The following is a 576,716-nucleotide window of genomic DNA, read 5'->3' as shown; positions in this document are numbered from 1 at the left end:
AAGCTTCAGCTGTGATTGTACCTTCAATTATTGATGCTCCATTCTTAGTCTTCAGGCCCAACAGCTAAGATGTGATGTGATGGAATAGAGACCATGTGATGAACTAAACTTGGGGAGGCTCACTCTCGATTCTGTCCACAAGACTCCTAACCTTACCAGCTTACAGTAAAAACCACAGAGTCCAAATATTGACTGATCTCACAGTGTTCCTTCACATCAGATGGTAAGAGAAGTAGAGGACGGGCATGAGTTGCCAGATTTGGGAAGCATAGAACTAGGAATGTGAAGGTCTGTGCTTAGGAATTTACAAGAATGGTTTCCAAGTGGATTCCTCTAGTTTACAGCAAAGAAGCCAGAATCACTCAGGAGATTCAGGACTCATCACTGTTGAGTAGGAACACATGGAATTAAGGATCAGCAAAACTGAGATCTAGTTCTAGCTCTGCCTTATACTAACTACATACATTTGAGCTGCTCAGTCTCACAGTGTGCCTACCTCATCAAGTACCTGATGTATCTAAAAATTCCTTACTGACCTTCAACTACCAATTACTGAAGCCAGACACCACACTAGGTGCTTCACATATATTAAATCATAGGATCCTGTACTCATGGAAGGGACTACCATTTTTATCTTTGTCCCCAGATAATGCTAGTGAAATCCATGAACTTTGTACTTGTACTCATAAAGTGAAAAGCTAGAATTGATTTCTGAAAATCACAAATGGAGACATGATATAGGCTTTCCAGGAGGTATCAACATGCAGGTGAATCACGCATTGCTCATGACAATGGGAATAAGTCAGCATTCAGAGGGTTTTTTTTTTTTTTTTTGGTCTCCAGTTCCCTTCTCTAAAATTTACCAATTTCTGACATTGTCACACAGCAAGAACACAAAGTCAAAGGAAACCTATGCACTCACCACCCCCCATAGAATCTGATTCAATGGCTTGCAGCTCTGAGGTTCAACAGGAATACAGACCCTTTGGACAATTCAAGAGCAATTGCCTCTCAACTCCTTTGGGCAATTCAGAAGAGTACCTGCCTCTCAACTCTGCTGGCCTAGCAGGCCAACCCCAGACCCATCGCAGAGTGGGAAGACATCAGAAGGTGCTTCATGGAGCTTCTCTAGCTCCAGAAAGCCAGACTAGAGAGGGTGGTTCTGAATAACAAAACTTAGGGCGGCCCCAGAAACATTTTCATGTAAACACCACTGTCAGTTGCAAATGGAACTGCTTCTTCCAAATCAGGAAAGAGTTTGTCCTAAGCCAGCCACACTCTTGGGTTCAGACACATTCATTCCATTCATCATCCATACAATCAACCTTTCCTGAGTGTCAACTTGTGCCAGCATCCTGGGGGCCTGTATTCTCCATGACAAAACAGGAGGAGAGAAGTATTAATAGTTAATAGTGGTACCATGTTCTTGATCCTATGTGAACAAAGAAAAAGGAAAATAAGGCAGTTTACGGGGAAAGGAGGTCCAGAGGAGCTTGCCACATAGGGTTCCAGATTTAGAAAATAAAAATAGAAAGTGCAAGTTAAGTCTGATCTTGAATATACAACTGATACTCTTTTGAGTGTACTTGGGGCCAATATGAAATATACTTTAAAAAGTATTTGTTGTCTATCTGAAATTCAGATTTAACTGGCATCCTATATTACATGTGGCAATCTTCTTCCCAAAGGAGTCACCTCACTGAGTCTTAGGAAAATGCTGGAAGATGTTTCTCCTGAAGGCTTGATTTATTAAGGATGAGGCTGAGATGCCTCCTGAGTGCACATAGGAATGAACTGCCAGACTCTGTTCTTCCATCCTTATAACTGCTGGTGACATTTAATCTTGACCTTCAGGTTCAAACCCACCCAGGCTCTGACCCTATCTCTCTGTATCAGAGGAGTCAACAGCCCAGGTGGCTCAACAATACAGACCTTGCCATTGGCCCCATTCAGATCATGCACTTGGCATGACCAAAATAAGTTTCACAAGACACTTGAATAAATGAGAGTCTTAGTTACTACTTGGGATTTTTTTTTTTTTCTAATTTTTGTATCCAAACTCTTATCCTACCAACCTGGGTCAGTTTTCTTTCCAATCACAAAGAAAAGCAATGCCAAAGAATGTTCAGACTTCTATACAATGGTGCTCATTTCACATGCTAAAAAGGTAATGCTTAAAATCTTTCAAGCTAGGCCTCAGCAGTATGTGAACTAAGAACTTTCAGATGTACACGCTGGACTTATAAAAGGGAGAACGCAGAGATCAAATTGCCAACAAACATTAGATCATAGAAAAGACAAAGGCACTCCAGGAAAGCATCTACTTCCACTTCATTGACGACACTGAAGCCTGTGCCCGTGTGGGTCACAACACACTGCGGAAAATTCTGAAAGAGATGGGAATACCAGACCACCTTACCTCTCTCATGAAAAACCTGTGTGCAGGACGCGAAGCAAGAGTCAGAACTGAACATGGAACGATGGACTGCTTTCAAATTGGGAAAGGAGTACGTCAAGGCTGTATATTGTCATCCTGCTTATTTAACTTCTATGCAGAGTACATCATGAGAAATGCCAGGCTAGATGACTCACACACTGGAATCAACATGCCAGGGAAGTCTATCAACAACCTCAGATACACAGATGATACCACTCTAGTGGCAGAAAGTGAAGAGGAACTAAAGAGCCTCTTGATGAAGGTGAAAAGGAGGGTGTAAAAGCTAGCTTAAAAACTCAACATTCAACCAACAAAGATCATGGCATCTGGTCCCATCATTTCATGGCAAATAGATGGGGAAAAAGTGGAAACAGTGACAGATTTTATTTTTTTAGGCTCCAAAATCACTGTGAATGGTGACCACAGCCATGAAATTAAAAGACACTTGCTCCTTGGAAGAAAAGCTATGACCAACCCAGACGGCATGTTAAAAAGCAGAGACATCACATTGCCAACAAAAGTCTGCATAGTCAAAACTATGGCTTTTCTAATAGTCATGTACAGATGTGAGAGTTGGATTATAAAGAAGGCTGAGTGCCAAAGAATTGATGCTTTCAATCTGTGGTGTTGGAGAAGACTCTTGAGAGACCCTTGGAGACAAGGAGATCAAACCAGTCTAAAGGAAATCAACACTGAATATTCATTGGAATGACTGATGCTGAAGTTGAAGCCCCAATATTTTATCTACCTGATGTGAAGAGCTGACTCATTGGAAAGGACCCTGATGCTGGGAAAGATTGAGGGCAGGAGGAGAAGGAGGTGACAGGATGAGATGGTTGGACAGCATCACTGACTCAATGGATATGAGTTTGAACAGACTCCAGGCAATAGTGAAGGACAGGGAAGCCTAACGGGCTGCAGTCCATGGGGCTGCAAAGAGTTGGACATGACTTAGTGACTGGAAAACAACAACAAAAAACAACTCCAATCCTGTCTCCCAGTTTCCGTAAGAGTGCCCCTGATAGAATCAGGCACATGTTAGATATTCAATAAGCATTCAGTGTTTAATTCAGCAACATGAAGAAATGGACCAGAAGGTAAAAACTGGGCCCCACCTTTGCATTATTACATGACTCCTCCCACTCTCTGACCCTTGGTTTACTCATCTGTAAAATTAGTGGGCCAAACTATATGGATGATCTGTTTCTCTAGCCCCTTTTACATCAAGTCTGAGCTGTTTGCCTATGGATATATCCAGGGCCAGCCGTATGTATTAAAAAAAATCCATAAAGTTATTCAATTTCCCTTTTAGGCAGGCCAAGATTTAATGTGTAAAGATAATATTGAGCAATAACTCATTGGAAAATTACTTTTGCTAAACTTAGACCATGTTTTAATTTCATAATTCAACACAAATCCCTCTAAATTTCTAATCCTGGGACCAGTTTCAAATCCTGGGAGCATCTCCATCTTTATGCAGTGCTCCAAATAAGCCAAGCTTTTTGACAAAAATTATCTATTTATGCATAGCCTTGGTCATGAATGCTGTCTTTTTTGCCTCAGTATTTTAAAAGGCAAATATTTTTCAAACAAACAATGACTATTTTTTCTCCTTTAATTTTCTTCAATTTTTTGTATGTTAGAATTAATAGGCAAACTGTGACTAAGGTTTTCATCTCAAAAATTTATTCAATTCACTTAGTAGCACTCAACCCTAACTGTACATTAAGAAATACCTGGAGAGCTTTTAAATTGACTGAGGTCAGGGTCTCACCTTAGATAAATTAAATCAAAATCCCAGAAGGAGGAGATCCTGACTTGCCAATGATGCTAAGGTGCAGCCAAGATTGAGACATTCTGAATTAAGACACCAAAATTGTTTCCATGGCATTAGATGTTTACATTATCATTGAAAAATATGTGAAGCCAACAGTAGGGCATCAAGGAGAGAGGGATTTTAGGGGAAAATTAATGCAGAAGCAACTCTAAAGATCCAAGACCACAGAGGACATTTAGTCAGCATGATGACTGGGTAGAGATGAACAATTACTGAGAGGTCTCTTGGGGGTTAGGAAGCATACAATTCTAAAACTACCACACCTGCAATGACACGTCAGCTTGTAAGAGAAGAAGTTGACATCTCCCATGGACCAGGTTGAAGTCTGCTTTCAAAAATCTCTCTCTCAGCAGTTACTCATCATTGAAAAGATAAGTGCAATTTTTCAAATAATCTGATTTTTTTTCCTCGCTCCTTATCTGTTACAAGATTCCCTTGACTTTCTCCTCCTCTTTCTTGGCCTTCTCTTCCTTCTTCCTCTTCCACTACTGCCATTAGCAGCACTGCTAGCAATTCTGAAAGTGGACACACAGTGAAGGGGCAAAAGGCAGGAGCTGGGTCAGCTACAGAGAGTGACCAGTATATAGATGCTCACTTTTCTTCTCCTGGTCTAATTCTGGGGGCGTTCTGAGAGTTAACAGTTATTGGGCAAGGACAGTATTCAAGCTTGAGCTTCTCTTCATTTTCTCATCTTCCTATCCATGCTGCAATCCTCTGTAGAGTTATCAGTATTATCCTCATTTTGAATTGAGGAATCTGAGGCTCAGAGAGGTGAGACAACATGCCCATGGTCACACACCTAATAATCAGCAAAGCCAACATGCAACTCAATGTTACTTCTCCTATGATCGGCATCCCTAACCACTGATAGAAAGTGAGAGCTTACTCTGAGATTCCAGAGCACTCAGTTCCCTTTCTAAGCACATGTTCTATTGTGCTTCATGTTGTGGCAATTTCTGAACCCCCTTCTACAAAGCTACTGTCTATATCCAGTTTATTTGTGTCCCATTATGACAGTACAATATTTGGCGTGGAACATAGCCAATCAATAACAGGTGAAAACTGAATGGATTTGGAAGTGAAGGAGTGTATGTTTCAATAGCTGACTTTTTTTTTTTTTTTTAACAATTTATGCTCTAAAGTATGAAGGAAGGTTTTCAGTAAAGGATTTGAGACCTGGAAACACTTGTTTTAAAACTACAAATTCAATTAATCAAAGATATACACTGGGGACTTTACTAGTGATCCCGTGGTTGGAAGTCTGTCTTCCAGCATAGGGAATGCCAGTTCGATCCCTGGGCCCGGGAAGATCCTGCATGCTGTGGAGCAACCAAGCCCTTGAACCACAGCTACTGAGCCCACATGCCCTAAAGCCTGTGCTCTACAACAAGAAAAACCACCGCAATGAAGACTAGCCCTTGCTTCCCACAACTAGAGAAAGCCTGTACACAGCAACTAAGACCCAGTGCAGCCAAAAAATAAACAACAACAACAAAAAAAGACGGGCAGTTTCTGCTTAAAAGAAAAAATATACACACTGCCCAAGAAGGGACTGGGGTACCAATCAAGAGGTCAGTGCTGGAACTGTTTTAAAGCTCTATATTTAGAAGGATTTTAAATTAGCAGGTGCCCAAAACAAGAAGAGCTAGCAAGATCAGTTCAGAAATGACAAGCTGACTTTATCTCACATACCTTACCCTCTGTGTTGGTAATGCTGGCTCAAGGAGCACTACTGGAAATGATCTGAGACTGCATCTAGGCTTAGCAGGAAAAGAATATGGTGTTTGATTAGCAATGTCTACCAGGGGTAAATTTGGCCTTGGAGTACAGAATGAAGCAGGGCAAAGGCTAATAGAGTTTTTCCAAGAGAGCACACTGTCACAGCAAACACCCTCTTCCAACAACACAAGAGAAGACTCTACACATGGACATCTACACATTTACACATGGTGAATACTGAAATGAGACTGATTATATTCTTTGCAGCCAAAGATGGAGACACTGTATACAATCAGCAAAAACAGATGAGGAGCTGACTGTGGCTCAGATCATGAACTCCTTATTGCAAAATTCAGACTTAAATTGAAGAAAGTAGGGAAAGCCACTAGACCATTCAGGTATGACTTAAATCAAATCCCTTACAATTATACAGTGCAAGTGGGAAATAGATTCAAGGGATTAGATCTGATGGACAGAGTGCCTTAAGAACTATGGACGGAGATTTGTGACATTGTACAGGAAACAGGGATCAAGACCATCCCTAAGAAACAGAAATGCAAAAAAGCAAAATGGTTGTCTGAGGAGGCCTTACAAATAGCTGTGAGAAGAGAAGCTAAAGGCAAAAGAGAAAAGGAAAGATATACCCATTTGTATGCAGAGTTCCAAAGAATAGCAAGGAGAGATAAGAAAGCCTTCCTCAGTGATCAATGCAAAGAAATAAAGGAAAACAATACAATGGGAAAGACTAGAGATCTCTTCAAGAAAATTAGATACTAAGGGAACACTTCATGCAAAGATGGGCACAATAAAGGACAGAAATGGTAGGGACGTAACAGAAGCAGAAGATATTAAGAAGAGGTGGGAAGAATACACAGAAGAACTATACAAAAAAGATCTTCATGACTCAGATAATCACAATGGTGTGATCACTCACCTAGAGTCAGACATCCTGGAATGCGAAGTTAAGTGGGCCTTAGGAAGCATCACTATGAACAAAGCTAGTAGAGGTGATGGAATTCCAGCTGAGCTATTTCAAATCCTAAAAGATGATGCTGTGAAAGTGCTGCACTCAATATGCCAGCACATTTGGAAAACTCAGCAGTGGCCACAGGACTGGAAAAGGTCAGTTTTCATTCCAATCCCAAAGAAAGGCAATGCCAAAAAAATCCTCAAACTACTGCTCAATTGCATTCATCTCACGCGCTAGGAAAGAAATGCTCAAAATCCTCCAAGCCAGGCTTCAACAGTACATGACCCACAAACTTCCAGATGCTCAAACTAGATTTAGAAAAGGCAGAGGAACCAAAGATCAAATTGCCAACATCAACTGGATCATTGAAAAAGTAAGAGAGTTTCATATATTTCTGCTTTACTGACTATGCCAAAGCCTTTGACTGTTTGGATCACAATAAACTGTGGAAAATTCTGAAAGAGATGGGAATACCAGACCACCTGCACTGTCTCTTGAGAAAAATCTGTATGCAGGTCAGGAAGCAACAGTTAGAACTGGACATGGAAAAACAGACTGGTTCCAAATAGGAAAAGGAGTACATAAGGCTGTGTATGGTCACCCTGCTTATTTAACTTATATGCAGAGTACATCATGAGAAATGCTGGGCTGGAAGAAGCACAAGCTGGAATGAAGATTGCTGGGAGAAATATCAATAACCTCAGATATGCAGATGACACCACCCTTCTGACAGAAAGTGAAGAAGAACTAAAGAGCCTCTTGTTGAAAGTGAAGAGGAGGGTGAAAAAGCTGGCTTAAAACTCAACATTCAGAAAACTAAGATCATGGCATCTGGTCCCATCAATTTATGGCAAATAGATGGGGAGACAGTGGAAACAGTGGCTGACTTTATTTTGGGGCTCCAAAATCACTGCAGATGGTGATTGCAGCCATGAAATTAAAAGGGGTTTGCTCCTTGAAAGAAAAGTTATGACCAACTTAGAGAGCTTATTAAAAAGCAGAGACATTACTTTGCCAACAAAGATCTGTCTAGTCAAAGCTATGGTTTTTCCAGAAGTCATATGTGGATGTGAGAGTTGGACCATAAAAAAAGCTGAGCAATGAAGAATTGATGCTTTTGAACTGTGGTGTTGGAGGAGACTCTTGAGAATCCCTTGGACAGCAAGGAGATCCAACCGGTCCATCCTAAAGGAAATCAGTCCTGAATATTCATTGGAAGGACTGATGCTGAAGTTGAAACTCCAATACTTTGGCCACCTGATGTGAAGAACTGACTCATTGGAAAAGACCCTGATGCTGGGAAGGATTGAAGGCAGGAGGAGAAGGGGATGACAGAGGATGAGATGGTTGGATGGCATCACCGACAGGAGTTTGAGTAAACTATAGGAGTTGTTGATGGACAGGGAGGCCTGGTGTGCTGCAGTCCATGGGGTTGCAAAGAGTCAGACACTACCGAATGACTGAACCAAACTGAACCAGGGGTAAGGAAAGGGGAGGAAAGTGCCACTCACATTAACATCTCTTAGTGAAGGTCTTCTTGGCATTTGATTCACTACCAAATACAGACACTGAATCCTAAAATCCAACAGATGAGAGTCAAGATAGAGAAGCAAGAGATGGCACAAAGAAGGAACGAGGAGAGGAGATCCATCCACAGAATCTTCTGTGGTCAGAGTTATTTAGAATTAGTTGAGATATTTGGATATATCTGTATGACTAAAAGGACCAGAAACAGAGTGGATGGAACTCATGTCATAAGAACTACACTACCATTATAATGCAAAATCCAGCTAAGCTGGACAGAGTATAGTCACAGTCCTGCATTGCAGACTTGCACATCCCAGAGACCACCTTAGAAGTGAGAATTCAACTCCCCACATGGCGAAGCATTGTAGTGACAATGATGGCATAATGAAACTAGCCCAGTTAAATTCAGTGGGTATAAATAGCCTAGATCCTGTGGAGAGCTAAGCTGATATTCATTTAAATTAATTCCAGATGAGAAAATAGAAGTGACACAAACAACACAACACTCTTATTGCAAAACTGTGTCTTTTGTTATCTTTCAAAGACATGACAACATTTTAAAATAAGTGTTAAGACTAGAAAAAGTCAGTAACAGAATTTAATTTGATATGGTTTGTTTTATCACAATTACTTAATATTTTGAATAAGCACAAGTTAGCTCATGAAATGTGCTTCATTTTATACTTCTATTCACAAGACTAAAATTTTAAAAGAGTAATTTTGATTTAACTTCAAACCATTTTAACACTTGTTCCAGAAAAGGAAATAAAATTTACTTCAAAAATATTGGTGAAATAAGCATAGTTGCTAGCCCTTGTACAAATAAGTGTATAAGTGTAGGACTTCCAGAGAAGATCAGAATATAATTTGTTAAAATCCTTTTTGCCCTGTCCTTGTAGATACTAGCTAGAGTTCAGATCTTAGTTATGATTCTCCATTGTACCTAAAACTATGACAAATCTAGACAGCATATTAAAAAGCATAGACATCACTTTGCCAACAAAAGTCTGTATAGTCAAAGCTCTTGTTTTTCCAGTAGTCATGTATGAATATGAGAGTCAGACCATAAAGAAGGCTGAGTGCCAAGGAATTGATACTTTTGAATTGTACTGTTGGATAAGACTCTTGAGAGTCCCTTGGATAGCAAGGAGATCAAACCAGTCAACCCTAAGTGAAATCAACCCTGAATATTCAATAGAAGGACTGATGCTGGATCTGAAACTCTTAATACTTTAGCCACTTAATGTGAAGAGCCAACTCATTGGAAAAGACCCTCCTGCTTGGAATGATTGAAGACAGAAGGAGAAGGGGCAGCAAAGGATGAGATGGTTAGAGAGAGCATTCACTGACATAAATCTGAACAAACTCTGGGAGAAAGTGAAGGACAGAGGAGCCTGGCATGTTGCAGTTCATGCGGTTGCAAAGAGTCAGATGTGACTTAGTGACTGAACAACAACAACAGTTAAGTTGTTCCTTTCTTGTGGCCCCAATCATCTCAATAAATGTATGTTCCTTCTTACTTCTGAACTGTAGAAAATTCATCAGAAAGTTTCTAAAATGTCATGCAATACAGCCATGCAGCATCACAGACAGCCAGAGAAAGGAGCTAGAGTGTGAAAGAAGCAATAACAGAAAAGAGAAGTGAGTGGGGGTTGACGGGCATTAGGTAGGGCTAGCTTCTATACCTATATGTCTATGGTCTTGTCTATTTCTAGACAATTGCTTCTTCCTACAACTTTAAAATAAGCTATTTTCTGTTGGTGATATGTGACCCACTTATTGTATTAAAATTTTTAATAAAAATATAAGATGGTAAAGAAAACTGTAACCATATCCCTCTATGATCACTATTGAACAACTTAGGTATATAACTTTAATATATATAATACACACACTAGGCACTTCCTTGGTGGCTCAGACGGTAAAGAATCGGCTTGCAATGTGGGAGACCTGAGTTCAATCCCTGGGTTGGGAAGATCCCCTGGAAAAGGGAATGGCTACCCACTCCAGTATTCTGGCCTGGAGAATTCCGTGGACAGAAGAGCCTGGCAGGCTACAGAATATGGGGTTGTAAACAGTCAGTCACAACAGAGCAACTTTCTTATTCTTATGTACAATAGATTTTAATGTATATACTAGCTTATAACCTGTTTTTTAAATTAAAATATATATCATAAATACCTATCTAGATCAACAAATAATTTAAGTACACCTGACGTATTTTTTATTGCATTAATATACCATGAATTGCTTAATAATGCAGATACAGGCATTAAGTTATATCAAATTTCACAATTAAAAATATGGCCACAAATGTCTCCTAGTAAAATCTTTGTGCAGATGAATGATTATTTTCTTGGGATACATTTTAAAAAGTAGATTCACTTGTTTCAAAGGGTAGGTGTCTTTTGAAGACTTTTGAAACATGATGCCCTCCAAAAGGGCTGTGAAAACAAAAGCAGTGGGCATTTCACAGTAATCTCTCCAAACTGAATATTTAGATGATTCTTTAAAAAAATCTTTGCCAGTTAGATAAAGGGAGATGGCATCATATGTCTCTCATAATTTTCATTTTATGTGTGCCTTCTTAGAGGTCTATTTGCAGATCTATTCTTAGTCTTCCAGGTCTGCCTGTCTACAGCTAGCACTCAAGAATGTGGCCACGGCTTACCTAGCTGGGTGCTTTCTCATCCTCCTTTTCTCATGGAAGAGCTGATTCTTCCTGACAAGGTAAACAAAGCCCCTGTGCATCCTTCCAGGCTGAATGGATAGAGAGAAATAAGTTATTGCCTACAAAGTTCTGGCTTGGCAAAAAAGACACTCTGAAGATACATTATGGAGAAGACATCTGTGATTGTAAAAGTTCTTTCTGTCAGAGAAGCTCCCGGCTTGGATTTATTGCCACAGAAAATGAAGGTTACTTCTGGCCAACGAGATAGCTGGCCTAGAGGGCAGATGGCCACCTCTGCTACCAGAGAGGTGCAGGCTTCATTAATAACCCTGGCAGCGTTGGGAGAAAGAGAAGCAGCAAAAGGCTCATTCTCGTTGGCACAGACAGGAGAAAATCACAGAAGTCCACTTGGTATCTCCAGGGCCTGTCAATTTCTCTACAAAGTGTCAGTACATCTGCTTGAACCAATACTCTAAGACAGACAGAGAAGAGAAAAGAGAGGAAAAAGATATTCCCACCATTCTTCACCTGAGAAGTCAGCCCCAGGTGGGAAAGACTAACACAGGAGTACATCTAGGAGGACTAACTCAGCCTCCAGGACCTCCGAGTGCTCCCAGGAACTTGCCTGCCCCATCCCCTAAAGGGACAAGGATGGAGGAAGACTCAGGAGTTGCAGTTTCTGGGTTTGGACTTTGCTTTACCATATGCAGTATGTGAGGCCATGGACAAGTTATCACTTGCTCTAAGCATTCATTTCTCATCTATAAACTAAAACCTAATAATACTTTTTTATTGGTGTATAATTGCTTTATAATGTTGTATTACTTTCTGCTGTACAATAAAGTGAACGAGCTATATGTATACGTATATCCCCTCCCTCCTGGACCACCCTTCCACCCCAGCACACAATGTCCCACCTGATCTGGGTCATCACAGATACACAAACAGCTCTTGCAGCTCAATATCAAAACAATCAAACAATCCAATCAAAAAATCAGCAGACGATCTCAATAGACATTTCTCCAGAGAAGACATACAGATGGCCAGTAGGCATATTAAAAAGATGCTCAACATCACTAGTTATTAGAGAAACACAAATCAAAACTACATGAAGTATCACCTCACACCAGTCAGAATGGCCATCGTCAAAAAATCTGAAGTGAAAGTTGCTCAGTCGTGTCCGACTCTTTGCGACCCCATGGACTGACTATACAGTCCATGGAATTCTCCAGGCCAGAATACTGGAGTGTGTAGCCTTTCCCTTCTCCAGGGGATCTTTCCAACCCAGGGATCAAACCAGGTCTCCTGCATTGCAGGCGGATTCTTTACCAGCTGAGCCTCAAGGGAAGCTGGAGAGGGTATGGAGAAAAGGGAAGCTTCTTACACTGTTGGTGGCAATATAAATTGATACAACCAATATGGAGGACATTCCTTAAAAAACTAAATATAGAGCTACTATATGACCCAGCAATCCCACTACTGGGCATAAGACACATGTACCCTGATGTTCATTGTAGCACTAATAATAATTTTATCATAGTGTTTGCTGTGAATTGAGCTGTGTCCTTAAATTCATATGTCCAAGCTGTAACATGCAATGTGACTGTATTTGGAGATTTGGCTTTTTGAAGGTAATTAAGGAGAGATGAGTCATAAGAGTAAGATCTAATCCTATTGGTCTGGGGGCCTTATCAGAAGATGAAGAGAGAAAGTGAACTCTCTCTCTCCATGCACATGTGCCAAGGAAAGGCTGTGTGAAGACCACAGTGAGAAGGCAGCCATCAAAAAGCCAGGAGGTGGGCCCTCACCTGAGCCCTCACAAGCTGGCACCCTGAGCTCAGACTAGAAGCCTAGACTAGAAGTGAAATCTGTGGTGTATTCCAGTCTATGGAATTTTGTTATGACCACTCAAACTGACTAAGATGGTGTTGTCAGGGGAACACTAAATTAAAATTTGTATAGCAAACATATATCACATATTAAGTCTTCAGTAAAGTTATCTTTAAATCTTTCCTATTTTCTACTCTCTCTCCTCTCTGTAACCCTCCCATCCAGATATTTGCCCAACATGTACTGGAGTTTCCAACAATATAATTTATTCTGCCCCCACCTCTTCTCATTCCCCCCTGACCTTAATGTTTCCAATCCTCATCCTAACAACTGGTCTGAATTGCTCAATGTTCCCTCTTCTTGGTCACTTGGTTTTTATGTCCTTAATGCTGAATGCCCTTAATCTTGACTAATGAATTTGTCATTGGTAGGAAAAGGCCTCCAGTACCTTAGAACAGTGCCTGGTACATAGTGAACCCTGTAAATGTAGCTATTGTCATTGTTACTACCCAGCATCCTGACATTATAATTAAACTATTTTTCTTTTATTTTCTAGCATTCAATAAGAGTAGGCATAATTAGTCCAAATAAACAGCTGAAACAAAAATACCTATGGCCCTTTGCTGTGGGGGGGGGGGGGACGGGCTGGGGGAGGGCGGGGGTGGGGTGGATAAGGAGAGAGAATTTCTCTTCAGGTTGTTAGATATCATACACCAGGGCAAACTAAATACTAGGGACTCAGAACCAGAACAAAGGAAAATCTGAAAAGAATCTAAGAATAGTCCCTCTCTAGATCCCAGCTTATCCCTCCACTTGCCTGGAAGAGACAGAAAAGGCATCAGAGATACCTAAGACTCATGAACAGGTGGATCACTAACCTGGACACAGGACCAACAGTAGAAGTGGTCAGGAGACCCTGAGGCAGGACCCCAGACTCTTTAGAAACTCCTTGCTAAGGATCTTGGGGAAATCCTGGTTGACGTCTTGGGGTCAGGTCTCACCTTCTGTGTCTCTCATATCTCCACTCAGAACTATTGAGTTCCCAATAAGAAGAGCAGGGGGTTCTGTTAAAAAAAGAAGTGACTATGCAGGTGAGAGCCATCAGAGACACTGTCAGTGTCGTTACGAATGTGCCTGTGATATTGGGACACCGAGGGAAATGGAGCTGGGATGAAGAGCGATGAGTAGATCCCCAAAAGGAATATCCCACCGGATGGTTACGTAGAGACTGAATGACGAAGGGGATGGGGGTGGGAGGCGGGTAGCAGAAGAGCTGGAAACCCCAGTAAGAGCATTCCACAGGGAGCTAGGGTTGAAAGCCAAGCAGGTTGAGCGGCATTTCTTCTCCACAGTGCTCAGTGTATCATGGGGGTAGTGGGCCTTTGAAGTGCACTAGAGAGGCAGTATTACCTCTCTGATAGGAGGGTTGCTTCTGACACCAGACTACCTAAGTCCATATCTCAGTCCTGCTATTTACTAGCTGCATTATCTTGGGCAAATCACTCAAGTTGTGCATTGATTTCTTTGTATATAAAAGGAGGCTAAAATTGCTACAGAACTAACAGGGTTGTCTGTGAGAATTAAATAAAGAACAGATAAAGTACTTAGGGCTTCCCAGGTGGCTCAGTGGTAAAGAACTCACCTGCCAAGGCAGGAGAGGGGAGTTTGATCGCTGAGTCAGGAATAGCCATGGAGAAGGGAATAGCTGCCCACTCCAGTATTCCTGCCTGCAGAATTCCATAGACAGAGGCACCGGGTGATCTACAGTTCATGGGGTCACAAAGAGTTGGACACAGCTGAACGACTAAGCACAAGCCAGAAAGCACTCGGAATTATTCCAGACTTAGAGTAAGTGCTTAGTATGTGTGTATGTATGTATTGTTATTATTTTATCATCATCATAAATAACATATAAATCCCTCTAGATACTAGCAAGGAGGAAAAGCTAATTAAAAATAAGATGTATAATCTTGCCCTTATTCAGACTATCAGTTCTATCATCTAGAACTCTTGTTTAAATATGTATCAATGTGTCACTTTGAGACAGCTTACAAAAATAATAAATACCAGTTGTTATATACCTATTCAATACCAAGTACTAGATTTATATACATCATGACATTTAATCTTTATAAGTCTAAAAAGAAACACTATTACCATCTCCTCTAGAGCAGCCATCAGGAAATTATAAATCACAGCCCAAATTCAGCCCAGACTATTTCATAAACAAAGTCTTTATTAGAACATAGTCATTTACATATCATCTATGGCTATGTTCATGCTATGGTAGCAGCTATGAGATGAGACAGCAATTTTCAGAAAAAGTCTGCTGACCCCTCCTCCAAAGCAATGGAGATACTGAGAGTCAGAAATAAATCCTGAGTCTAGGATTGCATAGCTAGCTTCAGAGGAAAGATTCAAACCCAAGTTGCCCTGGATTCAAGCTCAGACTTCCAACCACTATTATACAGTCTCCAAAATTATTAGTCTTCATGTAAAGACCCAGAGAAAGTCTCTGAGGTTTGATAAAATAAGCAGATTCAATTACGAACATCAATTAGTCACAAACATCTGACATCAGGCCCATGAGTCAGCAGCATTTCCCACCATTGCTATCCATCAGATAAGTTGGCTATCTTCAATCTTCTTGTCAAATGCCAGGCAGTATGCAGTGAGGTCCAAGCACATAGCTCCCATTGTGCCCACTGCATTGAGCCACTTCTCAAGAACCCTGAGATTCCAGAGAGGTACCTTGTCCAAGATCCACCGCTAGGAAGTAAAAGGTCCACAGTTCCAGCAGATACTAGAATGTTGCCAAAGCACATGTTGAAACTCCCCAGACAGGCATAATTCATCTCCTGGCTCAACCTGAAACTGCTCACGTGATCACTCATATACAGAATGCAGGAGAAAGTGAGGGCTCCTGATGACAGGTAGCAGCCACAGCTTCCAGGCATCGGAAGAGCCAAGACAGCCTCCCTGCTTGCCCTCTGCTGATGATGCTATTTGATGGAGTGCTTGAGACCCGTGATTACCCACTCTTGAAAGCAATCATTTTCTCCTTCATCCTTCAATGACCAGCAGCAGGGGTGCCTAGGGCTGAGAGAGCTTGCAGCCAAGGGTGAAAAAAGAAAAAAAAACTTTCAAAATCCAGGGAGCTCAAATGAACACCTCTTGAGAAAATATATTTCAGAATTAAACGTTTAATGCTGGGTTTTCACTTCCTAACAGCAATGGGCTGTGGAAACAAGTGCCAAAGAGCAGGAGGAGACGCGCAGCGACCTTCGCCAATAACAGAAAATTATTTGTTGCTTCCCAAAGTGGTATTTGAGCCCAGCGGGCTGCACTTAAGATGTGACTGGATAATGGCTGTGTGACACACCCCTCTAATGGAGCTGTCACACAGACTCTGCTCAGGAGCCTGCGCTGTGGCTTCGCAGAATCTCCTCCACTCCCAGGCTGTGGCTTGTGCTGCTCTGGGCCAGGATGGAAGGGGATCCTCCTGGCCTCTTTGGTGACTTTGTGGGACGTCATGCTCAGGTGCCAGGAAGACCTACTCCTCTCATTTGAAGTGTGGACCAAGATCTATGCAACTGGGAGTAATGAGTGTGCAAACAGGACCCAGGATTTCCTCCTTTCTGAAACTACCGCGAGGCGAAAAGCTTACGACCAAGAAAGCACATCCACAGTCTCTTCGTAGCTTTCAAATCAGAATTGTTCACAGCTTGAAAATTGGAATTCAAAACTCTTAAATATCAAAACAAGGATGAAGATGTGAAACAATAATGGTTGCAAAGCCAGACCACTGATTGTAATAGTACCTTGCTCATTCTGCTCTGGGGGAATAAGACTGGGGACGTTCTGCTAAAATCAAAGGGCTACACTGAGGGGTATGCTAGAGCCAGCTGGTTAAGTTTGCAGGAATTCGGCAAGCTGATAAAAACAGCCATTATTAAAAATTGTATTATATAAATTTATAACTAAGTAATATTAAAAACAAAGTCAATACATTGTCAAAACCCATCACTCCTAATGAGTGATTTTACTACATTTCAATGTTATGTATGTTCTTGAGGTTATTTATATCTACTTCAGCGGTGAGGTGGAAATACTATGTAATGGTTCTTTGCAACCATCCCTGCCCAGCTCCACATTCCATGTCATCATGTTGGGTAACTTAAAATCAGCTGTGGTGGGAACAGTCATGGCATGGAAATCAGGAAAGGCTACATGTCTGGGCTTGATTTATTGTTTTGTTGACAATCTAGGCTTAATAATGTAATGGAGAAAATGTTAATAATGCAGATTACACTCTAAAACATGTTCTGTCAATAATTGTTTGAGGAAATAATCTTCCTGTAATCAAGACCCTTATCCAACTCAACAAATAAGCTGTACACATCACTAGCAAATTAGTAAAGCTCCAGCATACGTTTTCGTTTCTTCAGTTTTGTCTTACTAGCTAAGGTAAATGAAAATACCAGGCAACATTCATGTTATAACTAACTACACTCATTCTTAAATTGCAATAATAGTTTGGGTAAGGATAAAAGAGTTCAGCAAAAACCATCAAAAACACTCTGTGAGAATCAGTTCACTATACAGACTTTATGATAAAGATTTGTATATTACTTGTAATGTTCATACTGTATGACAGTAAATTCTTTAATAAATTTAGAAACATATATATTCATTTGTAAGATGGTATGGAAAAAAACAAACTTTTTGGACAACCCAGTATGCACACATTTCTGGTAGAGCTGGCAGTTAAGCATTTACCGCCATGTCACTGATTACATTTTTCAGAAAGAGAAACTTACCCACAAAGACTAGTTACAAAGAAGAATGAGAATACTTTAAGGCCATATCATTCATCTCAAATAGAGGCTCGAGAATACGCACCTAAAAATGGGAAAAGAGACTGGGGGGAAACTGGATGGAACCTATATTAGACTTATCACAAAGCCTTCTTGTGTGCAAGGTAGGCAGAATGCAAGACTCTACAAGGATAACTCTATATAAAATCTCAGAGCCCAACTAAGAGGGCTCTTGAGAAAGCCAGCACTCAGAGAAAAGGAAGCTAATAGGAATTTACAAAGGTTCCTCCATTTTTGGCCTCTAAGATGTCATTTCTCTCTTCGGATTCTGTCGCTTCTACATGCTTTGTCATTTTGGGTGATCTGGCTTTCCCTCCTCTGTGTCCTACAGAACATTTATGGACTGTATACCCTGTGAGGGCAGAGGTTATATCTGTCTTATTCATTCTGTTGACCCTAGAGTCTGGCATAGCCATGACACATAGCAAGCATTAACAAATACTTATTTAAATAGTCAATATTTAAAACAAAATGGAAGCATGACTCATTTTTTATTCTTAGTTCAGCTGATCATGGCTGATCACATGTGCACACACAAGAAAAATAAGCAAATGTTTAAAAAGCAGAGCTACAGAGCACAAGTTTCCATCCCTATAGTAGGTAAGAAGAATGCTTTCTGGAAACAGGAGCTCTGTATAGCTTTCTAACCTTGTCCAAGCCTCAACCATATGGCCTCCTTTGGCAGGGTCCATATTGCTTTCTGCTTCTTAGGAGCTAATCGGATCTAATCTTCTTACAAGTCAAAGGCAAATCAAAACCCAAACTCTTTTCCATTTTAAGGCATCCATGGGCTCTTGGGGACTCCCAAGAATTTGAAACTCATTTGTAAATAGCAGTGATAGCATATTGAACTTTCTTCAAGTTATCATTTCACTTAACTCTTCATTGTTCCTGGAGAATGAATGAATGAATGTCAGGTGTTAACCATGAGTATCCAGGAACAGAACAAGCCAAAGAATGCAAGAAATCTTCCCAGGTGTACCAAATATCAAAAGCAGGGAAACCAGAACTCTTGGTAAATTTGAGACAGGGAAAAGTTGGAGACAAATACAAGAGGCTCTGGGGGTAGTCAAACACTGAAAGGTGGTCAACACAGACAATAGAGACTGAAGTTAATCAAGAGAGGCAAGATAATGACCGTGATGGAGGCCATAAACCCATCTAATATTTGTCTCCTATTGGACATATTTGAATGATAGGGTGATAGGTTGTCTAATTTAAAGGCACAAAGTCATGATAGGTACAGACTCCTTTGTTACCATATCTCAGAGCAGTCTTTAGAGTTATAGGTTTATGATGAAAAAAACAGAGCTTGAATTAAAATATAGATAGTTAACATTTTTACCAAGGCAAGAGGAAGACAGTTTCTTCACAAGATAGTATGTCTTTAAGTTCAATGACTACAGGTTCTAGATTTTTCCAGGAGTCCTATTCTTCATCTAACTAAAGTTTTAAGGTCACAGATCTAGGTCTAAATTAATAAAATTATAAGTTTATAGCTCAGATATAGAGAGTGGTCATGGTAATAAACGGTAAAGAATAAAACAACTTTGAAAAGAAAATTTAGGATCAGATGTAGTGTGCATTACTAGAGAGACCAACAGCATATAATAACCAAGTCTTCATGGAGTCAATTACCACTGGATGCATTTTAAAATAGAAAATAAAATTTAAAGCTAACAGCAGCTTGAGGTTAATCATCAACAAATTCCATAAGAAGAGCTGAAAATCTTAAAATAATAATAATGTACTTTAAAGTGGAGTTCAAGAATAATGAGTGAGGTTGAGATGAACATGGAACTCTATGAGGGGCTATTAGTGGGAAATGGTCTCAGGATTGACCCTCCAAAGTGATAAAAATGTGATGGGCCTTCTTGTCATATACAGCAACCTCAACCTTACAGGCCTTTAAGCAAAGAATGAACATATTTTTGCCAGGGATGCTACAGAGGATATCCTTATGTTAGATGAAGTGAGAAATGAAGGCTGTTATACAGAGTTCATTCAGGCCAACTCATAATTGCTTTAAAGACTATTGTGGCAGTAGGTAAAGAAAAATTTGGAATATGGCCATATTTAAAGAAATTAGAATAAAAAGTTTTTCTCTATCTGTTGAAGTTCAAGGGCTCTGAGAAGCACAAGCCCTTTTAGTCTCAGGTAGGCTGTCACTAGTGTGACTAAGTTCTCAGCTACCCTCCCTGTCTGTTTCTCTGTCTCTTGCATCTCTACCTGACTTCCTCTTAATACCATCCTCTGCTTGCCCATAGTTTCTGCTTTGTCATAGCTTTAACTCACTCATAACTTTGCTCACTCATGTCTATCCTAACCCTTCGCTATGCTCCCACTGCTCACAATTTGTTCTATAGCACAGTAGAGTCCAGGAATTGATTATCCAACCTAAAAATTGGATAAATTATTGATTATCCCATAAAAAATCAACTGTTTGGTTGAGCTTCCAGCACTAAGCTATATCACAGACCATCGGTTAGCTGAAGGTTTGCCTACACTTGGTTAAGATCCTTACATCTGCTCCCAGCAGCGGTGTCCAGAGTAGAATGAGGTCATGTGGTGAAGAACACAACAGCCCAGAGTTTGCCACTCAACATGCTCAGTAGATAGTATGTTTTGTTTGTTTGTTTGTTTTTTAGGAAAGAATGGTGGGCATCCTGATTAACCTATTTAGAAGAGTGGGCAGGAAGAAAATGGAATAAAGTCTGCCTCAACTCTTAGTCTATAATTCTGACAGCTGGAAGTTAATATGCAAGGAAGATAAATACAAACACCCCACAGTCTAGCTCTAAAAGCAAATTGGTAGATGACATAAAGTAAGAATTCTGGTAGTCCTATTAGAGGCACCACTGTCGCCTTACCCACCTTCTGGGTCATTTTGACAGCAACTAAGCACTAAGAAAGGGAGGTTTCACCCATGAATGATGGAGAGCATTCCCTTTTCCAGGGACTGTATAAAAAGGCAATAATCCAAGCCCTCAGCCTGATGTATCTGTCTGGGTTATATCCCAGTGTGAAGAGGGGACAATGGGTTGGACCTGGCACATGCTCTCACGCTGAGACTGTAAGCCAGGAATATATTTCCTAGAAAGCAACCCAGTGGGGAGCCTCTGTGAGAAAGTGAAATATAAATTATTGATTTCCTTCTCTTTGTCTACTACCCCCAACAAGCCTGGCTCTGCAGAGGCAAACAGAACACAGAAGAGGGTATGAGGACAAGGCTCCTGCATGAAGCTCAGCTGAAGCTCCCTCCTTCCCAACGAGCGCTCTTGCCCCAGAGGACGGCAGGCAGCCTGGCCGGCAGCAGGAGAGAAGGAGAGGACTGCCACTGGTCTGACTGAGACACAGGCTCACATAGTCCCTAACTCATCTGCTCCCTGCATGGATGTGCATGCGTGCTCAGTCGTGTCCAACTCTTTGCAGCCCCATGGATTGTAGCCCACCAGGCTCCTCTGCCCATGGGATTTTCCAGGCAAGAATATTGGAGTGGGTTGCCATGCCCTTCTCCAGGGGATCTTCCCAACCTAGGGATCGAAGTAACCTCTCCTGTGGCTCCTGCATTGGTAGTCAGAATCTTTACCGCTGAGCCACTGGGGAAGCCCCCCTGCATGGGCACATCTTTTCAATTCCGTGGAGCTCAGTTGTATTAGCCGTAAACGGAGAGTCATCTAAGGGCATCCTGGAAGAACTTGTTCTTGGAAAAGCACACGGTCAAGACGTATTCCCTCCCGACAAGCCAGCCTCCCTGGCTCCATGGAATTCTCTAAGTACCAGAAAATATAGAGTAGAGAGAATTGTGACCTTGGGAGCCCCCAAAAAGAGCCCTCTTCATAGAGTCTAATGGTAAAGGGAGTTGAGAAATTCACTCTGGAAGAGTGACCACTGCCTGCAAGAGGATCGAACCCACAGTGGCGTCACGGCTGCTGGGAGCACGGAGGGATCAGACCACAGAAGAAGAGCAGTTTTCAACAGTAAACCACGTACTGCTGACAGAAGCAATCTAGGTAGTACCGAGGTCCTGTGATCTGACTGATCATTTTGTCCAGATCTCTATTCTGTATTCAAAAGCAGGCCTGGACTCCTTGGACTGAGTAAATCAAATTCTTGGATGATTTATGAAGGAAAATCTCAGATCAATCCAGTGATTAGTCTGAACATTAAAAAAGAATAAGAAGTGACCTTATTCTCACCACCAAGTTGGGTTAAGAGGATCATACAAGTTTCATTAGACAATTCAGAGTTTTAGTTAAGGCAGCCTTAAGATGTCCACCTACTTTGAGAGCCTCCAGACCAGACTGCAGTCCCTGAAAGGAAGTACAACTGCTACGTTACCTGCAGACCGCTTGCTAACCCAGCTCTAGTCCACTCACCTCCAGCTATCAAAACAATCTGGCTAAATAAGACCTAGGGACAGAAGACCTAGTCTTCTGTATCACCAGCTAGTTAGTTTGGTTTACAATCTCCGTTAGATACAAGGCACTCATTCTGAGTCCCAGGAGGGTCAGTGATCAAATACTACACTTCCAACAGTGTATAGGAGTCTAAGACTGTATTGTCACAACAAACCAACAAACCAACAAACCTACTTACCCTCACTGACACGTTCATATAGAGTTCACCCTTCACTGCCTGGCCAGATCCTCCATACAGGGAATTTCTGAGTCAAAAGCATTTTCAAATATGAGCTTTTCTCAGAAAAATGTAGTACTTGCCTGAACTTTCACATCATCTGCTCTTCTCTTGGTGCAAGACCTAGCAGGCTGCATCATCCTTGAATGCCTACAGACTAGACCAGGAATCTCATAGCTTTATCTCTTAGTAACCTGCCATCTACTTTAAGACTGTCAGGCTGTTTGCAAGTATTCTGCCAGAAAAGCTGGATTTTGCTGCTCAGGTCACCTTCAACTATCTTTAGGAGCTAACTTTCTCACATCCACACATATATCCAGCTTCATGAATATCTATTTATTTGTACAATACTTTGAAGGGGCTTGCTTACATTTTTCAACTGTGGGCTTAGTGACTTGTTTTCCAGAGGCATTTGTAGCATCTAATTTTCTGGCTATTTTTCCTAGAAATGCTTCTAATATGTAGTTTTAGAGAAAAAACTTCATAAACTCTTTTAAAAAGTAATATAAATGCATTATTTAAAATAAACCAAATAGTCAAATCATACTTGCTCTGCTACCTAACAGGAGTATTATCAATATGCTTTGCAAACCATAACATAATAAAAATTTTTGGTTATATTTTGGGTGAAAGACAGGAGAATTATGATTGAAAATCATAAATTATTGAGAGTTTATCACAGGGGAGTAGAATAGGATGAGAAAAATGGAAATAAATATTTATAAAATATATCCGTAATAATCTTCCCTGGTGGCTCAGACAGTAAAGAATCTGCCTGCAATGCAAGAGATCTGGGTTCAATTCCTGGGTCAGGAAGATCCCCTGGAGAAGGGAATGTTAACCCACTCCAGTATTCTTACCTGGATAATTCCATGGACAGAGGAGCCTGCCAGGCTACAGTCCATGGGGTTACAAAGAGTCAGACACAACTGAGTGACTAACACAACACAACATCCCTAATAATTTGGAAAGCGCACAAAGCTATGGTAATTTATTCCATAAAAGCAAAAGCATCCATCCATATGTGCATACAGATATGTGTGTGTGTGTGTATACACATGTATGTGTGTGCATTTGTCTACGTATTGGACCATATCTGCCCTGGAACTCACTGCTATTGTGGAGGACAGAAAAGGAGACAAGTGACATAGGCTCCTAGAATCTTCCATATAGAGGGGAGGCATGAAGAGAAGATATTGATTCTGCCCTGGGGTGTGGGAATGGGAAAAAGAAAGGGTGTGGTATTAAAAGTTCAGAAAAAGTGATGCAGAGAAGTTGAGTCCTGAACAAAACATTTGTTCTCACTAGACAGACATAGATGGAAGGCAAACACCCTACTGGAGTCTAGTCTGTAATTAGATGAATTAGTAGGCCAGGTCAAGGAACAAGATAAGCTTGATGAGCAAAAGTGAAATTATGGAGAAGTCTTTATATCACTCTTTGTCTTTTGAAAAACCTTGTATTCAAATGTCTCAGGTGACATTCTGAGTCCTGATTTTGATTGGTCCATAGTTGGAACCCCAAATACCATGTTGAGAGGGATTCTGAGATCTCTTTGGAGCTCCAGGAAGAAAAGAGTTATGATTACTCATACTGTGAACATGTGCAAGTTTACCATGAATGCTAGAGCGGAGCACGGCAGAACATCTGTCCACCATTGAGCATTGCAGTTTAGACCCATAAAAAATATTCCTTGACTGGTGAACAGAAAAGCAACGTCATCCAATTTATTCACCCTGGAAACAGAAAGTCCTAATTATCCAGGATTGGTCTAACAGGCAGAATGTGTTATTGCAATTTCTCCCAAGTGATTAGTTAGTTTCATTACTTGTTGGTGACACTGTCACTATTTTCCAGGTACTCAGGAATAACTGAAATTCAAGACCAATATTCTCTCCAGAAAAATCTATTAAAGTATCAAATGGAAAGAAATTCCTAAGTAACCTTTACACTGAATAGTGGTGTCTATGTAACAAGTAGACATGGGTACTTCACAGCCATTTCAGAACTATCTCATTTCATTGAATGCCATTCACATCACTTGCATCCACTAGCACTACATGCTTTTCCTGGAGGAATTTTAGGCTACATGCTCCTTCCCGATTTAATTCTCAGAACTTTTTTTTTTTTTTACTTGTCTGCTTCTTCCCTACATTTATTTAAAGCCTATGACATGCCAGACTCTGTGATCTACCAGGTAAACAGATCTAGAGCCTACCCTCTTGGAGCTCACAGACTAAAGGGAAAAATAGACTTTTTTTTAAAAAGTATGTTTTCCATTGAATGCTTGATTTCCAGACTTCTCAAAGGCCCATGTCAGCTACAGCTTCACAAGGATTTCTTGCTCATTCTTCCTCTTTCAACTACAAAGAGAACTTACTTCATTTTGCTGGCACTTGCCACGGTTTTTGTTTTCTCTCCTCTTTAATATCTCTGCAATATTTTCTTCCTTTCTAGCCCTTGGAGTCACATCCTGTCTCTCCATGAGACTCTCTTTCCAGCTAGTTCTCTAAGGGCCTTTCTCTGTGTGCGGTTTACTGTTATCACATCATCATCACAGGCTTGATAGAGACAAATGTCAAGAACTTGACCTAAGATAGAGCTGGGAGGTCAAGGAACAGAAGTAAGCAGGAAGAGGAAGAGTATAATGCTTTTAATATTTGGATTGGCCTAAAACATCATAATCCCAGAATTTACTGGCGATGTTAGAGACTAAACTCAACTCTCAAAAGAGAATGAAGCCATGATGTAATAATCACATTTTCTATTTTCTGTATCTGATGCTTTAACAAGTGGAGCTTTGCTGACTGCAGAGGGATCTTCCCTCCCAGAATTAGCCAACTCCTAGCAACAATAAATGACTGGCCTACAAGCACAGCTTTCATATGCAAAGCAACCAACTCAGAGCCCTTCCCTCCCACCACCTCTTTTGTCAGGCTCTCTCACTTAGGGCCACAATCTCCCTGCCCTAATCACCCCAAACTCAAGTAACAGATAACTAGGCACAGCTTCTATGCTCCACAGACCGCCAAAATTATTCAGAGTACCAATCCTAAATCTATTTACCTGTCTTGCCCACTCCTTGCCATAGAAACTGCAACAAAAGCTCTTGCCCACATTTTCCACTCATACTCTCTGCCTCTTGACCAATCTTAGTGCTTCTGCATATGAATCCATGGCATGACCTGCCCTTTCCTCTTCGGATCTGTGAGTAAAGCAAGTTATTTTTTCAGTGGTGTCTGTCTGTTGATTTTTGGCTTTGCCATCTCTGAATTACAATAAAATACTTATTTTGAAACCAATGGTTCTTGAACTAAGCTGCTTTCCTTCAACTTTTTAAATTTGGAATGACCCAGAGGTTCCCAGGTAGCACTAGTGGTAAAGAACCCATCTGCCAATGAGGAAGACAGAAGAGATGCAAGTTCAGTCCCTGGGCTGGGAAGATCTCTTGGAGGAGGACATGGAAACCCACACCAGTATTGTTGCCTGGAGAATCCCATGGACAGAGTCTGGCTGGCTATGGTTCATAGGGTCGCAAAGAGCCTCAGGGTTTGCTATAGCCCTTAGGTTACTTCTTTAAAAAAAAAAAAAAAAAAAAACAACCCGCAAATGTCTCTGGGTTACCCTGTAAGAATGGGTTTTGTTGTGGCCATGAGAATGTGCCTGTCAGATCTCTGACTGTAGGAAGTATGATGGACTGGTGATCTAGGTGTTGTGTTCTGAGTTCCATCAATCCATTTGCATGGAGACCCATGGGATACCCCCAGCCAATGACTGAAGTCTGAACAAAGCAGGCTCATGGGTAGGAGACATGGGACTCTTCTGACAGCTTTGACTTGAGGACCTCCTGATTGCCTTGCCTAACTCTCATTGGGATAACACTGCAGTCTAAGACGCTTCCACCATTTTCCTACCGTCTCTCTTTCCTTTACCCAACATCCAACCTGTATAATATTCTTCAAGTTTAACCAGCTTCCCAACTTTCTCTCAGTTGTTTCTCCCAATAAGAGTCTTACTCATCTAATTCTGCATTTGTATCTGCTTCTTAGATGAGCTGAAACAAACACATGCAGAACCAGTAAGGACTGGAATGATTCCAGAATAGCCTATCTTTTATTGGCTCATCATGAAGAGATGGACTATGCAAAATAAATGATTAGTTCCCATTAGAGAGTCAATCAATTAGCCTAGAGTGAATTAAGTTTTGGTCCACAAGGCATTTGGAATTTTCCACATGTATAAACTTTTCATTCTTGGGGGCACAGAAAAACTCCTGTGTCAAAGTCTATTCTTAATGCTGAAGTCTTTCAGAAAAATGAAAGAGAGAGACAAAGGAAGAAAGAAGAAAGAAACGTTAACTCTAACAAAATAAAAAAGCATGAGGTTATCCAGGTGATCCAAGAATTTAATTTCCAATGTCAACAATGAGTAATGGGTTCAGAATTCAATGAGCCACTGATTAAGCTCTGACCCATGCATTTTTAATAACAACAAGGGTCCCAGACATACCTTTTATTTCCCTGGACCAAATTTCTGCTGCCACCATCAGAACAGAGGCTATTTGATTGAGGTGATATCAACATGGGATTTATTCCCCAGTCAGGAGTAGTGCACAGCAAGTAAACCAAGTCTCAGCATGCTAGTAGAAGCCTCAGTTTCCTTCTAAGCTGCCCATCCAACTATTTCTATTGAGGTCATCACTCTTACTTGCTTGGTTTTTTTGGTTTTGTATCATTAATTTCAAATTAGGAGGCAATGTGCATTACTATATCAGAATTCCACCTTGGTCACAGCTGGTTGGGCCAGAGAGAGTCAGCTTTTTCACGTTTGGCCAACATGTAGACCACCTAGAAGGCTATGAGATGGGCTTACTCAAAAGTTCGGCCATGAGGATGAAAATGACAAACCATGCCAATCAGATCTTCTCACTCACAACTCTGAATGTAGGAGACAGAGGTAAGTTTTTAGTCAAAAAAGAAGAAATGTGTGCAAGAAAGGACAGATCATGAAGTGGTGGAGTCTGGGGAAGAGGCAGAGGGAATCATGCTGCTGGAATAGCACTAATCCTCAGGGACATCTTGGTTCTCAAGCTCCTGTTCCAGGCAGCCTGGTTGTAGGATGATTCCCACATTGCCTTAGGCCTTGGCACGGTCAATAACTTATTGTATTCTTGGTGGTGGTGGTTCAGTCACTAAGTCATGTCTGACTCTTGCAACCCAATGGACTGCAGCCCACCAGGCTTCTCTGTGAATCAGATTTCCCAGGCAAGAATATTGGAGGCGGCTGTCGTTTCATTACACTTATTCTTAGACTTTCAGGTTTGAGTGAGACTCTCCTCCTTGAAAGGAGGAAAAAATAAAACATATTACAACTACCTGAAGAGGGGAAACTGTTAAAAATACACATTGCAGTACTCTTATCTTGAGGAGGAAAGGATGGCAGAAGATGAGATGGTTGGATGACTTCATCAACTCAATGGACATGAATCTGAGTAAACTCCAGGAGATGAAGGACAGGAAAGCCTGGTATGCTGCGGTCCATGGGGTCACAAAGAGTTGGACACAACTTAGTGACTGAACAACTCCTGAGGATTAAGGAGGCCTGGTCTGGAGAACCATGAAAATGTACTTTTTACAGACCTTCCAGATGATTATGGTAATAGACCAAATCTAAAAACTACTGACCCAACACAATGACTAATCAATTTAGGTCCCCAGAAATAACAAATAATTCATCAGAGAAGTGAACATGGAGAAGTGAAGCCTGCAGGCACCCCATCTCTAAGTAAATGACCCCCAACATACTAGTTATAGGTGTCTCCTTAAACAGTTTGGTGGGTTGGGTTGTCATTCATAGAAGAGGATCCCTAGAGAAAGGTGATACCATCACACACGTCAAAAGTAAGAAAGCATTTTCCAGCAAGTATGAGGGTGCTGATGGAGGCAATTGTATAAAATGTTCAAAGGGGGACTCTCACAGGAAAATTAAGATCTACTTTCATTGCTCGAAGTCCATGTGCAAACTGTAAATGTATTGAATCATCTGTGGATCAGTGTCTAAATCATGCAATTAAGAGCCTGTGCTCTGTGTCCACATGGATATAAGTTCAAATTCCAGCTCTGCTCTCCACATACAAGATATATGACTTGGGGAAACATCTTGTCCTCTTGGCTTCAGTTTCCTCATCTGTAAAATAAGAATAGCATTTTCCTCATAGAGTCATTTTGAATATTAAATGGGATAATCCACTTAAAGCATTTAAAACAGTATCTAACACAAAATAGTTGCCAATTAAATGCTATTCTGTTGTTGTTTTGCTGCTGTTGTAGTAATAACAATATTAATAACTATTATTATTATTCTTCATGTACCTGCTAGCATGTAAAGTGAGAAAGAGCATTATTGCATTCAGAGTACTGATCCAAGGCTCCTTTCTCCTTTCTGTCCTGCTTCTCCTTCATTCAATTCACGTGTGCTTTCATCCTGTTCTTAGCCCCCTCAGACTAGACGTTTACCTCTGATATTTCTGGGATTCTGACTTTTGAGTTCCCTCATGGAGTCTGCTTTAGATGTACCCTGACTCACTTCCCTTGCTTCATGAAACCTCAGGTAGAATACATTAGCCAGCATGCCCCTGGAAGTCCAACTTGAGCCCCCCTATAAGTCAGAATGTGGGTAAATTATAGCTCTGTTAGCAAATTGATGACTACCTTATTAAATGCCTTAAAAGCAATTAAGCCCCCAAACTGATATCTCTCAATGGTGAGCTCCCAGGCATGCCAAGTTTCTCTAGTTTCAGAAAAAGGGCAAGTGTTAGCTGCTCAGTCATGACCCCATGAGCTGTACCCCATCAGGATCCTCTGTCCATGGGATTCTCTAGGCAAGAATACTGAAGTGGGTAGCCATTCCCTTCTCCAGGGGATCTTCCCAACCCAAGGATCAAACCCAGGCCTGCTGCTAAGTCCCCAAATTGATAACTCTCAATGGTGAGCTCCCAGGTATGCCAAGATCCTCTAGTTACCGATATCTGATATAAATAAGAGAACAAAGACTCATAACAAATCTATTATCAAATTCTCCATGTGTTAATTTTGGGGATCATTTCTTGTATTCATTGTCTCAATTTAAATTGCTTTACTTTCCCTGGAGAATTGAACTTCGAAAAGGTCATATTTTCTCAAAGTTGCTATTGCAAGCCTGTGACTAGCATGAATCCCAGCTGGACATTCATGCCTTTTCAACATCTTAGTCTCTTTCACCGTATTTGATCTGCCTCTCCTGAGCCCAACCTTACGTCATTCAGAAAAATCATTCAAATAGCTTTTGCCTCAAAGTGTTTCATTGAGAGGTTTTTTCTTCCCCCCACAGAGAATGAAGTCTGTTCTGATTAGCATAGAATCCAGCCAGTTCTTTTCCTATGATCAAGGACAATTTTTTCCACCTGTACCAGGAGGTTTAAAATCTACCATCTGGAGACATTTCCTCTAAAAACAATGATGTTGAAGTCTACAGGGGTGGAAGTTATAAAGAAATATTTAGTACTTGCCCAGAGCAGCTTATATTGTATCCAGACCTTGATTCGCAGTGTTATGTTCTGTTCCAGAGAGGACAAAAGCTTTAGCAGAAAAGCGATGTTGCAGGAGAAGGGGGTTGGAAGGCCATAACACCCACGTGAAGAGAGGGCTACAATCAGAAGTATGCAAATCCCAGAAGCTCTTTCAGCCCCTTGTACTCAAACCTTGCTTCACAACTGAGTAATGGTCAGTTACTCTATTGATTCAGACCACAAAGGGGAACTGGACTTTTCTTGAACATAAAAATGAAAAAAAAAAAATTGGGGGTGGGTAGCAGCTAGTGTTTAAAGATGTCCCACAATGAATCACATCTTTCAGGATCCATGCCCTTGTGAGATCTCCGTCCCCTGAATCCGAGTTGGGACTTTGATTTTCCTGAAAATAAGATATAATGCAGGAAATGTTGCGTGTCTTCTGAGACTGGATTAGAAGAAACCTTATGGTTTCCACCTTGGTCTCTGGTATGCTTACTCTGGGGGAACAAGCCTCATGTAACATGTCTGACATATAGGGGAAGATGCTATCTTGGATGTCCAACCCAGCTGGACATCTCATGGTGGTTTTAAGCCCAGGTGCCATCTGACTGCAACACACAAGAAGAAGCAAGCCAGAACTACCCAGCTGAGTTCATTTACCAGAGAAACACAAGAGATAAAAATAAATTGCTGGAAAAAAAAATTAAAAAAAAAAAGTTGCTGGTAAGTCACTAAGATTGCGGCAGGTGAACCATGATGTGGTTACACCATAGTAGCACCATAGTAGATATCAGGGGAAATATTCCATAAAGTTAGAGGTGCTGACTCCAAGGGCTACATGGCATTAGTCCCGCATTATACAGGAATTTTAGTTGAAAATCTTAAAAACAAATATATACTGACTCAAGCAATAAAAGGGGAAGTTATTAATTCAGGTAAATGAAAGTCTTCATGATCGTGCTCAGTCACTCAGTTGTGTCTGACTCTTTGTGATGCTTTGGACTATAGCCTGCCAGGCTCCTCTGTCCATGGGATTTTTCAGGCAAGAATATTGGAGTGGGTTGCCATTTTCTCCTCCAGGAGATCTTCCCTACCTAAGGATCGAACCCATGTCTCCCACATATCCTGCATTGCAGGAGGATTCTTTAATACTGAGCCATTGGCGAAGCCCAACTGAAAACCTCAGGTGCAGAAAATTCCAATCATAAATAGATTCATGTCCTCAAAGACGTAGTACGGAATTGATCGCACTCCTTTATTTCTGCTCTTCAGTTACCTCCACTCTCAACAGGCTCTTACTTTGGATTAAAAGTAGCCACCAACAGTGCTAAATTTGAAACTTAACCTTTGGAAGACCCAGTGCAAAGAGAGCTTTTGTTTCTCAACAACTCCAACCCTGGTGTATATTGGCCTGGTTTGGGCCATAAGCCCACTCCTCAAGCCAAAGATGAAATAAATAATTTTCATAAACATGTAGACCAAGAGGAAAGGAGGAATAATTCCCTAAACAAAATGAGGCACTTATGGTATCTATTATTTCAGGTTCAGTAGCAGAAACCCAAAATTTATGTAACAGCTTTAAAAAAATAATAATAATAATTTCTTCCTCACATGTAAGTTCAAACAATGCATCACCTGTCTTTCTTGAAGGCATCAGGAACCCAGAATATTTTTAATCTTATTACTTTGCCATCAGTTCAGTTCAGTTCAGTCACTCAGTTGTGTCTGATTCTTCGTGACCCCATGGGCTGCAGGATGCCAGGCTTCCCTATCCATTACCAACTCCTGGAGTTTGCTCAAACTCATGTCCATTGAGTCGGTGATGCCATCCAACCATCTTGTCCTGTTGTCCCCTTCTCCTCCTGCCTTCAGGCTTTCCCAGCACCAGGGTCTTTAAAACGAGTCAGTTCTTCGCATCAGATGGCCAAAGTACTGGAGCTTCAGCTTCAGCATCAGTCTTCCCAATGAATATTCAGGACTGATTTCCTTTAGAACTGACTGGTTTTATCTCCTTGCAGTCCAAGGAACTCTTGAGTCTTCTCCAACATCACAGTTCAAAAGCATCAATTCTTTGGTGCTCAGCTTTCTTTATAGTCCAAGTCTCACATCCATACATGACTACTGGAAGAACTGTAGCTTTTCCTAGACGGACCTTTGTTGGTAAAGTAATGTCTCTGCTTTTTAATAATCGCTTTGACATACGTTAATATTAATTCATAGACTCCATCTCTTGGCTTACAATGGTTGCTCCAGCTCCATCCATCATGGTCATATTCCCTCAGTAGGTAGGGGTAAAAATTGAAGGGGAGGATATGTTCAATTTCTTCAAGGGAAAAATGAAAAAAATGACACATTAAATTTCACTCATACTCAGTTCACTAGAACTGATCATGTGTACCTTTAAGAATCAGGCAATGCAGTTTTTACTGATGGTCTTATGTCTAAATAAAGTTTCTGTTACTATGTTAGAAGAAAATTTCTGGGAGACAACTAGCAATCTCTAACTTATGCAGTTATCAACAGAAAAGGGAATGAAAGCTAAAGTAGAAAAAAATTATTCATGGCACAAATGTAGAAATTTCTATGATTCAAAGATTTTTTTTAACACTATGGAATTGTTTCTTTCTTGAAAATTGTTACTAATGGCATTACTAGTATTAATAACCCTTCATTTATCTAATAAGAGAGTGTGCATGGTGATTCTATCTTATTTTTATGTGTTTTCTTTTGTTGATTTGTTGCTTTTTGAATTTTGTACAAAAATTTTTAATCCAAAAATTAGAATGTGTTCATGAGCCTGACACTAAAAATTTGCAAACAGTGTTATGTTTTAATAGAGGATACAGACTTTTTTCTTTTAGAAAGTAAAAAAATACAGATAAAAGTGAAATCCTTGTCCATTCCTTTCCATTCCTCTCTAGATGCACCCCACTTCATGAATTTTGTGTATCAGTTGTGCATTATAATACTTTCTCTAATAATAATAGCAATGAGAGCAAACATAGTGTTTACTATGTGTAAGCATTCTTACAGGTGCTCTGCAAATGTTCACCCATTTTACCTTCATAATAACCAAAAGGTGGGTAGCATTATTATCTTCATTTTACAGATGAAATCTGAAGCACAGAGAGATTAAAAAACTTCCACGATCATACAATCAATAGTAGTAGAGCCAGTATGCAAATTCATACATGCTTACTTGGAATGGAGTACGTGCTTTTAAAATCACTAATAGGAATGGCTACTATGCCTCAAGAACACTAAGTGGTACTGTTTTGTGCAAGTCCTTTCTTCAATTTCTATAAATGCTACCATTTGTAGCATTCTGCAACGTGACATGACGAAAATCTTTTTATATTTATCTTTATTGATTTATATAGATCTAGTATTTTCATTTTGATTGCTATGTATTAATCAATTGTATAGTTATAACACAGCTATCTATTTCCTAGACTATTTTTTAAATGTTTCTAAAAAGTTGCTATCTGACAAGGTACTAATAGGTTAAATAAACATTGGAGTTTTTAAACGAAAGTTCAGAGTATATCATGTATCTTCAAGGAGTGTATATTACTGAAAAATTTATTTCAAAATAAATAAATAAAAAACAATTTCCCTCCATTGTTCAAAGAACCCATCACAGTGACTGGAAAATATCTTATTTAGACAATAGACACTTTGACTATCTTTCCTAAAATTTGGGACCAACCCAAGGCAGTGGATTGTTCTTAACCAAATCAAAAGTACTGTATGCTTTTTGAACACTACTTGTACACTCAAAATTCTTTTTTTTTATTTGAAATTTTTAAGATCAATTTATTAAGTTCAATGATGAAAGCCATCAGAAGAATATTCTCCTGAAAATTATTTTTTTCTTAGAAAAAAGAAAGGAAAATCAACACCCTCTCAGCATAGCCACAGATGCTGTGGCAGTCAAGCCTCTCTGCAGACGGGAATAGTCCATCAGTTGGTCAAGTCACTCTCCCGGTCAGCAGGATTGTAGTCTGGATCATCTTCATCGTCCTCCAGCTCCAAGTCATCCATTTCCTGGAACAAAGACTCATCTACCTCCACGTTGTTTCCAGCATCTTCCAAGAACTGGATATCAGATGTGTCAAGATTATGATCTGTTTCAAATAGTTGTCTCCCACTTAATTTATTTTTTCCTGCTTGCTCTTCTTCCTTCATCCGTTTCTTTTTAATTTCCAAGAGTTCTGCATCAAACTTGGCCTTCCAATTTAAGAAATTCCCAATTGTAACAGGAGTACCATGGAATAATTGCTTCTCGGCTTCTTCCGCTTCTCTTTCTTTTTGTTTCTTTTCTTCTTCTCTTCTAGTTTTTATTTGATCTACTATTTCATTTAATTTCTCTTGCATAGCTGTCACTAAGGTGAAGATCATCACCATTCCAAGGTTTTCTTCTGCCTGTAATGCTAATAATTTTAAAATGTCTGCTACATCATTATCTTCTAGATTTAACCGGGCGAATATTTCATAAAGGGGAGCTTCATCTGGGTATTTTTCACTGTATGTAAACTTGAGGGTTGTCTGGACAGTTTCATCATTTTCTCCAGCCTCAGATGTCACAGTAATGGTGAAGCTGGGTGGATTTTCTGATAATACTGTGAAGGAGTCAGGGTAGATGGACTCCAGAGCCTCCAGCTCGTTGCGCTGCTCCTCGCCGTAATCTGTCATCGCGGCCCTCGCTGCAGCCCATGGATTGCCCAGACACCCAGGCGGCGTGATGCAGCCTGGACCGCGGCCGCACTGGGAGAGCGGAGAGGCCTGGGGCCCACAGCCAGGCTGGGCCTGCTGAGCAACAACCCCCTCAAAATTCGTTTTATACTTTCCTATATTATGGAAGAATATTTTACACACTAACAAGTAAATGGAAACATCACTAACTGATAACTATACTATTATTTTTATTTTTTCAGATGGTGACTGCAGCCATGAAATTAAAAGATGCTTGCTCCTTGGAAGAAAAGCTATGACAAACCTAGATAGAATATTAAAAAGTAGAGACATTACTTTACCAACAAAGGTCCATTTAGTCAAAGCTATGGTTTTTCCAGTAGTCATATATGGATGTGAGACTTGGACTGTAAAGAAAGCTGAGTGCCACAGAATTGATGCTTTTGAACTGTGGTGTTGGAGAAGACTCTTGAGAGTCCCTTGGACTTCAAGAAGATCTAATCTGTCAATCCTAAAGGAAATCAGTCCTGAATATTCATTGGAAGGACTGATGCTGAACTTGAAACTCCAATACTTTGGCCACCTGATGTGAAGAACTGACTCGTTTTAAAGACTGGGAAAGATTGAGGGCTGAAGGAGAAGGGGATGACAGAGGATGAGATGGTTGGATGGCATCACCAACACAATGGACATGAGTTTGAGTAAACTCCAGGAGTTGGTGATAGGGAAGCCTGGTGTGCTGAAGTCCATGGGGTCGCAAAGAGTCAGACATGACTGAGCAACTGAACTGAATTGAATTTATCAAATATTTACTAAGCATACATAATATGTTAGACACTTTCCTAGCAAAATATACTAACTCTGCCCCCAAATGTAGTGGGGGGATATCAAGAACAGAGAAAAAAAATTAATACATAGAATAAAGGTTTCCCAGGGAATGTTATTAATTCAAATCAACATTTCCCAAGGTACAATTCTATAACACAAAGTTACCCAAAGTATCTTTCATGAAGTATTAAAAGACGTTAAGTGAAGAAAAAAAGAGATGCTTTTTGGTCAAATAACTGGGGAATCCTGGGACAAGCCAACTTAAACACATTTTCTTATTGCACAGATTTAAGTTTTAAATCTAGAAAATAAAAATTTAAAAATCAACAGAACCCCTCGGTTCCCACCTGAAGAGGAGATCAGTTTTTAATTCAGGAATTTGGTGAGTTAAGGTCAATCAGTAGTGAGACAAATTGAGTCTATTCATTATATTAAACACTGGTGACTCAAAGGTAGAAGCCAGGTATCTGAAACTGACCCAAGTAAATAATATCTAAAATATCATTGCCCAAATGGTGTGCTGCATGGCACTAGAAATGTGAGATCTCTCTCTACACACATATACTCAAACACACACACGTGCATGTACTAAATACATGCATGTACACACACATCCATGACTAAATAAATTACTAAATCCATGAGGTGAATAAATTTGGAAAGTAATGTTTACTATGTCATTCTATTAAAAACCTTTAAAAAGGTCCTGGAGCTTTTGAAAATGTTGCATCATGTTTATAAAGTGGCAGAAATGAAAATCAATTCTCAACCTGATTTTCTATTTATTCCCCAAGACTGGCCTTGCCTCTGCCATACAAAATAGAGATCTACCTTTTGAATGCCAGTTGGGATCCAATCTTTCATTCAACCAGGAAATGCTCATTAATCAAAAGACATTAAGATACACCCAGCTGGATATGTGAGACAGAGTCCTGGAACTGAATGTAAATTGTCAGCTAGGACTGTGGCCAATGTGGATGTCCTTATCAGGAATCTCCCTTTGCTGACTTTGGGACTCAAAGGGTTACTTGAAAGGTCCATAACAATCTTCTCTCACCCTGCAGGAGACCTACACTACGGGCACTTAGAGAAATCTGAGTGTTCCGGCAATTTATGCCTGTATATGTCATTAAATAATAACCATTTTGCATAGAAATAGAGTTTCTTCACAGATTTATGAACAACCCCTTGGCCTCTTAAGATGACATGCATGAGGCTGAGACAAAATGATACCAAATTTTATTTGATAAACCAGCTAAATTATGGGGCCTGATAGGCTTTACTGCCCCAGATTTGTCACGCGTGTGGCCACTCTGGGGAAGCAGATTGTTCCCTGGTGGCTGCACTGCACTAGCTTCAGTTCCGCCTCTTCATTCTCCCTCATTGTGTTTTTATCCTGATTCCCTGGTGCTTTTTCTCATGAGTTACCTTCAGCCCATGAAGGAATTATCTCAACTGTAGAATTTGTGACTGCAAAAAAAGTCTAACAAAACATGTAATTTTATTTTACAGACCAAGGAATTAAGATGAAGAAAGGCTAAGGGCTTGTCCAAAATCTCACAAGAACAAAGGAAGCACTGGAAACTAGTCACTTTGGGTGTAACAGTGTTAAGATACATGGGGACATTAGCTGCACCGAAATGAAATGGCTGAAATGTCATTTAAGTTTTATGCAGAGACTTTTTAAGTGCAAGCATTTAAGGGGTGGTTCATGCACAGTCTGCAACCTGTGTCATCCAATAGTAAAGCAGTCACTTCCTAGATCTTGTTTTATTCAGAATGGTGCAGGGCAACAAACAAGCATCTATACTTTGGAAGGAAAATTCACATGGTTGGTTTCCTCTCCTTCAAGTCACAGCTAAACCAGCACCCCTTCAGAGAACCCTTTCTGGCCTGGCCACCAAAACACTCCCTGTGGTTCCGTATCATATTACCCTTTTATTTCCATCTTAGTACATATTGCATCCAGAAAATTAATTTACTTGCTTATTGTCTCTCCCTGCACTGCCACCCCCTGCATTGGAACATACAATCCTAGTCTCTCTTTTTACCATTGTGTTCCTGTTGCCTAATAAAGCATCTGGTTCAGAGAAGACACCCAGTACCTGAGTGGGTGAAGCCAAATCCAGATGGCAAATGGGCGGGGGAGAGACAAGATAGCTACAGACCTCTTGTGATCTATGTAGGTGACTGACGCAAGAAGACCATCGAGGAGAACTTCTGGACAACGGGGCACAGCCCTAATGGAAGGTAAGCAGTCAAGAAAAGGGTAGACAACAGAGGCTGGATCGTGGAGGATTAGATCCAGCCAGGGGAGAGGAGGCGGGGAATGGGGGGGCAGTCAGGAGCCCTGGGAGCGGAGCTCTTCCTGACTCAGCAGAGTAGGAGTTGCCTACGGAGGTGTTATGCAGCTTGATCTTTGTTTAGACTGAGAACAAAAATGTTTCTGAAACACCAAAATCCTTTTCTCAAATCTCTATGTTGCCACTACCTGGGCTCTCTCATCTCTGCCGCCCTATGATGCCCCCGTCCCCAGCATGAGTCTCCCCTTACCAGGGGAGGAACTATGGCACCTCAAGTGCATCCAGCCATAATTCACTTCTCCGCTGTGCCTTCTCCATCTAATGTCCTCTGCAGTAAGTAGAATCACGGCCCGATGACCACTTAGAAGAGTTATCAAGGGGAATCCTTAAAGGCAGCCTGCCAGAGTCTGGGAAAAGGAAATTTCAGGTCAGGCCACCAGGGAAGAAATCCATAGACGCTTTCCCCAAACAGGACTTAAGGTTTTAAAAATGTCCTGAGGGCAGAAAGTACATCTGCTGTGGTAGTTTTCTGCACCTCCTCCTCCCCAGCAGACCTAAAGCTTCACGTTTTTTGCTGAGCCATAAACCTCAGCTTTATCATTACCCAAACCACAGAGCCCAAATGCTTGTGTTTTACCCGTCTCCAACGGCATGCGTTCCCCACACCAGCTCCTAGAAGGATAAACTAAACCTGTGGCCAAATAGAGGGGTAACAATTTGCAAATAGCTGAGGGTGAATGAGGTTCTGGAGTTGCTACAAATATGTAGACAATCAGGCGCCTTTTGAATGTACGGAGAGCCACAGCACCTTAGTCAGATGGAAAGACTGAGGTTGGGACTAGCTCTGGAATACAAAATTACCTAGTTACTGGAGACGGTCAGCCTCTGAGGCTTTCCTGCCTACACTGGAAATGGCACTAATGTACTCCTGCACATCTTAAGAAACAGGGCTGACCTGCAGTGAGGTCAGGATCTCTATGCTTCTCTTATTAACTGATTCCTGATGGTTTCTGCCAATCTTTAAGTGAAAATGACTGTTTTCTCCATTATATGAACTCATCCTATTTCTGAACTCTTTACTAAATTGAGTTTAATATTGGAGGTACGCATGGTAGATTAACGCAGGTCAACAGAAGGGTATCTAACACTGGGGAGATCAAGGAAGCTTCCTGGAGAGGTAGATAACCGAGCTGACTTTTATAGTATGTGTAATGCTCTTGAGACAGAGAAGAAAGGAAAAGGAAAGAAAGGTTTCCCATGTACAGAAACACAAGTAGTTGCCCAAGCACCAACCTCCCTATTCATTTAGCTTCATCCAGTCCATAGACATTTACTGAGAAAGGAAGTATAGCATAGTGGTTAAGAGTACTCACTCTGGATTTGGATCTGCCTGGTTTCCAGTCTCAGCTCTGATATTTCCTAGTTGTGCAACCTTGACAAGTTCTTAACCTCCCTGTGATTCTACTTTCTCATCTACAAAATAGGGATAATAATAGAACCTCCCTTCTGGGATTGTTGCACAGAATAAGAGAATGAATATGTGTAAAGTGTGTTACAGAAGTGTCTGCTATTATTACGCTTGTTATTCAGTGCCAAATATTTGCTAGGTACTGGAAACAAAAAGATGAATAACAGGCATAACCTCTGTCCTCACAGAACACATCGTTGTTTAGGAATATGTAGGTACAGTGAAGGGGGAAGTATGGAGTGCCATCATTCATTATACAGCAAAGAGCACTATATTAATAAACAGAGGCTAGATTAAGTCAAGGCATCAAACAACCCCCAAATCTTAGTGGCTTATAAGATTAACCAAATGAGTACACTTCATATTACTGCTAGATGGCTGGAGCTGTGCTCCAAGTCTTCTCAATCAGGGACCCAGACTAACTAGTTAGGCAGTTGCCTTGAGAGAGAGAGGTAGGTATTGTGAATTACATACTGGCTCTTAAAAGTCTCTACCTGGGTGTGCCACACCCTGTTTCTGCTTACATTTCATTGGCCAGTGCAAGCCACGTGATCACAACAAACTTCAAATTTGAGGGAACATGCAATCCAACCATGTGCCCAAAAGGAGAGAAATGAGAGCATCTGTGGATAGCCTTAATAATAGCCACCTAAGTTAGCATTACAGGGAGAGAAACTTCTTTTGGGAAGTAATATTTTAGCTGAGAGCTCACAGTAAAACAGGAATTAACCTCACACAAGATGGAATGGGGTGATTCCAGGCATGGTTTGAGAAAACTAATTAGGCAGAGTTCAGTAGTGAGGTGGCCAGAGAGAAGGCTGAGAGGTTGTCAGGCCAGATTGTATAGGACCTAGCACACTATATGTGGGATAAATTGAATGAAAATCATCTCAAAGCAATATTCTGTGCATGTTAAGTTGTTTCAGTCATGTCCAACTCTTTGTGACCCCATGGACTGTAGCCTGCCAGGCTCCTCTGTCCATGGAATTTTCCAGGCAAGAATGCTATAGTGGGTTGCCATTCCCTTTTCCAGGGGATCTTCCCGACCCAAGGATCGAACCCACATGTCTTTTGTCTCCTGCATTGGTAGGCTTGTTCTTTACCACTAGTGCCACCTGTAAAGCCCTTTCTTGAAGCTAAGATGGCCACAAATATGTTTGAGAATTAGATTTGCATTTCAGAACATAGTTTTGTTTGTGATATGTACAATGGATTAAGATGACTAGACAGGAGGTCTAGACCAGGGGATACTGATTAGGACAATCTTGCTGGGATGCAAGATGAACCAAGAAAGAAACATGTGATTAAATGTAAATCTAAGGAGCATCTTAATATAAGCAGAGCATCAAGGATGGTTGCCCACTTTCTGATTTGTCAATCAGTAAGATGGTGATACCATTCACTGAAGAGAATATATAGGATGAAAGGCAAGATGAAGAGTTTAGCCTTAGAGAGATTGATTATCCATGATAGGCTTCTAAGTTATCCGAGTAGAGATATCTCAAATGCAGCTAATTTGTAGGTGTGGGAATCAGAAGGGAGGCCTGAGTAAGAAAAATAAATAAAGGAGTCATCAGGATATGAAGGTTAACTGAAGACATAGGTGTAATAATACTGTTCTGGAAAGAATGTGCAAATAAAAAGAGAAAGGCGTAGGCTCCCTTAAAGAACATCAGTGTTTAAAGGGGAAGAAAGTCTCAGCAAGGAGGCTTAGAGAGATGTCTGGAATGGGGCTTGGGGAATAGGAGAGAGCGGTACCAAGGAAGTAAAATGAACAGAATATTTCATAGGGGAGGATCATTAGTATGATGCTGCTGGAAGATCAAGCAAGAAAACAGCAAATAGGAAATTTCTGATAAGTAAATGCCAATTGGAAATTGGCAAGAAAGAGTTATTTGGCCACGTTGTCAAGAGCAGCACTAGTGTAATGGTGAAGGTGGGAGGCAGATGACATAAAAAAGATAAGTAAACAGGAGAGAAGGAAATAGAGTCAGTGTGGCCAGTGTTGCAGAAGGTTGGCTTTGATTGGGAAGAAAGGTAAAAGGGATCTATTTTATGAAGCATGCTGTGCTAAGGCGCTTTTGTCATGTCCAGCTCTCTGCAACACCAGGCTTCTCTGTTTATGGGATTCTCCAGGCAAGAATACTGGAGTGGGTTGCTATTTCCTTCTCCAGAGGATCTTCCCGACTCAGGTATCAAACCCATATCTCTTGCGTCTTTTGCATTAGGAGGGGGGTTCTTTACTACTATCGCCACATGAGATTAAATCTAGGACATTTCTCCTGCCTTCCAGGAACTTAAAATCCAGTAGAAAAGAAAAGATAAATCCACAGTGAAGAACAATAAGGCAATGAGACACTGAGTTAGACAGTTTGGAATTCAGAGGAACTAGTTCTCCTTGGTGATAGGGTCCTCAAGGAGAAGTCTCAAAGAGGAAGCTGTAATCTGGTCCCCAAAGAAAGAGTAGACCTTTAGGAGGAGAGGACATTCCTAGAAAGGGAAAGAACATACATAAGCACACAGACATGTGATAGCATTTGAGGAACAGAAAGTAGTCCAATCTCACTAGAGAGGAATAGTATATTTAGAAAGGAGTCCGCATTTCATAATTTTCAAAAGGTACCCTGGGGAGCTCTAAAGTTCCCACAGAGGTGTCCACAAGTAAATATTCTACATCAGGGGATGGTAAACTATGGACCATGGGTCATATCTGGCCTACTGGCTATTTCTGTAAATCACATTTTATCAGAACATACCTGTTCCTTACATACTGTGGATAACTGCTTTCACAGTGCAATGGCAGAGTGGGGTAGTTGAGACCAACACTGTAAGTTCCATAAAAGAAAAAAATAATTACTATCTGGCCCTTTCCAGAAAAATCTCATCAACTCCTGTTCTAGGTAATGGAGGTCTTTCTGTTCATATGCTTAAATCCTTTTCATTTATTTTCATCATTTTTAGTAGAATCCTTTGTAAAATACTTTAGATGGTCCTCGCATAGACAAAAGATGACAGAGTTACATGAACTAAGGTTTTCTGCACCATTTTACAAATGAAATAAATGCCTTGTTTTCTTTTTTTCTAAAGAAAAATAGGATTGAGCTGTGCTGAGATGACTCCAGCATTGTTGTAAACTTAAACTATGGCACAAGGTTGCCAAACAGGAATGACTGCAGGCAAGCTCTTTGGTGCTCACCCATATCCGGTTTGACTCGCCTCCTGGCACAAGGGAGGATGACACTTGCCTGCCCCCACCATGCATGTTGACAGCGTTAGATGTTTAGTTCTACTCAGTGGTAGATGTGTGTGTCACTTTTGGACAAAAACACTTAATTGCCCAGAGGGAGGCTCACAGGGATAACTATGCCCTATCCCAGCCCTCAGTGATAATGTGTTGAGAGAGCCAAGTGTACAAATATGCAGTAGCCTACATCAGTGAGGCTCCATGTAGAGACTGGTAGCCTAAGAGAGCTGCCCAGATCAGGAGCAGCCCTTACGTAAGGAATCATCCCTTTTAATGTTAAGTTCCTGAGATTTTGATAGTGTTTGTTACTGCAGTGTAACTTATCCTATCCAGACTAACGCAATGGCCTATGGAATGTTTGTCAGCAGAAGAATGCTTTCCTCCATGTTATAGCATTCCAGACCCACATACTTTAAAGCATTTCAATATTTGAAACTTTATATTTTCTCCCTTCAATACCAGGCTGTCATTTTAAGCCATTATCAGTATGTTCCATATTCACATTCACTTATAATTTGTTGCTCCTAATCTTCTGTTGCTCCTAATCTTCCTAACCCCATGGAAAAGAAATGCAAAAAGGCAAAATGGTTGTCTGAGGAGGCCGTACAAATAGCTGTGAAAAGAAGAGAAGTGAAAAGCAAAGGAGAAAAGGAAAGATATTCCCATTTGAATGCAGTGTTCCAAAGAATAGAAAGGAGAGACAAGAAAGCCTTCCTCAGCGATCAATGCAAAGAAATAGAGGAAAACAACAGAATGGGAAAGACTAGAGATCTCTTCAAGAAAATTAGAGATACCAAGGGGAACATTTCATGCAAAGATGGGCTCAATAAAGGACAGAAATGGTATGGACCTAATAGAAGCAGAAGATATTAAGAAGAGGTGGCAAGAATACAAAGAAGAACTGTACAAAAAAGATCTTCATGACCCAGATAATCACAATGGTGTGATCACTCACCTAGAGCCAGACATCCTGGAATGTGAAGTCAGGTGGGCCTTAGAAAGCATCACTACGAACAAAGCTAGTGGAGGTGATGGAATTTCAGTTGAGCTGATTCAAATCCTGAAAGATGATGCTGTGAAAGTGCTGCACTCAATATGCCAGCAAATTTGGAAAACTCAGCAGTGGCCACAGGACTGGCCACAGTTTTCATTCCAAACCCTAAGAAAGGCAATCCCAAAGAATGGTTAAACTACCACACAATTGCACTCATCTCACACACTAGTAAAGTAATGCTCAAAATTCTCCAAGCCAGCTTCAGCAATACATGAACCGTGAACTTCCAGATGTTCAAGCTGGTTTTAGAAAAGGCAGAGGAACCAGAGATCAAATTGCCAACATCCTCTGGATCATCGAAAAAGAAAGAGAGTTCCAGAAAAACATCTACTTCTGCTTTATTGACTATGCCAAAGCCTTTGACTGTGTGGATCACAATAAACTGTGGAAAATTCTGAAAGAGATGGGAATACCAGACCACCTGCCTCTTGAGACACCTATATACAGGTCAGGAAGCAACAGTTAGACCTGGACATGGACCAACAGACTGGTTCCAAATAGGAAAAGGAGTATGTCAAGGCTGTATATTGTCACCCTGCTTATTTAACTTATATGCAGAGTACATCATGAGAAATGCTGGGCTGGATGAAGCAAAAGCTGGAATTAAGATTGCTGGGAGAAATATCAATAACCTCAGATATGCAGATGACACCACCCTTATGGAAGAAAGTGAAGAGGAACTAAAGAGCCCCTTGATGAAAGTGAAAGAGGAGACTGAAAAACTTGGCTTAAAGCTCAACATTCAGAAAACTAAGATCATGGCATCTGGTCCCATCATCTCATGGGAAATAGATGAGGCAACAGTGGAAGCAGTGTCAGACTTTATTTTTTTGGGCTCCAAAATCACTGCAGATGGTGACTGCAGCCATGAAATTAAAAGACGCTTAGTCCTTCAAAGGAAAGTTATGACCAACCTAGACAGCATATTAAAAAGCAGAGACATTACTTTGCCAACAAAGGTCCATCTAGTCAAGGCTATGATTTTTCCAGTGGTCATGTATGGATGTGAGAGTTGGACGGTGAAGAAAGCTGAGTGCTGAAGAATTGATGCTTTTGAACTATGGTGTTGGAGAAGACTCTTGAGAGTCCCTTGGACTGCAAGGAGATCCAACCAGTCCATCCTAAAGGAGATCAGTCCTGAATATTCATTGGAAGGACTGATGCTGAAGCTGAAACTCCAATACTTTGGCCACCTCATGTGAAGAGTTGACTCATTGGAAAAGACCCTGATGCTGGGAGGGATTGGTGGCAGGAGGAGAAGGGGACGACAGAGGATGAGATAGTTGGATGGCATCACCGACTCAATGGATATGAGTTTGAGTAAACTCCAGGAGTTGGTGATGGACAGGGAGGCCTGGCGTGCTGCAATTCATGGGGTTGCAAATAGTCGGACACGACTGAGCGACTGAACTGAACTGAATCTTCTGTAAGCTAATCAAACAGATATTTATAATCTCTATAATAATTTCTGAAGTAAAATGAATTGTCTCTGAGTCCTTGAGGGAATTTGTGATCAGAATGTTTCAGTAGCACAGGCAGTTCCTCTGATATCCATTTTGATGATTCAGAGGTCTTTTTTCACTTCCTTCCTTGTTTTGAGTGATGTTCTAGATCAGAGAGGCTACCAACCAGTAATTTTCGGATAAGTCATGAATAGATTACCATATGTTTAACAAAACTTTATGGGATTGTTCTGGAAATTTCCAGATTTATCTTAGGTAGCTCTGATACATATACATATACATATATATATATATATATATATATATATATATATACATACATAAATTATTTTTCTACGTCCTCACCTTACATATCTGGCAGGCTTCTCAAAATAAACTTATCACACTCCCATAACACCTATTTCAATAACATTTTCTATTACCAATGAATTCATCTATGGCAAAACTCTGTTGTCTTCTTTGATTCTTCCCTTATCATCCCACCAACAGACAATGGACCATGAAGCCCTGTTGATTCTACCTCTAAAATATGCTTCAAAAGTCTCAGCTGACATACAAAGCCCTTCACAAGTTAGCTCCATCTAACTTTTCATGGACATGTGTCATTGTTCTGTTTTCATCTATTTTGGTAATAGCAACCAAAGAGATTAGGGAATTTAACTTCCTCCTATCAGTACCATTAGCTTAATGGCCCTCTCTATCAAGGGGCCCTCCTCTCTTCAAGCCAAGAGGTGTCCAAGTTGTAACAAATTAGATGCCATCTCACTCAACTCTGTTGTTTAAGAGAATTCACTGAAAATGATTCACCTCATGAGGCTGTCTGGAGAGACCACCACGAGTGTCTGATGCCCCAGTTTCTGTTTTGAATCCTTGCTTTTCAGCATTTCCTATGATTCTGTGAGTAGCACTGTCTGCTTCCAGTAAATTGTGTGTGTGAGCACGTGTGTGTGTGTGCGCATGTGTGTGTGTTGGGATGGTGATGTTGTGTGTATGCTGGGTGTGAGTTCTTGCGTCAGTTTCTGTTGCTTTTAACCAGAGAATTCTAACTAACACTCTACCTTTTAACATCCTGCCAGGGGTCTCCTCTCACATCCTAGATTCCAGGACCCTAAGAAGTGGAGCAATTTCTACAGAATGCTATATATTTCCATTCCATTTTCAAGCTTTTGTCCTTAATTTTCCCTCTTCCCATAATACCCTTTGTTCATTTCTGAAAAATTCCAATTCATCCTTCAAGCATTAGCTGCTTCAATATGGATGAAAGTATTTCTACTTCTAACGCTTCCCCAGCCCTAAAGACAAAATTAAGTGTCCTTGTTTTTTAAATACTCAAATCAATTTATACATCTTTCTAACTTACAACTTGGTATCATAGCTAGTGATTCACAAGTCCAGTTCTTCCAGGAGATGCTGAAATCCTCAAGAACACACAAGCAAAGTTCAACAACTATTTGTTGAATTGAATGAACTAAATCACATCCAAAGAGTTTTTTTTTTAAAGATGGTTCTCACTTTTCTGTTTATATGCCTTACAATTTCCAGTCCTCTTCTCTTTTAAAAAGTATATCCCATTAACACTTTACAGAGTTTAGAATTAATAACTGATGAGATGTAGAAAGTAAAAATAGTTGTCCCACTTCTCTTCCCTCTGTGATTCCCTGTCTCTCACTTTTCCACTGACACATCACATTTCAATGCCATTTTTTTTTTCCTTCCAAGTTCCCTTTGCCTCTTTCTTTGCAGAAATATGCAATGACCCATTATGCAATGAGTTACACCGTATAACAAACAGATTTCCCTCCTCTCCTGAGACCATGTGAATGAAGAAAAAAACATGAAATCCTTAATAAGACTGCTCATGTGATTGAAGGCTAAGAATGCGATCCCTTAGGAAATTCTGGAGATGGATACAGTTGGGCCCCTCTTGGAAAATCATTAGTGAATTATTCAATAAAAACAAAACATAAAGAAGAAAATGCCAGAGGTTCCTATCTACCTTCCTGAAAAGATTGATCCAAAGTCCCACTTTGTAATTGTTCAGATGAATTAACTTTAATCAGAGAAACAAAATGCTAATCAAAACAAGGGGGAGATAAATGGAGATAAATGGAATTGGTTTTCTCTTTGTATTATTTAATGGTGCCTCCTATCTCACCTGCTGCCTTTCCTGATGGACCAGAGTTAGTGAATGTTTCTTTGGTATTATATGTTCCCATTACTGAAGAAAAAAAAAAAAGAAATCATCTTTCTCACTTACCCTCTTGAGTCTCTTCACCCTAAACCCTTTGCCTACGCAAGGAATCCCGAATTTCAGACTTTAGCTCACAAGATCCTCCATGACTTCATATGGCCCCTAACTAGCACCTTTCCCACTAACTTTACCATTCTACTCCAAAGCCAGGAACTTATCCAGTTTATCCAAATACTTTGTTGACACTTGTATGTACATTCAAGCAAGCTATACCTTTTAACTGGGAAACCTATTCCCTTTTATCTAGCAGGAATACCCTCTCTATCTTTGTTGACTCAGCTGAAGACCTAGCCCCTCACTCCTCTGTAAACACATCTGCATGTTCTGTGATGTTCTGTGTGTAAACACATCTTCACGTTCTGCAGGTTCGATCCCTGGGTCAGGTAAATCCCCTGGAGTAGGAAATGGCAACCCACTCCAGTATTCTTGCCCGGAAAATTCCATGGACAGAGGAGCCTGGCAGGCTACAGTCCATGAGGTCACAAAGAGTTGGACATGACTGACTGAGAACATGTTCTGTGTAATTTATCTTTTGATTTATTTTGTCTCTACTAGACTCTGAGCTCCTTGAGAGATCAAAGTATATACCAATCACAATTCCCAAAATATAATAAAAACTCTAACATTTGTTAGATGAATTAACCATTACTCACTTCCAAAATAAAGCCATGGAGGGTTGCTGTTGAGGGAGAAGTAAACGCCCAGTTTATTGCACACAGAGAAGTCTTTGCTTCCTTCTCAGTATGCTAAAGGAAATAAAAAGTTGTTTCATAACACGGATCATCTGCCCCCTGCTAGGCACCATGGTACAGAGATACAGTCTCAGCTTTGAAAGTTCACACTCTTATAAGAGAGAAGCCTCAAACTGGTACATGTTACAAAATAATAAAAGGGCTAAAATGTGTTTATTTAACATTTCTTATTATGGGAAAATAAATTAGCCACCTCTGAGGCCCACTGAAAAACACTTCAATGATACATAAATAAATGGGCTCATAGTGCCAGAGAATTTCATTGGTCTTCACTATGCCAGTTAGCAATCATGGTATCTGGAAATTAACATTAGCCAAAAACAAAAGAAATTTCTCTATGCACACATAAGGGCATAAAGCAGCAAGTCTATAAAACCGTATGGACACCGACAATAAATGACAAGGGATAAACATATACTTATCTCCAACTGGTTCTATTTAGGAGAAGAAGAAAAATGAGGTCAATGACTTCACTCAAAAAGCTATTCTAGGTTAAGCCTTTCTAACATGAGCATAGATAGAAATTGGTTATTTCAGCCCAGATTCCAACAGCTTTAAAGAGCTTTTCTCTTTAGAGGGTAACATTCATTTAAGGGATCTTTCAACCTATACAATTTCCCAATTCCTAAAATTGATCACAGGAGCAACTTGATTCCGAAAGAAGTTAGGACTTTAAAAATGATGGTAGGGTGAGAAATAAGAAATTACTACAAACTATTTTACTAGTCCTGAAATTAAATAATTTAATTAATTTTAATTAAACAATTAAAAGTAATACAGCACTGTGAAAAATGTATAAACTCTAAAGATATACCATTTTCAGTTCTGGCTTTATCTCTTCCTGTCTGTCACTTTGGGCTTGTGGGAAAGTGGGTAAAATTTTTACCCCAGCAGACATTAGCTTCCTCATTTGTGGAACTGAGATTTTAGAAAACCAATTTCATAGAAGCTTGTGAATATTGAAAATTATATTATATGGGACTTAGCCTAGTATTTAACACATGCTTATATATCTGGCTCAGATGGTAAAGTGTCTGCCTACAATGCAGGAGAGCTGGGTTCAATCCCTGGGTTGGGAAGATCCCGTGGAGAAGGAAATGGCAACCCACTCCAGTACTCTTGCCTGGAAAACCCTACGGAGGGAGGAGCCTGGTAGGCTATAATCCATGGGGTCACAAAGAGTCGGCCACGACTAAGCAACTTCGCTTTCACTTTACATATCAAGTAATACATACTCACTGTATAAAAGTATACTGATTCAAATGAATTCTTTTTAATGGCTGAGTAATATTCCATGGTGTATATGTACCACAGCTTCCTTATCCATTCATCTGCTGATGGGCATCTAGGTTGCTTCCATGTCCTAATGAGATGGATGAAGCTGGAGCCCCTTATACAGAGTGAAGTAAGCCAGAAAGATAAAGAACATTACAGCATACTAACACATATATATGGAATTTAGAAAGGTGATAACGATAACCCTATATGCAAAACAGAAAAAGAGACACAGAAATACAGAACAGACTTTTGAACTTTGTGGGAGAATGTGAGGGTGGGATATTTCAAAAGAACAGCATGTATACTATCTATGGTGAAACAGATCACCAGCCCAGGTGGGATGCATGAGACAAGTGCTCCGGCCTGGTGCACTGGGAAGACCCAGAGGAATCGGGTGGAGAGGGAGGTGGGAGGGGGGATCGGGATTGGGAATACATGTAAATCCATGGCTGATTCATATCAATGTATGACAAAACCCACTGGAAAAAAAAATAATAATAATATAAATAAATAAATAAATAAAAACACACCCCAAAAAAAAAAAAATATGAGTAATGAACAGCCATGACCCCAAAAGGCCTGCAATCATTTTATGATATAACTTCAAGAATTTGAAATAACTTAGTAATTAGGTTTATTTCTCTTGTTATTCATAATTCATAAATACTCTTGCATCAGATGTATCTGGTAGAATTTGTAATTATTATGCTTAGTAATAATAAAGGACAAAAAAGAAAAAAAAAGTATACTGATTATTTAATTAAAGTTAATTTAAGTATTAATTACTGTTTTGAATAGAGAATACCAAAGTGTATGGGAGACACTACTAATGTTCCTGTTTTTAGTAAAGACACAGTAGAGGAGAATGTTAAGGATGAAGAGCTGAGATAAAGAACAAGACTGTGGATGCATGAGACAAGTGCTCGGGCCTGGTGCACTGGGAAGACTCAGAGGTGTTGGGTAGAGAGGGAGGTGGGAGGGGGGATCGGGATGGGGAATACATGTAAATCCATGGCTGATTCCTGTCAATGTATGACAAAACCCACTACAATATTGTAAAGTAATTAGCCTCCAACTAAAAAAAAAAAAAAAAAAAAAAAGAACAAGACTGAAAGGGAACAGGTTGAGAATAAAAGTAGGAGCATCTCCACAGCACTAGATCATTGGAAGGGGACTTATAAATATATCAGGTTGGCTAAAAAGTCCAGAACCCTAGGACTGCCTAAAAGTGTGAACTTCTGAACATTCTATGTGACTTTCCTTTCCACTAATGGACATCCTTTCTTCCTTCAATAATTAATCCTCCAAAAGTTCTGCATCTACAACGGTGTAAAAAGAAATAAATTTTTCTATCCTCAGATGGTCATACAGATAGATAGGGTATCCCTCTGGATAGACGTAGGCTACATGTTGTTGTGAAGAGCATCAAAGTAGCAACAGTCGTCAACTTGTGGACCCAAGTGAGATCATATTTCAGGGTTTCTGGGTGGTAACACATTTTGGTCTGTCACAAAATTAAGGAACAACAGTTCTAAGATGTGAACACATTGCACCATGTACTCTCCAATCACGTTGACTTGAAAGAGATACAGAATCTTCTCTTTGAGGAGTGATATGAAAAGTTCCAAACAATGGAGGGAATAAAGACTAGATCTATATTTCTCCAAAGACAGTTGGGAACTATAAGATACTGGACAAGTTTTTTTATATATAAATTTCAGTTAAATTACTAGGATAATAACTACTTCATAGAGTTGTGGTACAGGTTAAATAGCATAGTTATATAAATTATGTAACACAGCCCTATGTGTGTGCATGCTAAGTCACTTCAGTTGTGTCTGACTCTTTGCGACCCCATGGATTGTAGCCTGCCAGGTTCCACTGTCCACTGGATTCTCCAGGCAAGAATGCTGGGGTGGGTTGTCACGTCCTCCTCCAGGGGATGTTCCCAACACAGGCCCCTACTATTTAGTAAATACTCAATAAATGGTAGCTGTGCTGGTTAAGTGGGGGAAAAAAAGAAAGGAAACATGGTCATTTGTCAATTTCTACATTTGGTACTAAAATGTACATAAAATGTATATAAAATGTATAAAGGTGTATTAAATGCAACTGGCTAAAGCTACCAGAGAATATCGGACTGAAGAAGCTTCACTGGGTACAGCTTTAAAACTCCCTCATTTTCCCCTGGGAGATGCACTCAGGTATCATAATGTTTTGTCTTTGCAGGATGAGATCTGACCAGAAGTGCTAAGTGGGGGCTTTTCAAGGCTCTTATATTTCCAACAACAATCTGGAACTCCAGTATAACTGATGCATATATTTGTAAAAACTGTCACCTGAAATGGACATCTGGGTCTGGATACAAATTCACATAGTGCTGCCAATCCACCTCACTTTATTATGTTCAGGTTTTGTTCTAGGGCTTCCCTGGGGGCTCAGATGGTAAAGAATCTGCCTACAATGCAGGAGACCCAGGTTTGATCCTAGGAAGGGCACAGTGAGGCAAGCCTGCCTGGTGAGGGCCTAACTACCTCAACTCTGTGGGCAGTGGAGGTGTTTGAGTTCTGTGGGACATCCAGTAGGAAGGAAACCCCAGACATGGGGGATCAGAGCACGGAACAGTCATGTGAACTTTGGGGGCTTCCCTGGTGGCTCAGATGGTAAAGAACTCGCCTGCTATGCAAGAGACCTGAGTTTGACCCCTGGGTTGGAAAAATCCCCTGGAGAAGGGGAGAATTCCATGGACAGAGGAGCCTAGCAGGCTACAGTCCATGGGGAAACAAAGTCAGACACGACTGAGCAACTTTCACACACACTTCAGGTAGCATCGACCAGCTTCAGTTTCCTTGCCTTCAGATAGCATCTCCCAGCTTCAGTTTCCTTGCTTCTCAAATGCAGATAAAAGCATTTGTCTCCATCAATCTTCCAGACTGCTTGTGTGGATCAAAATATAAATTGATAATTTGTGCAAGTTTGGTATAAACTACAAAGTAATAAGGATTATAATAATATAAGCCATATTGTCATTATTTCCTCTTTAGGTATTCAAAATATTGAAGAAAATACATTATCTTTCATTGAAAGAGGATCAGACAAAAGTAAGGATGAATCTGTTCATTTGGGTCGCCTCTAAACACCTATTAAATCCATTGGCATGTTGGGCTTACATTCCAGATATTTGTTTTTGAAGGGGTAATAGTGTGTCCCTAGAAAGTCCCTATCGGAATCATTAGGAATGACTTTGCCTCTTCACACTTCCCAGAAAATTTGTGAGCGCCAACATTTTCTCAATGTATTTCCTTTTTGATTAAGCCAGAGTGATTGGTTACTATAACTTGCAGCAAAGAACTCTAACTGAGACACATGGTATAGCGGGAAGACCTTTGAGACCAGACAGAGATTAACTGAAATGCCGAACCCATCACTTACTAAACTTGGATAAGTATGTAACCTCTTTGTGCCTCAGTCTCTAATCTGTAAAATGGGAATGAGAGTCTCCCTCACAGAGATTGTGATATCTGAGAATACTGAATAGAGTGGTTGGCACCCAGAGGGGATGAATATATTGCAATTGCCTTTATTCTCTCGATCAACGGTTTTTTACCTTTTAGGATTGCTCACGCCTTTGAAAACCTAATAAGCATTGACTCTCTGATCCAAAAATAATGTGCATATACATATCTATACAACCTCTTTCATATAGTTTTAGAAATTCACTGGATCCACTGAAATCTAATAAGGGCCCACCAAAACCAAATAATAATTTCTATTGTAAGTGGTTGCTTATGACATATACATACATATTTTCACTTTGAATGTTATGTATCTGCTTTGTCTCTGAGCTCTTCTGCTACTGCTACTACCATCAAGACTCAACAAATGCTTTTACTTTTATAAAAAATAACTACTTAGAAGGGCTTTTACACTCATCATAGCACATAATCTTCCAAAAAAAATCCTGTGAAGTCTATGTTGTTATCTTATTTTACAGATTGGAAGGAAAAAATTTACTTTGTATTTCTCCATTATAAACAAGACTCCTGAGTCTATAACCTGTGTTATAGTCACCGTTGTTTTGCCAACAATTTATATAGTACCTAGAACATGGTAGCACCCAAGGTACTCATTTGAAATAAATGAAGGGAAAATGTAAAAAGAGGATTCTTGCTTCTAAATAATAAGGTAATAATTTGAGGCTAAATAAGCACAAAGCCAAAACTCTATTAGAACTTCCTTGTGATTATACCCCAGTATCATCAGAGATATAATGGACTCTTAGTAAATGTTTTATTGATGGGTAGGTAGATAAATTGATGAATAAATGAAACCTTTGTAAAAAATGGAACCTGACACTTCAACAAAAATTTTCTGTTTATCTTGTTGTTGTTCAGTTGCTCAGTCATGTCCAACTCTTTGCAACCCCAAGGACTGCAAGACACCAGGCTTCCCTGTCCTTCACCATCACCCAGAACTTGCTCAAACTCATGTCCATTGAGTTGGTGATGCCATCCAACCATCTTGTCCTCTGTCATCCCCTTCCGTTTATCTATTACTGCCTAAAACTTAGTAACTTAAAGCAACCATTTTGTTTTGTTCTCAACTTTCTGGATCAAGAATTTGGGAAGGGTTCAGCTGGCTGGTTTATCTCCAAGCTCCATGGTATCAGAGGTGGGTGAATGGGGCGAGAACATCCATTTCCAAGCTCACTTCTTCACACACTTGCCTGTGCCTTGGTAGAAAGTGGTCGCAATGAGGCTCGTCTCTCTTGCCATGGAGTCTCTTTACTTAGACTCTCTAGCAGGACTGTCAGCCTTCTAACACAGCAGCACAGGGCTCCAAGATGAAGAAGCAAATCCTACAGTCCACTAAAGCTCTATGTCTAGAATTGAAACAGCATCACTTATACTGGATTCTATTGGTCAAAGTAGTCACAGGCTGGCCTATGGTTTAAGGGGTGAGGAAATAGATCTCATGTGATTATGGAAAGAATAACAAAGATTGGGAAGCCACTGTTAATCTACTACAGTTTCCTTAGCCAAGACAGAAAGTTCACAAGCAATCAACTATGACATTGCTCTTGTTGCCACCTTCAATTAGACTTTTGTTGTGGAATAATTTACCCTGATGCTGGGAGGGATTGTGGGCAGGAGGAGAAGGGGATGACAGAGGATGAGATGCCTGGATGGCATCACTGACTCGATGGGCATGAGTTTGAGTAAGCTCCGGGAGTTGGTGATGGACAGGAAGGCCTGGCGTGCTGTGATTCATGGGGTCACAAAGAGTCGGACACGACTGAGCGACTGAAGTGAACTGAACTGGACTGAATTTTCATTTCCCAATTATCAATAAATAATCCTATAAACCCTTAGATTCAAATAAGCTTGGATGCATATCTGAATTAATTTTCATGCTTCAGTGAGCATGTCTCAGGGGTAACATAGGAGTGTCTGTGTTCTAGTTATTTAAGGTAATTCAAACTTCTCCAAATCTGGTGGGATCAAGCAGCCCAAAATAACATTACAGCTGAAAATTTACTCTACAGTGGTGTCATTACAAATCAATCCTGCACTGCCCACCTCCTAGGCATGCAAAAAAGTCAGCATGGCCACTTTCGGGATATTTTAGCATCTCAGCAGGGAGCATGGCTAAGTCAGATCTAAAATAGCACAATGATCCCAGAAATGACATAGAAGAAAGGAAATACAAAGAGCACAAACAAGCACAGGGCATCTCGGACAGTCCCAGAGAGAGCTGAAGCTTATTTTCAACACTAAGTTCTAGAGGCTTCATATTTTGAGGAGTTATACCATTTTAAGGATGGTTTTAATGCTTACTTCTACAAGTTCAAATTCAACAGGCACAAGGATTATTATCTTACTGTGTCATGATCTTAATATCTCTCTATCACAAAAAATTTACAGTACACATTATTTTCAATGACCCAGGACTTTCGCTCCCTATTAACTGATGAAAAAAGAGGAACTGGTTGGTTTTGTCAAATGCAAAGGTACACTTGAGTTATTTTTGGCTCGTTGGAACTTTCAATGAAATTGCTCAGTATCCTGGGGAAGACAACATTTTACAGACGTTAAGACTTGCCGTGCATGCTGTGTGCTTAGGCTCTCAGTCATGTCAGACTCTTTGCGACCCCATAGACTGTAGCCCGCCAGGCTCCTCTGTCCATGGGGATTCTCCAGGTAAGAATACTGAAGTGGGTTGCCATGCCCTCCCTCCTCCAGGGGATCTTCCCAACCCAGGTCTCCCCGCATTGCAGGCACATTCTTTACTGTCTGAGTTACCAGGGAAGCCCAAGACTTGCCATAATTAAGGTCAATTTAGACACAAATGTGGAAAGCGTAGAATATGAGAACGAAGAAGAGAATAAACAAGATGGGTTTAATAGAAACTATAGATGTTAACCCCAGAGAAGGCATCTGGGAGAACTGTTTTGTTTCTGATGGGGCACAATGTTCCCAGCCTCAATATCACAATCTTTCATTTCTAAAACATCTATTAGAATGCAAGATCCTTGGAAAGCAAGATTTTGGCCTTCTGCTCTTTAATATATTCTAGACATTTAGAACAACACCTGGCATCTAATGAGCACTCAATAAATGTTTGTTCAATTTAACAAATGAAGCTCATGAGCATTGGCTGAAAGGGATCCAGGAGGCTAATTGAATGTGGGTATACTTACTGGAGATGTATTTGTGCAATAGGAACTCTGTCTGTGGCATAAGAGAAAGGAACCAAGATACCTGCCAACACGGAGGCAAGTCTTGGGGCTCTTGCCCATTAGATAGTGTGCAATAAGGGTCTCCTCAGTGCTAAGCAGAGCAACAAACCAGAGCTAAAAAGAGAGAATCCCTATTCTGTGCTGAAACTGAGGAAAGGGGACAAGTATAAGGCTGTTGCATCCTACGATCACTTGGGCACTCAGATCTCAAGCCTGATGAACAGAAAGGGGTATGGGGGCAGAGTGAAGGAAGCATCATATGATCTGAAGTGTGATAGCTGACATAATTGCAAGATTTACTCTACTTGGAGGCAAAGATAATGTGAAGAACATCACAATTCACCCACTTTTTCTTTTAATTAACTCAGTAACTGGGGGTCATGCCATGTCAACTTGAAGGGGTGGATGGACATAGGTATGACAAAAAAGCAGAAACTGACATAATCTATCTTAACCCCTAGAGCAAGACATTCCACAGTCTCTCTCCTCCTGAGATTTCTGAATCTGAAGAATTTTTCAACAAGAAAGCATATAATATCCAGTCTCTAAACTTTCTAATGCAAGAACTGATTTGAAAAATTATCCATGGTGACTTTTGCATCAGAATTTATAGCGTAAAACTAGAGGAGAAAAAAAGAAAAACTCAAAATCCAAGCAGACCACAAGTTAATGGGATCTAACCATTGGTTTCTATGGCACAAAAAGAAACCCCCTTAAACTGATGAGATCTAGCCCTTGGTTTCTGTGGAACAACAAAAACCAATCAACCAAGCAAAAAAACATAAAAACCCCAAACAAACAAACAAGGACTCTGCAAAAAAAAAGTCAAGGCCCATGCTTGTCTTATTCAATGCTTTACTACCAGGACTGCCAATAGTGATGAATTTATAGTGAATAAAGGGAGTCTGGCCTTGCATATACAAAACACTATATTGGGCTGTCAGAAGTCCTAGTCACCAAGTGATTTGTGGGTAACAGATGCTGTGTTCCCTCTTAGGAGGGAAATCTTTCTGCATGCCTGATCACCTGCTCTTTACCAGTCTGCTGTCCTTTCCACGAGTTTGCCTTTCTTCCACTGCCTCTTATAACCTAATCTCACGAGAGAACTATTTCCCAGTTGAGCTCCAAATTAAGAAGAAAAGCATCCAACAGCCTAAGATGCTCAAAGTTGATCAAGGAAAAGTACAATATTAACCAGGAAGATATATGATAACACACATAAATAGAAAAGAATCAGAAAATATCCAAACAACATCAGAGGTGAGCAGTACAATTATAGGTGATTTAAAATTTTTTTCCTTTATAATTGTTTTATATGTTCCTCAAAGAACGTATATTATTCTTATACTGAGAAAATATCATCAAATTGCAATATATATGCATAAGATCCCATTTTAATTTTCATAAAATGAGTATGCATGTGTGTGAATGTATGTATGCACATATGGTTGAATATGGATAGAAAAATCTGGAATTTCAGACATCAAAACTAGAAATAGTTGACAAATTTTGGAAATGTGATTGAGGGTAGAGGGGGAAAGGAGGGTAATTTTACTTCTTTTCTTTAATTCTTTTCCAATGTTTGAAATTATATTTTATAATAAACATGTATTGTTTTTAAATTTTAAAAAAACAGGTAACTAGAAATGATAATCTAAAGTGTCCTGTTGGTAGTCGGGTCCATGGAAAAATCCAATTATAAAATGAAATGTATTACTGCTGTGATAATATGTAGTTATTGACATGATAATATGTTATTATATCATTATTGCTATTGTAACAACACATTTGTATAGATTAAGTTCCTGTTTTTATTCTTTAGGTTAAACTAAAGAAAACAAACCTAAGGGACAAGTGAAAAACACAGCTCGCTAAGCACAATGAAGAGCTTGTGATTTACATGAGTGGCCTTCCTAAAAGCAGGATAAGAAAGCTCCGTGAGGAAGTTAGCTGAGGTACAGAGAAGACTTTCACACAGTGGGAGCAAGTGGCACCGGTGTGGGTTAGCAAGAAGCACACACAGAATTGCTTTCCCTGGAGGACTTTAAAAATAGGCTGGCTTGTCTGAGTGAGTGAAAATGTATTTCTGCTAACGGCCAAGCAGATGGACTTAGTGACCCCTCAAGGTCCCTTCCGGTTCTGTGACTCGGGCTTACAACCCTCTCTCAGGCACAAGAGCTCGGCCTCACCCAGAAGGCAGGCCTCACCTGCACTCACTGGCCTCTTTATCTCCATGGGCTACAATTGCTCCCTACATCCTGCTATACCCACAGTCCTCAAGCCCGGCTTCTAATAGCATCCTTAAGTGAAAAAAAAAAAAAAATAAAGTTGTTCAGAACCAAATTCAAAACATGAGGTCTACAAGACCCAAGTTGAATGACATACAATCTTCAAAAATGTCAATATCATGCAAAACAAAGTAAGGCAGAGTCACATTCCAGATTAAAGGAGACTAAAGGAAACTGAAACGAAACGAAATTGATGAAAATGCAGCTGGTGATCCTGAATTGGATCATACAATGGGATGGGTGGAGTCGGGGAGAAGGAAGGCTATAAAAGACATTTCTGGGCCAATAGCCGAAGTTGGAATGTATTATAACATTGTTCAGTTTCTTGGATTTGATAACGATACTGTGAGTATGTAAGAGAAAAAAAAAACCCGTGTTGTTAGGAAATAGACACTAAAGTTTTAAGGCGCAAAGATTAGATAGGTGGGCTTCCAGGTGGCTCGGTGGGAAAAGAATCCTCCTGCAATGCAGGAGATACAGGAAGTACAGGTCTGTTCCCCGGGTTGGGAGATCCCCTGGAGGAGGGCATGGCAACCCAGTCCAGTATTCTTGTTTGGATAATCCCATGGACAGTGGAGCCTGGAGGACTACAGTCCATAGGGTCGCAGAGAGTCAGACACGACTCAGCAACTTAGCACAATGCACCCATTAGATCGGTAGCTGGATAGATAGACTAAATATCTACATACACAGATGACAAAGCAAATATGACGAAATGTTCAAAATTGGTGTGTCTGAAAAAGGATCTAGAGAAGTACTTCATACCAATCTTCAAACTTTTCTATAAATTAGAGGTCATTTTTTTCAAAAAAATGTTTTTAGAAGTGGGCTCTAAAGTTGCTGCCGTGACTTAGGTGTTTCATTACCAGGATTCCTGCCTCCTCTATCCCTCACCATTAGAAACCATACCCATCTTGGCTCATTTGAACATCTGATAAATAGATACTTTATTATCTATAAAATATTATCCATATCTTACAGAGAACATTGAGGCTCAAAGATCATAAGCACTTTGTCCAAACTCATGGCTACTAAGTGATTAAGCCATTAATCAAACCCATATCTTTATGTTAACAAGGCTAACTGTCATCACCTAAATGACTTCACAGAGAATTCCCTGGTGGTCCAGGGGTTAGGACTCTGTGCTTCCACTGCTGGCAGCCTGGGTTCCATCCCTGTTTGGGGAATTAAGAGCCTGAAAGCTGTGTGGTGTGGCTAAAAAAATTAAGATAAATAAATGACTTCACAACAAGGCATCCCATTTCTATGGGCATACAGTAGAGTGATACTATCTGTAGATGAGACGATGTAGTGAGTTCAGTCATGTGTGATCCTTTTAGGCCCCTGTAGCCCTCCAGTCTTCTCTGTCCATGGGATTCTCCAGGCAAGAATACTGGAGTGGGTTGCCATTTCCTTCTCCAGAGGATGTTACCCAACTCAGGGATCGAACCATGTCTCTTGCTTCTTCTGCAGTGGCAGACAGATTCTTTACCACTGAGCCACCAGGGAAGCCCAATATTACCTTGTTCTGACCTACAATTAGTAATAGCAAATAAGCTCTGAACATAAACTATTCTGTTAAATTCTAATAAATATAAGCCACTTTATATACTGATCTTTCATTTTTATCTCCTATAAAATTTTGACTAAAATTCAACATGTTTAGGAGAAAAGACCTTTATTTATTACTAGTACTACACTTGGGACTATATACTGATCCATCTTTTTTGAGAAACAACTTGACAACATGTACTACAGCCTCAGAATGTCTGTAGCCTTTAACCTAGCCCTTCCTGGATATCTATCCAGTATTGCAACTATGGAGGTTGGATTACTTTGTGGGCCAAGATGTTCCTTGCGATTTTATTAGCAATAGTTAAAATAATAGCCTAAATGTCCAATGTTAAAGGATGTATAAGTAGATGATGGTGCACATCCCTATAGAATAACAGTGTAGCCATTGAAAATTCTTTTCATAAAATGTAATGACATTTTAAAACTTCTAGCACTGAAAGCCATGCAACTTCATGAGACCATGAGGAGTATGTGCAGGGAGGGGAGAGGTAGGAGAGAGACAAACACTCTGCCTGTCCAGTTAGACCTAAGGAGGACAACTGAGCAAAGGAGACAGAGAAGCAGCAGCCAGTCAGGCGAGAAGAATAATGAGAGAGTGCCGCCCCTCAAAAGTGAAACCAAGGTGCGGGGTATTACAGCGGGAAATGATCAGTGGTGTCAAAAGCTGCTGTAAGGTTAAGCAGTGATTGTCCGTGAGTGTTAGAACTTGAGATTGCTGTCATTAATTCTGTCTTCCATTAGAAATCAGAATAGTGGTTGCCTAGGGTGGGGAAGGGAGGTCAGGAGAAGAATGTCAAGGAGCTTCCTGGGTGATGCAAATTTTTTACCTCTTAACTAGGGTGTGGGTCACACAGGTAGGAACACTTTTCAAAACTCATTAAACTGTACACCCAAGATTTGTGCATTTCAGTGTGTGCAAATTGTACTTCAATAAAAAATAAATAAATTCTATTTTTACCTTTCTGCATTTTCCAATATTACTTTAATGAACATTCATTACTTTTATAATAAAAAATAAACATTTAGGAACGAAGGTGGGATTACTGCATATGTCAAACTTCTTTGAATTGTAAAGGTAAGAATTAGCAGGATATTATTTTTCCCTCAACCAAAAGCCAATGTAAATAATAATTGAATAGTGTACATAATGAAAACTTTGCCCTGGATTTCCCAGGGGACACTCACCTCTGCAAGTAAAACTCTAATTCTTATAGCTAAAACAGGACACATCTACTTCTTGACATATCAAGACTGGACAGTTCCAGCAATGAATGATTTCTGTATCTTACAAACGCAAAGCATTGAAAGCTAATATCAAAATATAGTTTTGTATCCTTGACTAAGTCATAAATTTTGTGTCCATATTTTCTCCAAAATGGCGTTAATGTCTGTATATGTCAATCTTATGGTCTCAAGTCAATTCCATAAGTTAATGATCATGAAATTATTTGGAAATCATAAACAATTTTATGATTTCAATTTTTATAAATTCAAGGTGTGGTAAATATTAATATGATTTGAGGGCATGGGCAGTTCTATTTATCTCAATAACCTTACAGGGGATGTTCCCTTTGGAAATAGACCTGAAAACTGCCTTCTTTCCTGAAAAAATAGTCCAGGGCAAATGCCCCAATAACTGAATCTGAAACATCACATTTCAGTGGTTAGTGAATTTTTGTAGTACAATAAGAAGGTTCATATCTTGAGAAATTGCCCATGACCACTTCTTTTCTTTTTATATACATCCTCCCTTAGCTCAATTTTCATTAGAATGAGAGTTTCTTGTCTTCTTGTAAGCTAGTGAAGAAAGAAATATTAATTCATTGGAAAGGCATATCAACTTCCATATGTCCAAAAATGAAATCTCTTCCTCTCCTCACAGCTTGCAAAACTTACTCCATTTCCTGTGTACAAAGCACCTTAGTACATGTCTACTATCCCCAGAAGTTGCAATTGAAGGATAGAAAATAATTTGTATTTTCTAGAACAGAAAGATCATCCAAGAAATTAGAGAGATCAGAAAAATAACAAGCTAAATGGTGTGGGTCTTATCTCATGGCCAGTTGGGTGTCACTGAAGGCTTCTGAAAACAAGGATGATATTTTTTTTTTTTTAAGCAATTTTAGCAAGATGAATATGAATTTGGTAAGAAAAGATTAAAAAGGATCAAGTAATAGAAAAGCCCCCAGATGAAACTGTATTGACAGGTAAATGTGAGGTCATGAGTACAGTAAGAATAGAACCAAATAGGGGAGTCAGAAATAGGATAAGATCATGAGGAAAATGGAAATGTGGTTTATGACATGGTGAGTTTAAGACAACAATGAGATCCAAACAGAAATATCAGGCAGGTACAACTGAAGGTGCAAGACTAGGAAGCAGAAGAGCATCTTTGAACACAGTTTGGGAAGAATATTCCACCCAGTGTGATCATAGAGGGTCTGTAGAGTTGCATTTACCAAAAGAATATATGGATTTTATTTACTTAATAACACATTTAAGCTAATATATCAGAAATAGCTTTTCAGCATATAAACAATATTAAAAATCACCAAGATTCTTTATGCTCTTTTTTCCATACTCTTCACAATCTTTTTTCCACAGCCTTCAAAATTTAGTGTGGATTTTATACTTTACATTTGGCTAGCCAGATCGCAAGTGCTCAGTGGCCACTGTATGTGGGTCATGACAACAGTACTGAACAGTACAATTCTCTAGATGATACCTTCCCACTCCTTATAGTTCAGCATTAATAGCAGAAGGTTGTAAGGGAAGGAAAAACTGATTAACAAGACAGAAACTGTGAGAAGGTATATGAAAGTGTGTGGCTTCACAGGTGAGTCAGTGGTAAAGAATCTGCCTACTAATGCAGAAGACGTGGGTTCAATCCGTGGGTCGGGAATATCCCCTGGAGAAGAAAATGGGAACCGACTCCAATATTCTTGCCTGGAGAATTCCATGGACAGAGGAGCCTGGCAGGCCATGGTCCATGTGGCAAAGAGTCAGACAGAGACTAAACACCAGCAGCAGCATACGGAAGTGTGTGTGTTTGTGTGCTTGTGTGTGATTTGTGTGTTTGTGTTATGTGTGTACTTACAATGACATTTATCAAATTTTTATTATACACCAGGCAATGAATACAGTGTTTAAAACATATTATTCTGTTAACTAACTGAAAAAACTCTGTGGAGTAAGTACTATAAATATTATTTTCATTTTACAAGTTAAGAATGTCTTAAGATTAAGTAAATTTTTTCAAAATTATTCAGCACTTATTCTTTATAATAGCCAAGACATGGAAGCAACTAAGTGTCCATCAACAGAAGAATGGATAAAGAATATGTGGTGTGTATATATATATATATACACACACACATATATACAATATAATATTACTCAGCCATAAAAAAGAATGAAATAATGCATTTGCAGCAACATGGATGGACCTAGAGAACATTATACTAAATGAAGTAAATCAGACAGAGAAAGATAAATATCATATGATATCACTTTTATGTGAATCTAAAAATTTATACAAATGAACTTATTTACAAAACAGAACATACTCACAGACTTACTGGGAAGGGAGGAAGGGATAACTAGGAGACTGGGGTTAAAAGATACACACTACTATATATAAAAATAGATAAACAGGGACTTCCCTGGTGGACCAGTGCCTAAGACTCCATGCTCCCAAAGCAGAGGGCCTGGGTTTGATCCCTGGTCAGGGAATTAGATCCCACATGCTGCAACTAAGAATTTGCATGGCACAATTAAAGATCCTTTGTGCCGCAACTAAGACCCAGTGTAACCAAATTAATTCATTAAATAAAATAAACCACAGGACCTATTGTATAGTACAGGGAATAACATTTGGTATCTTGTCATAAACTGTAATGGATAAGAATTTGAGAAAGATTTTCTATACACCTGAAACTAATACAATATTGTAAATCAACTGTATTTCAACAACAAAAAATTTACTTAGCACTTAAGTAACTTTGAAAAAGCTACCTAACTTCTTTCAGCCAGACCAGTCTCATCCCAGAATCCTTTCACTGAACTTACATTAAAGTTTATGGGATTTGTTTTATTAACTTTCTTTTCTAGCAAAAAAAAAAAAAAATTAAATGCTAGAGCTATTATTAAATAATAACCCATTGTGAGTAATTTTTCATATTATAAATTAATGTTCATATTATGACTGTAATGATTGTACTCTAGCCATAATATGAATATCTAGCAATCTATTTAATCATTTCTCCTTCTCTGGCCCTTAATTTCCTCCAAATGAGTGTGGCTTTTGTATTTAGCAACACAAATAACTGGCTCACCAGTTTGATTTGGTATGCTAAAATACAATGAAATTGATGTTGAAAACTAGATTGATTGTCATTAAATTCCCAAACATGGCTTTCCAGGGGCAATATCTATATAGCTGCATCTCTCCCATCTATCCCACTCCACACTAATTGCCACAGTTAGGGTCTTAGCCCAGGGATCAGAAAGACTTGGCAAAAGCCTGCATATCTGCCCAACTTAGGCACAGTTGACAAATACAGAGCCTTAGGAGCAGACTGAAGACAGATATGCCAACTGAACACCAAAAACGATGCCAAGTCAAAAATGTTCTCTTGTATCTGTCAACTCCACAGGTGGCCAATGAACCAACATGCTCTGCTAACTTGTGGCAAGTTTCCAAACTCAAGACTTCTCTTCCAATTGAGAACCAATTAGGCTGAAAGTACTTAACGATTAAATCCCTCCTCTCAGAATGTCCACAGTCCTATAAAATTCCAACAGATAATTACAGCAGGAGTAAAAGAGATGAAACTTAACAGTGCTTATAAAACACATCCCCAACTACCCAAGGCTTTGTGATGTTAGTAGGGTTATTGAGTTCTCACTGAGCATCTTTTCTCCTCTGCCTCCCACTGGTTGCACACACAAGGATAAAGGAGGAAGACAGGCATAGAGCACTAAGTGAAGTACTGCACCAACAAGTTCAAGTTTAAGCACATGATCAGATACGTCACTTAGACTAAATTCAGTTAGTCTAAATTGCATTGACTGCTTGGCTTGGGAATGAGTTTTCCTGATATCTGATGGAGCAGATTTGTCCCACATACTCCTCCATCTCTGCTGTCCATATCCTGGATACAAGCCCAGCATAGTGAACTTTCATTATTATTATTATTCTTTTTTGCTAGTAGAAAGCTTAGTGGAAGGATTCTCAGAAATATGTAGGTACTCTCCTGTGATTTTCTAGGAAAGCAGTACTCTTAACATAACTGGCAATCTTCATGCATGCCCTAGTCCTTATAGGACTTTGTCCTTCAATCATTCCCTCCATGGATCCTAAAAAATTTACAAATTATTGCAAAAAGAAAATGCTTATCCAACCAAGACTCTGAACAAGGACTTCAAATAAAGGGTGACAGCTTCCTCTTTCCTCAGTTCAGTTCAGTCCAGTCACTCAGTCGTGTCCAACTCTTTCTTGCCCGGATTCAATCCTACACAGACATCCACCAATCTCCTATAACATGCTATGACATTTTCCCTTGCTTTCTGCACACACACACAGAAATTGGTGTTTCTAAAAGCGTGTGCCTACAGACCATCAACATCAGACTCATGGGAGTGGGGTAGTTGATAAAAAAGTTTTCTGGTACCTACTCTAGCCAGGCCAGTTAAACTAGAATATTTGGAGAGTGGAAAGTGAGACCGTCAGACAATAAAGTCTGACAACCACTTCCTTGAACCCTTAATTTCTCAAGTGCAGGGAATATGTTTCAGCTAGAAAGGAATTTATATACGGTCAAAGGGATGACTTTTGAGATCTATACGAGGTTACCCAACCCTGGACACAGGTACTAGTCCTTTCTGCCTACAAGGACAAGTCCAGCCCCACTGACCTGAAAAAGCTTGCACATCCTATCCATCTTACTAGAAAATCTGAAATATTTCACCATAATTATGAAGCTCCTGGTGAGCATAGTGCACAGTTCCTCATTCTCAGTCTGGGAAAAGGTCTTTGAGCAAGAATGAAAACTGAGATAATAATAGAATTGAGTTCCTGGGTCATTTCAAGAAATCACTATCAAAACTAATCACAAAAGAACTTCATACTATAATATAGGCTGGAACTTCTTAAAATAGGAATAATGAATCTGGATTTGCTTATTTTCAATTCATTTATTGATTTACTTTTTCATTTATTCATTTTTAATTCAATAAATATTTACTGAGCACCTCCCACATACCAAGCACTGATGTAATTGCTAAGGATAAACATGATAGAAAATGACTCTGCCCTTGTGAGGTGAAAATTTTGTTCATTTATTCACTTGTTCATTTATTCATTATTTGTTTAACAAATTTACTAAACACACCAATAAACATACCACTGGGATGGACACTATAGAGCATCTTTAGACAAATCACACATAGGCCTTGCCCTCAAGCAGCTTTCAACCTAGCTGTGGTGTCAGAGATCGAAATGAATGATTCTCATACTGGGCAAAATAAAATGAATACTAAGTACAAAAATGAAATTACTTCTGCCTAAAGCTGACTGAAAAGGAAGGGTCTGAGCCAAGCAACAAATTTTTTCATGCAGACATAAGAATACACCCTTCTATTGAAATCACAAGGAAAAGGCAAATATGTCTATCTAATATTTGAGAACAGGTATACAAGATGAGTGTTTTATAGGGTGGGTTTAAGAACTGGAGGTAGAAACATCTGAACAGGTTAAAGAATTCCTGGCTAAAGATTTTCTCTAGGTTGCATCTTTCTATGTGAACCTTCTTTTTCCATTTATCTACTCAGTTCAAAATATTCATTGAGCACTTTCATATAATGGTGAAACAACTGCTAAAAATGTCACCTATTATAAGAAAGAAGACAGGAAATGTAGTAATGAATGTTTGAATTTGAGTGATGAGATTTCCAGGCAAAACCTTCAAGATGCTGACCAGCTCTTATTGGTGGTATTTGATAAACTGCTACAAGATGTTCTAAAGAAAAAACTAGTTGGTTTATAAGCAGAACACAGAAGAAATGTAGAGGGTTCATGATTTTCTAGTGGGGAATATAAAACTGTTTTTCATCTCTAGCCTCTCTGGGAAGCAGAAAACTTACCAAAATAAAACACTATTTGAGGACAAAAGATCAAATGACAGGTGTGACCATAAGGACTTTCTTAAAGATCCATGTAAGAATTAAGGTGGGGCTTGTAGAACTTCTCTGCTCTGCTAAAAGGCTTATAACAGTATTAAAGTTATGGCTTTTAGCTCATGGGGTAAAATCACATCATATTCAAAGGAAATGCACGGTGGTTTTTAATACAGCTAAAATGGCAATGTTCTGTCCATATGGGTCAAAGGGAATTGAGACTGTAGGAAAAAATGTCTGAAAGACCTTTATGCACCAATTCTTTATAGGGAAGCCCATAGAGGGTATAGTCCAATACCCTATTAAGAAGGAATCAAAATGAAAGTGAAAGTTTTAGTCACTCAGTCCTGTCCAACTCTGTGACCCCGCTGCTAACTCTGGATGGCAGCCCGCCAGGCTCCTCTGTCCATAGAATTCTCCAGGCAAGAATATTGGACTGAGTTGCCATTCCCTTCTCCAGGGGATCTTCCTGACCCAGGGATCAAACCCAGGTCTCCTGCATTGCAGACCACTTCTTTACCATCTGAGCCATAAGGGAAGCCTCAAGAAGGAACCAAAAAGGGTAAAAAGAAATGATGTGATAGAGGGCTGAGCCCAGAGCCATAGAGAACAATGGATTGGGACTCATTCCCAGGGAGCAGAACTAAAGTCTAATCAAAGAATATTCCTCATATCCAGAGTAAGGGAAATTGGCAGAATTTACCCCTAAAAAGTTCAGAACTGCTATGGATCAATAACTGATATGTACCTTCTATTCTTACCCTTTCCAAATGGGAATATTATATAGGTCATTCTGTTTTCATTTCATTACTATATGGTGAGTGTGTACAGGTTAGATAACTTTTTTTTCTAGTATATAACTTTCTGGATCAAGAAATGTTTATGTGAACCTGATGGAGAGCAAAACACCCTAGACTTCAAGCATAATGTCACAACTTGAGATTTAGGAGGGTCTTGGAATGGGAATGAACGTATTTTTCATGTGATGTCACGTTGGTAATTGTGACCAGAAAGCAAACTATGGTAGATTATTTGAACTAGAGGCCCTAGGTTTCCATGCCTGCCTCTGTCCATAATTTTTGGTCATGTTTTCTCACTCTAATTCTGGGTTTGTTTAGACCAATGGGAAAAAACTGACACCAGCAGAGACTTGAACTAGTTCTTGTGCATCTCTGTGGATTCCTGACCCTGCCATTAGAACATACCTAGGATAGACTCTTGGAGGTAATGAGAGACACGTAGAAAAAAGTTAAGTTGTTCTAGCTAAACCAATAGCAGATCAGACGTTCCCCAGTCAGCATGCCAGCTGACTGAACCTGCCTGAGAAAGCCTAGCCAAAATGAGCTGAGCCTGGCCTGAATCAGCAAAATCATTTTGCCAACTTGTAGACACATGCAAAATATGCGGAATATGGACATTAAGTTTAGGGAGGTATGTTACACTGCAAAAGCAAATTGATACAGACAGTATGTAAGATGGAATCTATTTGCCATCTCAGTACTAAGAGTTCCCTTTGAAGAAGTTTAATTAGGGCAAATTTGAAGGATATTCCCTAGTTAACAGATTCTTCTTATAATGATTGCATAAAATCTCAGCCAGATAGTGACCTCTAAATTTACAAACAGAGTAACCAGAAGAGAGCCAAGAGACTACTCCCAATATATGAATTCAACAAGTCAGCTTCTGAATCACTGAAAACAGCCACGGTCAGAGATGTGATTATTCTATCACAGCATGGCCCAGCCTCTTCAATGCAGGACAATTCCCAACGAGATCATTCAGTCTTCAGAAATAAGTCTAGTTTAATTATATTTGGTAATTAGATATCTCTTTAATAAAAAATCACACTTAGGATGAATGGAGGAGTCTTGGTGGGATTAGAGAAGAAAGGATTCATCTATGAGACATAATCAAAGGAGAAACTGACTAGTCTTACAGTCTGACTGTCGATGGGGAAGTATGAAAATTGGGGCCTGAAAGATGATCATAACTCAATTATTAATCTGCTTAAAAACCTTGATGGCTCTTTGGGAATTTATGTGATATTCCTCAAAAGTCTAAGCTCCATGAAGAACTGGGTCATTAAAAATCATTATCATTATCCTCACAAAGGCTAACATCTATTGACTGCTTATACTTCATTAATTGTCTTGTTTACTCTGTACAACAACCTTAAAATATAGGAATTGATATTACCCCTGTTATACAGATGAGGAACTAAAGTCTTGGGAGCTTGAAGTGACTTGCCCAAGGTCAGACAGCTAGGACACAGTGAATCAGGATTCAAACAGATGTTTCTCTCTTACTTCAAAGCACTTACTCTTAAACACTGCCTTATTTTGCTCCTCTTATTAGGAAACGTATTAGCTCCCCAATGCTAACTCAGGTTTGGCATATAGTAGGTACATAAATATTTGCTGAATGAGTGAATTTTTTAAAAGGTACAAATTAAAAGATCAATGAACAAAAACATAAGAAAAGTGATAGTACCAATGTCAGAGACAAAAAGCTGAGAGAAGGACCTTAAGGAAGGTCCTTTTTATGCTAATAAGATGATAATTCCTCCAAGCATTCAAGAATAAATTAACAGGATGGAATTTGAGAAAAATTAAATGAATGTTGATTTTTGACATTGTCAACATAAAGGCAACTAGGTTGTTTAGATGGGTGACCTTTGCATATGTGGAGGCAAAAGGCAGAAACAGAGAGAAAGGAGGTCAGCAAAATAAGTGAATGGACAAAGTTTACTGCTGGGAAGGAATATTTCCACAGATGTGGTCATCCTGTAAAGCATTCTTCACAGGGTGCGCTTGCTTCCATGCGCACTGATCTAATTAGCAAGAACAACTGAGAATTCATTGATTATGGCCCTAAATGTCCTAGTCACTATGCCTGACCCTCCATATGCATTCCATAATGCAATTCTCACAGCAACACTGTGAGGTCAATATCATTCCATTTTTATGAGTGAAGTTCAGTGAGAGAAAGACCACTCAGAAAATGGTTGCTAGGTTCAAACTTGAATCTTTCTGACACTAAAACCCATTCTTGTTTGCTTATACCCTGCAAACAGAATGCCAGGTAACTGACTGAAAGAGAAAAGTGGCCTTCAACAGATAATGTTGAAGAAGACATAATTTTTGCCTTCCCATACACTTCCAAGGAGAGAAAAGAATAATAAACATGAATGATCAATTCCAGTCAATTAAACAATTATATCAGTAATGATTGGTCTTATACTTAACCCCTTAAAAAGAAAGAAATACATTCAGCTTTGATTAAACCACAACACCATGAAGACTATGTAGTAACAGAGAAACAAAATAGTGTGAGCTGTTTTCTTTTCCAGCTAAGTGTCTTTTTTTTTTTTTTTTTTTTGCATCCTCAATTGCTATCCAAACTGTTTATGCTGCCCATGTAAGACTATATGGTTTGGCAAAGACTTTGGTCATCCCAATTATAATCCCTTGGATGGCACAAAAGGGCATTCTTCATGAGAAGGATGCCAAGTCTCATAAGGTTTTGTGGAGTGGAAAGCTGGAGTCTTTCCTACACCCATAGTTACATACTCTAGTGTTAATGGAAGGATTTTTCTATTCCTAACAAGGGCTGGGAGCGAGTCAAGAATCCTATGATGAGTGCCCTGCAGAGACACAGTTTGCTTGCTGTCCAATATGCTGTTCCTCTGACTCTTTCTTGGAGTGTCAGTATAGATTTCACTGGACATAAATGTCCTCATTCCCCTGTTTAAAGTATTTTTATAAGCAGACAACTTCCACCAATGTGCCAATGCACTTCTATCAACATTCTTTAATTGTCAATTAAGGACATGCATTATGTTCTCTAAGATATTATAGTTTTTTGATGGCTGACACTCTCTAAATAGAAGTTTAAGTGGAAGAAGATAAAACTGAGAAGAGAGCTTAGTTTGAGGGACTTATTATATAAAATAGGGTGAAGAAAACAACAGGAGGCAGACCCAGCTGTATTTCTGACAATCTAGCAGGGATTGTCAATCCAGACAGGCAGCTGTGTTACAGGGGCCAAAAGTCAGGCAGGTAGAATGTGGTGAGCCCTAAGCCAGACTGAGGGCAAGATATCTCCAGAGTCTATGTTCATACTCAACTTACCTCAGAAAGTCATTGATGTGGTTTAGAGGGATTAAGTCAGTCCCTTTAGTGACTCCTAGATTATACCATTTTGTATTCCACCAAGGGTTTAAGTACAGAGACCGGAGCATGTAGAAGACACATAATTATAATCATATATAACTCAGTGTTTTCTATGTGCTAGGCACTAGTCTAGATGCTTGACGTGTTTTATCTCATGTAACTATATCCCAAGAAATATATATTATTATTCCTATTTAAAAGATAAGGAATTCAAGGCCAGGTAGATGAAGTCAATTATCTGAAGTCATGCATTTAATAAATGATGACGCTGAATAAATATACAAATAGCTTAACAAAACCCAATTTTTAAACTAGATTGCAGGCTTGGTCATACATCTTTGTGTGTGTGTATGGGTGCATGCTCAGCTGCTTAGTCGTGTCCAACTCTTTGTGACACCATGGGCTGTAGTCTGCCAGGCTCCTCTGTCTATGGGATTTTACAGGCAAGAAAACTGGAGTAAGTTGCCATTTCCTCCTCCAGAGAATTTTCCTGACACAGGGACCGAACCCATGTCTCCTGCGTCTCCTGCATTAGCAGGCAGATTCTTTACCACTATGCCACCATTTAGCTCCTATGCTAGATATTATAGATATCACCTTTGCCCTTAAGGAGCTTAGATTATAGTAGGAAGACTATAATAAAGATAGTAACACTTACTCCTGGGCTCTGATGTAAAGCAAGAGGGTGCTATGTAAGCATTTAATGCTGGGATTCAATACTCCCTGACAATAAGTAAGTAAGTAAGTTCAGTCACTCATTCATGTCTGACTCTATGCGACCCTATGGACTGCAGCATGCCAGGCCTCCCTGTTCATCACCAACTCCTGGAGCTTGCTCAAACTCAAGTCCATCGAGTTGGTGATGCCATCCAACCATCTCATCCTCTGCCTTCCCCTTCTCCTCTCGCCTTCCATCTTTCCTAGCATCAGGATCCTTTCAAATGAGTCAGTTCTTTGCATCAGGTGGCCAAAGTATTAGAGCTTCAATTTCAGCATCAGTCCTTCCAATGCATAATCAGGACTGATTTTCTTTAGGATGGACTGGTTGGATCTCCTTTCAGTCCAAGGGACTCTCAAGAGTCTTCTCTAACACTACAGTTCAAAAGCATCAGTTCTTCAGTGCTCAGCTTTCTTTATAATCCAATTCTCACATCCATACATGACTACTGGAAAAACCGTAGCTTTGACTAGCCAGACCTTTGTCAACAAAGTAATGTCTCTACTTTTAACATGCTGTCTAGGTTGGTCATAGCTTTTCTTCCAAGGAATAAGCGTGTTTTAATTTCATGACTGCAGTCATCATCTGCAGTGATAATGGAGCCCAAGAAAATAAAATCAGTCATGGTTTCCATTGTTTCCCCATCTATGTGCCATGAAGTGATGGGACTGGATGCCATGATCTTCATTTTTAGATGAATGTTGAGTTTTAAGTCAGCTTTTTCACTCTCCCCTTTCACTTTCAACAAGAGGCTCTTTAGTTCCTCTTTGCTTTCTGTCATAAGGGCGGTGTCACCTGCATATCTGAGGTTATTGATATTTCTCCCGGCAATCCTAAAGAAGTGATGGCAAAAACCACTACAATAGTGTAAAGTAATTAGCCTCCAACCAATAAAAATAAATGAAAAAAAAAAAAGAAAAAAAAAGAAGTGATGGAAGATTAGTGGTCATGAAAGAAAAGAATGGAGAGTAAAGGGAACAAAACAACTTTATGAAAGCCTCAGAAGCAAGAAAGAGGAGGATTCCCTTCAAGTTACCAAACAAAGCCTATGGACAGAAGTGCAGGGTGTGTAAGGAGGTGGGAGGAAGAGATAAGAGATGTCCCCAGAGAAGTAAGCAGAGTCCCACTCTGCAGGGGAAGCCTCCTGTGAGGAGTCTGGACTCAGCCTGATAAAAGGCCAGTAAAGAATTTGAGAATCACATGACTAAATGTGCATTTGGGGAAAATATTGACTTCTGTGTAGAAAGAATTGTTGTTTTCCAGTTGCTCAGTCATGTCCAACTCTTCGTGACCCCATGGACTGCAGCACTCCAGGCTTCACCATCCCTTAGAGTTTTCTCAAACTCATGTCCATTGAACCAGTGACGCCATCCAACATTTCATCCTCTGTCATCCCCTTCTCCTCCTGCCTTCAATCTTTCCCAGCATCAGGGTCTTTTTCAATGAATCAGCTCTTCACAACAGGTGGCCAGAGCATTAGAGCTTCAGTTTCAGTCCTTCTAATGCATATTCAGGACTGATTTCCTTTAGGACTATCTGGTTTGATCGTCTTGCTGTCCAAGGGACTCTCAAGAGTCTTTTCCAACACCACAGTTCAAAAGCATCAATTCTTCAGAATGGATGAATAGAAAACCAACTCTGGGAACTTCCCTGCTGGTCCAGAGGCTAAGATTCCCTGTTGCCAATGCAGGGGGCCTGGATTCGATTCCTGGTGGGGGAACTAGATCCCACATGCCTCAACTAAGAGTTCACATGCCACAACTTAAAGAAAAAGAAAAAACAAAACAAAACAGATCCCACATGCCAAAACTAAAGATCTCACATACTGCAACAAAGAACAAAGGTCCTGTGTGCCACAACTAAGACTCGGTGCAGCCCAAATAAATAAATGTTAAAGCAAACAAGAGAGCCCAACTCTTGCTCCTCATACTCCATGAACCAGGCCCAATGGTTTTAATTGCTCCTGCAGGACATCTGCTCCCTTAGGCTTCCCTTAGGGCCCAGAGCCAAGAAGGCAGCCGCGGAGGCTGAGTCCACCATCAGCAATGCTCTCACAAGGAAAAAGTGAATGGTTGTCATCTAATGGTTGCTTCCTTCAGGCTCTGAGTGGCCCCTGGGACTTCATCCCAGCCACGTGGCCTCCAGTGGTCCTGAGTTTCCAGGCCCAGCGTTTACAGCTCTGACAAGTCATCTGCCACCCTCTCCCACTACTACAGTGAAAACACATGTTTTCTGCTCTCTCCACATCCCTACCATAGACCCACAGACTGTAGCTTAACAGAGAGGAAAAGAAGCAACAGAAGAGGTCTGGAATGTAATCCCAACCATGTTAAAGGTCTTGGCTTTATGTGATAAATCACGCCTTCCGCATCTGTCAGTGGAAGAATTGAAAGTGGCTCATCTCTTCTTCTGTATGTGGCCAAATGGTTTTCTCCCAGCACTAAATGAGCCCATTTGAGACACAGGTTGACAGGGGTCAAATCCTTTACCACACATTTTAACAATCCAGGTGCTCATAGAATATAAAGTTCTGTAACTGCCAACAAAGAAAGCTTTGAAGTGCCTTTTGGAAGGAATTTTGTCTACAAAATTCTAACTGTTGTGTTGACTTTATGCCCCTCTTTGTGTTTCTACCACTTTCCTATCATAATTATGTGCCTTCTCTACGCTTTTACCCCATCTTATCCTCCATGCAGGGCACCAGATAGGAGAGAGGGGCCTGTAGTAGTTACTCCCCTTGGGTACCTGAAGACAAAGCAAGCGATGATGATTTTAGGCCTTTTTCACAAGACCACACAGCCTAGAAAAAGAAAGGGCAAATGTTTAAAAAGAATAAAACAAGCAATAGGTTAGGCAGTTTTACATCTTCTCTGTAAAAGTAAGTTAAGACATTTTTGCTTATTAGCAAGGTTAGTTTAAGACAACTTTCTAGCTATTATGACTACAAAAGTGATTCAGTATTAGCATTATATCAAAATGACAGATGCAAATGCCAGTAGGGAGAACATTCTGAACAGTTTAAAGGACTCTAAAAATGCAAAGCATTATGTCGAATTTTCTCATTAGCCCCAAATAGCTATGACATCCCACCTATAGTCAACATTCTATCATCCATGTTCAAAACAGACATGGTTTTAAAAAAACAAAAACAAATCTTCACTCAATTTTCTAAGGAGGGAAAGAAGGGAAAGGAAGAAGGGAGGAAAGGGGAGACAGAGAAAAAGAAAGAGAAAAGAAAGGGAGAGTCAGGTAACTAATCAGATTAAGGTGATATGATAAAGCTCATACACTTTATTTATAAGGATGTTCCTAGGCTCACATTTACTTATATTATAGGCATGACTTTAATGAGCATGATTATCTAGTCTCCCAGTTCAAGGTATCCCAGAGGCAGCAGGTCACCAAGGAGACACACACTGGCAGGGTCAAAAAGTGACAGCCAGCAGCCCAAGAGTTGATGAAATAGACAGAAAAACTCTGAAAAGTTGAGACCGGAACTCTAACACATAGCCCTGCACTCAACAGGCTCTATTACAGTCCTCTAGAATAATTTATGATTGAGTCATCATGACAAGATCAAATTAGAATGTTCTGTTTAATAAAACAGAGAAATATATATACATTTTCAAAGATGCTCACCAAAAATAGTTTAAATGAACCTATTTTTATACATATGAACTTTGTAACCAGAACAACTCATTTCCTTAATGTTCAAGATGGATAGTTAACATTTTATTGTACATTGGTTATGTCCTAATTTTAATCTCAAGCTAACTGTCCCTCCTGCCCCTCACTGACCAGGGAGTCACACTCAGGAAACACAATGTCATTATGCTAATACTGCCTTAAGCTTAACAAAATTAGGTAGATAAATTTACTACCACCTCCCCAAAATAAAAGCACCCCTTGCCACTTCAGGCCCAAATATATGACTCCTGAGTAATCTATGCCACTGCCTGCTGCCAATCATAGGCAATATATGTTAGTATACGTGCTGACCAAATTTAAATCCAATTTTAGCAGACCACATAAGAAGACATCCTTTTAATCTAACAGTCTGAACTTTTTGTGACTCAATTTATCTTTGAATCCCTTGGGTCAGAATCTCAAGAAATCACCCAGTAGAGCTGAACTCTTGAACCTAGAAGAGAAAGACAATAGATAGACTGGGACCAAGAATATGGAGCAAGAACCTATGCAGGGGACATTTTGCATGACTCTTTTCACCAATGTTAACAACGAAAAAATCAGGGTAACCAAAGCCAGATCAAACTTGAGATAAGAATTCTGCCGTACTAATGGTCAAGGTTTCTAGACAGCCTCAACACTTGAAGTAAAAGTGAAAAAGAATAAAAGAAGGAGACATGTTCAAACACCGGGGACCACCATCCATCTGGGGATAGCATGTTAAATTTTTAACATTTTTAGGAGGAAAGAACCCCTTGGAGAAAAGCTTTGCAAAGCTATTTCATAAAAAGCCACAGTCAGTGTTACAGGTTGGAGAAAGGGAGTGTATCAGTCAGGATAATGCTACTAGTGATGAACAAACCCCTAAATCCAAAGCTTAAAACAACAAAGGGCTCTTTCCTTCTCATGCCACAGGTCTACTGTGGGGTCTGCTGGGGTTCTTCATCACTCCAAGATGTAGGCTCACAGAATGCTATTATCTGGTCATTGGAGTTCTTAGTGACAAAAGTAACTAGCAAAGCATATGTTCGCCTCTAGAACCTCTGCCTGGATGGCTTTTAAGGGAGAAAGAAGTATAACCCCCCAAAGGGAGGGAAGGGAGGGGCTTCAAATATTGGTGCTCTGAAACGCAGTCGCCACAGGCAGTATGGTAAAAATGCCGGAGGTGGGGGCTTTTCGAACGTCAGCAGACATAAGAATTCTGTGGAGACCTTATTAACTGGGCCCACCCAGTTGCCCTAATTCACTAATCCTGGATGGAGCCCAAAAATGTGCATTTCTTTACACACAGCCATATCTCGTTTTGTGCTTCACTTGATTGCACTTGCGGATGTTGCTTTTTTCTTTTCTTTTTTTTTAAACAAACTGAAGGTGTGTGGCAACCCTGCCTCTAGCAAGTGTATCTCAATCATTTTTTCACACAGCATTTGCTCACTCCATGTCTCTTTGATATTTTGGTAATTCTCAGTTCAGTTCAGTTTCCCAGTCGTGTCCTATTCTTGGCAACCCCATGGACTGCAGCACGCCAGGCCTCTCTGTCCATCACCAACTCCTGGAGTCTACTCAAACTCATGTCCATCGAGTCAGTGATGCCATCCAACCATCACATCCTCTGTTGTCCCCTTCTCCTCCTGCCTTCAATCTTTCCCAGCATCAGGGTCTTTTCCAGTGAGTCAGTTCTTCGCATCAGGTGGACAAAGTATTAGAGCTTCAGTTTCAGCATCAGTCCTTTCAATGAATATTCAGGACTGATTTCCTTTAGGATGGACTGGTTGGATCTCCTTGCAGTCCAAGGGACTCTCAAGAGTCTTCTCCAACACCATTGTTCAAAAGCATCAATTCTTCAGCACTCAGCTTTCCTTATAATCCAGCTCTCACATCCATACATGACTACAGGAAAAACCATAGCTTCGACTAGATGGACCTTTGTCGGCAAAGCAATGTCTCTGCTTTTTAATATGCTGTCCAGGTTGGTTACAACTTTTCTCCCAAGGAGTAAGCGTCTTTTTATTTCATGGCTGCAGTCACCATCTGCAATGATTTTGGAGCCCAATAAAATAAAGTCTGACACTGTTTCCACTGTTTCCCCATCTATTTGCCATGAAGTGATGGGACCAGATGCCATGATCTTAGTTTTCTGAATGTTGAGCTTTAAGCCAACTTTTTCACTCTCCTCTTTCACTTTCATCAAGAGGCTCTTTAATTCTTCGCTTTCTGCCAAGGGTGGTGTCATCTGCATATCTGAGGTTATTGATATTTCTCCCAGCAATCTTGATTCCAGCTTGTGCTTCAGTCAGCCCAGTGTTTCTCATGATGTACTCTGCATTTAAGTTAAATAAGCAGGGTGACAATATACAGCCTTACGTACTCCTTTTCCTATTTGGAAACAGTCCGTTGTTCCATGTCCAGTTCTCACAGTATTTCAAATTTTGTCATTATTAGTATATTTGTTCTGGTGATCTGTGACCAATGATCCTTGATGTTACTACAAAAAGACTGTGATTCCTTGAAGATTCAGATGATAGTCAGTATCCTTTAATAAAAAAAGTATTGTGCATTTCTAACAAGTTCTTAGGTGACGCTGATGTTGCTGGTCCATTGACCATACTTTGAGTAGGAATGTTATCTATATTGCTGGGAAGCACCCATCTAAACAGATATTATGTGTCCCAGCCTCACCCTTGTATCTAGATGGGGCTGAATAACTGATTCTCACCAAAGAAATATTAGCAAAAGTGATGTGTGTCATCCCTTGAAATAAAGCAGCTAAAAAGCAAGTGCTCTTTCCTCCCACTTCCTCCTCCCATACGCTTTCTACATCTTGACACCTGAAGCAACATAATAGCTCATGTTTGAAGTCAAAGCGTTCATCAACTTGAGCCACCTTCCCCACTGACAAGAAGCACCCACATCAACATCACCTAAGAATTTGTTAGAAATGCACATTCTTTTTTTTTTTTTTAGTTTAAAAATAGGTTTTTTGTTAAAGATGACTACAGGAAAAAATGATTCTATCATGTTAAGCCATGAAATATAGAGGTTTGTTTTTTACAGCAGGTAGTATTACCTTACCTAACATTGGGAAGACTGGGGGAAAGGTCAAGAGAATCTTGACCCTCCATCCAATATTTATCATTATCATTTTTCTCTCCTTAAGTTATATGAGAAATCCTTCTGCCTCCTTAACTTCGGCAAATGTCACCTGCTTTGATTCTCCTTTGTTATATCTGTTTTCTTCTCTAACTCACTGCGATAATAGGAAAATTAAAATGGATTAGGATCATAGGGTGCAAAAACTCAGAATCACTTTAATTTCTGCTTAAGGTACTAGATATAATTTACTTATTTATACTTTATTCATTCAACAAAACCTTACTCAATGTTTACTTCAGTTCAGTTCAATTGGTAAGTCATGTCCAGCTCTCTGCAACCCCATGAACTGCAGCATGCTAGGCTTCCCTGTCCATCACCAACTCCTGGAGCTTGCTCAAACTCATGTCCATTGAGTCAATGATGCCATCCAACCATCGTATCCTCTGACATCCCCTTCTCCTCCTGCCTTCAATCTTTCCCAGCATCAGGGTCTTTTCCAATAAGCAGTTCTTCCCATCAGGTGGCCTAAGTATTGGGAGTTTCAGCTTCAGCACCTGTCCTTCCAATGAATATTCCGGACTGATTTCCTTTAGGATGGACTGGTTTGATCTCCTTGCAGTCCAAGGGACTCTCAAGAGTCTTCTCCAACACCACAGTTCAAAAGCATCAATTCTTTGGTACTCAGCTTTCTTTATGGTCCAACTCTCACATCCATACATGACTACTGAAAAAACAGAACTTTGATTAGATGGACCTTTGTCAGCAAAGTGATGTCTCTGCTTTTTACTATGCTAATTAGTTTTGTCATAGCTTTTCTTCCAAGGAGCAAGCGTCTTCTAATTTCATGGCTGCAGTCACCATCTGTAGTGATTTTGGAGCCCCCCAAAATAAAGTCTGTCACTGTTTCCATTGTATCCCCATCTGTGGAACCGGATGCCGTGATCTTAGTTTTTGGAATGTTGAGTTTTAAGCCAGCTTTTTCACTCTTTCACTTTCATCAAGAGACTCTTTACATATGGTTAAAACAGCTTACCTACATATGCTTCCTTACATGTGGTTAAAACAGCTCTGCCTCCAAAACTGGCCTGGGCAACACCTTTGGCCCCTCCCATAACCAGAGCAGATAACCAAAATTAGGTGCTTTTTCTCACTGAGTCCAGAGAAAGTATTAGAATTCTTCACAGCAGGGTGTCCAAATAACCATGACCAATAAATCCATAAAGCTGATTTCACCATGAAGGAAAAAAAGCAATATGTATCCAAGTCATTTCTATTTGTGCCATTTGTATCAATAAGTGGATTTTTCCAAAGATGTTGCAAAAGGTTTGGTCTCCCATGGTCACTCATTTCAATCTACTTCTAATATGTTTTCCTGAGTAATGGAAGCTGTAAAGACCAAACTACATTTGCAGCTACATTTCCACTTATCAGATATACCCTCACAAAACTTGAAATCAGCAACGTGAGACAGCAGCCTTCTATGAAGAGACTGGGCCTTCTGGCAAACACAGTTGCAGAAGTGTTTGGTTATCCTGAGTCCGCTGTGAAGAAGGTTCTATAGGCCAGAATCTTGCATCTGAGGCACAGCACCGGCAGCATCTATGGCAGTGCAGTTTCTCGTAACAAGTCCCTGGTGTGGTCGGGCAACTCCTCGGGCCATGCTGTTCCTGAACGAGCAGGACGTAGAGTTGGTTCCACCCGTAGATCCAGGCAAGAGGGGCTCCTGCTCTGGGACCAACACTTTAGAGGCTCTTTCACTGGTTCTCCTCTGGCCACCTTCCTTCACCAAAAAAAATAAAATAAAATAAAAAGGCCAAAAAACACACATACAAAAACCTCTGAGAGAGAAGTGTGTGGACCAATAGGACTTACTTAACTGGAGCTCTAACCCCAGACTGTGTCCATGGACCCAGATTCATTATCCAGATAGTCCTGAGCTTACTTCTGGGGACTCTAGCCTGGGGCTGTTCTCCTAGGAGTGGGACACGCTACCTGTGAGGACACCTTTAGGTCTGAAGGTGGCCACAGGGTGGCTTGTTGCCAGGGATATACATAGATCTTGGACACGTGGGTGATAGCATCCATACACATGCAGATGAGGGACCCTGCAGCCCAGAATGAAGCCAGAAATGGGAAGAGGACTGGGGGCTGGAGCCATGCTTTTCCCAGGTTGCTATGCTTCGGTGAGCAAACCAAAGGAGTCTGAGAATTCTAGTCAATCTTAACTTTCCTATGTCATTTCGAAGGTAAATCTCTCAAGATGGAAACACAGCACATATTTGATTTAACAGTTTGAAGCTTCTGTTTAACTTTTAAGTATTCAGACAGGTTATGTGAGTACTTACTTGTACTCTTGCCCCCAGATCCCACAAATTCTAAGGACCACTTAGTTCTTTAGCCTCTGGTGCATTCTGTAAGCTATTTGATGTTCTCAATCCCTTTCTGCCTAAACCACTCAGAGATTATTTTGTTCTCTAAAACCAGGAATCCTGGTACTTACACTTCCCTAGATGTTTGGAAATGGGTTGTAGTTTCCTGTTCTTGTGGATAAGTCTACATGAAGTGCAAGAATATGGTTTTCTTTCAGTGTCAACCACAGCTTCTGTTTGTTGTGACTCTTCCTGACCCCAAGGCTCTGCAGTATAGTAGACAGAGTATTCAAGGTTGAATGAGAGCCTGGACTGGAGACTCAACCCTAACACTTAACAGGTCTGTGCTTTGAACAAGCCATTTTTAACCCCTTTAAGCCCTAGTTTCTCAACCAACAATCAAATATGATAGTATGTATACATATACTTCATTGAACAGTTCTATGCAGATGTAACATTGTCATTTCTAATGTTGGAACCAAAGAAAAGAGTTAATAACAGCTGACTCCAGAGGTACATTCCCTGTGGCGTATGCTCAGATGTCCTTTTTCTTTTGTTTACTTCAAAAACCTCTGCTCCAACCCCTTCCCTCTGGAGAACCAATTCCACTGTCCTAACTTATGACTCCATTAGGAAATATTTCTAGAAAGTCATTCAAATGTTTCCATTTTCCAATTCCATTTCGGTACTTCAAGTTCTGACTTCTTATGTTGCAGGAAACCATTTTCTCACTTGCTTGCTATTTAAACTCTTCAACACTTGTCAAGCATTATTATGTCATACTCACCCTACTTGGGGATTTAATGACACACTCCATCCACTTCAGGACATATTCATTTTCTGGAGTATCCAGTGACATGATCTGCAATAGCAGAGATAAGGATTCAAGCATTTAAGTTCCTCTTGGGTTTTCTTGATTTTCTGAATCTTAAGGAATCTTTTAGAGTTCGTCCTACAGCGATGCAAGTTTAAAGAGCTTTCACAACCTGATGTATTTCCTTTTCATTATGTTTTTCAGATTAAGAAACTACTATAATGGTAGCTGGAGCTAGCAGGAAAATAAGCTTTCTGTGGCTCATAAACTTGGAAAAGGGAACATATCAAAAGTCATTTTTTGCCAAATTTCAATTAAATACCTAAAAATCCATGATGATATGAGCAGGAACTGCATTAGGTAATTTCTATTTTTGAAAGATTTTTCTAGTTTCTAATGGTCAACCCTGTAAAGCTCTCTGTACCAAAAAGTAATTGATTGGAATTGTGGAATCACTGAGACATGGCGTTGAACAGTTGAAGTTACATACAACCTCTGAGAAAGTGCTTTACATTCTGTAAACAATCATTATACCTATAGGTTTTTGGGAGCTTAGGCATGTTGGCTCAATTCCTTGCCTTTATTCAGCTCAGCTCTCTATTAGAGAGGAAGACTGAGCCATGCAGCTTCCCATTTCCCAGGATCCTATATCAGCTGTCTTCTGGCAGAATTTTGTTTGACAAAGGATGACAGTGGAAGGAGTCTGAACAGTCTCCTCCTGTCTCTGTACCGGAGGCAGTTTCTTAGCAGTTGCCTCTCTGTGGCAAAATCTCCTTAGTCCCATTGCTTGACAGGTTCCCTTAGTTCCACCTGCCATTTGATGACCCTCTAGCCAATAATACTGCTGAATGTCTCATCTTTCCAGCCTACAGATGATAGTGGTTTTCTGCTGTTAATCTCTGGATTACCTTATCATCCCATCTATGGTTCTTAGACATTTCATAATCTGTGCAATAATTTCCCTGAATTAACCTAACTCTGTGGAAAAATCTTAAAATGATTTTTATTTTCCTGGTTAGATTCTGGTTGATAATATAATGCACTTAATTTTGAAACAATGCACATAGCTGTTACTGCACCAATAGAAATGTTGACTAATGTGCAACCCTAAGTCACCTTACAGACTTCAGGACATTACAGGAAGTGAAACATGAATTGTGAAAAAAATGCCCCAGCAAGAAAAGACCAATGAGATTAGAAGAATCAATGGAACCTAGAAACTTGATGGTCATTTTTTTTTCCTCCAGGTGAAATAATATCTAGGTGAGTAATGAATGCAATAGCAGTTACTGACTTGTTTAAAATTCTGATGTTAGGACTTCCGTGGTGGTCCAGGGGTTAAGAATCTGCCGGTAATGCAGACGACACTGGTTCAGTCCCTGGTCAGGGAACTAAGATCCCACACACCGAGCAAGTAAGCCTGAGCTGAAACTACTGTTGCAGTTGAGCCTGTACGCCACAACTAGAGGCCATGTGCCACAACAAAAGATCCGACATGATGCAAGAAAGATCCCATGAGCTGCAACTAATACCTGATGCAGCCAAATAAGCATTTATAAATAAATAAATTAAATTTTGACCTTGGACTCGTAGGTTTATAATCTAGTATAGATTGCATTAAGATATTAAAAAAAAAAAAAGATGTTCATTGCAAACACTTCAGGGTAACACCTGAAAAAATTATGTCTGATTTGTTAACAAAACAAATGTCTAATATGATATAAACCAACATCAAGGAAGTATTTACTTTCATTGTTATCTCATTCTTTCATTTAATCATTGAATATCTATCATCAGCCATCTACCTGGACCCTATAAATATACCCCTGAATAAGGAAGGAACAATATCCCTTAGTTGTGTGAAACTTACGGCCTGAGGAGTAAAGGTAGTGATTGAACCAATATCAAACAAAAGTTGAAAACCTCCATAGAAAAAACAGCCAATCCACATTTAGATTTTGTTTTTTCTAAGTAATCTGTCCATCTTAAATCCTAAATTGAAGAAGAAGATGGTTTTCTTACTTTCTAAAATATAGTAGTATATAAGGTACTGAATGTGATGTTTGGCAAGTTTTGATTGAATTCAGGCTCTTTACTTTCTGATTGCCAAATTATCATGTTCTTCAAGAATTTCTCATAAAGACCTCCTGAAGTAATTTTTAAAAATAGGGAACTATTTCAGAACAGAGATATTTAAGTTTGGAGAAAGGAATTAAGTGAATAACTCTGCTTCAGTTTCATTTTATTTTTGATTTTTAGCAATTGACCATGATATGCTTGTGGATTCATTGTTTTTGTTGTTGTTATTGTTTTTTACCAAATTTGGGAAGGTCACTGATTATTTAGATATATTTTTCTCAGTCTCTCCACTTTTCTGACTCCATTATACTTTCAGTAGACCAGTTTATATGGTCCTATGAGTCACTAAGAAAATATCATTAAAGAAATCTTTTTTGTCTCTGTTCTTCAGATTGGATAATTTCTATTTTTCTATCTTCAAGTTCACTGACTTTTTCCCCCATTATCTAACCTATTAATACAATCCAATCAATTTTTAGATTTTAGATAGTATAATTCTTAGTTCTAGAGTTCTACTTGGTTTTCATTGTTTCCATTTTTCTGATGAGATTTACCATTGTATATTTCCTATATACATCTTTTATTTAAATTCTAAAATATACTTATGACAGCTAATTTAAAAGCAGTATCTGCTGATTCCAACATCTGAGTGCCCTGGGATCTGTTTCTTTTGGTTGCTTCAATTTCATGATTGCTAGTCACATTTTTGTATTTCTTCCTATATCTAATATTTTTATTTCATGCAAGACATTTAAGATAATACATTATAGTGAGTTTGATTATATTATTTTCCTAAAAATGCTAGCAAATTTTGTCCTGGCAGTAAGTAAATCTTCTCCTTTATGAAAATAAATGCTTTTATGATCTCATAAACTTCCTTTTATTCCTTTAAATACATCTGATCATCTCTTGCTACCACAAAAACTATCATGATATAGTTAAGGGAAAAAAAGACTGTACAAGTGCTCAACAATTCAGAAGTCATGGGTTTTAAAGTTTGAAGTCCACTTCATCTTTTTATTTCAAGGGCACTTCAATGTAGAGACCCACTGTAAATAATTGCATGTATCTTATTTTGCATTACTTATAAAGATCATATTCTGTAAGAAACTAATATAGATCTTTTTTAAGTATAGTCTTCTAAAATTAAGTTGTAAAAACATCTTAGCTTTCAAAGCTTGGTTTGTAAAAATATGATATTAAACAATTCTGGGGAAGGGGTCCTATCAGCTTCATGGAAGAATGAATTAGCAAAAATAAGAATAGTAAATTTGGAGGTAAAGGAAACAAAACTACTTGGTAATCACTGTTTGGATAAAATACACATGTCCTTTACCAGTTTGAGCCAAAGATGAAAAACCAATTATTTAATAGTATATTTGTCATTGTTTTAAAAAGAACATGTTTGTTATAAATTTTTTTAAAATACTTAAAAAATTTTAAATTTATAAAATTTTTTTTAGTCTTCTCAGAGATAAATACCTGAATATATTAAGGTATTTCCTTCAAGTTTTTGTATGTAGGTATACATATATATGTGCCTGTAGGTGTGCATGTGCATGTATGTGTTGGGTAAAAATCACATATATACACATATAAAAAAATGGGATTGATGTTCTCAATATAACGTTTTATCTTATATATGTCACTGAAAACATTCCCAGGGATCAAACCCAGGTCTCCCACATTGTGGGTGGATTCTTTACCATCTTAGCCACCAGGGAAGCCCAATAATACTGGAGTGGGTGACCTATTCCTTCTCAGGGGATCTTCTCAACCAAGGAATCAAACTAGGGTCTCCTGCATTGCAGGCAGATTCTTTACATGCTGAACTGCCAGGGAAGCCCATAAATTTTTTTTTAGTCTTCTCAGAGATAAAGACCTGAATATATCAATGTATTTCCTTCAAGTTTTGGTATGTAGGTATACATATATATGTGTGTGGGTATGCATGTATATGTTGGGTAAAAATCACATATATTGGGTGGAGAGGGAGGTGGGAGGGGGGATTGGGATGGGGAATACATGTAAATCCATGGTTGATTCATGTCAATGTATGGCAAAAAACACTACAATATTGTAAAGTAATTAGCCTCCAACTAATAAAAATAAATGGAAAAAAAAATAAAACAATAACATATACAATAGCTCCAAAAATATTTAAAAAAAATAGGATTGGTGCTCTCAATATAATTTTTTATCTTATATATGTCACTAAAAACATTACATGAACTTTTCCATATCATTAAATGATTTTTGAAAAATGAGATCTTTAGATGACCAACAGGCACATGAAAGGATGCTCATTACTGATTATTAAAGGGATGCAAATCAAAACCACAGTGAGCTATAACTTCACACTGGTCAGAATGGCCATCATTAAAAACCTACAGATAATAAATGCTGGAGAAGGTGTGGAAAAAAGGAAACCTCATACACTGTTGGTGGGAATGTAAATTGGTACAACCACTATGGAAAACAGTATGGAATTTTCTTGAAAAACTAAAAGTAGAACAAACAAATGACTCAGCAATCCCATTCCTGGGTATGTATTCAGAAAAACCAAAACCTATAATTCAAAAAGATACATGAACCCCAATATTCATAGCAGCACTATTTACAATAGCCAATACATGGAAACCCAAGTTCCCACCAACAGATGATTGGTTTAAGAAGATGTCAGACGGAATATTACTAAGACATAAAAGAATGAAATATTGCTCATTTGCAACAACATGGACGGACCTAGAGATTATTATGCTCAGTGAAGTAAGTAAGACAAAGACAAATACTCTATGATATCACTTTTATGTGGAATCTAAAAAATAATACAAGTAAGTCTATACATAAAACAGAAACACAGTCATAGAAATAGAAAAACATGGTTACCCAAGGGGAAAAGGACTGGGAGAAGAACAAATTAGGAGTATAGGATTAACAGATACAACAGTTTACATAAAATAAATAAGCAGCAAGCACACAGAGGATTCTATTCTGAATCTTATAATAACCTATAATGAAATATAAACAGGTAAAATAACTGAAACACTATTATGTACACCTGAAACTAACAAAATATTGGTAATCAACTATGCCTCAATAAAAAATTGTACTTTTTGTAGCTAACATATTATTACATGGATAATTTACTCATCCATCCCCCTATTATAAGAGATTATGTTTTTTCCCAATGTTTTTATTATTGAATAAATTAAATAATCATTCCCATATATAATTATTTCCTTACAATATATTTCTGAAACGGAAATGGTGAGGTGATGGTGAATGTGATGTAAGATGGCAGAACATCAGACCAGTGTACTGGAGAGACAAAAACTTGAAACAAAAAATGGTTTTAGTTAGCATTGTTTATAAAACTGAACTGAAAGGAGGATATGCTTAACCAGCAGGCTTTTATAAAATAGTTGCCCTGCATTTGCAACAATCATTGGAAAACGGGAGCTTACACTGAACCCTTGGAAAGCTACAGCAGAATTCTTTGTAGCATGTGCTGCAGAGCATCCATCGTGTGGCATTTTAACAGGTGTTGCATTAAGAAGTGTTCTAATGTGCAGGGATTTGAGGAAATGCAGACTTAAAGCCAAACAAGATTTTTGCTATTATGTTTTACTGCAGGACTTCCTAGAACATTATAATGTTCCTATATGCTTCTTAACACACCAAACACAGACTATAACATGAGACATTCCCCAAACCTATTTGATCACAAAATCTTTGGTTCACTACATATTGAGAGAAAAGTGTTTTGTGGAACACCAGATTGAGCAAAAGTACTCAAACAAAATTGAGGAAAAATGCATTATAGTCAAGGGCCATGGAAAAACCATATCAGATCAAGTTTAATTAGGTTATAATGGTTTTATGGCAAGTGTTGCAGGACTTGAAATCTTTCTTTAAATTTAAATTCTTTATCTCTTTTAAAATGCTGAATAACCTATATATACCCTTCTTTTGTTGCTGCATAGCTCTATACAAAAGTTAATATTTGGTAGGCTGTGAACTTTATCTCACTATGAAATATTTTGTGGAGGCCATATAATATAGTGACAAAATCCCCGCTGAGGAATTGGGAGAGTGTTGGCTCTGCCGCTACCTAGCTTTGTGACCTTAGAAAATTAACTTTGCTTGGCACACGTGCAAAATGAATGGCTGTTCTATGACTAACTTGAACTAGAGGGTCAGAAACCTTCATTTGTTCTCACCTGGCGTCATTCACTGACTTCAGGAAGATGCACATAGCTTTTCTCTCTGCGATTGGCCTCATCCTAGGCTGTGATGGTAATCTTCTTTTCTACTTAAGATCCACAGCATTTTTAATAATGACACTGTATTATAAAGACATAAACCAAGAGAAAAATATAGTTATTCAACTTCCTATCAATAAAAAAAAACTTCTTTTCCACTTTTTGCCTTCACAGACATTTGTACCTCAGAGATCAGGGACTTTGTCCACTTATATTTTCTGTTTTATTTTGTAGTCCCAGGTTGGTCAATGGTTTATTTGTCCTTAGAGTAGAGATGTTTAACCTGGGGTTAGCAGACTTTGAGGGTCCATGAACCGCATGAAATTATGGAGAACGTTTTCTTACCTATGTGGGAACATTCATCTTTCTGGGGATACAGTCCACACCTTTCAACAGATTTTCAAATGGCAGCTTTTAAAAAGTTGAAAATCATTGCTTATAGATTTATTCAGGTTTTAAAGAGGTATATGAAGGAAAAACAAGGCACAAATTAATGCTCAAGTTGAAAACACTGATCTAAGTTATTGCTAATTTAGAATGTGTGGGAGTAGAAACCTCAGGGTATAGAAATCAGCATGATTGCAAAAAGAGAAAAAAAAAAAAAGGCTGTTTACAGACATTTCCCCCTTTTCTTTCCTTCCTCAGGCTCCACTCACTACATGGAAAAAAAAACTGTAGGAAAAATGTCTTAATTATATGTTGTAAAAACAACTATTAATGACATAAAAGTGCCATAATTGGCAAAAATGGAGATAAAAATATTTACCCATTTAATAGGGTTAATGTTCTTAGAAGCCTTAAAAAGAAGCATTTCTGTAGGATTGTCCAGTACCAGCAAAGTGACTAGGACATAGTCCACTGAGATTAGTCCTTTATGAAAAGGACTCTTAAGAAAGCCTGCCCGTAGGATAATTTGGCAATTTTTAACCTAATCCTGACTAATTCAGTCATCCACTCTCTTCTGCCTGTTCTTGGACTCCAGGTCTCAATTTATTAATGTCTGTTCTAGATTAAAATCACACATATATCTCCATGCACCTTTGAATATCATCATTCTGTGACAGTGATAATGATAAAAATGTGGACAATGATGAATACAGCTAATATTGATCCAGTATTTAGTATGTGTCTCATAGAAAACTTTTAAAGTTGTGACTATTATTAACATGTTTACAGACAAGGAAACTAAATTATAGAAAGATTAAGTAATTTATCCTGGGTCACAGAGCTAGATGATGCCCAAAGCAGGATTCAAAGTCAAACAGTCCTATTCTAGAGCTTATTATGCTGTTTGGGCTCTAATATGTAACTCAGGAATTTGGTCACATAATCCTCATTTCTCATCATCCCAGTTTTTTCCATGATGTTCTCTCTCAGTTCTCCCACCCAGAATGCCCCCAAATTAACTCCAGATTCAGCTACCAGAAACTGCCAGCATTTTTCCGAAGGTCAAAAGGCATGGTCATCTCAGTTTATGACACAGGACAACTCTGATGGTCCTTGACTGTCATACTCCTTGCTGGACTGCTGCTGCTGCTGCTAAGTCGCTTCAGTCGTGTCCGACTCTGTGCGACCCCATAGACAGCAGCCCACCAGGCTCCCCCGTCCCTGGGACTCTCCAGGCAAGAACACTGGAGTGGGTTGCCATTTCCTTCTCCAATGTTCACTAGCTATCATTTAAATGACCTCTTGAAGAATGAATCGAAGGTAGCCAGGAAATGAGCAAAACAAGTTTTCAGGTAGACGAAAACGTGCAAAGGCCCTGAGACAAAAGGCATATATGGGAAACTTGTAGAAAATGTCATCAGATCTCAAGGTGAGAAAGTAATTGGAGAGAGAGTAATTAGAGTGTACATTGCAAAGGTCTTGGATGATATTTAAGGATTTCGACTACATCCTGAGATCACAGAAGCACTAGAGACTATACATGTGAGCAGATAGAAGTGCACAGTAATATTTGCATTTGATTCACATGAAAGAGAGAGCACCAAGGCTGAATGATAAAAGGGGACTGTTAGGAGTCTGCTGCAGCCATCGAGGCTGAAAGAAGTAAATCTATTAAGGCAATTTTAGGATGCAGAATCCATAAACTGAAGAGAAGAGGTAGAATTAATGATATTCCAGGTTCTGGCTTAGATAATGGTGACATTTCCTAAAACAGAAACCAAGGAAGGGGAACCAGTGTGTTCACAACTTTCTTGACTTGGAATCTGACATCTTTTGCAGAAGTTCTGTAAACTACCAAAGCAGTCCTGGGTAGGCCTTGGAAAGTATCATGTAAATAACTGGATGCTTCCCTTAGGTGAGAGTTACACAAGTTTGTGTGTGTGTTAGTTGCTTAGTCTTGTCTGACTCTTTGCAACCCCATAGACTGCAGCCCACCAGGCCCCTCCGTCCATGGGATTCTCCAGGCAAGAACACTGGAGTGGGTTACCATTTCCTTCTCCAAAAGGAACTATAGAAAGAAAGAAGGTGAAGTCCCCCAGTCATGTCTGACTTTTTGTGACCCCATGGACTGTAGCCTACCAGGCTCCTCCATTCATGGAATTTTCCAGGCAAGAGTACTGGAGTGGGTTGCCATTTCCTTCTCTTTTATATATGTTTATTTCAAATTAATTGATAAGGAAACAAATGGATCATAAAGCAATATGAAGCTTTACTTTAAAGTTATCATTTTTTTCATAGAAACTTGGAAGCTTACTGAGAACAAGATAAAATAACTTCTCTGAGCTATCCTTAAAGTATCCTCCTCTACTGTAATTTCATCTCTAGAGTTTATGGATTATAAAGGAGAAAGTTGTTTTTTTTTCCTCTCTCTCAGCCAGCCAAGATGAGGATTGGGTTCTTCATCAAAGCTAGAAGAGAGTCAGAAAGGGCCAAGTGCAGGTCTGCAGAGCCCTATGAAGGCATTCAACTATTTATCCCCAAAGTGTGGCGCTGGCTGCTTTGTATGGGTGTCAACCCGTGCTGTTGTTTCAGACCTCATTGCAAAGGCAAATTAGAAAAGATGTTAAATAAATGAGACAGCAATCATCAAAAATGATTATACAGTGAAAGAGCAGAGATTTGAAAAGCATGGCCAACAAAAGGAAAGAACATATAAACTAAACAAAACAAGAGAGAGGATCAGGAAGTTCTCTAAGTTTGAAAAAATGAAAATGATTTTAAAAAATCCTGAGTGATAATTAATTAAAAATTTGTTAAGGTATTACTTCTTAAGGAAGTTCTACAAGTAAAGGCCACCAAAAGGATCACCCCAGGCAGATATTCTTAGAGTCATCGTTAGCCGATTCTTCTTCCAGGCAAGTACTACTACTACTACTATTATTATTATTAGGGAATCAGAGAAAGTAACTGATTCCCTAACTGGAGCATTTCATTAGATCAAAACCACAAACATGGCAGTCTTACATCCACTTGAAATCAGAAGATTGTTGCCAAAATTAAAATGACAAGACAGACCACACAGCATGTCCTTTATTTGAGGGGCAATTTCGCCAAATAAAAATCTACTGTTGCTATAATAAAAATTTCTTGGCTATTTTCGAAACAGAGATTGGAAATGACTTCCTCTTGACAGCTGTTCACACACACTAATTTTTGGTCACCCTGGTCCGATGGAAATCTTGCAGTTAAGAAGACCAAGTAAGTCACTGTTCTCAAGTGTTTTCAATTCTGTTCAATTCAATGGCGAGTGAAGCTGTTTAGGGGGAAATGCTTGTCTTTCCAAATTTAGTGTTCTGAAAACACATTGTCGTGGTTAGTGAGCATTACACGAGCCATCTAAATTTAGCAAACATTTTCATTCCTTTGCCCAAGCCCACCCACAACAGTGGATGAAACTTTGATTTCTTCCACACTCATCTGGGTAATGTAAACCCCCCGGGTTCTACAAAGCTTGCTGAGCAAGAAAGCTGAATGCAGAAATGTCAGGAAAATATGTAACCTCTGGACCTAAGGAAGGGGTGGGAGTGGGGGCAACTCAGACTCCATTGACTAATTCAAGTTGGTTTTTAAACTATTTCTCACCTTATCCATGTCAGGTCTCCTTTATTTGCCCAGAGAGCACCTGGAAAGATGCCTAATTAGAGGAAGCCAGCTCACTGTTTATCTGAGGAGCTGGACCTCAGCACTCACCATGGCTCACCTCCGAGCTGAAGGTCAGTCCACGACATCATAGCTCCACTCCATGTTAATGACACTGAGTGCAGTCAGGCTTTCTTAAAGGTTCAAAAATGTATAGGCTTAAAGCGGAGCTTGGATAAAAGAGGTTGCATGGAAACTGCCTTATATAGTATAAGACTGCAGCAGAGGAGAAATTTTTCCTTATACAATGCCACACATAGTAGGCTATCAACAACTGATGATTCATAAATAAACTCTGGCCATCTCTAGACAAAAGGCTGCGTCTATGAGCCAGAATCAAATTTGCACAACAATTTTTCTCAAACTTTACTGCTTAAGCGCAGCAAAACAATGTGAGGCGGGGAGAAAAAGGATTATCTAAGGTTAGGGAAAAACCAGCTCATTGAAAGAAATTCTTTGAAGTCATATCTCCTCTCTTTAAAGTTCATGTAAATTTTAAAGTCTATATTGTTCTATATAACTATTTAGCTTATGGCTTCAGGCACCACCTTGACAAATAGTTGAAGAACACAGCAATCTATCATCCTCTCTGAACATGTTAACCAAAGAAAAGTTTAGGAAAAGACTTTGGGAATGACTTATACCTACTTTGAATTTACATACCCCCAATATTTGTAAAAATTATTGATTTTTATATTAAATAAAAATTATATATTTTTATATTTATATTTTTTATATTTATATTTTTATATATATATAAAAATTATATGATTTTAAAAATTATTTTATTTTATTTTTGGCATTTCATTAGGTAGATACATTTTGATGTTTTCAAAGATTAGTAAATATTTTATATCATAACATACTGAATTTTGTATTATGAGAGAAAGTATATAGCAAGTAACTTTGTATTAACCACTTGATACGTATCTGACACTAATATAGTATTGAATTATAAATATCATAAAAATGCCAACTAATATTTCACTATATGTGGTATGAAGACAAATGATTTTTTAAAAAACCTTGAAATTTGTATACACTGTTTTATAATAGCATCTTCTGCAAATACAAGAATATTATGTAGAAATTTTCTTCAAAAGGATGAAAATAGTTTCTTTTCCCCTTTCTTATAGCAGATGCAATAGGTAAAAGAGAATTAACTTCCTTTAGTCCTAGTGCCTTGAAACTAATCCACACTTACGTCATAAGTACTGAGTGCTAATACTGAGCATATCTTCAATTTTCAGTTCTAGTTCTGACTTGTAGGCAAGTGTGATAAACACTAAAACAAGTAAATTTCTATTGTTCAACTAGGTTATGCTTTATTAGTGTTACCCGATATTTTTGGCTGAAGCTAGTTTCTTCCTAAAAAAGGTACGTGTGCTGTGTGCTAAGTCACTTCAGTTGTGTCTGACTCTTTGTGACCCCATGGACTGTAGCCCACCAGGCTTCTCTGTCCATGGGATTCTCCAGGCAAGAATACTGGAGTGGGTTGCCATGCCCTCCTCCAGGGGATCTTCCCAACCTGGGGATTGAACACACATCTCTTGCATCTCCTACCTTGGAAGGCAGGTTTGTTATGTAATAGCCCCAGGGGTTATTCTATAACAATACCCTAAGTACTGTGACTTTCATAGAACATGTTCACTGGGAATCAAAAGAGATTTATCAGGTAGTACTCTCAACACGCATGAGGGGGTGAAGGAAGCACAAGGGGGCAGGAGAGAAGTCAAACTACGAAGTGGTCACAGTGAAGGCCCAACTGATCCTACTGGGAGCTTTGCAGCAGGTATGACCCTGCAGAGTCATCCCAAATCAGGGCAGGGGGCAGAGTTTATACCCCATACTGCCCAGGGGACAGAACCTTGGGTGTGGCAGCTCCCTCAAGGTGAGTCTCCCAGGAGGCCTCAGTCACGAGCTATCAGTTACCACCACAGAGCAGGCAGGAGAATTTGTGCTTCAGTCCTGAGACAGGCGGGACGTGGAATCAGACCCCGGCACAGTGACAGCTATGGTAACCTCTGTTCAGTCTCTAGGGATTTTAGAGGAAGTCAGCTATTTTTTCTTTCCTAGAAGGCAGACACAGTAGTAGTTATCTTACTGTCCCAGTGCCTTAACACAATTTTTGACACCCAGAAAATGCTCGATGAAGTTTTGCTGACCAGCATTCCCCTGAAGATGTGAGTCAGGTTTTTTTTTTTTTTTACCTGACACTAAACTCTGAAGACAAGAAATCTTGGGTCCTCAAATTCTGAAGGCAGGATGATGTCTCTTCTGAAGAAGACAGGAATTGTGGGCAAAGGATAATTGCCAGACGATGTTAGAGAATACTCTGTATACAACACACATATTGCAGAAACTCACTTAAATGGATTTCTTTATATTTTACTGTAACTATGATTAATAAGGATCAGCTCACTGTTTCAACAGATTTCAGTAAGTTGTATGTTTGGTGGGGAAGAATCTGGCAAGGTGAAATCTTAAATATGATTGCTTTAAATAAATGATTGAATAAATCATTTTTTGAATAAATGATTTAATTCATTCTACTTATATTTGATGTATATCTATTGTGTATCAGGCCTGATACATAATGATAAATAACATTATGGCTCTTTCACAGTCCAGCACAAACTAATGATTACAGAAAATCAGGTAAAAATTTTGTTTTGAAAAACTTTAGGAGCCATGTCCAGTATGGGACAGCAAGATGTCATTAAAAACATGAATCATCATTAATATCTTTAATGTGTAAAACTCTCTTTCAGTAGAGAATCATGTTAAAAGAAAAAAAAAATCTAATTTCTCCAGTACATGTGGACCTCCCAGCTTAGGAAGATTAGAACTAAAAGAAGTTCAAGAAACATTCTAAGAATTTTTTACTATTGAGAACTTTTGTCCTCGGCCATCTCCAAGACCACACTCCTTTTTATAACTTCCATCCTCCCCTGCTTGTGAGCTAGGGTATGTCAATGAAATACCAAAAACAGAAGAGAAAATTAGTCCCAAATATGACTGAACATGATTGTCAGAGCTGTGCAGACTGAAAGTGCACACACATTCCTCAACATTTGTGTTATCCTGGTTGGAAGCTTTTCTAACTCTGCCTGCTTCTTCCCAACTGTCCGTACAAAGATATTTTTGTTAACCATCTGCTAATTAACAGAATTCTCATGTGTCACGAGGCCGATGACAACCAAATCTGATTGCTCAAAACTGGCCCTTCCTTCCTTTACCCCCTTGTCTTCTTCCTTTCCCTCCATCTTGATTAATCTTTGAGAAAAACATGATACACAAAAATAATAAGGCACGATCCCTACCCAGTATACTCAGCCTGGTGGAAGTCAGACCCACAGGCTTGCGCTTAGTTGCTTAGTTTCTCCATTTCCTTCTCTAGTGGATCTTCCTAACCCAGAGAGCAAACCCACATCTCTTGTGTTTCCTGCATTGCAGGAACCTCTGAGCTTTTGGGAAAATTATAACACGATATATACACTTAAAAATGAACACGTGAATTGTATGTCTATGTATATACATATAGACAGATACATGATATACATATATACATATGTATGTATATATACTATGCCATGTTAAATATTTTTAAAATATGTCATACATATTCTATATATTATACAAATATATGGGTTTCCCTGGTGGCTCAGTGGTAAAGAACCTGTCTGCCTATGTAGGGGATGTGGGTTCGAGATATATATATATACATACATGTATATGTTTTATGTATATATCTGGTTCTTCCTCTGCCTGCCAGTGCAAGGGACTCAGGAGATGCAGGTTTGGTCCCTGGGTGGGGAGGATACCCAGGTGTGGGAGGTGTAGCCACGCTCCAGTGTAATTGCCTGGAGGGTTCCATGGATGGAGGAACATGGCAGGGGTGCAAAAAGTCAGACACAACTGAGCACACACACAAAAACAAACGAAAAATAAGTAAAACAAAAGACAAACTTTCAAAGGAAGAAGCAGGCTCAGATGGTAAATCACGGCCTACAATGCAGGAGAGTGTGCTTCGATTGCTGGGTCAAGATCAAGAGAATGGCTACCCACTCCAGTATTCTTGTCTAGAGAATTCCATGGACAAAGGAGCCTGGCAGGCTACAGTCCATGGGGTTGCAGAGTCAGACATGACTGAGTGACTAACACTTCCACTTCACTTTCACTTTTTTGACAAGACCATTTTTATTTACACACAACATGAATGCAAGAAGTCCTAACGCATCTACCAAAAACATACTAGAGCTATTACATTTAGTAAGTTTACAAAATAAATATATATAAACATTACTGAAAGAAATTAAAGAATATCTGATAATTGGATTGATTGAACTGATTAAATGAATTGTTTAGAACACTTACTATAAACTATCAACTATCTTCGAATTGATATATACATAAAGTGACACCTCAATTCAAATCTGATCAGATTTTCAGTTTGTTTTGGGTAAAACTGGTAACATAATTCTAAAATTTGTATAGAAATGCAGAGGACCTTGAAAAGTCAAGCACTCTATAAAAAGAAAAAAAAAAACTGGGAAAACATTTACTGTCTGATTCAAACTCATTATAAAGCTATATTAATCAAGCCAATGTGGTATTGACATAAGGTTAGACAATTAGGCCAATAAAACAAAACAGATACATTACTATATACACAATAGACAGCTAGTGGAAAGTTGCTATATAACACAGGGAGCTCAAGCTGGGCTCTGTGACAACCTAGAGGAGTGGGATGCGGGGAGGGGTGGAGGGAGGTTCAAGAGGGAGGGGACATATGTATACTTAAGGCTGATTCACGTTGTTGTATGGCAGAAGCCAGCACAACATTGTAAAGCAACTATCCTCCAGTTAAAAATAAATTATATATATATGTATATATATGTATGTATGTGTGTATGTATGTATTTCTGGCTTCTAAGGGAAGCCAGCCTGCATGCTGTGAGGACTCAAGCAACCCTGATGGCAGGCCCACATAGAAAGGCCACCTGCCAGTAGCCAGCCCTAATTTGCCAACCCTGTGATTGTGCCACTTTGGAAACAAATCCCCCAGAAGTTAAGCTTTCAAATGGCTCCAGGTGACATCTGACCACAACTCTTAAAAGACCCCCAAGGCAGAACTGCCCAACTAAACCACTTCTAAATTCCTGGTCCATAGACATCCCCAGTAATCATAAATGATTACCATTGCTTTAAGCTACTGTTGGGGTAATTTGTTACGCAGCAATTGAAAGTCATTCAGTTGTGTCCGACTCTTTGTGATCCCGTGGACTATATAGTCCATGGAATTCTCCAGTCCAGAATACTGGAGTGGATAGCCTTTCCCTTCTCAGGGGATCTTTCCAATTCAGGGATCGAACTCAGGTCTCCCACATTGCAGACAGATTCTTTACCAGCTGAGCCACAAGGCAAGTCAAGAATACTGGAATGGGTAGCCTCTCTCTTCTCCAGAGAATCTTCCCAACCCAGGAATCAAACTGGGGTCTCCAGCATTGCAGGCGGATTCTTCACCAACTGAGCTATAAGGGAAGCAGCAATAGATAACTAATTATATTAAAGTTAATTGTATTAACTAATTAATTATAATAACTAATTATATTAACTGATTAATAGATAACTAAAATGAGCTATGCAGCGATCGATAACTAATATAGTTGGGCAGGTGAAGGTCACAGAAGTCACTGGGTGAAAAAGTGAAAGTGTTCAAGGAAAAAGAGAAACAGCAAAAGCTCAGAATGCGTAGGGCTGAAAGTGAATCTCTAGTACTATAGAATTAATTTTAGGACTGAAAAATAAAAGATGTGGATGGAGCAATAGCCAGAGCCAAGTCATGAAGGGTTTTGTATGCTGAGTTAAAGAACTTGAGGTTGAGCTCAACAAAGATTTTCAAAATGGGCTCTCTGGATCACTAAATTCAGATGAGTTAAAATTCCCCAGGGGAATTTTAATAATGACCTGAGCTGATCCCCAAGTCCATGAAAATTTAAGTATGTGCTGACAAATGGAGAGCAATCGGCAAACAACTGTTTAAGAAAAAAAGGGTAAGCAGATCAGGTAGGGGTTCCCTGGAGAAAGAGAACCAAGCATGGCTTTCTTGATATGAGAGAAGCCATTTTTGGCCTAAGCCATTTTGTGACCTAAGCCTGACCACAATGCTTGTCCTTTAAAACAGGTCTCAGGAATTAATAATCTTAAGGGAACAAAAGAATGCAGAAAAAAAATGAGAGGAAAGAGAACTAACAAAATTAATATATCCGTTGTAAAAACTCCCAGTTCTCTTTCAATCGTAAGCATTAGCCTAAAGTGCTCAACCATGGGATCAACTAGAGCCTAAGGGATGATGATGTTGACCTTTTGTGACCCTCCTGACTTGAGTCAACTAAAGCTTGTGCTGTATAACACCCAAGCCCTTCCTGGGGATGAATGTACCCTGAGCTTAACACTTTCCTAATTTTGGTTTGGGAAGACACAGCTTTGGGAAAGATCCCTGGTGTCTCCTTACTTGCTACAAGTAATGAGAAATCCTTCCTTCTCCAGATCTTTGGCTTGGTTGTGTCTTTTGGCTCAACACCTACCAAGAGATGAACCAATTTTTCAGGTAATAGGACTTGGTCAAAACTGAGTTTCAGATGAACCATGGCAGTTCTGTGGTGAACAGTTTGGGAAAGATAGAGACTCTTCTTTGAACTGGTTCTATGAAGACTTACCTTCTAGAACTAACACCAAAAAAGATGTCCTTTTCATCACAGGGGATTGAAATGCAAAAGTAGGAGGCAAGAGATACCTGGAACAACAGGTAAGTATGGCTTTGGAGTACAAAATAAAGCAGGGCAAAGGCTAACAGAGTTTTGTCAAGAGAACACACTGGTCATGGCAAACACCCTTTTCCAACAATCCGATAGACGATTTTACACATGGACATAACCAGATGGTCAATAACTAAATCTGACTGATAATGTTCTTTGCAGCCAAAGATGGTGAAGCTTTATACAGTCAGTGAAAACAAGACCTGGAGCTGACTATGGCTCCTTATTACGAGCTCCTTATTGCAAAATTCAGGTTTAAACTGAAGAAAGTAGGGAAAACCATGAGGCCATTCAAGTATGACCTGAATCAAATTCCTTAAGATTATAGAGTGGAGGTGATGAATAGATTCAAAGGATTAGATCTGGCAGGCCAAGTGCTAAAAAACTATGAACAGAGGTTTATAATGTACAGGAGGCAGTGACCAAAACCATCTCAAAGAAAAAGAAATGCAAGAAGGCAAAGAGGTTGTCTGAGGAGGCTTTACAAATAGCTGAGGAAAGAAAAGAAATGAAAGGCAAAGGATAAAGGGAGATATACTCAATTGAATGCAGAGTTCCAGAGAATAGCAAGGAGAGGTAAGAAAGCCTTTTAAAGTGAACAATGCAAAGAAATAGAGGAAATTAAAAAAAAATAAAAAAAATAAAGTGAACAATGCAAAGAAATAGAGGAAAACAACAGAATGGGAAAGACTAGAAATTTCTTCAAGAAAATTAGAGATACCAAGGGAATATTTCATGCAAAGATGGGCACAATGAAGGCCAGAAATGGCAAGGACTTAACAGAAGCAGAAGAGATTAGGAACTGGTGGCAAGTATACACAGAAGAACTATACAAAAAAGATCTTAATGACCTGGAAAATCATGATGGTGTGGCCAGTCACCTAGAGCTGGATGTCTTGGAGTGCGAAGTCAAGTGAGTCTTAGGAAGCATTAGCACAAACAAAACTAGTGGAGATGATGAAATTGCAGCTGAGTTATTTAAAATCCTAAAATATGATGCTATTAAAGTACTGCACTCAATATGTCAACAAACGTGGAAAACTCAGCAGTATCCACAGGACTGGAGAAGGTCAGTTTCATTCCAATTCCAAAGAAGGGCAGGGCCAAAGATGCTCAAACTACCACACAATCACACTCATTTCACATGCTAGCAAAGTAATGCTCAAAATCCTTCAAGCTAGACTTTAGCAGTAGTATGAACTGAGAACTTCCAGGTATTCAAGCTGCATTAGGAAAGGCAGAGAAACCAGAGATCAAATTGCTAACATTTGCTGGATCACGGATAAAGAAAGAGAATTCCAGCAAAACACCTACTTCTGCTTCATTGACTGTGCTAAAGCCTTTGACTGTGTCGACCACAACAAACTGGAAAATTCTTAAAGAGTTAGGAATACCAGACCTCCTTACATGTCTCCTGGGAAATCTGTATGCAGGACAAGAAGCAACAGAATTGGACATGAAACAATGGACTGATTTCAAGTTGGGAAAGAAGTAAATCAAGGCTGTATATTGTCACCCTGCTTATTTAACTTATATGCAGAGTATATCATCTGAAATGCTAGGCTGGATGACTCACAAGCTGGAATCAAGATTGCTGGAAGAAATATCAACAACCTCAAGTATGCAGATAATACCACTTTAATGGCAGAGAGAGAAGAAGAACAAAAGAGCCTATTGATGATGGTAAAAGAGTGAAAAAACTTGACATAAACCTCAACATTCAATAAATGAAAATCATGACATTCAGTCCCATCACTTCATGGCAAATAGATGGGGAAAAGTAGAAACAGTGACAGATTTTATTTTCTTGGGCTCCAAAATCACTGTGGATGGTGACTGCAGCCATGACATTAAAAGACACTTCCTCCTTGGAAGAAAAGCTATGACAAAACTAGACAGTGTATTAAAAAGCAGAGATAACACTTTGCTGACAAAGGTCCATATAGTCAAAGCTATGGTTTCTCGAGCATTCATGTACGAATGTGAGAGTCAGGCCATAAACAAGGCTGAGCACCAAAGAATTGATGCTTTTGAACTGTGGTGCTAGAGAAGACTCTTGAGAGTCCCTTGGACAGCAAGGAGGTCAAACCAGTCAATCCTAAATGATGTCAACCTTGAATATTCATTGGAAGGACTGATGCTGAAGCTGAAGCTCCAATTCTTCGGCCACTTGATGTGAAGAGCCGACTCATTGGACTAAACCCTGATGATGGGAAAGACTTAGGGCAAGAGGAGAAGGCACAACAGAGGATGAGATGGTTGGACGGCATCACTGACTCAATGAACATGAGCTTGAACAAGCTCTGGATGACAGCAAACTCTGGGCTTCTCTTGTGGTTCAGCTGGTAAAGAATCCACTTGTAATGTGGGAGACCTGGGTTCAATCCCTTGGTCAGGAAGATCGCCTGGAGAAGAATACTGCCTACCCACTCCAGTATTCTGGCCTGGAGAATTCCATGGATGGAGTCACAAAGAGCTGGACACGACTGAGGGACTTTCACTCACTGCATGATAGTGAAGGACAGGGAAGCCTGGTGTGCTGCAGTTCATGGGGTCACAAAGAGTAGGACAGGACTTAATGACCCAACAGCAACAACGGTTCCACCTGGGATTCCTCCATAGTCTTAGAGAACAGCTCCTGGTTTCTGTTGACATGGCTGATCTCTATTTATTTCATTGAAGTGTCACTTGGCCACACCCTTAGTGTTTCATTTTTTGCAATATGGATGGGCTGAGAATTTTCTAAATCTTTTACATTCTATTTCCTTTTTGCTTAACAAGTTCGTCACTTCTCTCTTTTCATATTTTACTATAAGCAGTCATGAGATGCCAAGCCACAGCTTCAACACTTTCCTTAGAAACAGTTTCAGCTAAAATATCCAATTTCAATGCTTGAAATTTCCACCTTCCACAAAACAGTAGAACATGACACAATTCGGCCACATTCTCTGTCACTTATAATAAGAGTGACCTTTCCTCCAGTTTCCAATAACATGATGCTCATTTCCGTCTAAGACCTCAACTAAATGATTATTGCCATCCATATTTCTACTAATACTCTGTTCAGGATTATTAAGGTATTTTCTAAAACAATTATTTTCTACTGTTCTCCTCTGTTTCTGGGCTCTCATAAGAATTGCCCTTAATGGTCTGTTCACAATGATGTTGGCTTTTTCTAGCAGGCACTTCAACTCTTTCAGCCTTAATCCATTAACTACTTCCAAAGCCACTTCCACATTTTAAGGTATTTGTTAGAATTGCACCCCACTTCTTAGTACTGTTTCTGTCTTAGTTCATTATAGCTACTATAAAAGAATACCACAGATTTGGTGGTTTACAAACAAAAGAAATTTATTTCTCAGTCTGGAGGCTGGGAACTCTAAGATCAAAGTAACAGGCGATTTGGTGTTTGGTGAAAGTTAGTCGGCCACCTGGGTCATGTAACCGCTGTCCTCTATATGTCCACACCTGGTGAAAGGGGCAAGGAAACTCTCTAGGGTCTGTTTTATAAGGGCATTGAGGGTCCCACCTCCAAATATCACCATATGGTGGGTGGGGTTTAACATATGAATTTTGGGGGGGAAGGACACAAATATTCAATCTATAGCAGCGTGTTTAATCCTTAATGAGTTAATTTTTCATATGGTATGAGGTAAGAGTTCAAGTTCACATGTGGATATTCATGTGAAGTTTTCCCTACAGCATTTGTTGAAGAGACTAGCCTTTTCCCATTGTATAATTTTGGTATCTTTGTTGACAAATAATAGACCATATACATTACAGTTTATTTCTGGGCTCTCAATTCTTTTCTACTGCTCTGTATATCTATTTTTATGCCAGTACCACACTGTTTTAATTACTATAACTTTTATATTTTGATATCAGGCAGCATGACACCTTCGGTTCTGTTATTCTTTCTCAAAATCATCTTGGCTATTTGGAGTCTTTTGAGATTCCATATGAATTTTAGAATACTTTTTCTATTTCTGAAAATAAATACCACTAGAAACTTGAAAGGGGTTGCACTGAGACTATAGATCATTTGGGTAGTCTGAACATTTTAACAATATTGTCTTCCAAATAATTAACATGAATTCCTTCCCAATTATTTTTCTCCTTTAATTAAAAAAAAAATCAATTAATTTACTTATTTTGGGCTGCACTGGACCATCATTGCTGTGCATGGGATTTCTCTAGTTGCACCGAATGGAGGCCACCTTCTAGCTGTAGTGGACGGGCTTCTTACTGCAGTGTCTTTTTGTTGCAGAGCATGGGCTCTAGGGCACAGGCTCAGCAGTTGTGGCACATGGGTTAGTTGCCCTGAGTGTGTGGAATCTTCCTGGATCAGGGATTGATCTGTGTCCCTTGCTTTGGCAGGTGGATTTTAACCACTGGATCATCAGGGAGGTTCTCATTTAATTTTTTCATCATTGTTTATAGTTTTCAGTATTTTTCTTTTTTATTAGTTATCTTATTGTGTATATATATTTGTATATATTAACCAGGGACTATATTATCCATAATTCATATATATTTCTCAGTTTTTTCTTATTTCTTTCCCCCACTATCTTATCTTAGGAGTTTGAGATTTAGAAAATAATCATGTTCATAACTATTTATGCTCAAGAAGGTGGCAGGAACAAGGCTTTGCCAGCATCCCCAGGCACCCTGCCAGAGCTCCCCTACATTAGATTGTAGACAGGCGGATCAGTAGGGTGATCCCTATGATGCTCATACTTCCTGATCTCCTGACTTGGCTCCCAGCCTTGATCTTTCTGTATTAAATGTCTTTCTGCCTAACATTGTTCAAACAGTTTTGATTTTCCTGACAATAAACTGAGGCTGACTAGAGGAGAAATGGTTATCTGGCCCCTCCTCAGAGGACAGACCTACGCATTACCATCAAGACAGTGCAGAGACACTCTGAGCTGCATTCAGGAAGATGCAGAAAACAAAAACACTTCATGTCAATGAGGAAGGACAGAAAAGACTTCCCTCATGTCAGAAATATCTCTTCCCAACTGCAAGCTGCAGGAAACTCAAGAACCTCTATCTGGAGGGTTTGATCAGCCCTCCCCAAATGCTAATCAACTACAGCTTACTCTGGAGTTAATTTCCTCTCATTTGGAAAAACTGTCCCAAAGGCTCCCCAGGCAAGTAGGACTGAGACTGCAGGACCTCCTCATATCAGAAATTGGAACTGGGCTCCATTATGGCGTTGGTGCCCTTCACTTTCTGGGAGGCTGAGGCCATGGGCAGTGCAGAAGGCATTGGAATGACCTCCATCTTTCTTGCAGTAGGCGAGGCAGATGCATGGGGTGCACACTGAAGCCTCTATCGTGGCTCAGGTGGTCTCCAAGAGTGCCAGCAAGTCCTTGGCTGGTCATCAGACATGGGTACTCCAAGGTCAGCTACATCCTGGTAGCCAGGGCCAGGCTCTGGCATGAGATACTCATGCACAGTACAATGCCCAGAAGCACCGCCAGCTTAGTGACGGCCACTGTGCTGAAGCTCCTGAGAAACAGCAAAGGGACCATGAGGGCCAACAGCAGTGATACAGGCAGGGTGGTCCCACTGACCTCAGAGCAGCTGGTTTGTCATAGTTGCTTAACCTCCTTGGTTAAGCTTATTCCTAAGTATTTTATTCCTTTTTATGCTATTACAAATTAGGATTTTCCCCTTCAATTTCATATTGGGATTGTTCAGTGTTAGCACATACAGTGCAACTTATTTTCGTGTGTTGATTTTTTGTCTTGCAACTTCGCTGAATTCATTTATTCATTTTAACATTTTGTGTGTGTGGACTCTCCTGGGTTTTCTACATATAAGGTCATGTCATCTGTGAACAGAGATAATTTTACATCTTCCTTTACGACTTGAATGCCTTTTATTTCTTTTTCTTGCCTAGTTGTTATGGCTAGGACTTTCAGTACTATGCTGAATAGAAACAGTAAGAGAGGGCATCCTTGCCTTGTCAGAGGCCATGAAGAAGTTGCTGGTGCACCTGGGCATCATACTGTGCATTAGTATCTCATGCCAGAGCCTGGCCTGGCTTCCAGGATGTAGCTGACCTTGGAGTGCCCATGTCTGATGACCAGCCAAGGACTTGCTGGCACACTTGGAGACCACCTGAGCCACAATGGGGCTTCGTGTGCACCCCACGCACCTGCCTTGTCTACTGCAAGGAAGATAGCAGTCATTCCAATGCCTTTTAAGATCTGCACTTAGATCTTAAAAGAAAAGCTTTCAGTTTTTCACAATTGAATATGATGTTAGGTGTGAATTTTTCATACATGCTCCTTGTTATGTTGAGGCAGTTTCCTTCTATTTCTACTTTGTTGAGTGTTTTCATCAGGAAACCTGTTAAACTTTGTCAAAAACTTTCTGCATCAATTGAGGTAATTATTTGATTTTTGCCCTTTATTCTGTTAAAGTGGTATATTACATTGATTTTCTTTTTCTTTTTTTTCATTTATTTTTACTAGTTGGAGGCTAATTACTTTACAATATTGTAGTGGTTTTTGTCATACATTGACATGAATCAGCCATGGATTTGCATGTATTCCCCATCCCGATCCCCCCTCCCACCTCCCTCTCTACCCGATCCCTCTGGGTCTTCCCAGTGCACCAGCCCTGAGCACTTGTCTCATGCATCCAACCTGGGCTGGTCATCTGTTTCACCCTAGATAATATACATGTTTTGATGCTGTTCTCTTGATTTTCATATGTTGAACCATCTTTGCATTCCAGAAATAAATTCTATTTGGTCACAGTATAAAATTCTTTTAATGTTCTGTTGGACTTTGTTGAGTATTTTTTGCATTAATATGCATCAAAAATAATGGTCTGTTTATATTACTTTGTTGTGGTTTGATATAAGAATAATTCTTAGTTCATATGATAAGCTTGGAAATGTTCTTGTAAATTTTGGGGAAGCATTTGAGAAGGATGGCTGTTAATATTTTTCTTTAAATATGTGATAGGATTCTCCAGCAAAGTCATCTAATATTGAGTGTTTCTTTTTGGGAGATTTTTGACTATAGAGTCTTTCTTCTTACTAGTTATAGGTCTGCTCAGATATTTTTTCATAATTTAATCTTGGGAGGTTGCATGTTCTAAAAATTTATCCATTTCTTCTGGGCTAGTCAATTTTTTGGTATACAATAGTTCCTAGAAGTCTCTTTTGATCACTTTAATTTCTGTGACTTCAGCTAAAATGTCTCTTCTTTCATTTTTGATGTTTGCTCTTTAAGTCTTCTCTGATTTATTCTTAGTCTAACTAAGCATCATCAGTTTTACTGTTCTTTTCAAAACATCAGCTCTTAATTTGGTGATTTTTTTCCTATCATTTTTACATTTCCTATTTTGTTTGCTTCTACTTTAATCTTAATTATTTCCTTGCTTATACTAACTCTGGGTTTAGCTTGCTCTTCATTTGTATTTCCTTGAGGTATATGGTTAGGTTTTTGATTTGAGGTCTTTCTTCTTTATTAATACAGGTTTTTACTAATGCTTTGTCTTTGTCTCATATGTTTTAGTATGTTTTCAGATGCTTTTTAACTTCCCTGTCATTCCTTCTTCTATCTCTTGGTTTTTCAAGAGTGCATTAATTTCCATGCTGTGAATTTTCCAGTTTTCCATTTACTATTTATTTTTAGTTTTATCCCATTGTTGTCAAAAAAAGGTATTTGGTATGGCTTCAGTCTTTTTAGTGTTAAGACTTGTGTGGTCTAATGTGTGATCTGTCTTAGAGGATATTCTATGTGTACCTCAGAAGACTGTGTTTTCCACTGTTATTAGTTGGAGTGTTCTGTATGTACCTGTGATATTCAGTTAGTCTATACTACTGTTCAAATCCTTTATTTCCTTATTTATTTTATGTATAGTTGTTCTATTATTGAAATTAGAGCATTGAAATCACTTCCTAATTTTAGAGATTTAATTCTACTTCTCCCTTTAATTCTGTTAATATTTGCTTCCTATATTTAGTGCTCTGATGTTAGTTGCATATATAACTGTTATATCTTTCTGGTTAATTAACTCTTTTACAATTATATAATATCCTTCTTTGTTTCCAATGATAATTCGTGACTTAAAGCCTATTATGGCTGATTTAAATATGGCCACCCTACTTTCTCTTGGTTACCATTTGCTTGTAATATCTTTTTCCATTCTTTTATTTTCAACCTGTGTGTCCTTATATCTAAAATTAGTCTCTTATAGAGAGCTCACAGTTGGATATTGTTTGTTTGCTTTTTAAAAATCCATTCAGTCACTCTATGCCTTTGATAGTGCTTAACCCATGCAAATTTCAAGTAACTACTAATTGGGAAGGATTTATTATTGATACTTTGTTCATTGTTTTCTGTAAGGCTAGAGTATTTTGCCCTTTTCATCTCTGGCTTTTTTCTTTAGATTTTATTGATTTTGGGTAGTGATGTGCTTTAATTCTACTATCTTTTCCTTTGTGCATCTTCTATAGGTATTTTCTTTATGGTTACTATAGGATTATATAAAACATCTTATAATTATAACTGCTAACAACTTAATTTCAACCTCCTTTACATATCTCCCTTCAGCTTATCCCTGTCATAAGTGATATTTTTTATTTTACATCCATAATATAGTCTTAGAGTTATTTGTTATGCCTCTTTTAAATTCCATACTAAAATCAAATGCAATTTGTGCACTACCATTATAGTATTCTGTATTTGTTTTTATATTTAACTTTACCACAGAGGTTTATATTTTCTTAAGCTTGGACTCCATTTAGCACTTTTAGTAAGGCAGATTTAGTGGTGATGAAATCCCTCAGGTGTTGTTTATATTTAGGTCTTTATATCTCCTTCATTTTTGAAGGACAGTTTTGCTTGATAGAATATTCTTGGTTGCCAGCTTTCCTTTTCCTTTCAGCACTTTGAATATATCATCATATTCCCTTCTGACATGTAGCGTTTCTGCTGATACATCACTTGATACTAATAGGAGTACTCTTGACAAGTCACTTTCTCATTCTGTTTTCAAAATTCTCTGTCTCTGAATTTTTACAGTTTGATTTTTAATATATCTTAGTATAGGCCTCTTTGGATTCTTCCCAGCTGGAGTTTTTGGGCTTCTTGAATTTGGGTGTCCAATTTCTTTCTCAGATAGGGAAGTATTCAGACATTATTTCCTCATATAAGCTCTCTGTCTCTTTCTCTCTTCTCCTTCTGGGACTCCTGTAAGGCACATATTGCTTCATTTAACGGTGTCCCATGAATCTATTAGGCTGTCTTCATTTTTCTAGGTTTCAGAAATTGACTTTTATTTTTTATACTCAACTGTAATCTGCTTCTATATAGCTTCTACTTAGTGTTCCTATTCCAACCCTTATGAGAAATTACAACCAGTAGGCCTGAGATTTTTATTTTTGTTTTTTAAATTATGTAGAACAGTTCTTTATTTAAAGGTGGTTATAATGACTCACTCTTGATTGGCTTGGTTCTGGACGAACATCTCCAGGATCTTTTGCCATATGGATCCAAGATCTTATCTCCATCCTTATACCCGCTGTGGAGTCCAATTTACTTTTGCCACTCCTAAAATGTTCTCCAAAGGAATCCAGAACTGACCACAGGATTCCAGGTGGTATCTGATCTAGATAAAGCAGGAGAACAGTTACTTCCTACTATGAACTCATTTTCTTCCTGACAATGGGACCCTTCTTTAGTTTTTCTTTTTTCTTTCTTTTTTCTTAAAGCTAGCTCAACAAGTTAGACTTGTTTTTTCTTTTCTAATTCCTTATATATTTTTCAGGTATAATGATAACAATTCAAGTCTTCATTATTTTGCACTTATGAAGAAATCCCACAGTTTCAAGCCCTGGAGTCCTAAATGTGGAATGTGATTAACATATAAAATGACAGGTTTTATTACTTCACTGAAACTCAACATACTCTGATTTTTCATCTTTCTCATCCAGGTTTCCCTCTACTTTTTCCTTGTTTTTTACTTAATATCAAAACTATGTTTCTTTGTTCAATTATATTTGGGGGGCCCAGTGTTTTGTGCAATTTATTTGTTTAATACCATTTCTTTTTGATTGTAGTGAAGTTCCATAAGGAAAAGGACTTTGTTATGTTTGCTGATATGCCTTGTGTTTAAGCACATTGCTTGGCCATTGTTCATAGTCAATACATATTTACCGAGTAAAAGAAAATGCTTCCATTTTCCTTTGAAGGCTATCTGTATTGGTTGGGTCTTTCAGGAAGTTGACATGGATATGGAATTAGGAATGCACACAGTTTATTGGAGCAATGCCTGTGAAAGACAACAGCAAGAAGAAACAGAATTAGGCAGAGAGAGCCTCAAACAGTCTTGTCCAAATCAGGAGGAGCTCTAGAGTGAAGACTTCTCATTAGAGAAGTCCTGTGTAGTGAAATAACATCCAGGCTCCAGTACTTCAGCCTCTTAGGAGCCAATGGTCATCTCTTTTCACATGTAATAAGCATTAAGTAAAATTTATTATATAAAATAGCAAAACCATAAGACTTCGTGCTCCCCTCTCCTCTCACTTCCCAGAAAGGAAGAATGTGCTTAAAGAGAGGATCAATTCCTGGTAGTTTACTCATTAGAACTCATTAAAAGGTAACAGAAACCAAAGCTAGATAGTTTAAGAAAACAAAAGCAAGGAGGTGGGGGGGGGAAGTATATTTTGATGATAAATAGATTCTTGACAGACCCTAAAAGCAATATGAATCCAGGTCTCACTGAGCATAGAACGGCTTCTGGAACCCAGGCAGTGTTCCTTCTTCATATCATGCCCGAGTCTCTCTGTTGCTTATTAGTTCCATTTATCCATAGACTGAATTTCTCCATTTCTCCTGTCCTTCAAGGTAAAGTGACTGTATAACAGCTTCTGAATTTACCTTACGTGGTTATAGTACAAACTAACAAGTTGCTTCTTAGATCCAAACATCAATTACCATGAGAAAGATTAGGGTAAAGACTCTGCTTGGTTCATCTTGGATCATGTTTTTAACCCAGTTCCAATTATCCATGGCAGGACAATGAAGTAGAATGGAAGGTGAGATGGTAGAATGATAAGATGCAAATAAATATATCTGGTGAGTCCATCTCACACTTGTGTACTAGGGGAAAATTTCTAAGGGAAGGAAGTTAGCAACTGAAAGAAAGAATTTCCAGATCATTGGAAATGGGCTACAAAAAGATGTTATGGTAACTATATCCCTAGAAGTTATAAATAAAAGGCTTAAGGATGTAAAGAATCTACCTGCAATGCAGGAGACCTGGGTTTGATCCCTGGATTGGGAAGATCCCCTGGAGAAGGGAAAGGCTACCCACTCCAGTATTCTAGCCTGGAGAATTTCATGGACTGTATAGTCCATGGGTTACAGTCGGTCACGACTAAGTGACTTTCACTTTAGGATGTGATTTAGATACTGTCTTAAAGGCAAAAGAGACTCTCTCTTAGTGTCTCTTCATACTTTATAACTCCAGGGATCATGCACTCTCTCTCTTGAGGAGTAAGATTTTTTTCTATGTCCTTTAAGAACATCTTCAGAATTAAATTTGTTTCTAGAACAAGTGGGTAAATGGACACAGGCATCAAAGTAAAACAACTGAACTTCCCAGAAATCATTCTAGAGAGCTGATGTTAGGACTTGGAAGTTAACATATATATATATATATATATATATATATATATATATATATAACATATAATTAAAGTTACTTCAGGTAGGAAGGTAACTGATTTGGTAAATTTAACAGTCATTCTTTTAACTAAATTGGCTCATCAAAGAGCAGGCTGGGTATTTTTTAATGAGTTGCAATGCAGTGCAGAGCAAATAAAAATTTCTACACATGTCAATGTAAAACTAAATTCTACTTTGTGATCACAATAAATACTTTGACCTTTTATTAAGGTCAGTGTCAAAAGTTTATTAATTCAGTGTTAGTTGAGTTTATTAATTCTATTGCATCCATTCACAGTTTCACTTAACAAACGCACATCTAGTGCCTCCAGCTACATCAGGCTCTGTGCTGGGTTTGGGAGATACAAAAGTAAATCACATATTCTTTCTCTTAAGACACCAATATGTGGTATATAGTCACATAGGCAAGAAAATAACAAGACAATGAAAAGTACTACAATACAACCACAAAAAGCTGTTGAGGGAGTCCAGAGTCGGCAGTAGCAAAGATCAACCTGAAGCTTTCAAAATATGGATCTTTGAGAAACTTTGAACATGAAAGTCTCAAAATGGATCTTTGAGAATTTTTGTGGAAGTGTTGTATTGTCTACATCAGATCCAAAGTGCTGTTTTCAACAGGAGGCACTTCTTCCAGGTCCTGATTAATTCATATTTTTATCATGCTTCAGAGAAAGTTGTAAACCTGGTGTATTTTTTAAGATTGATTCTGCAACAAATCACCACAAATATAATGGCCTAAAACAACACCTTTTATTTTCTCACAGCTTTGACAGGTCAGAAGTGCAGCAAGACATGATTAGATTTTGTGCTTAGGATCTCATAAGGGTAAAATCAAGGCATCAGCCAGAGGTGCAGTTCTCAGTCTCTTGAAGCCAAGGATCCTTTTTCAAGCTCAATGGTTATTGGTAAAATCCAGTTCCATGTGGTTGTAGGACTGTAGTTCCCATTTCCCTGTATCTTCCAACTCAACAACAACACAGAATCCTTCTTATGATTTGAATATTTCAGAATTCCCGTCCTGCTTTAAAGGGATAATGTAATCTCCCTATCTTAAGGTCTTTTGGTTATTAACGTTAATTACATTGTGAGGTCCCTTTTGCCATGTAACATAACATGGGTTGGGCTTCCCTGGTGGCTCAGCTGGTAAAGAATCCACCTGCAATGTGGGAGAGACCTGGGTTCGATCCCTGGGTTGGGAAGATCCCCTGGAGAAGGGAACGGCTACCCACTCCAGTAATCTGTCCAGTCCATGGGGTCACAGAGTCGGACACAACTGAGTGACTTTCACTTTCACAACATGGGTGTAACACCAGAGAGAGAAACAGTCATGGGATCAAAATTTTGTCTGCTACACTCGATGTATGTATATTATTCCTCTCTCTGTGCCAATTTCTTTGGAATCACTACAAGAAGTGACCTGAGAAAGAAGATGTATAAGGCAATGCCTAAAAAAAATAAAGATTTCTTTGTGTTATGACAGATATTCAAAGTCACAGAGTCCTAATTTGAGGCTTAATTTCATTCAAACTTCCTATCACATGTTAGGGTGGTCAGTGAAGGTAGAGGTGGACAGTGAATCCTGGGATGTGAACTCAAGGCTACACGCCTTGAGAACTAAAGTTTCTGAACACTAATGCTGATTCTGCCTGTAAACAGAGATATTATATATGAACTACATTGGGAAGAAAAAAGAGAGGGAAAAAGGAAGGAAATATTAATGTGTCAAACACATTCACACTCCCACTCTCTCATGGAATCCTCAGAAATACTCTATTTAGCATTCTCTTCTGCATTTATAGAGGAGGAAAGTTCAGTCAGGTTAAGTGATTTTGCAAAGATTGTAGAATTTGCAAGTGGTAAAGCCAGAGAACCATGTGTAACTGCAAAGTCCATGGTCCTTCAGTTTACTTTACCAGTATTCCAAAGTTATAAGAAAAAGTTCTGCCTATCAGGAGCAGGAACTTAAAACAGAAACAATGTCCTGTGTGGAGTGAGCCATGATGTAACTAGTAAATGTAGGCCTCTGGACATGTCCGTGGAGCCAGGCCCAAATGTGGAGCTGAATGTGCCCAGTCTCCTCAAGAAATGAATCTGGAGGCCAACATACCTGGGCCTATATCAGCCACAACCATGGCAGGCAATGCCTCTTTTTCCTAGGAGTACATCCTGGTTCAGCCAGAATGCCATCTGGGTCTCTGCTTAATTTGAAGATGACAAATGATGGCTTAAAGGTGGGTTAACTCTCAGTACAAAGAGATGCTGGTATTAACCTACGAAATCATTCCAGACCGCTCTACAAAATGGTATCAATAAAATGATGTTTTTGTCTCCGGGCCTTTCATCTGGTCTGAAATGCTCTGTCAAATGAGAATTTGTGCATAGACAGGAACCATTTCTGGGGTCAGAGAATGCCAGGCTGAAGTCCACCTCAGTCAGAGCTTCTGGTTTGGGTCTTTCTAAACAAACTCCGGCTCTTAGAACCTTTCCTGTTATGGAGAGCTTTCTCTTACCTCCTCTCCCTGCCCTCACACAAGCATGTCTGAGCAACTTTTTCTCAGAAACAGTATGACCTACATTTCTTTACTTTTTTTATTACTTCAAAATGTTCAATCTAACCTACCATGGACTCTCATATACAGAGGACTCATGTCATTCATTCCACAAACAGTGAGTGTCTAATGTGTGCTAAGCACTGTATTAGCTACCTTGGGCGCTGAAGTAAACATGACAGGTGAGGTTTTTGATCTCAAAGATCCTGAAATCTAAATCATCAGGGAAATGCAAATCAAAACACAATGAGATGTCATCTCACACATGTAACAGTGGCTATTATCAAAAGATAAGAAATAATAAATGTTGGTGAGGATGTGGAGAAAAGGAAAGCCTTGTGCACTATTGGGAAGAATGTAAACTGACATAGCCACTACACAAACAGCATGGAAGTTCCCCCAAAATTAAAAATTGAACTACCACATGATACAGCAATTTCACTTCTGAGTGTTTATCTAAAAAAAAAAAACAAAACTGAAAAGATATATTAATATACACCCTCAGGTTCACAAAAGCATTGCAGCATTATTTATCATAGTCCAAGTATGGAAACAACCTAAGTGTCTATCAAAGGGCAAATGGATAAAGAAAATGTGACATACAAACACAACAACACGTACGTATACACATACAAACAGTGGAATATTATTTAGCCATAAGAAAGAATGAAATCTTGCCATTTGTTACAACATGCTTGAGCCTTGAGGGCATATGCTATGTAAAATAAGTCAGAGAAAGACAAATACAGTATGATTTCACTTATATGTGGAATCTAAAAGAGAAAAACAAAAACGAGCTTATAGATACAGAGAACAGATCGGTGGTTGGGGTGAGAAATGGGTGGTGGGGAGGAGAAATGGGTGAAGAGGGGGAGAAATGGGTGAAAGACACAGACTTCTGGTTATTAAATAAATAATTCATGGAGATGAACAGTAGGATGACTATAGTTGATAATACTGTGCTGCACATTTGAAAGTTGTTAAGAGAGTAGATCTTAAAAGTTCTCATCATGACAAAAAACAATTTTGAACCATGTATGGTGACAGATATTAACTAGATTTATTGTGATAATTTTGTAATATATTCAGATATCAAATTATCATGTTTTATATCTGAAACTAATGAAGTATTATATGCCAATTATTTCTCAATAAAATATATCATGAAATCCAGTGGGAGGAGACAGGTAATAACAAAGCAAATACACAAATGGATAACAACATTGCAGGCTACAAAAATGATATGAGAGATACAAGCAGGGTTATGAAATACCAAATATCCAGCAGAGGCAACTTCAGACATAGAGCAAGAATAGACCTCACTGAGAAGATGATACTGACAGGAGGTCTGAAAATAAGGAGTAAAGAGTTGGACATATAAAAATTACATGTAGAGAGAACACTTGCAAAGGCCCTGGGGTAAGAAACAGTTTGGTATATTTGAAGACGAGAAAGGCAGCTGGTGTGCCAGGAGAGTAGTAAGTGAAGGAAAACGATGGTGAGAGATCAAGTTGGACAGGTAGACAGAATCCAAAACTTGGGGTGGGAGGGGCAGTCCTGTGGGTCATGGTATATATTCTTTCATTTTGATCCTTCCACAAACCTGTTAAGTAGTAGTGGGTTTTCTAGCAATGAAACTGAATGATGAATTTCATCCAAAGACCAAGAAGGCCTGGCCTTGCAGAGCTATTTTTAACCTAAAGAATAGTTCCAAATTGCCACATAAGTGAAATTCTTCTAATAGAATTTCTGTTTCCAGACCCTTGGATTGACGAGGCCCAGAAAATTCCAGAATTTATTGAAAAGTAAGAATTTTTGCAAAATATTTCAAGAAAGCTATCTTTATTATTTTTTTTTCTAAATAAATGTAAAGTAAATTATATTTATTTTTTTTATTATTATTTTTTTCCAGTGGGTTTTGTCATACATTGATATGAAAGCTATCTTTAAAATAGTGAACTAGGCATGAAATTATATGACTCCATCCATCTAAAGTAATAATGCAGGACTTCCCTGGTGGTACGGTGGCTATGACTCTGCCTTCCCAATGCAGGGGACCCAGGTTCCATACCTAATCAGGGAACGAGATCCCACATGTCACAATGAGTTCGCATGCTGCAGTGAAAGATTCTGCATGCCACAACTAATAGATCCCATGTGCTGCAACTAAGACAGGCACAGCCACATAAATAAATGAATTGAAATAAAATAAAAGTAAATAAATAAAGCCGATAACTGAAAACAGGTCAAGAGACAGGCAAATACGGTCATCTTCAACCACCTCTGTGCAGGTGATTTTTAAAATCTAAGCCCAGTCTCAATATCCCCCTCAATTCCATGCCTCCTATTCACTTCCACAGTGATTCTCAATACCTTTTTCTTGGCAGGATAACTTAGGAAGCTGAAAACACATATGAAGGGATTAAAAGTTCAAAACTGATTTAAAAATAAGTTTTGTAAAATTGAAATGTACCCAGTTACAACACCCATTTCCCTTAATCTCTATGTCACTGCATGGGTAGAAATGTTTACTGCTCTGACCTTTCTAGCTTCTGCTTGTTGAATGAGCTGTAGTAAGAAGGAAACAATAAAGGTGGTTTTATTTTTTATTTCTACTGCTGCCCTCAAACCATTCTACCAGGTCCTTCTTCTCTGTCCTCTCAAGCCATTTCTGTCTCTTTTCTGGTCATTTCTGAATAACAAAAGAATACCATTGTTTTCAAATATCAAAAATAAATCTAATATCATATGACATCCCTTATATGTGGAGTCTAAAAGAAATGATACAAGTGAACTTACTTACAAAACAGAAGGAGACTCCCAGACTCAGAAAATGAGCTTATTGTTGCCAGAGGCAGGGATGGGATAGTCAGGGAGTTTGGGATTGACATGTATACACTGCTATATTTAAAATGCATAACCAACAGGCACCTACTACAGCACATGGAACTCTGTTCAATGTTATGTGGCAGCCTGGATGGGAGGGGACTTTGGGGGAGAATGGATACTTGTATATGTATGGCTGAATCCCTTTGCTATTCACCCAAAACTATTACATTTTAATTGGCTATACTGCAATACAAAATAAAGAAATTTTAAAAGGGGGGGAATATCAATCTACAACAATATCCAACCTGTCATCTAATTTTAGGCACTTCCTTCCCTCATATGGAATGACCCAAGGATTCTATAAATTAGCAATGGGAAAAGGGATATGGCCAACTTTTTTCCTTTTCCAATATTCCATTCTCCATCTGTTTTCTCCTCCAGTCATTATGTTCCTGTAGGAGCATCAGAGTAAGAGAGCCATGGGGACTGACCCATGAGTTAATCATTTTTGCCCAAACAGTCCCTCCTCCCAAAAGAAAGAGAAGGCAATATTTTCTCACCTGTGTTGTGAAGAGGTGGAGGCTAGGTCCTGGGCATCTCTAAAACAGTTCAGCTTCTCAAGCTCAACTTGCAGACAAACAAAGTAGATTTAAGATAAACAGAATAATAAATTCCATCACAAAGAATTACAATATCTACACTTTATCCTCTGCCTTATAATATTCATTTACAGAGTCAGTTTCACCTTTATAAAGTGGCAACCTGGTGAGGGAAATCAAGGCAAAGAGAACAAGTAAATTGCTTCATGGCTCCAGGCCAAGTGAGCCTTCCAGCAGAGCTTCTTAGGCTTAGTTCCCCTCAGGCTTTGGCTTTAGAGTCTTCACTACCATGGGCTTTGTTGTTGTTCAGTTGCTAAGTCACGTACAACTTTTTGTGACCCCATGGACTGTATGTAACATACCAGGCTTCTCTGTCCATGGGATTTCCCAGGCAAGAATGTTGGAGTGGGTTGTTATCTCCTTCTCCAGGGGGTATTCCTGACCCATGGATGGGATTCATGTCTCCTGCATTGGCAGCTAGATTCTTTACTGCTGAGCCACCAGGGAAGACCCTGTCTTCACTTAAGATCTCTCAAAGCTGCCTGTGATAATTCTGCTGTTATACATTTCCTTCCATGCCTCATTCACCATTATTTATGACTGGTGAATACTGTTCTGTTACATTAAACTGCCTTAAGTTTATACTTAAATGATACTCAAATGCAGGGACACATGTTATACCATGGCTTTGTACAACAAACTGTATAGACTTAGGAGGATTGAACTCCCTTACACTTGAATAGTGCACTGTGCTTTATAAAACACTCTCTTTCTCTCTCTCTCTCTCTCACACACACACACACACACACACACATATCTCACTGATCCTTGTGAGGCAGATACTGAGATACTGTTATAGAGAAATACGACAAAAAGTTAGACAAAAGATTCCAGATGTTTACATTGGTTATTTATTTGTGTCGATGAATGATTGTCTCTGAACTTAGAGCCTGTCTCAAATTTCATTAGGTTTTACAAGTAAAGTAGAACCTACTGATATTTACCTATTCTCTGTAAAGAGAAATTAGAATTTATTCCACTTTGCAGAATGGCAAAGCTTGTCAAATTTGGTAGGATACGGGAAGTTAGTGATATTTGTTGGTAAAAGTTACTTGGTAACAAATGACCTAGTGTGAATGTATTTTAATAGTTAAGGTGGGAAATGTTTATGTGGGAGTTTATAATTCCTACCTCTCAAAAGTAAAATTAAAGATTGTAGGTGTAATTTATTCTCCTGAGTAGAGCATTTGCTCTGTGGGGATGTGGCCCATACGTCAGTGAGCATCAGGTGACTAGTTGACACTTCTGTGCCTTTTCACAAGGTGCTAACTGCAGTACAAAATGGGTCAGTTGCTGGACAATAAAAACATATCAAGGCAAAAACAAGTAGAGCAAAAGAAGGAGTGTGTACCATTTAAAGTTTTATCCAAAAAATTTCATTCAACTTAATTTTCTTTCTAGCTGTCTTTTACTATGTGAGGAGTAACCATGTCAGCATATCTGGATTAACATGGTGTTTAATACGCTTAAGTTATACAGGATGGTTGGCCCTGTCATATATTTTGCTAATGTCAGGCATAATTTTATAATAAAACAATTTGTATATTTTAAAAAACATGCAAATTATGAAATAGGAATTCTACCTTCTGCTTTTACTCTTTTTTGAGAAAACATGTCTTTTAAGTGCCTCTGAAACTGTCCTCATGCAAATTAGTGAATTTGTGAATTTTGACCATCATCAATGAAATGGTCATGAGAATTTGTGGCCAGATTTGTAAATAATTTCATATGATTAAATGGTCATCAGATTATGGTGATCATCTCTATTTTGGGTGCAGGCATTTTTTATTTATCTACAGCCCTTGGACAACATAGCTCATAGTAGGTATATAATAGATATTTAAAGGATAAGTACATATGGAAAGAGTAGAGAGGGAAGGCCATAACTTGTATCTAACAGCTTGAATAGCACTGGCAGCTGTCTCCATCTTAGCAACAGCAATATTTCTGAGGTTAAATGTCCATGAAACAAACCACTGTGCCCAAACTCCCATCATATGCACTTATCATTTATAGCCTTCTGTGCTATACTATATTCCTTGCATCATCTTTACCATTTATTTTATTTAATTAATTGGTAAACACTTTTCTTTTTCCTTAAAAATATTCACAAAGGAAGCAAAACCAATTCTGATATAAATCAGAAGAGCAGATACCTATGGGTGTGGAGACTGACTGGCATTTTTTAGAGAAATGAAAATGTTCTACATCTCAATGGTGTGTGTGTGTATGTATATGTGTGTATATATATATATATGTATATATATACACTTACATATATATAAATTTGTGATATATATAGATTTGTTTAAACTCATCTCGTTGAATTGTATACTTAAGAACTGTGCTCATTAAAATATGTAACTTTCCCCCCTCATTAAAAAATATATTTGAAGAAAAGAAATAGATCTGGTAACTTTAAATACAATCACAATTAAAATAACAGTGTTATTAAATTCTAGATAAGATTCCTTACAGAAGGCTCTAAGCCTGAAGCCTGTTCTCCTTTTTTTTTTAATTTCTTTGTTGTTTTAAATATATCTTTATTTTTAATTTTTATTTTTTGCCATGCGGCATGTGGGATCTTAGTTCCATGACCAGCGTCCCCTGCATTGGAAGCTCAGTCTTAATCACTGAACTACCAGGGAAGTCCTGCTCTCTCTTTTTTACAACAGAGATTATTAAATAATAATGATAATGCCCCCTTCCCCAAAACAGAGATATAGTATTAAAGAGTAAAAAGAATGCTAAAAACAGCTATGTCTCTTCATCTCATTTTCACCTTTATCCCTTTCTTTTCTTTAAAAAATGTTATTAGCATCCTTCCTTCTACTGTCAAATAGCCATGAGTCAGGCCTAACAAAGTAAGCTGCATGCTATGCAGAGGACACCAACCTCAGCAAAGGGCAGGTCTATTTACAAAGAGGGTGGCGGCCTAGCAGTATCAGAAAATTGGCTACATGCAGAGAAATTAAGCAAATAAATAAATATATCAAGAACAATGAAAGTCAGGTTTCTCACTATGGGAAAGAAAGTTATAAATATTGAAAAAGATAAAACTAGAATAAACCCAGCTGGCATTGGATTAGAACTGAATGTACCAAGGTGAGCAATAGTTATTATAGGTAGGTAAAGAAATAGATATAACTATAAAGGTACATGTAGCTCCTAGCTATCTGTTAAAAAGGTCAGGAAGCAGGGGCATCCAGTAGTAATGAGCACATAGTGATCACATGTGGGTTTCAAATAGTAAAGTGATCAGATTTCCTTGAAGAAATGACCAAATCCAGGGCTAGAACTGGGAAAGAACACAATGAGCCTAGCACATCTTTGGTAACAGAAAGTAAGGAAGTGCTCAAAGAAGGATGAGGGCCTAAGTGAACTTGGCTTTCCCTGGCCAAATCAAGGAAGGACTACTGGAGTGTTAAAATAAATGATACCATAATAAATTGCACTCACAGAATAAACTAATACTCCACTGATATAAATGAATGACAAAATAGATGGGGAAAAAGTTCTTCCTTCTGGTAGAAAGCCTCCAATTAAATCCAGAAAGATTAATGGTTTTAGAAAATCATCATTTAGCAACAAGCATAGTAATAATCCAGGTAAAAAATCTCAATGGATACTAAAGCTAGTAGGTGAAAATGACATGGGTAATGAGATTTTTACATCATTTCATAGTACCTCTCTATAAAGTACTTGCTGATTACAAAGGGAACAAAATTTGTTGATTACAAAGAGAAACCTGATGGACACTCTCTTGATCAAGTGAACAAAATGAACACTACTAATGGGACAAATAGACTTCATGTGCAGCTGATAGGAGACAATGAAAAGAATACAGTGTGACAATCTGACCAAAAATATATCACCTGGGTGTAATCATAAGGAGTTATTGGACAAATCCAAATGGAAAGATATTCGAAGAAAACAACTGGCCTATCTTTAAAAATGCCAAGATCATGAAAGCTAAGAAAAATATGGGTGCAAGAGGAGGACACTCTAAATTCTGCTCAGAGATGTCAAGGAAGGCTTACCACAGGAGACAATGTGCCTGTGGTCTTATAAAATGAAGTTTGTACATAACTAGGGAGGAAGTTCTTTTAGGCATAGGAGACATTTTCAAAGACATAGTGTTCCGAGTACGGTAGCGAGTTGGGTGTACCTAGATCACAGGGAGATGGTAGAGGTAACTGGGGAGGGGAAGAGGGGCCAGATTATCCTAGGGCCACACCCTCCTCTCCTTTTGTGCACTGTCACGGGCACCTGCAGTTTGAGAAATTGACAGACACTAGAGTTGATGTATTAGTGCAGCACCTCTGAGAAGCAGATCGCAAGACAGGATTAAATATGCAAATGGTTTATTAAGGGAATGCCTGCATGAAAGGAAAGAAGGAGGAAGCTGACGAAGTTTGGGGGAGTCTTTGGACTGTGATGTAAGTCTGATCCTGTGTGAAGAGAGGTAAGGAAGTTTGGATGGAAGGTTCAGCTGAGCCGTTTGTGAGTTCTTCAGCCAAAGCTGGCTGTCAAGTACTCCTTCGTCTCCCTGGAATGGGTAATTGGATTCCTACTTCACTCAGGTATTGGTGGGAAGCAGTCCATGGCAGGCACAGCCTTAAAGCAGATGCAGGGGTGAACTTCTGAGAGCAGCTGCTTAGACCCTTAGTCACTTATGCTCCTTGTAGAAGGTGGCAGCGTTCTCATGACCAGAACATTTGAGTTTTGGATGATGAAAAGGACTTAATTGACAGAAGAGGTGAAGGTTGTTAACAGGAGAGGTGTGAAGGAGCTTACATTCAAGCATTCACCTTGTTCTTTTCGAAGTATCAATTTTCTTTTAGTTAGTAAGGAGTCAGGCATTTCTGAGTTGAGCTGTGAGCACATTTATCAGTTTGCTGTAAATAAACATGGACACCTAATTCTTGAGAACCCACTAAATTGCTTTGGCTTCTTAGTGTAGCTAAGTCTTCTGTGTTTTGTCTGATCCATCTGTAGAAGCTAATTTAAATACCACATAACTGTCTTCCTTTTCTCCAGAATTATTTTGATCCATATCAATAACCTCAGATGTGCAGATGACACCACCCTTATGGCAGAAAGCAAAGAACTAAAGAGCTTCTTGATGAAAGTGAAAGAGGAGAGTGAAAAAGTTGACTTAAAGCTCAACATTCAAAAAACTAAGATCATGGCATTCGGTCCCATCACTTCATGGCACATAGATGGGGAAACAATGGAAACAGTGACAGACTTTATTTTCTTGGGCTCCAAAATCACTGCAGATGGTGACTGTAGCCATGAAATTAAAAGACACTTGCTCCTTAGAAGAAAAGCTATGACCAACCTAAACAGCATATTAAAAAGCAAAAATATTACTTTGCCGACAAAGGTCCAACTAGTCAAAGCTATGGTTTTTCCAGTAGTCCTGTATGGATGTGAGAGTTGGACTATAAAGAAAGTTGAGCGCCAAAGAATTGATGCTTTTGAACTGTGATGTTGGAGAAGACTCTCGAGAGTCCCTTGGACTGCAAGGAAATCCAACCAGTCCATCCTAAAGGAAATAAGTCCTGAACATTCATTGGAAGGACTGTTGCTGAAGCTGAAACTCCAATACTTTAGCCACCTGATGCGAAGAATTGACTTATTGGAAAAGACCCTGATGCTGGGAAAGATTGAAGGCAGGAGGAGAAGGGAACGACAAGGATGAGATGGTTGGATGGTATCACTGACTCAATGGACATGAGTCTGAGAAAGCTCCAGGAGTTGGTGATGGACCCAGGAGTCTGGCATGCTGCAGTCCATGGGGTCACAAAGATTCAGACATGACTGAGTGACTGAACTGAACTGATCATTATAACACCCTTTGTTTTACACTGAACAGAATCTGGTTCGTAATTGTATATGCCTTTCACTAATAAGATAGGAAAATAAATTCTATTTGGCAAAAACACATTTTTTTCCCCCTTAAACAATAGGTTCATATTGTCAGAAAAGCTGGTAATAAGGAATAGCAAAAAGGATCTTTGATTTTGTAAAGGTTGGGAGCAATTCAAATCAACTGATCCTATTGAGTTTGAAAAGACTATAAATTCATAACATAGTTTCAGGTTGCTTTTGTCTTAATTGCAAATTTCCTAAACCTTATTAAAGAAAGGAAATTATTTTTCTAGACTCATTTTATCAGGTTTGGAGTTCCCTCATTCTTTATCAAGGGCCTAAAAAGTTCTTCAAATTGCATAAGTAACAACTACAAAATATGACTCATTGCATTTCTTTCAGTGAGTAATGCAATTAACACTGCAATATTGTAGCCACTATTTTAAAATATTCTTATTAACATTTATTAACTGCTAGCATTGAGGGTTTTTTTTTACCTCTGAGGAAAAGATTCAAGATGCCCATTATAGCTTTTAACAAACTTAACAATGTGCCCTTTCCTCAAAGGATGATGTATCTGTTCCAAATGATGTCATTTAAAAACACCACAGAGCACTTCATTGGGTAAAAACGAATTGGTGCCTGGAAGAATTTGGGGGAATTTTTTTCATTCAGTGGCAAGAAAATTGTTATTCTAAAAATGAAATGCATATAAGTAGTTTAACAGAAATCATGCTAAAGATGTCTCTGTAAAATTGCTGCTGCTTATGAACTATACTTTTGGCTTTTTTTTTTTTTTTGGTACAGTTCTTCTGTGTATTCTTGCCACCTGTTCTTAATATCTTCTGCTTCTGTTAGGTCCATACCGTTTCTGTCCTTTATTGAGCCCATTTTTGCATAAATGTTCCCTTGGTATCTCTCATTTTGTTGAAGACATCTCCAGTCTTTCCCATTCTATTGTTTTCCTCTATTTCTTTGCATTGATCACTGAGGAAGGCTTTCTTATCTCTCCTTGCTATTCTTTGGAACTCTGCATTCAAATAGGTATATCTTTCCTTTTCTCCTTTGCCTTTAGCTTCTCTTCTTTTTCAACTATTTATAAGGCCTCCTCAGACAACCATTTTGCTTTTTTACATTTCTTTTTCTTGGCATTTAGTCTTCAAGACTATTCAGGTCAATACTCTGTAACACTTGAGTAAGACAGCAATATTTGTGTGTGTGTGTGGTGAAGGGTAAGGGGAGGGAAAAAGCCCCACCTTCCTTTAAAAGAATAACCATTAACTTGAAATATCTTTCATTGGAAGCACCATTCCTGGCTTCATATATGCTGTGGTTACTTGTTTCTAGTCAGGAACGCACCAATTTACTCAGATTTACCAATTTACACCAATTTACATTCAACTTTTAATGCTGATCTGAATGGCAACCCTATAGTTACGCGGAAGCAATTTTTAGAGAGGCTGCTAGAATCATTTTGTTTGATTTTGGATGTTGGTACAAAGATCTGTTTTGTTTACTTTAAGGCTCTTTTGTAACTGTATCAAATCCACTAGCCCTTTAGAGAAGAATGAAATGATGTAGCTTCTTCATGGTCAGGGTCACTACACTGCATGACTTCAGGGGATATGGCTTATATCCTCCTCCATGTATGACAGTGCAATAGAAGAAACTGTTTATTCATTTATTACTAGATATTTATTATGGAGGAGAAGGTTTTTTAAAGGGTGAAAAGCTGGTCACCTCTATGACAGAGCCAGATATACAGAAAAACCTGGCATTTATTCTGAGTTTAAAACTATGCTGTCCAATCTGGTAACCACTACACATTTAGAGCTTTCAAGAACCTACAATTCTCGAAATGCAGATTGAGATATGCTTTAAGTATAAAACATAAACCAGATTTCAAGGACTTAATACAAAAAAAGAGGAATGTAAACTATCTCATTTTTATATTGCTTACATGTTAAAATATATTGGGATTAAAATACTAATCCAATTTATTAATCCAAAAATATTAATTGGATTAAAATATATTGGATTAAACTAGATTACTAATTTCACTGATTTCCTCATACTTTTCTCAATGTGACTTCTCTAAATTTAAAATTACAATGTGGCTCAAATGGTGACTTGTATTATATTTCTATTGGATAGCACTAGTCTGGAATATTTGATCTACACAGATCATCAGAAATCATTCCATCCCTTCTATTCTTTGTGTCTAGCACAAAACTCCTATCCAGATTAGCCTTGCTGGTACACTGCCTGGGTTGGTTGGTTGATGGCAAGATTGGGATCTTCTAAAACAAAGTAGGGAGCTTGAAGCATCAGGAACAAAGGAGCCAGATGAGTTTAATAGGTAGAAATTGTCAACACAGCCTTTAACGAACACAGGGTCAGATTTGGGAAATGTGACTTCAATTGAGGTGTTTCTTCAGTATTCCTCCCTGGAAAATCCCATGGACAGAGGAGCCTGATGGGCCACGGTCCATGGTGTTGCAAAGTCAGACACGACTGAGGACGCTGATATTGTTGAGTCAAATATTAGACTAGTGGTTGTCTGATTTCTACACATCTCAGAATAAAAGATAATCAATGAAACAATTACAACTTAAAAGATTAAAATTTAATGGATAGCCATTAAAAAATAAAGAAGGCTGGAGCTTTGTAGTTTTAGTCAAATGATCAGATTTTCCATTTGACCCTGTTCACAAGTTGAACTAACCTGTGAACAACCGCACACAGATTGCAGCTGTGATACCCTTCTCCCAGGCCGAAACATGCTGATTCATTCACCACAGTTCGTTTGCAAGTGAAGGAAACAAGCTTTTAAGTTAGAGAAATATAAGCAGTCTTAGATCTGGGAGTCATCAGGAAATGTTTGGTGCTTTAAAGAACTGACTGAAAGTTAAACAGGTTAACGTGACATTTCAAAGGGATTTTGAAATTCAATAGCTTTCTCTAGCAGCTGATGTTTATTCTCTGGTTGTAAGACAAATGTTGAATTTCTTCAAAGGAACAATGATAGATTCTAGAATAACTAGATAGGTTCAACACTCATGATAGTTATTTTTTCCCCTTCACCCTAACCCCTCCCTACCCCATGAATATCACGAATGTACATAATAGGAAATGGGAGAACCATCTGGCTGGCTTTTAAACATGGTTTCCTTCATCATCAAAGAGGTTTCTGTGTGAAAACTGTAATTTATAGATTCAGAAGTAAGTATGGTGCCATTAAAAAGAGAAAAGCAAAATCATAAACAATATATGTAAATCTAGGAAGAGGACATATTCTTTTTTTCTTACCATAAAAACGCTGTGCAGAAATGTAAGATGTTTACTATCACTTGAAAGTTCCATGAGTTGCATAGTCTGTCAGTTGCACATTTTCTTTCATTTTTATTATTTGAAGTATAGTTGATTTACAAAATTATTAGTTTCATTGTACAACACAGTGATTCAGTATTTTTGTAATGAATATTTAGTTTCTTAGCTGCCACTTGTGGAACTGGCAAGTGGCAGCTACAAATGCTAGACTAACCACTTTGAGTTTCCTTCTTCTGGATATTTTTCACTGCAGTATTAAGTCTCTGGTGCTTTCGAAGTTACTTATTAAAAAAAAAAGCTTTTCTAGATTTTTTCTAGTTGTTCTGAGTGGGATGGTTGATCCAAATTATTGTTTGCCATTTCCAAAGCTCAAGTCCTGGTTATTAGTACATACCTTACTTAATTTGATGTCAATTTGAACAACCAGGAATCCCCCTATTTCTGTTCTTTCCACTGTCTGTTATCTTGGCAAGATACTCATCTCTCATTTACTCTATGGATGATCGTGGGGTATTTTCACAGTACTGCCTTCACTAGACGCACATCTAGAGGACTACCTATACCTTGTGAAAAACTCACAGAAGACATGGTCTGAATCCTGGAACACAGAAAGAGAATTCTGTGAAAAAATCAGAGTTAGAGAGACAAAGCTACACAAGTGACTTTGGAGACTGCAATGGAGCACAGATTTTTATGGAACGATGGATTAACGTTATCAAATGCTGAAGAGGTTAAGTAAGTGAAGAGGATGATTAGGATATTGGGTAGGGTAATTAAGAGGTCACCATTAATTTTTAAGACAATAGTTCCTACAGAAAGTATACTAGAATTGGATAAAGGAAATACAAATGCAAAGTTAGATGTAGTGGAGACTTTAAGAAGTTATGATATCAGGACTTCCTTGGTGGTCTAATGGCTAGGACTCCATGCTTCCCAGGCAGGTGGCCCAGGTTGGATTCCTGGTCAGGGAACTGGATCCTACATGCTGCGACTAAGAGCTTGCATGCCACAACTAAAGATCCCTGCACACCACAACTAAGACCTGGCATAGCCAGATAAAGAAATATTTACAAATAAGAGGTCAAGATATGAAAGAAAACAGGATGATGGTGGTATTTGTGTAAGGAAAATAGTCAAGGAGAGATTTTGGTCATTATGATTTGCTTTCAGCATGGTTCATTTTTGAATACCTTTGTAGATTGAAGGAAAGATTCTAGTGCAGAATGGATGGAAGACTGATGAGGGAAAGCAAAATTGACTGAAATAGGTCCTAGAGAAGACAGAAAAGGAACAAAGATAAGCTTTGTATTGAGATACAGGAGTACAAAATGGAGATAAAGGGAGAGAATTATAAACTCTGAGATGAAGGTAAGGGTGTGGGAATTGTATGGATCCTGTTTCAGTAACATACCTTTCCGTGGCGCTGTAAAAGAGATCATCAGCTCATCCTAAGTGTGAACTGTCCATTTACCTTTCATGTTATTTTCCCTTTTAAAACCTGCAACTTACACACTTTATTGGTCCTGTAGTTTCTCTGCATTGACTTTAGAGTGCAGAAATAGGAAACTTTTAAAACACTCCTATAGAAATCTTCCATCTCTTATCTCATAAAATACTCATTTCCTTTTCCCCCTCAAAATGTATTTTGGACAATCTCACTACAAGGACCACTTAGTTTCAGGCACTTACTGATATGGACATGTAGGAGGACAAATAACATTTTCCAACCTAAATGAATGTCAAATAACTGGTTCTATTTTTCCCAGTTTGTTTTCTTACAAATGGAAACTCCACAAGGGCAAAGACTGTGTGTTTTATTATGCCTTGTCAAACTATAGCAAATACTGGGGGTGTTAAATAAATAATAAATAGGAATAAAATTTCCCCATAATAAAACTGACTATAAACCCAATCAACTGCTGCTTGTGATGCACAGGCTTCATTTAAAACCACTAGGAATAAAGTATTTATTTCCTTAGCCATGGTGCCCAGAAATGTGTTATATTTTGGTAATTATGACTTTTAACTCATAAATACTTATTATTTTCTATTTGATTCATAGCAACCTGATGAGGAAGTCCCAATACTGTCCACTCTTTAAAGTGAAAGAAATGAGGATTAAGGATATTAAAGAGCATGCCCAGTTTGCATATCCAGCTAATATATGCAGACCTGGAATTTAAACTCATTTTTTTCTGACTCCAAAGCCAACGGTTTTATTTACAAGGCTATATAGACTTCTCCTCAATTTAGCATTTCTAAGAGTTGGATGATAATGCTTATCCTTGTGAAAGAATGAAGAACCATACCATTTGACTGTTTAACAATACAAATCCTTACCTTGTGTAAGGCAGACAAGTATTACTGGCCAGGCATAAAGATGGAGCTTAATGAAGAGAACCTATAACTCAAGAATCAGAAATGGAGCATGTCCTCTTGTTTGATTTCTGCTTTGTATTCTAGCATCTGGGCAGTAATATATTTAATAGGGCATATGCTAACAGTAGAAAATTTGTACTTAAATGCTTTGTGTTTAAGATAAAGAATTGCCTAAGGAGTTGTGACATTACCAAAAAGGCAAACTTATAGTCTGCATATCAGAGTTACACTTTTTTCTTTACTTTGTAAATTATCTGAGAAAGAGAGTAAGGTGGTCAAAATTTTTGTGAAGAATTTTAAGGTCCATCTAAATGATAGTATAATGAACTATCACCATTGCATCTGCATTAATTAATTCTATTGAACATTTAATGTTTCTGAAAATTTAGGCTGTAACAAGACTTTAAAAAATTTATATTTAAACTATCTCTTAGTATTCCTGCAAATCATGCTGTGTGTTACCAAACATTAGTTGGGAATAGTAGCAATAAACAGATGAAATTTGAGAAAATAATATAAAAATAGTTATGCTTGTTATACAATCTAGTTTCTTTAGAATATGATGCTGATTTTTACAAACCATGCTTCATTCAACATTGAACATATGGCATTGTGGTTCTGAGAAAAATATATCTCTGATCAGGATTTCTGCCATTAAATTCATATTTATCAAGCACCTCACAAAATTCCCTTTACATTTTAATGCTTATCTCTTTCTATTATAGACTGTTGCTAACACACACACAAAATCTATTAGAATACTGCAGCAATCACAAAAACACAATAGAAAGACAGGTATATTAAAATAAAAATTAGAGAAGTTTAACTAGAAGCAATTTTTAGTTGTCTTACCCATTACTAATAATCTAACATGTAGAGCTTAGTTTGTGAGAGTACATACTAATATTGCATAATACTTCTTTTCCCAGAGTAAATGTGAAATATAAATTAATGTCATCTCTGCTGGTGACCCACTCCAGTACTCTTGCCTGGAGAATCCCATGGACAGAGGAGCCTGGTGGGCTACAGTTCATGGGGTCTCGAAGAGTCCCCACGACTGAGCAGCTTCATTTTCACTTTTCACTTTCATGTATTGGAGAAGGAAATGGCAACCCAATCCAGTGTCCTTGCCTGGAGAATCCCAAGGACAGAGGAGCCTGGTGGGCTGCCCGTCTATGGGGTCGCACAGAGTCAGACACAACTGAAGCGACTTAGCAGCAGTAGCTGCTGGCATAAGAAATTCACATCTGAACAGAGAAAGGGAAAGGGAAGGAGTATAAAAAGAAAGAAGTGAGAGAGATGTTTTTGATTTCTTCCTAAAAGGTCAGGCTTTAATATATATTTATTGAATAAATATATATGCATTCATCTTTTATAACCAAATCAAAGTGCTAATATAAATTTTCTATCTTTTGTACCTTTTGAATTTTCCATTAAGTACTGACTCATACTTTTTGAATAAGATTTCAAATGAAGTTTAAATTTTATTTAAAAAATCTACAGTATAAATTCATTATTATTTATGCTTCTTATTTAAAAACAAAAATTAGAATTTTATAAACCTCTGAAGATATGTAACACTCTGCAAAGACTAAAGAAAATACGATTTTCAAATATTTACAAGCTAATTTTAAGAGGTTTTAGTTAACCTCAAAAACCTAGTGAGGCATAGTGTATTTTCTTATAAACTATTGGTTGTAATATAATAAATAGCTCAATATAAATGAATTTAAGCACAAACCATATATCACATATTACATGAACTAGAAAAAAATAGATATTATTAGTGTCTTCCCCTGAAATTAACGTAGAAATTTCAAAGATTACATAATAACCAACATATAATTGTCAAAACAAAATGAACATACAAAATAGGAGTATCAACTAAAAATTGTATGTAGTTATTAAATTTCATTTCTTAATGAACAATTACTAAAACTGTTAAGAATTGATGTCCTACACAATGGGATCTATGTTATATAAAATGACTGGCAGAAGCAGTCAATAGAAAGATTTAGAAATGCAAAACAATTGCTTGTTTTATATAATTTATATTTTATTGGAAAAGCAATGTACATTCATTTTAATAATCTGTTTTTATTTTCTATATGTACTGTATAAATTCCCCAAAACCATTCTCCAGTGTTAATTATTTGAAACTCATCCATGTATTTGATTATTCATCCTACAACTAAGACTAAGAGGAAGGTAAGAATGATTGTCACAAATAGCCTAATTATAAAAAATAGATAATGTGTTTTTACACTATAATATTTTGAAGCCGATTTTGTGTTTATTGAAGCAGGGTTTTTTTCACGCATATTATTCAAGATTTTTTTTTTTTTTTGGTGGGTCAGAGTACTAGTCTCTTAAGGCTGCCATAATAAACTACCACAGATTGGACAGCAGAGGATAGCAGAAATCTATTCTCTAACTGTTCTGGAGGTTGGAAGTCTGAAACCAAGGTTTCAGCAGTTATTAATACCTACTAAAGTTCCTGAGGGAGAATCTATTCCATGCTTCTCTCCTAGCTTCTTATGGTTGCCAGCAATTCTTGGTGTCCCCTGGCTTGTAGATACATCACTTCAGTCTCTGCTTTTGTCTTCATGTGGCATTCTCCCTTGTGTCTCTGTCTTTCTTCTCTTCTTATAAGGACACAGATATATGGGGTTAAGGGCCTTCTCTGTTCCAGTATTACGTCTTAACTGCTAACATCTGTAATAGCTAAATTTCCAAATAAGGTCACATTATGATGTTTTGGAAAAGACATGGATTTTGGAAGGATGTCATCCAACCCAGTCAATGCAGGCAGTTTCCAGTTAACATTAATGAAAAAATTCCCATGTTATATAACATCCAAACATGATTGATGACATAGGTGAATCATTCCTGAATATTACATGCAATCTTTTGTATTCTAATCACATACTCAGATGGGCACCTACCTTTGGGAATCATTCTCATTCACAAATATAACTTACATACAAAGAGGAACTTACAAAATTCTTTAGGAAGGATTCAGAGGATTAAACTAGGTACGTTCATTTCTAATTTGAGCACATTGCTCCCTAGAATATTTTCTTATTCTGATTTCACTGCAGAATTCTTCAGATTTGAATGTGCGTGTATACTCAGTCTCTTAGTCACGTCCAACTCTTCACAATCTCCTTGACTGTAGCCCACCAGGGTCCTCTGTCTATGGAATTTTCCAGGCAAGAATACTGGAGTGGACTGCCATTTCCTACTCCAGGGGAGTCTTCCTGACCCCAGGGATCAAATTCATGTCTTTTGTGTTTCCTGAGTTGGCAGGTGATTCTTTACCACTGCGCCACCTGGGACATCCTCAGGTTTTAACAGTTTGTAAATTAAAAGTGGTAAACAAACTTGGGAACCAAAGTTAACTATTACGAAGGTAGAGAAAGTAAGTCTGAGATAAATTTAAGTTTTTAATTCTTATCTTTCGCCCGTCTAATTCTGTTGATAATTTATTCACTAGATTCGCCAGCTTAGGCTCTGTAATCATAATTGATAAGATGAACTTTTCCTGTATTTGAATATAGTTTACTGAGCAAATTAACAGTATAAATATGACTTCAAGGGGAACTACTTAAGAAAACAATCATTGACATGTACCTTTAATCAACATGCCCATGTATCCTTTGACTCTTATTCATTCTTTGAGTCATAAATCAAGTACCATGTTGTCAGACCTGGTTTCCTTTAGTAGATGAAATCCCTATTGGATGTATTTATGGTACTGACTAAACACAGCACAGCACAGCATACTACTTCTATACAGCCCTTACCACTTCGTCGATTTTATATTAATTTTTGTGATTAGTTAATTACCATCACTCTTCTTTGCTAGACTATAAACTCCACAGGACTGGTACTTTGGGCTATGTATATTTTACTCACCTTTGTTTCTGTATTTCAGTACTTGCATCATAACTGAATAAATCAGAAATGCATACTTACGCATAAAAAGTTATGTGAATTATGAATTAATTTCAACTATTTATTAAAGAATCCTCTACCATGTGAATGCCTGAGAAAACATTTTACAATTAGTTATTATTTGTAAATAAGAAAATTAACAGCACACAGATTTTAGTATCTGGAATAGATGATAAACTTTTCCATTTCAATAGACTTTGACTATTTTGAATAGCTCAGTTTAAAATGCAGGATTCAAATGATAAGAGATTTCACTATTTATCAAAAGCATTCTGGGCTATTACTATAATAAATACAACTGAATTCAAATGTAAGTTTTATGAAATATCCTTTGTGAAGGCTATTAGAGCAATTCTATATTTTTAGTTTGCAATATATGAAAACATGGCACATATCATATGGAAAAATCTTAAGACAATAAACACTATAATTCAGTATTTAAATTTATCAGTGTAATGCATTTTCAAAATGGTAATACCTGTATTTGAGAAAGCTGTTCCCAAGTGAAAAATTAAAATAAATTCCATGATCATTATTAACTATTTGAATCATAGACAGTCTGTTGCAAATCTGAATATCTAAATTCAGAATCTGGGCATGCAGATATAATTAAAATCTCTCTTTTGACAACTTGATTTTACATACAATATTCTCCTCTTCTTCTTTTAAAATATTTCCTGGTTAAAGAAAGGATTTAACCAGAATTTAACCATTTCAAAAGTCAAATATATTGCTAAGATAAACATACTTTTCTAGTTTTGAGGTACTGCTGCTCCTTGAATTGAGCTTTCTACGTCATGCTAATATTTCTTACATTTTCTTTTTGAGGAAAAAAAAAAAGCTAGATACCCTCTAGATCCACACATATATAGTTATATAGCTTTAGATATCCCACACTTTCTTACATTAGGTTGTCCAGGAATATCACATGAGAAACTGTGAGGAAAATCTTGAAGGATTAGATGATGAAAACTTTCTCATAATTTGATAGCTGCTCTAAGCTTGGCGGAGCGTCCTCTGGGGTTATCCTGTACATCTTGATCTTCTGGAGTAAGTACCTTCTTGTGCATCAATTTCCACGTTAAAGGGGCCTTTCCTACAGAGACGTGCTTCTTGTTTTCCTGATCTGAATCCAACTGTGATTTTTGTATCACTTTCTGTCTAGCACTTAGGTTAAACCTTTCTGTCATGCTTATCCCAAGCAGGAATCGTTTAATGATGCGATCCTCCAGTGAATGGAAGGAGAGGGCAACGAGGTGACCACCAGGTCTCAGAAACTTCTGAGCTGTCTCCAGTCCTGTGTAAAGTTCATTGAGCTCATTGTTCACAAATATGCGAAAAGCTTGAAAAGTCTTTGTAGCAATATGGGTAGATCGCTGTAGCAAATCTTTTCGCGCATAAAGAGCAGAGGGAGGAAATGCACCTACAGACAGATTTTGTAAAAACAGGAAAAGAAGACAAATGGGTCACATTAATATTTTCCACTGTAAATTTACTGGGTTGTGTTTTACATATATTTAAGGAACCATTTCCTTAGAAAATTGTGTCATTTCATCCATATTTCTCCATTTTATTTCCAAGTATTCCATCAAAGTTTAAAACTATTGTGTCAGTAACATCTCTCAGAACTCTTAAGGCTAACTGGAGTCAAATAAGAACAGAGAAAGACAAAAGGTTGAACAAATATTTGAAGAAATAATAATGAAAAACTTGCTAACTTTGATGAAAAATGTTAACTCTCAGCTAAAAAAGTTCAGTGATCTCAAATAGAATAAACACAGAAAATTGCACCTAGACACATCATAAAAAAACTACTACAAGCTGAAGATAGTAAGAAAAACTTTGAATACAACAAAGAAAAAAAAATACTGGAATAAAACTCAAATTGTTGAGGGAAAAAAAAAGAAAGCTGTCTTCCAAGAAAACTATTTTAAAACCATTTTTCAAAATTAAAGGCTCAAAGACATTTCAAATGAATTTTAAAAATGAGAGAGTTCATTGTTAATAGCTTTAAATTCAAGAAATGCAAAAGCCAATACTTCAGTCTGAAATAAAATAACATCAGGTGATAACCTGGATAGAGAGAAGACAATAAAAATATGAGTGATATATGAAAATAAGAAATATGTTTAATTTCTCACAAGACAGGACTATCTTTCCGTCATTCTTAATTTCCTTAAAAGTCAGGACTCTAAGTAAAATGATAACAATATTCTAGGGTTTATAATATAAAGATATACTGTACATGACAGTAACACAAAGGATGAGAGTGCATAAATGAAACTACACTATTACAAGATTCTTGTATTTTACGGGAATTTAAAGTTGCATACTGTGGTCTCTAAAACACTCAATAAAAACAATGCAGAGAAATAAAGCCAATAAATTAATAGAGAATAAAAATAATCCACAACATATTTTAACATAAAAGAAGGGAGAAAAACAGGAAAATAAAAATGAGGCAGAGAGAAAACAAATAGGAAAAATGGAAGACAATATATCCAAATATAAAAATAATCACATTAAATATAAATGTACTAAACATCAATAAAAATGTAGAGACTATGTGACTGAGAACTAGCAGGACCTAATTAGACATCATACCTAATTAATTACATAATTATACATTATAGAAAAGTACACTAAATTTAAAAATACAAGTAAAAATAAGCAAATAACTAGAAACGTATATCACGTAGAGAGTAAGCATAAGAAAGCCCCGAGAGACCACAGAACCATTAGACAAATAAGCTTCTAATGTGGAGAACTGCTGTGCTGTGCTTAGCTGCTCGGTTGTGTCTGGGCATGAAGGACGCTAGGCTGTGTCACTAGTCTGACCCTTGGTGACCCCATGGACTGCAGCCCACCAGGCTCCTCTGTCCAAGGGGATTCTCCACGCAAGAATACTGGAGTGGGTTGCCATGCCCTCCTTGAGGGGATCTTCCCAACCCAGGGATCGAACCCAAGTCTCCCGCATTGCAGGCAGATTCTTTACCATCTGAGCCACCTGGGAGAATTGCTAGACCCCAAAATAAACATTTCCTATAGAAAAAATAATCAAGATAGCAGGAAGATACAATTACAAAAGCATATGCACCAAATAACATAGTTTCAAAATTTTACACCTCTCAGAAAAATGACCCACATTTATATATGCAATTGTATTTTGACCAAACGTCAAGTTAATTCAGTGGAGAAAGAACAGATTTTCAATGAAAGTGATTATATGTACAAAATAAAATGAACTTCAAACCTTACACCTCACCATACACAAAACTTAATTCAAAATGGATCATGAACCTAAGAGCAAATACTAAAACCATAAAATATACATCTGACAAAACTCTTATTCACATATAAGGGAATCTCACAACTTAACAATAGTACTCATTTTAGTAATCTGTAACTCTGGTAATAAAGTGCATTAAGACACATCTGATTAATCATTTTAGGAAACTGGATTAGAGAGGGGACAAATAATATTTTATATGTATCTCATAGCTGAGAACCTGGCCATCTGACGTTAACCAAATCAGTGTTATATGTTCACTTTTCCCTCCACAAAATCTACTTCATTGAAAGACTAGAAAACATTTGACACTAGGGAATTTATCTTCCAACAACCAAGTCTCTCAGAAACAAAAGTCAAAGTTGAGGAGGGAGTTCAACTTCTTTCCCTTTGATATTCAATTTCTCCATTTTCCAGGGAAAGAGTTTTAGTCACTGGGCAACGTGTTTCAAAACATTCTAAGGATCTGAACAAACATGCATGATTTAGAACTTGAACTTAGAGAATGCTTCAGGAAGGCTGCATTCCTGAAGACCTTAAGTGATTCAAACCTTGCCTAATTCAACACTAATTTTTTCAAAGGGGAAATGTAATACAAAATATGTTTTAATGTATATGGATTTTAATGTAAAATAGGAGGCAACCATTCATGGAACACATGGATCAATAAATACTGTAGGATATTTCTGCTTTAAGGCTTAAGTTTTTTTTTTTTTTCTTGGCATCTCTAATATTTTGTAGAAATTAAACTATGGCTCAACATGGTAACTGCTTAGCTTTCCCTGTATTTTATCACATTTTAAAGATATATATTTGAGGATGTGGTTTTTTAACACAGCCCACTGAATTAACCATGCCTAGATATGTGTTAACTAAGTATATGAAATTATAGAAAAGGAGAAAGCTTAATTAATACTTTGTTGATATTATCATTAGATATATTTTTGAAAGCTAATAAAAATAGGAAATGCTAAAATAATGAAATAATGTCTGAAATCTCCATGAACGTGAAAGTGAAAGTCGCTCAGTCATATCTGAATCTTTGAATTCTCCAGGCCAGAATATTGGAATGGGTAGCCTATCCTTTCTCCAGGGAATCTTCCTGACCCAGGAATCAAACCAGGGTCTCCTGCATTGCAGGCGGATTCCTTACCAACTGAGCGATGAGGGAAGCCCCAAAGCTCCATAGAAGTTCTATATAAACAACAGCATTGGTTCATTTGATATGAAAAAATATGGTAGGCATTTTTGTTTACCAGCTAAAATGGCATCTTCCTGTATCATAATTATAGTTTACAATTCATGTAGCCAGCTAGATATAGAACTACGAGATTCCTAATTATTTTAGTTGAAGAAATCTGTTTTTATTTCAAAGTATTCAGATAAAGTGACTTTATTAATATTTTATATTATGCAACCTCAAGTTTATATAATTCATGTTCACATTAAGTGCATTCACCCTACATATGAATCTGGAGCTCATAAATTAACACCCATGTAACCAGATAAGCTTGTCTTTATAAGGTCTAATTAGGCCTTGTCAATATCAGATCAAGGAGAAAGAAAATAAGAGCTTTCATTTATATTTAGGAATGGATGATCCTGAAGATAATAGGATAACTGGATTTCATGAAGATTTCCTTCTGGCATTTACTTCTGCATAGGGAATTCTAACCTGGACTATGTCCACTGGGTTTCCTAAGAAGGATTTCTAGGAGTGGTCCTGTCAGCCTCCCCAAGTTGCATTTTTAGGGAGATGACAAGGGACTGCAATGGACAATGTGTGGTTTTGTGAAGCTTTTTAGTGCTGCTCTGGGGACCAAAGACATATATCCTCTCTTCCTTTATACTGGAGCTTTTGTGTCTGTAATTATGGGAAGAGAGGCTGATGATGCAGATTGTGTAAAATGAAATAAAAATGAAACAAAAGTGTATAAAATACCATATGGTAACAGAAATTAAAACAGTAAAAACAAAACATCAACTGTTAATGTTACAAACAGACAAAAATATAAGAAAAGACAATCCTACTACCAAGAATTAAACAAGGTTCTTTGTCTGAATTAGAAAGTTTAAAGACAATCAGTAAATGTCCTGTGCTTCTGAGGTAGCAAAAAGTGATTTCCTTGTGAGACTCACTAGTCAGAGAGCAACTCTGCTACAGAGTCCTCTTAAGTATGCAAAGACTAGGTAGGAACAGTTGCCTACAAATAATCAGAAAAAGATTTAAAAACTATATTAGAACCAAGGTCTACCTATGAGCTGGACTGTAATTTAGGCCATAGGAAGAAAAATATTAGCGATACCTGCTCCCTAATTCTGAGGAGCTGGCTGTTTTGCAATCCTTCTTCACTGCTTTCTCATCTCCCATATCCTGTTATCAGAAATAGAAACTGGTCTCTTTGTTTTTCCATTTCCTGAGTTTAATCACAGAGTCTTGTATGGCTAATTCATTTGATTAAGGCATAGAGCAGGTAAGACAGAAAATATGGACTCAAGCACAATCTGGGTCATTTGGTTTGGTACTGAGGGAAAATCTCTTTTTCTATTTTATACTCCATCAATGGATTCACTTAACACCAAGCCAATGTATGTTAGTTCTAAATTGGAAGAGGTGTGCTTACCCTTCGTGTAGCACTTATCACACTACTATAATTACTAGTTTACTTGTCTGTCTTACTCGACTCCAATCTCCTTGTGAACAGGAATTATTTCATGTTAACTCCTATATTCCTCCTGCTTAATAGAGACACTTATGATTGTTAATCCTGACTGTACGTCAGAGTCACCTGTGGAGCTTTTGAAAAAATAAAGATGCCTGGCTGAAGTCCACATCAATTGAATCAGTTTCAGGGGTTTATTACACAGGAATCAGTACTTTAAAAAAGACTCAAAGAGGATTTTGATTTGCAGCCAAGATTAAAAACTACTGTAGTAAACACTCGGTAAATGTTTGTTAAAAAGATAATGAATGGATAATGAACAAAAAATATGGGCAAATGAATAAAAATCCAGCACCATAACTACCAACAGTTTTATTCACATCACTGGATGAATATGCAAAGAGTATGATATTCAGTCACATCAATAAGTGACTAAATAAAGAACATAATATTCCTAGGGAAAACATTATGAATAGAATTTTAATAATGTCATGAAACAAATCCTATTCTATATCCTACTTTTTGGCCAAATGTGATTGTGGGTACTAAATTATGATTTTAATGGAACAAGTCAACTCTTACATTTGCTAAAAATTTCATTGTCTTAATACACCTCATGCATGTATTTAATGATATCTGATACAGACTGGGAATGTCCTTAATATTATTTGCACATGTAGTGGATCACTTGCAAATAATTTGAAACTGAGGCCCTGCAAACATGAAAACCTTTATTATCTGAAATAAGCAACTGTGCAAAGTGAACTTTATTTTTGCATATTTTCTTTTACAGATTAATATAAGACATGAGAATATCTTGGTAAGATTTGCAAATCTACTTAAAAATTTTCATTCAACTCTTCCATAGTTTAAGTTCAAGACTTCCCCTAAAGATTAATGCATAATATTATTGAGATTTTAAGTTAACTTTATTTCACTTAACATCTTTGAAATCCTAAACCACAAGTTCTCTCAGTTTTTCAAAAGAGCATAACTGTTTTCCTCCTAATACTTTAAAATAGCAAAATTATGTCAAAAAAACAGACTACAAAAGGAAATTAAAAGCTAATATACATTCAATACCAAGTTCCAAATGTTCAACCTGGATTTAGAAAAGGCACAGGAACTAGAGATCAAATTTGGATCATCAAAAAAGCAAGAAGCTCCAGAAAAACATCTTTATTGACTATGCCAAAGCCTTTGACTGTGTGGATCACAATAAACTCTGGAAAATTCTGAAAGAGATGAGAATACTGGACCACCTGACCTGCCTCTTGAGAAACCTGTATGCAGGTCAGGAAGCAACAGTTAGAACTGGACATGGAACAACAGACTGGTTCCAAATAGGAAAAGGAGTATGTCAAGGCTGCATATTGTCACCCTGCTTATATAACATATACGCAGAGCATATGATGAGAAATGCTGGGCTGGATGAAGCACAAGCTGGAATCAAGATTGCTGGGAGAAATTTCAGTAACCTCAGATATGCAGATGATACCACCCTTAAGGCAGAAAGCAAAGAACTAAAGAGCCTCTTGATTAAAGAGGAGAGTGAAAAAGTTGGCTTAAAGCTCAACACTCAGAAAACTAAGATCATGGCATCTGGTCCCATCACTTCATGGCAAATAGATGTGGAAACAGTGGCTGACTTTATTTTCTTGGGCTCCAAAATCACTGCAGATGGTCACTGCAGCCATGAAATGAAAAGATGCTTACTCCTTGGAAGAAAAGTTATGACCAACCTAGACAGCATATTAAAAAGCAGAGACACTACTTTGCCAACAAAGGGCCATCTAGTCAAAGCTATGGTTTTTCCAGTACTCATATATGAATGTGAGAGTTGGACTATAAAGAAAGCTGAGCACTGAAGAATTGATGCTTTTGAACTGTGGTGTTGGAGAAAAGACTCTTGAGGTTCCCGTAGGCTGCAAGGAGATCCAACCAGTCCATCCAAAAGGAAATCAGTACTGAATATTCATTGGAAGGACTGATACGGAAGCTGAAACTCCAATACTTTGGCCTGATGCGAAGAGCTGACTCATTTGAAAAGACCCTGAAGCTGGGAAGGATTGAAGGCAGGAGGAGAAGAGGACGACAGAGGATGAGATGGTTGGATGGCATCACCGACTCAATGGACATGAGCTGGCGTAAACTCCGGGAGTTTGCCATGGACAGGATGGCCTGGCGTGTTGCCGTCCATGGGGTGGCAAAGAGTTGGACACAACTGTGTGACTGAACTGGATACTTTTTAAAAAATGTATATTTAAGAGTAAGTGAACATTAAATCCACTAAGGGATAACAAGTTCTAATTTGAGTATAACTTCTAGACACTATTTGGCACTTACATCTCTCACAGTAAAGTAGGGAAAATTCATACCATGAGAGATTGACCCTAGCTATTCAAGAAAACGGTTGAAGTGTTCTGCCTCATTAGAGGTACTTCATTCTCACATTCCAGATCAGGTTTGTTTGCAGTGGTATTTTAAATTCCTGACAGTTTCATATCCTTACTCTTTTCTTCTTCTCATATCAGCAACTTCTGGTGGCTTTTTATCTTTACCTGGAATGAATCCATAACCCCACCATTTCACACCAATTCCAGTGCCCTCACCCTAGTGCCAGCCATCACCATGTTTTCCACACAGTTATCAGCAGATCTCTCGCATACAAAAATTCAATGTCATTCCATGGTTCAACACGTTTAGGGTCTTTCTTATCACATGAAATGGGAACTGAAGTTCTTACCATCTCCAAATATCCCTATGTCATATACAACTTCTGCTTCTCACCACCCCCATTTTTCCAAACTCTGTACTCTTAACTAATCCATGGAGTGTTCCAGACTGGGTCCTTTGACCTGTACCAAGAATATCTGTCGGCCAACATACCCCTGGATGGGTACCTCCCTAGTTTACTCAGGTCCCTTAAACACTGCAGCATTAGAAAAGAAGGAATAGAGCACTTTGTCACTGGAGTCCCCTTACATGGTTTTATTATTTTTTTCAAAATATCAGGGATACATATTTGTTTACCATCTGTTTTCCTCCATTAGAATATATACTCAGTAAAAACAGAGGCTTTGCTTATTGCTATAAATCCTATATACCCAAAACAGTTAATAGATTGAAAGAATGGTTGAATTTACACTTGGAAATTATAAACAGTCATTGTTAGAAAACAAAAACAAAAGCAAAAAATATATTATGTTGTATATGAAGTAAAATGTTAATGTCACTACTCAAATTCCATACAAGAAGCAATCAACAGGTATACTTTCTAACATTTTCTTAATAGATATATGACACTTTGTATATAAATGTGTATATTTATAAAAAGAGAATGATCTATACAGTATGTGCAAGTTTCTTTTCACCTGCCTTACTTTTAAAAGTAATTTCAGTTGCCTAGACACATTATGGTCCATTTTGTCTGTTCATTTAACAAATGCTTGTACTGTCAAGAACAGTACCTAACTGGGAATGGTAATTAAGATAGAGGCAGTCTCTACACAGTAGAGCTCAAACTGCCAGCACAGCAGGAATATTTGGGATGTTTTCTATTTTTACTATCACACACACACAAATGCTGCAGCAAACACGTGAGCTGCACATTCAAGCATTCTATATAGCAGGAAAACTACAAAGTGAAAAGGCAGTCATGATCTGGGAAAAGGACTTCTGTTCAGTTCAGTTCAGTTCAGTTGCTCAGTCGTGTCCAACTCTTTGCGACCCCCATGGACAGCAGTATGTCAGGCCTCCCTGTGCATCACCAACTCCCGGAGTTTACTCAAACTCATGTTCATCGAGTTGGTGATACCATCCAGCCATCTCATCCTCTGTCATCCCTTCCTCCTCCTGCCCCCAATCCCTCTCAGCATCAGGGTCTTTTCCAATGAGTCAACTCTTCATATGAGGTGGCCAAAGTACTGGAGTTTCAGCTTCAGCATCAGTCCTTCCAATGAACACACAGAACTGATCTGATGGACTGGCTGGATCCTCCTGCAGTCCAAGGGACTCTCAAGAGTCTCCTCCAACACCACAGTTCAAAAGCATCAATTCTTCAGCGCTCAGCTTTCTTTACAGTCCAACTCTCACATCCATACATGACCACTGGAAAAACCATAGCCTTGACCAGACGGCCCTTTGTTGGCAAAATAATGTCTCTGCTTTTTAATATGCTGTCTAGCTTGGTCATAACTTTTCTTCCAAGGAGTAAGCATCTTTTCATTTCATGGCTGCAGTGACCATCTGCAGTGATTTTGGAGCCCAAGAAAATAAAGTCAGCCACTGTTTCCCCATCTATTTGCCATGAAGTGATGGGACCGGATGCCATGATCTAGTTTTCTGAATGTTGAGCTTTAAGCCAACTTTTTCACTCTCCTCTTTCACTTTCATCAAGAGGCTCTTTAGTTCCTCTTCACTTTTTGCCATAAGGGTGGTGTTATCTGCATATCTGAGGTTATTGATGTTTCTCCCAGCAATCTTGATTCCAGCTTGTGCTTCATCCAGCCTAGCATTTCTCATGTACTCTGCATATAAGTTAAATAAGCAGGGTGACAATATACAGCCTTGACGTCCTCCTTTCCCTATTTGGAACCAGTCTGTTGTTCCATGTCTAACTGTTGCTTCCTGACCTGCATACAGGTTTCTCAAGAGGCAGGTCAGGTGGTCTGGTATTCTCAACTCTTTCAGAATTTTCCACAGTTTATTGTGATCCACACAGTCAAAGGCTTTGGCATAGTCAATAAAGCAGAAACAGATGTTTTTCTGGAGCTTCTTGCTTTTTTGATGATCCAGCAGATGTTGGCAATTTGATATCTGGTTCTTCTGCCTTTTCTAAATTCAGCTTGACCATCTGGAAGTTCACAGTTCACTTATTGCTGAAGCCTAGCTTGGAGAATTTGAGCATTACTTTGCTAGCGTGTGAGATGAGTGAAAAATACTCGTAACTAACTAAATGTGAGCTTGTGATAGTATGCCTGTAGAATCAGTGTTAGTTAGGTCAAAAACTGTTTATGCCTATCTAAATTTGAATAAATACTTCTAAATTTACTGTCTAAATATCAATAGATTGTGTCAATTTACTTCTACCAGTAGTATTTGTGAGAGTCTGGCTCCCCACTTCCTCAATTAGTACTAGAAACTATCACTTTTTGTAACCTTGGCCAGTCTAATAGTAGACAAATGATAGCTTATAGCTGTTTTAATTTGCATTTCTTTGGCCATTAGCAGAAGCAGGCATCTTCTCAAATCTAATGACCATTTGATTTTCACTATGAAGTCTGTGAACAAACTCTTAATGTGATGTTTCTTTTTTCTTTGCTGATTTGGAAGAACTATTTATAAAATAATGACATTAACCCTTTGGTTCTCTATTTAGTTGCAAAGAATGTTCCTGGATTGTGACTGTCTTTATAGTTTGTGGATTTTTTTATATATAGATAAATAGATAAATAATAGAACTGATTGTCTCATTCTGTTCATACATTTCAAGTTTAAATGCAAGCATAAAATGTTTACCAATATATCCAGAGAGCACTTGGGTTGTTGTTGTTTTCTCTGTGATCACAGTAAGAAGCATAAAAAGAGAATCCTCTGTTACACCAGGCCCATTCTCTCTTCCTATCTTCAGACTTAGATTTTGTAGAGAGGTAACAGCTTTATAGTATGACTAAAGCCTAGTGGTCGCATACATACACACAGTACATCTAATATTAAAATATAATTTTGAAAATTAGTAATATGATGTGTTTCAAAGACTTTTCTTCATGTCTTAAATTCTGTCAAGTTTAGGAAGGCTTTCCTTACTCCAAGATTATAGCTATAAACAACTGTGTTTTTCTGGTTTTCTTTCTTCATCTAAATATCTGATACACAAGAAGTTGAAGATTTAGTATAATATGAAGAAGAGATCTAACTTTATTTTTTCAAAACTATATAGCTAATAGCCCTGAAACAGCATGTTATTTCCCTACTAATTTGAATTACTGATTTGATCAACTACTACATTTTTAGATACAAATAGATCTGCCTCTGGATTCTTAATTGTTTTGCACTGATGTATTTCTCTATTTTTCTGCTAATATCAGCTTATTATTACTCTTTAAAATTTTCCAGGACGTCCCTCTTCCCCATGCCATTATCTTTCTTTTTAAAAATTTTTTGGGTATTTTCATTCATTATTCCAAATTAAATTTAGAAATAATAAAGCATATAATGATAAACACTTTGCTTGGAATTACAGTAAATTTCTAAACGGATTTGGATAAAATTTACATTATCATATCAAACAATCCATCTATGGAACATCACATTTCCATTAATATTTTATAGTCCTTCATTAAAGTTAAATAGTTGTCTTTACCTAAGTCATGGCCAGTCTATTTGTTATTAGTGTGTTTACACATACACATTTTAATAATCCCTATGGAAAAGCATTAGAAATGATATTATATGAAGATGGCATGATGTGATAGAAATAGGGCTAAACTTGAGAAAGGAAAAACTAGGTTCAGTGATATTTTACATTTTTATGACTGTTTGATGTGGGGCAATAACACAACTTCTGAGTTTGTTTCTCCATTAGAAGAGGAGATGATAACACTTCTCAAAGCATTATCCTAAAAATCAAGTAAAGAAAATACTCAGGAGCACCTAGTGCATGGCACCCCACTCCAGTACTCTTGCCTGGAAAATCCCATGGATGGAGGAGCCTGTTAGGCTCCAGTCCATGGGGTCGGTCGGGTACGACTGAGCGACTTCACTTTCACTTTTCACTTTCATGCATTGGAGAAGGAAATGGCAACCCACTCCAGTGTTCTTGCCTGGAGAATCCCAGGGACGGGGGAGCCTGGTGGGCTGCCGTCTATGGGGTCGCACAGAGTCAGACACGACTGAAGCGACTTAGCAGCAGCAGCAGTAACTTTATGAATGTTAAAGTGATTTCGCACATTTATTTATTCTTCTCAGTTGTAAAATGGAGTGATGAGAGGATTTGATATGTTAATTTGAGGTTCCAAACTAATTTTATTTTCATCCTGAACTAATAGCAGAGTAGGTGGGATAGAGGGCTGTTGAAAACCCCTGAAGCATCTGAGTAATGCTTATTGGATTTAGGCATTAGACTAAAACACTTGGCATTTGGAATGAAGTTAAAATTTTCCTTATGTAAAAATTAACGGTGCACTTCTAAGTTAACTTATATTATGGCATTCTAAGTGTATCATTTTTTCCCTCTGTCCTTTTTTTTATTATTGCCCTATTAATAGTTCTCATGGAATGTTTTTATGTACAGGTTATCTACTTTCTTAAGCATAGTTCCTCAAAGATAAAGGAGGAGGTAGAGGAAGGGGAGAGGAAAGGAGTGGGAGGAGGACCTTGACTCTGATTTTTCAAACTGCTGTGCTGGGGAATAGTAATCTCATAAACTATAGTATTTGCACCCCCAATCGAACGCCAAGGTGTTTGTTGTCTCACAAGTCTAAGAAACCTAGCATGTTATACTCCTTTCTTGGAGATCCACAATACCCATTAGCACGGTAAAGCTCTGAAGGTAACCATATAACTTTGCTTACATAGGATGTCCAAACTTTTTGGAACAATTTTTAATTTTTAATAACAACTATCTATTCCATGGGCTTCCCTGGTGGCTCAGACGGTAAAGAATCTACCTGCAATGTGGGAGACCAGGGTTCAATCCCTGGGTTGGGAAGATCCCCTGGAGAAGGGCATGGTAATCCACTCCAGTATTCTTGCCTGGAGAATTCTCATGAACGGAGGAGCCTGGCAGGCTACAGTCCATGGGGTCACAAAGAGTTGGACACGACTGAATGACTAAGCACATCTATTCCACAGAACTCCTTTGCTGGGTAACACACTTGGGAAGATACTGAAAATAGGTTTTGTGTTAATCCTTTCTAAATATCTTAACCATGTTGTTAAATTCCTATAATAATTCTGAGAGGTAAAAAATAAATATCCTTATTTCCATTTAAAGGTGAAAGACAAAGGAGTTATATGTATCTTTCCAAGTTCACAAGAATCAAATGAGAACTCAGGTCTTTTTTAACAAGACGTCCACTCCAACACTCCCTTTTTTGTAATACAGAATGAACCTAACTTGCCCAGAAGAAAGGCATAACATTTCTGGCTAGTTCATCTAAGAAACACATTCTGAAAAACCCAGATCAGCATTAATTCATCTGAAAAGAAAAATAAAACTGTTCAGTTCAGTCGCTCAGTCATGTCCCACTCTTTGCGACCCCATGAACCGCAGCACACCAGGCCTCCCTGTCTGTCACCAACTCCCGGAGTTTACCCAAACTCATGAACCCTCTTTACTTTATTATATATGTAATTTTTAAAATTTCTTTAAAATGTTCTTGAGTTTTGAAGTGTGCCCAAAACAAGGCAACAATTTTAAGACCGTATATAACTTAACCATCTCATCTCCTTTTTCCTGATAAGCCTTTAAGGAAGTTAAGATTAAATCACATGGTTTAGAGTGATTTCCAGAAGCTCTGATTCCATGTCTGGTGTTTTATATAACAACCTCATTTTCTGGGAGAAAATGAGTGTGGAATCTTTACTCGAAGCCTGAATAGCCTTTTACTGAGAGATGTTGTAATGGAGCCCAAATCACTTTGCATCAGGTTGCAAGAGTTTGGCTTTCTCTCCACATTTCCCTTGGGGAGATGTGCATTGTCAAGACTAAAGACTGCGCATCTGGCAAAGGCAGCAACTGCCCTGGTTTCTTACCCTGGGAACGGTAATGAATACCTTTGGCTTTTGTCCTTTTTGTTCCATTGAAAATAATATATTGTTAGCTTAGGTTATTAGACTGTGCATTTGTCTCTTTTTCATCAGCTTTCTTGATAGTAGGTTTAAAAAAGAAACAGTTGCTACTGCTGCCATTATCAAAAGACTTTGGGGCAGGTACTGATTACACGTTTTTGATTAAGAATCTAGACTCATCCAATGCAGTACATACTGGGCTTTTCCTGACTCCCCTGCTAGGAAGGGGGACCTTTACAGTTGTTTTTATGTTTGAAAAACAAGTGCTTAAAATTTTTCAGCTAAGCAAAATGACGGTGGACAAACTTGTGTATAATTAGGAATAAAGGGCTCAGGTGGCGAATATCTTGGGGAATTAAACCAAGATCCTTTAATTTTTTTTTTTCTTTAAAGCTTCTTGAGAAATGGTGATAGAAGGCTGAAAGATTTTCCCATACATTTCTTATTATGCGTTTCTTGTAAATACACAGTTTTAGCAGTGACAAGGTAGTGCTCCTTGCTCTCATTCTCAGCCTAGATTGACCTTTTCCCTCTTCTTACAGTTTATGTCTGTGCATGTGCATGCTTAGTCGCTCAGTTGTGTCTGACTTTTTGCGACCCCACGGATTGTAGCCCATCAGGCTCCTCTGTCCATGGGATTTCTCAGGCAAGAATACTGGAATGGGTTAGCCATTTCCTTCTCCAGGGGATCTTTCTGACCCAGGGATCGAACCTGTGTCTCCTGCATTGGCAAGTGGATTGTTTACCCTGAGCCACCTGGGAAGCCCATAGCTTATGTCTGCTGCTGCTGCTGCTAAGTCGCTTCAGTCGTGTCCGACCCTGTGCGACGCTATGGACAGCAGCCCACCAGGCTCCCCTGTCCCTGGGATTCTCCAGGCAAGAACATTGGAGTGGGCTGCCATTTCCTTCTCCAATGCATGAAAGGAAAAGTGAAAGTGAAGTCGCTCAGTTGTGTCCGACTCTTAGCGACCCTATGGACTGCAGCCTACCAGGCTCCTCCATCTGTGGGATTTTCCAGGTGAAAGTACTGGAGTGGGTTGCCATTGCCTTCTCCGACAGCTTATGTCTACTCATCCTTAATACTCTCTAAAGTGCAATCTTCTTCAGGAAGTTTTTGCAGTGTCCTTTTAATACATATTTTTATCAAACTATTTACTACTCTATACTATTTACCTATTAACCCCTTCTAGGTTGTAAAAAGTCTGAAAACTTTTTGTATTTTCCTTATATCCCCAGGCCCAGGTCTAGGGCCTGGTGTATGGTAGGTGGCAAAGGGAAAAACCCAGTAAATAAGAGAGATTCTTCCAGTCCCAAAGATCAAGATGTACCAAAATGGTATGCTGAAGTTAGACATTCATAAAATCCCTGAAATCTTTGTAAGATGTTGTGTATACATGCAGATTTATGTGGAAATACTCCAGGGTTTCTATCAAAGGCTCAAATATACCAGTGACTCCAAAGTAGGCAAATTCTTGGTGAAAACATACTGAGGATACTGGGTTTTTAGCTTACAACTTACCACCTTTAATAATACCACCAAATAAGCCTTTGCATTTATGTAGTTTTAGTTTGTTACATTTTTCTTTAACTCCAGGAATATCACCACTTAGCACCACCAGAAGCGTTGTTAAAAATCCCCTTTACGCATGACAGCAGACGTTGGAAACTATAGCAGTGAATATTCAGTCTTCCTCTGACTCACAAGGAATTTCATATTAAAAGTAAGAGAAAACCTTGCTTAGTAACAGGCTGCACGATGTATAATAATAGAACACAATTTGTATGTGGAAGCGGTAAGATAGATTTCATTCATAAAAAACACCATGCTTCTGGCTAGATAAATGATTTGAGGTCCTAGAGAAAAACTGTCATTTTTAGTTCTGGGATACCCTTATGCTACTTACACTTTTTAAAATTTGATACATTCACATGCTCAAATGTATTGAGATTTTTAAGCTTGTGAATGAAATTAACAATGTGCTGTGGTTGTCAATGTGATGCATTGCAATTCCCCCTGAGTGGTAGGGTTTAGAAATTAATTCAGCTCTTGCACCTGTTTGCCAGCATTCGTCTGTTGAATTTCCATCACATTTAATAAGTCTCTGTGACGCAACTCGTGTCCTTTTGCCTGGGCTCCTTTAATATAGTGTTAAATTCTCACTCATCTGAAATTTAAGTAATATTGCAAATTTGAAATTGTTAATTAAAATCTGTGAACCTCAGTGGTTCTGGATAAAACTGGCTTTACCCAGTGAGGTTCTCTTGGAACTTCTCAGAGGCTCATCTAATCCCCACCTCCTACTAGGTTAAGTCTGATGACAACATGATGTGACTACGGGTGGTGGAGTCTTGCAAATCCTCATACAACTGGGAAAAACAGTTATAGGCTTGAACAAAAAAGGTAACAAGGAACATTACCCACTGAGATGAAATAAAAGAGATGGCTCAGAATTAGTTTAAAAGAATACCAATTGCTTGGGACGCAGACATAGAGAACAGACTTGCAGACACAGGAGGGGAAGGAGAGAGTGGGATGAATTGAGAGAGTAGCATGGAAACATATACATTACCATACGTGAAACAGACAGCCAGTGGGAATTTGCCGTGTGACAGGGAGCTCAACCCAGTGCTATGTAACAACCTAGAGGGACAGGATGGGGTATGAGATGGGAGGGAGGTTCAAGAAGGAAGAAACATATGTATACCTGTGGCTGGTTCATGTTGATGTATGACAGAAACCAGCACAATATTGTAAGGCAATTAGCCTCCAATAAAAAAATTTTAAAAAAGAATATCAAATTAAAGGATGGATATTTTCACACATTATTTTTCAATAAAACTAATTCTATACTACCTATGTCTTAAGATGCTTAGCACAGATGGGATAACTTAAACTGAATCATGATTCCTATCATTTACTTAGATAGTCAACATTAAATTTACTTATTGTATCTTCAAGCCAGGGTTGAGGACTATTTGCCAGATCCTGTGAACACAAAACAGAAGTCTACACAGGAGCTGCTAGCATACTGAAGACCCATAATAAGATTCTTCGTTTGAACCTTAAGGATTAGTCTATAGGGCATGCAGTACTACTCTGAGTTGGGCTGGACACATTTCCCAGACTTGGGAGATGGTGGCAGGAAAACATATTTGACAATGCCCTCTTTTTCTTGCAAGGTCAGTATATATGCATAATTAAACCTCATGCTCCAAGGTAAAGTTGCTTGCCCTCCTGTAGAATACTCAACCTGCAATGGAACACTTCTCAACTGTATTGTAATGGCTAAAAAAAAATTTATCGCTCCCACTGAAATATAAGCTTCCAAAGTATGTCAGGATTGTGTGTTATTTCCAGAAGGCAGGGATTCTGTGTTTTCTTCATTTTTCTCATAACAGGCTTATTGAAAGACTAATAGACTATCTTACTGAATTAAAGAATAGATGACCAATTTCTCCAAAGGCCTATACCACATAGATTTTAGTTAAAACATAGATTATAAGTATCTGCTTTTTTCCCCCTACCATATGCAAATTTAATACTGAACTTAGCCCCCGACCCAATCATTTATTTTCTGCCTGCTTTATCCTACCAAATTGTTCCAGGAGCAGTGCTTTGGATAATGTCCAGTGAAGGCTACTGATTTTTAGAAGGATGTATGTTCATTTTGAAAAACAGTACTTCAAGGACTCAAGGTGTGTGTGTGTGCGTGTGTGTGTATGCCATTAGTCTCACTTAGGGGATTTAGCCTAGAAAGGAAACATTCCTTGCTGATCCCAAATCCCTTAAATGTGCATAAAAATATTTACTATACAGCTTCCAATAATAGCCTCCACTAGGAGGTAAGTCAAATATCTAATAATGAATATAGGATTAAATAAACTATGGTATTTCTTATTGATTAGTATATTAGCATAAAAATAAGTAACATAATAAAACATTAAGTGAATAAACTCCAAAATTATATACTTTCAATCATTTCAACTCAAAAAATGTGAGAATAAATAAAAACAAAGAGATAATATGCCAAATTATATATATGTTGTGGTGGTAGAGTAGTATTAAAGGTTTTAAAGTTTTCACTTGAATTTCTTAATGTTGTATGACATAAATGAGGATGCTTTTATAATAGAGAAAATTTTCTTTTTTTTTTTTTGGCCATGTGGGATCTTAGTTCCTTGACCAGGTATCAAACCTGTGCCCCCTGCAATGGAAGCACAGAGTTTTAAATACTGGACAGCCAAGGAAGTCTATATAATAGAGAAAATTTTACGTTATCTCTGTGATCATGAATTTTAATTATTTTTACATGTATTTGTGAAGAAGATTCTATCAACAACTAGAGAAAAGTAAACTCCTCATATTGATTAGTTTTTGTCAAATTCTATCATATACCTAGCACGTGGCTAGGTAGTTTTAAAATATAATTTCTAATCATCACAGTAATCTTATAAGTTAGGAAGTATTATCTTTATCTTAGGATTAGAATGATTATGTAACTTGTGCAATTTCACACATCTAGTAAACAGCAGGGCTAAAATTTGAATCCGAGTTTTTGTGTAATTCCAAAATGAATTTCTTTTTCCATTACTCAGTGATACAACAGAATGAAGAGTTGTGAACCCTGACTAATAACGCAAATATGCAAGGAGTATAGCAAGACAAGCAACCTGGCTTGTTAATTTAAATTCATCATGAAAGTCCATGTTCATCTAAAGAGCACAGGGATGAAGTCAACAACGTAAATATCCTACCTGCTAGATTATCATTCTCAGTTTCAGCTTCTGAGATAGGTACCTGAAGCACATAGGCCTTGAGATTAATGCTTTCTAGCGGACTTTACATAAACGTTAACATTCTTTTTTTTTTTTTTTAAATAAGAAAATGTAGTACCTTCAAATCATTACCATGATGCTGTCTCTAAAACAGTTCACTGAATAATAATAATTAGGCATCAGAGATCTTTACTCAACAATAATAATTTATATTATTTTTAATAATAACCACATTCTCTAATTGGAAGGACTGATGCTGATGCTAAAGCTCCAACACTTTGATGTGAAGAGATGAATTGCTGGAAAAGACCTTGATGCTGGGAAAGATTGAGGGCAGGAGAAGAGGGCAATAGATGATGAGACAGTTGGATGCCATCACCAACTCAATGGACATTAGTTTGAGCAAACTCTGGGAGACAGTGAAGGACAAGGAAGCCTGATGTGCTGCAGCCCATGGGGTGGCAAAGAATTGGACATGACTTAGCGACTGAACAACAACAACAACACTCTTTAAAATCCAAGCCTAGAGCTAATTATGTCAGGGCTAGCTTGTCACCTGGTTAATGAGATTCTGATGCACCTTGAATGAATTGGCAGTCCAGCCCAACTTTAGAGTTCTTTAATGTGATGAAGAAAAGGGGGGCGGTGGGGGGAGGTAAAGTAACAGCAGGAAATAATGTTTTCAACAAAAAAGGGATGCTGCCTCCACTCTTGGTCTTTTCTAACACTGGTTCTCAAGCTTCAGGTTCCTAGCTTGTTGACTGTTACATCTCCGCCTGCTGACATCTTAACCATCCCTTCAAAATGTGAGACAGCTGCTGCATGTGTAGGAAATCTCTACTGGTGAATCCATTATAAACTTTTTTACAGCATTTTTTCTATTCACTCAAATGCATTTCATCACTCAATAACCTGCTCACTCACTCATTTTTATGTGTTCATTCAACAAAAGTAAAAAAACAAGTCTACTAGAGGTCAGTCTTCACTGGGTATTTAAAATACATTGTCTGCTTCAGTTATCTAAGAATTCTGTGAGGTAGTTGCTATCATTTATATTTTCAGATGAAGAAACATCAATTCAGAGAAGGTAATACATGCCCAAATTTAGATGACAGAGTCACTTCAAATCTACCTGATTGAATAGTTCCTGCTTCCTCTAACCCACTCTTTTATCCTTTAACCCAGTTCCCAGAAGATGGATGCTGAAGCTGCTCTGGAAAGTTAGATACGGTTACTCTACATTCAAAGAGCTCATGCAGGTTGTGAGGAAGACAGAGTGTAATGAAGTAAATGCTCATTAGACAAATGAACAGTATATGGGAAGTAAGCAACTTCAGGAGGATAGTAAAAGGAAAAGTTCAGAAAGGATCCAGAATAATGTCTAGTCTTGAAAGAAGTAGACAATTTTTTTTCTTTTTTTGAGGGGAAGGAAAAATGAGGAACAACATATCTTGCAGAGAAAGATCACATACAAAAGGATGAAAGTGAGAAAGCATAAAGTGAGTTTAGGACCATGAATGGTAAGCAATTTGGTGTAGACATGGAGTGCACTGGGGTCAGGGGGCGGGTGGGGAGTGGAGAAGGTGGTGAAGAAATTACTTTAAAAAGATAGGCAGAAGTCAGATCATGAAGAGACTTGTTTTTCATGTTAAGGAGTTTAGGTTCTGTCCTACAGATAATAGGGAACCTGCTAAGGATTTTAAGGAGAGGTGTGATAGTAGGAGATTTGTATTTTATAAATATAATTCTGGTAGAGGTTGGGATGGTAGGGACTGGAGACACAGAAGGTATAGATTCAAGTTAGAAGACTAGGGTGAATATTCCGGCAAAGATAATAAAGGTGTATAATAAAGCAGCAACAGTGGAAATTGGGGTGGAAAGGAACATAAGGATTTAAGGAGGCAGAATTTAAAAGTTTTAGTGATATAGCATTTCTCTCCAAATTAAGGTTGATTTGAAGGTTCTGATTTGGGCTTTTGAGTAAATGTGATTAGGTGGATTAGAAACAGAAACAGGCATGGTCAGTGGTACTAAGCAAGATGAGATTGGGAATGCTGAACTTTATATATGCTTGTGGAGTAAATAGTTGATATGTTCAGAAAGTAGTGACAAATACAGGTCTAGAGTTCAGAAGAGATTTAAAGAGACTGCACATGGGCATATGGATGATGTCAGATCTGTAGAACTGGATAGAAATGTCCAGCATTACACGTACAGTGAGAAAAGAATCAAGGATTGAACTCCCAGCAAACAACAGCATTTAAGGCACAAGGAAAGGAAGAAAAATTAGTACTGAAAGACTCATTTAGAATTATTTGCTCAGATGTTAATATCCCACAGGGCTTCCCTGATGGCTCAGATGGTAAAGAATCTGGCTGCAATGAGGAAGACCTGGGTTCGATCCCTGGGTTGGGAAGATCCCCTGGAGAAAGGAATGGTTACCCACTCCAGTATTCTTGCCTGGAGAATTCCATGGACAGAGGAGCCTGGCAGGCTGCAGTCTGTGGGATCGCAAAGAGTTGGACACAACTGAGAGACTTTCCCTTCAGTTCATATCTTTTAAAAAATTACCAAAAGAAAAGGGAAATCATTGAAAGGAAAGAATAAAAAAATACTAGAATTAAAAAAGCAGTGCTTATCCTGGTCTACTCACATTGTAAAGTTTAAGCAGCAAAGGTTAGTCAACCAATAGAGTGGTATAGCTAACAGATACACTAAACTGATGCTTGCAATTATCGAGATTATGCTATAAAATGTCACAAAGAAATAGGGCAACGAGAATTAAACTTACTAATAGAACACAAATTGTGATATGAAACATGAGACTAAAAACAAACAAACAAACAAACAGAAAAACTGGGACTGAGTGAAGCAACACCCCAGAGAGGAGAAGAGAAAATACCAGTGATAGAGTAGGATACAGCAGGGCCTCAGTGCTTTTGTTTATTGCTTAGTTTCTTTGTCTTGAGAATGCTTCTCCTAGAATTGTCACTTGGCTGCTTATTCTTTTAGATTTGTGTAAAGGCTACTTCTTCAGGGAAGCCTTCCTAAAACCCCTAACCAAGCTAGGGCCCCCTACTATACTCTCTGTAAGCCTTGTGTGTGCTAAGCTGCTTCAGTCATATCTGACTCTTCGCGACCCTATGGACTTGAGTCTTCTTGGCTCCTCTGCCATGGAATTCTCCAGGCAAGAATCCTGGAGTGGGTTGCCATGCCATCCTCCAGGGGATCTTCCCGACTCAGGGACTGAGCCTGCGACTCTTAAGTCTCCTGCATTGGCAGACAGGTTCTTTACCACTAGCACCAACTGCAAACTTTGTACAATTATACTAAACCATGTAGGTTAATACTAAGCCCTATGTGCTTTCTTTATAACACTTACACAATTTATAATCATCTATTTATTTGAATGATTATTTGCTTAATACCTGTTTCTGTCTCTGAGGCCTAGAAAGATTAAACAACTTGGCAAAGCTACACAACTGTTAAATTGCAAAACCCAGGCTTGAATGTAGTTCTGTCTGATTCGAAAGCCTATATTCTCCAGTCACACCATATTGTTATGAGGAAGTTAAAAGATGAACAAGCTGCTATAGTAGTTTAAATCAAAGCCAAGCTGGGAGATCAAGGATGGAATCATGAAAAATATAAAGTATCATTTAAGTTGGGCTTTAATGGTGGACAGGTTTTCAACCAGTGGATATGGAAGGAGAACTTTTTATTTTTTGGAGAAAGAAACCATGTTTGGAGGAAAAAGGACAGAACATTTAGGCAGGAATACGGAGGATGATGAGAGGTGTGTAAAAAGAATGTTCTGGACCACAGAATGGACCCAAATATATCAAGTTTGGGAGTCTGAGATTAAACATGTAAGCAAAGGACCGCCACTGAAAGCTTTTGAACAAGTAAATGACATGATTAGTAAAGCCGTGATGTCTAAGGGGGTTGACTGGATGTTAAAGAATGGTACAAAGTCCACTCAAATGAACTTAAGATAAAAAAAACAATTATTAAAAGGAAATGTATGAATCACAGGGGCTTCCCTGCCTGCAATGCGGGAGACCGGGGTTCAATCCCTGGGTTGGGAAGATCCCTTGGGGAAGGAAATGGCAACCCATTCCAGTACTCTTGCCTAGACATTTCCATGGACTGAGGAGCCTGGTAAGCTACAGTCTATGGGGTCGCAAAGAGTCGGACACGACAGAGTGACTTCATACTCACTCACTCACACTCATGAATCATAGGAAGTTAATTGTAGGGAATAGCAGTAGACCTTAAGAAACTGAAAAGCTAACAGAAAAGCACTCTTTCCACACGTTTGCACGTGCATTTGTGTGTGTCTATCTCTGAACATCTCCATTTTCTGGGTGTCTATTATTTCTGCAAACTAATTTCCTTCACTCCGTTCTTGATTCCCAATTCTCCTAACGACGGCTTTCAACTTGTTCTTGATTGAAAGAGAGGCAAATCTGGCCCTAATTCTTCATTCCCAATACCATATAATTATAGATTCTGGTCTTCATGGTTCAAAATTTGGAGACGTATCTAATTTACATGACTCTTTATAATCAGTTGCTTCAAGGGTAACCTGATATAATGAACATGGCTACATAGGTTTTACCCTTTCGTTGTCAGGTATTGGGAGTTGGTAGGGACCTATGCAATTGCAAGGAAAGAGGACGTAGGCTGGATGGACACTCCAAAATATGTGTAAGATGGATTTGAGTGACGAAAATGAATGCTGGTAGATCTTTAAGGAGGTTATTGTAATAATCTAAATAAGGGATAAACAGTGGTCCTGATAGGTATGGAAAAGGAGAGGAGTCAATCATCAGTGAGAATCAGGGCAGCACTTAAAAACTGATCAAACTGGGGGGGAGTCATTTAGAAATAATTCAAAGGTATTTCTGAAGTTTCCACACTGTGGGCTAGGAAAATGCCTGTTATAGTTTCATAAAACATTAGGGATTATGGGGGAGGTCTAATACACCCACCTTTTGTAAGAAAATAAAACTGAGACCAGAGTGAAAAATGACTTGTTTTGAATAGCTGTCAATTGGTGACAGAGTAAGGAATTAAGAATCAGGGAAATGAGACTTGGGCAGTAGGTGGTAATAAAAATTGGACCTTGGTGGGGTGGGGTGGTATTCCAAGATTCCCAAGGAAATGGATAAGAACAATATTCCATGTGAAGAGTTAAAGATGCAAATGAAAGATACCTGTGTTAGTGAAGGAACGATGAAAGAGTAAGAAAATTGGATCCAGAATGATAAAAGATGAAGTAGAAGCTGGTCAGGACTAGGGAAGGCTAGCCACAGTTAGCTAGGTAGAGAACTTGAAAGAAATCAAATTAGCCAGGAACCAAGAACAGTCTGGCTCAGTAGGTAAAGAATCCACCTGCAATGCAGGAGACTGCCTGCAATGGACTGGGAAGATCCCATGGAGAAGAAAATGGCAACCCACTCCAGTATTCTTGCCTAGGAAATCCCATAGACAGATGGGATTTAGCCTGCCTATATACAGCCTGCCTGGCTGGCTATAGTCAATGGATCACAAGAGTTGGACATGACTTAGACATGACTTAATTTTCACTTGCAAAAGTATACAGAGTATAAAACAGTAAGAAATGGAGTAATGATGTACAAGGACGCATTTCCCTTCTCTTATTCCATAGAAGCAGTCTGAAATTCTGCCATAATCAGGAAAACCATGAGGACTTGGTTATTCTAAATTAAGAATCTGACTTAATTCAAGGTTACATTTAGGATAGAAGATCAGAAGATAATGAAGAAGTCCAGGGATTGTAAGTGTGCTGGGTCCTGGCACAGGACCATGAGTTGCCTGTTTTCTACTCTTCACAGCCCCCTGAAATCTTACCTGCTTCATTTTATTTGTTCATTAATTTTTTTTTTCATTTCTGCAATTAATAAGTTTCTACTGTGTGACAGGGTCTTTTCTATAAATAGCCATCATTCTCCCTCTAAAAGGTTCAATTCAAAGGTCTCTTTGTCTATAACTTCTACCCAAACCCTCTCCTCAATAACTTAGACCTTCTCAGCACATTAAAATCAGTTGCTCCCTTCTCTGTATTTCCATACCTTTTTGTTTTTGATTCTGTTATCCATATCATTTATTATAGGGTGACAGAGTAAGTTGCTTATATGACTATTTCCTATATGAGTATATGAGATCCTGGAAGATTGAGCTATCAGTGTTCACTGAAAATTCACGCTGTGCCCTATCATAAGAAAAGAATTTAGAGTAGTGTCATATATAGGAGCACAGGGTCTAGAGTGAGATTGTCGGTGTGCCTGTGCTCGGCCACATCTGACTCTTAGTGACCCCATGGACTGCCCACCAGGCTCCTCTCTCCATGGGATGTTTTAGGCAAGAATACTGGAGTGGTTTGCCATTTCTTCCTCCAGAGGATCTTCCCAACCCAGGGATCGAACCCACGTCTCCTTACATCTCCTGCATTGGCAGATGGGTTCTTTACTGCTAGAGCCAGCTGGGAAGCCCCCAGAGAGAGACTATTAGCTTTCAATTCCAGCTCCACTTGACAAGAAACAAGTTATCTAGTCTCTTTGTGCTTTAGTTCTTCATCTGTAAAATGGGGATAAAAATATTACTTGCCTTATGGGTAGTCATGAGGACTGAGTTAATAACTGAAAATAATTTAGGACAGTGTCTAGTATTAGTTTAAAAAGTGTTAGCTAGCATTATTATTATTACTAAATTAGGATTAGGCCACAGTCACTTGGGAATAGCATTTCCTACGTCCTATTTGGTACTTCAAACTGAGCATAACCAGATTTTTTAGAAGGAAGATTTTCAGGTTTTCCTTTCCTTTTTTTTCCCCCACATTTCATTTCATTCTCTTCTGAGTTGAACTTCTCGTACAGAATGTCTCTGGGAAAGATTACTTATTAAAATAAGAAATAAGTTTACTTATGAAATGTCATTTGATAATTTAGTTGGCATGAAGTTACCATACCAATACACACAGTGTATAACAGATTGAACTCCAGAAATTTAAAATGACAGAAGAATAAGTGCATTATCATAGGCAGTAGCAAAGACAGCTATGACTCACTGGCAAACCATCCAAATTCGACTATAGATTTGACCATACCATTTTTAACTAGCATCATAATTGAACTCTTGGACATTTTCATTTATTTCTTATTATGGCAACATTACTAAAAAGGAGTGCTTTTTGGGAAAGAAGGAGGAAGCAACATGTAGGCTATTAAAACAACAAAGGAATGGCAAACCAGTCTGATTAGTTTCATCAGGAAACAGTTTATGTTCCACTAAAATTTGATGGCAATGATTTTCTTAATGAATGCTTTATTTATGTTTTACTTTTAAAATTTCTCTCTGAATTAACAAAATTTTGCTGGAAAAATGTAATGATTTCAAAGGCAAGTTGAGGCCTAAGCCACCAATGCTACTGTGGAAAGATACACCTTACATGTACCAATGGAGAAAAGAATGACTATTCTTTATAAAACTCATGTACCCTCTCATGTAACCTCTAAAGAAAAAACAGCTTTGAATCACACTATTTGCCCGTGGACAGGAATTCCAGGGTAGAAGACCACACTCAGGGATCTAACTAGTGCACTATTTGCTCTCTGGATCATCCAAGTACTGGACAAAGAGAATAAAATGCGTAAAGTGTATTTACAATTCAAAATTCACAGTGAAGTGAAGTTGTTCAGTCACGTCCAACTCTTTGTGACCCAATGGACTGTAGCCTACAAAGCTCCTCTGTTCATGGAATTATCCAGGCAAGAGTACTGGAGTGGGTTGCCATTTCCTTCTCCAGGGGTCTTCCCAACCCAGGGATCGAACCCATGTCTCCCACATTGCAGAAAGACACTTTACCATCTGAGCCACAGAGAACTTTCACAGAGAACTTTCCAAATATGATCTCCTTTATTGGTCATATTAGGAATTAGCTATCCCTCTATTCCAGATGAGAAAATAAGTTTCAGACAAGATAAGTGACTTATTTAAGTTCACAAATCTAATAAACCGCAGAAGCAGAAATAGAATTTGAGGAATTTTGATGCCATGTCCTAGGGAGTCTCACCTATCCCTAATGATGCTTTAACTGATATTGAGGACTTTGATGCTTAGGTTCACTGCTCTTCAACATGAAGGGCAGAGTACAACTGATTCTCAGTAATAGCTAACAATTTATAATTGTTTTTCCTGAATTTTTATTTTACTTTGGCTGAGAATGTACACATCTTTTTATTGACTTATTTGTTCAACAAGCAATCATTAAGCTCTGGCCATGTACCCAGTACATGAGTCAGAATAAAGGTTACATCAAAATGTTAACCAGGGAATAATCTCTATAAGTTTAATCAACAAGGATTAGACATATCTAAGAAGCTTCTTCCCACCCGCCTTTTCCCACTGAAAAATTGATAGTATAAGCCTTCTGTCAATGTTTGATAATCAATGATTAATTATATATTTTGTGAATTTGAATTCAAATCCCAAAGACCTGAAAAGTGATCAGCATATTTCTCTGATTTTTGCATGAGCTTGGAAACTCCAAGTGAACTTCAATATTCATTTAAGTAAAATATGATTAACAGGATTAACATTTGCTAAACAAAAATAAAGATAATGATCATCATAAATATTATTCACTTCCATTTCAAGATGAGAAAGATGCAGCCTAGAACTGTTCAAGTTTACACAGAAAGCAAGTTGTAGAACCAGGACTTGAACTAAGATCTTTACATTAAGCTAAATTTAATAGTTAAGATTAAATGGTCATTTTTTCCCCCTTTGATGTATCCAGAGAATTGAAAGAGAAATGCAATAAAGAATAGCTCTGTATGAAATATGAGCAGTTTACTGAGGAAAATTATCAGACTTTTTTTTTATTCAGAGATATCCAGAGCCAAAACCATTTTAAAGCCTACACAAATCGAATATACATTAATTCTGCAAAATCTAGGCCATGGCCATTTTGTCAAAATTAAATGCATAAATCTTTTTCCTGAAGAGCTTGAGTAATTTTATATGTACCATTTCTCATCTTTAAAGATTCTTAATTAGTAAAAATATTGCACGAGTATTTTTTTTTCTCTGAGTATCCCAAAATTATAAGGGAGGGTGATGTGTATTTTCTAATTTACCTGAGTACTTTAGTATTAATGTTAGACCATTTTGGTATGGGAGATTCACTGTTTCCATTTCAACATATAATGCACATAAAATTTTTTAAGATATGTTGAATTCTACATTCAAACTAACCCCAAAAATCTGTGTGTATTTTGCATATATGACACTTCTCAAATTAGAGCAACCACATTTCAAGAGCTCAACAGGCATATGTGGCTAGTGGCAACTATATTAGAGAGTATAAGTCTAGGGGAAAAGATAAATAGTAAGCAAGAGACAAGAACAGCACAAATGCTATGACAAGCTAGCAGTGCTATGGGAGCAAAAAGGAGAGAATCTCAACTAATTTGTGTAGGACTGGGAAAAAACTCCTAAAGGAAGTGACATTTCAACTAAGCTCAAAAGGAAGAGCTGACATTAGCCACAGGAAAGGGTAGGTGTAGGGAACTTTAGTGGAGGGAACAACTGTATACGTGTTATTTATATGAAAATTCCTGGCTATGAGTTTTAAATAGTGTGTATAATGAGTGAAGTCCTCCAGGTTGTTTTTGGAATTATCTTACAAATTACTGACTTGGTAATTTACAAAGTAATTCATGGTCGTTGTAAGTGTTCTGTTCCAACTGAAAGCCCCAAATCTGTCTTCTGGAATGCCCATGATTGGGAAAATACTTGAACTGCAGTTATTTGTACTACCAATGGCACTAGGCTTAAGGTTTTATAAATACAGCTTAATCACTTGAATTATTATATAATTCCGCTAAGTATATTGTGACTAGAAGAGTGGTGGTCTTTCTTGTTGTGATAGATTATTAGTTTATTGAAAGCAAAGGAAGCAATTTAAATTTTCGACTATATATGGGTTTTACTATGTGTCAGGAACACTGGCATATTTCCCAAAGTGCTTGATAATATTGAACATATTCAGCATGAATTTATGAAGAACCAGAAAAGACATTCAAATATAATCCTGCATATTACAGCCTGATAAAATACAGGTTTGTTAAATAAAGATATTGCTTAGGAACTGTACCAGGTTGAACAGTGTCCCCCAGAGTTCATGTCCACCAGAACCTTGTGAATGTGACTTTATTTGGAAATAAGAACTTTGCAGAGACAATCAAGTTAAGATGAGTGTGTACTGGGTTCGGGTAGGCCCTGTATCAAACATGACTCATATCCTTATAATAAAGGAAATCTGGACACAAAGACAGATGCACAAGAACACCATGTGATGATGGTGTGGCCTGTAGACTTAGTGATGGCTCTACAAGCCAGGGATCACTGTTGGCAACTCCCAGAAACTAGGAATAGTCACGGAAACATTCTTCCCCAGAGCCCTGCTGCTACTTTGGTTGTGGACGTCTGCCTCCCAGAACTGTAAAAGCGTAACTTCCTGTAGTTTTAGGCCATGCGGTGTGTGGCGCTTTGTTACAGCAGCGCTACGAAACCGATACAGGGAACTCCCCGGCTCTCCATTGCTTCCTCGATCTCCTTCATGAAGCAGCTCTCTTAAGAGACTTCTGTTTAAAGGACTTGACAGATGAATCCCTTTCTCTACTAAACAAATTGCATTCTACTCTCCAGTGTTCCATACAGCCCTGCTCCCACCAAAGGAACCACAGAACTGTTTGCTTACAGCCCAGGGCACTTACTATTGTCAATACATAATTTAATGAAACATCACATGAATGGGTGAAATATGAATGCAAAAGGCAACACAGCTGCTGTTTCCATGAATATTAAGTTAGAGACTTTGGAAAACTTTTCTCTTATAAAGGTAAGTCACATACAAATGCAATCAAATTAGATGTGGTGAGGTAATTATTAAGACAAAAATAATGAAAATCAAGAAAATATGCTCATTCAGATTGCTTGGCAGTATCTTTAAATTCTTATTTCATTTTAATAAAAGCAAAATTAGAGCTTATAGAACATATGCCACAGGTGTGGTTTATGTAAGAATATAGAATATATGCACAGGTGTGGTTATGTAACATATATATATATATATATATATATATATTCTATAATTCTCCACTTGAATCAACTTTTTCTATGAGCCACACAATCATAACTTCAGACTATAATAAATAAGAGTGTTACAACTATCAGTACAAGTTTCTAATACCATGTTTTTATTCTATCACTTATTAGGCTGTAAGTTTCATGAACATAGAGGCTATCTGATTTGCTTCTCATTCTACCTTTAGTATTTAGTAAAATGCCTGGAATATAGCAGCCTCTCCCAAAATATTTTTTGAATAAATAAGCACAAAATGGAAACTATTTTTTTCTGTTTTTCCCTTCTCCAAAGAATTATATCATCATCAATAAAGTTGTATTGTATGGGCTGATATAAGCCATAAAAATGGATTATAAGGAACTCAAGTTTTCAATGGCATTTACTAAAATGGGGATTTACCTACACATACATGAAAATTCTCATGTTTATATCATTTGTCATAGCCAAAACATGCTTTTCACAACATGATTTTTCTGAAAATACTTAAATTGTTCCTATTCTACAACTTCATATAATTTCTAATGAATACCATACTGTTATTTCCCCAAGTTCATAGATTAGAGTTCTGACACAGAAAAGCTAGCTTAATTTCTTAAAGGCAGAGTCTCAATGATGCCTCAAATTCATGACCTTTCAAATTCGAGATCTGATGTTGTCACTGATTAAGTTGTACCATTGAGGATACTGCTCACCATCCCTTGACTTGGTTTCTTCAATTATCAGATGAGGTTCTTTGACTAGATGATCTCTAGGATGCCCTCTAACCCTGAGTCCTCACTTTTCAGCACCGATAGTTCTGGATTTTCTTAATAATAAAAGATAATGTGACTTCTCACTGCTCTCCTTTCCAAAATGGAAGACAGAGAACACAGCTAGTTAATGACAGAAAGGATAAGGTAGAGATAGATGTGTTAGTGCGTATGGAGTAGAAAGAAGGGAAGGGACAGAAGACAGGGTGAATGTCACGTCAATCTGCTGGTAAAAATGCTTTGGGGGAGAAAATCATGGAATATTTTATGTCCACATAACCCACAAGATTTTACTATTACTTGCTGCAGGAATTTCAGTGGTTAAGCGGGAAGAGCCTTGAGGTATATGGCAAAAAATGAAAGACTTGGTCCACTCTTTGTATTTTATGATTAGTAGCTAAGTAGAACATAGTCTTATTAACTAATGTTACAGAGCAATGGTTATAGGATCTCTAAACCTTGATCTTAGTGAATTTATATTGTTTTATTCCTTAAACTATGGATAATATTAAGATAGAGGCAACTAAAACTAGGTTCTTTTTACAAGCTACCCAAGTATTCCTTTTTTCTCCTTCTTTAGCTACTTAAAGTAACTTACTCAGAACTTTTGAAAAAAATCTTATTACCTTTGGTAAATAAAAATGATGTAGGATTTCAGATGGTCCAACAAGATGAAGAAATTACCACTGGGATTCTGTTAAATAACTGCAGGAGTTGTATTTTTGCCTTGGAAAACTTTCATCATGGAACACAGCTGTGAAACAACTTTGGCTTCAAACAGAAAGGCTGTAATAAAGCGCCTCCTAGCTAGACTTAAGTTCAAGAGGTTTATAGTGGCAAAGAGCAGAAAAGATGAAATGTTTCAATAAGCCCCTCAGGCTGATTTAGTTAGCATTCACAAAGTGGAATAACCTATACATCACATACTCTTTGTTAGCTGGTTGTTTAGAATAGATGTATGAGTCACTGGATTTTATTTTAGCAGTTGGGCAATGCAATTCTCCTTTTGCCCAAAATATTAAAATGCAGAAATGTAAAACTAAGAGAGGTAATGTCAGATCTTATACAGGATGCTTATCAACCACTGTGAAGGATCGAGAAATTCTTCTGCTCCTGTCATTCCACATTTCGCCTTGGTAGGCACAAATGATAAACCACCTCATGCAAAAGACAAAAAATTCTATTATTAAACTAATCAGCAAACTACAGAATATTTTAAAAAATTGTTTGTGGGAGAGAGGTGTTGGAGGGGGGAGGCTTGCAAAACCAAAGAAAGCTGGCATAAGAGAAGATAGGCAAGATTCCACGCTGCATGATTTCAAGTACAAATAAATCCCTCTGGGACTTCAGGGGATTTATACATACACACACATACACACATATATGTATATATATTTTTTCTTCTCTCAGACACTGTTTAGAATTAATGAGGGTACCTGCAACAATGCTGGCAAGCTGCTGGGTTCTGGTGATGGGGTAGAGGCTGCGTGCCTGAACAATTGCTGAAGCAATTTTCTTGGCATGCTTCTCTTCTCCGTATGTTCTCAGGATGGATGCAAGTGCCTGTTGATCTAACGCATTCACAACATCAGCTGCAGTGGGCCTATCAGGGTACCTACGCACAAGAAGGGTCAATTAGTTCACTGATGTCAGTTGTCATTGATAAGAGGTAAAACTTCATAGAACTGAGATCAAGTCAGGCATACACACATAGTCTAAGAGGGCTTCTGAAGCGTTTAAAGTCACAGACTGAAATCTTACACAAATGAAACAGATTTTTCATTTCAAATACCCATGATTATGGAAGTCGGACTGTGTGTGACATTCAACAAGGTCCAGGGCAGCAGAAAGTTAAAATACTTTATTAGCCTTTGGTTCAGATAGAAGTTATTATTGCTTATGACGATTTCTCCTAAACTAAAATAATGGAAAATATTTCAGATTTAGTTTGTTCAAATTTAAATTACTGTTTGAATTTATTTTTTTAAGTATAGAAGACACAAGGCTTACTGACTGATATTTAAATGAGTCTGTATCTCAGGAACTCAACTAAATCTAAGGATGTAAAGTAACCTACTACTTATAAGAGGGTACAAATTAAATTCAGAAAGTCTAAATAAGAAGATGCTGCTGGTCAGTTTCCCTCACAAAAACTAGAACAACCTTAACAGTAATAACATATATTACTTCAAACTGTTTACAATACTGGCGTACACACTCATGACAAAAGTCACCATGGGGTAAAACCTGATAGTTAAACAACACTGAACAGGCCTAGATGGTAATTTCAGGTGGAGGAGATGAAGCAATTTGACCTCTGGTCAAATAAGAATAAATTATAGTAACAGGAAAAAACATTCACTTTGTCAACTCATTCCAATTTACTTTACTTTAGGGAAGTGGGTCAAGGAATGATAAGTGTGAGCTGAGATCTTAATTATTAGACAGACAGCTTTGCTAACAGTACAGTTCTTGCTCCTGTAGTTACTGTGTTGGACTGATTGTTGGTATCATACTGCAATGACTTTAAGTAATGAAGATATGGTAGCTTTAAGACCTGACTGTCAATCAGAGTGGGGTTGCCAACAAACATCTGAATCCATAAATATGACACTGCAAAAAACAAACAAAAACACCAAAACAACACTGAGCCTTGCTAACACGTCTAGTGTCTCTAGGAAAAACATTTTATTGCTGTCTTTGGCTTTTCCCCTATATCGCCATGACCGCCATATCTCTCTTTCTCTCCTTCTCTCTGCGTGCATGTGTGCAACCTTATTTTCCAGATCCTATTATTCTTTTTTTCTGACTGCCATGGTACCCCCAGATCAATGAACATCCTATAACGTGGCCTATTTCCATCCAACACGCTTTGCTCCTTCAATAATGGCTTTAAGGATAAAGATTTAGTCTGTAGAGTCAGATCAACCTTGATTAGAATCACAACTGTGCTACTGACATTGTGTATTTGAACCTACTGGAGCCTCAATTCCAACCTGTAAAATGAAAGTAACAATGCTTACCCCACAGAATTGTTGAGAGAACTAAGGGTTCATGCACTTACAAAATAGACAGCATGGTGCCTGGCACAGAGAAACTCAATGAATGTCACTGTCCTTTAGAGATTTTCTATTCCTAGATTTTCCAAATGTCATTCTTGGCCCAACCAAAAAATTCCTGTTAGATTTTTACCTAGCTGTTAATTCAACTGCCCAAACCACCAAGCGTCAGAATGAACCTTCTTAGTGATGATAAATTTAGACTCATAGCGTATTTCCAGTTCTACCATAGAATATATGTCCAGTTCTACCAGGAGAATCCTACGATTAGTATGGATGCACCTAGCCGTTTTTTTTTTTTTTTTTTTTAACCTTCTACTGTTGAGTAAGAAAATTAAAAGAGCATTTTGCTCAAATATAGTTTAGTGGATAATAGGTATGATTTTATTTTACTGTCATGTTAACACTGAATAGCGGTGTAGAAGTTTCCATAGGGCAAATGAGGCAAAAGGGACAATATTCTGCAAAACCGACAGGCTGCTAGGAGGTTTCAGACGTTGTTGTTGTGTTGTGTAGTCTCTGTGTCCAACTCTTTTGCAACCCTAAGGACTGTAGCCCACCAGGCTCCTCTGTCCATGTAATTTCCTAGCAAGAATAGTGGAGTGGGTTGCCATTTCTCCCAGGGGATCTTGCCAACTCAAGGATCAAACTGAAAGATTGTTGCTATGAGCCATGAGCGATGCCAGGATTCTTGGCCTCTGGAGGAGAAGAATTCGATCAGGGGCCAATGAAGAGGCTTGATCGCTCAGAGCTTTTGTGTAATAAAGTTTTACTTAAGTATAAAAGACACAGAGAAAGCTTCTGACATACATATCAGAAGGGAGCAGAAAGAGTGCCCCGTTCCTAGTTTATAGCAAGAAGTGATATACCTATTAGTAAGCTGCAAATTAGAGAAAGGAAATGCCTCAAAAGTGAGAGTGGCACCAGACCCCTCACCCACAACATGCATTCTGAGATAGCCCTGGCACCAGGTGAGTCATCCTGGGCCATGAAACAACTGACATGAATCTTGAAGAAAGGCAGATTTCCAAGCAAATACATAGTTCGTTAACATAGCTTAAGAAAAATATTTCCGTAAGAAAAATGCATTGGTTACCTCAAGGTTTGAGAAAAGTTAAGTTCAGGTGGAACCAGGTAGTGGCAACAAGAATTTTAAAAGAAACCTTTTAATTTTGTATAGAGAAAGGGGAAAAACGCCTGACACTTGTAGTTTGTTTCCTCCTGCTGCTTAAGAGAGCGAGAAAGAAAACGTGGAGTCTATGACACTTGCAGTCTATTTCCTCCACTTGGGGACCCCTAGCCATCCTGCCTGTAACCCTCTCAAAACCTGCATCTTCTGCATTGCAGGTGGATCCTTTACTGCTGAGAATAGGCATTCAAATAGTTAGAGAAGCTAAGATACAAAATCTTTCCTTCCAAATTGAAAGTTATGAGATCTTGTCATTCCTCCAGAGATCACCCGCTTACAAATTACTACACTTAGGAGAATGTAAGTAGCAGTCTATTCATTACCTTCTAGTGAAGAATGCAACTGACAGCAGAGCTAGACCTAGATACAAGTCCTTGTAGCTGGGAACTTCTTTCTTCTACATAAGAACTTATTATAATCTGAAAGCTATTGCTGAACTTGGGATAGTACAGAATAAACTATGCTATAACATTCCACTGTTAAATAGCAACAGGTTAGGAAAGCCTCTTGTATCCATCTTCAGCACAGGGAAATACCAGCTTCGCTTTCAGGATTTGACTGGCCAGATTTATTGACTTGGACTCCCTCTTCCCATAATACCACTTAGATTAGCATTAAACATATTTTCATCTCTAACTTTCCTTTTTCTATCAAGTCATGTGAACCAATTTCTCCTTTCTGAATGCCATGTAATTCCTTCAGATCTGTTAACATATCTGATTAGCCTATGCTATCTACCTGGAAGCCATCCTGCTTTTCAAGATATATTTGCTCAATACTATTCTCACCTATTGAAGAAGGCAATGGCACCCCACTCCAGTACTCTTGCCTGGAAAATCCGATGGACGGAGGAGCCTGGTAGGCTGCAGTTCATGGACTTGGACACAACTGAATGGCTTCACTTTCACTTTTCACTTTCATGCATTGGAGAAGGAAATGGCAACCCACTCCAGTGTTCTTGCCTGGAGAATCCCAGGGATGGGGTAGCCTGCTGGGCTGCCGCCTATGGGGTCGCACAGAGTCGGACACGACTGAAGTGACTTAGCATTCTCATCTGTTACATACTGACTTAGAGTTTAATTCTCAAGGGCTTATTTTCATGTTCTTAGGGGAGAGCCTCAGAAACTCTCAATTCACAGACTACAGCTGGATGATGATTTTACATTAACAATATGGGGATTTACTACTACTAACTCAAAGCTTTGTTCATTGTATTTTATTTATTTATTTTTCTTAGCAAGACACAGGAACAGCAGAAATTTGCTTGATATTTTATTACCTCTGCCCAACAACCTCAATCTCCAAACATGAGAAGATATTTGACCTTTACTATTAGTCACTGGTCTTTAAAGGATTTTTTATTATTTTCTTTTATGATCACATTCTTCATTCCATGAATGCCAATTTGTGAAAAAGAAGGTATAAGGTGCAGAACAAAAAGGTTCCAACAAGTATAGGTCACACTCTAAGTTAGCAAGTCATAGCAAAACATGGGCAACAGTCTATGTAGTCTATGTGTGAACAATTTCCAGGAGATGAAGAAGTCTGTGGGGGGAAAAGTCAAAGTCAACTCAATATTACATTGTTGACTTAAATTGGACATTAAACTTCTCATATATAGGTCCTTCTGACAGACTGGAAGAAATGTTGAAAAATCTATTTGTTTCAGTACAAATGTTTGTGCAGGTCTAGGACTGAAGATTAGTAACTGAATAGCTTACAAATTTAGATATGAGAAAGTCCAATGTTCTTTTTAGAAAGTAAGCTTCTCAAATATATGGACCATGATACATAATTTGGTGGAGGAGTTGCATAAAATGAGAAAAAAAAAAATGTTTAAGCCTTGTTGTGTAGATACAGGCTATTCAGTTCCTGGGCCAGAGTTGGGCACAGAGACAAGTGCTAATCTAAGCTTTTAAAATTATTTAGATTTAAAAGAAGTTATCCTATACTTTCCTAGAGGTTATTTAGTATATATTACCTATTTAAATGACGGAAGACAAATGTAATTCCAAGGTGGTGAGGAATGAAGAAGAAATGGAAAGCTGTCTTACACATAGCACTATGTCTGATTCAGTACCATGAATTTTAGATTCTCTGGAGAAGGTTGAATCTTTGTGACAATACAAGAAACAGCACAGAACACACAGTCGCTGACCTCTGGAATCTTGCCTTTTATGCAGTAGTCAAAAGAATATGGATTAAGTATAGTCCCTTTTACTTTTCACAAAAGGCATAGTTGGGTCTGCACCAAAATGCAACCATTGTTTCTGTATCAGATTTATCAATATTAGAAGCCTAAAAGACCATATTGTATCTGTAAAAAGGAAAATCAATACAAAAGTTATCCTCTGCACTATTTTGTATAAAGACAGCAATGATTTTTCTTTTAGAATCCAAAATCTAGTGAAAGACTAAAGTCTATAATGAGTAGCAAACAAAACTGATTTATTATGTATGGATGGTGTTAGGTGTGGGCATGTTATGGGAATTCTACAGTCTTAAAAGGAAATCAAATTCACAACGTTTTTTGAGAAATTGATTTTTTTGCTGTGAGGAGAAAAATGCTTTATCAATACTCACCTGTCACCATCCATTCTCATGTCCAAGGGGCCGTCCTTCCGAAGGGAAAAACCTCTTTCGGGGGTATCAAGTTGCATGGAGGAACACCCAAGATCCAAAAGAACTCCATCCAAAGTCCCTGGCTGTACTCCAGCTTCCATTAGTAAGGCTTCTGCCTGGCTGAACTGGCCTAGGATGGCTCGGATCTGTTTACTGGGAGTAAGACCAGGAGGTGGAAAAAACACTTCTGTTACATTAAAGTCTTCCTGAAGGCCCAGGATCAATGAAAGGGTGCACATTCTACTATTAGCTTATTAAACCAATATATACTTCCTAACTGCCAGTCGCATACTTTGCACTATATAAAGACATTTGGATAAGGAAACTGTATCTTTGGTTTCAACATCAGAGGTGGGTTAACATAATTTTATTCCTGCTAATGAACACAATTTATTTACACCTGTGTGAAGGTATATAAGTTCATGAATTAGAAAAATTCCCTTGTCAGACCAGTCCTTTTATTTTTTTCTAAAAAAAAAAAAAAAAAAAAGTTCTTAAATCTATGGGTTAGGAAACATGCCATTCCATCAAAGGAATAAACCCTTGTGCAATGTTTGTGGGAGTGGAAACTGGTACAGGGACTATAGAAAACTGTATGGAGGTTCCTTGAAAGATTAAAAATAGAACTACCATATTATCTAGCAATTCCATTTCTGGGAATATATCCAAAAGAAATAAAAACACTATGCTAAACTGATATCAGCACCCTCATATTCATCACAGTATTATTTACAATAGTCAAGACATTAAAACAACCTACGTGTCCATCAAAGGGAGAATGGATAGAGAACTTAAGATGCATATGTATGTATGTATATATCTACATATATATGTATACATATAATGTTATTCAGCCATAAAAAAGAAGAAAATCTTGCCATTTGTGACAACATGATGGTTCGCAGCATTATGCAAAGTCAGAGAAAGACAAACACTGTATGATCTCATTTATATGTGAAATCTTGAGAGAGAGAGAGAGAGGGAGGGAGGGAGGGTGAAGGGGAACTATGCTTGTAAAAAACAAGGAGAGCAGACTTGTGGTTTCCACAGGTGGTGAGTGAGGAAACAGGAACTGAATGAAGGTTGTTAAAAGGTACAAGCTTATGGATAAATAAGTACTAGGGATATAATGGACAACATTATGATGATAGTTAATATTTATGTGTAGTATTTATGAAATACTATTTATGTGTAGTATTTATGAAAGTTGTATTTATGTGTAGTATTTATGAAAGCTGTTAGTAGAATAAATCCTAAGAATTCTCATCACAAGCAAAAAAAAAATCTCTTTTTCTCTTGTATTTATATGAGATGATGGGTGTTAACTGAACAATGTGGAAATCATTTCATAATATATGTAAGTCAAATCATTGTGCTGGACACTCTAAACTGTAAAGTGTTAAATGTCACTATATACTGTGTTATGTATCACTGTATAATTACTATCTCAATAAAACTGGAAAAAATAAAATTTTAAATATAGTATATAATAAAACAAAAAAAAGACAGGTCAAACATCTTCAAGCCAACCATTTCAACTTTCTCCATATTCTTCACATAATTCAGGATAGAGGAGCTATGCAGCTGCACACTTGGAGAATGAAACGATGGCTGAAATAAATGCTTCTTGCAGAAATAACGTTTTAGCTCTCAGCAGCGATTCTGAAATGAATGGAACATTCAGAATGAACAGACAGGCAAGGAGCTGGGATCACCTTACTACTATATTAATTCTCCTTCCTACACCAAGAGAGATGCTGCCTTCAGGGTTCTTCAGAAGCCCAAGGGCAACTGGCACACATTTTGGAAGAGGAAAGAGAAGGGAAAAAAATGGTCAACACTCCCAAGACCTCATTCGTCCATCTACAGGTGTGTGGAGTAAGTGTGAATTTCAACAGTGTTGAGAATTCATATTTATTAGATTTACTTATATGTGATGTTGTTTAAGGAGAATTTCACAGCTCATTGGCAATTTTTTTCTCAAATTCCAATGGAGAAAATGATTTTTAGATTCACTCACCAAATATTCATTGAATATCTGCTATGTGCCAGGCATTATGCTATTCTGAGGTATACAAAGATTAATAAACCATGGCTTTCTGAGCTTTGAGTTGACAAGAAGAGATGTATAAATAATTTGCAAAACAACCCAATGGGTGCTATGAGAAGAGAGACAAACAAACTTCTAGGTCTATATTTGGAAAGTATAAAATTAATGCTAATACTAGCATTGAAAACAGAAACAGTAGAATCTTGGGATTGGCCGGCAACTCACAAATCACTTATTCCAATTATTTAACTGATGTTTCAATCTTTTCCCTTTCCACCATCACTGCTGGGGGGCAGAGTAGGGAGGAGACTCTTTTAATCATTTTTCATTCATCCCATTGGTGAGGAAGGGATTTCCATTCTAAGATTCTGAAAATGGTCAAGTGAACACTTGGCACTCAACAGTGGACAGATGAGATTGACAGTTTATTAATCACATCCATTCACAGCTCAGGGGAGGAGGACACCAAATGCCATGCATGGCTACATAGGTGCTGTATTCTGGAACAGAGTGGACTGACAGAGGCTTTGGGAAGCAGATTTTATAGTGTCAAGAGAGTGCCACATGCCCACAAATGAATGCCTTTGCTTGTGTGAATAATCCCATGGGCTAGAAGGGAACCGATACCTGCTAATCAGGGATAAGCAGGTATTATGCCTGATCCCTTTGATAAGGAGTGTTGTTTGGTTAGGAGCCTTCTCAGTGGAAGCACAGTGGGGTAGAGAACTTGCGGTTAGGCTATTCAGAGTTCTTCCAGTTTGCCCCAGATGTCAAGAATACATCTGGGTGTATTCTTGGTTTAAACTTTATGGCTTACATCACGGTCACTTAGCCTGTGTTTGAACATTCCCAGTAATAAAAACTCACTACTGTTTTTTGTTTTGTTTTGGTCAGTTGTTTTTTAGTTAAGTTGATGGCTGCTGCCTCACTATTTCTATAACTTTTGCCCCAGGTATCAGTCCATGGAAAACAATTAAAAACCATGGCAGCCTCTTACACATCTATTGCTAGCTATTGTAAGTGATATTTGTTGGCTACCTCTTAGTTGCCAGTCTCTCTGTTACAGAAAGTGACGGTGTGAGTCTTTCAGTCATGTTCGACTCTTTGCGACCCCATGGATTGTAGCCCTCAAGACTCTTCTGTCCATGGAATTCTCCAGGCAAGAATCCTGGAGTGGTTTGCCATTCTCTTCTTCAAGGAATCTTCCCAACCCAGGGATCGAACTTGGGTCTCCTGCATTGCAGGCAGATGGGATGCTTTACCATCTGAGCCAGTAGGGAAGACTCTCTGTTCCAACAGGACCTCAAAAATTTTTTTTGAGGTCCTGTGTATTTTGAGAGAGACTGATCATATTGATGCTCGTTTATATGTCAACTTGGCTTGGCAAAAGTACATGATTATTTAATAAAACACTGATTGAGGTATCACTGTGAAGGCTTTTTTCGATGTGCCTACCATAAGACTCTTGAGAGTCCCTTGAACTGCAAGGAGATCTAACCAGTCCATCCTAAAGGAGATCAGTCCTGGGTGTTCACTGGAAGGACTGATGCTGAAGCTGAAACTCCAATACTTTGGCCACCTCATGCGAACAGTTGACTCACTGGAAAAGACCCTGATGCTGGGAGGGATTGGGGGAGGGAGGAGAAGGGGATGACAGAGGATGAGATGGCTGGATGGCATCACCGACTTGATGGACATGAGTTTGAGTAAACTCCAGGAGTTGGTGATGGACAGGGAGGCCTGGCGTGCTGCAATTCATGGGGTCACAAAGAGTTGGACACAACTGAGTGACTGAACTGAACTGAACTGAACCATTAAAATCAGTACCATCTAAGTAAAGGATGGGCTTCCTTGGTGGCTCAGTGGTAAAGAATCTGTCTGCAGTGCAGAAGCAGATGTGGGTTCAATCCCTGGGTCTGAAAGATACCCTAGATAGAGGAGGGCATGGCAATCCACTCCAGTATTCTTACCTGGGAAATCCCATGGACAGAATAAAGGATACTACTTTCTGTAATGTAGGTATGCATCATCCAATCAGATGAAAACCCTTGAGAGCAAAAAATGAGGTTTCCAGAGGAAAAAGAAATTTAGTTGCAAGACTATAGTATTATCTCCCATCAGAGTTTCTAGTCTGCTGGCCTACCCTACCATTTCCCCATAATGTCAGTCAATTCCTTGAGACATATATGTATATGTGTGTGTGTGTGTGTGTATGAGATGTGTGTGTGTGTGTATCTCCAACTGGTTTCTTTCTCCTGATAAGCTAATTGGCACACATGACCCTATGGCCCCTATAATTTGTTCTAAGATTGGCATGTGTCATAACTCTGGCCAGTAAGGTACAAGAGATATTTCCCAGGGATTTGAGGAAAGAAAATTCTTTTCTTCCAATGAGCTATGGGAAGAAAAATGCTTTTCTCAGACTCTCACTTGATATGAAAAATCACATAGCCCTGATCAGAGACAGCAGATATCTTGACTCAAGATATAGAGAGGGTGGAAGCCAATTTGGTCAAAGCTCTACAAAGCAGAGAGAAAGATTAAACAGGCCATTAGACTGACCTCACCTAAAATCCAACTTGTCTCTGAACTTTTGAGTTAGCCCATAAATTACTTTTGTTATTTAAAACCAGTTTGACTTCTTTTTCTTTTACTTGCAATGGAAAACATCATAACCATCATGGCTATCATGCTCCTCAGGTGTTCATTTCTCTACATCATACACCTCATGTCTTCTGCTATTTTCCATACAAAAAGTCTTTTACCATGCTAGCTACTCTTTTCTAAATGTGTCCCAGTTGACCATGTCCCTCAATCTGAACTCCATAATGATCAGCATGAAATAAATTCTTGCCTCTTTTGTTCTAGTTGTGATATTAACACAGCTCAAGATCAAAATGATTTTATAATTTGTTTCACACTGTTGACTTATACTATCTAAAACTGTTGTACGTGACTACTAAGTCTGTTTCTCCATATTGTACTGTGTGGTTTTGTTAATTATTGTAGATGTAGTACAATTTCTAACCTACATGTTTTCTACAGCCTTTAGGATCGAGGTATTATCCTGAACTATAGGAATCTTCTTTAAACTGCAGCAAAAGCCTCAAACAAATCACTACAGCCAAGTCTTAATTCCTTAGGCATTAGAGCCCTGTTGTTTGGTTGCTCAGTCGTGTCTGACTCTGCAACCCCATGGACTGCAGTACGTCAGGCTTCCCTGTACTTCACCATCTCCCAGAGCTTGCCCAAACTCATGTCCATTGAATCGGTGATGCCATCCAACCATCTCATCCTCTGTCATCCCCTTTTCCTCCTGCCTTCAATCTTTCCCAGCATGAGGGGCTTTTCAAATGAGTCAGTTCTTTCCATCAGGTGGCCAAACTATTGGAGCTTCAGCTTCAGGATCAGTTCTTCCAATGAATACTCAGGATTGATTTCCTTTAGGACTGATTGGTTTGATCTCCTTGTAGTCCAAGGGACTCTCAAGAGTCTGTTCCAACACCACAGTTCAAAAGCATCAATTTTTCAGCGCTCAGCCTTCTTTATGGTCCAAATCTCACATCCAAACATGACTACTGGAAAAACCATAGCTTTGACTATACGGACCTTTGTTGGCAAAGTAGGCTAAACTACAGCCCTAGCTAATATATTTCTAAAAGAAAAATAACATCTTACAGAAGATGTTTGCATTCTTGGATGCCCTCAAGCATAAGTGTTCAGCACTAACATTCTGATAATTTTAGGCTTGACAAAGAGTAAGTAAGAAAAATGTAATTCTCACCATAATCATATAAAACTATAAACATATCATGTGGGGAGATAATGTACCATGAGGCAACACCACAAAGGAAATCATGTGTTTAAGGCAGTTTTCTGATGCTCAGTCACTTATGTTTCTAGAGTTGGGATTATTCTCAGATTGAAGAAATCATCTAAAAGTTTACCAACCAACTGTTGAAAACTTAATCTTAACTTCAGACACTGGGGCATTACTTCACACATGCAACAATATTGAGGTTAATTTTCCCGGATAAGCAATTACACGCTCACTTTTTACTTTCTTCTCTTTTTTCTTTCCTTTCTCCCTCTCTACCTGCCTCAGGTCTTCTCTCTTCCTTCCCTTCCTCCCTTTTCTTCTTCTATTCAAATTTTGTGTTCTTAGTATTTCTGCATATGTATTTTACAAGGATCACAATATTCACAAAAGCAGAGCGAAACCAGTACATTTAGCCATAACTACAAATACAGAATTTGTTTAAATCATTTTCATCATCTGTCATTACCTTAGGATCCCTAGGATATAAATACAATGTTGTTTGTAACTCAAAGCACCTGTTACATGAGAATGATTCTACAACCCAACCCCAAGAAAATAAAGGCACTTAGCAATAGCGCATCAATAATACCCTGGTTGCTGGAAGCCATTTTTGAGGCTTTGACTATGATAAGTATTGGCAATCTTGACTCTGGCAAGTTATTTGTACCTAGATTACCACTCTGGGTCCGTCTTATTACAAAGGACTCTAGTACATACTGAGGCTGGTGATATAAGAGTAGCTACTACACATTCTGTATTATATTTAGAATTGAACATGGAACTTCATCATTCCTCTAATTGCATAGTCTAATGATAGGAGTTAAGGATAGATTTCTTGTGTTGTTGCTTAGTAGCTAAGTTGTGCCCAACTCTTTTGTGACCCCATAGACTACAGCTTGCCAGGCTCCTCTGTCCATGGGATTTCCCAGGCAAGAATACTGGAGTGGGTTGTCATTTCCATCTCCAGGGTATCTTCCCAACCCAAGGATCAAACTTGCATCTCCTGTTGTCAAGCAGATTCTTTACCACTGAGCCACCTAGGAAGCCAAGGATAGATTATCCCACACATTATAAAAGTGGATCTAGAATTTTTCTAAAAGAACAAATCATTTACCTGTGAAGGAACTGAGATCTTAGACACAGATATGAAAAGAGATTCAGGCTTGAAAGAATAGTTAGCAATGTAATTTATTAGAACTGGCTCAGTCACTAAAACTGAGGCATAAAGTCAGGATCAGCAACAAAGGCAACTTAATGTTAAGTCACCTATGCTGCATACTTAGGCCATCATCAGTCCATTATTAGAAGCCCTGTGGTGAAATCTGAGAGTACAGTAAGCTAGCAGAGGAATATGCAGAGAACTCTGTTCATATAGAGCAGATCCACAAGCAGAACAATGTAAAGAAGGGAAGAAAACAAACATTTCTTAAGAAGATGCCAAGAATAGCACCCATATACTTAAAATTCATTTCAGGGTTCACTTCATCATATACTTTAATCATTCATTTTGTGTGTGCATTTGGAGGGCATACCCAGGTGATAACTGATATAAGATAAGAAGAGTAAAATACAACTTGTTTTCTTTTTTTGGGGGGTGGTGGTGGTGGTGGTGGTGATGGTTTGATTATGGTAGATCCAAGCCCTTCTAACATTAGTATCAGCATTAACCCATGAAATCCCAGTGCGCTACTTGTTTTCCAGTCGTTAACTTTTATTGGTCTGTAGGCAAAGAGCAGGGCCCTTGGCTGCTTTTATCACTTCATTAGGCAACCCTCAAGCAAGGAATTTGGAGGGAGCTAAACTGGTGGATAAAAGTATCGTTCCTATTTGGGCAGTGGTAAAAGCAAACATTTGTGGAATACTTTCCATGTACTAGACCCTGGGCTAACTGCTTTATACTTATTAAATCATTTCATCCTTATGATAACCCTATGAGCTAGGTGCATTATAACACACACTTTACAGATGAAGAAACAAGAGCAGAGACAATGAAGCCAGTAACCCAAGCCAAATAGCTAGTAAATGGTGGAATTAGAGTGTAAATTCAGTCCAGTCTGGCTCAAGAGTCATGTTCTTAACCATCACACTGTAACGTCTCAAGCTTCAATTTAGTGCCATTTCAGATCTCAAATTCTTCACCATTTTAACCTTGTCATGGCCCATAAATCTGCCTAGTCTGTCTGATTTTTTTAAATTAAAATACTTTAGTTAATTTTAATGTTTGCCATCTCTTCATAGCTATAGGTCAGCAGATTCAGCACTCAACAAATACTCACTGAATAAGGATTATCTACCAGGTACTGGATATAAAAGTGAAGTTGAAAGTGAAAGTGAAGTCGCTCAGTCCGACTCTTTGCGACCCTGTGGACTGTAGCCTGCCAGGCTCCTCCGTCCATAGGCTTCTCCAGGTAAGAATACTGGAGTGGGTTACCATTTCCTTCTCCAGGGGATCTTCCCAACCCAGGGATCGAACCCAGGGTCTCCCGCATTGGAGGCAGATGCTTTAACCTCTGAGCCACCAGGGAAGCCCAAAGTCAAAGCTGTGCCCGAACAGGGACTTGAACCCTGGACCCTCAGATTAAAAGTCTGATGCTCTACCGACTGAGCTATCTGGGCTCACAGTACTGGATATAGGAACATACAAATGAACAAGAGCACACAATATAGAAAGGCATATACACAAGTGTATATAAATCATGGTGGAGATGGCTTATGTCTTCTTAAAACAACAGTGAGAGAGTAGAGAGGGGAAACTGCATCATAAGACTTAACATTTAAATCTTAGTTCTGATACTCATTGTGTAATGGGCTTACGAAACTTATTAACCCTGTGGTATTGGACAAGTTATTTAATATCCCTCAGTTTTAGTTCCATATGTCTCGTGGTGTTTTAAGGTTCTCCCTGTAGAAGCAGCCTGGTATGGTAGCAGTATCTCAGTCAGTAAGTTGTGGAGTCAGACTGAATCAGATCATTAACTTTTTAATAATTTATTCCTTAACAACTCAGATTCTTCATTTGTACCATTTAGACAACAGAGCAATTCCAAATTCACAAAGCTTTTGTGAAGTGTATGTTAATCAGTGTACATAAGAACACCCACTAAGAGGCCTATGCAAAGGGAGGACCTCAATAAACGTTACCTCTCCCTCTGCTCCAGGCTGCTTTTCATCCCTTAGAAATTCTTTTCATGATTTGGTCGCTGTGGTGCCAACTGAAAGCTGGGAGCAATGGCAAGGATTTGCTCCAAGCACACCAAATCCAGGGCCATACTGACTATAAAGAATTCTTCTCCAATCTCCTCTATGTGCTGCTGCTGCTAAGTTGGCCATGTGCTGCTACTGGGCTGTATTTCTTCTTCCATTTCACCACGCTCCTGTTATAGTTTGAGAACCGTTCACTTTTTGATATGTTAATGCTTACCATACCACATAAGGGTCCAAGATATTTTGATTTTCATATTAATTGCGATCACTTTTTAAGTACTATTAAAAGATACTCTTGCTGAAAGAATATTTCTATACACTGTAGAGATGGAATGAAAAGACATTATTTTTGTTCCATGTAATCCGCTCAAAATCTTTGACAGCATTATCTTTACTGATTATTGTCTTTCCCTTCAGGAAATACTTGCTAAAAATTGATTTGGTCATTGACAACTCATATATTGACTTAAAGAAAATATGTTTTAGAAAGGATGAAATGCAATTATATTTCTATCTTTCTGTAACCATTTCAAAATGTATTCAGTGGAATAATTTTCATCTGTTCTGGAATAACAGGCTGGATTACTTTTCCACTTGCTAACATATAACAGATAATTGGAAGGCTACTATGAATTGCAGACACAGTTAGTCCAGAAATTAGACTATCCAATACTCAGCTACAAGAACACACAACAAATGAATACTTACTGGGAAGCTAATAAAGGTCAGACACTGATTTAGACACTTGCAATACAAATAAATAAAATATAACATTCCAATGACTAGAGAGCATATGTTCCAGGGGATAATCAAAATCAATATATTCAATGACTTGTATTTCTGTCTGCAGCAGTTCAGCCTGATCAGACCAATCATCCCAATGAAAAAACCCTAGAAAAGCTGAATAAGCTAATTAAAAGTAGTTGTTTGAACGGATCAGAAAGCTATGAACATAGCTGAGATCTGAGTAGAGAAAAGGGAAGTGTAAACAAGTGAACCCAACACTGGAGTGGTTTCCCCCATCAAAGCCTTTGTTTGCAAGTGGAAGCTGAGAGACTAAGAAACAGAACTCTGAGCATCCTCATAGGATGAGGGACAAAGATTGAATTTAGAATCCATTTAATGGATGTGACCAGAGCAGAGTCCCAGAATTTCAGTTGGGACACAAAAGGTCTAAAGCTAGTGGAAGAGTAGACCAAAAAGAGATTACATAAAGACAGAAATCCAATTTCCAATCAGTTCAATTCAAGTTGCACTAGGGTGTTATGTTCTTTGATGAACTGCCTGATAGAAGCAATAGTAGGTATCTGGAGGAAACTATCTTTCAGGCTTTCAAAATAACTCCAAGACTTCTTAAAAACAACCTGAAGAGCGTTGCCATTTCCTCCTCCAGGGGATCTTCCTGACCCAGGGATTGAACCTGCATCTCTTGCATCTCCTGCATTTGCAGGTGTGTTTTTTTTTTTTTTTTTAACCACTAGTGCCACCTGGGAAGCCCTCTTAAAAACATGTGGAATCAAATAAAAAATAACTGGATAAACCCACCCTAAACAGTAGATAGCAGAAATAGATAAACAGGATATAGAATAGAATTACTAGAATGGGCTTTAAAATATTGATTAACATGTTCATGAGACATAGAGGACAAATTAGGTAATATCAGCCTTAAAATGACTCTACAGAAAATAGCAAGATGAAAATTAGATCAAAATGAAAAATGGAAAATATAATAATTGAAATTAAAAATTCAACGGATAGGTTTAAGAGCAGCTTAGAAATAGCTCAAGAAAGGATTAATGACATGGGAGGATAGTTTAGTAGAAAGTATTAAGACTTCAAGGCACAGTAAATAATTTGAAAATACAGAACAAAGCATAAGAGACATGTAACATGGTAAGGAGATCTAACATATGTATAACTGGAATTCCAAAGAAGAGGAGACAGAAAATCAAGTAAAAGCAATATTTAAAGATATAGTAGCCAAGAGTTTTAAAAAATGATTCAACATTTGAAGACTATATATTAAAAAATAACAATAAACTTCAAAGAGGATACAAACAAAACATCCTGAGGTCATAATAGTAAAATTTGTGATGACAAAAGGAAAGTAAATATTAAGAGCAGCCAGAAGGAAAAAAAAAAAAGAAATTAGATTCACAGGAGCAACAGTCAGAACCAAAATAAACCCAGAAGACAAAAATAACTGACAAGTTGCCTGCAAAACTGAAAATACAAAGATATTTTGAGATATTCACCAACAGGAGACCCATGCAAAAAGACAACTACAAAATGGCTTTCTTCAAGTACGAGGAATATATTGTCAAAGAAGGCAAATCATGATGGAAGAAAGAGCAGTGAAATGTGTAAATATATGGGTAAATCCAGATGAATAATGATTATATAAAAATAATTTCTTATAGGTTCAATATATATATGTAGAGTTAAAATATACAATAGTGGCACAAAAGACATTACATAGTTATATGTTATAAATCCTTGAAATTCCAAAGTCCAGAAAGAGGCTAAAGTACTAATCTATATTAGATGTTCATAAAGCAATTATGCATGTTGTGATCTCTAGGGTAATCTTAAAAAGTATTGTAAAATAATGTATAACAAATGAGCAGATAGAGCAGATAGATAACAAGGTAACAAAAAATAAATAACAAGAAAGGTGGCAATAAAGAAGAGAAAAAGGAAAAAAGAACAAGTTGACACATTAAAAAACTAGCAGGAAGATAGTAGACAGATCCAAACCCAAATATGCCAGTAATTATAATAAATATTTTTGAACTAAATACTCTAATTATAAAAAGATTTTCAAAATCCATGATACGCTATTTATAAAAAATAACTCTTAGGACACAGAGAAGTCAAAAATAAGAAGATGGAAAAAGTGCTGTGCAAACATTACACAAAAGAAAGATAATACAGTATCAGATACAGTAGACAGAAATATTACTAGAAGTAAAAAGAGATATTTTATCATGATAAAAGGGTCAAATCTGCCAACTGGCATGTGAATTACAAAACTTTATATCTCTAATAATAAAATTCTAATCGGGTGGAGAGGGAGGGGGGATCGGGATGGGGAACACATGTAAATCCATGGCTGATTCATGTCAATGTATGGCAAAAACCACTACAATATTGTAAAGTAATTAGCTTCCAACTAATAAAAATAAATGGGGAAAAAAAGAAAAAAAAATAAAATTTTAAAATATAAAGCAAAATTGATAGAACTAAAAGCAGATGGATAAATATATAACCATAATAGTGGAGATAAAAATATCATTCTTAGTAAATGTTGACTAAGCAGAAGAACATACAAAAAATGTGAAATATTTAATTATCAAGTTTGATGTAATTGACACAAAAAACTCCACACTTCACCCAATGTATATATTTTAAAAGACATTTAACATGTAAAAAAAAGACTATCTGCTGGGGCTATCAGACTAGTTTCATCACATTTCAAAGGGCTGATATCATATAGGGTGTATTTTCTAAGTACAATGAAATTTAAGTGAAAATCAGTAACAGAAAAATAACTAGAAAGTCCTCAAATATTTGGAAATTAAGTAATAGGCTTCTAAATAATCCAGAAAATAAAGGAAATTAATAAATATTTTAAACTAAACAATACTTTAAAAGTACAACAAAACTTACCACTTAATGAAAATGCAACACATCAAAACTTGTGGAATACTTCTAAAACCCTTATTGAGAAAATTTCACATAATTAAATGTACATAAAATCAAATGAGAATCAATGATCTAAGCATCCATTTTTTAGAAATTTAAAGACAACATCAACAATCTATGGAAGGGATAAAAAATAATTTGCACATGAAGTGACTGACAAGAGGTTAATACCCAAAATGTACAAAGAGCTCATAAAACTCAATATCAGAGAAACAAAGAACCCAAACAAAAAATGGGCAGAAGACCTAAACAGACATTTCTCCAAAGAAGACATAAAGATAGCTCACAGGCACATAAAATTAAAGATGTTCAACATCACTAATTATTAGAGAAATGCAAATCAAAACTGTAATGAGGTATCACCTCACACTGGTCAGAATGCTATTATCAAAAACTCTACAAATAATAAACGCTGGAGAGGATGTGGAGAAAAGGAAACACTCCTTTTCTGTTGGTGGGAATATAAATTAGTGTAGCCACTATGGAAAACACTATGTAGCTTCTTTAAAAAACAAAAAATAGAAGTACCATATGATCCAGCAATTTCACTCTTGGGTATATATCCAGAGAAAACAAAAACTAATTTGAAAAGATACATGCAGTCAGACATAGAAGCAATCCAAGTACCCAACAACAGACAATTGACTTAAGAAGATGTGGTGTGTGTGTGTATATATATATATATATATATATAAAAGTGAAACAGTTAGTCACTCAGTTGTGTTTGACTCCTTGTGACCCCACGGACTGTACGTAGCCCACCAGGCTCCTCTGTCCATGAAATTTGCTAGGCAGGAATGCTAGAGTAGGTAGCCATTCCAGCTACCCATAAATATGTGTGTGTGTGTGTGTGTGTGTGTGTCCAGCTACCCATAAATATGTGTGTGTGTGTGTGTGTGTGTGTGTATACATGCAATAGAATGTTAGCCATAAAAAGAATGAAATATTGCCATTTGCGGCAACATGGATGAACCTAGAGGATATTATAAATAAGTCAAATGGAGAAAGACAAACACTCTATAATATCACTTATACGTGAGAAAATAATACAAATAAATGTATATACAAAACAAACACAGATTTACAGACATGGAAAACAAACTCGTGGTTACCAAAGAAGAGAGGGAGAAGGGGAGCAACAAATAAGGAGTATGGGATTAACAGAAATTACTATACATAAAATAAACAATAAGGATTTACTGTATAGCACAGCAAAAGTATGCCCAATATCTTGTAATAGCCTCTAATGGAATATAATCTGCAAAAAACAAAATCAAAACCAAAAAAATCACATCATTATGCTCTACACCTGAAACTAACAAAATATTGTAAATCAATTATATTTCAATAATAATAATAAAGACAACAGTAAATTAAACTCCTAAAAAAGGGCAGAAAATTATAAGAGCTAAAAAATACAGAAATAGAACAATAGAAAGAATTAAAGAAACATCAAAAATTTGTTCTTTGAAAATACTAAGAAAACTGTTTAATCCCTTATAAGGATAATCAAGAAGAATGAACAAAGTACTAACATGAGGACTAAAAAAAGAACACAACACCATGGATCCTACAGGCATTAAAAATACTATAGGAAATTATTGAGAGCTTTATGCTGAAAAATTTGAAATTTAGATCAAATGAAAAAAATTCTCAGAAAACTCATAACTTACTAAAACTGTCCTATGAAGAAATGTAAAATATAAACAGCCCTAAATCCATTTAGAAACTAAATCTGCAATTATAAGACGTTTCACAGAGAAGACAACAAGCATAAATGGCTTCATGAATTCTTCCAAACATTTAAAGTAGTATCAGTTTTATATAAAAGCTTCCAGAGAACAGGAAAAGAGACATTCACAAAACCAGCACAATTCTGCTATGAAATTAAGTAAGTTTTATATTTAAATCTCTAGCTCAGATGGTAAAGAATCTGCCTGCAATGCAGAAGACCTGGGTTCGATCCCTGGGCCGGGAAGAGCCTCTGGAGAAGGGAATGGCAATCCACTCCAGTATTCTTGCCTCGAAAATTCCATGGACAGAGGAGCCTGGCTACAGTCCATGGGGTCGCAAAGAGCTGGACATGACTGAGTGACTAACACTACTACTACATTTTAAAAAAGAGAAAAACTAAAGGCCAATCTTTCTCATGGGCAAGAAACCCCCCACAAAAACCTAAATTAATAAAATATGAACATATCAAATCCAGCCACAAACATAAGGGATGATATCACTAGGTTGACATCCAGTTGGCAAGATCCATGAAGCAGTTGAGCATGCAATAGAACTGTAGCTAAGTAAAGAGGTCAGGGCTGGAGAAATAACTTCTGCAATTGTCTTAAAATGGCAGGGATTTAGTAAAAGTTTACTAAATGAATATATAGCAGTATTTTAAAAAGGAAGAATTCTTCTAGTCTTAGTTTCAGGCCAATCTAATTGGGAAATAGATATCTAATATTAAAAGAAATACCGAATAAAAATGCAATTTTCCCAAATACATGGTCTAGAGAAAGTTTCATTACATTTGGGCCCCTCATAGGGATGTTTCCTTTATTTTATATTATAAAAGACAGTGGAAAATGAACAAGTAAGAATTCTAGTAAGAAAATGTTTTTGGTAAGAACTGCTTCCTTGCTTAATTTTCTTAGCATCTCACTTTACTCTTTTTAATGATATTCAAAGATTGAATCCTTGATTCCATGTAATTCTCACATAAAAAATACCTACACTGTCTGTGCTTGAATACCCCAGCCCAGCCCTATCCCCTCATTCTCTCTCTCATCAAAGACTATACTGTTTCAATGATTGTGAAAATTTCTTCTTCTAGACTGCAATAAAGTTTACTTATGATTCATTTGGCACGGAGTACATGCTACTTTGCAATGTTATTTATCTTTTCTCATGCTGCCTCTGCAACAAGAACCTAAACTTATTACAGGTCATATAGACCATGTTATACGGTTTTTGGTATCTACAGTACCTAAACGATTGTAAGAGTTCAATGAAAGTTTTTTTGATGATGAAAGTGGTGATGATTTAAAGGCATTAATCTTTTTTAAAGGCATCAAAGATGAGAACCTGGTAATAACTTTTTTTTTTTCCACCATACTTTGCTAAAGAAGAGTACACATAGTAAACTGACACAGGTCTCACAGGGACAGTTATTCAGTGTGAATCCTGTAAATGTAACTCAATATACTTGTCATACGGCACAAGTTTCAAACATTTATTCTTCACATTTTTAAGAGTCATGAGATCTTTATGGAACTACCTTATAACCACAATCAACCTACAATGGTGTATTTTAAGGTTTTGTTCATAATATCTTGCCACCTACATTATCATGGAAGAACTTTGAAGTTTTTGTTCATGATTATCTTGTGACCTACATTATCATGGAAGAACCTGAATAAACTCAAAGGAAAAAATGCTAGCATATTCTATTAACAAAGGAAATAAAATTCACAATTCATTCCAATCAAAGCCAGGGAATTCAGTTAAAGCTAAATTTAACACATTCAATAAGGAAGAGAACTTTGAACTGCTTTACTTTGAAGGATAGTATTACAATACTATTTAAACAAAATTCCTTCCTGGAGTATCCTTTCTTCCCTTCTGGAACACTTTTAAAAGTTCCAGAAAAAAATGCATTTTATTTCATATGTAGAGATTTTATGCACAGCCTTGGTTTTCTCTGCATAATAATTATCAGACAGTATTTGTAAAATGACCTTTAAACTGCTCCTTCTATGATTTCTAATATTTCTGACTCTTTATGCTAGATAACCCCATTCCCTTCATACTACTTTCTTATCAAACTTTCTATAAAGATTAATGTGGTAATTGGAATAAGAAATGTCCATCTCTTTGGGGCATCATTTTCTAAGACTTACGTGGTCTGAAGTAGTTCTAATGAATTCAACCTTTAAAAAATCACCATGTATATACACTGCCAAAATATCCCATTGATTCTATCAGTTATTCAGGAAGTTCTCTCACGACTTAAACAATAGTTTTGAATGCTCGGCATTGATGATGGAAGGTGTTTGGATGACTGCTTGAACCCAGGTCTGAATGATTCAGTCTAATGGTCTCTAATTAAGGATGAATATCTCTATCATCTGAAGTGTATTTACAAATTATGGATGTTTTACTTTCACCCTATAAAAAAACAACCAACATTAAGACAAACATACTATATCTTGGGGATTTTCCTGAAGGGTTCTCATTCAAGGCATCTTTAAGGAGCAATGGCTAGATATGGCCAAAAAGGAAAGAGTTTAGGCATGTCTATCATATCAGGGGAATGACAAGTTCTTGAGGCTCATGACAGCTTTTATACATTGAGTATACATAACAACCATTATGTAAATGAGTAAGAAAAATGCTTACTGTTATGGTAAAGGATAATAGTTGCCATATAAGGTGAAGGGTGACAGCTGCTAGGAATTCTGAGGCTTAGGAATTAAGTGCGTGTGTAGCCCCATTCCAGAGAGAAAAAAGCAATCCCACTTACTGGGGATGAGCAATAGGTAACCGACAGAGGAAGTCCTGTGGGGGCACTAAGCTGTCCTTACGCATCAGTTAGTCCTAACTCTAGTGTGTAAGTCTAAAATTACCAGGTCCTACTCTATTATCTTTTGATGGGTAGCATTTAAAAGGGCATTGTAAATTCAGTTTAAATAAAGAAATTAAAAAATCACTAAATGAAACCAAGTATTTTAAAATGAAGGAAAAATGTATAATGGAAGTCAGTAGTACTTTTCAAATGAAGATAGCAGCTAAAAATTCAGTCTGGTGCTTGAACTTCTAAATTAATGTACATCTTTAATCAACTCTGTATCTATATTCATTTTAATATCAAATTAATGCTTAGTTATAAAACAATGTTTAATTTAACAAGTCAAATTGGTGCTCTAGGGAGACATAACCATGTTTTCCTGTGATCTTGAATACTCACTGGCAACAAACACTTCTGACTACTAGCATATTAAAATGATGCATCCAAAGAAAGAAAAGAAAGCCTGTAAACCTTTCTCCTATTGCTGTTTCAAAACTCAATGTGTTATTACATAATAAGATTATGGCAAAAAACTAATGGTTAAAGAAAAGAAAATATGACCTTTCTGACCTCTTGAAAAAAAATCATTAAAACTTAAAAGTTGACAGTGAGATTTTAGTGAATTTTCACTGCTTTTTAAAATTCAATGAGGGAATGAGACAAATGCATTCCCTCTGTAAATGTAAATTAATTAGCTGAATATGTGTCACAAGCAAACTTTTTAGCCATACTATGTTCCAATGACCTCTTTCTGAACTGCCTTTTCTGTACTTTTCAGTTCCTTAATCTTATTTCTGTGACTACTGTGTATCATTTCTCATTTTAAAAGAATAGTCAAGTATACATTAGCAAGAGATAATCTCCCAAATCAAGCATATATTTAGTTTATGTATATCTTGAGTGGCATTATTTTGCAAAAAAGGATTGGGTGATTAGGCCCAAACCTGAAATTTATGATTTCTATATGACATATAAATTATTCTAAAATCTGGAGGCTGTGGCTCTAGGTACATAAAAATATTACCAGTTGTAGGCAATAATAGATTTAACCAATTTTGTATTTTTTAATTCACACCATACATTACATTGCAGAAAGTAGAGTCTGCTGATAACACTGCAAACATAAAAATTACTTTAAGATCATGGGGTCACAAAAAGTTGGACACAACTCAGCAACTAAACAATAATAACACTACTTTTTATTTTAGTTAATTCCACACAGATGGTTTGATATAATTCTCAGTATATGTGGAATTCAGTTAGAAAATCAAAGTAAAAGAATGTCATCTATATTTTTAAGTTTAAATTTTAAAATATTCTTTCTGCACAGATAGATTCTTTTGATATTTTTAAGGAAATCAGCTGCTACAGATATTTTCTAAATACTTCTACACATCAGATACTATGTTAGATACTAGAGGTTCCTATTCTCAGAGTCATAACAGTATACAACTTTATGATTTACAGATATTTTAACACAGATAATCATGCACTGACCTTCACTGCAATTCTATAAATTACACAATGTAAACACTTTGTTCCTTAGTTATAATCATTGAAATGTGAGATTAGAGAATATTTTTCTTGCATGCCTTTCTATAAAATAATCTAGCACAGCAATAGGGAGCAGAATGGGTACTCAATAAATACTTGACAATGAGTGAATTGCTCAAGGTTATATAGCTAGTAGTGGTAAAGCTAATAATTAAACTTAGGTCAGTTAGTTCCAAGACCAAGAAGATGTCAAAGTATTACTATAGATAGCTTTGAGAGGTTGATTCAGGGCATCCGTTTGCACATCTCTGATGAAACTGATTCAACAACTTCTTAATATAGTAATTCTGAAGCTATGTACACATTTTTTTTTTAATGGTGAAATGGCATGCCAAGAGAAAGTCTATTCATTGCTCTAGTTTTAGCATCCACCCTTGAAGGGGAGGAAGCAGTAAAGAAATGAATTATACAGATCTAGCATCTGTGTCACCAATGTGGGTAGTTAGGTCACTGGCAGGTATTATCAGATTGAAATTATCTACCTGATGGAATTTATGTGCACTTGAGAACAAGAACTATCCAAATATCACTCTTGAATCAGAATTAACCAGGTTAGCTTCAAACCAGCACAACAAGGTTTCCTGAAAGAACTATATATCTCAACTTTAAAAAGTGCAACAATAAAATCTGAAACAACATATTTGGGCAGTAAGTACTGAAATGAACTCTTTCAGATCTTGGTGTCAGTTACTTAGGTTATTTCATTTGTGTTTAAACTGGTTTTACAACGAATATTTTCTGAAAGGCATTTTCAGGACTGCTGAGTTGGGTGTTCAGACACTCAGAGACGCCGCGTGTCAATGGGTAAATCATTTCTACAGCTGTGCTTTTGCCTAGTGGCTCAGTTGTGCCCAACTCTTTGTGACCCTTTGGACTGCAGCCTGGGAGGCTCCTCCGTCCATGGGATTGCCAGGGAAGAATACTGGAGCGGGCTGCCATTTCCTCCCCATGGGATCTTCCTGACCCACAGATCAAACCCAGGTCTCCTGTGTCTCCTGCACTGCAGATAAATTCTTTACCAACTGAGCCATCAGCGAAGCCCAGATAAAAAACATAGCCCAGGGAAGTACAGCTGGACTTAAAACACCTCTCAATTACCAGAAAGCCCATATTCAGCAATTTCTGTATAACAATCAGTCAGTCAGTCAGTTCAGTCACTCAGTCATGTCCGACTCTTTGCGACCCCGTGAATCACAGCACGCCAGGCCTCCCTTTCCATCACCAACTCCTGGAGTCTACTCAAACTCATGTCCATCGAGTTGGTGATGCCATCCAGCCATCTCATCCTCTGTCGTCCCCTTCTCCTCCTGCCCCCAATCCTTCCCAGCATCAGGGTCTTTTCCAATGAGTCAGTTCTTCGCATGAGGTGGCCAAAGTATTGGAGTTTCAGCTTCGGCATCAGTCCTTCTAGTGAACACCCAGGACTGATCTCCTTTAGGATGGACTGGTTGGATCTCCTTGAAGTCCAAGGGACTCTCAAGAGTCTTCTCCAACACCACAGTTTAAAAGCATCAATTTTTCGGCGCTCAGCTTTCTTCACAGTCCAGCTCTCACATCCATACCTGACCACTGGATAAACCGTAGCCTTGACCAGACAATAGCTAACGCTAATGAACCCTTACTATGTGTCAGGTACCGCCCTGAGCACTCTCTTTGTATAAGGTGTATAATCTTCAAACACACCTGAGGTAGGTAGCATTATATTCTTCCACTGTCCTAGATAAGGAAACTGAGGCAGCAGAGCTAAGAAACATCTTGATAGTTACGTAGTAAGTAAGTAGCAGGACTGGAATTCTAACCTAGGCAGTCTAGTTATACAGTCTGTACTATTAAGCACCATGGTGTATTGTCTCTGAGACAACAAGAATTACCACGTTCAATAGCACAAATGATAGCTACCTATGGGGAAATTAACAACATGGTGCCAGTCAGGCCCTCTCGCCCCATGTTCTGTAAACAATGACTTTGCATGGTTATGAAACAGCTGAGATCACTTATAGCTCTGTGCATGCGCGTCATGAGTTACCGGCTTGGTCACTGGCTACTCTGTGTGGCACGCATGCGTGAGCTTCACCATGACAGCTCTGGCTGCTGCTGCATCGGGGCTACACTAGAGTGACATCATGGCTATGTCATATGAGGCTATGTTATGGCTACGCTATGGTTATGTCATGGCCGTTGCTACAGCTACTGCGTCAGATAGGAGACAGGCTGTGTTGTGGCTGCCATGCCAGCCTGGAGAGAATAAACATGTTCCTATGCGGTTCCTATGACTCCTTGCGTCTTCTTCCAGCCTCTTAGCCAGAACCTTGCCTACTCTGGGTTCAGCAAACAGTGTGGTCAGTGTGAACAGGACCAGCAATACGCCACTGTTTACTTTTATCATTATGTGCCAGACATTGAGTTAAGGGCTTTACGTTTGTTATTTAATTCTTACAAAAACAATAATCTCTGAGGTAGTTATTATTATACCTATTTTACAGGTCAGGAAACTAACTCAGAATTTTGAAATAATCTGTTCACTGTCAGAGGCAATGGCAGGTTGAAATTCTCATCCTCTTTACTCTGTTTCCAGTGCTTCTACTTTTAACCACTGGGCAATACTATGATGCTTTGTAAGAAATACACCACTTTTGGAGTTGGAACTCATCTTATACATTTTGCATCCCAAAAAAGTCTTGGTGGGTTTCAGAAGAAAAACATGTAGTTGGAAAAATGCTGAAAGGGTTACCAGCATGGAGCTCTCCTACTAGCTTTACTTATAAGCATTTGAAGTTTCCAAGGACAAACAATCAATACTGGATTAGCAGATACAAACTAATATACATAAAACAGAAAAGCAACTAGGATTTACAATGGGAACTATATTTGATATATTATAATAATCTATAATGGGAAATAATCTGAAATATATTTACATATAACTGAATCACTTTGCTATACAAGTGAAACTAACACAATTATTGTAAATCAACTATTGTAAATCACTTTAATTTAAAAATGTGAGAATTCATAAGTAGGTATCACATTAAAAATAATATTACTAATAATTGTTGCATTTGAGGTCTGATGCAGGAGTTTGAGAGAATAATTTTCTCTCAGATGAAATCAAGCTTCTCCTTAATTGACACAAGTAAGTTGTTCCATACACACAATTCTGGCAATGTCTCATACAGGGTTTTAAGAGCAGCAAGGTCATTAAATAAAACACTGGAATCTTTTTCCTCTTTTTAATTCCAAATGGTGGTCCCATCAGATCCAATTTGAAATGCACTGGCAGAGCTCAGCATGTAAGCTGGTGCTTGGCTGGCTCAAAAGCCAGGGGACTTTAACTCCATGCATGGATGCACTGTGCATATTTTAGTACCTTTGGGGGAAAAAAAGCAGTAAAGCTAAGCAGGAGGAAAACCTGTCTGCAACTGATTATATTACATTTGTACAAAACGGTATCACCCTCATTGCTTCTAAACACGCTACAGTTCTAAATAAGTGAAACGCTAGGAGTCCTCTTAAAATAAGAGCAATAGTGAAAATGCCAGTAAATACGGCAGAATTATGCGGTATCTATACCCACTGCAATAAATAACAATAATAACATGCAACTAATCCCCGTCTATAAAAGAGCAATCTGTCACTAAATTAAGAAAAATAAAACAATAATCCTTGGTTTTCAAAGAGAAACTTTTAAAAGGTTTAGTATGTACAGTGTTAGTATAAACATACACATATATAAGCATATTAAGATATATCTCTTAGGAATACAAATCATATGCATATTATATACACACACATCCATGTATATATATTTATGTATTATAAGCAAGTTTTTAAAATTCTAAGAGGGAAAGAAATCTAATTGGTTAAAATCAGTCATAAAATTTTAACCATGTTTCTGAAAAAAAAAAACAGCAGTGCCAAAGGGTAATGCATTGCTAATGGTTTCCAGTGGAATAAATAGCTACTCTGACGTCAAAATTTTGTTACACTCCAATAACTGGCTCACTTGGGGTTTCAGGTACAGCAAGTTACATGTCAGTTTTAAATAAAGTTATAAAAATAGAATGCTTGGTGAACCATATTGTCGCTATGCAACCTGATATGTTATGATTTATATCCAATAAAATGTTAACAAAGGTGATAGATTATACCAAAATAGTATCTGGTGGTTTAAGATGCCCTGCTCCTTAAACTTTAGATTTAAAAAAATGCTATATTTTACTTTGTCTTTCCCTAAAGTGGTATATTACTGAATTACCCACTGTTAGCACAAGTATCAAATTAGAAATATTTACACGCCCCAAAGACAAAGTGATTTATGGACTAGTAAATCTCCCTTGATAGATAGTAATAATATTCTAACCGGGAACATGGAACAAAAGGAACAGTAAATCTACAGAATGCAAAAAAAGGGGAAAAAAAGGATTATCATGTTAGCCATATAGTAATATCAGTCAGTTTTCAGAAAAGATATTGCTCAAATAAGTATAGAATTTACAATCGAAATGAAGAAATTATACCACCTTACCATAGAACTAGAATTGAAACTATAAGTTGAAAATCCCTGAAAGATATGTTCCAGTTTAATAATGAAAAGATGCTAATTAACACAGTCACTTTCATTTTAAAGTGGATGTAAATGAGATCTTGTAAGGTTTGACAAATCCATCAAACAGAATACACAATCAGAATGATAAAGGTTTTTCTACACCAGTGTCTTGCTATGGATGGTGGAGAGGATATATATGTGAGAAAAGGAGGGAAAATACAAGGCCTTTATCAGCAAGAATATTTACTGAAATATTATTAAAACCAAGCAACATATATTTTAATTACTGATGAAGACAGCAATTTATGTGTAAGAAACTATTCAAATTCTAGTATTACTCTATTATTTCTACATTATGACAGAAAATCTTTATATTTGGACATTTTTATGTGCTTTAACCATGCAATAACACATAAATCCATTGCTATATATATATATATATATATATATATATATATATATATACACTTCTTCTTTCCCCTTATTTTCACTTACTCTGTATAAGGAGGCAAAGAGAAGATTTAGGCAGACAAATCTAACTCTCTAGAGCAATGCCCCCTCCATGCAATGATGTCCCAAGCACAATCACAGTCTACTGAAAATCATCAGCAAGCAAAGAACTCTGCTTCATGGAGCTGAAACTCTAGTAGGGGTGCTGTATAATAACAAACATTCTAAATAAGTAAATTATATTGTTTCAGTTAAGTTCAGTTCAGTCGCTCAGTTGTGTCCGACTCTTTGCTACCCCATGAATCGCAGCACGCCAGGCCTCCCTGTTCATCACAAAATCCCGGAGTTTACTCAAACTCATGCCCATTGCGTCGGTGATGCCATCCAGCCATCTCATCCTCTGTTGTCCCTTTCTCCTCCTGCCCCCAATCCCTCCCAGCATCAGGGTCTTTTCCAACGAGTCAACTCATTGCATGAGGTAGCCAAAGTATTGGAGTTTCAGCTTCAGCATCAGTCCTTCCAATGAACACCCAGGACTGATCTCCTTCAGGATGGACTGGTTGGATCTCCTTGCAGTCCAAGGGACTCTCAAGAGTCTGCTCCAACACCACAGTTCAAAAGCATCAATTCTTCGGCGCTCAGCTTTCTTCACAATCCAACTCTCACATCCATACACGACCATTGGAAAAACCATAGCCTTGACCAGATGGACCTTTGTTGACAAAGTAATGTCTCTGCTTTTTAATATGCTATCTAGGTTGGTCATAACTTTCCTTCCAAGGAGTAAGTGTCTTTTAATTTCACAGCTGCAATCACCATCTGCAGTGATTTTGGAGCCCAAATTGTTTAATAAGTGATAAATAACAACAAAAAATACAAGAGTAAGATCAGAAGTGTTAGGGTCGTGATTTTAATACAGTGGTCAGGTAGGCCTCACTGAGAAGGTGATATTTAAGCAAAGACTTGAAGGAGGGAAAAAGAGAAAGAAGAACTTTCCAGGCAGAGGAAATAGTTAGTGCAATAGCCTTAATTCAGAGGCATGCCTGGTACTTCTGAAGAACAGCAAGGAAGACAGTATGACTACAGCAAAGTGATAAAGGGACAGAGAAGTAATGAGGAGGCTGAACACTGCAGGGCTTTGTAAGTTACTGTAATTCTTCATTTTCTATAAAACAGTTGCCACTGCAGAGTTTTGAGCAAAGGGGTGACATAACCTGGCTTATATTTTAAAAGGATCATCAAAGGCTGATGATCAGTTGGGTAAGAGTTTATTGAGTGATCCAATTAGGATTGGGGTGGTAGCATTGGAGGTGGTGCCATCTAAATATTCATGATGTATTTGAAGTTACACGTAATGAGATCTGATGGATTGATGAAGGGTGAGAGAGAAAGGGATAAATCAAGGATGACAACAAGGATTTTGGCCAAATCAATAAGAAGGATAAAGAAGGCTGTAAGTAAAGCAAGTTTCAGGTGCAAGTCAAGTGTTAAACTTTAGTCATATTGAATTTGAGATCTCTTATATATACCCAAATGGAAATATCAAAAAAGATATTTAGGTATACAAGTCTAGAGTCACAGAGAGAAGATTAGTATGATGATAATATTTGAAAGCCATTAAACTTGGTGAATTTACAGAGTGGGAATCCAGACACAGAATAGAAGAAAACCAACGAACTCTAAAAATAATACTGAGGAAGGAATACCAATGAAATTATAACTCACATGTTATATTGATCAATTGTAATAATGTTATTAATTAAGATGCCCATCAAATACTGTATTTATCTAGACTCCAAATAAAAGACAGTAAAGACAAGGCCTACAGGACTGACACTTTCATTTACTCAGCCAGTCTTTCATGCTTTTCTCAAAGCTACTTGTGTCTAGCCTTTCTACTTTAGCGGGATACAGGCTTCATCACCACATTCCATTGGCTATTAATTTGGTTAGATAATTCATACCTTGTAGATTTAGTGATTTCAAAAGGAAGGAATGGGAAATATGAAGGGATTGTATCTGCCTATGTTCATTAAGTAGGGCTTGATCGAATTTTACATTTACAGACCATAAAAAACCTTTCTTGTTCTGTCTGTTTTTTATAGCCATCTTTGGTATTTGTATTGTATTTACTCCTGTTACAGCACTAAATTCATTTCACACAAGTCTCTGATTGGCTCATTCCATATTTTGCAATTGTCCTGATCACCATCAATAACAGAGGCTTGTACTTTCAGTGACCAATATTACAGCTATTATTACACTAGAGAAATAAGGTGAAAAAAACACATTTTTTTCTTCCAGTTTTGTTGAGTTGTAACTGTCATACAGGACTGTATGAGTTTAAGGTGTACAGCATAATAATTTAACTTTAGTATATCATGAAAAGGTTATTACATTAAATTAGAGAATACCCATCATCTCAAATAGATACAAAATTAAATAAAGAGGAAAAAAAGCTTATTCCTTGTGATGATAAATCTTAGGATTTACTCTATTAACAATTTTTATATTTAATATATAATATGTAACATTGTTAATCAAGTTAATCATGTTGTATGTGCCTAGAACATATTATCTTATAGCTGAAAGTCTGTACCCTTTAACTACCGTCAACCAGCTACCCTCCCCCTACTCCCTGCCTCTGGTAAGTACAAATTGGATCTCTTTTTCCATGAGTTTGTTAATTTGCTTCTTTTTGAAGTATAATTGACTTACATATACAACTATGGTAGTTCCTGGGGCACACTATAGTGATTCCATGTTTCTTTACATTTTAAAATGCTTTCCACCTAAGTCAAGCTACCATCTGTCACCATACAAAGATGTCATATAATTACTAACTATACTCCCCACAGTGTACATTTTACACCTGTGACTCATTTACTTTTTAATTCTAAGTTTGTATCTCTTAATCTCCCTCACCTATTTCTCCCATTCCCACACTCTCCTCCCTTCTGACAAGCACTTGTTTCTTTTCTGTATCTATGACTTTGTTTCTGTTTTGTTGTGTTTGCTCATCTGTTTTACTTTTTAGATTTTACATATAAGTGAAATCATCCAGCATTTGCCTTTCTTTGTCTCACTTGTTTCACATATCATAATTCCCTTCTAGGTTCATCCATATTGTCACAAATGGCAAGATCTTACTTCTTTTTATGGCTGAGCAATCTTCCACTGTCCATCTGTTGATAGACATTTAGGCTGTTTCCTTATCTTGGTTACTGCAAATAAGGCTTAAAAAACATAGGAGTGCATGTAACTTTTCAAATTAGTGTCTTCATTTCCTCCAGATAAATACCCAGAGTGAAACCACTGGATCCTAAGGTAGTTCTACTATTAATTTTTTGAAGAACCTTCATACTGTTTCCCATAGTGGCTATGACAATACATTCCCACCAACAGAGCAAGAGTATTTCCTTTTCTCCTCATCCTTGTCAACACTTGTTACCTGTTGTCTTTTGGATAACAGCCATGATTAGTGATGTTAAGCATCTTTTCACGTGTCTGTTGGTCATCCGTATGTCTTTTTTGGAAAAACGTCTATTCAGGTTCTCTGCTTATTTTTTAATCAGCCTGCTCATTTTTTGATGTTGAGTTGTATGAGTTATTTTCATTATTTTGTTGTTAACCACTTATTGGGTATACCCTTTGCAAATACCCTCTCCCATTCAATATGTGGCCTTCTCTTTTTGTTGATAGTTTTCTTTGCTAAGCAAAAGCTTTTCAATTTGATGCAGTTCCTATTGTTTATTTTTCCTTTTCTTACCCTTGCCTGAGGACACATATCCAAAAATATATTGCTAAGATCAATGTCAAAAAGCACACAGCATGTTTTTCTCTAGAAGTTTGATGGCTTCAAGTCTAATATTTAAGTCTTTAATGCATCTTGAATTTATTTTTGTGCATGGTGTGAGAAAGCAGTCCAGTTTTATTTCTTGCATGTAGTTGTCCAGTTTCCCCAACACCATTTATTGAAGAGGATTTTCCCCACTTATATTCTTCTTATGTCATAGATAAATTGATCACAAGTGTGTGGAATTATTTCTGGGCTCTCTATTCTGTCCCATTTATCTATATGTCTATTTTTGTGCCAGTACCACACTGTTTAGATTATTATAGCTTTTCGATACAGTTTGAAATCAAGGCACATGATACTTTCAACTTTGCTTTTTCTTAAGATTTTTTGGTTATCTGGGGTCATCTGTGTTTCCACACAAATTTTAGAATTATTTGTTCTAGTTTAGTTAAAAGTACCAATGATACGTAGATAGGGATTGCTTTAAATCTGTAGACTGCCTAGTATTGTCACTTTAGTAACATTAATTTTTCTAATTCATAAATATCATATATATTTCCATTTGTGTTGTCTTCAATTTCTTTCATCAGTATCTTATAGTTTTCTGAAATAACTCTTTTACCTTCTTAGGTAGATCTATTGCTAGATATTTTTTTAAATTTTTTCTATTTGATGTGATTATAAATGGGACTGTCTTCCTAATTTCCCATTCTTTTTTTTTTTCAAATTTCTCACTCTTATAATTCATTGTTAGTGTATAGAAATGTGACAGATTTCTGTATATTAATTTTGCATCCTGCAACTTTCTCAAATTCATTGATGCACCCTATAGTTTTCTGATGGTATCTTTAAAACTTTCTATATGTAATATCACAACATCCACAAACAGTAATAGTCTTATTTCTTTCTTCCCAGTTTAGATTCCTTTTACTTCTTTTTCTTGTCTGAATGCTGTGGCTGGAACTTCCATTACTATGTTGAATAAGAATGGGCAAGAGTGAACATCTTGTCTTCTTCCTGATCACAGAGGAATACTTTTACATTTTTAAAAGAGTATCCTTTTCACAACGCTAATCACAAGATTTAAATCAGGGTTACAATGGTAAGGTAAACCAGCTGTGAAACTGAGGCAAAGTTACACAAATTTTCTAGCTCTAACTTTAAGATTCTACACGGTTAAAAGTAGCTAAGAATCCAAGTGTACAAATCTAACTGCACTGTGTGCAGCATTCTTGTTTTAGGGGGAGTGGCTTTTTAAAAAAATATTTGTTTATTTATTTGTCTGCACCAGGTCTTAGTTGCAGCTAGTGGGATCTTCGATCCTCATTGTCACAGGCATGCAAACTCTTAGTGCAGCATGCAGGATCTAGTTTCCTGACCAGCGATCAAACCAGCACCCCCTGTATTAGGAGGACAAAGTCTTAGTCACTGGACCACCAGGGAAGTCTCAGGACACAATTCTTAAAACCCAATAACTAGAACATTTATGGTGAAAAAATAGCAGGATTATTAAATTGGTCTACTGGCCTAGGTTACAGAGGAAACAGATCTAATTATAGTAGTCAAACATTTTTTATTCCTGCCTCTAGAAGGCCTAGAAGAATTACTAAAAATTTTAGGCAATGTACTCTTCAAAATGGAGCACTTATCTCAGTAAGGAGTGATAATATGAAATATTTATCCCTTAAATGATTAGCTAAAGATAAGCAGCTCTCATGAACAATAGCTACATCCTTCAAAGACATTATTTTAAGTATTTTAGATAACTATGACATACAAAATAGGAAGCTTCTGATATAATTTTGTTTTGGTTTGGCTGGTATTCTATGTTCTTTGAGCCAGAGAATATACAGGTCTAGGACAATTGGGATATACTATAGCGCAATTTTCCCGCAAGGAAATAAAAATATCTGAGATTCAGTTTCAATGAATTCTCAGAGAGTTTGGGGGTGCTCTTCTGTGTCTTTAGACTTCTCTGGGAATTGATCAGTTAACAAATACTTGTTGATCACTACCATGACCCAAGACAAAAGAGAAGCCAAGAGGTGAATAAGGACAACAGGTCGACGCATGTAAGGAATTACAGTAAGGGAAGAAAAGAATCAAGCCTTTACACCAACAAACTAAAATGGATGATTTCAGGTACTGATAAATGTTATAAAGGACATAAAAAAGGGGAAATAGAGAACAGTGATAGTGGAGATGAGGAAAGGGGCTACTTCATCTTTAGATGAAGAAAAGGTCTTCACTAAAGGCTGAAATGTTTGTCTTGAATGATGAGAAAGAGGCAGTAACACAATAGGGAAGAATGTTCTAAGCAAAGGAGTAGCAGGAGCTGATTACCTGATCACAACACACTGGAAAATTCTGAAAGAGACGGGAATACCAGACAACCTGACCTGCCTCCTGAGAAAGCTGCATGCAGATCAAGAGGCAACAGTTAGAAATGAACATGGAACAAGGGACTGGTTCCAAATTCAGAAAGGAATACGTCAAGGCTATATATTGTCACTCTACTTATTTAACTTATATGCAGAGTAAATCATGCAAAATGTTGGCTGGATGAAGCACAATCTGGAATCAAGATTTCTGGGAGAAATATCAGTAACCTCAGAAATGAACATGACACCATCCTAATGGCAGAAAGTAAAGAGGAACTGAAGGGCCTCTTGATGAAAGTGAAAGAGGAGAGTGAAAAAGTTGGTTTAAAACTCAACATTCAAAAAACTAAGATTATGGCATCTGGTCCCATCACTTCATGGCAAATAGATGGGTAAACAATGGAAATAGTGACAGACTTTATTTTTGGGGGCTCCAAAATTACTGCAGATGGTGACTGTAGCCATGAAATTAAAAGACCCTTGATTCTTGGGAAAAAAGCTATGACCAACCTAGACAGCATATTAAAAATCAGAAACATTACTTTGCCAACAAAGGTCTGTCTAGTCAAAGTTATGGTTTTTCCAGTAGTCATGTATGGATGTGAGAGTTGGACTACAAAGAAAGCTGAGTGCTGAAGAACAGATGCTTTTGAACTGTGGTGTTGGAGAAGACTCTTGAGAGTCCCTTCGACTGCAAGGCGATCCAACCAGTCCATCCTAAAGAAAATAAGTTCTGAATATTCATTGGAAGGATTGGGGCTGAAGCTCCAATACTTTGGCCACCTAATGGGAAAAACTGACTCATTGGAAAAGACCCTGATGCTGGGAAAGATTGAAGGCAGGAGGTGAAGGGGATGATAGAGGATGAGATGGTTGTATGGCATCACTGACTTGATGGATATGAGTCTGAGCAAGCTCCAGGAGTGGGTGATGGACATGGATACTTGGTATGCTGCAAAGAGTTGGTCGCAAAGAGTTGGACAGAACTGAGTGACTGAACTGAAGTACCTGATATGGAAATGAAATTGACATGTCCTCAATACAGAAAAGACAGTATGGCTGGTACACTGTGAACATGGAAAAGGCACTGTGAGTGAGTACAAATACAGGTAAGATGGTGAAACCGATGGCAGAAATATGATACAGTTCATATTTTATCTCATCTTTGTATCTGTAGGTGGCAAGGTCACTGGCTGAAAGAGAGAGAAAAGGAACTAAGATATTTAAAAAGAGCATGTGTGTGCTCAGTTGCTAAGTTGTGTCCGACTCTTTGCGACCCCGTGGAATGTAGCCCACCAGGATCCTCTGTCCATGGGATTTCCCAGGCAAGAATATTGGAGTGGGTTGCCATTTTCTTCTTCAGGGGATCTGCCTGAGCTAAGGATCGAACCCATGTCTCTTGCATTGGCAGGTGTAGCCAATGAGCCACCAAGGAAGCACCTTAAGAAGAACAGAGGTATGATATAGCTGTCTGGGAAACAAATTTCCTGGCAATAACTAATCCATTTGAAATTAGCGATGCCTTCTTTGTTAGCTAAAACTGCAATCCTTCCCCTTTCCTATCATCAACCCTTCCTATTCTCTTCCCCACTGTATATTCTCCTTAGTACCAGCCAATAACAGATATTTTACCTACCACTAGACTGTATGCCCTAAGAAGGAAAGGGTTTTTGTATTTTCTCTTCACTAATATATCCTCAGTATGCTTCTCACACAGTTGGTGCCCAGTAATATCAACTGATTGAATGAATTTCTAGTAAGAAATAAATTTTAAATTAGTCCAGTCCGTACAATTACACTCTTTTCTCCAAAAATATTCAGATGCAGGTGCAGAGTAAGGATTTAGTTAGGTTTAAAGAAATTTGGGAGTTACAGGACAACATGATAGAGAAAGAAAGGGGGAAAGATGAATAATGACATAAAGGGAGTCAAGAATATTGAAAAAGAATTACAGTCATTAATATTGACTAGAGCCTAGAATTCACCAAAGAGATGAAAAACAGTAGGAATATTTGAGTAGGGGATCTAGAAAGACAGGAAGTCAAGGTTAGAGAGTGGGATATTTTAAAAGGAAATTTTAGAGATATAGGGTGTGACCATGTGAATAAATGGCTGAAGTGAGATTAAAGAAAAATCACCAGGGTTAAGAAACCTAGGGAACTGAGAGACCAGGATGATGAATGGAATTTAGGGTCAGTGACATATTTCTAATGATTCCTAGAGCACCCAGTACCTAGCATCTGTGAAGCATCTAGGCCTTTGTGAGTTGTTACAAAGGAAGGATATTATAGTGTTATATTACTTCTGAATGGCACAGGGAATCTCAGAACTCTGGAATAATGACTCAGTTAGACAAGAGAACTGATGACCAAGCAAGAGCAAAATTCACCTTCAATAATTTCTTGACAGAGAACATTATGAGTTTCAAGTTAGTTGAGAGGTTTGGTCTCCTCAAGGCTAGAAGCTTTATTAATTATAAAATATACTACAGAGAGGGTTATGTGTGAGGGATGAAGCAAAATTCTGGCCAAAATATTAAGTTCCTAATTTTTAACAACAGATATTTGGTCCAAAAAAATGATCCTTCTCTTTCCTCCTTTAGCTTGAGAAGAGGATATATATTGAGGTAAAAGCATGGCATGTGAAGCAAAGGTAGTAAGCTGGCATCTCTTCGAATCTACTGCAAACACTCCTCTAGTAAAAATGTGATAAAGCTGCACTACTAAGAAGCAAATGGGAGGATAGAAAGTCATAAAGACTCAAAGAAAAAGATATGTTTCAGATATGACTGAGGGAAGGCTTTAAGAAGATGAAAGAAAAATCCAAATCTGATAGTCATTTTGATTCAAGAATCACGCTCTTTTTCAAAATATCTGCAGAAATTCCTGAAACTGTTCTCTAGCACTCCAACCACAAATAATACAGGTTGAATAGGAAAGTGAAGAGCTAAGACTGACAGGGTGGTTGACCTAATACATTTTATTAGTGATGCAGAAATAACAATGTTTTGAATGCTACTGACAAGTCAAAGGTCACTGATGACAAGAGCGAAGATGCTTTTTCTGGCAGGTGAAAAGCAGAATTGAAGGTGAATTTCTAGACAAGAACACCAACTATGAGAAGGCTGATTTGGCCTTTGAATCAATAATTAATTTTGCCTAATCAGCCATGTATACTGCCCAGAAAGTTATATAGTTAGGTTCTTTTACCCCTACTTTTATGAACAAGGAGCAAATGAAGCAAATGATGTAGGAGAAACATCATTTTTTTTAAAATGAAAAATAAGTTTTAAAATATATCCTTAGTGTCATACCAAATTAGTGCAACATCACATAATAACATCATCTGTTTAATAGGGTAAGGAAGCTAAATTACACAACATAATAATGTGCATAATGATGAGCATTACCTGTTTAATGATGTAAAGAAAGGCCTTATCAATTAAAGAACACTTAACTGAACCTCTAACAAAATGCAAAGCAACAAGGAAATATCAAGATTTAAGCATAAACATCCCTCATAGAAAATAAAACCTAATTTAAGAAATGATATATTTATACGTTATGGTATTAGGGGGACTACTAAAGGGGTATTATAATTTTTATTCTAGTGCCTAAGGGCAACACCGACTCGATGGGCATGAGTTTGAGCAAGCTCTGGGAGTGGGTGATGGACAGGGACGCCTGGAGTGCTGCAGCCCACAGGGTCGAAGAGTCGGACACGACTGAGAGAATGAACTGAACTGAACCTAATGGTACTCTAATTTTCATTCACCTAGTAACAACTTCAAAATACATGAAGAAAAAACTAATGGAACAGCAAGGAAAAAAAAGAGAGAGAGACAAATCCACAATTCCACAATTATGGCCAGAGAATTCAACATTCAACAAACAACCAAACACAAACACACAAACTGGCAGGAAAGAATATCACAAAGCTTATTTAGGATGACTGAGTGAATTTTTTATACTTCTTTCTTTGATTTCAAAATGATTTCCACTGGCTTATTATTATTTTTATAATAAACAATAAACTAAAATTATCAAAGTTATATAATATCAGCTTCTCTGGGTAAAAAGTATCCTGCTTTGAATTTAAAATCATCTGCAGTTGATCCATTCTTAAGTAGTATGCCTTATTCTCTAATTTATTCCTTGTCACACATCTATTAGGTCCTTTTTACACCACTGTTTTAAACAAAGGGGATTGGGAAAAAATCCTTATGTCAAGATATTCAAATGTAGTAGATGAGACAAATAGGTAAAATCTCTGACACTTTATTTGGACTTAGGAAGCAAAGAAGGCTTAATACAGAGTAGGAGTTTTTTAGGTGAAGGAACAGGAAAGGTGTATAGATATAATAAACAGAAGAACTGCAGGCTGGAATAAAAGAAGGATAGGCTATAAGAATAGAATGGTAGATAGACCATCTCATAAATGGCTTTCAACCTCTGACAGAAAGACTGAATTTCATCCTTAAAAGATAAGAAACCACTTAAAGTTTTTAAACTGATGAAATTTGTAGAATAAACAAATAATGCTCCCTTTCAAATATGCTCATGGCTGTCTTCAACTTAACATAAATTACCAAGAATTTGATAAAATCTATTGTCAAACTCAAAAATATTATCCTGAACAATTAAAAAAATTTTTTTTTTCAATTATTTTTATTGGTTGGAGGCTAATTACTTTGCAACATTGCAGTGGGTTTTGTCATACATTGACATGAATCAGCCATGGAGTTACATGTATTCCCCATCCTGATCCCCCCCCCACCTCCCCGCCACCCTCCCCCCTCCGCCCCACCCGATTCCCCTGGGTCCTCCCAGTGCACCTAGCCCGAGCACCTGTCTCATGCATCCCACCTGGGCCGGTGATCTGTTTCACCATAAATAATATACATGCTGTTCTCTCGAAACATCCCACCCTCACCTTCTCCCACAGAGTCCAAAAGTCTGTTCTGTACATCTGTGTCTCTTTCTCTGTTTTGCATATAGGGTTATCATTACCATCTTTTCTAAATTCCATATATATGTGTTAGTATGCTGTAATGATCTTTATCTTTCTGGCTTACTTCACTCTGTATAATGGGCTCCAATTTCATCCATCTCATTAGAACTGATTCAAATGAATTCTTTTTAATGGCTGAGTAATATTCCATGGTGTATATGTACCACAGCTTCCTTATCCATTCGTCTGCTGATGGGTTGCTTCCATGTCCTGGCTATTATAAATAGTGCTGCGGGGCAAATTAATATTATAGTTCAGTTCAGTTCACTTCAGTTGCTCAGTAGTGTCCGACTCTTTGCAACCCCATGAATCATAGCACACCAGGCCTCCCTGTCCATCACCAACTCCCGGAGTTTACTCAAACTCAAGTTCATCAAGTCAGTGATGCCATCCAGCCATCTCATCCTCTGTCGTCCCCTTCTCCTCTTGCCCTCAATCCCTCCCAGCATCAGGGTCTTTACCAATGAGTCAACTCTTTGCATGAGGTGGCCAAAGTATCAGGGTTTCAACTTCAGCATCAGTCCTTCCAATGAACACCCAGGACTGATCTCCTTTAGGATGGATTGGTTGGATCTCCTTACAGTCCAAGGGATTCTCGAGAGTCTTCAACACCGTTCAAAGAGTCTTCAACACAGTTCAAAAGTATCAATTTTTGAGTGCTCAGCTTTCTTCATAGTCCAACTCTCACATCCACACATGACCACTGGAAAAACCATAGCCTTGACTAGATGGACCTTTGTTGGCAAAGTGATGTCTCTGCTTCTTAATATGCTGTCTAGGTTGGTCATCACTTTCCTTCCAAGGAGTAAATGTCTTTTAATTTCATGGTTGCAATCACCATGTGGCTGTATTTACCATAATTTAAAATATGCATACTTTTAAATTCACATATTCCATTTTCAATAATTTTTCTTTTAAGAAATTATAGGCACATACAAGTTTATATGAAAAAATATATCCATCATGGATAACTTAAAAATGTAAAAATTATTAATGAATCTTTTACTTTCTATTTCCCTGTATCAAGTCTTTGAAATCTAGTAAGTATTTTACATTTTCAGCACATCTCAATTCAGGTACCAAAATTTCATCAGAAATGCTTAATCCATATTTTGATTTCATAAAGTTTACAATTGAAAGGATAAATTCACATGCTTAAGTTATTCTTCAAAGTTTTCAAATAATTAAATCAAATGTCAATTTTTTTAAAAATTTAAATTCATTAAAATTAAAAACTCAGTTCCTCGGTCACATGAACTTCATGTCAAGGGCTCAAAGAGCTGCCACATGTGGCTAGGGGCTACCATATTAGACAGTGCAGTTCTCAAAGATGGTCATTCTTCCTTATAGATATTTGGTTCGCTAACATATCTTGGTAGGAGACATCAGCTTGAAGTCTGGAAAGGAGCCCCATAACAATACCGTAAAAGTCTCAGGTCAGTTTTCACTGGTTTTAATGGTAATAATAACAGTGGCTAGAGTTGTTACTCTATTATTCATGTCTTTTGGCCTACAATATGTGATACACAGTACTTATTGCTTGATAGGCATTTTAGAGATCATTTGACATTTATTAGCTAAGTTAAGGAGAAGGCAATGGCACCCCACTCCAGTACTCTTGCCTGGAAAATCCCATGGATGGAGGAGTCTGATAGGCTGCAGTCCATGGGGTCGCAAAGAGCTGGACACGACTGAGCGACTGAACTGACCTGAAACTGATATATAGTTAGGGCTTCCCAGGTAGTGCTAGTGGTAAAGAACCCACCTGCTAATGTAGGAGCTGTAAGAGACGCAGATTCGATCCCTGGGTCAGGAATATTTCCCTGGAGGAGGGCATGGCAAACCCATTCCAGTACTCTTGCCTGAAGAAGCCCATGGACAGAAGAGGTTGGCAGGCTACAGTCCACAGGGTCACACAGAGTTGCACAAGACAGAAGCGACTTAGCACATGCACAGTTAGGATGAGCTTTCAATGGTCAGGAAAATTAATGATTTGCCCTTTACTTTTTTTTTTCTTCTTCTTTTTTTTTTTTTTGCCCTTTACTTTATTGCTACTATAACCTACTAGGAGATTCCAGAGTGCTACTCTTAATTTGAACTAAACCTTAATACTAACATACTAATATTTGCTTCAGCATTTGAATGCTGTAAAATTAATGGAAGGAAACGAGAATAAAAGTTTCCCCTCTCAAAAAAGTAGCTGAAATGTTAACAGTATGATATATATCATTTTATTAAATCAGGTAGGAAGATAAAAGGGTCTACAATTGTAGCAATTCAGGGAAGCAAACACATTGGTTTATGTTTTTAGATATTCTTTCCCTCTTGAACTATTTTAACTGTACCAAATACCATATTGCATAAACTTCTATTGCTAAGAGAGAAAAAGTGTGACCAAAAGAAATCGTGAGACTAATTCTAAACACAGCAATGTCTCCATAGCTAACGGGACACTCCACCCGAAGCACACCTGCAGGAGGCTGTTCTACTCGCACCACGGTGACATCAAAGCGTCATGCAGTGTAGGGACTACTCTTTGTCATTTATTTTCAAAATCATCCAAAATCCCTCTAGAATGCAAGTTTTAAAATACACTATTTTTACTTCCACACTGTTCCTTCTTATCCTTCAACTGTGGCACAGAATTATGTTTTTTTCTCAATAAGGTCTCCGATTAGTAAAGAAATCATAATGCTACATGTAATTATTCTCGGCTATAAAGCTTAAGCCACGTTGCCTCTTTCAAAAGAACAAGCACTCACTCAACCTAGGTTAACAAAACTATTAAAGTAATATGATATCTAGAAAACAATGTAAGAAATTTGATGTCTGCCAGTAACCAACTATTACAGAAGACTGGGCTAGATCTGTGAGATCTGTTTCTCAGTCAGCCTAGCACCCTCCTCCCCTTTACAGCAGCCTCAAAAAAACTCCAGGGTTCACAGAGAACATTTTGAAAATTACTAGTCAGATCTCTAGAGGTACTTTTCCCTAATTCTTCAAGAGTGTTTTGTTTTTTTTTTTAAATATCTATTTTCTCTCTTGGAAATAAAATAGTTATAGAAAGTTTAAATAAGGTAAAACTAAAATTTTATCTACCAAAAAAAAAAAAAAAAAAAAAAAGGAAAGACACTGATGAAAGTAAAAAGCAATAATATAATGGGCAAACACAGAAAAGGAAAACACCACACAACTTTACAACCTGATGAAATCCTTTTTCTTACATTTGAAGAAATGAGCATTTTTATATTTTAGGATGATGCTGTCTAAATTATCACTGACTAAAGTTTACTATTTGGAAGTAATCTTTAGCTCTTTTTCTAGGATAATTTTCTGCATATTAACAGTATATTTGAGATGTTCTAATTTAATTCAAAAAACAAATTTTGAGCACTGAGAATACAGAGGTGAATAAGTCATCATTTCTGTCTTTGAATTGCTCATACTCCAGGGTAGAGATGGTGCAAAGCATGAGAGGAAATCAATAAATCTAAATATAGTAATAAGAATTTTAATATGAATATCTAAGAACAATTGACAAACAAGTGCATGCTAAAACATACAAACACTAGTGCTCTTCTATCAAATACTTGTTTCTGACATTCTCACAATTCTAGTGAAAAATGCAATTTTAAACAGAGTTTTATTGATACTATTTTAATAGCCCTCTGTTTTAGCTTCCTTATTTCTGCCCTTGGCCCCTTGAGAGTACTCTCAACATAGCAGCCAGAGTGATGCTTTTAAAACATGTCAGACAACGTCATTCATTCCTGTGCTCAAAACTCTGCAATGACTTCCCATTTTACTCAGAATAAAAGTCAAAGCTCTTACAACGGCCTACAAAGCTCTGCCTGATATGTCATCTGGGCACTACCACCCTCCCTCCCACCTATTAGCTTTCTGACATCATCTCTTACTCTTAACTAACTGTTACTTGCTCATTATCTACTTCCCATATGGACTTCCTTGCTTTTCTCTAAACACATCGGGAATGTGTGGTATAACCTTCATGCCTTTGCCATGCCCTGGCTGCTGCTGCTCCTCAATGCTCATTCTCTCAGATCTATCGTGTGCTAATATCTAATGCTTTCCGCGTCTCTGCTCAAATGTCCCATTCCTAATGAGACCCTCTTTACCCTACTGAAAACAGCAACTATTTTGATTATATTCCCCCACATTCTCAATCCCCTTTGTTCTGTTCTGGTATTTTTCTAGGGTACCTATCACATTTCTCACTTAGACAATTTTACTTTTATTTATTATAGGTTCTCCACTGCTAGGATTAACTTCCATGGGGGCAGGGCTCTTTGTCTGATTTGTTCACTGATTTAGCCTAAGCACAGGGAAAAGTGCCTGGCACATTGTAGGGGTTCAACAAATATATGTTGAACAAATGAGCAAATGATCATGTTTCTAGAATGCTATTTCAAGAATACCATTTCTAGAGTTGAAGCTGAAACTCCTATACTTTGGTCACCTGATGAGACGAGCTGACTCATTGGAAAAGACCTTGATCCTGAGAAAGACTGAAGGCAAAAGGAGAAGAGGGCAGCAGACAATGAGATGGTGCCATGAAGGACTCAACAGATATGAATTTGAGAAAACTCCAGGAAATAGTGAAAGACTGCGTGCTGCAGTCCATGGGGTCGCAAAGAGTCAAACACAACACAGAGAATGAACAACAACATTTCCAGGGTATATTATATTACTATTTTGAGAAATCTGATAAGCTCTTTCAAAATATACGTTTTGCTTTCTGACATTTATCTTGCTAAATAATTCCATTTTGCTTTTATTGTTTTTCAAGTTTGGGATGCATCAGCAAATTAATAATGTTCTCTATCATTTTATCACCTACTTTCTCACACAGGTATCTTTTCATTCATCTCTCTCTAAATGTTTCAAGCACACTTGGAATATTGAAATAGAAAGGAGGTGAGTGAATTCCTAGGTAGGCTGATAAGAAGTCCAGGGTCCCCTAGGAAAAGAAAGGAGTCCAGAGCCCTAGAGAAGGAAAAAGGTGTCTGGGGCTCTCAAAAAGAAAAGGACAAACTTTTTTTTTCTACACTGCTTTGTCTTAGTCAGTATAACGAAGTATCGAGCTCAAGGATGTTTCTCCCTAACAAGAACTTTCTGACAAATCTTGTTATCTTAAGACTTACATTGTGGAAGTGGGTCTGGTAAAACCTTTTTATTGTTAGTTTCAACCTTGTTAATTTAAAATGTACGTTGTATGAGTGGGTCTGGTAAAAGTATATAAGGCCTTGATAAGACTAGTGAAGGGGGGCCTTCTCCGTCCTCCTTCTGCTGTCTATGTCAGAAGCTTTTTCTGTCCCTTTTCATACTTTTATAAAATTCTGCTACACGAAAGCTCTTGAGTGATCAAGCCTGGTCCCTGGTCCCAAAGCTAAATCTTCTTCTTTGGAGATTAAGAATTGGACACGTTCACCATAAGCTAACAGGCTGAGAGGTTGGTCAGGTGAGAATAGACTAGAATAGAGGTGGGCACACAGCAGACTGGAATGATCTAATTTGTTTTAAAAAAGGAAAACTTGTCCTGGTAATGAAACTAGGAGATGATGGCAAACTGATCTGGCACGGTATTGCTAAGGTGGTAAATGGGGCCAAAGTTTATGTATATTTTGAAGGTATAGCTAATAGGATTTCTAGAGGAAACTGTATTGCAAATAAAAAAGAGAGAAGAATCTTTTCTCGAATTAAAAAATGTATTTTATTTTGCCTGAGCAAATAGAAAAATACAATCGCCCTGAACAGATGGTTGGATTCAAGGCAAAGCAGGTTTTAAGGGGAAGATCAAGAGCTTTGTTTGGATGTGTTAGATTTGTGATTTCTATTAGACAGCCAAGTGGAAATGTTGACTAAGCAATTGGAGAAAAAAATATCTAGAGATAAAAATATGAGAGTCAACAATGGGTAGATAGTTTTAAAAGCTCTGAGACTGAATAACATTACTGAGGGAGTCAGTGTAAATAGAAAAGAGGCCTGCAGAATGATCTCCAAAGAAGCACAAATATAACAGGAAGGTAAGAAGGAATTTCTAAAGGAGTTTGAGAAGAACTAAAGAGCTTCTTGATGAAAGTGAAGGAGGAGAGTGGAAAAGTTGGCGTAAAACTCAACATTCACACTAAGATCATGGCATCTGGTCCCATCACTTCATGGCAAATAGACTGGCAAACAATGGAAACAGTGACAGACTTTATTTTCTGGGGCTCCAAAATCACTGTAGATGGTGACTGCAGCCATGAAATTAAAAGACACTTGCTCCTTGGAAGAAAAGCTATGACCAACCTAGACAGCATATCAAAAAGCAGAGACATTACTTTGACAACAAAGGGTTGTCCAGTCAAAGCTATGGTTTTTCTAGTGATCATGTATGGATGTGAGAGTTGGACTATAAAGAAAGCTGAGCGCCAAAGACTGATGCTTTTGAACTGTGGTGTTGGAGAAGACTCTTGAGAGTCCCTTGGACAGCAAGGAGATCGAACCAGTCCATCCTAAAGGAAATCTGAATATTCACTGGAAGAACTGTTGCTAAAGCTGAAACTCCAATACTTTGGCCACCTGATGCAAAGAGCTGATTCATTTGAACAGACCCTGATGCTGGGAAAGACTGAAGGCAGGAGGAGAAGGGGACAACAGAGGATGAGATGGTTGGATGGCATCACTGATACTATGGACATGAGTTTGAGTAAGCTCTGGGAGTTGGTGATGGACAGGGAAGCCTGACATGCTGTAGTCCATGGGATTGCAAAAATTCGGACATGACTGAGCAACTGAACTTAACTGAACTAACAGGGAGGAGAAAAGCAAAAGGATCCAAATAATATAGTTTGAAGGAGGAGGAAGTAGGAAACTGCATCACACGATGCTGACAGTTCAAGTAAGAAATGAGAATTCACCACTGAATTTGTTAATGTGGATATCACTGGTGTCTGTGATAGGAGGAGTTCTGGTAGATTTGGAAGGTGGAGTAGGTGAAAACGTTACTTGGGTAAATCCAAGTAAGAATGGAAAAAGAAGTTCAAAACTGCATCTAGACAGACGATGGAATAACTACAACAGAGAAGTGAATACACCACTTACGTATTTGTACTTGAATGTTAACTGGGAGACTGACTCCAAAATAATAAAAACAGAAGATGCAACTGCTATAGTAACAGTAGTTAAGATTTATTTAAATAACTAGGCATTATTTTCTCACTTCTTACTTTATTCATCATGAAGATGATGCGACTTACACACAGAGTAAATTGCCAAAGTCACATAGTTAATGGGAGGAAAAAAAGTTCAGGTAGTCTTGTCTTCCAAAGAGACTTTCATTCTCCAGGTTAAAAAGAAATCATCTACAATATATATGAGTATTTGTATGCCACAGCATGGGGATGGGGGAAGAGCTTTATGATTCAGATGGATATAGAAATTTAATATCCAGAAGTAATTATTTATATGAGCAAAATTATTTTTAAAATACCTTTTCTTATTCTCTATTATTTTGCTTGCTTTTAAAGAATTATAATATTAATATTCAAAGTTTTAGTCTGCTTTTAATTATTACTATCTACATTATTTAGTCAGTAAGGCAAATACTTTGTGTCCTAATCTAAAATAGACAGAAGCAGAGAACAGAATGGTGGTTGTCAGGTACTAGGGAAAAGGGTAATTGGGGAGATATTAGGCAAAGGGTACAAAGTTTCAGTTACACAGGATAAGTAAGTCTTAGAGATCTACTATGCAGCACAGATCCTCTGGTAAACAATACTATATCCCAAAGAAAGGCAATCCCAAAGAATGCTCAAACTACCGAACAATTGCACTCATCTCACATACTAGTAAAGTAATGCTCAAAATTCTCCAAGCCAGGCTTCAGCAATACATGAACCATGAACTTCCAGATGTTCAAGCCAGTTTTAGAAAAGGCAGAGGAACCAGAGATCAAATTACCAACAATCAGCTGGATCATCGAAAAAGTAAGAGAGTTCCAGAAAAACATCTATTTCTGCTTTATTGACTATGCCAAAGCCTTTGACTGTGTGGATCAAAACAAGCTGTGGAAAGTTCTTCAAGAGATGGGAATACCAGACCACCTGACTTGCCTCTTGAGAAACCTGTATGCAGGTCAGGAAGCAACAGTTAGAACTGGACATGGAACAACAGACTGGTTCCACAGAGGAAAAGGAGGACGTCAGGCTGTATATTGTCACCCTGCTTATTTAACTTATATGCAGAGTACATCATGAGAAACGCTGGGCTGGAAGAAGCACATGCTGGAATCAAGATTGCTGGGAGTAATATCAATAACCTCAGATATGCAAATGACACCACCCTTATGGCAGAAAGTGAAGAACTAAAAAGCCTCTTGATGAAAGTGAAAGAGAAGAGTAAAAAAGTTGGCTTAAAGCTCAACATTCAGAAAACTAAAATCATGGCATCTGGTCCCATCACTTCATGGCAAATAGATGGGGACAACAGTGGAAACAGTGTCAGACTTTATTTTATTGGGCTCCAAAATCACTGCAGATGGTGACTGTAGCCATGAAATTAAAAGATGCTTACTCCTTGGAAGGAAAGTTATGACCAACCCGGATAGCATATTAAAAAGCAGAGACATTACTTTGCCAACAAAGGTTCGTCTAGTCAAAGCTATGGCTTTTCCAGTGGTCATGTGTGGATGTGAGAGTTGGACTGTGAAGAAAGCTGAGCGCTGAAGAATTGATGCTTTTGGACTATGGTGTTGGAGAAGACTCTTGAGAGTCGCTTGGACTGCAAGGAGATCCCATCAGTCCATCCTAAAGGAGATCAGTCCTGGGTGTTCATTGGAAGGACTGATGCTGAAGATGAAACTCCAATACTTTGGCCACCTCATGTGAAGAGTTGACTCACTGGAAAAGACCCTGATGCTGGGAGGTACTGGGGGGGCAGGAGGAGAAGGGGATGACAGAGGATGAGATGGCTGGATGGCATCACTGACTCAATGGGCATGAGTTTGAGTAAACTCCGGGAGTTGGTGATGGACAGGGAGGCCTGGCGTGATGTGATTCATAGGGTCACAAAGAGTCAGACACAACTGAGCAACTGAACTGAACTGAACTGAATTACATACTTTAAAGTTTGCTAAGAGGGTGGGTCTTGTTAAGTACTCTTATCACAGAATAATAATAATAAATAAGTAAATGGAAATAAACCTTTTGAAGTCATGAATATGCTTATGGCACAGATTGTGGTGATGTTTTCAGGGATGCATACTTATCTCCAAATTCATCAAGTTGTATATGTCTCACATGTACAGGTTTTAAAATGTCATTCATCCTTCAGTAAAGTGGTTTACAAAAAATACTTTGTGTTATAAAAATAAGTACAAAGACATATTCTTTACTTATAATGTGCTCCATTTTGGGTATTTATATTCATTGCATTTGAGAATATAAACTTGGTACCAGATGTGGTTCCTTAATGTGAGAAATTTAGATTGCTATTAGGAATATAATAAGAAATAATGACCGATTTTGGTTTCCACTTGAATTCCTTCCATACTGGTACATAACTTTGAAATTCCAAGCTTAGACTAGTTCTTATTCTATTTTTCCTCATGATGCGTATGCTGCTACCTTAATAAGGAGAAAAAAATGGGTCAAGCCCTGTTAGATATTCAGAGTGTGGGTGGAAATCCTTTGACGAGCTTTCTGGGGATGCCTCTTAACATGGGAATTGCTGTTGAGATTCCATGAGAAAAAGATAAAATTCTGTCAGTGGCAATATCTCTTACAAATAAACCCTTTCACACCCACTAAAAAAAGGTTAGAAAGGTGCCTGAAATCTAGCAATTAACCAATATCATTGCAAAATTTTCATGCAGAAAATCCTACACTGAGCCTACACATTGCAGACAATATGTTCCTTTTAATATACTAGCTGATATGAAAAATAATTCCCTAAGATATAAAATATGTAAGGGTGTTAATACAAAAAATATTTTTACATTATTCTATGTATCCTCATAGCCTCTATTATTACATGACAATTTCCTGTCATATAATTAGCTTTTTTTCTTTCAAAGATATGATTATTTTTGTTTATAGGAGTTTGACATTTTAAATCTGAGTTTTTCAATTTCAGTGAAAGGAAAACAGACTACCATGAGTAATGAATGGAATAAAGTTTCTTATAACATATAGTATCTAAAGACATAATGAGAATATGTATATTCCCATAGAGGTTCCTTAGGTGTGCAAGACCTCAAGTGGTTTTTATATAGTAAAAGCTAGTAATAAGGGCTCTGAATTCATTGGAAGGTATACTATATTTAATCAAAGTTTATCTCCTAATATTTCTGTGAGAAAATCTATATTTAATGAGGAGTTGAGTCTACAGTTAGCCCCTTAATTCTCTCTGGAACCTAAATCTAGACTAACAACATTACTTTAAATAGTGGTCTGGAGATTTTAAAAGTTCTATTTACATTGTGAAAGTAGGAAGCCAGATAAACTCAGCAAACTGCATCTAATTTTTTATTTTATACATTTGATGCAGAAAATGGAAAATCATCATCCATTCATATATCTATCCATCCATATGACCTTAATCCAGTATCTGCTACAGAATTTTGAAGATACTAAGTCAGGTAAGACACAGCCATGCTTTAAGGAGTATACCATATGGAAGTAAACCAACAGAAAAATGTGTTAAGAGCCTGGATAAAGATTGCAAAGGGTGTAATAAGGGGATAGAAGAAGGATATTAAATCAAACTGGGAAGTCACTGATGACTTCCTAAAGGACAAGGTACTTAGTTTTGAAAGATAAGTGGGGTAAATAATGAACAGTTAAATGAACAGCATGGAAGAAACAAACAAAAAAAAAATGAACAGCATGGAGACATACAGAGTGGTAGGACAAAACATGATGCGTTTATTATGTTAAAGTAGTTTAATACATCATGGAAGATATAAGGAGACTGGTGTGGAGTCACAGGAAATAAATCTAGAGAAACAACAGAGGTCATATGCTCAATGACCTCCTAAGGTAAGCCAAGAAATTTAACTTTATCTGGAAAACTATGGTTCATCATTGAAAAATTTTAATAATTTTAAAATGGAATAAAGCCTGCTGTAAGGAAGTATTACTTGAATAGCTTATTTAATTTGATCAGTGACATTTTGTTATTAAAAACATTTCACTTGTCCTATGAAATGTCCATAATATGTCCTATGTAATGTGTATCCTTCCTCCTCATAAATATTTATAACAATGGCATTTTATTTAAATAACATAGAGTAAGTTCTTCCATACTTTATAAGCTTATTTCCACAATATCTAAGAGTCCTGGTACTCATTACCCTGTATTGTAAACTCCTGTTTAGTATCTATTATTCCCGGTAAAGTAGAAAGAGATTATATTGCTCTTTTTACTGAGCTATATTTCCAGAATGCAGTTTAATATCTGCTCCAAAATAGATTCTTGAACTAAACGAGCAACAAACAATACTTACAGCAAAAATAAGAACAGATATTCCAAAAATAATTTAAGGCTGAGTTTAGAATGCATTTGATATTTTCCCTTCCAGGAGATATATCTACCTGATCTCACTAGTGGTTTACCTATATATTTGATAATGAGCTGTCTCTTGTGGTACAGAGACACAGTGCCCTAATCTTGGGCTTCTGAGCATTCCCGATCCCCAGCCTATTTCCCTGTACACAGCAGGCACTAAAATGAATGTTGAATTGTGCATTAAATTTAGATTGCATTCTCTCAGGAAACAAGAATAAAATACTAAAGCAGATAATCCAATCCAGCAGCTGTTTGTTTCAGTTTTACTTTAAATATCAGACAAAAGTGGGGGTGTAGAGAACAGGAGGATTGTACATATAATTACAGCAAATGTATTTTGACTTAATTAGTTTATGATGTTAAAGAAAATACAACTATTGTTTTCATTCTTTTAATAACTCAGAAGCCCAAACATAAAGGGTTTTACTAAAATTTTCTCATATGTAATAAAACATGTCTCTAAATACGCATTGCTTAGACAAGATAAAATAAGATGAAGTCTTTCTAGGTATAGTCACTCTTGTGCTGAACAAGCTGCTATTCTTATCCTGGTACCATATGGTTATGTTCAAATGACGTAGGCAATAAAAATGGATTATCTTAAGATTGTGAAGAGGTAATTCATTTTCACATAGTTATGATAATACGAAACACCATTTGCATTTCAAATATACATGTTGACTTCCATGAATCACTTTTGTAAGCTTTAAATCAAATATTCTAACTGAAGAAATAAATCTATAACACTATTTGGGAATGGGTGTGGAGGTGCTAATTATATAGGTCTATACACATCTACAGTTAAGTTTGTATTGTCAGAAAACAGCAACCAAAGAGTTTATCTGAAATAAACCCTTGCAGACTGTCTACTTATACCAGCAGTAACTTAAATAATAAGAAGAACTTAAACCTACAGAAAATGAAGGCAACTTAAGAATCAGCCTTCCAGAATTATCAGGTTTCAGAATAAGAAGGGACTAAAAATTAAATATGGAAAAACCTTCAACCTTCTTTAATGAGGAAAAAGTAGTTTCCAGGAAACCAGCAACTTATGAATAAAGAAGGAGAAAGCCAAAGAACAGGAGATATATAGGAAATTTTTCTGATTGGTTGGTGACACTCATAAATATTAGTTATTTTGGCCTGAAGCCAAGGGTTGATGGAGAAATCAAAACTTACAAACAATAAGTCTGGGTGGGAGGGAGAGGAAGACAGTAATACAGTTCACTGGAGCAGTGCTTCTATGTAGTCTTCAGTATTTACACTGACAGTGGGAAAGACAGCCTGTAATAAAACACTTTGCATCATGAGGAATGTTGGATGGAGCGTCCCTTACCTTAAATTTTAAACCAATTCTGATAGATCCATGTTAAAGAACCAAGCAGATAGAGACAGGAAATAAGAGCCAATAATCTTGGTATACACCAAAGAAATTTCTCAGAATCTTAGAATAATGATGATAACAATTAGTATAATCATATACAATCATATAAGATAAGACAGTAATATATGACTATACTAATTGTTGTCATCATTATGGGTTTAGAAAAGGAAGAAGACCTAAAGATCAAATTGCCAACATTCACTGGATTATAGAAAAAGCAAGGGAATTTCAGAAAAACATCTATCTGTTTCATGGACTATGCCGAAGCCTCTGACTGTGTAGATCATGACAAACTATCGAATGCTCTTAGAGAGATGGAAATACCAGACCATCTTACCTGTCTCCTGAGAAACCTGTATACAGGTCAAGAAGCAACAGTTAGAACCTGGTAGGGAACAACCGATTGGTTCAAGATCGAGAAAGAAGCAAGACAGGACTGTCTGCTGTCACCCTGTTTGTTTAACCTATACGCTGAGCACATCATGAGACATGCCGGGCTGGATGAGTTACAAGCTGGAATCAAAATAGGCAGGAAAAACATCAACAACTTCAGATACGCGGATGATACCACTCTAAAGGCAGAAAGTGAAAAGGAACTAAAGAGCTTGCTGAGGGTGAAAGAGGAGAGTGAAAGAGATGGCTTAAGACTAATATTAAAAAAACTAAGATCATGGCATCCGGCCCCATTACTGCATGGCAAATAGAAGGGGAAAAGGGGAAAGTAGTGACAGATTTCCTCTACTTGGGCTCCAAAATCACTGCGAATGGTAACTGCAGCCATGAAATCAGAAGACTTGCTTCTTGTTAGGAAAGCGATGACAAACCTGGACAGTGTGTTGAAAAGCAGAGACATTACTCTGCCGACAAAGGTCCATATAGTCAAGGTCATGGTCTTCCCAGTGGTCACGTATGGTTGTGAGAGCTGGACCATAAAGAAGGCAGAACACCAAACAATTGATGTCTTCGAACTGTAATGCTGGAGAAGACTCCTGAAAGTCACTCGGACAGCAAGGAGATCAAATCAGTCAATATTCAGGAAGATCAACCCTGAATATTCACTGGAAGGACTGATGCTGAAGCTACAGTATTTTGGTCACCTGATGCAAACAGACGACTCATGGGAAAACTGTCTGATGCTGGGAAAGATGGACAGCAGAAGGAAAAGAGGGTATCAGAGGATGAGATGGCTGGGAAGCATCACTGATTCAATGATCATGAACTTAGGCAAACTTCGGGAGATGGTGAAGGACAGGGAGACCTGGCCTGCTTTAGTCCATGGGGTCACAAAGAGTCTGACATGACTGAACAATAATAATAATACTGTCTTTGATAATTATTATAACAAAGAAACTATAGCTAATATTTATAAATTTTATGCTCAAGCATTTAATTACATAATTTTATATAATCCTCATAACACACCATGAGGTGTGTATGAATAGGAACGCATTTTACAGATGAGAATAAAAACTCTGAAAGCTTAAGTCACATTTTTTAAATCCTACAGCTAGAAAGAGGCAGAACTAAGACTCCAAAACAGGAGTGGTTGATTCCAAAATCCAGACTGCTTCTTAGCAGTTCAGGTGAATATCTGTCATAGGTCATATCCAGAAGAGTCCAAGAGGGAAGGATCCAGATAGAGACAAAGAAGGTTCACAGATCTTGTGAGTCCACTAAGTTTCTGGCAAGGAAAAAAAGAAAAAACACCCAAGCAGGGTAACCAAAAAGTTTAATAAAGAGAGTATTTACAAACACATGACTAGTTTAAGGAGAGACAAAAAAGAATGTGAGAAGTATCCTAAAGTAAAAAGGTGAAGAGTCAAGGGTGAAAAGAGGTGACTGAAATTCCCAAGAGCCAAAGCTGTTATGTAGTAAAAGAGGCCTATGAACAATGAAGTCTGAAGACGAATGTGGTCACTGCTAAGACACACTCTGATCTTATCTCCTCTGTGCTCTGATTTTCTGGCCCTGTCACTAATTTGCTGAACCCAATCAGAATCTAGATAAATGTTGTTGATATATCTGTAAAAGTCATTTTCCTGGGATCAAGGGCAGAGAGAGGATCTAAAGACAAATGGAGACTATTTAGCACAACTGGTAGTAACTCGACGAGTAAGGGTTGACAAAGAAAACTGAGAAAAGCAGTTCGTTTGGTAAATCTAGGATAAAATACCTTTTTAATCCTGTCCATCATCCCTTTCTAAGGTACTATCATAATCCCCAGTAAGAAGAAAAGTTAAATAACTTTCATATACTATAAATTTTTTAATGACTTCATTAAAATGTTTTAGTCACTTCAGTTCATTCATTCAGTTGTGTTCAACTCTTTGCAACCCCATGAACCACAGCACACCAGGCTTCCCTGTCCAACACCAACACCTGGAGTCTACTCAAACCCATGTCCATCAAGTCGGTGATGCCATCCAACCATCACATCCTCTGTTGCCCCCTTCTCCTCCTGCCCTCAATCTTTCCCAGCATCAGGGTCTTTTCAAATGAGTCAGCTCTTCACATGAGGTGGCCAAAGTTTTGGAGTTTCAGGTTTAACATCAGTCCTTCCAATGAACACCCAGGACTGATTTCCTTTAGGATGGACTGGTTGGATCTCCTTGCAGTTCAAGGGATTCTCAAGAATCTTCCCCAACACCACAGTTCCAAAAGCATATTCTTCAGTGCTCAGTTTTCTTTACAGTCCAACTTTCACATCCATACATGATCACTGGAAAAACGATAGCCTTGACTAGATGGCCTTTGTTGACAAAGTAATGTCTCTGCTTTTTAATATGCTGTCTAGGATGGTCACAGCTTTTCTTCCAAGGAGCAAGGGTCTTTTAATTTCATGGCTGCAGTCATCATCTGCAGTGATTTTGGAGCCCAAAAAAATAAAGTCTATCATTGTTTCCACTGTTTTCCCATCTATTTGCCATGAAGTGATGGGACCAGATGCCATGATCTTAGTCTGAATGTTGAGTTTTAAGCCAACTTTTTCACTCTCCTCTTTCACTTTCATCAAGAGGCACTTTAGTTCTTCTTTGCTTTCTGCCATAAGGCACTTATCTCATATAAATCTGAATTAAAAGATCTGAATCTAAAAGCAATCATAATTATAAAATTGAGATGCAATTCATTTATTATAACATTTATCCTTTTAAAGTATACAATTCAGTGGTATACACTGTAAATATTTTGACTACAGATATCTCTTACTCTGAAACTCAATTCCATTTCCCATCTATATGTTCTTTGATCATAGTCAGTGTCTATATTTCACATCTGTTTCATTCATTGCAAAACAGTCACGCAAAGTACAGGTTAAGAGAAGGCAGTTTTCAGGGGCTTCCAATTCTCCAGGCAACAGGATCCTAGAAAGTGTAACTGTCATCTACACATTTGTTTCTGTTTTGTTTGAATCATAAAAACTTGCTAGCTTACATATATCAATATATTCCAAGCGGACCAAAGGTTCTAGGGGTTCAGTTCAGTTCAGTTCAGTCGCTCAGTTGTGTCTGACTCTTTTCGATCCCATGAATCGCAGCATGCCAGGCCTCTCTGTCCATCACCAACTCCCGGAGTTTACTCAAACCCATATCCATTGAGTCGGTGATGCCATCAAACCATCTCATCCTCTGTTGTCCCCCTCTCCTCCTGCCCTCAATCCTTCCCAGCATTAGGGTCTATTCCAGTGAGTCAACTCTTCGCATGAGGTGGCCAAAGTACTGGAGTTTCAGCTTCAGCATCAGTCCTTCCAGTAAACACCTAGGATTGATCTCCTTTAGGATGGACTGGTTGGATCTCCTTGCAGTCCAAGGGACTCTCAAGAGTCTTCTCCAACACCACAGTCCAAAAGCATCAATTCTTCGGCGCTCAGCTTTCTTTATAGTCCAACTCTCACATCCATACATGACCACTGGAAAAACCATAGCCTTGACCAGATGGATCTTTGTTGACAAAGTAATGTCTCTGCTTTTAAATATGCTATCCAGGTTGGTCATAATTTTCCTTCCAAGGAGTAAGTGTCTTTTAATTTCATGACTGCAATCACCATCTGCAGTGATTTTGGAGCCCAATAAAATAAAGTCTGACACTGTTTCCACTGTTTCCCCATCTATTTGCCATGAAGTGATGGGACTAGATGCCATGATTTTAGTTTTCTGAATGTTGAGCTTTAAGTCAACTTTTTCACTCTCCTCCTTCACTTTCATTAAGAGGCTTTTTAGTTCCTCTTCACTTTCTGCCATAAGGGTGGTGTCATCTGTATATCTGAGGTTATTGATATTTCTCCCAGGAATCTTGATTCCAGCTTGTGCTTCTTCCAGCCCAGCGTTTCTCATGACGTACTCTGCATATAAGTTAAATAAGCAGGGTGACAATATACAGCCTTGACGTCCTCCTTTTCCTCTGTGGAACCAGTCTGTTGTTCCATGTCCAGTTCTAACTGTTGCTTCCTGATCTGCATAGAAGTTTCTCAATAGGCAGGTTAGATGGTTTGGTATTCCCATCTCTTTCAGAATTTTCCACAGTTTATTGTGATCCAATAAACTGTGTGATCCACACACTCAAAGACTTTGGCATGGTTAAAGAACTTTGCATTGATCACTGAGGAAGGCTTTTTTTTTAATCTCTCCTTGCTATTCTTTGGAACTCTGCATTCAGATGGGAGTATCTTTCGTTTTCTCCTTTGCTTTTCGCTTCTCTTCTTTTCACAGCTATTTATTTGTAAGGCCTCCTCAGAAAACCATTTTGCTTTTTGGCACTTGTTTTCCATGGGGATGGTCTTAATCCCTGTCCTGTACAATGTCATGAACCTCCATCCATAGTTCTTCATGCACTCTATCAGATCTGGCCCCTTAAAATCTATTTCTTACTTCCACTGTATAGTCATAAGGGATTTGATTTAGGTCATACTTGAATGGTCTAGTGGTTTTCCCTACTTTCTTCAATTTAAGTCTGATTTTGGCAATAAGGAGTTCATGATCTGAGCCACAGTCAGCTCCTGGTCTTGTTTTTGCTGACTGTATAGAGCTTCTACATCTTTGACTGCAAAGAATATCATGAATCTGATTTCGGTGTTGGCCACCTGGTGATGTCCATGTGTAGAGTCTTCTCTTGTGTTGTTGGAAGTGATGTTTGCTATGACCAGTGCGTTCTCTTGGCAGAACTCTATTAACCTTTGCCCTGCTTCATTCCGTACTCCAAGGCCAAATTTGTCTGTTACTCCAGCTGTTTCCTGACTTCCTACTTTTGCATTCCAGTCCCCTATAATGAAAAGGACATCTTTTTTGGGTGTTAGTTCTAAAAGGTCTTGTAGGTCTTCATAGAAAAGTTCAACTTCAACTTCTTCAGTGTTACTGGTTGGGACATAGGCTTGGATTACTGTGATATTGAATGGTTTGCCTTGGAAACGAACAGAGATCATTCTGTCATTTTTGAGATTGCATCCAAGTACTGCATTTCGAGCTCTTTTGTTGACCATGATGGCTACTCCATTTCTTCCAAGGGATTTCTGCCCAAAGTAGTAGATATAATGGACATCTGAGTTAAATTCACCCATTCCAGTCCATCTTGGTTCACTGATTCCTAGAATGTTGATGTTCTAGTCATTCTAGGGGTATGAACATACATAAGACGAAGCTTCTGTCTTCAATGAACATTTAGTACACAATGTGAACAAATATGTAGAACAGAGCCATATTAGGATGTAGTTTTAAAAATTTTTTGATCAAGATACATAGAAATATGGTTCAACTGCAATCCCATATACAAAAATATAATATATGCACATATGCATGTGTGTGCTAAGTTGTGTCAGTCATGTCTGACTCTGTGCAACCTTATGGCCAGCAGCCTGCCAGGCTCCTCTCCGTGGGATTTCCTAGGAAAGTACACTGCAGTGGGTTGCCATTTCCTACTCCAGGGGATCTTCCTGACCCAGGGATCGAACCCATGTATCTTGCATCTACCTGCACTGGTAAGCAGGTTCTTTATCACTAGCACCACTTGGGAAGCCCATATGCATATACATCTATATCTATATCTATATATATATACACACATATTGGAAATGATACTTAACTTCCATTATATATTTTCTATTCCATTCCATTCTACTCCATAAAATGTTGATTAAGACCCCAAAAATGATTTCATGTATTCTCCGAAAGAATACACTATACAGTGTTCTAAGTCTAATCCTCACAACATTCCTAGGTAATAGATACTATTATTATCCCTATTTTATTTTATTTTTCATTTATTTATATTAGTTGGAGGCTAATTACTTTACAGTATTGTAGTGGTTTTTGTCATACATTGACATGAATCAGCCATGGATTTACAAGTATTCCCCATCCCGATCCCCCCTCCCACCTCCCTCTCTACCCAATCCCTCTGGGTCTTTCCAGTGCACCAGGTCTGAGCACTTGTCTCATGAATCCAACCTGGGCTGGTGATCTGTTTCACCCTAGATAATATACATGTTTCGATGCTGTTCTCTCGAAACATCCCACCCTCACCTTCTCCCACAGAGTCCAAAAGTCTGTTCTGATTATTTTAAAGAAGAGAAAACTGAGAAACGGAGAGGTCAAGAAATTTATCCAGTTTTTCAGTGAGAAAATCAGAGCTGTGATCAAAAAAAGAAGCAGTCTGGCTGTAGAACTTTATAATAAAGAAGAAAAAGAGGTTAAATATTAAAGTTACCAAGACTTGAGGGAGAACTAAATGACCCTCACTGCTGATTACACACAAGCGGTGAGCAAAAAGAAATAGTTAAGTAAGACTACTGCCTGGGCTCATTCCCCCAACAAATGAATGAATGTTTCCCAGCTGGTGCCATTCTCCCAGAGAGTGACAAGAGGTGGAGCAGATTCTGGAAGAATTAGAATTACTGAAAGTCTTCAGTGAGAATGCAAATACTCGGCAGGAATTAGGAAAATGGCAGGATTGAATGTACTTATCCTTTTTCTTCTTCCTTATATTGGTCAAGTCAGAGAAGTGGGAATACTTGAAGGGTCTTTTAAAATTTAGTGCCGCAATATTAACATCAGTTTCAGCTATAAGCATGCATCATAATTTTACTTTGGAATGAATTATTTTTAGAATGCTATCAAAATGGGAATGGGATGCTAGGGACCATCAAAGCAAAGCAAAATTTTAATAGGAACATAAGGAAAAGAAACTCTTTAAGTCTCAATCACCATCAGCTTCCAGGTAGAGTGGCAACTCCTAGTCTTCTACAAGGTCTCAGGATGTGCTCCGTTTCTCAGTCGTGTCCAACTCTTTGCGACCAGATGGACTGTAGCCCACCAGGCTCCTCTGTCTATGGAATTTTCCAGGCAAGTATACTGGAGTGGGTTGCCATTTCCTACTCCAGAGGGTCTTCCTGACCCAGGGACAGAACCCACGTCTCCTGTGACCCCTACATTGGCAGGTGGATTCTTTACCACTGTGCCAGTCTTACTGAATCCATTTCAGTTTTACCCTTCTCCAACCCATTCTTCATACAGTAGGTAGAATAATCTCTTAAAGCAAATACGATTATATCAATTCCTTGTTTCACTGCTGCCTATTCATTGCTCTTAAAGTTCAAAATCTTTAATAAGGTCCCATGGTTTGACCCTAGCTTACTTCTCTAGCCACACTTACTCTCTATCATGCACTCACATTGTTCAGTTTACAGTCCCTTCAGTAATATAGCAGTCTCTTTCCTGCTGAAGATCTTTAAATATTCTTTTCTCACTACTACAAATTCTCCCTCTTCCTCCACCACCCGTGCCTCTTTGCTGAGCTACCAGTCACTACTTCAGATTCTGACTTAAATTCACATACTCAGGTAGTCTTTCAAGATGGTCTAGACTAGACCTGAACATATCACTCTTAGAACATATTGTACTCATATTTCTCTTAAAACATACTATATTCATTCTAAGACATAATCACAATTGTATTTAAATTACAAATAGTGGAATTATTTGTGTGCTATCTGTTTTGCTTCACCATAATGGACAGAGGGGCCAGTCAGGCTACAATCCATGGGGTCAGAAAAAGTCAGACATGACTTAACAACTAAACAACAACAAAAGTCTGTGAAGGCACAGACTATATTTCCTAATCCTCTTGAAACCATTAGAACTCTCAGATTGCCTGAAAATTACTTAGTACAATGTATGTCTTACTCCAAGCTTCAGAACTGAACGTTTAGTAAACGAGAGAGTCAAGTACTTTCATCTCCTAAAACAGCTTCACCTTGTAAAGATTGATATCCCTTGCATAAAGGTTATATTTAAAAGTATCCAGTGGGGCAAAATATAAGATTCTATTTTGGTAATGTTTATATTACCAAAAAGACTGAAGAGGTGACATACCATCATCAACAGTTCAAAAAGATCTAGTCAATTTTTCCAAGTTGTCTTTTTTAATGCTTGTTTATATTTATAAAAATTATTTCACTTTGACAGTCATAGCATAATGACCTCTTCTGGTTTGTACGATTAATAATAACTGTGTCTCATATCTTATCCTTGCAGTCTAAATTTTAGGTAGACAGGGTTGTTTAAGTAGATCATATATTTCTTTGACATGATTTTTACATTGGTCCTGGAGACAAAATGCCTGGGATTGAGTTTGGACTCTGCTACTGAATGTGACTAAATTGCTGTTTTATATACTTACATGTATACATAAAATGGTGTGGTAGCAAGAACCCAAGCAGTGAGCCTGAAGCTAAAACTTGCCTTTGCCAGGATATCCTGTGCAAATTTAACAAAAAATAAGAAACGTTGGCTAAGAAGGTAAATGGTAAAATTCAAGTGCTACAGAACAGACTACACAACTTGAACAGATTATATGCATAATTTAGAATAGATCACATCATATAAGTAAATACACCTGTAACTTTCCAAGTTAATGATCACAGAGCAAACTTCAAATAAAAAGATGGAAGTCAGTTATTGATACTTATTTTTTTCTGAAAACAACAAAACACTGGAAGTTCAAATAGTATTAATAACATAATGCTCCTCGAGGATGTGAGAATATAGGAAAAATATTAATATCTCTTATCAAAGGTAAGATTAGACAAACAACACTACAAGTAAGAAACAGAAAAAAGACTAATATCTACACAACTTCCAAAGTGTTACCCTAAATAAACTATTACCCATGTACGAAAGCATTAGTAACACAGTCTCAGGTAGACAAACACACAGATGTTTCCCTTTTGCATATTTATAGAAAAACTAAGATGTAATCAATTAGTAGAGAACTGAGCCTATATAAAGAACTCAAAATGGAACTTACAATATTATAAAAAGGCTAGTGGGATGCATTGAAATGAATAAAGTTAATTTAAGTATGGTTAACTTTAGCTATTACTGCCAAACAATGCACATGCAATCTGATAATTATCATAATAGTAGATATTAATGTTTAAAAGCCAAAATGATATTTTAAAAGCCAAGATCTAGGAAAAGAATAGGAAGCAAAAATTAGACTAGTAAGTTCTCACTTTACATGGGGTGGTTAACCAATAAATGTTACTTTTTGCATACTTAACAATAAAAAATGTTTAAGTATCTTAATCCGAAAACATTTCCAGTCCCCTATAATGAAAAGGACATCTTTTTGGGTGTTAGTTCTAGAAGGTTTTGTAGGTCTTCCCAGAACTCTTCAAGTTCAGCTTCTTCAGCATTACTGGTTGGGGCATAGACTTGGATTACTGTGATATTGAATGGTTTGCCTTGGAAATGAACCGAGATCATTCTGTCGTTTCTGAGGCTGCACCCAAGTACTGCATTTCGGACTCTTTCGTTGACTATGATGGCTACTCCATTTCTTCTAAGGGATTCTTGCCACAGTAGTAGATATAATGGTCATCTGAGTTAAATTCACCCATTCCAGTCCATTTTAGTTTGCTGATTCCTAAAATGTTGATGTTCACTCTTGCCATCTCCTGTTTGACCGATGCTGGTAAAGCAATTCTCAAAATTCTCCAAGCCAGGCTTCGACAGTACGTGAACCGTGAACTTCCAGATGTTCAAGCTGGATGTAGAAGAGGCAGAGGAACCAGAGATCAAATTGCCAACATCCGTTGTTTCATCGGAAAAGCAAGAGAGTTCCAGAAAAACATCTATTTCTGCTTTATTGACTATGCCAAAGCCTTTGACTGTGTGGATCACAACAAGCTGTGGAAAGTTCTTCAAGAGATGGGAATACCAGACCACCTGACCTGCCTCTTGAGAAATCTTATGCAAGTCAGGAAGTAACAGTTAGAACTGGACATGGAACAACAGACTAGTTCCAAATTGGGAAAAGAGTACGTCGATGCCATATATTGTCACCCTGCTTATTTAACTTACATGCAGATTACATCATGAGAAACGCTATGCTAGATGAAGCACAAGCTGGAATCAAGATTGCTGGGAGAAATATCAGTAACCTCAGATATGCAGATGACACCACCAGTATGGCAGAAAGTGAAGAAGAACTAAAGGGCCTCTTGTTGAAAGTTAAAAAGGAGAATGAAAAATTGGCTTAAAGCTCAACATTCAGAAAACTAAGATCATGGCGTCCAGTTCCATCACTTCATGGCAAATAGATGGGGAAACAGTGGAAACAGGATCAGACATTATTTTCTTGGGCTCCAAAATCACTGCAGATGGTGACTGCAGTCATGAAATTAAAAGACGCTTACTCCTTGGAAGAAAAGTTATGATCAACCTAGACAGCATATTAAAAAGCAGAGACATTGCCAACAAAAGTCCATCTAGTCAATGCTATAGTTTTTTAGTGACATATGGATGTGAGATTTCAACTATAAAGAAAGCTGAGCACTGAAGAACTGATGGTTTTGAACTGTGGTTTTGGAGAAGACACTTGAGAGTCCCTTGGACTGCAAGGAGATCCAACCAGTCCATCCTAAAGGAAATCAGTCCTGAATATTCATTGGAAGGACTAATGCTAAAGTTGAAACTCCAATACTTTGGTCACCCTATGCAAAGAACTGTCTCATTTGAAAAGACCCTGATGCTGGGAAAGATTGAAGGTGGGAGGAGAAGGGGACAACAGAGGATGAGATGGTTGGATGCATCACTGACTCAATGGACATGAGTTTGAGTAAACTCCAGGAATTGACGATGGACAGGGTCCATCTGCAGCCTGGCATGCTGCAGTCCATGGGGTCGCAAAGAGTCGGACACGACAGGGTGACTGAACTGAGCTGAACTGAATCTTAAAAAATATTAACATTAGTCAGTAGGAAATTGAAAAAAAATATACATGTTGTCAAAATAGCTAGAGAAAAGGCAAAGACAAATATATATACATTGACAAAGGACAAGAGAAAATTTAAATGCTGAAGAAAATTTCAATAAAACACAAAAATAGAATGTATAAGACAAGATGACATAGAAAGAGTAAGCTTCTCCTGATTTAATTACCCTTTACCGAAAACATGCTCAGATTTGTTTACACAAAGTACATCTGGTATTTGTTGTTTAAGGAAATACACCTAAAATAAAATAGTATAAAAAGACTTAAAATAGCAGTAATATGGATAAAGATAAGACTATATTAGAATTCTAGTAAATTAAGTTGCTGCTTATTTTGGTGGTCATGGACTATGAATTATTTTAATTTACTTCTCAGCACTTTTCTGTACTTTGTCATTTTAATTAAGAAAAATATTAGTCAGAAACACAAATACTGTGACCAATGGAAAAATATATTATGCTTCTGGATTTGGATGCAGAGGAAAGATGTCAATTCTTTATTATGTATTTACTATAATTTATCAAAATGTTTTTTAAACTTGGCCAAAATATTCAAAGCTTTAAAGGTATAAAAAGAAAAAAAAAAAAAACCCAAAAGTTCACAAAAGAAACAATACAAACAATATAATGCAACACTAGCAATTAAAAAGATGGAATGAAATATACAAAATCATTACTACTTAGGTGGTGGTTTAACAAGTGAGTTTAATTTTTTTCTGCGTACTTTTCTACAGAAGTTTACCCCAGTGAGAGTATCTACTTTTACAAACTACTGAAAGTAACAGCTTGTTGTATTTTTATAATTTACTTTTTGTTGTTCTTGTTTGTTAGTCACTAAGTTATGTCTGACTCTTGGCAACTCCTAGACTGTAGTCTGCCATGCTCCTCTGTCCAGTGGATTTTCCAGGCAAGACTATTGGAGCAGGTTGCTGTTTCCTCCTGAGGGGATCTTCTAGAGACAGGGATCGAACCTGCATCTCCTGCATTGGCAGGTGGATTATCTACCACTGAGCAAGCAGGGAAGCCCCATAACTCCTTTACCTACAGTCAAATGATGTAATCAATTATAATTTTTATTTTCTTTATACATGTCTATATTCTCTGAACTCAATATGCAGAGCACATATTAACTCTAAATTCAGGAAAAAAAAGGTTAAAAAAAATTGTCTTCCAACATCCATCTTCCACTGTGGCAAAAGTCAGCTAACACCCAAATGCTCCAATTTTAATGTGTTTCCTCTTGTACAGTCCTCAGAGGCAGTAGGGAAAAGTTTCAGTTTTCAAACAACAAGTGATCTGACATGTCATCTTTTCTGAAAGTGCTAAAATGGGTTAGCCTAAAATTCAGCTTTCCTATGAATTGCTTAGTTTTTTTGTGAAAATGTTGGTTTCTATTTTTGACTTAGTTTAACAGAATGAAGAACTTGGGATTTTTCAGAAGCATAGGCTACTCTTTGACAACAGCAAAATAAATAAATGACAGAAAGAAATTAATTCCTCAAAATATGTGCACTTTGAAATGACAAAATGTTTCCGTTTTGCATACTTTACTAAATGTTGTAATTACAGAAGTATTTTTAAGAATATAATCAATTTATCTAATCTGTCCATCCTTCCAACCAACCATCCATCTATTTATCCATTATCCCCAGAAGTAATCCCTAGCCCAAATTTGTGTTTATCTTCGTTATGTACATTTTTATACTATAACTATAATTGGAGATATTTTTATATAAATAATATATAGTATCACTTAGCTACTTTACATATGTATGCAGGGATGGTGATCATTCGTCTAGTCTTGTTTCTTTTAACTATTACTTTCCCTTTCTCTGTACCTCTCTCCACTATTAATTTTTTCTTTCTCAAGTTCTCTATGATTATACATACAAAATGCATAAACAAAGTCTGTAATAAGCCTATGGATATGCCTCTTTAGATATTGCTTCTTTAATTTAGATGTGATAGATTCTAAGAAGCTTATTTATTTTTTTAATATTAAAAGATACCCATGAAAAATAAGTAAGAATCCTTTCCCCCATATCCTCATTTTCAAAACTGCTGTCTTCCAGTTTATTACGTATAAAGTTTTATACCATTATTATTTTGATTTCATTTCCCTTTTCATGGCTACTTATGTGGAGCATCTTTTCACATACTGATGTTTAGTGATTGACCCTTCTATTATTAGTCTACCTTTTAAACTAAATTTGTTGTCTTATCGACTTTGAGAGAACTCTTTCTATTTGATAAATATTAGTAGGGTTCAGGAAAAGTTATCTCAGACTATGGCGCCTTGGCATACTGAACATCTTTACACGGAAAGAATCTGTAAAACGGCACATGCGGGTCATTAAGAGCCTCTCGTGACAGATGCTCTGTGCTGTGCTGTGCTTAGTCGCGCAGTCACGTCCAACTCTTTGTGAGTCCATAAACTATGGCCCACCAGGCTCCTCTGTCCATGGGGGTTCTCCAGGCAAGAATACTGCAGTGGGTTGCCATGCACTCCTCCAGGGGATCTTCCCAACCCAGGGATGGAACCTAGGTCTCCTGCACTGCAGGCAGATTCTTTACCAGCTGAGCTACCAGGGAAGCCCAAGAGATGCCCTGCCTACAACTAAAAGCGTTTGAGATTTTAATAAGAACAGCTAATTGATTCTTGTGATGCTTATCAACCTGTCATTGACTGTATGACATGAAGCCATCCTTGTATTCTTGAATTTAACTGTATTAGGCCATAGCTATTATTCTTTCTGTCCAACTCTTTTTGAAACCCCATGGACTATTAATCTTTTATCTAAATTATGGGTAACTTAGATATACTAGCAATGCATTTTGAATTCTGCATTTATATACTTCAATGACGTTGGACTTTTTCTCTTTTTCTTTTTATACTATCTCTAGCAGAATTAGACATTAAAACACTGCTGAATTCAATACCAAATGAACTTTAAGAGCTCTGCATATTTACCATGGTCAGGACTAGCATAAATGACAATGCTCTTTCCTATTCTTTAAGAGCTAGATAACAACTGCAAACCTGGTTACTATGCATTTTTCTATATACTTTAGTTACCTTTCTAATGTCTTTTATGGCAATAACCGATTAAAGGTTTATAGCTATTGAATCAATTTTAGTAATTTATATTTTGTTAGCAATTATTTTTTTATTCATTTAATTATTCATTATTCATTTAATCTAGGGTTCACATGTTGCCACAAGATTGCAGTAAAATCACCTCACAATTTACCTTGTGCCTATGGTTGGTTTTCTCTCTCAATCTTAATCATATAAATATTTTTGCTCTCTTTTACCCTTAATCAGGCTGAAAGGGATTTTGCTATTTTCAAAGAATGATCACTTGAGATTTCTTTCTGCATTTTTTTTCTTTTCAGTATCTTTGATTCTAGAATTTCTCTGGTTGTATACTGTCACCCTGTTTATTTAATTTACATGCAGAGTACATCATGGCAAAATGCCAGGCTGGATGAAGTACAAGCTGGAATCAAGATTGCTGGGAGAAATACCAATAACCTCAGATATACAGATGACATCACCCTTAAGGCATAAAGTGAAGCGGAACTAAAGAGCCTCTTTATGAAAGTGAAAGAGGAGAGTGAAAAAGCTGGTTTAAAACTCAAACATTCAAAAAACTAAAATCATGGCATCTGGTCCCATCACTTCATGGCAAATAGATGGGGAAACAGTAGAAACAGTGACAGACTTAATTTTCTTGGGCTCCAAAATCACTGCAGATGGTGACTGCGGCCATGAAATTAAAAGGGGTTTGCTCCTTGGAAGAAAAGTTATGACCAACCTAGAGAGCTTATTAAAAAGCAGAGACATTACTTTGCCAACAAAAGTCTGTCTAGTCAAAGCTATGGTTTTTCCAGTAGTCATGTAAGGATGTGAGAGCTGAACCATAAAGTTGAGCAACGAAGAATTGATGCTTTTGAACTGTGGTGTTGGAGAAGACTCTTGAGAGTCCCTTGGACTGCAAGGAGATCAGACCAGTCCTAGGTGTTCATTGGAAGGACTGATGTTGAAGCTGAAATTCCAGTAATTTGGCCACCTGATATGAAGAGCTGACTCATTGGAAAAGACCCTGATGCTGGGAAAGATTGAGGGCAGGAGGAGAAGGGGACAACAGAGGATGAGATGGTTGGATGGCATCACTGACTCAATGGACATTGGTTTGGGTGGACTCTCGGAGTTGGTGATGGACAGGGAGGCCTGGCGTGCTGCGGTTCATGGGGTCGCAAAGAGTCGGACATGACTGAGTGACTGAACTGAACTATAATTTAATAAAATGAGATTACTGGGTAATGGGTAAAATATACATCCCATCTCTGCCACTATTAAGTATATGTGCCTTTTAGCAAACTAATATGCGTAGCTAATAGTTTCCACATTTGTAAACTGCAAAGAGAATACAGTCTTGAGATTCCCTTTAAGAAACTAGAGTGTTTGGAAGAATAAGAGACCTTGGGAATCACCACCTTTAGAAACAATAATATCTAAGAAAAACGAAGTTGTCTATGCTAGTGATATATAATGGAGACCTATATTCATTCTACAAATGTTCATATCATAATCAAGTAAACTCCTAAAAAGTTTCACAAATATGAATGCCCCAGTACAAGACTTCAAGAAAGTGCATTTTAAGTTACTTTGCTTAAAATGAAAGAATGATCAAAAAAAAAAATACTGTGCCATAAAAACACACCCTCATATTTTTGTTAGAAATAAAGAACCTGGGGTCAAATGGGTTTCCAGGAGTTTCCAAACACTGTGATCTTGCAAACAAAAATCTAGGTATATTTATTTACACTTTTATTGGGAGATGTAATCATATAGATCTGCAAAGAGTCTGGGACTTGAGAGAAGTTGAAAAGACTATTCTAGATTTGTAATCCAACTTTCTACGTTTAGCCTGTGATTAAACCTTCCCATGGCCTTACTTTAGCTACTTCACCAAAGAGACCTTTCCATTGTTAGACAGCTATAACTGGTAAAAACTCTATGTCCAGTCACAATTTACCTAAAATATTCTCATCTATTTTTTTTATTTCAGTCTCTGGAGCTTAGCAGAATAGAACAACTCCCCATTACAGAAAAGAGCCCTTTACATATTTGGAGATGGCCATCTGAATTCCAAGATACTTGTCTTTTACAGCCTGATGTCTTTTAAACAACATAACAACATAACTCATTAATTCAAATATTTTTCTCTAGAGGAAAATGCTTTAAAACTTATAGAGACAATAACCTTAAAGTTTTTTAAAGTTCTACCATAAATGCTCACTACTTTTGACAGAGGGATAGAAAGGTTTAAATTTATTTGTGAACTGCCGAAAGATTTCAAAGAAAATTGCATTACGTTGATGTATGTGACCTCACGAACTCTACAGAATTTTTACATACTTATTACTCCACTGAATTCTTAGAAACTGTAAATAAAATATTTTTTAAATGTTTTAAAAGTATGGGTTATCTGGCAAAATACTATTGAAGGATGGATTTCAACACATCTTCAAATACCTGCCAAAAATAATTTTTTGTGTTTATACTTATTTACAAAGGATAAATGCAGCAATATTTTTAAGTGGTTCTAAAAGTATCATTTACATCAATGCTTTTTGGATAAAAAGGGAGGAAATATTTCATTCAGTATAACATCATACAAGGGAGAACAAATTCCAAATGGTAAACCAAGATCCATACAACTGAGCAACAAAATTAAACGTCTATACAAGAGTATTACTCACGGGTACAATTCTGAAAGCTGTTCGGCTATTGCATATGCTGTTGGGTCTCTGTCTAATGCATACAGAGTAATATCTGGCTCCTTCTGTAGAATGGCTCTTGTGTGTCCTCCTGAACCAAACGTCATATCTAGAAAAACCTAGCCAACACAGGAAGAATTAGCACTTAGTATGAAAAAAATTTATTCATGCCAGCTTACCTTATTTCTAAACTCACATGATGCTTTTCAGAGCTGATAGCAAATAGAAAAACAATTATACTATTATTAATATATTTATTTTTGCCTAGAGTTCAATTTATTTTACATGAAGTTTGGATCAATTATGAGTGATCAATCCAAAAGAATTTGTCAGAGTATCAACAAAATAATAATTTTTGTCATAGGCTTTGAATTCAGGTCTCCTGCATTGCAGGCAGATTTCCTACTGTTTGGGCCACCAGGGAAGCCCCAAACCTCTAGGTAGCGGCCAAGACAATTCTGAAGCAAAAGATTTACCAGGACAACAGGATACAATATACAGGGTACATAAGTTTAAAGGCTTGGATCATTCAAGATACACAATGAAGTTACCTGGATCTGAATCTACTTCTTAGCTATTTTATTTAGCCGCAATAAAAAAAAGCCAGCTGAGAGTTGGGCAAGAAATTAGAAATTAGACCAGGACCACGATGGAAAAGAATATTAAAAAAATATTATAAATATTTATATATAGATATAGATAGATGTGTGTGTGTGTGTGTGTAAAACTGAGTCACTTTGGTGTATAACACAGATTATCGTAACACTGTAAATCAACTATACTTCAATTAAAAAACAAAAAGGCCAGACGGGAAGAAATGAAGCCTGGAGAATAAGAAATAAATATGTGAAAAGGTAGTAGAATTGTAGTTAATTTGGAAGCCAAGATACTCTCAACACATCCTCTGAAAGTTATGCTCTTTAGTTTAATGCACTCTCTCAATTTCACTGGTATGATGAAAATAAAAACAATTATTTCAATAATACTGAATATTATGACAACATACACTAGAAGTCAGACTGTTAAAAATGCTTAAATATAAAACTTTTTTAAAAGTTCATGTGTACATCGCACAAAAGAAATTCCTATAATGGATTTGAACATTTCTCTGTCCTGAATGTTATAACTTTTTCAAGGGAGAGTGGTCAGAGACAAGGCACAATTATGGTTTGATTTTTTTTTTTTGCCTATAGGCTACCATGCTGAGGCCTGTATTCCAATCACACCCTCAGAAAACTTTAGCCTACTATTCAAAGAATAATGCGGAGGAAGTCTTCTGATGGAAATTGAGAAGAGGAGGTATATAAAGTATTATATAAGATGTAAATGTGATGAAAAGGTACAGGAACTGCTTTTTAATAAATTTTTTAGGATAACTTAACCTTGCACTTCTATAACTGTCAGCATGAAAGGTATAGCTACATATATTTTTCACCTTTTTAAATAGTAACTTTAAAACAATACTTGAAGTCTTATTATTTTTATGGATGTTAACAGTACATACTTAAATCTCAAGATTGAATAATTTCCTCTCCCAGGCTGTATACTTATTTTATACAACTATGAAAAAGTAAAAATCTTCCATCATAGTTCACCTCAGTTTTAAAATTGCTAGCAGTTTAGCATGATTTAAACAGAGAAATTTTCTAGGCTTGGAAAAGCTATATATGTAAACAAGGTAGTTGAACTGTAGTCATACTTTTTGTTAAACCCTAATATCAAATCTTATATAACTCTAGATTTAAACTAAGAGTATATAAAATTAAATAATTTGATATGATTGCCTTCTCTCAAGCCAGGAAAGTCCCAATCAATATTTAAAAAGAAAAATTCTCATTATTAAAAAATAATCTGGAAAATGTGAATGAGATGATTATAATTTACATGATTATTTTTTAATCTATCATGATTATGCCCTTGGTGATATACTTACAATCAAGGAAGTTTTCATAGAAAAAACATAATCTACTATTACCAGTCAAGTGTAACACAAAGGATGAAATGGGAGACAAATGGGATTTATGAAATGAGAACTGAACCCTACCATATGTCTTGGGTTAATAGGTGAGCGGAGCCATCAAATTTCATTTTAAAAATTCTAATACACAATGCCCATCAAAAATAATAAGTGACATCTAGGCCTTGTGAGTTACCCAGCACTACAATTGAAAAAGGAGCCAATTAGTTTTTCCTTTCTCTTGGGTCATTAACATGACATATGATTACATTTTTTAATTTGTACAATTTGATAATAAGGAAACTGGACAATTTTTCTTTGCTTAACAAATGTACAAGAACAATAAATCTGAATGTTTCAAAATAATCTTTTTATGAATCTCAACTATACATATTTGCAAATGTTTATTTTATGCTACAAACATATGGAACTCTTTCTTTGAAATTACCTGATATAATTTATCTAAAAAGCCAAACCCATATTTGATATCAAGAGTTTTTTTCTGGTAATTTCATTTTATACCTGCATGCTGCTGCTGCTGCTGCTAAGTCGCTTCAGTCGTGTGTGACTCTGTGGGACCTCATAGACGGCAGCCCACCAGGCTCCCCCATCCGTGGGATTCTCCAGGCAAGAACACTGGAGTGGGTTGCCATTTCCTTCTCCAATGCATGAAAGTGAAAAGTGAAAGTGAAGTCGCTTAGTCGTGTCGGACTCTTAGCGACCCCATGGACCGCAGCCCACCAGGCTCCTCCGTCCACGGGATTTTCCAGGCAAGAGTACTGGAGTGGGCTGCCATTGCCTTCTCCGAATACCTGCATAACCCTGGCCAAATCATTTTAGCTACCTAAGTTTCAAATTCTTCATCTAAGAAGTGGGAATAAAACATACTCTTGTTTACCTTAAAATTTATAAAGATTATCTTATTTCTTCCTTACAACCTTGAAGGTGTTAGTGTTTTCTACACACAGAAATGAAAATTAGCAGCAGCTGCTGCTGCTGCTGCCGCTAAGTCGCTTCAGTCGTGTCCGCCTCTGTGTGACCCCACAGACAGCAGCCCACGGGGCTCCCCCGTCCCTGGGACTCTCCAGGCAAGAACACTGAAGTGGGGTGCCATTTCCTTCTCCAATGCAGGAAAGTGAAAAGGGAAAGTGAAGTCGCTCAGACTAAGCTAGGAAGTGGCAAATGCAACAGCTGAATACAGGTGTATCTGGCTCTAAACCACTCTGAGTATGCATTAAATCAATAAAATCTATATATTTGCACACTGCTTTATGGCTTTCCAAGCATTAATGTTTTCCTACTTGGTCTAACAAAAGTCTGTAAAGGAGTATGGAAAAGTGGCATTATCCACATTTTTACAAACAGAAAACTCAGGTTCAGAGAGAAAATGTCATTTGATTAAGATCATATTACCAGTAAGTGAGGGAAAGAGAATTCTAAACAAGGGCTCACCATCTCTCTTTTTGAAAGAAATAAAGAGAAAAAGGGAGGGAAGGAACAAAACAAAAAATAAGAAAAAAAAATAAGTGTATGGTATAAGAATCATGCCCTATATGGCTTTATAAAAAGTATACAAGAAAAATTTACTGTTTTATAGATGACTCATTCCCACTGGAACTTAGGCTCTTGAAAATCCATCTTTATGCATCTCTCTCTCTTTCCCCCTCCCGCACTCCCTCCCTCCTTCTCTCTCTCTCTCTCCCCCTCTCTGTTCCTCTTCTCCTGTTTCAAGCAGACACCTAGGTATCTAGAGCTTTAGAATGTATGTTCTTCCAGGATTTTTGCACAAAAAAAGGAAAAAACTTTCTACAACCACTTTTATATCTTTTAGTTACCAAAAAAACCACAAATTTCAGAAAGAGAGAAAGCTAGTTACACACTGGGTAGGTGGTATCTTTAAGAAAAAGAAAGAGATTTCTTTGAAATTGAGTAGAAGAGAGATGGAAAAGATGAACAAATTCCAGAGAGGTGCAGGACCAATGAAGTGACTGACAGATGGTAAGATCTCAGAGCTGCTAGTTAGATGACAGAATGAAGGGGATGGATCCTTGGTCATGGGGTTCCCCGTACTACCAGAGAGTTCCATGCCTTGCTATGGCATAGAAGAAGCAGAACCAACCATTGGTCCTAGAAGGTCTACACAGGTTAAAATAAAAGGCATCTCAGGGGAAATTAAATGTGATATGAGGTGAGTAAGATGATGCAGGGCTTTGGCATAGCTCTGGATGGTGTGTGGGGTCTGGAGGATAAATGAAATTGATAGCTTTATAGAACAGGGAGACTGAGGATCAGAATTGAAATGAAGGTGATTTAAAGAAAATAAAAAACTAGCTTTTGCAGAACAGGATGCATAACTACAATTCTTCAAATTGCCTCCAATTTAATATGGTAGTATCAGTGCACAGTAGTAGGTGTGTAGTATGTATTTAATGATGTGATGTGAAAAAAAGAGCTAAGTCTCCCAATGCAACTATGAAGACAGCAATACTCATTTGTATATATGAATTCAGAAATACTCTTCAAGATTTAAGACTCATTATGATAGTATCACATAAAAGAGTCACAAGATGCCCAACTTTTAAGCCATTTAGAATCTATGTATTCCTAATATTAGCAGAGACTCATTAATAACAGAACTTCTTCAGAATATTAATAATGATAAATAATTATACAACTCTATAACATGCTGTTATTTACTGATCAATCTCCTTTGAAACAAGAAAATGAAGACTTCTTAGTTTGGGTTAGCTCTTTTGATCAAATACAACTCAATGAGATTTTATCCCCATGGTCTTCTAAATATCATAGAAAAGATTAGATTTTACTTTTCACCATGATGAGTCACACTTGACTAGCTGACCAGTAACTGTGGATCTGATGCGGACGTGATACAAACTCCGAATTTCAGAGCTCAGAGGGTCACCCTCGTTGTTCAGTCGCTCAGTCGTGTCCGACTCTGCGACTCTGCAGACTGCAGCACCCCAGGCCTCCCTGTCCTTCACCATCACCCAGAGCTGGCTCGAACTCACGTCCATTGAGTCGGTGATGCCATCCAACCATCTCATCCTCTGTTGTCCCCTTCTCCTCCTGCCTTCAATCCTTCCCAGGATCAGGGTCTTTTCTAATGAGTTGACTCTGCATCAGATGGCCAAAGTGTTGGAGCTTCAGCTTCAGCATCAGTCCTTCTGATGAATATTCAGGACTGATTCAGAGGGATATAACAAACTATTTATTCCACCCCCTCATTTTACTTATGAAGAGACCAAGGCCTAAAGAAGGTAGCTGGTAGCTAGTTGAGGGCAAAGTTAATACTAAAAAGCAGATCCTGTGCTCCTTCCACTTCATCTCATAATACTCCCCCACTGAAATTACATAATCACGTTGTAATAAAAACAATTCCTCATTGAAAAAGCATTTTCCTAATACAAAGATATATGCAAGTGGGAACTCTGGACAATGAGCCTCCAACACAGTTAAAAACAATTACTGTTCTACCATTTTAATTTTCTTAAGAATTTATGATGATAAGTATGTTGAACTAAATTCCAAAGACAATTATGTTTTATATGCGGCCTGAAAAAAAATGTCTGGCCATTATGTACAAGAGAAACTAATGAAGACTTACTTCTTGAGATGTTACAGTTTTCACATGGATCTTGAAACTGAGAACAAAAAATTAAAACACCTAAAATCATAAACTCACAGGTGATTAAAGCTAGAAGGACCTTTAGAGATAATCCAAATTTATCATCATTATATATCACTCTGTCTTTATAGATTATATCTATATCCCTTTTATATAATATCTCTCAAATGTGATATCCTTTAAGACAGCTAAGGATACTCTCTGAAGGGGTGAGACTGACAGAAATCACGGGATTTGCCCCAGATCACCCTCCATGGACTAGATACTTAAATGATTCTTTTTTTCCAATATAAGACTTCTAATCCTTGACATTTTCACACTGGAACAACACTGTTAAAATTGGACGGGAAAACGTTTTTAGCCATTAACAGTACGAGGGCAGATCTTCCAATTTCATTTTTCTAATGTTGATTAGTCATTTCCAATCTGTGCAAGATTTTTAATAGTAAGTTCTCATCTGAATTTGGAAACAATATGGCCTGATTTCACTTCAAAATTTCTTCCTATGACTATTTTCTTTTCTGGCAATTACTCATTTTTAATTTTTCAAATTAAAATGTTTTTGAAAGAACATTAGTTAAACTTCACCTATTTGTAACTAGTTTCATTTTGAAATACTGAAATGTCTCAGGAATATACTTAACTTTCTAGAGTTTTTTCAGGAGGTTATTAAATTAAAATGCATGGCATTAATTAATAATCTGTGTATTTATGGAACATCCAATATAGATAAGGCCATAGAAGGTAATACAAAGATAAGTTAGGAGACTTCCAGTTTGGTGAGACTTCAGACATGCTTACAAATAACAATTAGTAAAAAGAAATCAACAATATAAGAAAGATATATATATAATATTTTACAAGGAGCAAAAATAAATATTAATTTTAATCAGAAATTAGATGAATGAAAGTGTAGTAGGTTACAGTTCATCTGGGTCTTGAGGCTGGGCAGAAGTCAGAGCTTACCCTTTCTTTTCATGCTCCATAGTCTCCAAAACTAATCAGTTATCAAGTTCAGTTGATTTTATCATACAAATATATCTTAAATCTTTCTTTTTCCATCATCAATTCAAAGTACCCAAACTTCTTTGCTTTATTAATCCAATAATCTCAAAACTCATCCCATACCTCTAATTTCACTTCTAATTCTTCTCACTACACTGTTAACAGGATATCCTTTCTAAAATAAAATAGCAGCATGTGGCATTCCTACTTAAACCCTCTCACAGGCTCTCCAAAAGTCCATGATACAGTCCAAACTTCCAGGGAAAATGGACAATGTTCTTCACATTCTGGCCTCTTCATTTCTTGCCAACATTATCTCTCATTACACCCAGACACGAATTTTACAATGTATTCTACAGCCATTCAGAAGTATGTGCAATAATCAAATATGCCAAGCTGTCTCATGCCCTCTCTACCATTTATCTTGTTTCATCTCTCTCAAACTTTATTCTCAAATAATTTTGAGAACACTAATATGTCCACAGCTCTATTTCAAAAGTTAGAAATATAACAGTAGGCCTAAATAGACATGGGTCCTGCCCTCATGTAGTTTTCAGCCTGGAGGCCTGAGTATCTCTAATATAGTATCTTTTTATTATTACTATATTTTTTTCAGAATAACCTCTGAAAGTGTCCTAAACATTTGTGTCCCTGGTGCCAAACAATAAATAATACACAGAATGTAATCCATAAATACCTGCTGGATAAATAAAAACAAAGAGAATTAGAATTTTAAAAAGGTATAGACATAGGAAAGGAAATGTCTGGTATAAGGAGAGCATGCTCGTCTAGACTCCAGGATTTATTAGAAGAAGAGAGTAGAAAGGAGAAAAAGGGAAAAAAGAGAAATGGAAAAAAAAAAAAAAGAAACATTCATGTATGCTCCAGACACTGGGTGAGTTTTGCAGTATGCAGCCTGTCTTACTGCTGGCAGCAGCAGGGTAAGATAGACAAGCTAGAGATCATGCAGGACAGGCAGTATGAGATCCAACTGCAGCAGTCCTAAAAGGCCAGGCTAAGTCATTTATACCATATTTGCTAGACACTGGACAGCTCTGAGGGCTTCTTTTTTTTATATACCAAATTTGACTGCCAACAGTATGAGATGGATGGTGTGAGAATATAGCAGTGACCTGGTGTGGGGCACTCAGCTGAGAGGACACAAAAGCCTGAAATGGCAACAGGAATGGAAACTAATAGCAAATGTATGCATGCTTATTTCATACTTAATTTATGCAAAATGTTGTGCTAAATATTTTATCTGTAGTTTTCAATCATTTTATATGTAGGCATAAATACACACACATATTTAGTTAATTGAATGCAATTTCCAAAACCACACTCTGAGTCAAGTCACTATTATTATTACTATTTTACAGAGGAGAAAGGGGAAATTTAGAGAGGGTTAGGCAAGCTGTCTGAGGCACAGCTAATGAATGGTGAAACCTGATTTCAAAAACAGCTCTGTCTCCTGAACATATACTACTAATTAGTTTGCTTTTTTACAGAGGTAAGACAGTAATTATTATAGATGTGGTGAGTGAAGAAGTAAGAAGAACTGTTTAAAGGATCACAAAGCATGCTATCTAGGTAACTAAGAGGTAACTAACACCATTTATTTTGCAATTATGTTAACCATGCCACACACTTTAAAAACTTGATCTCATATAATTCTTACCACAGCCTGCACAGTAGGTAAGATAATTCTACTTTACAGATGAGTGTATCAGAGTCATTTACTTAAGAAAATATGAATTAGTGGTACAATTAGAGATTGAGGCAGAAATAGGCATTTCCTTTCCCTTACTTCTGCACTGCCGTCCATGCCCTGCCACCTCCCAGTTAGGATCAGAAGGGCCAAGTATCAACTTCTTACTCCAAAAGAGAGAAAACTAAAAATATGTGAGGATACAGGCAGCTTGAGAGGGAGAACAAAGAGGTTTAAGAATTTCAAAGAGGAGTAGAATAAGTCTTTGTAGTAAACTTGAAACAGTGAAGCGAGGAATATTGCTGAACAGAGATTTTGAAGAGAGTTTAAAACACACACGCATACTCACGTGTAATAGGTCCAATGATAATAGCAGTAATACATAGAGGAAGCAAGAACTTTGGTTCCTGAAAGTGCTTGAAGAACATTAAGTCCTAATTGTATTTTTAAAAGCTCATCCAAATAAAACACACACACATATATATATGAGTAAGAAAAATTATTTTCATTATATATATTACACTATATATTACACCATGAGCCTTTGGAAACACTGTGCCCCAAATATAATGTACCTGACATACATTTACCAAATGGAACAGAGGAGAGCTCTTTGATGTAGCTAGTGAGAAAAATGTTGAGATGAGCTAGTTATTTGGATATATGATATATCAGATAGTCTGACAAAAAAAAAAACAAACCCTAGAAAGTAATCTGGTTTATAATGTCACTGAGATGTTTGTAATTGCTGAGGCAAGCTATTATTCCACCATTGTGTAATTAAATCACTCAGACTCTCAGAGACTTCTGTAAGACTTTACTTATGTTTTCTGTCTAATCTGTTGACAGGTAGACATTTGTCATACTGATGCATTTGCAGACCAGAAATAAATTAGAACATATAACTGTGAACATAGAAGGCCACCAACCTCATAGTCAGCAACCATTTCTCCTACAAAACCCCTTGATTTATTGTTGTCTTGTCAAGGTCTGTTGAGTATCTGTCTGTTATGTGCTTATTTTTGTTTGATTTGTAACTATTACATGGGCTTATGTAAAAGGAAAAAAATCTCAAAAGAACATAAAAGTTATACCACAAACAAAACAATCAATGCATTGCAATAAATTTATCTTCTTTCTCATTTTATCAAGAGTATTGGTGTTACTATGATGACTCATTCTGCCAAAATTCTGTAAACATTTCATCTTGTAGCTTAAATTATACCTTATTCACAAAAGAAATCTTACTTGTCACAACAAAACTTATTTTTCTCTTCTTCACAAAATATGTTCTTCAATTATATCGAACAATTAGAGTATTCATCCTTGCTGGTGATGAGTAACTTTTACTCTTACCTATAATAAGGAATGAATTTCAATCACAAATCTTAGCCCTGTACAATGGACTGCCATTTGATCTGCTTTCAAATACAATGGTTGAATTAACACAAATGACTAGGAACAATATGACATGAGCGGTCTCAATAAGCTTAATTTCTCAAAGGTCTCAGGCACAGACAATGCTAATCTGTCAGTATCTTTTAGAATAAGAAAAATAGTTTTTATTCAACACCATCAAGAAATTCAGACAATATATTCTGGACAGACTTTTCTAGGAATAACACACAACTACCAAGAATGACAGACAGTTATTTTCTTCTAAGGATTATTAAGTGTATAGATATGGAAAAATAATGTAAAAATAATGAAATACTGGATTCTTACATCAATGAGTTCAGCAAATGCTCTTTCCAAAAATTTTTGACGGGGGGTGGGGGGCACAAGTCATTTTACTGATGGTGGCTTCAACATGGTTTAAGTATTAAATCTTAATCACCATTAAAATAAAACCAATGATGGAAATATTTTCTATTACTCAGCCTCCCAATAACATTAACTTTATACACATCAAAACAAACCTATATACATAAATTGCTGTTGTTTATTCGCCCAGTTGTATCTGACTCTTTTGTGACCCCATGGATTGGGATTTTCCAGGCAAGAATACTGGAGTGGTTTGCCATTTCCTTTCTCCAGGGGATCTTCCTAGCCCAGGGGTCAAACCTGCATCTCCTGAATTCTTTACCACTAAGCCACTGGGGAAGTCCCATATACAAAAGTATTAGTGTTTAATTCAATGTGTAGATATGTGTCTATGTGTATGCATGTGCATGCACATGTATAAGGGTGGGTGAGGAGGAACTTCCATATTCCTTAACTTGTTTAAACATGTGACTCAAGATTGGACAACTTTCAGACTAAGGTACACTACACAACCATGAAATCCTCATGTGGAGTACATGTTAGAAAGTAAAACTTAAGAAGTTACAAAGAGTTTCATAAGTTAGGAAGAAGAAAAATAATAAAAAAAAGTCTTTAAAAATTCACAATTAGAAGAGGCAAGTTCAAGAAAATATCTAATCTAATCTAGAACAAATTGCTTCTGTGACTTTCAATACTACATTAATTGAAAAATAAGATATGAATGAGGCAGCAGGGTATACAAGAAAGAGATCAAAGGTCAAAATATCTGATTTGTGATCCAGAATCTATCATTTAATTGCCATAAAGGTTGGGCAAGTTACTTAATTTCTCTGAATCTCAATTTCCTCATGTGTAAATGGAGACAAATATACCATTTTAGCCCATATCACCAGGTTAGTGGGATATGCAAATAAGACAATATCCTTGAAGAAAATTTGAAAATGGTATAGTGCTATGTAAATAATATTAATAAAATACATCTTAATTAAGAAAATAATTATTCACAAAAGGCCTAAATTCCATAATAATTTATCCACGCATGCTATGTTGCTTCAGTTCTGTCCAAGGCTGTGTGAATCAATGGACTGTAGCCCTCCAGGCTCCTCTGTCCATGTGGATTCTCCAGACAAGAATACTGGAGTAGGCTGCTATGCCTCTTCCAGGGGATCTTCCCAACCCAGGGACTGAAGCCCTGTCTGTTACATCTTCTGCACTGGCAGGCAGGTTCTTTACCACTAGCACCACCTGGGAACCCCAAATAATTTATACTGAATACAAAAGTAATTTAGCATACAAAAAAACATTCCATAGCTTCTTAATTTGAAGGAATACAAATAGAACATTCAGTTGGCAGATGGTCTTTAAAAGGAGCCTCTCAATAATGCTAAGACTTCTAGAGGGAGAAGTTTCAAAGAATTTTAAATGCAATAAAAATCACCTATATATAAAAAAAAATCACCTATAATATATCTGAAATAAGACAATTTCATAATTACTCTGACTTTGCTATGTCTTAAAACTAAGAAAATATTTTTGAATTATCTTCTAATTCAGCCCAAATTAAAAAAATACAGCTTACTAGATGATCTTTTAAATACTCTTTAAAAGCAAATGTTTAAAATGTAAATATTATTATTACTTTTCTTGTTCAGAAAGTAATACCTTTAAAGATTTTTAGTATTGCCCTTTAAAATTTTATCACAATACTACTAATCATATTTTGGAGCATAAACAACTGCATTTTCAAATGAATTGGACAGTAGGCCTAATTTAACCACAATGGTATTCTGACATGTTACTAGAAACAAAGAAACCAAAAGTTCTCAATTTTTAACTGACCAGGAAGACTTTATACATGTTTCAATTGTGGTCAAATGAAGTTGACCAAATGAAGCAACAGTCATACTAAAATCAATTATCCAATTACCTTGATAACAAAGTAAAAATTATACATTTATTGTATAAATTCTGTATGGAGTATAGAGAATTTTGGAGTATAAATTTTACAGGGAGATACAAAGAATTATAAAGTATACTGCCAGTTTCCTAAAGGACATTCAGTCTGTTTGAAGAGACCAAACATGAATCCCTGAAATGATTAAATAACAAAATTCCAGACATGCCAAGTGTCAGTGTATAGTTATATGTCAGTGTTAACAAAGAGTAAATTATGTTTTATGGAAGCAAGTAACACTATAGCCGGTCATGGTCTGAAAAGTCTCCCTCCTCAAAGAAGATGGCCCCAAGTCAAACCTCGGTTAGAACCAGCTAAGCATAACAGAGGAAAGAAGGTGCACCAGAAGAAAGGAAAAATCTGAAATAAAGTCAAAGGAATATTATCCTTGAATCATTAACTGGTCTAATTGTATAGCATACAGGACTTGTAAAAAGAATTAAATAGACTAGATTGAATGTTAGGTTGTTTAAGGTTTCTGAGTCTGCTCTTAGTTATAAAATGAACTCTGAAACACTCACCTTACAGGGTTACAATGAGAATGAAATAAATTTGTGTATATAAAGTGCTTAGAATACTTCCTGGCACATAGTAAGTGATTAAAAGTAATAATTATAAAGATGATGATAATAATAATAATGATACTTACTACTTCCACTTTCAAGAAGCACAAAAACAGATGAGAGGCCATGAAGCATAGGACTTGCACTAGGATAATGACAGGTAGGAATGGAAGGGTTCATACGAGGAATGCTACCATGAAGAAGCACTCATAAGAATCAAAGCTTAGTTTAGATACAAATGATAAGGCTGTAAAAAATGTCAAAGTTGTCACAAAACTTTCAAACCTATTTGGATCAAAGAAAGATGACAGCACTGACCATAAAAACCTCTGCTATAATCAGATTAATAATCTTTTTTTTACTAGAAATCAACATGATCCTCTCAAAATCTGACCCTCTCAAAATCTAAAGTACCAATTCATAAGTAGAGGCATTTTTTCCTTCATACTCATGACCACTTCTAGTTTATCATATTGCTTTACATTTAAACCAATGACACTAACAGGTGTTAACAATCAATTCTAGATCACTAACAGAGAATGGGTCATCCTATAAATCGATCCTCATTATTATTAATAATAGCAAAGATTCACCAGATCCTTTCTATGTATGACAACTGGGGGCTATTTACATGACAGCTTTATGAGGCAGATTTTATTATTGTCTCTATCTCACGTGGAGAAATATTTGCCTAAGGTCGCATGGTTAATACATTACAGAGTTATCTGAAACTTTGCAGCCTCTCCTTTGATATGCTCCTAACAAAACTTGCTATAGTGTCTATAATTTATTTGAGTGGCACAAATATCAAATCATGTCATTCCTTTTCTGCTCACAACTTTCTAATGACCTCCTATTTCACAAAGCCCTTCAAAAAAAAAAAAAAAGAAACCCCAGCAAACCTCATCTAACTTAAATGACTCCATCTTCTACTTCATCTTAACTTCTACTCCTCTACTCCTGAATCATCATTCTAAATAGCAGAGCCTCCTTATTGTCCCTCAAACTCATGCCCGTTACAAAGCATTTGTACTTAATGTGCCACCTGCCTGCCCGACCACAGCAGATATTCAAGGATGGAGCATGTGTTCTATCTTTCCTTCTAGGATTTTGCTTGAATATAATTTTCACTAAGGCTGTCCTCAAATAAAAGTTTTTTCCGCCATCAACCCTTATTTCTCCCTTGACCCTTCCCTTGCTTCACGTGTTCTTCACGGCACTTATCCATGTAACATAATCAACCTTAGAGCCTTCTTCTGTATTATGTTTATGATCTGTGTCACATCACGAGAAGACACGCTGTGAAAGAGGAAATACAGTTTTGTATCTCTGATACCTGGGACAGTACCTGTCACACGACTGCTGATATTGTGTAGTTGCTAAGTCATGTGTGACTCTTTTGTGACCCCAAGGACTGTAGCCTGCCAGACTCCTCTGTCCACGGGATTTCCCAGGCAAGGATACTGGAGTGGGTTGCCATTTCCTTTTCCAGGGGATATTCCTGACCAAGGGATCAAACCAGCATCTCTTACATTGGCAAGCAGATTCTTTACCACTGAGCCACCTGGGAAGCCCCGTCACATAGAGCTGAATAAATATTTGTTGAATGCATACAAATATCATATATTTGTAAGGATACAAACTACCAATAGGTAGTTAAATAAATTTTGTTTTCAAAGGATAAAGGGGAAAAGGAGTTATTATTTATTGAGCATCTAACATGTGCCAGAAGGTCTACTAGGTGTTTAGCATACATTAACTCACTAAACCGGAGAAGGCAATGGCACCCCACTCCAGTACTCTTGCCTGGAAAATCCCATGGATGGAGGAGCCTGATAGGCTGCAGTCCATGGGGTCGCTAGGAGTCGGACACGACTGAGCGACTTCACTTTCACTTTTCACTTTCATGCATTGGAGAAGGAAATGGCAACCCATTCCAGTGTTCTTGCCTGCAGAATCTCACGGACGGGGGAGCCTGGTGGGCTGCCGTCTATGGGGTCGCACAGAGTCAGACATGACTGAAGCGACTTGGCAGCAGCAGCAGCAGCAACTCACTAAACAATCAACTAATAATCCTGTGAGAGATAGATATTATTCACCCTGTTTGCCTAGGAAAGCCTATAAAATTCTTGAAGAACATATTGTTTGTCAAGAAAACCTCTTTTAGTAAACTTTCCTGCTGCTAAGTCACTTCAGTTGCGTCTGACTCTGTGCGACCCCATAGACGGCAGCCCACCAGGCTCCCCCGTCCCTGGGATTCTCCAGGCAAGAACACTGGAGTGGGTTGCCATTTCCTTCTCCAGTGCAGGAAAGTGAAAAGGGAAAGTGAAGTCACTCAGTCATGTCCGACTCGTAGCGACCCGATGGACTGCAGCCTACCAGGCTCCTCTGTCATGAAGATTTTGTTTAATCTGTATAGCCTTAAAATTCATTAGAGATAACTGGAATTAGTGTCAATTTTATTTGGTTTGAATCTTAGATTAGATTTTGGATTCTTCTAGGAGTTCTTCATTCTGATTATTGCATAAGATACGTCAATACTTTACCCAACTACTTCAACAGAACCTTCTAACAGTGCTAGAAAAACAGATAGGTACCCTTAAGACCACTGAAAATGAAGTTAACAAATGGGTTCATTTAGAAAAGGGTCTCCATTCTATGACCTTGGAAAGTTAATTAATAAAGGTGAGGCTTAACACAGTTATATGAAATAAAGAGATAATTCATATAAAAACACTTTATACACTGTAGATCACTACAAATATTATTATTGCTATTAAATATCTGACGGTGACAATAATGGCATGTCATCTAATTCTGTCTCAAATGTGTTTAGAAATACTATCTTTCAAAACAGCATAAATCAAAGATGAGAAAACTAAGTCAGAGAGTTAAAATGATTTATTGTCTATGAAAAATAATTAAAGAGCTTAAAGGTATCAGTATAACAGATATACCACCTGTTTAGCTTGACTTCATCGGGAACCTCAGAAGCCTATATGATGGTCTCCCTTCTTCGACCTGTGTTCATGAAACCTGTGTCGTGAGCCTCCCACACTTCCCGCAGTTATGACACTCCCCCCTCCCACTTTCAAAAAAGTGTGGCTGGAGTACTTGAAGCAATAAACCAGAATAATAAAAGCATTTCAGAGTTACAAAGGTATTTAAATGTCAAATATGCGCATTACTGCAGAGATTATTTAGGTTTCTAAACAATAATTGTAATATGAAAACTATTACAAGGATATTTTTTAAGCACCAGGACTACAATATGTTAAAATACAAGGGGAACAACTTCTTTAAACAAACAAAAAACTATAAATTGCTATAACAAAGGGAAGCTAGTCTTCCCTGTGTGTCTACTTTCACTTTTCAAGTGCTTCTTCGGAGTTATTTCTATTTGTTAAACAACAACCAAAAATCTCCAATATTTCCAATTCATTCTAAATTAAATCATCTTAAATCATGTTTTCTGGATTTGAGAAGCAAACACTATTAAATTACACAAAAAGTCAATTTTTCCGATTATTCCTTCAATCCTTCACCTAAAATTAAGTTTCTACTCTCAATTCTCCATCTTCAGTTCTAGATTTATGTCACAATAAACATGACTTCAAAATAAGCTGATAATCAGTTAAAGCCTAGAAAGTTATGCCAAGTTGTGTGTTACAGAATATGTTATGATTTGTTGTAAGACACAATCTTAAGAGAAGATACAAAGTAGAAAATATATCTTTGAATACCTGATCCTACAAAACAAACAAGCAAGCAAAGAAAGAAGTTTAGTTACCTATGATTGAAGTAAAAAGTAATACCTCAAATAACTTCAAATGATCTGGTTAATCATTTGAAAAAGGTTTAAAATACATAAACACTGAGTATATCAAATGAGATCAGGAACAGGCTAACATAAAATAATAAACATTAAAATATTAAACCAGATGAAGAAAATTCTTTCTTACTATTGCTGGGAAGAGAAAATTAGGCAGAAACAACTAGCACTTTCTGTTAATTAGCAAGATATTTTACTGTGAGAAGACAATGCTGAACTATTTTCTGACTACTAGTTTTCACAATAGGTTAAAAATAAATCAACTTTGCCTTTCAGGAGTTTATCTAATTTCAGACTTGTAATTGTTGTTACCGCTTAAAATGTTTCTATGCCAAAACCACTCTTCCATAACATATCACTGCTTGCTTTTTATATTTGGAGTTCATAATTAACACTAGGATACTACCACAAGATGTGAAATACACCACAGATGTACGTCCATACACTATTTTTATAGAAATATTTTTAAGTTGCAAAAAAAAAAAATTGTTCTAAAAAAGATTTGTTTTTACAAAAATGGTACAGTCCTTCAAAGTTAAATTTCTACGTTAACATAAAGTTTAAATAAATTTAGATACTCTTGCCTCTTTAAACCTCTATTTCAGGTTTTTTCTAAGTCTTCCAATTTTAGTTAATTGTTAAATTCTCAGGCGTATCGCACAAAGTACTAAAAAACCATAACATAAAGGAGGAAGAAAAGCAATTTGAATTACTGGTACAATTTGATACCTAAACAAAAGACATTATAAGGAAACAATCTAGATTTCACCAAATTACATAGAGAATAAATATTTACTTTAAAACTGCAGGTGAAATTTTAAATACAAGTATTGTGACCAATTTTAAATTCTACAGTCAAAAGCAAAAAACATCTATGCTAGAGTTCAATTCTACAAAACAATTTATAACTTCAGGTATAACTTTAGAATATAAACCTTAATATGATAATCATATGAAAGAAGCATCACTTGCATTCTAGGAGATATACAGTAACATTCTACTGTCAAGCAAAGTTATTATTAGTAGGCTCAGTGTTATAACTTCACTACACTGTACAATAAATGAAATCTAGGATAATTCTCATCAGAGCCAGTCTACATCTATTATTTTGGTTGAACAAGTTACAACTAAAGCAAATGAGCTAAGTATAGCAAATATGACTTAATCTATCATTAATTTTTTTAAATTTTGTTAATTGTTTTAATTTTTAATAATTCACATTATAATTCTATCTAATATAAACATGATTTTTGCTTCTTCTGTCATAATCATTTATCCAGGTTCTGAAACACATATAATTCAACAGATTAATTATTAAATATTTAATGTATAGGTAACATGCTAATCTCTTTATATAAAAATGTGGCTACATGACTTCAGGCAAATCATTTTTCCTCTTACTAGGATTTAATTTTTTCAATGATACATCAAGAAGATTAAAAAACATGATCTCTTCGAGCTCAAATATTCTGTAATACTAAAATAAATAGCATCCAAACATATCTGACTATTAATTGATATTTCCTTTGCATATTTAATACAACTAAGTAAACTTGAAATAACTCTATAACTTAGTATCACATCAAGTGAGCTGGAAATTTAAATCCAAAGAATAAGTATCAAAATATTGATAAGTGTTTGAAACAATAAATTTTATCCTACAATTTCTGAAAACATTAGTTGACCTTTACTCATCATCTAATAAAACATAAATTTTCCTGTTATTGTTAGTCATGGGAAAAAGGTTCATATGAGGAAGGGATTTTATCTATGTTCTAGGATAAACAAGAAAAGAGGTCATCTATTTTCTTTTGATTAAACAGTTATTGTCACAAGCAAGAGAACTATTAAGGGAAATTAGAAGTGGGAAGTTTCTCTTTATAAGAAGTAATCGTAAAATCATCAATAATAAACAGTATTAAATCAACTTTTGAATAATTATTGAGGGGAAGAATTAAAGCAGTCAATAAAGTATAATCAACATTTAAGAGCATATCAATTACAATAAATCAAAATAGAGAGCACCACGGTAGGCCATAGCAGGAACCCTGAAAAGAAAAATTATAAATCAAATATAAATCATAAAGCATTGCAAATATACATGAAATATGCTTCAAAGAAACTTGTAGTATTGCTTTAAATGCTGTTGCAATGAAAACACAGCTGATTGTGATCAATTTGGGAGTCTTTCATTTTATTGAAATTTCCATTACAATATTATTTGAACAAATCACAAAATACTCTTGTACAGCATCCTAGCAATGCTTTATAAAATGTGAAGTTTACTGTACTGGCTAACTCATCACCACAGGGAATCATCAAATGGAAATGATTCATTCATGGACGTTGACTCCTGTAATCGTTAACCACTTGTACACTTCAATTGATGGAGTACTGATGGAGTTAGAGGTTCTAAAAGGAGCCTCTGTTATTTATTACCACTTGCTCCATGGTTAAGTGAGACTATAATAAATTGATCCAGATGGGTTTAATTTATCACAATAAGAATTCAAGGTATAGAAAGAAGTAGTTTATAAACAAAACTAAATAGTTTGATTTAGAACTGAATTTAGAAGTTAGAGCTTTAAGAAAAATCCTCACAGTTATTTCATCATCTCTTTCTCCCCAAATAATATTTGATACTGACTTCAGACATAATCCTCTCTTTATCTATTATGACTTTCTGAAGGCTTTGTTTCTTTGGGAAATAAGAAAATGAAGATACACAAGATATAATGACGTTAAACACAAAACTTTCATTTGGCAGCTCAAATTATTAGTCACACTGCAGTAAGGTTTAGATCCCCAAATTTCAAAACAGTACTCTAAAGAAAGAAAACAAACTAAGAATTATGAATCCACACTAAATTATTTAACAATTCTTGTGGGTTTCTGAGGGAAATGAAAATTCAGCAATATACTTACTAGCTCAGTATTTCAATCAGTTTATAATATCATCCATATGCTATATTTTAATACAAGTTCAAATGTATTCTTAGGAATAGAACGATAATGAAATAAGCTACAGATATAAATTACACATTGAGAAAATTATGATAAACAATATTTCATAAGTGAAAACATTAAAAATAAGCTAAGATAAATGGATTACTAAGAAAAAAGCTGGAATCAAGATTGCCAGCAGAAATATCAATAACCTCAGATATACAGACGACACTATCCTTATGGCAGAAAGTGAAAAGGAACTAAAGAGCCTCTTGATGGAAGTGAAAGAGGAGAGTGAAAAAGCTGGCTTAAATCTCAACATTCAAAAAAATAAGATCATGGTATCCAGTCCCATCACTTCATGGCAAATAGATGGGAAATCAGTGACAGACTTTATATTCTTGGGCTCCAAAATCACAGCAGATGGTGACTGCAGTCATAAAATGAAAAGACGCTTGCTCCTTGGAAGAAAAGCTCCAAACAACCTAGACAGCATATTAAAAAGCAGACACATTACTTTGCCAACCAGGGTCCATCTAGTCAAAGCTATGGTTTTTCCAGTAGTCATGTATGGATGTGAGAGTTGGACCATAAAGAAAGCTGAGCACCGAAGAATTGATGCTTTTGAACTGTGGTGTTGGAGAAGACTCTTGAGAGTCCCTTGGACTGCAAGGAGATCCAACCAGTCCATCCTAAAGGAAATTCAGTCCAGATGCTGAAGCTGAAGCCCCAATATCTGGCCACCTGATGTGAAGAACTGACTCACTGGAAAAGACCCTGATGCTGGGAAAGATAGAAGCCAGCAGGAGAAGGGGACGACAGAGGATGCGATGGTTATATGGCATCACCGACTTGATGTACCTGGGTTTGAGCAAGCTCCGGGAGTTGGTGATGGACAGGGAAGCCTGGTGTGCTGCAGTCCACGGAGTCACAAAGGGTTGGACACGACTGAGTGACTGAACTGAAGAAAAAAGTTCATATTTTTATACTACTATTTACATGAACAATCAATTTCCTTTAGGAAATAAAAATTATTTCACACCAAAATAGTTATTGATGGCATTTCCCAATACAAAAGGAGAAAGTAACAGTAATCTATATGTTGTAATCTATTTATGTTGACTTAGGAGAAAATGTAAGCATCATGCTTCAAATGGCATTCCAAAAGGTATGGCTCAGTCAAAAGAATATATGGGCAGCAGTAAGACTCTGAAACTAAGTAGTTGAATGTAAGCTTACTTGAGTCCTAACGTAAGCTGCAGGCTTCCCTGGTGGCTCAGATGGGTAAGAATCTGCCTGCAGTGGAGCAGACCCGGATTTGATCCCTGTGTCAGGAAGATATCCTGGAGAAGGGAATGGCTACCTACTCCAGTATTGTTTCCTAGAGAATTCCATGGAGAGAGGAGCCTGCTGGGCTACAGTCCATGGGGTCACAAAGAGTTGGACGTGACTGAGTGATTAACACTTTCACTTCAACATAAGCTGTGGGTTTCCCAGGAGGCTCAGTGGTAAAGAATTTGCCTGCCAATGCAGGAGACACAGTAGACACAGAAGACGCAGGTTCAATCCCTGGGTAGTGAATATCTCCTGGAGTAGGGAATGGCAACCAGCTCCAGTATTCTTGCCTGGAAAATTCCATCATCAGAGGAGCCTGGAGGGCTCACATGGGGTCACAAAGTCCATGGGGTCACAAAGATGGATAAGACTGAGCTCGCACACACACACAGGAGCTGTGCAGTTGTTATTATGCCTCACTTTAAAAAAGACATTTCACATCTTTCTGTTTCCGCTACTCAACAATTTATTGTTGTGAATATTACAAATTAGTAAGTTAACATTTAGGCATGAGTCAACTTTTTAAATATTTGCTTGATATTGCTACATCATTAACTTTTAATTCATAGTAAGTGAACTCCAGTAAATGAGTATCTAACATGATATTTTCACCTCTAAATAAATCCAAACAAAAGACCAAAGTTATTTAATAATCTGCATTGTTAAAAATCACAATGAATTAAATAACACCCATTCCTTGGTTGAAGACTCTGTCAGAATATTAAAACATCTTTCCAATGATATATTTGAATTTATTTTCAATAACATATATGTGATTCATATGTTATTTGGTGAATCAAATGCTAGAAATAGTCTGAGTCAACTATGAGATGCCCAGAATGTCTTTCCATTTATAAAGTTAGTTATACCCAATTTTGTGATATGGTATTCATTGTATTTTCAAATGCCACAAAAACTAGTATAACAAAAGACAACTGACAAAATATTAACCTGATCTGGTTATGGACCAGGATTGGGGAAACCTGAAGAGAGAACATGGCTAAAAGTGAAAAATATCAAAGACAGCAATGCTTGCATATCTAAGTCATATTATAAATACTTATATACTATTATTTTATAAAATCAAAGGTATATTTTTCCATAAACTTGATCACTTACTTCTGTGATATAAGTTCAAACTTTACACTTTTTTATATACAAACGATACAGTAAAGCTATTCCCCAAAGTATATGTCTGTATATTTATATAGGAAATACTTCTATTTGGAACACTTCAAACAACAAATAACAATGAAAAGTAATTAAACCATAAATTAATCACAAATAAAAATAAAATTATACTATATGTCTAATGCTGCAACTCTTAGGTAAGCATGTTCTTTTGCTCACTATATTTTTAAAAGATGGACATCTTTCCATGTTAAAAAAATGTTAACATTTATTGTCTGTTTCCTATGTCCTGAGTACTATCTAATATGTTCTACCTTTTTAATCCACATAATGATCTTGAGTTATACTTACTAGTATCATGTACCTCCCTTACCAGCCCTACCTCATCCTTTCTAAGAGCTGCATGGTATACTAATGTACAGTCTTATCATTCTCCTTATGTATTTCTTGAATGGCACATTTTAAAACATTCTAAAAATCTTCAGCAACCTAACTGAAGATATGTATTCAAAGTTCAGCCAGGATTTATTTGGCAAGTCAAAGAGAACCACGGCCAATGTGACAGCTTACAAACTCACCTACTTTAGTTCAGAACAACCTCTGGATTTATGGATAAACCTTAGTTACTTTCATATTTCTTAACTTTTATTTCTAAAGAGCTACCATTATCTCACTGACTTCAGAAGCTTTATATTATGTACTTTTAAGTTTTCAGAAAAAAATTATTCAAGGCTATATTGTTTAAGCTCATTAAGAATAGTACTGTTTTATATTTTTATGCGGTTTCTTTCCAAGTGTATTAACATTACATTCATCCTATCTGATTACTGGGATGAAAATATGTGATTAGCAAAGTGGTTTATTTCCAGAAATACATATTTAAAGATTAACCAATATGAGTATAGCTTCACAGGTTCCACCATTCTCTTTCACCTAAGGAACTTCCAGGCTTTGGACAAGTATCCTGTATATGTGGATTGAACTTACTTAACCACAGTATCCTCTTCCTGGAAGAAAAAAATTAATATTATCTTACTGTGGTATTGGGTAAAATTAAGACAGTTAAGGCAATTACTAAAGGTAAACACGTATACTCCATTTCAAAAAAATTTTACATATAATTGTTAGCCAACTAAAAAAGATCAAACTTGAAGGATTTAAAATTTTTGCCACACTCTAATTATGTCATTTTCGTCCATAATAGAAGTACTATATATTATTGTATAGAATGAAAAACTAGACAATTATGGCTATTTATAATTAGTCAAGAAATTTTTCTGAAACAACATGTAGTCTTCAAGGGGGGAACGAGTAAAACAATTTTTATTATAAATATAAAATCCAAACTCACAAAACTATCCTCCAAAAAAATCAATCAGTAGTATAGATTGAAAAGATTTTTAAGATTTTTTACAAAGAAAAAGAAATCTTAAGCATGTGAACATTAAGACATGATATATTTTTATTGGCTATAAAGTATTTCTAAACGATTAATAATAATACAGAATTTATGATTACCTTATAGCTGTAGCATTAGACACAGTATAATTTTTTTTAAATTTCTGATTAATTTATGATTTAATTACTTTTCATTGTTATTTGTTATTTGAAATATTCCAAATAGCAAGTATTTCCTAATTTGAAGGGCTTCCCAGTTGGCTCAGTGGGTAAAGAATTCGCCTGCAATGCTGGGGTCACAGGAGATGCAGGTTTGATCCTTGGGTAGGGAATATCCCCTAGAGAAGGAAATGGCAACCCAGTATTCTTGCCTGGGAAAAACCAGGGACAGAGAAGCCTAACAAGCCACAGTCCATGGGATTGCAAAAAATTGGACACAACTTAACGACTAAACAGCAACAGTAGAGAAAGCAAGAACATTTCTCAAAGGACATCATTTGCTGTTCCTATAACATTTTCTCTTCAACCCACTTCAATCAGGTTTTCAATCCTAACCACATTTCTGAAGCACTTCCTTAACAAAATCACCAATGACCTCTATACAAAAAATTCAGATCATATTTAACTTGACAATAGCATTTCACACAATGGCTGGTTCATTACTCAGATTATGTTTTCCCTGGTTATGGGATTAAACACCTCCTAATGCCCAATTTTTCATTTGTTCTCTAGACTCAAAAACCCAAATATGTTATATCTGTCATTTCTACTTGGATTTCACATATATATACACAGTTGTGTGTGTGTGTAGCTGAATCACTTTGCTGTATACCTGAAATTAACAGAACATTGTAAATCAACTACACTTCAATTTAAAAAAAAAAAAAAACAACTTTAATGCTTTTAAAAGAAATCTATATTCTGGCTGCCTTTCTTAATTCTAGTAGGATTTGTTTATAGGATTCAATTTAATTTTTAAAAAAATCAGCCAACTGCTACAATATCTAATCCACTGCAGGACAGTAAACATACATAGAAAAGATACAATCCCTGATCCTATGGATTTTATCATAAATAATTTGAGATGATCACAGATAGATTTCAAATAAGAAAATATTTTAAGAATATATAAAGCAGTTATTTCATGCTTTTTAAAAATGTGATACTCTTATAATACCTATTTTAAAATTAAAAAACATTACGTAAAATGTGGATTAAGTGGTTTACTCATTAAAAGCAAACTTCCAATATAGCTCCTTTACCCAGGAACTCCCTAACAGAGCAGTTTGTTTTTCTCTGATGCCTTTGATGGAAGATGGCTTTCACAGGTTACACAAACTTCTTGGAGCCTATCCTATAGGGACTCAACAATGACTATCTATTATTTACCCTTTTTCTCCCCTATGAGAGTGTATATGGGTGTATTTGCAAATTACTAAGTGACACATTACAATTACATAAACTTGAATCAGTTATAATTTTTAAAACTTTAAGTAAGATATAGCAAACATTTTGGTAGTAAAGATAATAAGAGATAATATCAGTTGAGATGTATAAGCCAAGCAATCTTAAGTACTTAAATGTATTACCTTTAAATATTATTAGCAACAAATTGCTTACAATTGGTCATGACTCACCAGTGTGTCTCTGCACATACATTTAAGACCATGTCTTTTTATAACAGGTTAGTTATTGATGCCTCTGGGCATGAATATTTTCTTTACTATTTATCTTGGCTTTTGGCTATTTTCTAGCTCCAAAGGACAAACAGAAAAGAAGGGAAAATAAATGTATATCAATCAATGTTATTACCTCCAGGAGCTATTGTCAGAGCTGAGAGGAAGAAAATGAAACCTAGTGAAAATATGAAAGATTTAGGGTGTATGTGTAAATTTCATTTATTCATTCTTTTACCTTCTTTACCAACAAAAATGAAGGAAAAACTGGTGACAAATACTAGCAATTTTTGAAAATTAATTTTTCTCACTCAAGTCATGGAGATCATCACTGGAAGAAAAAAGGCTCTAAAATTCTTAAAAAGTACAAAGGAACAGGGGAAATTGGAGTTTAAAATATGTCATTCTTTTTATTTTTATAGCTTATAGAGATCATCTTGTTTCTACTTCACTTTGCAATCTCAAAAAATAAGACTGTTAAGAAACTGCATGTTAATTCTCTAGCAGAGAAGCAGACATACAAAGAGAGGATTGCCATAATTGACAGTAATATGTCTCTAATAGAAACAGTAGCATCCTTAAAGGGGAGGGTTCCCAGGTCCTTATTAGCCATTAAATAACATCCTTACTGACTGGGCCAAACCAGTAAAAAGGAAGATAGAAAGAAAAAAACTAACCAGAGTTTTATATTACTATTTTTTTTCTAACAGAGTTTATTTTTAGAGCACTTTCAAGTTTACAAGAAAATTGGCCATATTACTTTTAAAAAGTCAGTTTTGCTGAATCCTGGGTCGTGAAAAGATAAGGGTAAAAGCAGTGATATCAGGGACTAAACAAGATATTTTAAAATGTTTTATATACATATTATCAAAATACATCCATTTGAAAAGAAAGATGAGAAGAGTTAAGGACTCATTTGTTCATTTATTCACTCAACAATAAAGATTTAATGAGTACTTTTATAGAGCACTATATCATAGCACACATAGAAGACATCACAAGCTCCTCATTTAAACAATTTAGTGGGAGTATGCTTTTATCAGTTAAAAATGTAAGATATGAAATAATGGAATAAGGACTTGATTTGTTTTGGTGGTGTTGTTCAGTCACTAAATTGTGTCCACCTCTTTGCAACCCCATGGACTGCAGCCAGGCTTCTTTGTCCATCGCTATCTCCCTGAGTTTGCCCAAACTCATTTCCATCAAATCAGTGATGCCATCTAACCATCTCATCCTCTGTCGCCACCTTCTCTTCTTGCCCTCAATTTTTTCCAGCATCAGGATGTTTTCCAATGAGTCAGTTCTTCACATCAGGGGGCCAAATATTGGAGCTTCAGCAACAGTCCTTTCAATAAATATTCAGGATTTCCTTTAGGATTGACTGGTTTGATCTCCTTGCAGTCCAAGAAGCTCTCGAGAGTCTTCTCCAACAACACAATTTGAAACTGTCGATTCTACAGTGCTGAGCCTTCTTCATGGTTCAACTCTATTTATACCCATACATGACTACTGGAAAACCATAGCTTTAACTATACAGACTTTTGTCAGCAAAGTGATGTCTCTGCTTTTTAATACACTGTCTAGGTTTGTCACAGCTATTCTTCCAAGGAGCAAGTGCCTTTTAATTTCATGGCTGCAATCACCATCCACATTGAATTTGGAGCCCAAGAAAATGAAATCTGACACTGTTTCCACATTTTTCCCGATTGACTTGCCATGAAGTGGTGGGACGGGATGCCATGATCTTTGTTTTTTGAATGTTGAGTTTTAAGCCAGCTTTTTCACTCTCCTCTTTCACCTTCATCAAGCGGCTCTTTAGTTCTTCTTCACTTTCTGCCATTAAAGCAGTATCATCTACCTATCTGAGATTGTTGATATTTCTCCTGGCAATCTTCATTCCAGCTTGAGATTCATCCAGCCCAGCATTTCGCATGATGTACTCTGCATATAGAAGTTAATTAAGCAGGGTAACAATATACAGCCTTGACGTACTCCATTCCCAATTTTGAACCAGCCCGTTGTTCCATGTCTGGTTCTAACTGTTGCGTCTTGTCCTGCATACAGTTTTCTCAGGAGGCAGGTAAGGTGGTCTGGTTATTATTATTCATGATAATTATCATTATTCATCAAAGAAACAAAAATTGAAACCAATGAAATACCACCATATACATATCAAAAAAGGCTAAAATTTAAAAGACTGATAAAACTGTTGTTTGTGAAGCAACTCGAACATTCATATACTGCTGATAGAAATGTAAAGAGATTAAGTCACTTTGTAATACTGTTTAGCAGTACCTACTAAATGCTAAGGGCTTCCCAGGTAGCCCTAGTGGTAAAGAACCAACTGGCAATGAAGGAGATGCAAGAAACACAGGTTTGAACTCTGGGTCGGGAAGATCCCCTGGAGGAGGGCATGGCAACCCACACAAGTATTCTTACCTGGAGAGACCAATGGAAAGAGGAGCCTGCTGGGCTACAATCAGACCCCTGAAGCGACTTAGAACTACATGCAAAATACATGCTTACACTTTGATGCAGTGTTTAAACTGTTAGGTACATACCCCAGAAAAATGAGTGCATGTGATACACTCAAAGATATGTACAAGAATGATCACATCAGCTTCATTCACGACAGGCAAAACTGGTGACCACCCAACAGCCCGTTAACAGAAGAATGGACAAATATGTCACTTTAGGTTTACAGAATGGAGTACTGTAATTTAAAAAGGAATGAACTACTAATCCTACCAAAATATAGATGACTAACATGTTGAATGCAATAAAACATCCATAAGTTAGTATAAACTTTATGATTTTATTTAAATAAAATTCCAAAAACTAGGAAAAAGTTGTAAAGTGAACAGTGATGGCTCTATAAAATACCTATACCTATGTATAATAGTCAGTCATGTCCGACTATTTGCCAGTCCATGGACTATAGCCCACCAGGCTCCTCTGTCCAAGGAGATTCTCCAGGCAAGAATACTGGAGTGGGTTGCCATGCTTTCCTCCAGGGGACCTTCCCAACCCTGGGATCTAACCAAGGTCTGCTGCATTGCAGGCAAATTTTTCCCACCTGAGTCACTAGGGAAGAATTCATGCGTTTGAACTGTGGTGCTGGAGAAGACTCCTGAAAATCACTTAAACAGCAAAGAGATCAAACTAGTCAATCTTAAGGGAGGTAAACTCTGAACATTCACTGTTCACTGGAAGGACTGATGCTGAAGCTGAAGCTCCAGGATTTTGGTCATCTGATGTGAATGAACGACTCACTGGAAACGTTCCTGATGCTGGGAAAGATTGAGGGCAAAAGAAGAAGGCGTCAGAGGATGCTGGGCAGCATCACTGATGCAATGAACATGAACTTGGGCAAACTCTGGGAGATGGGGAGGGACAGGGAGGCCTGGTGTCCTGCAGTCCATGGGGTTGCAGAGTCAGACACGGCTGGGCAACTGAACAACAACAATAATTTATAACAGCAATTATAAGTATAGATTAACCTATAAAATTCATGGAACTGTACACTTAAAATGTATTTTCATGCATGTATGCTAGACTTCACTTAATAAAAACTATCATTAGAAAAAGAATATGTAATCAGAAAATTAACAAGGAGTAAATGTAAAAATAATTTATCTAAGCCACCAAATAGAAAAATGGAGAAGATTATATATTTTAACCCACAATTATCAGCAATTATATTACATGCAATGAACTAAAAGTTCCAATTAAAACATTTCTAGATTGGATTTTAAATACACATATACATGTGCACAGGCACACACACACATACATACTAAATCAGTAGAGAAAGATTTTAACATATATTGGGTTAAAAAAATTTCAGTTAAAAACTAATATTTAAAAATATTTTAAAATATATTTAAAATATAAAAAGAAAATATAAGTGATTATCAACAGAGTTCTGGGGTGAAGAAGGTCTATCCTAGCATGAAAACAAGGACCAAAAATTGCAGTCAACTGAATGGAACACTCACAAAAAGGAAAATTTCTGAGGCACGTACACAACAAACCTCTAATCTGAAACCAAATTTGCAAACTAGATAACATAATGTTAATGAACATGATTTGAAAGTATGCATGTCAATAACAGTTTTTATCTGAAACAGTAAGATTAACACCTGAATTTTTTTAAGTGGGCACATTAAAAGTAAGACGTACATAGAGACTATTAAAGTGTTCAACTTCAGATATAATAAGAGAATGTAAGTTAAAACAGAAATAATGTGCTCTTGATAAAAAAAAGAGTAGTAATATTTGGTCACATGTAATACTACTGATAGAATGTCAACTGGCAGATATTTGCTAGAGGTCAATTGGGTAACACAAACCAAACACCAAAAAATGTACTTAACCTTTGGTCTATGTTAAGTAATTAATGCCAATGCAATAATTACATAAACTAGTTAGTAAGTTTCAGTGAAAAACAGAAAACCATAACAAAAATTGGAAACAGTGAATTTCTAACAGCAGTGAATAGTTTAAATATGTGTGATATATTTTTATAGGAGAATACTGTAAATGCACTGTTTATGCTTATTGATATGAAAAATATTAATGATGTACTGCTACATAAAAAATTCTTGTTAAGTGTATATGTATGGGGGTTTTCATAATGCCATAATTCTGAATAAGCAATCACATTGCTAGTAAAGATTTCCCTTAGTAGATGTTTGGGCAGGCAAAGGAAAATAGAAGGAAACTAGGCAGTCAAGCATCAAATTACTTCCACTTTTATGGAAAGTAAAAAGCAAGCAACTTGGGTTAAGCATTTCTTCTCCTGAAGTCAGAAGGATTAAAGTCCCAAATCAGAGATATAATAACATAGCAAAAGCTATAGTCTTAAATTATAGTCATGTCTTAAATTCTTGTCCCACATACATACAATAAACTCCTGAACTCATGAAGCACTGTTCAACTTCTTTTTTTAAATCCATCTATCCAATCATCCACCCAAAGCAATTGAAGCTATAACCTCTCTTCAGACTTTCACAGTAAATGCTCCTTCTCACAACCTAAGGAAATTCAAGGAGATCTAGATTCCATTAAACTCCATTACTTTTATCACAACAGATGAGGAAACGGATGCCAAGAAAATTAAAGAAAGTATCTAAGTTCAAATGCTACGCTAATTCATCTCATAAAGTAAGTGAGTAATACAATTTTGTAGTTTCCAGAATTCAATGTTCTGATTTTTACTTTTTCTTACCTAATGCATACAACCCAAATATTGTGCCTACACTGCCATATTTCGTATTAAATACAGCTTTTTACATGCATAGAAAACATTTTAGTTGAAGTCTTCACACAACCCAAAACACTTGCCTCAAATAAAACATCTGCTTTGCCAGAAAATGTTTCAAATTTGAAGACATTTGTTTCAATCATCTTTGTAGAAATCAGCATTTTTCTTGATTTGAAGCCAAGTACTTAAAAAAAAATTACTATATATTTTCAATAGCAAGTTCTTACTCACTAGTAGAAATTTGTACATTAAAATATTAAGTATTAATCCTTTCTTTGCAGAAAAGATACATTTCATTTTACTATTCCATCAAAAGTGTATATAAAATATTTTCAAACCTTTACACATGCTCTTTCAGACATTACCAAAATTTTTCATTTCTAAAGACTTAGCAAATAAACTAATAATGCATCAGTTTAAGAAATAACTATAATGTAAATCAGCTTTTACTTATATAGAACTTTTAGTATGTCCAGCTAAGAATTATTACATTTACAAAAGAAGTTTATCAAACTTATGGCTTTTTAATAGTAAAAATATTTTAAAAAAGACTTTTGATGTCTTTCATGTAGCTATTTTACTTTGACAAGAATAATGGGCAAAATTAAATGAGTGTGCATTCCATGCCAGGAAGTTTTTAAAGTTGGTGTTATATATGAAAGCTTTAGTTTATTTTTACAAAAACTTATCCAGTACTATCATAACTCCACAGTCTTACATAGGTAAGGTCAATGGCGCGGGGTGACACAGGTAATAACTAGAAGCACTAGACATGTCCATCTGGCTACAAATCCCACAAACTATACCACCTCTTTAGATATCACATGAGGTAATACTATACAGTCAAAAAATTAATAGTGTAGAATAACTGTGGGTGATAATCATAATAGCAAATACTTATTTAGAACAGGCAGTGTTCCAAACTTTTGCCAGCATTAACTGATTTAACTCCTACTGAGTGTGTGCATACTTAGTCGTGTCTGACTCTGCAATCCCATTGACTAGCCCACCAGGCTCCTCTGTTCATGGAATTTTCCAGGCAAGAATACTAGAGTGGGTCACCATTTCCTATTCCAGGAGACCTTCCCAACCCAAGGATCTGACTTGTGTCTCTTCTATCTCCTGCACTGGCAGATGGGTTCTTTTATACTGGTGCCACAGGAGAAGCTCTTATATTCCTATAACCTTACAGATGAAGACACTGATGCAGAGAGGAGCAGAGTAACTTGCCTAAGGACACAGTTAGTAAGTTGTAGGGCTAGGATCTGACCCAGACACTCTGGCTTCCGAGTCACGCTTTTAAGGAAGACATTACAGAAAGATATTTATATTTTTTTACTATGTACAATAAAATATGAATAGTATGATTGCAATTCTGTGAGAGGAAAATTCATATACACACAAAAAGAGTTTTGAAAGATACATGCCAAGAGGATTGACAATGCTTATCTCAAATCACAGGAGATATTTTTGGACTCCTTTAAACTTATCTGTATTTTTTCCTCCTAAAATTAATATATATTTCTTTAGAAATGTCAAAGTAAAACAAACATTTTCATTAGTATTTCAAAATGATTATTTCCCATGGTTAGTTATTATCAGATGCAGAGAGTGAAAAAGACAGGAATTCAAAGGTGATACCCAAGTTTTTGACTCGGACAATAGGTTGGCCATAGCATTCACTGAGACTTAAGAAGGTACAGGCTAGAGAAAGTTAGAGTTGTTTGGAATAATTTTAATAGGCGCCTGCAAGAAATCTAGTTCTTGTTTACAATGACTCAAAATCCAGAAAGAAGAAAACAAAAATATCCTCCTGAAGCAAAGTCAAGTGGGGGAAATATCCTAGGAACTCATATAACCGCAGAGCAAATCTTACTGATATACATAAAAAGACAAAGATTCATAATTGCTTGCATATATATTAAGAGTCTCTAGACAGGTAACAGAAGATGGAAAGATATTAATGATTATTTTTATCATTGTTAATGGATAATTCAAATTATAAATTAAAAAAAGTAAACTTTTAAAAGTCTATTAGCTGGACACTGAGAAGAGAAAGTATAAAATAGGAAGAGAAAAGGTTCTAGAACCTATGAAGAAATCCCAAAGTACTTTTATATGTAAGGATAGAAATAAAATATACAGCAGAGACATCAGGATAAAGACATGTTTAGCTTAATACAGATATACACAGTTACATAGATAAATATTTATATATGTATATAGAAACAGATTAGTATACACAAACTTATTTCCCTTCCTTTTTCTGTCAGCTGAGTGGGTGAAGACATCCAAGTAGAAATGAACATACCTAGCACCTAGATCTTGGATTCTAATACCACTCTCCAAAAAAATGGAGAAATGGATGATTCTAGGATTTAGGCAGAATATATACAAAGTGAACCTGTAGAATTTCTAGTACTAAAAAGAAATTACTAAATTAAAAAAAAAAGTCAAAAACCTTAACTAATGGAGGTTTATCAAAGGGACACAGAAACCAACTGAAAGAGCTCCCAAGAGCCAAACTAAAATAATTTGAATAAAATGAAGTACTGGATTATATCCCAATATAAAATAAATATCCATGAGTCCATACTGATATAAATAAAGAACTGAACAAATAAAAACTAAGGAAAAGGAGAAAAATATTCTAGGTAGAAGAAATTCAAATAATTTATGCAGATACTCCACTCCCACGGCAGGGAGCATAACTCTCCCCCATCCCCTCTCTCCTGAAGGGTGAGCTGCATGTGGTGGACTTCCTTCTGGAAAGTATAGAATACAGAAAGTAAAAAGAGAATCTAAGAATGGTGAAAGCTGAAAATCCTAACTCAGGTGATGAACCTTAAATCGACAGTGTTAAATCATGTTATTAGAACTTACTATTAACATAATGTAATAAAAACAAAACTTTACATCTGTGACCTTCCTCCCCAAAACCCCTAAGTTCAGCCTAACCATGAGCAAAGCACCAGACAAATTCCAAGAGAGAGGCAGTCTACAAAAATACCTGATTCAGTTCAGTTCAGCTCAGTCGCTCAGTCGTGTCTGACTCTTTGCGACCCCATGAATTGCAGCATGCCAGGTCTCCCTGTCCATCACCAACTCCTGGAAGACTCAGGACACAAACCCATGTCCATTAAGCTGGTGATGCCATCCAGCCATCTCATTCTCGGTTGCTCCCTTTGCCTCCTATCCCCAATCCTTCCCAGCATTAGGGTCTTTTCCAATGAGTCAACTCTTCCCATCAGGTGGCCAAGTATTGGAGTTTCAGCTTCAACATCAGTCCTTCCAATAAATACCCAGGACTGATCTCCTTTTGGATGGACTGGTTGGATCTCCTTGCAGTCCAAGGGACTCTCAAGAGTCTTCTCCAATACCACAGTTCAAAAGCATCAATTCTTTGGCGCTCCGCTTTCTTCACTGTCCAACTCTCACATCCACACATGACTACTAGAAAAACCATAGCCTTGACTAGATGGATGTTTGTTGGCAAAGTAATGTCTCTGCTTTTAAATATGCTGTCTAGGTTGGTCACAACTTTCTTTCCAAGGAGTAAGCATCTTTTAATTTCATGGCTGCAATCACCATCTGCAGTGATTTTGGAGCCCAATAAAATAAAGTCTGACACTATTTCCACTGTTTCCCCATCCATTTCCCATGAAGTGATGGGACCAGATGCCATGATCTTAGTTTTCTGAATGTTGAGTTTTAAGCCAACTTTTTCACTTTCCTCCTTCACTTTCATCAAGAGGCTCTTTAGTTCCTCTTCACTTTCTGCCATAAGGGTGGTGTCATGTGCAATACCTGATTAGTAAGCTCAAAAGTATCAAGATCTTCAAAAACAAGGAGAGTATGAGAAACTGTCAGTCAAGAGGAATCTAAAGAGAGAGAACAGCTAAATGTAGTGTGGTATCCTGGATGAGACCCTGGAGCAGGAAAAGGACATTAAGTGAAGTCACTCAGTCATGTCCAACTCTTTGTGACCCCATGGACTATAGCCTACGAAGTTCCTCTGTTCATGGGATTTTCCAGGTAAGAGTACTGGAGTGGGTTGCCATTTCCTTCTCTGGGAGATCTTCCCAACCCAAGGATTGAACCTGGGCCTCACACATTGTGGGCAGATGCTTTACCAACTGAGCCAGTAATTAAGCTAAGAATATCTTAATAAAACATGGACTTCAGCTAGTGATACTGTATCAATATTGGATTATTAATTATAAATAATGTGCAATGTTAAACAATATGGGAAAGTGGATGCAGGTTACATGGAAATTCCCTGTAATATCTTCACAAATTTTCAAACCTCTGTATAAAGACTAAGTTCAGAAATCTTTTAAGATTATATACATTCAAATCAGCTTAAAGATGCAAACTAAAGTAAATACCAAAGTTTGAAAGGGGGTAGGTAAAAAAAAAAAAAAGCAGTCAACAAAAGAGAGATTTTCTTCCTAATCTCTTGCTCTTCAAGAGCCATTTGCTCTTACTCTTCTTTCCTTGGGATGAACAATTTTCTCACTGTCCAAGACTGCAATTTTCTGTTTATTCTTCTTTGAGAAGTACATATAGGTCTGATATTAGAAGACAATAGAAAATCAAAAACGGTTCTCAACTCCCTCAGGAGGCTGGTAGTACCACATACAGCGTCTGAGATGATGGAAAAACTAATTCAACCTCTCTCAGCATCAGTTGCTTCATCTCTAAAATGGGCATTTAATAACTACTGAGCTACTATGAAGATAAAATGTAAAACATAATGCAAGGCAGTGGGTAGAATTCTAAAACATGGTATAATACATGGAAGCTACTAGGAGTAATAGGTGAATAGAAAATAGTGATGGAGTAAAGAAAATGTATATTCTCTAATGTAATAAAAAAGTAAAAAGGTAATAACATATGAATTTTCATCAAGCTGGGTCCTGAGATATAGCTATTCTGATGCTATTGGAAGTATTGTGTTCAGTAAACTAATCATCCCCAGTATAATATAAGCTACAAGAACAATTTTTAAAAAGGGACTAATCTATTTCTGCTGTCTTAAAGTAAATCAGCTCCAGTTCATTTAGATGGGCTAAAATTGTGCTGAACACCTTTAATTAAAAGCAGGTTATCAAAATTGGATACAAACATAAATATACTTAGAAATTTAATTGCTTTAATCTATATTTATGACCTGAGGAATTTAGACTTTCTGTATGCCACCTAGAATCCCAAATATGGACTAAGGAAGAAAGCGGTTCATTTTATGCCATAACATGTTGCAAATTGAACTATCTTTCTGATAGTCTGGCAAAAGTGTTTATTTCTTAGTAGCAATATCAATACTTCTTCACATGCCTAGAAAAGATAATGATAAAGAAAAGGCAAGACAAGGCAGGGCAGGCGGACAGAACACAGCCCTAGAATATTTAAGATTTTTCATTGCCGAAGCCATGTTTGTTTTGTTACAAAAGATGAAACCACATCTTCCTGAATCAGACATACTAATTTCTGTGGTTATGGTCAAAGCAAATTTTAAAAGAGCAAAGATTTGAAATTTCCCTACAGTATGCCAATAATCATAAATATACTAAAGAAAAAAACCTTTAAGAGTAAGGTTTGAGTTAGGGACACTCCTACGTCACCATACTCAGCATCACTAATGACAATGTGTTAAAGCGCAATGTCACCTAAGATGTTTTAGGGAATTGTTTATTCTCATTACTAAAAATTGAGATTAAAATAATCTCAGAATTACAGTCAGGATAAATCTTTTAATCTTATTTTTCAGTTATATAAAAAATGAATCTGAGAACATCTGGCAAAACTTTCACATATATCCTCTCTTGGGAACCAATACAAGGTGATAGGTAATATTGCCTCTATTATGCAGATGAGGAAATAAAGGCTGAAGGAAGTCAAGCCACTTACCTAGTGTCATATTACAAGTCACACGGAGCCAGGGCTCCATTCAGGTCAGCTGACCACGTTCAGGGTTCTTCACATACTTCAACTGTCATTCTTTACTTATCTTTCTTTCATTTTAAAATTAACGCACACTCCCAAAATTCCATTTAAGAAGTTTTATTAATAAATAAAAAAGCTGTAAACTCCCCAAAACAAAGATAAAAGATGGCAATAACTGTTCACACGACAGTGCAAATAAGTGAAAACTGATTCGTCAGAGCCTACGAAGCTGAAATAGATGCCAGCTAGGAATCCCTCCTCCACAGGGTTGGACACGACTGAAGCGACTTAGCAGTAGCATAAAGAAGGCTGAGCACTGATGAACTGTTGCTTTTGAACTGTGGTATTGGAGAAGACTCTTGAGAGTCCCTTGGACTGAAAGGAGATCAATTCAGTCAATCCTAAAGAAATCAACCATGAATATTCATTGGAAGGACTGATGCTGAAGCTGAAACTCCAAATTTTGGCCACCTGATGTGAAGAGCCACTCACTGGAAAAGACCTGATGTTGGGAAAGATTGAAGGCAAGAGGAGAAGGGGATGACAGAGGATGAGATGGTTAGATGACATCACCGACTCAATGGACACAAATTTGAGCAAACCCTAGGAGATGATGAAGTACAAGGAAGTCTGGCATGCTGCAGTCCAGGGGATTGCAAAGAGTCGGACATGACTGAGTGACTGAACAACAATAGATAAAAGAATAGCTGAATCCTGGACTAGAACCTTAAGTCCTGTAGAACTAAAGATTTAAGTGATACAGTATAGCTCATAATGTACTTCCCAGGTGGCTCAGTGATAAAGAAATTGCCTGCCAATGTAGGAGATGAAGAAAATGTGGTTGTGATACCTGAGTTGGGAAGATCTCCTGGAGTAGGAAATGGCAACCCACTCCAGTATTTTTGCCTGGAAAATTCCATGGACAGAGGAGCCTGGTGGTCTACAGTCTACATGGCTGCAAGGAGTCAGACACAACTGAGCACACAGGCTCAGATAGCTCATAATATCAGAAATTGGAATGCTAATCAAGAGGAAAGCTTGAAAGACACTAAAAGTGTGAAAGATTTAATCGCTCAGTCGTGTATGACTCTTTGCGACCCCATGGACTATAGCCCACCAGGCTCCTTTGTGCATGGAATTCTCCAAGCAAGAATACTGGAGTGGGTTGCCATACCTCCTCCAGGGGATTTTCCCAACTGAGAGACTGAACCTGGGTCTCTCCAATTGCAGGCAGACTCTTAACTGTCTGAGCCACCAGGGAAGCCCCAAAGACAATGGGGCTACAAAATTTATGTTCTGTAACTCCTCTTATTTTTACAGAGATATTTCCTATGCACTTATATTGTTTTCCAGAGGAACCAACTTAAACTATAAATTCACATTATCATTGAGAACACAAACCGATCTTACAATATTATCTAAGATCACTAATGACAGAGAATTGGGTCATCAGCATAAAGAGCAGTGTGTGCAAAATGGGACAGAAAGTAAATGCAAATTAGTTATGTATACTACTAGACTCAGAAAGCACTGATATGATTACAGTATAATCAAGTTTTTAAACACAATCATACATGTCTAAATTGGGGAAGACAACTATAAACTATGACACAAGAACTGTTTTACTCTCTTTCAAGCAGAAACATATTCTTTCCAGATAAGTACATTCTACAGTACCAATAACAATTAAAATGGTGGTTATAAAGATAATCATAAACTATGGGACTAAAGGCAACAGTGAAGCATTTCTTGTTTTAAGTTCTGAAGAGAATGATCACATCATGATAACATCATCCTCTAATGTGTCTTTTAGTTGAAGTACTTGTTTTGTTTACAGATAAGCACTTTTTAAATACCGGTCTTGGACCCACCTCCCAGAATATTGGAAATAAAAGCAAAAATAAACAAATGGGACCTAATTAAAATTAAAAGCTTATGCTCAACAAAGGAAGCTATAAGCAAAGTGAAAAGACAGCCTTCAGAATGGGAGGAAATAATAGCAAATGAAACAACGGACAAAGAATTAATCTCAAAAATATACAAGCAACTCCTGCAGCTCAATTCCAGAAAAATAAAAGACCCAATCCAAAAGTGGGCCAAAGAACTAAACAGACATTTCTCCAAAGAAGACATACAGATGGCTAACAAACACATGAAAAGATGTTCAACATCACTCATTATCAGAGAAATGCAAATCAAAACCACAATGAGGTACCATTACATGCCAGTCAGGATGGCTGCTATCCAAAAGTCTACAAGCAATAAATGCTGGAGAGGCTGTGGAGAAAAGGGAACCCTCTTACACTGTTGGTGGGAATGCAAACTAGTACAGCCACTGTGGAGAACAGTGTGGAGATTCCTTAAAAAACCGGAAATAGAACTGCCATATGACCCAGCAATCCTGCTGCTGGGCATACACACTGAGAAAACCAGAACTGAAAGAGACACGTGTACCCCAACGTTCATCGCAGCACTGTTTATAATAGCCAGGACATGGAAGCAACTTAAGATGTCCATCAGCAGATGAATGGATAAGAAAGCTGTGGTATATATACACAATGGAATATTACTCAGCCATTAAAAAGAATACATTTGAAACAGTTCTAATGAGGTGGATGAAACTGGAGACTATTATACAGAGTGAAGTAAGCCAGAAAGAAAAACACCAATACAGTATACTAATGCATATATACAGAATTTAGAAAAATGGTAATGATAACCCTGTATGTGAGACAGCAAGAGAGACACAGATGTATTGAACAGTCTTTTGGACTCTGTAGGAGAGGGCAAGGGTGGGATGATATGGGAGAATGGCATTGAAACATGTAAATTATCATATGTGAAATGAATCACCAGTCCAGGTTTGATGCATGATAAAGGGTGCTCGGGGCTGGTGCTCTGGGATGACCCAGAGGAATGGGATGGGAGGGAGGTGGGAGGGGGGTTCAGGATGGGGAACACATGCACACCCATGGCAGAGTCAAATCAATGTACGGCAAAACTAATACAATGTTGTAAAGTAAAATTAATTAATTAATTAATTAAAATTAAATAAATATCAGTCTTGGCTTTAAATCAGTAAAGACAGACACAGTAGTGAGAAATTGTGTGTATGCATGTGTGTGATAAGTTCAATGTCAAAATAAAGTACCAAGGAAATACAGTGATTTCATCTTGGCAATGATTAATCCCCAGGAGTAATTAATGTTTATGTTTAAAGAGCTATACGTAAAAAAAAAAAAAAAGAGCTATACGTATGGTATTTGGGTGCATGTGTTTTATTCAGACTTTAGAAATACCTCTTCATATTTAATTTTTTAAGATAAACTTAACCCATTAGAAAAAAATTTGGCTTCATTCTTAATAAAAAAAGAGCTTCTTCTAAAGAGATATGAATTATAATTTTGAAAAAGTTATTAAAATTATGAAAGTAAAAGTGTTAGTCATTCAGTCATGTTCAACTCTTTGTGACCCCATAGACTGCAGCCCTCTAGGTTCCTCTGTCCAGGGAATTCTCCATGCAAGAATACTGGAGTGGGTAGCCATTCCCTTCTCCTGAGGATCTTGCCAACCCAGGGATGGAACCCAGGTCTCCTACATTGCAGGCAGATTCTTTACCCTCTAAGCCACCAGAGAAGCCCCATTTTAACATAATAAATATTCTAATAGAGGAGGGGACATATGTTATTTGTGGTAAGTTTTCAAATTGAAGTTCTTATTTTAATGGACAAGGAAAAGGCATCTAGACAACAGAAAGAAATGAACATTGAAGAATTAAAAAAACAGCTAGTAAAACAGCTTAATAAATTTCAGTTAAAGATATTAAGTTCCCAGGGATAAGCCATTTGGGGGCACATGATTCTGGGAAAATATTATATGAACAAAATTATTTTACCTAAGTCACTAAAGGTGAGAAAATGCATTTCACTGTGTAACATGTATATGCTATACATATATTTATACATAGTTTTGTTGAAGTTATATTAAAAAAGCATCCTATTAAAATTAGATAACCAAGTAACAGCATGTGGAGAGTTAGAAGATGAGAAATCTGGAATAGACTTCAAATGACAGCAAAAGCAGTGCTACTGTGGAAAGAAGTTTTAGCAACAGGTGCAGAAAGACAAGCACATGGGAAGGCAGCCATGAAGCCTGACAGAATTCTGGGAATAAAGTATTTAGAATTTATGCCACACTTTTTTTTTCTTCAAGCATTTTATACACATCAACTAATTAATCATCAAAACACCCACATGAATATTTCTTCCTCATTATCACACCCAAGAATGATGAGTTACTTTTTCTTAACTACATAATACAGATCATACTTAAAATTTTTTCACTTTCCAAACCAAACTTTTCTGTAATGTTGCCTTTTCATCTAGAACTAATTTAATCATAGCTTTTGGTATCTTCAACAGTTTCTATTGCCCCAAACAAATCTAAAATTAGATTGCTTGTTTCCGATAGATTTCCTTAGAGGGTGACATCAGGATTTATTAAAAGAATGAATACACCATGGTTGCTAAGGTTCTCATTCAGTCTGATAGAGTATATTAAAGTTCAGAATAGGTATTGGACAAGTAAATAGAATATAAAAAATTTCAAGAAATTCTAAAGAAAAGAAAAAAAAAAAAACACTAGGGTAATCTTCTTAGACTCTATGACATTACTGAATGATTATTTCCCAAGAACTTCAGTTCAGTTCAGTTCAGTCGCTCAGTCATGTCCGACTCTTTACGACCCCATGAATCGCAGCACGCCAGGCCTCCCTGTCCATCACCAACTCCCGGAGTTTACTTAAACTCATGTCCATCGAGTAGGTGATGCCATCCAGCCATCTTATCCCCTGTCGTCCCCTTCTCCTCCTGCCCCCAATCCCTCCCAGCATCAGGGTCTTTTCCAATGAGTCAACTTTTCGCATGAGGTGACCACAGTACTTACTAATCACCAAATCCCACAGTCTTTCCTAAAATGCTGTTAAGTCTGTTATACTAACAAACACACTGTTGTCCTCGGACTTCAATAACAATGTGGACTCTAATTTACTCTCTTCACTAACAGCTATTTCTTTCTCTTAAAATGAATGAAGGTCTCAAGAATTCCCTTTGTTGGAAGTGAGTTCTTAAACCAGACTGCCTGAGTTTGTATTCAATCTCTTTCATTTACTAGCTATGTGAACTAAGGTAATCTCTTGTGTGTGATAGTTGTTCCATCTGTAAAAAGATATTGGTAAGAACTGTACTATATCTATTTTATAGGGGCTGTATGAGAAACATGTGAAAAAAATTATGTCTAATAGACATACAGTGCATGGCACATAATAAATATGAACAAATGCTAACAGCAATGATGATGCTAATTTCTATTATTACTATTATCCTCATTGTAATATTATCTAATCTTAAAGCTTCAATTATTCCTCCTTTATGGATAATCTTCAAAAGTAAATTTTGTTGATGCAACCTTTTCTAGAAATCTAATTCTCATTTTGAACCACCTGCTGAATATCTCCATTACAGTGCCCTGCCAACAGGACAAATTCAATAGGCATGAAACAAAACTCACCATCACCTAAAACTATCATGTTTCTTATGCTTTCTTTCTAGATGTAGAAATTCAAAATGTAAGTAATATTTCATTACTATACCATCTTAAAAGACTCTTGATGAAAGTGAAAGAGGAGAGTGAAAAAGTTGGCTTAAAGCTCAACATTCAGAAAACCAAGATCATGGCATCTGGTCCCATCACTTCATGGCAAATAGATGGGGAGACAGTGGAAACAGTGTCAGACTTTATTTTTGGGGGCTCCAAGATCACTGCAGATGGTGACTGCAGCCATGAAATTAAAAGACGCTTACTCCTTGGAAGGAAAGTTATGACCAACCTAGACAGCATATTTAAAAGCAGAGACATTACTTTGCCAACAAAGGTCCGTCTGGTCAAGGCAATGGTTTTTCCAGTGGTCATGTATGGATGTGAGAATTGGACAGTGAAGAAAGCTGAGCGCCGAAAAATTGATGCTTTTGAACTATGGTGTTGGAGAAGACTCTTGACAGTCCCTTGGACTGCAAGAAGATCCGATCCCACCAGTCCATCCAAAAGGAGATCAGTCCTGGGTATTCATTGGAAGGACTGATACTGAAGCTGGGGACGACAGAGAATGAGATGGTTGGATGGCATCACCGACTTGATGGACATGAGTTTGAGTAAACTCTGGGAGTTGGTGATGGACAGGGAGGCCTGGTGTGCTGTGATTCATGGGGTCGCAAAGAGTCGGACATGACTGAGCAACTGAACTGAACTGAACTGATACCATCTTAAATTATAATCTAGACAATTATTCCAACCCATTTTCTCCAACTTGGCAGTATATAATTTGTCTTATGTTTTCATACTTGGACAAAAATTACTACCCTTTTACTTAAATCAAATAGTAAGAAATATGGTCTACCATAAGTTATTCTAGCATCACTCTTTTTTAGTTTAGTATCTATTTGTACATTAACTCTTTCAACTTAACTTTATTGTATGAAATGATATATAATCTCTATCTTAACTCCAAATTTTTACTATATTGCTGTTTTCTATCATTGACATATAATACTTAATATTTACTATGTTTCATTTCACTTTAATACCTTTAAATTACAGTTTGTACATTACGTTGATTTTTTTATTGTGTATTTGGTTATATGTTCAGGATAAAAAAGGATGATACAAAACATTCACAATAAAAAAAAGACATTAGGTATAACAGAATTAAGAATCAATATACTAAATGAACAGCTACATTAGGGAGCTTTATTGACTTACTGGGTTTATTAAAGGAAGGAATTGTTATTGATTTCCTTAAAAATATTTTGACTATTTAGTACATTTTATTTACAAAGAGTAGGGCAATGATAATCACTACCATTATCATATTACTTTACATATGCCTATTATTGTTGTTGGTCAGTTGCTCTCATGTCTGATTCTTTGCAGCCCCATGAACTGAAGCACACCAGTTTTCCCCATCCTTCACTATCTTCCTGAGTTTGCTTAAACTCATGTCCACTGAGTCAGTAATATTCCCTTCTCTTGCCTTCCATGTTCCCCAGCATCAGGGTCTTTTCCAATGAGTTAGCTGTTCAAACCAGTGGCCAAAGTATTGAAGCTTCAGCTTCAGCATGTCTTTCCAGTGAATATTCAGGGTTGATTTTTCTTTAGGATTGAGGGTTTGAACTCCTTGCTGTCCAAGGGACTCTCAAGTGTCTTCTCCGGACCACAATTTGAAAGCATCAGTTCTTTGGTGCTGAGCCTCCTTTAGGGTCCACTCTCATATCCATACATGACTACATAGCTTTGACTGCACAGCCTCCTCTATGGTCTATTCTCACATCGGTACATGACTACATAGCTTTTGTCAGCAAAGTGATGTCAATGCTTTTTGAAACTCTGTCTAGGTCTGTCATAGCTTTTCTTTCAAGGAGCAAGTATCTTTTAATTTCATGGATGCAGTCAGCATCTGCAGTGATTTTGCATCCCAAGAAAATAAAATATGTCATCGACTATACTTCTTCCCCATCTATTTGCCAAGAACTGATGAGACCAGATGCCATGATCTTACTTTTCTGAAAGTCGAGTTTGAAGCCAGCTTTTTCACTCTTCTCCTTCACCTTCATCAAAAGGCTCTTTAGTTCTTCACTTTCTGCCAACAAAGTGGTATCATCTGCATATCTAAGATTGTTGATAATTCTCCTGGCAATCTTGATTCCAATTTGTGAGTCATCCAAGCTGGCATTGCGCGTGTTCTGCTGTGCAGAAAAGTTAAATAAGCAGGGTGACAATATACAGCCTTGACGTACTCCTTTCCCAATTTTGAACAAGTCCTTTGTTCCATGTCTGGATCTAATTATTGCTTCTTGTCCTGCATACAGGTTTCTCAGGAGACAGGCATGGTGGTCTGATATTCCCATCTCTTAAAGAATATTACATGGTTTGCTGTGATTCACACAGTCAAATGCTTTAGCATAGCCAATGAAGCAGAACTAGATGCTTTTTTTGGAATACCCTTGTTTTTCCCATGATCCAGCAGATGTTGGCAATCTGATCTCTGGTTCCTATTGTTCAGAGCTATTACAAAATCTCACTTACCATATTAACTTCATATATACATATTCTATGCCAAAATTAAATATAACAACTCCAATATTTTTTAAATGCTTTTAGAAAATAACAAGGGTCACATTTAGGAAGACAGGGTCACACTAAGAATAAATTGAGCCCAGATCAGTGTATAACCATAGACTTTTTTATAAAAGACATCAAGGAAACCATTCTTGATTAAATTTAGAGATTAATTCTAAAAAATACATAAGTCTGAAACTTAAGCCATACAGTTAATTGCAGGGCTTCCCAGATAGCTCAGTTGGTAAAGAATCCAGGATACCCTGGTTTGATTCCTGAGTTGGGAAGATCCGCTGAGGAAGGGATAGGCTACCCACTCCAGTTTTCTTAGGCTTCCCTTGTGACTCAGCTGGTGAAGAATCGACCCGCAATGCGGGAGACCTGGGTTCTATCCCTGGGTTGGGAAGATCCCCTGGAGAAGGGAAAGGCTACCCATGCCAGTATTCTGGTCTGTAGAATTCTGTGGACTGTGTAGTCCATGGGGTCGCAAAGAGTGGGACACGACTGAGTGACTTACACTTTCACTTTCATTGTCTTAACACAAGCAATTCTGAAAGTAGTATAATAACCCAATATTAAGAGAAAGATCATGCCATCATCTGCTCCTTGATTACTTCCCAACAATAGACCTATAGTTAAGAATCATTATTTTTTTTCATGATATGAGGAATTAGTTCAGTTCAGTTCAGTCGCTTAATTGTGTCCAACTCATTGAGACCCCATGGTCTGCAGCATGCCAGGCTTCCCTGTTCATCACCAACTCCTGGAGTTTACTCAAACTCATACCACTGGATCGGTGATGCCATCCAACCATCTCATCTTCTGTAGTCCCCTTCTCCTTTGCCTTCAGTCTTTCCCAGCATCAGGTCTTTTCCACTGAGTCAGTTCTTCGCATCAGGTGGGCAACGTGTTGGAGCTTCAGCTTCAGCACCAGTCCTTCCAATGAATATTCAGGACTGATTTCCTTTAGGATGGACTGGTTGGATCTCCTTGCAGTCCAAGGGACTCTCAAAGGTCTTCTCCAACACCACAGTTCAAAAGCATCAATTCTTCAGCACTCAGCTTTCTTTATAGTCCAAATCTCACATCCACACATGACTACTGGAAAAAACATAGCTTTGACTAGATGGACTTTCATTGGCAAAGTAATGTCTCTGCTTTTTAATATGCTGTCTAGGTTGGTCATAACTTTCCTTCCAAGGAGCAAGTGTCTTTTAATTTCATGGCTGCAATCACCATCTGCAGTGATTTTGAAGCCCAATAAAATAAAGTCTGACACTGTTTCCACTGTCTCCCCATCTATTTGCCATGAAGTGATGGGACCAGATGCCATGATCTTGGTTTTCTGAATGTTGAGCTTTAAGCCAACTTTTTCACTCTCCTCTTTCACTTTCATCAAGAGGCTCTTTAGTTCTTCTTCACTTTCTGCCATAAGGGTGTTATCATCTGCATATCTGATGTTATTGATATTTCTCCCGGCAATCTTGGTTCCAACTTGTGCTTCATCTAGCATAGCTTTTCTCATGATGTACTCTGCATATAAGTTATTTAACTTATAAGCAGGGTGACAATATACAGCCTTGATGTACTCCTTTCCTGATTTGGAACCAGTCTGTTGTACCATGTTCTAACTGTTCTAACTGCTGCTTCCTGACCTGCATACAGATTTCTCAGGAGGCAGGTCAGGTGGTCTGGTATTCCCATCTCTTTAAGAATTTTCCACAGTTTGTTATAATCCACAGAGTCAAAGGCTTTGGCATAGTCAGTAAAGCAGAAGTAGATGGTCTTCTGGAACTCTCTTGCTGTTTTGATGATCCAATGGATGTTGGCAATATGATCCCTGGTTCCTCAGCCTTTTCTAAATCTAGCTTGAACATCTGGAATTTCTCTGTTCATGTACTGTTGAAGTCTGGCTTGAAGATTTTTGAGCCTTACTTTGCTAGTGTGTGAGATGAGTGCAATTGTGTGGTAGTTTGAGCATTCTTTGGCTTTGCCTTTCTTTGTTACTGGAATGAAAACTGAACTTTTCCAGTTCTGTGGCCACTGCTGAGTTTTCCAAATTTGCTGACATATTGAGTTTAGCACTTTTACAGCATCATCTTTTAGGTTTGAAACAGCTCAACTGGAATTTCATCACCTCCACTAGCTTTTTTCATAGTGATGCTTCCTAAGGGCCACTTGACTTTGAATTCCAGGATGTCTGGCTCTAGGTGAGTGATCACACCATCATGATTATCTGGGCCGTGAAGATGTTTTCTGTACAGTTCTTCTGTGTATTCTTGCCACCTCTTCTGAATATCTTCTGCTTCTGTTGGGTCCATACCATTTCTGTCCTTTATTGTGCCCATCTTTGCATGAAGTGTTCCGTTGGTATCTAATTTTCTTGAAGAGACTCTAGTTTTTCACATTCTACTGTTTTCCTCTATTTCTTTGCATTGATCACTGAGGAAGGCTTTCTTATCTGTCCTTGCCATTCTTTGGAACACTGCATTCAAATGGGTATATCTTTCCTCTTCTCCTTTGCCTTTAGCTTCTGTTCTTTTCCCAGCTATTTGTAAGGCCTCCTCAGACAACCATTTTGCCTTTTTGCATTTCTTTTTCTTGGGATGGTCTTGATCCCTGTCTCCTGTACAATGTCACAAACCTCCATCCATAGTTCTTCAGGCACTCTGTCTATCAGATCTAATCTCTTGAATCCATTTCTCACTTCCACTATATAATCCTAAGGGATTTGATTTAGGTCATACCTGAAAGGTCTAGTGGATTTCCCTACTTTCTTCAATTTAAGTCTGAATTTGGCGATAAGAAGTTCATGATCTGAGCCACAGTCAACTCCCGGTCTTGTTTTTCCTGACTGTATAGAGCTTATCCATCTCTGACTACAAAGAATATAATCAATCTGATTTCAGTATTGAACATCTGGTGATGTCCATGAGGAAATTGGGGTTTATTATTTCAGAAACAAGGGCTAAACAGCATTTCTCTTATTTCTGTCACAGAATAAACAATTGTTTTTCAGAAACAATTTAAAGTGTCTTTTTTACAGAATTTTCTGTTTTCTCATTTGTGTTTGAAGGCCACTATCTTCTGAGTGGGACCAACAGATTTGATGACTAAAGCTACCAGAGAACAAAAATAATTGCCTATACTATTCTTTGTAAATTTTTCAGTAGATACACATAATTTTATAATAGAATAGGAGAAATATATTTGTCTACAATTTTGTCTACAAGTTTGAAAACTTATAAAAATTATTTTTTAGAGTTTCTATCATTTAATAAGATGATCTTGAACAAATGTCTTTCGTTGTTTCATTCCTTCCCCCTTCCCTGGGAATAAAGCACTGATAATTTTTCACATTTGAGAAACAAATAAGAGTGACTTAAAACATCTAGAAAGTGATGACATAAATGTTTATGAGGAAAGATATTTATCTATTTGAAAAGGTCATTTTTAAAGACTTCAAATATTCTGTTGTAACGAATATCCACAGTCACAAAGAATTATGGCTTACTGAACTAAAGATACACTTTCCTAATACATTAGATCTGTTAAAAACCATCAACATAGAACACATTTATGGCATGAACAGAAAAATGAGTTTCTAACCATTCTACCTATTTTGAAGCAAGAAAATATTTCCATGTTATATTTGCCTTAATAGAAATTTCAGGTCTTCATCTATTTTTCTTCTACAACTAGGTACCATTCAAGATCATGTCTCCCATAAAGTACAAGGGATGAATGAGATTTTCTATGAGGTCCCTTCCAACTCTAATTTCCAATCCTAGCGTAGACTTTACTCCCTAAAGAAAAAGAGTAATAACACATTAGATGCATGTGAGAGCATACACATTTTTCCAAACAGCATACCATTCCCAAAGAAGACCTGGAGTTTATACAAAATGAATGATATAAACAAAGCCCAAGATATAAAATAACCTCCCTAAGATGACAGAACAAGTTAATGGCAGGGCAGAAACCACAAATTGCTAATATTTACTGTGAATTTACCACTCTACAAGGTAGGTACTATTACAAAGAAAATTTTATAAATAAGAAATCTGAAACAAAGGGAAGGAAAGGCTTGTACAGATCATAAAGTAACAAGTTAGAGGAGGAAGAGAGGTTTGTCCTCAATTTGCCTCTAGAGCCTTGTTTCTAGTCACTATACTAAAACCTGCTTTTTAATTACAAGATGGATCTTCTAATTCCCTTTCTAGCTCTTTTATGGAGACTTGATAAATAAAAATGCCTGCTTGAAAATAAGATAAACTTTGCACTTATAAGTTACACAGAAAAGAATCAGTAGCAGAAACATCAGATAAGAATCCTAGTTTGAAACTTTAAATAGCTCTGTTATTTCAACTGATATTAGGTATTTACATTAAAATGCAAAGGAGTCAATTTAGGAGATTAACAGAGGCTCAAACTGTAAAACAGAACTTTCTCAAGAGCTACTAATTCCTGCACTTAGCTCATGCTTCCAACTCTACCACATGGATGTTTGTTAAACGAGCCTAACGATTAGAGCCTCTGTCCAGAATCATTCTAAATTGGGACCTTAATTGTTTCTGTTTCATGACTCAGTGGGTGTAATATTTTATCTGCTGGATTTTCTAAATGCCAGTTCCATCATGTTCTGAGCACACTCTTTTGCCCACTCAATAGACTGGGTCACCAAGACAAAACTTTGGGATAACAGGATAATGAAATTTTCTAAGTCTTTAATTATTCTCTCTTACAAGTAACAAAGGACACACAAGCAACCAATAGACTAATATTTTTATGGACTCATCTACTTCTCTCTCTTTCTCTCTTCCCCCCACCTCGATTTATCAAGCTCAACTATATGAAACACACATTAGAAAATTTCTTTTAAAAATTATTTTCCAGAATAAAAAAAAGTCTCCCAAAGGCCATGAATTAAAAAAAAAGTTTCACAACATTGTTTTTTCTTTTGCTCTCTGTGAACTATCAAACTATCAAAAGAATGTGGTATGACCACCATATGGCTATCACTAACTATATAAACAAATCTTTTTCAATAAAATTGACTAGAAAGAAAAATTTTGTATCCTAAACCCTACTTCCTTCCTGCCATCTATTTGGAAATGAGAACTGAATTCAAAAGAGGGGAGGTTACAAGATGATTTTAAAAAGCAGCTTCAGCATAATGCAGAAGGAAGTAGCAGTGTGGTACAGCAAAAAGATATGCATAAGCTCTGAAGCCATACAAAACTAATTCCATAACTTCCTTGCTCTGTGAAGTTGGGCGATTCATTTTCCTTCTCTAAACCTAAATTCACTTGTCTAGAATGTACATAAAGTAGCAAGTGTGGCCAGGGGACAGCAAGAAACTCTACAAGTCTCAGGAAATAAAAGTAGAAATACATACATAATAGCCATGGTTCTATATATATAATATGAATAAAGCAGACACTCATGCCACTGGCTGGCCCTATTTCAGAAACAAATAACTATATCAGATAATTGAAATGTGAAGAAAGAGGGTGGAACCAATAATAACAGGAGTAAAAATTAGAAATTAAAGATTCCTTTTCAGGAGAAAATTCAGATAATACAAGTCTTAAAGAACAGCCATAAACCTACTTGCATTTCTAAACTTTGGTGCGTGAAGACACACATTTACAAGATGAAGGAGAAGGGGTAGTAACTCAATAAACAGTTACTAACTGAGACACTGTAGTTAAATGTTAGAAAAACATACAGTAGGCATGACCTCTCTGGTTTAAAGAAACAGGTAAGTTAGCAGACAATTACAAAAGTGTAGTAAATGATACCTTTGAAGAAAGAACAGTATAATAAATGGGACCATGGAAGAAAGAACAGAAACACATACAAGGTAGCAGAGACTGGAAAAAACTCACAGGTCTGTTGTGGATGGCAAGTAGGACATGTGGCAGAAGAGGAGGCTGATGATATAGAATAGACCAGATGGTAAAGGAACTTGTACATCTGCCAGGAATTTACAGTCCATTAAATGGAAAAGTGATTTGATCAGATGTCAAGTTAAATCCACTGAACAGCAAAGTGGAAGATATACTGAAAGTAAGTGCTCAATTAAGACATTCTTGCAGTCCTGGTAAGGGATAGGTAAGTGGTGATGTGGTATTTGAAAGTGGGGGCGGTTTTAAAGTGAACATAATCCAATCCAGAATACCTACTGTGTTTTTAATTCAAGAACCAACCAAATAATTATATAGTAGAATATTTAGAGCTATAAGTTTGTTTTTAATTCAGTTCCAAATACCTATTTTGAATATCAGGTCCAAATATTTGTCTTGTGAAAACAAATAATTTCTTCCAGTGAAAAGCTTTCATCCATAAAAAGCACATCTCAAACAGGGAAACCTTTTCTTATTACCTAGTTTTTGATCACTGTTCTTCTGTCTGAACAGATGGGAAATTCCTCCTCTTAATTCAACTGAGGGCAGAAACTTCAAATGGTAAGAACTTTCTGGCACGATTTTACAAGAGTGCTTAAATCTATTCCAACAACACAGTGTGGGAGTATTCCAGCACAGGTTGGAACGGTTTCAGGTTCATCATTACCTCCTGAGAATACCTTTGACAAATAAAGCCTTAAATGAAAGTAAGGTTAAAATCTTAACTCTCCTGAATAGATAGCATTATTCTCTACTGTTTTTAACATTCTAACCCTTATGAGTAGAACTCCCAAACTGTTGATATCTAGAAATGATAGCAACATATCCCCACCCTTTATAATGAAATTATATAAATGTCAGGGAGTTTTTGTTTAGCTTTGTTTTTTCCCTCAGGGGGTGTGTAGGGAGAGAATCTTTCATTTTTTAAAACCATCCCCACTTCATATTCAGTAGAAATATTCCTAAAGCATGTTTCCCAACTCAATAAACTCAACCTTCTCTTTAATTTTTGTTCTGTCTCCAAACTCTTCCTATCCAAGGCAATAGATATTGGTTTGTTTCTGTGTTTGCTGATGGAAGAAGTACTAACGAGAAGATGCCATTCAAATTTCTTTGCTCCCACAATCTCTCTCACACAAATTCACATCAATGCCATGACCCAGAGAGAAGTAATAAGAAAGAAGAGGGAAACAGGTAATAAATAACAGGGAAGAGAAAAGAATCAGTAACAGTAAAATACAGACCAAGCTGAAGAAAGATCAGTACTATACTAGCACATTTTAATAACCAAATTGAAAAATGAAAATATTTCCAGGCAAAGTACTCTGTCGACCTTTTGACATGAAGGAGCACTGTAGGAGATTGGAGGGTGTGGGAAGAATAGGGATTAAGCCTTTCAATTAAGGTTGATTCAATTAAGGTTTGACTAAGCCTTTCAAACCTAACCTGGCAAGAAGTTACCTGCCCGAGAGATGTATCCTAAGCAATGGAAAGGCCTATTGTATATTTGAAATTTGAAGAGGCTACATTGGCCCTAGTCATGTAAGGAGTGTGAAAGTATCAGATATTAACCAACATCTTTTTCTAAATTCCCCAGTTGTCTCAGTGAGTAATTTCCACTTGTGGGGATGTTTTGTTGCCTCAGAATTTTATTTATTGACTCACTTGAGAAATGCAAATGTACTTTAAGCTTTGTCGTGTTATCATGCTTTTTTGCATAGGTCCCTTTTCTAGTTAGCATAATATTTCCGTTGGAAGTGTTAGGTAGTTAGAATAGGGAAAAGGAGTCCAAAATGGCGGTGGCTAAAAGACCTGGAAGGGAAAAGCCCGCGAAAATAGAACAAAGGAAGGTCCGAGAACCTGAGTGAGAACCTCAGGTAAAACAAACAACGCTCCTGCCTAAGCCCAATTTGCATAGGACAGGCCCAGGGGGAACAAAAAACATAAAAAGAGGAGCCAAAGCCCTCTTCTCTCTCTCTGCCCCGTGACTCTCTCTCTCTCTCTCTCTCTCCCCCCCGCGCGACGGGGCGCTCTTCTCTTCGAGTCTTTGGATCAACGTGCCCTCACGCCTCAAAGATGGATTTTCCTGCTATCATCTAAATAAATAGAGCTCTAACACTGAGCTGTAACACTGATTTATTTAAGAACTATAACACGGTCTGTCCTCCAAGAGCTGTGACCCGCCGAGGGGGCTTCAATGTCCGTCACTCCAAATTTTTGTTGTGAAGAAACAAAGAACCGAGGAGCATACACTCGAGTGACAAAGCCAAGAAGATGTGCTGGTAATAAAGCATCAAGTTACTTGAAATAAATTCAAGGTTTGGGGCTAAATAAATAGCAGCATAGAAAAAATGAAACATATTATTCCCTGCTCTAAAGCAATCGCACTTAACAGTGTCTTAGCCTGGTAGTCAAATTGCTTAACAATCTGGCACCAGTCTACACTTCTAATGTCATTCCCCACATCCTTCAAAGCAGCATTATACTTTTTGGGTCCTCTTTATAAGTGCAGTAAATTATGCATTAATGGTTTTTTCATCCCTGAGATCATAGTATGCTTAAAAACATAGAATATGAACTCCATGATAGCCACTACAGTTCTAAAAACATAATACAAACTCAAGAACACCTGTTGACTGGAATGATGACAAGTACCACAGGCATAAGAGAGGAAGAAACTGAAAAAGGTAACAATAAAATCAGGTATACTTAATGTCTTGCTGACTGAAGAAACAGGGTCGTCTTATTTGTCAACATAAAGACCAATAAGGAGAAGCTACTTTAGCTTAGGTATAAAAAGCCAAAGACTAAAAAAAAAAAAAAAAAGCCAAAGACTTTGGCAGGCTCCTTTTTACAGAAGTGCTAATATGGCTCCAACTATCACATGTTAAATAATCTTGGCAGAACACAGTATTGGTAAGTAAACTAACTCCAGATTTAGAGAGAGGGCAAAGGGAAGTGGGGAGAGAAAAGGAGGGGAGTCAAGAAGTAAAGAGAGAAACAAGAAATACACCAGGGAATGGAGATTTACTCCTTCTCAGTGAGTTCTTGAGAATGAAAAATGTCATACCTTTGAAGAGATCAGCATAAGATATGGTAATGAGGCTCCCATAACCTACAGAACTTTAGATGTCATAAAATGCTAGAAAATGGAGTTTTTTCCTTTGCAATTTATACTTTATCTATAATTCTCTAGCTGCTTAGATTCCCTAATAAAACTCTAAACACCCAGTTAATAATATTTAAATATCACAGTTTTGCTAGCAAAAGATGAAAAGCTATATACCAAGACATGACTTGAGGGAAAAAATAAAGACAAGGAATTAGTAAAGTGGTGTCACCAAGTCATGAGCCAAAAATAAAAATGAGGTTGGGTAAGAAGACTAAAAAAAAAAATCCTTCAGGTGGGGTGAGGGAAGAATGAAATAGACAAGGGAAATTAAGAGGTACAAACGTACAGTTATAAATAAGTCACAAGGATGAAACGTACAGAACAGAAAATACACTCAATAATAATACCATTGTATGGTGATAGATGGTAACTAGACTTATCAGGATGATCATTTTTGTAATGTATAAAAATATCAAATCACTATATTGTGTAACAGTAAACTAACATAGTGTCATAGGTCCATGATACACAAAAACAAACTTGAGAAAAAAGAGATTACATTTGCAGTTATAGTGGGTATGGGGGAGTTGGTAATTGGATGAAGGCAGTGCAACTGTATAAACTTCCAGTTACAAATTGAGTAAGTACTAGGGACACAATGTAGAACATGATTAGTATAATTAACATTGATATGTGTTATTTAAAAAATCTTAAGAGAGTAAATCCTGACTTCTCATCACAAGGAAAAATACTTTTTAATTTGTATCTATACGAGATGATGGATGTTAACTAAAACTGTGGTAAATATTTCATGATGTAAGTCAAATCATTATGCTATACATCTTAAACTTATACAATGCTGTATGTCAATTGTATCTCACTAAAACTGGAAGAAAAAGAGAAAAGTCTGTTGACCCTCAGAAAGGTGAGACTAACTGGAGATATCCTTAGGCAAAAGAGTGTACAATTTAGCATCTCCCAACATTACACAGCAGAGCATTAGGTTCTCCAAGCATATTAACAATGTTTTTGAAAAACAGGTAAGAAAGAGGTGGGGTGGGGGGAACCCTTTGGTTAAATAAGTTTGTACAATGGGCTACACAAAGTTCAAAATATTTTGCTTTTTTTCCCCCTAGGATTCTTACATACTAGTGTATAATAAGAATCTCCAACAGAAGGGCGGATTTTCCTATGTTTCTAAAACTTAACCATAGAATTTTTTAAAGCCCATCTCATTAGAACAGACTTAGAGTAAAATGAATGAAAAACCAAAAGGTCAAATGGTTGCTGTTGTTCTTAAAGGTTTCTAAGGAGTGAACAAACAAAGACCATTGACTACAGTACAACAAATCTAAGATCATATTGATTATAAGATGCAATATTAATATATACTATGGAAAAAAAGGCTGCCAATAAATTATGACATGACATCAATTGTAAAATATGTCTCAATTTCAAATAACTTCAAAAGTAATATTTAAATGCTCATGCACAGTTGTTCAGTCATGTCCAACTCTGCAATGTCACGGACTGTGGCCCACCAGGTTCTTCTGCCTATGGAAATTTTCAGGCAAGAATACTGGGGTGGGTTGCCATTTCCTCGTCCATGGAACCTTCCCCATTAAGGAATGGAAACTGCATCTCCTGCACTGGCAGGTGAATTCTTTACCACAATGCCAAATATTTAAGAGCAATGATGAAAAGACTGTAATTCATTTACTGTCATGTGCTGTGCTTAGTCGCTCAGTCGTGTCCGACTTTTTGCGACCCCGTGGACTGTAGCCCGCCAGGTTCCTCCGTCCATGGGAAATCTCCAGGCAAGAATACTGGAGTGGGTTGCCATTTCCTCTTTCAATTTACTGTCATATATATCGTCTATTGTATATTTAGATCAAATATTTTCTTAAATTTCCTTTCCAAATTTGGCACAAGAGAGCACTCTAATGTGTTGCCATAAATTGCCTAATGTATTTATTACACAGATTTGTTGAAGACTTTCAATAAGTTACTAGCTGGGCTTCAAGTTCCACATTTGATTATGGACAAATAAGTCCCATCTTCCAGGGTTGCTGACAGGATTTAAAGAAATAATGTATGTAAAGTGCCAGGAAATTAGTAAGCACTTAATATGTGAGTTCCCTTCTCTTTCTTCTTCTTTTGTTTTCCCTCTCAGTAATTAACCTTAGCACTTTATCATCTTGCCAGAACACATTTGATCACTTCAGCCAAAATACCTTCCTGGTCTTGATTTCCTGTTTAATCTTCTGTAAACATGAAGAACACCTAATCAATCCCCACTTGTAGAATCCTTTATACAAATAAAAGTACTTTCAAACAAATATGATCACAGTGAAGAAACAGACTATTTCAAAATCATATCATTTTTAATAAGTTTATCAAGGTCAATTAATGCAATGTAAAGAAAACTAACTAATTAATGCAATGTAAAGGAAGCCATTTAATTTGTTTTTCTTAAATGAAACACATAATGTTTCATCAGACAGCAGGCTTTTACTTAACAAATCAATATACAATTATTATATGAACTAGTTTCTGTGGAGCATAAAAGACTTCTCTCATGGACTGATAAATCAGCAAGCTAAAAACAGAAGGAACTGAATTAAAAAAATTTTAAGGGAAAAAAGCATCAAGCAAGGGAGAAATTAAAGACACATGAAACAGGGTTAATAAAAGGGATTTAAAAAAATCAACATAGTAACTACAGGTCTATTCAACAGACCAAAAAAAAAAAAATCATAAAGCAAAACAAAAACTAAATACCAAAGAACAATTAAGCAACTTGCCAAAAAACAAAATACTTTGGTGGGATGTCAATCAGTAACACTGAGCTGACAACTGTGCCTTAATTAATTTTGAAACTGTTTCCAATTAGTTAGTATAGAACACTAGAGGCTTCATGCTGCCTATGACTCAGTACACTGACTCATCCACCAAAACTTTTCTTACAGAAGAAATATCCAAGCACCCGCCAGGATGCAAGATCAAAAGGAAAGAAGGTTCACCAACCTTCTTAGTTAAAGGCCTGTGATAAATTTAGATGACCGGAAGGATATGGAACAACTTTCCAGAAAGGTTTAATAGTCAAAAATAACTTGAAAAGTTTGATTTGTTAACAAAACAATGAAAATAGATTCTTTAAAATTGCTATTGCAAATATCTCTATAAAGAATGCTAGTTGTTTTTTAAACTATATAGAGGACATAAAATAATATGACCAATATTTATTAAAGTGTTTTAATTAAATTCATCGATTCATCATATATAAAAATCCCATGTTTCCTACCTTCTTAAAACAGCAATGAAAACAAAATTTAGACATGAACAAGAGCCTAAAATCACCATATATATTTAACCCATTGAAGATGTCTTATTTTTTTTTCAGATTTAGTTTACCCTTAGTGTGATCCAAGATTACTGACCTTTCTAGAATTAATATAAATGTCTTAAATGGTTCTTCAAAATAACTACAAAATACAATATAAAAAAAAAGGATGCAAGTAACTACCTTTCCTTCCTTTTATTACAAAATTTATCTCTACCTAACTCAAACATTTTATTAAATCACAGTTGCAATAAAGGTAACTATTTCTGAAATAGTTCAGAAATATTTGGGGGCTGGGAGAGAGAAAAAAGAGCAATGAAAGACTACTACTCCCTTCAGGAAAAACAAAGACGACCCTTTATTCAGAAACTGGAACCTAGGAGAGGGGCTGCTTAGCAGGACTCAACCAGTCCTAATATTCTGGAGAGCCTAGGGGATCCATGGAGAGAAGTCAAGTTAATAGCAAGTTAGTTCCTAAACAAATTGTCAATAAGAGATCCATTATGCTGTAAAAATCCATATGTAATTTTTAATGCCTTATGATTAAAAAAAATTAAAATGACTCACAAAGACAAGTTAGTTCAGAAAGTAAAAAAGCAAGGAGATGGAGAGAGAAAACGTTTGAAGATGACAGTGAAGACAGAAGAAATAAAAAGGTAAAATTAAAATCAATAGTAAGGCTTATTCAAAACATATAAAACGTTTATGTTAGTTGATAAAGGCAGACCACAAAATTTATGAGTTTCCTAGAAGCCACTGAAAAGAGAGAAACATATGCAGTTGCATCATTTGTCATATCCAGAAAAATTTAAACACATACACAAACACATACACACAAACCATAGTCATTCAAAATGTTTCCTTACTACTGTACCTTGAAAAAAAAATTCCAGTCTTCATAAAGAAATCACAGAAAACTACCTTCTCTTACCTTCTCTTCCAGCCTTACAGTGAATATAACAATGAGCTTAAAAGTTGCGTTACTTTTAATATTCCTCAACATCAGCAATGGAATAACACAGTGAGGCATGATTCAGTTAAACCAATTCTAAGAATGTGAAAACTATATGGTCCGAGTACACTGCAGTCCTTCATAAATTTTATTTCCCCCAAACTTTTTATAGGTATTAGGTGGCTGAGAGTTCAAAGTCATAATCTAAGACAAGAACCTGGAGTCTAGCTATTTTATGTTGTTTGCAAAAGAGCAAGTCTATATATTTTGACAGTAAGCTAAACGGGAAAAGAAATGTGGCTGATGTACACACAGGAAGCCAAATGAATCTAATGAGAACATCTGCTTGAATTAATTAAACAAGTGCTTAATGAGTTTCATTACATAAAAGATAAGGTAGTACTTAGTGGGGATACAATGTTGAACTTGTCTACCATCCTCCTATAGCAGAGTTTAGAGTGCTGGGGACCACATGCAATTAAGTAACTAATTACAGCAGTGATAAAGACAATAATAAAACTGAGTGACTGCTGGAGAAGCACCTAACCTGGAAATGAAATGTTTAAAAAGGCCTTCCAAAGAAACTACCATCTAAGCTGACACCTGAGACCTGAGGCAGCAGTTAGCTCAGGGCTCCCAGACAGAAGTTAACAGAAATCCCAATCAGTCCTCCTCTAGGTTCAGTTTCCTTACCCCAACCATTAAATAATGGAGCTACTTAAGGATCGGGACACTTTCATCCACTCAAAGATCGAGGCAAAAACAATCGAATAAGCCCATGACTTCAACTTTTACTTACACGGTGATAACTAGGTGACCTGACAAAACTCAGTAATGTGTAACTGTTTTCAGATGCTCTCTGACTTTGTTCTTCCTAAATCATCAAAAGAACGTCTGGCTTTGTGCTCCCAGTTTCTTCCCCTAAACTACACTGTACACTTTGTGCTCTGTCGTCAAAACAGGAAAACACAGTTACATTAAATAATGAAGAGCAAAGAAAATGAAGGAGGAATCAGAATAAAAGTTAGCTAGGATGGGACTAGAGGAGTAGCTTCTTCAAGAGTTTTGAAAAAAGAGATGGTAGAGCCATTGCATTTGTTGAAGACAGAAAATGAGAAAAGGAACAAGAACAATATTAGAAAGTATTACTGAGAATTAAGAGTTCCAGTCAGAGTTTTGAGAAATGCATAAAAAACTTGCATTATTTTGAAATAATTATTGTTTTAATGAATCATGTTCTTTTGACCACAATACCCCTCAAAGACTGCACCACATGATTTATGACTTTATATGAAATAAATCTGACAAGTTCTTATCTCATGCTCAGATTTCTCTGAGCTCCCGAACAATTTATCCAACTAGTTCTCAAAACTCCATGTTAGCTATGTGAAAAGCATGTAAGAAATGTCCAAAACAAAATAGAAATTTTCCTTAAAAAAATCTGAGTCTTCATGTAGCCAATGACAAGGTCATATACCTCCCTTAACAGCTTCATCACGCTTCACCTCTCATGTCTAACTCTTTATCACCACATTCTGTTTATTTTTAATACAAAACCTCTCAAATCTGCCTACTTTGCTCCATCTAAACTGCCACCACTCTATCAAAATCTCTTTAAATAAATTCAATTACTTTCTAACTGGTCTCCTTTCATCCACCTTTACACAACCTATTCCCAGCCTAAGACCTCTTATCTATGCTCCACAAAATGTTCTTACAAAATACATATCTAATCTAGTTTACCCACATCTCCTGCTGAAAACTTTTCAATGGATTCCCACTGTTTTTCAAATAAATATCAAAATCCTTAATATAGTCGCAGGCCTACCATTTTCTGACGAAGACTTCATCTCTTTCCATCTCTTCTCTGATGTCTACTTTTAGCCAATCAGTTGGTCTTCAGGTTTTTCAGAAGTGCCCTGTTTTCTCGACAATAGATTTCACATGCTATCTTTGGCAGGAATGTTCTTTCCTATTCTTTAGATCTAAGCTCATAAGCCTTTCCCAAATGCCCATACTAAATGAGATGTCTATTTGCCACTCTCACAAGGTACATGCCTTTCTCTAATGGCAATTATCACAGATGAAACTGTTCTTATTTGTGTATATTATATCTCTGTGCTCTGTTACAAATTACCCTAAATTAAAGGGTTTAAACAGTAAACATTTATTATCTCACCATTTCTACAGGTCAGGAATATAGAATCATCTGGCCTGGGGGTCCCTCACAGGATGCAGTAACAGGGTCAGCTAAGGTTGCATTCCTCTGAAGCCTTGTTCAAGCTAGAAGATCTGCTTTCAAGAAAACTCATTCACCTCATGCTGGTTGTTAGGAGACCTCAGTTCCACTCCATGTAGGCCTCTCCATGGGTTGCTTAAGCATCCTAATGGCATGGTAACTGGGCTCTCAAAGCAAGTAATCCAAGATACAGCACACTTTGTTTTCTGACCTAGCCTTTGAAATGAAAAGCACCATAATTTCTTAACATCTTATTAGTTACACTGGTCAACCCAATTCATTATGGAAAGGAACTGTGAAATAATATGAATACCAAGGAGTAAAAATCAATGGAAGCCATCTTGTGGACACTGGCTATGACAGTATGTTAACTGATCTGTTTTTAAATCTTCTAATAGATTAAACTCCAAGACCTAGACTGAAGTGACTATAGTTGGCCTGAAATTACCTTAAATCTTATGCTTAATCTGAGTCACAGCTCCCATCCTGAAGGCACCCTATTTCCTGCCTTGTTCCAAAAACATCCTCTTGAAAGCATTCTACACCTGCTTCTCTCCCTTCAACAACTATTTCTAGCCCTACTACTTCAAGAGACATTTTTTCAGTCAGTTTTTCTAAATATTCCAAGAAAGGAAAACTTACAAAATTTCATATCCTGAGATTTACCTTTTATCTTTTTCTAAATCAGATTACTCTTAAGTAATATTCCCAGATAGGATTTTGTTATGACATATTTTAACAAAGATCATATATTAAAACTTTTTATTTTGTAGGATTTAGAAGCTGCATTTAATTTCCTTATGCAACATTATTCCAATATGTTTATGGACTTTCAAATCTAAGATGAAAATTGAAAATTAAAAAATACAATTTTCCTTTAATCATATCAAATTTTTGTTGATTTTTGGAATACTTACTAATTCATTAGAGGCTTCCCTGGTAGCTTAGTGGTAAAGAATCTTCCTGCCAGTGCAAGAGATGAGGGTTCAATCCTTGGGTCGGAAAGATCCTGTAGAGAAGGAAATGGTATCCCACTCCAGTATTCTTGTGTGGGAAATCCCATGGACAGAGGAGCCTGATGGGCTACAACTCATGGAGTCACAAAAGAGTCAGACATGACCTAGCGACCAAACAACAAATAATTCAATACTTCATTCAAACAAAACATACTAAAATTATAGTAGAATGCAATTGGGAAGTTGTTTTTTTTTTTTTTAAATTTGATTTTCACAAAACTTTTTAGGAACTTGTAAAACAAATGAGCAAACAAGCAAACAACACTATATTGTGTGTCAAAGAAAGAAATAATTCTCATCTAATGTACCACATGACACACCAACGTAAATTTTAAAAGACAGATGACTGAACAACTCACTTTACGGCAAATAAAAACTCATTTACAGTCTATGAAAATTTCATAGGAATCTCCCTTCACAAGATGAACTTAAAAGCAGCTGAAATTAATTTTTTAATTGATTTAATGGTTCATTTTTGAGATTATTAAGGGCCCATGTAAAATGAGAAAAAGAGATGGAAACACATAAACTAAGTAATATAGTAAGGTTAAGGGACAAGAACAAATTGGATTTTATGAAACATCTAACTTCTCTCACATAAAAATTATATACTGGATTGACCAAAAAGTTCATTCAGTTTTTTCCATACCATCATACAGAAAAAACTCAAATGAACTATTTGGCCAACCCAATATACTTTCCTGTAAAAGAATGTAACTTAATAAAGAGACGCTATCCATTCATATGCATGCTCAGTCACCCGGTCGTGTCTGACTCTTCTCGGACCTATAGACTGTAGCACACCAGGCTCCTCTATCATTGGATCTTCTAGGCAAGAATACTGGAGTGGTTGCCATTTCCTCCTCCAGAGAAACTTCCTGACCCAGAGATTGAACCCATGTCTCCTGGGTCTTCTGCAAAGCCTGCATTGGTAGGTGAATTCTTTACCACAGAGCCACTTGGGAAGCACCCATGCATATATTCATGGTTATAATTACACAGCACGATTTAAGTCAGGTATGTGACCACTGTAGTATTCCATTTCAAGAGCATGAGGAAGGGCGAGAAAGAGAATAAGAAAACTTGAAAAGCAGCAGTATAAATCAGAACTATAATTCATAGAATATTTACTATGTATCAGATAAACTTCACACATATGTTTATACTTAAACATTTATTAACACAATATTTTAATGAGGTAGGAACTATAATTATCCCCATTCTTAGATGAAAATTGAGGCACAGATAGTGTAATTTGCTTGTGGTCATGCAAGTAATCAGCAGAAGAGTTCCAGAGCCCATGCTCTAAACCACTGCACCACATTGCCTCACTTCTCAACACCTATTCTAAATTTTCAATAACCTCATTGAACTCCCACTTTAATAATATCTATAAACAACTCTCTGATTTACAGATATTGTTTTTGACATCACCTGAAAATAAAGGCACTCAGACTAGATTCATCTCAATTTTTCTGATCCATTACCAATAAATTTATCTTCAGTCACACCTGTCCTCACTTCAAGTCTCTCTTCCACTCAAGGCCAATCTTGTACTGTGCTACTGAACCAAGACTCTCCTCCAGCTTTTATATGACATCCCTTCTCCTGTCATCTTCAAACTTTCATTCTGGCCTTCTCTATCCTCACAGAAATAAGAAGGATAACTAACTGCCCACCTACCTACCTACCCTCCTAACCACCCACAGACATACATGCACATACATACATACATACATAAAGCCCTCCCTCTATCTTCCTTTCTTGCCTGGGAAATCCCATGGACAGAGGAGCCTGGTGGGCTACAGTCCAAAGGGTCAAAAAGAGTTGGATACGACTGAGCAAGTAAGTACATCTTCCTTTATTCATCCAAATCTTTTCCTATCAACTTATACTTGCTCTTTCTGTTCCTTCCATACAAGAATCTGATTTGCAATAAATCCTTACTCCTTGAAACTGCTTTTCCACAGATAATCACTTAACTGTCAACTTAAAACAATATTTTTTCTGAAATTTGGGTGCATTTGCCCTTGTTGATGGCTATGTCTTGAAACTTTTATTTCCTTAGCTTATATGCAACCAGTCTCCTGGATCCCTGTATAGCTCTTTAACCACTCCTTCTCTGTCCTTCCTTAGGTCAACTTCTTCTACCTAATTTGTAATGCAGTAGTTTCCCCTGCATTTCCCTCTGTGGTGCACAATATTTTTTAACATGCCAAAAAAAAAAACAAGGGACTTCATTCTCTTTTTGGCTTCAATACTGCCTTGCTGATGTTGCCTTAAATAAAAATTTTTAATCAGGTCTTTTTCTTGCTTCAGACTATTCAGTCAATCAAGTGTCTTTTCGACAGGAAAACTTAGATGTCATTTAGGCATTTCAAACACACAAGCCCAATATTTAATTCATCAATTTCCCCCAAACCTAACCCTCCTTCTTTATTCTCCAATCATGGAGCAACATCACTCTCCGTCTCATTAGTCACACAAAAAAGAGTACGATGGTTAAGTATTTTCCCCTTCATCCCATCCACTGCTACAACTGCTGACTTTTCAACTCCTTTCTTCAACACACTGATTATCTCTGTTTTGTTCAGTTATTTGTTATCTTTTATCTAATATAAAACATCAGTCTCCTTGCCTACAAATTCTCCCAACATATAGCCATTGAGTAGTCTATAAAAAAATGGAAATTTAGCCAGATCACTCCGTATCTTAAAACTCTTCAAAGACTGCCCATTGCCACAAGAAAAGATACCACACATCTTAATCTAACTAGCCTAACGATATTTTCTGCAAGGAAAATTACTTAAATAAAATTGTTGAGCTCTCACTTGATTACAAAGTGAAGAAAAGGGGGCACACACACACATACATTCACATGTCTCTAAAATAAGTAGCCTACAATCCAATTGTAACTGCTGAAAACTAACATTAGTCAGAGAACTTATAGTAGTCCCTCCTAGAATATTTTCATTTTATAAAGACTCTCGATGACACTTATTGGTAGTACAGAGATTGGTGGCAAGATTGATTCCTGGAGAACAGAATCATTCACTCAGTTCTGGCAGGAAAGAGAAAAAAGTAGCACACCCAATCTTGGCAATTTGAGAATGCTAGTTCAACTAAGGAACTACTCACAAAGATGCAGACAGAGTTTAGGGAATAGAGAATGGGGAAGAGTGCACAGTTTCAGAAGATCTCACAACAACCAGAGACATTACCATTCCTAAGCCTGAAGGGCAAGAGGAGTAATGATTAGTTATATACAGAGGGCCCCATGACAGGAGATCTGACTTTAGGGAGACAAAAGCAGCCAACTCAAGGCAACGCAAGGGAGTCCAGTGAATTCACTTTCCACTCACCTTCTGATCTCCAGCTGGTATCTTAACGGGTATAATCCAATCAGAAGCCAAAGGGAAGGGGAACAAATGATACAGTTGGTAAAGATCAGCCTCCCAGGACACATACAGGGTGGAGAAGAATAGAGAGTGATTCTAGAAATGTAATCAGAAGATATCTAGCCTTTATAAAGTCAACTCTGATAACTGCAAATAATGTTACATTTGTAAGAGACCTTACAGAGGATATAGCTCCAAAATCTTCATTTTCCATAGTAGGAACCAAAAAGAAAAAAAGGAAGAAACAAAAAGAAAAAGAAAAGAAAAAAAGCAAAAGAAAAACCAGTTAAAAGAAAGTAAAGGAAAAAGGAAAAAAAATTAAATTAAAAAAAAAGGTAAATAAACACAGTAGGAATTTAGGCTTAAATAATCAAGTGACATTTTCAAGGTTACATCATTACTAGGAGTAACACATGAACTGGATGCCAAGGCAGGTGATAATCTCCATTTTGGTAACCTCTTGTTACCTCTTGTTACCTCTTGTTACAGTGCTGGGCACATAAAAAACATTCAAAGCATACTTACTGGATTGAATTTTATAAATTCCTTTTAGAGCATACAAAAGAGCCAAAACCAATTTGATATGACTTGAAGATTTCCCCCTTAGTCATTATGTTAGAAATTTAAAAAGTACAAAAACAAATATCAAAGTATATAAGTGTGTCTTTCTTCTGCAATCTAACCAAGTCAACACATAAAATGTTATGAAAATTGGAGGAAAACCTAAACAATTTGAAATGTTCAAAATAACCACATGTACCTATTCATAGATGTGTTGACCAAAAGTCTACTGACCTGCTATGTAAATAAACATCTAAAAGATCTCTCATTTCTGAGTCAGTAGAATAAAGTAGCATAACAAAGACAAAAACCATCAAAGGCTAATTGATGTAGTGTAGACAATTTAATGCTTTTGTACTCTCTTAAAACATCATTTGTACTACCTTAAGTTACAGTCTAAAAGATTCTATTGATAGTCAATACATACATACATCATTTAAGTTAATTAGATAATAAAGCATTACCTATAAAGTCTGAATAATCAGAAAACTCATTTCAAAGAATTTAGTTTCCTCACTCACACCTTTATTGGAAATCACATATCCCCAAATTTATTAAATACTTTCTGCTCACATTTGATTTTTATGCAAGACACTGGAAAATAAAACTACAGAGATTCATATAAAACATCCTGACCAAAAAAAAAAAATTAGCTTCTATCTCCAGCACTGACATTATTTGAGGGAAAAATTATACAATGTCCAATTTTTAAGAATCATCGAATGTTCATATAGCAAGTATACACATTTTTGTTAATTTTCAGCAACTGACAATACATTTACAAAAACCATATGCCTTGAATGCCTCTCTTAAACACCATACAAACTTTACTTTTGTATTATGTAGATTTAAGCTAAACTATTCTTATTTAAAATTTATTATAGACTATGAGTGTGGTAGATAGTACCTAACGGCAACATCCATTCATATAGAATTAATCTGGAGATTATACTATTATTCCTGGTTAATTGTTTTTCGGCTGTTAATTTTTTTTAACCCTATCTATTTAATACTATCAATACATAAATATGAAGAAAAAGTTTCTGCCTTGGTTAAAATAGTTGTCATAAGAAAATACCTGCAGAGCATTCAATGGAAATTCACATGCAAGAAAATCCTTCCCTCTTCCCTATTAGGTATAAACAAATAATTCATCAAGTAGATCAAGAAAGATAAAATTAAGAAATCACATTCATAACTCAAGCGGGTATTCTCTGTCACTTAATTTACACCAAACATAGTCTGGTTTCTGAAAGGTAATAAGCCAACTAATAGGTTGAATATTAGCCCAAGGCACTGAAGCTATCAACCCATGGAAAGAAATACAGCAAAATTTAAATAATTGACCACAGATGGGTAATCTCCAAGCTGGCACACTTTGAACTGTCTGAGTAATCTCTTTAGTATTTTCTTTGTAAACAAATCTGTCAGGATTAGTAGTAAAATATTAGTTTGATTAGTTGAATCTATGTGGTAATATTTATTTTATATAAAACAACAATGAAAAGCTTTGAAATAAATTAAAGTCATTTTACAACACTTAGGTTTCTAGTAGAATTACAATAATGCATACATTGTGGACTACCAAGCAGGTGTTTTAGAGTGCCAATAAAATAATGCTAATTAAAGCAAAGGAAGAGTTAATCTTAAATATGAGTAAGAAAACAGTCTAGGTTTGGAAGGCATTAAAAAATCACTTTTAGCTTTTATTTAACCTATTCAAAAAGTGAGAAAACAACCCTTTCCTTAAGTCCTAGGCCAGAGGACCCAAAGTAATGAAGCAAATTAGACATACCAGCCATTCATATTCCAACTTAAGTTTACATATTTACCAACTTCTCTTATCCATCTCTTCTTTTTCCATTTCCCGAATTCTTTTAAAACTTTGATATTCAATGTAAGCTTTATTCAAGGTTTCCTTCTTTTTGCCTTGACAATACCTATTATCAAGGGTTTAGACATCATCTGTGTGGTACATTCAATCTCCATGTCTAGTTTCTATCTCTAGTCTCTCATTTCTGTTTGTAGACATTTCAAGTGAAAGTCCTCTCTTCAAACATAATAACCCATCTTTCCATCTCTATTCCGAATCAACTCTAGAGATTCCTTGCCAAACCTCAGGGCACGAAGAGAGGAGGACAATATTAAGGCTACTCGAGTTTAAAAGGAAAATTCTATGTCATTAGCATGTCTTACAAATTCCTTCATGTTCTAAACATGTGCTTTCCTGAGCAAATATTGCTCTCTCATGACTTTCTGACTTTGCTCAAATAGTTCTCTCTCCCTAGAATTCCCTTCTTCTCCTTACTCACTTAGGAAATTACTTGTTATTTCAGAAGACACAGAAAATCCTTCATTCATCTCCTCTGTGAAAAACAGGTAGTAGTTTCCCTCACTATCACCCCAAAGCAATACATATACATATATAAATATCCATATATATGTATGATTCTGCATACATGTATAAAGGAATGTATCATTCCAGAGAGCTCCTCTACTGCAGGCTGTCTTTCTTGTATCCCTAGTACCTAGTATGTATATAACATGAAAATACTGTTTAATTTATGTCAGCTTCATTGTGTACATTTTACCTCCTAAATCTTTCTCTCAAATTTGTCCATGCATCTCCAAATCTATAACTTTCACCACTCACTTTATCTTTTGTCCAAACAAATGTCTCATGATTAGTCTGTACCAATCCATTCCAAATATTGTAGACAGAATAATCTTTTTCAAAAGCCAAACTCAATCATCTCTGACCTTCACTTTCCTGTCTAGCCTCATGTTTCACCATCTACCACTTTGCATCTTCAGCTCATTGAGTGGATGATTTACAATCCTTCATTCTTGCCATACTCCCAACTTCTCTCTGGAGTGAATTCTACATCCATTTATAATAAAAACTCTCGATACAGGGGGTTTAGAGGGAACACACCTCAACATACTACAGGCCACACATGACAAGCCGAAAGGTAAGATAGTACTCAATGATGAAGAGCTGAAAGCATTTCCTCTAAGATCAAGAAGAAGACAAGGATGCCCACTCTCACCACTTTTATTCAACAAGGTATTAGAACTCTGAGCAACAGCAATCAGACAAGAAAAAAGAAATAAAAGAAATTCACACTGATAAGGAAGTAGAACTTCTGCAAATGACTTGATACTACACGTAAAAAAATCTTAAATAAGCCACTAAAGAATTACCAGAACTCATCAATGAATACAGTAAACTATGGGATACAAACTGACATACAAAAATCTGTTGTCTTTCTATACACTAATGATGAACTATCAGAAACAGAAATTAAGAAAACAATCTAACCTACAATCACACACACACACAAAAATAATGACTAAAATATCTAGGAACAAACCTAACTAATTAGGTAAAAAAACTGTACTCAGAAAACTATAATACACTGATGAAATAAACTGAAAATGACACAAAGAGATAAAAAAATACACCATGAACATGAATTGGAAGAACTAATGTTGTTAAAATGACCATCTTACCAGCCTCCTGAGAAATCTGTATGTAGGTCAAGAAGCAACAGTTAGCACCAGACATGGAACAATAGACTGGTTCCAACTTGGGAAAGGAGTACATCAAGGCTGTATATTGTCACCCTGCTTATTTAACTTATGTGCAGAGTACATCATGCAAAATGCTAAACTGGATGAAGCACAAGCTGGGATCAAGATTGCCAGAAGAAATATCAATAACATCAGATACGCAGAAGACACCACACTTATGGCAGAAAGCGAAGAAGAGCTGAAGAGCCTCTTGATAAAAGTGAAAGAAGAGAGTGAAAAAGTTGGCTTAAAACTCAACATTCAAAAAACTAAGATCATGGCATCTAGTCCCATCACTTCACAGAAAATAGATGGGGAAACAATGGAAACATTGACAGACTTTATTTTTTAGGGCTCCAAAATCACTGCAGATGGTGACTGCAGCCATGAAATGAAAAGACCCTTGCTCTGTGGAAGAAAAGTTATGACCAACCTAGACAGCATATTAAAAAGCAGACACATTACTTTGCCAACAAAGGTCCATCTAGTCAAAGCTATGGTTTTTCCTGTAGTCATGTTTGGATGTGAGAGTTGGACTATAAAGAAAGCTGAGCACCAAAGAACTGATGCTTCTGAACTGTGATGTTGGAGGACTCTTGACAGTCCCTTGGACTGCAAAGAGATCAAACCAGTCAATCCTAAAGGAAATCAACCCTGAATGTTCACTGGAAGGACTGATGTTGAAGCTAAAGCCCCAATACTTTCACTACCTGATATGAACTCATGAAAAAGACTCTGATGCTGGGAAAGACTGAAGGCAGGAGAAGGGGATAGGGACAATAGAGGATGCGGTGGCTGGATGGCATCACCGACTTGACGAACATGAGTCTGAGCAAGCTCAGGGAGTTGGTGATGGACAGGGAAGCCTGGCGTGCTGCAGTCCATGGGGTCACAAAGAGTTGGTCACGACTGAGCGACTGAACTAAACTGGGCTGAAAAATGACCATATTGCCTAAGGCAATCTACAGTTTCAATGCAATCTATATCAAAATACCAAAGGCACTTTTCACAGAACAATTACAAAGAATTCTAAAATTTGTATGGAAACACAAAAGACTCCAAATAGCCAAAACAGTCTTAAGAAAGAACAAAACTAGTGGTACCATGTTCCCTGATTTTGTAACCGAGCAGGACCCTTATGGGCTTTCCTGGGACAGACCCCTACACCCAGGTCCTCTGGCTCTGCTCCTCTCTTAAGTACCTAATAACATAAATTAGTGCAGCCACTATGGAAAACAGTAGATAGACTCCTCAAAAAATTAAAAATTCACAAGATCAAACAATTTCATGCCTAGGATACAAAAACACCAACTGGAAAATATACACATCACTTAGCAGCATTTACAATAGCCAAGATATAGAAGCAACCTAAGTGCCCATAAATGGATAAAGAAAATGTGGTGTATATATACAATGGAATCATACGCAGTCATAAAAAAATGAAACCTTCCCACTTGTTACAACATGAATCGATGTAGAGGGTATTATTCTAAATGAAGGAAGCATGAGAAAAACAAATATTGTATGATTTCACTTAAATGTGGAGCCTAAAAAACAAATGAATAAACATAATCAAAACAGACTCATAGATACAGAGAACAGGCGGCTGCCAGAGAGGAAGGGGCTCAAGAAAGGAGAGAAATAGGTGACAGAGATTAAGAGGTATAAAATTCCAGCTGCAAAATAAGTGAGTCATAGGGATGAAAAGCAACATGGGGATACAGTCAATAATAATGTAGTATCTTTATACAGTAACAGATGGTAACTAGATTTATTGTGGTAATGATTTGAAATGTATAGAAATATTGAATCACTGTGTTACATAACAGGAACTAACAAAGTGCTGTGGGTCAATTATACCTCAAAAACAAGCAAACAAACAAACTCATTGAAAAAGAGATCACTGTGGTTAACAGAGGTAGAAGGTGGGCGAGGAGGAACTGAAAGAAATCAAAAAGAATGAACTTAAAGTTATAAGTACCAGGGATAAAATGCAAAATATGATAAATATAATTAATATAATTGTTGTATGTTATATTTGAGTGCTGTTAAGAGAGTAAATCCTAAGAGCTCTCATCACAGTAAAAAAAAAAATGTTTTGTATTTCTTCAGTTTTTTAATTATATGAGATAATAGATAATGACTAAACTTACTGTGGTAATCATTTCATGATGTAGGTGAGTCACATCATTACAATGCACACAACTTTATAGTGCTATATGTCAATTGTATCTCAATAAAACTTGAAGGGAAAAATAGTATAGTATTTTCACATAACCTAAGCCCATCCTCTCATATACTTTTAAATCATCCCTTGATTACTTAGAATATCTAATATAATGTACACCTATGTAAATAGTTGCAAATAGAACGCAAACATTCTGTGTGCCTGTGAGCTGCAAATTCAAGCTTTGCTTTTAGGAACTTTCTGGAATTTTTTTTTTTTCATGAATATTTTGATCTGCAGTTTGAGTCTGTGGATGTGTAACTGTAGATAAGGAGGGCTAGCTGTATTCTTTATCACAGCTGCAGAAATTTCACATTCACCTTGATGATATTCAATAAATGCCTGCCTCCTCCACTAAACTGTAAGCTCCTTGGAGGCTAAAATCATGTCCAATTTTGTTCCATATGTATCCCCACGATGAAGAGCACTGCATCTGTCACACAGTAGAAGCTCAATGAATATTTATTGAAAATATGAGGAAATGGTCTCATTTTGCACAGAAACTTAGACCTAACAGTTCACTGTCTTTTCTGTCACTTCCCCAAGGCCTTCTTTGCTTCACCCAATCACTTGCCATGTCCACCTTCTTAATGTTTCTCTTACTAGTACTTTTCACTCTTCCTTGTAATAATCATTTCAACAAACATTCATAGGACACTTTATATGTGCCAGACACTGTCTTCAGCATTGAGGAGGCAGTTGCAAAGAAACAGGCAAAAATTCAAGTTTGTGGAACTTAAACTCCAGGATGCCATAGAAGGAGGGCATAACAGACAGTTAGGAATCAAATTGAAAATGAAAAAACATGGTAAGTACTAGAGAGAAAGAAAAAAAGCAAGCAAAGGGGATATCAAACATTGTGAGATGGTAGTTGAAATTTTAAATAAGGTGGCCAAGGATGATATCTCTAAAACGGTGTTACTCAAATAAAGACCAGAAGTGAGGGAGCCAGTCATGTTAGCTCTATTAGAAAATTTAGTGTAGATGACCTTGCTATAAGTCAGTATACTAAGAAATGAACACCAGCAAAAAAGAATAAAAAGGCACCCAGAAACACACACCCATGTAGGGACTTAGGGATGGAAGAAATTAAGGCGCTTAGAAAACCACTGTTACGTAGAAGAGAATAAGAATGGATATTCAAAATTACAACCTTAAGCCAATTAGGAAGAGTTTGACTTAAATGCCCAGACATTAAGGTAAGTAAGGTTACCTTTTGGAAAGACTTATAAGACTTTTTACCCAAAACCAACATAAAACAAAATAAATGAACACCAGTTATACAACTTAAAGCAGTAACTGGAATATGCAATCATCCCAGCTAAAAATCAAACACAAGGGTTAAAAATGTTTTTATTGTTTTTGCATCTAACTAGTTAATTCTTGATCTTTCATTATCATAGAAGTAGAAAGTATCAGAGACTGCAATACTGTGGTTAACATCCTAAACTGACCTAATGAGCTAGAGAGGAATGCTGTATTTCATCTTATTTAAAAAGCAAATTAATACCTTACTTTTTATATCATAATGCAAATGAATATCTGACTTTTTATATCATAAGTTTCCCTTTATGGATATAATTATATATTATTAACTAAATAACTTTAGAAAAATCTGGGCAGTTTCTATTATGAAAATGATGTTACAAAAATAGTAAACCAAGAAAAATAAAATATTTTTCTTTCATAATTATCTACATTCTCCTTTTTGAAATAGCTCACTTTGTATTTCAGTTCTAAGTAGTTCTTAGCAAGAAAAGTTGGCTTCATGTTCATTCATTAGTTTGCTGTTTTGATCATTTTAAATTAAACCAAAATCATGACTTTCTATTCAAAAATGTTGGTTTCACACGTATTTACTCAAAGAAGAAATCACCTTGGTAGAAATATTCTGGACTGGTGGAAAAGACAGTCTTCATGAGACTATTTTGAAGATCATTTCTAAAATAGGAAGGGCACATGACTGACTTTGCTTTACTTCATGATTTCTGCTATAAAGGAAGAGTAAAATCAAAACCATAGTGAAGAAACATAAGGTAGCAAGGGACAAGAAAAAGAAGGAAAAACGTAGAGAAGATGGAAAATCATGAAGTCCGTTTCCCTTTTTAGCATTAACACTATTTCCTAAAAACATTCTCCTACAGTTTCCTGCCCCTGATAGCATGCTTTCTCTCCAGCTCTATTTCTAAGACTTAGTCTATTGGTGGTTCTAGTCAATTTATCCTGTACCTTTATTTGAGCAATTTCTCCCCATCTCCTATCATTACAAATAGAAGATTTCCTACCCAGAGCGAAAGATCAATCTGGGAACAAACTCTGAAAAAAACCAGTGACCTGACCATTGAGACAGACCAGAACTCCTCGGCAGAGTGTTGTGATAACAAAAGAAGCATGTTGTTGTTCAGTTGCTCAGATGTATCCAACTCTCTGCAACCCCATGGAGTATTTTCATATAACCTATGCCCATCCTCTCATATGTTTTAAATCATCCCTTGACTACTCAGAATACCTGATACAATGTACATACTATGTCAGTTCAGTTCAGTTCAGTTGCTCAGTCGTGTCCGACTCTTTGCAACCCCATGAATCGCAGCACGCCAGGCCTCCCTGTCCATCACTAACTCCCAGAGTCCACCCAAACCCATGTCCATCGAGTCAGTGATACCATCCAACTATTCACCTCTGTCGTCCCCTTCTGCTCCTGCCCTCAATCTTTCCCAGCATCAGGGTCTTTTCAAATGAGTCAGCTCTTCGCATCAGGTGGTCAAAGTACTGGAGTTTCAGCTTCAACATCAGTCCCTCCAATGAACACCCAGGACTGATCTCCTTTAGGATGGACTGGTTGGATCTCCTTGCAGTCCAAGGGACTCTCAAGAGTCTGTTCCAACACCACAGTTCAAAAGCATCAACTCTTCGGCGCTCAGCTTTCTTTATAGTCCAACTCTCACATCCATACATGACTACTGGAAAAACCATAGCCTTGACTAGACGGACCTTTGCTGGCAAAGTAATGTCTCTGCTTTTTAATATGCTGTCTAGGTTGGTCATAACTTTCCTTCCAAGGAGTAAGCGTCTTTACTTTTATGGCTGCAATCACCATCTGCAGTGACTTTGAAGCCCAGAAAAATTACATACCATGTAAATAGTTGTAAACTGAACATAAGTGTTTTATGTGCATGCAAGGTTTCCCTGTCCTACAAAATCTCCTGGAGTTTACTCAAACTCACGTCCATCGCGTCAGTGATGCCATCCAACCATCTCATCCTGTCTTCCCACCTGCTTCTTCCTGCCTTCAATCTTTCCCAGCATCAGAGTCTGTTCTAATGAGTCAGTTCTTTGCAGCAGGTGGCCAAAGTGATGTCTCTGCTTTTTAAAACGTTGTCCAGGTTTGTCATAGCTTTTCTTCCAAGGAGCAAGTATCTTTTAATTTCAAGCCTACAGACACCATTTGCAGTGATTTTGGAGTCCAAGAAAAAGTCTGTCACTGTTTCCATTGTTTCTGCATCTATTTGCCATGAAGTGATGGGACCAGATGCCATGATTTTAATGTTTTTTGAAAGTTGAGTTTTAAGCCAGCTTTTTCACTTTCCCTTTTCACTTTCATCAAGAGGCTCTTTAGTTCCTCTGCACTTTATGCCAATAGAGTGATGTCATCTGCATATCTGAGGTTATTGATATTTCTCCAGGCAATCTTGATTCCAGCTTGAGCTTCATCCAGTCCAGCATTTTGCATGATGTACTCTGCACAGAAGTTAAATAAGCAGGGTGACAATATACTGTCCTGATATACTCCTTTCCCAACTTTAAACCAGTCCATTATTCCATGTGTGGTTCTAACTGTTGCTTCTTGATCTGCATGCAGGTTTCTCAGGAAGCAGTTAAAGTAGTCTGGTATTCCCATCTCTTTAAGAATTTTCCAGTTTGTTGTGTTCCACACAAAGGCTTTAGTGTAGTCAATGAAGCAGAAGTAGATGTTTTTCTGGAATTAACATACTTCAAATGACTGAGCACTGACGTAGTCCCTCATGTGCCAAGGAAGCTAGTGATCTATGCTCTAGGGATGTTAGACCAAAATACCTGACCTATAAGTTTAGAGGCCTAATACTGAAGCTTTTGTAGGCTGACCACTAGGTACTAAGAACTAATACTAATGGTGGGAAAAAAAAAAAAAACCATAAACCACATAATCTGATTGGTAACTAGGGGCATTCAAGTCCAACTAATATCATTTATTACTACATGATTCCAATAGAACAGAAGGACTGGACATATTTCCTCTTTTTTTTTTTCTGCAGTTAACATGTAACTTTGTACAAAATGCTACTGAGATCAACACTAATGGAAAGCACAGACAACAATATATAAAAGTGCTTCACAAACATTAAAATCTTCTACAACTTCATGTTGTTGCTACTAGTAATATTTTTCCCAGCATACACTGGCCTCATGTGAAAAATCCTCCATCTTTATAAATATATTGTATATCCAGAGTTAATTTCTTTTGCTGTTCAAAAAGAAAAAAAAAAAGACTATATATATATATAAAACAAAATATTTGTCTTTTCTGGAAATTTAATTATAAATATAGAAAAATACTCTATATCACAAAGAGCAAATGACTATGACAAGGATAAAATATATCCTTAAAATTAGTATACAATGCAATATAACATCTTATACATTAAGGACTCAAACAAACCAAGTGAAACGTTTACACATAAAAGAAAAGGTAAGTTGCTATAAAAATGCATATCAATATTTTCTGAAACAACATTCATGAAAGCAAATAAAATCTTTAAATGTACATTATCTCCTTTGCTTCACCCAAAGGAGACAAAAACTAGCACCCACAAAAACAAAGAAGAGAGCTCACAGATCATTACAGTAAGGTGAGTCACCATGAAGCTCTGTAACTTGGTTTATTATAAAATAACACTTTAAGTTTGCTACTTACAGCTAAGGAGTTATATGAGGAGAAGGTAGTGGAAGAAGAGTAAAATGAAATGTTCTGAGAATTCACAAGGTCAAGGTATACTCACTAGCACTTTTAACAAAAACAGTATGGGACATAGAAAAACAATAGGAAAAGAAAGAACCATTGGACCTAGCCTCTTCCAGTAACTATGATTAGACTATTGATCAGGGACTAGTGTTGACCTAAATAGAGAGTAACCAGTACTCAGGATGACTCATGCAAATGTGCTTTGTGAACAGAAAAACTTCACCCGTTTCTTTTTCTTCCTGTAAGCTTCCTTTACAGAATGGACATTTGTTTCTTCCTAGGTCTCTATTTACTGAACTTGAAGAATGGCTCAAATAAAACTTAAAATTCAGTACATATATCTGACTTTTTAAATGGAAGATCATTTTCACAACAATGGAACCACATTTATTTGGGAGTTATCATCAAAGCAGGAAAACTGTAATTTCTAATTAATTTTTAGGCTAAATTTAAAGCAAAAAAAAATTTAATTCTCATATTTGAATGGCAAAAAAAGTAGGATTCAGTTTCTGGACTATAAAAAGAGCAAATCATAAGAAGATAATTTAAAGACACTGGATAGGCAAAAGAATTGATTAAGTTATTGATCTTATTTATGTAAATAAAGTTCCAATGTCCTGTATTTATACTGTGCTTCTAAATTCTAATGAAGACAATTATATTCACTGATAAAACTATATTAAGTCACTGAAAGAAAAGCAAGAAAATTCTCACAGACACTGAACTTACCAGAAAGGGTGGATATACACTCAAGAAATACACTGCAATTATTAAAGATTTTAATATGAAAACTATTGTAATCATATGCAAATTATAAAAGCACATAATATAAAATGAGTATTTTAAATAGCACTAATATCTTTATGGGAAAATAAGTTAGGAACAACTTATTATCCTTTTAGTTATAAACTATGTAACTATGACTAGACTATTGCTCAGGGATTTCTAAAACTAAGAATTGTTAAAGAAACTAGGAAACATTTTAGCACAAATGAGTAACTCATTTAGCTAAAGACTTTCTGGCTCAGTGGTAAAGAATCCACCTGCCAAGCAGAAGGGGTAGGTTTGATCCCTGGGTCAGGAAGATCCCCTGGAGAAGGAAATGGCTACCCACTACAGTATTCCTGCCTGGGAAATCCCAAGAGTAGAGGAGCCTGGGAGACTACAGTCCATGCAGTTGCAAAAGAGATGAAGACAATTTACCAACTAAATAACAAAAAGGCCAAATAAAATTTGAAAATACAACCAGAAAACTCACTTCTGAATCAGTTTTTCATATTTCTTATGATATGAAAAAGTATTTTATAAATAGCATTAAATATATATATTCCGGTTAGAGAAAATATGCTAAATTTACCATTGAGATTCAAATGTCCATATGCCCCACCCTAAAACTCTACGAGGAAATTCTAAATTCGATAGTCTGAATAATGTGGGTTTCACTAGTACACATTAGAGCTGATAAACTGTAGTTTTTACCAAAAAAAGAAGAGATAAGAAAAATTTTTAATTAAACGATCAAATATAAGAACTCAATATATAATTGTCGAATTGTTTTGTGTTTATTACTGATGGCTGCCTAAAAGATTTTAAATACCTTAACAAGAGTATGTAAAATGTTCATCACATCACCAGGTAGCACAGACCACCTATAAATGTGACAAGTATCTGAAATATCAGATAAGGTATTAAATAAATTGTTGTTGTTGCTCAGTCGCTAAGTCATGTCAGATTCTTTGCAACTCCGTGGACTACAGCAGAGCAGGTTCCTCTGTCCTATGCTATCTCCTGGAGTTTGCTCAAACTCATGTCCATTTAGTCAGTGATACCATCCAACTATCTCATCCTCTGTCGTCCCCTTCTCCTCCTACCCTCAACCTTTCTCAAAATCAGGGTCTTTTCCAATGAGTCAGGTCTTCACATCAGGTGGCCAAAGTATAGGAGCTTTAGCTTCAGCATCAGTCCTTCTAATGAATACTTAGGATTGATTTCCTTTAGGATTGATTGGTTTGATCTCCTTGCAGTCCAGGAGACTCCAAAGAGTCTAGCACAATTCAAAAGGATTAATTTTTCAGTGCTCAGCCTCTTTACGGTCTAACTTTCACAACAGCACATGACTCCTGGAGAAACCATAGCTTTGACAATATGGACCTTTGACAGCAAAATGATGTTTCTGCTTTTTAATATGCTATCTGGTTTTGTCATAGCTTTCCTTTCAAGGAGCTAGTGTATTTTAATTTCATGGCTGCAGTCACCATCTGCAGTGATTCTGGAGCCCAAGAAAAGAGAACCTGTCACTGCTTCCACTTTTTCACCATCTGTTTGCCATGAAATGATGGGACTGGATGCCATGATCTTAGTTTTTTTAATTCTGAGTTTGAAGCCAGCTTTTTCACTCTCCTCTTTCACCCTCATCAGGAGGCTCTATAGTTCCTCTTTATGTTCTGCCATTAGAGTGGTATCATCTGCATATCTGAGGTTATTAATGTTTCTCCCAGCTATCTTGATATCAGCTTGTGATTCATCCAGCCTAACATTTCACATGATGTACTCTGCATATAAGTTAAATAAGCAGGGTGAGAATACAGAGCCTTGTCGTATCCCTTTTCCAGTTTTGACCCACTCAGTTGTTCCATGTCCAGTTCTAACTATTGCTTCTTGATCCACATACAGGTTTCTAGGTAAGGTCATCTGGTATTCCCACCTCTTTGAGAATTTTCCACAGTTTGCTGTGATTCACACAGTCAAAGGCTTTAGTGTAGCCAATGAAGCAGAAGTAAATGTTTTTCTGGAATTCCCTTGCTTTCTCCATGATCCAATGAATGTTGGCAATCTGATCCCTGGTTCCTCTGCATCTTCGAAACCAGCTTGTACTTCTGCGAGGTCTCAGTTCACACACTGCTGAAGCCTACCTTGAAGGATTTTGAGCATAACCTAGCTAGCATGAGAAATGAGTGCAACTGTAGAGAAGTTTGAACATGATTTTCCAGTCATGCAGCCACTGCCGAGTTCTCCACAACTGCTGACATGCTGAGTGCAGCACTTTAACTGCAATGTCTATTAGGGTTTTTAAATAGTTCAGCTGGAATGACATCACCTCACCTAGCTTTGTTCATAGTAACACTTTCTAAGGCCCACTTGACTTCATGGTACTAATAAAATAGCGTATATAATAAACATAAAACCAATCACGAAATTAGTATTAATGGGGCTTTAAAATATATATTAAAGATATTTTAGAAGTACACATAGAAAAAAAAATCTGCAAGAAACATAGAATCTGTGACAGTAAAATAGAAAAGCAACAATATTTATGTCACTTGAATGTTTGCATATAATTATGAAACAATCATCTATTTCTAGTAGCCATGAATTAATATAAAAAAGTGTGTTTTCTTCAAATCAGTAACTTGCATTTTTTAAGCAAATTTTTATTATGCTAAAACAAACAACATAAAACCTAATCATCTTAACCATTTTTAAGTGTAGCTTTCAATGGTAGGAATTAAACACATCCGTAGTGTTACACAACCATCACTACCATCCATTTACAAAACTCATTTTACCTTCTCAAACTCCATACTTATTAAACAATAACTCCCCCATTCCTCTCTTCCCTAGCTCCTAGCAACTGCCATTCTACTTTCTGTCTCCACGATATTGATTACACTAAGTGTCTCTTATAAGTGGAATCATATAGTTTAGTATGTATGACTGACTTGTTCATCTATCAAAATGTCTTTATGGTTCATCCATGCCGTAGCATACTGAAGAATACCCTTCTTTGTAAGGCTGGATAATACCCTGTGATATGTGTAGGTCATATGTTGCTTCTCTTCACCCATCAACGAACACTTGAGTTAGCCCCATGTTCTAGATATTGTGAATGCTGCCATGAACATGGGTGTGCAAATATTTTGCGTCAAGAAACTTCTTTCAATCCTTTTGAGTACATATTCTCAGAAATGGAATTGCTGGATCATAATATTCTGCTTTAAATGTTTTTCACAGCATCTGTATCATTTTATATTCTATAAGCAGTGCTCAAGGGTTCCAATTTCTCCACATCCTCACCAAACACTTGTTTTCTCATTTTTTGACAGTAGTCATTCTAATGGTTGTGGGGTAGTATCCCACTGTAGTTTTGATTTTCATTTCCCTAATTTATGATCTTTGTGAATCATTTCATGTGGTTATTTGGCCATTTATATCTCTTCTTTGGAGAAATGTCTATTCAAGTTCTTTGCCCATTTTTGAATCAGGTCATTTGTTCTGCACTGTTGAGTTTTAAATTTTTTCCATATATTCTGCATATTAAATTGATATCAAATATATGATTTGCAAATATTTTCCCATTCTGTAAGTCACCTTAATTTTCATGAAGTACAATTTATCTATTTTTTTCTTTCACTACCTTTCTTTCACTACCCAAGAAATCACTGCTAAATCCAATGTCATGAAGTTTTTGTTCTAAGAGTGTTATGCTTTTAGGTGTTACATTTAGACCTTTGATCCACTTTGAGCAAATTTATTTATGTAGTATTATGTAAGAGTCCGACTTAACTCTTCTCTACATGGATATCCAGTTTTCTCAGCGCTATTTATTAAAAAGAATGCCCTTTCCCACTGAATGTCCTAGGCGCCCTTGTCAAAAGTCACTTGGCCATACACGTGAGAGCTTACTCCCAGGCTTTCTTTCCCATCCCACTGGCTCACACGTCTGACTTTACGCCGGTATCGCTCTCATGATTGCTGTACTTCCGCAGTAAGTTCTGAAATTGGCAAACACGAGTTCTCCAGGTTTGGTCTTTTTCAAGATTGTTTTGACCATTCAGGGTTCCTTTAGATTCGATATGAATTTTAGGATGGATTTTGCTATTTCTAAGATAACATCATTAAGATTTTGGAACAAATTTCATTGAATCAGTAGGCAGCTTTGGGTCACACTGACATTTTAGCAATATTAAGTATTCTATTTTTTTTTAATGTACATACTTTTTTAATGCAAAAATGCAGAAAATTTCCTTTATAAACAATTTCTCATAGATCTATCATGTAATGTCAAAGGTACCTGTAGTCCCATTAACTATGATTCTCATGACTGAAAAGAGCCAGATCAAATACATCTAGAAAAAAAGAGGCACACTAGATTATGAATTCTACTGAAGACAAAGACCATTATTTTAAATACTTTTAAATTTCCCAATTCCTGATAGGGTTCTCAGAGCAGTTTCTTGGTTAATGAATAGTAAATTGATTTATTGGTGAAATTAGTAACCATGGAGCTTCCTGATGATATAAAATCAGTGGATAATTCACAGAAACTAGCTTCCAGATTTTCATTTTAATTACTACTGTGAAACAACATAAATTAGTACCAAATGTTTAAAAACCCATTATAATTACCAGACTCTGAAACACACATTATTTAGATCTCATCAACTACACAAAACTCATTCATTTTTCTTTTGAAAAAGGTAGTAGAAATCTCAAAGAATAACGGAGAGACTACTAACTAAAGGTATGATAACTAATTGAGCACCATGATTCCATTCTCAGGACCTCCCAAGAGGCTGGAAGGAGGAAGGGAAGAAGTGAGGATGTTGGAGAAATAAGGGTCGCTCTTAACTTCTGGTCCCTTTTGTGCTGTAAGGCAATGCAAGGTCTAGCAAAAAAGAAAACTGCTGAGGCTGGAGAGTAAAACAAAAGCTTTCGGTTCAGACGGTAAAGGAGGCCCTGGAGAACAGTAGACTCAGTTTATCCAGAAGGCAGTGCTGGAGTTGGCTTCAGCAACTAGGGTGTTTCTTCTTAGCGTCCACGTCTTTTGTAATTTCTTCAAGTTTTTTAGCCAGGTTTGGTATGTCATAGTTTTGAGCCAGATACATTCCCACCACGTTGTCAAGAGTAAATCCAAGCAAGAACTGGAGCATAGGGTCAGCAAGAAGGGCGCGAAAGGCGGTTGCAGCTCCAAGGGCCGTTGGGACCTACCTCCCCCCAATATTAAGTATTCTAATCCATGAACACATGATGTGTTTTTTTTTATTTTTTTTTTTTTACAAATATCTTGTAGATGTCATTGTATGTGTCTTTCACTTCCTTGGTTATATTTATTCCTAAGTACTTCATTCTTTTCAATGCTATTACAAATGGAACCATATCATAATTTTCATTTCAGATTGTTGATTGTTCATGTATAGATTTTTTGTGTGCTGCCTTTGTAAGCTGCTACTTCACCAAATTAATTTATGAGTTCTTTTTGTTTTGATTTGGGCTATTTCTTGTATGTGGGATCTCTAGCGTTTTCTATGTATAAGATCGTATCATCTGCAGTTATAGTATTACTTCTTCCTTTCCAATATGGATGCCTTTTGTTTCTTTTTCTTGCCTAACTGCTCCAGCTAGAACTCCCAGTAGTTTGTTGAATAGAGTTGGTGAAATGGGCATCACTGTCATGTTCCTGATCTTAGAGGAAACTCTTTTAGTATTTCACTACTGAGTATCATATTTACTGTGGGTTTTTCATATAAGGCTTTTATTACATGGAGGTACTTTCCTTCTATTCTAGCTTGTTGAGTGTTTTTATTATGAAAAAGTGGTAAGTTTTGTGTAAAATGATTTTTCTGCATCGATTAAGATGACTACATGCTTTTTCTTTTTCCTTCATTTTGTTGATGTGACATATAACATTGATCAATTTTTTTTGTTTGATGAAAACACTGCATTTCAGGAATAAATTCTACTTGGTCATGGTGTATAATTCTATAAGTGTGCTACTGAACTCTGTTTACAAGTATCTGCTGAGGATTTTTGTGTCAATGTTTATAAGAGATATCAGTCTGTAGTTTTCTTTGCTTGTAGTGTCTCTGTCTAGCTTTGGTATCAAGAACATGCTGGCCTTATAGGATGAGTTAGAAAGTATTCCCTCCTCTTCAGTTTTTTCAGAAAAGTCTGATATGGGTTCATACTAATTCGCCACTGAATGTTTGCTAGAACTCACCAGTGAAGCCATCAGGTCTGGGGCTTTTCTTTGTCAAGAGATTGTTGAGTACTGATTCAATGTCCTTACTAGTTATAGGTCTATTCAGATTTTCTATTTCTTCTTGATTTAGTCTTGGTAGGTCTTGTTGTTTCTAGGAATTTATCCACTTAATCTAAGCTGGCTCAGTCGGTAAAGAATCTGCCTGCAGTGCAGGAGACCCGGGTTCAATCCTTGGGTCAGGAAGATCCCCTGGAGAAGGAAATGGCAACTCACTCTAGTATTTTTGCCTGGAAAATCCCATGGACAGAGGAGCCTGGCGGGCTACAGTCCATGGGGTCACAAGAGTCAGACACGACTTAGCAACTAAACCACCATCAAATTTGTAGGCATACAGTCGTTCTTAGAACTCGCATATAAACCTTTCTATTTCTGTAGAATTGGTGGCTATCACCCCATTTTCAATTTGTTGAGTCTTCTCTCTTTTTCTCTTAGTTCTTCTAGCTAAGACTGTCAATATTGTTTTTGTTCCTGTTGTTCAGTTGCCAAGTCACATCTGACTCTTCACAACCCCATGAATGGCTACATGCCAGGCCTCCTTGTCCCTCACCATCTCCCATAGTTTGCCCAAGTTCATGTCCATTACATTAGTGACGCCATCCAATCATTTCATCCTCTGTTGCCCTTTTCTCCTTCTGCCTTCCATCTTTCCCAGCATCAGGGTCTTTCCCAACGAGTCAGCTATTCATATCAGGTGGCCAAAGTATTGAAGTTTCAGCTTCAGCATCAATCCTTCCAATGAGTATTCATAGTTGATTTCCTTTAAGATTGACTGGTTTGACCTTCTTGCTTTCCAAGGGACTCCCAAAAGTCTTCTCCAACACCAGAGTTCAAAAGCATCAATTCTTCAGCACTCTGCCCTCTTTATGGTCCAGCTCTCACAACTGCACATGAATACTGGAAAGGCCATAGCCTTGACTATATGGACCTTTGTCGGCAAAGTGATGTCTTTGCTTTTTAACACACTGTCTAGGTTTGTCATAGCTTTCCCACCAAGAAGCAATCATCTTCTAATTTCATGGCTGCAGTCACCATCCACAATGATTTTAGAGCCCAAGAAGAGGAAATCTGTCACAGTTTCCACCTTTTTCCCTTCAATTTGTCATGAAGTGCTAGGACCAGATGCCATGATCTTAGTTTTTTCAATATTTAGTTTTAAGCCGGCTTTTCCACTCTACTCCTTCACCCTCATCAAGAAGTTTTTAGTTCCTCTTTACTTTCTGCCATTAGAGTGTCATCATCTGCATATCTGAGGTTGTCGATATTTCTCCCAGCAATCTTTATTCCAGCTTGTAACTCATCCAGCCCAGCATTTTTCATGATGTGCTCTGCATATAAGTTAAACAAACAGGGTGACAATAAATAGCCTTGTCGTACTCCTTTCTCAATCTAGAGATCAAACTGCCAAGATTCACTGGATGAAAAAGAAAGCAAGGGAACTAAAGAAAACCATCTACCTCTGTTTCATTGACTATGCTGAAGCCTTTGACTTGTGGATCATAAGACAGTGTGGAAAACTCTTAAAGAAATGGGAATACCAGACCATCTTACATCTCCTGAAAAACCTATATGCTGGTCAAGAAGCAACAGTTAGAACCTTGCAGGGAAGAATTGACTGGTCAATTTTGTTGGTCCCTTAAAATTGGTTTCATTGATTCTCTCCACCATTTCACTTTGGGTTTCATTTGCTCTTCTTTTCCTAGTTCCTTTAGTTGTACAGATAGGTTGCTGATTTGAGAACTTTGTTTTTTTATCTAGGCATTTATAGCTATAAATTTCTCCCTTAGGACTTCTTTCACTGTGTAACTTAAGTTTTGGTATATTGTGATTTTGTTTTCATTCATCTCTATGTATTTTCTAGTTTCCCTTGTGATTTCTTCTTTGATCTATTGGTTGTTTAAGAATGTTTTACTTAATTTCCACAAATTCATGAATTTCCTAGATTGTATTCTGCTGTTGATTTCTAATTTTATCCCATTGTGACTGGAGAAGATACTCTGAATGATATCTTTTACAATCTATTGAGACTGAACTTACAGCTTAACACACATTCTATCCTGGAAAATATCCCATGTGTACTCAAGACATGTGTATGTTGCTGATATTGAGTAGAGTGTTCTGTATGTCTTAAACAATTGGTTTATTGTGTTAAGTTCTCTATTCCCTTATTTAAATACTGTCTGGTTGTTCTATAGAATATTGTGAGTAGGTACTGAAGTCTCTTAACTATTTCTGTAGTACTGTCTCTTTCTCCCCTCAATTCCCATAGTTTTTGCTTCATTTATTTTGGTGGTCTGAAATTAGGTGCAAAAATATTTATAACTGCTTTACCGCTGTATTGAAACTTTAATTATATGTTTATTAATAAAATGCCCTCTTTGATTTAATTAAAATTATCTTACTACTTCTACAGAAATAAAAATCAAGGTGAGATTTCAGGACAACTTTAACAAACAAACTGTTACATTTTATATTTATTTATCGATGTGAATTCAAATTGTGCAAAAAATAAAAGGACACTAATGCTAATTTCAAAGTTTTTGCACTCAAAATGTCTCACTGTTATATAATGCATTATGGATTCTAGCACCAGTAAATCATATAAACAAAGTCATACTACAGAATATCATTTTTAACCTATTTTATATTTGGGATGGATTGTTTATTAGAGAAAAAAAGAATGTCACTGCTAAAAAAGTAAATGAAAACAGTATTCTATGGCTAAACCATGGTACCTTCTAGGGTAGAGAAACACAAAATACAGATCTTAAGTAGGGAATGTCAAATAAGCTAAGGGAAAAATTGACAGACTATACTAATTTTCAGAATTGTCAGGCAAAATTTTTTGCCATTATATAACCTACATATATCTAATGGCATCAATTGTGAGTCATATCCAGTGTGATTCACACGGGTTGGAGAGAGCCAACTGTACATACTTCTTCCTAATGGTACATTCAATGATACCAGGTTACTAGCTTGAAACGGGTGATAATAGGAATTTGTATTTCATGAAAATCTGCAAACAAAATAAATTGGGGTTTTTCTTTTTTTTAAAACCATACTCCACCCTGACCGACAGACCAGGTGTTAAATATTTACCAGTACAACACTGGAAATATCACACTTCTGAAGGTATTTTGATAACAAAGGTCATTTAACTAGCTCCATGATGCTTTAAAACAGAAACATTTTTCAAATAAACAAAGGCAGAATAAAATTTAAAATAAAAATCTGTTTCCAAGAAAGCTATATGTTTAAAAATAAAGGAGAGGAGACAACTACATGTTGACACAGTCCATTTCATCTGAAATTTATATAGTCCTTTCTTTAGGAAAAAAATGCATCTTCATATATGTGCTATGGTACAGGGCCTGTCTCTTATAGAGGTTTCTAAATTTCTCAATAATTTGAGGTCAAACAAAATAAGCTCCTTCCTTCTGTGACTGATCAGCTTTTAATATATAAAGAAAGTAAGTCTATAGTACCAGGATTTTCTCTTTTATGCTCAATCTCTATTTAAAGATTATAAAGATTTAAAGTAAAACAAGTGAAATGCTGCTATTGATGTTAGGGAAAATCCATTATATAGAGTATAATGCATTTTTATAAAGAAAAGTATACCTTATACCATGACAACTATAGCAAATCAAGCAACAATGAAATTAATATTAAATGTTAGAATATCAAAATAGATAAAACACTTAAGAGTATTTAGAAACTCAAACTTACAAATTTAGCCTGACATTTATCATAATCTATTCTGCATCAATTAGATACCAACTCATTTTCTCAGTCCTCCTATATGTTCCTTTACCAGATTTCTCCAGCTGCTTCCTCAGACTGGGCCTGCCACACTGAGGCTGGAATCATACGAAAGTCTTGAGCCTGAGAAGCTCCTTTAGTACTTGAGGGATATTCCTTTTATCTGTCCCTCACATCTGTGCTCCAGTTTACTCTGACTTTTATCCATTGCCTTAAAAATCACTACAAATCCACCATGTTACAGTCCTTATGCTAGGCCCTGTAAATATAATGGTAGACAAGATCAACATATCCATGACATTCATGGAGGGCAGTCTGCTAGGAAAGACATGCATTGAACAAATAATCTCATTAAAAAAAAAAAATTATAAATGCTAGGAAAGAAAAGTGTATGACTCCATGAATATGTTAACCAGGAGACGATCCTCCTCTGTATGCTCTGGAAAAGCTTCCCTGAGAAAATAAAATTTAACTCAAGACCTGAAGAATGGTTCAAGGCATAAGAAACAGTACTTTCCAGCTGCAAACATGTTGGTTTCACCTTTGTTGGTACTTTTATTTCCACTTTTGCTGTCTCCTAGCATTTTTCTCCTAATTTTTTTTCCATGATTTTTTTATTTTTACGTTTTACAATGTTGTGTTGGTTTCTGCCATACAACAATGTAAATCACACCTAAGTATACATATGTCCCCTCCCTCCTAATCCTCTCATATACCCTTCACCCCATCCCACCCCTCTAGCTTGTCACAGAGCACCAATTTGAGCTCCTTGTGTTATAAGAAACTTCCCATTAGCTATCTATTTTACATATTCTCTTAATATTATTGTATCTAGCTACTAATGCTGATCCTTTTTAATCCCCATAATAGTATCAGCTAATGTTTACTGAGCTTATACTACTCAGAAGATATCATTCTAAGCAATTTAAATAAATGAACTCATTTAACCCTCACAATGATCATAGGAGACAGGTTGTACTTCATATCACAGATGAGGAATCTGAGGTAGAGCCACAGTAAGCTACTTGTAGGAAATTACATAGCTACTGGTACTAGTCCTTGCATGACCATCATGTCCCTCGTAACTTATCACTCTTACAGAAACCCTCAAGGCACCAAGCTACATTAGCAACATTATTGGGCAAAGAATACAAAGCTTCCTATATCCTCTGAACTGCTATCATCTTCAGCTAGAAAGGATCATGCTTATTGTCTCCAGTTTTCAGAAATTAGGAATAAAAGACTGACCAAGGTAGCCTATACTAAAACATCTTCAAGAGCAAGAAAAATGGCTTTAGAACAAGTAGTACTTTCTTACAAAAAATTATTCACCCAGAATATGAAATAATGAAAAATGGGAAAGGAGAAAGAATTATAATTTGTTTAATTCCTTCTGTATCTCCCAAGGCTTCCCTGGTGGCTCAGTCAGTAAAGAGTCTCTCTGCAGTGCAGGAGACCCAGGTTCAATCCCTGGGTCAGGAAGATCCCCTGGAGAAGGAAATGGCAACCCACTCCAGCATTCTTGCCTGGAGACTTCCATGGACAGAGGAGCCTGGTGAGCTACAGTGCACAGGGTCACAAAGAGTAACTCCCAAGGAAGAGAAAAAGTGAAAGTCGCTCAGCTGTGTACGACTCTTTGTGACCCTATGGGTAGCCTTTCTCTTCTCCAGGGGATCTTCCTAACTCAGGGATTGAACCCAGGTCTCCCGCATTGCAGGCAGATGCTTTACCAGCTGAGCCACAAGGGAAGCCCAAGAATACTGAAATGGGGAGCCTATCCCTTCTCCAGCGGATCTTCCTGACCCAGGAATTGAACCAGGGTCCCCTGAATTGCAAGCGGGTTCTTTAGCAACTGAGCACCAGGGAAGCCCTAAGGAAGAGAAAAATGTGAGCAATTATTTGTTCTTTTAATTCAAACTCATAAATATTTGCACAATTAATATGTAGTGAATAGGCTATGATAAAGAAGAAATTCCCAAGATCAATTATTTTCTTTAAGTAAGCATCTTTTAAATATCAAAGAAAAGGAAATAATTATTAAATGATGAAGGCCTCACTCAAAACTACATGTAGATTTTTTTTAAAGCTCTTATTATGATCAAGAGTTTCATTTGTAAATTTATCATCGAAGGTGATGTGAAAAACAGTAATTAAGTGGGTGATTGATACAGGTGAATGTATGACTCATAGTTTGCAAAGGAATATGATTTTGGAGAAAAGGCTCAGAAAGAAACACAGCAAATAATGGATTCTGGAAGAATGAAGACCTTTCCTGTCCAAGGACTGTCAGCAGTTCTTTATTACTTGAAGATTAAGGGAATAGTGAATAAAGCTGTCTGCCAGACAGCAGAAAAGGTAAGAAATAACACTGTCTCTAAGTGTACCTCACCTTAAAGTTCTCAGAAATAACATTCATAAAATTAAACTTTCAATAAAAAGTAACTAGAAAACTCAACTCAAATCAGAACAATAGAAACGTAAAAACAAACCAACATTACATTTATCAGGAACTTAAACAATGAAACAGCAGGGTAGGTCAAGTTATAGAATTGCCTAATTTTATTCCACTTGGTTTTTGAAAAAAGGCAGATACAATACTGAATTAGGAGGAGATTTTATGGGGTTTGTTTTTCCTTGGTTATTTTTCTACTTCACAGGTTACTGGACCGAGTAAAGTAGATTATCCTCCAAAAAAATGGGTTGGTCTCATCCAATCACTGGAAAGCCTTAATAGAACAATCACTGCCCTCCCTGGAACAGGGAGAAGTGCTTCCAGTCAACTGTCTCTGGACTCAAACTGGAAGTCTTAAGTGAGTCTCCAGCCTGCCAGCCTACTATGGAGATTCTGAATTTACCAACCCTCTATAATCAATTGAGGCAATTCTTTAAAATCAATCAATCTCTCCTTCTCTCTCTTTTGATAACCACATATATACTCACGCCTCCCCAACACATCCTGTTGGTCCTATTTCTCTGGAGAATTCTCAGTAAGACAAAAGGGTAGCTGAAAACTTAGCCTAAGAAAACAGGATGGGAATTGAAATTTCTACCTTTGTCTCCAGTCATTCCTAAAAAGATTAAAATTCTCAAGAAGCTATAATAGAATTTCATTTTCATATCCTAACCACATAGAATATGATATTCTTTTCCTTTTAAAACTGTTATTTGATGAAACTAACCAACTCTGGAAAACGGTTTGCCAGGTTCTCAAAAAGTTAGGCATAGAGTTAGCATATGACCCAGCATCCACTCCAAGGCACATGCCCAAAAGAACTGAATATATGTTCACACAAAAACTTTTACATGAATGTTCATAGCAGCATTTCAGAGTAGTCTAAACATGGAAACATAAACCTTATCAATTGATGAACGGATTAAAAAAAAAGTCATATCCATACAACAGAATGATTCAGGAATAAAAAGAAATAATTACTGACACACATCACAACACGGATAAATCTTGAAAACATGCTAAGTAAAAGGCAGGCAGAAAAGATCACAAAGTGCATGAATCCACTGATATGAAATGTCCAGATCAGACAAATCCATATGGACAAAAAATAGATCAGCAAGTTGTCAGGCACAAGGAGAAGGGAATCAATGGGGAGTGAATGCTAATGGGTTTGGGGTTTCCTACTGGGATAATAAGAATGTTCTTGCATTATACAGTGGTGATAATTGTATAACATTGTAAATACACTAAAAACCACTTAAATGTGAACATTAAGTGAATTGTATTTCAAGTAAAAAGTGTTAGAAAATATAAGATTAATCAACTTACCTGCCCTTTTTGTGGTGCCAAACAACGAACAACTTCATCCACCATCACTGGAATATGTAACTTAGTCATCACTTCAGAATCTCTATCTTGAGATCTGTGTAACTCCTCAACTCCAGTTTGATCTGTTTCCTCCTGGGCTTCATATTCATTATATCTTTCTGCTGTAGCATGTATTTTTTTTGGCCAGACACCCAAATTAAATATGCCAGATTCCAACCAGCATGAAAGAAAATTTTTATGGATTCTACAAAAATATGGGTATCGAAGCATTCTGTAGATCAACAAATCTAGAAAAAAATTAAAATCATGATTGTTGGATTTTTTTTTTTAACGAATGTTATAATACTTGGGGGAAAGCAAATTAGTGTGCAATATTTACCACATGAAAAATATATAAAACTCATCATTTCAAACAAGTGACAGTGACTACCCTCCTTATATAAGGCAAGGAACCCAAGAGAACCCCAGAGACTATCTGAAAATATTTTTAATGTGGCCTGATAAGCTCTAAGACCATTAATGTTTTAACCATCAGAGATATGAATATTTATTAATCATAATTTTCTGAAATATGTTTTTTTGAATTTTAATTAAGTTTAAAGAATGGGTTCAATGCATCAAAACCGTTAATCTGAAAAAGCTATCTAGATGGCTGACGGGATTATAAATATCATTCTATTTTAGGTTCACATGTTCTTTAATTTCAAGCCCTTTTAATTGTTTTTCACATAATGCTAAATCTTAATTTTCAATTTAACTTTGAGAAACTGAAAAAAGGCTATGCATGTACAACCGAAAAGAAAAAGAGGTTATCAGTCTGTGAAAAAAACCTTATAGATTTGTCATGGATAATTTTTGACAAAATCATCTCACCATGCCCTGTATCAGTGACATATATATCATTTTAAACTATACTTTATAAACACTCCACTGAACACACACTTTGACATTTCACATCCAACACTGTTTTAATTGTCTGCTCCCTGCCCCCCCAAAAAATCAAGTAAATAACTGATACATTCTTTTTTTTCCCTCTAACTTGCTCCGTTTTATTCTGGAATGTTCAACTCTAAAATGAAGAGGAAAAAACATAATTTATGAAATATATTAACAGAATACCTTTTGAAAATATTATGCTCTTTACTCCAAATGTTGTTTGTGGTTGCAAACAACATTTTTGACATTATTACAATAAATAACAATTTAACACTACTCTTCCTTCCTCATGAATTATGAGTTACTTAGAAGTTAGAACCACACCTTTATATCCACAAAATTAGATGCATACTAGGTGCTCAATATGTGTTTTCTTGGTGGAAAAAAAACTGGTTCGATATATTCCAGATTCTACAGAATTAATGTTTGTATCAAACCTTGCTTTAGAAATTTCACCTGTCTCCCGAACCCTACGAAAAACCACATTTTCAAGATAGCCAAGAAAGATAAATTTTGCTTAAATATGCCTTAACTTCCTTTTGCAATAGAAAATGAAGAATAATGTTGAAAAGTCAATCACATTAATAATTGTAACATAAAAATATATATTTGATATTGTATATAGTATCAATAAGATGTAACTGTGAGGATAATATGTCAACTGTACCAAAGACATAATTCACTAATTATGTTGCAAATATGACACAGAAAAACTGTGCCAAAAAAGTTTGTTAAATGAGTGTTTTAATTTTAGATGTTCAGTATAACATCTGTATAACAACTACATATATAAATGCTATATAATGTTATATAACAGTATAACAATTTTAGTTGTTCAGCAGTTAACAAATTAGCCAGATTATGAATTATGCCTTATGCTTTCCAGAAAGTTTACACAAGCCAAACTATGCTCTAACTTGGCATTTCTAACATATTTCAAAATAAATGCTAACATTTATTGAGCACTTACTAAGTACCACTTACTAGTCTAAGCACACTATATGTACTAACTCATTTAATCCTTACTCCAGCACTTAGAGGTAGGTACTATTATTATTTCCATTTTACAGAGGAGAAAACAGAGAAGTAATCAGCAAAAGGTCACACAGTTGGAGAGTCATAAAGCTAGAACTGTAACACCAGCAATCTTTCCCCAGAATTTATCTTAACCTACATGTTATAAACACAGCCAACTGGCTTTATTTAATACAGTCATGTAATTGAAAGATACTTTGATTACACTGACTATGTATTTTTAGTATGCCATGAATTATACTCATCTTTTTTAAGGAGCCAATATCCTACTGTTGGTCTACTACACCTGGAAATACAGTATACAGTGTGGCACCTAACAGAAGACACTGTAAGGATGCACAGCCCTAAGTACTGGAATCTGGAGTATTTAAACAATACAACTAAAACTGATTCTATTATTCTGCCTATCCAATAAATGGTAAACAATCTAAACTGGATGTTCAGATTTTGATAATTTTTTTAACAAAACAAGCAATCGAACAAATAAAAAAGTCCATCAATTCCAATATCAGAATCAGAACCATGCAGGGAAAGCCAAGTAGGATTTAAAAAAAAGAAGTTTTCAACAGCATTGAATTTTCTTCTGCAATCAATTTCTTTGTATTTACTCAAATATATTTAAGGTACAAAGCCTTTAGAGTTTATTATGCATGAATTGGCTACTAACCTGAGTAAGCATAGAGAAAACATTTCAGTAATTAACCTTCCTCTTTGGTTGTGTTTTTTAACATGTCCCTAAAAATGGAAGGGGGCAAGCTCTAAAGGAAATCCCCTCTCTTCTGCAGCCCAAACTCCTACCAGGTAACTCAGAGCACTCCTGCATTCTGCTAAGAACCAGCCACCCTGAAAGATTTAAGATAGTTTTAGGTTCCCTCTGTTTACAGTAAAGAAGCAGGATATCAGGAAATCTAAGCTTTAGAGCCAACTCTGTGGTTTTCTAGGTAAGCCATTTAACTTTTTGCCTGCCAGCAAAATTCAGTCTAAGCGGCTGAGACCACGTAATTAGCCTGGTTACTCTTTTAAACGTGGGAACACAAAGGTGAGCGATACCTTTGAAAACTACTTCCTCAACGGTACTACCCAATTACCATCATTGCAGTCAGCTCCCCCTACAGAGAAAACTCTTTGGAAATTTAATTCCCAAGGCCAAAAAGTCGACCTGGAGGCTGGCAACCGAACGCAGAGAACGTGAAAAAGGTCCTAAAGAAGAAGAAGGAAAAAAAAAAAAAAAATCCATTCTTTTGCGTAAGAATTACAGTCGGACGAGGGAAACTGTTTAGAAACTTCTGAACTCGGTATGAATGAGTGCTGAGGAGAGTAAGCGTGAGAGCAGAGGCGCGAGTTTCCTTTGCGCTGGGCGAATCCGTCGTCCCCTGGAAGTTCCCCCACAGGCGTGGAGCGGGTTCCAAAAGAGCTCTCGGGACTCGACCACCTTCTCCTCACCTGAGGAACGAAGATTTCTCAGTTAGCCTCCAACTCGGGCCTGCAACAACCACTACAGTCCGGGAAATTCTGAATTTGCCGCTCGCCCAGGTCCCAGCCCTGGGGGAAACTTGCGAGGACGGACAGATTGGGCCCACGTCCGCCCCAGCAACCGAGGACCGTCTGCCTTTGGTTCCGTTGCTTCCAGTCCCCAGCTGCCAAAGGGTCCCGCAGGCGCTTGGGCTTCAAAAGGTGTTCCTGGGGGTGGGGTGGGATATAAATTCCTATCATTGCCAGCTTTAAATTCACTTTTACTTTTTTATGTGTCTGATGCAACTTCAAATCTAACTTTCCATTTTCTCTTTTTCTCCACTCTTTTCAGTTTACTCTAAACCTGTGTTAAATTGCTGTGTTCTAAGTAAGACGGCAGTTAGTTATACTCTTAATTCCTAACAAAAGGTGGGAAGTTCTTTCTCCTTAGCACTACGTGTTTGAAAAATTTTGGTTCTTTTGCCTTCATTTCGTTACAAAATACACCAGTTTCCTATCCGTTCTATTAAACTCCTTAATGACTTGCCAATTAAAGAGAAGCCAGCTGCCAGAGTAATGACATTGATTGTAACATTAAAATGTCTCTTATTCCTTAAGAGATATGGACAATTCCTTAAGAATATGAACTTCATAATCTGAACTCTTTTAAACAGCAAGCGTGATGCAGAATTTAAATGTAAAATAAGCACTAGATTAGGTATAGAAACACCCATGAAATTGGTTCAGCCTTATACAATGTGGCTATCAAAAAGGAAGAAATTTAAATACTTCTCCTTTAGCAATGATCAGTACAATTTTACAAGGAACTGGTAAAACATGCCTATTTTCATACTAAATTAGGATATCATATTAATATCACTTAATCTAGAAAGTATTTCAGAAACAAGTGACTCCATTCTGAATTGGCTGGGTTGTACCCTTCAAAATAAATATTTTTCTTCAGAGATTTTTTGAAAACTTCAGTTTTCTTTTCAGTAAAATAAATAGTATATACACCTCATGGGCTGTTTTGAAACTTGGAAGTGATCAGATAGTATATATAAAATTAATAAAATGCCCAGAACATCAAAGTAAAGTACCACAGAGTGAGTGCATATTTGAAATAAAATAAAAAGCCTTCTCAGTTTTACTACCAAACCCAGCACCATACAAATCACTATCTCATTAGCTAAGATCCATCTAGTACTGCCAGCAATTAGTAGCTTGATTGATGCTCTATCCAGTGCTCAGAAATAATCATATATTATGTATCATATACAATACAAAGTGCTTCTGATTTTCTTCAACATGAAATAAATGCCTATGAAGGTTTCCCCTACATTGTTCACTTATAATACTCAACATTTAGTGGTGTGCCATCCTGTATATATGGTGATGTTGAATCACTAGAACATAAGCTCCAAGAGGGCCAGGAGTTTGACTCAACTGTGTGCTATTATGTCCTTAAAATATACAATCAATAACTGCTGAATGGATACAACAATAGTAACATAAGAACAACAAAAATTCAGATCATACTATTAAAAATATCCTGAGAAACAAATGATGAATTCTCTTAGCAAACACATCTGCCATTTTTTTCCAGATATATATTTTTTTCTTTTTATAGTTACATTCTAAAATTCTAACTACAACCCAGGACTTGAAAGCCCACTGCATCCAATAATGAACTAGGCCAATAAATTTAAATAAATTTATTTTGTAATGTCATCTTAGAAAGAAATGGAAAAAACAGTCATACAACAAATAGTTTCACAGTCAGCAGGCACTAAGGGAATGGGCCTGGGGTTCCTGAGCAATGAAGCCTGGGGCCTCAAACCAAAAGTCCTGGACTTTTGGATTAATTTTGGATTAATTTAGATGAATTGACCCCAGTTCTGTCCAAATGAAAGTGGCTGGAAGGAACAGGCCCGTATAGCTTCCAGGTCGCGGGACCTGTGCCTTGGAGGCCTCATTGTTTAATAGAGAAAAGGAGAAAGTAAACACCCAAAACCCATTAATCCATACCCAAAAGGCTCCGCCTCTCCCCCTAGCAGAGGGCAAGGCCAAGCCCTGCCCGCACTCGTCTCACTCACACCCTGAACCCAGGGGCCGGGCCCGAGCCCGCGGTCTGAAGGCTTCCTGAAGATCCCAGGTGGCTGCCTCCAACCTGCAGCTGCAGCCTAACCCCGCCCACCTCGGCCAACGCCTCCGGAAACAGCCTCCGCGTTGCCACGGTGACGCGGAGTAAGGCAGCTTCTAGTTCTCCGCGCCGCTAAAACGCCTGGCGCCAAACTGCAGCGCGCCACGGCCACGTCCTGCGTGTTGACGTCACGAATACGGCAGCCAATGAAAAGAGGCGCTGAAGAAGCTAGCTAGAGTTTGAATCTCGAGGCTGAGTTGAATAACCGGGTGGCGGACAATCGAGTGAAGAGTCCCTGAAACTTTCTGGGCCTGAGGTGAGTGTAAGGCTAGAGGAGAAAACTGGTCTCGGGGACTTTTTTTGGATGACCTATCTCGCTGGAAGCGGAGAGGTCCCGCCGCCTCAGGAATAGAGGACCAACTGGGCTTGTTGACAAACACGGAAGCGTTAAGTGCGGCTTTGGTGTAGGGTTGCGGGTGGGCCTGGTTAAGGTTCCTTGAGGAGAAAGTGAAGGGAAGCAGGAACTTGAGAACGCACTAGAATGTGGCTCTGCCTGAACGAGAGTCCTCGACGGCTCAGCAGGAAGATCAGGGATCTCCTACCTGAAATTCTGAGGAAGTCGGAAATTTTAAAGGGCATCCTGGCTCTTTTCCCAGACTTTGGCAGAACACTAACTGTTCAGTACCTTAGAGTGCAAAGTTCCTTCCGGACTCCATATACAGAGTGTTTTGTTTTGAAGTATGACTAACTCTAGGCTTAACTATCCGATGAGGAGCCTTGGTTCACCAACTTGCAAGCTTTTTGTCCAGCGAGGTTCCGCTGTTAACCTGTCAAAGATCAGCTGGGAACCTTCCCCGAGCCCCAGTTGTAGCATCAAGATAAAACCTGCCAACAGTTACTAATTTGGGGTTTGCTGAGGATCAGCCTGGCTATGGAACAGATACTGGTAGATGATGCTCTGCAAATGAAAAAGCACTGAGAATCAGTTCTTCTACCATCGCTTCTTAAGTTTATGCGAGATTCGCCTTGAGGAGTGTTCATTAGGCACTCCCTTTCAGAGAAGTCAAGGCTGACAGCTTTTTATGACATTATTTGGCCAGAATTGAAAATTTGTGTTGTATAGTGTATAGGTTACTAATTTTTAACAACCAGGTAGGATGTGTTAGGCATTCTACAGGTTTCAGTTGATAGTGTTATTCTACCATGGTCAGCGCCCCCATCTTGGATTTTGGTAAGTATTTATGAACTTTGTTGCCAGAGAACATGAAATCCAAAGATTAGATACTGCTTTTTATTAACCTTCTACTATTTTGTAGGAATTGTTTGTTTCAGTACACAAAGATTATCTGCCTTTTAACGGTAGAAATTGTCTTCTCTTCTATTACTAAACAAGTATTTACAAGTACACAAAGTTCATTTTAAAAACATATCTTGTACCACTCTAAATATATCTTGAATCAATTAAGGTACACAATAAAATGACTTTTAAGCTGTCAACTCTGAAAACTAGGAGGAAAAAGATAGTCCAGATGTTAGTACTGTCCTCCCCCCATTTGAAATTTTCATTCTTCCTTGATGCTTGCAAGTTACTAGAAGCAGTGGCTCTAACACTCAAGTTATTTCCAATAAGAGGTTTAAGTAGAGACTGTACATGATAAAGTGGAAGGTAGTTCTTGGTCCTAAAAAATGTTTATGGAATCTGAATCAAATTCAAATTTGAATTTGTATTTAAGAAATAAATTATAACTGTATTACTCCACACCTTCAAGAAAATTTTTACAACACGTCTGCTCCATTTTTTGAAAGCCTTTTGTTTTGATTCCAATAAAGCATAGCTGCTAAGAATTGGATTGTAGATTTGGACCTGGATCCACATTCTGGCTTCTCATTTAATTGCTATGTCATTTTGGAAAAATTCCTTATCCTAAAACTAAGTCTCTGTTTTTGTAAACTGGAGACAGTAATAGAGTCTACTTTATATTTTAAGGACTGAATGAGATGATGAATGTCAAATGTTTATCATAATGCCTGGCATACAGAGTGTACTCAAATGACAGCCACTATTCATTATTACTAATTATCACCATATTCACCTAATTCAAGAGTTCTCAATTAATAACATTTTCTGAAAATAGATACTTACATTATCCAACTGGCACAGAAAAATCATGAACTTCCGGTTTTGTTTCAACATTCATTTCAGGAGCCCCAGTGTTAGGCCCTGAGGTTTCTGTCAGAAGTGGAAATAAATAGTTTAACTTCTTCTATCAGAAAATTTCTTAGTTATATATTTATCTCATTATGGAGAGGATGACTAAATACTTGAACTTTAGGTTCAGTCAGTCAGAGTTCAAATTTCATGTCTTGTGCTTCCAGTAATGTGACTTCAGCCAGTTAACTTAACCTCTCTGTATTACAGTTTCTCTGTATTTAAAATAGGTATGATTTTGTATCATATCTTATGATATAAAATCCTATATCACAGGGTTGTTCCAGAGATTAAATAAGTATGTAAATTGTTTAGCACATTTCTATTTGTAGAATAACAGCTCAGGAAAAAGTATTCCAAAGTTATTAAGAGAAACTTTGTGTTTAAGGTAACTTTTAATATTTTTTGTTTTGTTTTTGAGATAAAATTAACTAGACTTGTTTAAAACCCAAATAGTACAAAAGAATATAAGGAGAAAGTAAACCTGCTTGTCAATTATTTTCCCACCATCAAGCAACTGTATTTTCAATTTCTTGTGTTATCTTCCTAAGAGAGCCCACACACATACAAGTATGTATATGTCTTTTGAAAATACAAATGGTTGAATACCATATCCACTATTCTGCATTTATTTTTTGCACACATATCTTGAAAATCTTCATTAGTTCATTCATTCAGTTATTCAACAAGTATGTAAAAATTTCTAAATATATGACAAGCCCTTTTCTAGGTTCTGGAGTACAGATGAAGTTCCAGCTCTCATAGTGCTTGCATTTTATAAGGGAACTAAGCGATAAACATGTAACCAAATAATACGTATTTTCCAAGTAGTCTATATGCTAGGAAGGAAAATAAAACTGATAAGGAATTAGAGAGGCAAGGGCAGGGTGATACAGTTTGGAATGAAATCTTTAGGGAAAACCTCTATGAAGTGACATTTGAACAAAGACCTGAATGATGAACTGAGATATTAAGATTTGTAAATACTTGAAGATAGAGCCTTCCAGGCAGAGAGAAGAGAAAGTTAGGCCAAAATGAGACTGAGGTGAACAAACACTGAGAAGGACAGTGTGACTGAACAGTAATGGAGAGGGAGGGTAACAGTAGACAGGAGTAAGGTATAGATCCTATAGGACCTGGTAAAGAGTTTGCATTTTATTCATATGCTGGAAAGTCATTGGAGCAGAACAAGATGAAGTACATCACATCATCTGATTTCTTTTGAAGACAGTATCAGTACATCCAATTGATGAATTGAGTCAAATTTATTATATATTCATATGGTCTTTGACTTAACGGGCTTAAATTTTATCTAGGAAAACAGTAGCTAGATATAAGATGAGGATTTGCCTGTTCAACTTGGTTGCAACTGTTCAACTTGGTTGCCTGTTCAACTTGCAACTGTTGAAGAGAATTAGTTTTAACACCGCTTCCTTAAACATAACAGAAGAATGAGGCTCTCTATGTAAGTCATTCTCCCGATGTTAACTTTATTTAAGTGATAGTGTTTTAACCATCTTCAACAATTAACATAAAAATGATCTCATTTTCCTAATTTTGTAAAGAAATTGGGCATATTATTTAACTTTTTTTGATGCCTCAGGTTCCTCATTATGATTTCTTGTTATTGCCAACCATTTTACCCTACTATGGTATGTTGGTTCTCTTAGAGAAGTATAGTATGTGTTTGCCAAAAATGGCTATATTGCTTTTTTGAATTCCAAGTCTACTTTTATAACTTACTAATTAATTTATTCATTAATCAGATGTTTTGAGAACTTAACTATATACCAAGCACACGGCAAGAGATAAGGAGGAATATAAAGGTAGAAACATATAGTCCTATTAGCAGTTATGTTTTAGTGATACACAATAATCATAAAATTTAGATCTAGAAAAGAACATTAGTTATCAATGTAGTCCAACCCTATCATTTTATAGATTACTACTAAAGCCCCTTCATCACTCTCTTTCATACTCTACCCACTCTAGAGATACCTTTCTATTATAAAGGAAATGGTGTTGTGTTTGTCCTTAATGTTTTAGTCCCACCGGTGAAATCCCACCAGCTTGCTTTTTTGATTCTATTCAACAGATATCACTTGAAAGTAGATATGACAAAACTGAACAAAGACTGTGATACTATCTTCTGAATGATCATCTGAAAATAATTTTTGAGGTAACACATTATTGCACAGATAACAATATGTAGTCTTTTCTTTTGCCACTTAAGTAAAAATGGTCAAGGAATGTAATTTCTATGTGCCTTAGTCAGAATCAACTGGATGTCTGTCTCTTTTACTTGTCCATGTTAGGAAAAAAAAGCAGTCATCATGTTTTAATGTAGGAACAACCTCATTAATTCCTAATGACATCAGCATATTTGAACATAATTGAGCGTAATTTTTTCATTTACTAATTCCCAATTAACTTAAAAGTCAAATCTAAGTTCTATAACCTGACATTCAAATCTTCTAGATCTGGCCCCACTTTTATCCAGCTTAATCTTTTTAATGCAGCCTTCTCCATTCCCTTTTGTTCTCTCCAGCTACAGTCAGGACTGAGCAGAGCTTAACTGAGCATCTCTTTAGATGCTATAGATAGAATTAAAATCATATAAAACTAAATGGTTAAACAAAATGAGATTTAAGCAAATTGACCACACAGCCATTTATGTCCTCTGCGCAAGCTGTTTCCTACCACAGGCTTTTGGACTTGCTGCCCTGAAGTATTCCTGCCTGGGAGCCACTTACTGTCTGTTCCAAGACCCAGAAAAATGCCTTACACATACAAGGCACTCAGTGAATATTTATTGAATGCATAACTAGTTTTCTTTCCTGAAATCTTTTTTTTTAACCTGGTAATAACTATCCATTCTTCAGCTCTCCATTCCAGTTGTTCCTCTGGGAAGTTTTCAAACTGTATCACTCTTAGGTAGCACTGTTAACCTTTATCTGATAGCACTTATCAGAGTTACAGCTTTGCTTATTTGCACCACTGTTTTATCAATGGCTCTTTCCTCACTAAGCTATACGTAATATTAATAGCAGACATTATAATGCCTTCTCTGTGCCAGGTATTTTTCTAAGTGCTAATCCTCACAGGAACTTTATAAGGTAGGTATTATTATTAGTCCCACTTTACAGATGAGGAAACTAATCCATAAGGACGTTGAGTAACTTGCCCACTGTCACAGCCAGTAAGTAGAAGACCTGGGATTTTAACAGTTAAAATTGAGTTAATTAATTAACAAGAGATACCTTCCAACCTAAGATCTGTTGAAAAAAATCACCTGATGTTTTATATGTTTTTTAACCATTTCATTTGTGTATATTTTATCTACCATTGAGGCGGCGGGGGGAAGCATTTCAATTAAAAGCAAGGCATTGTTGAGCATTTCTAAAAGCTTTTAGAAAAATCTGTGTAGAGTTTAGTTTTTGGTATCTCAAGGAATATGAGAATCTGTTTTTGTTATTCAGTTGCCAAGTCATGTCAATTCTTCGCTGCCCCATGGACTGCAGCACATCAGGCTTCCCTGTCCCTCACCGTCTCCTGGAGTTTGCCCAAGTTCAAGTCCATTGAACGGTGATGCCATCCAACCATCTCATCCTCTGTGGCCTTCTTCTCCTTTCAATCTTTCCCATCTTCAGGATCTTTTCTAAAAAGTGAGCTGTTCACATCAGGTGGCCAAAGTGTTGGAACTTCAGATTCAGCATTAGTCCTTCCAAAGAGTATTCAGGGTTGATTTCCTTTAAGATTGACTGGTTTGATCTCCTTGCTGTCCAAGGGACTTTCAAGAATCTTCTCCAACACCTCAGTTTGAAAGCATCAGTTCTTCCATGCTCTGCCTTCTTTATTGTCCTGCTCTCACATCAGTACTTGACTACTGGAAAGCCCATTGTCTTGACTATGTAAAACTTTGTCAGCAAAGTGATGTCTTTACATTTTTAACATACTGTCTAGGTTTGTCATAGCTTTCCTGTCAAGAAGCAGTTATCTTCTAATTTCATGGCTGCAGTCACCATCTGCAGTGATTTTAGAGCCCAGGAAGAAGAAATCTGTCATTGCTTTCACCTTGTCCCCATCTACTTGCCTTGAAATGATGGGACAGATGCCATCATCTTAGTTTTTTTTTTTTTTTAATATTGAGTTTAAACCTCTTTTTCACTCTCCTCCTTCACCCTCATCAAGAGGCTTTTGTTTCTCTTCACTTCCCCCCATTAGAAATCTATGTAGAGGTTAGTTTTTGGTATCAAAAGGAATGTGAGATTCTACTAGCCTTTAATAGACAGAGGTCAGAAATGTTAACATCCTCTAATATTTGAGACAGTTCCAAATAAGGAAGAATTGACCTACCCAAAATGCCAGTGATAAGCTCATTGGGAAAGAATGAAAAGATGGGCCAGTTATCTTTGGGAAGAAGAGGCAGGATTGGAGGCATGTAGGGAATAGAATTGGCATTTATTGAATGCCTTAATACACTTAATGCTTTTTATCTCTTTTAGCCTTAAGAACAGCTATTAGGTATTATTTCTTTTATACAAATGAGAAACCTAGAACTCAGTGAGGTCAAGTAACTTGTCCAAGGTCAAAGAAAAGGGGTATAGGTATTTATGGAAGTTGGCTAGACAGAAGCTCAGGGTGGAGAAAGAGCAGAGTAATAATTCATCTGGGACCTAACTGTTAGAATCTAAATGACCATCCTTTCCTTTTCAGTGTTCTATTTTGGGGACTCATAGCATCCTAAAATGGGAGTGCTATGTCCAGTGTTTTCTGCTTTTAGATTGCCTTGGCCTTAATTTGAATTCCTTTCAAAAGTATATGGTTTTATGATATATGTTAGCTTTATCATTATTATTTCTTCCACTTTAGGAAACACAATATCTTCTTTTAACCCCGTCCCTCTCCATCCACACCATTTCTTTGCTTACTTGTGCAGTAGTGCTTCCTGTATTTGCTATCTGAGTCTTCTCCTATTCAGGCCTTTGTTCTACCATTGCCCCACATTGCTCTTATTTCCTTCTATGTTGCCAAATCCTGTGATGACTTTTAGTAAGTACTTAACCTATTTGGCTTAAAACTCAACATTCAGTAAACTAAGATCATGGCATCTGGTCCCATCACTTCATGGCAAATAAATGGGGAAACAATGGAAACAGTGACAAACTTTATTTTTTGAGGCTCCAAAATCACTGCAGATGGTGACTGCAGCCATGAAATTAAAAGACACTTGCTCCTTGGAAGAAAAGCTATGCCCAACCTAGACAGCATATTAAAAAGTAGAGACATTACTTTGCCAACAAAGGTCCATCTAGTCAAAGCTTTGGTTTTTCCACTAGTCATGTATGGATGTGAGAGTTGGACTATAAAGAAGACTGAGTGCCAAAGAATTGATGCTTTTGAACTGTGGTGTTGGAGAAGACTGTTGAGAGTCCTCTGGACAGCAAGGAGGTCCAACCAGTCCTGGATATTCAGGAAATCAGTCCTAAATATTCATTGGAAGAACTGATGTTGAAGCTGAAACTCCAGTACTTTGGCCACCTAATGCGGAGAGCTAACTCATTTGAAAAGACCCTGATGCTAGGAAAGATTGAAGGTGGGAGGAGAAGAGGACAACAGAGGAGGAGGTGGTTGGATGGCATCACCGACTCGATGGACATGAGTTTGAGTAAGCTCCGGGAGTGATGGACATGAGTTTGAGTAGGCTCCGGGAGTTGGTGATGGACAGGGAAGCCTGGCATGCTGCAGTGCGTGGGGTCACAAAGAGTCGGACACGATTGAGCAACTGAACTGAACTGGACCTATTAGCAGTTATTTAGCACAATTGATCATTCTCTCCTCCTCGATTTAGAAGGCCCCCCTAAGTTTTAATACTGTGATAAACTTGAAAAACTGAAAAACTTCACATGGCGTTCAAACTCTGAGGACAGCCTTTACTTTCTTAACTTAGCTTTCAGCTGCCTTGATATGTCCACCCAGATGTTGATTAATCTTCTCAGATTTCAGATATCCAGAATAAACTTCTGATCTTCACCCCAAAACCTGCTTTACCCTCAGTTATTTCTATCTCAGTTGATGGCTACTGTATTCTTCCAACACTCAGGCCAAGAACTTTGGAGTCATTCCTGAATCCTATCTTTCTCTCATTCCCCCCGTCTATCAGAAAATTCTTGTCTTTGCTTTCAGGTTATATTTACCACTCCCTGTTCTAAGTTGACTGCATCATCTCTTGTCTGCATTACTCCAGTGGCCTCAGTAGTCTCCGTTTCCTCAAGTATGTCAACAGTGAAAGTGATCAGATTGCAAACATCACATGCAAAAATATTAAATGATCCACAAATACAAAAACTTAGTAAATCTCTGAAATATTAATCAGACCCTGGGCTTCCACTTCAACTCAAACTTTATAGCTGAAAGAAAATAAAGTGAAGTCACTCAGTCATGTCCGACTCTGTGACCCCATGGACTGTAGCATACCGTGTTCCTCTGTCCATGGGATTTTCCAGACAAGAGTACTGGAGTGGGTTGCTATTTCTTTCTCCAGAGGATCTTACCGACCCCAGATTGAACCCGGGTCTCCCTCATTGTAGGCAGACTCTTTACCATCTAAGCCACCAGGGAAGTCCTAACTTTATAGCTACCTGTGATATATTATCACAGGTAGGCCACTCAAAAACCCAGCTTTGATTTTTCAGGAGAGCTCTGATACTACTTTAGTTTGGATCATGAGAATGGACAGGAAACAGTCTCTCAGAATTGTATTAAGGTACTGAAGGGATAGCTTTGGCTTACGAACTATTTTTAATAAAATTGATCTTGGCTGCAAGTCTCTTGGCACTGGAAATTGACACAACCGGCTTATCTGTACCTGTATCTCAGAGACCCATAGAGTTAAAAATAGTTCCAGGTATATGTCAGTTAGCTCGTCCAGGTAGAAGGTAATAGTGATGGTATAGTCCCCTAATTTTTTGTGTATTCAGAAATTCTAATCTCTGATTATAGATCCTAGTCTCTGCTCTAAAATCATGCATATTTTATCATCCAGTTTTTAATAATGTCTGTTGAGCTTCCCAAGTGGCACAGTGGTAAAGAATCTGCCTGCCAATGCAGAAGACACAGGAGATGCAGGTTCAGTCCCTAGGTCCGGGAGATTCCCTGGTGTGGGAAACGGAAACCCACCCCAGTATTCTTGCCTAGAAATTTCTATGGACTGAGGAGCCTGGTAGGCCACAACCCATGGGGTTGCAAAAAGTTGGACGCAGCTGAACATGCACATGCACATTTATAGTGTCTACCATGTACTAGGCACTGTTTTAGACTTGGAACGCATTGGTAAGCAAAACAGATTTTTTTAAAATGCCCTTAAGGGGCTTATAGTTTTAACTAGAATAGAGAAAGTAAACACCAAGCGTGCTAAATAGATGGAAAATATATATTCTATTAGGAGGTAGTAAGTACTTTGGGAAAAAATTGAGCAGTATAAGGGCAATTAGGAATTGGTTTGGCAGTTTTAATAAGGGTGGGCAGAATGGGCATCATTTGAGCAAGGACTTGAAAGAAGTGACAGAGTTAGTCATGTAATTATTAAGGAAAGCACTTTATGATAGAATAGCTAGCAGAAGGGCGTAATTGGGGCACTTGGCATGTTAGTTGGAATAGGGGCAATGGGGAAGACAATAGCACGTGAGGTAGAAGACCTAGGCCATTAAAAGAAATTCAGGTCTGAATAAGAACCATTGGAAAGTTTCAAACTAGGGATTTCCAGTAACGTTTGCTATGTGAGTGGAGCATAATTAACACCTTTGTTTTTACGTTAGTACTACATGCTAGTCATTTTGTGTATAGTAGAATTAATATTAATACTCTTTAATTTCAGAGAAATATTCAACCATTCACATAAGCAGAGGAATCAAGATCATCAACAATGTCTGTCACTGAGGAAGACCTGTGTCATCACATGAAAGTAGTTGTCCGTGTGCGTCCTGAGAACACGAAAGAAAAGGCCTCTGGACTTCATAAAGTAGTCCATGTTGTGGATAAGCATATTCTTGTTTTTGATCCCAAGCAAGAAGAAATCAGCTTTTTCCATGGAAAGAAAACTATGAATCGAGACATTACAAAGAGGCAAAATAAGGATCTTAAGTTTGTATTTGATGCTGTTTTTGATGAAAATTCAACTCAATTGGAAGTTTTTGAACACACTACTAAGCCAATTCTTCGTAGTTTTTTGAATGGATATAATTGCACAGGTAATTGTTTCAGCTGGGATTTAATAATTCCACCTGATTTCATTTTTATATTAGGACATCTACTAGACTCTTCTAAATATAATCAATTTTAAGATGCTTGTTTGCTAAAAATTCTTCAGTTTGGTACTTCATTGTAAATGTAGATTTTCTTTGAAATTTAGTCATCATATATTTTTTTGATTTTTGAAAATTTCTTTTCCTGGGTCTTGCTTTGGTTCCTATAGATGGTCATCCTTTCCATTTCCTTATGTTTTAAAACTACATGCTTCGGATAGTTGATGCCAGATTTCTCACAATTTGTATTCATAAATATGCCCAATGTTTACCTATGCAACAGTCTATCCGTGGGGGATAGTGGAACATTTCTGAACACTTGGCAGTTTCTTCATAGCACTATTTTTTCTTTATGCTACCTTGAAGTAACTATTTTTAAAGACCATGTTGAGTATCATACCTGTGCTGTTTTAGTATATCTCCAGCCTAAAGAAGCATCTTTAGTGCTCTCAGTAGACCTATAATAATTTGCCTTTCAAAACGGCTCTGTTGATTTCCTAGAAAAGAGCTCTCCAAAATGCCAGTTAATTGAGTGCTTACCAGGTGCCTCACACCATTATTAATATTTTTGTAATTACCACCATTTATGGCATTATCTTTAAGATACCCCAAAACTATAACATGTTTCCCTGGCTTTCACTGACTCATTCACTTTTATTGCAGAAGATTTACCCTCTAGGTCAAAAAAGAATGGAATGTGGTTTATTGATTAGACCTTCTTTGATTCTCATTTTTAAGCAGATGTTCTTTTCCTCATTCATGAAACTCCATATTGTCTCTAGAGATTTAAAAAAATTATTTTAATTCCAAATGAAAAAGTCTCTACAAAAGTAATACTGAATCTTTGGTTTCTTCTTGATTTTACTCTATATTATCCAACTATCTTAAGACTTCATGTTGTACTGCCAGCTTACATAAAATAAAACAGAATGAATCAGTTTAATCCATCCTACTAAAAAGTATTTTTGTAGTTAACAAACTTAGCAGAGAGATTTAATTTATAAAAATAATTCTCAAAGACTTATTGCTTTAACTGAATATTATGTTGGGTATTTGCCATATGTAATTCAGAGTGGGTTTTTTTTTTTTTTTTTTTTTTTGGCATTTGAAGAAATGTATCACTGTTCTATTGTACTGGATAGAGTCCTGAAAGCAAAGTAATTTACCTAAAACAAAAATTTTTAAAGGAATTATTATAAATGAGTTTTATTTGGAATTCTGCAAATTTGTATCAATATTTAGTACCCGCTTTGTGCCAGATCACTTACTAGTAGTGTAAGTCACTTACTAGGTAGGAAGGATACATAGTCTCTACTTTGGTGGAACTCACAGTTAGAAATACAGTATGATACTGTAAATTGCCAAGATTTAAGAATGACTATAAATGAATTTGGATCTGTTAGATTTTCAAGTTACTGTTTAGGATATCCAGGTGGGACTATTCACTAGACGGTAGATACAGTAATGTTATGTGTCATAACAAAGAACTCTGATCCCTTTTCATAAAAACTCAGTACTTGCATATGGTGCCACGGGAGCTGGAAAGACCCACACAATGCTAGGATCAGCTGCTGAACCTGGAGTGATGTATCTAACAATGCTGGACCTTTACAAATCCATGGATGAGATTAAAGAAGAAAAAGTATGTAGTACTGCAGTTTCTTATCTGGAGGTAAGTTGGCAATATCATTTTTTTTGGTTTAATCAATAGTATTGAGAAATCTTTTTATAAGAAATTCCATTATCCTTTCAAATTATTCTATCAGGCAGAGATTTTTTTTGTGAATATATTAATATAAAATCATTAAAAATCCTGGTCTTCAATTATTTGTTGTAGATCTTATTTTTTTCTGTTAAGTATTTTGCCATAACTTCTGACTTATACAGAAGTAGTAGGATTAGTATAGATAGTATAAAGAACTTCTAGATTCCCTTCAGTTGCATTCGCCATTTGTTAACATTTTACTCTTCTTTCTTTCGCATATGTGGTTTTCCTTTTTTTTCCCCCTGAACTGTTTGTTACAGGCTTGTAAAGACAGGAAATTTCTTAAATAAAAACTGAATAGTAATCAATATCAGGAAATTAACAATGATATAATGAGATTTTGAGAGTTATTCTAATAACACCCTTTATTGAAAATAAAATCTAAGATCATATATTATATTCAGTTGCAATTCATCCCTTTAGTCCCTTTAATCAGGATTTTTTTTCTCTATATTTTATGTTGCTATTGTAAAACTTTTAGTTTAGATTTGTCACGATTACATTCCGGTTATGGACTGGCAGGAATACCACATAAGTGATGGTGACTTCTTCTTATATAACATATCAAGAAGCTTATATAATTAGTTAGTCCTGACACTGGCTGTGTTACCTTTGATCAGTTTCATTACACTGGTGTCTACAAAGTTTTTCCATTATAAAGATACTGTATTTCCCTATATGGGACTTCCCTGGTTGCTTAGTGGTAAAGAATCTGCCTGCAATGCAGGACATGCCAGTTCGATCCCTGGATCGCAAAGATCCCCTACAAGAGGGTGTGGCAACTCACTCCAGTATTCTTGCTGGGAAAATACCATGGACAGAGGAGCCTGGCAGGCTACAGTCCACCGAGTTCCAGAGAGTTGGACATGAGCAAATAGACTGAGCATGCATTATCCTTTATAATTAATAAATAACTTGTAGGGAAACAGTGTAAATCCTGTGACTCCTCAGTCTTTGGTCTGTTCATTTTAGTATCCACTGATGATTCATGCCTGAATCAATTACTATCATGATTGCAGGTGATAGTGATTTTCAAACTCCATCGTTTCTTCTACAGTTCTTCATTGACTTTCTACTACAGAGAAGAGCTTTCCCTTTCCTCTACTGTATCAATGTAGACTTATGGATTCTTAATATTATTCCATAGATTATAATCCTTTTCTCTAAGTATTTATCTGTATGCTTAAATTGTGCAGATTTGGCCAGGTGAGGCTCCTTCCTGCTATCTCGTGGGAAGGGGCAGGGGGGTGGGGGTGGGGTTGACATACCTCTTCATTTGAGACTTTCTACCCTCTTAATAGCTGACATTCAACAAATAATAACTAAGTAGTTGGCACTTTCACTTTGTGTTCAGATAGTGTTTCAGAAACCAATGCAGAAACAGACATCCCTGATTTTACTGCCTTTTCGTTTGTGATGTCAGAGGGTCAATTTCTAGTTTTTACTGCTCTTGCTGACATCTTATTGTTTGAGAGTTTCTTCACATTTTAGAAATTGATTTAAGATTATATTGCTAAAAATTGTTGTCAGTCTATAGATCTTGGTGATAAAAGAGAAGTAAAATTCATTTTCTGTAGTTAAGTATTTTGAAAAAAATTTGTTCTGAACTTAATTAGGAAGAGAGCATGGCACCATATCCATTATTTCTTCCTTAGATCCTTTTATAACTGGGACAATTTTGAAGTTTGCTTATTTTTATAATGTTTTCAGTTGTTTTTTTCTTTCTTTAAATCTGTTTTCATTTTATTAATGGTAAGGCAATGTCTAATCTAACAGTTTACTACTCAGTCTGTGCACCAAAATTGGCTGTGGGGCTTTTTAAAACTAGACATGCCTAGACCTCACCCCCTGGACATTTTAGTTTAATAGATTTGGATTGTGGCCAAGACATCTATGTATTTTAAAAGCTCCCAGGTGATTTTGATGCATAGACTAGCTTGATAGTAATTGTGTAATTATGTATTTTGTATGATTGAAGTGGGTAAGGGAAATCATTTAAAAAGTGACTGTTGCTTATCAGAAAAATAAGAACCAAAAAGTTATCTCTTCATTTTATCATTTTACTACTTCTAAGAATTTATTGCATTTAAAAATGGTTATCATTCATTGTAGCAAGCTTTACCAGCAATGAATTATCATCATAGGCTATTTATTAGAATATGGATATAACTTACAGAAAATAATTCTTAAAGATTAAATTTATGTGTTTTTTTAATCTTATCAAATAGATACAATTGTCATTTTATTATCAAGTAGAAAACTTAGTACCTTTAGTAAATTGATAAAATTATGTCAATTGTACTACTTCTGTACATTACTTATATTGTTGTTGTTTAGTCACTAAGCTGTATCTGACGCTTTTGCAACCCTATGGGCTCTAGCCCACCAGGCTTCTCTGTCCATGGGATTTCCCAGGCAAGAATATTAGAGTGGGTTGCGCTTTCCTTCTCCAAGGGATCTTCCCAATCCAGGGATCAAATCCATGTCTCCTGCATTGGCATGCAGATTTTTTACCACTGGGAACCAACTGGGAAGCCCTACATTACTTACAGAAATTGCTAAAAAGAATTGCCAGAAATTTAAAATGCAGATGTGTATTCAGGGCCATTCAGTAGAGTAAGGATACCAGACTCTGCTCTTACCTTTGTGACTGTGAACTTGGGCAAGTCACTTAAACTCTGAGGGCCTCAGTTCCCTCATTCAAGTTAGGGGGAGACTGTCCCATTATGGAATTATCATTACATGTTAAACTTAATGCAATTGAAGGATAAGTGAAATAAATACCATCCGTCTTTCAGGGGTTTTCTTTAACTTTTAAGCTCTGAAATTTAAAAAGTTTGGACTACTTGGGCATCATGAAATAATATCTTCTCCAGTAAGAACCACACTACTTCCATACAATTTACACTTCCAATCCATTACAGAGTTTCCCAAGACCGTTTGTCTCACATATTTCCAGAAAATAGGAAGAGGCAATTCCAGCTATCCTATTTCTGTTGACTTGTAGTCATCAAACAAGGAATTGCTGGTTATCAAACTCTTCTGTTTTACCAGATGTTAGAAAAGTCATGGCAATATGTGATAGAAGGGATGAGATGAATGGAAATGAGCTGCTGCTTCTCTTTGAGACAAATTCTAACATAACCTTAAGGCAGCAATGTATGCATGTTTGTGTGATGTTGTCACTACTGTTTCAGTGTCAATGCTAAGCATCAATGCTAAGCAATCCTTTTTATTTTAAGGTATATAATGAACAGATTCGTGACCTCTTAGTAAATTCAGGGCCACTTGCTGTCCGGGAAGATGCCCAAAAAGGGGTGGTCGTTCAGGGATTGACTTTACATCAGGTATGTTCACAAACTTCATTTTTCGCTTGTTCAAATAGCAAGTATGGTAATTTAGCCATGTACTTATTTTAAAATAATGAAGTATCAAGTTAAAATAATCAAGTATATCATCAGCCTTGTTTTGTTTTCCTTTAAGATAATCAAACAGGCTTTTCTTTTAAAACTCTACTTGGACACTTAATATAGTATATTATTCTGCTTAATGTATTATTTTATCTCCTCAGAGAGATTAGATTTTATCTTTTATTGTTCATATAGCACAAAAGTGCTAAGCAGATGATACACGATTGATATTTAATGGGATTTAATAAGAAAATAATTTCTATTTTACCTGTAAAAGTCTTCTTGATTGTTGATGGTTTATTAAGAAATTTAAGACCGGCAATTAATTTGTATGTTTTTCTTCTGTGTCAACTACTCTAGCCCAAATCCTCAGAGGAAATTTTGCAGTTATTGGATAGTGGTAACAGAAACAGGACACAACATCCCACTGATACGAATGCTACGTCTTCTCGTTCTCATGCTGTTTTCCAGGTAACAGGTCACTAGACCATAGTTCTTAAAATTGAATTTAAATGTAGCCAAATTTATGAATAGTAACCTGCAAACATTCTAAAATATCTCTTCATCTGTGAACTTTTCTACTTCTCGGCGCTTCCTTTACTTTGCAGCTTTGAGAAGATTCAGTCAAGAATATTTAGAATTGAGATGATGTAAGTTAGAATGTAAATTTTTAACCTGTGTAAAAATACGTGATAGTAAAGTGGTAGTATTAGAGGTTTTCTTTCCTTTTCTTTTCTTGAATTGGTAAAAAAAAATACTTAATCTTTTCAAAAGATAATCTTTTATTCAGAGCAGACTTTCTCTTTATAGATCTAGATTTACAGAACCAATAAATTGGGGAGGTACTGATTAAGATTTCACCATAGTGACCATGTAAGTAGTTGCATTCTTTAAGAGAGTGTGTGATTCAGTTGATATAGTACTTTTTAGGAATATAGGTCTAGAAAAGCCTAAAGCATAGGTTAGTAGTTATTATTTGTAGTTTCTAGTTTTATTAAAACTAGATTATAAGCTTTATTCTGGATATGCTATTTGAAACTCATCCAATAGTTGAAAGAATTCAAATCTGAGGATATCAAATCTTTCAGAAAGTCTCTAATCCACAGAGCTTCATTAATCTTTTCTCTTCTTCCCACTGACTTTTCATTTATCAATAATCTTCAGAGACATGTTTATCAGGGACATTGAAATTTCCCCAAAATATCTTAGACTAAGTGTTACCAGAGTGTAAAAGGCAGCTGTTTTAACCGTCTATCAAACCAGGAGTTATTAACATTTACCCTCTAGTGCACGTATAGGAAGTCTTTTCATTTTCAAATTTTTCTCAACTTGGGTAATTACTTTTGGTACTCTTGGATATCAGCCAGTCCAGTCAAGCTGTACCTTGTTCAGTATGTCTTTATAGTGAAAATAATTGATTTCTTGCTCTTTTAAAAATAAAGTATACATTTCCCTTTTAATTTTCTTAAATCTAATCCTTGTTTTCCCTATTATCCTGTAATTTCAAAAAGATTTATTTGAGACAACAAGATAAAACAGCAAGTATCAATCAAAATGTCCGAATTGCCAAGATGTCACTCATTGACCTGGCAGGGTCTGAAAGAGCCAGTGCTACCAGCGCTAAAGGGACCCGGTTTATAGAAGGCACAAATATCAATCGATCACTTTTAGCTCTTGGGAATGTTATCAATGCCTTAGCAGATACAAAGGTAGGTACTGTATGTTTATTTGTTTAAGTGTTTTGAAATATGTATAATTCCCAGAAGCATATTCATATAATTTTGTTTTAAAGATCTTATTATAAGTCAAGTTTTAAGAATGTAACAATCATGTTTACGTAAAGAGCAAAGACCACAGAGAGCCTAGTATATCAAATAAAGCTATTGGTCTTTTTTGTTTGTTTTGTTAACTTCTTGTTTTATAATCAGAATTTGTTGAATGAAAGGTATTGAATATCAGATTGAGAGTTAATATTTATGATATTTTTTCTCATTTATTTTGAATTTGATTTTTTTTTAAATGACAATTTAATGAGCACTACACAATAAGCATGATAATTAAATTGGCATGAAGACAAAGCACACACTTTAGAAAAAGTTAATTCTGGTCTGGTTAGTATTTTATATATATACTGTAAGTTGAGTTAAATATTAAAGAATTTTGAGTTTTCTTAGGAAGAGGAGCTTAGGGTATAAAATATAATTAAATCATCTAATAGAATAATGTTTGCTAGATGCCTTTGGGTCATTAAAAAATATTTTTTGTCTACTCAGTGCCAGAAGTGCTTACAAGAGCACAGCGTATTCGATAACTTCTGTGTTTGTAAAAATGACTTCCTTTTTTTTTTAAGTTAATCGGCACTGTTGGTTAAGAGTCTGCCTGCCACTGCAGGAGACGCAGGAGATATGGGTTTGACCCCTGGGTTGGGAAGATCCCCTGGAGTAGGAAATTGCAACCCACTCCAGTAATCTTGCCTGGAAAGGTCCATGGACGGAGGAGCCTGGTGGGCTACAGTCCATGGGGTCACAAAGAGACACAACAGAGCACTCACACACATGATAATTTTAGTTCAAAACAAACTCAGAAGCTGTAGGAAAGTTACTGTTAAACTCTTCAAAATGTTGCATTTTGATAAATATGAAGTACATTAAAATGATTTGGGAAGTCTTTTTTATTTTTTAAAAAGGCAAGTTTCTAAAATCACATGAATATTACAAAAGCAAAATATATTTTGTGTTCTAAGTTAAAATCTCAGAATATGTGAGCAGACAGCATGGTATAGAGACTGATTTCCTAAATTTTGCCATTCATGAAATTTTTTCCATATACTGATTTAATTTTAATAATCGATTGCTGTTGAGTCATTTGTTAGTCAGTGTTTAATGCACATCTTATACATGCAAAATCAATTCAAGTAGCACCAGCCTGTGCACACTCCACACTGTTTGAGAAAGACTGCTATGGTGGAAAGCATAGTACTACTGGGAGCTGGGAGACCTCAGGCCAGTTTCTAGCTCTGTGACTTACCAGCCACGTGACCTGAGGCAAGTCATGTGGCTTTTTGCTTAGCTTCATTTTTCTCTTCTGTAATATGAAAGAGTTACATTGGATAGCATAAGATTGCTTTTACCTTAACGTTATAGTGCTCTGTTTTTATATAGAAGTAATTGGAAATGTTTTTACTTTAAAATCATAGCTGTCTTTTAAAGCAAAAGATAATCTAGAAAAATAAAGTTCTCTTAGACCTGTGGTTGTGCTTTCAGATAAAGTATTTGTAAGATTATAATTTATTTTGTATTCATATTAGATGGTTATTTAAAGAGAGAAGTACCTCTCTGCCATACAGAATTCTTATTATTCTTCTGGAATATGTTTCTCCAGGGTATATATTACTTTTGTATTTTAATTTCTTTAATAGACATTTTGATTTTGAATAGTTTTAAATACAGAAAAATTGATTAGATAATACAGGAAGATTTTATTCAATATACCCCACATTCAAGTTTCCTCTACTAATATGTCACATTAATATGGTACACTTATTACAACTAATGAAACAGTATTGATATTTTATGATTAACTAACATTCACACTTAATCAGATGGAGATACAATCTTTCAGTGGGAAATTTGTTTTCGATATTCATGGAGCAGTTCCATAAGATGTGTAAGTCTGGGCAGAGTTGTGCAGTGCTTCAATTCTTATAGTGAAATGGTAGCAGGTTTGCATTTGAATGTGGAAAATGACATAAGAATCCTGTTTTTATTCTTTCAGAAAAAGAATCAGCATATTCCTTACAGAAATAGTAAGCTCACTCGCTTGTTAAAGGATTCTCTCGGAGGAAACTGTCAAACTATAATGATTGCTGCTGTTAGTCCTTCCTCTGTGTTCTACGATGACACATATAACACTCTTAAGTATGCTAACCGCGCAAAGGACATTAAGTCTTCTGTAAGTGTGTTTACTCTGCCTTTGTGGTAAGAGTACTTGGTGCATTTTTTTTTCTCTTTTTTATACCTCTAGCGACATAGGAAAGAGAGATATATTTCTACTAATGAGTTAAGAAATCAAGGCTAGAAATGTCTTTACTAACCCAGTTAATTGAGCATTAACTAGGACAATGAAAATATTAAGCATCTTAATTACATATATAATAAAAAATGATTATTTAATCTTTTGGAGAATTAGGATGTTTTAGTGCCTTTCTCTCTAACCTTTTTCACATCTTGACTCGTGATATTTTGATGGCGTTTTGGTGTAATTGGTCAAGGCCTCAACACATTTGTTGTAGTCAAAGCTGACGCTCTATTGTAGCCCAGCACCAGCCGTTTCCACCTGAAAACCGTGGCCGTGTTTGCTGATCCCTTAAAGCCTTAGTTATTTACTTCATCTATAAAGTAGATACAATATCTGTCTCAGTTTATAGAGTAAATAGTTTTCTAAAAATAATTTATTTTCACATTCATGATATTGATGTAGCCAATCTGTATAGCTACAGCAATGTAATAATAAGTGGTTAGGTTGGTATTTTTGCCAGTAATTTGGGGTAACTTTTTTTTTAACATAAGTCAAACATGATGATGGATGTGTAAAATCACAAGACTTCAGAGCTGTAATAGACCTAGAGTTCAACTGGTATGATGACTTCTCTTCCCACTTACCCCTCTGCTGCTCCCATTGATAGAAAATAAGTGGGTTATTGTCTTCCTTAGAGAAATATGCATATATTGTTCATATAATAAATTGGGAAAGGTGGTGCTGTATTGAGTATACAGAGGTTTTTGACACATATTTTTCATGCACTGCTTACACCAAACCACTAAGGAAGACATTTTTAGCTCTTCTTTACAGTTGAGGAATTACATGTTCAAAGTTGTAAGTATTAAATTCTAAGTTAAGTGAGAAGTGGACAAGGCCTCAAAATCAAGTATTTGGATTTAATGTTCTTTCCGCTATTCCATAGCTGCCAGGGGGCTCATACTTTCATAAAAAGGATAAAATATATTGAGAACTTGTTAAAAGCTACTTGAACATACAAACTGGTAAAAATTTAAATTATCTCTGTATCTTAAAAGTCAAAGGACAAAGGGGAAAATGGGCAATTTTTATTATATGAATGCCTGCTTTGCAAGTTCTTTAAAGTACCTTTTCTCCGATAATAAGGCAGTAAATCTGTTATTAATGTGCTCAGCATACCCTTACCCACTTGTCATAGATTTTAAGCATGAGCATAGTTGATTATATTGTCATGATTGTAATTGTCACAAATTCTGAATTCATGAAGCTGAATTAATGAGGATATAATGCTATTTTGTTCACATATATAACTGATTTTTATCTCTGTATATGCGCAATCATAATTTCTTTTTCTTAACAGTTGAAGAGCAATGTTCTTAACCTCGACAATCATATAACTCAGTATGTAAAAATCTGTAACGAGCAGAAGAAAGAGGTATGTCTTTTCTTTACATTGTTGCTAATCTCTCTCAGTTCCTCATTTCTGGGATTCTGCAATTTTTATTGTCTAAAACTTTGATTTGCTTTTCTATTATAATTGAAATTTTGTTCAGTTAGTTTTCACAGCTAAAATTTTTCTGTGGCTGTGTATAATGGAAACAGATAATTTGTATTTTTAACTACTGTTTCTCTCTACTAGATTTTAATGTTAAAAGAAAAACTAAAGGCCTATGAAGAACAGAAAGCCTTTACTGATGAAAGTAGCAAATTAATGATTTCAAACCCTCAGAAAAAAGAAATTGAAAGGTAAAATTGACGTTAAGATCTCATTTTAAGGATTTTGTAAACTTTAGTCTGATAATTAAAGTTTATAATTTAGTCAGAAATTTATTGTTATCATCATTTGTTGTGTGTCTTTATATATTCTCAACTGAATTCAGGAAGTCACAGATTGGTCTTACATGGTACACTTTGGAGATCAGGTAATTTTAATTGTGATTATACAGATAATGAGAACCAGGTCTTAAATATGGGATGGAAAAAGTAAAGCTAATTATGTCACTTATGAAATTGGTTTTTAATAGTTTCCATGTTTTTCTTCTGTGGTGCTTTAGTCCCTTCTGGCTGCTACAACAAAGTACCACAGACTGGGTGGCTTATAAACAAACAAAATTATTTCCTACAGTTCTGGGAGCTGGAAGTCCTAGATCAGTGTGCCAGCGTGGTTGGGTGAGGGCTGCCTTCCATGTTGTAGACTTAAATCCTCACATAAGCAAAGGAGAGGGAGATCTTATAACTCTAATAATCCACTTAATTGAGTTTAAGCAATTAATTATTTAAAGGGGCATCTCTCAATGATATAAGTTGACACAGAAAAATGATCTGTTTCATCTTAGTTTCTTAGCAGATAAATTTAAAAAACAAAAGCTGTAATATAGAACTCACAAGCACTAAGATAATTTCCAAGTTGTCCTGATGGGCAATAGTTGAAAAGCTTTGGATCTTGAGTAGTTCTAAGAAGACAGAAAGGAATTCTTGGATCAAACAAGTTTCCAAAGTACATGAACATATTGAAAGCTCCAAGCGGCCCACAGGAAAAGAAGCCTGTTCACCTTTGACTGAAAGCTGAGTAAACCTTCTCCACAGCTGATTCTCTATTATCATTAGTATGGAAACTAACCACATCTTAAAGCGCTGATCACTCACACTTACAACTCTTGAGTGTGCAGAAGATGTCTTAGTGTTCGTAAGGAAGACTAGTTGACAGTGATTTTCAACCTAGTTTCAAGTGTGTATTGAAGTTTACACAAAATATCCTTGATTTGAAGAAAATAATTTTTTCTGCCTCAGTTTGACCCTAGATGCTAAGATAACTTCTAGGGAAATAACACTTTATTTTAATAACTGTCTTTGTAGTTTTTGATGATATGTAGGCCCACATTAATTTCATCTGATGACTACAGCACCTCTGAAGTTTAAAATGGAGTATTGTTTTCTAACTCACAGATTAGAACAAGAATTATATATCATCCTTTCAAATCTTAATCCTATGTACCCACTGTGCTGTTTTACAGATACAGTAAGAAATAATTAGACAATTATTTCTCTTTATCACTGACAATGAGTCCATTTTTCATACAGCATAAACTTGACCTGTGTATTATTAATAGCTCTGCTTATGCCAGAGATTTCCTAAATAGTATTTAAATTATTTTCTGTTAATCCCACTAACAACCCATTGTCAAGCTAAAGTTATATTTAATAGTCTTATAATACTTTTTGTTATATTCTACCAACTTCACAGTGTCTTTTAAAAAATAACTTAAGTAAATTTGACTCCTCATTATTCATTTAATCTTAAAGCTTCTAACTCTGCTATATCATTAGTTGTATTATTATATTTTGTTAGTCAAATATGGGATTGGTCCTCAGATAATGAAATAGCTCTTTGTTGTTTCAAGTTTCTTGAAAATTAAAGCAGCCACCCCCTGCTCAAATTTGGAGTCATTGCTTGCATGAAATTGTTCAGCTCTACTTAACCAGATCTAATTATCAGTTAAAATTGTACAAATTGGTAGATTTTTCTGGAGTTGATGTGATTTTAAATCATTGACATTCGCTTTCTGGTTGTTGATTCAAGAAGGAGATGGCCTGAGCTATGAACACTTATTTGGGTATTTTTGACACTTCAATCTGACTTAACCAACTATAAAAACTTTGAGTTGTAATTCACTCAACAGGTTAAATAATTTGCATGTATTTATAAAGAAGGTAATAATACAGTTATATACCCCAAAGCCTTTGTCATTCTCTTGCCAAAGCATCTGTCTTCTGAAGTAAATATATGTAATACTTTTTATCATCTCAATCATACTTCACATAGAATTTCTTTAATGCCATGAATTTTCATTGTCTTTAAAAAATGTTATTTTTATGAAGTTTAAACAGGTAAAGGGAAGACTATGTAAGTGTTTGCTCTCTGTTAAAGCTATTAGAAAGATAATACTCAAAAAAAATCTTAAAGCATAATTGTTAAACTCCAGTCCTTTGGCCACCTGATGCAAAGAGCCAACTCATTGGAAAAGACCCTGATGCTGGGAAAGATTGAAAGCATAAAGAGAAGAGGGTGGCAGAGGATGAGATGGTTAGATAGCATCACTGATTCAGTGGACATGAATTGAGCAAACTTTTGGAGATAGTGAAGGACAGGGAAACCTGGCATGCTCCCGGTCCACGAGGTCGCAAAGAGTCAGAAACAACTAAGCAACTGAACAATGAGAAAGAAAATACTCAAAAAAATCATAAAAAGGTATAATTGTTCATGTCCAGAGTAACTATATAACTTCAATTATGACTATACCAAGAAAATTATCTAGAGTTCATCATATGTCACCTAAAATCATTGGCAAAGATTTTGTTTTCTAGCTACATGAATGTTTTAAATGACTAGAAAATAGTTATTAGTCAGTCCCATAGGACTGTCTTTTTAAAAAAATGATTTTTTTTTTTTTTAAAGAAAGAGCTTTCTTTGATACTAATTCCCTTCCTTCCTTCCTAAACACCACCAACTAAAATAAGACTAGACCATAAAATTTCAAAACTGACAAATATTTAACTATGTCCTTGGTAAAGTGTTAACAGAAAATCTAAGAAATTATCTTCGAGTATAACCTAAAGATAACTTATCAAATCATTTACTGGCATTAGAGTTGTTGTAATGTAATACAATGAAATTGCAATGTCCGTACATACTTCTTATGAAATATTTATCAGTTTGACAAAACTTCAGTGAAGTCAATATATTGTGGTTTATATTCATTCCCAAAAGAGTTAAGAACTCTTTACTACTGACGTAAATTGTCAGTGTTTTTACCACAAATCCTTACAAATATACCTAAAATTCTTGCCAAGGAACATTTATTTTTAAATGCATATACTGTGTTACCATTTTATTTTAAAAGGTTCACAGTTAATTTTTCTTTGAGAGTTTTGCCTGTATGTGATTTTCTCTACTGTTACTGTAGCTCAGACATGATCTGTGACCGATATTCTGCTGACCCTGGAGGATGCAGGACTGCAGGCTCCTTTTGTTGTTTAATCACTAGGTCGTGTCCATTTCTTCTGTGACCCAAGGACTGTAGCCTGCCAGGCTCTTCTGTCCATGGGATTTCACAGGCAAAAATCCTGGAGTGGGTTGCTATTTCCTTCTCCAGGGACTCTTCCCAGCCCAGGGATCGAACCCATGTCTCCTGCATGGCAGGCAGATTCTTTACTGCTGAGCTACCAGGGAAGCCCACACACTCCACTTAGGGCTTTAAAAGAAGTGATTCCACTTGAGGTCATCATGCATTTGGAGGAGATGTGAGTCATACTCCCCAACTTTGATTCACTATATATCTCTTGCATTTTGAAGGAAACAGTGGAGTGGCTTTTCTAGATTTACCACATTGTAAACTTGGATGTTTTGGGTCTTGGCATTGTCAGCTGACTCTTGGCCAGGCTGCAGGGGGTACCTGACCTTATGGTGTGTTTTTACTGTAACAAGTTCTGAAGCTAAAAATCAGCTATCTCACTTTCCCTAGGGGGCCATAGAGGCACCATATGATTATGCCACACACTGCTTACTTCTTCACAGCGAGCCAACACCAAAACAACACACAATACTGTATTTCTGGGGCCTTGTGAATTGAGATAGTACAAGTCCACATTATCATCCTTTTCTTACAAACAAAGTATTTTATTTTTGGTAAGTTACTGGATTACGCAGACAAAATACAGTGTATGACTGATACCATAGACCTTAATATTACTGATATCTTTTAATAACATGATCTTTCTTGGAGATGAGAGAAAGAAAAAAAACCCAATGTTATAAAAATAATGTTCATAACCCTTTACCAGCTATCTCACTTTCCCTAGGGGGCCATAGAAGCACCATATGCCCTTGTTCATGCAATTCTCTAAGTAAACTGCATTACCTATCACAAAATACTGAGATTCTGTGTTTTATTTTTGTTAGATTTCAAGAAATTCTAAACTGCTTGTTCCAGAATCGAGAAGAAATCCGGCAACAATATCTAAAGTTAGAAATGTTGCTTAAAGAAAATGAACTTAAATCATTCTATCAACAACAGTGCCATAAACAAATAGAAATGATGTGTTCTGAAGACAAAGTAGAAAAGGTATTTAACAACTTTATCATTAATTCCTAGAGATGGTAAAAAACATGGAGACTTATAATTCTAGAAATTTAATAGTGTTGCATAATCACTCATCTACAAATACCTGGAAATGCCAGAGGGAATAGTGAGAACATTCTTTGAAATGTATAGTTAAGTGCATAAGAAAAATAAATAAATTCCTAAGTGTCAGAAACAAAAAGGAAATAGCTGTAAAATCTCAGTTAGATCTGTTGCTTCTGTGAGGGTTGACAGAATGGTTAACAGGAAGTTAACACAGTCAGGGAGAGTTGGGTACCAGAGTGCAGCAGAGAGAACAATTGACCCCAGAGGCAGGCAGTAGCTTACAGCTTGGATCAGTAGGAGATTCCACCCACTCCATCCCATCCCCACCCTAGAAGAATGTTTTGTCACTAACATTGTTACTATTTCCATTGCATCAGTGCTTAAAAAAAGAAAAAAGATAAACTTTTAATCAAACTTTTAATCAGTTTTATTATTTAATGTGGTAAAGTGTATTTTTGTCCCCCTCATACACACAGACCACTTTCACTATCCTGCTTTGATGTACACCGCTACTTAGATAAGGGTCCCAAGGGAGACAGGGATTTAGAAATGACAGTCCAAGAACTAGGAAACCTTCACTCTTAGTATTGGTAGTACACCAGAAAAGAAAGTGAAAGTGAAGTTGCTCAGTCGTGTCCGACTCTTTGCGACCCCATGGACTATAGCCTACCAGTCTCCTGCATCCATGGGATTTTCCAGGCAAGAGTACTGGAGTGGGTTGCCATTTCCTTCTCCAGGGGATCTTCCCGACCCAGGGATTGAACCCGGATCTTCTGCATTATAGACAGACGCTTTAGCATCTGAGCCACCAGGGAAGAAAACATGTTATCAACTAGCACAGGAAAACAAGAAACCAAGCCTTGGATAAAAAAGGAAAGTCTCTTTTGAAGACCATCATTATTGATATACTTTTCGCAGGATTTTGAGGTTTGAATTTTTACAGTCTGTTTGTTTTATTTAGCAAATCCCTAAAGTGAGAAATTAGCATAGGAAATGGTATCAGAGCAGTAATAATCTATAGGGAACTGAGTGGAAGCAATATAAAATCAGCCTGGTGAAACAAGCCTAGGTTTGGATTTTCAATTCAAACCATTAATGAGAGCTCACTGTCCAAAATTACAAAACACGTGAAACAATCCTCCACAGGCAAGTAAGCAGACTTAGCAAATATGACAGTCCCCTCCCCCACAAAATATCGGATACAACAAACTGATAAAACCTATGAAAACAAAGTCATCAAAGAAGGAATCAAAGATGAAAAGAATATATATATATGAGAAGAAAACAAATGAAACTTAGAAATTAAAGATTTATTTACTGGAACTTAAAATTTCAATTTATAGGTGTAGTACTAGGCAATATTTTAAATACTTGACATCCATTAACACGTTTAATTCTCCGAAAATCCTGTGAGCTATATAATATTATTATCCTTGTAATTAAAATGAGGAAACCAAGGCCCAGAGAAGTCATTCTGTCAAAGATCACCCATCTCATAGAGTCCTAGCTACTGTCTGAACTCCAGCAGGCTGATTCCAGAGCCTGAACTCTTATCCCTGGACAGAAGAGCCTGGTGGGCTACAGTCCATGGGGTTGCAAAGAGTTGGACACAACTCAGTGACTAAGCACAGCACACGAAGAGAGAATTAAAGAACTGGGAGATCTGAGGAAATCACACCAAATACAAGGTAAAAAGAGAGCAGATGTGAACAGGATGTTGTTATGTGAAAAAAAAACTAGAAAGTCATGCATTCATCTAGTAAATATATTGAAGGAGATATGTTAATGCAAGAGAGGAAGGGATAAAAAGGAGATATGTTAATGCAAAAGAGGAAAGGATAATGTGGAAACTCTAAGGCTTAGAATTTTCTAGAACTAATAAGTTGTCAATAAAATGTAAATTCAAGAAACATGAGTTCTAAGCAGGAAAGAAGAATGTATACTTGGAGGTGTGTAACTCCAGAGTACCAAAAATCAGAAAAATAAGCATTTTGAAAATAATGGATTCCCCCCAGTTTTGGTGTTCATTGATGATAAGGTTAATTGCATTTTTAAGTACTTTTGTAATTTAATGTGTTTTCAAAGTAGTTTATATAATTTAATCACATAGAGATTAAATACATGAAATGCATTCATATATTACTTATTAAAACCTTTCTTTTGTAGATAACCCCCAGTCCTGTTAGACTTCCACCTAAACCAAGTCTTCTTTTCCTGCTTTCTCAGAAGTAACAGTTATCTATAAAATTTTTACATATTTTTTAATATTTGAAAGCCATCAAACTTTTATAGGGCTTTAAAAAACACATTTTAGGTTTTTTCAGCCCAAGAAATGAGAAAGATGTGATAGGCTAAGAAGCTAATCATAAAGTATTAATAATGTGTCATGGTTATGAGAATATCAACCAGTTACTATTAAGCTGATTATCAAAACCAGTAATTTACTAAATATGCACTTATTATGCCTTTTTGAAAATATGTTTATTTTAAACCACTTTATTGAGATATATGATTGGTAAAGAAATTCACAAACATTTAGCATAGACAACTTGACAGGTTTGAAGATAAATATACACTAGTGACACTGTCACCACAATCTACGCCATAATCCTGTATCACACCTCCTAAAGTCTCCTCCCACCGCCTTTATTAATAGTAGTGTTACATTAACAGAAACACTTCACATAAGATCTGTTCTGTTAGTGATTCTTAAGTATACAACAATACACTATGATTCAGCTTTTAAAAAAGAAGAAAATCATTCCATTTGCAACAACATAGGTGAAACTGGAAGACATGCTAAGTGAAATAAGCCGGACAAAGAAGGACACATTCTACATGATAGTATTTATATGAAAAATCTAAAATCATCAAACTCGGAAGTAGAATCGAATGGTGTTGTCAGGAGTTATGGGGAAGGCAAAATCAGGAAGTACTAGGCAAAATGTACAAAGTTTTAGTTATGTAAGACAAATACACCCTAGAGATCTGCTACTGTACAGTATAGAGCCTATAGTTAGAAATGTATTGAGTACTGAAAATTTCTTTTTAATTTTGTTTTTCAAGTATATTTAAAATGTCCTCACATCATTTTAAGGCAGAAGACTAGAATTTATATCATTGTTTAAAATTTGTTGCTATGTATTTTAACTTTCTTGAATTATAAGATTGTTGCCACTATTTTTGATAACCTTCATGACTTCCAAATAATAAGATATCTCATAGGATTAATATTGGGTTGGCCAAAAAGTTTATTTGAAGATTTTTTAAAAAACGAAAAAAAATTTTTTGGCCAACCGATATATCAGTTTGTTATTATGAAATCTCTACATGTGTTTGTTAAATGGAATTCTGAAAAACTGCTGTATTACCTATTCTAAAATTTGTATGTTATGTCTCAATTATTTGCATTTGCTATATTATAATTTACAGTATGATAATATTTTTCGGTTTTGTGTAGCTTTCCTTTAAATGAATGCCAATTTTCTGAAAGTGCAACTATCTGATTTATGTCTTGAAAAAAGGCAAGAAATTCAGTCATGGAAAGCTGATTGAGAATAGCTTGTTTTGAATACTTTTATATATATCCTAAGCATTGTGCTAGACACAATAGAGGTAAACAAAAATATGAGACATTATAGTACTTCAGTAATTTATAAACTAGTTAGAGCAATAAAATGATATAAAAATGACACAGCACTGTATGATTGTCATGTAAGGAGTAGTGCAATAATAAAAATGGCTAATATTGAGCATTAATTGTTTGCCAGACACTTTTCAAAGTCTTTTGCATGGGGTATTTCGTTTAGTATTTATAACAAGCCTATGAGGTATATCCTCTATTACCACGGTTTGTGAGCAGCAAAGATACAGAGAATTCAAGTAAGCTGTCTAGAGAGATATGCCTAATCAATGTGATCAAGCCAATATTAAACTCTGGCTGTCTGGCCTCAGTCTGCCCTTCTACTATACTATAAGTACTAAGTGCTATAGCTATTCAAAGTGAAAAAACAGTGACTTCTGTTTGAGGTGAAGAAAGGCTTCATAGTAGAGAGATGAGATTTATCCTGGGCATTTTTATGAAAATATTGTGTGCATGCTAAGTCGTTTCAATCATGTCCGACTCTGTGCAACCCTGTGGACTGTAGCCTACCAGTCTCCTCTGTCCATTGGATTCTTCAGGCAATACTGGAGTAGTTTCCATGCTCTTCTCCAGGGGATCTTCCCGACCCAGGGATCAAACCTGCATCTCTTACATCTCCTGCATTGGCAGGCAGGTTCTTTACCACTAAGTGCCACCTGGGAAACCCTGTATAAGAACTGTTAGTGGGAAAAAAATAAAAAGGAATACAATAGTCAAAACGGAACATCATTTGACCAGAGCACAATGTCGTCCACAACTATACTCAACACTTCCTGCCAATTCCCACCCCTTTGCCATTAGCAGATACCATTGAAGTGGTTGTAGCACTCTTCCTCTCTGAATCTGAAGTAGCCATAGTTAACCACTGTGAATAGATTGGAGATCACATATGATACAAGACATATCTTGCCATATTGGGAATTAATCAATTCTATTTAGAAGAGAGGGCCAAATTCTGGAAGCTTTGGTTACCAGGAATTTTATAATCTATTTTTATAGTAAAGAGGCAATCTTTGAAGCAAATAAGTAGTGTATTAGCAGAGCTTAGATTCAGGTTGCCATTTTTTGAACATTAGAATATTAGTACATTTAATAAGTTTGGTCTATTTAATCCCAAGCTAATTTACATAATAGTTATTTTCTCTGTCTTACCCTGTTGAATTGTCAACGTGTGTGAATGGAAACATTGAGACATAGAGGGAGGAAATAGATTTAGCTGAGTTCTTTTTTTCTGTTTGCATCCTTATTCTGCTTTTTTCAATACATTTGCCTTTTCTCATACCTCACTTTTGGTCATTTCAATTGCTTTTCCAATTTTTATAGCTATTCTCATGAGACTAGGTAAGCAATGGAGATAAAACCTCTTAAGTTTATTGGCTGTAAGCTACTGAAAAATGTAGAAAGATATCTACAGATTTAGTTTGTTCTCACAGAATTGTCAAAGTATAGTTTTACTGAACTGCTTGCTAGGATAAGGGATTTTATATATGTCTTGGATCCTCTCCAAAGAGGTTTACTCTCATAATTGCTAAAAGAATCTCATTGATTCAGCTATGAATGGTTCTAGAATGTGGACTCTGAGAATTGTATTGAAGTGAACCTCCTGGGTAATTTTATGAATGTATAGGGTTAATATACAAGTTATATTAATGAAATAATGAGTTCACTGTGTTAGCAGTCAGTTCTTTTGCACAAAACAGTAGTGTTATAATACCTAAATTTTAGAATTACATGTTTATTCTCGCTCAAGTCCTTTTATGATATTTTGGAAATTGTATTAATAAAACATATAAAGCTTCTTTGAAACTTTAATAGGAAACAATTTACTTTAATGTGAGGGTTTAATATACATATTTTAGAATTTCTTTCCAAACACTTACTTGATATTTATTTCAGAACAGTGATTCAGTAGGGATTACCCTGATGAAAAATGTCCCCATAAAGAACCATAATAGAGGATACATTTTATGAACATAAGTACAAACTCAAAAACATATTTCTTGAGATTTTCAGTCAAAACTTTTTAGTGTTAAATATTGACTGCATCAGACCCATAGATCATTTCCTGCCCTGATTTCTAAGAGTATCTACAATATTTGTAAACATTAGAGAAATATGAAGGTAGTTTCATTTAATTGCCTTCCTTCTGGCAGCTACAATACATTGATGTTCATTATTCAGATAAGGTGACTGAAGAGCCATACAGATTTGACTTGCCTAAATGTTCACACCTGCTGCATAGCAGGAAAAGTCAAGAAGCCGTGTATCCTACCTTCTGTTGTATCAGTGGCTCTAAACTTTTCAGGTTTCAGGACCCCATGCTACTTTTAAAATAAAATTTAAAAACCTTAAAGAGCTTTTGTTTATGTGGATTTCATCTACCAATATTCTATTTGAAATTTAAACTGAGATTTTCAAAAGTACATTATGTATTAGTTAAGAACAATTAATTACCCATTGCATGACAACATAAGTAACACTTGAAAATAGTTGTTTTCTAAAATGGAAAGAGGCAGTGAGAAGAGTGACATTATTTCCTATTTTTGCAGATTTCTTCATTGCCTGGCTTTTCCTCAAAATATCAACTTACCTTTTATGAAAGATAATAAGAAAGTTAGAGAGTGAGGCTTTTAATCCAGTTCAAATATAGTTCCTGATCCTTTTACATTTTTTTTTTCTGCCATAGGGTATGTTTATCCCTACCTCCAAAACCGCTGCAATGCTTGTTCTAACCTGTAGAGATGTGTTGTCTCAGGTCCAGCCATCATATCTGATGATTATTGAGTTTAGTGACTTTTGGCAATTAGCCCAAAGAAGTCCTACCATTTTGCCACCCTGTGCCCATGATAGTGTGCAGGACCCTTGAGGTAAAAAACTAGAAAGCCAGTTTTGAGCTCAATTCATGTGTAGATAAAACACCAAAAATATTTAGACTATCCATTATGTGTCCTGAACCAACCATCAAGTGACATCAGATGTTTATTACACTCAGATATAAACTATGTTTTAGTCTTTGACAACAGCCAGTCTGAAGTCCTTATAGACAAGACCTTAGAACAATAGAATACTCTGTTTCTTCACATCTTTCAAACTGAAGGCAAGATAAGAGCAGAACATGCATCTGCTTTGTTTTCAATAAGGAAATCACAGGAGTCAGGCCCCATATGAACTTTTCAAATGCAACATTTAAAAGCATATATTTTAGCAACAGGAAAAAAGTTATAGTCTTCAATTTGGCCGTTGTTTTTCTTAAAGTCATAAACTCTCAACAAGTAATTTTATAAAAATGACTCACAACTCAATTTCCTATTTTCCTGCAAGCAGCAGTATTGTGAGATTTCAAAGGGGAAATAACTTTAAGCATAAAAGTATAGCCTAATTTAATAGGCTACAATAGCACACTTAAAAGGAAATATACCACTGTACTGATATCACATACATCAAATATCACAAAAGATTGGCAATTAAATGCATTATTTTTCAGGCCACTTGCAGAAGAGATCACAGACTTGCAATGTTGAAAACTCGCCGTTGCTATCTAGAGAAGAAAAGGGAGGAAGAATTGAAGCAATTTGATGAGAATACTAATTGGCTCCATCGTGTCAAAACTGAAATGGGACTCTTAGGTCAAAATGGTCGTATTCCAAAGGTACATACATGTTTTATATTCAGATTTATTTCCTTAGAACTGAACTCCTTAAACTCACTGTTGTGTAAATATCTTTAATAAGGCAAATTTTTGTTCATCTCTCTCAGGTTTAACTGACTCATTTTACTGGTTTTAACTGAATATGCCTTCTACCTCCCTATTTACCTACTAAATTTCTTTTTCTTTACTTTCAGAAGAATAAAGTTACATTTAATGTTTTTCTTAAGTGATTGAATCCTTTTATGAGGTCGTTCTTAAGTCAGACTGAAGTAATTCTATTTCAGACTTTCAAACTGTGCTCGAATTTTCATCATGTAGGTGATTTAAATTTAATAAATTGATATTAGTTTTTAAATTAGTTTTAAATGTGGTCACCATTATTTGTATTATAGCCAAATAAAACCAGTTTGAAAGCTGTATGTATTTATGTTTATTACTGAATTGAAAATAGTCCATCTAGAATGTAAATTAAGTATAATTTGCCTTATACTTATAATCTAATATATTCATGTAATTGACAGTCTAAAATATAGCCCATCTCCAACTAGAGAAGTACTTAAGTACTTGTTTAGTGTTAAAAAAGCAAAAAAATTCATTGATGTGTACTAGTTTGCCTTTGTTTTCCCGTAATTATGTTAAGCTCCTAATTTTTAAAATGGTACAGTATTCTTTTTAGTAGTACTATTATTGCTTTTTTTTTTTTGCCTACTTATTAGCATTTATGAAGTTAATATTGTTCAGGTTATTTTCAGTAAATTTAAATTTTATTTACCATGGTCCAATCTAATTTTTCTAGCAGTCTGTCTTCTGTAACTCTCTTAAGCAGAAGTTTTCACACCTAAATATGAATCTAGAATTAGTGTTTCAATTCTTGTTTTTTAATGCATTTCATTATAAATAATTTGAAAAAATTAAAACTGTTTCTATTCCCATCAACCTATCCCACTCTCAGTCCTTTTTTAGTGGATATTTTCATAGCTGAAATAGGTATCTACTTTTAAGCCATTCTTTCTTATATAAGCAAACTGAGACATAACTTTGTGAAAAGATTTATTCACAGTCATACACCTCTAGACAGAGACCCAGTACTGTGACTTTCAAATTGCTGCCCTTTTTTCTGTACCCTCCTGCGTTATCTTCCTCTTAACCTGTCAAATTTATCTACTTCTGCATCTCCCATTACCATTAACCCTAATTCAGGCTTCCAGCCCCCATTGCTGGACTGCTATGTTTGGCCTTCCTGCTTCCATTCGTATTCTACTGCCGTCATTCTGTACACTGCAACTAAAGTGAGCTTTCTAAAAAGTAACTTTGATTGTATCACTCTTCAGTGCTTTCTTCCATATATAGACTCTCTATTATGATTTCCCAGGCCTAGCATGACATCCAAAAACCTCTCATTTTATATATTACCTCTCATTATATTCTTACTTCAGCTACTACTAACTTAACTGTAGTTCTCATGATAGGCTATGCTCTTCCAGTTAGATTCAGTCATTAGTGTATCAAAGCATGAAAAAGATTAAAATTGTTAACTTGGTTTTTCAAAGATGAAGGACTAGCCAAGAATTATTATTGGATAAAATAGTTATACAACCAAGGCTTGTCTCTTTAAGAGTGATACAGAAAGATAAAACAAGATTATCGGAAGTAAATACAGGATTTTTTTTTTTTTTTAAGAGAAAAGATGGAATATTTGGTAAATATGTTCATATTGTTAGGGTTGTTGAATTTTCTAACTGGAAAAGATGAAAGAGTAAATCTCTTAACTTTCAGTCAAGTAAACTCATCTCCATAAAGACCATATTTGGGACTTCAGGTAGCATTTGTGTCATAGTCGAGCCATCTCTAAAATCACATGACTCATGAGCCAGTGCTCTAACTGTATCATCCTGACCTGACTCCCTAAAGAGAGTTTGCTCTAAAATACTTGCTGTTTTCTGAAATGTAATCATGAATCATGTAGATAAACAACCCCCAACTTTAGTATATCTCAATTGAGATATACTAAATTATATAGAATTATATTGTTTCCTTGTCAAAACCCACCACTGGTTTAGGAAGTATTACCTAAAAAGAAAAAGAAAAAAGCCTTAAAATTATAGAGAGTGGCCAACCGCAGGTTGGTAAAGGAGTATTGAACACCTAAAGTGGATTATGAGAGTTATCTGTAGGAAGTTTCTTGGGCACAGCTACCGTAAGGCTTTTTGTCTCAGCCTCTTACAATGTCCAAAATATTTCACTCGCTTTTATTGACTAAAATTTTCCCAATTTAAATTCTGAAATGTTATTGGATTATTACCGTTCATAATTTAGTATAACCACTTACCTGACGTTTTCCGTACTTAAGGCTTAGTAGGCTTGAGGAAAGAGAAATAATTTTAGGTGGTAAATTAGAAAACATTTGGGCATGTGCACAAAAGGCTTAGGAAATGGGAGACTGCAATAACTTTTCTACACTCTTGCACTAGGATGAAGCTTATACCAAGATTGGGTGAAGGTGAGAAATTTTTTTTTTTTTTTTTTTTTTGCTGCACCAGGCGTCATCTTAGTTCCCTGAACCGTGTCACTTGCTTTGAAAGTGTGGAGCTGTAACCACTGGACTGCTGAGGAATTCCCCAAGAAATTTTTATTGTATGCAACTCCAAACACTGGAGTTGTTGGACACAGTTGGACAGTTTGTGACAGTGGACAACTCCAAACACTGAACTAGTTTGAGACAATGCCTGTCATGGTGGTCTAGAATGGAGAATTTATAAGCAAATAAATAAATGGAATTGTTACTAATTAATGCTATGACAGAGACTGTTGGAGGTGAAGAGTATCTGTCTTTAAATGTGATGCTTCGAGAAAGCCTCCCTGAAAAAGTGACACTTAAGCAAAAATGGACCAAATTAATGTATTTTCACAGTATTATATACAAGTTGGATAGACCAAGAAGCTATTATTATAATAAAATATGTTCTGAGACATTCAGTTTCCAAGGAAACTTGAAACTTATCTCACTTGTAAGTTATAGACTACCTGTACCAGAATACTTGTTTTTCAAATTATTTCTGTACATACCACTTCATATTTTTTAAGCATTAAAACTCTTTAACACCAATATAAAATAAGTTTTATTAATATTGATTTAACTTTAATATTCTTAAAAGAATCTGAGGTACAGTTTGTATTGTCTTCCCCAGGAGCTCAGTAAAGAACTTCATTGCCACCATCTTCACCTCCAGAACAAAGATTTGAAAGCACAAATTAAACATATGATGGATCTAGCTTCTCTTCAAGAACAGCAACACAGGCAGACAGAAGCGTAAGTACATGGGTTTACCTGTTCTAAAAATTTTAGCACTGTAGACCTAAGGAACCTGAAGCATAGAAGTTTAGGTTTCCATTGCCAAAAAATTCAGTTTTATCCAGTACAAAATACAGTACTATTTAAATGTCTGCCAGCATCAGAAAGCATGCTGAGTTAGAAAACACAGAGCAAGTGTAAAGGATGTGGTTCTTCTCCTCTGATTTTTTTTACAGTACTTTATAGTTTCGAAAACACTTTTTTAATTTATTGTTTTTATGCAATATGTGTCATATAATACAAAATTCCAAAGATCCCTCTACAGTGAAAAGGAGCCTGTCTTCTACCTGTCCTCTGGCCATCCTTTCCCCCTCTTAGAAACTACTACTATAAATACCAACTGAATTTTTAAGTAGACAGTTTTTAAGCATTCATAATTCCAGGATGATTTTTTGCTATCATTAAAATGAAGTCATTTTAAAAAATATATTTTTTAACGTCCTGTCCCAATTTTTAAGTGATTCTATACTATCTCATTCATGCTCTAACTCAGTAGTAGCTCCTTTTAATTTTTGAAACATAATAGTAAAAAAGTATGCCTTGATCTTTATTTTTATTACATTGGATATGTCAGTCAGCTTCCTTAGGTGTTACTTTCATGCTCTGTAAAAATAACAAATTTATTTCTCTAAAGGCTTTCTGCCAGTCTAAAATTCTACTGGAGTTCTTCTAGTGTTCTCAAATAACAATAATTAATTTTCCATACTTTTGATTTAAGGGAAATTATATTAGCATAATTACTTTTAAAAAGAAGAAGAAAAAAGGAAAAACTTCAGGGAAATATTATCCTATGGATAGAAGCTCACCCTGCTCTCCCCATACTTCCTACGTTTATACACAGAGCAAATATTGAACATCCATTTACTTGCACTCACACCCCCTGCAAGAGCTAAAAGTTATCAAAGAAACATAAATTTATTTCAACCATACTGTATTTGGCATAATAAAAATAGATTAATATATTTAATATAAATTTTTGCCTCAAAATGGGCAAAAATTCTCTTATTTATTTAGAAAACTGATGAACTAAAACAGAGACAATACAATATAGTAGAAAGAGTATGAGTTTTGAAGTTGGTCTTGAGTTCTACTTTATGTAAGCAGGATAACCTTGCATAAATTATCCTGCCTCACTAACCTTTAGTTCTCTTATCTGTTCAATTGTAACACTTTCCTTGTAACAAGTTTGTAAGAATTAAATAACAAAAAGTAACAGTCTGAGTTTATAGAGTGAAGACCAAAAAAAAAAATGATTGTGTATATATTCAAAGTGCTGAAAGAAAAAAATTTCAACTATGAAGACTACCTAGCAAAGTTATCAATAAGAATTGAACAAGAAATAAGAGTTTTCCAGATGACCAAGAGTTAAAGGAGTTCATCACCACTAAACTGGCCTTTTAAGAAATGTTAAAGGGACTCCTTTAAGTTGAAAAGCAGAGCCACTAATTAGTAACAAGAAAAATGTGAAAGTATAAATCTCACTGGTAAAAGTGAACATATAGTAAAGGTAGTGTTTTAATCACTTAGAATGCTGGTATGAAGGTTAAAATAAAGTAGTGAAAATAGCTGTAACTGTAAATAATAATAATTACTTAAGGAATATACAAGATAAGAAAATATAAAATAGGAGGTGTTTTCACAGAACTAGAATGAATAATTCTAAAATTCGTGTGGAACTGGGAAAGACTCTGAATAACCAGAGCATTCCTGAGAAGGACAAAGTTTGAGAGATCACACTTTCAGATTTAAAACTGCATTACAAAGCAGTCGTGATCAAAACAGTATGTACTGGTGTGAAAACAGACACATAGATCAATGGAACAGAATAGAGAGCCCAGAAATAAACCCATGCATATATGGTCAGTTAATTTACAACCAAGTAGCCAAGAATATCCAATTAGTGGTTTAGTCACTAAGTCGTGTCCTGCTCTTGCAACCCCATGGACTGTAGCCTGCCAGGCTCTTCTGTCCATGGGATTCTCCAGGCAAGAATACTGGCGGGGGTTGCCATTTCCTTTTCCAGGGGATCTTCCTGACCTAGAGATCAAACCCAGGTCTCCCATGTTGCAGGCAGATTCTTTACTATCTGAGCCATCAGAGAAGCCCCAAATGAATACATAAATACATACAAATAAACATATGCCATACATACATGCCTACATGGCATATGTCTGGGTCTCTAAGACCACCTCCATGTTTGATACTTTACTGGAATGACTCACAGAATCCATCAGATGGCTGACCCCATGGTGGTGGTTAGTTGCTCATTTATGTCTGATTGTTTCCAACTCCATGGACTGTATAGCCCCCCAGGATCCTCTGTTATGATTTATTAGAGTAAAAGCAGGCAAGACAGAATCAACAAAAGGAAGAGGTGAATGGGGCAAAGTACAAAGGAAATCACTTGGTTGCAGGCATTTGGGTCTTCATCCTGTGGACCATACAGGATGTGTTTAAGTCCTCCAGCAAAAGTTGTGATGACCCATGTGAAATGGTGTTTACTTTGGAATGTTATTATGCTGACACTTAGTGCCCTGGGTTTTCATTGGGAGCTGGTTGCATAGGTACTCTCTGCCAAGCATGATGGCCCAAAATTCTAACCTTTCTAAAAGGAAAGCAGTTGTTCAGCATAAACCACATTGTTTATACAAAGAGTTAAATACAGTGAGCCACTCTTAATAGTTCTGAGAATTATCTAAACTTCTCAAAATCTGTGTTTCAAGATACCACCCAAGGACCAACCTTGTTGACAAGCCTTTCAAAGGATGTCAGCTTCAGACCTGCTGTGTTAACTCTTCTCTGTATAGCATCTGATTAGTATAGGTGCTCAACAAATAATTGTTTTTATTAACTTTCTGATTAAGAAGTTTTCCTTACAATTGTTACCTACTGTGCTTAAATGGAGTACTCCCCACAATCACCAAAAAGAAAAAATATCACAAACTATTTATTTGTACAGCTACCTAAATATTTAAGATTCCTAGATAATAAAGCAGTTATTTCCCAGTGTGTTAAAATTTAAATGCCTATTTTCCCACTGTCTTATCCATACTTCAAATGGTTCTGTTCTTCTGGACATCATGAGTAATATGGAACACCAGGACTAAGTTATTTTAAGTTATTCATGTTGTCTGACATCTTGTTGGTATAAAAGTTAGGAACCATCTATAACTTTTTAGTTGCTGGCATTTCTTCAGCAAATATTCTTCATGGAGGTCTAATACATAAAAAATGTTTAGTACTCCCCTGACTGACAGCAGCGGGATAGACTTTGAATCAGAGCTGAGCATCCAGCATCCCGTCTTTTTCTTATATCCACCATGTGCTGTGCTGTGCTGTGCTTAGTCACTGAATCATGTCCAACTCTTTACAATCCATGGACTATAACCCACCAGCCTCCACTGTCCATGGGATTCTCCAGGCAAGAATATTGGAGTGGGTTGCCATGCTGTCCTCCAAGAGATCTTCCAAACCCAGGGATCAAACCCAGGACTCCTGCATTGCTGCAGATTTTTTTTTTATCATCTGAGCCACCAGGGAAGCCCAAGAATACTGGAGTGGGTAGCTATCCCTTCTCCAGGGGATCTTCCTGACCCAGGAATTGAGCACGGGTCTCCTGCATTGCAGGCGGATTCTTTACCAGCTGAGCTACCAGAGAAGCCCTATACCCACCATACTTTTCTGCAGTTTTCTCCTTTGAATGCCTTTGAAAATTATTGCTTTAGCTCATAAAGAACTAACTTCAAAGAGAGGTGAGTTTTGTTCATTTGTTAATTTTTTTTAATCTTATATACCTAAGATGAGCTTCATCATTTGACAGAGTGTATTAATATTTCATTTCAATCTCATAATATTTAGTAACAATAGCAACACTTTTCTTTTTTCTGCTGTGCTGTCTTTATTGCTACATGCAGGCTTTCTCTAGTTGGGATGAGCAGGAGCTTCTCATATAGTGGCTTCTCTTGTAGAGCATGGGCTGTAGGCACAGGGACTCAGTAGTTGCAGCTCATGGGCTCTAGAGTGTAGGCTCAGTAGTTGTGGCACATAGGCTTATTTGCCCCTTGGCATGTGGAATCTTCCCAGACCAGAGATCCAACCTGTGCTCACTGCATTATGAGGCAGATTCATAACCAGGGAAGTCCACAACACAGTTTTTGATTCTTAAATAACATTATGCTTTGTAAAAGTCTTTTATATGAAATTTAGTTCTGAAAACAGTCCCCTGTTGAAAGTAGTGGCTGTCCAATTGTACCCCATATTATAGAGGAGAAACTTCAGTTAGTACTTTATCCAAGGTCAAATAGAAGCAAGTGAAGACTAGCCGACACTGCAGCCTGGTTCTTATAATTCCCATACAAAGTACTGTCCAATCTATATTTAATGTGTTAAAGATATTTGATGAGAGGTATTTGATTGAAATTTCTAAAGGAAGATGTACAGTGAACTTTTTAATCATCTGCTAATACTTTGAATCACAATCTGGAATCAGGATTGCTAGGAGAAATATCAACAACCTCAGATATGCAGATGGTGCCACTTTAATGACAGAAAGTAAAGAGGAACTGAAGAGCCTCTTGATGAAGGTGAAAGAGGAGAGTGAAAAAGCTGGCTTAAAACTCAACATTCAGAAAACTGAGATCTTGACACCCGGTCCTATCACTTCATGGCAAACAGATGGGGAAAATGTTGAAAAAGTGCCAGATTTCATTTTCTTGGGCTCCAAAATCAATGTCGACGGTGACTGCAGCCAAAAAATTAAAAGACACTTGCTCCTTGGAAGAACAGCTATGACAAACCTAGACAGTGTATTAAAAAGCAGAGACATCACTGTGCCAACAAAGATCTGTATAGTCAAAGCTATGATTTTTCCAGTAGTCATGTATGGATCCGGAGAAGGCAATGGCAACCCCACTCCAGTACTCATGGGAAAATCCCATGGACAGAGGAATCTGGTAGGCTGCAGTCCATGGGGTCGCTAAGAGTTGGACACGACTGAGCGACTTCACTTTCACTTTTCACTTTCATGCATTGGAGAAGGAAACGGCACCCAACTCCAGTGTTCTTGCCTGGAGAATCCCAGGGACGGGGGAGCCTGGTGGGCTGCTGTCTATGGGGTCGCACAGAGCTGGACATGACTGAAGCGACTTAGCAGCAGCAGCAGCATGTGTGGATGTGGGGCTACCCTGGTAGCACAGCTGGTAAAGAATCGACCTCCAATGCAGGAGACCCTGGTTCAATTCCTGGGTCAGGAAGATTCCCCTGGAGAAGTGATAGGCTACCCACTCCAGTATTCTTGGGCTTCCCTGGTGGTTCAGACGGTTAAGAATCTGCCTGCAATGTAGGAGACCTGTTTGATTCCTGGGTTGGGAAGATACCCTGGAGGAGGGTATGGCAACCCACTCCAATATTCTTGCCTGGAGAATGCCCATGGACAGAGGAGCCTGGTGGGCTACAGTCCATGGTGTTGCAAAGAGTCAGACACAACTTGGCGACTAAGAACATATTACACATACATGTGTGGATGTAAGAGATGGACCATAAAGAAGTCTGAGCACCAGAAAATTGATGCTTTCACACTGTGGTGTTGAAGACTCTTGCAAGTCCCTTGAACTACACGGAGATCAAAACCAGTCAATCCTAAAGGAAATCAACCCCCAATATTCATTGGAAGGAGTGATGCTAAAGCTGGAGCTCCAATACTTTGGCCACCTGATGCAAAGAGCTGACTCACTGGAAAAGACCCTGATGTTAGGAAAGACTAAGGCAAGGGGAGAAGAGGGTGACAGGATGAGATGGTTGGATGGCATCACTGACTCAATGGACATAAGTTTGAGCAAACTCAGGGAGATAGTGAAGGACAGAGAAGCCTGGCATGCTGCAGTTCATGGCAAAGAGTGGCATCTTTGCTCATGCTGTAGCAAAGAGTTAGACACAACTTGGTGACTGAACAACAACAAATACTTTGGATGTTACATAAATCTGTAATACTGTATTTAAAATTTAGTATTTATCTCTCTATTCTTGTCACTTTCTATATGTAGAGTATTGAATGCATTACTTCCGGCCCTAAGAAAGCAGTACTGTGCTTTAAAAGAATCTGGCCTGTTAAATGCTACTTTTGAGTCTGACATCAAAGAAATTGAACATTTGGTCGAGAGGAAAAAAGTGGTGGTTTGGGCTGATCAAACTAGTGAACCTGCAAAGCAAAATAATCTGCCAGAAGTTTCTGTTCTTATGACCTTTCCACAACTTGGACCAGTTCATTCTTCTCCTTGTTGTAAGTACAGCTTTTATTTCATTAAGTGTTTAAACATTGTTTATAAAGATTAATCTTTGTAATATCAATCAGTAGAGCAGTTAATTTTTTAGTAGTTTTGCTATTTTGTGAGAATGGGAGAATTAATTTCAGAATCATTTCAGTTAACTGCTATCTTTCAAAGGTATAAAAGGAAGTATGCTTGATGTTCTAAATAATGCTAGCAGTGAAGTTATTTTACCTGTTTTTGATAAGATAATTTTATTTCCACCCTCTTTAAAACTTTACCTGTATTAGAAACTGAAGATTATGATTAAGAATATTATGTTATGTAATAAATAACAATCTTGTAGGTTCTTAAGATCAACTGACAGTGTTGAATTTACCATTTTTCTGTTGGCAGATCACTTACTATCTCGCCTTTCATAAAAGTTGCATGGGGCGTTTTAATTGAAAAACTAACATATAATCTCTGTTTTAAAATATTCTGAGAATATAGAAGTAGAATGCCCTCTTCAGCTTTTCCCAGAACCTCAGTCTTCTATGCGAGGTTAGAGATAAATGCTTATTAACAGTTTGGTTATCTTTACAGTGTGTATATGATATTTGTATCAGATAATCTAACTTTTAAGCTATTTGTTACATTTTAACCATTTTTCAGGTACATATATAAAGAATCTAGCATTTTTTTAATAGCTGTGAGAATTGTACAATCATTTACTTAACCATTGTTCTGTTGGTGAACGGTGCATGTCAGAGAACACACCTGTATACAGTAGTCCTCCCTTCTCTACTGTTTCACTTTTCACCATTTCAGTTACCTGAAGTAAACTGAAGTCCAAAAATGTTCAATGGACATTTTCAGAAATAAATACTTCATCAGTTTTAAATTGCACACCATTCTGAGTATCATAAAATTTCATGTGGTTCTACTCTGTCCTGCCCAAGATATGAACCATCTCTTTATCCATCATATTCTTCCTGTTTGTCACTTAGTAGTCATCTTGGTTATCAGATCAGCTGTCACAGTATTGCAGTACTTGTTTTTAAGTAACCTGTATTTTAGTTAATAACCCCAAAGTGCAGAAGTGATGCTAGCAATTCAGTAATGCCATAGAGAATCCATTAAGAGCTTCCTTTTAGATACAAAAGTGAAAGTTTGGGGCTTAATTAGGAAAGAAAAATAAATCACATGGGAGGTGCTAAAATTTGGGGGAAGAACAGCTATTCTATCCATGAAATCATGAAGAAGGAAGAAGAAATTCAGGTTAGTTTTGCTCTTGGACCTCAAATTGCAAAAATTACTGTCAGAATGCATAAGTGATTAGTTAAGATGGAAAAGGCATTAACTTTGTACAATAAGATATTTTGAGACAGAGTCCACATTTGCAAACTTTTATTACATTATGTTCTTAGAATTATTGCCTAATTTATAAATTACACTTTACCTTAGGTAGGTATTGCAAGCATTCATGCAAAGTTGCTTTGTGCATGTGTGCGTGCTAAGTCACTTCCATCATGTCTGACTCTTTGCGACCCTATGGGCTGCAGCCTGCCAGGCTCCTCTGTCCAGGGGATTCTCCAGGTAAGAAGAGGCATTAAAAAAAAAAAAAAAATAGGAAATATATGCTGCAGTGCTGTCTGGTTTCAGGTATCCACTAAGAGTCTAGGAATGTTTCCTCCCATGGGGTAAGGGGAGACTACTGTGTTAACATTTCTACCTGTGTACCCATTTCATAGGAATCAGTTTCCTGGATCAGAGGATAAATAACTTAAAAAAATGATCTGTCAGGCTCCAAAAATTTTCATATATAAACATTTATGAGATTTTACAGTTACAAATCTTTATGTCTCTTCTTCACCTTAACCCAACGTAAGAACAGCAACACTAATGTATATTCTTTTTAAATTTGAAACTCATTTTTACTGATTTCAATTCTCTGAAGTTTGTGAAGATTTCTTTAAAGCCAGCATAGAGTTGGTATAAATGTTTCAATTATGTTTTTAAAGAATATATTAAGTTAGGTCAAATTGGCTGTGTTCTTCAAATCATGTTCTTACTGACTAATTTTTTAATTCATGTTCTGTCATATACTGAGGTGAACTGTTAACAATTTCATCTATTACTGTTGGATTTTTCCATTTATATCAGTCTTCTATTGCTGCCCTAAGAAATTAGCACAAACATATCAATTTAAAATAACACTGGCTTATTATCTCAAAGTTCTTTAGATCGGAAGTCCAGCAGGCTCAGCTAGTTACTCTGCCTCTAGTTTTAGGGGCTAAAATCAAGATGTCAGCCAACTGGGTCTCCTGCTTGGAGATTCTGGGGGAGAATGTGCTTCTATTGTTAGCTGAATTCAGTTCTGTGTGGCTGTAGGGCTGAGGTCTCTGTTTTCTTATTGACTATTAGCCAGATGGATCAAATTCAGAGCAAGTCTGAACTTGCTCAAGTACCTGGCATTGTACAGACACTCCATTTTTTAGAGGTCACCTCTGTTCTCTGCCTGGAGAATCCCATGGACAGAGGAGCCTGGTGGGCTGCAGTCCACGGGGTCGCAAAGAGTCGGACATGACTGAGCGACTTCACTATCACTGTCTGTTCTCTAGCATGTGACTCCCTTCATCACTTCATCTCCTAGCCAACAAAAGCAAGTCATTCTCATGCTTTGAATCTCTCCTAGCTTTCCTTCTGCCTATCTCTCCTGCTTAGAGTCAGTGAAAGTTTTTGTTTTTAAAAGCTCCTATGATGACACTGAGCCCACCAGGTAATCTAAGATAATCTCCCTATCTTATATTTCAAAACCTCAATTAGATCTTAAAATGTATTTGTCTGTCTTAAGTTTCTTGAAGACTGTTTTGCTGGGTATAGAATTCCAATGTGATATTCTTTTCTTTTAGCACTTTAAAGACATTGTTTCATTATCTTCTGGTTTTCACTGTTGGTTTTGAAGCCAACTTTCATTCTAAATGTTGCTCCCTTGAATATAATCTGACTTCTTTTCTGGCTTCCTAAAATGTTTTCTCTTTGTCTTTGGGTCTTAGTAGTTTTGCTATACAGTGCCTAGATGTACTTTTATTTCTACGTCTCTTACTGGGTCCACAGAGACGTTCACAAATTCAGTTTTGTGAATGAATTTGTGTCTGTACTGTTTTTTATCAGTTTTTTAAAGTTCTTAACCATTGTATCTTCAAATGTTGCTTCTGCCACTTTTGTTCTCTTTTTTGCTTCTGAGGCTCCAGTTATACTGCATGTTATCTTCTTACTCTCTTATCCATGCCTTTGCTTTCTTCTGCTTTTCATTGTTTTTTCTTTTCCTGGAAATTTCTTTTCACATATTTTAGTTTCTCTTTAAATTAGTGTCAAATGGGTCTTAAATCCATCAAGTTCTCCATTTCACTTATATTTCAGTTCTAGAATTTCCATTTGATTCTTTTTTATAGTTCCCATTTCTTTGCAAAAATTTTCACTGAATACAGTAGGTGAAATCTGTGTCTGAGAATTCCCAAGCCTAGAACCTTCTAGGTCTGTTTCTGTTCTCTTTCTGCTGGATTTCTTTCATGTGCTTTGTCTTGAATGCATGCTAATTTTTGTACATCACACATATATTTTCAGAATTGTTTATAAAATTCTTTAAAGCTTCTGACGATAATGTCTTCCTCAATGAGGATTTGCATTTGCTCATTCCAGACTCCTTGTGTGGTTAGCAGTCTGAAATTGTTTCAGTACAATTTTAGAGCCTGAGATAATTTGAAACTTGTGAACTTCCACTTCTGCAAGGACCTGACTACTCCCAGTTTACCCTCTTCAGTTTAGCTGTGTCTGAACTCAACTCAAGGAGGGTTTACAGAGAACTCTATAGTAGGCCTTAAATTCGTTCTTGCATTCCTATTCTACAAAGCTCTCAACAGTGTTGCTAAGCTTTTCTGCCACCTCCTCCAGCATCAGCAAATCACCTCAAGGGAGAAATAGCTATAAATGCAGAGATTACTCTCCTGAGCCTTCAACTTCTTCCTGAAACTTGCCTATAATTCTTCACAATCTTGTTAGCTCTCCTGTGCCTTCTAGCATATGTTTTTTATATTTTGCCCAGATTTTTTACTTGCATTCCATAGGCAGGTTGCTCTGAATTACCTTGGTCTCTGTTATCAGGTTTCCTATACATCTGTACATTAAGATGACAGGCAAGTTGCAGATGTATGTATATTCTTTTTCTCTTAATAAAGCATTATCATCATTAGAACTGACCTAGTTGAGATCTTTAGAAAGAAAAGTTAAGATTTTTTTCAGATTATCTCATTCCTTTGGGGCCTTGATTCCTAATTTATAATGCATTCAAGATGCTGGAGAGGAAATAGAGTTTTAACACCATGATTAAGAAATACCACCTGCTATATGATGATCATTATCCCTTATTTAAAAATCTATATTTCACTTACAATGCAGTTGCAGAGACTATTCTTGTCAACAGTAAAACAAAACTTTTATTTGATTTAATTCTTTTTCATAGCATTCAAAAGGAAAGATGAGGTCATGTTACCTTTATAATTATGATTTTTTTTTAATGTATTAGAAGGTAGGTTTTGTTTTTATTATCTTTTGTTCTTTGTTATTTTAATATTCAAGTGATTTTATAGATTAACTATTTGCTTAGTATGTTTTTTTCATTCCATGAATTATGTATTTTATATTCATTATGAAAAGAGAGTCAAAGATAAATAATAGGGGAGGGGTAAGCAAGTCCACTAATAAATGTTTATTTTTCTTATCTTAGAATATTGAAGTAGTCCATTTAAAAAAGTATAAATAGTGAAATTCATGCTTACATTTCTAAAAACATGAAGCAATGGCCAAATAGCATAAATTGTTTCTTCTTATAACTTTTTTAAAATTTATTTTTAATTTGAGGATAATTGCTTTACAATACTGTGTTGTCTTCTGCCATACAACAGCATGAATCAGTCATACGTATACATACGTCTCCTGTTTCTTAAGCTACCCCCAAGCCCTTCCCACCCCTCTAGGTTGTCACAGAGCACCAGGTGGACTCCGTGTGTTACACAGCAGCTTCCCACTAGCTATCTATTTTACGTGTAGTAATGTATGTGTTTAAATGCTATTCTTTCAATCCATCCCACCCTCTCCTTCTCCTGCTGTGTCCCAAATCTGTTCTCTTTATCTGCACCTTTATTCCGGCCCTACAAATATGTTTATGGGTACCAGTTTTCTAGATTCCATATATATTTGCTGATATGCAAAATTTGTTTTTCTTTTTCTGACTGACTTCACTCTGTATGATAGGCTGTAGGTTTGTCCACTTCACTAGAGTTGAGTCAGATGTGTTCCTTTTTATGACTGAATAATATTCCATTGTATATATGTACCACAGCTTCTTTATACATTCATCCGTCGATGAACATCTAGGTTGCTTCCACATCCTAGCTATTGTCAGTAGTGCTGCAGTGAACTTTGGGGTATATGTGTCTTTTTCAGTTACGATTTTCTCAGGATCTGCCCTGTCGTGGGATTGCTGGGTCAGATGGTAGTTTTATTCCTAGTTTTTTGAGGAATCTCCATACTGTTCTCCATAGTGGCTGTATCAGTCTTCATTCCCACCAACAGTGCAAGAGGGCTCCCTTTTCTCCACATCCTCTCCAGCATTTATTGTTTGTAAATTTTTTGATGATGGCCATTCTGACTGATGTGAGGTAATACTTCATTGTAGTTTTGGTTTGCATTTCTCTAATAATGAACAGTATTGAGCATCTTTTTATTTGCTTGTTGGCCATCTGTATGTCTTTTTTGGAGAAATGTCTGTTTAGGTCTTCCTTCCAGTTTTTGATTGACTTGTTTGGTTTTCTGGCATTGAACTATATAAGGTGCATATATATTTTGAAGATTAATTCTTTGTCAGTTGTTTCATTTACAGTTATTTTCTCCCATTCCAAGAGTTGGTTTTTCATCTTTCCTGTGCTGTGCAAAAGCTTTTAAATTTAATTAGGTCCCATTTATTTATTAGTGATTTTATTTCCTTTACTTTCAGAGGTGGGTCAATCAAAGAGGATATTGCTATGATTTATGTCAAAGAGTGTTTTGCCTATGTTTTCTTCTAAAAGTTTTATAGTTTCTGTATTAACATTTAGGTCTTTAATTCATTTTGAATTTTTTTGTGTGTATGGTATTAGGAAGTGTTCTAATTCATTCTTTTATATGTAGCTGTCCATTTTTCCTAGCACCATTTATTGAAGAGGCTTTCTTTTCTCCATTGTATATTCTTGCCTCCTTTGTCCAAGATAAGGTGCCCAAATGTGTGTGGGTTTATTTCTGGGCTTTCTGTCTTGTTCCAGTGATCTGTATTTCACTTTTTGTGCCAATACGATACTGTCTCAATGACTGTAGCTTTGAAGATCATACCATACTGTCTTAATAACTGTAGTCTAAGCTCAGAAAGGTTGATTTTTCCATCTGCATTTTTCTTTCTCAAGATTGCTTTAGCTGTTTGGGGTCTTTTTTGTGTTTTCATATAAATTTTAAAATTTTTTGTTCTAGTTCTGTGAAATGCCACTGGTATTTTGATAGAGGTTGCATTGAATGTAGATTGCTTTGGGCACGATAGTCATTTTCACAGCATTGATTCTTCCAATCCTAGAACATGGTGTGTCTCTCCATCTCTCTGATTTACGTCATCTTTAATTTCTTCCATTAGTGTCTTAGGTTTTTTGTATACAGGTCTTTTGTCTCCTTAGGTAGATTTGTTCCTAGATACTCTCTTCGTTGCAAAGGTGAATGGAATTATTTCCCTAATTTCTCTAGTTTTTCATTGTTAGTATATAGAAATGCCAGGGATTTCTGTGTATTTGTATACTACAACTTTACTAAAATCATTGATTGGCTCTAGTAGTTTTCTGGAGGCATCATTAGGGTTTTCTATGTATAGTATGATGTCATCTGCAAATAGTAAGAGTTTTACTTCTTTTTTGTTTACTTCCTTTTTGATCTGGATTCTTTTTCTTTCTTTTTGCTCTCTGATTGCTGTAGCTAGAACTTCGTGAAACTATATTGAATAATAGTAGTGAGAGTGGGCACTCCTGTCTTGTTCCTGATTTGAGAGGAAATGCTTTCAGTTTTTCATCATTGAGAATACTGTTTGCTGTGGGTTTGTCATATATGGCCTTTATCATGCTGAGGTATGTTCCTTCTATGCCCATTTTTCTAGAGAGCTTTTATGGTCCTTTCTATGCCCATTTTCTGAAGAATTTTTATCATAAATAGGTATTGATTTTTGTCAAAAGCTTTTTCTACATCTGTTGAGCCATCATATGGTTTTCATCTTCCAGGTTGTTTACATGGTGTATCACATTGATTTGTATGTATTGAAGAATCCTTGCATCCCTAGGGAAAAACCCTCTTGATCATGGTGTATGATCATTTTAATGTGGTGTTGGATTCTGTTCACTAATATTTTGTCCAGGATTTCTGCATCTATGTTCATCATTGATATTGTCCTGTATATATATTTGTGTGTGTGTGTGTGTGTGTGATACCTTTGTCTGGTTTTGGTTTCAGGATGATGGTGGCCCCATAGAATGAGTTTGGGAGTGTTCCTCTCTCTGTAATTTTTTGGTATAGTTTGAGAATGATGGTTTTTAGTTCTTTTCTAAATATTTGATAGAATTGATCTATCCTGGAAAATGTTCCATGTGCACTTGACAAAAATGTATTTTGCTGGAGTGGAATATTTTAAAGATATCAATTAGGTCCATCTGGTATAAAGTATGATTTAAGCCTGTGTTTCTTTATTAATTTTCCTGTGTGGATGATCTGTCCAGTGGTGTAGGTGGGGTGTTAAAATCCTTTACTATTACCATGTTACTGTCAATTTCCCCTTTTATGGTTGTTTGCATTTGCTTTATGTATTGAGGTGCTCCTTTGTTAGGTGCATAAATATTTATAATTATTATATCTTCTTCTTGGATTGATCCTTTGATCATTATGTAGTATCCTTCCTTATTTCTTGTAGCAGTTTTTATTATAAAGTCTATTTTATCTGATATAAGTATTGCTATTCCCACTTTCTGTTGATTCCCCTTTGCATGGAATATATTTTTCCATCCCCTGACTTTTAGTCATATGTGCCCTTAGGTCTGAAGTGAGTTTCTTTTAGGCAGTATATGCCTAAGTCTTGTTTCTGTATCCATTCAACCAGTCTTTGTCTTTTGGTTGGGGCATTTAGTCCATTTACATTTAAAGTAGTTATAAATATGTATTTCCTATTGCCATTTTCTTAATTGTTTAGGGTTTATTTTTGTGAGTCTTTTTCTTCTCCTGTGTTTCTTCCTAAACAAGTTCCTTTATCATTTGTTATAAAGCTGTGTTGGTGGTGTCAGATTCTCTTAGCTTTTGTCTGTAAAACTTGATTTCACCATCAAATATGAATGAAATCCTTGCTGGGTGGAGTGATCTTGGTTGTAGTTTTTTCTCTTTCATCACTTTAAATATATCCTGCCACTCCTGGTGTGAGTTTCTGCTGAAAAATCAACTGTTAGCCTTATGGGCATTCATTTGTATGTTATTTTATGCTTTTCCCTTGCTGCTTTTAATATTTTTTTTTTGGTCTTTAATTTTTGTTAACTTGATTAATATATATCTTGGTGTATGTCTCTGAGTTTATCCTGTGAGAGACTCTCTGGGCTTCCTGTACTTGGGTGGCTGTTTGGCTGTCCTTTCCATGTTGGGGAAGTTTTTGACTATAATCTCAAATATTTTCTCATATCCTTTCTTTTTCTTTTCTTCTTCTGGGACTCCTATAATTCAAATGTTGGTGTGTTTAATATTGTCCCAGAGGTTTCTGAGACTGTCCTCAATACTTTTCATTCTTTTTTCTTTATTCTGCTCCTCAGCATTTATTTATATCATTCTGTCTTCCAGCTCACTTATCTATTCTTCTGCTTCAGTTACTCTCTTATTGATTCCTTCTACAGTATTCTTAATTTCAGTAATTGTGCTGTTCATCACTATTTGTTTATTCTTTGTTTTTTCTAGGTCTTTGTTAAATGTTTCTTGTATTTTCTCCATTCTATTTTCTGTATTTTGAAACTTCTTTACTATCGTTACTCTAAATTCTTTTTCAGATAGGTTGCCAGTTTCCTCTTCACTTATTTTGGTCTTATAGCTTTTTACATTCCTCCTTCACCTGTAACATATTTTTGTCTTATTTCATTTTTTTTTTTTTAATGGGTGAGACTGTGTTCCTGTCTTACTAGTTGTTTGGCCTGAGGTTTCCAGCAGTGGAGTTTACAGGCAGTTGGGTAGGACCATCTTGATGTTGAGATGTGGGCCTCTGGAATATCTCACTCTGATTAATATTCTGGGGGCTGACGGTCTCTGCTGCTGCAGCAGTTCGGACTCAGCATTTCCACCATGGGCTCAGGTCTGATTTCTGGTCCCAGAGATCAGGGCTGAGGATCTGATCCTCAAGGATTCCCCAAGCCATGGGGTGCAGGGGGAAAAAAAAAAGAAAAGGGGAAAAAAACAGCAACAGAAAAGCAGAACAATAACAAAGAATGAAAACTAATAAACATAGAATAGCAGCAGATACATTAGAAAAAATAAAAGTATATTTGAAATGACCCCTGGAAGGTAAAACCAGACTCCCGATAGGAAAGAGAGAGAAGGAAAAAAAAAAATATATATATATATACACACACACACACACACACACATATACATATGTATATACATATATACACATATGTATATAAATATATATAAAAATAAGAGGGAGCAGATTAATATTTAATAGCTTTTTTATTTCAGTATCCAAACAAAACCCATACGTTGTTGTTATTATTCATTGGTTGATGTATCTGTACATCCTTTTAAATCTGCGGTTCTCCCTCCCTCTTTTTCTTTGCTAATTATTTATTGCCAGTTTAATAGTCTTAAATATCATCTTTCCAATTTTCCTTTTTTCACTAGTATACTTGAGTAATTTTTTCATCTATTTAAGGATAGGTTTTCTGTGAATGACTTAGCCATCATTTGATCAGTCATCTTTTTTTTCACAGTCTGTATAGCAAACATTATTACTTATTTAGAAGAGCTTAAGATACAGGTATTTATTCATTCATTCAGTAATATTTATTGAGCTTCATCTGTGTTCTTATTTGATAGTAAGGACACATTAGAGTACAAAGGCAGGTCATATAGAGCCTTGTAGTTCATTTTACGGACATAGCCTTTACTCTGAATGAAACAGGGAACCATAATATGATCTAAGCAGAAAAGTAGTTTACCTTAGTCATGATTTTAAAAGATCCCTCTGGTTTCTGTGTTGAGAATAGATTGTCATATGGCAAGGGTTGAAACTCTTTAAGACACCACTGCAATAACTCACGTAAAAGATCATGGTAGCTTGACTGTGTTGGTAGCAGTGGAGTTGGTCAGAAGTGGTCAGATTGTAATATATTTTGAAGGTAGAGTCAGCAGGACACTGTAACAAATTGTATTTGGGGTGTGAGAGAAAGAAAGGTCAAGGATGACTAAGATTTCTGAACTCAGCAACTGAAAGAATTGAGTCACCTTAAAAGAGATGGTGGAGCAGGCTTACAGGGTGGAAGTGTTAGAAGATTAGGAGTTCAGTTTGGATCATTTTAAACTTGTCTAAGATACATCCAAGTGGAGACATCATGTAAGTAGTTCGATCCAAGGATCTGGAGCTTATGAGAGAAGCCTAAATTCAAAGATAAATTTGAGAATTAGTAACACGTAGGTGATTTTTAAGGCCATAGGAATAGGTGAGATCATCAGAGATTATTAACTCTTTCCTGTAGGATACATGTTGCAAAATTCTTCAAGTTTATCATTTACTGTTAACTTTTTTTGAGATGTCCTTTTTAATACTGAAATTTTAACGTTTTATGTAATAAAATAGCTTCATTTGTTTTGTTTTGTTTTCTCTCCCTGCTTTTGGATTTATTCCTCAAAAGGGCTTTTCACCCATAATCTTTTTAAATTTTCGCTTCTGTTTATTCCAAATTTATTTTGATGTAAGATAACATGCAAGACTCTAACTTAATTATTTTCCAAGGATTTAGTCGTTCTTGTGTAATATTCACAGTCTATCCTTACGGCGCCTTTAACTTACATACAGTAAGCAGTCATAGATGATTCTGTTCATTGGATTTTTTTCTTGTTCTTTTACCTATTTGTCTATCCTAGACTAGTAACTGTTATTTTAATAACTGATAGTTTGTAGTATTTTTTTTAAGTATAGCAGTGCTAATCCTCCTTTATTATTCTTTGTTTTCAAGCTGTTCTTACCTATCCCTGAGAAATAATATTTTTCTAATTCCAAAGAAATAAAATTCTTTTAAAAATTGGTAAATCAGTTTTGTCTTCACATTTTCCTACTGTCAAACCTCTGTCTAGAATAGTCTTTCCATATTCATACCGTCTTGTATGTTCCTCAGCAAAGTTTTAGAATTTTCTTCATATATGTCTTATACATTTGTTATTAAAGACATCCATAGGTTTTATATTTTTGTTATATGGACTGTTTTTCTTATAATCATAAGCCTATATAGTACTCCTTATTCAAGAAGAAACTAACTTTTTGAATTTTGTTAATTTTGATACTTTACCAAGGTCAGTACTTAATTTTGGGATTGGTGTTTATTTGACTTAAATCTTTGACTCCAAATTACATGTCTGTTGACTTCGAATGAAGCATACACCTATTTTGGGGTCTGGAAAACAGAAATTGCACTCACTGAGTGCCATGCAGTGTGGAGATGCCGGCTGCAGAGCTTATTTATGGAACTGATAAAATTTCTGACATTAAATGAAAAGTCAAGATTTCCTCATTATCCATCTGGAAACTCACATTTAGTAATATTTCTGTCTCTAACCTTTCTTTTTCTAAAATTTTGCACCCCATGTCAGTGGTTTTATCTTAGAGTACACAAAAGATACTAGTAGAACCAGTTTCTTGTACAGATATTCTGGGGTTACATAGGGTTCTTATGTAAGTTTGTTTCCCCTATAATTAGTTGAATGCAAAATAACTTTATTTTTTAAAAAAACTTTATACTAATTCCTCATATAAAAATATGAAACATCAAAACATTTATAAGCTAAATCTTACCTATATCTTCACATTTGGCCACAAAATTTAATCAATACCAATAGACAATGGAAGTTATTTTTGAAGCCCAAATATATTTCATTTGGCCCTTAGTCTCCTTGTCCACAAAGTAGTGTTCAGTTACTCATCATAACTGCAAATACTGCTGCAAATTAAAAGATTCTCTGTACTGTCTTTTTCTTTTTCCCATCTTAAAAAAGTATGACTACTAGGAAAATGAGACTGAAAGGAAAACACGATATCTGCTATTTCCCATGGAGACAAGTTTCAAAAGGTTGTGGTTGATTTATTGCTCATAGTGCTAGATTAATTTAAAGGACTATGACAGTTCTTAAGATGTATTCTCTCTTTATGATATTTGTAAATAACTGACATTATCTGTGTAGGCATTAATACTATAATAACCACAATAGTGTCTATGAATTCATTATAAAATGGTTATTAGTTTGGTTAATTCATTAGTACTTTAAGGTTATAGATCTTTTAAATAGTTGTAATTCATTCACTTGTACATTTGCAGCTATGAATTCCATGAGTCACAAGGCTGTTGAAAAGAATCCAGATTTATGATTAGAACAGTAATTGTATCAATCACTTGTAGCCCAGAAATGTTTATTGAAATGCATATATTAATACTTGATTTCACTTTAGAACTTTGTCAACTAATTTTAATTTAGCATTGTTTCCCAAAATACTTGCTCACATACATATTAACATGAGTGCTAACAAAAGAAAAAATCCTTGCCATCATCTTGTACCAAACCTCAGTTGGATCTAATCCCATTCATCAGTGTCTCCCTGTCATGAACCCTACTTTGCAGCCTGTGACTCATGTTAGCTAAACACTGCATTCTGCTTTTTACACTAACGTACAGCTCTGTAAATCTTTTAACATTTGCAGTCTTAAGCTTTTGATAAATTAGTTCCTTTGGATAAAATCATTCAGGATACATGACATGACACATCAAAAGATGACCCCAGAAGGTCTGCCCATTTTTTAAGAGTGGGATTTTTAACTTATTAGTGATAAATTATCTAGTCTCTTTATTTAGAGAAACCATCTGTAGAATATTTCAAAAAGGTGAAAAATAAATATAGACCCCCTCCAACCTAAGAAACCACATAAAATTGCCAGTTAGTACTTGTGTTTTAGAGATTTATTTAAACAGAGAGAATAAAATGTTTAATTCAATTTATTTTAAAAACATTTTGAGAAAATTTTATGTAAGAAATAATGATAGTGATGTCTAGACTAGTTGCTGTTTCTTATCTATCCCCCTTTACAATCTACTCTTCACACTAAAAATGATCTTCCTCACAAAGTACAGACCCCTTACTTAGAAGAACCTTTAAAAGCTTACCCAGTCCCATGTCAGACTGAGGACTCACTTTCCTATGGCACTTGGTGCCCAACCTTCTCTTAAGCATGCTTTCATTTTCTCGCCTCTACAGTTTGCAGGCTTTTCCCTCAATCTTGAGTGCTACTTCTTCTCCATTCCACATCCTAGTTAATTAAAATCCTTATCCTCATTGAGAGTCCGATTCAGACATTGCCTTCTTTTTAAAACCTTCCCATTAGTGAGTCCTGTCCCCTTTGCCTACAACACTCTTACATTCCCATTATATTTTTATTACATTTTTAGTATGCACCTATTATTTCTAAACAGTTTGCTTACTGATGTTTCTTGATTCATCTACATTGAGATATTATCACTCTAAGAGATAAAGACTCAGCTGTTTACACCACCACTTTATTTTTAATTCCCTGATCTACTAAGGCTCTAGGATATTACATAAGGTATGAAGAGATGGAGCCAAAGCCAAAACTATGCCCAGTTGTAGATGTGACTGGTGATGGAAGTAAAATCTGATGCTGTAAAGAGCAATATTGCATAGGAACCTGAAATGTTAGGTCCATGAATCAAGGCAAATGGGAAGTGGTCAAACGGGAGATGGCAAGAGTATCAACATTTTAGAAGTCAGAGAACTAAAATGGACTGGAATGGGTGGATTTAACTCAGATGACCATTATATCTACTACTGTGGGCAAGAATCCGTTAGAAGAAATGGAGTAGCCATCATAGTCAACAAAAGAGTCCGAAATGCAGTACTTGAATGCAATCTCAAAAATGACAGTGTGATATCTGTTCATTTCCAAGGCAAACCATTCAATATCACAATAATCCAAGTCTATGCCCCAACCAGTAATGCTGAAGAAGCTGAAGTTGAACAGTTCTGTGAAGATCTATAAGACCTTCTAGAACTAACACCCAAAAAAGATGTCCTTTTCATTATAGGGGAATGGAATGCAAAAGTAGGAAGTCAAGAAACACCTGGAATAACAGGCAAACTTGGCCTTGGAGTACAAACTGAAGCAGGGCAAAGGCTAATAGAGTTTTGCCAAGAGAATTCACAAGTCATAGAAAACACCCTCTTCCAACAACACAAGAGAAGACTATGCATGAACATCACCAGATGGTCAATAGTGAAATCAGATTGATTATATTATTTGCAGCCAAAGATGGAGAAGCTCTATACAGTCAGCAAAAATAAGACCAGGAGCTGACTGACTCAGATCATGAACTCCTTATTGCCAAATTCAGACTTAAGTTGAAGAAAGTAGAGAAAACCACTAGACCATTCAGGTATGACCTAAATCAAATCCCTTATGATTAATACAGTGGAAGTGACAAATAGATTCAAGGGATGAGATCTGATAGACAGTGCCTGAAGAACTATGGATGGAGGTTTGTGACATTGCACAGGAGTCAACGATCAAGGCCATCTCCAAGAAAAATAAATGCCAAAAGGCAAAATCGTTGTCTGAGGAGACCTTACAAATAGCTGAGAAAAGAAGAGAAGCTAAAGGCAAAGGAGAAAAGGAAAGATATACTCATTTGAATGCAGAGTTCCAAAGAATAGCAAGGAGAAATTAAAAAAAAAAAAAGCCTTCCTCAGTGATCAATGCAAAGAAATAGAGGAAAGCGAATGGGAAAGACTATAGATCTCTTCAAGAAAATTAGAGATACCAAGGGAACATTTCATGCAAAGATGAGCACAGTAAAGGGCAGAGTGGTATGGCCCTAACAGAAGCAGAAGATACTAAGACAAGGTGGCTAGAATACACAGAACTATATAAAAGTCTTCATGACCCATATAACCATAATGGTGTGATCACTCAGCTAGAGCCAGACATCCTGGAATGAAAACTCAAATGGGCCTTAGGAAGCATCACTACAGACAAAGCTAGTGGAGGTGATGGGATTCTGGTTGAATTAATTCAGATCCTAAAAGATGATGCTGTGAAAGTGCTGCACTCAATAGGCCAGCAAATTTGGAAAACTCAGCAGTGGCCACAGGACCAGAAAAGGTCAGTTTTCACTCCAATCCCAAAGAAAGGCAATGCCAAAGAACGTGCAAACTACCACACAATTGCATTAATGTCACACGCTAGCAGAGTACTGCTCAAAATTCTCGAAGCCAGGCTTCAACAGAACGTGAACCATGAATTTTCAGATGTTCAAGCTGGATTTAGAAAAGGCAGTGGGACCTGAGAACAAATTGCCAACATCCATCGGATCATCGAAAAAGCAAGAGAGTTCCAGAAAAATGTCTACTTCTGCTTTATTGACTATGTCAAAGCCTTTGACTGTGTGCATCACAACAAACTGGAAAATTCTTAAAGAGATGGAAATTCCAGACCACCTTACCTGTGTGTGTGTGTGTCTGTGTGTGTGTGTGTTAGTTGCTCAGTTGTGTCCGACTCTTTGCAGCCCCATAGACCGTAGCCCATCAGGCCCCTCTGTCCATGGGATTCTCCAGGCAAGAACACTGGAGTGGGTTGCCATCTCCTTCTCCAAAAGGAACTATAGAAAGAAAGGAAGTGAAGTCACTCAGTCATGTCTGACTCTTTGCAATGCCATGGACTGTAGCCTACCAGGCTCCTCCATCCATGGAATTTTCCAGGCAAGAGTACTGGAGTGGTTTGCCATTTCCTTCTCCAGACCACCTTACCTGCCTCCTGAGAAATCTGTATGCAAGTCAAGAAGCAACAGGTAGAACTGGACATGGAACAGCAGACTGATTCCAAATTGGGAAAGGAGTATGTCAAGGCTGTATATTTAACTGCTTATTTAAGGCTGCTTATTTAACTTATATGCAGAGTACATCTTGTGAAATGCCGGGCTGGATGAAGCTCACGCTCGAATCAAGACTCCCAGGAGAAATATCAGTAATCTCTGATATGCAGATGACACCACACTTATGGCAGAAAGCAAAGAACTAAAGAGCCTCTTCATGAAAGTGAAAGAAGATAGTGAAAAAGTTGGCTTAAAACTCAACATTCAGAAAACTAAGGTCATGACATCCGGTCCCATCACTTCATGGCAAATAGATGAGGAAACAGTGGAAACAGTGTCAGACTTTATTTTTGGGGGCTCCAAAATCACTGTGGATTGTGATTGCAGTCATGAAATTAAAAGACGCTTGCTCCTTGGAAGGAGTTATGACCAACCTAGACAGCATATTAAAATGCAGAGACATTACTTTGCCAACACAGGTCCATCTAGTCAAAGCTATGGTTTTTCCAGTAGTCATGTATGGATGTGACAGTTGCACTATAAAGAAAGTTGAGTGCCGAAGAATTGATGCTTTTGAACTGTGGTGTTAGAGAAGACTCTTGAGAGTCCCTTGAACTGCAAGGTGATCAAACCAGTCCATCCTAAAGGAGATCAGTCCTGAATATTCATTTGAAGGACTGATGCTGAAACTGAAGCTCCAGTTTTTTTGGCCACATGATGCAAAGAACTAACTCACTGAAAAAGACCCTGATGCTGGGAAAGATTGAAGACCTGAGGATAAGGGACGACAGAGGATGAGATGGTTGGATGGCATCACTGACTCGATGGACATGTATGTGAGCAAGCTCCTTTACCTGGTGACGGACAGGAAAGCCTGGCATGCTGCAGTCTATGGGTTCACAAAGAGCCAGACACAACTGAGTGATTGAACTGAACTGAAATGAACTGGCTTGTCAGTTAGTGGGAACATATAAGAAGTGGCATATGCTAATAAGTGTAGTATTTAATCCTAAGGCCTAATTAAGGAAATTTGTTTATAATAATAAGTAAAAAATTAATATCCTAAGAATTCTTTTAAAAATAAAAATATACTGATATTTCTTGAAACTGCTTTTAGAAAGACAAACATGAAACAACTCTGTTTTCTCTTGCTTTCTACTGGAAACATTTTAGAGCCCTAAGCCGAATCTGTGGGATAGGCTTCTTGAAGAAATGAAATATTTGAAAGATTGAAGTAAAGAAGCAAACTAGATTGTGCTCACAGGTAGACTTAAATAGCTTAAAGAACAATACAGCCACTAAATGCATTTTTAGATGTTTCTCTTGTGCATGTGTGCTAAGTTGCTTCAGTCATGTCCAATTCTTTGTGACCCCATGGACTATAGCCTGCCAGGCTCTGCTGTCCATGGGAGTCTCCAGGCAAGAACACTGGATTAGGTTGCCATTTCCTTCTCCAGGGGATCTTCCTGACCCAGGGATCAAACCCAAGTTCTTATGTCTCCTGCATTGGCAGGTGGGTTCTTCACCACTAGCACCACCTGGGAAGCCATGTTTCTCATTTCTCAAATGTCTTTTTGTTATGCCTCTTTATGAAACTTAGTTGTAATTCACTGACAAAGTCAAAATATCTAAACTTACTGCTTTTATTGCATTGTCATCAGTTTATCATATTCCTTAAAATTTCAGAAGTTTGGGGGAATGATAGCAAATGACAGATTAATATCTAAATTGTTTTTAGTTCTTCATTAGCCACTTAACCAGTTATCAAATATTTATTCATAATTTCTTCTAACCATTTGGCAAATATAATTTAGTGGGAAGGCAGATTCATTCTAACTTCATAACTGTTTTCAGATTTTTGTTTTGATAGTAAGCTGTATATTATATTAATAGCATATTTTATTCTATAAAATGCTATACAGACAACACAAATGTTAATTTACTTGTGTTGTAGTCTAGGTAATATTGTGTTAGAATTCAGACTACTGCTCATGAAAATTAGTTTTTTTCACCATCTAATCCACAACTTCTGCACTTGCAGTTAGAGTTAATTTTAAAGTCATTTTAATACTTAAAAGACTTTTGAAAGGCTTCTAAAACTTGGCAATCTCAACAAAATGTTTTTGACTGACTTCCTTTTTAAGTCTCTTTATAGATTTACAGTAAACAAACTTTTTGAAGCGGAATCTCTAGCCATAATGTAGGAACAGATAAATAGAACACTAAACCAATTTATCCTGAAATGCACATTTTCAGTTGTATATAAGATGCCTTAAAGCATTATATAAATATTTTAAGATGTTTCCTAAACTATTAATGGATAAGTATTACAAAGACTAGGATTGGATTCATTAAGCAAAACTTACCCTCGGGTTTAGAAGAAAGACTCTTCTATATCTTTCGTTAGCTCTGATCTGTCTCTGATCACTTATAAAATCCTGGTTAAATTGTATTACATAATCATTTTGAAAGTTATATGATTTAATCATGTAACTTTCATCACCTACCCTTTTCCCTAAACTAGGAGTTGTTGAATAAATCTCTAGCATTGTTTCTGCACTTTTGCTAAATTATCATTTTTAAGAAAAGCTTCATGACTATAAAAACAAAAATCAAGTGCATTATCTTGTTACTTTATTAATATGTGCCTTCAACTGTGTTAGGTGTAATAAACCTTAAAAGACCATTTGAATTTCATGTTAGACCTTTATAAGTAAAGCAATACCAAAGTTATTTTTCAGTGAACAGTTTCTCTCCAGGTCATTCCCAAACTGTTATTAGACCTAGATGTATTCTAGTTAATCTGAAAACAGTAATCGAAAATTTTTTTGATTCTTAAAGTGCTGTCCTCTCATTTAATCATCTGAATATTTCTCAACAAACCTGTAAAGAAATTAAGTACATCTTACCTTTGTATGGGATTGAAATGTAAAGGTAAAAAAAAGGTATAAGAAACATAACTATAACTAGAGATCTTTTGGAGAAGGATATGACAACCCACTCCAGTACTCTTACCTAGAGAATCCCATGGACAGAGGAGCCTGGCAGGCTACAGTCCGTGGGGTCACAAAGAGTCAGCCACGACTGAAGCTACTTAGCACACATGCAGAGATCTTTAGGATACTTAAAATATATGAAAGTAAAATGATTAAATCCATGTCCTCGTACAAAATATGGCTTTTATTTCTCTAAGAAATAAAGCTTTATTTTTATTTACTATTTATAGTTCACTATAAACTTTAAAGTATATCAGAATTACTCATGCGGACATTCAGATTTCATGAATGGATTACCTGTTCCCCGAAGAAAAGGAATTTTCCTTCATCATGGGACCCATGACTTTAAATGTGTTTTGCTCATTCTCATCATATTGAATGATTTATTTTTGCTGATTGAGTCACATTTTTATTGGCCTCCTTTATTTTTTTTTCTGACATTATCTTATTGAATTATAGTTGATTTACAATGCTGTTAATTTCTTTTTGTTGTTGTTTTCTACTGTACAGCAGAATGATTCAGTTATATATTATACATTTTTTTTCATATTCTTTATTTATTGGCCCTCTTTAAATTCTCCTAGGAAGGTAACTGTCCTGCCTTTCTTTTTGTTAAATGCTGGGAAAAACATGAGTGGGAGAGTGAGATAATCACCCAGGGGAGAAGGGGGTAAATAAAGAAAAGATCTTCTCCACCTAAGAATTTTTATCTTGCCCTTCTATTTGATTGCCAGTTCATTTCATGTTATTTCCTTGCATGTTTCAGTTAATTAGACTTTTGAATGTAAAGTTTCATAACTTTGTCTAGTTTGACCCTACTCAGTCCATAGATTTTGAGTAAAGCTATCCCAGAATAAGCAAGAGACAATTTTGTTCTTTCTCTTACAGCCCCCAAATCTGACTTTTTCTTTTCATTAAAAGCCTCTGCATGATGTAATACCTGTATGCAATAATACCTATGTAAGGCAACAAGTACTATAATATTTGTGGAAGTATTACTGCTCACTCCCAATTCTTATTCATCTTTTAACTATTTCTTTTGGTTTTTCATCCTAATTTCTAAATTTCAATTTATGCTGCTAATTCTTGTTTGTATTTTCCAATTTTAAATATTTCTCTTTTTATTTTAGAAGATAAGGTTTTAACTCCTTTACACTGTGTATACATTTCCTCCTCCTTTTTGCCAAAACACTTTTTCACCTTTTTAAAAATAAATTTCGAGTGTTATCAAGTAAGTGTCATTCCTTGTTGAGTCAAGAATTGCATAAACTCTTTCTTGTACCGATTTGCTGTTTCTGTATGTAGTATTTGTTTTTCCTGTTTTCTTTCTTCTTGTTCTCCTTTATTCTACAGAAGTACATCCTCCAGTAGATTTGGAGAATGTATGTATAGGAAGTAAAATTTTTTTTAGATCATGGATGTATAGCAATATTTTTATTCTCTGATTGTTTCACTCAGTATAGAATTCTAGGTTGGAAATAATTTTTCCAAGAACTGTGAAGATGTTTCTCCATTGATTTCTAGATTCCAGTGTTACTGTTAACTGTCATGACATTTTTGTTTTTCATATTTTGTGTGAGACTTTCTGCCAGGAAAATTTTGGGTTCCTAGGTGTTCAGAAATGTCACAATGCTATACCTTGGTGTTGTTTAAGTCATTATACTAAATAGTTTATGGGCCTTTTTCTCTGGAAAACTTTATCTTTTCACTCTGGGAAATTTTCACATATTTTAAAGTACTTAAACATGCTTATATAGATAAACCTCTGTAATATTTTTTTCCCTTCTTTCTTTTCTGTCTTTGGAACATTATTAATCTGATTTTGGATCTCCTGGATTAATCTTCTAATTCTGTTATCTGTTTTCTAGTATTTACCTCTGTTTGTTTGCTAGGCTTTCTAGGAGATGTCTTCAGCTTTATCTTACAATCTTTATTTTTAGTTTTTTCCTATCATTTTAAATTTCTAAGAACTCTGTCTTATAATTCAGTGTTTCTTTCCATAGCACTTTCATTTTGTCTCATGATTGTAATAAGTTTCTCATTTCACTGAAGACATTAATTATGGTTTCCTACAATACTTGTCTGTATCCTTTATTATCTGTCTCAAATATCTGGTGACTTTTGATGTATTCTGTGTACATAGGTCTTTCAGCTAATTAGCCTTGATTTATGGCAATGTCTAAAAAATTAGTTAAAAAATGTCAATACTTAGGTCTTCTTTTACTGCTATAGTTTATTATCTAAAAAGAACTATTTGATTTCCCATTTAGAGGCTGTATAAGCCCAGCTACCAGTATGTTAGACAAGTAGGAGAGAAATCTGAGTACATTTCTTGTTCCATAACTGACTACAACTTTTTTTTTCTTTCATTAATCAAGTAAACATCAAAACTATACTGAAAATAATAGTAGTGACTTCTTTTAACAGTCTCAACATTATGGTTATTGTTGTTATTTGGACATGAAGTCATATTCACATAACCATGGATCATAACCATTTCAGGGCAATAGAAATGCAGTATACCTACACTTTTTGTTGGAGAATTAAGTTCCAAGACATGGTCTACAAGTAACAAATTTTTTCAGACTATAGGGTACCTGCTATCTTCTATACGTAGTATATGATATAGTAGGCTGGTTCCTTAGATGGAGAGACCCTGGAGAGAAGACTTGCTGTCCCCCCAAGCAACTGCCAGTCTTTTCCATCCCAATTTTATGAGCCTACCTTATAAAAATGCATTTTTAATGTCCAGTCACCTCCTGTGTGGCACCTCCATTGCTGAGGTATTTCATTACCTAACATTGCCTGTTAGAACCTCTTGTTCTGAAAATCCATAAGTACATGATTTTTTTTCTTGTTTTAGGGACCTTTTTTAAAGGAATTATAATTTTCCTCCAGGTTTTTTCTTTTGCATTTCCACTATAAGCCCAAGAATTACAGAATCTTCTTAGATAGTATTTTCCCAGGCTGAATCTGTGATAGCTACAGATGCCTAAGCCTGCTCTTCTGGAAAGTTACTGCACATCTTGTAATGGAAAAGTACAGCAGATCTCTCTTATACACCTAGCATATCCAGTAGTTGTTACAGCCCCCAGCCCAGCCCTCTCCAGTTTGCTATACCCACTTCAAGTATTACTTTACCTAACTAAAGGGGAATGACTATTTATTATATATGTGTAATATATATATTTATATACAGTGTATATAATTTATATATAATATAATATAAATTGCATTTGTATGTTATGGATGTCACATTAAAAGTGAAATCTCACTTGTTTATTGTGTCCTTTAGTCTTTATGAGTAAATGGAGTCATTATATGCTTATAGTTTCAGTGAATTGACTGCTGAAATTTTATTTAAGTCTTTAAATCTTATTTTGTCTGATTAACTTCTGAACATTTCTTAGTAACTAGTCACTCTAAGTAGTCAATTCAGGACTACTTATCTATTAGATTTCTGCTCTCTTATTATTTTATCTGTACTTAAATAATTGAGAGGATAAAAGAAAAGAACCTCCTGGACTTATATTTTGTACATGCTCTATGTTTGTAGCATCTCTTCTTTCAGGTTAAATAAAACAATGGTATGTGAAAAAAAAAAAAAAACAGTGGTATGTGAATCCATTATCAGCCACATCTTCATATTTCTCCTTTAAGGTATTAATATATCCTATCAAGAGAGCAGAATTATGGCTAAAGATAATGTCTGATCATATCAACATTTGATATTGGATATATGTTTAGATTATCCCAAAGAACAGGTCAATATTTCTTTGGTGTATTATGATAGTATACCCCCTTCTCATACTCTTTGTAATCAATAGAGCAAATGTGGTCCACTGTCATAGGAATTTGCCCACTGCCACTCCAGCAGTTATCTCCGTAGATCTGGGCAAGAAAAATAGTTAACTCTAGATAATCCTTATCCCTTGAGATTTCATGGTCCAATGTGTTCTGAATTTTACAATGTTGTTATGAAGCCTGCATGTTCAAATAACACTTAGATGTTCCTGCTTTAATAATACCTTTGGTTTCCCTTACAGTTTATCACCAGCCTTGATAAACTGGGTATTCGATAAACTGAAAGTGAGACATTGTTTGAAATATATTCTTTTGGTGATAATCGTGCATCGGGTATTGATGGAATGTGCTCAGTTTTGTCCAACTCTTTGCAACTCTGTGTACTGTAGCACACCAGGCTCCTTAATCCCTGGGATACAAGAATACTGGAGAGGGTTGCCATTTCCTTCTCCAGGGGATCTTCTCAACCCAGGAATTGAACCTGCATCCTTGCATTGACAAGCGGATTCTTTACCACTGAACCACCTTGATGGAATACTGAAAAGCGATTACAACTTACCCTGTGAATATCATAATGCTAACAGTTGAAGCCTATAATTCTAGAGCCTTTCCTTGAACCTTAAGTATTTTATAGATGTTATCTAATCCTAGAAAATCCCTGTACATAGAAAGGTAGTATCCCTGTTTTTCTAGGGGGCATTAATGCCTATACTGCTCAAGTGAATTGCCCAAGGTCACTCAGTGAGTTGTTGGTAAAACCAGAAATAGAATCCAAGTCTCCTGACTTCCAGTTCAGTTCTCTGTCCTCGATATAGTTTTCTATCCTCTATATACCCCTACTGCCTCTCATGGGAAAAGAAGTTAATCTTCCAGCTATTAATAGCCACCAAATTGGTGGTAGCAGCACAGTGGAGAGAAGTAACTGTCTTTACACTGCAGCATTAGTGTAAAAATATCTGGTAATGGAAAATTTGACAAATGTCATGTTAAAGGGAGTGGAAAATTATTTTAAGATCTGGATCTCATTTATCTAGTTCTCAGAAAAGTAAAATTCCTTAGTAGAATGGGGATCATATTTTTCTTCCTGTTTTTAAATTGTATTTCCTAGAGGGTAATTGTCAACCTAACCACAGCAGTCTTATTGTCAGCTAATGTAACAAGAATAATGCATGTACTCTTGCTGATTGTTATAACTGTATTTTTTAACTTGGTTGAAAGTTTGAACTGTTTTGTTGAAATATTTACATAGCACTTATTTTATTCAGCTTTCAGTGTAATTTAAGTTATTGTCATATTGTAAAACATATATGACATCAATTGGAAATTTTACTGCCTGATTTGAAAACATGGTGAGAAATACACATTATAGTTTCTTCCCTTAACAGCACACTCCATGCAGAATTGCTTTTGTCAGGCACCATGAAGTTTAGCAGAATGAAATAGGCAAAGCAGAAAAAAAAAAAAATTAAGAAATGCAGCATAAGTTCATGAAGCTGATCAAGTTTATCATTATTTATGTAATCAAGTCATTATTTTGTACACTAAAAAAAGTGAGAAATCTCTGTGTGCTTAAATATTTAATCATGTCTAGTATTGTGGGAGTTCACACAAAACCATTTGTCCCTCAGTATTAGAGCAAGGGACAAGAATTACCCTACTAAAAATCTTTGTATGGTATGTTTCTGTTTAAAAATTACTAGACATTTTTAATCAGGAAAATGGCATGATCAGAATTATGTTTTAACTAAGGCAAGATTGCTGAAGGTTGGGAAATGCAGGGAAAAGGTAAAAATCTAGTTATTTGGGACTCAGGTGATTGAGAAAGTAGTGGCAAGAGGTTACTCAGAATAAGAGTGTATAGCCATAAAAAAAGAATGAAGTAATGCCATTTGCAGCAACATGGATGGACCTTGCAATTATATACTAAGCGAAGTAAATCAGAGGAACACAAATAATATATGCCATCACTTGAATATAAAAAATGATACATATTTATATTCGTTATATCTTCTTGGATTGAGGCCTTGACCATTATGTAGTGTTCTTCCTTGTCTCTTGTAATGATTGTTTATTTTAAAGTCTATTTTATCTGATACAAGTATTGCTACTCCTGCTTTCTTTTGATTTCTATTTGCATGGAATATCTTGTTCCAGCCTTTCACTTTCAGTTTGTATGTGTCCCTAGGTCTGAAGTGAGTCTCCTGTAGACAGCATATTTAAGGGTCTTATTTTTGTATACAGCCAGCCAGTCTATGTCTTTTGGTTGGAGCATTTAACCCATTTACATTTAAGGTAACTATTGTTAAGGATGGCTCAGTGGGTAAAGAATCAGCCTGCAGTTCAGGAAATGCAGGAGAAGCAGGTTCAGTCCCTGGGTCGGGAAGAGCCCCTGGAGGAGGGCATGGCAGCTCATTCCAGTATTCTTGCCTGGAGAATCCCATGGACAGAGGAGCCTGGTGGGCTGCAGTTCATCAGGCTGCAAAGAGTGACACAACTGAAGCAACTGGGCCCACACACAAGTGATCCTGTTGCCAAAACCTTTATTGTTTTGGGTTTGTTCTTATAAGACTTTTCTTTCTTTTGTGTTTCCTATCTAGAGAAGTTCCTTTTGCATTTGTTGTAACGCTGGATTGGTGATGTTGAATTCTCTTAACTTTTGCTTATCTGTAAAGCTTTTGATTTCTCCATCAAACCTGAATGAGATCCTTGCTGGGTAGAGTAATCTTGGTTGTAAGTTTTTTCCTTTCATCACTTTATAGTATATCCTGCCATTCCCTTCTGGCCTGCAGAGTTTCTGCTGAAAGATCAGCTGTTAGCCTTATGGGGGCTCCCTTGTATGTTATTTTTTGCTTTGCCCTTGCTGCCTTTAATCTTTGTGTTTTTGTTAGTTTGATTATTATGTGTTTGGCATATTTCTCTATGGGTATATCCTGCTTGGGACTCTCTGGGCTTCCTAGACTTGGGTGGATATTTCCTTTCCCATGTTAGGGAAGTTTCCTGCTGTAATCTCTTCAGATATGTTCTCATACCCTTTCTTGTTTTTTCCTTCTCTGGGACCCCTGTATTTCGAATGTTGGTCCATTTAATGTTGTCCTAGAGGTCTATAATACTGTCTTCATTTCTTTTCATTCTTTTTTCTTTATTCTACTCTGCTTTAGTTATTTCCACCATTCTGTCTTCCAGTTCACTTATCTGTTCTTCACCCTCAGTTATTCTGCTATTGGGTCCCTCTAATATATTTTTTATTTCAGTTATTGTGTTGTTCATTGCTGATTGTCCGGAACAGAAACAGGTTCACAGACATAGAGAAAAAATCTTATGGAATTAGAAGGTCAAGTACTGATCCTTAGAGAAATGTATACATTTACTGGAGTTTGTTGTCATAATTGCCCAGTATCTCAAGATAGCTGTATTTATAAATTAATATTGATATTGCTATTTAGTATTTATTTTCTGTTTTAGAATTTCTTTATAATGAGTTTATTGACATTATTAGCAATAGCTTTTTTCTTTCCAACTTATTTTCTTTTAAATTTTTATTAATTTAACATAAAATATGCTTATTATTAGGGTTTTTTTCTTCTTTTAACTGATAAGGTTATTAGAAAACTATTTAGGCAACATTATTGAGCTTCTTTTTAATTTTGTTGAACAGGCACATCTCCAGGTGAATCTAATCTGCTTAAAATTCCTTCACAAAAAAGAACCCGAAGAAAATTAATGCCTTCTCCCTTGAACATAAAACATACCCAAACGTCTGTAGAGTCTGAAAATACGCAGCTTAATGATTCCCTCAGCAAAGAGCTTCAGCCCATTGTGTATACTCCAGAAAACTGTAGAAAAACTTCTCAAAATCCATCTACAGGGACCTTATTAAAACCATCACATACTACCAGTTTTCAGACCATCAGCTCAAATATAAACAGTGATAATTCTTTGAAAATGTTGTGTGAGGTAGATATCCCTCTCAGCATGAGAAAAGAACATGGACAGGAAGATTTAAAGTCTACATTTCTTATATGTGAAGATACCAGGAGCTTGGAAAGTGAACTACCTGAACAAGAATCCCTACCAAACAATAACATTTTACAAAGGTACAAAGGAGTATTTGCCAATTCTTCTTTATTTATATAGCCTTTAAACTATTGGCTTTCTTTTTGCTCTGTAGCTATATTTAAGATCTATTTCACAGATGAAGTATGCTATCTTGATTACAAAAGTCAGTGTGTTATCTTCATTAAATCTTATTTGTCTTTCTAAGTATTAATCCACTATCACAATATTGTGAAGTCTTTAATTTTGAAGCTTAAGTTGATTGGCCCTCATTAGGCTAGAGGAAACCTTAAGATGTATTTATTTTGTTCTTCGTACTTCAGCATTAGATGTTACAAACTATCAATGGTGGATTATCAAGTGTTTATTATTATTCATTAATATCTTCACTAAAAGAAATACCACAGTTTCTATTGATATTAACAAGCCTCTCAACTTGCTCTGAAATAGTCATAAGTATAAGGCATGGTTGACTACGTGTCATCCAAGCAAAAACATATCCTTCTCACTTAATCTGTATATTCACAGTTAATTTAGATTCTTCCATGGGAAGAATGATACCTTCACTTTTCTATGCTGTGGTATTAAAAAAGAGAAAAGAAAACCTCAGGCAATCAAGGAAGGGTTATAGTATTGAACAGTGTTTTCCTTTATGAATTAATACAAAGTGCTGTTCAAATTATGGGAGTATATGCCCCTTTTTTCTGCATAGTACAAATCAAAATTACTCTGTTTTTCATTATTTAATATACAGGCTTGCCCCTTCTTCAATCTCAACTAAACATCCTCTGCCTATACCAAGCATAGTACCGTCCTACATGGCAATGACAGCCGCTGCCAAAAGGAAACGGAAACTAATAAGGTACATTTAAATATAAACTGGTTTGATCTCTGTGTGTATGTAAGATCATCTTTATACATTGTTTCCTACAGCTCTTTTTATTAAAATTAGACTGTCAATTCACACGTGAGCATACATATAATAAGTTGCTCTGAATGTGGCACTACTTTGATATTATCAAAGATCTTAATAAAGCCCAAATATTTCACTTGATATTTGCATAAGATATTCCATATTTCAGATTATTTAAAATAAATTTAAACATCTTCTGGCCTTCAAAAAAGTTATTTAAGTTTTTTCTGTTGACAACTTTCACTCATTTGGTATTTTTCCCTTTAGACATTACTGAATTTCTTCAGTCCTAAAATTATACTGTTTTAATGGATTTTGTTATCTGATTAAAATGTGATAAGTGAATAAACTTTTGTTTCTGGCTATGACATTGTAGCTTATATCAGACCTGGCTTTCTACCAGGAGCAATTATAAAAGCTAACGAAATTCAACCTGTAGCTGCTTGAAAGCCCTGGGGAACAACCGACACAACCAGGACTTGGGGGTCTAAGATCCCAAAAAAATGGAAAACAACTTGTGGAGAACTGGACTTTCTCTGCCTCTTTTTTCCATTTAGCATTTTGCATCAGACTCCTCAATTCATGGCATCAAATACAGAGGTCAAGCAGAAAATGGAAGCCTAGTGCTGTCAGCACCTCACTGAGCTAGGGAAGCAAAATCATCTTGTGTAGCTTTTGCCTACAGCACATTCGCCAGTTTCTAAACTCCATGGAATAAAAGACCAAGAAACCAAGCTAAAAGTGGCTACCAAGAGGCTAAAGTAATAAGCAAGGTTTTGATCTTCTCATGGGGCCAGGATACAATAATTACTGTTTGGGGATCATCATGAGAAGAAGCCCCGTTAAACACCCAGGGTGTTATTTGAAATCTTTGAAGGCCTGTGCTCTAGGCAGTTGTCGGGCAAGCTGGAAATAGGCTGGTTCTTGAAAACCTGAAACAGATCTAGACCAGTTGAATTCCTTCTCTGCCCACTTGCCAGAAGAAAATTAAATTGTCTCTGAAGAATATATGACCTCCAGCCTCTACAGTTTTTCATATGCAGTATTTACCACTTAAGCAAAAGTTACAAAATATGCCAGGAGACAGGACAAAATGACTGAAAATCAAGAGAAAAAAACAGAGAAGCAGTAATAAAGATACTGAAATTATCAGATAGGGACTTAAATTTAGTTGTGATTAAGTTCAATAAAATAGATGATAATTTCCCAGAGAACTGGATTCTATTAAAATGAATCAAATGGCTATTCTAGAGCTGAAAAATAGAATTTACTGAAATTGCAACTCAATAAATCAATTTAACAAATTAGGTATGGCAGAAGAAAGTTTAATGAACTTTCATTAAAGAAAGATAGGTTTCATTAAAGAAAATAGGTTAATAAAAAATATCCAAACTAATGTACAAAAGGATAAAAAGATTAAAATACAGAGAAGAGCAAAAAAAGGGATCTATGGTACATAAGATCTAACATGTATGCATTTTGAGTCCCAAAAAGAAATGAGGAAAACAATGTAAAAACAAAAACAAAGAAACAAAAAAAAACAGTATTTGAGATGATGCTGGCTAATAATTTTCCAAAACTGACCAAAGATAAGAAAACACAGGCTCAAGAAGCACTGAAAACTGCAAGCAGCATTAATACAAAGCAACATACCCAGTAAATAGCAGTAAAACAGCTAAAAATTAAAGACAGGGGAAAATATCTTAAATATATTGTTATATGACATGAAGTCCATTATATATTCTTTATATCCTATAACACTGAATTCAATGAAAAGATATAGTAAATGATTAAATTGTAAAATGGATCTGATGTGCTTTAACTCTTTTTTTTAGTATGTGATTATGGAGAGAAGAGTATATGATCTTAAGATAACCCTTTTTTTTTTTTTAAGTTTCCTATTTATAAGTTTCCTATTCCACTGTGGACCTGTTATCATCTGGGCTAGTGTTAACAAATTTACAAATAGCCTATTTATTTGTGCCATGTAGAGTGTGATCTCATAGTTGCATCCAACTTCTGTTCTTTCTTCTCCAGAGTACAGTAGAGTCTTGGAATGTTTATGTTTAAATTTCATGGATTGATTTTTCCTGAATATCTCTGATTATCCATGACAGTTACAATCTTGTATTTTGCTATGTCACTAATTTGAATTGTGCAATTTGTTATATATAGGAATCAATCTTTTACTGAGCCTAGCACATCTTCTCACTAATTTTTATTATGTCAGTCATGTTATTCTTTTCATTAATTAGAGCTGGAGACTTTTCTTGTTCTTCACTGGTAACATGCCCTGCTGTTTTAACTCAAATCTAACAAAAGTTTATAGCTAAGAATAACTTTTAAGTGTAAACATAGACATTATCAAAATGAAATGATTTTTCAAGAAATATCCAGGTATATAAATTGTGTATTTGGAGTGGGTTTAGATAAATTAAAGGGCTTCCACACAAACATCTAGTATTGTGAAATAGTATTAAAGGACAAATAAAGTAAGATTTCTCTTAGCCTATTAATTGCTCTGTAACATTCCCTCTGGTACCAATAATTAGATCCTGCCATTAACTAAGGTTAAAAGAGATTAATGCTAGAAATGTACATAATTACTTTTTAAAAAAAAATCTTCCTTTCCCCCAATTAAACCTACATGAGCTTGAGAGTAATAAACTCTGGTATTTTCCACTTAGCAATTTTATGTACATATTTAGGTGTGTGTATATATCATTATGGTTTTTAAAAATAAAGAATGGCTCCATGTATATAGTTATTTACTTATCTATTTTGTCAGTTTTTCTCTCAAAAAAAAAACACAAAACATTAGCATCCAGAAGCACTGGATATTCCAAAAACCTACCAGACTTAATTTTTTAGTACTACTTAAATTGAGGATATCAGATATGTAATAATTTCAATTTCTGTAATCATTCTAACAGACTATTTTAACTAACTGAATCAATTTGCCAAATATACAAATACCATACATATGTAAATTTCTACTTATAAATTATATTTATTAATTTGAGGTTTTGCTTGCTTTATGTCTGGTTGGTTGCTTGGTTTTTTGTTTGTTCCACTGTCTTTCTTGGCACTCAAAAATGGTCTCACATGTGCATACATTTTTGGTTTTGAAAAAAGTCTGTGATTCCAATTAGAAATTATCTCAGCTGAAAGAATTTGAGATGCATTACATTTATTAAGCAGAAATATTCTACCTATGTATGGAAATAAAAGGCTAATCTTTTATTAATAGGGAAATATATTTGACACACAACTAGAATATTCTCTAGGTTTCTTCTCAAGATAGTCTTTAAAATAATTTGCATTTGTACCCATAACAATTTTAGGTCTTTTTATCTTATGATCTAAAATAAATCTTACAGAAATTTATAGCAAATATTTTATTAGTTGACTAAATCCTAAAAATACTTAAATGTTTCACTTTTATATAAATATATAACTTATTTTATTAGGCTTTGATTTCCTTCCTAGAAATGTGAGTTTTACTCAACTAGATTTATTCAAAACCCTGATTTTCAAGTGAAAACAAAAGGCCTAGAACTAGCCAAAGTGAAGAATCATACCATAAAATCATTTAAGACAACTTTAACATTAATTGTTTGGGAAAAACAAACCTTATCAAAAGTAACCAATGACACTGATCTTTATACTTGAAGAAATAAAAATCACCAAATGACCAAAAAAGAATTTTTCTTTTTGACTTTATAAATGTATATATTTTAATATATTATATATGTATATATATAAAATCAAAAATGTGTGCTTTAGTATCCAAAATAGATTTGTAGTAATTTAGTTTATTTGGCACCATTTAGGAATAGAAAATTTCTACAACTAAATTTAGTTTCATAACACAGATACTTCTCTGTAACCATTTTGGGAAGGCATTATTTGCATTATTGAACAGAGTTGGTAAATCACCATTATGAACACCATGATCATTTCTCTTACAGGCTCTAAAAAATTTAGATACACAGGCTGACTTATTTTTCCCAGCATTCACTGAGTTTATACCTATTTTTCTTTACTAGCATATTAAATTGCCATTTCTGACTACTTTGTTTTTTATTTATTTTTTTATTAATGACCATATTACTAACCCATATTCTGCTGTTCCACAGACATAAACCCGCATCACTTTCCCACATGGTTAGGATTCCCAGAAAAAGTTGTTGCCATAAGGAAAAGTCTCTAATTGTTAATCCAACAGACAATCAAATTAGTATAAACTTGTAAAATGGTACAGAATATCTTGACTTGCAAGAAATTTTCCTAAAATTAGCTTATTTGAATCAGTGTAGAAAGAGATCTTCCATTTTGACCTCCAATGCTGCCTCCTGAAACTTGACCTCTGTAGGACTGGGAAGGGTTGGATTGCTGTTTTACAGGGCCCAGATTAAACTCATCCCATCCACAGAAACTTCCCTTTTTCTTTCTTCTTCTGAACTCAGGAACCTACAGCATTGAAAACCTGCCACACTGTTTTTTACTCTGTTTTGTATTATTTTATGTGTCTTATTTTTCCCCCACCCCACCATATATCTATTATGTAACTTTTCAGGACTTGCGTTGTTTGTGCCCTACTCACTTGTGTATTTTGTGACATGAAGCCACAATAGGTGCTCAGTAATTTGTCAACTCAAATTGAGATAGAAATTTGATCTGTTAATAGCATGGAACTGATATCATTCTTTTCATTTCGCTTTGTATACTTGTAATAATCAAAGAGAGATACTCAGTTATTATCATGCTTTGATTTAAAAACATGGTTTCCAAACAATCTCACTTGTTTATATTCCCCAGATTAGAGGTATTATAATCTGAGTTTAGTGTTTCACCTCTTGGAGTGAGCTCCTTATCTCTACATTTTGAATAACAGTGTTTGCATGCAGTTCACCACAGCACCCTGAAATGTTCTGTTAAAAAATTGTGACATACACCTCTAATCATAATCTCTGATTTGAATACACATGAAAAACACACACAGCCAAGTTCTCCTATGGGCCAAAATTTATTTAGTATCTCCAGTTACTTCTGTGGGATTTTACAACATAATATTTAGTATTTCACTTTCTCTTTAATCGTAATTGAATGTAGAATATGTATTTGAACTTAGAGATATAAAAGAATGCTTTACTAAAATAAAAAAATTTTCCCCTGAAGCTCTGCATCAAATGCTTCATTAACTGCTGAGTTAAACTCTGGATCTGCCAAGCGTATTCATCAAGATAATTCAAGTGATAAGCACTTACAAGAAAACGGACCAACTATGGGTATGTCTCAGCTCTTATTCTGATATTTAATAAATGATTAACTAACATGTATAAACTTCACATATTTTTACAGTGCTTTCATAAGAATCTCCTTTTATATACTCATCACCTTTATCACATAGTGGTTATCCCTGATATAGATGAGAAAACTTAAGACACAAAATAGAAAACACACTTAAGACCACAGAGAGATTTCTTGATGGAGCCAGAACTTAGAACTGGGTCTCCTGACTCTCCATTCTGTACCCTTTTGGTTATACAAGCTGCCTCATATTGCAGAAGGGTGGGTAAATAATTTAACTAATATTTGATATAATTAGCTATATTACTTAATAGGTTTACAGATAAACTATATCTGTAAATGTATCTGAAATTTTTTCTCTTTGCCTATTATTTTTAATAATTTGGCCTCTGACTCATTTATGCAGTTATTGTGAGATTCAAGTCTATATCGGGTTATAGTCATATTTTAACTCCTGTTAGAAAGTTGAAAAGAATGCTGATGGCAGTGACTGTGCTTGTGTTGTGCTCAGTTGTGTCCAACTCTTTGCAACCACATGTGGTGACAACATCCCCTCAGTTGCTTCCGGAGGTGACGTGAGTCCATGGTAACAAAGCATCTTCATGAAACTAGAGAATACAGCACCAGTCAGTTCCTAGGCCTTTGTGTCCAGACCTGTTTTTCTGACATTGTAGCTCCTAAGACTTCAATTAGGAAGTATTTATTTACTACACTCTCACTATGTGCTAGGTTCTGTGATGAATATAGAGATCATCAGGACTCAGTTTGGTTCTTCCCTAAAGGAACTTATGACTATAGTACTTCGAATTTTTAAAGGGATTTCATGAGACAGTGATTATATTGAGAATAACATGAAAACTATTATTACTTTTTTTTTCCTGTCAATGCTTTTTCATTAGAGTAATATAAAATTTCTCAATAGCTTTGTCAGGCTGCATTGATAAATCATTACTTCTTGGGGTGGCCACAAGAAGTTCCTTAAGTTCAATGGAAATGTCTTTCATGCAAATTTAAAAATCAATGAAGTCCTGAAAAGAAAAATTTACTATGATTATTTGATTTAGCATACCATATTTAGTAATGTTTAATAGTGTGTATATGCAGGTGGTGTAAATATGTATAGTTCCTTTGGTCTCCTGAAAAAATTCTCCAGGAAGTCATAATTCTACAACTAGATAATAAATTTATGATAATTGTCAAATAATAGAGATCTGGGTTTCCTAATATGCTTATTTTCTAAGAATACTGTAAAATGCATCAAGTATCTTCTATGTAAAGAGAGATAAGAGAACAGTAGGAGAGAATACTATAGTACTTGCCAAAGGGGAAATAATTATGTCTTATTAAGAATAACAGAGCCCTTGGAAAAGGGTATTAAAGTGAAGGTCCCTGGTAGCTCAGATTGTAAAGAATCTGCCTGCAATACAGGAGACCCAGGTTCAATCCCTGGATCAGGAAGATCCCCTGGAAAAGGGAATGGCAACCCACTCCAGTATTCTTGCCTGGAAAACCCCATGGGCAGAGGAGCCTGGCAGGCTACAGTCCATGGGGTTACAAAGAGTCAGACATGACTGAGCAACTAACACAACTTCCAGTGGTTTATGTGGGCTTCCCAGGTAACGATAGTGGTAAAGAATCTACCTGCCAATGCAGATGACCCAGGTTCCATCCCCCAGTTAAGAAGATTCCCTGGAATAGGAAGTGGCAGCCCACTTCAGTATTCTTGCCTGGAAAATTCCATGGACAGCGGAGCCTGGTGGGCTACAGTCCATGGGGTCACAAAGAGTTGGACGTGACTGAGCACACCCACACGTACTGAATGGTTTATGTCCATTAGGATATCCAAGTGAAAATGCCCAAATACACATTAGGAATTACTAGAGAAGTAAGAGAGAACCCGAGCTGCCTTCCTTAGAATCTGTGCAACTGACTTCTCCAACTAATGGTGTATCAAGAAAAAAAAAGGGAAGCATCAGTGAAAATGACCTTAACTCTGTTTACTGAGCATTTAGAGAAACAAGGAGTATCAAGAGAATATGTGCCCCTAAAACTAAAACCTAATGTGACCAAGAAAATGAATGAGTGAGTAGTCAGACCCATAAAGAAGTCGGTTCCCACCAGTTGTAACAACACTACACTGGGTAGAGAATCACTGTGAACACTGATAAAGAGCCAGAAGAGGGGCATAGAGAAATGGAACCCATTTGTGAGGTAGCAGTGGAAGGAAAAAGGACTATGGGATCAGGATCAGCATGTTAAGAAGTGCTGATTCCAATGATACTTCTAAATTGGAAAAATACAGAAGTTTCAAAGTCCCAGGGAAGTAATCCAAAGAATGAAAAAAAAAAAACTTGATGGTGCACAAAAGAATAGGAACAGTGCTCCTATAAGTAGTCTCTTAGTTCAAAAGAGAGCAGAAGTAATTGTGAGAGTTGTTTCAGACTTCACTTGCTGGCTTTGGGGAATGAGCGGGGCATATGTTACCTCTGCACTAAAACTTCAGTTTATAATATAGAGAAATGTATTTCTACTTTCAAGCCAAAGTATTAATGTTCCTTTGTTGGTGTTATATTTTAAATCATTAATTACCAACTGTGAAGTTTAGTGAATGGTGAAAATTCTTTTTGAATTATACTTTTACAGTATTTATATATCTCTCTCTTTCTTCTCTAGACTATAAAAGAAACATCCATAAAATAAAGCCGAGCATGGCTAGAAAGTTTGGAAGAAGTATTTCAAAAGGAAACCTAAGATAAGCCTCTTCGAAATCAAGGGGAAAAAAATCAAGGAGTCTGCTTTTAAAAGAGCTTTTTCCCAGGACCCTTTCAGGAACTTGTTTAAAGTCTTTGAAAGAAGACCATCTTAAAAACTAGGTGTACCCAATACCTTCAGCAAGCAGAAAATGAAATTCCTTTTGTTTTGTGTTTTTGTATTCTAAGCAAATATAAAATTTCAAGAGAAAAGGTATGTTTTGTGTTTCTAAAATATTTGCTCCCCTTTAAAATTCCTGACTTAGTGTGGTGGCAGCTCAGTTTTACTATGTTGATTAAAACATTTTAGAAAAAAGTAGAGTTAAATTTCCCTTACTGGTTTTTTAAAATGAGAATTTAGGAGTGATAAAATTATGACCCAGGATTTATTTGGTCTTACATTGTTTTAATCATATATCTGACCTTTCTTTCCAAACATATTTAGATGTACAAATGTACATATATGTGCCGATAAAGCTGTTGTAAATATTATTTAAATAGTGTCCATTAATAAAATACTAATATTGTTTCTTGCTACTTGATATATTAAATATATAGACTTTATCATGCCTGCTTTTCTGTCTCATGACTAACTACCCCTTGCGTGCGTGAGTGGTTTGCATGCCCTCCTCCCAGGGTTCTTCCCGACCCCTTACACACGTAAAACTACTACTTTTCATAAAATGTCAATTTTGTATATTTGTATTTCAAATTAGTTGAAGATAAGTGGCACTAGAACCAAGTCTGAGAATAATCTGTAGGTTTCTTAATGATAATGAGAACATGTTTTAATCATTTTTTCTGTGATAGGAAGTACATGGAGCTGCAACTTAATCTTATGTCCTTGTTCACCTGCCTTGTTTGGCCTGTTTATCTTCTGTTTACAAGTATTGGGTTAAATGCACTTTTAATTTCATATGGCTTAGGAACTGTCCCATCTAAGCAAACAGCCACTTAACAATCAGCTGCATATTTTAGGCCTTTTAGTTATTGATCATGTTTTTCAAATCAATATCTAATTGGGAGAGTGTGAGATGGAATAATGATCTTTGAAGTTTCTTCCCACTGTGACCCGTATAATTACATATTCATCAAAGTGCACACAGGATCTATTGTAGAAGAACAAACATAGACAATTTTTGTTTTCCCTTTGTCATTAGGACTTTGGTTGTGTTGCCTTTTTATCAGTTACATTGGCCTCTCTATTATTCCTTTCCATTTTTCTTAGGTAATTATAAGGTTTCAAAAGAAATCTTTTTACCACGTACTGATGAATGGCTAGCTAGCAGGATTAAGTAATCCTGCCTTGTGGTCCACCTCATACCATAAGACATGAGTGATTTTCTTATATGCCATTTTTATCAACTAGGGATTTCACCTTCCATAAAAGTTCCTAACAATACCTTTGCAGTACAACCACGTAAAGGAGAAATTAGAGGGGATAAATTGTAATGAATGTGGGAAAAGAAACCTGCTGAATGTATGAATGAGGAAAAACTACATGCATTTAAACTAAAACAAGGTGCTATAATTAATGTCACTAGAAAGCAATTTTTAAATAAACTTTATGTAGAAGATAGACCAATCGATCATAAACATATGACTCAGTGCATTTTCACAGAATAAACACACCCGTGTAACCAGCCCTGAGATCAAGGAATAGAGAATTATCAGAATCCTAGAAGCCTCTCTTGTATCCCACCTCTCTCTAAGGCTGACCACTATCCCAACACCATAGGTTGATTTTTAACTAAAATAATTTATTTTTGTTAAAAGGTAGTATTTTTTCCAAAAAGAACTCTAAACAATACAAATGTGCTTCCTCCTCCTCTCAACCACCCGCTACCAATATTCCCAGTTGTAACAACTGCTAATAGTTAAGGTATGCTGCCAAGTCATTTCTTTATATTCAAGCCTATATACTTTTTTTATTTAAAAAAAAATGTATCATCTGATTTGTTTTGCAGTTTATATTTTTATTCTCATTTGAAAGCAGCCTGGGCATCTTTGTAATATCTCTTAACTGTGAATTTCATAAATACTGCTATCACAGATAGATTGCTCTTTAGTGACAATTGGTGGCAAATAATTTTCATGAAGCAAGTCAAAGATCAGAGAGAAACCCAAATGATGCTGTTTCTTTTGACTAACACTGCACACGATTTCCGAGAATATTTTGGAGTAGTCAGTATAATTTTTACGTCATGATATCCAAAGTATAGTCCACAGAACATGGCTCACCTGGATACCCTGCCACAAAAAGGGCTCCGTGTCAAAGAAGAGTGGGAAGTAGCAGCCTTCCAGGCTGCACTCTTTGACAATATAAGCCCCTAAAGTCTTATAGTCAGAATCTTACTTGATTTAACACAGTAATTCCCAAATTCCTTTGAAACATCAAACTTTTAAAACTGTTTAATTGAGGATAATACAGTGAACCTTCATATAATCATAATACTGAGTCCACTTAGCAAATTTTTCCACATTTGGCTGGAAAATCCCTTTTTCCCTTGTTTTTCTTCCTTTGCTGGAGTACTGTAAAGCACCCTAGATATTTCATCACTACATACTTGTTTATGAATCTGAAAATATAGCCATATTCTTATTTAATACAAAAAAAAGTACCTCCTCCTATTAAAGCACTCCCATCACTTCATGGCAAATAGATGGGGAAACAGTGGCCGACTTTATTTCTGGGGGCTCCAAAATCACTGCAGATGGTGATTGCAGCCATGAAATTAAAAGACGCTTACTCCTTGGAAGGAAAGTTATGACCAACCTAGATAGCATATTAAAAAGCAGAGACATTAGTCAACAAAGTTCCATCTAGTCAAGGCTATGGTTTTTCCAGTGGTCCTGTATGGATGTGAGAGTTGGACTATAAAGAAAGCTGAGCACCGAAGAACTGATGCTTTTAAACTGTGGTGTTGGAACAGACTCTTGAGAGTCCCTTGGACTGCAAGGAGATCCATCCAGTCCATCCTAAAGGAGATCAGTCCTAGGTGTTCATTGGAAGGACTGATGTTGAAGCTGAAACTCCAATACTTTGGCCACCTGATGCAACGAACTGACTCACTGGAAAAGACCCTGATGCTGGGAAAGATTGAGGGCTGGAGGAGAAGGGGACGACAGAGGATGAGATGGTTGGATGGCATCACCGACTCAATGGAGCTGGGTTTGGGTAGACTCCAGGAGTTGGTGATGGACAGGGAGGCCTGGCGTGCTGTGGTTCATGGGGTCACAAAGAGTCGGACACGACTGAGCAACTGAACTGAGTGATATCCCTAAGGACGTACTTTGAGCAAAAATGTAGGGATTGATAATGACTAACCTTAACAACATTATAGAATAGAGTTAAAACTATTAGGTATTTAACTCATGAGAATTATTTGCCAGTTTGAAACAAACACTTTCACACATTAATGCTAACTCCACCAATCTTTCTCTTTCATTTTTACTAAGTTAAAACTTAAAGTTTGATTTTGGTAGAGTAACATAATACAAATAAGTTTTTATTATACTTTCTTACTTTTGTAAATTAGTTGAAGTACTTGTTCTCATGTGCCTGTATATTGTATTAACTTTGTTTACATGCCAGGAGGTAGGTACAGTACATACCACATATGACGAATGACGACTCTGCTGTAACAGGGCGTACATGTTCCTCAAAATCACTGAGCTATGCCAAATTGTGCGATGAAGCCACAAGGCTTACCAGGCAAATGCAGTTAAGGGTACAACACTCAAAAACTTCGTCATCAGCACAGTGAAACACCAAAACCTAATATAAATAACTGCATTTTACATGTTAAATGTTTAAGAAATGCTACTATAATTAAGGCGCTTTACCCTGAAAAAGAAGTGAAGTTTGCTCGTGGAAATGGGTGTAAGAGAGTTGCAGCGTGTGGGTTAAAATGAAATGATGCAGGCCGGTGGGTGATCTAAATCAGGTAGAAATGTGTAACATCAGATGTGGATGGCTGTGGCCCATTGTTCTTGAGAGGTGTGTGTGTTTTGTCACCCCTGCTTGGTTCACCTGTGTGCAGTTTTCTGTGTTCAACTAATGTTGCGTTTGGATGAAATCTCATAAACAAATGTAAAATGCACATTATGCTGAAATTGTTTCCTGGTGAATAAATGGTGTCAAAGCAAAAGCATATTTTCAAAACAGCTACAGCAGAACTAACTGTAAATATTGAATGTATGCTTAATAATCAGGAAAGGGATTTGCATGCATAAGAAATATATTTTCTTTTAAATTATCCTTTGGTTCTTTCACGTTTAAATAACTTGGATGTCTAAGGTAACTGCTCAGTTAGCCCTTTGGTGTTAATGGAGATGCTAGCACTAGAATCAGATCAGACATTTTAACTTTGCTTTGAGAACAACTTAGAGTCACAGATGTTATAGTGTCCCATCATTTGTGAAGGAGCCGTCAGTCAATAACTCTTAATAATAGTCTTACTTTTTTGGACTCTTGTCACATGATAATCACTTTAAATGCATTTTTTCATTTATTCCTCACAACAAGCCTTTACAGTAGATGTTAACAGACTCACAGCCCCTCATTTACAATTCAAAAAATGTCACAAATTTTGAAGATCAGAAGTTTTCTGTTTTTTAATTTTTGTCTATAAAACCTTACTTCTGCTAATGTGGGATTGTTGATGGTCTTTATCCCACTTAGTGTGAACATTCAAAGTTTCCACTGCAGAAATGTTAATATCTGATTTGGGGATGTTGCCTCAATCCCCATAGGTGTAGTTATATAAGTACAGCATATATATCATACGTATTTTCTAAAACGAAAATTTTGAATTCCCAAACTCCTAGCCACAATTATTTTACATGATGGTTTATAGACAAAATGTATTTATTTTTCTACTTAGAAAAAAGATGACACTAGAAAAGTGAATTTGTCAAAGACCACAGTAGCAGAGTTGGAACTTTGAACTCAGTTTGGTGTAAAAGAGTTGCTGCTATCCCTAGTCCATACATTGCCTCCATCTACAGTGGGGCTAATACTCTGCATAGATAGATAGATAGATAAGATAAATAAAGGATACAAAAAGGATCTACTACAGAAAATAAATTCCATTCCCATGGTCATCTGTGATTTGGTAGAAAGATTTGTTCAATGTGTTTTATAGTTATAAGTAAATTAGGTTTAGCTTGTATTATTTATATCAAAAACAGTTTAGAGTATTATTAAATATTAGTAGCAGTCTTTGATATTACTGTGAAAGTTGCTCAGTCGTGTCCGACTCTTTGCAACCCCATGGATTATACAATCCATGGAATTCTCCTGGCTGGAATACTGGAGTGGGTAGCCTTTCCCTTCTGCAGGAGATCTTCCAATTCCAGGGATTGAACCCAGGTCTCCCCCATTGCAGGCAGATTCTTGACCAGCCGAACCACAAGGGAAGCCCTTAATATTACTAAAGGCATTCACAAATCCTACGTATTGATTTTTCAAGGACAATTTTATGTGTGTCTTGCAATCAAAATACCACGTGGTATTACTTGCTCAAAAGTTGTTGGCAATTACTCAAGATAAAATTTGAGTCATTGGTTTATATTCAAAATGTTTTTGTGTATAATCAAAATTTGAGGATACAACTCAGACACTAAGACAAAATATAACCTTGTTTTCAGGAGTCAGCACAGGATGGTTGTTTTTGAAATGTGTATGTAGAGTGCTGAGTTCTTCCTCTCCTGTAACTTCCCCAAAAGGCGGCAGCTGACAGATAGTCCATACTTCTCAGAATGAACATCATTTAAGAAACCACTCAAGCTTTGCAAATGGCAAGTTCTGCATAACAGCCACTGTAGGGATTAGTCCATCAAGTTAAGAGCTGCCAGGAAAGGTTAGTTCTGAGATATTTCTGTCACATGTGTATATGTACGTAAAGCAGATGTAAGACAAAATAAGCCAAGAGCCATAATAAAAAAAAAATTAAGAATGAAAAAGTAGTTTATTCTCATACTTTCAAACAGATGGAAGGTGAAAGATGTCTGTTTGGTATAATTAAGAAGATTAGTGACATGAGAGCAAAACAGCTCCATGATCAGGACTTTGGACAAAAATACTGTCCTCAGCCTCATTTCTTATCCCTGTAGAATATTCTTAAATAGCTTCTCAAATAGCAAATATAAGGAATCCTGTCTAATACCACCACCCTCTGCTCACATTCCTTTCCCATTCTCCCTTCATGTGGCTGTTTCAGAATCACAGTATCTTTTTAAATTATTATTCCCCCTGTTCTTCCAAATAACAATTATTAATGTAGGTTAACTCCCACCCCAACTTTCATTCAGTTCAAAATGCTACAAGAATGTTGCAAGTGCATTGCCCCCTTGAATTCTTCATATCAGATAAAAAATATTAGTCTATTTGAACTAAGCCTGAAAGATCATCACCTGACTGCTCTGACTGTATGTTCTCTACTCCTGCTTCCTTTGCTTTCTCCAAATAAATCTACCTTCATTCCGCTTCCCTATTCAGCTGAACCATAGAGCCCCCAGTTAGCTCTGCCCCTACAGTTTGAAGAGAATCTAGTTACAAAATAGATTCCCAGCAGCCATCAACTTTTTTACTGTCTTTCATTACAGAGCACTACCTAAAATGTCCCCAACTCAAAAAAAGTTCCCAGCTATCACTGAGCTTAATAGATAACTACAGTGGGAGTTTTGCCCCTATAAAAAAGATATCTTCCAAGTTTGAATGCCTAAGTAATTTTAAATATTGGAGTCAATGTTTAAGGGCCTCTACTTTTTTTTCCCAAAACTTCCATTTAACCTCTTTCAGCTATTCATCATTTTACCTGTAAAATTTGATTCTCTTACTTAGAGACCAAAATGAATTAACTTCTCTTTATCAACTTCACTGGGATTGCCAGGTAGATGAGACTGATTTTGCCACACATTTTGGGACCATATTCCTTGTAGGTGTTTAGTTAATTACTAAATTTTTTTCATTCTTATTAGCGTTTACTTTTCTTCCCCAAGATATGTATAACTTAAACCTGTAAGCTCTCTTAATTATACTATAATATACTCAAATGTTTTGCAAGTTAGATTATCAAGTATTTATATATGTCCACAGAGTTGTTATTCTGACCTTTTAGTAACGCAGGAGACATTTGTTTTGCTTGGTCCACCTAACCTGAGTTTGATGAAGCCGTCTCACTTTTTCTCTGGGAAACCACTCTTCCTCGGTGAGATCCTCATGGAATTATCTCTGCACACACACATTCCCTCAGCTCGTCATGACTGCTCTGGAGCCCAACTTCCTGTTAACAATGATTGGTTTCAAGTAGACGTCTGATTCAAAATTCAGTGGTTTCCCAGCCCCTTTGACAAGTGGTGCTGGGAGACTAGACAGCTATATGTTAAAGAATGAAATTAGAACCTTCTCTAATACCCATATGCAAAAATAAAGTGGATTAAAGACCTAAATGTAAGACCAGATACTATGAAACTCCTAGAAGAAAGCATAGAATATTCTTCCACTTAAATCATAGCAGTATTTTTTGGGCCCATTAGAAGAAAGCATAGAATATTCTTCCACTTAAATCATAGCAGTATTTTTTGGGCCCATCTCTAAAAGCAAAGGAAATAAAAGCAAAAATAAACAAATGAGACAGTTAAACATGAAAGCTTTTGCATTTCATAGGAAAACCATCAACAAAATGAAAGGACAACCTACTGAATGGGAGAAAATATTGCAAATAATATGACCAACAAGGAATTAATATCCAACATATTCAACAGCTTATACAATTCAACATAAAAAAGAAAAAAACCTGACTAAAGAATGGGCAGAAGAACTGAAAAGACATTTTTCTAAAGAGGAAATGCAGGTGGCTAACAGGCACATGAGAAGATGCTCAATATAGCTAATCATCAGAGAATGCAAGTGAAAATCACTGTGAGGTATTATTACCTCACACCTGTCAGAATGACTCCAAAAAAGAACTCAAATAACATGTTGGCAAGAATGTGGAGAGAAGGAAACCCTAGTACACTGTTGGTGAGGATGTAAATTGGTGCAGCCTCTGTGGAAAACAGTATGGAAATTTCTCAAAAAAAATTAAAAAAGAGAGAGCTACCACATGACCCAGCAATTCATCTTCTGGGTATATATCTGAAAAGAAAAATTTGGAAAAATACATGCATTTCAATGTTCACAGCAGCATTATTTACAATAGTCACGATAAGGAAACAAACTAAGTGTCCATCAACAAACAAATGGATAAAGAAGATGTGGTATATATATACAATAGAATACTACTCATAAAAAATAATGAAATTTTTGCCATTTGCAGCAACAATGGATGGTCTTGGAGGGCATTATGCTAAGTGAAATCATAGACAAATACTGTATATTGTTTATATATGGAATCTAAAAGTTATAACAAACTTGTGAATGTAGCAAAAAAGGAAGCAGACTCACAGACGGAGCAAACTAGTGGTTGCTAGTGGGGACTGGGGAGGGGTAGGAGAGTGGGAGGTATAGACTTTTGGGGGTAAGTTAGGCTACAAGGATGTTTTGTACAACATGGGGAATATAACCACCATTTTGCATAACCCTAAATGGATTGTAACCTTTAAAAATGTATAAAAATTTTAAAAAGAAGTTCAGAATCTTCCCTAAGAATAGAAAAGAATTTGTTTCCTTCCTGGGTTAAAAAGTATTAGCATCAGATAAGCCTAGATTTCTTACATCTTCCCCAGCTTCACAGAGAAAGCTGTCTGCAGAATGAAAACACAGAAAAGTGAGCAGAACTGAGAAAAGGAGAAAGCTTGTAATGACGTCACTTAAGCTGTTTAATCCAGGTTTGCCTGAAATTAGGTAGATTCAACCCCTTTACTACCCAATTCCGTAAACCCATGTATTCTCTTTCTCACTTGAGCCATTTTTCTTTTCTTTTTTTTTTACTCTTTATTTTGAGATATAGATTCACAGGAAGTCGCAAAAATAGTACAGAGAGATTGTGTGCTCTTCACCCAGTGTTTTCCCAGTTGTTCTTACATCAATATCAAGCCAAGAAATGAGCATTAGTACATAAGTGTCCACAGTCCTATGCCATTTCTCATGTGTGCTTTTCAGTCTAAGCACCGCTGCAGCTGAGATACAGGACTATGCTATCACAACAAAGACCTCTCTCATGTCACCTCTTCTTCGTCAAACTCACCCATCCACTCACCATCCCTCACTCTTGCCAATCATTAATCTGCTTTCAATCTTTATGACTAATGTTATATAAGTGGAATCATACAGTATGTGACCATATGAGATTGGCTTTTCTCCCTCAGCTTAACGTCCTTTAATTCATCCAAGTTGCTGTGTGTATCAATAGTTCATTTCTTTTGTTATTTTTATTTATTTATTTGGCTGTATCAGGTCTAAGCTGTGGCATGTAGGAGCTAGTTCCCCAATCAGGGGTTGAACCAAGGCCCGCCACATTGGGAGCTCAGATTCTTAGCCACCAGACCACCAGGGAAGTCCTAATAGATCGTTTTTGTTTTTGTTTTCTTTTTTTTACTTTTTCTTATTTGGTATCCCATGATGTGAATATACCATAATTTAACTGTTCACTTCTTGAAGGACATTTAGGTTGTTTCTATTTTGAGGCCATTGCAAATAAAATCACTACACACATTCACATACAGGTTTTGCGTGTTGAGCTCTTTTCATTGATTTTTCTGTCATTTACAGAAACTGAAAGCATTTTGAATAAAACAAGCAGAAAAATAGCAGAAGAGTGTAGGAAGAAAAATTTTCTCCATCTTTACATGTTCCTTCATTTGCCCATAGAAATAGAAACTTCAAGCAACATTTACTCTCCGAGAGGAAATATAGAAACTTCTTTCTCCACATTATTTTCTCTCCCTAACAGAAGTAGCCTATCTAATCTGGGAGGTTAAAATCCCAACATCCATGGTTCCATATTGTTCTACTGGGCTGGATTAAAGTGTAGAATAGTACTACTCTACCTCATGTATAACCTGGTCTTTTTCTACATCTTCTTGCTTTCTCATGGCCTGTGTTTTCTCAGATTTTATCTCCATGCAGTAAAGAGCCAGGGTCAGGACACAAGCCAAGGGCCCCACTGTTCTCACCATTTCTTTTCTTCCTCATCTGCATTCAGAGAGCATTGTGTAAGCCATGTTCCTGCATGGGGTTGACTGGATAAGAATTTCAAGATCTAAACTTGGAGAAAAGTTGTAAAATGCTCTATACCCTGTGAGTTCTCCAATCCAGATCTCATGTCTACTTCTCAGTTGAGATGTGAGGAATTAGTTTTTCCCAAAACTCCCAACATGTAATACTTACTTGTACTATATGACTTCTCAAAGATATGGCCAGGTTTAAGTTCTTCACATAATTAAATTGATATTTCCTTTTTATTATATCAGAGTGCTCACTTAAACTCTATGATCTGTTCATGTTCACTCTATTCCTTCTTTCTTCCTTTCATATACATATACACCAAAACTTCAAACATGATCCTGAGTTTCTGAATTAAATCACTCCCCGTGTACAGATAAACCATAGCTACATTCTTCAATTCCGTTTATCCTCAAGTTTCCATCCCCATTTCAAACACACCTTTATTATAATGATCAGTGCTTTTTTTCACATTGGTACATGACTGAAATGTACAATTTTTACATTACTATTCTTTACCTATCTATCTCATAAAATTCCAATTTTCCCCCATAAAGAGCCTTACATCTTTTCCTAATATGCTAAAAAAAAAAAAAAAAAGTCAAATATTAGCATGAACAGAGCTTGCATTTCTCTGCCTGGCCATCACTGGCACAAGAGCAGCAAAGCCAGCAGGAATATATGGTATCAAAAAGAGATACACATGCTGAAAAAAGGTAGAACATCCATCAGTAATTCTAGTAACATAGGACTGTGTATTTTTTTTTTTTTTTAGGACTGTGTATTTTGGTCATCTTTCACCTTGATTTTTCCAAAAGCAGTATTTAGCTGCAATCTAATGCATCTGCCAAACTTACCTATTTTGCTGTTAATTGGATAGAGCCCCCCAGAGACTTTCCCACGAGACCATAAATTATTCCAACAATTGGGTGCTTATACTACTGAAGGCCCAGCATCCATGATCCTACCTCGCTTTCAGAGCTTATAATGAGAGAGGTTTACCTTTTCAGTTTTGAAGCAGTGTCCAAGCCTGTTAGCTCTTTGTGGCCCCAGCCAGCCAACAGTATTCTCTGAAATACTTTAAATACTTGGATGATCTTGACTATTGAAGAAATGTACTGTTGCTATTCCCCATTTCAGGAAAACTTGAAAAGACGAGCCTTAAGAATTAATTAAATTAGATAAGCTATGCAGGTGAATTTTAGTGCTTCTTTTTGACCAATGCTTTTTTTATAATGTTTATTTTTTACTGTGCTGGCTCTTTGTTCTGCACATTGGCTTTCTCTAGCTGGGGCAAGCAGGGACTTCTCTCTAGTTGGAATGGCTTCCCTTGTTGTGGAGCACAGCCTCAGTTAGTTGAGGCACACACTCTTAGTTCCCCCACGGCAATCCCCGGACCAGGGATTGAACCTGTGTCCCCTACATTGACAGATGGATTCTTAACCACTGAACCACCAGGGAAGTCTCAACACAATATTTTTGATTCCTGTAACAATGATGTTTCCTGGGAGATTGCTTCCTCATTACTGACTATAAGTTTAATTTCGTAGGCGATATAGTGTAATGAACTTTCAATTTTATTTAGTAGTCATCATAATTCTGTAGATCAACTCATTCTCCCTCCCCAAAAAAGAAATGATGGATAACAATTCGTTATATTAAGCATCTTTTGTAGGTATTGGGTAGGTTTCATCATCTTTCTTTCCCACTATTGAAAGTTAATTTTTAACTAAGGGTGGTGGGAAGTGATGGCTGTCAGAATTAGTTGGAACTCATTTCAAAATTCTCCATCTGTCAGTAGTTCAGCATCATTGCTCATAGTCCCAAGATGATACAGTTGATTGCAGAGAAATGACATCTCCAGGTGAAATCCATTTACAAAAGTAAACTAATTCCCAGCAATGACCTTAATGACCATTAGAGAGAGTCCCTCATCAACCAAAAGCAAGCTGCAAAGGGAAGATGAATGCAATCATTCACTTGGCATGCACCAGACATGAAAATTTTCTAGTTTTTTTTTCCCCAATTCATTTAATGCTCATTTAGAAATATGCACTCAAAAGGACTTGATATTTCATTCTTTTATAAACTGTAAACACATCACAGTGGTATTTGGATATCTTACAGACTTTGTCTGTAAACAGAAGTTGTTTCAAGGCATATTCCAGATACTTACTGGTACAAAATTTTAGATGCTTAACAAGTTCTTCAAATGAATGGCAATAATTTTTAACATTTGGATAGGAAAGCCACATTTGGTACAATGAAAAATGTAGTGGTTGTTTACTTTTTAGTGACCATCATAAAGGCTATAGAATACATTTGCAAGATAAATCCCAATTTATAGTTTCATGATACCTTGAAACATCTATATCTGAAACATATTTGAATAAAAATTCAAGATTCTAGGTCCTATCATATTGTCTAATGCCAGATGGGATGGAACATAATATTGCACAACTTAGCATGACTCAACAATGCAAGCGATTTGGACTTAGAATGTTTTTCAATTAGAAGTGTCATTAGAAAGAAAAATGCTAGTGTTGGGGGAAGGGAGAAAACCTATTCCTGAATAACCAATTCTTCAGACTACTATATTGATGAGATCAGTTGTAGTATTAGCAGACATGTATTAGGATGGACCTTTTGTATTCAAACATGTTTGAAAGGACCGATCAGCCTGTCCACGGGTGTATGTTAAGAAGCATTCACAACTGGTTGAAAAGTCAGTGAAAAGAAATCACTGATGCAAACATGAACTGTATACACTGTAGATGAAAACAAAAAGCTGAGTAGAAAAAGACCGATTGTAAATATTAATGTGGCAATTAGACTTTGAAACCTTAGATTTGATATTAAAAGATTAATCTAGACACATAAGGTTCAGAAGAGTCATTTATATTTATTTTACATAACTTAAATCAGAGCCAGTAATCAAATAGGTTTGTATAGCAGTAAATGTTGAGCAGAACCCATTGTGTTATTTGAAATCCTTTCTTGGGAGTAAGCGGTTTCTATTTAGAGTGTGAAAAACAAGAAAGAAGTTACTTCACTTAGAAAGAATAAATCAGTATTTACTATTCCATCACACTTTGGTCATGCGATGTTCATGGCAACCAGACTATAAGCTCTGTGAAATCCAAGATCATATCGCTTTTGTTCCCCCTGTTCAAGAAATCCAGTGGGAGGCCCTAGCGTGGTTCATGTTTGGCATTTCCCAGAGGAAAGCAAGCTGCTTCATTTAGAGGAACACACGTCCAATGCTGTACAATTGCACAGTGAATTTTGTTTTTCGCCAGCAATTTTTTTAAGTGATTTATTTCTTATAACTGTCTTTTAAAATATATTCTGACTTCTCCAGAGGGGTCCGGGTCATATATATCTCTCAGGTAGTGAGTGAGTCATGCAACTTGAGAGGTGTATGCCATTTGTCCCCTCTGTGTGGGCAGTGGGACATGTGACTATATCATTCTTAGCAAGGCTCTCATTTTAGCCCTAAACATTGAACTGTTTAATAATAATTTTGGTTGAAGTTTTAAAAAAAATCACATCTTAACATATTGAACTTTCCTGTAATGTTAAGATTATTAAATAATCACCTTGAGTTATAACTGTAATTGTTTATAGAGTATTTTTAGCTAAAAGTAAAGAATTTTTTCTTTTGCTGAATTAAAACTCAAGCTACACATCTATTAGATAGCTTTTATTAACCCTGTATGGGCTTCCCTGGTGGCTCAGATGGCAAAGACTCTGTCTACAATGCAGGAGACCTGGGTTCAGTCCCTGGGTCGGGAAGATCCCCTGTGGAGAGAATGACTACCCACTCCAGTATTCTTGCCTGGAGAATCCCACGGACAGAGGAGCCTGCAGGGCTACAGTCCGTGCAGTTGCAAAAAATCAGATGCGACTAAGTGACTGACACAACAATTAACCCTGTGTAAGTTTACCTCTTCAATATGCTTAGAAGTCTAGGTTCTGTACTATAGTCTCATTTTTCTATGTCTATTGACTCATAGAAGAAAAAAAAATTACATTTGTAGATGTAAATAAAATGTTTCATTTTTATGAGTAAGAATCAGATGAAACTATAATGATCTCTACTGTCCAGTATAATTTCAATCAGAATTGAGGAAATGGGATGTTCTGATTATTTGAATTTGGAATTTAACCATTTTTTAAATTTGTGATTTTACGCTTTTTTCATTTTGACACTCATTGTTGAAGATTGCTATTAGAACCTTGGAGTAAGAAAGAATATTAGTAGTTTCTCATCTATCCTTCCATGCAGTTCTGGAATTCTTTCTCTGGTATTATTACCTCTTCCTGGAAAGTTTAATGGATTGAAAATTAACCTCTTTGCAAGATAGCACACTCCATTAATGGTACACTGTATTAGAAAGTTCTAATTTATGTAGAATCCAAATCTGACCCACTGAAACTTTGGACCATTGGTTTCAGTTCTCTTTTTACAAGCAATAAAGCTGCATCTTTTGCTCCTGTTTTACCACTTATGTTTAAGGTAAAATCTTGTGCAGTATCATTAGCTGTTATTACAAGTACTTGATAACATGACTGGGAAACATCAATCCATTTCCTGATTGATTGCATATGTTGTGTGAGTCGAAAATGCCTTCAGTTGCAAGGAAAAGAATACCCAACTATAATAGTTCAAGAAGTGAGAGCTGACTTTTTCACATATTAGAAATCAAGATAACTAATTGCTGGTGTTTGTTCAGTAACTCAGCAATACTCAGCAAAGTTTTCTCTGCAGTCCTCTTGGTCTTTCTTGTCACTGTCTATATTTAAGGCAAGAAGAAAAAGAAAGTGGAAGGTTTTACCCAGATATATCTCTTTTTCAAGAAGACAAAAGCTTTCCCAAAAATGCTCCAACCAGGCTGTATGGCTTATTTACAGTTTTGTTCTTAGCTCTTAACAGTATGTGATACCTTGCAAGTAATCGCTAAATGTGAAATTAATGCATGAATAAATGTCTTACACCAACACTGCCATGTGAATAAAACTGTGGCTTTAGAGGAATTCCGACCAGAGAGGGAATAAATGTAAAATCAAAATACAAAACAATCAAAAAGCTCTCAATCCTCTTTGAAGGAGACAAGAAAGCCACCATAAAGAAGGTGAGATTTGTTTAAATGTTTTAATGTTGCTGCTTGGTTGCTTTCTAGTTATTTAAAACTGGCAAAGGGAACTGTAATGCTAACCATTTGGTAGCAGTTATTTTCAAATAAAATAATAGTAAACATAAGATAACTGATCAATAAATTATTCAGTTCAGTTCAGTCTAGTCGCTCAGTCATGTCCAACTCTTTGCGACCCCATAGATTGCAGCACACCAGGCCTCCCTGTCCATCACCAACTCCTGGAGTTTACTCAAACCCATGTCCCCAGGGATTGAACCCATGTCTCCTGCTTGACAGGTAGATTCTTTACCACTGAGCCACCTAGGAAACCCTTTTTCCTATATATTTGATTGTAAATGTGTCATATGGTACAGTACAGTTCAGTTGCTCAGTCATATCTGACTCTTTGCGACCCCACGGACCGCAGCACGCCAGGCTTCCCTGTCTATCACCAACTCCCAGAGCTTCCTCAAGCTCATATCCATCGAGTCAATGAGGCCATCCAACCATCTCATCCTCTGTTGTCCCCCCTTCCCCTCCTTCCTTCAATCTTTCCCAGTGTCACAGTCTTTTCCAATGAGTCAGCTCTTTGCATCAGGTGGCCAAAGTATTGGAGTTTCAGCTTCAGCATCAGTTCTTCCAATGAATATTCAGAAATTATTTCCTTCAGGATGGACTGGCTGGATCTCCTTGCAGTCCAAGGGACTCTCAAGAGTCTTCTCCAACACCCCAGTTCAAAAGCATCAATTCTTCAATGCTCATCTTGCTTTACAGTCCAGTTCTGACATCCATACATGCCCACTGGAAAAACCATAGCTTTGGCTAAACAGACCTTTGTTGGCAAAGGAATGTCTCTGCTTTTTAATATGCTGTCTAGGTTGAGCATAGCTTTTCTTCCAAGGAGTAAGCGTCTTTTCATTTCATGGCTGCAGTCACCATCTGCAGTGATTTTGGAGCCCAAGAAAATAAAGTCTGTCACTGTTTGCATTGTTTCCTCATCTATTTGCCATGAAGTGATGGGACTGGATACAGTGATCTTAGTTTTTTGATTGTTGAATTTTAAGCCAACTTTTTCACTCTCCTCTTTCACCTTCATCAAGAGGCTCTTTAGTTCTTCTTCGGTTTTTGCCTAAACAAAAAGCGAAGTTGTGTCATCTGCGTATCTGAGGTTATTGATATTTCTCCCAGAAACAATCTTTATTCCATCTTGTGCTTCATCCAGCCCAGCATTTCTCAAGATGTACTCTGCATATAAGTTAAATAAGCAGGGTGACAATATATAGCCTTGACATACTCCTCCCTTGACATACTCTCTTTGGAACCAGTCTGTTGTTCCATGTCCGGTCCTAACTGTTGCTTCTTAACCTGCAAACAGATTTCTCAGGAGGCAGGTCAGGTGGTCTGGTATTCCCAACTGTTGAAGAACTTTCCACAGTTTGTTGTGATCCACACAGTTTGTTGTGACTATTGGCATAGTCAATAAAGCAAAAGTAGATGTTTTTCTGGAACTCTCTTGCTTTTTCTATGATCCAGTGCATGTGGGCAATTTGATCTCTGGTTCCTCTGCCTTTGCCAAATCCAGCTTGAACATCTGGCAGTTATTGGTTGGCGTACTGTTCAGAGTCACGGCATTAGAGTTACGCCTGGCTTAGACTTCCCTGCTAACTCAATTGGTAAAAAATCCGCCTGCAATGCAGGAGACCCTGGTTTAATTCCTGGGTCGGGAAGATCTCCTAAAGAAGGGATAGACTACCCACTCCAGTATTCTCAGGCTTCCCTTGTGGCTTAGCTGGCAAAGAATCCTTTGCAATGTGGGAGACCTGGGTTCAATCCCTGGGTTGGGAAGGTCCCCTGGAGAAGGGAACAGCTACTCCAGTATTCTGGCCTCAAAGAGTCAGACATGACTGAGCAACTTTCACAAATATGTCATATAGGTTGGGCTATTTGAAAATCACCAACATTTGAATACTTTCTACAAACCAAGAATTTCATATGGATCAATCTAATATTGCCTTCTCTTTGTCTTGCTTGTTCTATACTCCCTTTTTCCCTCGTGGTTGCCTTCTATTAGATTGTATTTATCACATTTTTCTCTCTTAGTTTGAAAGTATGGATTATTTTACTATTAGTGATGACACCAAAAATTACAGCATGCATCACTGACTTACTAAAGTCTAACGACTTGGTTTTTTCACCTCTTCCTAGACAAAACAAAGATCACCACAACCTCTTTTTACCCTCACTTGACTTACATGCTTTTGTTTTATATGTGAATTTGTCCTGTATGTTAACTTGCAAACAAAATTGTATTGTATACAGTGTTTACTTGAATTTACTCACATCATTTTACATCTCGGTTGCTTTTCATCCTTTGTCATACTCTTCTTTTGACCTGAGAACTCCCCTTTAGTCCAGTTCCTTTTGTGAATTCTGTGAGTTTTTATTTACTTCGGACTGTCTTGTTTCACTTTTATTCTTCTTTAAATTAAACTGAGATATAATTAACATATAACATTGTAGGGCTTTAGACGTACAGCATAATGGGTTTATTTATATAGTGAAATATATGTATGTGTATATATGTATTTGTGTAACATCCATCACCACACAGTTACTTTTTTCCTCGTGATGAGTACTTTTAACATCTACCACCTTGGCAGTTCTCAAATATGCAATACAATATTGTTGACTATGGGCTTCCCAGGTGATACAGTGGTAAAGAATCCTCCTGCTGGTGCATGAGACAGAAGAGAACAGGTTTGGTTCCTGGGTTAGGAAAATTCCCCTGGAGTAGGAAATGGCAACCGACTCCAGTATTTTGGCCAGGAAAACTCCATGGACAGGGAAGCCTTGGAGGCCACAGTCCATGGAGTTGCACAGAGTCAGACACAACTGAGCGCGCGCACACACACACACACACACACACATTGTTAACTATAGTTACCACACTATGCATTGTGTGTGTTAGTAGCTCAGTCATTTCCGACTCTTTTCGACCCCATACACTGTAGCCTGCCAGGCTCCTCCATTCATGGAATTCTTCAGGCAAGAATATTGGAGTGGATTGCCATTTCCTTCTCCAGATACTATACATAACATCTCTCCAGAACTTTTATATCTTATAACTGGAAGTTTTTACCTTTTGATCAACTTTGCCCATTTCAATTTATCCTTGATGAATATTAACTGGTTATAGAATTCTGTGTTGCTAAGTGTTGACTTTATGTACATTAACGACTTCATTTCATTGGTTTCAACTTTAGTTCATAAAAAGTCAATGTCAATCCTACCACTCTTTTTTAATATATTTTTTAATTGAAGGATAATTGCTTTACAGAATTTGTTGTTTTCTGTCAGACCTCAACATGAATCAGCCATAGGTATACATACATCCCCTCCCTTTTGAACCTCCTTTTAAAAATAATCTTTTTCTCTGGATGCTGTTAAGATTTTCTCTTTGGCTTTCTACAAATTTCTTATACATGAGTGTAGTTTTTTCCTTTTCCTTTTTATTTTTCAGTCATACATGGAAGTGCTTGGACATCTTGAATCTGTGCATTTTATTAGTGAGGAAAATTTTCAAGGACAATTTTTAAATGTTCTCTTTAACTACTATATTTCATCATGTTCATGACACCATCAGTTATAACTTATGTAACCAAGAATAGGAAAGATAAACCCATGGTCAACTAAACTCTGACATATACCCTTGTCATTTAAAATTTTTATCTCATGCTTGTTGTAGAAGTTCTTTTTTGTAGACAAAATTGTATTATATATCAGTGTTCATACCTGTATTAGTCAGGGTTCTCCAGAGAAACAGAAACAACAGGCTGTGAATATTTATAGACAGAGATTTATTTTAGGAATTTGCTTATGTATTAGTGGAGGCTTCCTGAGTCCAAAATCTGCTGGGGAAGCCTGGCAAGGTGCAGACTCTGGAGAGTTACAGTTAGAATCCTAAAGCGATCTGTTGGAGAATTCCTTCTTGCTTAAGGGAGGTCAGCCTTTTTGTTCTATTCAAACCTTCAATGGGTTGCCCACCCTCACTATGGAGGGCAATCTCTTTTACTCCTAGTCCACCAATTTAAATGTAAATCTTGTCCAAAAACAGCTGACAGAAACATTCAGAATAATATCTGACCTATATCTGAGCATTGTTGTTTAGCCAAGTTAACACATAATTAGCCATCATAGTACCAACAGGGAAAATAAAAGCAAAAGAAATTACCTACACAGCTCTTCTTAAAACTTCTTGCCATGAAGAATCCAAGTCTTTTGAATTACTTTTTGGCTGTCTATGTATGTTGTTATTGTTGTTTAGTCTCTCAGTTGTGTCCGACTCTTTGTAACCCCATGGACTACAGCACACCAGGCTTCCCTGTCGTTCACTGTCTGCCAGAGTTTGCTCAAACTCATGTCCATTGAATCGGTGATTCCATCCAACCATTTCATCCTCTGCTGTCCCCTTTTCCCCCTGCCTTCAATCTTTCCCAGCATTAGGGTCTTTTCCAATGAGTTGGCTCTTTGCATCAGGTAGCCAAAGTATTGGAGCTTCAGCTTCACATCAGTCCTTCCAATGAAAATTCTGTATATAGCATTTCCTCAAAGATTCCATAAAGGAAATAAAAGCTGTCTGTGACTGGCTTTGAAATTATGTAGAAACGACTTACTACCGACTTGCCCTTGGAAATGTTGTTAAACATGTCTGGCCCACCTCCTTCACCCGCCTCCATAAATACTTTGTTTCCTAGTAGGTGGTAGGTGTGCTCCACTATTGTCTTTGAAATTTTCTTCCAAGCCACTGACCCCTGTTCTGAAAGTCTGATGTTTTCACTTTTGATACTCACATGCCCAGGCAATGATAATTGATAACCACTGTCCAGCTCCAGTAAAAGTAAAACACATGCTGATTTCAGAAAAGATAAAATGTGAAGAAAAAAAATGTATCTCAGCAACAATGACATAACTGATAACCCCTGCCTTTTCTCTGTCTTCTCTTTTTCTAGGACTCCAATTAAATGCATACTAAACTTATATATTTAAGCATGTTTCTCCCTTATCTTCCATCCTTTCATTGATGCTAAATTACATCTTTGGGGTCCTTAATTTTCTTATTGCATTTTTCAGTTCTAGCATTTCTAGTTGATACTCTTGCAAATAAGTGATGTCCTGATTTTACCGTTTCCAGTTATTTGTTGAAATTTTTGTTTGCCTTTTATCTCCAAGAGTATTGCAGATACTGTTTTGCAGTTATAGTTTATGAAAAAACAAAGGGCTTTTTTATAAGTAAGTGAATGCACTGTATGGAATACAAACCATGTTGCATGACTCCCAACTGTATATAGTGTACTATAAATACTTACACACAACAGATCGTAAAGAACTGATGGTGGATTCTGCTATCAGGTTCTTGTTCCTCCCTGCTAAGGACGGAGTGAGGCTTAGTGGTCATGAGCAAAGTGATTTAAACAGACATACATTTGAGTTCTGGCTGTGGAATCTTGGGCAGTTATTTAATGCAGGAGACTCAAGAGACATGGGTTCTATCCCTGGGTTGGGAATATTCCCTTTAGGAGGAAATGGCAATCCACTCCAGTATTCTTGACTGGAAAATCCCATGGACAGAGGAGTCTGGCAGCCTACAGTATGGCAGGGGGTCACAAGGAGTTGGACACGACTTAGCTACTGTGCACAAACACTGTCTTTATCAATGCAATTAAGGTAATAACAATAGTGATCTCAAAGGATTGTGTTGGTGCAAGTTAGAGTAAGTATGGATCGAATGTGTAGGGCACTGATTTAGTCACATAGTCAGTATTGGATAAATGTTCTCTTTATTTGGAAATTGGTGGTGACCGCCAACCCCTTATCTGGGACAGTCTTTGTTTTCCTTCAGGAATTCTGTATCACTGGTGCTGTGATGTCTGCTGTTTCTTCCATGATCTTTCCACTGAGTCTTGATCTTTGCTGATGCATTTGCCTAAAAGTTTGGGCTTAAGGTACATCTTTGATTTCTATTTAGTCTTTATCCACTAACACACAGTCTAGTAAGTCTTGCTTCCTTTCCTTTCATCCTGCTCTGCAAAATGCTGGCCATGCATCATGCTGCAGCTTTCTGTCTCTCTAATGGGAATTGAGGGGGTAGAGAGGAAGAAGAGAGCAGTCATGAGAAGAATTGGAAAAGAACATGTAAATTCCCTCTGGCAATACAAGTTACTTCCTGTCCACAGTCCAAATCAGAAACAGATCCTCCAGTGCATAGAAACAAGGGTGCTGAGATAACTCCTGGGCCACTCCACACACGTGGCTCCTAGAGGAGACACACAGGTGTTTCCGCTGTTTCGTGTGTTTCTGTTATTTATATGCACATTTGAAATCTCCAAAGCGGAATGGGGAGTTGTGCCCACAAGTGCATCCTGAGAGGATTATAGGGGAGCCCCTGGCCATCATCGAAATGAAAAATGTCAGCTGCTGTGTGGAAGACTGGGTTCAATGTGGACTAATCCCAGGAGATGCCCTAATGCTGCAAAAATGCAGAATCCTCAAGATGACATCTTATTTGCCTTCTGTCTCCTTAAAGCTGACTGCAGGCAAGTTCTAATTACTTGAGTTTAGGGTAATAAAAATGTAATTTCTATGAAGATAAAGGTCATGTCTTATTTATTTCTATGTCCCCATGGCAACTTCTGAACCTGATACATTATTGCTGCTTCTTAATGCATCAACAATTGTATTGTTGAATTTGATCTACTCCAAATGATTTAATCCATGACTAATCCATGTTTAAGCAACAATACATGTTTTGTTAACTCTAAGATAACTTTTTATAAAGAAAAAATAAAATACTTCTAAAAATACAACTAGATAGTGTCAAGGTATCTACTATAGTTATCAGTTATATAACTTGAGACCTTTAGCAACTCATTTCTCTCCTCAGTTGGAGCTGTTTCATTCTCACAGAATTGTATAGTGAAGATTAATATGGTGTGAAAAATTATACTTCTTTCTTTAAAAATTCATATTCAGTTTTATCTATAAACATAAACACATACTGGTCCTGGCCCTCTTGGAGGAAAGTTCACTATTTCTTTTTGTTCCAAATGTTCTTCCCAGGCCTTACCTCAGTAATAATCCCTGGGAAATATTTAGTGCCTGGCTGTGTGCATAGCCCTAAAAGAAATGTAATGACGGTCATTTGGGGACAGAAATCAGATCCCTCTCATTATTACCCTTCTTCCTAGCCAAGGCTAATCCCTCCACCTGTGCTCTGGCCCCCACCTCTCCCAGCCCCTCCTGAAACATATTCCATCAGATATACCTTTTCTAACCCTGGCTCCCTATCTCCCTCCTTCTTGAGGCTCCTTCTCATAACTTGGTTCTTTAGTTCATTAGGCTTCCATGAAACACCTGCCATATGACCAACACAAAGCTGGTCACTGGGACAGATTTAAAGAATAATAAACTGTCATCTTGTCTTCTAGATTCTAGAAGCTCGCATAGTAGAGTTTGAGAGGTTGACGAATAAATAAACATCAAAGTACACGTGTGTGGTAACAAAGGCATCTAAAAGTTGCCATGGGAGCAAATATGCTCACATCTGACCTAAAGCAATTACAGTCCTCTATTCTTCCTTTTATTGTGAGCTTCTTGAAGTAATATTAAGATACATATATCTTGCTAAGCATCCGGTACTGTGCTCAGAGTCTTTATCTACAGTGTCTCTCTTTTCCCACAGCAAATCCAGAGCTAAGTTCTATTATTATTCTCACTCTATAAATGAGGGAACAGAAGGAAAGAGATGCTCCATAACTTGCTTTAAGATCATACAGCTACTTGGTAATATCTATTTGGATCAGTTAAGGTGATTTCAGTTGCAAAGAACAAAAATCAAAACCCTTAAGTTGGATTAAATAATCGAGAGAATATTTTGGTTTATATAACTGAAAGAAGTAGGGTGAGCTTCAGGTAAAGTTTGTCCCAGCAGCTCAGTGATGTCCCCACAGGCTCACGTTCTTTCTCCTTTGTCTTCCATCCTGTTGGCTTTAAGTATTAAGCTGACTCTGCTTGTAGTAATAGAATGACTACTGCAATATCTTGCACTGCATGTCCCCTGCTTCTTATCCAGAAGAGAGAAGTCTGTCTTTCAGCACAAACAAAGATTTTGGGCTTCCCCCTTGGTTCTGTCACTTCTATTCTTGGACCAAACACTGCCTCAAGGAGAATGGGATGCCAAGAGATAATGCACGTTGCCTCCTGTACCACAGAGTTACTGGGAGGATTTGATGGATGTTAATACCTAGCACAGGAGAGCTGGGTTTGTTTCCCAGCCCATGCAGCCACAGCATCCCCTTTTGGGAGCTTCCTTGGTGACTCAGATTGTAAAGAATCTACCTGCAATGTGGGAGACCTGAGTTTGATCACTGGGTTGGGAAGATCCCGAGAAGGGAATGACTACCTACTCTGGTCACAAAGAGTTGGTCATGATTGAGTGACTGACACTTTCACTTTTTCTTTCAATACTTGGCACTGTGCTGGCATATAGAACTGCTCATAGAAGTTAGTTGTTGTTGCTATTATTAACTACTGTATTACACATTGTCATGTTGCTGCTGCTGCTAAGTAGCTTCTGTCATGTCTGACTCTGTGCGACCCCATAGACGGCAGCCCACCAGGCTCCCCCGTCCCTGGGATTCTCCAGGCAAGAACACTGGAGTGGGTTGCCATTTCCTTCTCCAATGCATGAAAGTGAAAAGTGAAAGTGAAGTCGCTCAGTCGTGTCTGACTCTTAGCGACCCCATGGACTGCAGCCCACCAGGCTCCTCTGTCCACAGGATTTTCCAGGCAAGAGCTCTGGAGTGGCTTGCCATTGCCTTCTCCTACACATTGTCATGAATGAACTATTAAAGATGATTCTTGTGAGGATCAGAAGAGAATGCAATGTTCTGACTGTTACCCCACAATTCATATATGGAAATCCTAACACCCTATGTAATGATGTTGGTAGGTCGGGCCTTTGGGAGGTGCTTAAGTAGCTTAGACGGTAAAGCGTCTGCCTGCAATGTGGGAGACCTGGGTTCAATCCCTGGGTCGGGAAGATCCCCTGGAGAAGGAAATGGCAACCCACTCCAGTACTCTTGCCTGGAAAATCCCATGGACGGAGGAGCCTGGTAGGCTACAGTCCATGGGGTTGCAAAGAGTTGGACATGACTGAGTGACTTCTTTTTTTTCTTTTTTTTTTTTTAAGCCATGATAGTAGAACCCTCATGAATGGGATTACTGCCTCATAAAAGAGGCTCTAGTGAGACCACTAGACTATTTCTACCATCTGAGGACACAGTGAGACAAACCAGCTGTGAACCAGGGAGAAGACCCTCGCCAGAAAGCAACCATACTGACACCTTGATCTCGGCCTTTTCAGCCTCCAGAACCATGAGCAATAAATTTCTGTTTTTATAAGATACCCAGTTTTATAAGCTACCTCTGGTATTTTGTTATAGATGTCCAAACAGAATAAGACAACTATCATTGTTATTGTGACCATTGTTATTAACTCCTTTGTTATACATTCATATATTCAACATTTATACATTCATCCAACCAATATTTTTTGAGCAACTTTAATGTTCTATGCACTGTTCTAGGTACTGAGGATACAAAAGTGAAGAAAACCAAATCCCTTTTCTCCTGGTGCTGACCTTCTGAGAGAAGATCAGTGGATAAGTTCAGTTCAGTTCAGTCGCTCAGTCGTGTCCGACTCTTTGCGACCCCATGAATCGCAGCACGCCAGGCCTTCCTGTCCATCACCAACTCCCGGAGTCCACCCAAACCCATGTCCACTGAGTCAGTGATGCCATCCAACCACCTCATCTTCTGTCATCCCCTTCTCCTTCTGTCCTCAATCTTTCCCAGCATCAGGGTCTTTTCCAATGAGTCAGCTCTTCACATCAGGTGGCCAAAGTACTGGAGTTTCAGCTTCAACATCAGTCCTTGCAATGAACACCCAGGACTGATCTCCTTTAGGATGGATTGGTTGGATCTCCTTGTAGTCCAAGGGACTCTCAAGAGTCTTCTCCAACACCACAGCTCAAAAACATCAATTCTTCTGCACTCAGCTTTCTTTATAGTCCAACTCTCACATCCAAACATGACTACTGGAAAGACCATAGCCTTGACTAGATGGACCGTTGTTGGCAAAGTAATGTCTCTGCTTTTTAATATGCTGTCTAGGTTGGTCAAAACTTTCCTTCCAAGGAGTAAGCGTCTTTTAATTTCATGGCTGCAATCACCATCTGCAGCGATTTTGGAGCCCAGAAAATTAAAGTCAGCCACTGTTTCCACTATTTCCCTATCTATTTGCCATGAAGTGATGGGACCGGATACCATGATTTTAGTTTTCTGAATGTTGAGCTTTAAGCCAACATTTTCACTCTCCTCTTTGACTTTCGTAAAGAGGCTCTTTAGTTCCTCTTCACTCTCTGCCATAAGGGTGGTGTCATCTGCATATCTGAGGTTATTGGTATTTCTCCTGGCAATCTTGATTCCAGCTTGTGCTTCCTCCAGCTCAGCGTTTTTCATGATGTACTCTGCATATAAGTTAAATAAGTAGAGTGACCCTATACAGCCCTGATGTACTCCTTTTTTAATTTGGAACCAGTCTGTTGTTCCACGTCCAGTTCTAACTGTTCCTTCCTGACCTGCATACAGGTTTCTCAAGAGGCAGGTCAGGTGGTCTGGTATTCCCATCTCCTTCAGAATTTTCCACAGTTTATTGTGATCCACACAGTCAAAGGCTTTGACATAGTCAATAAAGCAGTGGATAAGTAAACACATAATAAAGCAAATAGAAATTGAATATAGACTGTGAAGAATAAAGAGGGGTGTGGGATACAGAGTGAAGTGAAGAGTGCATTTTTATAAAGAGTGGTCAGGGAAGACCTCACTGGTGAGTGACATTGTAGTCTAAAGAAGTAAACCTGTGAACTATGTGGGTATCTGAGAAAAGAACTCTCCAAGGAGAAGGCGCAATAAATGCTTTAATTCCTGTGTTTGCTTCCAGCTTTTAGAGATCCAGGAAAATGCAGGAATCATGAGAAATTTCTGGCAGTGTTCCCAGTATGAAGGTGGAGAGTTCACAGCAAAATATCTGGGAGCCACTATAATATTTCATATGTTTTAAAATTCACAGATCTCTGCCACTGCCCAAGAAGTAATAACATAGCTCAGGCTTTCCTTCCTCCTTCCAACTTTGCACACTAGCACTCTGGTGGAATGCTCTAGCTTTCTGCTGGTTGTCTGCTAGCAAAGGTTTCTGAGGACTGTTGTTTCCAGTCTTCCAACCCCTTCACTACAGGAGAAAATGGAACTGAGTTGTCAAAGACATTGTACTATTTTTGACATTCTTGTTTGCAGATTCTAGAAGGTTAGAGGAAGACTATGCCTCTTCTTTCATGAATACCATTTTTCTCAGCTAAGTTTTTTGTTCATTTGTTTCCATTTACATAAATTTCAATAATAGGCAAATCTTATTATGATACAAATCAAGATTGTTTTTATCTTTGGTAGTGACTAAAAAAGGGCAAAGAGAAGCAGCTTTCTTAGGTGCTAGCAGATTTTAGTTTTCTCAGCTAAGATTTTGATGGGAATTATGTTGCACACAATTTAAACTCTGGTGTGTATCCAGGACCTGGAATTTGGGATGACTGAAGGCTTATCTATTTTTAGTCCTATCTGTGAGAATAATAAGGCCAAGAGTCCATGATGACAATTAAAAAGCATGGCCAGTGGTCTCAGTTGTCAGGCCACTCCACTGATGCTCACTAGGTGTGCCATAGAGTTGGAGTAACATTGATGTCGCATAAATGTCAGGCATTAGTCTTTTGCTCGATTATGAGTAATTGTGACCAGGTAACACCAATGTTCTTCAGATGTGTGAAAGTGGCAAAGCCTTAGGGATAAGCCTGTAGATGATCATCACAGACAGACCAGGGTCTACGTATATGCACTTGACTCATGGTAAGCATTCAGAAGATGGTATCCTCTGACGTAATAAGGATATGGGCAATGTCCAGACATATTCTCTCTACTTATTTTTACCTGATTATAGCTTCTAATTGTTCCTTGATGTGAAAGATATCATCCTCTATTTAATACCAACCAGAAAAATGTGATTATTCTTAAGGAGAAGACTGCACTGGATTTTTGAGACGCTTTACCCAGCCAGTCTGAAAGTGTTAGTCATTTCAGTCGTGTCCAACTGTTTTCGACCCCATGGACTGTAGCCTGCCTCTGTCCATGGGATACTCCAGGCAAGAATACTGGAGTGGGTAGCCATTTTTTTCTCCAGGGCCTCTTTCCAAGGATCAAACCCAGGTCTCCTGCATTACAGGTAGATTCCTTACCTTCTGTGCCACCAAGGAAATCCAGCCAGTCTATGTCCCTGATATTAAGGGTCCTGAGGTTAAAACATGTTTGATGTTTAGCATTTCACTGTGTAAATGTTTCAGTGGTCAGCTGAAATTCCATTGCAAGTGTCTTGATCATTCCTTCCATATTTCGCATCCGTTGCTTCCAAAAGCAGGAAGCCAGTCTTAACTAAACACATAAACAAAAACTCTGGAGAAACTAGCACTGGGTCACCCCTTGACATTTGCCCCCAGAAAAGGCAAGTCCCTCAATATGCTGTCTCTCAAATGAAAAATTCGAAAGGCCTGGTTCAGCTATATCTTCTTGATGAAGACCCTTCCATCTGTTCAGGTGAATACTAACTCTCTGTTCATGCAACTGAGGCTGCTTGTGACCATAAAAATGATGGAAATAGTTGACATAAATTCAAATTCAGATCCCTGGTGCAGATAGTCAACTTCCATTACCACATCTATAATGCAATTATATTTTGATTTTTTTTTTTTTTGGTCACTAAATATTAACTCTGTAAAGACAGGGTTAATGCTCTATTTGCCTTTAAATGCCCTACATCAAAATGGTGCCTAGCAAAAGTAAGTGTTCAATAAATGCATTTTATGTGAAGAAATAAATGAATGAATGAAATGTCACCTGGCTCAGATATAAACATGAGGCTTTTCCACTTGGACTGGGGACATGAGGGAGTTTAAAATTCCTAACTAGAAAAAAATGGTATCTCCTGATCTCTGCTCATTGACCCAGAAATGGTCTTTCAACTTCTCATCAATCCTCTTGTTACCTAATATCCCTTAGTAAATGGGCTCTTGAGGAGGAGAAATGTGCAAAATGTCTTCAGTAAATGAGTAAAAAGTGCAGTGGGATAATATTATGGAAGTAAATCTTATAGAATTGTTATGTATCAGTCATTTGAGAGGAGAAAAAAACTTCAGATTTTGGGAAGTTTCGGTACAAAGATGATGATGTTTGGGATCCTTTCCATTGACCTCAAGGTTCTTATCTATTTTCTTATATTTACTAAAGCATAAATAATCTGCCCTGCAAAACAGACAAGAGGCTATTTCACACACAAACACACACAAAAGCTATAATAAACAGCACAACTCAGCTCAAGGAAAGAAAAATTAAAAACAAAAGAAGGATTCACTGGAGTTGGAAGACTGGAATTCAATTTCTGACCATGCACATTTGTACTTGGTGATCCCAGGGCATTTTACATTGCTTCATAAGCTTCGATTTTCTCATCTGTAATATGGGGCTAGATTTCTATCTAACAAAGTTGTCATGAGAACTGGGTAAATTTATTACTAATGAGTAACTTCTTTATTACTTAAAAATACCTTTTAACTAATAAAATTCTATATAAGTGTGAAGTAATTTTTTTTTCAAGAGACAGGTGATGACAGTGAAGGCAAGCAACATATTTATAGTGAGGATGTATCATTTTAAAAACATAAAAAAATAAGGTTATACCTATCTACATGTATATATCTAGTATAAATTCAGTTCACAAGTTCAGGAGCACAGAAATGCAACTTTCCTTTAGTGGAACTTAATCTACATGTAGTTCATTTCAATTCTGAGGCAGAAAAACTTAGTTTTGATCAATGCAGGGTAAATCAGTCAGTTTAGTGGTCGCATCTGTGTTTTTTGAGGGAGTTTATGGAGTGTCACGGGCTTCCATGGTGGCTCAGTGCTAAAGCATCTGCCTGCCAATGCAGAAGATGTGGGTTCGATCCCTGGGTCAGAAAGATCCCCTGGGGAAGGAAATGGCAACCCACTCTAGTTTTCTTGCCTGGAAAATGCCATGGACAGAGGAGCCTGGTAGGCTATAGTCCATAGGATTGCAAAAGAGTCAGACACAGCTTAGCAACTAAACAACAGTGGGGTGTCCCAATATCAGATATGGCACCTGGCCCCCAGTCATCAGCTCTCTCTGCCAGCAAACCATCCACAAAACATGTGTCACCCATCAGCATGCTTCCACCTGGCTTCACTGGGAAGGTTGCCTCTGGACTCTCTTTATTGAAGAAGCCCCATCAACAAAAATGTATCCTCATTGCTCTCAGTGATGGAGACTGCACAGGAATACATCCTGGTCAAGGTGAGGCTGGTCCTGAAATTTCTGTTATCTAGAAGAAAACAAAAACAACATTGAAAACAAGCCATCAGAGAAATCTCTGATCTGAGGACACTCCCCCTCATTGTACCAGAGGAGACCCAGAGAGCTTTGACTTTCTCACGGTTGACCTGACTCCACTGATTCCAGACCATGATTTCCTCTTTTGAACCATCATGCATCATGTGCGCTGCCACCTGAGAGAAGACAAATGAATACACCAGTCCTCAGAATTCAAGGAAGCAGTTAGCCCCTGAATACAGAGTAGTTTTTTCTGGTCTTCTCTTTAAACAACAACTACAACTTAAGTTTCTTTGGAATAATATTTATATTCTTGGTTTGAATAGCCTTCAGTCCTGTTTAGCATATGGTGGATATAAACACGGCAAAAACAAATGTGTATAAGAATGTGTGCTCCGAGCACAGTGTAAAGTCTTACCATTGAATGCAGCACAATATCAGTTACTTAAATTCAAAATTTTACTGAGTATGCTCAAGGTGACAAGTCCTGAGCTAGTTTCCAGTTCTTTACAAAATAAAATACACTGATGTGGCCCCAAAATGTGCAGAGTGGAAGCATTGAGTCCATGTATCTTTTCTGGCCGGGAATGGGGCATAGGGCAGAGTATGTGGGCATGAAAAGGAGGAGAATCAAAGCTACTATTCATTGAGCCCTGGGGAGGCACCATACACTGGTCATCTCATCCTCACATCTCTGTGTGGAAAGTTCCAGCACATGCACCCCAGGATCCCCCCGAAAGACATCAACGCAAACCCTACACTTCAAAACATTAAATACAGCTTTTGTTGCCTCTCAGTGCAAGACGTTTCTAATACAATCTATTCCCTTCAAAGACATGGTGGAGAATGGTGGGGGGGTGGCTTGAGCAATGTAGTTTTTATTTTTACATTTTAGTTCAGCCTGGAAAATTGGTATCTCATTGCCAAATCAATCAAGGACACATTTACTACTTAATGTTGTTTGAAATAATATCTACAATGCTCAAAGTTTCAATTAAAAGCATAAAATTCTTTCAAGCTCAAAATCAAAACAATAACACAAATATAAACTGCATTTCATGCTCTCTTAATATTTCACTATGTGACTATAGATGAATATTTCTCTCTCCCTTTCTGTCTCACTCTCACTTTCTCTGCCTTTGTTTTGTCACCTGGCAAATGAGGAAATTGAAGTAGTGCCTTAAATCATCTCTAAGTTCCTTTCATGTGATTAAATATAACTATTTATATTAGGCTTGTAAATAGCAGGTGGTGATGACGGGTTTTGAACCCCGCTGTCGTATGCTGTAATGATTATGAGTAGAGTTATTAGGCTTTGTTTCTCAAAGGGGGAATTTGGTTGTGACAAGAATAAGGATGCAACCCTTCCTTGTGAAGAGGGTACCAGCACACACTCACAGCCAAGTCTTGAAAATGATAGCTGCTGCCACGAGCTGAACGACAGTCACGTGCCAGGCATCTCACAACTTTATCTCGTTTCATCATTGTAAGAATCTGCTGAAACAAATGTCTGGAAAAATCAAATGACTTTCCCAGGGCAACACAGCTAGTAGTCTGCAGCCATTTTAGCAACTCATACTCATTCAAACGGGGTTGCCTTGACGGTTGGGCTAGGGCTAACCGGGCACTGCTTCATTGCAACACTGGGCTAATGTGACTAATTTGGAAACTGTCTAGGAGGCAGGGGCTATTCACACCCTCTCCCCGGTGACTTTCTGAGTGCAAGCTTGGACCTTGGTGCGGTGACACCTCCCCTGTTCCCATCACACAGGACTCACATATTTTGGAGACAGAGCCTATTGACGTGGATACACTATCCTGTGGAGGGCTTTTCAACATTGAAAGTACCATTTAAAAATTAAGAGATTCTGCCTAACGATGCAGATTTCCAGCTTTGTGTCAAAAATCTGAAGACTTGGAAGCACTGAGCCTATATTCTAGCCTGGCAACAATAAACTGGAGCCAGGGCTGCTCTCTGTCTATACTGAAACTCTGCACAAACTAGAAAAAAGGTGTTCCTCCAGGCTGCTGGAGGCTAGTGGGCTCACAGCTGGGTGAGGAGAGAACGGGCTGGATTTCACCCGCTTATCTCCACAGCCTGTGTCCTGGGGCACAGTTGTTCATGTGACTGAGCAGCTGACCGAGCAGCTCCTTGAGATAGAATATCCACTCTGGTTAATACGATCCTTAACATTCCCTTAGTCCTCCCCAGCTTTGACCCAGTGCCAATTAAACAACTGAAAATCTATGGACTTTCAGAATGCTGAAGCCACCCACTTCACTCATTTTTCTTGTCTGCTGGCCCCTTTTGAATTTTTCATTTACAACCCTCAATCTAGTGAATTATGGGAAAAGAGTAGCATGATGGCTTTCATATGTATCTACAAGGTACTCCAAAGATGTAGAATGGCACACAGGCAGACATAGGCTAGAGGAACCAAACATGAGCACAGTTGATCCCAACCATTTCAGAATTTGCTGGTGAGATTGAGTGTGTGTGTGTGTGTGTGTGTGTGTGTGTGTGTGTGTGTGTGTGTGTGTTTAGTCTCTAAGTTGTGTCTGATTCTTTTGTGACCCTATGAACCATAGCCTTCCAGGCTCCTCTGTCCATGGGATTTTCCAGGCAAGACTACTACTGGCTTGCCATTTCCTTTCCCAGGGTATCTTCCCTACCCAGGGATCAAATCCACATCTCTTTGTGTTTCCTGCATTGGCAGGTGGATTCTTTTACCACTGAGGTACCAGGCTGGTGAAGTCAAGTTCCTCCACTCCATGAGCCCAATTGGACTTCCAGAGATAGCTCCCCTGCTCATTTCATCTGCTTTGCCTCAAGCTCATAGCTCAGACACGATTGATATACTCTTACTTTCTCATAAATCCCTCTCATGTTCCCTTTACTGCCCTATCCTCATTCCTCAGATAGCACAGGCTCACACATCCATGCCATCACCGCCACATTTGATCATTCCAACTGGAGGGTGTCCATTAAGGTATCAAGCCTTTTGCCCAGTTAATCCTATTACCGCCTGTTGTGGGTTTGAATTGTGTTCTCCAAGAAGATACGTGCAAGTCCTAAACCCCAGTATTTTAGAATGTGACCTGATTTGGAACTAGGGTTGTTGGGAGCATAATTATTCATATTAGGTCAGAGCATAATTATTCATATTAGGTCAGAATGAAGCAGGATGCACCCTTAATCCAAGATGACTGGTATCCTTATAAGAAGAAGAGAAGAGACACAGAGACACCTAGACAGAATTCCATGAGACTACAGAGACAGAGACTGGAATGATGTATCTAGAAGCCAAGGAATGTCAAGGATTGTTGACAACAGCCAAAAGCTGGGAAAGAAGCAAGGGATAGTTTTTCCCTCAATGCCTCCAGAAGGAACCAACCCTGCTGACTCCTGGATTTTGAACTTCTAGCCTCTAAAGCAATGAGAGAATACATTTATGTTATTGCAAGCTGCCGAGCTTGTGGTCACTTGTTAAGGCAGCTATAAGAAGGCAGGATACTCAGCTTCATCAAAATCAGTGCTGGTCTGGGAGCTCAGACCAGTCACGAGTGTGGCTGGGATTTGTTTAAAAGGACAAGACCCAGCGGGGACCCCTTAGCTTTGGCCTACTTTCTAGTCTGGGTGTAGTGAGCACATTGAAGACTGTAATCTTTTCTTCCTGTACCTTAAATATAAAAAGGTCTTTGTTTTTCCTTAACTCGCAGTCTGCCTCTCCACTTCTCCCTCCCAGCCTGCCCCCCCAACCCCCAGCATCTGTCTGGTAGTGTGTTGAGAGCAACATCTCCCCGCGTGGACGTTCTGACTCACTCCTTTTCAATAACACCCTCTTCCTTGATAAATCAATACCCTGACCAAAGGGATGATGCATTTAGGTCATTAAACAAAGTATCTAGAAGAAATAAGATACAGCTTCATTTACAAGGTATTTTTTTGCTTTTGCTCTTATTTACCTGGAAAATGTAGTTAAAGTACAACTTCTAAAAAACCGACTAATGAGAAAACTGATTAGACAGAGCTGTGATGGTTAAGCAAGGAAGCCAAAAAAGGGTGGAGAAGGAGCTCTCCTGGGAAGACAGGGATTGTCTTGGGCAAATCACATCCTCACTCTGAACTTCACTTGTCTCAGGGTAGGTGATGGAATAGAGATTCTGTTTTCTGAATCTCTGCTCTCAGTTCTACTGCTCCCTTGTCTTAAAAACAAAACTGAAGAAACAAACCATACTCCAATAAAAATTAAAATGATTTAAAAAAAGAAGAAAAAGAATGAGGAGACTTCCCTGGTAGTCCAGTGGCTAAAACTCCATGCTTCCAAGGCAGGGGCCAGGGTTCAGTCCCTGGTTGGGAACTAGATCCCCCATGTAGCAACTAAGAGTTTACATACTGTATCTAAAGATCCTGTGTGCCACAACTGAGACCTGATACAGCCAAATTAATGTATGTATGCATATATATGCATATATATATGTATATAATGAATAATTTAAAAGAGAAAGAAAGGAAAACAATATGCAAAACCCTCAGTCTTCAGGTTTCCTTCTTTTCAGAATTTGTTCATTAAGGACATGACCATCTTTGGATGATGAGGTTTGTCATTTCTGAGGCATGCTACGGACGTTAACCTACTATGCCTGCTCACCAGAGGTACCGATAAACTACAAATGGCATTGTCACCAGTAAACCAAGGCACAGGCATTTTCAGGTGATGACAGTTTAAGAACGGTTGGAGGCAAAATCTATTAGGTAAAGAAAGTTGAATGCAGATTTCCATGTCCAGTCCTTTTAATTTGCTCTCTTGTGTTTGTCTCTCTCCTCTTCCTCATATACTTTCTCTGTAAAATGTATTTATTCAATTTTTATGGAAAAATGATCAAATGAAGATAAGCAAAAAGAAAAAAAAATAAGAAACATGCATAATCTCACCACTAAAGAAATACTTTTAGCAGTTTGGTATTTGCTTTTGGATGTAGCTTGGTGCATGTGTGTGTGTACTTGTATGTCTGTGAGAGAGGGAACTACAACTTCCAAATTAACTTTGCAAAGAAATGCAAGAATTTGTATGAACTTTTATAAACCCTTAGTTTCAGAGCACAGCTTCTTTCTAGTTAGAACATATTCAGAAAGTGAATAATATATTTTAATCAGTGCTAACAGCCCCATATTTATGGAGTCTCTGAGAAAAGCCATTTATAATGTTGCACATTTATAAAGAGACCACGTGACCATCTATGGACAGGTCATGCATAGTTTGGGATAACCAAAATTGGTGGACAAATGCCCTAGTCTCTGCTATACAAGCAAGACTCACAGGAGCTTTTGGTTCCATCATTGATGGATGTTTATTGAACATCAAAAGTATGTTTCGGGCTGGCCAAAAAAGTTCATTGGGTTTTCTGTAACATCTTACCCGAGTGAAATATCTGGCTAACTCGATACAATCTCATGGTCTACGTTGGGGAATGACCAAAAAAAGCCTGAAAAAAACTTATAGTGGAAGTTTAAGAGAAATAAGTTCTGGAATTCACTTCTTTTAAACTAAAATCTAATGCTAAAATTAATATATAAAATAGAAAAGCAGACTGTTCTAGAGGATGCAGAGGTAAAGGCCTGGAGATCCATCCATAATTTTTTCCCAAGCAGCCCCTAAGGAAAACCAACAGGTCCAGAAGATGCATGAAAGCCTAGATGCGATTATGAGTGAGTGTGGTCGGTCATGGTGAGGAAACCACAGCAAATAGGCCCTCTGTGTGCTGAGCGCTCTTACTGGGGTTTTTCCTCTATCAATTGATCTAATCCTCACAACAAGCTGGCTTTGTTGTTACAAGCATTCCTATTTGATGGCTAAGGATATGAGGTTTGGAAAGATAAAATGACTAACCCAACATCTCATAGGTATATTTGGCAGGCCTGAGACTCAGATGCGACTTCAGCCACCCCCACCATCCTCCACCTCCACCATGACAACTCTCACACCTAATAGAATGCAAGAGTTAAGTACTACACAAGGGAAGCAGTAGAATTACAGCCAGTGGTCTGGGCATAACAAATTCTGAGTCTATCCATTGGAGTACGACACAAAAGAGATGCATCTTCCAGGTAGAACATAGTGAACTGAAACTGATATATGCTGACAAATACACTGTGTGTGAGGAATCCTGAGTATGAAGGCTCTTATTTTTTAGAAAATCTACCTAGAGGGGAGGATGATTTGATTTAGAGTTAAAGTAATGCTTGGTAGCCTCAGAGGATCTCCCTCTCAAATACTTCTTTTTTTTTTTTTTTTTTTAATTTTTTTTATTAGTTGGAGGCTAATTACTTCACAACATTTCAGTGGGTTTTGTCATACATTGATATGAATCAGCCATAGATTTACACTTATTCCCCATCCCGATCCCCCCTCCCATCTCCCTCTCCACCCGATTCCTCTGGGTCTTCCCAGTGCACCAGGCCCGAGCACTTGTCTCATGCATCCCACCTGGGCTGGTGATCTGTTTCACCATAGATAGTATACATGCTGTTCTTTTGAAACATCCCACCCTCACCTTCTCCCACAGAGTTCAAAAGTCTGTTCTGTATTTCTGTGTCTCTTTTTCTGTTTTGCATATAGGGTTATCGTTACCATCTTTCTAAATTCCATATATATGTGTTAGTATGCTGTAATGTTCTTTATCTTTCTGGCTTACTTCACTCTGTATAAGGGGCTCCAGTTTCATCCATCTCATTAGGACTGGTTCAAATGAATTCTTTTTGACGGCTGAGTAAAATTCCATGGTGTATATGTACCACAGCTTCCTTATCCATTCATCTGCTGATGGGCATCTAGGTTGCTTCCATGTCCTGGCTATTATAAACAGTGCTGCGATGAACATTGGGGTGCACGTGTCTCTTTCAGATCTGGTTTCCTCAGTGTGTATGCCCAGAAGTGGGATTGCTGGGTCATATGGCAGTTCTATTTCCAGTTTTTTAAGGAATCTCCACACTGTTTTCCATAGTGGCTGTACTAGTTTGCATTCCCACCAACAGTGTAAGAGGGTTCCCTTTTCTCCACAGCCTCTCCAGCATTTATTGCTTGTAGACTTTTGGATAGCAGCCATCCTGACTGGTGTGTAATGGTACCTCATTGTGGTTTTGATTTGCATTTCTCTAATAATGAGTGATGTTGAGCACCTTTTCATGTGTTTGTTAGCCATCTGTATGTCTTCTTTGGAGAAATGTCTGTTTTCAAATACTTCTTAATTACTGTGTTGTCTTAACTTATATCCACAGCTTTCTGATACTACTCCCACCAGGAGGAGACCTTAACTCCACATCCCCCTGAAGTTACAAGATGTGGGTAGTAAGTTAAATATCATAACAGGGAACTGAATTAAGCTGTTCTGACAATTAAAGCAAAACATGAAATATATTAGATTTCACTGTTGTCATTCCCTGACAAGAGAAAACCAAATCATTCCTTTGCAGAAGCAAAAACAATTTTTGTTTGTTTGTTTGTTTCTGTTACTACCTTTAAGGTAGTAACAATCATGGAGGTCTTTTATTATTTCACTGGTGACCAAACAGGAAACTTTCTAAAAGGCAGAGAGACTGTCCAAATAGAGGATCCTTGTGCAGCTCTTTATAAAAGGTCTTCATGTTTACAATCAAACTGTAACTCGATGAAGGCATTCCTGCAAGGGTGGAGATAATGTGGACAGACTCGTTTGTTTTATGACTCTTCTGCATTGATTCTGAGAAAATTGCCTTGAAGAATCGAAAAGAATGAATAGCTAAGCACCACTTTTATCACACCTCTCTCTTACTAAAAAGGTTTCAATTATTCTCTATTTCCTACAGGTTTTTAAAACTAAATATCCTATAGTAAAAGAGCTGTACCTCAGAGACTCATTAGAGAATCCCATCATAAACTATTTGCACTCCAACATTTGCCAAAGGTTTGTGTATTACTGACTTTGGCTGTTGACAAGTATCTAGTGGATTTGTTAAGGAAGGGGTGGAAAGAGGCTCAGCTGGACTGGACTATGACAGGATAATGAGTCGGTTTGCTACTGGGGGTCTTCTCAGCACCAGGGGATGTGTTATCCTGGAAAGGAAATGAATAAATGTACAGTTACTGGGGGGCAAGGGGGAAGGGATATATTGGAAGACTGGGACTGACATATACACACAATTGTATATAAAATAGATAATAAGGAGCTACTGTATAGCACAGGGAACTCTACTCAACACACTATAATGGCCTATATAGGGAAAGAAGCTTAAAAAGAGTGGACATATGTTTACGTATAACACACTCAATTTATTGTACACCTGAAACTAGCAGAACATTGTAAATCAACTATCTCTCACATAACAGTCGCATCCAACTCTTCGCGATCCCAGAGGTTGTAGCCCACCAAGCTTCTCTGTTTTTTAAAAAACTAAAGGTGTGAAAAGGATGATGGACATTATATAACTTCCTTTAGCTATTAAAAAAGTACCAATGTTCCAGTTTCTTGGGATGCATCAATAAACAAAATAGATGCACCCACACAAAGACTGTACCCTTTGATATTTATATTCCAATGGAGAGAGAGACAGACAGTAAGCAGTTAGATGAATAAGTAAGTTTCATCATATATTAGAAGACAATGGGATAAAAGGGAAGGTGTTAGTCACTCAGTTGTGTCTAACTCTTTGTGACCCCATGGACTATAGCCCTCCAGGCTCCTCTATCCATGGAATTCTCCAGGCAAGAATACTGGAGTGGATAGCCATTCTCTTCTCCAGGGGATCTTTCCAATCCAGGAATCAAACCTGGATCTCCTGCATTACAGGCAGATTATTTACAAGCTAAGCCACCAAGGAAGCAGTAAGTATTATGAAAAAAAGAAAAAATAAAAATAGAGGCACATAGGAAGATTGGGAATATAGGAGTGGGAGTCTCCAGGCAAGAATACTGGAGTGGGTTGCCATTTCCTTCTCCAGGGGCTCTTCCCAACCCAGGGATCGATCCCGGATCTCCCACACTGCAGGCAGACTCTACCATCTGTGCCACCAGGGGCTCCTGGAAATACAGGCAGGCAGGTTATAATTTGACATGAGTGGTCAGGGCAGCCTTGCTACAAAAGTGGACGCTGAGGAAAGCTTAAAGGAGGTAGGATGAAGCAGTTAGTCATGGAGATATATGGGAGAAAGCTCTCATCAACGAGAGGGAAAGGCCAGAGCTGCAGCACCACTAGGAAGGGAGTGAGCTGGGGTGGAGGAGGAGGGGATATGAGGTCAGGGGATGCTGGGGGTCTCACAGACTACTGTTGAAGTCTTGGAAGCCACAGGATTTTTCTGAGTAAAGGGATGATTTGCCCTGACTTAAATCTTAAAAGGGATTCTCTGACTGGGGCGAGGGGAGAAGTAGGAAGCCTAGTTTATGAAAGAAGACTCATGGAGTCATGGATTTAAAAGAGGTCAAGTGCCAAGGACTGGTTTGTGAATGACCTTATGTGAGCTGGCCAAAGAAGCTATCACAGCCTGGAGGTGATGAGAGGAAGGCTCGTCCTAGTTTCCCTGGTTGCATGCTTCTTAGGTGGGCTTTATCAGTGATAAAGAATCTGCCTGCTAAGGCAGGAGATACAAGAGATGCGGGTTTGATCTCTGGGTTGGGAAAATCCCCTGGAGGAGGGCATGGCACCCACTCCAGTATTCTTGCCTGGGAAATCCCATGGGCAGAGGAGAATGGCAGGCCACAGTCCATGAGGTCACAAAGAATCAGACACAACTGAGACCCGGCATAGCATAGTGTAGGTGGGTAAGCTACACTAAAAAGCAATTCCTGGATGTCTTGATAACCATGATGCTGGCTGGCTTTCTTGCCCACTAGGCCTCAGTCCTGTGTTATTTTCACTTTCTTTCAAGATGTGCTAGTCTTCAAAATCTTTTTGGTGGCTTATTTCTCAGGGTAGAGACACCCCTAGGGGCTTCCGTCATTTGAAAATGGGGCTGGGAAAAGGGAGCAGTAAGACATTTCTCTGAACAAATCCAGTCTGTTTCCTGGATTCTTTTAAAGTGATTTCCAACACTGTCATACTGGGAAGAGGTCTACCCTCTTATCAGTTAAAGAGGGACTAAAAAGATTCAAACTCACTCATCCCCAGACAGGCCTTTAGAGCAACACTGTCCAGAAGAAATATAATGCAGCCACTTTAAATAGGTTAGTATCCATATTTTAAAATGTAAACAGAAAGAGGCAAAATTCATTTCAATAATATATTTTCTTCCACCCAGTATATCTAAAATAGTATTTCAATATGGAGATTGTTAAAGAGATATTTTAAATGCTTTTTTTATGCTTAAGTCTTTAAAATCTGGTGTAGTTTATGTATTTTACACTTTCAGCAGATCTCAATTCAGACAAGCCCATTTCCAGCACTCTGTGGGTGGCTAATGTGACTGGATAGCACAGTTCTAGAACTACAGAGCCTAAGATGCCTGTATTTCTCTAGGTCAGTTAGTTTTGTTTACAACTGTTTGGTGCATCTTGCTGTTACAGAGTCCAAGCTCACTCTACTTCTGCATGACAAGGTGTTGAGGCAGAAAATAATGACTTCATTTGGAAAGCCAGCAGATCAAGAAGATGGCAGACTCATGTCTCAAAATAGCCATTTTATTGGGTCTGGATGGCAGGTTCTTTTATAGAACAGAGAGGGGGAGGAGTTGAGAAAGTAAAGTAAAAATGTCATATGTCTTGCCAATATCTCCTGGAACAGCCAGCCTTAGAGAGGGGATGTGTTCGTTTCTTCCTTCCTGTAGCTATCCACAGATGAACAGGGTCAGGCTGTTTCCCTGAACAAAGGTGCTTTGGTTCAGCATTCAGGCTGAGGGTCAGAGTTCCCAAAGGCAGGCCATTTTGTATAGACAATATCCTTTTAGTGAACAAAAACAAGGGGAAGCAAAGATTAAAGTAAAAGAAACAGATCCAACCTGGAGTCAGATTTTGCTCTTCCCTATAGCATAGTGACCCCCAGGACTTGGACTATCAAATTGGAATTTGGTCATATACGGTAGAAGAAAGGTAGAAGAACCTTGATCATATCCCATCCCCAACTGCAGTTTGTCTCCTACTCTCATATGTAAATGAGAAAGAGCTTTGTACACAGGGAAGCATTTTGCCCAAGCTTATTACTATCATAACCACTGCTGGCTCTATCTTTAGACTGTACACACTGTTCCCACCAGAACATACTTGAAGAGTGAAATAGTACTCAATAAACAAAAATTCTTCTGTGACAAGGGTGATGGGCTTCTTGAGGGGTTTAACCCCAGGAAGACACGAAACTCCAACACGAGGCAAACAGATCTTTATTTGAACCAGGTTTTCTCTAATCGTTACTGTCAGGGTAATTTATGGCCAAACTTTGGTGCATTTTTCACCAAGGCAATTTTTTACCAGGCCATGTCAAGGGTCTCCATAGTGCCCATGGTCATGGCTGGGGGAAGTCACTGCAGCGAAAACAGCCAACAGAGCAAGAACTCAGGCTCCAGAAGACTGCACTTGGCAAGTTGCAGTCTGAGTGGATGAAAGGCAGCTGAGAGGTGTGTCTGCCTGGCTTAAAGAAGACCTTTTACTTCTTTCTAAAGTCAAAGTCAGGCTGTCGAATAAATCCAGGAACAAAATGCTAAAATGACTAAATAGGTCAAATCAATAAGAAGGATGGGGAAGCAATAGAAGAAAGAATTAAGGAGATATACAGGTATTTTACTGGGCTGTGTGCATCTTGAGGACTGGGTCTATTTTGTCACCCACCCCATCCCCCACTTTATTGAGTGAATGAATGATGTAACTTATACATTTTCTTACTCTGTGACCAAGACAACAATTGATTCAAACTCTTGTGCCTTACACAAAGCCATGCAGAATTCTAAAGATTGTAAAGTTGGACCAGATGACCTTTAAAGTCTTTATGAAACTCTATGACTCTAATTTGACCAAAAATGAGTTAATGAGCATTAAATACCATAGGCCTAAAAAACACTAGCTTTAACTGAGTTTTAGGGAAGATACTAGAAATTATACTTGTCACATTTTTCTTGGCCCATTTTAGCCCAGGAGCTGAATCCAAACTAGTATAAATATGAAGCTCTACTGACTAAGGAGGGTTTTTTGTGTAGCTATTGTTGGTAGAATATGCACTAGATGAGGAATCCCATGATGTTAGACACTAGCCTTGCGTTCTTGTGTCCTGGTCAGTCACTAAGAACTCTGTGGGCCTGGCATTCACAACTGGAATAGATGACCTGCCAAAAACTATGAGCTCTGACTTTTATATGAGCTTAAGCAGAGAAGCTGCCCAGGGTCATCTCTTTACCCAAGGTCTGTGGGAAATAGTTTTAGGTCCCATAATTCCTCAGGCATTACATAAGATGCCTTGTTCTTTCCAGCTTCTTCAGGCCCAATGTAAATATACAAAATGATTCATATTTGCAGCAGTGAAGGAAATCCAGGACATTCTGGCAAACTCAGGAGAGAAAACATTGGTTTGAAAAGTGAGCAGTTGACAGGCTCAGGGGCACAGTCCCAAAAGTAAGTGGGGGATGTGAGGGGTTATTTACCTCTAATCTGTCTCTCCTTCACTTAATCCACCTTACTGCAAGAGTAATTGCCCTGAAATCAAAGTCAAATCGAGTCATTCCCTAGTTCACAACCCTAAATGGTTCAACACCTGCAAAATGAAGAATAAACACCTTTTTGAGGGATTTTAGACTGTTGCCCTCTGACCCTAAGCCATCATTTCAACCTCATATCATGTTGCATCCCTCTGTGCTCTCTGGGTGATACCGCAGACCACTGGGCATCTCATCATTCCTTGAAATCTATATGTGTTCCATCCCACCACATCTGTATCTGAGTTACAATGCCCTCACTTGCCTTTCTGATCTACAAAAATTTTTCTACACTCTTCAAAGACCCACTCAAATAACTCCCCCAGTATCTATAGTCCACCAAGCATTCTTGTCCCTTATTAACATCTGCTTATATCTTATTATTGATTTAATGTAATTATGCCTCTGATTAGAATTCTCTGTATAAATATCTGCTCCTCCCTTCTCTGTAACTTTATTTTGGATGACATGGATCATGTCCTCTTAATTTTTGTTTTTCCACAACTCTTATTATTTGATTTTAATTACTGTAGGTGGTAAGATAATGTTTTGTCAGATAAAAGAATGAGGAGCTGACATATCTCTCACTTGAGTTAGCATTCCACCTGACATGGGTGGGATAGGATTTGTGACAAATGCCACACAGCTTGAATAACAGGGGACTGTGTGGAAGAAGGTATCTAAGGCAGAAAGAGACTCAAAAGACAAACTGGGATGCTGGCTGGGGAGGCAATGTGCCCAGGAGTTAGGGGTAGAGGCTGTGGATGCTTCTACAATATATGTTCTCCCCTTCTGTTGTGGTAGTAGAACACCCAAGTTTTAGCTGAGCTCATGGCTGTCCAGCTGAAGAGTACATTATTTCATCATTCTTGAAACCCGGTGTCAAAACATTAACCCAAGAAATGTAAGTGAAAGACATATGAGCAACATCAGATGTGTGCCTTTAAAATGAAAGGAATATTCTTTATGTCCTCTTTTCCCCCCTTCCCATGTATATGGAATTAGAGAGAGTGGCAACGTACACTTGATCATGAGAATGAGGGCCACTTCACAGGGCTTGATAGTACTGAGTGTTACATCTGCAGCCTCCCTATCTCACTATGTGGGCAGCCTCCTCCTTCAAGTCACTCAAGGTATGCATGCATGCTCTATCATGCCCCACTCTTTGCACTCCCATGGACTATAGCCCGCCAGGTTCCTCTCTCCATAGGATTTCCCAATCTAGCCTGCTGGAGTGGGTTGCCATTTCCTTCTCCAGGGGATCTTTCCAACCCAGGGATTGAACCTGTGTCTTTTATATATCCTGCATTGGCAGGTGAATTCTTTACCACTGCACCACATGGGAAGCCCCTGTTGTTACTCAGGTAAAGTTATCTTTGATTTCTCATTCTGTCCGAGAAAAATATCCAATACCTGCTTTGCATTCTTGAAAGCACTTAACATGTGTGTTGAACTTCTAGTTCTTTATCTCCCTGTACTGTCTGCCTAAACTGGGAATTGGGGGTTTTATCCACCAGCTCCCATAATCTGTTAGCTGAAGTTTGCATCCATGGGTGATAATTCTTTGCACACTTCTGAGCTGTTTGTAGGCCAAGATATATCCAGGGACAGGAAACAAAGATGCCAGGTACACTTCTGAGATGAAATGCTGTCAGTGCCACGAGACAGAAGCCCTCGAGGAGCAGCCCAACTCCAAGGTGTGGTTGAGAGCTGTGAGGGGGCACCAGAGGCTTCTGACACACATCATGTTTCCCAGTCTCCCCCACAGATGTACAACCTTTATGAGAAAAGGGACTCTGTCTCTAGTACTCTATTCTTAGGACACAGAGCAGTGCCTGGCCTTAGTGGGAACTCAGCACACGTCAGTTGAATGAATGAACTAAATTCCTTAGCCTTTTTTTGGTCTCTTTCCTCACCTGTAAAAGGGGAGTGATGATCCATTTGGTTTTGCAAGGTTCTTATGAGGGTCAAATCAACCATGCAAGATGCTTGGCACAGAAAAAGACCACAGTAAATTGTAAGCTATTATGAAGTAGCTGCATGCAGGCTTTGTCTAGTTGTGGCGAGCAGGAGCTACTCTTTGTTGCAGTGCTTGGGCTTCCCATGGTAGTCGCTTCTCTCGTTGAGGAGCATGGGCTCTAGGCACATGGGCTTCAGTAGATGCAGCACGTGGACTCAGAAGTTACAGCATGTGGGTTCAGTAGTCATGGTGCATGGTCTTCGTTGCTCCACAGCACGTGGGAGCTTCCTGGACCAGGGATTGAACCTGTGTCCCCTGCACTGGCAGGCAGATTCTTAACCCCTGGACCACCAGGGAAGTCCCTGGGCATTACCGATTTTGCCACTATAAATAATACTGCAGTGAATATCTTTACCCATAAAATGTGACTTACTTGATTATTTCTGTATGATAAAATCCTTTGGCTCTTTTCATGATGCCTCCAGACCCACCTTCCTTCTCAAGTTACTGACTTCCTGGGTCACTGCTCAGACTGCTCAGTGCAGAGTTCCAGGGTAAAGGAAAGGACAAGATTTTCAGGTCATGTCTAGGCAAAATGTTTTTCTATTTTCAACAGTCCTCTAGACCAACATATGCATTTCATGGGAAATATAATTAACACATAATTTGCTAGACTGAATTAAAATATGATTTGTGATTAAAGAGTTTAGTATCTCTTAAAAGATTATTTAATTAGAGATTTTCTTTAAGTTGCATTTCTTCCCAAAACTATCCCTCTCTAATGTAAAATCCCTCATTGGAGAGAGTCCTTTGAGGTAGGGCAGCCTTGCAGTGTGATGGAAGGGCATGCATCCTGGTTTCAGACACACACTATGAACTGTGTGACCTCAATCACGTTGTGTAGCTTCTCCAAGCCTCTATTATTTTCCATTTGTAAATTGACAGTTCTGCTTTTTGTTACAACGTGTAGATAACATGGTGTTTATGAAAACATTTCTACTGGGCCTGGCATATGGTAGGTACACAATAAAAATTTCCTCACCTTTTTTCTTTTTTCTTTTTTTTATTTTTGATTCTCAAGACCTACTCAAGGCATGATCGTTGCAGTGACTTTTTTTTTTTTAACTGATTATCGATTTATTAAAAAGATTGATTTAGGTATCAGCAATGGTGACTTCCACCTCGACTCCTGGCTCAATACTGATGGAAGTGATCTGCTTGACAATTTCAGAAGGGCTGTGCAGGTCAATGAGTCGCTTGTGGATCCTCATTTGGAATCGATCCCAAGTCTTAGAACCTTCTCCACAAGGAGTTTTCCCTGTAGTTATTCTCAGAGGCTTGGTAGGCATCCGAACTGGTCCTTTCACTTTGAGATTCTTTTCCTTCGCGCCTCTGATCAGGTCAGCACACACCTTCTCCAGAGACTTCACGTTGCGGCTGTTGAGGGTGATCCTAATCCGGTGAATGGCCACCTCCCACTCCACGGGAGTCTTGCCGGCGTCTTTAAAGGCCATGGAAGCAGCGCGGCTTCCTGGCCGACTTGCTCCTCGGCGAGAGCGAACAGCAGAGAGTCAGGAACAAGAGCCGGCGGCGCTGGGCTCCGCGGCAGCGGCGACCGCGTCTTCCTCAAAGAGCCACTGCAGTGACTTTGAATGACAGTGTTCATATTATAGTTCTCAGTAAGCATGTGTCTTCTTGAGGACACATCCAGCAATCAATAACATTGGCTGGAAATGAGTGTTTTTCCACGACACCAAAACCAAATTTTGGAAAATTCTTTCAGGTAAGGCTTCTCTTTGGAAAATTCCAATTCCCTTATTTGCAGCAGCCAAGTGCTATTTACCCCAGGACCCAACACCTTTCAATTTGTTATTTTCAATGTTAATAAATGATTTAGTTCATTTCCTGTTTTCCTCTGCTCACCAACCTGCCAGCAGCAGTCACACGCCAATCTTAAAATAACTGCACTGGCAGACAATGGATTCAAATTCTTAGTAGGAGACCTGTAGCTGTGTTACCCGGTCAACCCAGCTGGAGAGACGCAGGCATGACTTCTGACATCCAGCTGTGTGCTTTGGTGAATGCAAGTGAAGAATAAGTTTAGGAAGGCTTGGAAGGAAGAGTGTCGTAAGACTTGAAAAGATGTGTTGATGGTTGGTGAGGACCAAAGACTGTGTCTTGATTGCTCTGGTCATATTCTCTGGAGTACCCAGTAAACAACAAGCACACAGTAACAATGAGTAAGTAGACCTGAGCGGATGCCAATAGGGGAGCTGGTGTTCCCTGTCTCCAAATTTAATCCTGTTCTAATTTTTTTTTTCTCAAGTTTCTTCCAATGTTTTTAGTCATTTTCATCATTTGGGGTTTCTTTGCTCCTCTTTGCCAAATTTCTCTTTGTATTGCTCACCATACCAATACCTAGTAGAGAGGCTAGCCCCTCCTAGAGAATTTAGCAAATGTCTGTGGAATGAACAAAAGGCAGAGATCTTTTGCATAAGATACTGGAAACTGGACTTTAAATGTTTGTAAGAGAGAGAGATTGAGATAAAGATGAAATGCATGCCTTTGTGCATGGATACTTATATGTGATTGTAAAGTTCTCCCCACAAGTGGTTACCAGATCACACTGTGGGGTACTGAGATGTACACTTGTTCTTCAGGGCTTTCTGATGTTTTAATTAAAACTCTAAGCAGCATTCAAATCTGGTTTCTCAACAGCGATTTTGATGACTTGGGCTGTGCTTTTTTCATCCTTATTGCTTTCAGATATACATAAATCTTTCTTCCCTCTCCATTTTTTTCCATGTGTGTGAAATGTGATACTTTTCAGTATTCTTGGGTTTTTCTTGGAATCCAGATTTTTCACTTCCTCCACATCTGCTGTGAAACCAAATATTGATTAATGTGACCTATAAACCTAACCGGTTAAGGGGGCCAATGATCAGTTCCTATTCTTGAATTTTAAAAAGAATATCTATCATTTATTCCAATCTCTCTCTTAATTGTGTAGGTTTTTTTTTTTTTTTCGGTTTCTGAAAAGATTAAAGGAAGATAACACCAGCAGTATAGTTCTCAATCACATCTGAGGTTTAAATTCCAAGTCTTTCGACTAACCCTGAACATATCATTATTAACTTCAATATAGAAATGTTTCTAACTTCGTTTATATAAAAATTACAGTGTAATGTGAATTATACAAACCTAAACATCTCCAGAAAGTAGTTCCTATTGCTTTGAAAGGCTCATAAATGTAACAAAGAATTTAGCAATAAAATAGAGTCATCACTCAGTGATTCTTCAGGATAAATATCTACCTAAAGATTTTTAAAAAGTTGTAACCTTCAAGGGTCTGAAATTTGGTGAAAAGGATGCTTGCTTGATGACTGGGAGAGTGACTCTTGAGTTATAGTATTACTTTTACCCAAATAGAGTAGGATATGCATATAGTTCTCATGATTCAAAATCCCAAGAAGTGCTATTTACATAGAATACAAGGAGATCAAACCAGTCAAAATCAACTCTGAATGTTCACTGGAAGGACTGATGCTGAAGCTAAAGCTCCAATACTTTGGCTACCTGATATGAACTCATGAAAAAGACCCTGATGGTGGGAAAGATTAAAGGCAAAAGAAGAAGGTGATGGCAGAGGATAAGATGGTTCAATAGCATCACTGACTCAATGGACATGAATATAAGCAAACTCTGGGAGATAGTGGAGAACAGGGGAGACTGACATGCTGCAGTCGATGGGGTTGCAAAGAGTCAAACATGACTTAGTGACTCAACAACAACAACAAGACCAGGACCCTCTGTAGTTTGTGCAAAAAGAAGACCTGAATATATATATATATATATATATATATATGCAAAAGAGCAGAGTCTTCCTAAAAGTAGCTGCCTCCTTAGAAAGTCTTAATCCAAAATAATTGCCTTGTTTAAAACTTTGAAATTACCTTAAAGGTCTGTGTTACATTCTTTGGAATGTCCTTAATAGTGGCAAATAATCCTTTGATGGGAGATTTGACATTTGGAACCAACATTAAAAATCTTTAGGTACCAAACACATAAAAAGAGTAGAACAACCTAGGAAATGTCTTTCTTTTTTTTTTTGGTTAAAAAAAGAAATAATTCTGAGGTATTTGGATTAATTTTTCCATGTGCCTGAAGTGAAAAAGCTTTTCCCAAGGAGGTAAGAGAAGGTTAGGTGCCAAAGAAGCCTCAACCGAATAAACATGTGGCCTCCTGATGACGTAATTTTGAGGGAAGCAATGTTAATTTGGCTATTTTTGTATTTTTCCCAAGTCTTATTTTGTTAATATTACCTCCAAAATCTAGTTGGATGCTTATATTGGCACCTCAGTCTTCTCATGGAAAACACGAGAATATAGGAGGCTGTTTCTGAGACTGTGTACATTAAAAGACAGAGATTGCTCAGAGATTTCAAATAACAATTTAGATGGAGAAAGGTCTCAGAAAAAAACCTCTGTCTTGAGCCAAAAACTTGATCCTCTATCCTGACCCCATTATGAATTCATCAACACTAAGCGGTCTACATTCTGTATCACCATTTTGCAGAAAGGGTGGTGAGAGAGAACAATTTATAAGCTAACAGGATTCCCAAGAAAGCTGCACTTCACCTGTTGACTATAGGTCAGTCATTCTGCACAAGATTTCCAATCATGGACAAAATAACCAAGCCACCAACATCTTCTTCTTGATCCTTTTGGTTTGGTAATGAAACCAAGGGAGTGTGAGGCTGAACCTGTTGGACTTCCCTGAGAATCAGGAAACCACCCTTGTCTTTAGAAGCTGCTGCTGCTGCTAAGTCACTTCAGTCGTGTCCGACTCTGTGCGACCCCATAGACAGCAGCCCACCAGGCTCCCCCGTCCCTGGGATTCTCCAGGCAAGAACACTGGAGTGAGTTGCCATCTCCTTCTCCAATGCAGGAAAGTGAAAAGTGAAAGTGAAGTCGCTCAGTCGTGTCTGTCTTTAGAAGGCAACACCACAAACTCAGCAGATATAATCAGTCTTTGCCCATGGCGAGATGACTTGTACCAAATGAGAAGTCTCCCTATTTCCTCTTTACTTCTATTGAAAGTCAAATCTATTAAGGTTAGTCTGAGCCCAGGTTTGTTGGGGGGAGGGTGTACATGTGTCTGCCTTGTGTTGGTCTTCTGTTGTCCTGGTGCTCCCAGGATCATGGCGGGAAGTGTTGAGTGACCCCTTTTATGTCTAGACAGATACTCATAATGAAATAGATGTCTGGCTCTTGAAGCTAACTTCTTAGTCTGGAGGTATTTTGGTTTACAAAGGCCCAGATAAGAATGATGACATTGTCTTGGGTGAAGCCACAGAGACCAAGAGGAAAAATGAGCAGGCATGAGGAGAGGGGCCATTCACCTAAGGCAGAATACTGACAATAATAGGAATCCCATGTGTTCAGTCATATGGACCGAAAAGTAGTCATCTAGTCCGACTTTCCCAGACATCCAAATAACCTGCCTTGATCTTCCTAATGCTCCCAAATGGTTGCAGGTTTTCTTAATGGTTTGTTTTCCTTTGGCATTCTCAGGACCCTTGATTTTAGCAGAAGCTAGAGCAAGCCTCTAGGGGTTCACATTACACAGCATCCATGACCATTTTATGAATTTCATCATAAGCAAAGCCAGTTGGACAAAGAATGAGCTCTTACTTTCCCCTCCATTTCCCCCCTTCCTAATTTTCCGAACTGTGGAATGACGTTTGAAAGGATTTTCTCTTGACTTCTATTAATAAAAGTTCATCATTCCTTGCTTAGCCAAATCTAATGTTTCTGCATTACCTAGAAATTATGGTGTGATAGATGAGAATAAGTTAAAATAGAGTAAGATGAAATGGAAGTACTTTCTAAAAACTCTTTTTTTTTTTTTTTTACCCTTTTTAAGCTTTACCGTCATCTGCCTGCCAGGTGGAACCTATTTGGATAATATAGCACAGATGTACCTTGTTGTACCCAACAGATGAATTCCTGAAAAGCTGCATTTGATAGAATTTTTATAAATTGAATCACATTTTCCTGTAGACTCATCTTATAGTAACAGAAGCCATTATCCACATTTGACTGATCTTCAATTGGCAGAGGCCTCTCACTCTTGAGCTTCAAGTTTCTCAGCCAAATCTCTATGTCAAACAGTTAATGATCTGGAAATAATAAGCACTTATGTGAGCTCGGGGAGCACTATACTTAAAGGAAATTTGATTGTATTCCTCTGAAAGTAAAGAATCTTTACTGTGTAATGTGACTTTTCATTCATGGAATCTTAGACTATCAGGAACATTAGAGACAATGTAGTCCAAACCTCTCTTTTTTTTCCAGATGAGGAAACTGAAGCCCTGGGTGTTCATTCACCTGTGATGGTGTAAAACAGTCATATGACATAAAGGAGAGAACACTGATGTTGAGGTTGGCAGCTTTGAACTCAAATATTCTTTTCCCAGCACACAAACTATTTGGTTTGGGGCAAGCTATCAGAACTTTCTGAGTCCAATTTCCTCATCTTTAGAACAAGGATAGTGTTACCCACTTTGCAGGATTTTTGTAAAAATTAAATAAGATATGAGAAGTGGTAACACATTGCCTAGAATATAATAAGGGTTGGGTGTTTGTCTTCTCAATTTCTCTTTTTAGGATTTTTCAAATGACATATTTTGTTTACTTATTATTTTTTAATATGTATTTATTCAATGGACATGAGTTTGAGCAAACTCCAGGAGATGGTGAAGGACAGGGAAGCCTGGCATGCTGCAATCCATGGGGTCCCAAAGAATTGGATATGACTGAGTGATTGAAAAACAACATGTATTTTTTAATTTATTTTACTTATTTGGCTGTGGCACACAGGATCTTTGATCTTGGCATTATGTGACAGGATCTTTAGTTGCAGCTTGCAGAACCGTTTTTAGGTGCAGTATGTGAACTCTTAGTTGTGACATGTGGAATTCTAGTTTCCTAACCGGGGATTGAACACCAGCCCCCTGCATTGGAAACACAGAGTCTTAGCCACTGGACCACCGGGGAAGTCCCAGCATGTGTTTTAAAAATGCAATTACTCTAAAAATTGCAAAGATAATGATGCTTGTCACTGAAATTTTTAGGAAGTCAGAGACTTAGAATGAAAAACAAATGGTCTCTTTTTATCCTCCCACATTCTGAGCCCCTTTTCTCAAACCTCTTTCTAAAGGAAAGCACCATTAACAGTTTTATTCCCTTTGTATTTTTCCAGAATTTTTTCTTCACCATCTTTTTAGGTGAAACATATCTTGTACCAAACACATCCTGTACCAATAACCTATGTGCAAGTGTGTGTGTGAAGTTGCTTCAGTAATGTCTGACCATTTGCAACCCTATAGATTGTAGCCTGCCAGGTTCCTCTGTCCTTGGGATTTCCGAGCAAAAACACTGGAGTGAGTTGCCATACCCTTCTCCAGGGGTTTTCCTGACCCAGGGATCTAACCCTTGTTTCTTAAGTCTCCTGCATTGGCGTTTCTTTACCACTAGCGCTACTTGGGAAGATACCCCAATATCCTTATAAGGACCTTCAAAAAGTCTTTGTTATCAGTTTGTTATTGCCATAAAAACACTGTATAACAGAATGGTTACCAAGCCTCGATGGCATACAACCACTAGTACTTATTTCTCACTCGTACATTGGAGAGTCAGCTGGATGGCTCTGCGTGATGTCAACTGTGTTTCTAGGTTTGCAAGTTCTGGTTCAGTTCTGCTCCACAAATAAGGTTTGGCTCCAAGTTCAGTTCAATTATGCTGCATGTGTTTCTCTTTCTTCTGGGACCATCAGGGCACATGGAGCATGTTCTTTTCATGGCAGACGTTGGAGGCTCCCAGAGAGATGAGTGGAACCAAGCGATATCTCTTGAGGATAAAACTTGCAGTGGACTCACTGTCACCCTGAGCCAAATTCCATTCCTCAAAGCAAGTCACATGGCCCAGCCCACCAAAAGTGGAGTAGGGAAGTAAATCCATCTTGGCAGAAGAGGAACTGCCAAGTCACAAGGCAAATGGCATGTCTAGAAGGCAGAGTGAACACGTGGGATCAATAATGGAATTCCCTATAGTCATAGCAAGGGCAAACCCACTTGAAAGTTGAACATGCCCCCTTAGCCAGCCTATAAACTCCTGATGGGCAAAAACCATGATTGATTTGTTCTTTGCTCTATTTCCAACATCAAATTTTGAGATTGGAAAAGAAAAAAAAAATCAGTATTCAGTAATTCTTTGTTGAATGAATACTGAGAATCCTGGTCCAGAAATAGTAACCCTAAATGTTTCCTGTGTATGTTTGCGAAGCTGCCTCTTTTCCTCTGGAGCTCAACATGCGTTCACCAGAATGTTGAGCTGGCAGCCAATATTCAGAGCAGGCCAGAGGTTCTAGAGTTGGCCCTTTGTCAGAGAGCGGTAATTTTTATGCCAGTGTAAACCTTTGCTTAATTGCTCCGGCCCGGCCATCTGAGAATGACAAGCCCATCAATGACATGTGGAAATATAGAATGCACTCACAGCTTGCCTTTAAATGTCAGCAATGTAGCTGAGGGGTTGGCCTGAAATTTAGATATGGTTGCCAACCCAATCGTCCTTTATAATTTGTTGTGTTAATAGATAGAGATGGTAAAGGGAATATTTGGGGGTCACCTGAAAAGCACCCAGCCCACTGAGGCTGTAGAAGGGGCTTGTTACTGAGCAGAGGAGGGGAGGCTGGGTGAGAGCCTGGAAGCTGGTGCCTGGCCTCTAGCGCAATTGCTGGGACCCCAGGGAACCACCTTGATGGCCCTTGATTACCCCTCTCCCAACCCCCTCAGGTTTACCTCCAGGCCATCCATCCCCTTTGTGAACTTTTAGTGCTATCACTGAGATAATCACAGTGTAATTATACAATTAGCCTAATTGTTGGTAATTGTCAGCACTGTATCATTTTGAAACCTAGCCTCCAACACTGTGGCCCAATTTGGAGGCAAGAGACACCCACAGATGCAAAGCAGCCACTTGATCCTTCTTTCCATTTGGGGATTTTTTTTTTTCCCCTTTCAAGGTGCCAGAAAGGAAGAACAGGCCTCTTTTATAAATCCATTGTCTGCAAAACAAGGACCCTGACAAACATGTTTGCAGAAAATCAAGGGCTTTGTAAAAAGCCATGTGTTTTGGCACTAGAAGTCCAAACCATGTGCCAGGGGAATGCTGGAACCAGCGAAGGTTTTCCTTCCTACACTGAGCAGCGAGAGGGTCAAATTGCAGCCTTGCGACTGACTCCCTCCCTGGGGCGTTCCATTGAGGGTGGTTCTGAACTGAAGTGTTGTCTCTGCCATCCTTCACACCAACTAATCAGCATGACTGAGGGTGATGGGAAGACCTCTCCTCTCTCAGAACTCTCTGGGATCACCCTACCCACAAATGCCATTGTCTGGGCTCATAGTGATCATAATAGCCAGCATGTGTTCAGCATTTAAAATCTGCCACTCCAGGCACTGCGCTGAACATTAACATAATATATTATCATACTGAACCATGAAACTCCCACAAAGGGGTAGTTACTATTGTTATCCCCATTTTACAGATGAGAAAGCTGAGTCTCCCTCCAAAAAGTTTAGCAAGTGGACCCAAGTCCCATAGCCAGTGAGTAGCTTCATGGCCATTTGAATCTACATTCTCTTGAGCCTGGGGTCCTGTGCACACCACTCCTTTGGAATGAGGGGTTATCTGTTAATGTGCATTTAATTTTAATATTTACTCATATGCCTGCTTTCACTGGTTGCTCACTGGGTTGGTAGGGATTAAGTAAGAACCCAAGTGAGTGGGGGCAAGGCACACACTGTTGAAAGGATGTAAAGTTGCAGGTGAGGAAAGGATGAAGACAGCGTGTTGAAGGTAATGAAAGATTAAAAAAACCAGTTGTATCAGCAGCCAGACCAGGCGTTGTATGTACCAGATAGAGACATAAACTTCACCAGAATGTCAGCTTCACTGAGTAGCATGCTTCTGTCTCTATCACCAACTCTCATACAAGTCCTGGCATTTTCATTACATGTTCTCATTTACATTATGGTAGTGTCCAAGAGAGGCTCAATAGATACTCGTTGAACAAATGAAACTCCTGGGGAAAGGGTGAGACACAAACTCAAATGCCTACAGGGTCCCAGTGCTTATGAAGATAAATGATGCTGGCTAGATTAAAAATAAACACCCAAGCAAATAGCACAAAAGTGGCAAATGCTAGTAGAGACGAAGGTTCTGAGAGTCTGTCAGTGACTTCCGAAAGTCACAAACCTAATGAACAGCAGAACTATTAATAGCACCCAGGTCTCCTGACTTTCTGTTCAGTATTTTTTCCATGACCACTGCTACTCAGGCTCATGGATATGGATTTCTTGCATCCACTGTCACAGATTTATTGAATCCGTTGCTCTCATTTTACAGTGGAGAAACCAAGGCCCAGAAAAGAAAGGTTATTTGCCCGGATCATATGGTAAGTAAGTGACACAGCCAGCTATCATGGCTATTAACCCAAGGCTCTTTCACCTGTTCTGTGGGGCCTCATATGTGCCCAGGAAGTACCCTGGCTTTGTGGACAGCTAGAACACTGAGAGTTCATTGGGCTGTTCTCCTACCTGAAAATAAGGACACATTTTGAATTTCAATTGGGGAAGCAAAACCCTGTTGAAACACAAACTAAATTTACATTAAAGATAGTTCCTCATAGCATCAGAGAATATTAGATCTGGAAGGGCCTTTAGAGAGCAAAGGATTCTCTACCCTTATTTACAGATGAGGAAACTAAGGCACAGAGAGATTAATGAGGAATATTTTTGTTATTTACATTATGGTCATGTCTGCTTCCCTGGTGGCTCAGATGGTGAAGAATCTGCCTGTGATGCAGGAGACCTGGGTTCAATTCCTGGGTCAGGAAGAGCCTCTGGAAAAGGAAATGGCAATCCACTCCAGTATTCTTCCCTGGAGAATTCCATGAACAGAGGAGCCTGGCGGGCTACAGTCCATGGAGTTACAAAGAGTCGGACACAACTGAGCAACTAACACTTTCTTGTCTCTGCAACGTCGTCCAGAAATCAGAAAAGACCAGACAGAGAACAAAAGCGTAGTAGGCAGAAGTAAGTTCTTATCCTCTGAAATGAGCAATTCATTCCCACTCACCAGTGCCCTTTTCCTCTGGAGCATTTAGGGAAGAGTAATCACTGGCACAGATGGCATGGGATTTCATAAAGGGATACTAGCAGGAGCAGGTGATGCTTGATATCTTTAATCCTGCTTGAAGGAGCAAAGATGTTGTCCTCTTAGACGATGCTCTTCAAGGCCTAAGAGATGGGAATCGTTCCAGGAAGGCAAAGCCTTGAGCTAAGCTTTGAGGAGAAAATTAGGAAAGAAGGCAAATTTGTGCCAAGTGCTCCTGCAAGCCCTCTTGCATCACATCGTGGTCAACAAGGAGTCTTTATGGTGAGACCTGGGCCAGAAACTCAGGAACCTACAGGGCCAGCAGGTCCACAAAAGATGGAAATGTACTTCTTTCATCTCATCATCACATCTGGGGATCTCAGCACTATTGGCTTTTTTTTTTCCCCAAGAGGAGCTCAACACCAAATTTTTAAAAATGAGGAATTACATTTATATAAAAAAATACAGCATAGGGCAAAACCAAAATCTTATCTGAGTTCAAAGTTGGCTGATGGTATTTTAGAGCTCACCTGATCTAACCAATCAGGGCAGAGGTTTAAGTTTTTGCTGGCTAAGGATTGGACAAAAGAGCAAGATGTGTGGGAGGTTCATTAGAAACTTCTGTAGACAGTTAAATTGTTTAAATGATCCAAGGCGTCTCTTCTTCCAGGAAGAAAATAAATATTGTCCCTGGAGACAGTATTGTTGAATAGAAAGAGCATTGGCTTAGGAGACAAGAGTTCTAGATTTGATGCCTCCAGTTTTCAGTTTGATGACCTTGGGCAAGTCCTTCTCCTTTCTGATCTTCTTATTTGTAAAGTGAGGTCACTCACCCTGCCTTAAATACCTCACAGGTTTACTGGTGATCAAATTGGATGGTGATCTGAAAGTACTTTGTCGTCTGTAACATGTTATGTAGACAAGATTGTTTATTAAAAGTCTATCAATCAACTTTTATAAGAGAAAATGGTGATAAAATGGAAAATTTATAGATTTTGAGTCAGAAAGATCATAAGCTCAAATTCTGGACTCCCTACCACCAACTATGCTCCTTGGGCAATGTTACTCTGTCTGGAGGCTCAGTTTCCTCATCAACAAAATGGGATAATTGTGTTGCTCTATATAATGCTATTGTGAGGATTAAATGAAACTATGCATGTAGAAAAAGCACACAGTACATCAGTGGGTGCTTGATAAATATTTTCTTTCTCAATCTATTACTAAACTTCATTGACTCAGAAGGACATAGCCTTATAAGAGTATTAGTATTTAGTCATTTTCCCTATTCTGAAAGCATGCGATTTTGAACAAAGAGAGAAAAAGAGATTTAGCAGATTTAAAAACAAATGAGAAGGAAATGAAAGGTGGCAGAAGTCTGTTGTAGGGAGGCAGTTAGGGAAAGTTTTAGCCGGGAGGTGACATTTCACTGGGTCTCTTGAGCATGAGGAGGCACTGGAGAGGCTTACAGCAGGTGATGGCAAACAATATTTTAAGCAGAGGGATAGAATGGGAAGATTGTGAGAGAGAGAGAGAGAGCAGGCTCCCATCTAGGAGATAAAATGGATATAAAACATAGATCCTGGAAGGGAAGAAGGACAACCAGAAAGATAGTGGTGGTTAGCCCGCATTTCTCAGGAGTTTGCTTTATTCTGTAAACCATGGGGTGCCATTCAAAAGTTTGACACATGGAAGAAATATGATCAGACTCACTTTGAAAGAAGAGCTTTCTGGCTGAAGCATGAAGGATTGGATGGGAGAGGAGTACCCTAGAGGCAGAGAGACTCATTAGGAAGCTGTTGAATGAGGGCAATGGCGATGAGAAGGGGTGGAGTCAGGGAGGACTGGATAAGCACCTCAAAGACCAATGCTGGATTTGAATTTATACGGAGAAATTCTGTATACAGAGAAATTCTGGTATACTATTTCTGGGGAAAACATTTCCTTTTCCCAACTGGACCACTTTGAAAACCATTATTATTCTGGTCAATGAAAGAGAATGTAGGAGGCTTTAATTGGCTTCCTGAATAGATCAATTTTTATTATTAAGATGGTTGACTAGGGAGACCAGTGGTAATAGATGCCATCTTACTTACTGTGTCTCTCCTTCTGGTAGCCTCTTTTGAAATAATTGTATGTGACTTCAGTATGCTTCATCATTCTAAAATAAAGTCAAAATGATTTTATTTTACTATGAAACTTAAATCAATCAGGCATTATTAGTAATACCAAAAGGGGTTATATTAAAGTTTAATATTAAAATGTGAGCATCTGTTATGGTCTCAGGCTTTATTGAACTTTCCAAACTTTCAGATGAAGAAGTAGCAAACTTAAAGCAGAGGTACCCTGAATGAATAAAATAACCTTGTCTCCTTGGCAATTCAGGAAGAGAATGGGAGATAAACTCTATCTTCAGGGAGAGATAAAAAGGAGAAAAATTAAAGAGATTTTTCTGCATTGAGTATATGAAAGGCTCCTTTTAAGGTTGGTCTGTGCCAAGTACATTAATTTTCTTTTAAAGGAAATAACTTTGCCTACCTATTTTCTAGGTTCTATTTCCCAAACTGTAGCAATCGGTGTCCAATAAAAAACAGATGGCCACTGGAATGGGGCAATTCAGGAGGGTTTCACAAGGGGATTTGTACAGGATTCAAACAAAGGTTTGAACAGGATTAATGAAAGCCAGCAAGAGATGGTGAAGCACCTTGTTTCTATTAATAACCTGGGGCCAAAAGTCGTTACTGCCCCTGGGTCTGAAGAGGCAGAAAATCGGGGGTAACTGCTGGAACCTGGAGAAAGCCATAACCTTGGAGAGGGTCATAGGGGAAAAGTCATGGCTTTGGTAGAGAACCATGGCCACTGGTAACCAGTGATCAGATGGAATGGGAATGTTAGAATGAATGTCCCAACCTCACCATTCTCTCACCTATCTGCCTATCATAGTCTCCTGTGGGTACCGCCCACTGGCCAAACCCAAAGGGAAACTAGGGTGTGGGGGAGCCTGGTGATGCTGTTCAAAAAGCCAGGCTCCCTGAGCATAGAGCTGAGTGGTGGAAGGTAGAGAGTGGTTCTGGAGGGGCAAGGGTAGCAAACTCGGGGTGTGGGATTTGTGAGTTGCTGATACCAAGCACGCTGAGGAAGTATTAAATGTGGTAACGAATGTGGGCCTGGAGCTGGCCTGTATTTCTCAGTTTTTCTACCTATTACTTTATTATCCCTGGGAAGTTTCGTCATCTATGAAATGTTTAAAACAAACCTATCTCCTTGTATTACTTAGAAGATGAAATGAGACTGAGTGTAGCTGCCTTGGGACCGTAACTGGCCTGAGGTACTGATATGAAAGCCTTTGTCCCCTTTGTCCATTTGAGACCCTTCATGCTCTTGGATTGGATGAGCAACGGTGTCAAGATATTGCTAGGGGATATTTTACATAAACATGGAAATGTTATCATTTAAGATCCAGATCACAATCTTATTTTTAAGAAAGAAATACCAAATAAGTAGAAAACCCTGGAAGGTTTTTATGGGGTATGTTATTTGTTATTAGGAAATGCTGTTGTGGGCCCCACCAAAAAAACTTTACTTTCTTGTCTTTCTATTTGGAGCTAATCTACCTGAAAAAAGACAGATTTACAAAGGAGAATTAGGCAGAATATTTGCTAAATAAATTAATTATTTAAGAACTTATTATATGGCAAAGACTACAATAGTTGCTTTACAAACAGTCCTTAACTAATCCTCACAGAAACTCTCTATAGCAGGTGAAAGTGAAGTGAAAGTGAAAGTCATTCGGTCATGTCCAACGCTTTTGTGACCCCTTGGACTATACAGTCCATGAAATTCTCCAGGCCGGAATACTGGAGTGGGTAGCCTTTCCCTTCTCCAGGGGATCTTCCCAACCCTGGGATCAAACCCAGGTCTCCTGCATTGCAGGCAGAGGTGAAAATGTACCTATTTATAGTTTCCAAAAATGTGTGTTGAATTTTTTATTCTGTTTCGGGGAGTTTAAGGAGTTATGTCCAGATAGCATCCAGAAGTGTTGAGTCTTCCTGAAATTATTTCCAGAACTTTGACCCATAGCAGAAGTGTGCTTGTCGATGTGACATCTGGGAGACAGAGACCTAGGTCTTACTCTGGGGCCACGTGGCTGCGCAAGGGAGGAGAGTTGAGCGTGGGTCAGAGTGTAAGAATGCCACCGCGCCTGTTAGATTCAGTCCGAGGGAAGTGTCGTCTCAGCAGTTGGGCCACCCCTCTTTCCAGAGCCTCAAACCATCTCCCTCTTGTGTAGATAATGTTTTAAAGTTTATTGAAGATCAAATTCTGTGTTTCACTTGAACTGATAGCTTAAAACCTTCTTAGTTGTTTTTAGTCCTGTCTGTGATGAAAAAAAAAAAGATTGGATTCAGGTGGGCGGATTTGGTTACCAGTTCATCAAATTACAGGTATTGTTTGCAAGTTACTACACCTTAGCATCTGATACCCTTAAGATGTTTAAATAGACACTATCTCATTTCTCCAGTGGGCTAGCATTCCGTAGCAAATGTGTTTTCTAACTTGTTGCTTCCTAGATAAGCAGCATCAGAAGGATATTTAATGAGTCATTTTATTTTTATTTTGACAACAACATAAAAATGGGGTTAAAAATTCTGTAAAGAAGAAATATCTCATTGATAATCTCCACTCTATGTTTTTTCATATGTCATATTTCCTTATAAAATTTGTTTACTTCCTTGACTATTTTAAATAACTAAAAATCATACTGTTGGAAATTTTATTTCTCTCTTTTCCATCATATTATTCCATAATACCTTTTATGATCTTATGTATACCTTACCCATACTTACCCATTCCCCCATGCTGGACATGCAGGTTGTTTCTATTCATCTGCTACTACGGGTAAAAGCAAAAAGAGCATATTAACTCAAAGTTTAAATTTTTTTTATTTTGTTAAATTATTTACAAAAGCTAAATATACGGAAGAGGAATAGCTATGCCAAAAGAGAATGATTTGGAACTCGATAGCCTCCTGATTACTGGTAGTGATCTGCTCATCTGGCTGTCTACGCCACTGTCTTATTTCTCTCTCACTGCTCCATTGTATACTATAGGCAACATTACTTAGGTTCAAAATACCTACCACTGAATACATTGTTAATGGTTTCCCAGATTTAGTTTGCATGAGTGAGAAATGCTTTGTTGTTAAGTTAAGCCACCTGTGGTACATCAGAATAACCTTACCCATGCTGACTGATACAAGTGTGAATTCATCTAAATAAGCTCTCAAAGTGTATTTGGAGAATTGAAGAATATTAGCATTGCTAATGATGCTTGATATGTGTATTGGTTGGCTACTGCGTCAAACATACTGTGTAAAAACACTCCAAAACCCAGTAATTTAACATTCAGTCTCATGGATCTGCTGATCAACACATCTAAGTTTGGTCCAACTGGGCTGACCCTATGTATCTCTCGTCATCCTCCCAGTAGCAGGTTAACCCAGGCATGGTCTTCTGAAGATGGTAAAAGCCTTAAAGGTCACACCCAATCACACAAGCACATTTCTGGTCCCTATTTGTGTCATGCTTACTAATACTCATTAATCAAGACAATACACGTGGCTGAGCCTTAAGTCAAGGGCAGGAAAATGCACTCTGCCTCCAGAGAGAGGCCGAGGGAAGAGAGAAAAAGTTGGGACCAGTCACTCAATCTACCAAAATACAGAATGCCACAGTGCTTACTAAAGATTCTAGCAAACTGCTTTTCCACTATATCCATGCTGCTGCTAAGTCGCTTCAGTCGTGTTCGACTCTGTGCAACCCCATAGACTGCAGCCCACCAGGCTCCCCCGTCCCTGGGATTCTCCAGGCAAGAACACTGGAGTGGGTTGCCATTTCCTTCTCCAATGCATGAAAGTGAAAAGTGAAAGTGAAGTTGCTCAGTCATCTCTGACTCTTCGCGACCCCATGGACTGCAGCCTACTAGGCTCCTCCATCCATGGGATTTTCCAGGCAAGAGTACTGAAGTGGGTTGCCATTGCCTTCTCTGCCACCATATCCGTAAGCGTTACATATACCCACAATCTCCATAGCCCTAACTGTTTCCGCCGATATATTCCTCTTGATGATTTAATGGATGTAAAATAGTAGCTCTGTATTACTTTACCTTTCACTCCTTTAAATAGCACAAAGAGAAACATCTTCCCCATGCACTGGAATACTTCATTTAAACTTCAATGAGGACAATTCCGGAATGAAAAGGTGCCATTTTCTTTTTTTAAACTTTGTCCTTGTAGCTGGACGTTTTGAATGGTACAGCCAGACAATGGGAGTTCTGCAGCTTTTCTTATTTCTGAACACATCTGTGGCCACAAATTGAATGGCTGCATCTTTCACATGGGAAATATCTATGGGATGTTTTAAATCCTGCAGTGGTGACCAAAGATTCTCTTTTTCTTCCCCATCCTTCATTCTCCTAGCTTATGTCTTCCTAAATAATATTCTCTCCTTTGCCCCAAGCTTTTGTTCCTGCTCAAGATTCTCATGGTTCACTCTCTACCACGCTACCTCTCACCCTTAAGCACCCTTTCCTATGCAATCAGAGGACTGAGTGTCCTGCATCCCTTCTGTTTGGGAGGAGCTGTGACTGGATTTGGCTAATGAGTTGTGACCAGAAGTGACACGTGTCACTCCTAGGCTATAGCATTCAATGGGCAGTTGAAATCCTCCTGAGCTAGAATCCTTCTGTCCTTGCTACTTGCCCCTTTAGCTTGGATCCCCTGCCAACCTGCGATGGTCCTTAGCATAAGTGAGAAACAAACCCATGTTGTCTTAGGCTATTGAAACTGGCACAGTGTTTGATGCCACAGCACAACCTGGCCTACCCTGACTGACTCACAGGGCTACGAACTCATCCTATATCCCTCCGTAGTATTGTGGAGGTTTCCCACTTTTTGTAATTACTACCTCTTTACATAAAGAAGGCTGAGTGCTAAAGAATTGATGCTTTCAAACTGTGGTGCTAGAGACGACTCTTTAGAGTCCCCTGGACTGCAAGGAAATCAAACCAATCAATCCTAAAGGAAATCAGTCCTAGATATTCTTTGGAAGGACTGATACTGAAGCTGAAGCTCTAATACTTTGGTCACTTGATATGAAGAACCAGCTTATTGGAAAGACCCTGACACTAGGAAAGACTGAGGGCAAGAAGAGAAGAGGGGGACGGAGAGTGAGATGGTCGGATGGCATCACCGAGTTAATGAACATGAGTTTGAGCAAACTCTGTGAGATAGTGAAAAACAGGGAAGCACGGGGTTGCAAAGAGTCAGACAGGACTTAGTGATCGAACAACAACAATGTCTCTACTAACTGCGTTGTGGATTATGTTTATCATGTTTTCTTATATCTTCAGTACTGAGGACAAAATATGCTTAATACATGTTTACTTTTATGTGTTTATGTACACATCTTTTAGAGTTTAAGCTTACAAAGAAGCAGCAATGATGTGAAATTCTTAGCTAATGCTAAGACTCATTTTGATTCTTTATATGAACTAGATCTCCACTCATCCAGTTAACCAAAACCAAAATGGCCAGAATCCTTCTTCTCTCTTCTCCATGAAACTTCTGCTGTGGGGAGGAAGTAGGAAGTCTCAATACACAGAGAAGGACCCAGACGGGAGGATAAAAATTTACTACTACAAAAAAAAAAAATCTACTATTATTCAGCAAGTGGGGAAGGACCACAGACTGGTTCCAGAAGTGACGGGCAGAGTGTGGACCTTGCATGAAAGTCCTCTTCACTGAAGAGTTCAGAAAGAATAAATGGCGACTCTCAGGCTGTATCACCTGGCAAAATCTCAGCACCTTCCAAAGAAGTAGGAAGAGCAAAAGCCAAGCAGAGAAACTAGCTGCCGGCTCTTCTGAGAAACAGCTTTGCTAAAAACCTTGGGTACACACAAATTTGGGCAATTTACTCAACCTCTCCAAACTTTGGAGAGTTTATTCATTTGGTGGTACTAATACCTAGCTCTCTGAGTTTTTGTAGACCAAAAAAAGACAATGATATAACCTGTTTACCATAATGCTTCACCTAAGCGAAGCACAGACCAAGTGATACTTCTGTAAGACAAAAGCATGCTTACATAAGACAACGGGATTCATGCTTGGGTAGAGCAGTGAATGCATAACTGAGTGTAATAGTTACTCTACTCTGAATGTAATAGTTACTCTCCAAAGATGGCTTCCATTGAGCAGTACTCAGACTCTTGTGAAGTCCCTCCCTGAATAAGGGCTAGCCCTGTGACTATAACCAGTGAATGCAGAAAAAGTGACCCCATGCCAGTTCTGAGCCTAAGCTTTAAACACTGACAGCTTCTACTTTGAGGAGTCCTGGGCCGTCACATGAGAAGTCCAGCTCCCCAGCGGAAGAGGGTACATGGAGGCTCCGTGCAGAACAGAAGAGGCCCTGGGACTATCTGAGGAGCCAGGCCTGCCTGCCTTGAGGTCCCAAGGGAGCTCAGTCTTCCAGCTGCCCCTGCCAAGGTGCCAGATGTGGGAGTCATCTGGATATTTCAGATGATTTCAGCCCCAGCCAATAGCTGCAGAACAGCAGATGAACTTCCCAGTGGATCCCAGAAATGAAAAAGATAACAAAATAACTGTTATTTTAACCCACACAGTTTGGAGGTGGGCTGTTTTGTTCCCTGACAATTGACAACTGAAGCACTGAGGCACCAAAGATTTAGTTATCAAGAGTGGGGTGTCTCTTGACTCCTTGTCTGCCTGACGGTGAAGACAAGAGCTCCCTGCAGGCTTGTTCCAGCATCTCATCCATCCACACTCGCCAACTGCAATAGCAGGTCTGACTAGTTTTCCCAGACTCGAATCCAGCACAATCTCAAGCAGTTGCTTCTTCCAGGTCAGCAGCTAGCCGGCTCATCAAAATGGACTTCCTCTGGAGCTTGCCTCTTCTCCACCTGAAAAGTAATCCTGTGACCCTACGTTGAGTTTAGCAGCCCTGGGTTGTGCGAAACAGGAGACAGGTTAGGGGGGTGTCACAGATTGCTCTGTCTAGCAACTGGACAGTAAACCTGAGACCGAGGGAGTTTGCTGAGATGAAAACCAAGTAGTAAAATAGGACCGCCTGGCTGATATTGAATTTCAGCCCTTAGACAGGACGGTGAGTGTTATTGGTGTTCAGCCCTCTCCGAATGGCTGCAGAAACCCGCGTTGTTGAAAAGATAGTTGGGGAGCTATTATATTCATTGAGCAGCAATTAGACTAAAAGTGCCAGGGAACCAGACGCCCATAGCTCGCTCCTGTTGAAGCAGGCTTAATTTCATCAGGCGTCACAGGGGTCATTCAGAGAAAGGGTAGAGGGAGGGTGGAGCCCTCCCAGAGCAGGGGCTGGGAGGAAAGCTGGAAGGCTCGCCTGGCAGTCCCCTTTCATTCTTCTCTGTCTTGGCCTCTGAAATCTCCCCCTTTCAATAGGTGGCCCCTGCAGCCCCAGCAGTGTCTGCACGGTGGCTGGCAGCCGATGAGACAACCTGGGCCAGGAGAGACAGACTGATGGGCAAGCTCTAAGAATGAGTGGTTCTAAAGGGTCCAGTGTTGAAGTGAGGAAAAGTGCCCTCAATAAATAACTGTGGGTGGGATAGAGAACCACTAAAACGTAGCTTGATGGCTTAAAAAGTTTATTCTGACATCAAACATCATTAATTCAAGTCTTACTTCTGTGATGCACTAGCTGTGTGGCCTTGGTGAGTTATTGAACCTCTCTGGGCCTCTTATTTTCTCATCTGTTGCATAATAGTAATAATGGTGCCAATTTCATGGGATCACTATTCAGAGGATTAAGTGGGGGCTTCCCAGGTGGCTCAGTGGTAAAGAATCTGCCTGCCGAGGCAGGAGGCACAAGAGACACAGATTTGATCCCTGGGTTGGGAAGATCCCAGAGTAGGAAATGGCAACTCGCTCCAGTATTCTTGCCTGGAAAACTTCAAGGACAGAGGAGCCAGGCAGGCTATAGTCCCTGGGATCACAGAGTCAGACAAGAATGAGCGACTGAGCACACACACTTGAGAGAATTCAGAGAGAGAACTCATGTCAAGCAGACTAGCCCAGGACCTGCAAACAGTAGGCACTCGGTAGATGGTAGTTGTTTTTCTTAGAAGCGGTGTTTTAGTACCACCTGCCCTACCTTCACCATCTCTCAGGGAAAATCCTAATCATTCTTCAAATCCAGGATGCCATCCTTGACTCCCGCTGCTCTCGAAAGGAATCACCATTCCCTCTTCTGTGTGTAGAGTTTATTAATATCTCTGTCACTGTACTTTTTCATGGTAACACTTAATTCTTGCTAGGGATTGTTCTAAGCACTTCACATGTACTTCTTTAAGTGATATTGTTTATTGTCTTTGTCATCATCATATCATCTCCGGTTACCACTCCTTTCCAGTCACTATTGCCTACTTACAGTTCCATAAACTCATCATTCACCATCTTTTTTTAAAAAGTTCCTTTGATTCTGCTATTACTCCTGCTGGAAGATTTTCCTACATTCTATTTTATTTTTATTTATTTTTTGGCTACACTGTGCAGCATGTGGAATCTTAGTTCCCTGATCAGAGATCGAACCCACACCCCCTCCAGTGGAAGCACAGAGTCTTAATCACTGGACTTAACCAGAGAAGTCCCACTTCACATGTATTGAATTATTCAATATATGCAACAATAATCCATAAGGTAGGACTAATATCATATCTCTCCCTTTACCAGTGAAACAAGTAAGTTTCCGAAATTTGCCCCAGGTTACACAGTCAAGGCTGGAACAGGGATTCCACCTAGGCTGTCTGACTCCAGAGCCCACAGTGCACGCTGCCTCCATTTCTTCCAACCATCTCCCCTTTTGGACGGAGGGCAGGAACAGTCTTCCTCATTTTCGTGTTGTCAGTACTTCATGCAGCATCTGCCACAGGAAGGGTGCTGCGTGGAGACCTGTGAACTGAATATCGTTGAGTGTGAACTGAGGCCCATCTCCAGCCAGTCTCGAGGAAGTCTTCCCTCCAGCCTGGATCTCAGAATTCAGATGAGATGTTACTGCTGCTTTTCCCCAAGAGTTATCCTTGATACGTTATCCTAACCCCAGATCTTGACAAGAGGGAAACGTATGAGTCCTCTCGCTTAAGGCATAAGTTATAAAAACTGGATGAATCCATTACTTTGGGAGCTCCAGGGCATCAATTCTGACAGCGTTTATGCAATCAGGGAAGTAAAGCCCCTGTACAGAGGAAGTGGTCAGTGCATCCAGGTCTTCATCTGCTCCTCGTCCTGCAGCTCCTCCCCTCCCCAGAGCCCATGGCACAGGTGGCTGTTGACTTTGTTGGCTCTGTCGACACAGAGCCTTCCCATTTCAGCAAAGGGGCTCCGTAAGACTGTGCTGAACTGAAAAATGATCTGCCTGTGGCCCCAACCCTGCCACTTTCAATCTAGGTAACTTTGGGTGAGTTCACTGACACGTGTGATGTAAACCCTGCCCTGGGGAAATACTAAGTCTCATAGAGCACTGGGTTTGTTTATAAAGTGATAATACAGGTTTCCCTGCTATCCAAAAGTAGAGGTTTCCTGTGAAATCTTTCATAAGTAGAAATGGAGTAAAGCAAAGAAGCAATTACCTAAGGACACATCTTGCTAACGGATGCACAAAATAAGTAGAGACAAGCACAGATGCTCATAGACACGGTTCAAAGATATGGCAGCTTGATGCTGAGATGCTGAGTGTGGTTCCTGGGGAAGGAGCTTGGTAGGGCCACTCTCCCTGCTCGGGATGTGTGATGACCTCCGTAACAGCTCACTGCAGGACAAAGGATGATCACAATGTTTGCTTTTTGCCTTTTTTCCCCTAAAAGCAAAAAATGTTCTACAGATTTCTTTCAGTTGGCAAAAACAGGTACTAGTATGTCTTTTGTGAATGTGAAATGGCATAAAGTGAACTTACAAAAAGCTGGGTGATGGGAAGGGATACCTGTACCTATTTCTTAAGGCCATTGTGAAGACCAAGTGATATAATACATCTGAAATAGATTTGAATTGTGCACCCTGGAGGCTTGTTAACACTGGTGAGAAGAGCCTCAGACCAGAGCTCAGCAGACCTGGGTCCCAACGAGTACCTGACCTGGTAATGGTGTTCCAGCCACGAAATCTCCCTGTGCCTCTGTTTGCTCATTTGCAAAACTGGGGTGGTGCTCTCTGACCTTTTCCCTCATATAACGGCTGTGTTGGTTGGCCGATTGTGTTGTGCATGTGAGCACGTGTGAATGTGTGCTGAGTGCTATGCAAATAGAAGGGATCTAATCACTAAATGCTTCAGTCGAACAGACTGTTTGAGTGCCTGGTTTCCACTTGGAGCGGGTGCATGTCCACCTTGGCATGTCCCATCATTTTCCTGGCTGGGGGAGGGATCAAATTCACAGGCTGAGAAACACTGACTTCTAAGTAGATGAGGTCTTTGGATAAATGGGGCACTGAATGAATGAAGCCCATAAAGGCTTCTCACAAGGGAAGCTGCCTTTTCTCCAGTCCCAGAATTCTCCCTCACCCGGGTGGGGATGGTGCTCAGGGAAGCACGCTGCCTCAAGGGGCCTTAGAGATCACTGGGCTGTACAGGTGTACCCACGAGGCCTGGGAATTAAGGTGATTTGTCTCAGGTTGCCCAGCAAGTTAGAGGAGAGCTGGGAACTCTTTTCTCTGTACCGTGGGCATTCCTAGAGCCGTGTATTTTTTAAAAATGAAAGGCTGGAGCCAGGTTCAGGGATGAGAAAGACAGGCAAGTCTATTTGGATCTCAAACAGCATTTGTATTTCAAAGTCACAACTCAGGTTTGTATCACTCTAGCCAATTGGTTGGTGTTTCTTAAGTCTGAATGTTGGGATGGAAAGACTATATTGTCAAGATACAAAAGCTGAACTTTTTTTTGCAAAATATTTCTCAAAATCACTTGCATCATAGACCCCTGGAAGAAGAAATTGTGTTCAGAAAAAAAAAATCTAAATTCCTGAGTTATGCTCTGGACCTTCTGAATAATAATATCTAGCCTTGGTGTTTGTGAATATGCAATTCCATAAGCTTCCCAAATGATGCTCTTGCCTGCTGAAGATTTAGACCCACCACGTTAATGGGAAGAGTACTAGCAGTAAATTGAGACCTTATGTTCATTACAAGGAACCAGTTAATTAAAATTGTGTAAAATGGTTGATGTCAAACTAAAAAATGTATATAGAAAAAAGTTGCAGAATGATATGTATAAGATGTTTTCATTTTTAAAAGTAGATGATTTTTTAGAGCCGTTTTAGGTTCACAGCAAAATTAAGGGAAAGGTGCTTCTGTTTTCAAAAATACGTTGGTATAATTTGTGGCATAAAAATAGAAGAAATCAAAGGACTATATCTAACAGTAGCATTTTTTTCAGAGGGCCCTCAGTTCCTGTATCTATACTCATTGAGTATTTATAGTAAGATTGTGTTACTTATGTCATCAGAGAAAAATTGTAAGAAGTCTATCTCTCTATCGTCTGTCTACTTACCTACCTCCCTATCATTTCATTCATCCATCCATCCATCCATCCATCTCTGTGAGAAAAACATCAGTTCCAGCTGCAGCTTGAAGTCCCAGTTGGGCTTCCAACTCATTGAGTTACAAAGAAACAGTATGATACTAAGAACTTAATTTCTGGATTCGGGAAGACCTGGGTTCCAAACCTGACTCCATCACTTCTTGGTGACATGATTTAGGGTAATTCTCCTTATTTCACTGAGTCTTTGTTTTCTCACTTGTAAACCTTATGAGGATAAAAATAGATAAAACCCTATGATGCAGGTTTTCTTTCTTTGCTACTTTTTAAAAAACAAATCTTTTATTTGTAGAACTGACACACTTCTTCAAATGCAAAGTGTTATGTAGAGAGAAACTGAGGTGGAGATGGGCTGTTTTTGTCTGACCAGTAACCTTTCCCTTTCTTCTATGTCCAGCCCCTGCCTCTTTGCTTTGAAAATTTGTCTGCTTCTCTTTTACCTGTGATCCCAATGGAAAGAGCACCAGAATAATAGGGTTTCTGAGGGGTTTAATTGGTACAATCATTACAGGTAACCCTTAGTCGCAGCCAGGGTCAAACACACAGTATTAGTTACTTTTATAATGTCTATGTGATTGCTTGGACTCAGGGCTTAGCACAACCCTTTCAGCCCATAGATTCTGGGCCTCTCTCCTTCCCTCTCCCTTTGCTTTTCTGCCTTAAATTCCTCAGACATGATTCGCCGACTGAGTCATGCTCACAATCCCTTCAGCCTCCATGAATCTGTCTCAGTGATGCCGAACCTTGCTATTTACTTTCTTGTTTATCCACTGTACACTGCACTTGTGATCACTCAGCGGTTTCTTTTAGAAAACGAATTGAGAATTAGAATGACTAGCCACACATGTGCTCCTAAAGGCCACCAAGCATTTCCAACCAGATCCAGGTTATGATGCCAAACCCAGAGGGCCACGGCTGTCCTGATTGCTTTATCAGCTTCCATGCATCTGTGCTGCGATTAAAAAAAAAAAGGCCAGAGAGAGAGGACTAAAGAGTGTTGCAGGAGAGAAAGAACTCCCCCTTCTCCTCTCCACAAACCTAGGATCATCAGGCCACATCCCAGTCTGTGTTTTAGGACTGTTTCACATTCCATTGGCTCTCTTGGAACCGAATTGTTTTGTAGGGCCCCATCAGCCCTCCCCAAAGCAGAGAAATTAAGTAAGTGCAAGTTGAAGTGTGTATGCTTTTCTGTGGAGTCCCAGAATGACTTGAGTCTCCTGAATGGAATTTCATACATGTGTTGGGTGAGGTGATTTATTATGGGAGGTAATGGAAATTAATTTCACTTTGAACCCTGGGGCACCAGAAAATGCCTAAGTGCTGAGCCATTTTCTGTAAGTAGGCTATAAAGCTGCTACTAGCTTCTGACTGGGCGGCAAGGTGGCGATGACCACTTGTAAAACAATGAGCTGGAAGAGGAGGTTAATGGGCCCTGGCCGTCAGGCAGCCTCCAGCGCCTGCCCCACCGGCCCCTGCTGTCACGGGACTCTGAGTCTTCTTGGCGCCACGGATAACAGGGATGCTGGAACAGTCCCTGTGCAGAAGGAGAGCCAAAGGAGAAGCGAGGGGAACATTCTTCAGGGGCCAGTGACCGTGTTTGACCGGGGGCATTTGGCGAGGTGGAGGGGCTCCAGTCTGGGAGTTCCCTTAGTAGGAAGCAAAAGGGCTCAGAGCTATAAATGGGTCCTGAGGAAATTCTGTTTCTAAAGATGGCCTCAGTTTAGGCTCTCACTGATGAGATTTGAGAGGGATAGGGTTTCCCAAGCCAGCTTCTGGCTTCCAAGGTCTCCCACCCCACAGTCTTCTGATTTAGGATTTTCAAAAGACCTCCTAGTCACTATTGGAAAGCACAAAATCCAGGATCTATTCTAAGGCCTCCAGTGAAGCCATTCCACAGACCCTGTTATTACATCACAGTTTTGATGGTCTTGTCTTCTTGGTTAGAAGACCCTCCAGGGTTTTCTGCGGAAGGGGGCTTCTCTTGAAATTCATATGGAATTCAAACATGTGCTCACTGCGTTAAAGAATCACTCACTATCTAATGTACTATGTGAACATAAATACATACACATGTATACAAATTGTCTCATTTTTTGTTTGTTTCTTCATTAGAATGTTTTGTTTACTATCACATTCCTAGAGCTTAGAACAATGCCTGGCACATAATGGTCCCTCAATAATTGTTTGTTGAATGAAAGAATGAATCATAGTAAGTGTTTGGGAGAATATAAAGATGAATGAGGTACAATATAGGCCTTTAAATAATTTTAAACTTATTAGAGAAAGCAAACATTGACTTCATTCATCTATTTATTCATTTCCTAAGAAATATTTAATGAGTATTTACTAAGTACCAGGCACCACTCTGGGGTTTTAACAGTGAATGGAATATATTCTGGGCCCCATCTCGGAACCAGGAAAAACCAAGTTTCTGCAAAATAATGATGGTTTGATCTACTCAACAGTGTGTGTCTTATAACTAATCAGCTTTTCCTTTTCACATTTTCTACAAAGAAGCTCAGTGTTCATTTGCTAACCCAGATATGGTCATCACATTTGCATTTTTGTTTTTCTATGTATAAGCTTTGCCCTCTGAGAATTCTATATCATTTCCTTTCCCTCTGAGTTTTATTTTTCACTTTTTGTTCTAGTTTTTTTTTTTTGTTTGTAAGAGGATAATATAAAAAGAAGTTGTAATCATCTAGTGTCTCAAATCCTTTAGGGAATGATGTAGCGCATGAAACCACGCAAGTAAAAGTATTTTTGGTCTGTTTGTAAAAACATCACATGACAACAGAGGTCTAGATTGTCATCAAATAAGGAGACTCTGTTTGAGATCACTAGACCATTATAGGCAATGTGTTGTACATGAAATTCACTTCAGGGGGTCATGAGGGGCACTTCAAAGAGATGCCCAATCATCTCTTCGGGAGCTGAAAATGAGATACCTGAGGTCTGAATTACTGACCAACCAGGAAAGATGTACCATAAATATTAAGGTGTCATGGTCAGAGATAACAAACTTTTGTTTTACATTGAAGCCCTAAGTTCAAAGTCACAAGTGCAAGACCCTTCAAATCATTGTTTCTCCCATGGGCAACACTCTGAAAAAGAGAGACAGCAAGGATTCATTATTTAAATAACAATTAAATGATGAATGATCTATCTCAGCTATCTAGGAAGTAAAATCAAGAAATACTCAAGGACCTTTAAAGACACTCTGAGCACTAAACAAAAATGAACCATGGGGGAAACAACGAACTTGGGACTGGTGGTACATATTCCCATAGACCAAGGTCATTTCCCTATACAGTTACATTATGATTAGCCATTCTGGTTCAGAGATAACTTCCAGGAATAATCCTATGACCTTCTGTGCTGACTTGTGTCCTGACCTGAAGGTTTGAGGCCAGAGGACAGATTGTGATATGAATGTTTCCTATATCATTCAGCAGGAAAGAATATGTGGACACAAGGTTTGGAATGTATGGAGCTAAAAGCTGGTCTGTGAAAATTCCTTCCAGAGACTATCCAGTGGTTAGGACTCCACAGGTTCCATCCCTGGTCAGAGAACTAAGATTCCCACATGTTTCACAGCCAAAAAAAAATCCTTCCAAATCTTACAGCTTGATAAAGTTTTTCCTGAATTTGAATTTACATGACATTACTTAAAAATAGCTGTAAAGCTGAAAGAAAGTTTTCTAAACTATCAATAATTTTAAAATATTTATATTAACTGCACTCCACAGAAACCACATCTGACCTTAACAATATGGTGAAACCACTGGGAGAAATATTAAGTGGCCTTATCCTACATTGTAAAGGAAGCCAGAAGAGCCAAGACAGAGGAAACAGGCTCTCTGTCTCTGGGAGACGCTAGGGAACCCTGCAAAAGAGGAGGGAATAGACATTTTCACAAAACTGGTCTCTGTATTTGGGGAACGGGCTTCCTGAAAATCGAGGATTGAGGGGCATTTTAACTCTAACTTGTCATGTGAATGTTTAAGGACTACAAGTTTAGTGTATAGCTTTCTAGTGGAGAAGAACAAGTAAAACGCAAAAACAGGTGGAGAGAAAGGAAGGCATTGGTCCCTGTGCTTTCTCCTACTCTATTCTGGGAGAAAAGTGTTCTCCCAGCAATAAGACACGGAAGCCTCTGCTTCCTAGCAGAAAATGACATGTAAACTACAGAAGGAAAAGCCTATTTATCCCAAGCACATTTGCATCTACAACTTTTTGAAGTCATGAACCACTTATGAAAATAAATGGCAGCGGTTCTTCCTTAACATGATTGGGTTAAGGAAAGAAAGACACTCCTGGAAGAAATGCTTCTTAGGCTTGAGCTGCAGCCAGAACTGTCAGCTGCAGACGGCTAAGATGTCTCTTACGTCTCCTGAATTGGCAGGTGAGGTCTTCATCACGAACGCCCTTGGACTCTGTTAACCACCCAAGCCCCTTCATGAATAGACATGTACTCTTAGCTTAAAACCTCCAATTTTGTAGTTCGGGGAGACCCTGCTTTGGGAAAGATCCTTGGTGTTCTCCTTACTTGGTGCAAGTAATAATAAATCCTTAATTCTCTCCTTGGTTTGATTGTGTTTTGGCTCAACACTCACCAGCACTCACTCAACTCAAAAACCTGGTTTTCAGGTGACATTATTGGCTCTCACCGTTGTGAAGGAAAAGGCTGCAAACTAGAATCCTAGGAAAGCTGGTAGTGTAGTTAAAAGGCACAAGAGCCTCTATGGGTCTGAAAGCCTGAGAACCAGCACCACTGAAGGCAGGAGAAGATGGATCCCCCAGTTCAGAGTCTATTCAACTTTCCTCTGCCTTTTTTTTTTCTATTCAGGCTCTCAGTGGATTAGATGATACACTAGTGGTAAAGAACCTGCTTGCCAATGTAAGAGACATAAGAACACAGGTTCAATCCCGGGTTGGGAAGATCCCCTGGAGGAGGACGTGGCAGCCCACTCCAGTATTCTTGCCTGGAGAATCCCATGGACAGAGGAGCCTGGTGGGCTACAGTCCGCAGGGTCACCAAGAGTCAGAAACGGCTGAAGTGACTTAGCACACAGGTAACCACACTGGGAAGGGCCATCTGCTTTACTCAGCCCATCAATTCAAATGCCAATCTCTTCTGGAAACACCCTCACAGACCCACCCAGGACTTACATGTAACTAACTAATCTGGGCATCCCATAGCTCAGTCTAGTTGATACAGAAAATTAACTGAGCTTGCAGGCCTTGTTCCTCTGTGGATCAGAAGCCAAGAAGTACTCAGAAAGCCCTTCTGGTTTTGCCATTCTAGTAAGGCTTGCATTCCAGAATTCCTGGGCAGGAGTTGTAGTCATAGGTTTTCATCTTGGAGTTTGCCTATGTCTTTCAAGGACGAAGTGATAATGCAAAACGATCAGCTTGGAGCCAGGCAGCCTGAGTGGGGGCCCCGGCTCTCCTACTTTCTAGTCCTGTGACTGTAGGCAAGTTAGTCACTTGTTAATAGCTGTCAATAGGTAAGCTAATACTATCTAGTGATACCGAAATAGAAGGGGAACAGGCAGGGTACAACCTTTCAAAGAATAGCATAGCCCGAGGACAGGACATAAACTGACTAGAACCAAATAGGTCCGAGTTGGCAGATAAGTCCACTTCCACTAGACCTCAAGCCTCGGTATACTCTCGTTGTAAGACATCAGCAAGCTAAGTTCACACCCACAGACGCCATGACAGTTTCAATACCAACCATAAGGGTCAAAAAGTGGGTGGTGGCCCAGTTCCTAGAAATCCCAATCCTGTCCCTAAAATAGCTAGAATACTCCTCCCATTCATTAGCCTATGAAACTACCCACCCATATAAAAACTGACCCTGGTTCCACTCTTGCCTTCTGAGATGGCCCACTGTCTGTGGAGTTTTTTCCTCTCTAAATAAATCCACTTCTTGCCTATCATTTTGTCTCTCACTGAATTCTTTCTTCAGTGAGACATTAAGAACCTGAGCTTCATAAAGTCCAGAAGCCAAGTATGATCTCAGTTAAAAGACCACGGGTTGAAGCTGTATTCTGTGTTTTGGCTGGGTTTGAGTCCCAGCATGTGTGTTCAAGTCCTAGTCTGAGTTGCATGGTTTCAGTACTACCAAACATTATATAGCACTTAGTATGTGTCAGGTATTGTTCTGATATATTAATTCATCTAATATATTAATTTAATGAGATACTTTAATTATCTCCATTTTACACATGAGGAAACTGAGGCACAGATATGCAACATAATTTGCTCAAAGTCACACATACAGTGAGTTGCTGATTTTGAATTCCAACCTGGCACCCTAGATCCAGTGTCTTTGTTTGGAACTAATAATAATCTCTCAAGTAGATTATAAATACAAACAAAGTGACAAAGTGAACACAGGCATTGAAAACATGTGGCTACTTTTATAAGCTCTTTATGGTCATGGAAATCTTCCTGCTGAATGATTCAAATATACCTATATTTACCTACATTACTTTTTAAGACTTCAACAGAAATAAATTTTAAAAGCTATTTTTCCATGAGAAATTCATGGAATCCTGAGAGTATGTCCATAGAGTTTACAGAACCCAGCAAACAAAAACACGAAGATTAAACTGTGGATAATAATAGCCTTAGCACTGCTCAGGAAAGCTAAAGCACTCACTATAATGGCATCTCTTCTTAATCTTCTTGATTTCTTCTTTGTATTTGCAAGAGCTACTGGGTTCGATGTCTCAAGTGATTTTAAGACTAGCATGAATGGCCATATGACAGAAACACTGTAGCAAGGATTCATGCATTGGCTGGAAGCTTTTACTAACTGATCTCTAAGGTATTTTCAATTCTGAGAAATCATGATTTTATGAAAGTACCATTGTTACTGAAAGGTATGCATGGGGGGGTCTGGCTGCTCACCTCTCAAAAGTCAGTAAACAGGACAGGTTGGTGGAAAGGAAAGCTGTTTTATTTCAGATGCTGGCAACTGGTGGGGAGGGTGGCAGACATCTATCCAATGGCCAACTTCCCACCTCCCCACCCCCTGACAAGCAGAGGGTGAGAGCTTTTATAGACAGAGTTGCAGGGGGTAGGTTAAGTGCAGAAACAGCACGGTCATCTCTAACAGTCATCTTCAACTGATCATCAGTGGTCTGACCAGCATTATTGTTTTAGGTACAGTTAATCTTCAGTTCCAGGGTGCATTTGTTCCCATTGCTTTGTGGTCCGTTCTTGGAATTATGGCAGCTCATGTCCTGGATACAGTCTGGTCATCATGTAGTTAACTTTTCCACCTGGAGTTTTAGTATTGATAAGATAGCTCAAAGGATATGGCTCAGAATATTATCTATAGCCCTTGAGAAAGAACTAAAGGCCCTTCTTTGGCTATGTTTAATGACCACATTATTATTTAGTCTCCTTAGACCATTTTCCTTTGTTTCAGCATTTCTCACTTTTCTGATTAAACTTATTCTTTGACTAAAGATTTCCCCAGGAAAAAGGCAGGCAGAGAGCATGATTGGCAGTGGGGGGCGGGTGGGGGGGTGCATCAAGGACCACATGGTCCTGCTCCATTTCGCCATGAGCCCCAGGGCTGGGAGGAGAGGAGGAGGTGGGGTTAACAGAAACTAGTTGCCCAGAGAATTAACCCTGAGTAGTTGGCCTTCGGACCTCTGAGAAGGGCCTGCATACTTCAGGATCTCAGAAAATTTCCCCGCAGAGCCAGTGCCCAGCCTTCTGAGGAATAGGCTTCTTAGCCCTTCCTGGTCCCTTTTGGCAGCACAAATCTAGTTGGGATTCCAACAGGGGTTTACTTTATCTAAGAAATTCAAGCTTGGTTTAACATTTGAAAATAAATCACATTTATTTGCCACATTAGCAAACTAAAGGGGAAAAATCACTGGATACTCTCAATAGATTGTTTAAAAAAAAAAAAGAACTGGGCAAAATCTAACACTTTTCATGGTAAAAGCCATGAACAAACTAGCAGCAGATAGGGAAATTCCCCAACTGGATAAAGGACACCTGTAGAAAACCTTAGGCTAACATCAAAGTCAATGTCAAAACAGTGAATGCTTTTACACTCAGAACAAAAAAAATAAGAATGTCTGTTCTTATCATTTCTATTCAACATTGTGTTGGAAACCTAGCATGTGCAATAGGCAATAAAAAGAAATAAAGGTCATATAGATTAGAAAGGAAGTAGTAAAACTATTTTTATTCATAGACACATGGTTGTGTGCATAGAAAATTCTAATAATCTACAATAGAGCTATTGGAACTAACAAGGAACTTAGAAAACAATGTCAGTATATAAAACAATTGTAATTCTATGTACTAGTAACAAACAATTAGCAAATAACATTTAAAAGTATCATTTACTACAATATCAGCAAATATTGAATACTTAGGGATAAATTTAACAAAATGTCTACAAGACCTGTACAGTGAAAACTAAAATACATTGCTGAGACACTGAATTGGAAAGAAAACATGTATCCATACATGAGAAGATTCATTATTATTAAAATGCGCATTCTTCTGAAATTGATCCATCAATTTAACATAAGTCCATTTAAAATTCTAGCAGATTTTGCATGCCACAGAATACAATTTAGCAATAAAAAGAAACCATTGCTATATGAAATAACATGGATGAATCTCAAAAATATTATGCTAAGTGAAGGAAACTAGATACAAATAAGTATATATTGTCTGATTCTATTTGTATGCAATTCTAGAATAGGCAAAGTTTATTGTAACAGAAAGCAGGTCAGATTTTGTCTGTAGTTGGGGAGTGGGGATTAGTCACAAAGGGGCATGAAAGAAATTTTTGAGTTACAGGAAATATTTTATATTTTAATCGTGGTATATTTACAAGGATATATACATTTGTCAAAAATTCATTGAAGCACACACTTAAAAGAAGATGGATTTTATTGTATGTAAATTATCCTTCAGGGATGTTAGAAATAAAAAGAATTAAAAAGAGTGGTAAATTGAATGGATGCAAGATAAACTTATTTGATTAGTTTGTTAGGGTTCCATGACAAACTACCAATGATCAGGTGCTTAAACAACAGAAATTTATTTTCATGTGATTCTGGAGGCTAAAAGTCCAAGATCAAAGTATCAGCATGGTTGGTTTGTCCTGGAACCTTTCTCCTAGACTTGTAGATGATCTTCTGTTTGTCTTTATGTCATCTTCCTTCTGTGTGTGTCTGTGTGCTAATCATTTCTTCTCATAAAGATACTAAATCAGATTAGATTAGAACCCACCTTAGTAATCTCAGTTAACTTAGTCATCTCTTTAAAGGCCCTATTTCCAAATGCAGTCACATTCAGAGATACTGGGATTTAGGACTTTAAAATATGAATTTTGAGGTGATGTCATTCAGCCTATCATAATTACAGAGCCAAACATATTTTTTAATGTAATAAATTTATGGTGACTTAATATTGGTGAAGCTGAATTGGGATGCTGCAGGACTGTCAAAAAAAGATTGATCAAATCTTCATGTCCACTTTGTGGATCCTGTGTGCGTTAGTCGCTCAGTCATGTCCGACTCTTTGTGACCCCATGGGCTGTAGCCTGCCAGGTTCCTCTGTCCACAGAGTTCTCCAGGCAAGAATACTGGAGTGGGTTGCCATTTCCTTCTCCAGGGGATCTTTCTGACCTGGGGAGTGAATCCAGGTCTCCTGCATTGCAAGCAGACTGTTTACCATCTGAGGCATCAGGGAAGCCTAGTGGATTGTGGATCCTAGCTCAATTTTAAAAAGAAAACAAAAAAAAGTAAAGTAGGAAGGCTGGCGTAGGGGGAGAAAAGGGTGGGAACATAGTTGCTTGAATGGTAACTTTCAAACAAAATGATTAAGTTATGGAAAAATTTGAGAGTTTAAGATCAGGCTTCCCACTATTATCCTATTGTAAGGGAAGCTTTGGAGGGTCCCCTTGGTGAGATATCAATTTCCCAAGTGTTTATAACTGATACTACTGAAGTTATACCCTGGAAACTGTTTTTTTTTTTAAAATTTCTGCTGTCAGAAGGAGCCAAAAAAGGCTATACCTATGTTTCATAGCATAAATAGAGCTCTTCAAAAAGGTGGTTCTTGTTCAAGGAAAATAATATGAAGATTAAAAATCATTTCAGATGTCAAATGGGAAACACAATGATTTGATTTTCTGTGACCACATTCCCAGGAGGGAGGAGGGATAGCATCTGAGGGAAAAAGCTGGGGCGAATAGGGGTTGACAGGATACAGGAAATCTCTCTTTTATTGATAGGCTCTTCATAAAGGGTAAGAATGATTTCACTCTCTTAGAAAAATAGTATGGGCTGAGCAATTACCTTTATAGCAAAGGTTAAACAATAGTGAACTCTACCTTTAGAGTGGAATCATTAATAAAAATCCCTTCTGAACTCGGAAATATGTTATTTAAGGCCAATTAAGATTTCTCAGCCAGTGACATCAAACCTCTGGCACCTTTGAAAGAGCAGCAGCACACGTGCACGTGAGGGGGAAGGTGTTCAGTGCTTCCCAATAGCTGTTGGAAAGTAAAGAAAAAAAAAAATCAGTCCATTTACAGACATCGCTAGGATACAAGAAACACCTTCATCACTGTTCCCATCCTGGAGTCCCAAGACAGTTCTCTAAAAACCAAATTTGAATAATGACCATCTCGACTTCTAGCAGAGAAAGAATATAAGGAACTTCACCACTATAACCTGGTTCACGGACACTGAGATTAGGAACATTATTTGGGAAACAGAGCTAGAGCAGGGAAGGGCTGCCCTTTCCCTTGGGAGTGCTGGGAAGCTGTCTTAAGGAGGGAGAGAACTGACATGTATAGGATTCATATCAAAGAGCTGGTTTGAGGTGGCTATATGAGAAGTGTGTGATACTGCATAAGACCAACTGAATGTCCTTATTCAGTCGCAGATAGGATGACCTTGTGTCCTGGTTTGCCTGACACAGTTTCATTTACTCACTTGAGTCCTAGTGTAATTATTCATTTAACCCCCTTCATGTTCAATGCGGATGATAGATAATTATATAGTCACAACAGTGCTAACAGACTTTTCCCAGGTTCTACAATGCAGGGTATAAGAGAAAGGCAAAGAGCCAGGCCACACCTTCTAGAACATAATAAGCGACACAGGCAGGAAGCGAACCCTCCTTGCCCGTCTGGGTCGGGGAGGCAGCCACAATTGTTGCAGCAACACTGGAGGCTGCAGAGCGGAGGACAGCACCGGTGACAACAGAGGAGAGTCCCATGACTTCCGAGGAGATCATGGAAGCCATCTGGACATCAGCCACAGGGAGTCAGAAGGCTTAGGGGTAGGGAGTGGGATGGGGACCTCAGCATTCCTCAGATTGTGAAAAACTGAAAGTGTTAGTTGCTCAGTTGTGTCTGACTCTTTGTAACCCCATGGACTGTAGCCCGCCAAGTTCTCTGATCATGGGATTCTCCAGGCCAGAATACTGGAATGCGTTTCCATGCCCTACCCCAGGGGATCTCCCTGACCCAGAGATTGAACCCAGGTCTCCTGCATTTTAGGTGAATTTTTATGGTCTGAGCCACCAGGGAAGCTAATCCATTTAAGACCATTGCTACCAGGGTTTTCATATTCTCAGGGCTCGTTTCATAAGCACGCAACCAGGATCTTGCCCTCAAAAGAACCCTGCTTTGGGGGTTTAATGTTCTGCAGTCGCCATCTTGAAATTCTTAATAAAGTTATCTTTGATACTGTATTTCGTAAGTCAGGTCCAGTGAGAAAATAGAGTATATTCCAAGGACGTAGAGTCTCAGCTCACATTCATTCTGCCTCATGCTGCCTTCCTATCTCCCCAGGGTGGGTTTTCAGTAGCCCACTCTACCTTGCCCCCAAGTGCCAACCTGCCTGATCTCCCACCCCTGCTCTCTGCCTCTGCCAGGCACAGTGGGATCCAAGTGAGGTGAGCATGGCAGGATGGTAGCAGCCATCGGTAAGGGGGCAGGCATTACCTTAATGTGCACAGTCTGGGGCCAAGGTTGCAATCCTTTAGACGTCAGCTGTGCAGAGTCAGCTGCGATGGTGGGCCAGTGGAAAGGGGCAAGTGCCTTTTCCAGCCCTAACCTGGGCTCTGTGCTTGGTGGCAGGAGGGGGGTGCCCTGCCCCTGGTGGGCTGCCTGCCCACCTGACAAATTGTAGAGCGGAATCTCGGGTGCCTATGAGGGCCGCACTCACCTGATGAGAATTCCCATGGCTGAGGGAGGGGGAGGTTAAATAGCAGGTAGAAATACCATGACAGATTGAGAAAGAGAACCAAAGACAGAGAAGAGTGTTATATTCTAATACTTCAACACTTTCTCCCTGTTCCCTGGACAAGTGGTCCACTTTTTCCTTTTGCCCCAAGACCCTCTAATTATGGAGTCACCTCTGTGTGTGACACCCCTTAAGAAGCTGAGGTAGTAGATGCCTTTCAGAGAAGAACCTGTATCCCTTGGCTGACAGACAGGTAGGGGCCTATGGTAATCCTCTGAGAGCCCCCTGAGGTGGACCCCGCCTCTGAATCCAGTCCCCTTTCTAGACCCAACCTTGTCTGCGTGCCTTGGAGATGCCTGCGTCCTATACTCCTACTCTGCATCCTCAGTATGTCCCTGGCTCCAGCCCATTTCCAGTTACTAGCGCCCACTATCTGTCTGATTAGTTCAGTTGATTCACATCTGTCTTGGAGTTTGAGAAGCCAGAATTTTCACTCCTCTTCAGTCATTTGTAAGACATGTTGTATAATGGGAAGAACATGATATTTAGACTGGATTTAATCCTGGCTTTGTTATTCACTAGGTGTACAAACTCAGGTGATTTGTTTCACCTCCCTCAGCCTCAGTTTCCTTATCTGTAAAATGTGAATCTAAAGCCTGCTCTCCAGTTCCTTGATTGCCCAGGTGGGTGTGGCATCCAGAATTATTTCCCGGAGAGTCAGGTGAGTATTTCTATAACCGCTTTACTGGAAATCCCAAAGTCCCCTATGTTCCTTAGGACAGAAAGCTTATCCAGGCTTCCTATCAGCTCAGTTCAGTCGCTCAGTCGTGCTCAGTCGTGTCCGACTCTTTGCAACCCCATGAATTGCAGCACGCCAGGCCTCCCTGTCCATTACCAACTCCCGCAGTCTACCCAAACCCATGTCCATTGAGTCGGTGATGCCATCCAGCCATCTCATCATCTGTCATCCCCTTCTCCTACTGCCCCCAATCCCTCCCAGCATTAGGGTCTTTTCCAATGAGTCAACTCTTCGCATGAGGTGGCCAAAGTATTGGAGTTTCAGCTTCAACATCAGTCCTTCCAGTGAACACCCCAGGACTGATCTCCTTTAGGATGGACTGGTTAGATCTCCTTGCAGTCCAAGGGACTCTCAAGAGTCTTCTCCAACACCACAGTTCAAAAGCATCACTTCTTTGGTGCTCAGCTTTCTTCATAGTCCAACACTCCCATCCATACATGACCACTGGAAAAACCATAGACTTGACTAAATAGACCTTTGTTGGCAAAGTAGTGTCTCTGCTTTTAAATATACTATCTAGGTTGGTCATAACTTTCCTTCCAAGGAGTAAGTGTCTTTTAATTTCATGGCTGCAATCACCATCTGCAGTGATTTTGGAGCCCCCCAAAATAAAGTCTAACACTGCTTCCACTGTTTCCCCATCTATTTGCCATGAAGTGATGGGACCAGATGCCATGATTTTAGGTTTTTGAATGTTGAGCTTTAAGCCAACATTTTCACTCTCCTCCTTCACTTTCATCAAGAGGCTCTTTAGTTCCTCTTCACCTTCTGCCATAAGGATGGTGTCATCTGCATATCTGAGGTTATTGATATTTCTCCCAGCAATCTTGATTCCAGCTTGTGCTTCTTCCAGCCCAGCGTTTCTCATGATGTACTCTGCATATAAGTTAAATAAGTAGGGTGACAATATACAGCCTTGACGTACTCCTTTTCCTATTTGGAACCAGTCTGTTGTTCCATGTCCAGTTCTAACTATTGCTTCCTGACCTGTATACAGGTTTCTCAAGAGACAGGTCAGATGGTCTGGTATTCCCATCTCTTCAAGGATTTTCCACAGTTTATTGTGATCCACACAGTCAAAGGCTTTGGCATAGGCTTCCTATACTCACCAACAATTTTTTAAAATCTCCTAACCAGTCTCTTAGTTACTCTCCCATAGTTTAGCATCTAGAGTCTCTCTTTGTCCGTGTGCATGCTAAGTCACTTCAGTCATGTCTGACTCTTTGCAACCCTACGAACTATAGCCCGCCAGGCTCCTCTGTCCATGGGATTCTCTAGGCAAGATTACTGGAGTGGGTTGCCATGCCCTCCTCCAAGGATCTTCCCAACCCAAGGATTGAACCCATGTCTCTTATGTCTCCTGCATTGGCAGGGAAGTTCTTTACCACTAGCGCCATCTGGGAAGCCCCCTCTCTTTGTCTACTCTTTTTCAAATGACCTTGGAGAGTCAGTTGGGCAGTGTATTGCTTTTAGTTTGACCCCAAGATGTCTCTCTTTAGGCCACCATGCAGTTCCATGAATTGGAAGAAGCAAAGGCAAATTAAGTCCCCCACCAGCCCCAGAGCCACCCCCCTCACTCCATCCCCCTTGCCTAGCTCAGACTGCCAGACCCTGCCAGAAGCCAAGACCCTGGGCCTCTCCTTTGCACGAAGGGAGATTCGGCGCACTTGCTGTGTCTTGCCTTTTGCATTCTTTGCCCAACATCCTTTTTACCTTTGGCCTGTGTGGGCTAAAGACATGATGTGTAATTATACAGTCAGCTAATCAATGTAAAAATAAAGTTTGAAAAGAAGCATTGCTATACCAGAAGACCACATTTCCAAGAAGTACCCTCTGCTAATGAACTCAGAGCTGGAGACGGTGGAAGCATCCACACAGGCATCTCCCTCCTTCCCTGGGGAGAAGGCAGCAGCAGCCAGCAGGCTGGCCCGTGGCTTTATAGGTGGGGAGCCACAGGCATTCAGATGCTGAGGATGCTCCTGGAGATCAGAGGGCTTTTGTGAATGAGGCGCTCAAACATGGGCTGGCCGCTCAAACATGGGCTGGCCTACTTCCCGCGTGGTTTTACAATGGACGGGATTTATGTCTTGGCTTTTCCTGTCAGAAGCCTCCCAGTCACCGTATGATGATGAGTCTAATCCCCAGGGATTTGGGTGTGAAGACAGAATGGTTTTGGCTGCCCTCCTTTCCCCTCACGTCTCTGTTTTACAGCAAAGGCAGTGTTCTTGAGTCAGGCAGGATTCCGAAATGAGGTCTGCACCTGGTTGCAAAGACAGCCTGGGGGAAATCTGCCTGATTAGGGGTTTTAAGAAATGACCTTCCTGTGGTTCTGGCTCTCAGCTGAAAAAGCCCACAAGTTACTGGGTCAAGATTATTTGTGGTCTTTTTGACTGTATACAATGAGATAATCCCAGGAGAGAACAGTCGAGATCTTCACTTCTGTTGCCTAGCAAAAGGCCTGCCACAGTGTAGGAACTCACAAATCTGCGTTCACAGGATGTGTCTATTCCATCTTATCTGAGATGGATAAGGCAGGGAGATGCTTACAGTGAGGGCCAAGGGCCCTGTCATGGGCAGAGAAATCCAAAACCACTCAGCTATTTGGACACTTCAGCAACATCCTTGGGCTTTCCTGGTGGCACTAGTGGTGAAGAACCTGCCTGCCAACACAGGAGATGTAAGAGATGTGGGTCTGATCCCTGGGTCCAGAAGATTCCCTGGAGCAGGAAATGGCAACCCACTCCAGTGTTCTTGCCTGGGAAATCCCATGGACAGAGGAGCCTGGTGGGCTATGGTGTGTAGGTCGCAAAGAGTTGGACACAGCTGAAGCGACTTAGCACAGCACAAGCTGTGACACCCTCACTCATTTATTCCATCAGGAAGTCTGTGCCCCCTCCTCTCCATCTCCATGACCACTCTCTTCAGTAAAGCCCTAATAATCTCTGCTGCTGCTGCTGCTAAGTCGCTTCAGTCGTGTCCGACTCTGTGTGACCCCATAGATGGCAGGCCACCAGGCTCCCCCGTCCCTGGGATTCTCCAGGCAAGAACACTGGAGTGGGTTGCCATTTCCTTCTCCAATGCATGAAAGTGAAAGCGAAAGTGAAGTCACTCAGTCCTGTCCGATTCTTAGTGACCCCATGGACTGCAGCCTACCAGGCTTCTCTGTCCATGGGATTTTCCAGGTAAGAGTACTGGAGTGGGGTGCCATTGTCTTCTGCGCTAATAATCTCTAGCCTAGACCATTGCAAAATTCTCCTATTCATCCATCTGCTTCCAGCACTCACCGGCTTCTTCTACTGTCCAACGGCTTCTTCAGACTGACCCCAAAGTCCTGTTTCTAAAATGCAAGGCTTATCATGACTCTTGCTTGATTGCAACCCTTCAGTGGCTCCCTATTTCCCACTCCAGTATTCTCAGCTCCTCACATCCCAAGATTAAAAAAATCTCATTCTTGCTGAGCTTTGGATATGCCCAATAGCCTCTCCTTTCTCTGAAGTGGCAGATTCCCCACACTCTGAAGACAGAGTGCCTTGTGTGTTAAGAGTTCTCCTGCCTTCGCACATTATCAAAACAGTGGGGATGTATAATGTTGAAAATGCTTTGAACAAAATATACTGCCTACCCAGTGATTCTGATATTTCCTTCCAGAGACACACTGTGGTGAAGAATAACTACCCTAGGAGAGAAAATCCATGCCTTGTGTGCAAGCTTTCTCATGATGGGTCCCTGCTGTCATCTGTGACTTCATCTCCCACTGCTTGCCAGCTCACCCCATCCCCTGCGTCCCCATCAGCTCCTTGTACTAGTCATTGTGAACCACCAGCAGCTCACCCCCTCTCCTGTGCTGTTTCTGGCCTCTATACTTTTGTGCGGGCAATTTTCTCTGTCAGAGTCAACATTTATTGCATGCTTGCAAAGTACTAGACACTATTTTAAGATATTTACGTGTTTTAACTCGGCCATCAGAATAATCCTATAAGGTACTACAATTGTTGATCCTATTGTAGAAAACAAAATTGAGGCTCAGAGATGTTAAGTAATTTATCTTAATCTACAAAGCTAACAGTGATAGAACTAGGAATGGGTACATGCATTTTGCTTCCAGATTGCATGTATTTAACCCGAGCTATAGCTGCCTCTTCTGTGTCTTCCTAGTAAACCCCTCTTCATCCTTCAACACTCCACTGACGCACCACCTCTTCCCTGAAGTCTTTCCTGACCTCTCTAGGTAAAGTTAAACATACCCTCTCATGCCCCACTGAGACCTCTTGGTTGGCTCTCAACAAAACGGAAGGCAATAATTAGTCCCTCACCCCACCCACACACCCATGAGGATTTCATCTGTGCATCTCTCGAACCTACACTGGCCCATCCTAGATGTACAATAGAGTTTTGTTGAATGGAATTTCACACTCTTAATATATGAATCATTTCCTTTCTTAGTCTTGGCTTTGTGAATCAGCTCTGCCTCCTAGTTATCCTCAGCACACCTCTTCTGGAATATGCTTTCAGCTGTAGAGAACACAAGAGCAAACTTTCCAGCAATGGGAGGACTCTTGAAGTTAAATTAACAACATGTAAGTAGACCACAATTACTGAGGCCAGCATCACTCAGCTTCACAAAATGTGCTTCTTCAACTAGGACATCCATATCATGTTATAGGCATGGCTCCAGTCTCACAAAGAAGCAGCTCCTTCACTGAGTTTACAAATTTCTGTTCCCCTTACCTATAGCTACAAATCAAACCACCTTAAACCTTATTTATCTCTTGTGCTTTTGAATCTGTGACTGAGACCAGGCTTGGCAGGGCCAACTCATCTTACTCCACATGAAGCCTGGGGCATCTGGGAAGACTAGCTGTGGCGAGCCCTTCAGGTAAATCTCCCTCCTCCTGCAGTCTCAGGACCACTCCACGTGGCCTCTGCCCATGCTCTTTCTAGGCTGGTAGCCTCACAGTGGTTAGACATCATCCATGGCAATTGGCTTCCCAGGGCGAGTGCTCCAAGATGCCCAGGCTGAAGCTCCAAGGCTTCTAATTACTCGGTCTCAGAGTTGCAGATCATCATCGCCATGACATTCTATTGATCAAGAGAAACACTAAGCTCAACCTTGATTCAAGGGAACAGAAATTAGACTGTTTCAAAAGGATGAGTAGCAAAGAATTTAAAGCCATTTTTTAAAACATATTTTTTATTTATTTTTGGCTGTGCTCAGGCTTTCCCTAGTCGTGGAGAGTGGGGGCTACTCTCTAGTTTTGGTGCACGGGCTTCTCATTGCAGTGGCTTCTCTTGTGCCTTAGGGCATGTGGGCTTCAGTAGTTGCTGCAGGTGGGCTCAATAATTGCAGCGCACAGGCTCCAGAGTTCAGGCTCAGTAGTTACGGCACACGGGCTTAGTTGCCCCTCAGCATATGGGATCATCCTGGACCAGGGATCAAACCATTATCCCCTGCATTGCAAGGCAGATTCTTAACCACTGGACTATCAGGGAAGCCCTAAAGCCATTTTTTAATATACCACAGTACCTAAAGCCATGATCCCCTGGAGAAGGAAATGGCAACCCACTCCAGTATTCTTGCCTGGGAAATTCCATGGACAGAGAAGCCTGGCAGGCTACAGTCCACGGTACTGCAAAAGAGTCAGACATGACTGAGAGACTAAACATCAAACAACAACCCAAAGCCAAAGAACAAGTACAAGAGACCCTGGGGTACAGAATGTGGTAATTTAGACACTCGGGCCAATAGGCAACCCAAATGATGTGAGAAGACCTGCCTGAACACAGAAGAAGGGACACAGCAAGAATCCCAGGAAAGAGCTTAAGGGTACTCCTCCAAGCTTCATATTTGTCTGTGAGATTTTCTGATAACAAGAAAAACAATGAGAACCAACTAAGTATTTGCTATACATTTGTTTTTTTAAGACGATGACGTCTACTAACTCATTTAATCCTCTGAATTGAAAACTGGAGCTCTGTGAGGTCAAATAACATAAGCCACACAGTTAGCTGAGCATCCCTGGTGTCTCAGATGGTAGAGTCTGCCTGCAATGTGGGAGACCCAGGTTCAATCCCTGGGCCAGAAAGATCCCCTGGAGAAGGAAATGGCAACCCATTCCAGTATTCTTGCTTGGAAAATCCAGTGGATAGAGAAGCCTGGCGGGCTACGGTCCATGTAGTCACAAAGAGTCGGACACGACTGAGCGACTAACACATACCCATACACCCACACACAGTTAGCAAGCGGTAAAGCCAGAATTCCAGCTTTGATCATCCGTTCCTAGAGCTGATGTGTTCAAGGCCATTCCATACATACTTCTAAGATCAAGCACATTTTCTCCACACACAGGCAGATGTGTAGAGAGAGCATCTTCTCAAGTTCTGGGTCAGGTCTTAGTCTGTATCTTAGAGATTTTTATCCCATTTATCTAGAATAAGACCCAAGCATACATATTTCCCAGATGATTTTAATGGGTGGCCAAGGTGGAAGATAACTGGTCTGAGCCATGTTCTCTGAGACCCCCCATTTCAAAAGTTAGCCCTGGTTTTGATTTGATTTGATCATGACACCCGGGATCCTAACTCATGTTATGCTTACCAAGTGGGTGACGCCAGCGCTGGATGTGCATGTGAATGGGTGAATCATTCCCCCTGTGCTGCCGGGCAGCAGCTCATTTCTTGTTCGGCACCTTCGACAGAGCCTGGAAACCCCATGAGAACAGGAGCTGTGTCTGACTTGCTCTGCACTCCATCCCCAAGCATCCGACACAATTCCCGGCATGTCGCAGACACCTAGTAAAGAGGTGTTGAATTAACAAGTATATGACTCACTAGCACTTGTCTACAAGGGTCAACATCATGGAAAAAGGAAGGACTTTGGAGTCAGGAAGACCCAGGTCATAATCTCAGTTTTATGTTTTAAGAGAGTTTCAGGGGTGCTTTAAAGCTTGTTAGACAAAAATAACACATCATCAGGATTACCTTGCAAAGTCTTTCTAATGGTGCCTCAATTAAGGCTGGCACAGCCAGTCTTTCTTCCAGAAACAGACCTCTATTTCTCCAGTTGAGCAACAGACCAACTTAGCTTGCATTCTGGAGACAAGTCATAAGAAAATAGCTACCTTTAAATCCTGGAATCATCCTCAGTGTGGCCAGTTGCTTTTTCATCTCTGAGCAGTACATGGGGATGAGACCTCTGAGCCCAAGGGCAGTCACAGCTCCTGAGCGTGGAGTGGGAAGATTAGTAACCCCCATCACTCAAATTTGTATATAAATGTCATTTTTATTACATATGCTGCATTAATATACGTTTTAATATAATATGTGATTATTATTTTAAATTTTATTTTGTTTTATTTGCATTCATGTACATTGAATGCTGAAATAAATTCCCAGTTTGCTTCTTTGTCAAGCAACATGACTGGCCTGGTCTGCAAACAAAACAAGAAAGGAAGAACGGGAGCCGTGGGAACCACAAGAAAAAGAAAAGAAACCAACACAGGACAAGAGAGCAGAGACATGGTCTGAACAGCACACACTCTGTTTTCTGATTTCCTCCAACAAAACTCCTTTGAGAATTCTATCTTGACTTCTCCATTTAATTAACAAATGTTCTTGTGGTGTTAATATATACCAGGCGCTATTCTAAGCGCTTTATAAATATTATCTCAATCTTCACAATATCCCCATGAGCATCTTATTACTCTCATTTTCCAGAGGAGGAGACTGAGGCATGGAAAGGTAGAATCATTGGTCCAAGGTCACTAGCTACTAAGAGACAAAGCTAAGGTTCCAAGCTTCACAGTTTGGCTGCACTCTTTACTGCTATTCTAAGTCACCCCCCTTTACCCCACTGGCACGGCTTTGGATCCTTGCCATTTATGCTTCTCAGGTGGCACAGTGATAAAGAATCTGCCTGCCAATGCAGGAGACATGGGTTCGATCCCTGGGTCAGGAAGATGCCCTGGAGAAGGAAATGCAACCCACTCCAGTATCCTTGCCTGGGAACTTCCATGAACAGAGGCTACAGTCCATGGGGCCACAAAGTGTTGGAATGACTGAGCACAAATACTGGCTTACCATCTACCCCACGCTCCATTCAGTCCTCACCCTCAATCCATTCTTCCCGTTTTCATATAAATCTGCTTAAATGCCAATCTGAAGTTTCAGCCTCTACTTCATACCTATAGCAGGATTTGCCTAATGAAATTTCTCAGAAAAGGATATGGGACAAACATATTTTGGGAAATGCTATATACACATCTTCTTGGGGAGGGAGGCTTCATATAGGGCAGGGCAGTGGGGGAGACAAACTGCAGGGTATAAGACAGGCTCAAGGATGTATTGTACAACATAGGGAATATAGCCAGTAATTTGGTAATAAATGTAAAGGAAATGTAGTGTTTAGGATTTTTATAAAAATAAAATTTATTTTTACAAAGGTGCTGCAGAGCCTCAGAGCAAAGAACTCACATTAGCTTCACCCAGCATTTCCTGAATTTATTGGAGAGCAGACTGTGTTTGGGCAGTGGCGGCTCGCTCACATCTCCCAATGTGACTGTCTTATAGAACAGATCTTGAAACATGTTGGCCTACAGCATAAAGAATAAACTCCATGTTTTGTCAAAAAAGGTCTCCTTTAAGACCTGGCCTGGTTTACCTTTTCATCTCATCTCTGATCTCTCTCGCTCTTCCCTAACTTACTGAATTTCCGTTCTTTGAACCTGCCATCCCATTTCATGTGTATATATATACATATATGTATAATTAAAGTATAGTTGATTTATAATATTGTTTCAGGTGTTCAGAATAGTGATTCAGGATTTTTTGCAGATTATGTTCCCTTATAGCTTATTATAAGATATTAGTATAATTCCCTGTACAATATGGTAAATCTGTGTTGCTTATATATTTCATATAGAGCAGTTTATATCTGTTCCTTGCTCCTCATTTGTCCCTCCCCCCCATCCCTCTCCACTTTGGTAACCATGATTTTGATTTCTGGCTGAAGTCTGTTTCTCTTTAGTATATAGGTTCATTTGTGTTACTTTTATATTTCATATAAAGTGATATCATATAGTATTGGTCTTTTTCTGATTTACTTCACTTAGTATGATAATCTCTAGGTCCATCCATGTTACTGCAAACAGCATTTTTCTTTTTTTTTATGACTAATATTACATTGTATGTGTATATGCAAGTGTGTGTGTGTGTTAATCACTTAGTCATGTCTGACTCTTTGCTACCCCATGGACTGTAGCCCACCAGGCTCCTCTGTCCATGGAATTTTCCAGGCAAGAATACTGGAGTGGGTTGCCATTTCCTTCTCCAGGGGATCTTCCCAACCCAGCAACCGAACCCAGGTCTCCAGCACTGCAGGCAGATTCTTTACCATCCAAGCCCCCAAAGAAGCCCATATATATACCACATTACCACATCTTCTTAAGCCATTCACTTGTTGATGGGCATTTGGATTGCTTCCATGTCTTGGCTATTGTAAACAGTCCTGCTATGATCACTGGGGTGCATGTATCTTTTTTAATTAGATTTTTTGTTTTTTTTCAGATATATGCCTGGGAACCTCCAGACTATTTTCCATGCCATCTCTTTCTTTCCTCTGTGCTTTACTTCTGTCATTTCCTCTGCCAGGAATGCCTCCCTCTTTTCTCCCCTGGTAAACTCCTAATCATTTTAAAAATAATCTCCAATATGCCCCCGTCTTGGCAGCATTTCCCATGTCATCCACTTTTCCTCACTGCACACTGTGTTTAATACCAACCCCCTCTGGATCCTCAGAGATCTTTATCCATTCTTTTAAAGCTATCATGTGTTCTATTGACTCTTCCTTTTTCTATTATATTGCCTTTCTTTTAACACTATAATTATTGAGCAAGCATTGTGTGCTAAGCTTGGTGTCCAGTATCTTATGTGAGTTTTTAAATTTATGCTCCATAAAAACTTCGAGTTAGATATTATTTTTGTTGTTGTTCTTGTTACTTCTATTATTATTTGCTTTTTAATGAAAAGGAATCTGAGGTTCAGAGAAGTCCTAAACCTAAGGTCACTTAGCTCATCCATCACTGGATTTGAATCCAGATCTCCTTGGGAATCCATTATATTCATTTTAATTCCACATATATGTCTTCTTCCCTGTGATGTGCTGGTTTCAAGAGCATAGGCTCTTCTTACTCGTTTCTCTGCCCTCAGCTTCTAGCCCAGGACCTGCCAAGAAGAATGTAACACCTGCTTGTTTCATAAACGAACTGTGGGTGGGAAGTGATCCAAGTGGTGATTCTCCAGCCTTAACACTTCTTTCCCCCTGACCTCTGCTCCATCAGGTGAGACCCTTCTCTCTGGCTTTTACCCTCTGACCACAGAGAGAAGTAATCTGCAGAATCTTGGCTCCACAGCCCTCAGCAGACAACAGATGAGCTCTGGGTCTTAGATATTTTGCTAAGACTGTTTAAGTTAATATTTATCAAGTACCTCCAATGTGGCATATTCATCAATAGCACCCTGGTGTATGTGCTGTTATGAAACCCGCCTTACAGATGAGGAAACTGAAGCACAAAGATGACAAAACCTGCCTGAGGGCCCACAGCTATTGAGCATTCCAGGGCAAAATCTGTCCCTAAAACCCTCACTCCATCAGTGAACCATACAGCCTCCCAATAGCCCCTGCAAAGAGAAAATAACAACATCTAAACAGAAAAGGAAGTTTCTGTTCTGTTTTGGAATTGTGGTGGTCAGTTGACTGATCTCAATGGATCTATTGCTGGCTCAGCAGCATTTCCAAGGAAGCCACTGAGGGGGGTGCCCCACTCAGCGGGAGATTATATTAAACAGCCGGGTAATGTCTCTCTGTGTCACTGCTGTTTTCTGTCTCAGATTCTTTCCATCATTCTCTCTCTGCTGACCCCCTCCAGCCTTTCTGTTCTTTCTCCTTCTTTTTATCTCTTTCTCTCTCTCTCTGACTCCTTTTCCAGTTCCATAGCTCAACGCACACCCTTAATAACCTGGGAGATTCACTTTTAAAAAATGTGGAACTCAAGTTTTACAAGCAAATTCATTTTGGTAGAGGTGGGTGGGAAGAGATCTACCTGTGTTTATGGAGGGATTATACTGGAGGAGCAGAAGCAGGAGCCATGTCAGGGGAAATGCAACCTCCAAAGCCAGAATGAGCCTGTAGCCAATTGGATAATTGTGTCATTTATTACTGTATTGTCTTCAATCATGTCTTTTGAATTTCCTGAATCTTAATCCAAGAAATCTCTTCTCAACACTCAGGTGGTAAATTATTTATCTGTCTTTCTTTCTCTTTCAGTAACCTTGTCTCCTTGAGGGAATACAGCAGCTACTAGCAACTTGCCCCAGACAGAGCACTGTAGGAAGGAGCCAGGGTGTCAAGTCATGGAGATTAGTTCCAGAGAGGCTGTGCTGAGGGGTAAGCAAGAGTCTGGCTTTAGAACAAGCCTGTGGGTTCAGATGACAGCTCTGCTGGGTTCTTGGGTGAGTTACTTGATTTTCTCATCTCTAACATGGGGATGATAATAATATCCACCTCGTAAATCTATAAGGTTGTATGTATTATGTGTGAACAGCATTTATAAGAGTTCTTGACACATAGTAAATGCTTTATAAATGTTTGCTTTTGCTGTTATTGTGATTCTTGTTGGTAGAAGGAGTAATCATTAGTGAGATGGGCTGGTTGAAAGGGAAGAAATTCTCTAAAAACTTTCTATTTATTTATTAAAAAATTTTTTTATATGGGCCATTTTTAAAGTCTTTATTGATTTTGCTATACTATCACTTCTATGCTTTGAAGTTTTGGCCACAAAGCATGTGGGATCTTAGCTCCCAGATGAGGGATCAAACCGGCACCCCCCACATCAGACGGTGAAGTCTTAACCACTGGACCACCAGAAAGGTCCCTCCAGTTATTTTTATTGACCCTCTTTGGTTTTACCTCATCTAACATCTCTTGATCATTGTCTGGCCAAATGCTAAGGACTCAGAAAGAAGTAAGACCCCAAATTAAGTAAATACACAAGTAGAAAAATAAATAAATAATAGATAGATAGATAAAGACCATCCCATCACCCAGAGGCTTAATCCTCCTTGAGAAGTTGGCGTATTAGCAGTCAATTCCAATAAATATGTTACTTGCTTAGATAGATGAATGCACAGCATTCAGGGATACCTCACTGAGAGGAGAATGTCCAGTCTCAAAGCACATCAAAGATGAGTGAGAGTGGGGTAGGTGAATTGAGACAGGACTAGAATTCCAGGAAAATAGCACACTGTCAGTGAAGCACCAAAGCCATGAGATATTGTCAAATCATAGCAGAGAGTTTAGGAAATGAGGCAGGTAAGAGGAGGGCCAAATTATGGATGGGGTGCCAAGTATTTTTGGAATTTACCTTGGTTTGTTCCAGGAAAAGATCCCCAAAAGACTCACAGTTCTTATCTCAGGTAATAAAAATTCACACAAATGGTTTCCCCATTCATCTCCCCACAAAGAGCTCTCTTGACAAGCAATAGATCATTCTCAGTGGCTATAATTAACAGGTTAGTACTTACCCCAAATAAGGAAATCCATTCCCGGCCTGGACCTGCTTTAGACTCAGAGGACTCTGGATGTTCTTGTTATCTATTGCCACCTAAAAAACCACTCCAAAACTTAGTGGTTTAAAACAAAAATTTATTATCACTTAGCTCATCTAAGTGAGTCTCGCTTAGTGTCACTTGTGAGGTTGTAGCTGAACATTGGTTGGGCTACAGTCATCTGAAGTCTCCACTCCAGGATTGGATGTCCAAGATGGCTCATTCACATGGCTGAGAGTTGATGCTGGCTGTTGGGAAGAAACTCAGCTGGGCTCCTGACCACAGCCTCTTCAGATGATGTGACTTCTCACGGCATGGTGGGTGGGCTCCAAAAGGAAACTTCCCAATGGTAAGCATTCTAAATAGCCCAAGCAAAAACTGCAAAGAAGTCGCTATTAATTCCACCATATTCTTTTGATCAAAGCCGTCATAGGGCTCACCCAGATTCAAAGTGATGGAAAAATAGACTCTACCTTTTTAATGGAGAAGTGGCAAAAATCTGTTGTAGAAGACCATATGGGATGAGGGATATCATTGCCACCATCTTTGGAAAATGCAATTTGTCACACTGGCACAAGGAGGACACTTCCCAAGAATGTTTAGGAATATACTCTCATTAAGAATATGTACTCCGAATGGCCTTGATGTTCCAGGCAGGGAGAGGAGCCATAAACTCACCCTGAAAGTTAGTCAACACTTCCGAGAACTCTTGCATGGAGGAAAGAGCACTGGACTAGGGGACTAGAGACATGGATTTGAGTCTAGCTCTTCTATTTATTAGTTGAGTGGAGTTGAGATACATACTTCTCTCTGAACCTCAGTTGTCTTGACTGACAAATGAGAACACTGAAAGCAAAATCTCAAAAATTCCTATTTTAGAGATGCCTAGGATTTCAATGATAATATAAGGGGTTTGTAACACCACACTGAATCCAGTTTCATTAATTATTTTATCAGTTGGCTCTTTTTATAGAGGTGGTGTGACCATGATAGCCCCAGTTATGCCTGTTGTTTCAGTTCAACTATGAATAACACCCTTCTTTACTCTCAAAAGCATCACGGTTTGGATGATAATTATATGATCACCTTGCAATAGGATGCAGATCAATGACTTTTAGCTCTGTCATTATATGTAAGCAATGGGCCTATTTCATTATTGAAACTTCATTAAGTTGAGTACTGAATCTCAGTCTAGATTCTTCTGATTGTAAGCAACAGAATTCAGTTTAAACTACTTATGCCAGAAATAGAATGCATTTGATAGATACTAAAGTACCTTGCAGGAGTTAAGGACAATGAAGACTTTGGGGGTCTGAAACAAGGAAGAGAAATGTCATCAGGTTCTCAGGCAATACTATCTTTAAGGCACTGAGAGAGTGTTTTCTTTCTTTCCTGACCAGCTTCCTCTGTTTCTTCAAGTTCATGGTGATCAGAAGATGGCTGTCCATGGTTACCATCTGTTACGTTCAGTTACAGCTATGCACAGAGACTAACTTATTACCAATTCCAAATTCCTTGAAAAGAAAATGTGATTAGTCTAATCCGGGTCCATTTTTCTAAGAGTAGGTGAAGGGCAAAGAAGAGACTTGGGACCAACCCAATGTTGTAGAGGAAACTTTAAGAGAAAATGGTTGTGTTAGTCTAGATCTCCCAAGAGGTAGATGACAAGACTAGACTAAATTGGATAAAATATATTATGGGATTTTTTGTGAGATGGAATGGTGAGAGAGCCATCAGATGTAAACATGACCACAAATGAAGGGGAGAGAGAAGGAAGGAAGAGAGGGGGGAAAATGTCTTAGACTAGTTCTAAGTCCAAATTTGAAGTTACAAGGAGAGTTCAGCAAGACCACCGAGGAGCCCTCACATCAAAGTTAACTCATCAGGGAAGACTCATGTCTACCAGAAAGAGGTCTACATTATTAATCCTACTGGACCCAGTCACTGGCTATAATTAGCCCTTGGGAAGATTGGTCTTGAAATCATGAAAATGCATTTCAGAGCTCAGCAGCTTAGGCCTTTGGTTGGCCATGTTCTCATAGGTGAATATCTGAAAGGGGCGTTCTCATGGTCACAACAATGGTCATGAAGAACAAAGTGAAAACCCAAAAGTTGTCTAGCACAGCTGATTCCCTAAAGTGACTCAAAGGTCACGAAAAGCTTGAGTCAAAGTTTCTATTCTAGACCCAGTGAGAAGGCAGGGGAAATAATAGAAAGCAGAAGAGTGAAACTGGAAGCTGGAAATGATGGCGAACTCTAAGATCAGTCAGACTTGAACAAATATCTACTAACTATGTGCAACATAGAGAAAATGTTCCAAGTACTTGGAAAATGGTGAATGAGTCAGGGATTCTGTCTACAGTCTAAAGAGGACTTAATAGACCAGAGGGGCAATGACAATATTCTATGAGAAGTGTTATTTCAGGGATAAACATAAGATGCTAAGACTTCACAAAGGACGGACACTTAATCTCAACGGATATTGAGCTCTCAAGGAAGGTTGATGGGGACTTTAACACTGTAGTCTACCTCTGCCCTTGTGTTTCATCTAAGGTGGGTAAAGCATCTTGTTCACAGTCAGGTCAGCCTGCTGGTTATTGAGAGAGTTTTAGAACTCAGGACTCTTGAATTCTACCTGATTTCTATACTCTGCCTCTGATGGCAATTAATTATTGCCAGCCCTAGGAAAGCATCCATTCCTCCCAAAAGAACCATGGGTTGTTATTATTTGCTTTCAACCTATCAACACCATCACCAAACATACAGATGATTAAAAACCAGGCTGATGATGCTGCCTTTTAGAACTCTTTGAGGATTTCTGAACAATCAGGAAACTTTAGCCTGTATTTTCAGAATATGCTGTCAGGGAAGGTCATCTGAATCATATCCATCAAATGTTGGGGATGACTCACTGTCAAACAAATCTCACTTTTAAAAACTTGCCTTTATAAATACACAAGAAGAAATCACTTCTGTTGCTTTTGAAAGGGTTCTTCATTTCCTCTACCTCCCCTTCTGGCCCTCACTCTGAGCACCCCACTCCCCAAACAAAAAACCCACAGGAGAGATACACACCTTGTAGCTGCCTACAGCTTGACTGGCTTCAGGCACCCAGGTTCCCCCAGAGTGGCTGCCTTCCCCTCATTTTGTTCTTCTCTGTCCCGATTAGCGCTGACTCACTAAAGCCTGAAGGCTTTGCTTCCTCAGGGTTATGGCCTGTGGGGAAGGGAGCAGAGCCAGCGGGTAATTAAAGATATGCATGCAGCCCCATAAGTAGCTATTGCACCAAAAAGACCTTCAGTCAATTCAGGCCAAAGAGTGACTGTTCCCAAACAGAAGCCTGGAGCTGCACTTTCCTTTAGTGGGTCATCAGCAGAGAGATGGGCTTCCAGGCCATTGTGCTGGGTACACTTCCTTTGAGACTCTTCTTCCTAGTGGTTCCCTTATCTGAACTTCTCAATGGAAGGAGGGGGTTGCAGAAAGAGCCCAGCTTACTCATCCTCCAGCTTTCAGATAAGCTTTGTTCAATTTTACCAGAAAACTATGCATGTTAAAGGAGTCACACCAAAGGTCAAATTATGACACCTCTTTTGAATATAACTTTGGGAGCAAAAACCAGCCAAATGAACATAAACAAGCAGATTCCCACTTTTTTGGCCTAGAGGAGTATAAACTACAAATTGGCACTTACCAAGGGCATTGCCAATGAGTGAACAGCAAAGGCATTTGCCATCTGCCTCTACGGAGATTGAACTCCATGCTGCTATAGCGGTTGACCTTCAACAGCCCCTGAGGGAGTTCAGGGTGGAGTGAGGAACTCTGTGCTCCAGGAAATTTGGTAGGACAGGTCTTTAGATAGTTGGGTGTTTTTAGGAAAAGATTTTATTATCTCAATACTTGGATTTTCTCATATCTCAGTCATGTCCAAGTCTTTGCGACCCCATGAATTGCAGCACGCCAGGCCTCCCTGTCCATCACCAACTCCCAGAATTTACTCAAACTCGTGTCCATCAAGTCGGTGATGCCATCCAGCCATCTCATCCTCTGTCGTCCCCTTCTCCTTCTGCCCCTAATCCTTCCCAGCATCAGGGTCTTTTCCAATCAGTCAACTCTCCGCATCAGGTGGCCAAAGTATTGGAGTTTCAGCTTCAACATCAGTCCTTCCAATGAAAACCCAGGGCTGATCTTTAGGATAGACTGGTTGGATCTCCTTGCAGTCCAAGGGACTCTCAAGAGTCTTCTCCAACACCACAGTTCAAAAGCATTAAGTTTTTGGCACTCAGCTTTCCTCACAGTCCAACTCTCACATCCATACATGACCACTGGAAAAACCATACCCTTGACTAGACGGACCTTCGTTGGCAAAGTAATGTCTCTGCTTTTTAATATGCTATCTAGTTTGATCACAGCTTTCCTTCCAAAGAGTAAGTGTCTTTTAATTTCATGGCTGCAATCACCATCTGCAGTGATTTTGGAGCCCCCCAAAATAAAGTCTGACACTGTTTCCCCATCTATCTCCCATGAAGTGATGGGACCAGATGCCATGATCTTAGTTTTCTGAATGTTAAGCTTTAAGCCAACTTTTTCACTCTCCTCCTTCACTTTCATAAAGAGGCTCTTTAGTTCCTCTTCACTTTCTGCCATAGGGTAGTGTCATCTGCATATCTGAGGTTATTGATATTTCTCCCAGCAATCTTGATTCCAGCTTGTGCTTCTTCCAGCCCAGTGCTTCTCATGATGTAGTCTACATATAAGTTAAATAAGCAGGGTGACAATATACAGCCTTGATGTACTCTTTTTCCTATTTGGAACCAGTCTATTGTTCCATGTCCAATTCTAACTGTTCCTTCCTGACCTGCATACAGGTTTCTCAAGAGGCAGATCATGTGGTCTGGTATTCCCGTCTCTTTCAGAATTTTCCACAGTTTATTGTGATCCACACAGTCAAATCTATCAAATCTTCATATCTAGAGAAGCACAAAACCCCTTTATGGTGACATCAGATCCTCATGACTAATAAAAAACCTTTTGTAAAATGAGTGCTTCATGGTACTGAACTCCCCTTCACCAAAACCTTATATATTGACCTTCCCCCATTGCCGCTTTGGAGCAGTTTCTCAGAGCTATCTGAGATGCTGCTTCCCGGACTATAGTCCTCATTTTGCCCCAAATAAGCCTTAGCTTGCAACTCTCAAGTTGTACATCTTTTTTAGTTGAGAGTAGAATACCCCTCTCCTCCCATATCTACATTTTTAAAAGATGTATACTCTTGTATAAAATTCAGAAACAAAGAAAAGAAAAGCTGATAATTCTTCCTTCCCTAAAATTTTCACTGCTCACGTTATGGTGTATATCTTTTCATTCTTTAGCCTAGGCCAAATATATACACATATATACACACAAATACTTTTAGAAAAATGAATCTGGAGCACATTTACATGTCAATATATTTTTACATTATTATTTGTAAGGGTTGTATGATATTCCTGAGTAATTTGACCAGTCCTTTATTGAATATATGTAGGTTGTTTCCTATTTTCAGGAAAGCCCTATTGAACTTGACCCCAAATCTCTCCTAGTAGAGTAGAAGTCTCAGTCAGTTCAGTCACTCAGTCGTGTCCGACTCTTTGCGACCCCATGGACTGCAGCACATAGTCCCAACTCCCAGAGTTTACTCAAACTCATGTCCATCATGTTGGTGATGCCATCCAACCATCTCATCCTCTGTCATCCCCTTCTCCCACCTCCAATCTTTCCCAGCATCAGCGTCTTTTCCAATGAGTCAGTTCTAAGCATCAGATGGCCAAAGTATTAGAGTTTCAGCTTCAGCATCAGTCCTTCCAATGAATATTCAGGACTGATCTGCTTTAGGATGGACTGTTTGGATCTCCTTGCCATCCAAGGGACTAACAGTCTTCTCCAACACCACAGTTCAAAAGCATCAATTTTCGGTGCTCACTTTCTTCATAATCCAACTCTCATATCCATACATGACTACTGGAAAAACCATAGCTTTGACTAGAAGTCAAAGTTTAGTTTAGCAAGATAGAAATATGCTGGATGCGTTCTTCTAAATGGGTAGTTCTCACCTAGGGGTGATTTTGCCCTCCAGGGGACAGTTAGCAATGTCTGGATAGATTTTTGGTTGTTAAAACTAGAGGACTATTCCTGGTCTCTGGTAGTGGAGACCAGAGACGTTACTAACCATTCTAACCATGTATAAGACAGTTCCCTATACCTAAGAACTATCCAGTCTAAGACATCAGACGTACTGAGGTTGAGAGACTGCTTTAAATATTGGTCTAATTGTAGTTATAAACTCCAGTGAGCTGTCTGTTAGATGATTTCCATGCTGGTCCCTTTCTTCAGTTTCTTAGTGCCCCCTTTTCACCTCAGTTCATCAAGTAGTGTTGCACTGGACGCAGAAGTGACAAAGATGCAGTTCTTCCATGCACTGAATCACATCTTTTCTTGCAAAAGCTCTTTTTCCAGATTAGTGAAGACTGCTTTTCCTTGTCCATGTTGCTCTTAGCAACCAAACTCTCAGTCGTTATTCAATTACTCAGCCTGCAGTCATGTGCTTTGGAACTACATGATCCATCTGAGACCCATGCCAATCTCTATCCTGGCCTCCAGAGAAATTCCAAGGCCTTAGTTTTCCTTACTAGTCACTCTATTTCCCATATTGGCTTAATGTACCCCATTCCCCTTTGCAGTGGGGACTTTATAATTTCTATGTTATGAAGCTATCAATGGCCAGAGGCATCCTTGCCACCTTTTCTTCTTCTTCTGAGCATTCAGAGTCCATTCTCTTGTAGCATACTGGCTAACCCTTCCACGTGTCCCTTGGATTGCACCCTTTAGGCCTTTTTACAGCCACTGTCTCAGTGCTACAACTTTGCCCTTGCAGCTTTCTCAAGGGTCCTCCACTAAAGCAAAATCACTCTTTTTGTATTTCCTCCCCTTCCATGCTAGACTGGGTTTTGTCCACTTGGTTGAAGTTAGAAGCCATGTTTCCCAGTCCTCTTCCTCATATGGCTTTGGTCATTGTTTTTGCCAGTCTAGGAACAGGCATAAAATTTGGAAGGCAGAAGTGAACCAGGAGGTCACTGCAGTTAGACACAATGAGAGAGGAACAGCCGCGGAAGTGCTCAGCGGCTTGTTCTAGCTCACCTTCTTGGCTTCTAAGCCCGCTGCCCAACACATTCCCCAAGCCTCTGAGCAGGCCCACAGAGCCAAGGACTATCCCAGAGACAGAAGTTTCCACAGAACCCTCCATATTTTCCCCTAGTAACCCCACTCAGAAGAAACCAGACCTGCTTCCAGGATGGCCTTGCCAGGTCCAACTTGTCAGCCTGCACGGTTCTTTAGACAGTTTGCTTAGAGACTGCTTCTCTGACCCTCCAATTCCCTCCTTCCCCAGCTCCTCCCACATTTATGATCACTGCTTATAATTTCCATAGTACTCATACTGAGTGGTCCAGTCATGTCCAATTCATTGTGATCCTGTGGACTGTAACCCGCCAGGCTCCTCTGCCCATGGGATTTTCCAGGCAAGAATACTGGAGTGGTTTGCTGTTTCCTACTCCAATAGTACTCACAGTGGCTGTGTTTTCCTCTGTAGGCCCTGTCTGATAAACCTGTACTGAACATTTCCTTCAAACAGTGGTCTGTGCTCACTGCTCCTTAGACCTCATTCCATAGTTACTCTAAGCTCCTGGTTCTGGCCTTCGGCTCTGACTTTGTTACCAAAGTCACCAGCTTTCCGTTTGCTAAAACTGACGGATACTCTGTAGTTTCAGTCTACCCTGTACCTTTGCAGTCTCTGACCCTAGTTATCTCTCTCTTCTTCTTAAAGGCCTCTTATTTTCAGCCTCCATGAACTCACTTTGGCCTCCATGAGCTCAAGCTAACAGGCTTCCTTTGTTTCTGAATGCTCCTTCTCCATCTCCTTTATAGATTTTCATCTACCAGACCCTTAAATGTTGATATTCCATGAGGTCTTCAAACCTTTTCCAGTTTGGTATTATTTCATCTCTACTCATCTCCTTTCAACTCCTTTTCCTTGAAGAAGTGGAGTCGCTTAGTCGTGTCCAACTCTTTGCGACCCCATGGACTGTAGCCTACAAGGCCTCTCTGTCCATGGAATTTTCCAGGCAAGAATACTGGAGTGGGTTGCCATTTCCTTCTCCAGGGGATCTTCCTGACCCAGGGATCAAACCCGGGTCTCCCGCATTGCAGGCAGACACCTTACCATCTGAGCCACCAGGGAAGCCCTTTTCCTTAAATAATCCTTTCTTCATAAGGCTTCCTTCAATTAGCACTTGCTTGCTGATAATCCCTAAACCTATGCCTCTAGCTCAGAGTTCTTTCTCAGGTTTCAGCCTTCCATATCTTACTATTGATGGAATACCTCTTCCTGGATAATCTCGGAAGGAGTTTAATTTTTGAACTCTTCTGGAGAGCTGAGTTCATTCTAGATTCCAGTTAGACCTTTGCATAGTTAATTCATGCCAAGATAAATAAGGCTTTGACTGCAGGTACAGTTAGATCCCCATCTCCTTGTCCTTGGGCACCATAGGAATAAATAGCCTTGGGCAAGTTCCTTAACCACTATGGTTTTAGTTTCAGAAAATCTTTGAAATGGAGATAATAATAATACCTGCTTCCTAGTTTGTTGTATTAGAATAGTGCCTAGCTTACAGTATGCTACAAAATTATTTGATATCATGACATTACTAGTTTACTGCTTCATGTTCACTGACATTGTCTTAGCTTAGGCCATTGTTATTCTCAACTATTACAGGAGTCCTTTAACTGATCTTAACTCCAGTTTTAGCCCCATAAACAATTTTAGCCTCTGGCAACAGGGTTGCCAGAGCAAGCTTCCTAAGATGAATCTTTTCTGTGTAAAACCTTTTAAGGACTCTTCATGACCTAGAGAATACAGTCCCTTATTTGTCTTATATAACCTTGCATCTCTCCACTCTTGCCTTCCCCATATATATCTTCTTCATGGTCTGGGGGTGGGGTACTCAGTGTTCTGTATCCTTGTTAAAAACACCTACTCTTCCAGCACCATCCTAACATCACGTCCCCCCATTTTAATTCAAAGACTCCAATTTGAAGTTTAACATTACCCTCTCTGAAAGACTTTCCTTCAAACCTCAACCCAACCCCATGAGTCCTTAATAAATGTTTGGTGAATAAACAGCTGATTGAATGAAAGCCCTTTGGGAATTTAGGCAAAGTATGGGGTGCCTTCAGGTAATGCTATCCAATGCTCACAGTGAGGACTAAGTCTTGGCAGGGAAAGACCCCTTTGTAACAATGCTCTGTGGAATTGTCTCAGTACCACCCAAGATCAGGAAGATCTCCTGTTTCCCACCTGCTTTAGTCAGCTGTAACACTTCCCAGGTGTCAGTACTTGTCTCTTAATGTTTATGGAAAATTCTCTGGAAATGTCCTCATGTAGTCATGAAGATAATTCACCTACTACAGCCAAACCCACATGGCTGTTTAGTTTTTGCTTATTTTCTATTGGTAATAGCAGTGACAACTGAAGTTAGGGCACTTTCAAAGGTTAAAAACCAGTTGCAGATTGAGCTTCCAGAGATTGGTTCAAAACTGTCTTCCCTTTTCCTACACTCAGGCCTACCTCTCCCCTGTTGGCTCTAATGGCTAAGCACTTGCCCCATTCAGAGTTGATCCAGTTATGACTGCTTGCATCTCTCAGCCCCACGAAGACCGCATCCAAGCAAAGTAAGCAAGCCTTCTTCCTAGTCATCACAGCAGTGAGAGTGAAGAGTCTTGCAGTATGCAGGGAAGAGTCTAAAAGCATAATTTTCAAACCTCATGGTGCCTCTCAATTGAGATATTCCACCTTGAGAACGTTCTTGCTGATAATACAAACACTTTTCTTGGAGGTAGTGTAGAATGGTACGTTTGCAGAAAGGGATGAAGCTTGAGGACACTTTTCAAGGATAAAGTGCAGAGAAAGAGCCTGGTAAGGAGAAGTTTGGACAGTAAAAGGTAGACACGAAATGGGAATAGAATCAGAAGTGGTTGGGTTGGGATCTAGAAGTTAGAAGACCGTTTCAACACAGAATGACTTTGGGGCCCAGATGATTAAAAAAAAAAAAAGCAAATGTCCATAAACTCCACTGGGGCTACTGTTGGGAAAGAGTACTGGCCTTGGATGAAGTAGTCCCAAGAAAGACTAGCTATGCCCCTTGCTAGCTCTGTTTTCTTGTGGGTAAAAAGTGGATGATGAAAATATTTTCTTCACTCAATGTCCTGTTACGTGACTCAAATGGAATTATAAGTGTGAAAGTTCTAGGTAAACGCTAAGTCACTTCAAAAAAGATATTATTATCATAAAAGGTATCACTGTAGAAGAAAGACAAAAAGAAGAAAATGAACAATCAAGCTATTTCTCAAAGGAAAACAGAGCAATTAATACTGTATACTATGCTATTTGAGATTTATCTGCATTGTTGCATGCAACAGCAATTTATTCTATTTTATTTCTAAGTAGTGTTTCATGAATGGATAAATAGTGTTTTCATCCATTCTTCAGTAGAAGTACATTTGAATTGTTTCCTGTTTTTTGATGGTTAAAAACAGAGCTGCTGTATCCATCCTTCATAATGTTTTCCTATGCATATAGAGATGCATATTAGTTTTATAATCTCAATCCATATTGCTCTGTATCTTGCTATTTCTTTAATAGACTATTGTGAAAGTCTTTTAATTTCAAGTTAATGAATACTAACCTACCTTGTAATTGATAACGGCTACATAATGTTCTGGAGTATTGAAGTAGCGTGATTTCTTATAACAATACTATAACTTGGAGCGTTTGTGTGCATGCTCAGTCTCTTTGGTCATGTCTGACTCTTTGCGACCCTATGAACTGTAGGCCCCAAGGCTCCTCTGTCCATGGAATTCTCCAGGCAAGAATACTGGAGTGGGTGGCCATGCCCTCCTCTAGGAGATCTTCCTGATCCAGGGATTGAACCCACGTTTCTTGAGTCTCCTGCATTGCAGGTGGATTCTTTACCCACTGAGCCAGTTGGGAAGTCCCTTGAGCATTTAGGTTATTTAATATTTTCACTATCATAAGCCATAATAGAAAGAATATTTTTCTGTACCTTCATATTTCCATAAGATACATTCCTAGAAGAGGAATTTCTGGGTCAAAAATCATAGCTACATAAAACACAATTTTGGCATGTGCTGCTAAATTTCCTTCTAGGAAGATTGTAGCAGTATATATTCACACCAAAAGTTCACATGGAGTTTATTTCTCCATATTCTTGACAATGCTCGGTATTTATGATTTTTATTTGTTTTGTTTGTCAGTTGGGTAGACAAAAGTGGCTTCTCATTATTGATTTAACATCATAGGCCTTTTCATTGAGGAATATTTCTTGTTTTTTATTTTTTTCTTTCTAATGGAGAGAGCTATAATATTAAAAGATCTAATATTCAAATATATTTTTCCTAATGTAAAATTAATAAACATTATCTCCTCTGCCAAGCTAAGAACTTTAAGTTACTTGTACATCCCTCTGACTTTCCTATTTCTAGCCCCTGAAGCAGGAGGTTTTTTTGCACTTATAGTTATTCAGTCTATAATCCATCAACCCACAACGAAGCTCTTAGAGCCTGTAATGAAAGAGGATGAGCTGGGCAGTGAACAGGAGAGAGGCAATTATCTCAAAAGAGGTGACTTAAGTAAAATAAAGGAAATTTTATTATTTCATCATCTCACCTACCCAAAACGCATTAGTCAGTGTGATTCCCTGGAGAAACAAAACCAATAGCATGTATATGTGTATATATGTATGTATTTATAAAGATTTATCACAGGAATTGGCTCATGTGGTTCTGGAAATCAAAAAGTCCCACAAGTTGGAAAGCCAGGGTTGTAATTCAATCCAAACCCAATGGGCTGAGAACCTGGTGGGCTGATGGGATAAGTCCCAGTTTGAGTCTGAAAGTCAAGGATCCAAGCACTGTGTCCAAAAGCAGGAGAAAACAGACTTCTCCACTCAAGCAAAGAAGAGTCCTTCCTCCACCTTTTTGTTCTATTCAAACCCTTAGTGGATTGGATGATGGCTACCCATATTGGGGGAGGTTGATCTTTACTCAATCTACTGATTCAATTGTTTCTAGAGACATCCTCACAGACACACCCAGAAATAATGACTTACCAGCTCTCTGAGCACCCTTTAGCTCAGTCAACTTGACACATAAAATGAACCATCACATTAGGACATGAAAGAAACCAGGCGTCCACAGGGACTAGAACCAGGAAATTAAGAACAGTTGAGAACTCAGTATGCATTTCTCACCTCCCATCTCTCTTTTCAGTGCATCAGTTTCATTCTAAAAGTTTCTCTATTACTCAAACTTAACATACAGAAATCTCCACTGTGACTCAAGAGAACACCCAAGACCGAGACTGGAATATCTTTGTCCTTATTACAAATTCCCAGGAAAGAGACTATAATTGACTTGTTTTGAGTCAGGTGAAGACCCCTAGACAAATTGGCTACAGCTAGGGGTGGGAGTCACAGGGCAGATATTTGGCTACCAACATTTATGGATTGTGGTCGTTTTCCAAAGATAAACTCCTCGGTGGAAATCCATCACAGAGCAGAACATCTAGGAAAACAGAAGACCACTGAAGTGAGAATGAGCTGTAGAGATCAGCAAGTACATTGACTCTTAACTGAACTTTTTCAAAATACATCTGCCCAGGCTCTACCCATACCTACTGAATCAAAATCTCTGGAGTAAAGAGGAAGGTGGGTAATTCCAGTTGGATAAGTTGAGGCCTGTGGAAGAGAAATGATTTGCCTTGAGTCACTTAATGATTAAGGATACAAGTGGGATTAGAACCCAGGACCCTTTCCAAGAAAGGCCCACCTATATCAACTATGCCAAACCCATACATGCAAGAGCCAGGGCCTGGATAAAGTAGAGGACTTAGAAGTCCACATGTGTTCTTGCAAAAGGGAAATGAAGCTGGAAAGATGCAAATGATCTGAGAATGCAAAATTGCTTTAGGAAGAAGAATTTTCCTAGATTTTACTATCAAAATGCTCTAAGCTATTGTGGCTTTCCTAGGTCTGCACAGTCTATTCTCTGGGCTCCCACCAATCAGCTATGGCTAAAGGAGTCAAAGGATGTGGAGCACTTGGCCCCTTTAATATAAGCACACGCCCTGTCGCTGGGGCTAAAGGCAGTGGGTTTTGAAGTGAACATAGATGTTGGTCTCTTCCACTCTGCAATATCTTTCTAATTCCTGCCTATCAAGCAATTTTTAACTTTTGACAACTGGACCTCAAGTGCATAGAATTGGATTAACCATAATCAATGGCTCTTGACTCACTCTCACCACTGGTCTAAGCATGGCCTTCTTTTACTTCTTACTTTCTTTTTAATAATTAAATAAGCCTTTCTGAGCCAACCACCCAACACAAACACCTGGAACTTGTCAACAACTTATATAAATCAGTGCATTCCTTTTCCTCTCATCTCCCCACCTCCCCACCTCCTTTGACCAAATGTAGTTGCCAACCTGAATTTTGTGTTCATCATTCCTTTGCTTTAATTTTAATGTGGTTTTATCATATATATATATATATTATATACATATATATAATATTCCTAATAAGCATTTTAAAAATTTTAGTTATTTTTAACTTTATAAAATGACATTATAAAATTTAAAATTTCTAGACTTAATATTTTTACCTAAAATTATATTGCTAAAGGGAAAAAGGGCAACTTTACAACAGAGAAGCCTGACAGACACCCTCTTAATCAAGGGATCAAAGTGAACTTGATCAGCAGTGGAACAAATCAAAATCATGTGCTTGATAGGATGCAATGAAAAGAATACAGCATTGCTTCTGGGATATTCTTGCCAAAGAATCACACAACCTGAATCTAATCATGAAACAACATCAGACAAACTCACACGGAGGGTCATTCTATGAAACAACTCTGCCATAATCTTCAAAAGTATAAAGGTCATGAAAGTCAAAGAAAAATTGAAGAACTGTTCCAGATGAAGGAAACTAAAAGGACATGATGCCTAAATGTAACATGTGATTCTGAACTCGACTCTGTTGCTCCAAAAGGCATTTTGGAACAATTGATAAGATGTAAATAAGGTTTGAGGACTACATGGTGGTCAAATATTAATGCAGTTTCTTGATTTTGATGGTTGTACTGTGGTAATGTAAGAGAATGCCCTTGTATGTAGAAAATATATCCTGAAATATTCAAAGATGATAGAATATCAGATTGGCAGGTTATTTTCAAATGAGTCAGGAAAAAAAAAACATTTGGACTATACTTGCAACTTTTCTGTAAGTTTGAGTTGACTTCAAAATGAAAAAAAAAACACAAAAAATATATTACTAAGATCTACCCAAATATTTGCATATTTTTATATTTCTTAATAATATTTCAGTAGAGTTCATTTACTGTCTTCCATCAGTGGGAGGAGGAAACAAGTATGAGAGTTTAGATGGTCATCATCAAGTCATGCAAAGAGTAAGCCATCAGAGCAAAACATCAGTCCAAGCCTTTTGCTTCCCCAAGACAGTGCTCCTCCCACCAGGTTGTATGGAAAAGGTTTAATGGCATGATTATTATCACAAAAAAACTTTGATAGTAAACTGCACTCAACTCCTGATTGAGAAAGAAGAGAAGAGGGAAGGAGATCCTCATGAAAGTCAAAGAAACAATAAAGAATCATTAATAATCTAAATCAGGTTTAAACAGTTCCACAGTTAAACTCCTATTACCTGAAATGAAAAGGGCTAGGGGATCAAGGAGGTAGCAGAGAAGGTGGGGTTCTAGATGTTGCTGCTATTCAACAAGAGAAGAAACTCCTTATTTTTTGAACCCCTTTGGGTAGGAGAACTCATTTCAGGTCCCCGTAGCCCCCTAGCCATAGTTCGCACACACCAGACTAGCAAGCCTTGACTGCACATGCATTGACAAACAGATCCAGCCATTTGTCTAGGTCTAGAAAAAGAGATTAAGTTTTTACTGAAATAGGAACACAGATCAGTCAAGATTGCCCAGGGCCAAGAGAAGGGAATGTGTAGAACTAGGGCAAAATAAACATTAACCCCTGGAGAAGGAAATGGCAACCCACTCCAGTACTCTTGCCTGGAAAATCCCATGGATGGAGGAGCCTGGTATGCTACAGTCCATGGGGTCGCAAAGAGTCAGACACGACTGAGCAACTTCACTCACCCTAAAACCCTTAGGAATTCGTGAAGAAATTAAGGACAGTTCAGGACAAAATAAGAGGGTGTTGTGTATTCTTAGTGGTAAGGAAGCTAAGCTACAGGAAGCCCCAGATGTTCACAGATATCAACAAAAACCCAGCCTCTGACCACCCTCAGTGGGTCATTTTTTAAAAAAATTTCTGATCATTTGTTTTCTCATTTCCACGTAAGAGGGTTCAACTGCTTGAACTTTTAATAATCTTCCAATTCAGATATTCTCTAAATCCTTCTATACAACACAGAATAAGGCCAAAACTATCCAACTCTTCCAAAGGCTGAAGAAGTCTTCCTCCTCCCCTTCCTCACATGGCCCCTGGATGGTCTGTTTGGAACTATAATTTTCCCATCCAGGACACACACTATTTAGAGCACAGAGGATGCACAAAGTCGAGCAGAATTTCCCAAGGTGTCCCACAGACCACGAGTCTCTTCAAAAAAAAAAAAAAAAAACTCATAGCAATAGCAGAAAAGACCATTTACAATAGCAACAAAGATGAAATATCTAGAAATAAATTTAACAAGAAATACGTGAGATCTATATAATAAAAAAATTTAAACTCTTTTGAGGGATTCAAAAAGGCTTAAACAAATGGGGGGAAAAGGCATTTTATATTGTTGGAAAGGAAGCTGCAAAGTCAAAAAGATATCAATTCTCAGTAGGTGATCTACAAGATTAAAACAATCCCATAAATACACCAACTGGAATTTAAAAAAAAACAACAGGCAAGCTAGATCTAAATTCATTGTAAAAATAAACAAAAATGTATAGTCAGGAAAATTCTGGAAAAATACGCGTGACAAGGGAGCAAACCTACCAGATATTAAACATACTATAATATCTTAATAATTAAAAGAGTGTTATTGGTGCATGAATGGAAAGTGATCCGTGTAACAATTAAAAGTTTAGAAATAGACCTTAGTACTCACAAGAACTTAATAATAAAAAGTGATACTTCAAATCATTGGAGACAAGATAGGTTATTCAATAATTATTGTTGGCACAACTGGTTATCCAAATGGGGAAAAAATGGATGTATAAACCATACTTTATCCTGGTACTCATTTCAAAAGAATCAACTATGTAAATGTAAGAATGAGGACATGAAAGTACTAACAGAAAGTGTGGAAGGATTCTTGTACAATTTCAGAACAGAAAAAGCTTTTCCACTATGATTTTAAAAAAATACAGAAGTCTTTCAAAAGCAATGAATAATTTTGTTTACTTTTGAAAAATTTTTGATGGCAAAAAAACCCAACAAAGATAAAAAGCAAAGAAAAAAAATAAGAAAAATATTTCAACTCATCTAACAAAGGGCAAACTTCTGTAAACATTAATAAGAGATTTTATAAATCAATAAAAATAAGCCAACAATCCAACAGAAGGGCAAACTTCATAATGAATTCACAGGAAAGTAAATATAAACAAGTCTTAAATGTATGAAAGAACATTCAACATTGTTCTTAATAAGAAAAACACAAGTTATTGCTACACCAAAAAATCATTCTTCACCTATTTTCGCAATCTCCAAAAATTTGATATGGCACTCTCATACATTCTATATTATGTATACACTGATGTGAGGATTTCACTTCCTAGAATTTGTCTCACATATGGAAAAATATCTCCAATGTGAGGTTATGAATTATAGAAATATTTCCAATAACTGAAAATTAGGGGAAAAAATTACATATTCATGAAAATATAACTGGCACAGTCATGAAATGGTGTCATTAAATATAAGGATTTTTTTTTTAAACGTACTAAGGTAGAAAGAATATTTGGTAAAAGAAAAATTAGGTATGTACTAGTATTTATAATATGATGCCATTTATTTAGAAATAGAAAAAATTTCTTTGTTGTTGTTCAGTCGCCCAGTCGTGTTTGACTCTTTGCAACTCCATGGACTGCAGCATGCCAGGCTTCCCTGTCCTTCACTACCTCCCAGAGTTTGCTCAGACTTACGTCCATTGAGTCGATGATGCCATTCCACCATCTCATCCTCTGCCACCCACTTCTCCTTTTGCCTTCAATGTTTCCCAGCATCAGGTCTTTTCCAATGAGTCAGCTCTTTGCATCAAGTGGCCAAAGTATTGGAGCTTCAGCTTCAGTATCAGTCCTTCCAATGAATATTCAGAGTTGATTTCCTTTAGAATTGACTTATTTGATCTCCTTTCAGTCCTTATATATTTGTTATATATGAATACATTATTTCTAGAAAAATATACAACAAAATAATACTGCTTGTGGTGAGATGAACTGGATGAAGAAAAAAGCTTCTTGAAGTAAACACACTTTTATACATTCTGAATTTTGGACCATTGACTGTATTGCCTACTTAAAAGTTAAGTTAATGAAACATCTACAGAATTATCCTTTCTCTGAGAGATCCATGACGAACACCACCAAGATAAAGGCTCTGAGAAGTCCTAAATAAACTTGTTTATGTTTCCTAAATGTATTTGATTTTGAAACTCATGCTTCTTGATACTTGTTCACATCCTGTGGTGCCTGCTTTGGTGGAAAACACTGTATCAGGGCCTTTAACTGCTCAGGGTTGCCCCAAGCCCTATGTCCTGAATGGAGAGCCCTGCTCAAAGGATCTTACTCAAGAGAACTAACCCTTAAGTGAAATCTATGGAGAGGAAACCAATTATAGTTTCATCTTAGCCTCTATAGGGTGAGAAATGGCAATCCACTCCTGTATTCTTGCCTGGAAAATTCCATGGACAGAGGAAACTGGCAGTCTGTAATCCCTGGGGTTGCAAAGAGTAAGACGTGATGGAGCGACTGAGCATGCATGCTTAGCCTCTGAGTAAACTGGGAGAAAAAAATCTCTTTCCCCTATCTACCGTCTCTTTTCTCAATGTAGAAAGAATTTTCAGCTGTATTTTTTTAAATTTATTTATTTTTAAATTGGAGGATAATTGCTTTACAGAATTTTGTTGTTTTCTGTCAACCCTCTACACGAATCAGCCATAGGTATACATATATCCCCTCTCTTTCAAACAATCAAATGTACCAGATCACTTGATGAGGACAATGCACATCTAGCCTTTGGCTATGTGAGCTTACACATACATAAATAAGGCATCAGGGGAGAGGGTTGTTAAACAATAAACATGAAGTGGCCAAGTAAGTGAAAGTCCTAAAGGAAAAAGAAACATGACACTTCTGATAGTATTTCCATATTCACCCTCCCTGTTGTGCAAGATTTCCATATAATTTACACACTTGACATTCCCCCAGCTATTGAGCTTAAATGAGCTTTTCAGGTTGATAAGACAACTTTTTGGGGCGTGCCTAGAGTCACCCTTTGGAACCATTTGTGTTGACTCTCAAAGGGAGATTGTTTTCACCATTTGGAAAAGCCAGTGACAAGTCAAGCCAATTCCTGGCCCTAATTAAGAGCAGAAGGTCAGCAGAAAGAAGAGTGGAGGCTCCCCAGGATCCTAACTCTTGTTGCTGTTTAGTCACTCGGTTATGTCCAACTTTTTCGCAACTCCATGGACTGTAGCCCCCCAGGCTCCTCTGTCCATGGGATTTCCCGGGCAAGAAAACTGGAGTGGGTTACCATTTCTTCCTCCAGAGGATTTTCCTGACCCTGGGATCAACCCTGCATCTCCTTCATTTGCAAACAAGTTCTTTACCACTGAGCCCACCTGAGAAACTGGCTAAACTGCAGCAATGCAGAAGCAAAGAGGTATTCTAAAAATGTGGTTCTCAAAGTGGTCCCCAGACCAGCAGTATCAACATCACCAGGGAATATGGCAGACATGTTAGAAACTGAGTGATTCTAATGCTGTAACACAAGAGTTTCCGGTCAACATCCCTGTGTCAGAGTATTCCAGGTCCAAGAATGCTTTTGGGAAGTTTAGTTCTAAGTTACTTTTAAGTTCTGGTTTAGTGATTGAGTGTTTAGCTCGATGTTAGCTAGTATAATTTTGGAGGAAATGGCAAGGATTTCTTTCTGGAAGACCTAGAGATATAATTACTCCTAAAAGAGGAAGAAGGATGAGGAGGTGGGTACAGATGAAGAGGAGAAAAGGAAGAAGAAAAAGAAGAATCCAGGCTTCCTAAGAAAACTGGCTTGTAGAGTTGGTGCCCGAAAGAGTAACAGTAGTACTAATATTGCAACAGGGAAAGAACTACACTGGAACTGATATTCAGGGGTGACTAGAAGGTGTACCTATGTAACCGCATGATCCATACCATGATGCTTGCTACTTGGAAGCTGAGGAGCCTCTTAGAGGGAAATTGACTCCCAGTTCTGAGTGTCAAACACCAGTGGATACAGGTATCGTATGGAAGTGTGGGTGGATGAAGCTTATTTGGAGCAAAATTGCAAATGTTTGTGAGCGGACACCACAAAGATAATTCATCACGTGAGAGAGTCCAGTCGGAGGAAATGGACATTGTCACTGGATTCCAGGATCAAAAAAAGCAGCTGTTGGTCCCCAAGCCTCTCAGAAACTGGTTCTTAACTCTATTCTCCCCATTTCTCTGTTGGTATGGGGTCCCCTTGTGGAGAAAATGGTTAAGTGTGACATTACAGAGCTTGTGTCTTTAGTCTCTGAGGTCTGGAAAATTCTACCAGGGGCTCTGTTCAGTTTATTAGGAAGGGGAAAAGCTCTCCAAGATATTACCAAGCTGCCCTGGATCCTCAGGCATAAGGATGGCAGGAGGAAGCAGAAGCCAGTAGAAGCAAGGCCAGACGAAGTGACGGGAAGAGGTGCCGGAGATGAGGGCAGAAGTGGGCAGGGAGTTCAAAGCGATTGAAACCAGTGGTGAGTATACTAACTCGTTAGCATGCACAAGCACACCTCTTTCTAGGAACTTTCACTTCTATGCAAGATTTTGTACTCATTTTCCCTTAAATATTCCCTGTGTTTCGCATTCTCTTTAAGATGTGCTGGGGAAGGCATGCCCTTTGGAATCAGATTACGAGTTTAAATTTCAGCTCTGCTGTTTACCGGTTTGTAATCTTGGATAAATTACATCTTCTCCCTCATTCTCATCAGTGGAATGAGTAAGCCAGCTTTTTGCGTCTGTTTTGAACTGCAGTAATAATAACACGAATTATCACTTTTTGAGAATCAACCAGGTGTTCCACATACATGATTATCTCAATCTGTCTTTATAACCACACATTGAGATAAATATCTTTTCCCTTTTCACAGGTTAGGAAACGGCCCCAGATGGGTAAGAAATTAGCTCAAGGTAAGTGACAGAACCAGAGAAGGCAATGGCACCCCACTCCAGTACTCTTGCCTGGAAAATCCCATGGACGGAGGAGCCTAGTGGGCTGCAGTTCATGGGGTCGCTGGGAGTCGGACCCGAAAGTGAGCGACTTCACTTTCACTTTTCACTTTCATGCGTTGGAGAAGGAAATGGCAACCCACTCCAGTGTTCTTGCCTGGAGAATCCCAGGGACGGGGGAGCCTGGTGGGCTGCCGTCTATGGGGTCGCACAGAGTCAGACATGACTGAAGCGACCTAGCAGCAGCAGCAGCAGCAGCAAGTGACAGAAGCCAGGATTTTCAAAGTCAGGTTGAATCTGGCCCCAGTATCCGGGGTGTTTCCACTATGTAACCCTGTCTTTCAACAACGTCAAGTACTATGAGAGGAGGTATCTACAAAGCTTAACCTTTCTTTTGCCCCCTCTTTCCTCCAATGCTCTTCCTTTTATTCTCCAAGTCTGGCTGGCATTCCACCTCCTTCCAGGTCACCTTTGTCAGAAGTGATGTTCTTCAGTCTTCCAATAACGATGATCCACAGCACTCATGAGCTGTCTTTTGATTTCTCATCTACAACCCATCTATTAAGGCCAGGGAGAGCCACTTCAAGAGTTCATGGTCATCTCTCTTTTCTCTAGCGTATGCCTCTTCCTCACCCACCAGCTCGTGGTCTTCTCCTGCACAAATCTTATTTTTTGTGTGTTCTCTACCCCAGGGCCTCCTTGGTGTCTGGCACACTCTGGTTGAACTGAATTTGTTTAGCTCTTCCTCGTCTTGCGTATTGAGAGCTGTGGATGGGAGGATCTGGAACCTCTCCAGCTGCCTGACTTGGAGGGAATGGCCTCTGTTCAGGGGTCCCCAGTCCCCCCACTACACTCTCTGGTTTTTCTGCCTGGAGGCCCACGGTGACAGATCCCCTCACTTGTTCTCTGCCTCACAGGATTCACTGCTCAGACATACCTGGTAATAAATAACAACCTAGATGATTGTGTCTGGTAGCTAATTGACTGTGCAACATAGGCTACCAGCCTCTGGGGCAGCACAGCATGCCACTTGTAATTAATCACCCTCGTCCCAGCCTGACTACCCAGCTATGTCGAATCACAGAACAATTAGGCATTTCTGGAGTGGGTTTCCCTGCCTTGGTGGGGGAGGTAAGAAACATCTTATTAATGTAGCTTATTTTTGGTTCTCAGAACCATATTGATTCTACGGGAAACTAGAGCCATGTTGGCACTGTGGTAAATGCTGTAGGATTGGCAAGATCTGGAAGAAATAATCTGCCTTTCAGGAACATATAGCTAAGTTAGGGTTATAAGACAAAGTTCAAGTAAGGGTAATATAATAGATGTTATGTGAAAGGCACAAATACATTCCTGTGAGGCAAAGGTGTGTGTGTTTTCTTATTGAAGTCTATAGCTAGTTGACGATTTGCAATGTTTCAGGTGTACAACAAAATGATTCAATTATACATACATATATATGCATGTATATTTATATTCCTTTTCATATTCTTTCCATTATAAGTTATTAGATGATTTTGACTATAGCTCCCTGTGCTATACAGTAGATCCTTGTTGTTTATTTATTTTATATACAGTAGTATATATCTGTTAATCCCAAATTCCCAATTTATCCCTCCCCTGCTTTTCCCCTTTGGTAACCATAAGCTTATTTTCTATTTCTGTGAGTGTATTTCTCTTCTGTAAATAAGCTCATTTGTATCAATTTTTTAGATTCCACCTATTAGTGATATCATATGATATTTGTCTTTCTATGTCTGGCTTCACTTAGTATGATAATCTCTAGGTCTATCCATGTGGCTGCAAATGGCTTTATTTCATTCTTTTTTATTACTGAGTAATAATCCATTGTGTGTGTGTATTCCAATGCATATACACACACACACACCCCACATCCTTTTTATCCATTCATCTGTCTGTGGACATTTAGTTTACTTCTATGTCTTGGCTATTGTAAATGATGCTGCTATGAACAATGAGATGCGTGTATCTTTTGAATTAGAGTTTTTGTCTTTTCCAGATATATGCCCAGAAGTGGTATTGTTGGATCATGTGGTAACTCTATTTTTAGTTTTTAAAGGAATTTTCATGCTGTCCTCCATGGTGGCTATACCCATGTACATTCCCACCAGTAGTGTAGGAGGGCTCCCTTTTCTCCTCAGGTAAGGAGAAAATGAGAAATGAAGTTAGCAGCATGAAGGACAGAATCACAATATAATACAGTGTTTCATGTTAGCATCACTGAGAACAATTCAAAAATATAGACTTCCAAACCCTACCCAATAACTATGGAAACCGAATCTCTGAGAGAAGAGGAAGTCAAAAGTCTCTATCGAGGTATTTGAGAAATCCTCACATAACCATGATTTAGGGCAGGTACCAGCCCTGTGTTCTGAAAGCTTTGATTCATTCTTATAAGGATGGGCCATGACAGCTCCCTGACCCATGGACTCCCTCAATCCCATCCTGCCTTTGCCATAGATCACTGAAGCAAGCATGGTTCTACTTGAGCTGAGTTCCTTTGGACTTGAAAGTCAGGAATTCTAGCCAATTAGCTGAGTATGCTGGACCTGAAATATGAGCTGGAATCTGGGGCTACAGGCAGCATTTGAGAGCCGTGAACAGTAAGGAAGGGAGAGAAATTGCTTCTATCTTTGAAAACATTTTAGCTTCCAGTCCCAGTTCCTCATAAGAAATTTATATTTTTTGCACAAAGTTTCACGAGCATCTCTGCTTCCTTCTAAGATAACTCCATTAACTAAAATTTGCTTGCATAAGTTTTCCTTCCACATAGGCAATATAGTTTATGGGAGACAGATCCTTAAAATTGAAGACACTTCAGAGACTAGCTATTCCAACCTCCTAACCAGTGCAGGATTGACTCTCTCTTCTCCACTCTATGTGAAATTGCTTAACATCACGTTTGACAGAGCAGATGCTCAGCAAAACACCTGGGTCTTATACCTTCTGAGAAAGGAAACAGTGCCTCAACTTTGGATGCTCTGTTAGAAACTGTCCTCATTATTGGGCTCAGATATCCCTCCCTATACATTTTTGTCATTGAATCTCCTCTCCAGAACCAAACAGACAAATTCCATTCCCCTTTCAACATAACACTGTACAAGTATTTTAAGATAACTGTCTGCATTCTCCTTCCCCATCTCTTTTTTTTTTTTTTTCTTTTGAGCTAAATGTCTTGGTTTACTTAACAGTTCTTTCTGGGTCCTCTATTCCAGATCTTTCATGATTCTGGTTCCTCTCAAATTTGCAACTCCAATTTGTCAATGTCCCTATTAAAGTACAATGTTTAATATTGGACAGGTATTCTGCATGCATTACCATTATCTCTATGTTTTTTATGGGCTTGGGAGGCAAAATAAATTTGCAGGTCCCAATGTTGTTACAGTTGCCTTATACAACAATCTTCTGATGAGGTAGGTCTTTCTCTTGCTTCATTTTACAGAGGGGGGATAATTAAAGACTGGAGCAATTCTATGTCTTGCCCAAAGCCATGCAGCTATAAAGTGGTAGAACTGGGCTGTCATGAACTGAATTCTGTCTCTCCAAAGTCCAAATGTTGAAGTTCTAACATCTAATACCTTGGAATGTGACTGTATTCCAAGATAGGGCTTCTTTAGAGAGGTAGCTAAGATGAAAAGGGGGCTTCCCAGGTGGCTCTAGGGATAAAGAATCCACCTGCCAAAGCAGGAGATGTGCAGAAGACGTCAGTTGGATTTCTGGATTGGGAAGATCCCCTGGGGTAAGCAGTGACAACCATTCCAGTATTCTTGCCTGAAAAATTCCATGGACAGAAGAGCCTAGCTGGCTACAGTTCATGCGGCCACAAAGAGTCAGACACGATTAAGCACATGCACAAAAGGTAAAATGAGGTCACATGGATGAGCCCTTATCTAATATGACTAGTGTCATCGTAAGAAGAGAAGATTAGGACACAGACACACAGAGAAACCATGTGCAGACACAGGGAGAAGATGGCCATATGCAAGCATAGAAGCCACAGAAGAGACCAACCCTGCCAGCACCTTGATCTTGGACTTTCAACCTCCAGATCTGTGAGGAGTAGATTTCTGTGGTTTAACTCAGCCAGTCTGTGGTATGTAGTTATGGCAGCCTGAGCAAACTAATACTCAGATCTTGAGCCTCATCCTAAGAATCCAACTGCATGTCTTCTCTGCTTTACTATGCATTCTTTTGGCCAGATTCCTGTACTGGACAATATTCTTTTTAGAGTACATTGAAGGCATTGAAAAAGGCCTAGCCGGAAACGATCCTGAGCAAAGTCTCTCTCCACTAATAGCCGCTGAGAGTTGATAAAGAGAGAGCCCTTGAATTCAGATCCAGGCCCAAGGCAAACCCAGACAGGAAATGGAAGGTGACCTGGCAAGTGAGCCAGAGTCTGAGGCTTGGGACCATTTGGGTCTCCCGTGACGGAGCACATGCTCAAACAGAGCTGCAGCACCAAGAAAGGTTCCAAGTGAGAAAACATCGAGGTCATGAGCACGGGAGACAGATAGATCTCTACTGCTCACGAGGTTAAAGCAGCGTAGCAGCGTGGTTAAAAGTGTCAGCTCTGGAAGTCGGCTGTTTACATTTGCCTCTTGGCTTTTCCATTTGAGAAAATTACTTGTTTGTCTGGGGTCTTAGATTTTCACTTATAAAATGAGGGAGAACTTATTCTATAGGGGTGTTGTTAGGAATCTATGAATAATGTATAAGAAGTACTTAGGACACTGCCTAGCAGGTAGTTTTAATTTAAACACTTAAATTATACTATGTGTCAAAAAGTGTTCTAGGCACTATACAAATTAATTAACTTATTAACTCCTTATGACTGCTCAAGGTAAGTGCAAATGCTATCCCTACTTAGCAGATGAAGAAAATGAACCATAGTCAAGTGATATATTCAAGGTAAGAGGTAGAGTTGAGATACAAACACTAGAGATCTTGGGTCCAGAATCCATCCTCAAACCACCATACCATGTAGCGTTAAGTAAGCATTATTATTATTATTATTATTATTATTATTATTAGATGTATAATCTTCAGCAAGTTCTTTGGTCTTTCTGAACCTCAGTTTCCTCATCTCTAAATTGAGGACAGCACCAACAATGTCATAAGAGAACAATCTAGCATAGTATGTAAAACATACAGAAGTATTCAAAAGGTGTTTTTCTTCTCACTTCTTTAGATCTCCCTAAACTTCTTTCTGTGTTTATAAGAACAGCCCTGGCCCAAGGAGGAAGAGACTAATTGAGCATAAACCCTGATGTCATCAGTTTTTCAGTTGCCGGTAGCTTTGCTTCACTGTCCTGAGGCTGTTTTGTCCATTCTTTTGCCTCCTGGACACTTTGTTTCAATTTCAGGGGCTGCCAAATATTACCCCACCCCATCCCAAGCTGGAGTGCCCCCAAGGCCCACTGCGGCAGAAAGACTCTTCTAGTTCTAAAGGGCATGTCTTCCTATTTACTGAGTTTCTGTTTCTGGAAACTTCTGAAATGACTGGAATGTTCTTTAAAACTCTCAGTTCTCACTTGTCTGCTCAAATTTTTTTAATCCTGTGGACACAGCTGAGTCTTTCAAAGTGGTTTAAATGTTGGCAATTTACAAAAGACCCCAGAGGCAGTCATTGCCCCTTTTACTATTGTTCAGGCCTTCATGGAAAGGTTTAGAGAAGAAACCAGTGTGCTATTCACACCATTTGTTCTAGATTTTGCTAGTCTGTTCTAGTCAGAGAGAAGAGAGAGCTGCAGATTTGGAGCATGACTGTGTCCCACCTACAAATGTGCATAGAGACCATGCTTCCTCACTTCCTTCCTTCCTACTGCCTTCAAGAAATTGGTGGTTGGGAAACCAGGATTCCCTTAGTTACCTTTATATGCTCACTGAGGATTAAAATCAATGGTCAGCAGACTTATTCTATGAACGGCCAGATAGTGAACATTTTAGCATTTGTAGACCTAGAGTCTGTTTCTCACTCAACTCTGCCTTTGTAGCAAAAGCAGCCATAGGTAATATGTAAATGAGTAGGCTTGGCTGTGTTCCAGTAAAACTCTAATTACAAGAAAAGGCAGCCGGGTGAACATTTAATTGAAATCTTAATAAAAAGCACCTTCACTGCAAGAGCATTTAGGAAAAGATGCAAAAGAATACTAAAAAGAAGCGAGCAGTTTATTGTAGCTGTCAAATGCAAGGACCCAGAAGTTGGCTTGCCGGCATCAGGGTAGTGGGACCTTGAGCAAAGAACTTAATTTCTTCAGACACCAGCTTTTTTATCTGTAAAAATAGGAATAATTGTAGTATATTCCTCATAGTGCTAATGGGAGAATGAAATGAGATGAGCTGGGTAAAAAACTGGGAACCTAGTTAAGCACATACTTTGTGGTTCTCAGATGTTAGAGACTAGCAGGGCAGTGTGGGAGAGTGTGGGCTCGGAAACCAGAAAGCCTGGGTTTGCAGCCTCTCCCTGTCATTTACAAACTGGAGATCAAGTTAAGCTACTATGCCTCAGCTTCAGCTGTAATAATATTCATTGTCTTACAGAGATATTGCCTTAGCTCAATCTGCTGTAACAAATATACCATCAACTTGGTGACTATAAACCACAGAAATCTATACTATTTCTCTCAGTTCTGGAGGCTGGAAGTCCAAGGTCGAGGCACCAGCGTGGTCAGGTTCTTTCAGGTTGCAGACTGCTGACTTCTCATTGTGTCCTCACATGGCAGAAAGAGCTCTGGAGAGCTCTCTGGGGTCTCTTTTATAAGAGCACTCATCTCATTCGTGGGACTTCCCTGGTGGCTCAGTGATAAAGAACCTGCCTGCAATTGCAGGAGACTCAGGTTTGATCCCTGGGTTGGGAAGATTCCCTGGAGAAGGGAATCCTCTCCAGTATTCTTGCTTGGGAAATCCCACAGAGGAGCCTGGTGGGCTATATAGTTCATGGGATAGCGAGAGAGTCAGACAGGACCTAGTGACTGAACAAAAACAATATCAGATCCCATTCATGAGGGTTCTTCTCTCATGATCCAATTTCTTCTTAAAGGTGTTGACACGGTGGTGGTTTCTAGTTATTGTTATTTCAGATAATATTGTTATAATCGTCTCTGGGCGCATAGCTATTTGTTTATTTTTGTATTCTTTCCATAGGACAGTTTCTCCAAAGTGGAATTACTGGGGTGAAAGAACAGGTGTAGTTTTAAGTTGCTGTTTGTGTGCGTGCGTGCTCAGTCGCTTCAGTCTACGACTCTTTGCGACGTTATGGACCTCTTTGTGATCCGCCAGGCTCCTCTGTCCATGGGATTTTCCAGGCAAGAATACTGGAATGGGTTGCCATGCCCTCCTCCAGAGGATTTTCCCAACTGAGGGATCAAACACGAATGCCCTGAGTTTCCTGCATTGCAGAAGGATTCTTTACCCACTGAGCCACCAGGGAAGCCCTAAGTTGTTGTTAACATGTGATCAGATTACTTTATCCAAAATGAAAGCACCCATTTGCAGCACTGCCATAGCATTTGCATTCACCAGAGATCAATTTCCTCATCTCTCACGCAAAGGTACTGAAGCTTGCTTGGTCTTACTTTATGTGATTACTGTGAGAATCCAAATGTACATAGACATGCTTTGGGAACTGCCAAGAGATCCATCACTGTAGTCATTTCTCTTTGCTGACAGCGTCTGATTAGGCCAAGTGACATTGACAGGGAGAGATGGTGTTTTAAACATGACCTTCCTCAGTGCAGCTGAAACTACCTCTGGTACAAATTGCCAATATATCCAGTTCAATGAACGTTACCATGCATTGCAACCCTGACCAGCCCTTCGGACTAACCATAATGAGCAGACATAGATGTGATTTCACAATGGGAAACTACTGTCTTAATAGCTTCTTAATAACTATATTTCATAACTACTGTCTTAATTTGGGCTTTCCAAAGAGGAGCACTACTGACTTCATAAGAATGGTGTGGAGCCTTTTCCCAAATGGGAAACAAATGAATGCAAAGGCCTAGGAAAAAGCATCCTCTCCACTTCCAGATGTATCTGATGCTTCTGAGTTTTGCATACTCCATTATGTGCCAATGTAGAAATCTCATCATGTCAACCAAGAGACTGGAACAAGCACCAGACTTTGAATAAAGAGACCTAGGCTTAAATCCCACCATCACGACTTTTTTGTTTGAACTTGGGCAAATGGTTTCTTTTCTCTGAGCTTCATCTTCCTGACATTTAAAATAATGATTCTTATACTAACCTCTCAGAATTCCTGGGAGACTTTAACATTAGATATGCCTAAGTAGAAATTGAAAATCGAGCAAAATGCCACATAGTAGGTGTTCGATAAATAAGACAAGCATGTTAAAACACCTACATAATACAGACCTCTTGGCAGTTACTTGAGATTGTTAATGCTGTTTCTGGAGCAATTATTTGTTTATTGACCCAAAATTGTGCTTACTTGTCAACTCTTAGAGGAAGCCTTTCTAGAATCCTCCTTCAATCCCTACTTCAGAGAACTGACCTTATTGGGTAGATGCACTGTTATTTTTTAAACAACTTAGAGTTTTTAAAAAGCATATTTGAATTATTTTTGTTTATTGTAATAAATATTGTTATGATAAATATCTTTTGCATAAAGCTTCTTCCATATTCAGAGATTTACTTTTTCCTCCATCGTTTAAGATAGATTCCCCAAAGTAGAATTGGGTCAGTGTGTATGTCCACTTTGGAAGCTTTGCTTTCAAATTGCTTTATAGAAAGTTTATATTAATTGTCACTTACATACTACTTACATGCTTCAAATTCCCTACAGACATCATTTATGATACCAGTAATACCATAGCCTAGCTTTCCTATACGATTCCCCCCATGCAATTGGGATTGCTTGGGGCCAGATTTGTTGGCATTTGTTGAGGTGTGAATGAATGAGTAGGAAGGAAGAAAAAGAAAGAAGAAGGGAAAAGAGGAAGGGAGAGGTGGAAGGAAGGAGAAAGAAAGGAGAGAAGAAAACCTAAAATAGAGAAAGAGGAAGGAAAGAAAAGAGATAAACAGGAAAAAAGTGAAGGATAGAAAAAGAAATGAGAGGAAGAAACAGAGAAGAGAGAAAAAAGAAAAGATAGATGAAAAGAAAGATAGACCTAGAAGGCTATGCAGAGTGAGGGAAATTAACTCTGGAAAGGAAAGAGTCTCTGGCCATAGCTGCCAGCACTAATTAAAGCCTCCTGCCTCCTATAGAGCAATTTTCCTTGAAGAGAGGAAAGGCAACATGTCACATACCATAAGGTGCATATACATGAGTAAATAAATTGCCAACCAATACATTTTTTAAAGGGAACCCATTATGCTTATTTATTGAAGCTTTCAAGTGTTATATTGGATCCTGCAATGAAGTAAATTATTAAGCATCTCTGTATCTACTCTGAAAAATATCATGGCTCCTTCTTTTGAGTTTTGTTTCTGTTTCTTCTTTAAGCCCTTCTTTGGGGCACTTGGAGCATTTTTTTCTATTTATCACTTGAAGTCCTCTTAGGAAAATGCCAAAGACCACCCACTCCCAATTTTTTTTTTTTTCCACTCCCAATTTTTGCAGGAACTCTGCAACAAGGAATTATATGTGTCCTGTTGATATGAATGCTGAAAATCAAAGTAATACTTATCATATGTATTTTCTTAGGGTCCCTTTCTAGTTCTCCCATTTTTTGACCACATTTTCTTAATCTCTCCTCAAAGAAGATTGTTTTCTTTCAGAAGCCAGACATTGGAAATAGCTGACCCGCACTTTGAATGCAACTGGAGTTGTCAGTCATATGAGCGACTCCCCAACCTGCAGAGATTTCACTTTCAAAGTGAAGGCAAAAATAACTACACAACTCAGTCAAATGAAAGCAAATGAAAGGGCTAGAAAATTAGAAAAGAGCTCCGATTCTATTTTTATAAATGCACTAGCTTATTGATTTCAGTGAATTCAAGTTTACTTTCCAATTCTATCAAACCCAGCCCCCTGCATAGAACCCTGTAGGGCAGGAGAGAGGGTTTCAAAGTCACACAGCCAGTGTCTGAGCCTGGCTTGACCACTTTAGTGCAGTATGTCCGTGGGGAGGGAAGGCAACCCCACTGAATTCCGTTTCCTCAAATGCAGAATGGAGATATTAGCGGGACTCACCTCATTAGACTCTTGGGAGGATGAACTACAATCAGGTAGACACGTCAAGTCGTACTGTGGTTCCTCACTTTCCCCCTCTGCGCTCACACCTTCCCCCAGAGAGAATTCTAGCCATCCTTCCAAGCACAGTTCAAACAGCGCTTTTCAAGGTGAATTGTTCCCTGACCCACCTCTGACATCTCAGTCAGTTACCTACTCATCTCATGTGGCTTGTCATCTATTCTACCCTGGGGTTCTTTATGACAGTCCTAGGCACCAACACTTTTTATTTTTAACCCAGAGTGATGGAAACATAGGTCCATTCCAATAAATCAATGTTCCTAGCCTAACCAACTCATTTACCAGGGCAGTGGTACTAAAGAACTGAAATAGTGAAGCAGGCAAAAGCTTGTGGTGATGGGGGTGGGGTGGGGGGTAGACTGATTACCCTTTATCAAAAATGAAACCTGACATTTCATCTTCTCTACTGGCGTGCTGCTGATGTGATATTTTTGATGGATCTAGGCTTTATCCCCTCAACTAGAGTATGAGCCTTTGAGAGCAGAGACCAAATCATATGCTTCTGTTCTTCTCCCCTTAGTATCTGGCATAAAGTTTGAAGATATTTATAAAGAGCACTTCAACCCAATTTTTAGAGATATCTGGGATGTCAGAGGAAATAGTACTTGTTAAGAAAGGAGGCAAACTTGGATGCAATGCATAAAGTTTATTCTGGGAGACAATCACAGCACTCGTCACAGTCTGAAAACAACCTCAGGCAAACATTTTACACAGAAGGAAAGTTGCATTGCCTGTTCATTCACGCCTTCATCCAGCAAATATGAAGTGATTATCTTCTACTGTAGCAGGTCTCTAATCTCAAAAAGTTTACACTCAAGTTGAGGAGATAAAGTCTCTAGACCCACAAAAATGATCCTGGCATCAGTCTCTAGATTAATGAAAATGAAATGCCAGCTCCTGTGCTTGATAAATGGTATGACTCATCTCAGATTAGGTTGTGTTCTCATTAACTGGTCACAAATCTGTGTCCCTCATTCATCTAGAAGCTATTCAAGGGCAAGAGCCATGCATTAATCATTTTTCTATTCCAGTGTGTAGAACAGTCCTTGACATTCATTCATTCACAGATTCATTCACTCAATGCATTCTTAATGAGCAGCTACTATAGGCCAGGCCTAGTAGGTGTCTATCTTAGTTTGACTTCTCCAAAGTCTCTGTTCTTAAAAAGTACATCAAGGTCTACATCAAATGAAAGTCATTTTAATTTCAGTCAACTAAGCAACACATTTTTTTAGAGCCCTTACTGTGTGCTAGGCATTGCTTGCATGTGTGTGTGCTAAGACACTTCAGTCATGTCTGACTCTTTGCAACCCTATGGGCTGTAGCCCACCAGGCTCTTCTGTCCATGGGATTCTCCAGGCAAGAATGCTGGGGTGGGTTGCCATGCCCTCCTCCAGGGGATCTTCCCATCCCAGGGATCGAACCCTCATCTCCTGCATCTTCCACTTTGGCGGGTGTTTTCTTTTAGCACTAGCACCACCTGGGAAGCCTGTGCTAGGAACTGGGGCTACAGCAAATCAGATGGACACATTTCTTATCCTCAAAAGGCATTCAGTCTAACAAGACAGATGGTGAACGAGCAATGGGTTTCTTAGGAACTTCTGCATCTACAGACTAAATCCAACTATCCGTTACCTGATCCATTCTTGTGACTTGCTCAGTTGTGTGACTCATCTCAGTTCCTGCTCTCCTTATTCCTTCCAGTCTGACCTCCCTCCTGGTCATGACCCAGCTCCACATACAGGCGACAGGCCCTGGGCTCCTCTTGGTTTGGCAAGCTATGAAGAGTCTTTTGGGTAACACCAGTCAGTTCAGCTGAGTTCTGAAGGCCTCCCCTGCCCACTTACCTCCAGGGTGTGGGCCCCAAGGCTGCCTAAGAAATAATATGTAGTAGAAGACACTCACTTTGTAGTTGGTAAGTGAAAGCATGAATGAAGAGGCAGCACAACTTTTCTTTCAGGGAAAAGGTTTGCCAAGGGTCAGCCTTCATGTTATAATAAGTTTAAGTGCTGCGATTGTCTTCCCAGAAATAGAACCCTACCAGCACTCATGGGCAAGGTGGGGGGCTGGAGTGCTCAAAAACCCATTTTAATTAAGCAATTATGACAATTAAATATTTGAGACTCGGGGTTCCTAATCCTTGTTTGATTTCCACTTTAATTTCCTAATAATGTACGTCTCTGTTCTCATTGTAATCTTTGCCTTTGAATTATGTGGAATTCATTTGCTCGGGATAATTGCTTCTCTATAAGGCTCTCTCTTGTCACGTTCACAATGATCTAACAGTAAGGGGAGAGGGGATGTACATTTATTGTCATAAGGGAAATTTTTTAAAGACTGGCGAATGCCAGCTTTCTCATTATATCCCATTAGAGTCAATGAAAGAAAGAGGTGACAAGAGGAAAGTATGACTGACAGTTCTGATCAGAAATCACTTCAGTGTGCTGCCTCTTCGTCAGGTCCCTGAACTCAAGACAGAACTGGAAGAGGCCAAGAGGAGAGCTGGGAACAAACTCTTATTGAGTGAGTACCTACCAAGTGTCCAACTCTGACCTAGACACAGCTCACTGGATCGTCATAACCCAAAGAGGAAGCTGTTGTTTTAGTCACTCAATCACGTCTGCCTCTGTGACCACACGGACCATAGCCCACCAGGCTTCTCTGTCTGTGGGATTCTCCAGGCAAGAACACTGGAGTGGGTTGCCATTTCCTCCTCCAGAGGATGGTCCTGACCTGGGGATCAAACCCGCGTCACCTGCATTACAGGTGGATTATTTACTGCTGGGCCACTAGGGAAGCTCAAAGAGATATTTATCGTGTTCCTGCTTCTACAGATGTCTCTAACAGTGTGTTGTGCTGGGTGAATCAGCAAATTAGTGACCAAATCCGTAACCTATATCCGCTCGACCCCTTGGTCTTGACTTCAGAGGCTGTGTCATGTCAAGCACTTATTTAAGCCCTCTGAGCCTCAGTTTCTTCACCTGTAAAAGTGGAGAATGAAAGAAGCTTCTGGATAAGAATTAAGTACATCAAATGCTTGGCATAAACATTCTAGACACACAACAGCTTTATCATTCATTTATCACTATGATGGGCTTCCCTTGTGGCTCAGCTGTTAAAGAATCCGCCCTCAGTGCAGGAGACCTGGGTTCAATTTCTGGGTTGGGAAGATCTCCTGGAGAAGGGAAAGGCTACCCACTCCAGTATTCTGGCCTGGAGAATTCCATGGTCTCTATAGTCCACAGAGTGGCAAAGAGTCAGACACAACTGAGCGACTTTCATTATTGTTATGATGATCCTGTATCAGGACAGGCTCCTGCCACTGCACAGGCTTCTGAAGCACTAGGAAGTCGCAGTCTGACACTGGGACACCTCAGAGGCATGACCTCAGTCAGGCAGCAGTCTGAGTGCCCCAGGCCCCTTGCATGTGCAAATCCTCCGTGGCACTCAGTTTAGGCTCTCCATCCTTTGCCATTTGGCATAGGCTGGGAGGCAAGGGCAGGGGTTCAGCTTCTGCAGGAACTTGTGGGAGCCATGGGGGACACTACTTGGTACCCAGAAGGAAAACCTGGGGTTGCAAACAAATCACTTTTTCAAGGGTGTAAGTGAGGCTGTAAGAAAGGGATCTTGGTTTTAAGGCTCTAGGGTTCAAGGAAAGGATTGTTTACAGGAGCAAGGCCCTAACTCAGAACCTATCCACTGCTGACTTCCCATCAACTGAGTTCCAGAACCTGGACTAGAGGCTGAGAAGACAGCAGTAGAGGAGCTAGAGTTACTGCCCCTCAAGAGCTACAGGACTACGAGGAGGGAAAGTCAGGCACATTAACAAATTTCTATAATACAGCATGATTTAAAAAAAAAAAAAACTCTCATAGAAGCATATACATCAAAAGCCTCAGGAAGAAAGAGAGAGGAGCAGTTGCTGGAATCACCAGCATTTGTTGTTAGAACTAGGACTTTAAAATCCAAGACTGATGTGTAGCCAAGTTGCCAAACACTGTATGGAGCTCCTTAAAATTGCTCCTCCCTGTTTCAGCTGGAAATCGACCCACAGAGAGAGGGGTCAAAGTTTTTAGCTAGGTGGGTGAGAGCGATTATGATGGGGGGAGGAGGGTTGCAGGCATTAATCTTGGTAGGTGATCCTCTGCCCCCCCCGCCCCCGACACACACACCCTTCTCAAATAATGTTTCTACAAACACCCTCACACCTACCTGGCTGCATCCCTTCCTCTTACAAATACCACGGCAGAGGGGAGGTCTTTGATCTCACAGAGCTCTCCATGGCCATTGTGACTGGAGCCCTGAAAATATTTACAAAGCCACCATGTTGATGGCTCTGCGGCAGGTCTCGCTTGGATCAAATATAGGAGGTTGGCTTTGTAAATCACCATGCGTGGCACCAAGAATGGACAAGAAGCATGCATGACATCAAAGACATCTCCTGTGTCTGTAAATCATGCGTGTTTGCTGGAGAACATGATGTGAGGGTAGCAAGAAACACACAAACAGACATGTGTGTTCATGCATTTTATAGGCAGGCACCGTGTATGGGGTCCCATGGATAGACCTTTTCACTCACCCAGTGTTTCAGACACACACCGGCCCACGTGCACACATATGTAAGTTGGTCACAGCGGTCCTGATTGTTCTGGAAGTGTTTCACTGGGGCTGGCAGATGGAAGTTCAGCCTGAATCCAGCGGCCTTCACTCAAATGCTGGGTTCAGAGCAACTTTAAAAGCACAGCAGGCTCATTACGATGCTATTACTTGGCCTTTGTGCAGAGGCGGGTGTGATTAGCCCAGCCACAGAGGCAGTGGAGCCTGTCTGACTGCCTACCCTGGCCCACCCAACACTTCCTCGGGGGAAATGGGCAGCGCCGGGTCTCCACACCTGAGACGAATTGCTCCCAGGCTGCCCTCCCGTTTTGACATCTGAGCTCCACTGATGAATCTGTGATTTTAGGGCAAGAGCCTCAAGTATAACGCCAGGATTCTTGAGTTATAGTCTTTCCTCTGTCCCTGCCTTGCTATGTGGTTTGATGGGCCATTTCCCATGGCAGCTCTGCCCCATTCTATAAAATGAGGAATCGGACTAGGTCTAAAATCTCTGCTTATAAAAACACTCCAGGGAACGTATAGAAGTAAGTAAAATATAGATCTGTGGGCACCAGACCTTTTGAACCCAAATTTCCCAGGTAGGACACAAGAATATATATTTTCACAAGTTTCCAAAGAGATTCTGATACAGATCTGGGAGCCAAGGTTGAGGGGGTGGGGGGCTATGGTTTCAGGATGATTCAAGGGCATTACGTTTATTGTGCACTTAATTTCTGTTATTATTATATCAGCTCCACCTCAGATCATCTGACATTAGATCCTGGAGGTTGAGGACCCCTGGGCTAGAAGATTCACTTCCAAAATGGCTCACTCACAGAGCTGGCAACTTAGTACTGACTGTTAGCAAAAAAATTTAGTTCCTCTCTGTACAGGCCTCTCCAGGACTTCCTGGGCATTCTCACAATATGGTGGTTAACTTCCTTGAGAGCAAGTATTCCAAGAGACTCAGGTGGAAGCCATGCGACTATTATAGATTATCTCTGGTTCAGTGTAAGAGACTACACAAGCATGTGAATATCATGAGGACCTTTGAGGACCATCGTGGGGACTTTACAGTAAAGAGTTTTGTGAAAGCCAGTCCTTAGTTAGGAGACATGAACATCAATGCACTGATGGAATTAAAAAGATGATACGGGGCAATTTACCCATCCTCCCTGAGCTCTGAAAATCCCCACATAGGTCACAGGCCTGCTTAAGTGATCGCAGACAAGTTCCTAACCTGTGTTTATCAGCATTTGACTCGCCATACACATCCAAGAGGGCAAGGCCTCCTGTCTGCAAACACAGCCCTTGTTAAAGAAGGTCATTCTGAGAAGTTCATTCTATAGTCTCCTCAAAAGCTACAGGCATCACCCATGAACCTAAGCTATCTTGACAGAGAAGGAAACCAAACACTGCCTCTATTGCCCCTACTATCGTGACAGTCGTTTGCTCTCCCCTTGTCTTATCGAGAGATTTTTCCCTGGGGCCCTTACACATAATATTTGATTTGTCTTATAATAGAATTTGCTGTATTAACTTGACAGCCTGATATCTTTGTCCTCATTTACAGACAAGAAAAACTGAGGCTCAGAGAAGACTAACTTTACAAAGTCAAACAGACTCTCGGAAGTGGAACTGTAGGCAATTTGGCTTCAAACCCCAGGAAGAGAAGAGGAAGTCCAAAACAAGGCTTTCAGCTGCCTCCACATGGACAGACCACCCACCCAGCATCTGACAGGAGCGCTGACGTGCCCCCAGCAGGGAGGTCTGCCAGAAGTCTCTCCGGGGTCACAGGTCATAGGTAACCACGGGGTTTAGACTCCCTCCAGGACAACAGTGACTCCCCATAGAGCTGAGCCCCAAGACCTAGTGGCTGGAGGGTCCTCTCAGTCGCCCGGCTTTGAGGGGCCAGGGCAGAGGTCATGCCCTCTTGTAACCAGAGAGCCTTGCTCTGCCGGGGGGCCGCGTGTGTCAGCATGCTAATGTTTCACGATGGCGACTTAGTCTCTCACTTCGACAGAGCAATCATCGCAAAGCGATACCGGCCGGCTGCCCTCTGATTATTTTACCGCCCTCCCTCCGCGGCCCAGCCGCACCAGTCTGTCCTCTCTGGTTTCTTTTCCCTCCCTGTTCCTGGCAGGTGAGGGGTGGGGGTGGTTAGGATGGAGAGGTAGAAAGGATGAAAGGCTCATGCAGCAGCCCCCCAAGAAGAGGGGCTCGCGCTTCCTCTGCACCTGCCCTGTGCCAGGCCTCCTGCAGGGTGTGGGGCATGGGTGAGGGACCAGATCCCCCCACAGCCTTGGAAAACGGGGGGCATTTTCTAGCCCCCTGGTTGTCCCTGTGTGCTCTGAGGAAAGGCTTAAGGTGGCAGAGTTCAAAGAGACTCTTGAGATCACTTTTGTCCAGCGACCTCCTACAGTGGAGGCTGGGCGTCTCCTCCCCGAGAGTCAGAAGGCTTTGTGGCTGCACAGTCGGGTCCGGGGTCTTTCCAACACCCCAGGCTGCTTGTCATCATCCCTGTCATTAGAATCACATCTGCAGAGAATGGTGAGGAAAGTTAAGAGCAGCAGGGGCACAGAGATAAATGTATGGAACATTTATTTGAACGTCTGCTAGAAAAAGTAACCAGTACATCAAACCTATGATTATTTTAGATTTTTGGTTTAGGATGGGGCAAGATGTATTAAAGTGGAAAAAAGAAAGGGGGTTATTTGAAAGAAAAATATCAAACTATAAGTTCAATGTATGAGGATATGGCAAAAACAAAACCATGAAAAGAGGGGAAAAAAATAAAGTTAGGAAAATGCTAGTGTGGGGCATGGAATTTGAACACACAACTGTGTTCAAATTTCAACTGTTCACCAGCTGCCTGATATTGGGAAAGTCTAACCTCTATTTCTACTTCTATAAAATGAGAACAATCAAAGGACTGCTATGAGACCCAGATTGCATAAGGCATGTCACGCCCCATAGAATCACTCTCTCTTAGGGGTATGAGAAGATTAAAGGCCAGGCTGAGGTGGGTATTCAGGTCCAGGGTGTGGTGGGTCTGGAATGTCAAATTTGCGCTTGGTATAACCTGAGCGGTGGGAGCTTCAAGGATGGGGCTGGTCCTGAGCTGATCTGGTTGCCATGGAGCTGGTGGAGGATGAATTTGGTGGAGCACCCTGTAAGGAGCAGGGTGGATCCCAGAAAACTGGCACAAGACATCCTTACTGGCAGCTGATGGCTCGGAGGACTGGTGTGGACTGTGTAGTGTGATGCCAAATAGCAAGAGTTCTGAGGTCAGACTGCCTCGATTCAAACCTTAGCCCACCGTCTCTGAGCCTTAACTTCTTTGCCTAGACTATGGGATAATAATTACCTACTTAGAGGATTGTTGTAAAGATTAAATGAAGCAACGCATGGGAAACAGCACTAGGCATATCATAAATACTGCACAAATGTCACCTCTGCTTTATTGTAAGTACCTAGTATGGCACCTGGCAAATAGGAGGTACTTAGTAAATTGTGTCTCGTGAATGTCTAAGTTAACTCTTCGTCACTGACCACTTCAAGCCTCAGCCTTGCTTTGACAGAAGGGCTAATCATGATGCAGTTTGACATCAGAGAAGAGAATGAAATTGGCCAAAATAGCAAAATGTGTCACAGGGTCCCAACCAGTTTCTGTGGGAGACCTCCCAGATGGCCTGGGACCCTGCGTTTTTAGAAGCACAGGCTCTTGGAAGGGAACAGGATCCTTGGAGCTGTTGTTTAACCATTGATCACACAGACGGAGCTCAGAGAAGCCAGTAAATTGCGGGAAATCAATGACAAGAGCAAGGACTAGAACCAGGATTGCTCACTCTTGGCCAAGCCCTGTCTAGAATGTCAGCCAGCCTTCCTTCCAGGTCATTTGTCATCTGCTCCACAGAGCTGGATCCGGGCCTGGATTCCTTCATTCAGCAGCCCTGGACAGCTGGAGACCCTCCCTCCCTGGATCGTTCTAGAGAGGAGCCTTGTTTGTTTTCTGATTTTGAGTCGACTGGACACCCTACTCACAGACCTCAGGGAAGTTAGGGAGGAGAGTGGGTGTTTTGCAAATGGAAAATACGAATCTAGAGGCCCAGCAGGAAGCAAGTGTGTGCTGCCAGTTCTTATTCTATGAGGAAGGGGGAGGAGAGTAAAAGTCCTGCGCTTCACTGGCAGGAAAGATCTAGTCTGATGCCTGGCAGGTCTTGGATCTGACACGGAGCTGCCTGGAGGGGAGGTGTTGGGGAGGGCAAAGCGACAGTCAATAAGGCAAGAAAGTATATAACAGGTTCTTACTTTGTAATCTTCATTAAGATGCCTCAGGACCACTCCCCATAATAACTTGGTCTAGAATGGGGCAAAGAATCTGCATTTTTTCAAGCGACCTCATTAATTCTGATCACCTTTTTCTGCAGACCACTCTTTAAGAAACACAAGGGCTGACTCTTGCTGCTTGGTAGCTGTATGACATTAGGCATGGTTATTTCACCTCTGTGAGCCTAAAATTTTTCACCTGTGAAATTGATACAGCAGGAATAACAAACTTGAAGGACTTAGCCCAGGGACCGGCATACTGGAGGGCCTCAAAAATGGTATTTATTAATGTAACAAGTAAGAATTTTGTTTTCCAGACATCCTCCAAGAGAGTGCCTCATTAAGAAATGGTCAAAATGAGAAAAGAAATAAACTTCCTGCATGAGTTTTTGTCTTCCGCGGGGTGTGAGCAAAGAAAGGAGGACCCAGAACTGCAAAGTCCCTCAATAGTCATGGAAAGTGATCTCCAAAGGCCACTTCTGGAAGGACAGATTTGGAGGAAAGAATGAAAAACGTAAACTGGGAAAGAGAGGATCCAGAATATTTTTGAGACATAAATAAATTAGGGAAGAGAGACAAAGGGATTTAAGGAGGACCCAGAACTTCGAAGTCCCTCAATAGTCATGGAAAGTGATCTCCAAAGGCCACTTCTGGAAGGACAGATTTGGAGGAAAGAATGAAAAACGTAAACTGGGAAAGAGAGGATCCAGAATATTTTTGAGACATAAATAAATTAGGGAAGAGAGACAAAGGGATTTAAGGAGGACCCAGAACTTCGAAGTCCCTCAATAGTCATGGAAAGTGATCTCCAAAGGCCACTTCTGGAAGGACAGATTTGGAGGAAAGAATGAAAAACGTAAACTGGGAAAGAGAGGATCCAGAATATTTTTGAGACATAAATAAATTAGGGAAGAGAGACAAAGGGATTTTTAAAACTCCGTGTGAGTTAAGAAGTAGATCCCATTTACTTTTTTTGGAGAAAAACAACTAAAAATTGAAAATGCATATATAATTATTTTTGACTTTGGACTGTACCTCTTTGTATATGACTCTAGACATAGACTGGATTGTATGGGTCCTCAGCTATATTAAGGTTATATTGTGCTTCCCGAAAGCGTTTGCCACATAGTCCTCGTTTGGTTATGGATCTGCTAGAGACCTCTGCTTTGAGCTTTATAGATAAAGTACTTCCTGAGCAATCCATGACCTCCACAGGTGCCCTGGCAGAGATGGCCTCAGCTTAGCTCAAATACTTCCTCCCAGCATATGAAGGATTTTCATAAAGCATCTACTGTGTAGACAATTTTTGCCAACCCCCCCCAGGCCAATCCAGAGGAAAATAACATGAATTCAGCTCTAACAGTACAAGAGTGAGCTCCAGATGCAACTCAGTTTAGAGGCCAAAAACACAGTTCTGGACATAGACTTTTGGGGCTTCTGTCCATTCTCTGCTCACTAAACATAACCTTGGGAAAGCTCCTTTCTCTCTCTGTACCTCAGTAGTTTCTCCTCTGTAAAATGGGAATAATATTAGTACCTACCTCATAGTGTTGCTGTGATGATAAAATGAGTAGATATTTCTGTGATACTTAGAATGGTGTCAGGAACATATTCATTGGAAGGACTGATGCTGAAACTGAAGCTCCAATACTTTGGCCACCTGATAGGAAGAGGTGACTCATGGGAAAAGACTCATGCTGGGAAAGATTGAGGGCAAGAGGAGAAAGGGGCGACAGAGGATGAGATTGGTGGATGGCATCACTGACGTAAGGGACATGAATTTGACTCAGGTCTGAGAGATAGTGAAGGACAGGGAAACCTGGCGTGCTGTAGTTTGTGGGGCTGCAAAAAGTCGGACTTGACTTAGCGAATGAACAACAGGAACATATTAGTAGGCCCTGTATTAGTGATAGCTGTTAATTTAATTGATTGTCAAAGAGAGGAAACTGTGAAATAAGCTTTTAATGGAGGTCACAATTAATGAACACCCAGCTGATGTCCAGGAAGTAAAGGCAGTGGTTTAGACCAGGGTTTGGCAAAACATTTTCTACATACCCATGGATGCAATTAACATACTATTGGTTCATAATGACCAGAGCTGTGGAGAGGGACCTGCCTAACTGCAGATGCACAGCCTAACTATGCTAATTGCAGAGGGAGGGAGGCTTCAGCACTTTGTGCCTACGAATGTGTTTGCCCCTTAACCCAAGAAATACACGCACACCCTAGTCAGCTGGCAACCAAGAAAAACCAGTTAGGAGACCCCAGGGTCTGTTTCTACTCTGTTTCACTCCACCTTCTGTTTATGTTCTACCCAGCTTTTGACTGTTTATCTTTCCATTCTGTTTCCACCCCTGCTTTTCTCTCTTAGAAATTAGCCTCCACCATTCAAACCCACTCAAAACAGTCACCTTTTGCTCACTTGGTAATTCCTCCTACTACTGGCTTCCTTTTTAACCTGCCCTCTTAACCTCTGAGCATCAAGATTTGCTTAGGTCTACACAGTTTCCCTAGGGGTTTCCCTGGCGGTGCAGATGGTAAAGAATCCGCCTGCAATGCAGGAGACCTGGGTTCGATCCCTGGGTCAGAAAGAACCCCTGGAGAAGGGAATGGCTACCCACTCCAATATTCTTTCCTGGAGAATTCGATGGACAGAGGAGCCTGATGGCTATAGTCCATGGGGTCGCAAAGAGTCGGACATGACTAAGTGACTAACACTTCACTTCACAGTCCCCTTAAGTAGAGATCAAATGTCCACCCACTTCCACCTCCCTCAGCCTCACTTCAAGTAGAGGAGGAAAATGAGAACCACTTTGGGAACTTGCCCTCTCCCTGACTGAGGTGTCCACCTGCCTTGAGATCTTAGTTGTAGCCAGTCATGTTCTAGTGGCTCCAGGGCTGGGTGCAGACCTCTCAAAGACCTCATCATCACTGCTTCGCATTGAGTCTTTCCTACATGCCTCACCTCCACAGAACCCCCGGATACCACGTTCAGTTCATGAATTATGATGCTTGCCTCCCAGGAACTTAGTGTCAGCGAATTTGTGATCCTAGCGGTCTCCACACCAAGTGGTCTTGGGCAAGTCACAGAGGCTCTTGCATTTAGCATTCCCCCAGGTGCTCAGTTCCCATGATTTAGTTGCTGTTGCCAAAAGGAATTTCCAAAGCTGGTGGCTCCCATAATTGTCTCTTTGAGGCAAACACCTGGCATTACAGGATCGTGAAGGGCATCTCAGTTCATTCAAGGACTGGGTCGAATCCAAGACTTCTTTAACTCTTTCCTAGGTGAATTTCAAGATGTTGAAACATGCTGTAATTTGACTGGGACTGACATCTAACTGCAGCTGACGTCTAGTCCCCCAGAAGGGGGGCTCTTCATGCAATACTCCCGCCACCCCCGCCCCAGCACTGGGTTTGGACCAGCACTGAGGAGCCTCAGGAGTGGTTCCCGTTAGCAGCTCTAGGAGTAAACGGAGCCGGGCAGGAGTAGGCAAGCGGTTACCCAGCAGCTCACTTGGCCCCATCCCAAGCCCCAGATGTCCAAAGGTAAGACCGGAATAAGCGGGTGTTTTCTCTTTCTTAACAGAAAGCAAATACTGTAACAAGGGCCTGCCCTCGATGGCAGTTACAACTTGTTCGACATCTGAGTTAGTGGTGCTGCAAAGAGGAAAATCCACCCTGGAGGAAGGAATGTTGTTTCCGTGGCTAATTGACTGGCTGACACCTCCCTCCCAGGCCCTCTGGGCAGCCAAGCTGGGTTATTTGCCATGGATGATGGCCTCAGCAATTTATTGCACCAGCCCAGAGGGCCTGCCAGGCTGCCGGTTCTGCAGTGTGTTCACTGTGGTTTACGAGAGCCATGCCCCAGGTCTCAGTGGGCACATTCGTTCCCTAGCAAAAGATGGTCTGATGGCAGAATGGCATCATCTGAGGTAGGCTTTTCAGCAACTGGCACCACAGTGGGCCCTGAGCATTTGCAGGGATGGGGAAGCAGCTCTCGAGGTTGGCTTCCACGAGGGGAGTCTGTCTCCTGCTTCTGAAGGCATCAGCCCATCCTTCTCCATTCTAGCTGGACCTGTTGACTGGCACTCTCTACTGATACCAAGACTGATACTGCAGGACTTTGGACCACTCTCTGAGTAACAAGGGTTTAGAGCAGTTTGCCAAATCTACCTTAGTACTGGTTCCAAGATTCTCGTTTAATTAGCCTGGGATTGAGCCAGATGAGAGTTTCCGTTTGTTTTAAATCTCCTAGCTATATCCTAGGGCAGTAGTGGTGGTATAGTTGCTAAGCCATGTCAGACTCTTTGCGACCCCGTGGACTATAGCCCACCAGGCTCCTCTTTCCAAGGGATTCCTCAGGCAAGAATACTAGAGCTGGTTGCTACTTCCTTCTCCAGGGGATCTTCCCAACCCAGGAATCGAACTTGCGTCTCCTGCTTGGCAGGGGGATTCTTTACCACTGAGCCACCTGGGAAGCATATACTGGGGAGACACACCTATATACTAAGGAGACACACCTATGCTATATAGATTTGGATATACATCAATTATTTCTGGAAAGATACATGAGAAAATGTAACCGCATTTGGTTTAGCGGAGGGAAAAGGAAGAACTGAGGTAATTTTTTATACCATTCTAAATTGCTTGTATTTTTTGATTTAGTGCATATATTACTTTTTCAAAAGGGATTGAAACAACTTTTTTAAAAAGAACTCTTGGAGTGATTCTTATAATCACCGAGTGTTATGGGCTGAATTATTTGCCTTCCAGATTCATAAGCTGACATCCCAAACCCCAGTACCTCAGCATGAAATAAGATGTAGTCTTGGAGGTGGAGTCTTTCAAGAGGTAGCTCAGGCTAAAAGGTCGTAGGGATGAGCTCTAATCCAATATGACCAGTGTCCTTATTAGAAGAGAGATTAGGACATAGACATGCACAGTTGGAAGATCATTCCAAGGAGAAAGCCTTGGAATGAAATCAAGCTTTCTGGCATCTTGAACTTGAACTTCTGGCTTCCAGAACTGTGAGGAAATAAATTTCTTTTGTTTAAGTGACCAGTCTGTGGTATACTCTAGCAGTCCTAGCACACCATCACTGATCTAGTGGAGGAAGCGGTAGACCTGGGATAACAGAAAGACTAAATCTGTGGAGTTATCAACTTGTCATGAGGTCTTGGGCAAGTTGCTTCTGCCCTAGTTTGCAGTCTCCTCACATGTCAAAGGAGGAAATTCACCTATCATTCCCTCATGCTCAGAAGGGGGCATTCTATATGTATGTAAAAGGAGATAGAAAAGGGCAACACTGCTGAGTGATCAGTTATTCTAGCCCAATGAGTTTTTACTTTTTGAACTCATGAATCCATTTTTAAATATATGGAAAAGTCAGTATAAAAGTAACATATAAAATATATGTTATGGAAAAGTCAGTATAAAAGTAACTTGATTGAAATGGACCTTCTCTGGTTGAAGAAGCTCACATTGTTCCAATCCCTTTGCCTTTATGGTGGACCTACATCAATCCCTGTGAACCATTAGGGTCCCTGGGTGATAGTCTGAGAGCCACTTATTGGTCTAATCCTGTCATATTTCAGGCTTAGAGGCTAAAGCCCACACTGTTAAACAACTCACCTCAGAGTCACCCAGTGACTCAGTATGAAAGCTGGGCTCTACTCCTGACTGTCTGTGTCATTCATCTTTTCTCTGCATTTGGTGAGGCATTAAGAATAATTCAGTGTTGTTGATAGCATACAAAGTATAACTTCTCTCTCTTTTTTTCCCTATAAAACATTCTCAATATAAATTTGCATGGGAGACAACATTTTTACCAGAGGATCTGATTATATTCACCCAGAGTGAAGACAAAAGTGAGGTTGTCTACACCAAGAAGACACAATTTACTCACATTAAAACTTCCCATTCTCTTCTGAGACTCAGCAGGCTACACTATCTTCTAGGACTAACCTCTTTCAGCCTTCTATGATTACACAGGCTAGGCACAAGTAGGGAGACATACTTGTTCAAATGGATTTGAAAGGAGAGAAAATAACCAAACTATAGCATGAGAAAGAAAGAGACCTGGAGGAAAGAAAACATCACATGATAGAGATTCTGTGTTTCTTGGCTCCAGCTCCCATTTTCATACCTTTTTCCTTTAAGAAAACCTAATTTCCCCACAAGCTGTCTCCTGATTGACTTTCACTTGATACGGTCACTCGATAGCACCGATCAGTTAATCCCTCCATATGGTTAAAATTAAACCACCAATCCATGCTCATTTTCCCCCTTATGCTTGCTAATTTCTTGTGAAGATTATCCTTCCAGCTAAATTACCCTCATTCCTTTATTATCACATCTGTATTTCCACAGGAAGCTGTAAGTTTCTGAAGATTGGGAGACTTGTTGGAGCACTTCCTCTGTCCTTGACGTCCTACAAACGCTCGTGTCTTTCCCAAATTAGGAAAGAGAATGGCTGGGGGTATGGGCTCTGCATTCAGTGACCTCTGAAATTTCTCAGAGCCCAGGGACTGGTTATGTGAGATCTTTGCTGGGAATATGATGGTGATGGTGGGGGCAGGATGTCTTGCTCTTGGAATTCTCCACTTCTCCCCTCAACTCTGAAGTCTAAAGCAAGACAATTAGTCTTCTGTGTCATCCTGATCTTGAAAGCCAATGCCGTGAAGTTATTTCCTTTTCACGGTCGTGGATTTCCATTCCCAGGGCCTCACAGAGGTTGACCCAGAAGAATCCAATCTGGCCCTGCTGGCCCAGCCTTCATGGTTAGCATAAGAGCTTTGCAGAAACTAAAGGTACCAAGCAAGGTTTGGATATAAGTGTTGGAGTAAGTTATCCAGATTCTTTTGACATTTAACCTAACACCTTACCTAATTACTGAGTTTTACCAACCAACTCCTTTGGTTTTCTGATGGAAAACTCACCATTTATGAGATTTTTCAGGTTTAACTTGAGTCCCTTTAAGGCAGGTAGGCCCTTGACTCTGAACAGTCATGGTAGACAAAACTACTCCTACATCCCCTGATGGGATAAGCTTCGGGTCCTAATAAGTTAAAATTTTTTGTGCTAGTTTCAATTTTCTGCTCCCAGGGTTGTTTCTCATCTGGGCAAAACACCCAAGCAAGCCCATTATTTTTGCTTTTCTTACGACTCTTGTTATTTCTTTCTGCCCAAGTTGGCTGCACACAAGCCCAGTCCCTCACAGTGCAAGAAAAGATAGGATTCTTGCCCCAAGGGTTTAGAAACCTCACATTTTCCTCTCTGCTGCCTCTATTTTTGTTCCAGTGTACCAGGAGTTCTGAAGCCTTGGCGGTTCTGAAACACTTTACTGTGTTTTGTTTTGTAGGAAACACTTGGGTTTTATGGCTGTGGGTTATAAAAGGTTTCCTCCCCTCCCCCTCTGCTTCTCCCGGGAAATCTGATGGGTGTGACCGGTACCAGTGGGCCCTGCTGGGAAAGCCCAGGCCACGCTCAGCTTTCAGCCTGAGCCATGACTCTTTCCGTTTTGGCTACGACTTGGTCCTAATTTTGTCCCCCTCTGGCTGGCTCTGTTTATTGGCATTAATGTTTCATATTAAAATTTAATATTTAACTTTTGCTTTCAATATTTAATGTTCTGCATCTTACATTTGGATGTCTCCCTTCTGGGAGCGGTCAGCAGCACTGCGTGATGCAAGAGCTAATCCCTTTGACTTCCAGTAAAATACCCCCTCCCCCACCCTCACTGCCTTTCTTTCTTTCCTTGTTCACCATCACTCTGCATTCAAATCCATCGTGGTAACTACCTGGAGGACATTTCTGTCTTCTGCTCACACACATATTCAACATTTATTTACTGAGTGCCAACTCAGTTGGATATTATAAAAGGTGCTGCTATGAACCCACACACACAAAAATGAGACCCAAGTCTTACCTTGAGAAAGAGAGAAAGCATCATACAAATAAGGCAACAAGTATTAAACAAAGTTATGTGGGAAATTATAGAGGAGAGAATGACTAGCTCTGCCTTGGGAACTATGGAAGGTTATTCCGGAATGCATGCAGGCTCAGTTGTGTCCGACTCTTTGCAACTCCATGGACTACAGCTCACCAGTCTCTTCTGTTCCATGGGATTTTCCAGGCAAGAATACTGAAATAGGTTGCCATTTCCTAATCCAGAGCATCTTCCAGACCCAGGGATTGCCCCAGTGTCTCCTGAGTCTCCTGCTTGGCAGGCAGATTCTTTACCAGTGAGCCACCTGGGAAGGCCCTTATTCTGGAAAAGAAGTCATCAAAATAAGTCTTAAAAGAAACAGAAGGCCTTATCAGATTGGGTGGAGGGAGGGAATTCTGTACACATTGGGCAAAGGCATCAGAAAGTAAAATCATCTGGAATCCAGAGCGTAGAGAACATATTTAGCTCCTTAAAGGTGGGATAAAAAGAACTATATTTAAGATACCTGCCTTTGAATCACTTAAAATATAGCTGGAAAACTAAGGCAAATTTCAGGAACCAATGAGAAAACAATTGGATATATAACCTAGTGCCTGATTGTGTGGAGTCAGAGAAGGAAGCTTTATATTCCAACCATCTTTCCTTTGGCAGCTTCCCTATCAGATGAAGTTCACCTTCACAGACCATCGGTTCATCCACTAGAAAGGAAGTTGTAGGCTCTCAGGGAAGTATGAGCAAAAGGAGGAAGAACTAAAATAAAGAAGCTGGAAGAACATAACTAGAGCTTGGTAACTCTTTAGGTAGATTTATTTCTAAATATTTTATTCTTTTCTTTGCAATGGTGAATGGAGTTGTTTCCGTAATTTCTCTTTCTGTTTTCTCATTGTTAGTGTATAGGAATGCAAGGGATTTCTGTGTGTTAATTTTATATCCTGCAACTTTACTATATTCATTGATTAGCTCTAGTAATTTTCTGGTGGAGTCTTTAGGGTTTTCTATGTAAAGGATCATGTCATCTGCAAACAGTGAGAGTTTTACTTCTTCTTTTCCAATCTGAGTTCCTTTTATATCTTTTTCTTCTCTGATTGCTGTGGCTAAAACTTCCAAAACTATGTTGAATAGTAGTGGTGTCTTGTTCCTGACTTTAGGGGAAAGGCTTTCAATTTTTTACCATTGAGGATAATGTTTGCTGTGAAGTAAAGTGAAGTCGCTCAGTCGTGTCCAACTCTTTGTGACCCCATGGACTGTAGCCTACCAGAATCCTCAGTCCATGGGATTTTCCAGGCAAGAATACTGGAGTGGGTTGCCATTTCCTTCTCCAAATGTTTGCTGTGGGTTTATCACATATGGCTTTTATTATGCTGAGGTATGTTCCTTCTATGCCTGCTTTCTGGAGGGTTTTTTTTTTTAATCATAAATGGATGTTGAATTTTGTCAAAGGCTTTCTTTGCATCTATTGAGATAATCGTATGGCTTTTATCTTTCAATTTGTTAATGTGGTGTATCACATTGATTGATTTGCAAATATTGAGGAATCCTTGCCCTGGGATAAAGCTCACTTGGTCATGATGTATGATCTTTTTAATATGTTGTTGGATTCTGTTTGCTAGAATTTTGTTAAGGATTTTTGCATCTATGTTCATCATAGAGCTTGATAACTCGAAGGAACCACTGTGTGAACAAAACAATTAACAGACAGAATGGACCAAGGTACAAGTGAACAAGATGAGACAATTGGAGACTAAGGTTGTGTAGTCTAGATGTCTATTGGGATATTTCCAGTAAGTTGATGACAAAAATCTTTTTAAAAAAAATTTTATTGACGCTATCTTTGTTTATGCTAATTATAAAGGTAATAATGTTTGTAAAAAGGTTGCTTTTTTTTTTTCAATTCACAAATACATAGAGAAGAAAATTCTCTCCTACCCTAGGTTTGGCCTGTGATTGTCAAAGCATATGCACTTCAAATACATACAAATATGTGTTGTCCAGTGGGCTGAATGTCAAAAGGTTTTACCAAGCAGAGGGTTGGTGACCCTCGCACGGTCAGGCAGTAGTAAGAGAACGTGCTGGAACTGGAGGATAGAAGCAGAGCTCCGCACTTTTCAATATCAGCAAGCTATAGACAAGTAGCTATCTGAAGTCACAGTAGGCCTGGAGCCTGAAAGTAAGCAAAACTCTCAAATCAAGTCAGGAAGCCTCCATGAAGAATATCACAGTGGAGGAACTACCGAGAGGAGTTGCTTGTACAGGGCTTCCAAGGAACTCCAAACATAGTCGGAAAGATTAACACGGAGAGAAAGACCGTTTACGGAAGAGAGGATGACTCAGAGGCTGAGATCAAGGTTAGTGTCTCAGCTCTGCGGTCCAGCCACCCTCTGACCCAGGGTATTTATGCAGCGGAGACTCCCTTTCATGGATGTGGAGGATGAGAGCAACACTTGCCCTACAAAGTCACAGAGTTGCGATGAGGATCATGTGACTCACTCCCTCACTCTGCAGGTGTGTGATCAGTGCCTGCTACGTGCCAGGCCCCCTTCTAGGAGCCAGAGTTAGAGAATAAACAAAATAAGCAAACACCCTTCCCCCAGGCAGCCCGAATTCTAGGAAATTCATTGCACATGGGCGTTCGGGTCATTGATTTCACATAAACTGGCTATGCCCCGAACATAAGAGGACTCCTGTGTTCTGTTAATTAACCTGCGACACCTGACTGTGAGGAAATCGGTGAATAGGGTCTCGCTGACATGGGACTTTGATGGGTAGATCGGATCTAATCAGGCAGAAAGGAGGGGAAAGGATTTCCAGTAATTTGGCTGAATGGATGTAATGGTGGAAATCCATGGATTGTCTGGGGAAAAGTTTGGGCTTTGAATGGGATGGGTCAACTTCTCAGGCACTCACTTCAGCATTTCACTCAGGCGTCTGCTCCTCATCTCCTTACAGGAGGCAAAGATCACCACAAACATGGTGGGGTTCCCCATGATCACTGCTATAGCAAGATGTTCGGGTGTTCTGAACAGGACGGCATCACAGGGAGGAAGCTGCAGATTCTGGAAAGAATCCACCACCACCCAGGGCTCTGTGCCAGCTTCAGTGCCCTTTCTCTCAGATCTATTGGACAGATTGATTTTACTTTAACTTACAAATCCTTGACCAACTTGGAGCTGTAGAGATGTCTAGATGGAGGTCAAGGCTAGGTGAGAGAGAATTTTGAAGAGTCATTCATAGAGCTGGAAAAGGAACAAAGGCGGGAGAGACTAACCCCAAGTAAGCAACAACCATGGGACTGTTAAATGCTCTGTTTTGTTTTCTCCTGTTGTTGTTAAGTCGCTAAGTCATGTCTGTCTCTTTTGCGACCCCATGGACTGTGGCCCGCCAGGTTCCTCTGTCCATGGGATTTCCCAGGCAAGAATACTGGAGTGGGTTGCCATTTTCTTCTCCGGGAGATCTTCCCGACCCAGGGATCAAACTCATGCCTCCTGCATTGGCAGGCAGATCACTACTGAACCACCACTTACTCTTGTTCACTGGTCATAATACCAGTATTTTTTGAATGATTATGTGCCAAGCAGTAAGCTTAAGTTTCTATACATGTTATCAATATGGAATCCTCCCAACCACCCTCATTCATTCAACAAATATTTATTGGGTCTTTCCTATGGAAGATAGATGGAGACTGCTACCATCTCCATCAAACAGACGAGAAAATGAGAACTCGGACAAGTTAATTTTCCAGGTTTACTTAATTAATTACAGAAGTAGGACTCAAGCCCACACGGTTTGAATCTATACATAGAACTTTTATACATTATGCTGTAATATAATTCTGGCATAGTTCAGTGCCCCAAAACATGAGCTGCTGTATTTTATTAGCACCACAGTTATCCTTATTTTACAGATGATGCAACTGAGGCCCAGACAGGTGATAAAACCTTTGCAAAGTCCCACAGCGAGACACTGGCTGAGATGAGATTTGAACCCAAGTCTCTTGGACCCTACAGTCTGCCCTTTCTGCCAAATATTGTTGCCTCCTTCAGGCTCATCCCCTGCTGATTCAGGAATCTTTCCCCTTTCCCACTCATTCCCTACGCACATCTCTAAATGCAGTCATAGCGTCTCAGGAACAATTGCAAATACAGTGGCTAATAATGGTCAGGGGGTCCTGACTGTTTGCCAACGTCATCACAAGACAGCTGCACCCTTGTCTCTTGCGGCCCCTGTCTATCTTCATGCCCTGTCTTCCAGACTTGCATCTGGTTCTCACTGGTGGAGGTGCTGGGTGTGCATGAAGGCCACACTGTTTTTACTGCCCGCAGGGAGACTAAGGCTGATGTGACTAGTCCCTCGGGCCAGGCAGGATCTTGTGTCCAGCATGTTCTACCTCAACCCTTCCTCTCTCCCCAAACTGCCTGCACCCCACCTCTTCCCCAGCGGGTTTGACACGGTGGAGCTAAACTGCAGAGGAGGAGTAGAAATAGGTGCTGTGGGATGAATTGACCCCACGGTCACAACCGCCAGCCTGTCTCCACTGTCAGCCAAGTCAGCCGATGGCGGGGGCAGCGGACATTCTGGGGTTCTGAATTCCCTCTGGATTATTCATGAGTGCACAGAGTCCCCTCTGACAGCCGCAGGTAAAATCCCAGATCAAATTTTTCTCTTCTCCTTAAGAGGACCCTATCAGTATCGCTGGGGTCAGGCAGATTCACCATCTAGCCTTTCTTGCTGGAGCTGGGGGTACTTGGAGGCCACTTGGAACTGGCCAGGTGGGGTTAGGTTTCCTTCAGCTCACTGTGTCCTGGTGAATGAGATCCTAAGTGTGGGAAGAGGTGGGGTGGGGGTGGGGGGTCAGAATGCTGTCAGAATAATCTAACAGTTTACAAAAACCTAAGGTTTTTATATTTTTTAATATTTTTTCGAGCTACCTTATTGCTGTACAACCCTGCCTGCATTCAGCCCTGGCCCCCCAGTCTTTCGTGCACACTTCTGCTACACTCATCTTCCTTCAGTGCCTTTACACACATCACCCCACGCCTAATGCCCTGTGGCTCTGCATTGCACACAGGTTTATCCCAGTACACTGATCTCAGAATCAGGTGTGGCTCTAGTAACTTATGCCTTCAAATCATGAGTAGTCATATTGGAGAACAATCTGATTATTAAAACTAATTAAAACAGATTTAGGGTCCTCCTTCTCTCATGCTCTTGTAATTGCATTTTCATATGATTCCTTATCACACATTAGAAACATTTGTTTTATTGAAGTATAGTTGATTTAAAAGGTTGTATTAGTTTCTGGTGTACCGCAAAGTATTTTTCGTATTCTTTTCCACTATGGTTTATTACGGGATACTGAATATATTTTCCTGTGCTATACAGTAAGACCTTGTTGTTCATCCATTCTATATATAATAATTTGCATCTGCTAGTCCCAGAATCGCAGTCCATCACTCGTCCATTCCCCTTCCCCCTTGGCAACCACAGTCTGTTCTATATGTCTGCCTACCACACATTTTAATACATCATCATATCATAAAACCTGGCCATGTGGTCCTTTAAAAAGAACTGAGGCTCGGTTTCTTCAACTGCAAAATGAAGAGCGTAAAGGGCACACGACTCATGGACTTATTCATGGAAGAAGTATTGATTGAGTTTCTATTGTATTCCAAGCACTTCTGTTACATCTTCATGCACGATTGTATCAGTTGCAGGGAACAGATCAAGCATCTATGGTCTCACACTAAGGGATGAAGTGACGTAATAAGAGCTAACACTTACTGAGGGCTCAGAACAGAGCCTGGCAGGTGGTAAAACCTCCGTGACTGTTCCGCATGCTTAATCTTGAAAATAATCTTGTGAAGTAGGTGCTATAGTAGCCCTCCTCTGTGGATACACCTAAATGATGAGTAAAATAATGGTTTAAAGAACTTGCTCAAGTACAACACCTAGCAAATGGCAGAGCCAAGATAGGAATCTAGGCAACCACTGTTCTTTGTTACATCTGGATTTGGGCTTAAAACATTTAGCACAACACCTGGCACATAATCAACACTTAGTCAAGGTTATTATTCTCAGTCTCATTTTCATTATTATATTTCAAATTCTGAGAAGTGCTTATAACTCATTTAATCTCTTGCTTATATTATTTTGCATAATTGCACCAATTATAAATTATGGTAAGGCTTGTGATCGCCCTGTGGTACTATTTGTTTACATTCATGCAAAATACCGTCTAATTTCCATCAAACTCTGAATACACCATGAAAACATATTGCATTCATGAGTGTCTTCTACCACGTTTGTTGTGGTAGGGGAATGAAAAAAAAAAAGCCTGCTGCAAATAAAATCTCAAAAAAGAACTGGGCTTTCAAGGTCATAGTAAGAAGCGTGATTAAGTGGAAAAGGCATGTGCTTTGGTATCGGGTCAATTGTTCAAATTTCCAACTCTGCCACTTGATAGCTGTGTGTGCTTGGGTAAGCAGCTTACCTTCTCTGAGCCTTCCTTCTGTTCTGCAAAATGATAGGGTTGCCTCAGGTTATCACTCCGGTCCTTTTCAGCCTTCAAGTCTGTGATTCCTGGTGTAAGTACAGAGTCTCACAAAAGTTTTCCTTAATCCAATTTTCTTAGGACAAGTGATTAAAGAAAGACTATTAGGCTAGAGGCAAAGAACATTCAGTGACAACAACCCTGAACTCCATTACTAATAGAAAACCAATAATGAACATTGAACTTTTTGCTGGTCCCCTAAAAATAAATGAGCCTGGATTTTCTTTCAAAATGCAAGATTTTGAACTTCATCCTTTGGGTATTCATGTTGGAAGTTATTTGCAAATGGAAGGTGTATAGCATGGTGATAATTCATTTCCAGGGAACTTACCTAAGATCCGGAAGACTGAGGTGAGCATTTCAGAATAAAAAGAAGCAAAAGATTGTTTATCTGAAAGTTGTGCTGAGGTTCAAATTTATGACGGAGCTTTGAGACTTTACTTTCTCCCTCTGAGTCATGGATAAATAAATGCATCTTTTCAAATAGAAAGACATAGATAAATTTTCAAATAAAAAGACATACTTTTGAGGGGGAAAGAGACCTTGGGGATTATTTGGCCAAAACCTTTTCATTTCAAAGATGATGAAATTCAGCTTTAGTAAACCTCATCCATAAAAGAGAGCTAATAATAGCACTTGCTCTGAGGTTTAAATAAGGTAATGTTTATAAACCACTTAGCAAAGTACATGATATGAAATTAGTGCTCGATGATAGCACCTACTTATTATAATTTTTGCTTGAGACTGTATACCTGCCTAGAGACACTTTGGTAGTCTTGGCACAGCTAAACGAGAACCTTGGTTTAGTCATTAGGTGTCCAACTCTGTGTGAACTCATGGACTGCAGCCCACCAGGCTCCTCTGTCCATGGAATTTCCCAGGCAAGAATACTGGAGTGGGTTGCCATTTGCTTTTCCAGGGGGTCTTCCTGACCCAGTGATTGAACCCACATGTCCTGCATTAGCAGGAGGATTTTTTAATGCTGAGCCACCAGGGAAGCCCAAAATGAGAATCAGGGCTCCTCAAATCCAGACCAGTGCTCTTTTCAAAATATTCATTCAACACATATTTATTGAGTGTCTGCTACATTTCATGCATTTTTATAAATACAGCAGTTGAGAAAAACGGACCAAAAAAAAAAAAAAATACTGGTCTCGTGGAACATAAATTCTAATGGGGAAGACATAATAGACAAATAAGTAAATGCATCTAGTCTGTAAGATGGGGAAAGGAAAAACAGAAAAGAGGTAAGAATTTGGGGGAAGGAGGAAGGGAGCAGTTTCAAATAGGATGGTCAAGATGGCAGGAGGTGCAGGAGGAAGCCATGTGGATCCTTGGGGGTAGCATTGCAGGCAAGGGAATAGGAGCTCACGTGTCCTGAGGCAGGAGCTGGGTGCTCATATGAGGACCATCAAGGGGGCCAGTGTGACCAGAACACAGCAGTTAGGGGGATGCATACAGTAAATGTGCAGAACTCTGCAGAGCATCATCAGGGCTTGGGCTTTTATTCCTAGAGATCTGGGAAGCTGTGGCAAGGCTTGAGCCAAAGAGTTACTGGAGGAGACAGACTGGTATAAACTGCTTATGACCCAGAACGCATGGGTTCCTGGGGTTAACAAACCATATATAGAGAAGGAATATAAGACCGATACTGTATGTGTCCTGCACCGCCTTAGATATTTATTATTTGGCCTTTAAGAGAAGTCATCTTAGGGAACTAGATGAGGCCAGACAAGAATGAAAGAGAGAGAGAAGGAAAGAGGGAAGGAAGGGAGGGATGGAGGGAGGAAAAAAAATGGAGGAAATGAGGGAAGGAGGGGTCTGTATTGATTATCTATCACTGTGTAACAAATTACCCCCAAACCTAAGGAATTAAAAACCACACATCTATTATCTCATCATTCCTGTGGGTCAGAAAGCCAGGCACAGCTTAGCTGGGTGTCTGTTATAGAATGTTCTATTATTACGCATTCAGTATATTATGGACTAAATGTTCCCCAAATTTTTGTTGAAACCCTATCTACACAAATTCGAAGGTAAGGCCTTTAAGAGGTAATCAGGATTAGATGAAACTAGGATTAGAGGGACGGAATAAAGTGCCCTTGTAAGAGTCACGAGTGAGCTTTCCACACTCTGCTCCCTCCCGTGAGAGGACAAGGAGAAGACCGAGGTCTGCAGCCTGAAGGAGAGCTCTTACCAGACCCCAGTCATGCTGGCAGCCTGACCTCAGACTTTTAGTCCCCAGAACTATGTGAAATGCATGTTGTTTATAAATCACTCAGTCTACGGTGCTTGATTATAGCAGCCTGGAGGGACTACGACAGTGTCCCTGGCTGCAGGCCTCATGAGGCCCCCATTGGTGTGTCAGCCAAGCCTGCAGCCATCTCCGGCCTACACTGACAGAGGACTCACTTCCAAGCTCACTCGTGGCAGGCCTCGGGTCCTCCCCAACTGTGGGCCACAGATACCTGTTCCTGGCCACAGGACCTCTTCAGAGGGCAGCTCACAACGTAGCAGCTGGTTTCTGTTTCCTTGGAGCCAGAAAAAGAACGTGAGAGGGCACTCAAGGCAGGAGACGCAGTCTTTTGTAACCAAACCTGGGAGTAATATCCATTGTGTCTGCCACAGACTATTCATTAGAAGCCAATCCGGACATCCAGCCCACAGTCAAGGGAAAACGTTATCCTGGACACGAATACCAGGAGGTGGCATTTGTCTGGGACCAGCTCAGAAGCTGGGCACATGAGTTCAGGAAACAGGCCAACTTTCACCCAAAGGGGAAATGACAGATAAAAACAGGAGGAACTCCAAGGTCAGCCTCTCCTGATTTCTAAGAATATCAGTTTAGAGAGAGAGCCAGGGACCCACACGCAGCAGTAGCAGCCAGGCTTTATTTCAGTGACCTCAGAGCCCACAGATGCGGGAATTCCAGAGCACATAACCAATTCCATATCCCAGATAGGCAGGCAGCTGAGTTTGATGGGGTAACTATGGTAGGCAGAATATTGGCTCCCAAAGATGTCCCCATCCTAATCTCCAGGACCTGAGAACACGTTACCTGATGTGACCAAAGGGACTTCATACACGTGACTTTCAGCTCAAGGTCTTGAGAAGCAGCAGTTATCTTGGATTACTTGAGTGGGCCCACGGTAACCACAGGGGTCTTTGTAAGTGAATGTGGAAGAGACATGATGACAGAAGCAGAGGTCAGGGTCATGTGACTGCTGGCTTTCAAGATGAAAAGGAGCCAGAAGTCAAGGCATGCGGGGGATCTCTGGAAGCTGGGAAAGGCGAGGAAATGCATTTTCACCTAGAGCCTCCAGAACTACCATAGCCTTGTTGCTACCCTGGTTTCAGCCCAGTGAGACAAATTTTGGACTTCTGATCTTCGGAAATTAAATGTTCTTATCTTAAGCCACTAAGTTTGTGGTGAGTTGTTAACAACAGCCGTCAGTTCAGTTCAGTTCAGTCCCTCAGTTGTGTCTGACTCTTTGCAACCCCATGGACGGCAGCACGCCAGGCCTCCCTATCCATCATCAACTCCTGGAGTTTATTCAAACTCATGTCTGTTGAGTCAGTGATGCCATCCAACCATCTTATCCTCTGTCGTCCCCTTCTCCTCCTGCCCTCAATCTTTCCCAGCATCAGGGTCTTTTCAAATGAGTCAGTTCTTCGCATCAGGTGGCCAAAGTATTGGAGCTTCAGGTTCAGCATCAGTCCTTCCTATGAATATTCAGGACTGATTTCCTTTAGGATGGACTGGTTGGATCTCCTTGCGGTCCAAGGGACTCTCAAGAGCCGAAGGAAGCCAACATTATAACCTAGTTCTTTTCTTTGTTAATACTTCTTGAATTTTATATCCAGTTTTTCTGATTATAAATAGCATTATCTTCTTTCTTATCTTTAAAGTGATATTTATTTATTTTTATTACACAAGTAATACCCATGCATGTGTGCTCAATCGAGTCAGTCATATCTGACTCTTTGTGACCCCATGGACCGTACCCACCAGGCTCCTCAGTCCATGGGATTCTCCAGGCAAGAATACTGGAGTGGGTTGCCATGCCCTCCTCCACAAGTAATGCCCAAATACACATAAATATAAAAATGTATATACAAAATGAAAGGGCTTCCCTGGTGGCACAGTGGTAAAGAATCCAGCTGCCTATTCAGGAGACACAGGTTAGATGCCTAGGTCAGGAGGATCTCCTGGAGAAGAAAATAGCAACTCACTCCAGTATTCTTGCCTGGAGGATCCAGGATCCAGGACAGAGAACCCTGGTGGGCTACAGTCCATAGGGTCACAAAGAGACGGACATAACTGAGTGACTGAGCATGCATGCATGCACAAAACGATAACAACACATGCAGATTAATTTCCTTATGGTCATTCTCTCCAACCTGTCCTTTCCCCAAGTAAACACTGTTGTCATCTTGGTATATATCCTTCCACACTATTTCCTATGTCCTTTCATTCATAGATAAAATACACAGCCATTCAATATTTAGCTCTTTCAGCAATTATTTATGGTGTCATTACTATATACTAAGCACTATTCTAGGTGCTAGAGACATAGCTCAAATCCCTGCCTTCCTAGAACTTACATATGTGAAATATACCCGCTAGACAGGACCAAGGCAGCGGTGGGAATCGAGGAAGCGACATGATTTGCAAGGTCTGTGCCGTCCATTACATAGCTGCTAAGTGTGTGTGGCTGTTGAGCACTTGTCATGTGGCCAGTCCTAACCAAGATGTGAGTGTAAATATACATCGGATTTTTAAGACAAACACAAGATACAGGATGTAAAATATCACATGAATAATTTTTACATTGATTCCATATTGCCACAGTAATATTTTGAATATCTAAATAATATAATTTGTATATATCACTAAGATTAACTTGACACATTTCTTTTTACATTTTATTAATGTGACTACTAGAGCATTTAAACTTAGGTGTAGCTTGTATTATGTTTCTACTGGGCAGAATGTGATATATATATACATGTCTGGAGAAGATCACATGATCTGCTGACGAATGGACTGCAGCAGGCAAGAGTGAATGGGTGGGAAGACCAGCTGGGGGGTTCCTGCAGCAGCCCATTCAGTGCTTGGTGAGGGGAAAGGTTGGAGGGAGCCTAAGAGGAATTAATAATCATTCAATAACCATTCAATAAGACAACGTTGTGTTAGTTTCTTCTGTACAACAAAATAAATTTTGTACAACAAATTTTTTGTTGTTCTGTACAACAAAATAAATCAGTTTTATGTACACATATATTCCCTTCTGCTTGAGCCTCCCTCCCCCCAATCCCCATCCCACCGCTCTAGGTCATCACAGAGCACTGAGCTGAGTTCCCTGCGCTATACAACAGCTTTCCACTAGCTCTCTGTTTTACATGTGGTAGGAAGATCCCCTGGAGAAGGAAATGGCAACCCACTCCGGTGTTCTTGCCTGGGAAATCCCCTGGACAGAAGAGCCTGTTGGGCTACAGTCCATGGGGTCGCAAGAGTCCATCACGACTTAGCAAGTAAACCACCACCACAGCATATGTATGTCAGTGCTACTCTCTCAATTCATCCCACATTATAAAGCAATTATACTCCAATTAAAAAAGAAAAAAAAACAGACAAAGAGAAACATACATGCAAAAATGGCAAAACAGTACTAAATTGCATACGACTGATCTGTTGTTCTGTTTGAATGTTTTATGAAAGACTATAGACTCAAAGTTTCTTCTCTCTCTCAATCATATCAGAATTTCAGTGGAATAAGAAGGAAGGGTGTAGTCACCTTACCTAGGACTTTTTAAAACATTCCACTGATTGTTAGTTAGTTCCCAGAAATTAGAGGACTTTGTCCCATTCTTCACCTTAACTGGGCCCATCTGAGGTAAATTTCTTAGTAGGACTAGACTTTCCTTTAAATTTAATCTCCCTTGCTCTACCTACAATGCCCCCTCCAAGAATTCCAGCGCTCATACCCTGATCCACAAACATCCAGTGCTTCTCACTATTGCAGAATCTCAGCCACCTTCTCCCCACAAACCCAGGCAATCTCCAGTTTTTCTAGGGCCATATGCAACACCTTCATTCACAATCATTCACCACTCACTTTACCAATTCCATAAACTAGGACCTGTGGACCGAGATCTCTGTGCCTCTTAAAAACAAAATAAAATTATCATTCTTTGAAATCCACAGAGAACATTTGCAAAGATCTTTTTTTTTTAAAATAACTCTGTGAAATAGGCAGAATAAGACAAAAAGAAAGAAAGGCATTTAAGCAATGACTTTTTCTTAAGCCTCAGGCATTTACCAGTGCATTTTAGATCTGATTTGGCAGCAGATTACTGATGTAATCATTTTAAGATTCACATATCGATTTGTCCATGGTATCCTGTAAAAGCATCATGACTTCCTAGCAGTGGGACACCTGGGCAGGTATGTGAACCTCTGGCACAAACACACTCAACCTCCTGGTGTTGGATGGATGTGCCAATCCTCCAACCCTAGCCCCAACCCCTACCCCATCCCCAGTGACAGTGTGGAGTTTTCCTACCACCATTAATCATTAATGTGACTTTGAATAAGCTCTCTGGCCATTTCCTAGGTTTCTATGTTTTGAAAAATAAAGAAACTTTAAACCACAACCCTCCAGTGGAGAGACTATAATACAGTTAAGAAATGGCATCATTTAAGAAAGGATGGGGGATATGAAACTGTTTTTTCCTTCATATTCTCAGATCCTCTGGCCTTTCATGGTGTGAGCATCTTGCCTTGCTGAGTATTATTCCAACCAAGATCTATATTTTTTATATATTGCTGTCTTCTTATCATGAATTTCTACAGATGACCAAATACATTATAAATTTATAAACATATACATATGTATATATGCAAGGTTGTATATATATACCTAGACATATACAGACATATATATGTGGGGTTGTGTACAGCAAACCATGTGCCCTATTCTACACCAATTATTTAAAGGCTCTTTCAAGACCACTTTGACAGCATGCAATTTTGCCTTAGGTGTTAATTTTAGAACTTAGCTTGACTAAATTCTTTGCATTGCATTTAGAATACAATGCCACTAAACTTCTCTTCAATATTCCCCAGGCCTAGATACAGAGGGGGACACTGTATGAGGGATTCCTGCTGGTTAACAAAATTTTCAGGCCCCCTCTGCTGCCAGTTCCCTCTGACCTCATGGGTTGATCAGTCCTTAGCTTGATGCCTTTCTGTTGGAACTGGGAAGCCTCCTTCCATTTTAGTATCTTCTAAGACCTCTGAAGTCTGGGGTAAGTAATAAAAATCATCCAAAACAGGGCCAAAGAGAGCCAAAACAATGAATGTTCTTTTGATATTCTTGGAAAATGAATTGATTGCCTATCTTCAGAGGAAAAAACATGATGTTTTCCATGTGGCAAGGCTGTGGAAGAATAATGTTGCAGAAACAAGAGTCTATTCACTGGAGCCACTGTGGCCCAGTCTTGGAGCTGGGAGTGGCAAGTTTACATCACCCCACCCACTTACAAACACTCAAATGTGGAGTTCTGTTTACTGGCAAAAGTATTTTCAAACTCCCTCCTCCTCATCCCCCTGCCTCAAGTAATTTTTGTCTAATAAATGACTAAATGTCATTCTGTTATCTCAAAGTTGGAAGGGAGGTCAGAGGTCCATGGCCCTCACCCAAACAGGCTCTGATGAAGAGCTAGCCACTTGGTCCTGATTGGGATGCTTTGGGCTCCATGTGACATTATGCCCTGACTCAGACCCCAGTGCTAGGAAAAACTGTCTCCCATGGCCAGAAAACTCAGAGGAGAAAGAGGGCAGGTCTGAGGCCTGGTACCACCGCAGTTCAATGATGTCATCACAGACCCATCTTCCTTCCTCCTCCCTTCCATTTTTATGCTCTACAGCAGCTTCTTGCTAAGACAAATTCGCCTAATAGTCACAAAATCCTTGCAGTAGTTACAGATGTCACAGCCAGGATCCAGAGGCAGCAGAGAGACTATTTTTTCTTGTTCACCTTCTTGGAAGGGGAAATTTTCCCAGGCCCCCTTCCAATCCCAAGCAGAGATCACTCCTGATCTCATTGACAAGAAATAAGTACACATCCACTCCAAAATCAGTCACCACCAAGGCAAGGGGGCTCCCATGGCTGACTTGACCAAGGCATATGGTTGTCTAGAGAGGATGCTCTCTGGAAGGAACAGAAAGAATATTCTATTAGTAAGAAAGAAGAGAAGAAATGAATTACAATAGTAATTAATTATAGTAGATGGAAATAGTTTATGTAGCTTTATGGTGTTATGAACTGAAAGTTTGTGTACAACCCACCAAATCCATATGATAAAACCCTAACCTCAGTGTGTTGCTATTAGGAGGTGGGGCCTTTGAGAGATGATGAGGGTGGAGTCTTCATGAATGGGATTAGTGCCCTTATAACAAAGACCCCAGAGAACTTTTCCACCACTTACAACACATAAGAACACAATGAGAAGACAGCCATCTGAGAACTAGAAAACCAGAACCATGATTTTGGACTACCCAGCCTTCAGAACTATAATAAAGAAATGTTTATTAAGTCATCCACTGTCTACATTTTTGTTATAGCAGCCTAAATGGACTGAAACATGTAGGAACAATTGGAACCTTTATTTGACTTTTCATTCTGTTTCTCTCACTCTTGGATCTGAAATTATAGCCTCTCATCATCATTTTTATTTTCACCTAAAGTTACTAAATACTTAATATGTGCCGGGAACTGTGCAAAGCTGTTCCCATGAATCCTGTCCTTAATTTTCCACAACAGCCTTATGAAATAAGTGTTGTTATCCTCATTATACAGTAAATCAAGCCCAGGAAAGGTTAAGTAACTTGCCCATATTTGCCCAATTAGTGGAAGGGCCAGGACTGGAGTCAGATTCCTAAAATTCCAAATAGATAATCATTTAATGGCAACCCACTCCAGTACTCTTGCCTGAAAAATCCCATGGATGGAGGAGCCTGGTAGGCTGCAGTCCATGGGGTCGCGAAGAGTAAGACACGACTGAAGCGACTTAGCAGCAGCAGCAGCATGTAACAGCTGACTCTCCATGCTAGGGAATAGAAAAAGCAAACAGACATAGTTCTTGTCTTTATGGAAGCTACTATCTACTGGAAAAGAAAAATAGAAACAGATTATACAAATTCTACAAAATTTTGGTAGTTATTATTCAGTTCAGTTCAGTCGCTCAGTCGTGTCTGACTCTTTGCAACCCCATGGACTGCAGCACACCAGGCCTCCCTGTCCATCACCAACTCCTGGAGTTTACCCAAACTCATGTCCATTGAGTCGGTGATGCTATTCAACCATCTCACCCTCTGTCATCACCTTCTCTTCCCACCTTCAATCTTTCCCAGCATCAGGGTCTTTTCAAATGAGTCAGTTGTTCGCATCAGGTGGTCAAAGTATTGGAGTTTCAGCTTCAGCATCAGTCCTTCAATGAATATTCAGGACTGATTTCCTTTAGGATGGACTGGTTGGATCTCCTTGCAATCCAAGGGATTCTCAAGAGTCTTCTCCAACATCACAGCTCAAAAGCATCAATTCTTCTGCACTCAGCTTTCTTTATAGTCCAACTCTCACATCCATACATGACTACTGGAAAAACCATAGCCTTGACTAGACGGACCTTTGTTGGCAAAGTAATGTCTCTGCTTTTTAATATGCTGTCTAGGTTGGTCAAAACTTTCCTTCCAAGGAGTAAGCGTCTTATAATTTCATGGCTGCAGTCACCATCTGCAGTGATTTTGGAGCCCCCCCCAAAAAGTCTGCCACTGTTTCCACTGTTTCCCTATCTATCTGCCATGAAGTGATGGGACCGGATGCCATCCATGATCTTAGTTTTCTGAATATTGAGCTTTAAGCCAACTTTTTCACTCTCCTCTTTTACTTTCATCAAGAGGCTCTTTAGTTCTTCTTCACTTTCTGCCATGTAATTATTATAAAGGAAAAGAAATGAAAGAGAGCCCTCACTTATACTATGGAAGTGAAAGTTGCTCAGTCATGTCCAACTTTTTGCGACACCATGGACTATACAGTCCATGGAATTCTCCAGGCCAGAATGCTGGAATGGGTAGCCTTTCCCTTCTCCAGGGGATCTTCCCAACCCAGGAATCGGGCCAGGTCTCCTGTATTGCAGGTAGATTCTTTACCAGCTGAGCTATCATGGAAGCCCTAAGCTATCAGTATAAGCCCACTTATACCATGAGTTATCAGTATAAGCCCACCTATACTATGGTGACCAAAAAAGCAGGCTTTCTGAAAGGTGATTTTATGCTAAATATGAGCAATGAGTAGGAACCAGGTGAAGGGAAGAAGGAAAAATCCCAGGAAAAGGCCCTGAATTGGAAAAAGTTAGAAACTTTTAACACATAAACCAAATCAATGTAATTGGAGCACAAAGGGAAAGCAGAGAATTGTACCAATTCTAGAGACACAGGCAGTGGTCAGGTCATTTGGGCCTCACAGCTCCCTTAAGGATATTGAATTTTGTTCTAGGTGCATTCTGAACTGTTGAGGAGTTCTCACCAGCAAACGAATGTGATTAGAGTTGACCTTGGAACTTGACCACTGAAACTACTGTTTGGAGAATGAATGAATTGGAGAAAGAACAGACATAAAGAGATCAGTTGGTAGACTATTACAGTCCCCAGGAAAGCAGTGACGGTCGGTGGCCATGCAGCCACAGACAAGAAGATGGAAATGCAAGGTGGAAGTGACTGGAGTTGAATGGGATTGGATACAATGGTGAGGGGGAGGGAGTTGCTGAAGATGGTTCCCAGTTTCTGGTCCCTACAGCTGATGTGAAATAGAAAAGCCACGGGCAGGGGACAAAACAACAACAAGCCACATACAAAGAGTTGGATTCAGAATAGCATGAGACACTGCTAGAGCAGCATTTAAAGCTAAAATACAAATGGATAAAGTCTTCAAAATTCCAAGGGAAAATGATTTTCAATTCAGAATTACATTCCTAGTCAAGTAAGAGAAGAAGAAAAACTTAGTAAACATGAAAGATTTTTAAAAGTTTACCTCCCATATGTCTTTTCCCAGGAAACTACCTACGGATGCTATCCCATAAAATGAAGGCGTAGTCAAAGGAAGAAATCCCAAGAAATGGGATAAGAAAAAGAGAGAGGTGAAGGACTTTTGCAGAATGGTGATCAATGGAGGTTCCAGGATGACAACTCTGTAGAAAGATTTGAAGGTAACCAGTCCCAACGGAGTACCAGGACTAAGGGCTCCAGAAGAGATGCTGGCAGGTGAGGGCAGAATTCCACTGTTGGTGGAATTCCATGTGGTGTGACATACCGCATTGAAAGAGTTTAGAAAGAAACAAAATAGACTGAATAAGTAACAGGTACTCAGAAAACAACAAATAAAAAAAAAAAAAAAACAGTTGTTCATTCCAATGTTAAAGATTAATTTTCAAATAAAAAAGATCAAATCATGACTGTAATATAAATATAAAATGACCATGTGTCAAAGATTTTTATTTAACTCATGACCTTAGGAGGGAACCAGTAAAATAGTACAACCAGTACAAAGGGTGAATTCAAAAATCAGAATCATATATAAGGAACAAGGAATCCTGAAATAAATTTACAAAGACAAGCAAAATGATCTATTCACAGGGCAATAATCAGTTTCATTCAAAATCGTTTTCTACTGCTATGTAACAAACATCATAAATTTCACAGTTTAAAATAACACACACTTACCATTTCACTCATTTCTATAGATGAGAAGTCTGAGTGGGCTCAACTGAGTTCTCTGTTCAGAATCTTACAAAGCCAAGATTAAGTTGTCAGCTGGGTCGGACTCTTAACTGAAGGCTCTATGGAAGAATCTGCTTTCAGGCTCATTTAGACTGCAGGCTGAATTCATTTCCATGTGGCTACTGAAGACCCCATTTCCTTGCTGGCTGTCGACGGGGATTGCTGTCAACAACTAGAAACCCTTCTCTGGTTCTTGCACTCTGCCCCCTTCCTCTTCAAAGCCAACAACTTCATGTCAAATCTTTCAGGTACTTTGAATCTCTTTGACTTCCCTTTCTGGCACCAGCTGGAGAGAATCCTCTACTTTAAAGGGCCCATGAAATTAGGACTCAAGTGATTACATTAGGTTAACTCGAATAATTTGCACCTTGCTGTATAATATAACATAGTCACAGCTATGATATCTCATTCACATGTTCTGCCCGTGCTCAACGGGAGGAGATTATTCTAGGATCTGGGTGACTGGGAGGTTATCTTAGAATCTGCCTACACCAGCATCCCACCATACACAATTTGCATTTCTGTGGATAACAATAACATGTATACTTATTAGTTTTCTTCAATGAATAGAATTATAAAATAGATCAGACACAAAAAAAGGCAAAGACAACCTAGATGACTGAACTAGATCTACTAATTTTGTTTTATCAATTCGAAAGTCTTTCATATTCATCTTTCTGACACCTGTTATGCAAGAAATAAAGCATGCCACATGGGTCACTTTTGAGCAATGTGTATGTAGATAACCACTGGATAGTGACTTGTGATGTTAACTGTATGTCTACATGTAACTATGCGTATTGGGCTCAATGCCTATTTGTTAGTTTAACTTGGTTTTATAAAATAAGCAAGGACTTGTAAGTACTGAGTGTAATATCTATTATAGATGTTCGTCATTTTCCCTATCTAAAATCTCTTTCCTTTCTTCAGGTATTAACACCTTGATTTTCAGTTGGAAAGCTGCTCCTCTTCCATTAAGGTGGGTGATACATGACCAAGGCTAATGTGGAAATGCTAAGGATGAAATATATTTCCAGCACAGCAAAAGGACCAAACAACTCAGAATGCTGGAGACAGAAAGACTTTGGCTTGGGGTGACAAATGAGTTTGATTTTGAAGGACCATAAAAATACTAATACCTAACATTTATTATGTGGATGTCAAATGTCAGGCATTATTTTTCATGCTTTCCATGCACTGTCTCATTTCATCCTTACAATCTAAAAAAGTAGAATTGATATTACCTTTACTTTACAAAGGTAGACATTGAGGCACAGATAAATTAAGGAATTTGCTCAAAGTTACACATCTAGGAAGTGATAGAGTCTGAAACCATTCTCTTAGGCTACACAATACTGATTTTCAGAAAGTAAAATCAGTTTGTGGAAAAATAATTCCACTCCCAAAACACTGGAAATCACTTTCTTTTACTGAGAATGTTCAAAGAGTTTCCAGGTTCTGCCCTCCTTGTCTCCACCCTTTGTACTCCAGAGTATACCTTTATAGCCCTCCAGGAGAAGCCCCTACAACTTGAATTCAGTGAGCTTCAACTCTGTTGAAGATTCAAATTTACATGTGAATCAGAAGCACCTGGAAGGTTTCCAGTTACCAGTTTCCACCTTTAGAGTTTCTGGTTCCACTGGTGTAAAGAGAAGGTCCGACACTTTGTATTTCTAACAGCTTCTCAGGTGATGCTGCTGGCAGCGGTCAGGGGACCACATTTTGAAAACCACTGGACTAAGATATAATAGCAACACAGGGCAATCTGGGATGGGTCCCCACCTACCCAGTACTTTGTTTCCAAACCTAAAGGACAGCCACAGTGACAAACTGGTGTATTTATTGGCAGAATAGCTATTGGCAGAACCACCAAGTGGAGAAGATGGCTTGAAAAGGATCGCAGCATAGCTGACGGAGGGAAACTTAATATCTACTTGAAATGGAATTAGGTTGGGTCTTGCCTCTCTATATTAGGAGGGAGGGAAAAAGCTAACCAACAGTAGGGAAAAAATATGGATTTTTTTGCATTGATGAGTTGACTCCTTGGTATCACCAGAAAGTCACTAGTTCTTTGTATTTGCATGGCAGTCTTTCCTGAAAATTTTCAGTTACTGATGGTACGCCAAATGTTAAACTTTCAAAACCTCTGAGAGGCTTCTGGGTGTTGCTTGATTTGTCTTTCAAAAAAGAAATCATTTTGGAGCTTGGTTTTTCTCCTATGTTCTCCAAGAAAGAAAACTTTTCATCGTATTTCATATACTGTGTGTTTCCTGTTACTTTCAAATGGTCCCATTTGAAAGCCTATAAATCGTGTTTTGCAGATCTTAATTTGAAATACTGATGTAAGATTTTTTTCCACTCCATGACTTAAAATTTTATTCCTTCACATCTCTGACTTTATTTCCACATAATTCTGCCTACTGAATGCGTACTGAAAATGCACATCTTTTTCTTTTTAGCTATTTTAGGAATTAAAAAAAAACTTCTATCAGACTATTCATTGTAGATTAAAAAGAGAGTGATTGTTCATTAGAAGCTGCCAACTTCATCCTCTTCAGAAAAGTTTGAACTACAACATTTCAAAATTCATGGGTGGTGAGTGTGGACAGACATTAAAAAGACACAAGACCAGAGTGGGCTACAGAATAAAATCCACACATTATAGAATAATTCTTTATGATGGGTCATAAAGTAACACAATGGATCAAATGCTTTGTCCCACAGTCTTTTTTCACACCCTCCAGGGAAATTGTCCAAATTACTTAAAAACATGGTAAATCCACATGGTTGTCCATCACCTTCCCAAACATTTCTTTCATGGCTTCTAATCTCATGCAGATGTGGCAAGACTGTTGAAGATTGGGCTCGACACACTTGGACCTTGCTTTCAAAGAAAGCAGAATTATAAAATTTTTTTGAATTTCTGCCACCTACTGGCAACTCAAAGTGCTAGAACTAAACACAGGGGAGTAACACTTCCTGTTGGAGGCTGGTTATGGTCTTGGTGTGGAGGATATTTAATGAGCACATACTTCAGCTGATCTTCTGTACATGTCACTGATTTAGAGAGAAAACAGGGTGGATTGAATTATTTGGGAGCTTGCTTCCAGGGCCTAGGGCAACCCATAACCATCTCTGCCTGGTGGACCCAATTACAAAGCAAACTTGGCATTCTTGGATTCCCTTCCCTTTGTGGTGTAGCCCTCATCATGGCTTCAGGTTGGTCAGTTGGTGCTCAGATGATGCTGTTGCTTATCCCTGGTAACTAGCCCCCAGTGGCAAGGCTGGCACATGTCTAGGTGTAATTCTAGAAGGCAGATAGTGTGTGTTTGTGGACTGTGCAAAATGGACCTGAATATTGACTTGTATGGCATCTGGAATACATTCTGGAAAGTTCTTACAGGGAGAAGGCATAATGGTATGGGATTGCTACCCTGGTGCGTAGGAGCCGGGAGAGTGAGGGAAGATCTTTCAGCTTGAATTACAACCTAGTTTCTGATGCTGATTTTGACAACTTTAATTTCAGCTAGGTTTTGGGAAATTTTCTTCAAATCCGTCCTCTAACAAAATAACATACAAGCGGCACCATCTTGGTCTTAACCTTGTAACTCTTCTGGTTCTGTTTTGTCATTTCCTAGGTGTGCCAAACTTCAAAGGATTCATTTCATTCCAAGGGGCAACCAGAGAGGGATCAAAGATTCTACTTCATTTTGCAAAGCTGGAGTGTTTATTACACTGAGTCAATCTCCCTTTGAAGATTGGTATCTGTGGGTGTGAAATCTGAGTCCCAGAAAAGGCAGGTTGGGGGGCAGCCATCAGACAGGAGGGTGTCATTTATACCAAGCAGAGTCAGGGATGCTGGAGAAAATAAAAAAGTTGAAGGTATGTCGGACATATGGCAAAAGGGGATGACCATCTGGAAAAGTGGATATTGTAACGGAGCAGGCAACCATCAAAAAAAGGGAACTGAAATTTTAAAAGCGATTAAAGGCCAAGAAATACATTGAGTGATATACCAGTGAGCATGCTTGAAAAATAATGGCTGTGACGGTGGAAGTCCCAGCTCTCCAGACCAGTCATATTAGATTTCTTTCAGTTCTGCGAGCTTGGTGAGCTTTGTCTAGCTGCTGTGCTGTCTCTGATCTCTCGGCATTTTCTTTTTACTAAACCAAGTCTTCCTTACTTATTGCTCAGATCTCAGCGTCAGTCTCTCTTCCTCTGAAAGTCCAGGAAGTCTCTTCTCCACCTGAGTGAGTGGCTCCCGCTCTGATAGAAGAGTACTTCTTTCTCCATAAGACCCACTGTGCTATACTGTGCTTAGTCACTCAGTTGTGTCCAATTCTTTATGACCCTGTGGACTGCAGCCCACCAGGTTCCCCTGTCCATAAGGATTCTCCAGGCAAGAATACTGGAGTGGGTTGTCATGCCCTCTTCCATGGGGTCTTCCCAACCGAGGGATCGAACCAAGGTCTCCCACATTGCAGGCAAGTTCTTTACCGACTGAGCCACCAGGGAAGCCCAAGAATACTGGAGTGGGTAGCCTATCCCTTCTCCAGGGGATCTTCCCAACCTAGGAATCGAACCTGGTCTCCTGCATTGCAGGCAGATTCTTTACCAGCTGAGCTACCAGGAAAGCCCATAAGACCCACACGTCTTCTTATTATTGGAGATGTTTCTTTCCTGAGATCTCTGTGTCAGTCCTGAGAGAATCTTGTCTGTCTTGCTTCCATCACCTCTACAACCTCAGTACCTGGCATGATACTCTAGACATGATATGTTATTAATTCTCATTTCTGAAATTGACACATAAATGGAAACCATTTGAGAAGGCCAGTAGAGCCTCTTGAAAGAACATTTTGAAAGAACATTGGAAATTTGCCATTTCTGGTACAACTCCATTCCTGTTGAGTGAGTAGAGATAGAAACTGACATCGTGTTGGTGCCTCATCGAGTATAGCCACAGTGGAAGCTGAGGGGCAAAGACACTGGTGATTTTAACAAATCACAAGTGTTCTCTCTTCTTTTGGGCTGGAACAAGGACCTTCCTTCAAATAAGGCAAACTCGATGGTTTTCTTCATGTATGTTTGG

General features: G+C 38.1%; 5 protein-coding genes and 1 non-coding gene across 10 annotated transcripts; 1 reads left to right on the top strand and 5 right to left on the bottom strand.

Annotated features, from left to right (window-relative positions):
• Positions 1–33,840: 33,840 nt before the first annotated feature.
• LOC122449735 (RWD domain-containing protein 1-like) lies at positions 33,841–34,815 on the bottom strand. The gene has a single exon (XM_043481690.1). The coding sequence runs from the start codon at positions 34,748–34,750 to the stop codon at positions 34,019–34,021; it is 732 nt and encodes a 243-aa protein (XP_043337625.1). The 5' UTR covers positions 34,751–34,815; the 3' UTR covers positions 33,841–34,018.
• A 95,249-nt stretch (positions 34,816–130,064) lies between these two features.
• On the bottom strand, positions 130,065–331,911 carry METTL15 (methyltransferase like 15). 5 transcript variants are annotated; one of them, XM_043481146.1, is made up of 7 exons: positions 331,803–331,911; positions 329,597–329,833; positions 326,183–326,469; positions 235,952–236,088; positions 170,848–171,039; positions 165,453–165,631; positions 130,065–133,993 (listed from the first exon to the last, which is right to left on the bottom strand). In XM_043481146.1, the coding sequence occupies exons 3-7, from the start codon at positions 326,450–326,452 to the stop codon at positions 133,548–133,550; spliced, it is 1,224 nt and encodes a 407-aa protein (XP_043337081.1). In that variant the 5' UTR covers positions 326,453–326,469; positions 329,597–329,833; positions 331,803–331,911; the 3' UTR covers positions 130,065–133,547. The 5 variants fall into 5 exon arrangements, with proteins under 5 accessions (XP_043337081.1, XP_043337082.1, XP_043337080.1 ...); XM_043481147.1 differs by lacking the exons at positions 329,597–329,833; positions 331,803–331,911 and adding exons at positions 328,821–329,596; positions 331,634–331,792; XM_043481145.1 differs by lacking the exon at positions 331,803–331,911 and adding an exon at positions 331,634–331,791.
• Positions 179,300–179,372, bottom strand: TRNAK-UUU. Its single transcript has one exon. It is a non-coding gene; the product is annotated as a tRNA-Lys (tRNA).
• LOC122449515 (short transmembrane mitochondrial protein 1-like) lies at positions 315,972–318,761 on the bottom strand. The gene has a single exon (XM_043481150.1). It carries the CDS (start codon positions 317,528–317,530, stop codon positions 317,387–317,389), a length of 144 nt encoding a protein of 47 aa, XP_043337085.1. The 5' UTR covers positions 317,531–318,761; the 3' UTR covers positions 315,972–317,386.
• Positions 331,912–331,942: 31 nt separating the features above from the next.
• KIF18A (kinesin family member 18A) lies at positions 331,943–410,799 on the top strand. The gene is made up of 17 exons (XM_043481144.1): positions 331,943–332,064; positions 341,834–342,206; positions 343,775–343,932; positions 347,268–347,372; positions 347,796–347,906; positions 348,947–349,144; positions 351,210–351,386; positions 352,813–352,887; positions 353,092–353,198; positions 357,412–357,574; positions 364,765–364,929; positions 368,118–368,239; positions 374,323–374,558; positions 401,218–401,656; positions 402,370–402,477; positions 407,710–407,819; positions 410,515–410,799. Exons 2-17 carry the CDS (start codon positions 341,882–341,884, stop codon positions 410,595–410,597), a joined length of 2,682 nt encoding a protein of 893 aa, XP_043337079.1. The 5' UTR covers positions 331,943–332,064; positions 341,834–341,881; the 3' UTR covers positions 410,598–410,799.
• Positions 410,800–456,193: 45,394 nt separating this feature from the next.
• Positions 456,194–456,583, bottom strand: LOC122450087 (40S ribosomal protein S20-like). Its single transcript, XM_043482227.1, has one exon. The coding sequence runs from the start codon at positions 456,581–456,583 to the stop codon at positions 456,224–456,226; it is 360 nt and encodes a 119-aa protein (XP_043338162.1). The 3' UTR covers positions 456,194–456,223.
• Between the last annotated feature and the right edge of the window lie 120,133 nt (positions 456,584–576,716).

The sequence above is a fragment of the Cervus canadensis genome, chromosome 11 (genome assembly GCF_019320065.1).
Source record: "Cervus canadensis isolate Bull #8, Minnesota chromosome 11, ASM1932006v1, whole genome shotgun sequence".
NCBI lineage: Eukaryota > Metazoa > Chordata > Mammalia > Artiodactyla > Cervidae > Cervus > Cervus canadensis.
The sequence above is the reverse complement of the archived record's forward strand: the minus strand, read 5'-3'. Positions and strand labels throughout refer to the sequence as shown.

Excerpts from the sequence above, each read along its gene's own strand:
- KIF18A (XM_043481144.1), top strand. The coding sequence starts at position 341,882 with ATGTCTGTCACTGAGGAAGACCTGTGTCATCACATGAAAGTAGTTGTC. Across the intron at positions 364,930-368,117 it reads AAAATGGTCGTATTCCAAAG|GAGCTCAGTAAAGAACTTCA; the intron begins GTACATACATGT and ends TGTCTTCCCCAG. Across the intron at positions 401,657-402,369 it reads AACAATAACATTTTACAAAG|GCTTGCCCCTTCTTCAATCT; the intron begins GTACAAAGGAGT and ends TTTAATATACAG.
- LOC122450087 (XM_043482227.1), bottom strand. The coding sequence starts at position 456,583 with ATGGCCTTTAAAGACGCCGGCAAGACTCCCGTGGAGTGGGAGGTGGCC.
- LOC122449735 (XM_043481690.1), bottom strand. The coding sequence starts at position 34,750 with ATGACAGATTACGGCGAGGAGCAGCGCAACGAGCTGGAGGCTCTGGAG.
- LOC122449515 (XM_043481150.1), bottom strand. The coding sequence starts at position 317,530 with ATGCTCCAGTTCTTGCTTGGATTTACTCTTGACAACGTGGTGGGAATG.
- METTL15 (XM_043481146.1), bottom strand. The coding sequence starts at position 326,452 with ATGCTTCGATACCCATATTTTTGTAGAATCCATAAAAATTTTCTTTCA. Across the intron at positions 171,040-235,951 it reads CAGCTTTCAGAATTGTACCC|TAAACAGATCCGAGCCATCC; the intron begins GTGAGTAATACT and ends TCTTACTCCCAG. Across the intron at positions 133,994-165,452 it reads GCTTGCCAGCATTGTTGCAG|GTGCATTTCCTCCCTCTGCT; the intron begins GTACCCTCATTA and ends ATCTGTCTGTAG.